Raw genomic sequence first — 576716 nt, 5'->3', positions numbered from 1 at the left:
CAATACTCTGTACCAGTGAGTGTCATCACAAGATGATGATGATAACAATGATAGGGTCATCCTCATCATTTTAAACAATGAGCAGAGCCAATCTTATCAAAGCTCTTGTGGGTGTTTTGTAAATCAGTTTCTTTTATTTGCAGCACAAATACCAGAAAGAAGGTGAGAGGGATACTAGTAAATTTATATAAGAAAGGAAGGGAGCTAGAAAGAGGTTTGGGCTGGACAATCACTGAGCTTAGACAGTTAAAAAAAATACAAATTAAAAGAGCAAGATGGAGTACAACTGAAAATACTTCCCTGGAGATTGAGTGTGTCTGTCTGTATAATGGATATCATTTGCCTAATGGCTTGTCTTGAAATTCATGGCTCGGTTTCAGGCACTGGAGTTTTAATCAGTCCTTAGTGAAATTTTGCCAATCTTATTTGATCCAGGTTGCAGTTCTTAGCCCTTCATCTTTCACCACACAAAATCCCTGTTGCTTTAAGGTCTCTGCAGTAACTCTGCACCAGTTGGGAGCTTATAAACAAATAGGTGGATGAATCTAACAGTGAGGTATGCATGCTGGGTTTAATCATGTCAAATATCCTGTGGTAGGGAACTGACCTGGTATCAAAGAGAGAAACAGCATTTAAAAGAGTGCTTTAAATGTATTGACACCACAGAATGCTGGCTTTTGGGGGAGAAGGGACAGAAAGCCGAATGACTGGGGCAATAAATTGGACTATCCTGGGGGAGGACATGGCTGACTAGCTGGCTGAATCCTTGAACTTTAGCACCCCACACTTCAACACTTTGTACAGGCCCCACACAGAACATTGCAATTATCTATCTGTAGAACTCTTTGGTGCCTTACTGACCTTATCTTGTTCATTCTCTCAACAAAACTTATGAATCTCTCTCCCTCGCCCTCTCATTTACACACCCCTCCACATGTCCAAGGTGAAGTGGACACATGAAAGTGTTTCCCATTCCCAAACAAAACACACTCTTTCTTACAGCATACTAGTATCCCTGTTTCTGACCTCACAATAAAGTTGCTGATACCCAAAAGTACTAGACTGACAAGTCTGGGAATGAGTTTAATTTGTGTGTGTGTGTGTGTGCACGCGGGCCATGGCAATTCCAAAGCAATCTGTATCATTCTGTGGTTCTTTGTTTGTCCCCCACCCCTCCGCCTTCCTCTCATCCTTCCACCCACTCACCCACCTTGAAGTGCAAGCTCTTTTAATCAAGAACTTTCTGATCTTTCCTCAGCTTGAAAATTCTCCTTGTCGCTCAGTGAAAAATAACAGCTCCTCTCAAAACACATACCTCATTCCATTCCATGGTCTTGGGTCTTAAGGGGCGGCTAGCTCCTAAACCTCAGTAATATCTTGGTATCAAGTGCAGTTGACAGGTAATGGAGAACTTGAAAGAGCTGCTGATATTATACACTGCAGCTCTGTTATTTACGAAGGCACAGTTATCAGGCTGACAATGAATGGAGCAGAAGGAAGGAAAAGTAGAACCTCAGCTCCTCAAGGAATCTTTTAACTGTTTTCCAGTCCTCTGGGTTTGAAGAAAGGCAGTGGAGAGACAGCCGCAGAGACTAGCCCTTTATAAGACATATTTTAATTGGCCGTACAAAGTGTGGGGAAAGAAAGGGAAAAGGCGAAAGAATGAGCCCTCAAAGGGTACTTTTGTGGTTTTGTGTGTTGGATAATTTTTATTTAGACTTGGATATTTGCCAGAGTGTTCCACCTGACACCTAGTTAAAGCTCCTTCTATCTCTGCCTTGAATTTCACAGCCTGAAATATTTGTTGTTATATTTCTTGTACAAAATAAATGCGGCCCTTAAGCTTGATTTTGTCTAAAGTGAAATGCATTTATAAGCAGAATAATAATAATATATTTTATTTATATCCTGCCCTCCCCAGCCTCCCCAGCCGAAGCCGGGCTCAGGGTGGCTAACAACAATCAAATAATCAAACAGTCAAATAGTCACACAATCTAAAAATATTTCATTATAAAAATTAATTAAATCAAATTGATGGCAACCAATTAAGCAAAATTCTGTGCAGGTTGCCAGAGGAGGGAGTCAGGCTGCGCCCTGACCAAAGGCCTGGCGGAACAACTCTGTCTTGCAAGCCCTGCGGAAAGATGTCAGGTCCCGTAGGTTTCTCTGTGGGGCATACCAGGAGAGGCGGTCCCGTAGGTACGAGGGTCCTAGGCCATATAGGGCTTTAAAGGTTAAAACCAGCACCTTAAACCTGATCCTGTACTCCACCGGGAGCCAGTGCAGCTGGTATAGTACCGGATGAATGTGATCTCGCAGCGAGGACCCCATAAGGAGTCTCGCCGCGGCATTCTGCACCCGCTGGAGTTTCTGGGTCAGTCTCAAGGGCAGCCCCACGTAGTTCTAGTAGAAGTTCTAGTGAAGGCTGCTCGCTACTCCTTTGCTCCCCAAAATAAGGTGGAGATGATTGCTCATGCTCAGCAAAAGTGGGACCCAAATGCCACTTGGCTAACGTATCCATATGTACTTATCAAGACCCCTGGCTTCAAAGGGAACGTAGGAACATAATAAACATCCTTATACCAAGTCAGTCATAAGAACATGCTGGATCAGGCCAAAGGCCCATCTAGTCCAGCATCCTGTTCTCACAGTGGCTGACCAGAAGCTTGTGGGAAGCCTCCAATATGAACCTGTGATTCACAGCAACTGGTATTCAGTGGCATAATGCCTCTGATGGTCGAAGCAGAACATAGCCATTGTGGCTAGTAGCCATTGACTACTACATCCATCTAACTCAATATTGTCTGCATTGAATGGCAGTTGCTGTCCAGGGTTTCAGGCAGAGGATTCTTCCAGCCCACCCTGGAGATACCAGGGACCTTCAGCATGCAAAGTAGACATTCTCCCATGGAGCTATGGCCCTTCTCCATAGGAGCCATCCTGCTCCTATATACTATTCAATGGCTACTAGCTATGATGGCTACCCTCTGCTTCCATGGTTGGAGGCAGCAGTGCTTCTGAATATCAGTTGCTAGAAACAGCAGGAGGAGAGAAAGCAAGCTGGGAGCAGGAGTCATCAAGGAGAAGGGTGTTTGCAAAGTTTTCAGAATGCCTGGTTGCAGATAACACTGGATTACGGGGAGTGGCACACACCACATAGTGGCACACATCACACAGTGGTACACACCACATTCTTTCGACAGAATGGCTGGCAGTTTTGTGACAGTTCTCTATTTAGTTTGTTTCAGCTGGGATTCCAATTCCAACCTAAACTGCGTTTTGTTATTGGCGGGCTAACATGCAGTGACAGTTCTGTAACAGTTACAGATCTAATCCTCAAAGAGTAAAAGTAGCAAAAGAAGATAAAGTGCCTGCAATCCTGGCAAACTGCCTCAGCTCATTGGAAAAAGAATCACCTCTCTTTTTTCTCCTAGAAGGCTGTCAGTGATGCACATTGATCCTCAGAGATGGATAGTGGGTCACTAACAACTTCAGTCTCTTGTTTTCTGCCCAGGGGGACATGGTTAACCCTGTGTGGCACAGCATGGACAGAAGGGCCTACAAACCAAAACAGTGACTAAGGGAACACTCCAAAGAGTGAACCAATGTCCCTAGGGTGCTTCCTCAATGTTGCTCCAATCAGCGAAGATAGTGCACAAACAGAAGCAACAGGAAATGCTGCAGAGTTACTTCCTGTTGTGGTTTAAAACTACCTTGCTTTGTGCACTAAAGGCCCCAGCTTCAATTTTTCCCCATCACCATCTTGAGGTGGGGCCAGTGTAGGCAGCACTGAGCAAGATGAACCAATGATCTCATTTATAGTAAGGCAGCTTTCTGTGTTTCTTCACTGTTTTGGTGCTTTGGATCCTATGTCTATCCTCCTAGCTGGTCCATCTGGGTATTTATTTTCTGAAGATGTGGTTGTTGCAAGGGACTATAACACAGCTGGGATTGCAACCCCATGCCCCACTGCCTTCTTGTATTGATTGGATTTTCACAATCCCCTGCCACATTTTGATGCTATGCACAAGTCAGGAAATAGCTAAAATAGACTAGTCCTCAGACATTTTCTAGCTGTTTTGCCTACATAACAGAAGTGAAGTGTGTGTGTGTGTGTGTGTGTGTGTGTGTGTGTGTGTGTGTACTCCCACCTCATTGTTTAGATCAGAGATGGCCCTCCAGATATTGCTGGACTCTGATTTTCATCATCTTTGACTCTGCCAGTTGGGACTGATGGGAGTTTGAGTTCATCAACATCTGAAAGACCACAAGCAACCCACCCCTGGCTTAGATGGGACAGTACTGGCATGGGGCATATTGTCACAAGTCTTTCTTCTACCCTGAGGGAAAAGAGCAGCTGCTTTAGAAAAGTCAAACTCTTTCCTCTTCTTCTTATACATAAACCAACAGGTACTATACTTTGGTTCCAATCAATAGCTTCAAATCCTTCTGTGTAGGAAAGTATAAAGGATTTATTCTGACTATTGTATGAGACAGTTGCCTCAAACTAATTTGTTTAGACATTGGATTCTCTCACAGGAGCAATGTACAGACAATCAATAATTAACTCTGTCAGATGGCTAGAGGCCAGAACCAATTATGCTGCAATGCAGACATCTTCAGACTCTTATAAATAAAAAGCAAACCTGGAAAAAGTAAATTAAAGCATTATTTACTAACATGATAAATAACCACTCTCTATTCAGCAAGCTTTCACCTACACTGTGTTGTCTTGCTGATTGCAAATAATCAATAAAATAAAACAAGAAAAACAAGACAGGATGGCCTATGCTGTATCTCATCTATGTCTATGGTACACTGATCTAGTCATTAAATACTTTCTCTCATTGGGCATTTTTTAAAAAGCTTTTAATGCTTTCCCCATTTAACAATAGGTGATAAAAAACCCTCTTTATCATTGTTTGGGGTGGGGGATGAGATTGGGCCTATGCTACGACCCTAAAACTGATAAATGGCCTACTGATCCAACAATTGATAATTCTCATTTTTCATGGAGCAGCTGAGGAGATCAGAGGCAACAAGAAAAAGGTCTCTCTACCCTCCCAAACTATTGATAAATCCTGAAGAGATGTATTTGATGGAAGAAGGGAGAGTTCTATATTATATCTATGCACATGTGAGAGAAAAAGGAGGTTCGTATGTCAGGTCTGTGGTGGTTGGAGAGGTGCACATGGACAGAAAGGGAGAGATGTGTGGGGTGGGGGGTTTGTGTGTTTGCTTGTGTGTGAGTGAGGGGGAGAGCTATGTATGCACCTGCAGTGTGTGAAAAAGGGAGAGATGCACCTGGGTAGATGAAACATATATACAGTGGTATCTCGGGTTAAGTACTTAGTTTGTTCTGGAGGTCCGTTCTTAACCTGAAACTGTTCTTAACCTGAAGCACCACTTTAGCTAATGTGGCCTCCTGCTGCTGCCACGCCGCTGGAGCATGATTTCTGTTCTTATCCTGAAGCAAAGTTCTTAACCCGAGGTATTATTTCTTGGTTAGCGGAGTCTGTAACCTGAAGCGTATGTAACCTGAAGCGTATGTAACCCGAGGTACCACTGTACATGGTTGTGAATCTATGACATGTGTGAGAGAAACAGGAAGATAATTTGTATCTGTGGTCTGTACGTGGATGATAAATACAAGTGTGCACTGTGTGCATACAACAGAGAATGTGGCTGGCCACCAGGTATATTTTCGCTGGTGACAAGGAATGCTTCTTGTTATTAGACAGTGAGAGTTCCCCCTCTCTGTACGGCTGTTCTTCTGGAAAACCAGTATTGTTTGAGTTCCACAAACAGCTCCAGCAGGTCTTATCTCCGACTTCCCATGGTAAGCCTGAGGTGGGATAGGGGCAAGCACAAATGACTCTATTCTCTCTCTCTCCTTTTGTACTTACGCCACACCGCAACGACAGATAGTGGGTGCAAAGCCACACACCCCACAGTGGCCTGTTTGGTTCAGGATATGTCAGTAAGATCTATAGCTGACCTGCTAAAGACAGGACCTTAATTCAAATCAAGCCTGGGTATGTAGCAACCTCTTCTCCTCACTCCCCCATTTTGACTGACACTTTTTTGCAATAAGATTTTTTTTGCTTTCCCTGCATGACAGTCTTACTTTTTAAGCAAAGCATGCTTCTTTGCTCAACTGACTTTAAACCTGAAGCTTCCAGCCCATGTTTTCTTCCCCTGGGAAGTAAAACGAACCTCATTCTAGTCTGATTGATAAATAGAATGCACAGGAATTTGAAGCTTAAAGAATGCATCCCACAGTGTATTCAGAAAAAGAGATTCAGGGAGAACACACCTATATTTCTTCTATCCATTCAGGCTTGTCTGCCTCTCTCCATTTTTTGATACTCTTCTCTTCTTTTGTTCTGTTGATCTCCATGCTCTATTAGGAACCATTGCTAAAAAATACTCTGCCCCACAGCTGATAGGTGCTCCGCTCAACATTCATATTGCTCATTATCCCTGCCAGAAAATTAACGAGGAATAGATTTGCCCAGGAATGCAGAACTATCACACCAGATGCTATCCAAAGAGCTGAATATGCCTTTGGTTTCCTAATCCTATCATGCAATATAGCAAAAAACTCCACTGTAAGAAAACCACTGTGTCCAGTACAGTTCCTATACTGTCATTTGGCAGGTAGCAGAATTTATGTTCAGGACAGCATTAACTTAAACACAACAATTGCTCAAAGTGTGGGTGGGGTCATGGGATCACATGCAAGCCCTACCCAAAATATTGCAATATCTGTCATCTCAATTCCTAGCCTTGCACATCTTGCAAGGGAGTTTGCAGAAGGGAGTTTTACTTGCATTTGCTTGAACATGAGTAGAACCCTCTTATACACAGCGATACTGCTACCTGCAGGGACCCTCTTTATGAGGGTCCCGGATTGCATGAACTTAATGGGGTACAGATGTTCCCCATGCAAAAGGGGTTGCAGTAAGGTTGTGGATGGACTTAATGGACATGCGGACATCGTGGGTGGGGTTTGCATGAATATACCTATAGTGTATCCACAAAGTCTTTCTGATACTTTGAAAGTGGAGCTGTGAAAAGAAAGAGATTTCAAGAAGGCATGGAGAAATGCTGAAAACATTTTCGTCAATGCCTCCTGTGTTTCATTCACTTTTCAGTTACTATGAAGGGGTGTGATCTGAGAATACTGCACACAGTATTTTGAAGATAATTTACAAAAAGAAATGTTGCCACAGTTTTCTATCTTTATCTAAGGCTGCCTGTTTAAAATTGTGAAGAATAAAACCATTCTCAAAATTGTCCTGTATTAAAAATAAACTATGGGCAACAATGCTGCAGTGAAGCCAGTCAATCTTATCTGTTTTCTCTATAGAATAGGATTTTCTGATGATCTGTGATTGATCATCGACACTGAAAATCATAAATGAAGGCTTCTATGGGCCTTCACACACACACACGCACCCAAATATACAAGATATGAAAAGGTAAGGTAAAAAGATAAATATGCTAGAAAAAATGGAAGAAGATGCTATCAATAACCTAAGTATAGTTTGCATTTATGTGCAACCTTTTTCTTTAACATTGTATTCAATATTTACACTACCTGATGAAACACGGAAAGAGGATCTCAGATACCTTCTTATGTTCCAATGTTGAGTTGCTGGAAGGAAGGAAGATAGAAGTCAGAGATAGAAAATATAACTATGGGTCAGTTAGAGCAGCCACCAGATAGAAACTGGCTCAGTAAGGTGTTTGTAATGCGTAAAGCAACATTTAGCCCGGGGATGGGGAATCTGTGACCTTCCAGATGTTTTTAGACTCCAGCTCCCATCTCTCTTGACCACTGGACAGACCGGCTAAGAGTGATGGAAGTTGATGCACAGCATCACCTGAAGGTCACGGGTTTCCTATCCCTGCTTTAATCTGTTAGTATAGCCCTGCCTCTCGTTCCGTCATCCTTGCTCTATGAGAAGTGGTCTCTTTCTCTTTTCGTGTCTATCCCAGTGGGTGAGGAGCAGCTGTGCCAAGCAGAACCACCCCCTCCAGCTGCACACTTTCCAAACAATGTATAAGCAAGCCAATCTGTTTTCATCTCGTTTGAATGAATAATTTTCAGTTATGAGGTATTGTGGATTGAGACTAATTGCTGTTATCTTTAGCAGGAAATAGGAACTGATACTGAAATCCCGAGGTGGGGTGTTCCAATGAGGCTGAGCATTGGAAGATTCAGGACAGGCAAAAGTAAGTACCTTTCCCCACACTGCATAGGAGGTGTGTGTGAATCTTTCACACCACTGTGAGGAGGTGTGTGTGAATCTGAATTTATGTTATGATTTATCTCTGTAGTTCATGGCATAAAAGTGACATAACTCTAATCTGACATGAGAGCCTCCATGATGAGCTTTGGTGTCAGGAGTGGAGAGTCCTTCCCTCCCTTTGGTAACTTCAAAGACAAGAATTAACGAGCAGTTTATATTTATAGTCGTTTTTATTCAGTCATCTGGTTTCAAGAAAAAAATCCACATCTCTCCACAAGGAGAGCAGTTAGCTACTCTGAACCCTCCCCATTCCGTTGCCCACAACATCCTAGGTGCCAAAGCCACTCCCGACATAAGGAGGGGGGGTTGCGGGCTCATGCCCACCAACATCCGCACGGGGCTGGCCTCGGCCCTGCGCGACCTGGGGAATCCTAGGGCCACGTCAGCCCCAGGGCCAGCCAATCGGCTGGCTGCAGGGGCGGGGCTTGGGCCACTTAAGGTTGGCGTGGCCCTTTCCTTGGCTCGTGTGGTGATTAGGCATTGGTAGGGGTATTATTATGCAGATGAGTCAGGGGGAGGAGCGCCATCACCTCCCCCAAATATTTAATGGTAGTCTGATAAAGGATTCTGGGGGGCGTTGCCTCGTCTGAAACCTATGGAGGCTAGGGCCTAAAGCGCGCCCCCGAGCGGTGACCCCTCGGGGAGTGCCTAGGGATGTGCATCTCAGGGGCTCCCCCTGCTGGTGTTAACCCTTTCTGGTTCTCATGCCGGATAGTCTGATAGGACCAATGCCTAAAGCCAATACCGCTCTTACCTGTAACCAATAAAGTTGTGGCCATTTTTTGCCCATTAACCTAAAATTTCGGTGTCCTGTCTCTTTATTTATTCCAACTGGTGGGAGGTGGGAATCGCCAAGCAATGGGAAGTTCTTCCTCCTCTCTGCATTCTTTGTTCTCTAATATGGATGGACGTCTTAGTCTTTGGGCAGGAAGGTCTTCCACACTGTCCAATGACGTCTCTGCTAATTGTTCCCTCCTTCCTGGTTCTCTTCCCATTATCTTGTAGCTAGGTAACTCCTTTCTAAGCTGCTCTGTGTCTGTGTCTCTCCCTGCTTCTGAATCGCTGGAGACAGGGCGGGGGGGGGGGGACTAAAACTTACCCTCCAGCTCCTCTTCAAAGAGGAGCTGTTCTGTCTGAGATTGCATTCCCCACTCCTCTGATTCAGGCCATTCTCTAACGTTTGGTGAACATGGACCAAGCCAGACTACAGCCCCTTGCTGAAAGGCATTTGGGCATATCCGGAGTTCACAGACTGACCTAAAAGATTAACATGTGCAATTTAGTTGCTAAGTACAGGGTACTCAGCTCAGGGTACCACAAAATGGTAAGGTGATTTGAAGACAGATAGCAGACAGGGATGCCTAGGTTCAGAAGTCTTTCAACCTTTGGTTAAGCAAACTGGATGGCCAGTTTTAAGCATTTCTCACTATTCTGGAAGGAGTTATGGCAAATGTAGGATTCACTCAGTCCACAGCCCCCTCTCCACTGGCATAGCTTGGCAAAAAAAGTATAAAAAACCCAATAGATCCAAAGATTAGTTAGCTTTTCTAACTCCAACAGGACAGAACTTACCCAGTGCTCCCCAGGACTCAACATACTTCTGCTTCACTCCAATGGTTTGACATCACCCCTGACGGCATACTCTTCCATTGGCTCCTGAGATAGATGGAGGCCAACAACCTTTGAGTATTTTACTGCTTGCTGTTACACATTTATGCTCATTTCAAACCTCATCATTTTCAGATATGAAATCTGATTTTTCAGAGATAAAGTGCAAAATCTCCCCCAAAGTGCTGAAAGCACAGATGGGCAGATCTGGCTTCCTCTCACAGCATTTGAGGAATTCTGCGGAGAGGCGAGACCTTCAAATAACAAATGACAAAAGGGGACCCAGTGGACCATGATTAGAAGATGAAAGAGAGAAAGAAAAAGGTTACATGTTATTAAACTGAAAACTGTCTAACATTTATAGGTCTGTGATGTTAAATCTAATTCTCAGTGTAATGCTGGTCATAGCAGTTCAATTGATATTTCTGGCTTTGTGGGTTGAAATGTAAAATTGTGGATGAAGAAAAAATCCCCAAAGCTCACCTGATATAACCTTATTTATAAACAAGGCAAGGTGGCCCACAAAATAATATTTGTCCTGTCACTCTGAAGGAGTACTCTTTGTGTCTTATGCAAGTCCTATTGAAATTAGTGGAAAGTGTATGTGGTTGCAATAGTCTTGCATAGTCTATTCATTTCATGGTTATCCAACAGAAGTATCTAGATGGCAATGAAAGAAGATTATGCCCATTTTCATCTGTCCGTAGCCCCAGTCCACAGCTTCGGTGTACACCAAGATCTTCTGTATAGAGAGCTTTCCCTGGTCATTTAGAAGGGAAGAGATGGCTGTGTGCGTTGCCGTCCTGGGCTTCTGCAGCACTCTTGATATATGCACATCACTAAAAAGATGTCCATCAGCCAATTGATGAAGTTAAGGGAGACAGAAGACAGAGAAATGAAAATGCGAACATCCACTTTTACTGATCAAAGCTGCTACAGCGCATTTCTAATTTGTAGCTATGTTAAGTCGTAAGAAAATTAGATTTCTTATTTCTAGCTAATGGCTCAGCTCCATAATGTGTTCTAGTTGTAAGCAGCTTTGGTTCCAGCCCATCAATTCCTCCCATCTGATTAATATTTAAATTCAATAACGATTTTAATACTGATGATTTATGAACATTCCATATATCACATTGATTCCCTGGTGTAAATGTAAATTACATGTTTCCCTCCCTATTTGCAAGCCAACCTAATTCATTGGCAAGATTACATAAGTGAAAAGCAGAGACCCAATTTATTAAGCTTTGAAGTCAATTAGGTTTTTTTAAAAAACAACAACAACAACAACTGGGCATGATATTTAGATATATGGATAGCTGAGCTGCTGTGAAGGCACTCCAGTGTTTCCTTCCAAACAGAAATTCTTTTTCTGTCGAATCACAATGCCGTTTCTTGATGGGCACAAAATCATTATCCCATTTTACCTTTATGCATTGTCATTGTTGCAAAATCTCCATTTTCTGTAATTTCCCTAGCATGCCTCACACATTTGGTTTAAGTAACTGTTTTATAGAAATGCTTCTGAAATTCTCCTCCTTTGGATTAACAGAGCATTGCAAAAAGCAATCTAGATGTAATCTATGATTGCAACAAGATTCTCTCTCTGTGTGTGTGTGCATTTGGAATTTTACCAATGCAAATATCCACTTGTGTGCATTGATGAAACACTGCAAAACAAACAAACAAACAAACAAACAAACAAAAACAAACAAACGTGATGTAGTTATATGTAGGACTGCATTTTTTAAAAATTGGTGCTGTGTTTTACTGATGGCCAGAGTTGCACCTGCCTACCATAAATCACCAAGCAGTAGTGAACTGAGAATGCTCAGCCTTAATTGAGTTGTTTAGAGCAGTGTTTCCCAAACGTTTTTGGGCAACGGCACACCTGTTAGCCGGAAAAAAATCTCGCGGCACACCACCATTAAAGCCCCGCCCCGTGACGTCAGCGCGCAGCGTCACGCCGGGAGGGACGCACAAAAATGAAAGTTTTTTCCCTCCCCCTTGCCGGGGTGGGAGGAGGCAGCAGAGCGAGGGCAGCTGAGGCGGCGGCGGCTGTTGTGGTGGTGGCGGCGATAGCGGGCGGAGGAGGGGGCGGCGGCGGGAGTTGCTGCTGCTGCTGTTGTTGCTGCTGCTGCCCGGACATGCCGGCCTCCTCCTCCTCCGCTGTCTCGCGCTCCTCCCTTTTGCGCGCGCTGCCCCGCCACTCGGCACCACCACCGCGGAGCCGCCCCCGGCTCGACGCGGATCCTCGCCGCCGCCGCCGCCTCTCACCGCCCGACTCGCCCGCCTTCCTCCCACGGCACACCAGCCGATGTCTCACGGCACACTAGTGTGCCGCGGAACACCGGTTGGGAAACACTGGTTTAGAGGGATTCCCATTTTAATGTCTTTTGGAAAGTACTTCTCCAAAACCTTAAGAGTTTGCCTAAGCCTGCCAGACATTCTCCTTGTGCTTGGGAGGTGCTGTTTTGACTCAGAGAATGAGTTGCAAAGAGGATACATAAAAGAAATAAAGGGAAAGGGAGTGTGCCTCTTGAGGCAGAGGATTCCATGCACTCTTCCTCCATCATGCATATGCAGCGCTATTAAAAGCTGTGACATAAATCTCTGCAGCTTGTGGTGATGGTAACTCATCGGTAATAGAAAGCAGGAGCATTGCACAATCCACCGAGGGATCTTCCTGCATAATCTCATCATTTCAACTAGATTTCCATGTGAACAACACTCAGCAAACTGAACTAGAAACATAAAGTTGAAGGGAATGTATAGAGTCCAAAAAGCAGTGCATGAATGTATGGAGTCCAAAAAGCAGAGGCCTAAGCGCCCTCTGCGACCCCGTCGAAACCGGGCCCCTTGGTTTACCGAGGAGCTCCGGAAAATGAAGTGGGATCTCAGACAGCTAAAGCGAGTATGGTGACGGACTCGTGACGGAGCTTCAAGAAGGTGCTGGTTTTGACCTTTAAAGCCCTTCACGGCCTAAGACCCTCATACCTACAGGACCGCCTGTCCTGGTATGCCCCACAGAGGACCTTAAGGTCCATAAATAGCAACACCCTAGAGGTCCCGGGCCCTAAGGAAGTTAGATTAGCCTCAACCAGAGCCAGGGCCTTCTCAACACTGGTCCAGCCTGCTGGAACGCTCTGTCTCATGAGACCAGGGCCCTGCGGGATCTGATTCCTTTCCACAGGGCCTGTAAGACAGAGTTGTTCCACCTGGCCTTTGACTTAGAATCAGTTTGATTCCCTCCCCCTGTTTCTTTTTCCTTTCTCCTCCTGTGAAGAGGCTGCATCTTAATGTTTTAATGTTGTATTTTAATCTTGTTTTTTAAATTGTATTTTAATCAACTTGTTTTTATTATAGGTTGTTAGCCGCCCTGAGCCCGGTCTTGGCTGGGGAGGACAGGGTATAAATAAATAAATATTATTATTATTATTATTATTATTATTATTATTATTATTATTATTATTTGGGGTAGTGTTAATGTTATGCAGCCACATTTTTTTAAAAAGGTTTTAAATAATAATTTAAAAGTCCAAGCAATTTAAATAGATGGCAATAATTTCTGGAAGTTCTTTAATCTGAATTTTCTACCACTTTTCCTGTGAAAAGTGCCACTTTCAACCTATAGGAAGGCAGCCAGAACTTTCTGCAGAATTAAGAAAGTCTGCTGTTTATTCAAAGTGCTGCAAGCCCTTCTGTGAATTAGTTTTACCTTGCTATGGTTTTAGAGAATATTTAGGAACGGAAAATCATTTGGTAGCTTTGAGGTATGAGTTATGATTCATACTTTTAATTTCAAATCCGAAAGCATGGGAAAATAAAGAATGAATGTGTTGTGTTGGAGAAGATAAGTGGTGAGAGGGTCCACTGCCAGTTGGCAAGGGCTAGATGGCTGTTGATCAGACCGGTGTTGTTACAATGTATTATTCATATGATTTGCATCCTCAGTGTTTGCTATGAATTCATTTTTTACCCTTTCGCATGGCTCTTCCAATAAAATGGTGGAAGTGGAGATTTTACAGCTGCCTATGAGAGACCTAAATTTCAGAGATGTGTATGTGTTCCTCTCCATCCCTCTCCCATACCAGAGAGTCATCTTGGCAGCTTATTGGCAAAAGGCTACCAGTGTGGTCCCCTTTGGGATACATTCTTTCTCATTCATTCTGATTGCCACAGCAGTTGTAGTTTTTATGTAGCTTTTGGCCCTTCTCCTTATTTACTTATTATATTTTAAAATCTGGACTTTCTTCCAAAAAAAGCCCAAGGTGGAATATGTTATTTTGTACATCCAAGTGAAGTGGGTTAGGTGAAGAGTGACAGGCCCATGGTCACCCAGTGAGCTTTATGGCTGATTGGACCTCCCTTGCCTTAATTCAGCACTCCAACACTGACTCGATTCTTCCAGAATGAGCCAATTCGTAGATGTGGGTGCCCCAGCATTAAACTCCAGATAAGGTTAGGAAGGACTCCTGCCTGAAAACCTAGAAAGCTATTGGTATTCAGTATCAGCAATACTGAGTGAGATGGACCAATGGGCTGAGATCCTACGTTCCAAAGACTAACAACAAAGGGCAAATTTTGGGATGACTCCAAAACCAAGAAAGCAGAGACACCATAGGCGCCGACTCCATGGGGCCTGAGGGGGCCCGAGCCCCCTCAAAAATTCATTTGGGGGGGCTCTGCCCCCCCAATAATCTCGGGCGCCCCTGCAGCATCAATCCCCACGCCCGCGCCACCAGCCCCCGACGGGCGCCCCCTCCCCGGCTTGCCAGCTCCGCGCGCGCTCCGCCTCGCCTGCCAGCTCGGCTCCCTCCTTCCCTCGCACAGCTTGTTTTGAAATTCCCCTTCCAGCTCCGCCGCGGCTCGCCCGCTCCCTCCGCCCTCGCCGCCGCCGCCTCCTCCTCCTCCTACAGTCCCCTCCCCTCGGCTGTCCCCGGCACAGGCTGCCTCACGTATGCGGCTGCAGGCAGCCCCCGGAATGGAGTCCCCGCGCGCGGAAGGGAGTGGCGGGCGCGCAAAAGGAGAGAAAGCCGCCGGCGTGCGGAAGGGGCCGGTGGATGGATGGACCGGCGGGCGGCGGAGGCACCTGGCTGGAGGGAGGTGGCGTGCAGCGGAGCTTCCAGGAGCGGCGGCAAGTTACCTGCGCGTCGCCAAGGGCGCACCTGCCTGGCCGCCAGCTGGAGGCTGAGGGCCGCGCTATCTAGACTTTTGGCTTTTGGTCTGCAGAAAATGCACCCACACCCAACAGGGGGTGAGAAAGGCCTAAATAGCTTTTTATTATCACTATATGTATATCCCACCGCCTCCTCCCCACCTGCTCCCTCGCCAGCCAGCCAGCCAGCCAGCCGCGCGCCCTAGCCGGAGAGCCCCGGGCGTCCCCGTCGCGCAATCGGCTGGATCTCCCTTCAGCAGGCCGTGCTCACAACTCCGCCCAGGGACCCCCCAGCAGCGGATCTCCGGCCCAGCTGAAGAATCCGGCAACAAGCCCCCTCCTCCCCAATCGCTCCGCCGAAATACGCTCCAAAACCCCCCAGATAGGCCGCCGGCCGCCAAGTCTCGTGGCGCCCTGAGCGAGGGTCTCTCCCCAACACCGCCACCTCGAACTGCGTTCTCCCGGCTACCCGAGCGAACCAGCGGCAGGACCCCGGTATGGGCGCCCCCAATATTTTTTATAAGTCGGCGCCCCTGAGAGACACCCAAATATTGCCACATTTTCATGGGACACATATCTCTATCACATATCAGACCCCACTTACCTAATGAAACAGAAACCATACATGTGAATATGAGCAATATTGGCTGCTTTTTGGGGGGGTATGGAAGTGTGATATAAATAATTATATTAGTTTACACATTGTTTTTGACATTTCACTTCTAATGAAATGTATTGAAGCTATTAAATTATTTAAATTTCACAGTTAATTAAATTGGTTTCCACCATAGCTGACAGAAAGATGGACAATGTAGGTTTTAGCAGAAACTGAACTGTAGTGGAATGGAAATGGCACTGATTGCGACAAACATGGGACAGGATTGAAATCTTTGCCTCCTTACATACCTAAAAACAAGACAGTGCTTCAAATGGCATTATAAAATGTATCTTCATTGAAGGAAATGTGGAACATACATAAAACAAAGAAAATGTAACAGTTATTTGGAAGTACTGAGGAGTATAAAACAAACTTTGATGAGAAACAGAATAGCATCTACTCTAAGACTCAGTTTTCAAACTTCCTATGAAATGTGCAGAAGGGTCTCTGTCATTTTTGTTTTTAATGCTCTTCCAATGACTGGCTCCCTCTTGAGACGAGAAACTACATTTTTGGCTAGCTGTAACCTCTCCCTCATGAGATCAGGCAGAGGAAAATCTATTTTTTAAAAGGATTTATTTTTTGGTTTTATAGGTTTGAGCATTCCACTAAGGGATTTTCCAACTTCCTCCACTTATTACACTGAAAGCTCTCTAAATATCAGCATTTCCGTGGGGAAGCACAAATGTAATGCTCATCAGTTCTGGAAAATGGTGGGGCATTTTTCATCATCTGTCTTTCCCTACAATGTCCTCTTAAAACAGCAACAACAACAACTAGAAATGGCAGAGCTTCTCTAATTAAAACCTGTGGCAACAAGACACTCATGAATGAGAAAAAGCAGAGGCTTTTCTTATCCTAGAAAGACAAAAATCCATTAAATATCCCTAACCTACCAAGGGGACTAGAAAAATTAGCATGAAGCTAACAGAACAACCCAATAATTTTATGCGACTTTCCTCATCTACAGGGGGCAGGGACTGTAGCTACCAGAACAGCAGGATAAAGTACAATGTAGGAGCCACCTCCCAGTTTGTTAAACTAAGAGAGTGACCACATTCACACCATACATTTAAAGCACAATGACACAACTTTAAACAATTGAATTTTGACCCCTAGACTGAATTTATATGCTCATTTCTGGCCACTGCTGACATTTTTAAGAGCCAGAAAAAAACTTGCATTTCCATTTTTCTTCTTTCTTATGTTGTGTCAAGTATCTTTCTGCAAACAGAAACAAATGAGCTCAGAGAACCATACTGAAGCCCATTTTTATGCTTTCTGAATGAAAAATAAGACTAATCAAGGGACTCCCCCTCTTCAATGGGAAAAACAACAACAATGAGAGCAGAATACCCATTGAAACAATTGATTATTCAGTGGCTTGAATCAAAGCACATGGGGTTTATCCGCAAAGCCATCAAAAAGATATTTTTTTTATTGAGACACTAAGTAGATAAGAGCATTATTTAATGTCTGAAAATGTAGCAAGCCATTTTTCTTTTTTAGTGTGTAACTAAACAAACAAATGAACTTACAGCTTGTATAACAGAGTACCTCTGATTCTTAATGCAGACTGAAAGTTCAAAAACAGCTGCTATGGAATAAATCTAAGACTGCCATTCCAAACACACTTTACTAGGGAGTAAGACTCGTTGGACTCAGTAGGGCTTAGTTCTGAGTAGGCACAGAGATTGTAAGAAAATAAGAAGAGCCCTGCTGGATCTGCCCATCTGGTCCAACATCCTATTCTCTTGGTGGCCATTCAGATGCCCATGGAAAGTCTGGAAGCAGGACCTGAGTGCAAGTCCCCCTTATGGACTTTCCATAGGCAGCGGTTTAGAATGTATACATGCATGGGATAGACGTACAAGAAGATTATGTTTCAAAAACTGGATGCCTGATGTTGCTCTATAAAATTTGGAACCATTACCTAGTTTTCACCCACAAATCTTATTGATCTTAGCAAGCTAAATTAATGTGCTGCATCTTTGAACTTTTAATTACAATCATTTGCATTTTTAAAGCCAGTTAAATAACCCAGTGACCCTCACCATATCTGAGGGCAGTGAATTCCAAAAGGCAAGTATGAAATGTATATTTTATTTTATTTTCCATTTGTATTATAAAGATACAGTTATCTTTAATAAAATTATTTTGAAAAAGAGTGAAATTTATAATATTTCCAAAGTCAGTATCATGTGAGACAGTGTTCCAAATACAAAAGAGAAAGTATTTGAAGTCAAGGCTGCCCTGGGATTAAAAATCAGGTCAGGTTTCCTACTAGTGTCATGAGCCCCACAGAGATATACAGTGGTATCTCGGGTTACATATGCTTCAGGTTACATACGCTTCGGGTTACAGACTCCACTAAACCAGAAATATTACCTCGGGTTAAGAACTTTGCTTCAGAATGAGAACAGAAATCATGCAGCAGCGGCGCAGCGGCAGCAGCAGGTGGCCCCATTAGCTAAAGTGGTGCTTCAGGTTAAGAACAGTTTCAGGTTAAGAACAGACCTCCAGAGCGAATTAAGTTCTTAACCTAAGGTACCACTGTATTGGAAAGGATGTGTGGCTCCTGAGGAGGTGGGGGAAGAGTTCAAAGAGTTGGAGCCAGATGGCCATGGGGAACGGGGCAAGGGAGATACAACTGGGGCTTGAGAAATGTCTGAGCTGCAGGAGAAGCCAGTGATCAAGAAAGGCAGGAGCTGGATCCTGGGGAATGTTCAAATGGTTTGTCAGAAAGGTATCCCACCCTGTGATATCAGACACCTCCTAAAGGGCCACTACTAATACCAGCCCCTCCTGTAAGTTGGGAGCCTCCTCCAGGGGAGGGAAAGGGACACCTGAGGGTAAGTTGGATATGGAGCCAGCACCTCCATTGTCCAGGACATGGAAAGGCCAGCATTGTCACATTCAACCCTCAGAAGCCCAGTCCACTTGCAGAAGTGTCCATTTGCTTGTCCATAGCAGGGACACCTGTTGTTTGCATGGGTGTGTGTTGGGTCAACGTCTCAGCTTGCGCATAGCCATGCAATTCACCTGCTGTGCCTTCAACCCTTGCTTTGCCTATGTATCACACAGATTTGTGCCTTAAAGAATTTAGCAGAATCAGATATCCAAGTTTGAGTTTTTCATCCACTAGTGAGGAGAATTATCAGAGACATACAAGGCAAAGTGCATTCCACAATCAGGGCATCACCACAGAATGAGTCCCTTTTTTGGTGTGGCTGCACCACAGCTTTCCCTTGGGTGTGGAACCACTAGGATAATTTAAGCTGCTGTAGAGCAAAGGAACAAAAACGCAATGCAGAACATTTCTTGCCCTCAAAGTCAGATCACTGTGCTGTGAGATGCTAATGATCATTGTTGCTCCACCAATGGTATCAATATACTGGCTCAAGAAGATGTCTTACAAGTTGCTGTCTCAAAACAGAGAGTAACATGTTAAGGTCATCAGAAAAAAATGGTGTTAAGTTCATAGTCTCTCATCAAAGCTCATTTCCATTCTAAATCAAGGTCTGAATATTATTTTGATTTAGTGGCATTTAAGCAGCAGAATCATTTCTTACATGTTTGTGGATACTTTTTAGAGTGTCTACATTCTCTACTGCAACTGTTTTCCCAAGAGAGTCAGAAGAAAGCTGAGAGTGAAAGGAAGGGTAATAGATTGTACTGGTGAACTTGGTGCCCTTCACTTGAGAGAAAAGACTCCCAAATGCTTCAGTCCATGGAAGTAGCAACAAGAAAAATGTTCTTTCAATGCAGGCCTATGGTCATTGTGACATGAGTAACTGGTTTACTAATCCTCTCTCACAGCCACCTCCCCAATTTGCATATTTGAAAATTTCAAACTCACTAGCTGGGTCCATGCTATCTGAGCCACGCTACACAATTAATGTGCCCAATCATTTGGTGAGAATTTCCCTAGTTTATTCTGCTAAAGTTGCCAAAATACTCCTGTACCACTGACCCAATCTTTATTTGCTTCCCAACTAGCATAAACACAATAAGTCAATTCCTGTTCAGAAAGTTGTGCTGTTTTATGAACTGTCATGTCATGTCTATCGACAGATGGCTTTGTTTGAGAAAGGCTTCATTAGCAGACCTTTCCTATTCAAAAAGTCCATATGGTGTTTTATACTCACAGGAGTATAAAACTTGTTCCCTTTTCATTTTTAAACAGATCTTCATGATCTTTTTCTATGAAGAGATGATACATAAATCCTACAATAACATTAAGCGTCTGGTTAACTAAGAGTTTGGGCCTTTAGCAATACAATGATATGCAGCATATGGTAGATAAGGGGACATGCAAAGAAATGGCATTTCAAATACTGTTGTTGTTGTTGTTGTTGTTACTACCATTTCTATCCCACCTCTCTGCCCATTTATCACAAAACAGAATAGTAGCATGTATTTTAACACAGTATCACCAGGAACCCTGAAAGTGTTTTTACGGTGAATGGGCTCAAGGCAGTCCAGGAGTCAATTAAAAAATTAATCCAGAAGAGAACTGAAAATACACAGTTCATGAATATTATAGAATTGCTCAGTGTTCAGAACTTGGCCTTGCCACTGTCAGTCTCAGCTCTGTCCTGCTGAAGCTCAGCTTGGATCATCAAAACACAGCTGAGCTTTGCTCCCAAGGCACAGCAAGCTAGACCGTGCAGTCAACTGGCAAACCCTAAAAAATGGATTGATCCTCTCCCTCTTCTTTATAACTTAGTTTGACTGCAATAGCAGTCCCTTTTGCCTGATTGTGGCTAATGGATTCAGCACCACCTGGCTAATTTCAGGAGGGATTTTAGCCCCTCTATCACCACTATCCTTACAGGACTGTAGCTAGGGGGTGGTGAGGAAGGCCCCCACCAGGGGCACAGGCGAGGAGGGAGTGCAAAATCAGCAAAAAATAGCTCCATAAATATTTTCTGTGAAAGAGTTCATTACAAGGTGAAGTGCGTGAGGAACTGAATGGAGGGGGAGGTTGGAGGAGAGGCGGAAAGAAGAGTTAAATTGTCCCTGGCTAGGGGGCACAATCTGAATGGTTCTGCCAGGGGCACAAGATCACCTAGCTACCATTCTATATCCTTACAGGGTCCCTGAATATTAATGACCGCTCCACGCTTAAAACGGGGGACGCCCTTTGCGTGGACGCGCGCAGCCCCTAGATCTGGAGCGGCTCCAACAGCATAGGCTTGGTTTGCCTTCCCTCAGGTGGGATAACTGGAGGTCTCTGCCTATCTCAGTCAGTTGTCCAATCCCACCTGGGGGAAGCGTTGCCAAGGAGACCAGGCCAGGTAGAGGAGAGATTACCTGCCCACACAATAGAGGGAGGATCTTACCTGGGAATCCTCACTTGGCTCCAGAGCTTCTCCCACCCTACCCACCCTCAGTTAATGTCTTATTTGCAGGTTAACTTTTCTTCACAGGTTTTGCAGGTTAACTTTTCTTTACAGGTATGCGGGCGCTGCTACATTAAGGTCGCTGTTAAAGGGCCGGAAAGGAATTTCCCTGCATTGGCAGTTTTCGCCTTTCCCGTAGCAAAACGTCACAACTTTGGTGGTATCAGGCCTTGGGCGGAATCCTTTAGTCCATCTTCCTCTTTGCGGTGGCGATACCAGGATTCCCCATTAAAGGGGTTTCTGAAGGGAGGCTTTGACCGTACGCCGAAAGGTCGTCATTGCTCTCCCCTGCGGCGGCGGCATAACGGGGGCGGCTATCTCTGCTTGAACATATGTTCTCCAGAGCTGGCCCATCCCCCCCACACACACACTGGATAACCCTGATGCTCCCTAGGTCCCCAGCTGGGGACTGGGGAGGGAGAACCCCCAATGCCTGAGCCAAGGTCTACCCACATTTGAAAGTTAATAAAGTTGTGGCCAATTTAATCCCATAGCACGTTGTCATGAGTCGTTATTTCACATGACGGGGGGGGGGACCACGTGGGATCTGGGGACTCCACCTGTCCACGCAAAGAACAACTTAAGCACGATCTCTGTCAAGAAGAAGTTATTAGCAAAGTCTTCATGGAAGAACATAAAAGCATTGGCTAACTTCTTGAAGCCCAACAGAGACCGGACCTTGTCTCTCTTCCTTAGAAGTCTCTCTTCCTTAGAAGGACATCCCAAAGACATGCCTTTGCTTGTGCAGTGAGCAAAAGGGGTTTAATGGAGAGATACGTACGGCTTGCTGTGAAAAGGTTTGCTTCCTGATTGTGTCTCAGTAAATACTGCACTCGCAGTGCTTAAAAGAAAAACAAAAATGGATCTTGAAGTCTGCCAAATATAGCTACTCATTAAGAACATTCACAGGGATCCATGTCACTTGTGACGACACATTGCTAGAACGATGAGCTCTCAGTCAGATGTAAAATGTACCATTTTATTTTATTTTGTTTTAAAGGAGGAGATGACTTTAGAAAACAATGACTTATTCAAATGTCAGCCTAATTCCAGGCACAAAAGATATTTCCTATTTTCAGGGCAAAAAAAAAGACAGAACAAGGCGAAAAGGAGAGAAAAATAAAAATAATGAGCAAGTCGAGAGAAAGTTTTATATATATATATATACACACACACACACACACACACACACACACACACACACACACACACACACATATATACACATATATATGAATGATTAATCTAAAATGAAAGCAAGAAAGAAAGCTGTAAAAATCAAAGTTTCTCCCCCCTCTTTTTAATCATTGAAAATATTAGCTGTTAGCCATATTGCTGATGTCAGTTACCCTGAAGATGGAGGGCTGCCTTGGCTGTCTTCAGTGAGCACTCGCTGCAGTGAAGCAGAGTTCATTAGGAGATCTGCCAACCTCACTTCATTTGATCTAAATAGGGATTTATAAGTAGCAGGCAAATGTGGAGGAATCACCCTGAGCTGTCTTCTAGCTCCTCTGTGCATTCCCCCCCCCTTCATATTGCAAGGTCTCCTTTGGACCACCACCCCACAAAAAAGAAAATGTATGTAGAAGAATGAGAAAATAATAATCTGTATTGTCAGATTTGTGAACCTTGTCAGACAGAATATATTAAGAATGAGTAGGGTGGGAAAGTATGTTTCAGAGACATGGGGAGAGTATTTCCACTTATTTTAAAGGAAGAATAGCCCTGCTGCGTTTGTCAATGTGCTTTATGGTTTAGGGTACCCATATAGCTGTATGTGGAATCTGTGCTTCTATTTTGGATTAATGAACTCCTTATTTTCCTAATGCATATCATATAGAAAAGTCTTTTCCTGAACCCAATATGATTCCTTACTGAAAACAAATACTAGCTTAGAATTTACTTTGCTTAGAGAAACAGCCATGGATATAGTCTCTCTTTCTATAAATATCAAGGCACAGGAGCTGGTTAACATTTGCATGACTTACAGTATGCTTGACAGATAGCCATCCAACCCCTGCTTGAATACTCACAGTGGAAGATAGACCACCACCTTGAGAGGCAGTCTATTCTCCTGTTGAACAGCTCTTACCATTAGGAAGTTTTTCCTAGTATTTAGCTGCAATTTCCACCCTCTGGTTCTAGACAGAGGCAGAGTTAGGGCAGCACAACTGGTTGTGCCTCACTGTGCGCCAAGTCCAGGTGGTGCCACAGAGCATTACAACTATGATGTAGTGAACTGAGCAGAACAGAAGGTGAGAGGCAGGGGAGTGACAAATTTTGGCCTCACACAGAGCGACACTGAAATTTGAAAGACCCAACTCTGTCCCTGTTCTAGACCTTCCTTCTGCAGCAACAGAGGACAAACCTACTCCATTTTCTGTGGGACAGCCCTTCAGATAATTGAAAATCTCTATCACCCCCTTTTTGATGTGAAGCACAAATTTGAGAGGTCCGTACTACATTAGCTGATGAAAACTGACCTCCCTTTATCAAGCACAATGATCTCCAGATGTTCTTGGACTTGTAACTCCAATCACTCCTGACCAATGACCATGTTGTCCAGGGGTGATGTTAGTCCAAAAACACTTTGGAGGGCACCACATGGGTATGTTTGAGTTTAAAATCTGGACGAGTACTTCCACAATCAAGTATCCAAGTAGTAGAATTTTTAAGAGCTAGTGGTTGTTGTTTCATAACTGCTACCTGAAGAATGCTAAAATGGTGCTTGAATGTTCTATCATAGTGCTGTAGATGCTCTTAGCACTTTGCAGAGTTACACAAACAAATTATAGAGAGCCCCCCCCCACCAATGCATAACTTCTAGATATTTGGAAACCCAAAGTGCATAACCTTAAGCATAAGGACTGCATGCTGCCCTCAGCCTAATTTTGCATAGCCCTCAGTTTAGTTTTAAAACTCCATACACTTCATTTTTTTTTTATAAAAATTTTTTATTGCGTTTCTTTCCATAGGTAAACAAATTTGTTTGGACAACAATATACAAGAAACATTTTCCATATATATAAAGAAAAGCATAGAAAAAAGAAAAGATCATTATAAAATTTTTTCAACATCTTTTTAGACCTCCTCGCATCCTCTCAGCATTGCGTTCATCATTCTAACCAATTCAGCAATTTATTATCTTATTTCCCAACTTATTATACCTTTGTATTTATTATGTTACCAATTTCAAAAATTTGTAATTTAATTTTAACACTATTAATAAACATAATATTTTGTTTCTAGTTTGTCTCATTTTTTTCCATCAATACTTACTTTATCATTTACTTAAAATAAATTGCAGAAGCATAATGTTTCTTAATCGTGCACAATCTTAACACTCAAACAACTTATAATGTTTTTGCAAATAGTCCTTAAATTTTTTCCAGTCCTCCTCCATTGTTTCCTCGCTCAGATCTCGAATTCTGCCGGTCATTTCTGCCAACTCCATGTAGTCCATCAGCTGCGTCTGCCAGTCCTCCAGTGTGGGTAAATCTGGTGTCTTCCAGAACTTTGCGATAAGAATCCTAGCTGCTGTGGTTGCATACATAAATAAGGTTCTGTCCTTCTTTGGCACCTTCCGGTCCACCATGCCCAGAAGAAAGGCCTCTGGTTTCTTAGAAAAGGTATATCTGAATACCTTTTTCAACTCATTATGTATCATTTCCCAAAAGGCCTTTACTTTCGGGCAGGTCCACCAGAGGTGAAAGAATGTCCCTTCTGCCTCCTTGCATTTCCAACACTTATTATCAGAAAGATGGTATATTTTAGCCAACTTGACTGGGGTTATGTACCACCGGTATACCATTTTCATAATATTCTCTTTCAAGGCACTACATGCCGTGAATTTCATACCGGTGTTCCATAACCTTTCCCAGTCCTCAGACATAATGTTGTGTCCTACATCCTGTGCCCATTTTATCATAGCAGATTTAACTGTCTCATCCTGTGTGTTCCATTTAAGCAGCAAATCATACATCCTCGAAAGTACCTTAGTCTTTGGTTCTAGTAACTCCGTCTCCAGTTTCGATTTCTCCAACTGGAAACCCACTTTTTTGTCCATTTTGAATACCTCTTGAATTTGAGCATAATGTAACCAATCTCGCACCTTACCTTTTAATTTGTCCTGGCTTTGGAGCTTCCAATTGTCTCCAACTCTTTCAATCAGTTCCCAATATTTTGGCCAATAGGCCTCCATATTGGGCTTTTTTTTAGAAATCTTGGCTTCCACAGGTGATAACCACCTCGGGGTCTTGTTTTCTAATAAATCCTTATACTTCATCCAGACGGCAAAAATTGATTTTCTGACAATATGGTTTTTGAACAATTTATGAACCTTCGCCTTGTCATACCACAAGTATGCATGCCAACCATACACATTATCAAACCCCTCCAGATCTAGGACATCGGTGCTTTCCAACAGGAACCAATCCTTCAACCAGCAGAAGGCTGCAGCTTCATAATACAACCTTAAGTCCGGCAGGGCAAACCCCCCTCTTTCTTTTGAGTCGGTTAGTATTTTAAATTTTATTCGGGGCTTTTTGCCCTGCCAGACAAACTTGGAAATATCCTTCTGCCATTTTCCAAAACATTCCATTCTGTCCACGACCTGAAGGGTTTGAAATAAGAATAGCATTTTTGGCAAAACACACATCTTTATAGCTGCGATTCGGCCTGACAAGGTAAGTTTCAATCTTGACCAGATATCCAGGTCTTTTTTAATTTCCAACCAACATTTTTCATAGTTATCTTTAAAAAGGTTTAAATTTTTGGTGGACAAGTATACCCCCAGGTATTTCACTTTTTTAACCACACTTAGCTCTGTCTCTTTCTGATACCCCTCTGTCTCTGTAGGTGTCAAATTTTTGACCAAAACCTTAGTTTTTTGTTTGTTTAACTTGAATCCCGCCACCCGACCAAACTCCAAAATAAGTTCCAAAACTCTTTTTGTGCTAGATACTGGCTCCTGTACTGTCAAGACTAGGTCATCTGCAAAGGCTTTCAGTTTGTATTGTTTCGCTCCGACCTCTATACCTTGCACCAACTGGTCCTCCCTAATCATATTCAGCAATACCTCCAGAACAGAAATAAATAGCAGAGGGGATAAAGGGCACCCCTGTCGTGTCCCTTTTTCAATTAGAAGTTCATCCGACACCACATTGTTCACTATCAACTTGGCTTTTTGCTCTGAATAAATTGCTTCTAGTCCATTTTCAAACCCCCGTCCCACTCCCATCCCCTTCAAGTTTTTCTTCATAAACATCCAAGAAATGTTGTCAAATGCTTTCTCCGCATCAATAAAGATTAAAGCAGCCCTTGTGTTTCTAATTCGCAACAGCTCCAATATATCAATAATGTTCCTGGTGTTATCAGACATGTGTCTACCAGGGAGAAAGCCTGCTTGGTCCTTGTGAAAAAACTCCATACACTTCATAGCACCCACCTGGGGCACCCACTTTTGAATATATTGAATATGGCTCCACTCATGACCAGCTGTGCCCCCTGAAGGAAATGTATCTCTTACCTTAAGAGGAAAAAATGTTCCTAGCTTCTGTTTAAAACCATAGTTTCAAACGATGATGATGAATTTTAAAAAGAATGAATGAAATCTACAACCACTGGTGTAGTCAGTCTTTCCAGCTAGTTGCACTGCAAACATGCAAGCAAGCAAGCAAGCACCTTGCTTCCTTCAATACAATATTTTGAAGATCGACATTCAGACCTTTCCACAAAATTAAGTACTTCTGTTGCCTCAGAACATACAGCTGCTAGCAGCTCAAGTAGTGTTGAGAATTTTGCACAGCATGCTTTGAAGAACACAAGGTTGTATTTACTCAAGATAGGAATCACAATAGAGGCATCAATCTTCAAAAATCTGTTGAAGTAAGAGCATTAAGGAAAATTGAGCAGTATGGCTACATATTTTACTTTCAGAATAATATGAGCATTTTAAAGTTCATAGCATGCCATTATGCTGCTTTTTCTCGTCAAAGTTGCTGGGGCAAAAAGCACATGTTAAAAAATAGAATTTGAACAGAGATTATAAGAATCTAGTCTTATATTTCCTTAGAAGACAAACTTTACCACAGTTAGGCATTTTTCATACCTTCCCAGTAGTTGAACCAAGCCATTTAAAACGCCCAGGCAAGTATTTAAAATATGTGTGTGTGTGTCAAAAGGAATGGGAGAGCCAAGTATTTGGGATGTAATCCATAAGGCAGTTGAACCAAGGTATTCAGGTTAAGTCACTTTCCATGTTATCATGCATCCAACTCAGAAAATATACAGTTAGGTTGAAGAGTAGTGTAGTATAAACAGTACAAAGTGCAATGTTAACTCATTATCTCAAGTTTGTCTATATTCTCTCTGTATATTGTAGGTTTCACTCTGTAGATAATATACAGTAGAAAAAGTGCAGAACAAATTGATGAGCTGAAGCGTTACAAAGAACAGACATTGTCAAGCATCCAGATAGACAGTATCTAGTATCTAGATCTAGTATCTAGTAGTATCTAGAAGTGATTTAATACATATATATCACACATGTTTTGCCTGGAACATGGCCACAGAAGGGGGACCAATTAACATCAGCAGCCTTCGACATGGTCGATCACGAACTCCTGGACCACCGCCTTGCCGACGTGGGGATCCAGGGCACAGTCCTTCAATGGCTGTGCTCGTTTCTCTCTGGTCGGGGACAGAGGGTGGCGCTTGGGGGGGAATTGTCATCGTGCCACTCCTTGGTGTGTGCAGTGCCTCAGGGTGCTATTCTCTCCTCGATGCTTTTTAACATCTTTATGCGCCCCCTCGCCCAGCTTGTCCGGAGTTTTGGGCTGGGTTGCCATCAGTATGCCGATGACACCCAACTCTATCTGTTGATGGATGGCCATCCTGACTTGGCCCCAGACACACTGACCAGATGTCTGGAAGCTGTGGATGGATGGTTACGTGGGAGCCGGTTGAAGTTAAATCCTTTGAAGACAGAGGTCCTCTGGCTGGGACGGGACGATATGGGATTGAGGGGGCAACTCCCATCTCTTGCGGGGGTGCAATTAGTGCCAGCATTGTCCGTTAAGAGTTTGGGTGTAATCTTAGATACCTCCCTCTCTATGGAGGCGCAGATTACAGCTATAACAAAGGCGGCATTTTTTCATCTCCACCAAGCTAAGCAGTTGGCTCCTTATCTCTCTCGCCCTGACCTAGCCACTGTGATCCACGCGACGGTCACCTCCAGAGTGGATTATTGTAACTCGCTCTACGTGGGGCTGCCCTTGAGACTGACCCAGAAACTCCAGCGGGAGCAGAATGCCGCGGCGAGACTCCTTATGGGGTCTTTGCTGCGAGATCACATTCAACCGGTACTATACCAGCTGCACTGGCTCCCGGTGGAGTACAGGATCAGGTTTAAGGTGCTGGTTTTAACCTTTAAAGCCCTATACGGCCTAGAATCCTCGTACCTACGGGACCGCCTCTCCTGGTATGTCCCACAGAAGAACTTACGGTCTGCAAATAAAACATCCTGAAGATCCCAGGCCACAGAGAGGTTAGGCTGGCCTCAACTAGAGCCAGGGCTTTCTCGGCCGCGGCTCCAATCTGGTGGAACGCTCTGTCACAAGAGACTAGGGCCCTGTGGGACCTGACATCTTTCCGCAGGGCCTGTAAGACAGAGCTGCTCCACCAGGCCTTTGGTCAGGGCACAGCCTGACCCCCTCCGCTGGCAATCTGCACAGAATTTTGTTTAATGGTTGCCATCAATTTGATTTTAATTAATTTTTATAATGAAAGGTTCTTAGAATGTTGGATTATTTTGATTGTTGTTAGCCGTCCTGAGCCCAGCTTCGGCTGGGGAGGGCGAGGTATAAATAAAATTTATTATTATTATTATTATTATTATTATTATTATTATTATTATTAACTCTATTGTTCAAAAGAGGGGAAATAGGAACATGTGGTCCTCCAGAACTTGTTGAACTTAACTCCAACCATCAGCCTCAAGCTAGCATGGCCAGTGTTAAAAGATGTTGTAGTCCAGCAACATTTGGAGGGCCACAAAAATTTCCATTCCTGGTTGAAAAGTCATTTTTGAAAGCATGGGGAATGGGAAGTGTGCTAGACTTCTTAAAAGAAGAGGCCTCCTATCAACCAAGGCTTACCTAATCTAGCCTCCCTATTTCCCACAATGGCCAACCACAAGTCACTAGCAGGGTGTAATAGTCCCATTCTACTGTTGTGCTTTGGTAATTGGCATTCAGAGGCATGTTGCCTGTAATTCTGGTGGTAGCATATATGGCCATTTCAGGGACTGGGCAGAGGAGGAATGCTGGAGACTGCCTCCCCATCCTGACCCCTCCAGGGAGGAGGAAGAGGAAGACAGTATAGATTTACAACAGTGGTTTGAGGGAAGTCACAGCTCAGAGGCAAATGAGGGGAAAGGTTGGGAAATAATAAGAGAGGAAGAGGCAGGACCGGAATGGCAGCTGGCTGACACAGTGTCTTTAGAAAGCATTCCAGACCCTCCATCTCCCAGAACCTGGCGAGTCTTAAAAGTAGGAGAGCAAAGAGCTCAAAGACAGAGGGCACTTAGCAGCACCCGTAGAAGTGACAAATGAAGAAGTGGGAGAGACGGGGAGGGGTGGAGATTCGCTTGGGACAATGCCATTATCCAAGAGGCTGGGTTCTACAGCTAGTCTCTGTAATATTGAAATAAAAAAGGACGGTAAGAAACTTTTCCTTATCTTTATACTTTCCTGAACAACCAGCCCGGAGCCGATGACAGTTTCATAGTCAAGTGGGTATACCAAGAAAATGATGAAGTTATTTCTCTTTTTCTTCTCTAACTCAGGAAAAACTTGTTTAACATCTCTTGAAAAGTTTAATGAAATATACATAACAAAAAAAAATCAAATAGAAATAACTGGATGTAAAAAATGGCTTCTTTCCTGTTGAAATAGCTATTTGTGGGGAGCTGATTTTCACTGGGGAAATTGTGTGGAGGAAAGAGTTAGATGTCTTTTCCTCATTCACATGCTGAAGTCTGGACCAGAAACACACTCAGACATTTAACAGATTTTCATTTGACCCCGACCTTACCATCACAGCGTGGGAAAGAGCCTTTTTGTAGTGGCTCTGATGCTGGGAATGACTCTGGTGCCTTAATAGCATGAGATAGCATGCCATGTAACATGAACCAGGGTCTTCAGTAATAGTAGTTGTTTTTTTCAAAAAGGCAAGCTTTCAAGTGTTGAGAAATTAGTTTTTTGAGTCTGTTCTTGGAATAAAATAAAATAATTTGCACTCAAGCATTCATCACATTACCAGTTTTTTTCCAGAATTCTCCAGTCATCTGTATTATAGCAAGTTCTTCTTCTATCAACCTAACTTTTTTCCCCCAAGAAGCCCACACATATGGTGTTTATAAAATAGGTTTGTTTGACTTCATATGATTTCACTTTATTCTGGACTTCCTGCAGGGCACATATTCTTTCTTTTCAATTGCTGAAGATAATTCAATAATGTTGCCTTTCCAAACAATGAGCAATTTATTGCTTAAATGTCAAAAAAATTGCCAGGTTGACTTAAAGTAGGACATGAGGCTAAGCTTGGAAGATGCTGCTGCATTTAATAAAATAAAATAAATAAAATAAAATAGCGTGGACAGTTTTCTGAGAAAATAAACTTTGCACTGGTGTGGTCCACACGGGCTAAAGGAAAGGATACATAATTCTGTATTTAATAGGCTTGTATCTTTTCATGAACTGAAAAATATCATACTATATTATAGCTGAAATATGCAAAATTAAAACACATCTAAATAGCAAATCTAAAAAAATGTTAGTTTAACATGTAAACAAATTGCAAGATGCTAGGAAAGCAACATCAAAAATACCAAAAACCCAGGTCTCTGGAATAAAAATGGCAGTTGATGTTTCAGAATGCCTGGTGAGTATTTCTGTGAAGCAGATTCCAGTACATCAGCACTAGCATAAAAAGGGAAAGGTAAAGGACCCCTGACAGTTAAGTCCAGTAGCAGACAACTCTGGGGTTGTGGCATTCATCTCGCTTTACAGGCTGAGGGAGCCGGCGTTTGTCCATAGACAGTTTTTCCTGGTCATGTGGCCAGCATGACTAAGCCGCTTCTGGCGCAACGAAACACCGAAACCAGAGCAGCGCACGGAAACACCATTTACCTTCCTGCTGGAGCCGGAACCTATTTATCTACTTGCACTTTGGGTGTGCTTTCAAACTGCTAGGTTGGCAGGAGCTGGGACCAAGCAATGGAAGCTCACCCTGTCACGGGGATTTGGACTGCTGACCTTCTGATCGGCAAGCCCAAGAGGCTCAGTGGTTTAGACCACAGCGCCACCCGCGTCCTAGCATAGAAAAGGCCATTGAGTGTATGCCACAATTGACCTAACTTCCTTGAATAGTATTTATTGGTTCAGAAAACTGCTTTGCTTAATATAATAATTTAAAGACTCTTGAAGTGGTTTACACAGAAGGTAATAGATGTACAAGCAACAACTTTCAATAAAATTCCTGAAAGCTAAGCAAGAGTCTGGAAATATACTACGCCGTAACCATCATAACTCATGAGCCATCTCTGGAAGTTCCCCAGATGTGTCAAAACGTAATGATTCCAGTTCCAATCAGCTGCCATTGAGAGGAACCTGACCACCAACAGCAGAGCCCCCTAGAGACCCATGATGAACAAACACTGAGGCATACTAATGAGAAGATTAAAATTCCCAGAACGACTTATAGACACATGCTAATAAGTGCAGTGTAATTAACTGGCAAAGATAACCTATTTTCTAGGGATAACACATTTTAATCAGTATTTTCAAGCTGTGTTTTTCTGTTATCATTTCCTCGTGTTCCCCTTTTTAGGGCCTGAAACAACTTTATACTCCAAAGCCTCTAAAACTTCTGCAACAACTTCTAGGCCTTTGGAACTATCTACCTGGGTATGGGAACTTAGGGCAAGTCCTCAAGTTACTCGCCTTTTAATACAAAGGGTATATTTCAAAATTAGAAACACTGTCATCACAGCCTTTAACTCTTCATAATCTTATACAGAAAGATTTGTGGAGTGTTTTGGCTTTGTAACCCTTATCTATATGTTCTGTTTTGTTCTGAAGAAGATGGGGCTGCTATTAATAGGAGCAGTTTCATAACTAGACAATTGTCAACACAGGCAATGTTCTGCATAAGTCCTAGGGTTTTCTATCACAAAGAACATGATTTTTTTTTGGGGGGGGAGGATGAATATGGTGCTACAATTGTGCAGTGGAGAGCTGTCCTAAACATCACAGCATTAAACAAAATATATACGGTATGTACCTCTTGGTTGACTTTGCTAAAGCACACATTTTAAAACGCAAGAACAAACTGAAGGAACAGATGGCATAGATGTGATTTTTTAAAAAAGGGAAGTTCATAGCAATAGAGCATTTTATAAAGAGAAAAGAAAGCAAAAACAATGAACAGTAAACCATAGCAATATTGTGTCATTAGAGTTTGGGGGGCATTTAGATCTGCAGTAATATGTGTCCTTCAGATAACGAAAGCACCAAGGGTAACACATTTTGTAGCAATGGGCAAAGCAAGTGATATATATATTTAGCCATCACATTGTGAACTGATGATGGAAGCTCTGGTAGAGGTATCTCATTTATTGGAACAATACTATCAAGACTAGCAGGGATGCCAATGCAACACAGCTATGAAACTCCACTGGCCCCTTGGAATGATTCAGTCCAAGAAAATAAACCCAAAGCAATGTAGTATCTCAAGGAGTCTTTAAAAAAGAAGAAGCAACTTTGTAAACTTTTTTCAAAACTAACCAACCAATACTACCAAAGGCTCTTCGGAAGATTGGGAACAATGCTGATTTTTCTAGAACTTTCACACAAGAAGCAAACAAAAGGTTCATATTGGAAAGGGCATGGGAACATTTTCTGCCATATTTAGCTTCTCAAATTCCCACTGAAGTACTGTTGATGTGTTCCTTTGCCTCAGCACTAGTTTTGCAAGAAGAACTTCAATTTGAAATTCTGGAACAGAAGATGTGAAATTTGCCACAGTTTGATTCCTTAAATTCGTTTGAACCCCTTCTTCCCCTTCTCCCATGTTAAATGATGCACATGGGCAAAAATCATATCTTAATATGAAGGTATATATGAATGCATAAAGATTATCTTTGGACGGTGTTAACCAACATACTCCTGTGTTACATTGCATTGTAACACACCATATACAAAAGAATCTTAATACAATTATACATAATCACATCAATATTTCTTTTTATGCAAGTATTTTCTCAATGCATGCATGTGCATCAGTGATATGATGTACCATTAGGTGGGAGAAAGATCTGGATGAACTAAGGAAACATAAAGCTCTAGGAAACAATAAAGAATGGATCAATGGAGTACTCCTAATGCATCCAAGTTTGGAAACAGGACCACACAGTTAACCCTTCCAAAACCTAGAACATACTTATTATGTTTGCAGACCATTCCTGGAAGATTTCCAGATTCCATTAAGTCTTCCTGAGAAAAGTCTCAAGAGGGTCAGGACAAGCCATCGTCTGAGCACTCCAATGATCGTTAAGCACTCTGCAAATGCTCCTATGAAGATTCCCAGATGCTTCTCAAAACAATGAAAGTGCAATTGTATTCCAACAAAATTTATGAGAATACCCTAGAATGATGGAAATATCCAAGCACTACCATCCCAACCCCCCGTCAGTTATGCAGTTATTTCCTTTCCCCTAAGGACTGCTGCCGCCACCACTAGCACTATCCTTGCTACCCCACCTCGGATCTGAATATTTCTCCAGCAGCAATGCCACAACTGGGCTCTGGCAATGCTGCAGCCACCACCAACTAGGGAAGGAGGATGGTTGGCCAGTTACCAATTTACCAATTTACCAATTTCTGTAAGGGCAGAATCTAGAATCCACCTTCTCACCATCTAGTAAGAGAAGTTTTGATCTGGGCCATACTGAACTCTCCTACTCAACTACTGGTGGTTTTCATTCTATCAATGAAGATAGAAACTTGACTAGGATCCTTCCTTCCTTCCTTCCTTCCTTCCTTCCTTCCTTCCTTCCTTCCTCCTTCCTTCCTTCCTTCCTTCCTCCTTCCTTCCTTCCTCCCTCCCTCCCTCCCTCCCTCCTTCCACCCATCCATCCATCCTCTCTCAAACCCAAGTAGCCTTTTGTAAATAAAGAACAGACACTATTTTTTCTCTTATATGTTTATGTTAAACAGAAAGCATTCTTACCTATTTACATTCTGATCCAGTAACACATTGCAGTGGGGTTGCTTAAAAGCACATATCTCTCAGTTGTTAGGGAACCGATGAAAATGTGTTGATGGAACACCCAACTTCAGATTTGTATGCTATATGAGAAAAAGTAATAGTCTTTTTGTCTCTACTTGGAAGACTCAAAAGAAAATATATATGCTGATTACCCTTGAATCATGAAATATTAATTTTTGACATCTGGGTTTTGTTCTCCTAGATATCCCATAAGGTTTATAAATCTGAAAACAGGGCCAGACATTTGGAAACTGATCCCTAGGTCAGGGAATGGTCCCTGCATTGTGCAGTCACATAGAAAATGAAAACCACCCAAAAATTGTTCCTCCTTGGCTATTGTTTCATGCGGTCAACTAGTTTGGACACACTAGCCTGCCATATGAATCAATTCCCCCCTCCCACAGCGACATTTGTCTTCAAATTGATAACAAACATTTCTGAAAGCTGTATGCATGGAAGGCACACCCTGAGGGCCATTTCATGCAGTGAGAGAGATATAATTGCGCAGCCAAGATATGGCAGCCCTGTTGCGAGAATCAGTCTTTTATTTCATCTCCTTAAGATGAAATCTTCACACCAGATGTGAATGAATGTAAACAAAAATGAGAGGTTGGTTTTCATAGGACTTCATTAATCATGTTAGGCATTATTAATCTTTCCACATGTGTCACTTGCTTAAAATCAGTATGCTAACGGTATTCTTTTTTTTCTTTGACACAACCCAAATTTGCCTTTTTGAACAAATTGAATGCCGAGTTGTATTTTGGATAGTTGGAGATCTGGTGGCGTACATGTGTGAGAGATCACAAAATACTGAAGCAGACTGTAATACACACCCACCACCTAGGTCACATCCACACCATACATTTAAAGCTCTCTTATACTACTTTGGTTTGTTAAAAGGCCTAGAACTGTAGCCCCATGAGGTCAGCACACTTAAGAAACTACAGCTCACAGGATTCTTTGGGGGAACACATGACTGTTTAAAGTTGTATCATAGCACTTTAAATGTAGGGTGTGGAATTTCCATCTTGGTGGATTAATATCCTGGCAAACAATTGTTTTTAGGCTCAATTATCTACTTTATCATTTGATGACAAGATCAGGCCAAACTATAGATAGAGGATTGGACAAAGTTACCTTTGAAGTCCCTTCCAACTCTACGAATCTATTATTCTTACACTGGTGTGACATCTTTGTTGTCAGACAAAGATTCAAACTCATGTTCCACCTGGTAAACTGATCATGTGCATACAGACATAGGACAAACCATGATTACAACTTGTAGTTCATCTGGAGAGCTAAGACGTAAGCCCAAATTCAGATGACACGCTAAACCAAACTATGTCTTAGCTCAGAGCAGTGGGGCTACACATCAGCTGGGGAGAGATGAAGTGGATTTCCCCTCCAGAAGCCTCTGCACTCATACATTCACATTTACCGTAAGTCATGGTTTGATCTCATGTGACATGGAAACGTGGCCAATGTCATATGCTATGGATTGCTAATACACATGAATGCAGATGGCCAGAAGCAAGGGAGGGCAAGGTTCCTGCACTTTCCATAGTTGCCTACCTGCTGAAGTTTCCTCTTCTATGCCATCGTTAATGGTACAGGGACCCCAAGAAGAATTCAGGGTCACACGGTTACAAATGTTCAGTCAGTGCAAGCATTTCTGTGTGCGTGATGGAACCATCTCTCCCCCACACCATTCTAGAAGTTCTTCCAACCACCTCAAGCCTATGGAGGTGGCACAGGCAGAGGAGGAGGAAAGTCTTGAGGTGCTGATAGAAGTCCCTACATGGGCTTTGGCTAGTTTGAACCAGTTAGTTGAATCTGATTTCAGTCCCCCCCCCCATTTTTTTTACATCTGGGGACCCTACAAAAAGCCAATCTTCACCACACATTACAATCTGTGCAGCGGGGGGGGGGGGGAGGCAGGGGCGGGGTGGAATCACACCATATTTTAATCAAAACAGAGAACGCAGCAAAAGTGAAGCAACTGTTCCAGTTGTTAAGTTGGTTGCCTGTTTGGGTAGAAGGAGGGCAACATCTGGTTTGGGGACACCTTAAAAAGGCTCGGAAGACTAAGGTGGCTAGGCTTGCCCCTTGTCACAATCCCCTATCATTGATGATGATGGCAACTCTTTGACTGCTTTCAAATTGTACCATTATAAGGAAAGAGCAAAAAAACCCAGCCACAAGGCTGACAACTTGTTGAAGGGAAAGGAGCAACAAAAGGCTTTGCTTAATGATTTCAGAACTCTGAAACAATTCCAGAGCAGTGTTAAAAAAAATGGGGGGGGGGCTGAAAAACTTAGTTCTAAGCCAACACAGTATTTTTTTCCAAATGGTTCACACATCTGCAGATCCAATTACGTGCATATTGTTCTTTGTAGGATGCAATTTTGTTTTATTGCCAACAGAAACTGAAAAGCTATTTCAGCTGGGTCTGTGTCAAGCAAATATGGTATCTGAACTCTATTGGCCTACAGAATGGAGGTGTTTATTCCAAGGTGTCCTGTGATGGAGTAGTTTGAAACTGAAAACTATATTGTATCTCTAATGGACACCCCCCCCTTAAACTGTTTGCCTATTTGGTTTATGGTGGGCGGGAGGGGGGAACACAATAATAATTAGTTACAACCCTTGTTCAATTATTTTTCAACCCATGACATGCCCTTTGAATCATCATACTCTACAGATCCCTTGGGTGCTTAATCCATAAAATGAAAACAATGAAGGAAATGGAGAAACTGACATAGTGTGTGGGGTGGTTTTTTCTTTCCTTTCCAGGGGGAGAGACGGCAAAGGAAACCTGGGAAACCAAAGCAGCTGAAAACAAAGGAAGTGAGACAATGGAAGAAACAGTTACTGCAGATATATATGAAGAATGATATGAATATAGCAATATAATCACCTTATATTGGCCCAAATTAATGAAGAAAACTGGGGTTTTTCGTTGGATGGTTTTAAGTTTTTAAAAAATGTATTTTAAAAGTATTTTTATTTTGTTAAGTGTGGCCTACAGCTGGTCTTCTGTTGCTCTCCACTTGATAAATAAATATAGGCACTGAACCTCCAGACTGGAAGGGTTTCCAAGAGGCAAAAAGTGATGACTATTACTACCACCTAAATGAAAGCATACTTGGGAGGAGGTCAGGCTGGGGAGATTGGAATCAGTGGAAAAGACCTCCTTGAAGGTTTTTGAAAAGCGGGATGCACTTTGCAAGGAGGGAAAATGTTCCCCAAATATGTCCTGCTGCTTCTGTTTCAGATGAGTTCCAGTTTCTAGGTCTAAAACTTTGCTGGAGGTTAAGATTGGTAAGTCGGGAATTCCACATGCTTCCTGTAACTTCCTTTGCCACACTCCAGAGCCAGATAGTTGAAAGATCTGATGCAATATTACAACTTAACACAAGGGAGGGCCACACTGAAATGCCCAGCTGGATCAGCCAGCCTTAGGGCTCATCTACACTTCCGCTTGACCCGTGCCTAAAAAGCACAGCTCTGAGCGGTTTTCCTCTTGCTCTGCTACTTTCCCAGGGAAAACCTGCTCTCCAGCTCTAAATCAGAGCAAGTATCAATCCAGAATTGCCCCCTACCCCATTGTGTGCTAAAGAGATGTTTTACTTCCGGGGGAAAGCAGTGGGACAAGAGGAAGTGTGGCTAAGCCCTTAATTGCCCTTTTAATTGTCTGCAGGCTGTTGCCAACAATGACTAGTCAACTGCTAGTAGTAGGCTTTGCAAGCAAACATAAAGAAAACAGCCCTCCATATTGTTGGTTCCTAGCATCTGGTACACAAAGGTATACTTTCATTCCACAATCATAGGTGATGGCCACAGACCAAACTTTCACTAATTTGACTAATGGTGACATCTAAGCTGCAGTCCTAAACAGTCTTACCTCAGAATTCAGTAGGACTTACTTCTGAATAGATATAGTGCTCGGATTCTGAGGTTAAGTCTCTATGCTTAAACCTTGGGTCCTCATCTGCTGTTGGACTACAAATCCCACCATCCTCTGACAAATTAGCCAATAGTCAGGGATGATGGGAGTTGTTGTCCAACATCTAGGGACCTAAGGTTGGAGAAAGCTTATTTAAGCTAGTGACCACACCAGTTGGGAGTGCAGAAACAGTTAACAGGTATATGCTGTTGAAACTGCTGTTTACCTAAGCTATCCTTTAATAATAATATTTATTATCTAAAGCCACCTGCAAAAATCTAGACACTGCACAAATCTTTGTGCAGCTTGTTGGCTTATGATTGATCAAGTAAGAAGCCATCTATTCCAATTATAACAACACCACCCAGTCTTTTTGTTTATACTGACAGCAGAATGATGGCGTTCCTTTAAAAATAGACAGTATTCTGTGTAATAAAACTCAACTATATGCATCCATGGAGTATGTAGGTTGTTACTAGCCTTGGAAAGGCTGAAGATCAAGGCTGAGTAAACTATAAAAAGAAAACATGCAGTCTGAAATAAGCTTCTTCTTCATGCCCCAAAGGCTTGCTAGGTCAAGCAAAGAGAAACTTGATAAAAAAAATAGTTTGAACAAAGACTACTGACTTCAACTGTTTCAAAATGTTAAATGGATACCAGTATTTCGTGCTAGAAAACAATAAATGATAGGATTTCTTAATTTCTGCAACATTACAGAGCTTGAGTATAATGATGTGATAAGTGTCTGGCTGTTAACCAGAAAGTTGGTGGTTCAAGCCCACCCAGGGATGGCTCTGGTTCCACTAGATGACCCTCAAGGTCCCTTCAAACTTGATGATTCTGTCAAATCTATGAAATCATATTGAGGTAGAATTGGGAGTATTGTAAATCTCCCCATCTGGAGTGACCCAAGTAACACATACAAATGGGATAAATGAAGCCTGGCAGTCCTTACACATATGTAGCCATCACCAGAATTATTTATGTACTGTACGTGCATTTTGTGGTTGAAAAAACATGCTGCTGTACTCAGGTGAAACCTCTGACAGGAAGCAAAAACTCTACTCAGTCAATATTTCCATGTGCTTGTGATGGGCCTGAGGCCAGTTGGGCCATTATGCACAGAATAAAATGGAAATGGCTAAACCCTGAGCATTCTTCAAGTGTTACCTATTTGGTTTAAAAAATCTGTGAGGGATTAGTATACTACCTCTCCCCCATTGTTGTTCCCATCAGCCTCTAACTCTGGAGACTAATTCTGTGAAGCAGGGAGACTTCTGTACCTATGGACAGTGCCAGATTACCAAATAGGCAGAGTAGGCACTGGCCTATAGGCCCCACACCTTTTAGGGGCCCTGCAACAATAGATCAAAATAATATTGATTTGATCTTGAAAGAAAATTACAATCAAGCTTTCATAATTCAATGCTATCCCACTAGAGCGTGCACGAGAAACCTCTCGATAGGAAGCTTTCTGGGAGTTAGTATGTTGTGAGCTTCAGCTGACCCCAGATCCTAGTAGAATATTCACAAGTATTGCAAGGAGCCTCCGAGAGTTTGACTGCCTAGGGTTTAATCTGGCACTGCCCATGGAAGCTTACCACGCATTTTGGGACCCTAGTTTTCCAGGCTTCCAAAATGTGTGGGAAGCCTCCACAAATACAGCAGACTTCTCACACTCACCATCCCTAGCTGATATTTTTTCTGAACCCAAAAAGGTATTGTCATTTATTACAAAAGAGAAGATCTAAGACTTTTTGAAAAAAGCTGGAGAGATTTCTTGAGGACATAAGCCAAGTCCAATAAGATCTTCAGATACGTTCAGACCACTTTCTAATGGCTTCTTTCCATTTAAGAGGAATCTTTTGGAATTAGTCCAGGCTAATTCATGGGGCCATTTCAAGCAGTGTTTACACCTATCAGACTAGCAGAGTGCTTAATTCACGAGGCTCTCCAGTAAACGGCTTACAGTATTGTTTGATACAGTACATTGGTTGGTGTTTTTGAGGACTATGGCATGACGACTGCTGTGCCTGAATTAACTAGAGCAGAAATTTACTAAGTTCAATACAGAGCAGAGCAATTGAAACCCACCCTGCATAGCCAGCTAAAAGAGTGTAAGCTCTCTTTGTCTGCATCTCAGGCCGCCTGCTTTGAAGTAAAATCCTATCAAGTAAAGCCCTTGAGGCCTTGTCGACAGAGGAGATCAATTGTAGACTGGTAGATTAGTTAAAGGTAATTTCGTTGGAAGGAATTTTCAGCAGGATTCTTCATGGTACCTTTTATTATGATTATTATTGGTGCTACAAAAAATTTCAACACCAAATCCTTCAGCCACATAACCACTTAATATTCATGTGTTGGTTTTTTTATTATCAGGTTCTTCAGTGGGATGACTACACTGCATGTGAAACATAAATGCTACCTTATATACTACATACAGTAGCCCAAAGAGATAGCAGGTGGGACACTTGGAACATTTCCCCTCTAAAGGACGAAATGCAAGCAAAACACACCTAACAAGATGCTCATCAAGATTAGGCCACATTGTCCCACAATGTGAATTCAGACCTACGTTATTTGAGCAGTGAAACTCATTCAGTCTGTTTTGGCCACAGGTAGGTCGGGCATCAGGACTCACCTGTCAAAACTGATATTGATGGCCTCCTAGTCATGATGCACCTCCTCCTCCATTAGCGTAGAGTGATTAAAAAGAGGACAGAGCTCCTACACCTTCAAGAGTTATTTAGAAGAAGGGAATCCAGAAAGTTTAGCTGACTATATAAGTAACAGCTGCTAGATTCCCTCTCCCAGAAGCCACTCCCAGCAGGTGGGTTATTGTTCTTTACTGGGGATTAGAGAGAGGGGGCGAAGTGATTTGGTGGTTGTCGCAGTGCGAACAGGTTGGTGAAAGCTCTGGGTGGGCTCCGCTGGTGCATTTGCACTACAACAACCTCCCCACCATCTTGCCCCTCCTCCTCAAGAATGGCCCATTTGCTGGGATGCTAGTGTAGTGGCTCCACGCCACCCAGCAACCTGTTTCTGCCCTCATAGAATCATAGAATAGAATCATAGAATCATAGAGTTGGAAGTGACCACAAGGGCCATCGAGTCCAACCCCCTGCCAAGCAGGAAACACCATCAGAGCACTCCTGACATATGGTTGTCAAGCCTCTGCTTAAAGACCTCCAAAGGAGGAGACTCCACCACACTCCTTGGCATCAAATTCCACTGTCGAACAGCTCTTACTGTCAGGAAGTTCTTCCTAATGTTTAGGTGGAATCTTCTTTCTTGTAGTTTGGATCCATTGCTCCGTGTCCACTTCTCTGGAGCAGCAGAAAACAACCTTTCTCCCTCCTCTATGTGACATCCTTTTATATATTTGAACATGGCTATCATATCACCCCTTAACCTCCTCTTCTCCAGGCTAAACATGCCCAGCTCCCTTAGCCGTTCCTCATAAGGCATCGTTTCCAGGCCTTTGACCATTTTGGTTGCCCTCCTCTGGACACGTTCCAGTTTGTCAGTGTCCTTCTTGAACTGTGGTGCCCAGAACTGGACACAGTACTCCAGGTGAGGTCTGACCAGAGCAGAATACAGTGGCAATATTACTTCCCTTGATCTAGATGCTATACTCCTATTGATGCAGCCCAGAATTGCATTGGCTTTTTTAGCTGCCGCGTCACACTGTTGGCTCATGTCAAGTTTGTGGTCAACCAAGACTCCTAGATCCTTTTCACATGTACTGCTCTCAAGCCTTCTTCTACATAATGACATAACTGTTCTTCTACAAGCTCTCAAGCCCTCTTCTACATAACTGTTGAAGGTGCAGAACCCCTGCCCCACCCTTCTTCTGACTACCCCATACTCCTTGCTCTCACTGCCTGTTTACTTGTTGTCACCGAGTATCAAAGGAGTGACAAGAGTGTAGGTGTCAATCGGTGTCTTGCACTTTCCTTGTGCTCTTATTTTGGAGGGATGTGCCAGTAAGGGGGGGGCACCATGCACCTGACCTCCTGGCAGTGGAAGTGCTGCCATTTACTGGAGTTGGGGGAGAGAGATGGGTGAGGCAGTGGGAAGGACAATGCTATTTAGATACGCAGACAGGAACACCATATTGGCTCTGTGGCATGTGAAGAACAACTGTCTCCTGACCTTCTTCTTCTCCAGTTAAGCTGCTGTGCCTTGCACTGGTCACTACTGTATTGCGCAGACAAGGCTGGGAGGAAGAGTCCAAGCAAAAAGGCACTAGAGGGTTGACTGAAAAGGAATGTGTCCGCTGGAATGAAAAAAGTTCTGTGCCTTTGGATGGAATAATTTTGCCGCCGGTTTGAAAGTGTCTAGGGAACAGGAGGGCTTTGTGATGTGCAGATCCAAGGCTTCTCCTGTTCTATCCCTGACACAACCATTTTCATCCTCTCCCACTGTCAGAGAAGTGATGGCAATAGAGGTTTTGACCCACGGCAATAAGCTTTCATAAGAACATAAGGAGAGCCTGCTGGATCAGACCCATTGTTTTCTCACAGTGATCAACAAGATGCCTATGAGGAGCCAAAAGCAAGAGTACTTCCCCTTGCTGCAGATCCCAGTAAGTGGCACTCAAAAGCATTCCTGCAGAACATAGCCATCATGGCTATGTTTATGGTTATCTAATTTTCTTTTAAAGCCATTCAAATTGGTGGCCATCACAGCCCCCAGTGGGAGCAAGTTCCATAATTTAACTATGGGCTGCATGAAGAAGTACTTTCTTTTTTATCTGTCCTGAATCGTAAAACATTCTGGACCTCTCCAGGGCTGGGCCTCCTTTTCTGACCATTGGACCTCCTCACTCCCTAATAAGGGAGTTCTGCAGCATCCTATGGTCATCCTGAACGTGAGTCTAGGATTCCTCACTATGTGTGCCTCCTCTGCTGCCAGGGCTTTGCAGAATAATGGAACCACCACCACATCTACAGCTCATGGTTCTCATGCTAGCTCCAGGCTGATGCAATGATTGAGTCCAATGCTGTCACATGATAGTGGTGAGACCGCCTCAGGATCCAGTGCAGCCCAGCCCCATCTCACCCCCAGAACACACCATTTGGGGGGGGGGTTCTGCTGGCCTCCACCAACAGGGATACCATCAGCAGATCTTTCACCTGCATGTTCTGTGGGTTCTGAGAGGCTGGCTCAGTTTAGAGAGCTAAGAAGGGTACCTTGGCTTAGCTCAACCCACCCAGTGCCTGCAAGGTGTATCTGGGGGCAGTTTTGAATTGCTCTGTAAATGTGTTTGGAAATCGTGTAATTACATCACAATGTAGCAGTCAGCAGAAGTATTACTCTCATTTAGAATACAGAATATTTCAAATAGATGGTGTTTTATTGGCTTTGACACTTCTGAACCATAATTCTCACTTTGTGTGGCAAACATTTATGGACATTTATATTCAAGGATTTTGAAAATGACAAAAAAGCCTGATTGACTTTAGAGTCCCATAATTGTATGAAAATTAGTCTGATTGCAAAATACTGGCTTTTTTCTTAAGCTGTGTTGATTGCTAGAGCAATTTCTTCAACCCCTTTTGGGGACAAATTGCTTCTCTTATTATAAAAGTAATTGCTTTTAACATGTTTCACTGTACTATCCCCACCCCCAAATGATTTTGTCTGAAAAAGATTTGGGACTGGGCTGTGTGATATGTACCAAGATGCATACAGATTTCTGAACGTATATTACATGTTTGCCTCAAATATGCAAGCATGTTCTGAGGCAAAGTATAGCCTTGCTTATAGATTTTATGTTGTTTAAGTGAGAATGTTATTTTGAAACGTACCTAAGGGCTTGAACTTCACAACAACCCAAATTTTATTAAATAATCCAAATAGGAAGAGAGCTGGACTGGGTGACATTTATTACAGAAGCACTGAAAAAAGCATGTAAAGGTTAATAACTGTAGGATTACCAATAAAATAGGCTCAATTAATTATGGCACTGAATGTAAATCTCAGTATTGCTTCCTCTACAACTACCTGTTGGCACTAAATGAAGACTGGCTAATTTTGTAACATTTGCTCATCCCAAGATGCATAAATGTTTTTTCATCAGCATAGAATTGTCATTTCAGAGTAGCTTCTTTCTTACTCAGGAATAGAGTATATACCAGTGGTGGCGAATCTATGGCACGCATGCCAGAGAGGGCACTCAGAGGGCACTCTGTGGGCATGAGTGCCATTGCCCTAGCAGGGCTGTAGCTTCTGTGCTGGGGTGAGGGAGGAGGAGGAGAAGAGGGCTTCCGCCGTCCAAAGCCTGTGGCATCAGGGCCTGGCGAGTGAGTGAGGGGATAAGCAGGCATTGACTTTTGATGTGCCAGGGCCTCCCACCAGTCTGTTTTCCCTACTCAGGAGTAAGCCGCCTTGAGTTCAGCAGGGCTTCACTCCCAGGTCAGTAAGCAAATAAAGACGGCTGCTGAGTTTGCATGTTCGCTGGGCTTTCCCGTCGAAGCCAACAGAGAAATTCATTCTGTGGAGACTGCGATCAAATGGCAGCCAAAGTAATGGCAAACAACAACAACAACATATTACTTATACCCCGCCCATCTGGCTGGGTTTATTTATTTATATTTGTGCACACAATCATTATGATCTCATATTAAAAATTGGGAGAGGTTGGCTCTTAGTACAGCCCTCCAGTGTACACTAGTGGCCAAAACTGTAGAACCTTCTGGAAAAAATGTATTTCCGAGGTTTGATGGCTCATAACACAACTTTGTTTTGGAGTAATACAAGTGCTCTTTTTCTGAGGGGACACAGGGGAACGCATGTTCCCTAAACATTTTGTGAATTTAATGGAAGAAGAAATTCACTGTATTTATTTTCCCCGATTTGAACTGTATTTGTTTTTCCCAGGTGGTGATTTTCTGGAGTCAAAATGAGAGTGTTGTTGTTTTTTAAAAAAAGCACTGAGTTATACCATAAAATTATATATCAATGGAAAGATAATATAATGAAGAATGTAATGCAATAACTTTTATGAAGGATTATTTATTATAACAGCAGTCATAAAGAAGAAATGTGAAACACACAGAAAAAAATGAGATATACATGTTAAATTGCCGTGTTGGCACTTTGCAATAAGTTGGTTTTGGGTTGCAGTTTGGGCACTCGGTCTCTAAAAGGTTCACCATCACTGGTATATATAATCAATCAATCAATCAATCAATCAATCAATCGTATGAAGACCTGCAAACTGGAAATTTTATATTTCAGAATGTTGGTTTGGCTCTAAAACCTTGAGAGACTTCTCCCATGGAGCAGGGACTCCATGGGCCCTTTCTGTTAAGAATGGAGGAGCTGACAGCTGGCTATTTTAGCCAGCTCTGCCCTTTGTTTCAGCCTTATTTCCAGCACCCATCCTGAAAGTGTCAATACTTACTTTACGGAGCTATGTAGAATAACACCATTGCCAAGTATTCTTTGAACACTTCCTAGACTGCACTCTTGCTGCCTTTGATATCCAGTCCCTGGTGGTTACACAAACACGTTCCCTTGCATTTACAGCAACTACTGCCACACCTTGCTAGTATGTTACCTTTAATATTAGCCAACCAAGTGCTTTGCCTATTTTGTGTCTTGAGCTTTTTTCTTTCTTTGCGGCTTGGGAATTGATTCATGAATTATGTAGTCACAGATGCATTCTCAGATCATGGAGGTAATGGACAACATCCTGAACTGATTGAGAACTACATTACTGAAGGTTGTGAGAAAATTACAGAGGAAAGCTATTTTTGGTTTATCACCAATGATGAATAGCTGGAGGGCGCTATATATATATTCGCTATATAATTCGTTCCGGACGTCCATTCTTAACCTGAAACTGTTCTTAACCTGAAGCACCACTTTAGCTAATGGGGCCTCCTGCTGCTGCCGCACTGCCGGAGCACGATTTCTGTTCTCATCCTGAAGCAAAGTTCTTAACCTGAAGCACTATTTTTGGGTTAGCGGAGTCTGTAACCTGAAGCGTATGTAACCTGAAGCGTATGTAACCCGAGGTACCACTGTGTCTGACCATATCACACTTTTGTCTATTGCATCATATCTGCACCAGCAAGCTTTAATAGTGACAAAAAGGGCAGCCAAGAAATATCCAGATCTCCTGATAAAAAGGAAAGAAAATGACCTGAAAACAATCTGACCTGTGAAACATCCATGCCTATCTTGTGTCATTCATCTCCTGCGATCAACATGGCAATACTATCCCAATTAGCATGCATTGTAACACCCTGTAATTCAGGTTGCTGTGGCAGTGATTTCAAAATGTTTAGTCGTTGAGGTCTAAGAGTGTGTGTTTGTTTGAGGGAGGGAGAAAGAACGAGACTTTTCACTTGCATCCTCAGTCAGTTCCCAATTAAAACTTTTAAAAAAACCCAACACAAAACTGTAAACATGGTAGTTGTCACTTGCCATACTCCCCACAGACTTTTCTTTAATCCTCAATCTATTTCAGAACGGCTTGCTTTCTCATTGACAGTCAAAACATCTGTGTATCAGTAGCATATAAAACAAGAGCAAGTTAAAACGGGCTTAAATTTAGAGGCAAACTAGTGAAAGAGACAAAACAAAAGTGGAAACGGCAAGAAAATGTTGTTCGGATTAATTTAAGAGTTTCATGCCGTACACAGCCTCGCTCATCTCTATCTCCCTCTTGCATCCCCTCACCTGTCACTCCATTTCTGGCTTATTCACTATCCACTACACCACCCAGTTTGTATCTTCCTCCTCCTCCACACACACTTGTGTTCCTGCCCCCTCTGTTCTTAGTTGTTCCTTTGCCTCTCACCACCACATTTTTGCAGACAATTTCCCCTACTTTAATGCATTCCTGTAAGCGATTTTCACTTATACAATTTTATGCACACTTCCCCATGTTCTTTGCTTAGGGAGCTCCACTGCAAAATTCAGCAAAATGCACACACTTCAGAAGAAATCTCCATTTCCACTCCTGTATTGTTTCCTGAAGTAGGTCTGCAAAGGAATGCAAAATGAATCAAACTTATTCCAAATCCCTGCCTGCTATTTCCTGTTGCCTCCTCCCAGTGCACATAGCCAGGGGCCCAAGAAATGGCTTTAAAAACTCTGCTGCCCAAGCCCTGTTCCAAATGGATCATTGCAGGAATGGAGCAGGTGGATGTTTGCATGTTTATGCAACGGTGCTGTAAGCCTTTGAGCAGAAATTTGTTGTCTTTGTTTCTCCCATTCATTTTTGGTACTGCTACATACCTCAGGATTCTCCCATGCACATTGAGACCTTCTCGTGGTCTCATTTTGTCCCCACAACAGTGGAACTGAGTTCATCATTAGAGGGAGTGATATGTTTATTAATTAGGCAATGAGAATCACATGGCATCCAAACAATTCTTCTTTTTTTTTAAAAAAGAAGATATTTCTAAATTTGGCTAAAAAGCTTTGTTGTAGTTTTTGTTCCCAAATGGCATAAGCATTAAGCAGCAGTGGGCAGCACAGTAGGGTTGTGCTGTTTACTTGACATGACATCTTTTTGGCCAACTTGCTGCTGCATAAAAGGATGGAGGTGGGGGCAGAGGCAAGGTCAGCTTGGTGCAAATACATCAGCGGAGCCAATCCAGTGTTCCTGCTGGTATGTTTGCACCACTCTGTCTTGGCCTTCTCAGTGTGCAGCAGACTCCCAGCCAGAGGGAGGCCATCTAAGTGATACAGTCCCAATACATAATCCACTAATGGCATCAAGGAATGTAGTCAGCTTCATTTACAATCCCATGTACATTTCTCTGGGAGTAACCCCCCCCCCCAGAAGACGGTAGGAGCTAGCTCTGAGTTGTTGTTGTTGTGTTGTTGATAATGTTGCACTGCATGTTGCCTGGTTTCTATTCAGGCCATTTCGAGATGCCTCAAGCGACATTGTCTGCATATTTCCTAAGTCACCCTCAACTTAGATGAGATCCATCCAGACTACGTGCACTTCGTGCAAGGATGCAGTTGAATGAGCACAAGTTAGACACTCGAGTCTGCCTCCCCCACCCCCAACCCTTCAAAACTCCCAGAGCCTTCAGGATTGTCAAGATGTCAGGACTAGGCTAGACTTACAGAAAAACAATTCTGGAAGCTTATGCTAACAGGAGCTTCCTATTCCGCACAGTAATGAAGGCTGAACTGGATAACTAGCGTCTGCTTACTAACAAAAGCATTAGCACATACGCAGAGAAAACACGAGGACAGGGCAAACCAGAGGACCCAAACACTTACTGGAAAGACTGGATCAAGGGAAAAGACGCAACAGTCTCTTCTCTGTGTGTGAAAAACAGAATATCCGTAAAACAGACTAGCTTTGCTGATGGTCCCAATTGGAGTTTGGGGCTTCTGGAAAAATAGATGCCTGAATGTCAAGCTGTTGGAACCTTAGCCTTTTGTGGCTAATAGGACTCTAGTGTATCATGTTACCATTTCTTTTCTTTTTACCTGACACTGGCCCCAACTTGGTGGAACGCTCTGTCTCACGAGACCAGGGCCCTGCAGGATCTGATTTCTTTCCGCAGGGCCTGTAAGACAGAGTTGTTCCGCCTGGCCTTTGGCTTGGAGCCAATTTGATTCCCTCCCCCCCCTTTTTTCTTTTTCTTTTTCCTTTTCCTTCTCCTGCAATGAGGCTTCATTTTAATATTTTAATGTTCCATTATTTTAATGTTGTATTTTATTTTTGTTTTTAAGTTGTAATCACTCATCTTGTTTTTATTATTGCTTGTAAGCCGCTCTGAGCCCGGCCTTGGCTGGGGAGGGCGGGGTATAAATAAAAAATTATTATTATTATTATTATTATTATTATTATTATTATTATTATTATTATTATTATATTGGGTGGGAGCTGTATATCCTGTCCTTGCAGTTGGATTTTGTTTAAAAAAATTCTTCCCCTTGAACTTAAATACTGTTTAGCATTTACAGAATGTATTTCAGGTAGGGATGGAGGAGAACTGGAATCCATTTTGCATTTAAAGGCAAATCTACCTACCAGTAATTTGCATTTTCCAAAATAATACGCAAACCCAAATACAGCTGTGCAATATATATACATTGTATATGTACAAAAACACATATATTAGGGTAAACTTTGCATAGAAATTCATATATTCATGAAAATAATGTATAAAATAAGGGAATATTGCTTCGCAACAATATGCATGTTAGGCAAAATTGCATAAAAATGTGTCTATTGGGAGAATTATTTTTAATTGCAAACTGATATGGAAATGTGGAGAACCCAACCTACTACTGGAAAAATGAGAAACTGAAACTAGCAGATTCACTCATCCCCAATTTCAGGTGATCATGGGACTTCATTAAAAACAAAGAATAGCTTGTTTGAGGCTGTATTTTACGGCCAAACTGAACCAAACATGTCATGAATCACCTCATATGCTCTTAATCATTACTCTGATTATTAAGAAATATGTATTGGAAAATCACAAGGAATAATACAACATAACACACAACATCAATGAACGTGAATGTTGTCCCATCTTAATGGGTTCCTGCTGTTAGATAAACAGCAAGGAATCTATCAAAAAAACCAACCAAAACAAAGCATCGATGGGAAGCTGATACATTGACCCTGCAACAATGTTCCATTTCAGTGTTTGTTTTCACTTGTGTCAAATGATTGACACCATTTTAATTATTTCATCTGATGGATGGTGGTACAAGGGAATGAAAGTATTTCATTGTAGCGTTATTGACTTGCTTCACTCTGATTGGCTTAGGGAGCAGATGAATTAGATGCTTCAGGCAATCAAAAGGCAGTTTTTCATTATAGCTACTTGGGAAGGCAAACAGCTAATTATTAATACAATGGGATACTAATCAGATTGTTACTTGCAATGGATTAATGTGACACTTGAAAGACTGGAGTTCAACAACATTATTTTTTACAAGGCTTGGAGAGCTATTCAGACAGGCACAAATAAAGCTGCCATTCTTTTCATATATTGACTAGCAATTAAACCATGTCCTCGACCTTTAGGGACTACAAGTTGCAACTGCCAATCAAATGAAGCATAAAGACTGAAATCAAAAGAAACCGCATCCTGCCTCCCCTAATAATAAACAATATTTAAACACCAACAATACAACACACACACACAAGTATATACATATTGTACAATATAGACAAGAAATGAAACAAAAACATATAACATCAAATATTTGAAGGCTGCCACATGGACGATGGAGCAAGCTTGTTTTCTGCTGCTCCAGAAGGAAGGACTCAAAGCAATGGATTCAAATAACCTGATGTGGTTGCCTCACCTTGTCTCATGGGTGGGCTGGTCCTGCAAAAAGCACAAATCGGGATGGCAACTGAAAGAGGGATTTCATGCTGATCAAAAGGGTAGGATGCTTGACTCTGGATGAAGAGTACTTGACTCTGGATGGGCATGTTGCTGTGCTAGTTGATATGAGAACATAGGGTTCTCGAGAATGGTAAGGTGTTCTATTCATTGCATTAAGATATATAGGACTTGGAGCCTGCACTTCCATGAGCTCCTTATCCCATGGCTTAGAGGACCGGGATGTTCTTTGTCCATATCAGAACAATAAGGATGGGGAACCTGCAGCCTTACAGATGTTATTGGATTCCAATCAGCTCCAGCCAGCATGGCCAATGATTGGGTAAGATGGGAGATGCAGCCAAACAGTATTTGGAGGGCCACAGATCCCCAACTCATGTGATAGGGGATGGTGACTAGTCCTGCAAATACACCCAGAGCACATTTCAGGCAGGACAAAACACTTGAGGACAGTGTGATTGGTGCAGTCCGGGGAGACATGGTGTCTTTGCAGCCTGGGGAGAGTTGCAAAAGCTAGATAGAGGCCTGGAGGACCACACTCTTGCACTGTGGGCTTTCTCTTGCACTTAGAAGATTCATCACTATGGCCAGGGCATAGTGACTTTCCTATTCACTTAGGACCTCTCTTGTTCCTGATACACATGCTGCTTCACAGTCTTGCACATTCAAGTCCCTTTCCATAAGTGAAAGAAGTGTCAAGGATTGATTTGCCTTGAGGGACCAATAAGATTAACTTAAATGTGCTGTGTTTGTCTGTGAATAGAGTTGAGAAGGGCTGACAATGAAGTTATTCTAAAAAAACTAGGTATGGGGGAAAAGCTGTTCTCGTCTCCATTTCCCCTCACTACATTTTTTTTTTAAAAAAAGATATTTATTAAGGTTTTCAAAATATTACAAAATGAAAAGAAAAAAGAAAAATACAAAATAAAAATAGTTAAAAACAATTCAGTCTTTCAATCACTTATCTTTCATTTGCTTGTTTCCCGGACCTCCTCACGCCTCCCTTTTCTGTATTCCAGTTCAATTTGTTAGTTCAGCAAATCCCTCCCCTCTTTGTTCATCCTAGTCTTCAGTCTTAAAATATTGTAAGATTAGATTTTTACCTATTAATAGTCCATTTTCTCATATTCCCTTATAACATTACAGCTAGAGACCACTTAGTTTCTATCCAACATCATTCTAACATTCATTAATTTTACAATATTTCTGTAAATAGTCTTTAAACTTTTTCCAATCTTCTTCCACCGACTCTTCTCCCTGGTCTCGGATTCTGCCAGTCATTTCTGCCAGTTCCATGTAGTCCATCACTTTCATCTGCCATTCTTCCAAGGTGGGTAGATCTTGTGTCTTCCAATACTTTGCGATAAGTATTCTTGCTGCTGTTGTGGCATACATAAAGAAAGTTCTAACCTTCTTTGGCACTAATTGGCCAACTATGCCCAACAGGAAGGCCTCTGGTTTCTTCAGAAAGGTATATTTAAATACCTTTTTCATTTCATTATAAATCATCTCCCAGAAAGCCTTAACCTTTGGGCACGTCCACCAAAGGAGAAAGAATGTACCTTCGTTTTCTTTACATTTCCAACATTTATTATCGGGCAAATGATAGATTTTTGCAAGCTTGACTGGTGTCATGTACCACCTGTATATCATTTTCATAATATTCTCTCTTAGGGCATTACATGCCGTAAATTTCATACCTGTGGTCCACAACTGTTCCCAGTCATGTTATGTCCAACATCTTGTGCCCATTTAATCATAGCAGATTTCACCGTTTCATCCTGAGTATTCCATTTCAACAGCAAGTTATACATCTTTGACAAAATCTTAGTTTTAGGTTCTAACAGTTCTGTTTCTAATTTTGATTTTTCCACCTGGAAGCCAATTTTCTTGTCCAAATTGTATGCCTCCATTATCTGATAGTAATGAAGCCAGTCTCGCACTTTATCTTTTAATTTCTCAAAACTCTGCAGTTTCAATTTGTCTCCTTCTTGTTCCAAAATTTCCCAATATTTCGGCCATTTGGCCTCCATATTGAGCTTTTTCTGAGCCTTTGCTTCCATCGGTGACAACCACCTTGGGGTTTTATTTTCAAGTAAGTCCTTATATCTTATCCAGACATTTAACAATGCTTTCCTGACAATATGGTTTTTAAATGCTTTATGTGCTTTAACCTTGTCATACCACAAATATGCATGCCACCCAAAAACATTATTGAAACCTTCTAAATCCAAAATGTCTGTGTTCTCAAGAAGCAGCCATTCTTTCAGCCAGCAAAATGCTGCTGATTCATAATAAAGTTTAAGGTCTGGCAGGGCAAATCCACCTCTGTCCTTTGCATCAGTTAATATTTTAAATTTTATTCTGGGCTTCTTGCCCTGCCAGACAAATCTAGAAATGTCTCTCTGCCACTTCTTGAAACAGTCCATTTTGTCCAAGATTTGCAATGTTCCCCTCACTACATTTTAGCACTTCACAAATACATGATAAGAATGCAGATTATTCATAATATTTCATACGTTTTCATTCCTTTTTGTATAAACCTCATCCGTTTCAGGTTTTAAAATGACAACACTATCTCCACTTACCATGGAAGCCGTAATATTTTTCTCTGCAATTTTTTCTCCTCCTCCTACAAAGCGTTTAAAGCATTTTGCTTTTTTTATGCTTCCCCCTTATACTCAGGTATATCTGAGCTACTGCAGTTTGCTGAGAGCCACAGCACAAAATGAACCTTGCGAACATTTCTCCAGTACAGCAAACATCAAGGTGGAGAAATCAAATAATTTTTGAAGTCATTATATTCCTTTTGAGAAGTCGTTCACAAGCGTGTGGTATGACCTCTTTCCTCAGCAAAGGCTAGGTTGAAAGTCCCTCCTTCAGTCAGCTTGGGCTTAGTTCCAGAGAACTTCCTCAGCGCTGAAGTTTTCAGGAATTTTCAGAAGGCCAGTAACCCAGGAGTGATCCTATGGTGTCAGTTTCAAACATGGTGAGTGAGCCTCTGAGCCTCTACAAACCATTTTATAGTCTCCTTGATCTTTAGAGTTATAGTGAACTTAATAACAGTTGACTGAACAGGTCCAGGAACTTGTTTTTTAAAAGTGTTAAAAGACCTAAGCATTTAGTGAAACTTGAGCCATTAATACACATTGCTTTGCATACAGCCACAATAATTCCTAATAATTTAGTTTCTTCCACTCATTTCCCTCTTTCTTTCTCCTGTCTCCTGGATTTAAGATTATTTCTCTGCATCTTGGATGGCCTTCATAAGGTTGGTGTATTTGACAATGTCAACCATGTTGGTCATTTCCTCTGGTATGGCCATTCAGCTTTTTTCTTCTTCTTTGCATAGGGGATTTTACATATAAGATGCTCCTCAGCTATTTCTAGAACTACTTAGCTGAACATTCGTAGATGTGGGTTGAAGGTTGCAATATTTCTCTAGTTCATCAGTGCAGATGGAGATGAGCAATGGCCACTCACTGTGTTCAGTGCATATCACTAGAGTACTGTAATATAAAGAAGCAAACTAACCATGTAAGCCCCGGTTCAGCTCTCACCATGAAGCCTGGGAATGTACTAAGGAGCCGGATTTATATCATTCTTTTTTGGAATGACTATTTCCCTTTATTCTGATTTGCTTTAAGGTGATATTCTTTGAAACCATGAATGCTCGATATATGCTTGCTGGACAAAAAGAAAGACTTCTTCCATTTCCGCAGCCAGAAGGTCAATCAACTTCTGTATAGGTTGCTGCAACAGGCAATTTAATAATGCTCTAAACTTACCAAAAAGAAATGTTGGGTACTAAGGGAATATCTTTAATAATAATAACCATTAAAGTCTCTGCAAACCAAGTGAAATCTAATAAATTAAAGACTAGACTGTGACCTCTCCTGGTTGCTCAGCAGTAATGAGAGGCATTGGACTTCTCTTATTCCAGTTACAAACACCATTTTTTATTATTAGATCCATACCACTTTAGAGTGTGTGAACTGTTTTACAGTAATTATCTCCTTCAACCTGCTGCCGTCTGTGAGTGGTTCCAGCCTTGCTTTATTGAGTGTGAGATCTGGGTTCTAGCCCTGCTGCCTATTTGTAGGATTATTTTTTCCTACTGCCTCGACTCTTTTCATTTAAAACTGTGAAGTTATAATAAAGAGAAGGGTGGAGGCCACAGCTAAATGGAAGGGCATATATTTTGCATGCATTTGAGGGCCAGCTTTGATGCTTGGGATCTGCACATTAAAGGATCTCTAAGAAAAATGGGGATTGCTATTGCCCAAGATTCTAAAAAGCGCCTGCCAATCTGAAGAATGTGTATGTGCATGTTTGGTGTGTGTGGGTGTGTGTGGGTGTGGGTGCGCGCACACGCACGCATTATGTGTGAGATGTAGGGTGTTCATGTCCAGTCTTGGTCACAACCCACCACTGGCAAATGGCCTCCTGGAGGGGTGAAGTGATTCAACATGGCTTCAGCGCACAAAAATCTTAATTACCCCAGCAATAGGCTGTACTGGGCTAAAGTGATCAGATTATTTAAGCAGACCTTTGCATCTTCACCACAACTATGTGAGAAGGAGATAGGTTCATAGAATAAGAGAGTCCAAGCCGCCCCCCAGGTACTTGTCCAACCCCATGCAATGCAGGAATCTCACATTTCTTTGGCAAGGGCCAAAAATACACACAAATACCCACTATTACATAAAATAGTTAATGCAGAAAGAAATGCTGATCACTTAAAATGTCAGAAAAAGTAGGAAGTATGCCACTGAGTGGCATCAAATGAATCAATGTATCTGGCATTTTCATTGATTGCTTTTGTGTCCATAGTGACATGCATGATAACCTTAATTCCATGGAATCGGTGAGGTATTAAATGACAAATAAACTCTCTCTCTTTTTTTACCACAATGTGACTTTTTAAACATGATTTAAAAGTATCTGATGCCATCTTCATATTTCAGCAGGACTCCATAAGCACTTTGCATAGCCCAACAGTATAAATTTCACATTAAAAACTGACCGATATTACCACTACTACTGCTGCTGCTACTCCTCCTTCCAATTATTATTATTATAACGAAGCAACAAAAAATACCTCAGAACAATGTCCATAAGTATTTAACTACTTTATGTTCCATTGTCAATGAAGTGACATGGCCCATTTTGTAGAAGTCCCAAATCTATCCCTTTTTCCTACCTCAGGTTGTTGCAACACAGAGTGAAGGCCAACCTGCTGGCTGCTGGATCATTTTGCAGTTCCATCCTTTAGGCGTTTAAATTGTCCTAACCTCATTCCTCAACTCTGCACTTAACCCAGCCTTGGGCTGTTGAGTTTCTTTGAGCCTTTTCCTGCCATCAGATAGTAATGGCACATTCACACTATAATCAAGTGTTTCCAGGTGATGGCATACAGCTAAATTGGAGATACTATCTTGCCCTGAAAAAGGAAAAAAAACCACAGGCTATCAGCTGAGCGATTGTTTTCCTTTCACTCTTTCTCTCTCCCAGATCCCACAATGGTTTCCACTCCTTCTCCACCACTCTCATTCCTGTTCCACTGGAAATCCTTTCTGTACGTGTTATTCTTGTTAGAAGGATATTCTCCCCCACCTTCCTGCAAACCCACATCCCTTCTCCTACCTGAATACAGCAATTTGTTCCATTGCTATGTTCTCAGCACTCCCTATCTAAATCCAATTTTGTTCTCTTTTAAAAAGTGCACTTCAAACAACATCTTTTATGAACAAAATAAATAAATTTGTTTTGATGTAGAACGGGCAGTGTGTACTCCGAGAGCAAAACAAACTATCGAATGTCTATCTTTGTCCCATCTCATGTACAGCTTATAGGCTGATCTACAAAGCAGCAGGAACACAGAGTTCAGTGAAAAGCAAACATAGCAGTGCATTTTGCTCCTTGCTCCTGCCAATTCCCATAAGATGCAACAAGGGAATTCTGGCCAATACATGCATGTTCAAATTCAACCCTGGATTGCCTTATTGTACTTTTAGTTTGGCAGGATTTCTGGTATTATTATTATTATTATTATTATTATTATTATTATTATTATTATTATTATTATTATTATTATGGCAATATTTGAGAAGTCTTTTTGCTTTAAATCAGGCTTCCTCAAACTTGGCCCTCCAGATGTTTTGAGACTACAATTCCCATCATCCATGTCCACTGGTCCTGATAGATAGGGATCATGGGAGTTGTAGGCCAAAAACATATGGTGGGCCGAGTTTGAGGAAGCCTGCTTTAAACAAACGTTTTGCCTTTTATAATTCTCCTATTCAACTATGTTGGCATTTTTTTGGGACTTGTGGTAATAAATTTGCTTTGTGTATATATAAGATTTAAGCTGCTTATTGTAAAAAATCAAACTGTGAAGATCTGAACCACCTAACTATACCTTTCAAGTCACTTTCACAGATGCTGAATCATGTACACTTTCCTGTGAACAAACTCATTAAACATAGTAGGACTTCAGTACAGTAGTGGTTAGGGTTGTGGTTTGGGAAGGGTAGCATGGCTCCTCTGGCTTCCCAAAGCTGAGTGTCACTTCTGGTTATCAGGGGAAGAGATGGAGAGGAGCTCAGGATGACATGGAAGCATCAGTGAGAGGATCAGATTGGCTCTGCTGCCATGGCCGCACTAAGCTCCCTGCCACCTCACACTTCCCCATCTCCCTCTCAGTAACTGGTTGTGATGCTCAGCTTTGAAATGCCAGGTGAGCCCCATTGCCACACCTGCAATGTCTTGCCAACCTTTACTGTCCTCTTTTTAAAGATCTGCAAGAAGATATTCCTCCATTTGAAGGAGTCTGGTCCAAGTCTGGCTTAAACAATTAGATGAAGTTGAGCAGGAGCCTTGAAGTTGGCCATCAACAGTTGGCATGCAAACAAAGCCTGAACAGGCACATAGGTCAACTGGTCACAGATTCCTCCCACTATAATAATAATAATATAATAATAATAATTTATTATTTATACCCCGCCCATCTGGCTGGGTTTCCCCGGCCACTCTGGGGGTTTCCAATATTAAAATACAATAGTCTATTAAACATTAAAAGCTTCCCACATTCTATTTCTATTTAAATCACAGAAATTATTTCTAAATTGGCATCCCTACATATAAACTGACACATGCAAATCATATACAGTAAGCCTGCAACTTGTGCACGGGTTACGTTCCAGGGATTGCACCTAAAGCCAAAATCACATATAGCCAAAACACATTGGGTTCAATGGTGGGTGGGATTGCCAAAGTCTTTCCCCCAAATGGCCCCTTTCTGCCCCCTATTTATTTATTTAGCCAGCCAAGCATGTAAATCTGAATGTGCATAAGTTGCAGGCTTACTGTACAAATGTGTACCTTCTTTTATCCTCTTTTTTGGTAATATGTAAGTGGCCAGCCAAATGATGAGAAGTAGGCTGTAACGGTTTAATTATAATTATAATTATGTGTGTGCGTATCCCCAATCCTTTCTGAAAGTAAACCCTACTCTGATGGATCTTTAGAACAATCATCCAGTCTCATACATATTTATATATTTAATTTGGTTGTACTGTCACAGCTCAGTGGCTTAGCAAGCATGTCTGTTTAATGCACACTATGGCCCCGTTTACATTTCCACTTTGTCGTTAGCTTGCTGTTTGATTGCTCTCAGGGGCAATTATTTCTGTCATGTGACACCCCCCTGCCCCACCCAGGCCTTTCTTCTGCCCCTAATTGCCACTGTCCTAGTCAATCCAATTCCTGTGACTGGGAAATGGTACTTTATCCATTAACTCTGTTTCTTTAAATTTCTGGGCAGAGAAAAAATAACAATCTCGGGCGATGGATAAAAATCTCCACTTTCAAAAATCTGGGATTCAGGTTTCTTTATAGACAATGCTTAGATCAATATCTCAGCCCTAAGTACATTGTGAGGTCCTTTACCAAGAGCTCTTATTGGCTTGGCAGATTATGAAGTGAACTTGTAGAAAGACAGTCAGCTACTTTTGTCCACTCACTAGAGCAATTATTAAATGACTCTGCTAAACCACTCACTCTGAATGCTAATCTTTTTAATGCTTCACTTGCATTTTGCAAGGCAGCACATTCCTAGATCTGTTGGACACAGATGACAGCTTCCTATGGAAACTACCTAGACATCTGAAATTGGCCTTTGATTGAAACCAGAGATGGGGAACCACCAACCCAAGGACCAAATGTGGCCCTCTAGCCCTCTCTATTTGGCCCGCAGGCCACATCCCAAGCCACACCCCTCACCAGACTTGATTTGCACCCTCCTTTTGTGTTTGCCTGGCTAGAATGTGGCCTTGAACTGGGACAATACTTTTTTCCAATGAGGAATTGCACACAGAGGATGGGGTCAAGCTTCTTTAAATAGTCAATGAGTCAGTACATAACAATACATGAGTCAGTACATAACAATACTCAGTACATAACAATGAGCATACCCAAGTGAAACCTGTATGCCTTCCCACACTGGGACAGCATCCAGGGTGGCGGCAGCTAGCCTGAAATGCCACTGATCCTCAAAGGAGTTAAGCATACTTCTTGCCTTGATTCAGGTTAAAGAGTGGTGTGTGTACATATATATACAACTCTGTTGAACAAAGGTAAAATTAACATTCATTGCTCCACCCACCCACCACCATGTGGCCCTCAGAGGTTTGCCCCAATGGGAATATGGCCCTGAGATTGAAGAGTCCACAACACTGATTTATATCATGTGAACAATGTGATAAGTAAAATTTCACCTTTGGTGATTTCATGCAAGGTGGTCCTTGTGTGCAAGGATGAATTAATATTTTGGGCATTTGAAGTTATTTATAGTACAAATTCATTGTCTAAAAGACTGGAGCATGGGTAGGCAAACTAAGGCCCGGGGGCTGGATCCGGCCCAATCACTTTCTAAATCTGGCCTGCAGACGGCCAAGGAATCAGCATGTTTTTACATGAGTAGAATGTGTCCTTTTATTTAAAATGCATCTCTGGGTTATTTGTGGGGCCTGCCTGGTGTTTTTACATGAGCAGAGTGTGTGCTTTTATTTAAAATGCACCTCTGAGTTATTTGTTGGGGCATAGGAATTCGTTCATTATTATTTTTCAAAATATAGTCCGGCCCCCCACAAGGTCTGAGGGACAATGCACTGGCCCCCTGCTGATAAAGTTTGCTGACCCCTGGACTGGAGAGTAAGGAATTTTCAAACAAATGCTTGATGCAATCAGCTTATGTCTGCAGATGCAAATTTGTAGGCTGGGGCTTATAAAAATAACATCTAATTGATTCAGGCGCTTACAGCCATAATATGAAAGGTTACAATTAAATGTCCTATAAGACTTCACAAAAAATGAGAAGAAAATCCTTAAAGACTCTCACGTCAGTCCTTAGCATGCCTATTTGGAAGCCAACAGTTCAATCCTATACAAAATCCCTGCTCAGAAGTAAGTTCCATGGAGTTCAGCAAGATTTACTTAAAGATTCATAGGATTGAAGCCATATTTGCTTGATAGCTAAAAACAGCCCCAATGATAACTTCTTCAAGCACAGGGACACTGCAGTAATTCAGTCGTAAAGTAACTAGTGCAGTGACTACTGTGGGCAGGCTCTCTTAGTCCAGGAATGTCCAGAGCTGTCGCAGCTGGTAAAAGGCGCATCTAGCCACTGAAGTGACCTGAGTTTCCTGTGACAGAGCTGGATCCAGAAGCACCTGCAAACAGAGAACCTGATCCTTCACATGGAGGGCAACCCCATCCAGGGTAGGCAACTGACTAATTTCTCAGTCACAGGAACTTCTCACCCATAGTGCCTCCTGTCCTACATGTAATGCATGTGTTTTACCAGTAAGCAACAGACATTCACCTAAAACGTAAACTTTTATATTGCCATTCCACAAAAATTGTACCGTGATGTGAATGGACACAGGTGTTGTCTTCCAAATAATAATTTTTTTATTATTATTCATTAAATTTATATACCACCCTTTATCCAAAGATTTCAGGAAAAAAATTAAAAAACAAAACAAGAACAAAACAAAACAAACCCATAACTGTCACCACAAGCACATTTAAAAGGAATGTTAATCAGCCAAAGGCCTGGTTGAAGAGGAATGCTTTTGCCTGGTACCTAAAGTTGTATAATGAAGGGACCAGGCAAGCTTCCCTGGAGAGAGCATTCCACAAAAGGGGGAAGTCGCAATGTGTATTCACCTGGTGAAATATTATGATTTCAGAATTAGGCAGTTTTCAGTGCTTCAACATTAATTATTATGGTTTTACTATTTATTGATCAAAAATATTTCACACTAGATAGATGATAGATAGAAAGATGATAGATGATAGATAGATAGATGATAGATAGATGATAGATGATAGATCGATAGATCGATATAAATAGATGCATCAGTGCAAAGTCTGTGAATTCCAGATTCACATCTGGATGATGAGAGTTCCAAATAAATGTTATGAATACTTTTCGGTGAGTGCTGCCAATCACATTTAGCTGACTGTCACTGCTCATCAGTGTATCACTGAGCTTGGGAACATTGTGGAACTTGTCAACATTCATATGTGAACATCAACCATCATAACATTTTGGACATTCTCTGTACCATAGGACTGGACTGAAAGACATGCTTAGTCAGATCCATAACCCTACATATGTTCTGAAGCATAAGTATACTTACCCTGCCAACACACACACACACACACACAGAGAGAGAGAGAGAGAGAGAGAGAGAGAGAGAGAACTTGCCTGTTTATAACATCACCAATGTCCATGCTTCTGTGTAATGTTCAAATAGAGCATATGGTTGTACAATCACATGTACGTAGACCATATATACCTATCCCAGGAACTAAGTGTGTCCTGAACCAACGTGTATTGGGCTTTATTTGAACTTGCCTTTAAGAACTTGACATCCATTTGTGGATGCTCAGTACCATTGGAAGTGGGATAGATGCCCACATGAGTAAGGCTCCCCACCATGTGTAGGTTATCATCCCATAACTCTCTCCAAAATCCCATCAGTGTCGAGTCTCAGTGTCCATTTTCATATGATTTAATTTTGGAGTCGATCATTTATTGCTTGCAATGTTATAAGGGAACATCACTTGGGAACAGTGACACAAGTGTTTCTTCACTTGGGAACAGTGACACAAGTGTTTCTTCACTTGGGAACAGTGACACAAGTGTTTCTTCTTGCAATGCCAGGTCAATGATGAATAAAACCAATGCCATCCACGACCTGATTGTGGATGGAGGATTTGACCTGGCATGTGTGACAGAGACCTGGTTGGATGAGGCAGTTGGGCCTGTCCTTGCCGCTGCTTGCCCACCAGGTTTCTCTTATGCACAGCAACCCAGGTCATGTGGGCGGGGAGGGGGGGTTGCAGTGATTTTTAGGAAGTCATTAGTATGCACCAGGCGTCCTATTGGGAAGACCCAATTTTCTGAGTGCATGTTCTGGAAGTTGGGCAATAGGGGCAGTACAGGATTCCTATTGGTGTACCGACCTCCCCGCTGCACCAAGGATTCCCTGCCCGAGCTGCTTCAGGTCGTGACGGATATGCTCCTGGAGGCACCTAGCTTGGTTGTCCTGGGGGATTTTAACATCCATGCCGACACGACCTTACAAGGGGCCGCTCGGGACTTCGTGGAAAGCATGGCCTCCATGGGGCTGTCCCTGAATAAGTTTGGCCCAACTCATAGCCGTGGACATGCCTTAGACTTGGTGTTTACCTCTACGGATGTTGGTGATCTGACATTAACTAAAAGCGAAACAAAAGAAGTGCCATGGTCAGATCACTTCCTGGTGCAACTGGACTTCTCTGCGACCCATCCCCTCTGCAGGGAGGTGGGACCGATTCGGATGGTCCGCCCCCGCCACTTAATGGATCCAATTGGCTTCCAGAGAGTGGTAGGGGATGCTTTATCACAAGTTGATGGCCTTTCAGCTGATTCCCTGGTGGCCCGCTGGAATGCGGAGTTAACCAGGGCTGTTGACTGTCTGGCTCCGAAGTGCCCTCTCTGATTGCATGGAGCCCGGACAGCCCCATGGTTTTCCCCGGAGCTGAGGGTGATGAAACAATCGTTGAGACGGCTAGAGCGCCGGTGGCGGAAAACTCATTCTGAATCAGACTGGACGCGGGCTAGAGCTCAACGTCGAGCCTACCAAGTGGCAATGGCGACGGCGAAGAGGGCCTTCTTCACCGCCTCCATTGCATCTGCAGAAAACAGCAGCAGGAGACTTTTTCAGGTGGTTCATAATCTATCGGAACCACCTGCACCACCAGGGCCTGGTAGGGACCCCAAGATCTCCTGCAATGCTTTTGCAAAGTTTTTTGCAGATAAAGTCGCTCAGATTCAGAAGGAGGTAGACTCCACCGTGGGAGCAGGGCCAGGGTGGGAGAGTGCTAGAGTTCTGTCTAGTCCTGTTACATGGGATCAATTCCAATCTGTTACCTCCGAGGATGTGGACAGGCTGCTTGGACAAGTGAAATCGACCACCTGCCTCCTTGATCCTTGCCCATCCTGGCTGATAAAAGCGAGCCGGGAAGGGCTGGGCGATGGGCTCTGCGGGGTGGTGAATGCTTCCCTCCGTGAGGGAGCCTTCCCAGACCCGCTGAAAGAGGCGGTCATTAAACCGCTTCTTAAAAAAACATCTTTAGACCCGGCCAATTTGGCCAACTATCGCCCAGTCTCAAATTTACCATTCTTGGGCAAGGTGATTGAGCGGGTGGTTGCTGAACAACTCCAAGCACGCCTGGAGGAAACGGACCATTTGGATCCCTTCCAGTCGGGATTCAGGCCTCACCATGGGACTGAAACTGCCTTGGTCGCGCTGGCTGATAATCTCCGGCGGGCTAGGGACAAAGGTGAGAGCTGTTTCCTAGTTCTGCTGGATCTCTCAGCGGCCTTTGACACCATCGACCATAACATCTTTCTGGACCGTCTAGAGGGGCTGGGAGCTGGGGGCACTGTTATACAGTGGTTCTGCTCCTTTCTCCTGGGCCGTGTCCAGAAAGTGGTGTGGGGGATGAGTGTTCAGACCCCTGGGCTCTCACTTGTGGGGTGCCTCAGGGTTCTGTCCTCTCCCCCATGCTTTTCAACATTTACATGCGGCCGCTGGGAGAGATCATCAGGAGGTTTGGGCTGGGTGTTCATCAGTATGCGGATGATACCCAGCTCTACCTCTCTTTTAAATCAGAACCAGTGAAGGCGGTGAAGGTCCTGTGTGAGTGTCTGGACGCGGTTGGAGGATGGATGGTGGCTAACAGATTGAGGTTGAATCCTGGACTTCCGGGTTGGCGCCATCGCCGAATGGCGGACTCCCTCCGAGCTCCGGAGGGAGTCTGCTCGGCAGGGGCTGGGTCCTACCGCGCCGGCGACGCGGAGACCCTTAAAAACCACGGGCATGGAGCCCGTGGACATGGGGACTCGGCTGGTACCGTTAGCGCCCTCCCGACTCGTGAAGGAGCCTTTTTAAAGGCTACGGATCGGGTGCCGGGGAGCGGCGTGGTGCTGTGAGTCTATCGCTTCCCCTGCCGAGCGCAGCCGCATGCCATTCGTCGGAGAGCGCTGGCTTCTTCCATTGGAAATTCGGACATTTAACAACAACCCGTGAGTAATTGGGTAACCGGGTATAAAAGGAGAAAAAAAAGGATTTTTTTTTCGGATTCGGCACGAGCGGGGGGGATCTAAAAAGGAAGTCAGCCCCCCCCCCCCTGATTGTAAACACGCTAAAACAAGGACTGGGAAACCAAGATCGATTCAGAAGTTTATTGCTGACAAAAATGATCAATTCCACGATGGGATATTATAAGAATTGTGCTGGAGGAGAAAAGTCGAGGGCGAGAGGGAAAAGGCAACCCCCCCCCCCTGGGAACCGGGGTGATTCGGAGAACCTGGTGGAGAGAGACGGAGAATTTGACAGCTGTCAAAGTAGCTGTCAAATCTTGAGAACATAAAGAGGATTTTGTTACAAGTATTTTGCTGGTTAATTTTGTTACAATTGGACATAAATATGGATACAAAATGTCGGGGGGGGGAAGAAACAACAACTTGACTTTTGGATTAGAGGACACAAAGTTGCTGCAACCCCCCTAGAGGGGTTTCGGGACATTACAAGTGGCGTATGTGGAAAACTACTCCGGGATGTGCACAGGTCTTATCTCCTGGGAAAGCAGCAAAACTGAAATATTATTTTGTCTACAGAGGTGTTCACAATACAATAGAATTTTTCTATAGAAGCAAGGAAAGAACTGGACGTATGTTTTTGTCCCTGAATAACAAACCTCTGTGGAGATACTAGATTTCGGAATAAGAATGGTTTTGCAGCTGAACAAGACAGAAACCTGAGAAAGTAAGAAACAAAAGAGCAAAGGACCAACTACGTCACGGAAAGAACAATGGGAGGAGCAACAAGGACCAAGGAAAATTAAAGGCCTCTACCAGACTGGATTTTTGAAGTTAAACATCATTGGAGGTCTTTAAGCAGAGGCTTGACAACCATATGTCAGGAGTGCTCTGATGGTGTTTCCTGCTTGGCAGGGGGTTGGACTCGATGGCCCTTGTGGTCTCTTCCAACTCTATGATTCTATGATTCTATGATTCTATGATTCTATGAAAATAAGCAAATTTAAAGAAAACCGGCAAGATGGACTGAGAAAAATTTGGCTGTGGACTTGAGACCTCCAGGCCAACAACATACAGACTGATGGACATGGGGAATCCAAACCGGGGAAGGGAGGGGGAATTTTAGAATCCAAAGGCTATGTAACCAACTTTTTGAATCTTCTTCTATCTTTTATCTTCTATCTTTCTATATAACTTTGGTATTTTGATTTAACATGTTTTGGGGGGAAAAAAGGGGGAATTCGTGGAAGGAAACGGGGTAGATCTTGGGGAAATTTTTTTTTCTTTTTTCTATTTTGTTAAGGATATTGTAATTTAAATTGGCTAATAGGTATAACATATTAGGTTTGAATTGGGAATGAGAGCTTGTGGAACTAACTTAGGGAAAGGGGAATACAGTCGGGAGGGGGAGGAGGGAGTCCCAGAAAGAAGGTTATGAAAATAAGGGTTTAAAGTGGGTCTTTTTATTTCTTTCTTTTCTTCATCTTTTCTATCCTTTCTATCCTGTTATTATTGGAAATTTTAATAAATATGATTAATTAAAAAAAAAACAGATTGAGGTTGAATCCTGACAAGACAGAAGTACTGTTTTTGGGGGACAGGGGGCGGGTGTGTGTGTGGGATTCCCTGGTCCTGAATGGGGTAACCGTGCCCCTGAAGGACCAGGTGCGCAGCCTGGGAGTTATTTTGGACTCACAGCTGTCCATGGAGGCACAGGTTAATTCTGTGTCCAGGGCAGCTGTCTACCAGCTCCACCTGGTACACAGGCTAAAACCCTACCTGGCCGCGGACTGTCTTGCCAGAGTAGTGCATGCTCTAGTTATCTCCCGCTTGGACTACTGCAATGCGCTCTACGGGGGGCTACCTTTGAAGGTGACCCGGAAACTGCAATTAATCCAGAATGCGGCAGCTAGACTGGTGACTGGGAGTGGCCACCGGGACCACATAACACCGGTTCTGAGAGATCTGCATTGGCTCCCAGTACGTTTCCGAGCACAATTCAAAGTGTTGGTGCTGACCTTTAAAGCCCTAAACGGCCTCGGTCCAGTATACCTGAAGGAGCGTCTCCATCCCCATCGTTCAGCCCGGACACTGAGATCCAGCGCCGAGGGCCTTCTGGCGGTTCCCTCATTGCGAGAAGTAAGGTTACAGGGAACCAGGCAGAGGGCCTTCTCGGTAGTGGCGCCTGCCCTGTGGAACGCCCTCCCAGCAGATGTCAAAGCAATAAACAACTATTTTACTTTTAAAAGTCATCTGAAGGCAGCCCTCTTTAGGGAAGTTTTTAATGTTTGATGCTGTACTGTTTTTAATATTCAGTTGGAAGCTGCCAAGAGTGGCTGGGGAAACCACATGAGCAGGGTATAAATAATAAATTATTATTATTATTATAACCTCTTTTTCTGATCCTTCCTAATATGTTCTTAACCTATCTTTCCATCTCCAACAAGTCTCTCATAATCCCTGTGAAAGTGGTATGCATCTTCACGCTATTAAAATGAAAGATGCAGTGACTTTGTTAGAATGTGACACCTTTGATTCATTCACTTATGCTCAGCCCACTGGACTATATTTGCTGAGCCTTTGTTTACAAATGTTTTCATTCTTTACAGAAATGATCTGTTTGTTTGCTGTTGTCGTTATGCCTCTAGAAAGACAGCCCAAAATGAATCCTAACCATTTTCTCTGAATTACAAACAAAAGTACAATTTAACAATGTAAGAATAATAATAATAAGATAAGCCACATTATTAACTAGCTCATTCTGATGCACTTAGCTGTGTCATGTTTGGGGGCATAGTCATGCTTATTTAGGGTTGTGCACAGGGACCCCCCTGATCATAAATCCACCATTGCTTTCAACTGGCTCATCTAATCTCATGGTTAAGAACCAGGGAACGAAGAAGACAAATAGAGAGCCACAAAGGAAGCCCTTCTTAAATGGGACCAATCATATGGACTTTACAGAAGTCTGGGCAATGTTCAAACAAGGCTGGCCAGTGAACTTTGGCACAGTAAGAGATTAGATTTTTTTTTTAATTTTAAAAAAGGTGTGATTATGGCCTACCTCAAATGTTAAACTTCGTATTATAAATTAAAAATATTCAAATATAATATTCAAATATGCCCTCCTATCTGCTACAATTGTATTTAAAAGTATTACATTTTAATTTATTGTTTAATTGCAATAAATTGCAAATTTTATTAAGCAAAACCCAATGATTCAACAGAGGGGCAATAACAAGTCATGTCATTATAAAGGGGTTCAGCTTTAACGACGGAGATTAAATATTTAAACTGTATCAGTTTCATTTTCTAACTTCTCCAAACCCCGCCATATAATTTGGCATAATGAAGCCTCTTTGGCAGCAACTGGCTCAGACAAATAACCAGAAATAAAATAGCAGGGAATCTTTCAGACTGAGCCTGGGGGTTCTCTGGAATACAAGAACATTCCTGCTGAGAAACCACAAGATATATGGGTTGAGGCTAGGATTGTTTATTGCTGTTCATGAGCACTTGATTTTGTCCGATGAGCGTTGGCAATAATGCTAAATCAAAGCATTGTGTCAGAATGTCAAGTGTTATTTCTCTCTCTCTCTCTCTCTCTCTCTCTCTCTCTCTCTCTCTCTCTCTCACACACACACACACACACACACACACCCCTATCATCTCTATCATCTATCTGTTTATCATATCTATCTATCTATCTATCTATCTATCTATCTATCTATCTATCTATCATCTATTTATCTATCTATCATCTATCATCTATCTATCATCATTATCTATCATCTATCTATCCAGTGCTTTTTTCCCCTCAAAAAATGTTTAGGGTTACTCTCATTTTCCTACTCATATTGAAATACTGCCCCTGAATGAGGCCAAACTTAGATTCATAAAATCTTTAGGGATATGCGTACTCCTGCGTACCCCCAGAAAAAAGCACAGTATCCATCTAACATGGAGGCTATGGAGTTGCCTCACTGTTTTCTAGTCCGTGTATCAGATTGATTCAAGGTTGAAGACAACAATATAAGCCATTAGACAGAGGCAGTTCTGTCTGCACGTTGATGTCACATGATTCTATTATTCTATGTGTATATAAAAGAATAACCAGGGGAAGTTGCACAGGTACAAATTGTATTCAGGCCAGTGTGTTTATTGAACGTAAACAAATGTGTAATCACCAACCATTTACCTGTTGCCGTGGCAACCATTTTCAGAGCTTCGGAAGGGATACAGTCAGTAATCTCCTCCACTAGACAATTTAGGAGCAACTGCTAAGAGGGAAGCCTGCCATACAGCATTGGAGCTAAGCTCTTATGTGAGCCTTTGATTCATAGACTTCCATGACCAAATAAACTGCCTAAATTATCACCATGTAGCTCTTGCAACTAGGAAGTCAATCTCTTGCTAGCGGTATTGATCAACAAAAATCCACACATATGCTTCCATTTCACTGAGAAGGTGTGCTCAAACTAGAATCAGTCATACCCTGCGGTGGAGAAAGCTGCAACGTAAATCCAACAACTCCCATCAGTCCCGGGTAGCCTGGGATGATGCAGGGCACCTCAATGGCCACCTCTGCTCTAGTTGATTCCAGTGCTTATTGTGCCTGTCTCATGCACTGAGTTTTAAATGCTGGGAGAACTCCAAAAAATGTAACCTCTACCTTCTGGCTCAAGTGGACTGGCCATTCTACAATCTCAGCAAACTACCCACACATTCCACTGTGTGCCCCACAGGCTGAGGAGAACATAAGATGAGCCTGCTGGCTCAGGTAAGTGGCCCATCTAGTTTGGCATACTGTTTTCACAGTGGGCACCAAAATGCCTATGGGAAGCCTGCAAGCAGACCCTGGGAGCAACAGCACTCTCCCCTTCTGTGGTTTCCAGCAACTGGTATTCAGAATCACACTGCCTCCAACTATCAGAAGAACATCTGTAGCCATTGTGACTGGTAGCCATGGATAGCTTGGTCCTCCATGAATTTGTTTAATTCTCATTTGAAACCATCCAAATTAAATTGTCGGATTATGTCGAAATGGCAAAACTGACTGGAAAGCTCAGGAACCAGGAAGACCAAAGCTTTAATACAGAATGGGAAAAAATTATAATTTACCTTGGAGACCACTGTTAAACAGTTGATAACACTTAGCAGGATTGCAATAACACTTGTAAAGAGAGCTATGTGTTAGACATTCAGCTCAGCTCCAGCCCATCGAGCTGATATGGCTCATCTTGGATCGAGCCCACCAGAGTATACATCCAGTGTCCGCAAACGAAAGGATGAGGCAGGTATGGTGATACATTGCTATGCTTTATTTCTAAGCTATGCTGAGAGCATACAAATATACATCTTGTCTCTGTGAGAAGCAGAGAGCAACTCCGACAAAGAACGACAGAACAAAGGAAACAGGAAACCAGTATACGTCACATCCCATCTTCCTTTCCCATGGGAATTCAACAGTATCTGAACTGTGGAATGAAAACATAGTCTTGTGACTACCAGCAGCTGCTTAGTGAGGGAAACAGAAACTAACACTATGGACATAAAGGAGTGATAAAAAATCTTGACAACTGAAAAAAAAAGATGCAGTAGAAAAGGTTTAACAACAGAACCCATGGAGGGGATGGTGGGAAGTTCTGATTGTGGATGTGTTGTAGTATTACTATAATTTTAAATTTGTAAAAACAAATAAAAATTATTTTGAAAAAACAGAAACAATAAAACTATCCAAGTTGGTGGCCATCAATGCCTCCTGTGTAGGCGAGTCTCATGGTTTAGCTATGCACTGTGTGAAGAAGGACTTTCTTTTACCTGTCTTGAATCTTCCAACATTCAGTTTCATTGGATGTCCCCATGAGTTCTAGGGTTATGAAATAAGGAGAGAAACTTTCTTCTATCCACTTTCTTCATGGCATGCATAATGTAATACACTTCTATCATGTCGCCTCTCACTCATCTTTTCTCTAAAAGTCCAAATGCTGCAACCTTTCCTCATAGTGTTTGAAGAGAAACACGTTTGAAGCAATGGCACCCAGCAAGATATCACAGTGCAAGTGCTTCCTTCCTCTCTATTTTGCACTTTCTTGTTGTGTATATCTGTTGCTGTGCAGGGGAGGAAATCCACCCACCTCCAGTGTCTTGCTGTCCTCATTGCTTCTAGTCTCATTGTTGTGCCTATTGCCTCAGTATTAGGTTTGGGTGTCCTGAAGAAATAAATATATATACATTTTTAGCAACAACAAAAGTAAAATACCTAGTAAGGCTTCAATTTTTATGCATATTTTCTTAGGAGTAAGTACACTGAATTCAGTGGGATGGACTAAAGTGTAAAGGACAGATGATCATGATGCAAAGTATTTAACATGTGGAACTCAACAGCCAAAGGATGTAGCCACTACTTAGATGACTTTGAAAAGGGTTAGACCTTCTGGCGTGGTGTGGTCCTCCAGGTGTGTTTGCAACACAACTCCCACCATCCCTGATGATTGGGGCTGATGGGAGCTGGAATCTAAGAACATCTGAAGGCCATAGGTTCTCCACTTCCAGGCTGGATAATTTCATGGATCATAGATGTTCCAAAGGCTATCAAGCCATGATAACTAAAATGGAATTTGCATATATATTTCTGCAGATTGAATGTTAGGGACCTACAATGGGAAAGAGCCATGCCTTTCTGCCATGCCCATGGACTCCCTGGAGGCATCTTACTGGTCAATGTGTGAAATCCTGAGCAAGATGGTATGTTGCCTTTATTGTTTATGCAGAATTTCACTACAAGCTGAGTTGAAGGTTAACAAACTTTACCTCTGATGAGACTTGGGAGCCCGCATAAAGTAGTACAGTGGTACCTCGGGTTACAGACACTTCAGGTTACAGACGCTTCAGGTTACAGACTCCGCTAACCCAGAAATAGTACCTTGGGTTAAGAACTTTGCTTCAGGATGAGAACAGAAATTGCGCAGCGGCGGCAGCGGGAGGCCCCATTAGCTAAAGTGGTGCTTCAGGCTAAGAACAGTTTCAGGTTAAGAACGGACCTCCAGAATGAATTAAGTTCTTAACCCGAGGTACTACTGTAGTCAACTTCACCAACCAGACCACACCTCTGAGCTAGCCTCCAGGGCCATAGCTATTTCTCTTAAATGCATTATAGATGGATGATTAGTCTGTTCCATCAGGTTAATCTACAATCCTAAATCCACTGGATATAGAGTAACTCCACTGAACACAGTGGAATTACCTCTCAGTAAACATTCATAGGATTTGACTGCACACTATATGTTTTTAAACTCTTCTAAATGTAAGATGAAACAATGGATGTTTGTTGTTTGCAAATGATTTCGGAAGATTTAGTACAATGAGCATTTCAGTTTTGGATATGTGAGTTAAATGCAAAACAGATGGGACAATTTGTATATGGAAAGAAAAAGTGGAGAAAGTGTTACATCTTAGTCAAAGGTTACCAAACACTGAATATGCAAATATTTACCCCAGAAAAGGTTTCGTTTATCCAATCCAGATGTTTCATAGTTTATGTAGTTCACAAGAGATATCAAAGAGAGAGAACATAATTTCAAGAAACGGAAGCAGCATTTCGGTGGGGGAAAGGATATGATGATGAGACACAATACAAAGTACGGTGTCTCTTTTCTAATGCATAAACAAACAGGCAAAATCTAAGGAATAGTGGCAACCTAATTTGAGTGATGTAAACTCTCACAGTTCTTTCTCTAGTTCCCCAGGAATTATCACTTATAAGATAATAACAGGTGACAATATGGTGGCTGTGCAAACATTCCCCATTAGTTCTGGGTTTGTTTGCTTTTATCAATACTCCCCACCCTGCCATAACATTTTCTATTCATCTTTGATCACATATTCTTCCAGACATGGCTGTCCATGGATGGATCCGATTCCCACATAGTTCAGGTTATGACATGATGCTTTGATTTCAATGCCTCATAAAAAATACTCTCTAACATGGTGTTAGTGGTATCTCACCAGAGCAGGATTAGGGAATCTTTGGCCTCCAGACGTTTCTGAACTACAACTCCCATCAGCATTAGGAAGGATGGCCAATGGCCAGTGATTGTGAGAGCTGTAATGCAGCAACACATGGCGAACCAAATATTCCTCACATCTGCACTAGAAGAAAGTACTAGTGTTTGCTAAAAGTGGGGCATCTGGTTTTTTTATTATCTACCCTAGCCACTGCAGCTTAGCATGCCTCCCAAAAAGGACCTCCTGAACTTGGGGAAACTTCTGAAATAGATGGGAGATGGTGCATAGGGCTGCAGTAGAAGACTGGTGAAAATTGGGTGCCCTGCTTTGCATGTATGCAAATGCTTCCCACTTGTGTAAAGCCACCATTGGGTACAGCCCATTGTTTACAACAAGGGTGAGAAACTTATGGCCCTCCAGATGCTGCAGGATTTCAGGCATGGTCTTCTCCTGGCCCTATCTGGAGGTGTTGGAAGTTGAACACGGCACCTTCTGTATGCAAATCAGAGGCTCTACCCAGCACCAGATTTAGGGAGGTGCAGAAGGTTCTCCCGCACAGGCCCTAAGCTGGGGGAGCATGGTGATGATGAGATATTTAGGGAGGGGTGCCAATGTTTGTCCTCGCTCGGAGCACCATATTACCAAAGTCTGCCCCTGCTCTACCACTTCACCAACAACCTCTGGGGAGCCACATCCCTGGCTTTAAAGGGTGTTAAATACGCCTGTACAACTTTATTATTTAGCTATTTATCCCACTTGGTGCCCCTCTCATCTTTATATATGAAGCCAACAAAGTTTTCTAGAAGGTTCCACCAAAAAAACTTTCCCCAGGAGGCTGATCACACACATGGGAAGGTGAGATTACATTCACCTTTGCAATTTGCAATCTTCAAGAAGGTAACCCATTTGATTCTGCAATTTATGACTTGGATTCGGGAGACAAAGGAATGTAGAAAAGTGGTTTTGATGTTGCCTGTTTCCTGGACGCTTGCCAAATTCAGAACATCTTTTGGAAGCGCAGTAGAGATCTTTTGATTTCTGCTGCCTTTTTATGGTTGCAGCGCAGCTTGTTTCACACATGTGTGTGTCACACTCCCTCCCTATTTCTGCTGTGTTGCACCTGTTCTCGTTGGCTCCTTGAGTTAATTAGACCCTGTTGCATCCTGCCTTGCATGGATCCAGCCTTCGTGGAGCCAGGCATAAAGAAGTAGAAGGTAGATGGATCCAACAATTTTTTCAGCCTTGGACTCCAGTCCTTGCTCTGCTTGACGGTACAGAGTACCAGCACCTTTTGAGAGGCCTTCAGCTACTGTGGTAGAGGAGCCTGAAGAGGAGGCAAGCTTTTAATGGGATAAAATGTAATAGACTCAATTCAGCCCTGAAGTATGCTGGGGGAAAGGTATCTATAAAATGATTAAACTTATTTTTATTATGTTTTTTATTATCAGCTTTTTAATTAAAAGTTCATCACATATTCAGTAGAGGAAGGGCACAGGAAGAGAGGAAGGGTGAGGCATTATACAGTGTATCAGTACTGTGCCAGCACCTCGTTTAAAAAATAAAAACCACTGAGCTGCCTTGAACCACTGAGCTGGTTCATGACTTTGGGAAAAATATTTTCTCCTTTTAATTAAATGTCTTTGCTTAGCCCATTCTGATGGCGCATGTCTCTTCACACATTCCTGAAGGAGTTCCTCCTATGGCACTACTCAAGAAGGAAAGGGCCGTCCTGCTGACCTAGCACTTAACAGCACATTGTGGGAGTTTTAAATTTCTATTTATTTTTTTAGTATTTGCCACTCATGTTTTAAACCACAGTTTTCAAACAAGAAGTGGGTAGTAAACATTAACAAAAGTATACAAAGGTTTGCTTATCATTGAGTAACTGACGGCCATATTTTAACTGTGATGCTGCTGTTTGGGTGCAATGCGTGAGTTGCTGACTGTTTGCAAATTGACATTTGTGCTCCCTTCTGCTTTTGATACCTGCAAAATGAATCAGTGAGCATCAACTGTCCTGTGAAGCCTCACATACCAACTGTACTGTAGGCCTCTTCCTCAAAACAAGCAGATAAAGGGGTCGCTCTTTGCAGGTAGAAGCTCACACAACTGATATTTTTTCTCTGTACTGCCTGCAAAATAAAACCCTTAGGCACGAGAAAAACCCTAGACATAAAAGTGGAGGGTTCTAACTCTGACTTATTTATTTAAAAATAATGGAGAAGCTGTTGTTCTCCAGACATTCCTGGACTGTGATTCCATCATCCCTCACTCAGTAGCAGACAGCATGATGGAGCTGCAGGGCTTACCCGACCTCTCTCCAGCAGAGGCGCTGCTGCATACTGGGTCAGAGAGCGGAAGGGGTAAGCCGGAGGGGTGAGGTCAGCATGGTGCAAGCACACTGGCAGAAACACTGGATTGTCTCTGCTAGCACATTTGCATCACACCAACCATACCTCCTCCCCTTCTTCATCTTGGTTTGCCGCTCCTTGGACAGAAGGAGATCAGGAAGGCAGTGCAGCCCCACCACGATGTCTGCTGCTGACCTCACCATCTATTGCGCTGGCAGGAGCTAATGGGAGCTGGACTCCAAACATCCAGAGGCTAACAGGTGTTCTATTCCTGATTTAAATATTTTATAGCCTGCCTTTAAGAGTAAAGACTCTCTCAAGGTGGTGCCTATCATAAAATACTAAAATACAACAAATATAAGCAAAGTTATCACCGACTAATAAACTAGCAGTAACTGAAATGCATACAGCCCCAACTAAATTATGGTGTATAGCTATAACTAGAAATAATCAACAACAGAGAAGGCTGTGGAATAACAAGAAAGCACCCTCACCCCTAATAAACTGCTTAATATACTGCTTCTCTATATGTAGGAAAGTTTTTTTGTTTTGTTTTTAAGGAGGGGGCAGGTAAGTATTCAACCATCTGATCCTGCAGTCTGGATTAGTGCAGTCCAGTAAGAGGTTTGTAACCTTGTCTTCTGTTTATGAGACATAAAGGCTTGAAGCTGCAATTCTAAACCCATTTACCTGGGAGTAAGTTGCACTGAATTCAATAAAACCTACAACTGTTTAGACAAGGTTTGGACTGCACTGTACTTAGGAGTAAGTCCTGTTGGACTCAGCAGGGTTTACTCCTGAGTAGGCATGCATAGGATTGTGCTGCTGTTAATGCATTGTTTTCGCAAAAATAATGATCCAGACTTTTACAGCTTGATTGAGGCAGAGTCCTGACAACATGCAGTAATTAAGCTTCCGAGGACAGAAGGAACCCTCAGGAGAGAGGGGGGTGACTCAGGTATAGACATGAATCACAATCCCTCACCCACCTTCGTCATTGATCCAGCAGCAATTTACAGCACACCCACATACTGGCCAAGATGCATTTCATCAGCTGCTCTTGTAAAATGGAAGGTGTGGGGGTGGAAACGTGTCACAGTGGCCAAAGATCAGCAAAGTGTGATGGAGAGCTCAAGCAGACACATAAAACTGTTTGTTCCCGTTTGCTGATGTTCTACTGCGATTTGTCCGGATACACATATAAACTCTAAAAAGATGTTATTAAAAATCAGTTTCATACACATGGGAGGTACATGTACTATTTATTTCAGAAAGCTATTTGTTCTCTATGCATTTGAACACCGTTTAATCCATTGCAATCAAATTTGGTGAGATGGTTCCTGAATTCAATGAGCAGGCTTTTGTCTGTGCTTAGATACAATTGAACGCCATTTTGAATCAAGGTGGTGGACTGAAACTTTCCAAACGATACTGATTTTTGCCACTGATTTCAGAAGTTTCTTAGAACTTCCAGGGAATGCTGGGCATGAGGCTGCTAGTAATTTATATATCCTAAAATCCTACTAGTTGTCCCACCACTTTATCTGGAGTGTCTGGCACAAACTGTTCTTGCAATAGCTGTCTCACACACTCCCTCTGAAGTGCTCGATAATTCTATTGGTTTTCATGCACAACATCAGCATACTGCAAAGCTGGGCTAATGTCAACCACAGGTGATTCCAGCGCCTTTTTATTTCATTTTTAAACAAGTGCCAAGGGAGGCAGCTATGGCCACTGCCAGCTACATTATCACTAGTCTCTAGGCACTATCCATAACAAACACTACATGCGGGCATAGCAGCATTCTAGAGGAAGAAAGATGGCGGTGTCTACAGCTACCTTACTAGTTGCTTCTCAGGACTGGAGTCCCAGACAGTAGGAACTGTGTTTCAACTGCTATCTGCCACAGCCCAACTCTGCTATAGGCAGCAGTATCAGAGAATTCCAAGGAAAACAGAAATGGGAGGGAAATTGCCAGTGTTTGCTTATTCTTTTCAGATTAGGAACAGAAATCAATACAGTGAATACAACTGGTATTTGCTTCGGTTGCTTTCAGTCCATAAAAAATACATAATTGATTATATCACACACACACGCACCACAAAATTTGCATTGCATTCCTTTGCACTGAAATGAATGGAGCAGAAAGGAAGACACAAGATTTACCCACTCTGGAAGAATGGCAGATGAAGGTGATAGAGTACATGGAATTGGCAGAAATGACTGGCAGAATCCGAGACCAGGGAGAAGAGGCGGTGGAAGAAGAATGGAAAAAATTTAAAGACTACCTACAGAAATACTGTAAAATTAATGAATGTTAAAGGGATGTTGGATTGAAAATAAGTGGTGTTAGTTAAAAGATTAATAAGAATATGTAAATATGGATGACAATGGTGGAAAATATATATTTATTATAGGTTAAGATGTTGAGTAAGGATGAATGATAGAGGGTAAGGACTTGCTGAACTAAATATCTGAACTGGAATACAAAAAGGGAGGTGTGAGGAGGTCAAGAAACTAGTGAATCAGGTATAAGATATGAAAATACTAATCTTTTTTCTGTTTTCTTTTTTGGTGTTTTTTCTTCTTCTTTTTTCTATTCTGTTAACTGTTTTTTATTGTGTACTTCTATGTGTTTTGTTTTGTATTTTCCCATTTTTGTAGCTTTTTTTGGTTTTTGTATTTTATGTTTAAATTTTTGGAAGCTTTTGATTGTTTAATAAATATTATTATAAAAAAAGAATGGAGCAGAAAAACATGACAACATAATTTGTGTAGGTTACAGAATTTCACCACAGTGGAAAGCGAGGCAAATAACCTTTTCAGCAAAAGAATCTACTGTCTCAATCAAGCGAAGCAACAGTACCTTAGTCAGACCACACCTGGACTGCTGTGTCCAGTTCTGGGCACCACAATTTAAGGAGGATATTGACAAGCTGGAGCATGTTTAGAGGAGGGCGACCAAGATGATCAAGGGTCTGGAAACCGAGCCCTTTGAGGAATAGTTGAGTGAGCTGGGTGTATTGAGAAGGGGAGACTGAGAGGAGATGTGATGTGATGGCCATCTTCAAATATCTAAACGGCTGTCACATGAAAGATGCAGCATTCTTGTTTTCTGCTGCTCCAGAGGGTAGTTGAGAATCCTGCATTTCAGGGGTTTGGACTCAATGACTTTCAGGGTTGCTTTCCGATTCTACAATGCTATGATCCTGTGTGGTGGGCTAGTCTGTGAGAAGTTAAGCAGTAGTGGTCACGATGGCAAGGTGCAAGAGATTTTCCCAATACTGGTGTCACTACAGCTTACATGAACAGGACTGGGGCAGGGCGGCAATGAGGTTGGCTACAAGGACACATCAGCAAGAGATTGGTGCCATGAGTGTGTCTCCATAGCTCTGGCTTCATCAACACCCTGCTTCAACCCCAGCCAGATAAACTGCAGCAATGCCAGTGTTAGGAGAACAGCAATGCCCCATCACACTGGCTGCTGCCGATTGTGATTCACTCAATATGTGGCAAACAATATCAGATATCGTGTTCTCCTCCCAGAGAGCATGCGTTGCGGTGAGATCACCAAGACTGACCTCACTGCTGTTGTGGGTAGGAGCGATTGGATAGCCACAACAACTCGATTGGTGGTCACTCGGTTGCTGGGGTAAATCTGGCCAATGGGATCGTTTCATGCACTAACTGAGGGACCTTTATATGCCGCTGCACATTGTGTTGAACTTCCTCTTTTTCACCTCGTCCACCGGATCACCCACCCACCTTTTCCCTATGTTTAGGGTTCATTATGACCTTGCTATGCTGTTATGGGTCGTCAATTTTTGGGACAGGGGCCCGGTAGGAATTTTCCCATTTGGCTGATTGGCTGTTGTCACTTGGGTTTTGCCTGCCGCGTAGCAAATCGTCACAATTTTGTAAGGTTTGGCGGTGAGGCATTGGTTCAAGGGGGAGGAGAGGGGAGGTTGTCACACCTGACCCTCCCATGGGTAAAGGGTATTCCGTTAAAGGAATCCAGGGGCTCGGCTTGCTTTTGTCCGATCCCCTTCCAGGGGTTAGTGCCATGCCAGAGCTCCTGGGAGCATTTGGGGTGAGCTTGGTCCAATGCTCCCCTAGGATGTTTTCCCTTACTGACCTCTGCCGGAGTCCAATCGTCAGTGCTGCCCTGCCAAGGTCAGGTGCAGCTAGTTGGGAACCAATGCCTAAGCAAACCACTCACAATCTGTAATCAATAAAGTTGTGGCCAAAATTATGCCAATAACCTTAAACTAAATTCCGTGTCAATTGTGTCTTTATTTATTGAGGGAGGTCTTGGGGTCTTAACACGCAACACATATCCCTCTAGCCTCTAGTCTGGCCTATCACACAGGATTATAGTGGTGGGCAGAAAATGCTGTTTTTGCTCTGGAAGCCTCTTTGACGGAAAGGCAAGCTTCCCTAGAACAGGACAATGGGCTCATCTCTAACCTCTTGGCTGAACTCCATGCTCCCATCACTCAGCACATTTGTGGTTGAAAGGATTTGAAGCAAACAAACTCTTTTTTTTTGGGGGGGGGGAATTGTGCTCACACAATACGCTTTCCCCTCTTTAAAATATCCTCTGTCCTGTTCATTCTTCTTTTCTCTCCATTCTCTTATTTGCTGTAAGAATGACTCTGCCATCTTCGGTCATCTCATCTCTCAGTATGCATTCTCCATTCCCGATAATTATATTGGCAACCAAGTTGATGAAACTACGAGCTCTACTTGCCAACTGCCCGATTTGGGAGCACTGCCTGACAGTCCTGCAACAAGTGATACTGCTGTTCCTAATGAAGCATTCAGCTATAAGCAGGCCATAAAAGCTGAGGATGCTGTTCTCCTGGCCTTCTGCCTCCCTAGAAAATCTCCCAGTGTGTCCCCCTCAGATGAAATAAAGGGAACATTATGGTTCTCAGGAAAATAAGCATTGGACCTGGTGGAACTTTGATGAGGCACATTCCTGCGTAACACGCTTTCCATAATGAGGAGTAAACAAGCCATCTTTGCAGAAGGGTGATTTGGAGGCAATCATAAAGGTTAATGAATATGCTCAGGTGTCAGCACTCTCTTGGCTTTATCCTGTGGCAAGTGGCCACCCTGTGCATTTGATCAAAATACAGGGTCTTGTATTGAAAGCACATAAGCGAAACACATCCCCCCCCCCGCAAAAGAAACTCTTTGAAAAATGCATTAGCAGACATTCGCGGAAACCCCAAGGCAACAATTTCTTCCTTCCCTCTCACACTCCCATGAACTTTAAAGCTGTTCCAGTAAGTTGCAGGATGCTATCTGCAGCATGCAGATAGACCCTTTCAGTGCCAGTATGACCTTGCGCAGGGTATTCTTGTCAAAATCCAAGGAGACGTGTGTGTTTGTGTGTGTGTGTGTGTGTGTGTGTGGTGTTCTTTGACGGTGCTTCGTTTTAATAATTCATGAGATGTACTTAACTTGCAAGATTTTAATTATACCTTTATCAGTTCCCCCCATTTAAAATTCCAATATAGCAGAACAAGGAGACAGTAAACTCTACATTTTAAGCTCCAGCGTTAAAGGGATAAAGCCTCTTTGAAAATGGATTTCATGTCCTGGGTGACAAAATGACTCTGAGAGTTTTGTTGTGCGTATACATGCATGCATACACAATCTCACATATGTGTATGCATGGGTTTCTCTTGGTAATATGCATTTGCGCTCTTCTCATACAAAGATTACGTGATCATATTACCACCCCATCCCACTGACAGACAAAAGGAAAGGGCTGTGACCTTCCAAGGTCACAATAGCTGAACCATAAACAGCAGTCTGGTTTCCCACTTCATAGTCCTTATTTATGACAGCTGAAATAAGCTTCCCAGGATGTTTAAGACAGTTCCTTTTCTCTTTCTCTTTGGTTTTGTTGCATCCCACCAGCCGGAACTAGCCTTCTTTCCTCTGGACATTTATTCTCTTCCCAAACTAGCCTTTATGTTTGTGTATTTTAAAAGAGAGTTGAAAATGCACCTGTTCAGAATTGCATTCCCTGATTGATTTTTCTTGTTTTATCATAGGTTTTTTTATGTTGTTAGCCTCTCTCTCCTTCACTCCCCTTTCCCCTTCTTTCATTTATTTTTTGCTTTTTAGACTGTAAGCCTGCAGGCAAGATTCATTATCCTTTTAATGTACTCTATAAAGCAATGGTACGCAGACTTCAGGATAGCAAGACACTCTTCTTCTTCTTCTTCTTCTTCTTCTTCTTCTTCTTCTTCTTCTTCTTCTTCTTCTTCTTCACTAGATACCCAAGATCCACTAACTGGAGTCTAGGTGCCAAAAACATATCACTGAGATTTAAAGAATACAAAGCCCTGTGAAGGAATTTGCTCTGAGTACCAGGACAGAGCTCACAACACAAAAATCCACTCCACCACTTCGTCCTGCCTGCCATATTTCTTCATTTCAGAATTATGTTTTTTGGTGGTTGGGGTGGGGTCATTTTGTTGCCACCATTGAATAGCTCAGTTGACATTAATTTCAGAGCATTAATTTCAGGGTTGTGAGTTTGAGCCCTACGCTGGGTGAAAGAATCCTGCATTGCAGGGGGTTTGACAAGATGACTCTTGTGGTTCCTTCCAACTCTACAATTCTATGATTCTATGAATAACTGAGACAGAAATCTGAGTGCATCTATTTCATTTCATGGTGTTCCATGACCACATTGGTGTTTGCCACCCTGGGTTCCTTTGGAAAGTATGGTGGGATAGGCATTTACGTAATCATCACCCATCTACCAGTAAATCCCAGTCTTCCTGCCCACCTTGCTATAAAGCATTTGAATACCAATAATAATAATTTGAAGACTGTACACTTGGCTCATACAGCTTCTATGCAAGCCCATTGGGCTCATGTGCCCTGGTCCTCAGGTGTACACATGCTCCCAGACGCATGGAAGACATGTGTAATGTGAAAGGTCACTAATACAACTGCACATATCATAACTGGAGTCATTTTAACCTTTGATTAAATCACATTTACTTCCAGTTAGGATTCTACATATCTGTCCTGTGCACTTTCCAGCCAAAGGAATGCATACGGCAGATAGTTAAGCATTTCTTCTCAAAGATAACACTTACAGTTGCTTCTACAGCTCTGGATATCTGCACACACCATTCTAATGTCTAGCCAGCTATTCCTAGGCCCACACTCTGTGGAACAGTTGCAGGGACCACTCCACTTTCCACCAGTTTATGTACCTTTCCCCAATGGGCTGTGTACAAGCAGCTGAGACTGCACCTGCATGGAAACTTCCTTTGCTCCTCCCTTTTCAATTCCCTCCTGGTTCTAGGGGACAGTGGGGCAGGAGATGGTGGGGAAGCACCTGGTCCTTCATTTGCCTGACCTGCCTCTTCTTCCAACCCATCCTGTGCTCCACCCTCCTGTTCCAAATCTTCTCCTGCCTCTGATTCTTGCCTCCTTACTGGTACAGGCCACCACAAACCATTGTCTCCCTCTCCTGAGTCAGACGTCAGCAGCCCCTGCATGCATATGTACCTATGATGAGCGCCTGAGATTGCAACCAATATATGATATGGGCCCTGTCTTGATCAGCTGCAGCTGAAATTCATTAGCTTCTAGCTCACATAAGAACACCACGACACCTGTGAGCAATAAATGTGTCCAGGAGGAACATATAAAGGGGCTCAAAAGACTGAGCTTTTCACTTGTCAAATTCAGCAGGGATTTATCTCCAGCAAAATGCCTTCATCTACTCTTGGGGTTATCTGACCCTTGAGCTTAGCTCACAGCAGTAGCCAGATGTGAGCCACAGCAACGCTGTAGATGAACCTCACACTGTCCAGAGAGCAGCCTCTCCACTCCCACTTCTTCCTGGAAATGACAGATGAAAGAAAACACTTCACACAATTAGGCCTAGGTTCTCCCCCCCCCTTTTTTTTTTTTTGCTAGACTAGGCTTTCCTGTGAGGTTTCCATTAGCTTGTGGCTTGGGTCTGAACCAGGAATACAGTGAGAACTGCCTCTCTCGTGGTTTCTTAGCCAATGCAGAAAAGTGCATGAAACAGGCGGGTCAGGGTGGGTGGGGGCGGGGAGAGGCGAAGAAACAAAAACAGAAGAAGGAAGAAAAACATTATCCAGACATGGCCAAGGCTTAAGTAAAGTTTCAATTCAAAAGAGGACCAAAGGTTTACACTTATTTGTATTGTACTGGAATCTCTGAGGAATCAAGCTGTAGTTACTCAAGTAGTAGTGGAGGCCAAATTTTGGAACTGGAAAGTAAGAAGAGGAAATGGGCCATAGTTCAAAGATGTAGCAAAGTAATGTGATATAATTCCCTTTACTGTACATGTTTACAGCCAGACTTTCCAAACTGGTGTCATCTAGACTACAATTCCCATCAGCCCCAGCCATCAGGGGTTGGTTTTATTCATCCATTTGAGAATTTCTAGCCTTCCATTCATCATATATCCCAGGGTAGGCTACAGTGCAGTAAAACATTACAGTTAAACCAATGAGACATTGCAAATGAAAAAAGCAGCATATCCTCTAAAAACACCGAGGGAGCTCCTCAGGTGCAGCAGTGACAAAATTGCCAATAACATAAGTAAGTCCAAGGAAACAGATGAGATTTCACTTATGCAGACATGGCTGAAGCTTTGACACCAGCCTTCTAGGATAGGGATGGGCAAATTAGCTGGTTTCTATTTCTCTCAATTTCTCACCTTTTGCCCATTCTGTTCCTGAAAACTTATCTTCAAGTGGTTATAAAGAAAAATAACCAGGGCTGTGGGAACTCCTACCTCCCGGTGGAGTGTCTTCTCTCACCAAGGACTAGATATACCATTTCTGGTGGGAATGTGATGCTGGCTATACCATTCTCACATTGAATAAGACTTGAAATAATCCAAAATCTGGGCACTTGAGATTCACTGGACTGTAATTGCAAATAACCAATTCAAACTGCAATCCTGGGCAAGCAACAGAAGTAGGATGAACTGGAACTGTTCATATCCCATAGATTCCCTTTGGTTCAAGGAAAGAAAAGATGATCTATTGACATTTGATCTACAGGAATTTGTGTGACTCAAAGGCAAAAAGACCCTGGAAACATGACATTCCAATATGAAAAATAAAAAATACATTTTTGCTATATGTTACATATTGAGCATGTGAAAGAAAGAAAAAATGAAATGAGGAATGAAAAGGGTCCTTAAAATCAATTTTTAATGCCCCAGCAATCAAAAAAACATTAAGTGTAGTTGGTATGAACAACAACAACAACAAAAAACCTTTGATTAATTATAGTCACCACTGTTTATATTGTATAAGCTACAGACTTTTGACAGAGCTAATTAAACCTGTTTGAAGTAATAGAGCCATTTCATCTGAGTGTATAATGTATGGCACACAGTTTGTATATTATTTAAAAGTCACAGCTCTAATAAACCAAATTAATGTTCTGACTTATTATATATCCAGTCAGTATATCATATGAAATGCATGCACCATTGAGCCAATGAGTCACTCAGCTCTTAAGCTGCACAAACCCACTATAAGACTGGTTAGATGTGAGTGTGAGCCAGATCAGAAACACTCTAAATGCTGATCAACAGCTTTTACTTTAACTAGACATTGTCATCTCATATGCCTCTACATATGTTGAATTATGCCAGCACTGGGCTCCTATGAAGCATAGGAGACCAATGCTTAGGATCAAAATGCCATGGCCTTCATAATTTGCAGTAAATGGGCTTGAGCCATATACACATGCACGCACACATGCACAAATTATTCATCAATGAAGAAAAAACTAGTACTTACTAATCAGCCTTGTCTCCACAATGCTAAAGAAAATCTGGGGAAAGACCATAACAATAGCTCTGATGGATCTCATAAGTGGCCCATCTTGTCCACCATCCTGTTCTCACAACATCCATCCAGAGTCCCATATGTACCCCACCCCTACTGAATAGCCTTTATCAATCACCATGGCTTGATTTCTGTTCCCTTCCCCTCCAAGCTTCCAAAGGCACAGGGCCACTACACCAAAACAAGTTTCAAAATAAAACTTGGATCAATCAACCAATCAATTAAAAGGTATAGTGTCAACATTCTGCTGTGCTACCATTCTGCACGTGATTGCAATCTGCTAGCAATGCAAGCTGTAATAATCGTTAGGGCAAGACCCTACCTTCTCAGCCAACGAAGAAGAAAAAAAGCAGAACATCAGCATTAGATACACATTTTTTAAAGGATTTGTGTCACTCAGAATTTTGAATCTTAAATGGTATCCATTTATTCTACCATGAATTGTAAGCATACATAGTTATATGTTTGCTTCAAGGGTACTTAAAGGTAATTTTTAAAAAATCCACTAGAACACGGCGTGGGGGTCTGTGTGGCCCTCCAGATGTTATTGAACCCCAACTCCCATCAGCTCCAGCCTGTGTAGGCAATGGTCAAATTATGTGAGATTTAGCCCAACACGTGGAAGGCCACAGGTTCCCCACTCCTGCACTCGAAGAATGATGGCAAAAAATCAATGCTCAAAGAGTCACACCATCATATCACAACACAGACCTATCATATATGCTGGGAATGTGCAACAGTGAGAAATGGTCTTCTATGCACAGACCAAATCAGGTGTCATCACATATGATTCTGAAAATGTTTGGCTCTTAGGAGAATGAGAACAATGCATACAGGAAGGTCATGTTTTGATCTGAGCATTTTATTTTCATGTTGCTGGGATCATTTAGACCCCAGACACTTGGAAGCGTTGCATTTCATTTCAAGCCCTTTCTGCTGAAATTTTACGCTGAACAAAAACTAGAGTTGGTAGTATGGTAAAGCCGGCACAGAACAATTGACCTCATTCACTTTTGAGAGTACTTGATGGATGAAGCAGCTCAAGCTTGTTGGGGGGGGGGGAATGTTATTACATTTCTCTACCCCCACCCCACTTTTTTAAGCCTCTCATTCTTTCAACTGATGAAGACATTTATGGATCCTTCCCAGCCAGTCATGAAATAGCAGTTACATTCCTACAGTTACATTTTGACTTTTTCTACCCATTTTACCACACTAACTCCATGAGAGAAACGATGTAAGTTAAATTAACACTTTTAATGCTACTATACAAACAAAAGCCCCCCCAAAAAAAAAAAATCAAAAGTGTCTCACTATAGATATGAAATCTCCACAGCCCAAGTTACTTTACAAATTGGGAAGGAGCAAGTCTCTTGGCCAGATGTCCGACTGAATTCTACTGTCGTCTGCCACTATCAATCATCGTTATGACTGCAACCTTTGTTCTAGGAAGCTTGTCAACATCCAGGGTGCACTTGCAGGATTACCGTGTTTTCCTCCTGATGGTGGAAGAGTACTAGAGGCAGGCAATATGTTAGATTCAATTTCTGAGGGATGTATAAAACATAATTATGAATATAAATGTTCTTATGCCTACTTACACTGTGAACACAATGCCCTGGTGGTGTGGTATACAGTATCCATAAAAGGATGGTTTGTTGTCCAAATGTGTGACTCTCAATCCAAATTAAAATACTCAGATTGGCTTTTTCCCAGAGGTCACCTTTGTGCAATTAATCCAGACTGTGCCCTGAAGTCCTGCACCTGCTGGTTGACACTTTACGTGGCAATCATGTTTTCTAATGAGTACCATACTAGTGCCATCCCGGTACTACCTGAAGCAAACATGTAAAGCATGGGCAATAGATGTACATGGAATGGGCAGTTGTGATCCAATTAGCGCACTTAGAAGTGAGTATATGAATTTCCATTCGCAGACATGTTGGGTATGGGAAATGCTGTTGCCGTGTAAGGAGTAGAGCCACTTACAGATGGGCACAAGGAAGGGAATCACAGCAGTATTTGGGTCTGCACTGCCACAACGAATACACCAGCAAAATGTTTTGTCTCTCTTAAGACCCCTAATGACCTAGGTCTGTCATGGAATGTTGCCTTGTTCTGATGTTTGATTCCTTGTGATCCCAGCCAACAGACAATAAGGAAAGATATAAATTAGAGAGCCCAAACTATGCCACATTGCCACAGCATTCACTTGGTTCCTGTAGCTGAGGAAAGTTCACAGCAAAGACTCTGCTCCGTTGCAAAGTCCTGCAGACATAAATGCTCCTTGGAGTCCTCTAAGTTGCTGTGTGACCTCACCCATGGAGATGAATAAATGGAAAGCCTTTCAACTAGTGGCTGAGGAGTTTCAGTATAGAAACTAAAAGAAATGAGCCTAGGAATAGAGCAAGAAAAGGGGGGAAGGAGCAGGAAAGGATGGAAGAAGGAGGGGGAAAGGGAAGGAGTTGCTGCCTTGTCACTATGGAGATGGACTAAGGCAGCAAATGGGTTGCATTTTACTAATTGTTTTGAAATATTTCGCCGGATCTTTGGATGAAGGTGCCTAAAAGGAAGTCAATGGTGGTGTCACGAGATTCTGTTACTGTGCTTTCTCAGGGCCAGGGGCACTGACTCCTAGGGGCTGAACCCCTTTGGGCCCCCCAATATTTGTTAGTGGGAGGCTGATTTCCCCTCGATATTCACCTGGGTGCCATGTTTGATGTCACAACATCATACGTGATACCCAGACATGAAGCTGTCACATGAGCCAGCAACATGGAGGCAGAGGAGCTGCCAGCCATGGAAGCCAAGCAGCTGCATGACAGTGTCACATCCAGGCATCACTCATGACACTGTGTCATTGCACACAATGCCCAGACGTGATGTCATGATGTCATGCGCAATGTCAGCCCCCCAATCGCTTTCCGGAGTTAGTGTACCTTCTCAGGGCTTTTCTCCTTTTAAATAGCACCTGCTGGGAAGCTCAAGTGTGAAGCATGCTCCTTCACTCAGAGCCAGTTGGTGTCATAGCTGTCAACTTTTCCCTTTTCTTGCGAGGAATCCTATTCGGAATAAGGGAATTTCCCTTAAAAAAAGGGGGAAGTTGACAGCTATGGTTGGTGTGCTTCCTGTAGGCATCTAGTTGGCCACTGTAAGAATAGGACGTTGGATTGTCTGGACCTTTAGTCTGATGCAGCAGGGCTTTTCTTACATAAACAATATTTAGCAGGGGTAAAATATTTATTTATTTGGTAATCACAATATTTCAGAGGCTCCTCCACCAATATTCCAGATCTCCTTTCCCTTGTTCTCTTGATAAGTGGATGAGCCAATAAGTGATCATTTAAAAAGGTGTTGCTTGCAAATGCTGCAATAACAAATCTGGTGAAAGCATGGATGGTAGCAGTAGCTTTTGCAGAGACAATACTGTCTGCAGAATGGTGCCTCTCCTCTCCTTCCACTATGAGCAGCAAAAGTAGAATAGGCCATACAAATGTCAGGGGTAGCTGGGCCCTTGGGAGCAGCCAGAAGTCAGTGCTCTAAGTCATGTTACGGTTAACAATAAAAGTCTTTTCTTGAGCAGTTCATCCAGGTTAGAAAGGACCGTACGAGGATGGATTTGGCACAAGGCCTTGACAGAGATGGATTGTGACTCCTCCAGGCTGCTGTGGGCCTATTAATTAAATGGTAAAAGATTTTCCCATGAAAGCTAGTAAAAACACCGCGGCCACTTCCAAAGCAACAGAGAAATAAACACCACGGACAGTGAAATGCTTTTAGCTAGCACATGTGAAAGTACTTATCAAGAGGAAATGAAAATGTATCATTTGATGCCATTCTCTATGCTTCATCTATGGCTTTGCTGGCAATTTGATGTCAGAAAACACACAATCACACGCAGACAAAAAAAAAAAGAAGAAGAAGAAAGGTTACAGTAACGGCTAAGTAGCACGGACCTGACACAAGCCAGAACATCTGTGCTCCATGTGTTTAAACAGCACTGTTGGAGGGAAACTAGAAAGCCAAGAACGTTTGCGTCAGAGATCTTGGTGAGAAAATCTCAGTCCTGCTGCTTACAGTACTGTGTTCACTTGATCACACAGAGAGATTGGGGACAACTTTGGGAACAATTTGCCTTAACTAACCTTTGCCTGTGCATTGTGATTTTCTGGGCTATTATATATTCAAACCTATTGTTATTGCTCTAAGTAGCAAGGGCTAGGGACAATAGACAAGTGTCGCTATCCTGACAATATTAGCAATGCATACCCTCCAACATTTCTCCAATGAAAATAGGAACATCCCATTCCATAATGAGAATTTATACCACACACATCTTACTAGGTTGCCCAAGCCACTTTAGGCAGTTTCCAACATATATAAAAATATAATAAAACACTAAACATTTAAAAAACTTCCCTATGGCAGGATTGCCTTCGGACAGCTCAGGGGTTGGATAACCCCATACCCTCCAATATTTCTCAAATGAAAATAGGGACATCCTAAGGAAATGTGGGACATTCTGGGATCGAATCAGAAACCAGGACTGCTTCTCTAAATCAGGGACGTCCCTGGAAAATAGGGACACTTGGAGGGTCTGGCACTGTGCTTGCAACTAACTCTGGGCTGGGGCTTGTAACAAACTGTGGACCCACCTCACTCACTGCCTCCCCACCTCCCACTCACTGCTGCTTCAGCTGCATCACTTAGGAAGCCATAGCCCCAACTCCCCTAACACAGAGACAATAGCTGGTTCTTTTCTCCTCCTCTCCACCCCACTGATTCTAGGGTTGGGCCTCCTTTTCCCATCTCTGGACCCCTGTGATCTTGGCCACCCACATTTCAATCCTTCTGGGCAGTGGCGTAGCGTGGGTTCTCAGCACCCGGGGCAAGGAAAGTAATTTGCGCCCCCTAACCCGTGGATTTTAGCACTCGAGTCTCTTCCGCGCCCCCCCAGATGTTGCGCCAGGTGCAGCAGGCCCCCCTGCACCCCCACGCTACGCCACTGCTCCCACCACAAGTCTTCAGGACAGCCATCCGAAGGCTGGCGCAGGGAGAAGGTCTCTCCGCCCCACCGCCAGGCTTTGGAGCAGCCTTCCGAAGGCTGGTGCGGGGAGAAGGTCTCTCCGCCCCACCGCCAAGCTTTGGAGCAGCCATCCGAAGGCTGGCGCGGGGAGAAGGTCTCTCCGCCCCACCGCCAGGCTTCGGAGCAGCCTTCCAAAGGCTGGCGCGGGGAGAAGGTCTCTCCCACCCACCGCCAGGCTTCGGAGCAGCCATCCGAAGGCTGGCGCGGGGAGAAGGTCTCTCCGCCCCACCGCCAGGGTTCGGAGCAGCCTTCCGAAGGCTGGTGCGGGGAGAAGGTCTCTCCGCCCCACCGCCAGCCTTCGGAGCAGCCTTCCGAAGGCTGGTGCGGGGAGAAGGTCTCTCCGCCCCACCGCCAGGCTTCGGAGCAGCCATCCGAAGGCTGGAGCGGGGAGAAGGTCTCTCCGCCCCACCGCCAGGCTTCGGAGCAGCCTTCCAAAGGCTGCCGCGGGGAGAAGGTCTCTCCACCCCACCGCCAGGCTTCGGAGCAGCCATCCGAAGGCTGGCGCGGGGAGAAGGTCTCTCCGCCCCACCGCCAGGCTTCGGAGCAGCCTTCCGAAGGCTGGTGCGGGGAGAAGGTCTCTCCGCCCCACCGCCAGCCTTCGGAGGAGGTCCGAGGACAGTGGGGTTCCTGCTTCCTCGAGGAGGGCAGGCCAAACGCGCCCCCCAAATGTTGCACCTGGTGCAGCCGGCACCCCTGGCACCCCCCACGCTACGCCACTGCTTCCGGGGTCTGCTTCCCCAGTGTACAGGAAACACACTGATGAAGAAGACCACAGAAAGAACTGGGGAGTGGAGGGTTCCAGTCTTCTCAGTTTGACTGAATGCAAGGAAGACACATGCAACCAAAGCACAGTGTGGGGCTGTTTGAAAGCCCTCTTGCAAATATCCCTGCCTGCCACTCCCCTCCCCCCTCCCCAATGCTCTCCCCCCTGACATCCCCACCTAAAGGTGTTCCCGTGCTGCCTCAACCTGACTCAGTTGAAGCCCAGATTGGCCTAGAATGTCCTGATTAGGTTTGCAATTTGGGGCTTGGCCAACAGCCAGAATTTACCTGGCCGAATTTTGTTAAAATCAGTGCACTTTTGAAAGTTTCAGCCCACCATTTTGATTCAGAATAGTACCTAACGGTATTCAAATGGAGAGTAAAATTGCCCCCTCTGTCTAAAGAATCATTGTGCCTAATTGGGTGATGATATTTTCAGAGGTGTCCAAATCAGTGCAGTTTGGAATGGCTCGGTCTGCCATCTTGATTCAAAATGGCACCTGATAGCATCCAAACATAGGCCTAAGCATCCTCCTCCATCACACCAAATTGGGCAACAATATCTTCAAAGGAGTCCAAACTGGCAAAGTTTGGAGCCCTTAGGTCAATTGAGCAACCATATCACACCACCATATTGGATGACAGTATCTTCAGATGGATCCAGATTGGTACAGTTTGGAACTGTTCAATCCCAGCCAAAGCTGCCAAGTTCCTTCACTCCTGCAGCAACTTCTTTTAATTCCTCTTTTGGGGTTTGTATTTGCCCTCTCTCAGAAATTCTCTCCTCCTGCTCCTTCTTCTATTGTGACTCACTTCCTTCCTTCTTGTTTAATCTCTCAAACTCTTCCACTGTGTCCTTTCAGCTGCACTGAATTAGATCTTCATGAGAAGCAGGGTAGAACCTATACTTGGTATGTACCACATAGAATAGATCTATACTCTTTCTTGACCCACCAAGCCAAACACAGTCTATCAGCTATGTATGGCGGTCCATAAGGCTCTCCATGAATCTCCTGTTTTTCTGCGGATGATGCAGGACTACAAAAAAAGGTGGATTATCAATAACATGGCAAATCGTTTTACATGGGATGCATTAGGTTTGGTTGTGCAATTTAGTACAAAGGAAGGTTTATCTTTTCCTCTTAGGCTGGGAGGGGCCATGTAATGGGATCATGAAGTAGTTGGGTTCTGAGTAAATGGAGAGTAGCATGCCATCAATATTGGGTTCTAATAGCCAAAACAGCATATGGTCATTAACTGCAGGATTTCTAGAGAAACAATGTGCATACCGGTATTTAAAATCGAACACACAGAGGCCACCGTCTAGGAGAGAGTTATGAGCATTTAAGCCCCATTGATTTTCATTGCTCCTAAGTGTGCACAACAGTGCATGGGATTGTGGCCAGAGGTAATAACAGAAGTAGCCAATTTCAGAAGCTCAAGATATCATAAAGTTGCTACAAGGGAACATGTGCCAAATTGTCCACCACCCAAAAAGAATAAACAGGGAGGGCAGGAGGTGGAATAGTTTTAAGAGTTCATATATGAGTGCATTCAATATTATTGCATGATGATCCTGGCCACTCCATATTCTGAATCCCCAAATGTCAGCGTGATGCAGGGGATTGTTTGCCAATCGAACACCAATGTGCTGATTGTTAACTGCATACGATAATGATGATTTTTAAGATCTTGGGACTCATCTTGGTCAGAAAGAAAGAGCTCATTTTCACAGTGAAGCTAAGGATGGGCAAATCTGTCACTTTCGGTTCTCTCAGTTTCTCATTTTTCCATTCTTAAGCTCAGTTCTCCACATTTCCACATCAATTTACAAATTTTGTTTTTAAAAAGTCACCATGAAATTCACCAGCATTTTGCTGTCAATCTCCCCTAATGTACACATTTGAAAGTAATTTTGCCAAACACACATGTTTTTGCAAAGCAATTTTCTATAACGTAATGCATTTTTGCATTTCATTTTCATGAATGTATGCATTTGCATTCACACTTTATCCTAATATATGCATTTTTCCAACCATTACTTGGCTGGAGAACTGCATTGAAAAGTTCAGTAAATGGGGAATTTCTGGGGATTGCTGTGTCTCAAGTCACATATAGCTTTGGAAAGTGCAAAACAAGTAGGTTCACTTTTAAATGTGAACTAAATTAAATTTCTCTCCCAGTCCCTACTTACAGCCCTCCAAACCTCCTGCTTATGAATGTCAAACTACATATGATAATCAGAAGACCAGCACAGAGGGGAGGAGTTCTCAACCTTTCCCCCTTGTGCTGTTTTTTCACTAAAATTACCCTCTCTGTGGGTGCTTCCAGGCCGCCACTATTTTGCAGGTAAGCTCCTATTGCATACCAGCAAATTCAGGTTGTGTAATTAAAGTGGACACACACAAAACTGCTTCTAAAAAAAAATCAGACTTTTTTTGTAGGCAAGAAAAATATAAGGGAATTGCATTGGAAGTGTGGGATAACAATTGCTTGATGCAATGTCATGTAACATCCCTTTACTCAGATTGGGATGAATGTTCAACAAACAAGTCATCTGGAAGCAACCTGTGTCTTTGTGTAACAAAATATGGCGCGAGGCAGAGTTAAAAACATCCCCCCCATCATGCAAACTAAAGAGCATAATATGTAGTTTAGTCCTGAAATAGCACACGGCCTCGTGTATAGAGGTTCATGGTAATTTGGATAAAGCTTTGTCAGCTTAATTCAAAGTATTTTATTAGAAAAGAAGACAGTGAATGGATTGTACTTGCATTTCCATCTACTTATATCTTGGTTTGGAATAAATGAGTCAGCTTTCAAGGTTACCCAGCCTTTTGATCCCTTGTTTTTGTTTTAAGTGTATCATCTGTTCACTGGAGCCACTTTGCAACAGATTGAACTCCAAGCACATTTTGGGATCCTATTTTCCCCTAGTCTGAAGTCAGCTGCAGATTATGTCATCCTTAGGTAATCATATCAGCAACTGGCCAACTCATACTGTAATATATGAAACGACAGGCTGATATTAAATGCACATCCCCAAAATTGAGTCTTTTGCCTTTGTGCATTGGGGTTTAAGTGTCCGCAGAGAAACTGTTTAAACTAAAACTTTTGTAGCAACTGAGAACATTTAATGAAGAGAACATGACACCAAGTCTCAAATGGTACATTCTGTTCTCCTCTCCATTTCCTCGTCATTCGTGTCATGATATTTGCATTTAATTAAAAGTGCTTATTCATTAGCTCAGTTTCCTCTTCATTCGCTGAATCATCCCATGTTGTTACGACCCCATGTGCGTCATTGTTCCTTATCACTACACTAAATAGGAAAGCAGGGGTGTAAAAGCAGTTTGGGGTGGATGATTTTGAACTGACATGTAATTGAAGGGGGAAGCACTGAGTAACCGTTCTCCACCTGGCACCTGGTCTTATCCTATGCAGGCCAGTTTCGGCTTATATTTGAATAAACAAATAAAAACACCCTGCTGACTTCCCTCCAATGTGTAAATCAAGCTTTCCAAAACCCAGAAGACATAAAAAGACATAAGAAAGACATAAGAAAGCATCTGTTTCTGTTCCAGAGCATGCTTTTGCATACAGCACTGTTTCCATTCTGCTGCAGTTCAGCTTCCAACAAAAACTATGTTGTTTGTCTCACTGTCCACTGTGGCAGAAGTTTACATAATTAATTACATTACTGTTATGTTATTCTACACCCTTAATTTCAATGCAAAGGTCATTCATTTCCATGCAAAAGAAATGTGATACAAATGAAAATTACCTATTGTTTGTTTATGGAAAACAATAGTGAATACTGATCATATTCACTGGATTGTTTCCCAGTCGAGACATGGAACATAAGTGAACATCAAAAATTTCTGCTTCTATTTCCATTGGAATTATCCATCATCCCCAAAAATGGGTGATGCAAGATTTGAAGTGGGACCTTCCTAAATCACAGTTCATTCTGTTAGCTAAACTGGAAGTTAGGCATGAAGATGTCGGTTACCGTCATCATCATTTTATTTCTAGACTGTCCTTCCTCATGTGGGCACCCAGAGTGGTTTGCAAAAAATAATGCATTAAAATAATAAATTTAAAATAAGTAAAACTGTATACCTAAAATTGTTTGACCGCATAATTTCTGTGACACAGGAGGAGACAAAGAATGACAGGTTTAAGGCACAGAATCACCTTCAACCCTGAAAACCCCAAAGATCCATCATTAGGTGATGCTGAAAAAATGCCAACAAGGGAGCAAAGTACAGTTCCACGGGAGGGAATTCCACAAGCAGGGTGCTGTCCCAGAGAAGGCCCTGCCCTGAGTGGCACAATGAGCCATGCCTATTAGTGGGACCAATAATGGGGCTTCCCCTGCAGATGTGAAAGCATAGAAGGTATTGGCAGAGGTGGTATGTCACATTTCACTGCCTGAGGTGAAACAGGAAGGTGCCAGCCTACCCTGTCTCAGCAAAGCCTCCCTTACTTGTGTTGTGCCCATGAAGTGATGGTGATGATAGCAAGTTCCGGCAAGATCTCATAGAGCACAAGACATGAGATCTTGATGAGATCACTCTGGAAGCCACTACCACTGCCGGCATCAATTTGACAGGGGCAGGGTGAGCGGGGCACCAGCAGGGGCACCACCTCTGGGGCTTCCACTGCCCAAGGTGGCTGCCCCAGTCTGCCTCATGGCCATGTTGGCTCTGGGTATTGGAGAATTTTACCCCCTTCTTATGAATGTTATCTGAGACTGAAAGGAGGAGAAAACAGATATGTAATGGGCTCAAGAGAAAATATTAGTAAGCATCCATACAAAGAGTAGTAACTTTGCTTTGCAGGAGCTAAGGCTTAGTAAAAGTGGGCTAAATTAGCTGCGCTTTAGTTAATAAGAATGTGAGATCATGATTTGACCCAAGCTAAAATGTGATTTTTGCAAGATCTAGTGCAAGAAAAATGTCAAATATATTTGCAATGCAATGTGTGTGTGTGTGTGTGTGTGTGTGTGTGTGTGTGTGTGTGTGTGTGTGTGTCGATGTGGATGGATGGATGGATAGACAGACAGACAGACACCCTCCATACCTAAATTGCCAGTAAATGTTGTAGCACTCGAGCACTTAAGAAAGGCAAAGCTGGTAAACAAGGTTTTTGAATGAGTCTAAAGCAGAGCATTAGATTTCTGAGTAGGGACTTGTGACCTGGCAACAGAAAGCTATTTTCCCTTCAGAGAGGCTGTCTGCATTGTATGCCAATCCATGCCATTTGGGTTGTTTAAAAAAGGAAATTGAAATGGAGCAATTCAATTCTATCAGGAGGGGGAACTCCTCAAGGTAAAAATGCATGGCTTTTTGCTACAAAAACAAGCTTGTTAGGTTGATGTATGGCCAGCAAAGGTTTCAAAGTACCCATTTGACCAGGTTGTTCTTTAGCATTTGAGGATGGATTTTTCTCTCCGTCTCTGGTATTTCGGAGGTATTTATCATCTTCTTTTTTTCAAGTGAACACTAAAGCAACAGAAGTGAAATGATCCCACTATTTTGTGCTTGTCTTACTATCATGAGAGTTTGGAGCGGGCCAAGAAGCTTATTCTGTCAGACAGTCTTATGCTTAATTGATCTGTCTGATAGATGATTCAGTTTTGCCATGTACTTTAATAGGATGTGGGTGGATTGCTTTTGTTTGCTGGTATATGTGCAATGGATCGTTACCAAGTCATGCACATATTTAGAAATGCCCACTCTCTCAATAAGCAAGTATTGATGCACTCACTGGAGGAATAAAATGTGCTTCTGCTATATTGCCCTAGAGGCAAGCTGCCATATGCCACTCTGGGCTAACGTGGAAATAACCAAAGGCACTTATCCCTGAGTTGTGCTCACTTAATATGGGCTGGTTCAAGATATTTTGCTGCCTGAGGTGAAGGGCAAGATGCTGCAACTGAGTCTCACTTTGTCATTGTTGATGAGACAGGTTCTTCCACTGTACCAGAGGGTATTGTGCTAAGATAGGAGGTGCAGAAGAGGTTAGCTTAGGGGAGTTGGGGGGAAATGGGGGGCAGATTGTGGATGGCCTTGGCATCCGCTGCTTAGAACAGCTGCTACATTCTGCCTAATGGTAGGGGCCTGGTTTTCCTTGGATATAGTCACAAGTGTTGGATAGTACACAATCATTGCAATTAGGGCTGCAAGCTCTATTCAGCTTAACTAGTACATCAATGAGCTTGGCTGATTAGCTTATGAGGTTCAATTTTAATCAGTCATCCTGAGAGTTAAGTGCACCCTGTTATATAAGGTAAAGGGACCCCTGACCATTAGGTCCAGTCATGACTGACTCTGGGGTTGTGACGCTCATCTCACTTTATTGGCCAAGGGAGCCGGCGTACAGCTTCCGGGTCATGTGGCCAGCATGACTAAACCGCTTCAGGTGAACCAGAGCAGCACACGGAAACACCGTTTACCTTCCCACCGAAGTGGTACCTATTTATCTACTTGCACTTTAACGTGCTTTTGAACTGCTAGGGTGGCAGGAGCAGGGACTGAGCAACGGGAGCTCACCCCGTGGAGGGGATTCGAACCGCCGACCTTCTGATTGGCAAGTCCTAGACTCTGTGGTTTAACCCACAGCGACACCCGCGTCCACCCTGTTATATATCTGCAGACAAATTTAGCCTACCAAGCAGATAATTTAGTAATCTTCCACAATACGGCACCCTGTGCGAGGTCAAAATTTGGCACCTCCAATCGGATCTTCTCATTTTTGGATTTTCTCAATTTTGTGCCCCCTTGACTCGGCGCCCTGTTCTAGAGAACCACCTGCACCAACATAAATACAGCACTGAGCCTACATCAGGCTTTTGGCTAAACAAAGGAAGGTTGAAACTGTGTAGAGGAACATTTGGGTAAGACATGGTTCTTAATCACACAAAGCATGTTCTAAGCATGTTCAACCAAATGCGCATAGAAGCCCCCTTCAGAACATCACATGCAAGGTCTGAGAGGAGCCTCCACATGTGGAGACAATTGGGTGCAGGCCTTGCACCCACACACTACCTTTGTCTATACAGTTTTAACCCTCATGTGCTCAGGCAAATGCTTACAAACCACAGCGTGATTGTAAACCTGAGAGCAGAGACTATCTAAAAGACATGGCATGCAAGGAAAGAGGGATGGGGAGAAAGGAGGGGAAAACACACTCAGGCACCAGTTCTTAGCTACAGTTGTTATACCCACCAGCTGGGATGGAAACAGTTCAGGCAGCCTGTTAGAATCATGCTGTTAGAATAGTCCTTTATTTGTTGACAAATGTGTATTATTCACATAGCTGTCAACTTTCAGATTTGAAAATAAGGGATCAGCAGCCTCACCTGTCCTGGGGGCAGTCTACGGGATATCTAACAATCCGGGATAGCAGCAGGAAGCAGTGGGAAACAGCGCTGGAATAAGGGAATTTCCCGCAAAAAAAGGGAAGGTTGACAGCTATGATTATTCATTTTAAAATATGCATCTAACTAAATATTTTGATACATTTAGATTGTGATGAACTGCACTGTAACATTCAAGGATGTGAGAAATATTGGGGGTGGGGGGTCATCTCATTATTCCAAGAGGTGCAGATCAGGTTATTTCATGTAAGAATTTGCAAATTCAAACTCTTAGCCTCAGTGCTATTCTTCTACCAACAGAAATGTGTACAATATTGTTTTCTCCCTACCGTCAATGCCTGTGGTGAGAATAGAATGCCTTTACAAATGAGGAGTGAAACAGTTGGGTCTCCCTGGAGGTGAAATGTGATTATAACTTCTGGTCCTTAAGGCTAATGAACCCTACCAGTGCCTTTTTATCCCCGCCAGTTTCATCATAAAACTTTTCCTCGCACTCAGCCATTTGTTGAAATTAACTCCCAAACCCTCCAATATTCCATTACATCCCACACGGACGTTTGCTGGCAGCTGAGAGATATCAGACATATGAGAGGACTAAACCCCACAGGAGATTTTACACCTTAGCTGGAGCTGTCCCTGTTTGCCAAGCAACACATCAATTTCCTCTTCTGTGACAATATGTTTAACCTGTGTTTTTTCACAGTAGGCTTTAAAATAAGCAATTAGAAGACACAGTGTTTTCTTCAGGTTGATGTATTATGTACCAAGACACAATTGACCTTCAAGGCATGAGGAGAATCAGTGAAAACAGCAACTATTCTTAAGCCCTAAAGCACTGTGGGATGATGGTAAAAGTGCCAAATCCTTTTTAACTGTTACTTTACTTTGTTATTATGGATATGTTTGCTTGCAACGGAACAACTGAAAGCAGACAGCTTATGATCTATCCACAGTGAATCTGGAAAGTAAGGTGTTTTTATGATAAGACTAAAACTTATGGATTTATGTCCAAGGCTTTTTCATGCCTCCATAATTTATGAAATTCTTATCAGTTTGAAACAATGTTTTCCCTTTCTCCTTCTCCCTGGAGCTCATTTTTATTGACATCTGGGCACTTGTGGAAATGAAGAGATAGTAATGTGAGCCTTCAAAAAAAAAAGAAAAAGCACACATTTATGGGTAGGCAGCTATCCAAGAAATTTCAGGTCTACATGAATGCCAAATCATCACTCAAGATTATTGGTAGAAGTGCCTATTCCTTTGGAGAAGTGAATCTGAAAAACTCCTTATTCTATGGCTAAAGTAAACAAACTTAAGATGGCAGAGATAGTCACACAAGCAGTTTACATAGCCTCAAAGCTCCCAATACATTTCTTCCTATTACAGTTAAGTACTTAATTCGTTCTGGAGGTCCGTTCTTAACCTGAAACTGTTCTTAACCTGAGGTACCACTTTAACTAATGGGGCCTCCCACTGCCGCCAGACCGCTGGAGCACGATTTCTGTTTTCATCCTGAAGCAAAGTTCTTAACCCGAGGTACTATTTCCTGGTTAGCGAAGTCTGTAACCTGAAGCGTCTGTAACCCAAGGCACCACTGTATTGGTTGGGGCATTGCTGCCGTGGCTCCCAGAGCTGTAAGGACCAGGAGGAGGCCTGGCTCTGTGTGTGTGTTTCTGTGTGTGTTTTGGGGAGGGGACTAAAGCCCCCATCTGTAGGATATATTTAAAGCAGTATCACGTCACTTTAAATGATCATGGTTTCCCCCAGAGCATCCTGGGAACTATAGTTTCTAAAGGGCACTGGGGTGGTTAGGAGGCTCCTAATTCTGTCACAGAGATATGATTCTTAGAGTGGTTTTACAATCAATCCTTCTTCTCAGAGAACATTCATGTGATTATGCTCACACATTTAGCGCAACCTCCTCCTTTGTAACCAGCATTGGAGCTGAGGTTGCATCCAGACAGCCCTATTATTGAGCATTCATCTTGATTTGTTTGCACAAAGTTTCCGCGGAGGTTATATAATATCAGCTGTCTCATGAGCATTCACTTTGATTTGCTTGTGAGGAAATGAGGCCATGTCATGTTACAGAATTGTGATACGTTTTCCTCATCACTTTCCTTACTTTGAAAAAGTATCCTTTTCCTTGGTAAAGACACATTCAAACTGCTTTGGGAACATAACAGTCCTTGAAGCTGTGTTTTCTGTCCTGTGTAACTGTTTGCAGCTGTTTTGGATCCCCTTCCTTCTTTGTGTTTGACTTTGTCATGTGGCCAACTCTGATTGGCTGCATGATGATGTCACTGTCGCTAGGAGGAAAGAGCCTGGGTTAAACAAAAGGTTACTCAAGCAGTAGCAAGTTGGGCTTGTGTGAATAGCAGTAGAGTCTCCCCCTCCCTGCCTTCCCCCCTCCAAAAGGATTTGGGGGATATTTGATGAAACATTTCAGATTTCCCCAAAACACCTCTTGAAAATCAATTTAGTGATGCATAAGAATCACACTTCTTTTGCAGATGAGTGGTGAGACACATGAAGCCAATATTTTCTAATACCAAGTATTTTATCAGTCTCTCAATTCTGTTTCTTCTTCGCCTGGTTTCTATACAAGCATAGCTGCCATTAGCTGAGCACCTTTGGGCAGCCTTACATTTGTACAAACCAAAGAATAATATTATTTGGACTTCTCTGTCATTTAACGGTTTGGAATTGGTGGGTATTTATAGAAATCTGTAATAAATCTCCTCTTGGGACCAAGGCCTTTGTAGAAATTGGGCAATAGGTCTAGCTATTGACATACCTATTACAGAATGGAACTCCTGCTGTGTCTCATTACCTCTGATGTTACACTGCGCTTATCTAAGGGGAATGCAATATAATCTGTTTTGCAGGATGGATTTCACATCATATCAGTTGTTTATAATGAAGCTTAGGCCAGATGCATTGTACTGGCGTCATGGTGACTATGAAGGATTTGGGTTATCTGATGGAGGATAATCCAGTCATATACACTTTTTCGATCTGAAGTTTTCATTTATACTGTATCTTGCCCTTCTCGGCATTGCATTCAGTCAAATTCCTCAGGAAGCAATTGCTTTGCTTCTTTGGGGATATGCATAATTTTTGCTCAGGTCTGTTTTATGCATTCTCTATATGTCGCAAACTAGGAGGAGTCAAATCTGCAATCAGCAGCTAAAGGAATAAACCTGCTGTCACAATGTCTTTACAATCAGAGACACAGTAAGTTTCTGGGCGAACAGACATAATAATATCAACTATCTTCCGGAGGAGCTCCCTAAAAGTGCTCTCTGTGAAGTCAGTTAAAACAGCAAGGGAGAAGTTAGAAGTGCAGAGAGGTATTCTTGGTGCCTGATAACCAGCTTGGGAACTCTCTTCCGCCCGAGATCTAAGAAATTCAAAGCTTCTCTTGAGGATCTTCCAGAAGTGCTGCAAGGCACTGCTATTCAGGCAAGCATCATGAGCAGGTTTTTCTTTTCGCGGTGATACTTCTTCAGAAAGGTGGATTAGCCATGCCCCCATCTTGATTCAGCTTGGGCTTGGACTTTCTGAGCCTTATACTTCTTCAGTGTTGGTCCCACAGCCTATCAACACATGGTTTCTCTTCTTCACCCTACTCCGCTTTCCTTAAACGTGGCTTGTTAGATTATAGGAGTAGGTATGGGATTTTATGGAAATCTTCACGTGGAGCTTATCTGCACAGATTTTTTCTTTCTAATTCCCATTTTACTCTTTGATCTCCATTCTACTAAAAACATGAACAACTCTCACACATTATTTGCTGTATTATATACAGCAAATGTCTTGCCAGTCGAATGTTTTGGCTCCCGAATGGCGCAAACCCAGAAGTGACTGCTCCAGTTTGTGAACTATTTTTTGGAAGCCAAACGTCCAATGGGGCTTCCACCATTTCTGATTGGCTGCAGGAGCTTTCTGCAACCAACCAGAAGCCATGCTTTGGTTTTCAAACATTTTGGAAGTCGAACAGACTTCCAGAACAGATTCTGTTCCTCTTCCAAGTATGACTGTATATAATACTATAGAAAGAGTATGTGCATATAGGCATTCCTTTTCAATTGAGTTGGTTGGCATCTGTCTGTCTCTGGAGACAATGGAGGAGTACACCTTTGGGGGTGAAGTCAAACTGTTGGAGAGTTACAGCACCTGCTGTGGCTGTAGAGACTGACATGGGAGAGACATGCCTTGCTGCAGCTGGGGCAGATGAAGGCGTCCGGTTGAGCTGATGCACATGTACTATGCTGTTTTTTCTTTCTGTGCTCCTCCCTGTTATCAGGGACCATCTTAATACTGATTTTCATAAGCCTCTCTGAGATCCTTTTTGGTTAAGGCAGGATTCCTCAACCTCAGCCCTCCAGGTGTTTTTGGCCTACAACTCCCATGATCCCTAGCTAGCAGGACCAGAGGTCAGGGATGATAGGAATTGTAGTCTCAAAACATCTGGAGGGCCGAGGCCGAGGAAGCCTGGGTTAAAGGATGGACTACAAATGAAATAAATAAATAAATAGCCAGGTTATCTAAAGCACATAGGTAGATACAAAAATGTATACATATAAAAATATGTAAGTCTGAATATAAAACTATGCTGCAGAAATATAATACAGCATAGGGCTTGAATCTAACCCTCATATATTACACATATGCATTGATCCTTTGCAAATTTAGTTGCACTTTAAAAAAAAGCTTGTGTGTGTGTGTGTGTGTGTGTGTGTGTGTGTCAGACTGGTTTTGCTCCCTCTTTCAATGACATGGTTTTTATATTTATATAATAAATATAAATATAAAATATAAAATATATTTTATACCATGGAACTCAATGACATGGTTCAGGAGTCACTGACATGGCACTCGGAAGCCCAAGTATCTTCAATGGTGACCACAAAAAAGCTCAGTAAATATCCCCTCAAAAATCCACAGTGCACAAGCCCCCTTAAACATTCCCACATTTCACTGGATGCCAGGATTTGACACCCAGTCTCTCTTCTGTTCCGAACAGAGGAAAATTACAAAGAGCATTTTCATCTCATATACACTATCCTAGGTTCTGTTTCTTTGTCACACTTCAGTGTGACAAACTGAGAGAACTTAGCAATGGGCTTATGTATATATTGATGGTTTTGAACATCTTAGAATTGATGTTCTATACTCTGAGACATTATCTGTCATGTAACAAAACAATATTATGTTGCATCTCTGTTGCGACAATGGAATTAATGGGGGTTGATATCTATTAATTTAACTGTAATACATGCCCTTGCTACAAGGCATTTTATTTACATCCCTATTACAGTTTCTTCTGCATTAACATGACTCACATCTATGCCATTTCCTAACAGCACTGTCTCACAGCATAAATTAATGTATGATATCCTGTTCCATTCTGCAAACAAGATATGAATTCAGAAAGATATGAATACAGCACTATAGATTTTTTTAAACATACTTTTTGCTTTACAAATGAAATAAAAGCATAATATGGTCTTAAATCAGCAATCAATTTCAGCCTAGCAGTCTTTAGCCCGTAAAGATTATGAGATGGTACAAATAAAAAAGGTTCTGTTATATAAAAGCTTCCGAGATTAGATGTCATTTTGAGAAGACCCATACAATGATAATTTCAGAACCACTTGTTTTATTTAGTGGTTACATTTTCAACATTTTATGCATTAAAATCATATCACTTTTTATTGTCCAATTATTCAAAGAAGTCGTTTCTTGGATTAACTATGTCACTTGTGTCATACACATGACCTTTAATATGGATAAGCTGAAATCACTCTGGTAATTTTTATTTCATTTATACTTGGGTTGAAAAACACCTCCTTTTGTTAATTTTCAGCACCCCTCTTGAGGGTCTTTCATTGTCTCTTTAAGGGAGATTGTGTTTTATTTAGTCTCAAATATTTCACTGCAATGTGTGAAAAGATACAGACCTCTCTGTTGAATAGCTTATGGAAACTGATGGAAATTAAGTACATAGGGTAGCCATCTCATGCAATGAATAATGGACAGAAAGCAAGGAAAACTCTCTGGGACTATGGGCACCATCATTTGAATTGCACCGGAGAATCAATGCACTGAGCACATCATTGGCTTTTGTAGCATTCCATGGAAAACACTGGGGAAACATGAGAAGCTAGACTTTTGTTTGCGGTGGACCAATAACCATAGATGACTACGGAGTTATAGTCCACCCAGCAACATCAAGAAGGTACCACATTGTCTACCCCTACTTTAAGGCCAATAAAAGTGTGAGGCACATATCCCTTTTAGCTATTCCTCCCCCTTGTTATTTAATTTCTATATAAATGATGTGATAGAGATTTTGAAATAAAGCTAAAACTGTGCTCCATGTTAAGAAATTGTCCTCTGGCTACTTTTATTATATGTTGATGACTGCCTGCTGTTCTTTCAGCTAAGGTAAGTTTGGGGGGGGGGCGGACAGAATGTTACAGTGATCCAGTAGTTACTGTTGTGAAGACTTTCTGACCAGCAGTTGGATGGAAACAAGATATTCAGAATTTAATTCTCACCGTTTAAAAACAGCTGGACTTGTGAATGGTCACAAAGCAGATCAAATAATTTGTCTGTGCCTGGACTCATCATAGTGCCTCTGTTGACTCTGTTAATAACCAAGATGATAAGAAAGAAAATACAAAACCAAGATTCACCAAAATCTGTGATGGAAAAGAAACTCCAATAGGCAAAAGGCGTTGCTCTAGTTTCTGTACAATTAGAGAAAGAAAGCTCTTAAGTCTGCCAGAAGCTGGGGTTTTTTTGGCGGGTGTTACAAAATGATAGTAGAAAAGCAAGCCACAGTTGGTCAGATTATATGTTGTCGCCACAATTGATTTACTTTCAAAATTATGCATGGAGGAAGAGTGTAGTAATCCTCAAGCCTTTCTGTGGCTAAAGTAAAGCATAATGATGTCTAATCAATTGGGTTTAAAGAGGAAAAGTTCTAATCCACATAGCAAAGAATTCATCAAGGTTGGAAATATGGACACAGGATGAGCTTGCATCCCATTACTGCATCTAGGATTTCACTTTTTCTTTTTTTCTTTTTTTTGCATTCAGTGGGGTCTTTTGTATTTCAATGCTACCTGAGCCAAGTCTCTCTCTTTTTTCTCCAGAGTTAAGTCACCTTCAACGTGCTGAAAGTGAAGCAGTAGAGATCATTCAGTTTGTAATTCAAGGGTTAACTCTGTTGTCAGTTAAGTCAACAAGCCAAGAGGGGGCAGGTGCAGGTGTTGCAAAGCAACCAGGGAAGAGGGTATGATCTTTAGTGAAGCAGCACCCACTCTCATAGGCTATCTAGTCATGAGGGAGTTTTCTTGTAAATGTTAAGTTGAATCTAACCCTGGTCTTGACAAGGCCTGTCAAAGAGCCCCCTCCCATTTTTGTGTGTGTGTTTAAGTTGTATAATTCCCCCCCACACTTTGTTCACTAAATTTTTATTAGGATGCTCTCTCTGGATTCTGTCTGTATTATTCAAATGCCTCTATTAACACACCAGGATCCAAACAAAAATGAAAATATGCTAGTTATTATCCAAGCTGGTTTGATGGTAACATCAGAAGGAAATGTCTTTATCCCTTTCCAAAATCATGTTGAAGATCCAACTTGTGGCATGCTTGAATGTGAACTGCATTCATTCTTGTTTTGTTTTGTTTTATAAGGATCATTCCTCCTTTAAAGCACAGCTTATTTACCACTTTTCCATATACCAAGGAAATGATTTCCCCCCCCCCCCTATTAGGTAATAGATGTGCAATGATTGTCTACTCTGTTGCTACTTTTGCTTACCTCGCTCATTCTTCTTGCTTGTAATGGAAAGAATATTGGGTGCAGTTTGTGGCTTGAAATCCTCCCATTTTTTTGTAACACTGGCAGTTTTATCTTTGCTTGTTACATTGATTTTATGTTCAAGCTAATAGGGAAAGCTGAATAAACAATGACCAACTGAATGAGTCAAAGGAACATAACACTGAATTTTATAAGCATGTGCCCTTCAGACTTGAGAAGAGGGTGCAGACGTGAGAAGAACACACCCTCTGCTTCTCCCTCCCTGCATTCCCCCAGGGAGGGGAAAAGAGACAGACAGGAGTCCTATTTTCATGTCTTTTATTCCTGTCATTTCAGCAGTACATAGAAACGTGACTGCACTCTCCAGACTCCAACAGAAGAGTCACAACTCCACCCCTGTACTTCCAGTACGGGTCAGATGACACTCTGAGCTAACATCCGGTGCTCAGTACAGAGAATAGACTCCCCCCTTTCCCCAACAGTACAGTTCGAGACAACAACATCCTGTTTTGCTTTCCAGCCACCTGCAGCTGGCTTTTGCATTGCTGCTTTTATCCAACAATCTCCCCCAAAAGCATCAATAGGCAAAACACGATCCAGAGAAGAAAACAAACAGTTGTTATACATATAACAGTCCCCTGTTGTTTCAGTTCCACCCTTGGAACACCCCACCATTGGTTCCACCAGTGTACCTCTCTGGTTGTCTGGCTTCCAAGGAATGAGTGCTTCTGCATTACCTTGGCTAGCAGCCCTCTGTCGTGTCTTTGTCTCTGACTTAGACACTGCTTTAACCTGTTTTGAGTTGTTAACAATAGCAACACATGCAACAGCTAAGTTAGCAAACTCTTTTGAGTACCTCTTTGGTGGTACACCCTTTGTGACTCTCAGACCTGCGTACGAGGTGCTGATCCTCTCTGCTCACTGGTTCAACCTCTGGACTATGTTGAGAACCAGTAGCAATGGCAAACAGTGGTTCATCCTCCACGTGTGGAGGTCTAGCCATTATTTGAGGTTTCCTCTCAATGACTGTTACAACTGAACTCTCTGAGCTATCACTGTCATCATCAGTACCACTGTAATCTGTGTAATCAGGCTTTGTTCACCCTCACACAGACCCCCCTGTTCCACGCTTCTGCTGAAACAGCAACTTTGTGGTCTATCCCTTTTCCATCCAGGAACTTCTGAAACTTCTGTAACAGAAAAATTGGCTTCTCATCTGTGAAGAGACAGTCAATGTTAGCATCATGCATATTTTTAACCTTGTCACAAAACTCCTGAAACCTTTCTAAGGTTTCTTGTGGTTTCTCCATCATAAAAACCCAAGAATAATTAGTGAAACAATCCACACACACAAGGTAAAATCATGCACCGCCTCTAGATGGTTCTAGAGGACCAATCACATCAGCATACACCCGCTGAAATGCTCTGTCGACCCTCTTGGTCACCTTCCTGGTGTCCTTGGTCACACCTGCAAGAGAGATTATGTTAGATTCAGAAGAATTACATTTCATGTAATCACTTTGATCAAAAGTCAACAAATACAGTCCATCTTTCTCTCTGGCAGTAAGATACAGTTCTCCATCTTTGAAGATCTTGCAGCTCTTAGCATCATAGGACAGCTTCAGTCCTTTCTTTGCAATCTGCGACACACTCAGCAGATTAAAACTTAGTTCTGGAACCAGGTAAACATTGTTTATAGTCAAGTTCAGACTCTCAAGATACACAGTCCCAATTCCGGTCGCTTCCAACTCCTGACCGTTGGCCTGTTTCACAGCGAAGCTTTGCTTCTTTAACGTTGAAAACAGTTCTCTGTGTGGGCACATATGAACCGTGGCTCCAGTGTCGATTACAAACGGGTTCCCCACCTCTGGTGTGGTTCCTTTCGCCATCAAAGCCTTTGCAGGTTTCACCTGGCACTTGGTATGGCTTTTGCCTGACGCCTCAGGCTTCGCAGAGCTGCTCTTGGCTCCTTTTGGCTGGCGTGGCTTCCTACAGTTTCGCTGTAGATGCCCAGTCTGTCCACAATTGTAACATCGGACAGTGCTCAATGCTACAGCATGCTCTCCAGTAGCATCAGCAGTGGGGAGATTTGAACTCTGTTCTTCCCTCCCCCTGTCTTTCACTTCCAGTGCAGCAAGTCGGTCATGTTCATTAAGGACCACCGCACACACTCTCTCCGCGGTCAGGTCCGCCGCCGGTAGGGAACCAAGCTGACTGGCAACTGTTTTGTAAGTCTTATTGAGGCTGTTTATCATCATGAAGCAAAATACTTCCTCCTGTAGACGGAAATTGCGTTCCACCATCTGTTGGCGCAGAAACTTCATCTCTGTCAGGTGCGCTTGGACATCTCCATCAGGCGCTAGTCTCAGATTGGTCAATTTCTCAAAATACAGCAACGCTGAAGAACCAGCATCTCTCTGATGTGTTCTACGTAGCGTATCCCAAACCTCTTTCGCATGTTCTAAATGCTGAATATGCACCAATTGGGAATCTGAGACACACAGAATTATAGCAGTCCTGGCCCTCACGTTCTGTGATTCCCAACCTCGGGTTGGTGCTGCAGGGATGGGGTTTTCAATTACCTCAAAGAGCCTCTGATTCTGCAGCAGGGCCTTCATCTTTACAGACCAAGATGAATAATTGTCATTAGTCAGGGGGGGTGGATAAGGCAGGCCTCCCCCCTTCTTGGCATCCATTTTGAATCCAAGCCTTCAGCTCACACTCTCAAGTAAGCTCTAAAATCCAACAGTTGTTTTCTGCCTTCTCAGGCAGGCAAACTGCAAGCTGTTTATGCTTTTAGCACCTGGCAGCTAAACGCTGGCTGCTATGGAAAGTCCCTTCCAAGAGCTCGTAAATTTGTAGCCAAAACACTCCGTGGTTTTGTTTTGCTTTTCCCAGCCTCACAGTCCAGCTTCTCTGCCAGTAACTTTCCACGAAAGCTTATCAACCACAAAAATTTCTGGAATGCAGGCTGAGCTGCCAAGCTGCAGGCCTCTCTCAGAGCTGTTGTTTTTCCCAAACGCAGCTCCCGTGAACCAGAGAATGAATCAATCTGTGTTCACACTTTTAGCCCGAAATGCAGCATACCTTGAGCTCCGTTGCGTGGAAAACACTTTCCTCTCGGTGTCCAGCCGTCTGTTCAGCTTCTGGCTGCTCTCAGACGCTATCTCCTCCCTTGGAGCAGAGGAGGACAATTCACCAGCCTCTCATGCAGATGTTCGATGAATCGCAACCATCCGAATGCTGCCATATGTCAGTATCTCAGCTCGCAGTCAGAGGTAACTGGCCTCCCCCGGGCAAACCGAGTGAGATACTTGTTGACCTTTCCATCTGCGTCTCCCGGCAGGCAAGGTCGTAAATCGGCGATTCTCCTCGTCAGACGTGAGAAGAACACACCCTCTGCTTCTCCCTCCCCCTGCATTCCCCCAGGGAGGGGAAAAGAGACAGACAGGAGTCCTATTTTCATGTCTTTTATTCCTGTCATTTCAGCAGTACATAGAAACGTGACTGCACTCTCCAGACTCCAACAGAAGAGTCACAACTCTTCCAGTACGGGTCAGATGACACTCTGAGCTAACATCCGGTGCTCAGTACAGAGAATAGACTCCCCCTTTTTCCCAACAGTACAGTTCGAGACAACATCCTGTTTTGCTTTCCAGCCACCTGCAGCTGGCTTTTGCATTGCTGCTTTTATCCAACAATGTTCACAAGGGGTCACCAGTCTGGTGCCCCTGGGCAGCATGGTTCCTGTAAGGGCATCCAGTGGTGCCCTCGGTAGGTGCCCCAGACTCTGACCTCCTTTCTTTTTAAACTGAGTCTCTATCCCTCCTAGAGAGTTAAAAGATAAGACCATTGCAAGTCACATGATACTTGCAGCTCCTCCTTATCTGCAGCTGTGGAGAATGTCTATGCCTGGTTCACAGTTACCTGTCCATTTGCTCATCCTGTCCCCACTATGAGCATCATGTGAGATGAGTTGAGGCAGTTTCCATGACAAGATCTGACTTCAATCAGTCTTCACTCCCTTTCTCTCTCTCAAAAAGAGAGAGAAGGAGATCATGTAAATTGGGGAAAATCACATGTAGTATGGACCTCTGCATGGAATGTCCACATCAAAAACTATTTTATGTTTCAGAGAGGGGCACCCATCCACTAAATATGCCCCAAATTTGAATGTTTAGACAGGACCTTAGGGCCATAATATAAAACAACACCATCCATCTGATTTCACACAGCAACTATTTTCTAGACAATGCAAGATTCCCAGTATTTCTTTGCTTAGTTATTTGTATCCTTTGTATGAGTGTGAGTTACTCCTGTGTTACTTCTGTGTCCAGTTAGTAGTAGTAGTACTCACCCTTCACCAGCAGCTCTCAGGATATAACAAATTACTATTGCAGGAATAGGGCAGGCCATGAAAACACACATCTCAGATATCAAAGAGCAAACAAAGAGCTGCATCTTCAGCATTCACCAAAAGCCATAAAGAAGCTAGGGTATTCTACAGCTTAGGGACTGCCACAGATAATGCCCTCACCCAGGCCACCATAACTGCCAAGCATCTAAGGGAGATGGAATTACCAAGAGGCTAGAGGGGTCTGTTGGAAGGAGGCAGTCTTTCAGATATTTGGGGCCCGAGTAATTTAAGGCTTTGAACACTAATGTGAATACCTTGAATTAGGTCCAGAAATGAAATGGCAGCCAATGTAGCCCCTTTAGAACAGAGCGTGCAAATTATAACGTGTAAATGTAACAGAAGCATGATTAACGGCTAGAACCAGCACTTTTTTTCTGGCGTTACTCAACAGTACGCAGTACTGGCACCTTTGCTTTCCTCTTCCAGCTATTGCAATGACCCTCATTGTCCCTTCCAACTATGATTCGACTATTCCCTCCCACATCCCCTGTGCCAAGTTCCTAAGAATAGGCTGATTAGATGGAAATGGAAAGCATCAATGTTTTATCCCCTTGCCCTTCCCAGCCCTGCAACTCTATGGTGCTTCTCATAAATTACAGTTGATCCAAAAAGCACTACTGTTTCCATAGAAACTTGGGGTAGGGATGTGTGCGCTGTTCATAGGAGTCAAAATGTGCTCCTTCAGGTGATCCTCTGGGCCAGAATCAAAGTCACATGGAGTAAGGAGGACCTTGTTTTTTTGATGTGCCAAGCATCTCCCTGGCTTGCGGCCACTTCCAGGACAAACACATAAATGGGAGCTCTGCATGACTTCTGCCACAGATGTGAGATGCATGAGAGCTCAGTGGAAGTGTTTTGCTCATACCACAGTCTAGTCACAGTCTTTGAGGTCAGAAAGGAATTAAGTCAGAATAACAGAGGGATCTGAGGGATTACATGTGGGGGGGACTCATCTGGGAAACACAGACCTGGTATTACTTTGTGTTTCTATCTCATTTTATACATAATACCTATTTAAGACCATGTGTGAAATAATATCACACCATGTTGAGGCACATCAACTCCCAACAGTTAATGATGTGAGATAATATATACATACCCAAATAATTTACAAGCATTCTGTAAAAATCTGTTTGTGCTTTTACTATGGGTAGTATTCAACCAAGTTTTTCTCAGAAGAGGCCCGTTGAAATTAATTGATGTAACTTAGTCATGTTCACCAACCAAGATGGCTTTTTTAAAGGATTGGATAAATTCATGGAGGAGAAGGCTATCAGTAGCTACTAGCCATGATGACTATGATCTGCCTCCACAGTTGGAGGTGTCAATGCTTCAGAATGCCACTTACTGAAAGCCATTGGAGGGTTAGAGTGACCTTGTGTTTAAATCTTGCCTCTGGGTTTCCTACAGGCATCTGGTCATCTGCTGTGAGAACAGGATACTGGACTAGATGGGCTGTTGGCCTGATCCAGCAGACTGCTTAATGTTCTTAATTAATTAAATCAATTAACTCCTAAAACAAATTCATTTCACTACATAGCAACATAATTTTATGTTTAGGGTCTTGGTCCATTTTTTCTTTACTTGCATGTGTGTGTTTTTTTAAAAATAAGAAAACCCAGTTTAATTAAATATGGAGAACGCTGATCCAGAAAGCTGTTGACCCTGATATTTTCCATAGGCTTCTTCAGGCTAACTAAATTATTCTAAATGGAATAACCTTTCCTACTACTATTATTATTAAAAATGAACTGAAATAGGAACATTAAATGGTTTTATAATACAGGAATCAAGAGGAGCTGGACAAAGGAAAGGATACCACAAAGAAACGAATAACAGTAGCACACTGGGCTATTGACAGTAGTGAATGGGAAACAGAAGTAATTTTGAAAAAAGCCACAAGGACAACAGAAGAGTGGAGGGAGGAAATAAGCAATGGCTAAACTGTTTGTTTACACTGAATATCCATGTTGTTTTACAGAAATCATCTATAGGTAGAAACGTGGGCATCCTCTTGATTCCTTTTCTCACCCCAGTTGGAAATCAGATGTTTGTGGATCCATTTTCCGACACCAGGACAAATGCCATTATAGAACAATGCATCCTTCAATATGATATCCTGATAATAGGGAGAAAAATATTGGATATTAAAACCTAACAACCAGTACTTCAATATCTAGTAAGCAATCATAATATAGGCTACTCACAGGAAGGTTCCAGTAACTCCATTCACTTCAGTAAGCAAGAAACAGCATTTATTGATTCATATTGTTTAAACAGTGGACTGTAACTGATGGAAATTATTTAACCTTAAAAAAAAAAACCCAGTGCCCTATTAGGAGTAATCAAAGCAATGTTTTCCTTCCCAAGCCTGCTCAAAATATTCTCCATTATTTTATTACCTTTGTATGCTTCCATTCCTTTTCTGTCTCTTTTCTAATATATTTAAACTTGAGATCATCCTGCAAAGAAAGAGAGAACAATGGTGAATAGTTTAAACCCAATGTTTTTTCAATTATCTAGCCTTTGGTGGCCTAACTTCAAGAACTACCTAATTTTATAATCCCTCCAAGACTTCATGATTTAATTTATATGATTTTACATAAAATACCTCATTTCTAAACAACATGTCATGGAATATTATCACTGCAGGACACATTAGAATTCAATAACTGTTCTCAAATAAGAAGAATAGCGTTCCCTGCATAAGGAGGTTACTATCAAAACACTGGCATATGTTTCTCTCAGAACCACCCAGCTTTTTTGAACAACTGTCTCTTTCACTCAGTCAGATATGCATATATACATATATATATATATACACACACATATACCAAGTTGGTTTTCATTTGTAGAAGGCAAAGACCCTGTACTAAGATACACAAATGAAAACTGCATGTAACTAATGAATACGTTAATTGTAGCCCTAAATTAAACATTTTTCTTACTAACGCTCCTCAAACTCTATAGACCAGATTGTACTTTAGGAAGAGCTTTTAAAACAAATAAAGTACTCTCAGTTTTGACTACCATGAATGGACAAAAGGGCAGCTTGTTGCAACTGATCTGATTAAAGGTGCAGTAAGTAAGGTATATATCATTGTTGTAAGGAAACACCTGGGAGCAATTCTTGAGCTAGTACGCAGCATAAAGCAATATACCTATTTAAGGGATATTTGCAGGAACCAAAAGGGATATAAGTTTTATTCCACAAAACACTTCTTGGGGGAAGCCTACATAAAATCCAGCTATTACACCTCCTGTGTTCAGCTCCTGGATAAGTGCCTTGACCCACAACGGAAACAAGAAAATGCACACAACCTGCGGACTGCCACACAATGTGATCCCCGTTGCTACGAAACTAATAATGGCTGGGAGTCAGAAAGTGACAAGTGAGGAGAGATGGAAGTAGGAGAAAGCAGAGACTTGCAGGGTCAATCACTTTAGAAGCAGCCATTTAAATTCAATAAAAGACAGCATTCCAGAATAAACAAAGGAAAATCCCGTGAGTTCACTTGGAGCAGAATTATGCAAATTAAGACCATTCGTGCAAAACATTCAGATGTTTCCCACACATTGAAACTCAGTTCCCCAAACTGAAGTTATAGTGCGCGCACACACACACAAACACACACATATATATCCTGAAACATAATATTAGCAAACCCAATTCAATGAAAATTGGGCAATAGGGTCTCATCATCTAAGGAAGGCAAGGGTGTGTGACATCCTAGAAATGAGAATCTCTAACTGCCACCCTACCAATAGTACTTAACTGCAGGACTGCAACAGAGAATCATCTTAATCGAACAGAGGCAATATGTATGCAGAAACATAAATCTCTATGAGATCACAAAGCTTTTCACCAGGAACTTGAAAGCACAACTGGGGACACCTGGAATTATGTGTGAGCAGCACAGCAGCATACCATATCAGCTCAGAGTAAGATGAACTGTTCTCCAATTGGAGGGAGCCAATCTGATTCATATCTGAGCTCATCCAATTAAGATAGTTTCATATATGTTCAAATGAAAGTAACTTCTGCTCAAGCACTGGAGAGGATAAGCATGCCAACAGTGAAGGGGGGGGTGCAAAGATAAGGGGAGAACAAAATGGCCGTTAGTTGCTGGAGGGACTAGTAGCACACCTTGCTATAATACAGGGATAGCTGACATGGCACCTTGTAGATGTTGCTGAACTCCAACTCCCATCAGTTGCAGCCAGTATGATCAGGGATGGTGGGAACTGTAGTCCAACAACATCTAGAGATCACCATGTTGACCACTTTAAAAGTCACATCAGCAGCACAGACAAATGTCCACAATACAGTCATACCTTGGGTTACAGACGCTTCAGGTTACGTTTTTTCAGGTTACAGACCCGCCGAAACCCGGAAGTACCAGAACAGGTTACTTCCGGGTTTCGGCAGTTGCGCAAGCACAGAAGCGCCAAATTGCGCTTTGTGCATGCGCGAAGTGCCAAATCGCAACCCGCGCGTGCGCACATCCCGCATGGATCATGTTCGCAACCCGAGCGTCCACTGTAGTTCTGTTTTATGTATCAAGAAAAGTACTGTATTTTTCCATGTATAAGACGACCCCTATTTTTTTAAAACCCAAAATTAAGAAAATGAAAGCCTAAAATAGAAAGCAAAATCTGGATGATTGGTGGTGGCAAGTTGTTGATCTTTTGGGGAGCAATCGCCCTCAAAGTTTCCAGCATGAGGTGCATGCAGTGCACCGTGGTGCAGAAGCAAAGGTAGCGACTGAGGCACCACCTGCTCCCCCTCGGTGGCAGCTGCTGCTGCGGGGAAGTGGGGGGAAGGAGGCTCCCAAGCAGGGTACCGAGGAAGACCTGGGGGAAGGCAGAACCCACTCTGCGCCGGGCCATGCCGTCGAGCAAACTGAGCTGAGGAAGGTGGTGAGCAGGCTGCGGGCAGGGTGGGAGTTTGAGAGGGGAAGAGGGGGGCAAGGGAAGAAGGGCAAGGAGAGGTAGCTGAGGCAGCTCTCAGCGGTGGCGGTGGCAGCTGCTCTCGATCCTGTGGTCGAGGCAGCGGGGGCTTCAGGAGGTGAGCCAGTCGCCAGCATGCAGCCCGGAAGGGGAGGAGAAAGGGGGGACAGCACCAGGAGGGGCCACCTCAGTGTGCCCAAGCCAAAATCCCGGATATATGCTTAAATATTAAAAAAATTCCCCCAGATGCCCAAGTTCCGTGTACAAGACGTCCCCCAATTTTTTACTATTTTTTAAAAGCAAAAAACCTCATCTTATACACGGAAAAACACAGTATGTGCTAGTTAGAAAGGCATTCATTATCTAAGGGGTTGCGGGTGACGCTGTGGTCTAAACCACTGAGCCTCTTGGGATTGCTGATCAGTAGGTTGGCGGTTTGAATCCCTGCGACAGAGTTCCTGTTGCACTGTCCCAGCTCCTGCCAACCTAGCAGTTCAAAAGCACACCAGTGCAAGTAGATAAATAGGTACTGCTGCGGTAGGAAGGTAAATGGTGTTTCTGTGCTCTCTGGTTTCCATCACGGTGTTCCGTTGCCCCAGAGGTGGTTTAGTCATGATGGCCACATGACCTGAAAAGCTGTCTGTGGGCAAACGCCAGCTCCCTTGGCCTGAAAGTGAGAAGAGCGCTGCAACCTCATAGACACCTTTGACTGGTCTTAACCGTCCAGGGGTCCTTTACCTTTTTTACCTTTACATTATCTAAGCTTGCACAGACAAATCAGAAAAAGTTATTGGATCATGAAAGCATAGATTCATAAGGGCTGGCAAGGACCAAAGGACTATTGAGTCTGACCTGTTGTGTAGGACTATCCATCCCCTTGGCACCACAATTAAACATTAACAACCCAGACTGCATGAACACTACCCAAAGCTGTTCAAAGTGGTGCTCAGACATTCTCAAGAAACTAGTCTAGTATACCTTGTGGGTGTCACAAGGAGTACAGAATTGGATTATTTGTGGGAAATTGCATATGAATTAAAAGAAAGCATGTTACCATTAAGAGAATAATATTCAATATTTTCTCATTAGAAAGTTAGCATAACCTGTTCACCATTTCTGCTCTTCATATATATATGACCCAGAATGAGGGTGGATGACTCGGAATATATTATGCTCTTCCCATAAATTGCTATTTAACCAAAAATTATCCAAGATTAATAAGCACACAGTTTTCCCTCCAGCATTCATAAAACTAATGAGGAATATTGAGTGCAAGGTAGGGAATATTAATTCTAAGGGTTTAAAAAATAATAATTCCATATTAAAATGATGTTAATGAAAATATATATCAAAACCCCAATGGGAAAATTAAAATGCCACCAGCCCGAGAAAATTACGGTGCCATCAGCAGTCATCTCAAGTCATTTAACAATGCTATTTAAGAAGTTCCTAGTGGTCACAAAGGAACTGTCAATCTTTGGAAACAATTCCAAATCAGCTGTGGAATTCTAAAAGATGGAAAACAATACAACACAAATGCAACACAATAATAATAGAAAGCCACACAAGTTAGCTCAATGTTTTATATTAAGGGTTGTTGTTTTTCTAAACCATCTAAATAACAATTGTGACATGATAAATTCCTTCACCTTTGCCACCTGAGATAAATATGTTTAGGACCCACCCTGTATTTTATGATGGCAAGTTGTTTTAAACTGTGTTTAATGTTAGATTTTACATTGTTGTAACCCATCCTGGGACCTTAGGGTAAACAGTAGGGATATTATTTTCAAAGAGACAATTGTCACAATCCAAAGAATGCTAATGTGATTCTTCTTGTGAGCTAGAGTTTCTGGGTTTTATTTTCCAACTACATGCCTCCCAATGACCCCAGGAAAAAAAAATGGGACAATCAAGTTTTCTGTGAGATCTCAGTGGCCATTTTGGGTGCCGCATTCTCATGAGCTCTCTCACTGTGTTCTTGCTCCCCCCAAAAGTACTTTTTCAGGGCTTTTTGGTTTAATGACTTAAGGGAAAAGTGACTCTTCTCAATTTATGAATTAATCCATGTGTTTATGTACATTTTAAATCATTACAATTTGTGTGTGTACATAAACCTACAATCTGCAATTATTACATTCATCTGTATTTTCCCCTGATTATTACATTCTAATTATATGTTGTGAGCAGGATTTATTTATATTGGATAGCAAAAATGAGCAAATTTATTGTATTATACAAAGAACTGCAATATGTCTTATCTGTGCCATAAAATTAGACTAGATATATGGCATGTTTAGGCAACAATATGTACCTTTCTGTATTGGCTTCAGTAAAGTGCCATAATATTCTGTATTCTGAATTTTGTCACATTTACAGCCCATATAAATATAACCAACCCAAAATTATTTCATGACGCTAATTTATTGGCAGATTACTTGTAATCATTTTCCTCCCTGTTCATTTCAAATCTGGATTTCAAAACATCACGATTCCCCAGCTACAGAGATACTGGTCCCTTAGAGAAGCAGCTTAATTTAATATGTACACAAATTATGCAGCACCCAAAGCCACCTAAGGATGGTCATAGGAAAAGAATTCCTAGATCTGGCCACTCCTTAGCTCTTCAGAAACATCTGTGATTGTGAGCAGGGAGATTTTTATTAAATGCATTATTCTTATTTAGGATGGATTCCAAAAGATTGAAATAGATGTTATGAGATCACTGGAAGCCTATTAAGTTTTTCGGGTGGGAGCAGGGATACTGTGTTAATCTGAGGGCATGTTAGTCGTGCAAATGTTAACTGCTAGAATGCTAGCTTTCCACAGGTAATCAGTGATATAATGTAGCCAACTTTCATTTTTCCTGGATGAATCTCAGCAACTTGCAATGCTCACAGTCAAATACAATATGAGCACTGTGGTCCCAAAGGTTGCTTACTGGCTTGGATTTTAAACCAAGACAGAGAAGGGAAAGCAAAGCCCTTAAATAAATGAATGTTAATTCCAGGGAATGACAATCGGATTTTAATTTGCCCTGGATCACTGCTGTGTTTACTGTTGATTTCCGTTGATATTTTAATGTTTTACATTTCTTTAAATCAATTGTTGTTGTTGTTGTTCTGCACCATCTTGGAATGTGAATAAATCTTTAAACAAAGCAATTAAATATACAGTATATAATATATACTGCATCACGGTTCAGTACGCTGGTTTGACATCAACTGATAGGAAATGTCTACAGAGGGTGGTAAATACAGCGCAAGATATTATGGGCTGTCCCGTGAATCCGCTGGATGAAATAGCGGAAGAACGTTGCCTCAGGAGAGTGAGGAAAATTCTCAGGGATGATTCACACCTTGGCTGGCACTTTCTTGATCTCCTGCTCTCAGGCAGAAGATATAGAAGCATGATTAGTCACACCAACAGGGTAAAGAACAGCTTCTATCTGTGGGCTGTTAAGCTGCTGAATGAAAATATAACAACAGGGCAAGTGACTTTTGGGTTTGGTGGGTGTGCGTCAGTAAATGAGGGGAATTAAGACTAAGAGAGCTGACTGGGGGGTGCTCATGTAATCTCAATGTATACAAGTTGTACAAGTGACAACAAAGTATTTCAATTTCAATTCAATAAGTCATTGCTCCTCCAGTCACTTACACATTGGCCTTCAAGCCACCTGTCCCCCATCACCTCAAATTCCTTGCTATGCTGGTGATGGTACAGGTGGGACAGAAGCAGGTAGGTGCCTGAAGTCAGTAAGACTTCTTCAAACTTCCTCAAACCTGGAGTTGACCTGTATCTCCCTTCCTTCAAAGGTGAAATGAGCATCTTTCTCCTCAGTTCCATCTGACCAGTTTTCAGCAGGGGTTAGCTCCACACAGGAGTCCAGTTGGGAGCTCCCAGGTAGAGTCATTCCCAGCAGGACTTGCATTTGGCCTCAAATTAAAAATATGTCTAATACAAGTCCCAGGGAACAATCTGGAATGTTCTTTAAGGTTCCCAGTTGTTCCTTTGAAACTGCAGGGACATTCCAGTACACATCAGGAAGTGTCCTCTGCATTTGATATCACCACACACATATATCATATGAACATGTGCATCTGTCACCTTGAGCCAATTACAAGCTCTTTGCCTATGTCACAGGATTGTTGAAAGGAAAAGGAAAAAAGTGCAACTGTTGTAAACAAAAACACCTTCAACAGATAAATGGACAGGCTGCTTGGACAAGTGAAACCAACCACCTGTCTCCTTGATCCTTGCCCATCCTGGTTGATAAAAGCAAGCCGGGAAGGGCTGGGCGATGGGCTCTGCAGGGTGGTGAATGCTTCCCACTGTGAGGGAGCCTTCCCAGACCCGCTGAAAGAGGCGGTCATTAAACCGCTTCTTAAAAAAACATCTTTAGACCCAGCCATTTTGGATTTAGGTTGGATCCTGACAAGACAGAAGTACTGTTTTGGGGGCACAGGGGGTGGGTGGATGTGGGGGATTCCCTGGTCCTGAATGGGGTAACTGTGCCCCTGAAGGACCAGGTGCGCAGCCTGGGAGTCATTTTGGACTCACAGCTGTCCATGGAGGCGCAGGTTAACTCTGTGTCCAGGGCAGCTGTCTACCAGCTCCACCTGGTACGCAGGCTAAGACCCTACCTGCCCGTGAGCTGTCTCGCCAGAGTGGTACATGCTCTAGTTATCTCACGCTTGGACTACTGCAATGCGCTCTACGTGGGGCTACCTTTGAAGGTGACCCAGAAACTGCAATTAATCGAGAATGGGGCAGCTAGACTGGTGACTGGGAGTGACCGCCGGGACCACATAACACTGAGAGATCTGCATTGGCTCACAGTACGTTTCCAAGCACGATTCAAAGTGTTGGTGCTGACCTTTAAAGCCCTAAACGGCCTCGGTCCTATATACCTGAAGGAGCGCCTCCACCCGCATCTTTCAGCCTGGACACTGAGATCCAGCACCGAGGGCCTTCTGGCAGTTCCCTATTTACGAGAAGTGAGGCTACAGGGAACCAGACAGAGGGTCTTCTCGGTAGTGGCGCCCGCCCTGTGGAACGCCCTCCCATCAGATGTCAAAGAGATAAACAATTACCTGACATTCAGAAGACATCTTAAGGCAGCCCTGTTCAGGGAAGTTTTTAATATGTAACGCTGTACTGTTTTTAACACTTGATTGGGAGCCGCCCAGAGTGGCTGGGGAAACTCAGCCAGATGGGCGGGGTATAAATAAATTATTATTATTATTATTATTATTATTATTATTATTATTATTATTATTATATAAATGGAATGAAATAAAATTTTAGCTGTAAGCTGTCTTAAGTCCCTGTCATGGAAAAAGTCAAGATATAACAATAACAACAACAACAGCAACGGAAACTGTGAGAATGATCAGGAACATACCAGAGAGTAAATCCTATTCAACACAGTGGAACTTAGTTCTGAGTAAAAATGCTTAGGATTGCATTGTAAGGCTGAACAGTCTTTTCCCAGTTACTTGAAAGTAAGCTCCATTGAATATATTGGGATTTACATCTGAGTAGACAGTATCAGGCTCCATTTACAATAAAGGAATAAACACTCCACGGGTTTCCTTAAAAAATGGCTGGCTGCTGAAGCAGTGCAATTAAAGAATTTAAAATGGATTTCCTTCAAAATTATAGGAAGGGCTTCGTATGCCTGCTTCACAATTTCCTTCATTTGGTGCAGGTATTTTATTTTCATTATAAACAGGACTCTATGCCGACACACACACACACACACACACACACACACTTTTAATTGTTCTCCAAGATGTGGAGAGAGAGAAAAAGGAAACCGGAACATTCTGGGATCAAATCAGAAACTAGGATGGCTTCTGTAATTCTGGGACTGTCCCTGGAAAATCAGGACACGGAGGGTATGTAAGAGCTGGTTACCCGAGTTACAGTGCTTGTTGATTTATTTATTTTTCAGGGCTGGGGGAGAAGTAATTTTCTGTAGGGAAACAAATAAAGCTTTCACTGGGTGAGGAAGTTTTGTGTTTCCCTGGTTATGCTAAATGCATCTTCTACTGTATCTTGATAGCAAGAAGGGAGCCAGACAACATCATTTTATCCACAGCTCAAGCGCTCTAGGACTGGACTATTAACTTCCTTTTCTGCTACCATGGCAACAAGTTTTGCAAGAGTGTTGGTTTGGAGAGAGTTTTTTCTTTCTTTCTAAAGCCTCTTGTTGCTTTTTTTCCCCTCATAGTTTTTTTTGCCAGTAACCTAATCTTTCTAAGCTTTAAGTGTCTTGACCTTGGATGCTAACCCACTTATTTGGAAGTAATTTCCACTGAAACAGTGGCCACAATCCAGCACATGCTTAGGTACACTTAAGCCAATTAATGCCAACAGCGTAAGCACACAAAACTCTGTGTAGGGTTTGTTTGTTTAGGATTGGATTGTTGAGCTGTCAATCAAATGATGTTCATGACCGTACACATACAGAGAGGATACAGTTTTCGATAGAAAAAAGCTAGTATTATTGAAACTCAGTTTAATGCACCATTGTGAGATGTTTTCCAATACCCTGTTATGTACTTTATCACAGTAAAAGGAATAACATTAAGTATAAGGAATAACATTATTTTAAAAGGAACCATTTTAAAGGTGTCTTCATACATTACAGCAATGCTGAACAGTACAAATCTCATCTTACAAATAAAAGTAATTGTTCTAGATAATACATTCAACTTGTTAAGGAGAATTTTCAAATGCCAAAATGACTATAAGCTAATCTTTATCTAGTTTCAGAAAATATTGCTATTAACATGCAAAAGAAATTAATAATACTAATTATTTGTCCTGGAGATTTGTGTGCTTGTGTGTGTGTTTACATTAGAGCCAGAAAATAGGCTAATACTGAAATGCGTATGTGTTACTTATTTTATTGAGGATGCTAATTACAAAGAAGGCTTAAAGAAATGTGAAAACACATCTAAATACTAATTAAAACCAAGGTTAGGCTGGGAACAGTGATTTACCACTTGAAACAAGACTCTGTGAAAATCCTCATTATGCTGGAAAAAAGGTTCCAGTTCACCAGTTTGACTGACTCACTGCTGTTGTGGAATTTTTTATAAATATGCATATTCACTATTACTGTCCTTGGTAGCTTGCTTTCGTAGGCAGGCAGCTTCTGTTTGAAAACTTTGTCATATTTAGCCTTTGGAAACACCTGATAACCTGCCCCATAACCTGCCCTTTAGAATGATATTTCCATATCTACCAAACCAGGGGTAGAGGAAAATGCACACATTACGAGCAAGCACATTTTCTGGTGAAGGTAACATACAAGAAGCAGCATTATCAAATAAATCAAGTTTCTAGGGTAATATGCAATGCTATATTCTTGTTGTGGGGTGAATAGGGTGATAGGGGAAGGGCAGTACCTCTAGTGGGGGACACATCATGCTCCTCCTGGGGTAGTTTGTCTACCCTGCACTCAGCTCTCACCTGTGACTCCACTGTCCAGCAAGTGACAGTGATCACAGCCCAGGAATGGCCTCAACTGGCTGGCTAAACCAGGTGAAGGTAGTCGATGAGCCTCAAACCCTTGGTGAGTTGGGGACTTGCCCTGTATGTCAATACAGGCTCCAGTGGATTGAATGGACAGGACCAATAGTGGGTCCAACAGTCAAGAAGGTGGTTTCTGCACGTGCTTTAGAGGGAAGTGATGGGCAGATGGGGCTCATCAAGCTAGGAAGGTAGCCTATCTAAGACAAGGAAAACTCTGATCCTAAACCTCCGCTGCCTTGTGGAATACCTTTGGGAGAAGATTAGGCTAAGGAATAAACCCTACACAAATCCAGAGTGGAATTCCTAAGACATTTGGATGGCACTTTGTACACCACATTCCACAAGTCCTGGTGCCAGATGTATTGCTCTGCTTTCCTTTGGAGCACATCAGTGAGGCTGAGAGTGGGATCTTGTCATTAGGGCAGCCTAGGACCTCCACACACACTGCCCAGGTTTGCGTCCCAGGAAGGCCACTTTGGAGCTGCTAATGCAGCAGTTTGACTTCACCCCTGGAGGAGCACTCCATTGTCTCTTGAGACAGATGGATGCCAACAATCCTTGTTGTGAATTTACATCATGTGTACCAGAGGTAGGCAACCTAAGGCCCGGGGGCCAGATGTGCCCCAATTGTCTTCTCAATCCAGCCCATGGACGGTCCAGGAATCAGTGTGCTTTTACATGAGTAGAATGTGTGCTTTTATTTAAAATGCATCTCAGGGTTATTTGTGGGGTGTAGGAATTCATTCATTCCCCCCCTTCAAAATATAGTCCAGCCCCCCACAAGGTCTGAGGGACAGTGGACCGGCCCACGGCTGAAAAAGTTTGCTGACCCCCAATGTGTACTATCTCTAAGAGAAATAGTTTTGCATGTTCATGACTGTATGCATGTTAAGGGTGCATGGTTATGTGTGGGTCTGTCCTCATTCACTACTGCAATGTGACAGCTCTTCATGCTGAAAAATGTTCCCACACCTGATTTTAATGCTTCTGGATTTCTACATAAGTAGAGAGTGCTCCAAATATGTGGGAATCACTAACTTAGATTTGGCTGTGCTGATTTAATTTGCTCATTTCCAATATTTATAGACTGCATTTCTCCGGAGATGCCCACAAAGCAGTTTACACAACAGTCATGAAAATAATCTATCAAAATAATATGGCGTTAAAACAAACAAACAAAAAAATCAGTTTCATAAACTGATAGCATAGTATAACTTACTTAAAATATCTGCTGAAATAGTATGGTTTTGGTCAAGTGTCTGCAATTCAACAGGGAGGAGGCCTGTCTGATCTCAACTGGGTGGTCCACAATACCTGAATGCACAGCTCCTGCTGGATACGAATCATGCATCTGAGCCACTAGGGACCACTAACAGAGACTCTCACAAAGATCTCAGTGGTGAGGCAGGGATATAAGGCATTGTGTGGGCTTTAAGGTATACTGGAGCTGAATTATTAAGGGTTAAAGAACCTTGAACTTGGCTTGCTAACATGTGGGCAGTCCGTGCAATCCTTTAAGCACCAGAGTTATTATGTGTTGGTGGTTGTCTGTCCCCAACAATGGTTTAGCCACAACATCTTACATCAGATGGAGCGTCTAGATTTGCTCCTTCCAAATAGATAGGCACTCAGCCACCCTGAGCTCACTTTTAAAGAGAATGGTTATGTTTGTTTTGCTAAATCAATTCAAATGTCTACATAATTTTAAGAGTGTGTCACCGGACAGGCAGATTTCACATGAAACTAAATAAGATATCCTCCACTCAGCTTCATGGCTTGACAAGACCCGCAACACATCCTACACATAGTTGCTAAATGCACCGAGTTCTTTACAGTTCTTCAGTATGTTGAAGACTTGGTTCACCAGCCTCACAGTATTCTTCACAGACTCTTTTAGGCAATCGAAACACAATAAAGCAGAGCATGAAACACAGACTAGAATGGTAAGATTCTTCTGTATGATCCAGATGAGGTTGAAAAGTATTTATTGGGGGGGAATGGATGTTGCTTGCTTAATTAATAAAACATTAAATTTTAACCACACCGAATTATGCAATATTTAAGGGAAATATGAATATTTGATGGTATGGAAGTTGCAGGAACTTCATAAAAATGGAGTTTAAACATTGACAGTCTCTGTGGCAAAGCTATGTTGACTTTATTTTAGGTCAGTTTTCATATGAAAAATTGCTTACTTAAGAAAACAGTAAGATGCCTGCTGGCACAGGACCACCTAAGCCCACAGCGACCAACCAGATGCCTATGGGAAGCCCACCAGCTTCCTGCTATTGTTCCCTGGAAACTGGTATTCAGAGTCAGACAGCCTCTGCTCCAGAAGGTATTATCTAGCCAGAATTACTAGTAGCTGTTGGAGGCTTCCCCATCCATGAATTTGTCCATTCTCTTTTAAAGCCATCTAAGTCTATGACCACTTTCACATTATGCATTGCATGAAGAACAACTTTCTTTGGTCTGTCCTGAACCTTCCCCACATTCGACTTCATTGGATGACCCCATGATATAGCATTATGAGAAGAGAGACAAGAAACATTCCTCTCTATCCACATTTTATTAACCTTTTATCACATATCTCCATACTCACCCTTTTGTCTAAACAAACCCTAAAAGGTGTTGCGTAATCTATTCTTTTTAGGTCCAGACCTGTGGTCATTCTGGTCTCTTCCACACCTTTTCTATTTCTGTAATTTCTCTTTTGAGATACAGTTACCAGAACTATACACAAAATTTGCCAAGTACTTAGTATTCCACTCTCAGCACTCCTTGGCTTATATCTCAACTAGCCTCTCCTGTCAGTCTGCCTGCCTGCCAGCTGATCAGTCAGGTTTTGATGTCTGGAGGCGGTTGGAGGATGGATGGCGGCTAAAAGATTGAGGTTGAATCCTGACAAGACAGAAGTACTGTTTTTGGGGGACAGGAGGCGGGCAGGTGTGGAGGATTCCCTGGTCCTGAATGGGGTAACTGTGCCCCTGAAGGATCAGGTGCGCAGCCTGGGAGTCATTTTGGACTCACAGCTGTCCATGGAGGCACAGGTCAAATCTGTGTCCAGGGCAGCTGTTTACCAGCTCCATCTGGTACGTAGGCTGAGACCCTATCTGCCTGTGGACTGTCTCGCCAGAGTGGTGCATGCTCTGGTTATCTCCCGCTTGGACTACTGCAATGCACTCTACATGGGGCTACCTTTGAAGGTGACTCGGAAACTACAACTAATCCAGAATGCGGCAGCTAGACTGGTGACTGGGGGCGGCCGCCGAGACCATATAACACCGGTCTTGAAAGACCTACATTGGCTCCCAGTACGTTTCCGAGCACAATTCAAAGTGTTGGTGCTGACCTTTAAAGCCCTAAACGGCCTCGGTCCAGTATACCTGAAGGAGCGTCTCCACCCCCATCATTCTGCCCGGACGCTGAGGTCCAGCGCCGAGGGCCTTCTGGCGGTTCCCTCATTGCGAGAAGCAAAGCTACAGGGAACCAGGCAGAGGGCCTTCTCGGTAGTGGCGCCCGCCCTGTGGAACGCCCTTCCAGCAGATGTCAAAGCGATAAACAACTACCTGACATTCAGAAGACATCTTAAGGCAGCCCTGTTCAGGGAAGTTTATAACGTGTGATTTTACTGTATTTTTGGTTTTATGGAAGCCGCCCAGAGTGGCTGGGGAGGCCCAGCCAGATGGGCGGGGTATAAATAATAATTTATTTATTTATTTATTTATTTATTTATTTATTTATTTATTCTCAGACTTTCAGCCAACTAGCCCATTCCATTTCCCCCCACCTCCTTTACTTTTTTTCGACATTTCACGGCTGCTAAAATGCTCAGTGTTTATTGGGCAGTTTCTGACTTTCCTCCCCTAAGCCTGCTGATACCTCTCCTGTGAGCAAACGTCACCATTTTGGCCACATAAGGATTGGCACTCACCCCTGCATGTTTCAGACAGAACAAACTAATGTGACCTGCACAAAAATGCTACAGTATTGTTCCTGTTAAGTGTTGCAGCCTGCCATGTGCTTTTCCAGTATACTCAGTTTCATTCCACCCGCAAAAGTCAGTCAGCATTCCATAGCATCTGAGCATGCTCATCATTGTGGGGCTATATTAGGAGCTTCCCCCCAATATTTTCCCTTTTGTACTTCTGCAAGTTTTGGAACATAAGAAGAGCGTGCTGGTTCTGCATTCAGCTCCCACAAGAAGCCTGAGCGCCAATTAAAAAAAAAGAATCTGAACTCAGCTATAATCATACTAAATACTATGATCTCCTGGACAATTTAGGGTTTAATCCCAAAAGCACGAACTCTGCAACAGTTGCCCTACTACAGTAGTACCTCGGGTTACAGACGCTTCAGGTTACAGACTCCACTAACCCAGAAATAGTACCTCTGGTTAAGAACTTTGCTTCAGGATGAGAACAGAAATCGCGTGGTGGCAGTGGGAGGCCCCATTAGCTAAAGTGGTACCTCAGGTTAAGAACAGTTTCAGGTTAAGAAAGGACCTCCGGAACAAATTAAGTTCTTAACCCAAGGTACCAGTGTCTGCTCTTTCCATCCTGTTGCAAATTTTCCTTTCTCCCTTCGCAAAATTTCAAAATATTTTACTTACAAATGTGACATTTTCAAACGATGGCCGTACTGTCTGTTCAAAGAGCAACTGAATCTCTGGAGCTAAACCTGCAATGTAATGAAGGGGAAGGAAAGTCCCTGTTAGCTTTTGTAGGAAAGCTAAGGAAAGAAACAAAATAATGTGTAGTCCAAATATTATCAATCCTGAAGTAAATAGATTCCAGGGCAACAAAGACTATTATTACATTTCCTTGGAATGGGGTTCTCCTTAGTTTTGTATGCTGATAGGTACTTGCTTTGTGTAGCAAATGCTTTCTACTATTATATTAGACTTGCAGCCATAGAGAACTACAATTTCATTCATTCCCCCCCCCCCAAAAAAAAATATAGTCCGGCCCCCCACAAGGTCTGAGGGACAGTGGACCGGCCCCCTGCTGAAAAAGTTTGCTGACCCCTGCTTTAAGAGAATGCTGCTTTCTTTTGATATGGCCATGTGCAGTGTCCTGTCAGCCATGACTTTGCATACCACAGATAGCATTTCTATATCCAGGACAGGAAAAGCAGATAACAACAACTATTAAACTATTAAGTGTCCAAACCTAAGAAAATGAAGAGAGAATAATTAGCATTTATATAAGCAATGAAGAAGAGAAGGAGGGAGGGGGGGATAAGCAGTAATTACAGCCAAAGGCCGGAAGAATAATGGGCAAAGGACACAGCTGCTACAGTTTAACAAGTCAGCAAAATAATAATATGGATGGGTTTTGGGGTCCAGATTGCTAATTACTTAAACTCCCATTTATGGAGCATGCTTAGCATCTGGCTGTCAGAAATATAAAGGAAGTTGTTGGGTACTGAATATGTCTGATAATCTGCTGGTTGGGAACAACTGAGTTACAGCTGGGATTTTTAGAAAACCAGGGCCAAAGTTTCAGAAATAGATGGCTTGGGGGGGAATCTGGGGGAGGGCGGGGATATAGGAAAGAAGTACTATCTATTTATTGGATAAGCTAATTCCTCCAGTAAGGATGGGGAGAAATTCCATTTGATTCACATTTTAATCTGAAGCTACCTAATTTGTATTCCTGAAGCATGAACTGAAATGCAGCTATCCTTCAAAATGTGAACTTTTTCAAATTTTGCAATGCAACCCAAAAACGTGTGCAAAGGATGTGTACATTACGGGAAAGTGTGCCTATCAATGCCTTTATTATTGAAGCTGACACATAAAAGTGTACTCTATTCAGGAAAATTGTTTTCGGAGGAATGAACACTACAATTCTGCTGAATTCTCACGGCGGCTTTGAAAACAAGAAGTGCAAGCGTATAAAAGCAAGTACAGTGGTACCTCGGGTTACATACGCTTCAGGTTACATACGCTTCAGGTTACAGACTCCGCTAACCCAGAAATAGTACCTTGGGTTAAGAACTTTGCTTCAGGATGAGAACAGAAATCGCATGGCGGCAATGGGAGGCCCCATTAGCTAAAGTGGTGCTTCAGGTTAAGAACAGCTTCAGGTTAAGTACGGACCTCCGGAACGAATTAAGTACTTAACCCGAGGTATCACTGTACCAGTTCAGAAATTACTTTTGGGTGATCAGATCCCACTTTACCCTTTAAATGTACAGTGCACATTGTCCTGATCAAACAAAAAGGAATTCTAAGTAGACATGCATAGGATTGTATTGTTTAAAATTTATTTATTTATTTAAAAACAAATAAACTAGATTTTAGAATAAGAACTGGAATTCATTTAGATATTGGAATGATTGGGTCACTATTGTTGTTGTGTTTTAAAAAAAATAAACCTATATGCCAGGATAATAAGTAATAAGAACCCACAGTTATGTCACCTTTAACACATACTTGTACATTCCATTACCACTGGCAGTATTCCTGTTTTCCCTCTCTGTTAATTTTTATATTCTAGCAGCAGCAGCAGCAGCAGTTCCATAACTGGTCGATTACTTGAATGATGGCTTGTGCCAGAGAAATGGGAGCAGTGTGTTGGTTGCAGGAGGTGGGACTCATATTGGATCACCATGAATGTTCTGGCTGTACTTTCCAATACACTAATGCTAGCATTACCAGCTGCATCCTGTCAGAGATTTTTTTTTTTTCATCAGCCAAGCAATCTGCCGTGCTTTAAAAATACAATGTGTGTGAAATCAAGAGAGAAGAAAAATATAATCTCATGATGAGAACACTTCTTGGAAGAATCAGCGTTGATGCGCTGGTGAGTTTCTCTGCCCCCTCCTTTGAAACACGTGGCAAATGAAGCAAGGCTTAAAATGGATAGATTCTTGACAGTGTGATCTCCAAATGTAAACCACAACCCCTCCACACACACAAAAGTAGAAAGAGAGAGAGAGAGAGAGTTCCTCTTCTTCCGGCTCTTTTCACTTTTCTCCTCTGATCAACGTGATTCTGTCAATTTGGAAGTGGGTGGAGGAATGACTCATGCATTACAAATGGGCATTTCTCAAAACTACCAGCTAAAGCTGCCAGAGACACTTATTTAAGAGGTAAATCTACTTTCTTGCATAACATACATCAGGGATAGGGATACTATGGCACTCCTGGTATTGTTGGATCCCTACTCTCATCATCTCCCATTTTGGCTGGGACTGGAATCAGAGTTAGTTATGGGGAAGGAATTCATTTCACTTTGCATTAAAATGCAAACTTACAGAATGTGCACTTTCGGAAACAGTACACAAACCAAAGCAGACATTCTTCAAAATTCACAATTCTCTGAATTTTGTAAAGCAGTTCTCCAGCCAAATAATGGGGACAAAAATGCATATATTAAGTGTGCCTATAAATGCATACATTAGTGAAAATAATCTACAAAATGCATTATATTAGGGAGGTGTTGCTTTGCATAAATATGCATAGTAGGAAAAAATGTGTAGTGAAATGCCAATGAATTTTCATAAGGACTTTACACACACACACACACACACACACACACACACACACACCATAAACTGATGTGGAAAACAAAGCTTAAATGTATGGTATACAGCCTCTCTCTCGGCCTAAGCTGCTTCAAAGATTTAGATTGAAGTACGCTACTACAAATTCATTAGAGGAAGAGTGAGATTTAGAGAATAAGCGGGGAGGAAGAGAAGGAGAATTCTAATGGACCATAGTTGAAATGGCTTCTGTTGGCCAATAATGTTGAGACAAAAAGCGCCCCTCTTCAATGACACATGCCTAAGGCTAGATTAAAAGACAGTGTTCTCCAGAGGACAAAAAATGTGGCTTGCCCTTACTCAATTTCTAATAAACAACAACAACAGAAGAATAAGAATAGTTTTCATCTATTGATAAATCTTAAAAAAATGCAGCAGAATAAACCAATATTCACACTCACACTGAGTCCCAAGTAGATAAGACTTGCTGCCACCTCAGACCAGTAGCATTTCATATTATGCACACAAGGGCAATGTAAGCTGAAAAGCCAATTTTGTACTGGGTCTAAAAAAGATATCTGCATATAAAGCATAATAAAATCAAGACCCATAATCATCCAAAGATTCAGAGAAGTTAAGGGGATTAGGAAAAGCAGACTGCTACCAAAATGGGGGGAAGACCCCTCTTGTTATCTGCATCTAGCACATTTATCTTCATTTCAAGCTTTGCTTTTTTTAAGTCTAAAAATACAGAGAACACATCTGCCAGTCCTTGAAAGGAAACAGAATTATGAGCAATAAATAGAGTGAAGATCCAGGATATAAAAAGAACAAATAATGCAAAGTGGATTGCAGTTCACTAGAGCAAATGTACCTCCTGCAAAAATATCCCCATTTTCCTCTCCCACATCCTCTGTACTGCCACCATTCGCACATTCATTCAATAGACATGCGAAGTTAAAATTCATTTACTTATCAACATCGCTTCATATTTTCTTGCGCTGCATGGCATTCACCATTTTGTGCCCTTTCGCCCATTTTGGAGAACTGTTCATAGTCCTTTTGGATTTCCAGTACTTTGAATAATCCACAAATAAGGCCACCTCACCACTCATAAAAACCCTGGTCTCAGGGGAGCCCACTTCTTTCTCCCCTCCACTGTGAGATCTGCCCATTTATTCCTACTCTCTATTCCCTGTTCCTTAAATAGGAATCAGTCCTGATAATAATAAATAAAATAATAATAATAATAATAATAATAATAATAATAATAATAATAATAATAATAATAACAATAATTTATTTGTACCCCACCCATCTGGCTGGGTTTCCCCAGCCACTCTGGGCAGCTTCCACAAAGACCAAAAATACACTAAGATGTCACACATTAAAAACTTCCCTGAACAGGGCTGCCTTAAGATGTCTTCTGAATGTCAGGTAGTTGTTTATCTCTTTGACATCTAATGGGAGGGCGTTCCATGAATTAACCTGATGTCCAGCTACAATCCTGCTGTTGGGGGTGTGCGTATACATTGCCCTTTCAAAATATTAAAGAAAGCACGAATCAACTGTTTCAGAGGATAGATCTGATCTGGTCCCCTTCTGTTCCTTCTTTATTTATTTATTATTATTATTATTATTATTATTATTATTATTATTATTATTATTTAAAATTTACATACTGCCTTTCATCAAGAGACCACAGGGAAGTTTACAACATAGAACACATAATTTTAAAAGACAATAACTCTCCCCACCCTACCAAAAATAGCTGACTGGAGCAATTGCTGATTTTCTGAAACACTCATGGCTGTTGCGTGCATGCACAGTTCCTTTAGAATGAGTTTGCACTCCATCAAACATCAATGCAGTAACACAACACTGGTCCCATCATCAGCACCCATAAAAAAACCTGCACCGCTATTTAACATTTACCTAGGTGCCATATATGTTCTTTTTAAAGCCTACAGATTAAAGAAAATGAATATGGATTACTCTTGGTTTTTAAGAATCATTATTTATTATTCTCATAAGGAGAAAGTGAGCAATTCATTTTATGCAATGCATTACAGCCAGAGGAGGGATATAAGGTGTTTCAGTGTATATAAATATAAAGCACCACAATATTTATCCTGTTACTTTTATGGCTTTAAATCTGCTCTCTTTATCTCCTCCCCAAAGAGCAGTAGTATGTGCAGAAATAAAATTATGAAACGTGAAGTTATCTTTAGCTTCAGCATCAGCATGATGTAAAGTTTCTTACTTATGACTTCCCAGGGACCTCTCGCAAGAATTAAGCAAATCAACCGCATTGTAAATCAGTCATTCATTGGTCTGAAAACCGTGGAAGAAAAAGTGGAAGAAGGACACTTTTATTCGCAAACTGGATTCAGTTCAGTCTTTTAAAATGATGTGACTTCGGTAAAGTTCAGGATAAGAAACTTGTAGTTTTTACTTATATGCAAATGTATCCTACAGCAACACACACCCATGACTAGCTGCAGTTATTTACTATAGTAGATGATATAAGATATTTGCCATTATCCAGAGAAGTGCACAACCAACTGTGTGTCCTGTTCTAGCAGGGTACTAGGCAAGGAGATGTCTGAAGCAATCATCATCATCCTCCTCCTCCTCCAGCTAATTGCATGTACCAGCTGGGGCAACAAGTGGCTAGGTACTGGTAACGAGAGCAGTTAGGACAAGTATGGGGAATTTTTTTTTGAGTCTGGGGGCCATATTTCCTTCAAGCAACCATCTGGGGGCCACATGACAGTAATGAGCAGGGCCAGAGGCAAAATGGGCAGAGCAACAAATGCAAATCTTACCTTTGTATAGCAGGCTGTTTTACACACACACAAACACACACACACACACACACACACACACACACACACACACACACTGGAGTTCAAGCAACTCATTTACAGTTGTACCTTGGTTTTTGAACAGCTTAGTTCTCAAACGTTTTGGCTCCCGAATGCCGCAAACTCGGAAGTCACTGTTCCGCTTTGTGAACTATTTTTGGAAGCCGAACATCCAACGGTGCTTCCACGGCTTCCAATCGGCTGCAGGAGCTTCCTGCAGCCAATCAGAAGCCGTGCTTTGGTTTTCGAACATTTTGGAAGTCAAACGGACTTCCGGAATGGATACCGTTCGACTTCCAAGGTACGATTGTAGTTCAAGACACTGGATTCAGAGTCTTGGAAATGCACAAACACTGTAGACAATGCCTCTTCTCAGGGATGCCAACTTGAATAAAATACTAGGGGGCCCCATATAGTCAATCACATGATGCGGCACAGGTGGTGGACTCTCCTTCCTTGATGATTTTTAAGCAGAGGTTTGATGGCCATCTGCCATGGATGCTTTAGCTGAGATCCCTGCAATGCAGGGGGTTGGACTAGATCAGTGATTCTCAACCTGTGGGTCCCCAGATGTTGTTGGACTACAGCTCCCATCATCCCTGACCACTAGTCATGCTAGCTAGGAATGATGGGAGTTTTAGTCCAGCAACATATGGGGACCCACAGGTTGAGAACCACTGGACTAGATGAACCTTGGGATCCCTTCCAACTCTACAGGTCTATGATTCTATGAGCCCCTCTGGCCAAGCAGAGTTTATACACTCAAGATAATGTCATATACAAATCAGTTTCCTCTTAAACCACTTTAACCGCCATCATTATTTAGCATGTGGTCATAAGGGCAACTGTTTTGTACGTAAAGGACCACCTTCAGTAGTTTGCTTCATTTATTTATACACAATACTTCACTATATAGAAGAGGGAAGTTCAGTTTGTGTTATTCAAGGCCACAGGGAGAAAGAAATTCCAGGCAACCCTTCAAGTCAGTGAAGCCATGTCCTCTTCTACAACCGGCAATATTCATTACTTTCCATTTCTTTGTCTGAGGGGCGGGAAACAACCGCTGCCACCCTTTCAAAGCCCTAATGTTCTTTCTGTGCTTTTGAAATCGGTGGCATTTTTCAGATCCTGCCTAGCTGAGAGGAAATCTGAGCACATTTCTTTTTATGATGATTATTATTATTCTGCACAAGGACTGATGGCTCCTAACCTCTTGGTCTCTCTTTACTCTGCCTTCTCTTTTATGTTACATTAGAGCACATGGTGCCATTAGACTTCAATTGAAAGAAATGAAAAATCAAAAGGGGGCACTTGCTTCAGGTAAATGCTACAAAGACACCCAAAGCTTTTCGCAAATCTTAAGCAAACTCCATTCACCCTTGACAATGTTTAAATAAACAATCTTTATGACATCCTTTTTATTTGACTTTGCTTCAATAAATACCACGAAACCAGGCACCTCCAGGGGCATTTCTGCTTCTGCAAAATACTGATAAGTCTCATCAGCATTTTTGTTTAAATGTACAGGATTTTGAAAGTAAAGGTTTAGTATTAAAACAAAATCCAAACAACAAAAAGGTGATTTACATTCCAACAAGCTCTTTTCTTTTCTTTTCTTTTTAAAAAAATATATTTCGAACTAAGATTTTCACATATTCCTGTATGGTTTAGAAAGTAGCCTTCGGCCTGCCTCGTGGGAGAAGTCAGGGATTTATTGACACAACTTTACCGACACAGCAGCCTTGGGACTAGAGCAGTTTACAACAACAGTTTAAGAAAATAACCAAGGAAAACAGCTTCCAATTCAATCTGCAAATGGAATTGAGAGAGGAAGAATGCAATCATCGGTATTGGATTTTAGCCAGGGCACGAAAGGTTAACAACTCAAATGTTATAAGATGTTATTATTGCCAGGCCCAAGGCACAGCTGGTTAAGAGCTTTATGAAATAACTACCTGAAAGGACATCACTACCAGCACTGCCTTTCCTATGTAACTGTTTTGGTCCTATCTTAGGCTGCCCCACGAGCTGCATTTTCTAACACAGAGACTAATCTAATGATGTTGTGGCTGTGTATATTTATGTACAGCAGAGTCTATGTACGGCAGAGCAATTTCTTCTTTCATGTGGCTATGGATTGGGGAACTAATAAAAGCAGGGGTTCTCTGATTAGCAAGCTCAAAATCCCAAAGGGGCTTACACCACTACAGCTCAGTGGCACAGCACACATTTGACACACAGAGCGCTCGGGGTTCAATTCCTAGGCCTCTCCAGTCAGAAGGTTCTCAGGCAGAAGTTCTGGGAGAGGCCTTTGGGGTTTGAGTCCTTAGAGAGGGACAGCCAGAGCTGACAGTATGAAGCTGCTTTTTACCACATCCAAACCCTGGTCTATCTAACTCAGTATTGGCAACAACTATCCAGGGTTTAGGGACACAGGTGGCGCTGTAGGTTAAACCATAGAGCCTAGGGCCTGCCGATCGGAAGGTCGGCTGTTCGAATCCCCGCGATGGGGTGAGCTCACAGCTCCTGCCAACCTAGCAGTTTGAAAGCACGTCAAAGTGCAAGTAGATAAATAGGTACCGCTGCAGGGGGAAGGTAAACGGCGTTTCCGTGTGCTGCTCTGGTTCGCCAGAAGTGGCTTAGTCATGCTGGCCACATGACCCGGAAGCTGTATGCCGGCTCCCTCGGTCAATAAAGCGAGATGAGTGCCGCAATCCGAGTCGTCAGCGACTGGACCTAATGGTCAGGGGTCCCTTTACCTTTACTATCCAGGGTTTAAGGCAATTGTGTTTCCCAGTCCTAACTGGAAATCCCAGGGATTGAACCTAGTATCTTCTGCATGCAAAGGATGTGCTGTTCTACCAATGAGCTATGGGTTTCCTCCTAGTACCATGCTAGATGCACCAATGGTTTAGTAGTGCTACAAAATATAAATCCTTTTTATTTTTACACCGAGATTAACCAAGAAAAAAAAAATGTTATAAAAATGCTATGGTTCAAACACACACAATGTACCGTACTTTTCCGTGTATAAGACTAGGTTTTTTCAATTCAAAAATCATGTTCAAAATTTGGGGTCGTCTAATACATGGGTAGTGCATTGTGGAGCCGCGGGATTGGTTGCTGCCGCGAGTTGGAGATTATTATTGGTGGCTGCTGCAAGGGCTCTTGTTGATCGGCTGTCGCTGTGGCAATTGGGCGCGTGACTTGCTGTGATGGGACAGAGGATCAGCTGCTATCAGCTGCGTGTGAGCGGCATTGTCAGTCTGGTGGGTAAGTGATTTTTGGCAGCACCCCCTAAAAAAAGCTCAACAACTCTGCCCACCCTCCCAGAAACTCAACTGTGGGCAATCCTCCCCCCATTTTCTAAATTTTGAGTCTTCCAAAATAGGAAAAGTACGGTACATATTGTGATGCTATGTGAGTTTTAAATTGCTAGAAAGTATGCCTCTGCATAGAACTAATATCTCACTCTTACATCGGCTCCCTGTGTTCTCCTAGGCACGGGGACTTATCAAGTTTCAACAAATGCCTGGGAGCATCCAGAGCTGCAACAATTCATTAGGACCATTTTCATGTAAGCTTCCTGTGAGTGTAGTCTAATTTATTACACACCTTTCCCTAGGACACCTGTGGCAAGAAGTCCATCATAAAGACTTTATGATTTTTACTGTTCCTGCAGGAGTCACAGTCATCCAGGACTAAATAAGCAGAAAGTCAGCGAAGACAAAGTTACATTGTTTTCACCATAAACCAGAATTAACTCTAAGCACATGTCATTGCATCTGCATATTTCCAGCATCTTTTAGATCTAGGGGTGCTTCTCAAATTCTCCTCCTCTGAATTTCTCTCTAGATTTTGGAATTGTGAATTATCTAGCCTCATTTCCATAGACAAACTGATACATTAGGAACTCATCATCATCTTGAATTTTATACACAAAGTGCAGTGAGCCATAGTTTGCTACAGCTATCAGTTCCTTTACATCCCATCTGTTCTGCCAAGGGCAGGGTTCTTTCTGGATCTGGAGCCAATAAGCACACCAGTGGATGAAGAAAAAGCAATGCTTTATTTGTGTAAGGTTAACAGATAGCAGCAGGCATACAAAACACAAATTATAACATACCAGACAGGAGTCACACACAATCTCCTCTTCAGCTGCCTGGAGCTCCAGGTAGAGCAGCGAGAGAGAGACCCCGGCCGACAGTCTCACAGCATCTGGTACCTTGATCTGTGAAGAAGCTCTCCGAGCCTCTTCAGCCCACAGCTTTAATGGCCAACTTTGATTTCATTGATTGCACCTGGTTAGCAGGCATCACCCATGATCAGCCCAGGACACCTGGTGCAACTAATGCGGAGCAGCTGAGAGTCTCCAACACTGCAACTGGGTATCCTCCCCACTAGCCAATCAGCATTTAGAACACAGGGGACCCAGGAAACTCCTGACACAGGTGTGTGAAAAACAAATTATACTATCATGAATCAGCAAACCTTAAACCGGGGATGTAAAAGGGAAAGAGACATGTCATCTAACTCCTCAAAATTACAGTGGTCTTCCACGTTTCCCCTACACCATCCAACCCCTTCTACATCACCAATGTTCATGAGACGACTGATAAAACGCTGCAAAGTAACAAATGTGATGCAATTATTGGCCAATCATTCGTAAACACTTCTGTGCAGTGGGGGACCTCTCTCCTCAAAAAAAAGAAAGAAAGAAAAAGGCTTTTTTGTCAGGATGCATCAAGATCCTGTTGCAGGGTGTTTAACAACACTGGTAAAACACCACACACACAAATAATTTTGATGAGACAGTGATTAATAACTTATTATTATTCCTTTTTTGGGCAGGGTTCTTTCAATGCACATATGTAGGGCAGGGGAAAGAATGTAAAGTAACTGAAAACTTTATCAAAGAGTGCATGCTCCAGTTCTGAAATTAATTTCAGAAATGATCCCCATTAAACCAAAATTTAAAAGGAGTGCATGGGTGCAAGGCACAATGAACCAGAAAAACAATAAAGGAGTGGAACATGGAAAATGTTCTTATTCCTAACTAGATAAAACATAAAGCACAAAGAAAATGTTATGTACTGAAGTTCTCACCCTGGGCCAGCAGGGGGATACTGTAGATAGTTTTTACTCAGGTCCACATATGCAAATAAGGGATCAAAAGTGACATTCAGTGATTGGATAGTTACAGAAAGTTGTTACAGTTACGTTGTACTGGAGCTCTATATAAGTAGGCTGACTGAACCCTTCAGTTCAGTTCTGTTCTGGCCTGTGAATAAACAAGAGCTGTTTGAAGAATCGCTGTGTTGTCTGATATGTTCACCCACAACCTAACAGAAAAGGCACATTGATTACACTTAGGGCGCTTCCAGACTGTTGCTGTTTTCTAGTGGGATATACTGGCAAGTGGGATACAACTTACATGATGCAACTTCAATTATCGGCTCCCACAAACAAACAGAATGCATGCTCAAAAAATAGCTTACATCATCTAATCTCCCTGCAAGCTCTGTGCAAACAAAACGAGATGAGTACTTAAAGCAACTATACTAAAAGAAAGGAAAGCAATGCATTTGGATTTACCATGTATGTCTGCAGCATCAATCATTCCTAGCTCAACAGGTGTTCCTGTTTTCAGAGAATATGTAGATGGGGTCTGATGGAGAACGCTTACTTCTCCAAAGGAGTCTTTTGGATGCAGTTGACCAATGAGGACTTGTTTCATCTGCTTCATCTGTTTTGAAACATGAACCCATACTGTTGGTTTCTTCAGCACATATTTAGGACTAGAAGATGCACAGCGTACAATTTATATGATAAATTGCAAAAACTGTGTGGGCTGATGGCCCTTGGTATGGTGCAAAATTCTGGCTGAGAAGCTAATGGAAGTGTAAGGTTGTCTGAAACTTTTAGGAAGACATGGGGGTCTTTTATAACATTTGCAATGTGCTTTAGGTTGGGCGTGCACATCTTATCCTAGAATCAATGGAGCCTTAGTACTCCCCACACAATTTAGATCTATTGCACTTAGTTCCTCCTAGAAAAGCCCTTCTTGAGAAATTGGCTTCATTCTGAAAATAAATGCTCATTGCAGATTAATTCTGCAACACCCCATAGTATCTCCTTCTGAAAACAGATGTGGGCAGTCCCAGCAATATGGTGTTTGTATCCACATCTACCCAAGGACATTGGGGGTGGGGGTCTACCAAGACTTCAATCACCACTTCCTACTTTCTTCTTCCATCAGCTGGGGCATGTACAGGGAAGAAAAGGTATAGGTAACTTAATCAAGGGGAGGTTTTCCAAAGCTTGTCAAGTGACCGCATTCACACTTGTGAACAGCAGGATTTAGAATCAATGTAGACTGAAAGAAGCACGTTGAGGATGAGCATGAACGATTCTGGATCGAGAAAAATTACATTTTAGCAATGTAAACATAGCCATGGTTATCACCGGATCCCCAAAAATCTTTTGGGAAAGACCTATTGCCCTGACTCATTTCATCTTCAATTTCATTATCATTTGAAACATTTAACCATATTCCTGTGAGAATATTCTCTCCCCAGGTGACTCATTTCCTGTACAAATGATAGTCACCAAGTTTGGGGGTGGTAGCATTTTGTTTTATTGGCACCACAAATATGACATTTTTTTATACCTGGACAGAAAGCTACAGATATAGAATGCAAAATATGCACAAAAATGCACAAAAAAGTGCTGTCACAATTAAGCATTTATAAGTGCCAGGGACTCCAGCATAAGAATTACAGTGGTGCCCCGCAAGACGAATGCCTCGCAAGACGAAAAACCCGCTAGACGAAAGCATTTTCCGTTTTTCGATGCACTTCGCAAGACAAGTTTCCCTATGGGCTTGCTTCGCAAGATGAAAACATCTTGCGAGTTTTGCGAGTTTTTTTGCTCCCCCCTTTTTTCTAATCCGCTAATCCGCTAATAGCCTTTTAGCCGCTAAGCCGCTAAGCCTTTAATAGCCACTAATAGTGCTAATCCGCTAAGCCGCTAATAGAGTTGCTTCACAAGACGAAAAAACCGCTAGACGAAGAGACTCGCGGAATGGATTATTTTCAGCTCTCTCCCCTGAAATCACAGAGCTTCAATGGGTCATACCCAACACTGTTGGGTTTTGGTATAATTTGGTTAAAGAATAAAAGGAAAGTTCCCTGAATGTTTAGATCCAGGTTTGGGGCAAGTACACTTTGGTGACAGGGACCCAGCAGAGATTTAAAAACACAAAATATGTTCTTAAGAAATTGTGAATGTTTAGAAGCTAGGCTATTTTTTATTTGCAGCATGATTCCACCCGATAACTGACATTCCCTGAGCAATGTGCCTTAAAAGTCATATTTTTTAAAAATAATAATAAATCAAGCAAACCAAATAAAAACAATCACAAGGGGGGGGGGGAGAGAAAAGATAGAACATGGGTAGGCAAACCAATCGCCTTCTAAATCCGGCCCGTAGATGGTCCACGAATTAGCGTGTTTTTACATGAGTAGAATGTGTCCTTTTATTTAAAATGCATCTCTGGGTTATTTGTGGAGCATAGGAATTCATTCATTTCCCCCCCCCAAAAAAAATAGCCTGGCCCCCCACAAGGTCTGAGGGACAGTGGACCGTCCCCCTGCTAAAAAAGTTTGCTGACCCCTGAGATAGAACCACCAGTGACAAACTGTATGAGACTGGAGGAAAAAACAGTAAGATTTATTTATTTTTTTACAAAAATAATAAAAAATAAGAATTTAAAATGCCTGGAAAAATGGAAACAGCCTCATATGCATTGAAAGCATCATAGTGTGAGTGTACTGCATCAAACCTTAGCAGAGAATGGAGAAGGGTGGAGCTGCTGTAGTTTGTCTGGGAGCCTATGTAAGTGAGCCTACTGCCCTCAAGTGCCGCTGACGATGGTGAACCATTGTTGAGGTTAAGATTCAGCTGCCAGTCCAGTCAGCTTCTGTATGTGAAATCGAGGGTGGCTAGGTGAAACTTTGTGTCAGACAGCATGATGACTTTGGCTCGCTGAGTAAGTAATCCAACAAAAAACAAAACAAAAGGATTTCCAGAACTGATATTGTGGATGAAAATGTAATTCCTCACCATTTTCCCCAAAGGTCGCTTCACAAGGGCCGGAATGATTCGGTAAGCATTGCAACTTCCAGACTTAATGAATCCAACATATTCACTTAATTCTCCTGCTTTCATAAGCACTGCAAGAAAAATAGCAATGATAAATATATATATATATATATATAAGGTTTTCTCCACCAACAATAATTTTTGCTAAATTATATTTTGAATTATGCCAAATGATGCTGTTTTTGAAGCAAACTTTATATGATATTTTGCCCTAAGGAGTGAATGCTGACCTCGTATACCTTGAATGTCTCTGTTTCCAAGGTGAATCAAGGGTGAGCGATGCAGAAAAGTTCTCCAGTGTTAATTAGCACCACCCACCCCCACTATTATTTCTCTGCTATGGATTAAATCCGTTTGCATATTATTCTGTTTTTCTTGAAATTAAACACTTTCTGTGAAGTTACTTAACACATTTGAAGTTTTCCCTTTAATATATAGCAATAAAATATATAAAATACATAGCGATAAAAGAAAGATAAAGAAAATGTTTTCTACACATTCTGCATTCATGTCCAGTTTCAAATCTGTACGAGTGAACAGAGCCCAGGATGGAAGTCATTCCAGATTAGCAGGACAAGCCTATATATGTTTTCACCTGGATGTAAGTCCTCCTATGTTCATTGGGGGTTACTCCCAAGTAAATGCATAGGGCTGCAGGTGAATGGGTCCTAAATATATTTGGTTCATTTATTTATTAAAGCATGTTTTATGCTGCCTTTCAGGGTGGAGCCTTAAATTAGGCAGGGATGGCCAACAATACGTAAAACACAAAATAAGTGTCTCATGTATGCTCCCTAGACTTCTTTATTTAATCAAGTTTTATTATGTTCCAACCTGAAGACTACTGTTTCAAATTTGCCTGTTCTATCCAGTAATGATAATAATATAATAATAATTTATTATTTATACCCCACCCATCTCGCTGGGTTTCCCCAGTCACTCCAGGCAGCTCCCAGCAGAATATTAAAAACAAGATAAAACAGCAAACATTAAAAACTTCCCTAAACAGGGCTGCCTTCAGATGTCTTCTAAAAGACAGATAGTTGTTTATTTCCTTGACATCTGATGGGAGGGAGTTCCACAGGGTGGGTGCCATTACCAAGAAGGCCCTCTGCCTGGTTCCCTGTAACCTCACTTCTCTCAGTGAGGGAACCGCCAGAAGGCCCTCGGCGCTGGACCTCAGTGTCTGAACAAGTAGCATGCACTCACATACCTATATGCACACAGGCTCCTGAATCATTCCACTTTGAAAGAAATGATGTGCTAGATGTCAATAGAGTAATTCCAGGTTCAAGCAGTGGCTGTAAGTTCCTACTCTACTGTTATAATCCATTCCACTATATTTACACTTGCACAACAGAACTTGCCCCTTCCTTCACCCAAATCCTCCAGGGCAGATTTGGGGTGGGTAGGACATATAAGGGAGAAGTTCTGTTGCACAACTGTACATTCTTGCATTAACAGAATGACTGCATCCTTAATTTTTTAAAAAGTGAACATTTCAAACTTGTTTTCGTTCTGTACCTACCCTGAATATCAGGGGGGAAAGGGCAAGGGAAGGAAAGAAGGGAAAGCCAGGCTTTTGCAATTAGAAACTGAGCATATTTGGCCTCCAGGAAAAGAACTATTGACATTGGCTCTTGTAAAAGAACCCTGACATTTTGCTACAATGAAAGCAGCGACACAAACACAACATTGTCACTAGTTCAGTACAAATGGAAACCAAGGGCAGGAGACCACATAAGGTAGGGAGACCGAACAGCTGGAAAGAAGGCAGACTCCGTGGAATTGGAGTAGTGCAAAGTCACTGCAGACTTTTATTTGATGTGGGCATACAAGAGCAAATCTCTATTGAAGTCAACGAAGCTATGAATCTGGCTGCTCGACACCAGCTGGAATGCTCAGCTTGAGTTGGCACCTAACATTTTTCCATGGCTGGAAAAAAATAGCAATAATAAACGCAGATGCTTTCAAAGTGTAATGCTGCCATTATATGCTCCTTTGTGACAGCCTATTGATGCAAAGTGGCTGTGAACTGAGCACCACTCATCATTTAACCCAGATTTATGGATAACTTATAACAAAAAAACTGGCTGTGCCATGAAGTCCAAGGTGACTCTAAGATTCAAACGGACTTCTTAAAAAGAAAGAATGCCATTAAAAAAAAAGTAATAATTTTTATGTAATGCACCCCAACTCTCTCTGTAAAATAACACCATAAAACACAATTCAGTAATGTAAGATGCCCAGCGTGAAAAAGAATGTGTGTCATTTACACTTTCTTTATCTCTGCTTCAGGATAATACACAAAGTGGTCCTTACCCTCCCAAGTACTGCATGATCTGAAACAAAATTTCTGTTCCTTCTGTCAAGCCATAAATAATGTTTAACATATCCAGGAATAAAGCCGACTCCAGAATAACACTGATGTCATCCTGAATTTGAAACTAGAAATGTGCAGTGTTTTGGGATACATTCTAAATTGGGGTGCTTTAGAGAGATTCTGGGCTTGAGCAAGATGAAGTGGGATCTGTACAAGGCACCCTGAATTGAAGTGGGGATCCCTCCTTCCCTTGTGGCACCTTAGAGACTCAGATATAAAAAAAGAGCTCCAGCCAAGAATCTTCTAAAAGTGAAACATATAAAGGGTAAACTGGGCTAGAAGGCAGAGGTAAATACCAGGATGCAGACATGAAAAAGACAAAGCTCCATTGTAACTGAGAGGTCAAGCTTGCAAACAGAAGAGGTTCTTTTACCAGGCTTTCCAAACCCAGTGCCTTTTGGGAAGGTAAATTATCTACCCCCAAATTAAATGTGTGCCTTGTAAACAACAACAACAACTGCTGAGCAGCTTTATCTTCATATCTGCAATTTTCAAATCAATTGCCCACCAAACACATGTGGAGATTAAGTGAGTTCCATTCTGAAACTGTTAGCAGCTGTCCTTGCAGGAAAATCACTGCAGATCTCTTTCTCAAATTTGGCAGGACTCATCTCTTCAGAATGGATGAGCTTGCCTGCAAACGTCACCCAATTCTACCTTAAAAAGTTAAAAAGGTATAGACATTTCCTTAAAAAAGAGAAAAAAACAAGGTGACTAGGACAAAAAGAAATGAAAAGGAAGAAAAGACCTGGACTGGTTTGCCTGCAATTTTGGCAAGCTCGATCCACTCTGGAGGGGTGAACTATGCTTGCAAAATCTCTTCCACTTTTATCAAAAAGTTATGGCCATTTAGATAAAATTTTCCAATAGTGGGTGCAGGGGGGCGGGAGTGAAGCCTCACACCCTCCCCCCATCGTGGCCTCTGTCTCAGACCCAAAGCTGAAACAGGAAGCCTCTAAAGTGTTTTCTGAAGTGCTGGATGGGTGTAAACCAAACCTTGTGGCCAGTGCACCATGACTTACAACTCTGGCATGCTACCAGAGACATTCGCGAGCAAAATGAGCTGCTGCCTTAAGACAAATGCCTGATGCTCTTAAACAAAGGTGAAGGAAAATGTGGGGCTATATAAGTCAATGGGTTTTCCCACCAGAAGAAGTAATGAGCTGCACCACTGCTCCTGGTGAGAGGAATTCGAACAGACAGCTTATCTGCAGGTTTAAATAAAACTTGTCATAAAATCTATTTCTTCCCCCCATAGACTCTATAACTTTTTGTTGCACAGTCCTGAAATGCCATGTAGCCAGGAAGAAGAACCTGGTTTCGAACAGCTAAATACATGGAACATTTTCATTAATAATAGCAACCCCATTCACAGCTGCATAATTAACACCTTGAATAAGGGAGGGAAAGGGCAAGAAAGTTAATTTTTGTAGGCATTCCTGTAGCCTGTTTCTGCAGCGGTGATGGGCTCACTTTGTTAAAACCCTTGGTCCTTTTCTTCCTTGTTCTTCAGTTTCTGTAGACTCTAATCAGCATAACGTGTGGGCCTTGTACCTTTGCAGCAGCAGATGTCTCATTGCTGAAGGTACCGCCATGGGTGCAAAATCCCATCAAAAGCAGAACAGAAATGTTATGTACTGAGTGAATAGGATCCAAACTGAAGCAGTCTGATTGGTCCTAGAACAATAGGATCCAAATTGCAGCAGTCTGATTAGTCCTAGAACAATAGGATTCAGAATGCAGCAGTCTGGTTGGTCCTAGAACAATGCAGCAGTATGATTGGTTGGCAGGAACCACCCAATCCTGCTCCAGATAGAAGTGAATCCACAACCTGATTGGCTTACAGTAGAATTCCGGAATTAGCCAATCATGTGCAGCCCATTGTGTAAATAATGTATATAAAGCAGATACTGTGAGGGGACTTTCATTCATTCCTCCTCACCACTATGAGCTGAATAAAGAGCATGAAATCACTTTGCGACTCCGAGTATATTTCACTGGCGACGAGGATGGGATCCCGCTGAGCTGACTGCCACACACAGCACCGCAGCACCGCCACCAGCCGCACCGCTGCCTCGCACCGTGTATCCAGGCTTCAGCTCCGGGACACAAGGAACTCAGAATGGCAACCGACAGCAGCTTCTCGCCGTTCAACCCAGCATCTGGAGACTGGGAAGCGTACGCCTCCCGTTTCACCTTCCTCCTAGAAGCCAAAGGGGTCACCGACGAAGAAGACGCCAAGAAGAGGGCGATATTCTTCAGCGTCTGCGGAGAGGAGACGTTTGAAATCGCCCGGGCTCTCCTTGCGCCTGAAGACGTCGCTACTGTTCCATACAAAACAATAATGGAACAGCTGAAGGGGCACTTTTCGCCGCAGCCCTCAGTGGTGGCTCGTCGAAATGCCTTCTACGCAAAGCGACAAGCCCCTGGGGAAACCATAACTGGGTTTGTGACCTCTCTCTGCCAAGCCGCCCGGTTCTGCAACTTCTCAGAGCTGGAGAACATGCTTCGTGACCGCCTCGTCGGTGGCCTGAAGGATGAGAAGCTGCAACAACGCCTCTACGCTAAGAAGGACCTAACGTTCCAGGTCGCTCTGGAGGAGGCCCTGGCAACAGAAGCTGCCGAGAGGTCGACGGAAGAGGCACGGCCGAGCCTGCCATCCCACCCGAGGGTCCACCACGAAGACCTCACTGACGACTCAGGATCCGACAGGGAGGAGGTGCACCGAGTACAGCAGCGCACTCAAGCAGCGCACAGACCACAGCTGCCTCGACGAGAAGGAGGAAACTGCGCAAGCTGCGGGGAGAGTCACGAGAGGAGGACCTGCCGTTTCCGCAATGCAGAGTGCAGGCAGTGCAGAAAATCGGGACACATCGCCCGGGTGTGTCGGGCTCGGCCCACCCGACACCAGGCATCAGATGACCAACCCAAGAGCCCCAGGTCCCGGGGCCCAACGCACCAAGGCAGCTCGACGGAGCTCACGGACTGCCAGGTATACCAGTTGCCCCACCCCAACGTAGAGAAAATTTATGTAGAGGTACAGATAGAGGGGGCCCCATGCCGCATGGAGCTTGACACGGGTTCAACTCTATCCATAATCTCGGCAAAGACCTTAAGGAAACTGTGTCCTACTGGGGGTCCCAAACTCAGGCCGGCCCCATTCACCCTACGGGACTTCCAGAAACGTAAGGTCCCCACAATGGGGGTGGGGACCTTCAGGGTGCAATACCGAGGGCGGACGCGGCAACTGGACTTGCTTGTGGTCAAGGGCCCCTACATTAGCTTACTGGGATTGGCATGGTTTGGACCACTGGGGCTAGCTGTCACCGGGGTGAACCACACTAGCTTACAAGTGGACGTGGACGCCATATGCAAGGAATTTCCAGGGGTTTTCGACGGGAAATTGGGACAGTATACGGGGCCCCCCCATTGCACTACAGCTTGACCCCGCAGTACGACCGGTCAGGCTCAAGGCCCGCCGGGTCCCGTTCGCCTTGAAACCCCGTATAGACGAGGAATTGGACCGACTCGTGGAGCAAGGAGTGCTGGAGCCAGTGCCTAATGCCCCCTGGGAAACTCCAATCGTCACACCCGTCAAGCCTAATGGTTCGGTCCGCATCTGCGCAGACTACAAATGTACCATAAACAAGGCCCTCACGGCCCACGCATACCCAGTGCCAGTGGTCAGCCATGTCCTTGCCACCCTGGCTGGGTCGAAAATTTTTGGCAAGCTGGACTTGGCCCAAGCATATCAACAGCTGCCAGTAGATGAGGCCACAGCAGAGGCACAGACGATTGTGACGCACAGAGGAGCGTTCAGGGTAAAGCGGCTGCAATTCGGGGTCAGCGTGGCACCAGGCATATTCCAGAATCTAATGGACTCTCTCCTTAAATGGATCCCTTGTGTCACCCCCTTCTTTGATGATGTGTTGATTGCCGGGCCCACACCAGAGGAGTTTGAGGACCGCCTCCGCACCGTTCTGCACCGTTTCCAGACGGCGGGTCTCAAGGTGAAGCGGGAAAAATGTCTACTAGGAGTGCCTCAGGTGGACTTTCTGGGATTTATGGTGGACGCAGAAGGGGTCCACCCGACTGGGGACAAGGTACGGGCCATTTGTGATGCCCCAGCGCCCAAGAGCAAGACTGAACTTCAGGCCTTCTTGGGACTATTGAACTTTTACCATTCCTTCCTTCCCCACAAGGCGGCAGTAGCGGAACCCCTACACAGACTCCTGGACAAGCGGGCCCCTTGGGTGTGGGGCCAGCGCCAGGAGGCCGCATTCCAGGCAGTCAAGGACTTGCTTGTCTCAAACTCTGTTTTGGCACACTTTGACGAGAGGCTGCCGGTGGTGCTAGCATGCGACGCCTCACCCTATGGCATTGGCGCTGTCCTGGGGCACCAACTCCCGGATGGAAGAGAGGTACCGGTGGCGTACTTTTCCCAGACACTCAACGCAACCAAGCGGAACTACTCGCAAATTGACAAGGAGGGTCTGGCAATCGTGAAGGGAGTAAAAAAATTCCATGATTTCTTGTACGGCCGGCCCTTCACCGTGGTGACTGACCACAAGCCGTTGCTTGGCTTGTTTGCCCCCGAAAAGCAGACCCCCCAAGTGCTGTCTCCTCGCGTCCTCAGGTGGTCAATTTTCCTTGCCAGCTACCAGTATGCACTGATTCACCGACCTGGGAAGGCAATGGGCCATGCGGACGCCCTCAGCAGGCTACCACTACCGGAAACAGGCCCTGACCCAGCACCTGCACAAGAAGTTATGAGCCTGGAGCTGCTTCCCGACCGCCCCATTCAGGCACAAGAAGTTGCACACCATTCCAAGAAAGATAGGGTCATCTCCCGGGTCCTGGACTGGGTGTGGAGGGGATGGCCCAGCAGCAGCCCCGGGCCAGAATTCGCCGGCTACACAACCCGCAAACATGAACTGTCGGCCCACAAGAGGTGCCTGTTATGGGGAAGCAGAGTCGTTGTTCCCCAGCCCCTCCGCAAAAGGGTCCTCACAGCCCTACACGAGACACATCCAGGGGTAGTAAGAATGAAGGCCCTTGCCAGGAGTTATGTGTGGTGGCCGGGGATCGATGGAGAGATAGAGGCCTGGGTCAAACACTGCCAGGCCTGCCAAGAATCCCGCCCAGATCCCCCAAGGGCCCCAGTCCAGTCCTGGGAGTCCGCCCGAGCAGCATGGTCACGCCTGCATGTGGATTTCGCTGGCCCCTTTCAGGGGAAAACATTCTTCATAGTGGTGGACTCCTACACCAAATGGCTGGAAGTCGCACTGGTACCGTCCACTTCCATGTCCGCAGCCATCCGGGTACTACGCAGGCTGTTTGCAACCCACGGGCTCCCTGACACTCTCGTCTCAGACAACGGGACTGCATTTACGTCAGGAGAATTCCAAAGCTTCACAGCACAGAACGCCATCCGCCACATCCGTTCGGCGCCGTTCCACCCTGCCACCAATGGCCAAGCAGAACGCATGGTGCGGACCACCAAGGACACCCTTCGCCGCATGACGCAAGGGGACTGGGAGTACCGCCTTGCCACATTCCTTCTAGCACAGCACAGCACCCCCAGCTCAACGACTGGCCGGAGCCCCGCTGAACTACTAATGGGTCGGCGCCTTGCAATCAGATTGGACCGCCTTCACCCCGATAGAGCTCAGGATGAGGTAGTGGTGGGGGAAGGCAGGAACCCCCGGACCTTCGAGGCCCAGGACCCAGTGTACGCAAAGAATTTTGGGGCAGGCCCAGCATGGGTACCCGCCACAGTCACCAGGGTCACTGGCCCAGTGTCGTACGAGGTGCTAACGGATGGGGGGCAATGCTGGCGCCGCCACTGCGACCAGATACGGCGACGATTCCCGGGAGAAACCCAGGAGGAGGACAGGTCAGAGGAGTCCCAAGGGAACAGCGGGGCAGTGAGGCCCATAGAGCAGGAGGGGCCAGCAGGAGAGGCAGAATCAGTAAATACAGAGAGGACCCGTGAGGCCGAAAGGACACCAGAACCAGAACCACGACTGAGCGAGCCGGTTGCACCAGACCAAACAACCCCATCACAGCCAGCATCCTTGGAACACGAGCCAGAACCTGGAGCCCGGACCAGGGAACACCCCAGGCCGCAACACACACGTAGGCCACCGGCATACCTTGAGGACTATGAATGCGACCTCCCGGGCAGGACTGGAACTTAGAGGGGAGGGGTGTTATGTACTGAGTGAATAGGATCCAAACTGAAGCAGTTTGATTGGTCCTAGAACAATAGGATCCAAATTGCAGCAGTCTGATTAGTCCTAGAACAATAGGATTCAGAATGCAGCAGTCTGATTGGTCCTAGAACAATGCAGCAGTATGATTGGTTGGCAGGAACCACCCAATCCTGCTCCAGATAGAAGTGAATCCACAACCTGATTGGCTTACAGTAGAATTCCAGAATTAGCCAATCATGTGCAGCCCATTGTGTAAATAATGTATATAAAGCAGATACTGTGAGGGGACTTTCATTCATTCCTCCTCACCACTATGAGCTGAATAAAGAGCATGAAATCACTTTGCGACTCCGAGTATATTTCAAGAAATCAGGGCAGGGTAGTTAAGAAAATAAAGCATGCAATAATTGGGTGGCATGGACATCCTTTAATGTTCTTTAACTTGTGTTATGCTATGGAATGCTCTCCCTAGGAATGCTCGCCTGGTGCCCATATGGTTGTGTCTTCAGTACCAATCTAAGGGTTCATCCAGATTTCTTTTTTGTGCCATGTTTCTAGGCACAGGTCTGGACTTTAAAGCTCCATGTCGAAGTGGGTTGTTGTTTTTTTCCTGCCCCAAAACTTTCCCTGAGAAAACCTGTGTTTTACTGCTGAATCATAACAAATGCCCATCGGTGGGTGGTTTTTAAATTCCATGTCTGACAGCAATTGCCACTCGTTTGCTTTTTATTGTCTTCTATGTGCTGGTTTTTTTTATACTTGGCTTTTATGCTTGCTGGGTTTTTAAACTTATTGCAGATTTTTACTGTACCTTTGTTTTATCGTTATGCTTTATTTTTCTGTACTAGGCCCAAAGCATTTATTTCATGGTGAGCATAATAATGAATGAAGGAATGAATGGAATTAGAATTCAGACTCAAAGATGCCAGATTTGACCTCATTGGCAATGACTGGCAGGGAAGTTTGCAGTCCTGGACAAAAGTGGGGCTTAACTTCAACTTCATTCAGAAAATGCACGCACACAGTCTCTGTATACATTTGCAGTTAGAGCTACTGGGAAGTTCTCCTGCACAACCTGCCTTGGAAGGAAAGGGAGCAGTGGAAAATCATAGCAATGCACATTCCCAGCTCCCTTTCCCCCTGTCCCAAGTGGGAGGATTTCTGCTGTTCATTTATATTAATGGCCAAAGCTTAGGACCAACCATTATTAATTTCTAATCTAATTTTGAGCACAACGGATAGGGCTTCTCCAGTGATTTATCTATACATTCACAAGCACATAAGCACATTCCTTTCTTTAACCAGAGTGGTGGAATCCCCCCCCTCCATTTTTGTCTGAACTCTAGCTGAGCCCTTTAAAAGCCGTTGGTGGTTTAAAATAAACTAGTATTTTACAGCTCCTTCACAAAACAACGTGAGTTCTGCCAGAAGCTCCAAAGCAAGATGAAGAAGTAGAGAACAATCATTTCCACATAATGAAATTGTTTGAAAAGCTTTCCCTCGATGTACCTATATAAGTACTATTTTGCTAGGAATTCTTGCTCCAGTGCCAATGATGTGACACACAATACTGTGGCTTGGCAGCTATACCACCACTACAGCTGAGAGGGTGGCTGAAGGCTGCAATCATAAACACACCAGGTCTCTTTTGACATCATAGAATTCACTTCAAAGCAGACGTACCTAGAAATGTCCTGCACAACTTGGTTGAATTGTGACCACTAATTATTAACTGGTAGTCGTCACTGAGCCCAATGAACATTGTTGTTGTTGTTGTTTAGTCATTTAGTCGTGTCCGACTCTTCGTGACCCTATGGACCAGAGCACGCCAGGCACTCCTGTCTTCCACTGCCTCCCGCAGTTTGGTCAAACTCATGCTGGTAGCTTTGAGAACACTGTCCAGCCATCTCATCCTCTGTCGTCCCCTTCTCCTTGTGCCCTCCATGTTTCCCAACATCAGGGTCTTTTCCAGGGAGTCTTCTCTTCTCATGAGGTGGCCAAAGTATTGGAGCCTCAGCTTTAGGATCTGTCCTTCCAGTGAGCACTCAGGGCTGATTTCCTTAAGAATGGATAGGTTTGATCTTGCAGTCCATGGGACTCTCAAGAGTCTTTAAATGTATTTTGGCACCCTGTGTTTGGGATTCCCCACATCTTTCCAAAGGCAACCAAGCATTCTCTCTGCACAAGCACATCTACTTGCAATTATAAGCCTCCCCATGTGCTGTTTTGAAGTTTTCCTTCCCCTGCAAGCCAATTGTAGGGGGTGCAGGGGAGGGGAGATGGGGGGAAACACCATTGCACGAGTGGAAACCCTTGTGTGAGGCTTCCACTGATGGCGTTCATTGGTGAATTCCGCCCAATGTGTTTATTCACAAATGTATAGGTTTAGCTGGTGTTACTGGGTGTGCAGAAACAAACAGGGTACTTAATGTACAGCAACGTTCAGTTTCCTACCATCCAAATCAGTTCCAAGTGAAGTGAAAATCTTCCATAAACCTTCTAGCTTTTCTTTCAACTCCTAAGACTGTCCCTCCCAGATGAAACCAGTTCAGTCATTATGTTGGCCTATGGGTGTGAGTTAGAGTCCAGAAATCTGGAACAAAGGGTTACTTTCCACAGCCAATTGTCCCCTGTCCCCTGTTAGTGTGTGGAACAAGAGGCCTCACGCCGAGCAAACTGAAGAACTCCCTTCGTTTCTTTACTTTGGCTGGAATGCCAAACATCTTCTGGGATTTAACAGAGAAGGAAATGTAATCTCAGTGTCTACTGAAAGTGCTCAAAACAAGGGCACAGGCACATATTTCTAAGGAAAGTAATAAGGTGTGAAAGAAGTGTTGTAAGCCATGAGCACACAAACAGACCTAGACTCTGCCAGTGTTCCCCTAAGTCTATCAGAGTAGCACCATCTCCATATCTGCACAATGAAGTCACTGTCAGCAAGGGTGTGCCACGCCATGTACACACCCACGAAAGTAGGACACGGACTGCAATGTTCCCACATCTCTCTCTTGGAGTCCCTGTGATCTGCTCTCAATTACAGTGGCGGCACCATAATTTTATCTGTTATTTTTCTGAACGCACTGACATTTTCTAAATTCACAGGCCCATGGCTTTCTCAAAGGTGGAACTTTCAACTTCCTAAAACTTTTCAACTTAAGAAGGATTTCACTGTTGCTGGCACCTCTGCCCATTTTGTAGAGATTGAGATCTAAACCAGGGTTGAGATCGGGGCGGGGGGGACTGGGGAACACCAAACTGGCTGAGTTCAGAGGTTTGTGCATCTATCTTATTTTTAAAAAGGCAATGTATTCTGAATAGTGGTGGCCAATGTATTCTGAATAAGTGAGTTTTACAGCTGGCTACCACTGCTGGGTGAGAGAGAAGGAATTACCACCAGAAGATACTTTCTAAATAAAAGTAAATTGGCTCCTGTTGTATAATTTGACCTTTTTCCTTTCTCAGTGTGGTTCATATCTTTATCTATATAATTTAAGATTACCTATAATTGCTTTGGATAGGGACGTGGGTGGCGCTGTGGTCTAAACCACAGCCTCTTGGGCTTGTCGATCAGAAGGTCGGTGGTTCGAATCCCTGCAACGGGATGAGCTCCCTTTGCTCGGTCCCTGCTCCTGCCAACCTAGCAGTTCGAAAGCACGCCAGTGCAAGTAGAGATATGGGTACTGCTCCAGCGGGAAGGTAAACAGCATTTCCGTGCGCTGCTCTGGTTTTGGTGTTCCATTGCGCCAGAAGAGGCCTATTCATGCTGGTCACATGAACACATGGTTTTGGTGTTCCATTGCACCAGAAGAGGCCTATTCATGCTGGTCACATGACCCAGAAAAGCTGTCTGCGGACAAACACCGGCTCCCTTGGCCTGTAAAGCGAGATGAGCACCGGAACTCCAGAGTCATCCTTTACCTTTTTATAATTGCTTTGGAGTAGTTTTCTGCTATCACCCACTGCAATTTGTATCATGTGCGGTTGTGTTCAAAAATCCAAATACTTTGTAGCTATAGACACAGGCAGGGAGATGACACATGCAGCAAATGCTGCTTTGTTCCACTGTTCTTTAATGTTGCAATTTTGTAGATCTTTTAATCATTGGTTGTATTTATTTTATGCTGTGTAATACCTTAGGCATTTTTAGGAGGAACAACAGTAATTAAATGAAATAAGCAAACAAATAAATTCCAGGTAGATGCTACACGTCCAGAGGTCATGTGCCCTTTTTATATTGTATGATCCTCAGATGAAGGACAGTATAGAAATTTAATATGAATGTTCAGGATTGGACTCATTTTATACCTATTTTTTTCTCCTGCAACAAACAACAAGAACACCTTTCCCCCATGTTAACCAGTCCCTTTTCTAAGTTCAGCAGATGAAGCCCTCCTGGTGTTTCCTACATGGGATGAGATACATGGGGTGAGGGCCCAAGAAATGACTTTTTCAGTGGTGGGTCATTGCATGTAGATTCTTTCTCTACTACTGAGGTGTATCTGGCCTCATTTCTTTATAGCTTCAGGTAGCTGGTCAAGGTGCATCTCTTTTTTTGGAGGGTGTTTGCAGGAGAAGAGGCCTGATTCCATCACCACTAGTTATTGTCATTCAATTTGTTGTTTTATAATTTAAATGCATTGTGGTTGGCTTTTTTAAAAAAAAAACAGGCATGGCCTAACTTGGCCCTCCTGATGTTTTGGGACTACAGTTCCCATCATCCTGGCCACTGGTCCTGTTAGCTAGGGATGATGGGAGTTGTAGTCCCCAAACAGCTGGAGGGCCAAGTTTGGACATGCCTGTTTCAAGATATATACTGTAGCTATTCATTTTAATTGCAGACCGTCCTGTGGCCTATGCAGAGGGTGGAATATAAATCATCTAAATAAATAAATGCTTTGAATATCTTGAAGTCTTTTAAACATTCAGTTACACCAGTGAAAATGCGAAGTTTCAAAATATGTCCATTGCTCACCCACTCAATTTCATTGGGGGGGGGGATGCTTCATGAAAACATGTCCCTCAGACAGCATTGGTCAGGAGAAGGCATACTATGAAGAACTTAATCTTACTTCAAATATTTTAACTGATGACGGAGCACTATGCTGCCTCCCACCCCCCACAAGACTGAATTTCGGTATCTTCAAACCACTCGTTCATACATATATATGAGCAGCATCAAAGAAATCTATGAGCAGACGAATGACCTTCTTGAATACCAAGGGGGATGAGGCAGCACTGCTATTTCGTGGAATTAAGAATTCCAGCTGCTTCAAAGCAGGCAATCCATGCCTATTAAAAGGAATCGTTGTGGCTTATCATGTAAATAAGAGGCTGGATTAAAAACGGTTTAAATGCCTTTTTTACATGTTAAACTAGTGGGGAGGAAAGATGAGTTTGTGACATTTGAATGTTATTTGGGAGAATATTTAATTAGTATATGAGCCTAACATATCAGGCCGGATGTCCTTGCCTCCAAGTGTTTTTCTCCCCACCCCCTACTCTTTTTATTATGTCACTATAAAGGAAATTTTGTTGCATCACAAAAAAAGAGAGTAGTTTTACTGATATAGCTGCATTTAGATTTAATACTTCACCTTCAAGGCATGTACTCCAGAAACTACTTGCTCCAAAGGTGCCCTGAGGAAAACGCAGGCAGAACTGTAACAGTGAGTTGTTGAAGCTGAGGACCTAGAGAGCTTTCCCACCTCCTTTCTATCCAGTTTGCAATATGTCACAACCTCTCAACAAATCCCAAAGTGTCACCTCCATTTGCTTGGCGGTGCTCCGCCTGACCCAAAGTTTCCTGGCCAGTCACAGGCAACACAAACATGATAATATTAGCTCTGGCTGCCCACAAAAGGAAACGAACAAGCTCAATAGAACCCAGTAGATGCAATTGATCTTTAGTAGTGAGAAAAATACAGTCAATAACACTTCTGCAGAAATCATTTTGTGAAAGACAAGAACCGTGGTGCAGCAGTAGATATCATCCTAGATAAAGGTAGAGGTACCCCTGACGGTTAGGTCTGGTCACGGACGACTCTGGGGTTGTGGCCCTCATCTCGCTCTATAGGCTGAGGGAGCTGGCGTTTGTCCACAGACAGCTTCCAGGTCATGTGGCCAGCATGACTAAGCCGCTTCTGGCGAACCAGAGCAGCGCATGGAAACGCTGTTTGCCTTCCCACCAGAGTGGTACCTATTTATCTACTTGCACTCTGACGTGCTTTCAAACTGCTAGGTGGGCAGGAGCAGGGACCGAGCAACGGGAGCTCACCCCGTCGTGGGGATTCGAACCATTAACCTTCTGATCGGCAAGCCCTAGGCTCTGTGGTTTAGACCACAGTGCCACCCACGTCCCTATCATCCTAGGTAGGTAAAGTAAAAGGTAAAGGACCCCTGAATGGTTAAGTTCAGTCAACTATGGGGTGTGGTGCTCATCTTCACTTTCAGGCTAATTTCAAACTGCTAGGTTGGCATGAGCCGGGACAGAGCAACAGGAGCTCACCCCATCACGCGGATTTGAACCACCGACCTTACGATCATCAAGCCCAAGAGGCTCGGTGGTTTAGACGGCAGCACCACCCGCATCTCAATAGATGTCATCCTATAGCAATGGGAATGATGGAGACTCCATGGCAGGGAGTCTGAAAAGCCACAGAGTCCTGTGAGGCAGGGCAGAAGGGCTCAACTCTTCATGATAAAAGGATGATAAAGGATGCCATTTTTGTATATTGCATAGGCTGCCAACTCACCAGAGACCAACTCCTGAAATGAAACATGAAAAGGGGATGGATTATAATATCACACATTATGTTATTATGAATGCTCGCCTTGCTATGTGTAATAATTTAAGAGTAATCCCACCTCAGTATTCTACTTTAGAAGAGGCACTGTTCATTTCAACCCATTCACAATAAGGAAAAAGTAAGCAATTAGGATTGGAACTTAAAACAAGCTAAATCATACTATTAAGATAATTTAAAAGTGCTGCTCAGAAGGGGAGGTGTGGTTTCTTTTAATACCACTATGTCTTATTTTAAATAAATGTTAAATTAATAGCTCTGATGTTGTTATGTACTGAAGTTCTCACCCTGGGCCAGCCAGTTTTCCTGGCTGCCTACCACTACCGGCTCGTCCATCGCCCAGGGAAATCGATGGGCCATGCCGACGCCCTCAGCCATTGCCCTCTTCCAGCATTTGTGGAAGACCCGGCTCCAGCTTCATCGCTCCTCCTGATTGAGGATCTTTCTGCAGCGCCTGTATCGGCTGCCACTGTGGCCTCCGCATCTGCCCAGGATCGCACCATCAACCATGTGCTCAACTGGGTGTGGAGGGGGTGGCCACAAGGGCCTTTTGCATCGGAGTTCCAGCCCTTCGCAACCAGACAACATGAACTCTCGGCTCATCGCGGCTGTCTGCTATGGGGAGACCGCGTTGTGATTCCCCAAAGACTCCGTCAACACGTCCTGGAGGCTCTGCACGTTGGCCACCCAGGAATTGTCAAAATGAAGGTGTTGGCTCGGTGTTCCGTCTGGTGGCCTAACATGGACGATGCCATCACTGCCTGGGTGTCCGCCTGTCAAGTGTGCCAAGAATCAAGGCCTGCACCACCGGCAGCTAGGGGACATACCTGGGAGACGCCCAAGACGCCCTGGTCGAGGGTGCACATCGATCTGGCCGGCCCCTTTCACGGCCGGACCTTTATGGTAGTGGTGGACGCCTATTCCAAATGGCTGGAGGTGGCCCTGATGCCCTCCACCACTACCGAGGCCGTCATCCAGGTGCTGCGAGGTCTGTTTGCGACGCATGGGTGTCCTGATGTCCTTGTCTCCGACAACGTACCGCAGTTCACGTCAGGCACTTTTGAGCGGTATCTTTTGGGACTGGGCATCCACCATGCCCTAACGGCACCATTTCATCCATCCAGCAATGGGCAAGCGGAGAGAATGGTGCGCTCGACAAAAGAGGCACTGACGCTCCTGGACCGGGGAGACTGGCACGAGCAGGTCGCCGAATACTTGTTCGTGCAACACATCACCCCCATGCGGCCACAGGGTGGAGTCCTGCTGAACTGCTTATGGGCCGCCGCCTCAGGTCACCGCTCGACCGGCTGCACCCGGACTTTGCCATGGCCGAACCCCCAGGCTGTGCCAACACGCCACGGTCATTTGTTCCAGGAAACCAGGTCTTTGCCCGGAACTATATAGGGGACATTCCTTGGGTGCCAGCCACAGTAGTGGGAGTCACTGGACCTCGCTCGTACCAGGTGGCACTTGAAGACGGACGCTTGTGGCGCCGGCACATAGACCAGCTTAGGTGCAGGGTTGGGGACTTGGACACTACCGTGGTGCCCCCAACTGCGCTCGTGGCTGCAGAAAAAACACTTACAGATGGTGAGGCTCCACCTACACCTCCCTCGCAAACTGCCAGCGTGGAGCCGAACCAAGCTGCTTCAGAGGGTCTGCCAGACTTACCATAGGCTCAGACCACTCCACTTGCGGGCTCCACCCACAGCAGCGGATCCAGGGGATTTGGTTTCAACGCCACCTAGGGTCGCACCACAGCCTCAGCAAGAATTGTGTGGCCCCCCAGACTTGGCTACCAGTCCCCGGCGGTCTGTCAGAGTTTCCAAGCGGCCAACTTATTTAAAGGACTATGTTGTTGGACATGTATCACTGTTGGTCTAAGCATGTGAGATGTAACCGATATGCTTTTGTGCCTAATTGAACCATTACGTGTAGTGCTGTATATAAGGAAACCATTACGACTGTAACTAACGCCTTATCTCGGTGGGGAGGGGTGTTATGTACTGAAGTTCTCACCCTGGGCCAGCAGGGGGATACTGTAGATAGTTATGCAAATGAAGGATCGAAAAGTGACGTTCAGTGATTGGATAGTTTGTATGCAAATGAAGGATCGAAAAGTGATGTTCAGTGATTGGATAGTTTTAGAAAATGGCAACAGTTACATTGTTCTGGAGCTCTATATAAGCAGGCTCACTGAGCCCCTCAGCTTAGTTCTGTTCTGACATCTAAATAAAGAAGAGCTGTTTGAAGAATCGCTGTGTCGTCTGCTATGTTTGCCCACAACTTAACAGATGTGATGTCTCCAATGTCTATTTAAACTAAGGAAATAATCACCAAAGTTAATTTTTCAAGGGATGGGGAGAATCTTGGCACACTTTTGTATTACTCCCCCCCCCCCCCGACACACACACCTTTGGGCCGATAGCCAAAGGTCACTACAATTATATATATGAAGATATAAACATAATTTGTTCCACTTAGCTGAGGTTACTTTTTGGAAGCTATCATTAATCTGATTTATAAGGCCTTTAAGAAAAGCAGCAACACACTACATCATTTCTGACAGCAGATTTTGAAATCTTAGAACAATGAGATAGCAAAACTAGAACATTGGTCAATTCCCCTTCTCCAATTTTGTGACAACCAGCTGAGACCTAGTTTGCTCTTTATCTGCCCTCTGCTGCAGTCAAAAGCCAATAATGTTTTTAAAGCAGTTTATGAATTCTATTTGTACACTCTGTTTCCTGCCCTTTATTTTGAACTTGTGTTCTAAAGCAATGGAAATATATAATTCCCCAAATCTTCCTAGTAAATGCGACCTTTTTACTAACCAGGTGACAGCAGAACCAGCTGTATTAGCTGGAAGATTAAACCAGATTAACTCAGGCTTAAAATGAAATGCATGTTTTGAGAGCAAGGGTAAGAGAGCAGTGGTTAACTCCCTCTGGATTATAATCAGTAAACAAAGCTTTTTAAATAATATTTTTCTATTAAAAACTGCCATAGCTTAACCTCAAATTATTGGTTTTCCTGCAGGAATGTCAAGTCAGTCCTTGACTGACAATATTTGTGTCTCAGCCTAAAAATACGCAAAGCTATCATGTAAACTGATTTTACAGCTGAAAATATTTATGACAGATAAAGCATAATCCCCTAATCTGCCTTCTGTGCTTTTATAGTAATTAATGAGTAACCATATATATACTCTGTTGCTCAACACACCTGTATCACTAATCCAAGCTTATACTGTCTGGCAAGGATGAATTGGTTAAATTGCTCATGAAGAATCTTGGAATTTTTATTATCAGATCTCTCAAGTCAGCCTTAAGCACTCGGGTGCCTAACCCAGGCCTATTCTGCTGTGCTCCTCCTCTGACATCAAAGCAGCTAAGCCAATGGCAGCCTGAAAGGCCATGACATTCCTTACCTATAAAGTCTACTACAGCAGAATTATCGCTGTCATCCACACAGATGTGCTAAGCCAAAAGGGTCAGAGACTGAAGGGTGAAAAGCAGGATCTCAGAAGAAAAGGTGGTGGCCTGGTCATACATGTGTTTCTCAGACAGTGAGCTGGGACCCATCCTTGGGTCACTTTCAGGTGGATCTCAGTGTCTCCTCAGTTGCCTGCCTTATTCCATACCCATTCATAGCCTTTTTGGTGGACCAATGCCTGCACCTGAATGCAGACCTTCCAAGCATCTCTATTTTCCAAGGACATTCCTGATTTAAAGAAGCAGTCCTGGTTTCTGATTTGATCTCTGAATGTCCCCCTTTTCCTTAGGATGTCCCTATTTTCAATGGATAAATGTTGGAGGGTATGGAATTATCCAACCCCTGACCCATCTGAAGGCAATCCTGTATAGTGTTATTGTTTTTTACATTATTGTTATGGAACGGGACGTCCCCATTTTCATCAGATAAATGTTGGAGGGTATGTGACTGTTTCTGCATGCTGAGTAAAAGTGCCCAAGAGGAAAAGAACACTGAGAGATGGGGGTGAAGAAAAGGAGGTGTTGAAGGAAATGAAAAGCTGAGATAAAAAGAGGATGGAGACAATAACAGGGAAGGAGGGAATATGAAAAGATAAGTGAAGAGAGATGAAAAAAATGGACAGATGCAAGGCAGGGCTCAGGTACAACTGGAGAGTGAAAGGAGAGCTAGGGAAGAAATTACAGGAGATGGATAAAAATACTTTTAGAGGCAAGTGGGAGAGGGAAAACCTTGATTTAGAGCGAAGGAAGCCAAAGTGGTGACCACCAGTTGTTGTTGGACTACAACTGCAGTCATCCCTGGCCATTAGCCATGATGGCTGGGGCTGGTGGGATTTGGACAAGCCACAAGCCAAGCAGCGGTTCTTCAGTTAGAAGATTAGTAATGGAAGAAGCTTTCCAGAATTACAGCTTGCAAATGGCTACCAGTCACACTGTGGAGCGCAGCTACAGGTGAAGTGTGATCTTGGCTGTGTTTGTTGTTCATGCAGAGTAAAAGGAAAACCATACTGGTCTGGTCAAGGTATCCTAGAAATGCTTCCCAAAATCATCAGCAAGATGCAGGAGCAACTTGGCAAATAACCTGGAAAGACTCCACAAAGGCAGAATTAAAAACTCTGCAATAAATGGTGAGAAGATGGATGTTGTCATGTTTGGTTATGCGGTGTAATAAGCACACCTCTGCTAATATTTTGTTCAGTTAAAATCTACAGAATCACACGTTAAAAAGCTGGGCTTCAGTGGTTCAGTTTGATTGGACAGCTATTAAGCAACATTGAAGCCAGCCTGGAAGTTACTTGAGTTTTCTTCACTGAGAGTTTAAAATAAAATAAAAAATTAAAAGAAGACATTTGCCTGCACACATGAGAATTTATATTCAGTTCCCCTTATATACCACATTATTGTATATTATTGTACTTCCTGAAATGGAGTTAACAGTCAAATAATATAAAACAAGTTAAAAAAAACCTGCTGTGCCTTATCTTAATGAAAACATTATATTTTGAGGGAAGCTACATGACAAAAGTTTCCAAGGAAAATTATTCAAATTTTTATGAGACATAGATATTGTTTCTATGCCATATACTAAATTTTCTAGTGATTTTATTTTAAAGCATATGTGGGGAATTATGCGCTGCAGTCATTTATGGAGCACAATGGCTTAATAGACTATCAAAGGGAAAGGGGGGGGAGAGAAAACTCCCCAAGAGGTGATGAGAATGTATAATTATATTTTAAAAACTTTTATAGTAAAGACATTCCACAACAGTCATAATTTTATTAAGATGAAATGCAAGAAATTGGTCCTCTCCTTCCCCTCAGTAACCAGAATTCTGGGGACAGGTTCAAAGTAATTCATCATACTGTGGTACCTTGGTTTAAGAACAGCCCTGTTTAAGAACTTTTCGGTTTACAAACTCCGCAAAACCAGAAGTACTGTCCCGGTTTGCGAACTTTACCTCGGTCTAAGAACGGAATCCGAATGGTGGAAGGGCACCGGCGGTGGGAGGCCTCATTAGAGAAAGCACACCTTGGTTTAAGAACGGTTTCGGTTTAAGAACTGACTTCTGTAACCGATTAAGTTCGTAAACTGAGGTACTACTGTACTGATAGGACCTCTCCATAACTGGTGTTTTATTGCAGGTGTATCCTGCAACATTTTTCCTCACATAGTAATAGTGCATTAGCGGTGGATTCATTCTGCTTTCGTTTGTTCCAAGATGCTTCTTCAATGCTGTCTAGATGGGCTATCGCACAACAAAAGCAAAACAAGTATATACCACTTGTGGTATAACTGTGAATGCCCCAAAAACTTTTGCAGGCTTGTGTGACCACATCTTGAGCATCATGAGCACAAATCCTCAAGAACAGGGGTCAGCAACCTTTTTCAGCTGTGGGCTGGTCCATCGTCCCTCAGACCACGTGGTGGGCCGGACTATATTGGGGGGGGGGGGAATGAACAAATTCCTATGCCCCACAAATAACCCAGAGATGCATTTTAAATAAAAGGACATATTCTACTCATGTAAAAAGATGCTGATTCCCAGACCGTCCGTGGGCCGGATTGAGAAGGAGATTGGGCCGCATCCAGCCCACGGGTTGCCTACCCCTGATTAAGAATATGCAATAAGAAGAACATATTGAGGGGCACGCACACACACACACACAAATATATATATATATCGTACCCTCCAATATGTAGCAGCCCAAAACTGGAACGCCACCTTCCAGGGCTGCACTCCTGTATGGGTTACATTACCTGTGCACGTTCGCAGCTCCCCCCACCTCCAAATGCACAGCACCCCGAAACACACATTTTGAAGAACCACGCAAGATTGCTACCCTAGAAAAAACACTTTTTGCGGCGAGAGTGCAGCCTGAAATCATTGTGGCCATTTTAGCCACCATCCTATCAGAAGAAAAAAATGGGACATCCCTTTTTTCCAGGACAATTGGCAGGTATGAGATAGCAGTGGGTAAACTCATCCATTTAGGCTTGGAATGGGCTGGATCTTTCAAAGCCTTTTTTCTTTTCTTTTTTTAAAAGAGCTTCTGTCCTAAAAGAATATATAGTATCTTAGAAGTCCACCTGGTTCAGCAACATTTAATTACTGGGTGTGCACGAAATCAATCTCTGTTATTCGCAAATTATGCTAATGTGGGCCCCTTAAGGCTCAACCATAAACAGGCAGCTATCATTAGGCTAAACCGGCTTCCTGGGAGATTTACAATTAAGCAGCTGTCCCAATTAAGCAGAGTGAGGTACAGTAATATTTTACAGTTATGCTGCACCTTTCATCCCAAAGCATTTTTACCAATTAAAGGTACATAATGCTCTGTAATGGATGCCTCTGTGAAAGTGTTCTCATGCAAGAGTGAGAAAAGGAAGGATTTAAGCCACGACAATGCGACAAACACCTGTTCTTAAATAACACAAGATGAGCTTGTAAATTTCAAAGGGGGTGGGGGGTGGGATGGAATCCTGTCGTCAGTGAATTCATTGGAACAAATGCTTAAGAAGCTGTCTGAAAGATCCATGTGGCAAATCACGATGGCTGTTCAGACCATCTTAGTAAAAATGCACAGCATCTGAGCTGAACATATTGCAACACTTCTTTATCACGCCAGCGTTTATGACCAGATGACAGGGTTGAAGGACTGGGAACGCGCCACAGACTTATGAGGTGCCTTTCCTCTTCAGATTGAATTAGTAATTTCCTCTTTGGTACAAACCATAATTTACCATTATATGGTTTATGCATAACCTCCAGACCAGGTTTGTAAGCCAGGATCAGACCATGGTTTGAGATTCTAGTTTGGAGATTCAGCTTCATGTACAAGATAAATAGGTACCGCTCTGGCGGGAAGGTAAACGGCGTTTCCGTGCACTGCTCTGGTTCGCCAGAAGCGGCTTAGTCATGCTGGCCACATGACCCGGAAGCTGTACACCGGCTCCCTCGGCCAATAAAGCGAGATGAGTGCCGCAACCCCAGAGTCGGCCACAACTGGACCTAATGGTCAGGGGTCCCTTTAGCTTTACTTTTACTTTGGGGACCTGCTTTTCAATACAACTCTTAAGAGAACCAAAGTACAATATTCTGTTGCTTCTCATTGTTTTTGTATGGCTCTCCGTGTTCAGAAATGTAGGGTTGCCATATGTCCGTGTAAATCCAGACGTACAGCAGCTGGTGTAGGCAGTGTCGCTTTTGCCAATTTCCCTCGGCAATAGCTCAAAAACATCCCATTTCTTTGCTCAACAACTTGCCCCTCCCCTCAGTGAAAAAGGTTAACAACTTTTCTGTCCAGATTTTCATTGTTTTAAAGATGGCAACCCTAAGAAATGTAATGTCAGAGTCAGCCCAGAGGCTCCCCACCTACACTGCATAAATAGTAGCACGTCATTGTAAACCATTATGAAATTCTGCAGAGTCAAGATACATCAATTTATAGTACCTGTCTGAACTGTGATTTGCTTAGTCTGACAAATCTGTGTTCCAGCAGTTAATGGAAGCAGCTGAAACCATGATCTCAGTAGGATCAGCCAAAAGAGTAATTATACAAATCATGTGAACAAAAAAAGGGGGAGGAAGAGGGGGGAGATTTCTAATGAGATTATGTAGCAGATAATATATGGAATTTAGCTGGCTTTTTTATTTTTAAAAATTGCTTTTATCAGCTAACACAGCTAAGTATTGAAACACATGCTGTGGCACAATCAGATAATCAAACTGTGCACCACTCATGGCAAAGAAATGGATAATAAGCATTTTTAAACAACTAATTAATCAAAAGAATTTGATAAAGTCGTTGCTTTTCTTTCCCAATGCAGTTTATCCGTCTAATTCATTCCAGTATCCACTGGTTAATTAAAAAGGTTTTGTAATTTAGTTTCTTTAATAACTTAAATAGATAATGGATAAAACAGTCCACATGAATAAATATTTAGCGGGATCCTCCCTTAATCGTATGAAAATGATGCACCGCATTTTGCACATACCCCCCACGCACACTCCAAAAGGGCAAAGCTAAATGGCACAGCACTAAGAATGACAGGCCTGCGTCCAATTTCCCCTCTCTTCTCCGGAATGTTTGCTTCCTGAAATGAACGGCATGGTGTAATCACATTGCGTGTTTCCCTGTCACAACCCCACATGAACAACCCTCGCACCCCGTGAAAATGCATTATGCTATGACAGCATGTCACGTATCTCAGGAGCTAAATGTTACAGGAACATGAAGAGAGACAGGATGCCTGCATGGTCACATATTTGCCGGCAAACCCTTATTTGTTTGTTTGTTTATTTATTTCATTTCATTTCATTTCATTTCATTTTCTATCCCATCCTTCCTCACAAATGAGCCCAGTGCAGCAAAACAAAAAGTCGGCAAAACAGTAAGGGAAAAACTAAAAACATTTCAACACAGTCAAATATCCCATAGCTAATAATTTCAAGTTTGCCAGGAACAGTATCTTTCAGCCATCAAATGCCTGGGTGAACAAGGTTTTATTTTAATTTCTCCTGGACGTTAATTCAGAGGGTGATGGGTGCATCTCACCCGAGAGAGCATTCCACAAATGGGCAATGGACACCAAGAAGGCTCTATCATTGGTCAGCACCAATCCACCAGTAACACTACCACCAGGACCTCCCCTACTGATCAATTATGTTCATGTGTCTAGTTACACACACAACCATCCTCAGGTATTATTGATCTGAGCTGGGCCAGGCTAGATTTTTCCTATTTTCCAAACTATAAAAACCCAGATCATGAAGATGATTGTTGGAGTTTAAAGTGAAATGACACTCACCATGGTCTGCTGGAAATTTCCTCCATTTTAAGTGAGCAGCCAGCTGAAATATAAATACCGTAGGCCAGTGTCGATAACACGGACAGGCATGGATTAATTCTTCTTTGGCAAGCTTTTCACGCTTTGCTACTTCCTGAAAGACAGTTTCATGCTTAGAAGTAGCGATGAAAAGGTATACTATATATGTGTGTGTGTGTTTTAAAAAGGAAAGAAACAAATAAAGAGCAGGGAAAGGAAAGTTGCAGAAATGGAATAAGATACTAAGAAATACATAGCTCATGAATAGTAGAGATTTTAGCACAATACAGCCAGTACACTTTGAACCTAATTTATTAACAAATTGGAAACAAATTGGAATGAATGGAAGATAGATTCGTTCAATATGAACACTGAATGGCTGTAACATTATATTCAGAAATATCAATTCCATGTCTGATAACCTAAATGTTAGCAGAGCTCCTGGACTGTGTATTGTCATGATGGCAATCCATGTTTATTTTTACCATAGTCCTGTACTCAATAATTTAATACACAAGTGCAGGAATACACCATTAGATTAATATTTTAACTTTTTTAAAAAAGCTTTGCACAAACTTTCCCTTCTTGTCACTCATACCAACTATCTATCAAGGACTTCCCACTGATCGCCCAAAGCAAGGATGAGGAACCCATAGCCCTCCAGATGTTCTTGGATTCCAGCTCTCAGCAGCCCCAGCCAACATGGCCAGGGGCAGTGGCGTAGCGTGGGTTGTCAGCACCCGGGGCAAGGCAAGTAATTTGCGCCCCCTAACCTGTGGATTTGCGCCCACTAACCCTAACCCCCAGATGTTGCGCCCGGTGCAGCCCGCCCCCTCTGCACCCCCCATGCTACGCCACTGGCCAGGGGTCAGGGATGGTAGGAGTTCAGCAACATCTGGGGGGCCATGGGTTCCCCACCTGATACATACATTTCAATACAAATTTGTCTAGATCTTGCACATTTCTTCACATGCCAGTGGGTGCATGTTCTTCGAAGGTATGACTGCATGCCACATGTTGGCTATCTATGAGCCAGTCAACATTCCAGCAAGCCATTAAAATGATCAATTGGATAGCTTACACTCACCACTAAAGGATGCAAGTACGATTTATTTGATTCTTTGTCTGCATCTCAGGAATTTGTGTACCGCCCCCCCCCACACTGTATTTTTTTCTTATTCTAATTTTTTTAAAAAAAGAAAATGTTCAGGTTGAGGTTGTTTTTTTTTTTAAAAAAGAACACATTCAATTGTTTTTCTAAAATTCATTGTGTCTGTAGCATAAATTAGACTCAAAGTCAATCCTGCCGGTGTCCACAAAGCGGTACTGATTGTTTGAAGTGTAAGCTGCTGCTTAGCAAAATCAAAAGCATCTGAGTTGTGAATCAACAAGAAGAACCCTTCAAGGAGATGTGGTTCCAATCTGAGATTAACAGGATTTGCTTCCTGCTCACACAATACACACATCAAGTATACTTAAGAGAGCATTTAGCTATTGGGCATTATAGAGTTTAACACTTCAGTCTTGTAACTTTTTAAAAAGGATTTTTAGTATATGGGGCTAAACAAAGACCTAGTAAAGCATACTATTGGTCTGACCAATATTAACAAACTGTGGTCCCCCATAAAACCTAGGGAGTGGGGTCAGAGGCGGAGCTAGATGTTCTGGCACCCAGAGCAGTGCACATGTTGTGCACCCAGGGGTGGGGCTAGCTGCCCATGGGGGCACCGCCCGTGGCGAGCGTCCCAGGGGGTGGGGCAGCAATGTCACACACCCCCAGAGATGACACCCGGGGTGAGGTGCACCCACCACACACCCCTTCCTCCACCAGTGAGTAGAGTCCACCAAGCCATTATTTAAGTGGAAGCCAGCACCCTCCCCTCTACTCCCCCAACACCCTTCTCATATTTGTTCAGGGAGATAGGGAGAGCTCTCAGAACAGTGTGCAGGTGAAGGAGATTGTTTATCTGCAAACAGAAACACTTGCGCTCATGGAACAATTGACTTAGCACAGCTACAGAGCTACAGTTCCCTGAGTTCCCTGGGAAGAGGGATTGATTGTTTCAAAACAAACCCACTGTGGGCTCTAGACTAAAACCCATTGAACTCAATGAGGCTCACTTATGTGTAGGTGACAATTTGCTTGTTGTCCTCTTGCTCCTCCCCACAGCTTTCCCCCATTTATGTCATGTCTTACAGATTGTAAGCCTACAGGCAGGGCTCATGTCATTTTTCAATTTTTAGGCACTTTATGTTGGCAATTACAATGAGCTCAAAGCAATGTTTTGAAGATCAGAACTTTGATGTAGCCTGCATAACGTAGGAGTCCCCAATCCTTTGGGAGAAGCTCAGTGGTAGAGCATCTGCTGTGCATGAAGAAGGTCCCAGGTTCAGTCCTGGCATCTCCAGGTAGGGCTGGGATTCTCCCCTGTCTGAAACCCTGGAGAGCTACTACCAGTCGATGAGTAGACAATACTGAGGTGCATGGGCCAATGGTCTCACTTGGTATCAGGCAGCTGCCTATCCTCCTGTCCTGACACCCCATTAGGCACAAATTCAGCCCACCAATTTCGCTACCTGCCTGGGACTGAAAAAATTAAGAGAGCCTGTCAAGTGCCTAACAGGCCAGCAAATGGCTGCTGGAGTGTCCATCTTGCTAGGTTTTAATCAAGCTTTTATCCAGAGATGTAGCTTCAAAGCAACTTCCTACTGCAACTCATTGAAACAAGACAAGCAGCTTATAGAAGGCAGCAGCTTCTACACATATACACACAACATAGGCGCCGACTCCATGGGGCCTGAGGGGGCCCGAGCCCCCTCAAAAATTCATTTGGGGGGCTCCGCCCCCCCAATAATCTCAGGCACCCCTCCAGCAGAGCGCCACCGCCGCCCCTCCCCCAGCCCAAAATGCACAGGGTCGGGCTGCATGCCTCCTGCCCTCCCTCCCGAGCAAAAGCTCCACCCAATTTCCTTCGGAGCTGATTAATAGGCGCAGCACGCTCTCCCCTATTCGCTCACGAGGAGGCGGCGCCACTTTATCTGCATATTCATGAGCTTATTTATTATTCATGAGCTTTCGCGGGCTCCCCCAATATTTTTTATAAGTCGGCGCCCCTGACGCACAATATGGTTTTTTTAAAAAGCATGGCCATTTTTTTGTTCTTGCCAGGTGCACTTAAGATTTTTTAAAAGATTGCTTACCTCTTTTACTCTTAAGTAATCTGTTGATGAGATTTTGAGAAAGTCGCAGTTTTCTTCCGTAACAACTGTGAGCACATTGTGCTGCATCTTTGGCGGGAGAGGTTCCAAAGTCCCAAAGCAACTTCCTATACCAAACTTCAAAAACATTTTTAAGAGAAGAAAAGAAGTGGAGTAAATTCTAGCACCCCTTTGTGTTTCTTTTAATTGGGTAAATCATACAACATAAAATATTACCAGTGCATTTTCCTTCATGTTGCTTTATATTACAAGCAAAATAAAATTATACACTCCCTGAAAATTCAGTTTATAATAATGTCTAGGGATGACAGGTATATTTTGCACAAAACACAGAATGGCATTATTACTTGGCTTAGAGATGTGAAGATAATGAAGCAGAAAATGGAATATGTTTTATGATCATTCATCTATCACACCTACCGATACCATTATGAGCATTATTTGCTACAATATCTTTTTGCATCTTTCATCGTATAAACAAACCTGAGAATATTTATACTGAAGCCTTAGATATTCATTCATTTATTAAATGTATTAAATATAAATTAAATTCATATATCCTACCCTTCTTCCCCAAAGAGTGCCCGAGTAGCTAACAAGCTAAAATCCGATAAGATCATATCCAAAAGCAATAATTAAAAATGACAGTTTAAAAATATATCAAGCCTGAATGTTCCTACCCCCTTCCAAAGGTCAGGCCAAATGAAAGCACCTTTTCCATCTGAACTATGCTAGGGAAGGGAATTGCCTGATCTTCCCTAGGAGAGAGTCCCATAGACACACTGCTTCTGTGGAGAAAGCTGTCACTGACATTTTGCCCCACCCCACCTCTTGTCATCTGTGGCAGTACTACTCAGCAGTGGACAGTGCAGCACTCACCTGAGTTATCTTCGAATAAGTTGCTGCAGTATAGTGGGATAGAAATGAGGAGTGGCAAGGTTGCTTTGGTGCAAATGGCCTAACAGAACCAACCTGGTGTTTCTGCTGCTGCATTTGCAACATACTGACCCTGCCAACATTGAAACCAACACTTGCCAGAGGGCTTTTTTAAAAAGTTCTTTCGATTGGACTCTAGCACTGTATTGAATTGAAGGAATGATACTTAGGACACAAAAATCATTTGCAGAATCCCCACTTCCGGATCAGGTAGACAACAGAGAGGGAGTTACTATAGAATACCTAAAGCAGAAGTGGATAACAAGTGGAGCTTCAGATGTTGTTAAGCTACAACTTCCATCACTCTCAACCAGCATGGCCAACAGCAAGGGATAGTGGAATATGTATTTCAACAACATCTGGATAGGCCACAGGTTAGCCACTCTCAACTTAAAAGATTAAATGATAGTTAAGAGTCTACTGAAAACAGTAAGGAAAGGAATTGGTTTGTTATCTAAAAAGGGCTCAGTTAAGTATCCTTCCATATCTAAGATGACCTTTATCAACCCACTATTAAGTACCTTTCAGCATTTTCATTACAGAAGTCTGCATTTTGAAGGAATAAGTTGTTTGGAAGACTGCTGCAGGCTGAGACACAGTATACAAGCCATCTTGGCCTAAGCCTCCACCCTGCCTTTTTTTTAATCAAACAAAATCCACTCTTTTATGTGGTAGTGAACAGCATGACAAAGCAAAACTTGAGAGCATGAGAGTGCATTTTGGTCTTTTTCCTTAAACATTTCTAGGAAGTAGAAATTACTGAAACATTGCTAATTATGAAAAATCTGCTTATGCTCAGACAGGAAAGCCGAGGCAAATGCCAGGAAACTCATCTCTCTCTCTCTCTCTCTCTCTCTCTCTCTCTCTCTCTCTCTCTCTGTGTGTGTGTGTGTGTGTGTGTGTGTTGCTTCCTCTGCTTATCTAGGATAATTTTATCTCAACATGCTCTGTCAGTCTCATATGGCTGCATAAAATTGTTGCCCAGAAAAAGACTCATTTAGACAATTAAATGCAGTATACTTTGGAGGGATTGGATAACTAATATTATACTTTGCCTACAGTAACAAAAACTTCAGCAAAAGCTGTCACCGAGAAACACATTAAAAATGGGATTTTCTTTCTGTTCTTAGAAAACAGCTCTGGCGCACCTCTGGCAATCTGTAAGAAAGATCCAATTTAGACAGAAAGAATAAAAGGAGAATTAATCTTTTCTCCTTGTCATTCTTGCCCAAGGTCAGCTATCTTATTTTGGTGAGCTAGCTGGAAGAATTCTCAAAGACCCTCTTTTTGTGTGCCATTTGCTCCTGGATCCCTGAGGCATTTGAAATTTGTTCATTGTTTGTTTGGATGAGACCCTGCATGAGACACAATAGCTTTAAATGCTTGAAAGGTAAGCCTGGTGGCATCTATTCCAGCTGGCTGATGTAAGCTTATTGTCTGTGATTGTAAGTGACAACACCAACCACACAAAAATCAAACAACTTCCTCTAACCTCTTCATGCCAATCAGAGCAATTCACCTCACAAAAGAAGACAGGAGAGAGGCTCACAGCTTTCTACATTATACCAGATGACTAAAAAAAAAAAAGTCTTGTGCAAAAACAACAACAACAACCCTCAGTTTCCTGTATGGCTTTCATGCTCTCCTCAATTGTTTTTAAAGAGATTGATCAGGAACCTGCAGCCCTCCAGATATTGGTAGACTCTGACTTCCACCACCCTCAGCCAATAACCAGGGATGATGGGAGTTGCAATTCCACCAGGAATGCTGCTAGGGCCATAGCACTGCATGACCCCAAATGTAAGTATAGTACTACAGTGGCTGTCAGCTCCTTCAACTAATCTTCTCTTCTTCTTTTTTACCTTTTAGAGAAAATCTGATTCAGAGGGTTGGGGAGAAACTCAGAACAGGTTTGAGGAGTACACAAGGGGAGGAGTGGGAAAATTTTTCCATTATGTAAGCATGAATGCTTGCATGGATAGAATATTACTTAGCGCTACACTGGGTACAAACCCAAGACCTGCAGTTCTCATATTTTACCAGAGTCACACATGTGTACGAGAGCTAAAACATACATTTTAAAAATCCACTAGTAAACTACAAAGTCATTTTAGACTTTTTAACATGTTCTGCATTTATTTGCCATTTCTGGACAATTGTGCCAGAAAAGTGTGAGTGTCAAACTGGCTTTCTCAGTTGCCACTGCTTTCACTTGCTTACTGGCAATGCCCCGTTATAACTCACCAACGTTTCGGATGTTGATTGAGGTACTTTCGCTGAACCACCACTCTCAGCAGTAGCTGAAACAAAATCGCCTGCAATTGTTCTTTTGTAATACTTTGTCAGTGGTCGAAAGGAGCCTCTGAGTACTGTGTAGAACTCTTGGCTTGCATCCACTAGAATAGAATTTTTTAAAAAATAATAATAATTTCTCAGGTTAGTATAGAAAAGCAGACAAACTGGCATACCCACAACATGATACAAACACAACTCATCACATTTGCAGTTTAGCAAACGTACTTAAACATTTTTGTACAACTCATCTTCCTGCTGCCAAAAGTAGAACATAAATGTGCATCATTTGGGGACGCCGCCATCTAAATCAGTGGTGGGGAACCTTTTTCAACCCAAGAGCTACGCTTCCCCATGGGCAACCTTTCGGAGGCTGCATGCCAGTGCTGGGTGTAGCCGGAGACAAAAGAGGGAGGAGCAATAGCCATTATGCTTATGTTTGTACAGTCAGAGATTTACACACAAACACACTCTCTCTCATCCATCCTCCATCCAGCTAAATATCAAGGTTTCAGTCTTGCCAGGCAAAATCAGATGGGGGGCATAAAACAAAGTTGATAAGCAGTGTGGTTGGAGAGGATGGCACTGCCTGGAAAGAGCCCCGAGTGCTAGACAGCCTGAGGGCCACATTCAGCCTAGGGCCTGAGATTCCCAACTCCTGATCTAAATTAAGGATATATATGACCCACAGTCATAGTTAAAGCTCCGTATAGGTCCGTATAAGGTCCGGATAGTTAAAGCTATGGTTTTCCCAGTAGTGATGTATGGAAGTGACAGCTGGACCATAAAGAAGGCTGATCGCCAAAGAATTGATGCTTTTGAATTATGGTGCTGGAGGAGACTCTTGAGAGTCCCATGGACTGCAAAAAGATCAAACCTATCCATTCTGAAGGAAATCAGCCCTGAGTGCTCACTGGAAGGGCAAATCCTGAAGCTGAGGCTCCAGTACTTTGGCCACTTCATGAGAAGAGAAGACTCCCTGGAAAAGATACTGATGTTGAGAAAGATGGAGGGCACAAGGAGAAGGGGACGACAGAGGACGAGATGGTTGGATAGTGTTCTCGAAGATACCAGCATGAGTTTGAACAAACTGTGGGTGGCAGTGGAAGACAGGAGTGCCTGGCGTGCTCTGGTCCATGGGGTCACGAAGAGTCGGACACGACTAAATGACTAAACAACAAGAGTTTTGGATTTTGGATTTGATATCCCGCCTTTCACTCCCCTTCAGGAGTCTCAAAGTGGCTAACATTCTCCTTTACCTTCCTCCCCCACAACAAACACTCTGTGAGGTGAGTGGGGCTGAGAGACTTCAAAGAAGTGTGACTGGCCCAAGGTCACCCAGCAGCTGTATGTGGAGGAGCGGAGACGCGAACCCAGTTCCCCAGATTACGAGACTACCACTCTTAACCACTACACCACACTGGCTCTCATGATCCACAGTATGGAAAGGTCTAGCCTAAACTGACACATCATGTGATCCAAGCTGACTGTAGTCTACTTGCCATAGTCTACTTGCCTGCCAGATTCTCAGGGCTTCCTGTCTGGGCTGTTAGGCTACAATACATGATTGGTAGGTTGTGTTTGGCCTGGAGGGCCACAAGTTGGGTGGGCTTGGGCAAATCCCTTGCTCATTCATGTGCAAATGTGAAGGTATATTGGCTTCCATTCAGCACCCAAACACTGTGTGTCCTTTTCAACTCAACTACTCCTCATACTGAGCTTCAAGTTGCACTTGAATCTTAAAACCATAGTTTGTCAGGTGTGAATGATTAAATGGAAAAGACATGAAGTCCTCAAGGCTGTATTGGGATGTCATGTATATGGGGCTCAGAATCTCCATCTACTTGCCTCGTGTCTTTTTCTTTCTTTCTAGGTTCATAGAGTCATATCTATGTTTGAACTCTCCCTGTTTACCACGGACAGCTCCTTTTTTAAAATTTACCTCTTTCAGCTGACTCTATGTCCTTCTTTTGCCCCTCCCACTTTTTGTCCTCTAAGGTAGCCCTGTTAAAATCCTGTTGCTGTGAGCCACTAGAGTTGTCATTATTCTGGGTTCAGCTCTGCCTCCAGGGTTTCCTAGAAATTAGACTTTTCAGTGGCAGGTGAATCCATCTTGTCTCCAGTATGCATACATTTAAATGCATACACATGTATACTAAGGCATCATGCAGCACACAATCTGGTCCATCATGCACCAGTGAGGTTCACTGTGAAGTATTAATAGCAGATCAGAGTACACTTGTGTTTTTCTAAGCTATCTTTAAACAAACATGTCCCTTGATTTAAAAAAACAGTGCAGGATAGGCTATTGCAAAACAGATAAATGGTTTTTAGGATCGTGTGCATGTTGGCATGAAATTTTAAACTACTAATATTAATTATTGATTATATTAGACCCCATTTACACTATACATGTAAACAGTATTGTACCACTTTAAATAGGTCATCGCTTACTCCAGAGAATCCTGGGAAGTATAGCTTATTAATGAGGGAGGAATTCCTCTAAGGGAGGAATTCGGTGGATGCATTTCTGCTTGCCAGGCAAAACAATCTCCCCTCTTCCCCTCTCATAATGTTGTGGGGGTTCTCCTGACCCCCAGAGCTAATTTTGGGGATGCGGGGAGGAGAGCCCCATTGAGACTTGCTGCACTGGCTCCCGCTAGCACAACTCTTCAGCTGAATCAGGCCCCGGGAGTTGTTAGAAGACCTCTATTCTCATTACAGTGGTATCTCGGGTTAAGTACTTAATTCGTTCCGGAGGTCCGTTCTTTACCTAAAACTGTTCTTAACCTGAAGCACCACTTTAGCTAATGGGGCCTCCTGCTGCCACCGCGTCACCGGAGCCCAATTTCTGTTCTTATCCTGAAGCAAAGTTCTTAACCTGAAGCACTATTTCTGGGTTAGCGGAGTCTGTAACCTGAAGCGTATGTAACCTGAAGCGTATGTAACCCGAGGTACCACTGTACAAAGCTACAGTTCCCAGAATTCCTTAGGTAAAGGGATTTATTGTTAAGCCACTGTGAGAATTGCAGTTGTGGTGGGGAATCATGAGTCTCTGAGTAACTCTCAGCACCCTTAAAAAATGTCAGTTCCCAGGTTTCTCTGGGGAAATTTGTGACTGTTTAAAGTGTCATGGTACTGCTTCAATTGTATAGTAGATGGACTCTTAATTTCCTTAAAATCCTGCATAAAATAAAAGCCAAACACATTATATATTTGTATTTTAGAGAGGTTTGGAGAAAATAAAACTGAGAGTCAGTGAAATACAAAAAAAAAAAAATGGTATGATGGTTTAGCATATAGTTTGACTATAGTTTCTTACAAGAAAAATGGGACATGTTTGAAGTAAATTACTCCCCATGCTTTCTCCCCTTTGAGGACAGCTTGTTAAAATTGCATTAGTGCAAGTTGCAGGAGGTGTCCTTCTTCAGAGATCAACTTCCTTTAGTCCCAAAGTCAGTAAAAATGAAATCTTTTCGGGAAGGGGAAGCAAATATATCTTGACGCTAATATGTGTGCATTTAAAAGCACACCTGTGAACACTACTGTACCAAGTAGTCTGCCACTTCACATTTGCAAGGTTCATTTGAATGGCTGATAACAGACTGTATGACAATTCTGTTTTTTCTATAATGTCTTTAATATAAAGAATAAACCTCTCTTGAGCAATAGAGAACTGCAGAGTTAAGTAAATATACTGTTAGCACAGCATCCATGAAGCAATGTGTAATAGGGGGAGAGGAAGGGTGTGAAAAGCATTTTCCTGATTTCCATCTGTGAAATGAGATCTGGTTTAGAGCCAGTTTTGAACTCCCTGTCATGACATTAAGGTGTCTTTGGTTTAATGTATGCAAGACCTTCTTTCTGCCAATTGCAAAACAAATCAGAAAACTATTGCTCTCGACATTTCAAAAAGATATCAAATTAGGGAGAGGACCCTTATTACACAACATTATTACAACAACACAGCCCCAATTTTTCATGCGTTTTGGCTTTCCTGAAGCTGTGCCTGTACAACGTACTTGCGAGATTAAAGACTTGTCTGGCGTGTATTATTTTTATCAAGTCAGTTTTACTTAGTCAAAAATCAATTTTGTGTTTATTTTTAGCTTGCCGAATCAGATGAGATTGAAAATATTGCTTAACCAGGTTCAAAGAACTGGAAAAGATTGCACATTGATGCAAAGCAGCTTTTTCTTTAAAGGCACGATGTGACAGACTGAGTCATTAAGATTAGCTTTTATCTCATGCACACATTGGCGCTCAGCAATTTTAGACCTCTTTCTGCATTGCCATACTGTGTTTTTAACTGAAAGTATATTAAATCAACAGAGCACCTAATCCAACAGAACAGGACTGTCCCAGTGGCCAAGATACCAAAGGAGATTTGGATGGAGTCATTTTGTTTTCCCAAACTTACACCCATGCAAGCAAGATGCCAGTATTCATCACTATCAAATCAGGCACAAGCTTTGACCTTAAAATTGTCCTTTTTATTATCTCAGCTTAATTTATGCTAATGTAGTCTTTGCCTGCTTAGCTTACAATTCAGTCTATTAATAACATGTCCTTCAGTTGCTATATTCCCTTTAGGTGACCTGTTTCTGATAAAGGTAAAGGATCAGCACAATCTTAGCCATTACGAATCAACATTTTTTGGTGGATTCAAACTGAAATGATACTAGTGGAAGCATTGTTGTGTAATCCTTGCTGAATGATAAACACCTGAACTTAACAAGGATGGCGTACAAGACTCCAGTGACACTGTAGGAGACCACAGAGGACAGGTGAAAAATTCTGAATGACCTTGATAGGCTGGGGGAGGATTATAAATGAGCTGGGAGTACTGGCATTAAATTGAAGAAGCTGAAAAGTTGCACAATGTGAATAAATTTAAGCACATAAATACAAAAGTGGACATAGTTGACTGAATTTAAACCTGACTTTAGACTCCACCTACATGGTGCCTGTTTGGTAGGAAAGGGAAGAAACTTCTTGGTGCCTACTTGTCATGGTACTGCCAGAGAATGCCGGGGAAGAGCAGGAATTGGCGATGGAGGAAAGAGAGGAAAGCCAGGAGGCGGGAAGGCCCTCAGATGCTGAAGCAGAGACCCAGCACCGCACAGGAAGTTCTGGCACCGATAGTGGCACCGTTTGCCAAGGAGAGGAGAGAGTTAAAGAGGAGGGGGGAGAGGCATCACATGAAACTTCCCCGCTTTTTCTGTTGGAGAAGAAGCTGGCGTAGGCCACTCCCAGAATCTGAACTGGAGGATTCAGATGCATGATTGTAATGCGCTGCTTGTACATATGTAAAATAAAGAACTGTCTATATCTCTGAGTGAGCAGAGGTACTTATTGCAAAGAGCATTCACAAGCCATCACACTACTGAAGACTTAAAAAAAAATCTAGCAGGCATTTTAATCAAAGTTTGATTTTATAGTTCTAACTGATTTTAACTTTATAAAAGTATTATAGCTTTGTAAACAGCTTAGAGATAATTGCAGATAAGCAATACATAAATTGTTTAAATGAGTAAATTACAAAGCTGCTTTCACTGGTCTCCCTTTCCTCAGAGGGCCCATCTCCTCCTCCTGCCTCTGACCATTCATGTGCCGCCTCCTCTGTACCCAGTGAGCACCACCTCCAAGAGAGAGACAAAATGTATATGAGCTCCTTTTCCTTGCTGACTTCGTTGCAGAGGGCAGATGAACAGGCAACAATAGAAAGAGGAGGAGGAGGAGGAGGAAGGCCACAAAGGTGGTGGTGGGGGGACAGCAGTGGGACAAGAAGGTGCCGAATGAATCCTGCCCATATATTTCAGCTTCTAAAGTCAAGACTCTCCACTTGGTCATCCTTCACCATCTTGCTTTATCTACAGAAGCAAAATGTCATAGTTCTGATAATAACAAAGGGCCCCTCCGGAATGCCATGTGAGTGCCCCAGATCTTTTGCAGGAGCAAACAGTATTGAAATTTGAATCATGTATGACTTCCCCAACAGCACAAATCAACATGAACGCACAATGGAAAGCATTTCTGGAGGGGGCCCAAAATCTGAAAGATGAGCTTTATAACAGGACTCAAAATCAACAGTGGCATTTCATGTGATGGTACCTCAGTGAGGAGGAATGTTTTTGTTGTGGATCTTGCCATGCCATCAGTGCACATGGTGCCTTACAGAGTTCCATAAGAAACAGGCAGGTTCCTGCCGCTCATGAGCTTACAATATCAAATGGATAGAAGAAAAGGAAGAAAGGAAGAAAGGAACATACTAAGGGAAGAAGAGAGGAATCAGGGGTGAATGCCTATACTCACATACAGTTGGGAATGAGGATTAGGAGCATATATTAAAAGCCACATAGAAAAGGAAAGTTTTGGAATGGAATCTGAAGGAAGGGAGAAAGGTGGTTAATTTATATGAAAGAAAATGTTTTAATAATGGGAGAGGGAGAGATTACCTCATAAGTAAAAGAAAATTACAGAATCTAATCACAAAGGAATATATATGATATCTGAACTTTCCTTTAAGCTGTTTTTCACATGTGTAAGCAGTTTTTTACATGCATCCTTCTCATAGAATAATGACAATTCTCTTCAGATTTGGGGGAGGAGGGAGGACTTAAAGACTGCTGCAGACATTTAAGTCAATGTTACAAGAGAACATTAGACTAAAGGAACCTGGCATATCTAGAAGTCTGAAGTGAAAGTCAGGGGCTCTTCCTATAATTGCTGTTCACAGGAAAAGAGCTCTGAAATCACAATACAAAAAACTTACTGATACAAATAAAATGTACATCCAGCTCAACCTTCAAAGGAGCAAGCTGTTTGGATAGAAGACTTTTAAAAGATTTACAGTAAGTGGCTGTGTTTATCCTACCTGTGCTTCCTTTCAACCAGTATTCCCTTGTGACAGTTTTACTAAGCTGCTTCAGCTCTGCATCAGAAAGTTGATCACTAATGCCAGTAATTATTTTCATTGTCTTATGTACGATCTCATGTTCTTCCGAAGACCTTCGAATAGGGCTGCAAAAACAGAGTTACATGGAAGAGAGAATATCACCAGTTTTGCATATGTTGCCATCCATCAGTTGCCTAGAAGGGAGAATTTCATCAGGTACAGATGTCTGAACTTGTGAACTTTTAAAAAGGCTGTAAGAAGCCCAAGGTGGTGTGCTGGGGGGTAGGGTATAGGTGCTGTGATTCACAAATTCATTTGGATTAACCTATTCAGGTATGCTATGAGGTAGGGATGGGGTGGGTGGGGATATAAATAATGTAGTAGTAGTAGTAGCAATAATAATAATAATAATAATAATAATAATAATAATAATAATAATAATAATAATTTAGTTCACATTTAAAGGTGAACCTACAAAATTCATACTAGTTGAAGCAACATACAAACTGAAAATCAGCCATCTTTTGAAATTCACACTTCTCTGAATTTCACACTGCAGTTGTCCAACCAAGCAATGTGTAAAAATTAACATCCACTAGGGTAACTTGTGCATGAAAATGCATACATTAGTGAAAACAGCACAAAAACATTACTTTGCGTGGACAGGCGGAGTCCCCAGATCCCGAGTGGTCCCCCCTGTCATGTGGAATAACGACTCAAGACAACGTGCTATGGGATTAAATTGGCCACAACTTTATTAAATTTCAAATATGGGTAGACCTTGGCTCAGGCATTGGGCGTTCTCCCTCCCCAGTCCCCAGCCGGGGACCTAGGGAGCATCAGGGTTATCCAGTGGGGGGGGGGATGGGCCAGCTCTGGAGAACATATGTTTAAGCAGAGATAGCCGCCCCCGTTACACCGCCGCCGCAGGAAAGAGCAATGACGACCTTTCAGCGTACGGTCAAAGCCTCCCTTCAGAAACCCCTTTAACGGGGAACCCTGGTATCGCCACCGCAAAGAGGAAGATGGACTAAAGGATTCCGCCCAAGGCCTGATACCACCAAAGTTGTGATGTTTTGCTACGGGAAAGGCGAAACCTGCCAATGCAGGGAAATTCCTTTCCGGCCCTTTAACAGCGACCTTAACGTAGCAGCGCCCGCATACCTGCGAAGAAAAGTTAACCTGCAAAACCTGTGAAGAAAAGTTAACCTGCAAATAAGACATTAACTGAGGGTGGGTAGGGTGGGAGAAGCTCTGGAGCCAAGTGAGGATTCCCAGGTAAGATCCTCCCTCTATTGTGTGGGCAGGTAATCCCTCCCCTACCTGGCCTGGTCTCCTTGGCAACGCTTCCCCCAGGTGGGATTGGACAACTGACTGAGGTAGGCGGAGACCTCCAGGTATCCCACCTGAGGGAAGGCAAAGCCAAGCCTATGCTGATGGAGCCGCTCCAGATCCAGGGGCTGCGCGCATCCACGCAAAGGGCGCCCCCCGTTTTAAGTGGGGAGTGGTCATTGCAAAAATGTTACGTTGTACAAAACTGCATACAAAAATGTGCATATTGGGAGAAATTTGCACTTAAATCTGATTAATTTCATAAAATCTATATGCTGCTTTATTGTGAAAATAAATTAATCTCAAAGTGGTTTACAAAAAGAATAAAACAATAGCTTTATCAATAAAAAAACAGTTAAAACAACTATTTAAAGCATCTTTTAAAATCGTAATATATGTTAAAAACCAGATTAAAATGCATGCCAACTTTCTACATGTTCTAAGTTTCTAGTTATTGTCACAGGAAATAAATCATAAACCAATGTGGAAATGTGGAACTTAAGATAAGAAAAATGAGAAATGAAGAGAACCCAAAATGGACAGATTTGTCCATTCCTCCTAGAATGGGAGTTCAGACAAATTCTGGGCTGAGGCAGAAAGTAAGTATGAGAACAGATTTCACTCCACCCCGCTATGCTCTGCAGTGCTGTTACTGCTTTCTGAGAAGCACAGCTGCTGCCACGGTCAAGCACAGCCTTATACCTCATCATCCCTGCCCCTTCTCAGAGTTATAGTACACAAAGAGGCTGCCACAGTGGCCCAGTGATTTATTCCATTAAGCAGACCAGCCAATCTATTAATGAACTGGTTTTAACTGTAATGATATGCTGTCATAGTGATGGGGGGGGGCGGTCTAACCACATGGATTAAGCCTGGAAGATCACAAAGAAACTGTGGCTGCAGGAAGAAAAAAATTAAAGCATGGAAGCAGGGGGTTGGGGCAGTTAGGTGCCTTGAAAGCTGCTACTGAAAGGCCGGAGAGGGCAAGATAGGAATGGGACAGAGGCAGTGGAAGCAAATGGTGCACGGCCCCACCAATTTCAGTCTGTCCGCAGCCGGCCCCCACCTGGCTCCACCTACGACTGGTTTCAGACCTACCAGTCTCATCAGCCACCACCACTGAATACGGATAAATAACCCAGTCACTGATAGCAAACTGCACCATCTTAAACAGCTTCCTGATCACAGACCCTACAGAAGGGGTATTTGGTGGCTGGAAGAGTGTTATGCACCACTCACTCCCTTTCCAGCCCCAGCCCTTGCTTTAAAAGGACTCTCCCCAAAGTTGCTGTTAGAGAGAGGGAAAGAGAGCACTCACTGCCAAGGCTTGTTTTGTCTGACAAAAAGTCACACAAATTACAAATTGCAAATAAATTGTTCCAAAGAGACAGTGTGCTTTACAATTTCAATATGTGTACTGGAGGCAACTTACTGCAGAGGCAGCATTCCTCTAAATAAGGTAAAAGGCAAAAGGGAGACAGTAAAGGACTCCTGGACAGTTAAGTCCAGTCAAAGGTGACTATGGGGTTGCGGCACTCATCTCACTATCAGGTCGAGGGTTTGTCCACAGACAGCTTTCTGGGCCATGTGACCAGCATGACTAAACCACTTCTGGTGTAATGGAACACTGTGACGGAAGCCAGAGCACACGGAAACACCATTTACCTTCCCACCACAGTGGTACCTATTTATCTAGTTGTGCTTTCAAACTGCTAGATTGGCAGGAGCTGGGAGAGAGCAATGGGAGCTCACCCCATCATGGGGATTCGAATTGCCAACCTTCTGAGCGGCAAGCCCAAGAAGCTCATTGGTTTAGATGTCTACATGCTAGTTGCTGGGAGACACAATAGGGAGAGCTGTTGCCCTGGGGTCCTGCTTGTGGGATTCCCACTGGCAGCTGGGGGGCTGTTGTGAGAGCAAGATTGGTAGACCATTGCCCTGATCCAGCAAGATCTTCTGGTGTTCATAGACACAGCAGGACTGTTTGGAAGCAATGCCACCACCCCATTCAGACTTTAATTTATTTAGTCCATTTTTATCCCTCTTGCAATGCTTTCTTGGCACATTTATTGCCAATGCCCACTGCCCACCTACTGCCTCACCCCTGTCAAGGTTTCCATGGATGTCCTGGCTAAAGAGTTTTCAGAGAGTAGAACCAACTTTTCAGCAGAATTCTGCCAGCTCAGCTAACAGAGGCAGCTCAAAGCAGAATAACTGCAGTAATACCAAAATGAGCAAGAGGTAAGATGTAGCAATTTAATGCTCCAAATTATAGTATTTAGGGCTCTACACTGGACATTTCCCAAGGAATTCGGAGGAACAGCTTGTACTGTTCCCAGCTGCCAATAAGGCAACTTTTGCCGTCCTTAATGATAAGCCCTTGAAACACCGCAGTGCTTTTCAATTATAGGATGTGTGCCCTGAGTGTGTGCTGTCCATCCCTGGAGTCTCTGAAGGCCATAGGCTAAACTGCTGCTCACTGACTATAGACTGAAAGGCTGTGAAATGGCAAGAAATGGAATTGCTTATAGGGAAGTTCAACTATGCAGCACTTCAAAGACCAGGCAGCAGCCTTAGAGGATCTAGCTTGAGACAAACCAACACCAGAATCAAGTGAGCTATAATAATATGCTTCCCTTATGCTCTTGGAACAGACCATCTGCAATACATATTTCTGGAAGGAGTATATCAGTAAATACTGGAGGATGCCCTGTGCCCTCTGCTCAGCATAGTGAAAACATCCCCCACCCCATCTGATGGCAAGACATCACAACAAATTACAAGACACAGCTGGCTACTTCATTGCTGTTGTTTTTAATATTTTTGGAGGCAGAGGGGGACAGGATTCTTTGTGTTGTTGTTTTAAAATTGATGGTTGCAAGACTTTGGAGCTGAAAGGCGGGGGCATAATAATGTTGCAATAAATAAAGCTCTGCATCTGGCTGCAACCTGCTTGAAACACAATTCTGACCTAGATAGCTTTTTGGTTAATACAGTGTGGCATTTCTACTGTTTCTGTATGCATACAGTTTCCTTGTTGACTGCATATACACCATGCATTTAAAGAACATCTGAAGCACGCCCTCCCACCCAAAGAATCCCGAGAACTATTAAGAGTGCTGGGAATTGTAGCTCTGTGAAGGGTTAACTACAGTTCCCAGGAATCTTTGGGGGATGATGCGCTTCAAACGCATGATGTGTATACAGCGAAATTTTGGAAGTGTGACTTACCACTACTGTACTGATACAAGGATGTATTTTTCCCCTTGACCAATGGGGGCAGCCATCTTCTTTCCAACAATTCCCATCAGAATGACACTACATCACATGTCATCCGCACTGGGCTATTCTCTTCAGCTTTAAGAAGGAGCACAGGTGGTCTGCTTCACAGCTGCTTGAAGTGGCAGCAAATCATTTTTTTTTTATTGTAAAAGGGTGTAACTTCAACAAGGACCCCTCCAGAGGTTCTAAAAATCCACCATACTTTTGCAATAGATGAACAGTTCCACAAAAACAGGAATATTCAGCCCTGCTCTGCAACTCCCAAAGTCTCAATTTGGTGATGTTTATCAGTACCAGCACTTTGGGTTTTCTGAGAAGTCCTCCCACAAGATATTTTCAATAGGACCATTTCTGGAGTGCGCTCTTGCAACTATTACCTGTGAAGGTAGCTCCTCCTGTTTGTTACTTGACCCAGAGTGCTGGTGGATGAGAAACCAAGCAAAACAATGGTAGTGATCAGGAGCACCAGTCAATGGCTCAGCTTCTGGTAGGAAAGGGCAAGTGAGCAAGCAGTGAATGTTGACCCTTGCTGTTGCCACTTGCCTCCCCATCTAGCAGATCATGTCACCAGTGAAGAAGAGTAGCAGGGAGCTCTGATCTCTTATGGGTGCTTCTGGGTCATGGGCCCATGTTTGAGGATGCTGGTCTTTAAACTGAACCTCATGTGTGTCCAGTCTAAGGTAGACCCACTAAAACTGTTGTACAGTACCTAAGCTAGTTATGCCCATTGATTTCAACAGGTTTGCTCTGAATATGACTAACTTTGGATAACAGACACACTTTCCTCTTCGACAGACAACTGGACGAAGGCAAAAATTGGCCTGGCCAAAGGAGATTTCAAACTAATTCAGTGAAATTTCTCCAGGCTTTGGGAACCAGGTTTCAAACACAGAAACACTTCCAAATGTTATCTCTTGTGAAATAAAGGGAGGCTGGTATGTGTTATAAATGGAAAAGTGTGCAAATACATGTAATACCCTCTGACACATAGAATCACATAGTCAACAGCACTGGTAGGTCCTAGTGAGCATGAAAGTTCATAGTAAAACACAAGCATGGCTTGCGCATCCTAAACAATTTCTTAATCCCTTGTGGTCATTTCTACTTTGTGACTCCCCTGTGAGTCCAGACAAGTCCATTTTTCACCTGCTACCGTTTAAAAGATTATGTGGGTTAAGCAGAGAAGACAAATGCTTGGCAAAAAAATGCCCATTGTGTTGTTTCATTTGACACCGTGTCATCAGATTGCAAATTTTGCAGGAAAAGCACTTAGTAATGCCTTCCTAGCCTGCTATTTTTTAAAAAACTAAGCAACAATTACAGGTAAGTAATTTTCTCTTCCCTGAAATATAGCAATGCATTTTGCCATCATAACCTTTTGGCATTTTATCTTTTGACTAGGAACCACACTTAGCAGGGCTGTCAACAAAGGAGTGGAACAGCTAACCAGCCGTATATAAAATAAGATATGAATAAATGAAGGCACAATTCCACACCATGGTAACAGTAGAGAAAATTGCAGGTCCTAGCATAGTCACACATCACTGTTGAGACAAAGCTTGCGTATATCAAGTTCTTGAAATTCTCTTGCCTCTGTCTAATATTTTATTTATTGGAAATGGTTTAGCCTGGACTATTGCTTTCATGAAGAATTGTGTTAGGGTGAAACCCCCAAAGGAGACTATAATGCTGAAACATTAACACAATATCCAGTAACTAAAAAGGCCTACACTGTAAGGTAGTGGGGAAACACTATAGACAAAGGAATGAGATAAGTTTGTCACCTCTTTTTCAGCATTATTTGCAATATGCAAAACACCCTTTTCCAATCAATGTTAGGGATGACACCAACACAGAAGGGATAAGAGCAGAGCTCAAGGACGCTAAATGATGAGGAGTGCAGATAGTATCAAACAGGGAACAGATAGTAATATAACATTAACAAGGCAAGGTTGTTTTTCCTAAATATAACCTTGAATTTTATGCACATAAGTTGCATGCACAGCAACATTTTCATGGTTTGATTTGATTTGATATTTGTTTTCTGCTTTTCCAACAATGATGTTGAACTCAAACTGTCTCACAATAAAAACAGCATTAAAAATAACAAACATTACAATCACTATAATACAAACTCAAAGGGATTGTACCATATCTCTCATGATACAAGTTACATGAACCCAAATCAGGCATTTTCATGGCTAAACAAAATACTTTTGATAAATAAAATTGTATTTGCCTTCCGTTTCAGTATGGGATGTAGGAAATCATTCATACACATATTAAAGAAAGATTGAAAGCTGTTATACAATAAGGACTTAAAGCTTATTGGATGACTTTGGCCCAGCTACTCATTCAGGGCAAATCTGCCAATTTTATGTTCCCAAACTTGGGTTCTATCCAATGCTAATCCTAATTTCAATAGACCCCCTGAATTTAATAAAAATAAAAATACTAATTTAGGTCCATTCACTTCATTGCATTTACCCTCTGAGTAAAACCTAGTTTAATTTTTTTAAGCCCATCTGGAAATTTGTCAGCATTTTAGTTTGCATTTATTCTAACAGACATATTTTATAAGCATTTTTGCCAATATAACCTACACGTGTTGAAAATATATATTAATAGTTACTAAACTTTTTTATTGTAACAAATGTAATGTATTCAAATAGCTTTGAACAAGGTTTACAAAGCCCAGCATGCATTGTCAGGGCAATATTATGTGATTGCATTTGACTCAAAGTGTTACGACAGGTACTGCTGAAATAGTTGGAGATCTAGTAAAAATCTCACTGCCTAATTTTGCAGTGATAGAATATGAGGTGAGCCATAAAACCATGTTAAACATCTGATCTAAATTGTGTTTGACTAGTATACTTTGGAAACTGTCAACCATTATTCACACATTAGTGGCAGTTCTAATAGTATTAGGCCTGACTCATAAATATGCAGTAATGACATTTTAAGCTTTTCCCCTGGCTGTGGGGGAAAGAGACTCAGGCAGCCCAGTCCTATGAATGCTTGCCTGCAAGGATGCTCCAAGGAGAATTAAACCCAAATAAGCATTCATAGGATTGCATGCATAGGATGGCATGTTACCCAATAATATAGACAAGTGGGAGGACCTGCAACAAAATATTACAGTGTAGACAGCTCCTGCTCCAGCCTGCTTTGTATTAATTTCATTCCACCTCATCTTGGTTTTCTCTCCCTTAGATACAGAACATGCTGAAACCACTAAGCAGGCTCAGTCCTGATGGTGGAATTTAGGAATTTCCCCCAAATGTTTTTCTACTTCTGCAAACCCTCAGAACATGCCGATACCTCCTTCTTGTTTCTCAATAACATGCATAGCCATCATAACTCAGCACCTGACTTTCCTATTGGTCAGTGCCAATTCTGGGGGTGTGTATGAGGTGGGGGTCATCATTCGCTCCAGGCCTCATGCTCAAAAGGGGCTTCAAATGTAGACATGTCTGAATTTTTTAGTGTTTGATATATTTTGCAAGTTATTTTTTATGAACATCAGACCAAAATGTGGCACATGCACTATCAGCTAGAAAAGTCTCTGTTAACTTAAAAAACAGAAACAAATTAACATTTATTTGAAGGGGTACCTTTTTCTGTTTTCCTCTGTTGTCATTTGTGATTTTTATTATAGGTAGGGATCTCAAAGGTTGGACATGGCCAAGTCCTCTCTGAACTTCTGAGAGGGCCTGCTATTAGTAAGTATGATTTGCACCTCAGTTTAGGTTCCTCTGAAATGAGGAACTGGTGGGAGCTGAACTCTGCAATCTCTCTACAATCATTCTCTCTCTCTCTCTCTCTCTCTCTCTCTCTCTCTCTCTCTCTCTCCCCTAAATAAATACACCTACATATATGATCACCTTGGATTTATATTCAAGGAAGCGAACGATAAAGGTATGGCTGAATGAATTATGTTACTACAGTGGTGCCTCGCAAGACGAAAAGAATCCGTTCTGTGATTCTCTTTGTCTAGTGGTTTTTTCGTCTTGCGAAGCAAGCCCATTGACGGATTAGCGGATTAGCGGATTAGCGCTATTAGCGCTATTAGCGGCTTTTAGCAGCTTATCGGCTTATCGGATCATCTGATAAGCGGCTTAGCGGCTTTGAAAAAGGGGGGAAAGGGGGGAAAAACCCACAGGAACTCGCAAGACATTTTCGTCTTGCGAAGCAAGCCCATAGGAGATTCGTTTTGCGAAGCACCTCCAAAACAGAAAACTCTTTCGTCTAGCGAGTTTTCCGTCTTGCGAGGCATTCGTCTTGCGGGGCACCACTGTAATTCAAAATGGGTGGCAGGGCCAATGTAACTAATATTAAGCACAATGCATTTCAGGAGGTTTGGTGGTCCATTGGAAGTTGCTTGGTGCAGATCTGATTCTGAGACCAGGGGAAAAAAATATACTGCCATTTTACTGTACTGTCTTCATTCCTCATCAACCTGGTGCCTCTTCCAGATGCTTTGGATTACAACTCCCTTCCAGGCTGGTGAAGCCTGTCTTAATTCAAAGAACAGTCTGCATTGCTATGTAGACATAAGCTTCCACTATATATGGGATTCCTCATTCACTTCAGTGGCAGTAACAGCAGCTTGGTACCTGTACCTGAGACCCAGTGAGCTCAAATAGCCATTGTACTGGGGCTCAGTTTATGTACCAATTTCTGGTACATATATCAAATATGTACCTCTTGCTAAAGAAACAGTTCACAACCAAGAAGCTAAGCAAATCATTTCCCACTAGCTGACATTTAAATGTTTAGTATGTTTTTAAGCGAGGGTAACGAGAGATTTCTAATCAGGGGGAAAAACCTGCTCTATTAATCTGCAGTTTTATGAGCTAAATTATTACCGCTGCATGCTATTATAATGATTTGGAAATGCCTCGCTGCTGCTGTAAACTGCCTACCAAGGCTTCATGTCAGTGAGAAGTTGCAAAGGTACAATTATGATAAGTGTAAATGGAGACACTAGGACTAATTTACAAAGGTACTCTAGTCATGCTTGTAGCACCCTGTCACATTCGTGACTAGATTTCCATCTGACCTTATGCACAGTAGATTCTAGGTTAACTTTAATGTTTTTGGCATATAAGAAATATTCCTCTTTAAAGTTTTATAACCCTCAGAGCTCGAAATTCTCTCCTCATATGTTTTTAACATCAGTCTTGTGTATAATTTGGAGAATGGTTTCATAAAACCTGGGAAACCCATCTGGCTGTAAACTTTCCCCTGCTGGCTCACCTCTGCCCCTTTTGCTGGCAGAATTTAAATATGAAAAGATGGCTCCAGCTCCAATGTCATTTCAGAACTCCTTCTATCAACTTAGGTTTCCTGTTTTCTCCCCCCAACACAACAAACTTTTCATTGTTTGCTTTGCAAGGCAGCATTAGATAACTAACATCCCAAAGGCAGATGTCTATATATTTTGTGCATTTGTTGGCTGGACTGCTGGGCTCCAGGATTTTCTGAGCTCTTGTTCTCCCCACCCCCAATGGGGTCCCCTAACCTGTAAGGGGCAGGATGTACTAACTGAGAATGGTCTTAGTTTGCATCTAATCTCCTTGAATAGACTCTGCTGAAGGGAAATAGCAGCACTGTTAGGGTAGTGGGCCCACTACTTTTCTTTTCGTGCTCTGGCAAATGCTCGACCTTACTCCATCCTCTGGAGCAGAAATGGCTTACCCATTAGAATGGAGGCACAACACTAGCTTCTTGGCAGTGGGGTCACTGCCACTTACCAATCCCTCTCTTGTCCAGTAAATGGCAGTGAACCCTCTGCTGAGAAGCTAGCATTGTGCTTCTACCCTACCAGGAAAGCTTCTTTTGCTTTGGAGTCAGCCTCTGTGGCACATTTTCTAGTGTTGCATTGGGACAAAAATTTGCACACCATTCTAGAAATCTTAGAATGCCCTGAAAGAACTTCCTTGATGTTTTTTTCTTTGCTTCAGATGACAAATAAATAGCCAACCCATTTCTCCTAGTTGTTTTCTATTTCAAATCTGAAGCTAGTGTTTGCTTTGTTTGAGCAGATGAACAGAAGTTACAATATCTTATTGTTTTAGGATATAAGATCATGAAAGCTAAGATTCTTGTGAACAAATGTATCGTTGATCAGAGCTGGTGCAGAGAGCACTGAACGAGCAGGGAAGTCTCTGGTTCAAAAAATGTTTGAAGGCTTCAAATGAGCTGTAAGGAATTCTGTGTTTAATTTATTACATATACCTTTCCATGAAGGGACTGGGAGTAGCATGGTAGCCTCTCACAAATCATATGAAGCAGGTTGGGCAGGAAGATAATATAGAGCCAAATAAATTATCCACGGGCACTTTGGGAGAGTCTGACAACAAGGCAAAGGTTCTGAGGAACTGAAGTCCCATTCTCCAGTAGGATAAGCCTAAAAAATGAACTAAGCATAAAAAAGCCTTTAAAAGTCCCATTCCCCAGTAGGGTAAGCCTAAAAACCAGCCTAACAAGCTCATATTTTAGAGATCTTTAAAGACAATCATAATTATGAAGCTAGATTGTTAGGGCCTTGGGGGCTATCCAGCATTTTGCACTCACATGATGGCTGTCTGCTTACTAGGCAGAAGTTGTGGCTGGGTGCTCTGTGAAATGAGTTTCTATTTTAGGGATTAAACTCATTCCCATAAGGTGGCTTGCCCAAAGAGAGTGAGAGATGAAGAGAGGTGTGTAGAGAAGCCATTTGAAGCCCTATGATTGTTGCTCCTTTGTTGTTATGTAGAATGAAGGTTTTGAGGCAGGAGGGTTTCATACTGAAACAGTTTCCTTGAGGGGAACTTGTGGCCCTCCAGATGGTGTTGTCCTCCAGCATAACCAATGGGGATTCTGGTAATAGAGATGCAATCATAAGGAACATGGAGAGATAGATGTGTTATGGGTGCGCTGATGGTATGGTGACTTGCCTGTCTAGTGTTCAATGAATATGGACATAATGTGCAGTGGGAACAGCCTGATAAGAAAAGCAGAGTAGGAGTGAGTGACTGTGGTATATGTTGACACCCACAAGACCACAACAGACATTATTGAGGTCCTGAAAGAAAAAATGGAGTTGCTTGATAAGGCAAAGTTCAGAACCTCCAAGGTAGTATTTAAAGAAATGCTACCTGTTGGACCCTGTTCCATACATGCACAGAGTCACCCCGAAATGCAGAGCTGTAGGGTCTCAACATATAGAGGAGATGATGGTTTTGGGAAAGAGGATTAGATAAATAAGACAATGGGCAAGAAAAGCCTATACAAAATCATATATAGTTCCATACACATTTCCATTATTTGCAATGAGCTCTGCTTATCTCTAGTGACTAAGGCCGAGGTCTTTTGTCCATTTACCTGAAGTAAGTCCTACTGCACTCAAAAGAGCTTACTTCTGAGTATAGGGTTGTGCTGTAAGCATACAGGAAGTTTGCATAGAGAAGCATTTTGGAAATGAATGCAGAAGCCTCTATTCATGTCTGTGAAACCTGCACAGGAGGACTTCAGGGTGAATTGTGCCCTCTAAATTTATGCACAACTAAATTAATAGTTCTCTTCCCATAGCTGAGAAGTATCTTCTTTTACCTGATGTGGGCTGCAAGACCTACTGAACTCAAAATGAGTAGACATGAGTTGGATTGCACTGTAAGTATTCCACGGGAATCAAAGCTTTCAAATTCTTACATAATCATACTTTGGCCCAGTAAAATATATTACCACAATATATGTTTTCATCTCTTTTCTTTTTCCAGAGCAAACATGAGCTGTGCATATTAGCCAATCTAGTAAGTATCATTTGTACAGAACATTTGAGTGTATGTGTATTAAACACTTAATTCATCCATGATTCCAGCATTTCAATTTCCTATGCACTATCTTCCATCAAAGCTAGCTTAAATACCACACTTTTCCCCAGGCTCTTTTCAGGTAATTGACTGGCTAGTTACACCAACTTATATTCTCTGCATTATGCCTCCTACCCAGCATTCTGATCTAAAGTTTAGGCAATGGATTCCCAGAGGTTCTTCCTTCCAACAGGTCTGCTATTCCCTTTAGTATAGCAGTTCCTAAACTGTGTTCCAGGAACCAGCAGTGGTCCATGAGTTTCATTCAGGTGGTCCTTGGCATGTCTGCGAAAACACTTAGGAAAAGAATTCTATGGAATTCATTTTATAAGATTTTTATTAAGATTTTTACATTACAAAAAAGGGATAAAACAAACAGAAAAAATGAGAAAAAATACAGCCATTATTTTTCGTTTACTTGTTTCTTGGACCCCCTCATACCTCTCTTTTTTGTATTCCAATTCAGTTTATTAGTTCAGCAATTTGTTTCCCTCTTTATCCTACCCAAATCTTTATTCTTAAATTTTTGTGATCTTGAAATTTTGCTTCTATAAACCCATTTTTTCATATTCTTTTAACCCATTACAGCTAGAAACCTCTTAATTTTAAGAATTCTATGGAATTCAAATTCTAATACAATAAAATAAAATATGAGATATAAAAGAAGCAAATCAAATACTGGCACATTTTCAAGCTTTCCCTTTCTGTTCACACCATACTTTTCAATGCACCACACTCCTAATTCATATAGAAATTGTCTGTATGGAAATGACATGCACACTTCCACACGCTGTCTCCCTAAGGCCTATGAGGAACATCACTGCTACCTTCCAAAACGAAGAAAGTTAAAATGTTAGAGTTAAAAGCAAACCAGCGAAAGATGCCACTTAAACTGAGGAGGGTGTAGATTCTACAGTCTGGCCACATACCAACAAAAAAGGGGGGGCAGAAGAACTTGCTAGCAGCAAAACCTGACTAAGTAATGTGTTATTGATTTGGATAATGGCTTAGATCTAAAACATAATCCAAGTTTACAACAGAGGCCCAAATGCTACAGGAAAAAGGTTCCAACAGGGAGTCTTTTATTTATTATCTAAATGTGCAGCAATACTTTCCCCAGCTTAAGGGAAAGCTCATAATGACCATATCTGGGCTCTTTAACCCTAAAAAGATTAAATATGCATAATGATAATAATTTTATTATTTATACCCCACCCATCTGGCTGCATATAGTTGCATATAGTTCCCATGTGTACTTATTAAACAAGAAGTAATTCAGAGGGCAGCCCTGTATATGCCTAAGTCCTTTGAATTCAATGGAACTAATTTTTTATTTTATTTTTTACTGAATTTATATTCCACCCTTTTCCCCAAATGAGTCCAGGTTAGCAAACACATCTACATTTTTCAAGCATTCTAAAAACAGTTAAAGTTAAAAACATTATTCATTTGGTGATATCAGGGTTGCCAAGAACCACCAAAACCACCAAATAAATGCATGTGTGAACAGAAATGTATTCAAATTATTCCTGAAAATCAACAGCATCCCACAAACGGGGAACTACCACTGAAAAAGCCCTGTCATAGATCACCCCAGTGCTGACACCAGCAACAAGGCTTCACCTGCAGACTGTGGAATCCAAGATGGTTGATACTGGGGAAGGCAATCTTTTAGTTGACAGCATGTGTTGATTATTTCTGAATGCAGAGCCCAGAGCCCACCCTTAGGCTCAATGAAGGCAATATTGGTTCAAACTGGTATTTCATGAGTAGTGCAGTCCTGTGTGTATTCAGTGAGTTTAATGGGGTTTACTCCCCCATTATCAATGTATCAAGCGCTGTAACCTAAGAGACAGTTAAACAGCTGGAAGGGGCAGTGGGGAGCATAGGCATCTACTAGCCCAACTAATAAATTATTTTTGGACTGAGATAGAAAATATTTTGGAAAATATTTGCCACCAGTGCACAGTATTAATATTAATTTTAAAAATAATATTGATTTTCTTAAAAAGCCATGATGGTCTTGAGAGAAGGGACATGCAATCTGAGCGATAAGACATTATTTTCTCAAGTTTCTAATGCCCTCCCATATCTGGGATGGAGGATAAGGTTGAACACATTTGTATTTAAATACAGTATAACCCATGCTTTCAAAAGCAATATACAAACCACAGCACACATCCTTCAAAATCCACGCATCTCTGAATGTTGCAATTCAGTTCTCTAGCCAAAAATGCACATGCTAAGGTAAAGTGTGCATAAAAAGTGCGTGTACTAGTGAAAATTACATACAAAAATGCATTATATTACAATATAACTCTTTATAGAAAAGTGTATATTAGGCAAAGCATACAATAATGTGTTTAGTAGGGGGAAATTGCACAAAAATGCTGGTGAATTTTCGTCAGGATTTTTTTAAGGGGGCTCACAAGTTGCTGCAGAATTTTGGGAGAAGTGAATTTTTAGACTGGAAAAATGATAAAGAGAGAGGCTCAAAATCCATTTACCCACCCATCAGCAACCTCAAAAGTAAAATAAAAAACAAAAACTCACCCTTCTTTGATTATTTTTAATGCAACTTCTTTTCTCATTAATTGACAAAGAATGGCTTTTAAAAGTGGAATCATTTTTTTTCACATAGCAGTAGCATCCTTATCACAACACCCACACAATGGAGCGGAAAGGAAACCGATTGTGGAGAAAGGGATACGGTACATATGTCTGTTAATGTTTTAACGGAATATCTATTCTGTGACCTCTGTGACTGCCATGAGGCCTTATATCCATGGTGGTTACAAGCTTGTTAGCAGTGGTTGCTAGGTGACAGGTTCTTGCAAAGGAGGAGAGTGACTGCTTCGAGACTTAGTAGGTGGGACTCAGGCAGATTTCATTCACAATGACTGCAGGCTCTAGTTAGCTGGACAGTTAACAGTCAGTTGCAGGGGATCAATAGTCAGTGAAAGAGGAGATGTGAAGGAAATTGGCTGGGGAGGAATATTAGGAAAAATGGCTTGAGGGAAAAGCCATTTGGCGGCTAGAGTCAGTACCAATGGCTCTTGGGTCTGTGGAAACTGCCATAAAAGGTAAAGGTAAAGGGACCCCTGACCATTAGGTCCAGTTGTGACTGACTCTGGGGTTGCGGCGCTCATCTCGCTTTATTGGCCGATGTGAATCTGTTCTCCCCATGTGTATAAAATCATCACAATAAATCACTTTAAATTTATCTTGTCTCTGGTGAGGGAGCCGATCTCACATCCAAGTCTAAGCATGTTACTAGCAGGTTGTAAAGTCTTCTGAGGGAATTGGTGGGAGTGAAGGAATTAAAGATAGATACTTATGGGTGTAGACAAGTGAGGATGAGGACAGGGATTCCAGATGGGGATGAGTAAATTATCTCTGCACAAGCTTGAAAGCTCTTCCTCTTCTCATTCTTTCTCGGGATTTCTCATTATAGCCTTCCATTCTCACAGCATCCGCCCATTTGCCTCCACTTCTACTTCTCTCCAGCAACAGCTCAAAGCAGGACTGTACGTGGCTCCTTCTTCCCAGCTAACTCACTGGTTCTCCTCCTCCTAGCTTAAGCCTTCTGGTAAAGCAGCAAGCCAATTCAAAAGCAAATTGGTAGGGAAACGAGGCCAATCTGTTCTGAAAACCTCAATTGAGGCCACACGAAAGCTCAAGAATGAAATACTTGCTGTGTACTATAAACTTCAGCATAGTTGTGTCCTGGAGGCATTCTTCATTTCCAAGCCACAGTTCCAAAAATACATAGACAAATGAGAGAATTTGGAGGGAAAGGGGCACAGAGGGTGAGCTGTGGCCTGCAATGACTAGCTTAGGAAGAGGGAACTGTAGCAGAACACATATAATTTGATTGACACTGGGGAAACGTTTGCTAAATAAATGCCTATATATTCCTGCTACTGCAGTTTCCTTCCAGGAAACTATTTCGTGTGACCCTTCCGTGACACCGTGTCTGATTTAAAAGGACATGGTGTCCCACGGCCATTACTACCCGCACGTGCCGTGATTGTGAAGGATGCAGACACTTCCAGGAAGTAAGCAAAAATTAACTTTATTATAAAAAGAAAATCATGATAGTACAATTATTGTTTGCCTTACTTCCGCGTATTGCTGTTTCATCCTTTTCACCAGGCTTTCTTAACACTCCCTTACTCTCACACACATCCATTTTCTAGTTCTTAATTGGGGGTGGATGAATCTGTCAATTATGATTTCTCTGTTTCTTATTTTCCAGTGTGAAGTTCAGTTCACTACATTTCCACATCTAATTGTGTGTGTTTTTAACTCCACATGAACATCCATATGCACTTTTATGCACATTTCTAATATATGCATTGGGGAGACACGGGTGGCACTGTGGTTTAAACCACAGAGTCTAGGACTTGCTGATCAGAAGGTTGGCGGTTCGAATCCCTGTGACGGGGTGAGCTCCCATTGCTCGGTCCTTGCTCCTGCCAACCTAGCAGTTTGAAAGCACGCCAAAAACTGGAAGTAGATAAATAGGTACCGCTCCAGTGGGAAGGTAAACGGCATTTCCGTGTGCTGCTCTGGTTCGCCAGAAGTGGCTTAGTCATGCTGGCCACATGACCCGGAAGCTGTCTGCAGACAAATGCTGGCTCACTCGGCCTGTAGAGCGAAATGAGCACCGCAACCCCAGAGTCGGTCACGACTGGACCTAATGGTCAGGGGTCCCTTTACCCTTTACCTTTTAATACATGCATTTATTTTTACAAAATATTGCCGTTTTTGCAAGCAATTTTCCTTTGATAGAATGCATGTCTCTCTGTGTGTTTTACTAACATACATTTCTGTATGCATTCTTTGGTTGGAGAACTGCATCACAAAATTCAGAGAAGTGTGGCTTTCAATGGAGGGTTGAATTTTGGTTCACCTATTGGTTCTGGAACTGTGAATTTGGTAGATTTGCATTAAATTGTATACTGAAGAAATTTATCCACCATCATTATTCTTACCAAGAGTAGCTTCCTAGCCCTTGTCACAGACTCTAGTATAACCTGGCCCCTTCTGACATGACAACTTCTGGTATTGCGTAACCTGATGACATAGAAGTGCCTGCTCAGTTTCTCACTTGACTTGTACCTTGTCCATCGTACAGGTACCTGTGGCTCATACTATGGCAAAGCAGTGTGAGGATTCATCTCACAGGATATAGTTTGAAAATGAAAAGCAGAATACAGTTTGCAATGATGACATAAAAACACACTACACCCTAAAATTGATGACTTTATTAAGGTAAAATGTCAGTACAGTATGATGGAATTTTAATTCACCCAAATCCTGGAACAGGAGAATGCTATAGAGTAATGATTAAAATATGCTTGTGTCTGGTTCTGGAAAGAAATTGCATTTTGAGTTATACATGTGTATCATTTAATAGAAGGGAGAAAAAATGTTTAATAATAAAGTGGTGCTAAGCTGCACTATGCCAACTAGACTTCAGAAAGTATATGAAAACTGGAATGACATCACTTGGCTTTCCATAGGAGTGTATGAACGAGCCAAAACAAGAGAATTTAAATTAAGACCATGAATGCCTTGGGAGATACAGCATATGTCCAGGGGAAGAAGAAGAAAAAGAAAGAACATTTAGGTGCGCCTGTGTACTGACAGCCAACTTTTTTACAATGTGAGGACGCCATATGGTATGCAGTCAATAAAACATAAGCCTCACTAATTTTTAATTTTTTTAAAAGAAACATTTCCTGAATGTTTCAGACTTTCCCAGGTTAAGGCCAAAAAGGCTGACTATGATCATCTCACCTGATTGACACACACTCATAAATTTTTGGCTGCTGGGTTCTTGGAGCAAATGTGAGAGAACAGATCATTCCATTATTGCACTGTGAGTCTTATGCACTCCCTCTCTAGCATCTGGCGTCAGCCATTGTTAGTGAAGATATACTGAGTTAGGGTGACCTTTGGTCCAGGAAAGTTGTTCTGGAACAATAAAGATGGGCTCATCTCGATTTACAGACTCCAGAGAGTAGCACCCCAACCCAACAAGGAAAGCTGGGTATTTGCATCACTAACAGACTTTCGACACTGCTGTGGTTGAACTTGATGAAATTCAATACGCAACCACAGGTCTTATTATTTGGATGCCTGGAAGATGGAAGAACTTACTATGGTAAAATTGCTTTTCCATCTGTGTGCTATGTGTAAATCTTGAGCTTCAGTCATTAAAGCACTCTCACGTTCCCAAATTTGGGTGAAGTGAAATTCCATCACACCGCACTGACATTTTACCTTTTACCTTCCAAATGCAAGTATGTATACACCGTATTTACCCACTAACTCAAACAGGTAACAGTGACCAGTATAGCGGCAAGAATCAGGAGTTCTTGAACATCTGTACCTCTGGCCTTGTACTTACAATGTAGACCCAATGCAGACATATTATCTATGCCATACTGCAGCTGGAACTACATAGAGCAAAATTAGCAGAAGTATAAATATACTTCTTTGCACCCTGCAAATTGTCATTTTATTCACACCGCAAAAGTCAGTTATCTAAGACAGACTTTACAGAATCTTTCCATACATCATTTCATAAGCAGACATATAGGACCATATATATATATATATATATATATATATATATATATATATATATATGTTGGAGGCTATACACCACACCCCCTCAACAGTATTTATAGGAACTCAAACACTGAGATCCTGCTCTGTTCCAGTAACAAGAAGCCGAAAGCACCAGCCTGAAGATGACGAGTGAGACCTCGTCGAAACGTCGCCTAGACACCCCAACTCTTACACGGGAAGACACCCGAAGACACCAAAACCTGCATTCCTGTACCCGTGAAAATCTACGAAAGCAAATATATATATATATATATATATATATATATATATATATATATATATATATATATATAATTCCCCCACATAGTTTCCTTGCCTAATCATCCTATTTGAGACTCATCCTATTTCAGTCTTTTTTAAAAAATATTGCAATAGATGATTCCTTTGTTGCTGTTTTTTAACAGTACAAAAATGGGATTCTTAATCCTTCCATATATGTTCAATTAAATATCTCCAGGATTAAGCTGCTTTTCCTGACTGCTGTGGCATAGCTGTGACCTCTCCACCCTGTAAATCAGTCTCACAAATTGCACTGGATAATATCAGACTGTATCATCCGGAACAGTTTTGGAATTAAGACAGAAAGTTACTGTCAGCAATATGCTGGATCTTGCTGTGATTCATTCATTCGAAGGCCATCCTTTGACAGTTACAGAGCACAATGGTGAAATTGGGGGGGAAAGAAGCAATGCCATCAGATTTCAAAATGGCAAATGATGCACACACGTTAAGTGAATCTAACACAGGGTCATCCATCAGAAATATTAAAATAAATAAAATAAGAACACAGCCAAAAAACAGGAAAGGGTAAGAAAACTTCCTAAGGCTGCAAACATAACCTCATTTACTTAGGTGGGAGCCCCATTGAATTTAATCAGATCTAAATGTAGAGAAATTTGATTCAGGTCACATTTAAAGGAGACCCTACCTAATTTGTATTTTCTGAAGAAATACACATACTGAAACACAGCTATCCTTTGAAATTTGCACTTCTCTGAATTTTGCAAAGCAGTTCTCTGGCCAAGAAATGTATTCAAAAATGCATCTAATAGAGTAAAGTACCGTATGCATAAAGATGCATATATTGGTGAGAATAGCACACAACAATGCATTATATTAGGGAAAAATTAACACTGAAATGCTTATAAATTTACACACACACACACACACACAGATGTAGAAATGTGGAAAAATGAACTTGAAAATGGAAAGTAAGAAACAGAGAGAATCTACAATTGACAGATTTGTCCATCCTTATTTATAAGTAGACCTGGTTAGGAATGCAGCCTAATTATCTCAGCAGGGATGTGGAACAAAGCAATGGGAAACTGAGCAAACACCAAACAAGGAGAGAGAAAATAAGAGCCCCAGAAACGGCACAGTGTGAATGCAGGGTGACACAACATCCCAGCATAAAATTTTCTGATGAGTCACTTTTCAAACTGGATGGAGTGTACTTGTTGGCTGCGGGCAACAAACTCTGGTTGCAGGACAGAGCTGCAGAATGTTTGCAGGTGTGAGTGGTTTGGCAGTGAGCCATACCTGACAGCGGCCAGTTTGAATGGCAGATAAAGGCACTAGGGTGGATCCTTAGTTAAGCAGGTACCCTTTTAAAGGGGTTCAGGAGGGGTGACTCTGACCAGGAGTCCACACGGGGACCATTGGGCCAAAACACCTCTCCCCAAGGTGGCCTGTGTGGGATCATGGCAGCTGGTCCATGTTGGGGGTGACTTACTGGACTCCTATCAGCCAGCATGTGGTCTCCCTGATGCCAGATACATGCCCAATACATAAGCCAAACCTACTCTCATCTGCAATCAGTAAAGCTGGGGCCTAATTTGACTAATGCCAATATCATGTGTTCATTTCCTTGGTCTGCCCTGAGCTGCACCTGTGTGTTGGGGGGGGGGTGCTGTCAACAGTTTACTGGTGGTCTCCACCATTCCTCCTCATCTGGCCAGTCCCTGACACTATAATGGCAAGGAGAAAGAAAAAGGAACACAAATGGCAGGAGTCCTTGCAAGCAAGAAACTTCAATCCTATGCAGTCTCATTGAATATGGTTGGTATTATGTCTGAGAAAGCAGGCATTGCCTGTCTGTAAATAAGATGAGATAACTGAAGCAAAATTTTCTGCAGCATATACTTTAAAGGAAGACAGAATTCAAAACACAGCTCTACCAATCAAATGAATGATGGGGAGGGGTGTATTGCATTTTATCAGTTGTTTGTGCCAAACACAAGGAAGCAAGGCAGGCCTTTATGAGGTGAGGGGCCATAGCTCACTGGCAGACCAGGTAAAGTTGGGAAAGGCCCCTACTGGAAAACATGGAGAGCTCTTGCCAATCAGTCTGGACAATACTGAGCTTGATTGACTACCTGTCTGACACAGTACAAGGCAGCTCTGTGTTCTTATTCTAATGCTACCTCCTCAAAAATATTCCTACATCAAAAAGACTAGCATGCAAGAAAGAAGAGTGAGTCATAACCCTACTTCCCACTTCCAGTTTTCAATGTTGAAGGTTTTTTAGATGAAAGAAAGAAGGAAGGAAAGAATTGTATGGAAGGATATTCTCATGTGAGCCATCACCTGCATGTTGATATATTACAGCCCAAACACAGATTTACCCTCAAGGAAAGCTAGGCTTACTTTGGCTATGTAATGGGGATTAGTAGATGTTGTCTGTGTCAGCAATTTGGTCAGTGAATCTGATTAGAAGACAGATGGAACTGTTCAGTCCTGGAAAGTTCTGAATCATCCAGATGGGTGGGGTAAGTGTTCTCCTGCCAAACCTGCCTGTAGTCAGCTGTTGGAGATAATTAGTGGTTATGCATGTTACTTTCCCTTCTCTTTCAGCTTAGCAATCATACTTTTGTTGTTAAATTTCCTTAAACAATTGCATCAGTTTTTTGAGAAACACAGTGAGCTATAGACTCGGCTGAGCCTCTGCAGCTGTTTCAGGTGTGTGCTCTTTCTCATCTTCCTTCGCAGCCTGTTCTGGAGTCCCTCTCTAAACCTCTTCACAGTCCATCAAAGACTTCCAGATTTATTTTCCCTTCAGCTAGGACCCTCTAGTCACTCAGTTTGCTTCTGTGGGAATTCCAAGCCCCCATTGACTTATAATTATGGACCAATCTATTTGAATATAATGTCCATCAAATAACCATTCATAAACTGACCACTTTGGGATGCTACTGCTCTTACATAAAAATGGAAACCCAGCTTGAACACTTCTGTTATCATCTTAGCAACAGTGAGAAACTGTGGTGGTTTAACTGCCACTAGGCCAACAGCTAGCAGACTTTGTCTGCTTTGTATCTTCCCATTGGTTTGAGCCAGGTATGAAACACAAGGTTTTTCTTCTTCTCAGAGTTAACTATTTACATTTGATCAGCAGTGGTGGTTGGTGCATATTGGGACTGGAATGGCAGAAGTCAGGAAGGTCAACTGTAGGTGGAGCCAGAGCTAATGGTGGACAGAGCCCGTGCCATACCCTGGACCTGATGTAAGTAAGAAGGCAAGCAGGTGAAGGCTGGCTCAGGTCAGACTGAGGTTGGTGGGGCAGCACCCCATTCACCCATTGAAAAACATCCAATACTGATCAGTGTTTAAATCATTAAAATATTCCTACAATAAAACGCAACCTCGGAACATTGTGGTTTCTCCACACACACCTACTGACTGTGGCTACTCTAGCGCTGAAAGAACCTACTACTTTGGTTTTGACCTGACATGATGATTACTTTCTGTTATCTCTTGAGAACATCCTAGCATTGACTGCAATTTGGCCATTTACAAACCGGAGGATAAACTATGATAGAAGGTCCATATCTAGAAATTCATTTATCAACAAAAGCAGGCAATAGAAATTAATCATAATTATTTTTTAAAAATGCTTCACTGTGTTAGATAGGTTGATTCCCCCCCCCCCTTGAGCTTGCATAAATATTCAAGAATATATGGATGAATGTTGCTTTGCATGTCATTTTCAATAATCTAAAACTTTTGAATGAACATTTTTTACCCAGCATGAGAAGTACTTTGCAGTTCTATTATAATTATCCCATTTACAGATTTTAATGGGAAACTGTGGAGGCAGTTTTCCATTGTTTGTGTAAAAAAAATTACAGGAACTGTAGTATTCACTACGTATATAATTATTGATTTACCCATTAGAACACAGGGGGTTTGAATGATAAAGAAGAGGGATAAATTTGGATAAGCCTGTGCTATGTCAATCTAGGAGCAGGCTCTTTCTTTGAAAACTACACAGACTCACAAAATCACCTTTTCAAATGCTAGAAAATTAAGTGACAGATTTCATTTTAGTTGAGGAAGATAAGAAACATCAGACTAAGTTTGTGCATACATTAGGGAGTAGGGCTGGAATCCTGACAGTGTAATCTTATGTATTCCTACCCAGAAGCATGGTCCTATTAAGTTCAATGGGCTTCTTCCCAGGTAAATGTGTACAAGATTACAGCCTGATGTGCTATTTAACATCAATATGAAACTGCTGGGAGCTGTCAGCAGGAGCTTTGGAGTGAAGTGTCATCAATATGCAGAGGACACCAAGCTCTATCTCTCTTGTCCATCTGAATCAGAAGATGTGGTTAAGGTGTTGGACCAGTGCATGGATGTAGTGATGGCCTGGATGTGGGCATATGAATGGAAGCTGAAGCCTGAGAACAAAGGAAGTATTATGTGTCCCGTGTTCTCATATCTAAGAGTTGTTCTGCACAAGGTTGCACTCTCCCGAAAGGAGCGAGTTTGCAGCTTGGGGTTGCTCCTGAATTCAACACTCACTGTCAGATGGCCAGCTTCAGGACCTTTTGCACAGAAATGACTTGGCCATTGCTCTTCATGCTCTGGAAATTTCCAGATTAGATTGCTGCTCTATGTGGGACTGCCCTTGAGGTTGACTTTGAAACTTCAATTGTTCCAAAATGCAACAGTCCCTCTCCTCAAGAATGAAATGTAAACTATGTTCAATTCTAATTCAGTACAGTCTTTGTTTATCCTTGACCATAACAGAACATAAAATAAAATAACAAAAATACATTAAACCAAACCAATCAGGCAGCGATATATATATATATATATATATTTGCTTTCGTAGATTTTCACGGGTACAGGAATGCAGGTTTTGGTGTCTTCGGGTATCTTCCCGTGTAAGAGTTGGGGTGTCTAGGCGACGTTTCGACGAGGTCTCACTCGTCATCTTCAGGCTGGTGCTTTCGGCTTCTTGTTACTAGAACAGAGCAGGATCTCAGTGTTTGAGTTCCTATAAATACTGTTGAGGGGGTGTGGTGTATAGCCTCCAACGTTCTGGGCAGAGAGGAAGTTCCCAGGTTATTGTGCCTTTTCTTCTTTTGTTCATTAATTACTTGAGGGATATCTTGAGTGATTTCTTGAGTGATATTCTGAGTACCACTTAGGAGGGTCATTAGGTGTGGATTAGTTGCTAAAGCTTTCGTGTCTTGACCTCTTGAGCTAGTGAAGAGTTTTTCTAAGTGCTAAGTTCTAAGTGCTAAGTTCTAACTAAGTGCTCAGAAAAACTCTTCACTAGCTCAAGAGGTCAAGACACGAAAGCTTTAGCAACTAATCCACACCTAATGACCCTCCTAAGTGGTACTCAGAATATCACTCAAGAAATCACTCAAGATATCTCTCAAGTAATTAATGAACAAAAGAAGAAAAGGCACAATAACCTGGGAACTTCCTCTCTGCCCAGAACGTTGGAGGCTATACACCACACCCCCTCAACAGTATTTATAGGAACTCAAACACTGAGATCCTGCTCTGTTCTAGTAACAAGAAGCCGAAAGCACCAGCCTGAAGATGACGAGTGAGACCTCGTCGAAACGTCGCCTAGACACCCCAACTCTTACACGGGAAGATACCCGAAGACACCAAAACCTGCATATATATATATATATATATATACACACACACACACACACACACACACACACACACATACACAAAATGGAGCACCACAATGAAATAGCAGAACTATGCTAACTGAGCAGACATTGTGACTACCATCTACAAACTGTGAAGCAAAGTATTTTGGGCTTTTTTTCACCAAAGCAAAAGGAGCAACCTTGCAAGAAATGACAGTGTTGCTATTGGCCAGGAATCATAGAATCATAGAATCATAGAGTTGGAAGAGACCACAAGGGCCATCGAGTCCAACCCCCAACTTGCATTTCTGTTGGGACTAGTGTTTTTAATCTCACTGAAGAAGCTGTATTCTGGACATTCTCATAAATGGCACAGGGGGAAATATGGAGAGGAATGCTTTCCTCTGCCTTTTCCCCACAAACACAATAATGCAGATTAAAAGAGACATTGCAATGCCAGCCATCTGTAATTGCCAAGAGCATTTGTTGGAAACTCAATAAGGTTAAAGTGTTCCTTGCATCAAATTTTGACGGATCTGGTAAATAAATCTTAATTCAGAAAAAGAGTACCTCAACTGTCACTGTCCTAAGCAACCTCACTTGGAAATAAGATGAAGTAGGAAAAGATATATTTCTAAGACAGTAGTATAGGAATTTAGATATCCCTAGAACAACAATATGAAGCATTAACCATTTCTGCTGGTTTTCTTAAAATAGAAGGTGCCCAAAAGCTTGGTCAGAATGGCTTTTTCAAATTAAGCAGACATACATCCTGGAGTTGTGCACATATAAATTATTGGAAAATGAGGTACAGTGGTACCTCGGGTTAAGAACTTAATTCGTTCTGGAAGTATGTTCTTAACCTGAAACTGTTCTTAACCTGAAGCACCACTTTAGCTAATGGGGCCTCCTGCTGCCACTGCGCCGCCGCTGCACGATTTCTGTTCTCATCCTGAAGCAAAGTTCTTAACCTGAGGTAATATTTCTGGGTTAGCGGAGTCTGTAACCTGAAGCATAGGTAACCTGAAGCTTATGTAACCCGAGGTACCACTGTATATAGTTAGTCACTCTGGTATTGTATTTGCTCTAACAAATGCCTGCAAATCCAACATGGAAGGACATTGGAGGAGGTCCAAAAAAGACCCATACCTTAAGTATAAAGGGAAAGTTTAATACATTGCTTCTCTAGCTTTGGGACTGATCTGGGTATCCACTTGCATTGAGGAAAGGAAGTGACTTTAGCCAAGCAAATGAAGATTCCACATTCAGACCTTCCTGCTCAACCAATGAAGGATTGAGAATGAAATCAGTGAGGGGGGGGATGGGGATGTTGGGAGCAGGACTCCTCCCCAACATGTTCTGACTGAGTATCTGAATTTGGTTGACAATGGGAATTGTCCCCACAATCAGGACACTTCAGATGTCTTGGCTTCAAATAAGAACACTTCCGATGTGTAACTGATGCAACGCAGATCCACATAGGCTGCTTGCAGTGTAGTGCTATTTTAATATGTAAAAATCCGTAATTTGTTACAAAATGAATTATGTACTATAGTAAATAAACAAGCTACACTATAATACTATACTATACTACACTACAGACATACTATAGTACCTGAATTAGAACTAGCCATTAACTTTCCCTACTGTGTTCTTATGTATGATCTACTGGATTACGTCGACACTGAATGAGACAGAGCTATGATTTAACAAACTTTGATAACATAGCTGTGAGCTGAAAGGCAATCATTAGTGAGAACTCCAACAGCTAGAAGATAAACTGGAGTTATTGTGCATCGTAAACAGAAAAGGAATTTGTGGTCTCATGGCATGCCTTAATGGAGACCAAGGATACTGCAGGGCCCCTCTACACTGGTCTTGTTCAGATATGACAGTCCACAATCGGGGTGGGGGGGGATGTTTGACGGCTCCTGTGCATCTCCATCTCTCCTCTGTCCTCCCTGCTCATGAGAAGATCTTGCGTTTTTCCATGGTTTGCTCAGTCTTTGGGCAAACTGTGGTTAGTGCTAATCAGGCAGTCAGAAAAACAATGGTTTAAGACATGGTTTGGAATTCTGGTTAGCGGGGGCCATAGTTTGCCTGATTCAGGCATCATTGCAAATCAGAGTCCAAGCAAACCCATAAAGAGAGGTAGGAATCCAGATGTGAAAGAGAAGGCAGGAGAAGGAAGAAACTCATGAGCCAACAGTATTTCCAACTGTGAGATGCTGGAAAATGAACAATATGGCAGACCACATTGTCTGTCTCATCTACATCCTTGTTAGATTCCCACCTACGTGATTCAATCATGAATATTATGGGAATTTCACCAGTCATGTTCTATTAACTTAAGTTCAGTTGACAGCTTAGAAATTTTATTGTTTTTTTAATTTTAATATGTACTTAGAGATGTTTTCATTTTTCTAACATTTTCTGTCTTTAATACCAGACTCTAGGAAACAGCTTGGGAGATACATGGGTAAATTATATTGTGATTAATTATCTCCTCATAACAGATTTTTTCTCCATTAAAAAATAGCTGAAAGTTGAGGAAATGCTTTCTAAACAGAGAATGTAACTGGTGGGGGTGGGGACTGCACTAAGCCTTCGATAGAAAATGCGAAACAATCACACTGCAAGACAAATATACAGTTTATGAAAAGTAATAAAAATATCCTGCAGGGAACTGCTACCAACACAAATATCCAGTGTCGAAGGAATTACTTATAAACACTGAGAGAAAGAGTGAGATGCATATAGTTCATTAAATAATGTTCTGTCTCGTGACAACAAGTTTAATGAAGATGTATGATAGAAACAGGAGGGGTGGGTGGGAGTGTTCTTCCACAGCACTTTCTAATACATGAAAGTATTACATGGGTGCAGAGAAGAACTGATCTTACATACATCAATAGGTTTCTACATACATCAATAGGTTCTAAATAGGTTTTCTGCCTCCTTAATCACACCCAGAAGGTATTTCATTATTAGAACAATTCGTTCGTTCGTTCATTTAATTTATTCAGCGCCCTTCCTCCAAGGATCACAGGGCAGTTTGCAGTATAAAAACACAAAAAATGCATAACATAATAATAACAAACAAACAAAATACCCCACTATATAAAATTTAAAAATTAAGAAAATGTTTGACTCCTGAGGTCAAACATTATAAATATGTTAAGGGTGACCATGTACTTTAGCAGTGTATTTTGAATACCAAACAGCATGGACATTTATATTGTATCTCTTGGAGAAGTACTGTTTTGACCATATAGCATTACTTCTAGAAAGCTAGACACTTTGGCCACTGTCTAGTAGACCTGACTCTGTACTGGATCACCTTGAAGAAGGAAACCATTGCTTAGCCTCTTTACATGTCTATGGAGAGCCGAACAGGAACCCATTGATTTTGCATTTATTCTCTGCCCCACTCCTTCCCCATTTTCTGATCTACTACAATTGTGTAATAGGAAAGCTAAATGGGATGCATGTCCAGAGTTTTTGGCACATGGTCCTAGGTAGTATAAATATTTTGAGTTGTATTCTACCTAATCATACTCAGAGCAGACCTACTTATATTCACTTTAGTGATTTCTCTGGGTCCATGCCAAGTATAATTTAGGTAGACAAAAGCCCTTTAGTTGAAAGCAACATTTTTAATTTGCTATAGGACCCAAAGATGATGTACTCTTGATGATGAAATGCACTGAAGTTGATTTATATCAATTATTCAAATAAGTATTTTTCTTGATGATTAATATCAAAATTAAAATAATTATTTAAATTGTATTGATTTAAATCAGCCTATCATGAAGTACACTATGTACCTGAAAATATGGAAGATAATCTATGCATAAATTCCCATGACTAGAAGCCAAAAGGACTTTGGGGAATCTTCCCCTCCATTTTAAAGTTTAAAAGATTGCTCCATTTCTTTCTCAGTTCATATTACTTTGTAACGTCCCATAAATATTCTCAGAACACTCCAAACCTTTGAATACATAATGTAAGGCCAGTAACAGTTGCATTGAAAGTAACATCTTGAAAGGTCTAATCTGCTGGGTTTGGATTCAATATATATAGACGTAATTAAAGTATTTGTTTTAAAGGTTTGAAAGTTTATGACATAACAAAGAAAACTTTTTGAAACAAAATTAAGGATATAAACAGTTCATTAACCAAGTATGTTTCACTGCAGCATTTACAGAGTCAAATTAAGAAGGCTTCAGCTGTGCAGACAAGTTGTCTGATCAAGTTAGCTTTAATGATAAGCAGAATTAGATTCCCTTTGTGAATGGTTGGCACCCAGCTGCATCCAACTATAAAAGAGTTATCAAAGAAAGCTTCCCATTAGTTTTAGAGTCAAAATGATTTTTAAAAGTAATCTTTCCAGCTCAACTGGCATCCTCTCAATAGCTACACAGTCTTTATGGGATAGGGGTGGAAATGTCACTACCATCCGTCAATGTGCTCTTCTTGTAATTTAAATAGATGCCGATCAAATAATCAGGCAGGAGAAACAGAGAAATGTTCTCTGGAGAGAACGGAGATGGGAGATTAATCTAATTCGCAGGCCTACTCTTTCCCAACATGCAAATGTCATATACTTTTTCAAAATGTTGCCTTGGGAGACAGGATATCGCAATACTGCAAATTCAGTTCACTCATGGTAGCTCCATAGCGACACCTGAAAATCGATGGCAATCAAGGGGTATGAAACTGGAAGTAGAGTGTGAACCTAAGAGAGTCATAATACTTACCTTAAAAATGAGGCAAGCCATGGGTGCAGGTGGCAGATCCAGAAGCGTCCTCCTAGTGGCAGTGATGGGGTGGAGTGAGGCAAGGGGAGCTCTGGGTTGACAGTGACAGGTCTCTAGGTATGCCCACAGAGCCACTACCATCAACCCAGAGCTTCTCTGGCCTTAGCACCATTTCACCCTGTCTATACAAGTAGAAGAAGGAAGAAGGGTTTGGATTTGATATCCCGCTTTATCACTACCCAAAGGAGTCTCAAAGCAGCTAACATTCTCCTTTCCCTTCCTCCCCCACAACAAACACTCTGTGAGGTGAGTGAGGCTGAGAGACTTCAGAGAAGTGTGACTAGCCCAAGGTCACCCAGCAGCTGCATGTGGAGGAGCGGAGACGTGAACCCGGTTCACCAGATTACAAGTCTACCGCTCTTAACCACTACACCACACTGGCTCTCAAAGGATGCCACTACTTCCATCTCTCCCCTGTGAGCTACCACCAAGTTAAACATTACGAACCCCTGAATACTTGGAAAATAACTCCTCTCTCCCTCCCACTCACTTACCAATCCACTTACTTGGTTCTTGTTCTATCATAAGTTGTCACTTTAGCATCAGCTACTGCTGATCCAAAGGTGACAATGATAGGGGCAGAGAAGAAAAGAGAGACCTCTGTTTCTGTCACTCTGAAGCACTAGGAAACAGAATTTTCCCAAGGCTCCTGTTGACATTCCAGGAACCATGGGAAATGAAGAGGGACAGAGAGGGATGGACAGAGATGAGGATGAGAGAGAGAGGAACAGGGGGGATGAAAAAGGGAAGGAGAATATCCTGCAAATTGGGTTCTAAAAAGAAATACATATCCTATACTGGGTGCTAAAAGCAAACCCATTTTCCTTTTGTAGCATATTAGCCATTTAAGCCTTTCGATAACAGGTGAAAAGAAACTACTACTTCAAGACTACATGAGAGATCTATTTAAGGTTGTACTCCCATCAGTACTCAAATGTGAGTAAGACCCACATATCTCTGTGGTACTTACTTCTGAGTAAAGGTGTGAAGTGTAAAGAAAAGCACACTATTTGAAATGCATATTTCTCTCACAAACTTGATAATGTAAATAACACCCACCCTTATAATCCAAATACAAATATCTGTATACATTTGCTGGGGCTGAATGAGAAAGCAAACTACCTCTCTGACTTATTTGTTTCTGTGCTTTGTCTTAATATTGTCCCCCTACAAACTACCACTGTCACAGAAGTGCTATAACTGTCATAAGATGATAAATTAGATAGCAGAAAAGAAGGTGGATTCCTACATGGTGTGCAGCTCTGAGCAAATTATTATTAGTCTTCTCAGAAAATAATGCATGAAGGTGAAAAGCATACTTTTTTAAGAGAGAGAATATAAGTTTCAGATTGTTATATTTTCCTATACTACCCACCCACCCCCACAAAAGAGAATGAAGCAAATGGAAATCAGATGGTTATGCCCCATTAATATTCTACAAACACAGTTAAACTTTCCAACAAGTAAGGAAATTGGTGGAGATGAGAAGGAAGGAAAAAGGAGAGGAAGAGAATATTAATCAAACAAAATCAATATGAACATTAATATGAAAAGTTTATGCCACTTCAGAGTTTCCTGCCTTTACAGAATAGATCAATAAGCTGCAATGGAATATCTTACCATTATCAATAAAAAATCATCTAATATGAGATAGTGGCTTCAAACAGAAAAGCAATGAAAATTGGAGTATTTTAAAAATCCCTCAAAATGTGACAGCATAGCTTCTCATATAAATTGGTGCAGCTTTGCTAAAGAAAATTGGACTAGACAATCAACTGAGGCTGTGTGTGTGCTGAAACTCCCCAAAGTCACCCCTGTGATGGCTCCTATTTTTTAACCATCAGCCTCTAAAATGTGCACCCTAGATGCATAGAAAACAAAACGGGAAGAAATCAATCAATGTAAACACCAGGTAACCAAAGTTCTTTCCAACTGTGCTGATCCATAAAACACAGCAGTGGTGTGGCAAATGAGCAGTAGAAATATACTTGCTAAATACTCATTAGCAGCATGTTCTTAGAATAAATGACAGTGTTAAGTCTAAAAGAAAATGAGATGTACATCACATTCTAGAAAAGAAAATTAAAAGGATAGATAGATGGCAGGGTGTGGAGGGTGTGGTATAATTCATATATTTATATTTATCATGATGAGCGGGTCTCTTGTGCAGCTCATTTGTGTGGTGCTGTGTCACAGTTTAGCATTTTGTCCAAATGCAGCCACAATTTTCACATGAGGTTTCTGCACCACATTATTTTAAGGGCATAAAGAAGGGGCAGATGATGTCTTTACCAAGAAAGTTGGGTGATCACTAGTTAAGTTTGAACTGAGCCAATGCAGTGGTGGACTTTGGATTGCATGTCAAGACCCTTAAGCCAGCCCCCCGTTAGAATAAAGAAATTCACACCAAAGCAGAATTTTGGTTTAAGGTTAATGGGCAAATTTTAGGCCACAACTTTATTGATTACAGCAAATGTGAGCGGTATTGGCTTAGGCATTGGCAAAAGACTATATCGGACTCCTACCCCCTTTGCAGGAAGTCAGTAAGGGTAAACCACCAAAAGAGGGAGCTGCTTTGGGGAAACCCGCCTGCATCTCCCCCCGGTGTTCCCAGAGGCCTGGCATGGCCCTAGCCCCTCAACCGGACTTTGGACAGGATCCAGGCCCCAGATTCCTTTAACAGAATACCTTTGGACAATGGAGGGGCAAGCGATGGCCGACCTCCCCTCCCCCACTCATCAATAAGCCAATGCCTAACCACCAAACCTTACAAAGTTGTGAGGATTGCTAAGAGGTAGGCGAAAACCAAAAGGCTAGTGCCAATCTGCCAAATGGAAAAATTCCTACCCAGTCCCCATCCCAAGACGGGTGACCAACCGAAGTCCAAAACAAAGCCAGAGGACACCTAAATTAAAGAGCAGTTGGGCAGGTGTTTTGCAGCATGAAGCAGGTACTTGTCACTTTTATTTCCCCCCCCCCCCCCCGATCACCTCACTCAAAATGATTGGCCAGTAGGCCTGGGGTGATCATGGTGCCACCCAGACGTGAGTGTATTACTCCGTCCATGCAAGGGTGGGGGGAACTGGGTTGAGGGCCTGCCCGCAGCCAGGACCATCTTTTAAGATGATCCCACCTCTCAAATTTCAGCAGCATCCTGTGTGACACTAAAATTTGCAGATATAAAAAGCAGTATTTGCTAATGAAATAAACAAGGTGTTTAGAGCCCTGAGAAAGCATGTGCAAGTAAAGATGCTGTGAGACCTAAGACCTCAGTCAGTTAAAAGACCAGGTGACACAAAGTCACACCGTCTCTTTTCTGAGAATGGGAGACTAAGGCAATTTCTGTCTCTCATCAGTGCAGTGTGCTATATATGAGTCAATGTGAGATTTAATTCCAGAATACGTCCATGGGATTTCAATGGTCGATGCTACAATTATATATTGTATACTGTAGAAGAATGTCACTTATCAGGGCAAACAGGCAAACTAAGAAGCCAAAGGAAATTGTTTTCAGGGCCTTAAAGAAATGTAGACAAGCAACTCCATTAATCCTACTCAGCATTTCCTCGCTTAAATCAATGTAAGCCTTCCTTTGGTGCCTTCCTGTTTGAATGCCTCATGTTTCTCCTATGAAGAAAATGGTAAACATCAACAAAGAACAGCCTTTGCCCTCCTGTAATCCTTTTCATGAATCATTTCACAGGTCAGAGGTATATGTTAGAACATGATAATCTTGTGGGAACATGTGCTTGGGGAGGAAGTGGTTTCTATAACAGACACTTCCATGTCTCCTTCCCCCCCCCCGAATGTCAGCCTGGGCACACACCCATCATCAGTGCATTCTGGCATACATTCAAAGGCTAACATTATCTTTGAGACCTAACAGAAAGTAGATCCCTGCCCAGAAAAAAGTAGATAAAGGCAGCATTTCAATACTTTGATGATACAATTGTATCGCAACTTAAATTATCTGGGGTTTTCTTGGCAGGAGAGGGGGGGTAGGTTAGTGCAACAAAGCAAGTGCTTGAAGTTCCATGTATATAATTTGTTCAGTGGGTACTGCTGATGGTATTTGGCAACTGAAAATAATCTCAAAGGATGGCAGAGGCAGCAATAGCCAAATTGGGGTTTGGCTGTTGGATCCTAGCATCAGGCCTGCTTATCCCCCTCCATCCTGTCTTTGCACAATCTTACCAGAACCACCAACTGGCACAGTTTCTCTTCATATCATATATGCTTTACATAACATGACTGAAAAATTGGGAAGCCATAGCTGGATCATGAATCCAGGGTACGACTTTCAGATACCCTCATATCTTAGGAACCTGTCTGTACCAACCTATCGGCGTTTATTTACCAAAGCCAGACTAAATGTTTTTCCATTGGAAGTGCTAAATGGTAGACTGAGAGACACCCCTTATCAGAATAGGCTTTGTTTATGTTCTCAGGACTTCGATTGCATGAAGCATATTTTACTGCATTGTGGGCAGTATGCGCAAGAAAGGGACCAACTGATCAAACCCCTACTGGCAAATCTGCTGGGAAAATGTGAAGCCTCCCATATTAAATATCTTTTGGATGACAGGTCTAATGATATTACACTGGCCGTGGCAGAGTTTCTCTCGGAAGTTAAAAGAAACAAGGATCATCATGCTTGAGACAAAACAAAATGACTGCCTCGGTTTCTCTCTCTTTTGTGGTTGGCTGTCTTAACTGAATTTTGTTCTGAAATTGTTCAATGGGTCTTTGGACCGCAATAAAGATTTATTTTTATTTTACATGTCTGTTCAAAATTAAGTTTAGGGCTTGTAAACTCTTCTGCTTGTCCCATGCCTAGAAAGCACTGGTCCAAAGAGTCCCCCCCCCCCTGCCCTGCTGCTTTCTCAGGGAAGACCTGCTCTTTAGTTTTAAACTGGAACAAGCAGCAAACCAAAGAAAACCCCATTGCTGTTTGCTCCAACAGAACACTAAAGAGAGATTTTCCCTGGGGGGAAGCAGCATAACAAGGGGAAGTGTGGATAAGCCCTTAGTGGGACCTATTTCTTGGGAAGTGGGTCCAGGACTGCAGTCTTACTGTAATTTATCCCATTGTCTGCAATTTCTTGGTATAAAAGGTGCATATTTGTCTCATTGTTGATTATGAAATTTTTCCTATTTGTGATCAGATTTAGATCAACCTGAGTCTGCAGTCTTAAGCACAGCTGCATAGCAATAATGTTTCCCTGAAAACTTTGCAGACTTACTTTCAAGTGAAGTTAGGGATCAGGGTGTAAGTGAAAAATCTAGAGGGGGCTTTTGTTGCAGACTGTGTTAAATAATATGGCAGCCTATTTATCTCGAGCATTTCTGCTCGGAATGTAGCACTCTGAATTCAAACTGCCACATTAGTCGTGCATCACCTCTTGTGTATGTGCTCTAGTGACATCTAGTGAAGAAGTGCACAAAAACCAATGACGGAGCTACAGGGACTCAAAAAACAAAGAACTGTTCAGAATTATTTCTTTGAAACACACACATACACAAATGCAAACGAAACCTAAAGTTCTGTTTATGCTTTGTGACCCGTTGATTCCATGTCCCTGAGGTTGAAAGGAAACACAGCCAGTCATTTGCAGTTCATATGCACATACTTTCCAGCATAAGACCAATGTAGAACCTGAGTTTCTTATGGAGAGTCATCTTTGCTCTCCTCTTCCTCTATCTGCATGGAATGTTTGTGGGTGGGGAACTACTGCACATCATCTTCCACACTGTATTCTTCAAGTGCTTCGTCATGTGCTTACAGGCCATCGGGCACTTATGGATTTCTGACCAGGAGTAACAATTAATTGGTCCCAAACCTTGAACAGAATGAAATACGGTGAAGGACGTTTAGGGAAAGGGGTAAAGAGCCAGTCTCGGGCATTTGGCTGCCTGAGTCAAAATACTTTTTTATGTATGCAACAACAGCAGCAAGAATACTCATCGCAAAGCACTGGAAGACCCAAGATCTACCCACACTGGAAGAATGGCAGACGCAACTGATAGATTACATGGAACTGGCTGAAATGACTGGCAGAATTCGGGACCTGGGAGAAGAGACGGTGGAAGAGGTCTGGAAAAAATTTAAAGACTATTTACAAAAACACTATAAACTGTATGAATGTTAGGAGAATGCACGATTGAAAGTAACACGGCAGCAGTAATTTTGTTGTAAGATATATGCGAATAAGCGAGGTTCAACGAAATGATGAAATTTGAAGCAATATTATGTTCAAACCAAGCAGTTTAATTTACGATAAAGTTATTTAAAATTTGGGACATAATATTTGAGATTTATAAAATAAGAATTGAAATAAGGTAATAAATTGCTGTCTATAACTATGTGACTGAGAACGCAGGGAAGGGTGATGCGAGGAAGTCCAAAGATTATGAAAATATGATCTATGAACAACTGTATTTTATATGTACTCTTTTTTATTCTTTGTTTATTTCTTAACTTTGCTTTGACTTTTTCTGTGTGTATGGTGATGGTATTTTATATGTTTGGTGGTTTGTTTGTTGTTTAAAAAATTGCAATAAATATCTTTATAAAAAAAAACAAGATGGCACTCCATCCTATTCCGGGTGCAAAAGCTAACTAAACTGGCAGTTTTAATATTAATTCAATCAACAATGGTAGGAAACACAGGGCAGGTTAAGTGAGACACACTGCCTTCCAACACCATGCTACAGATCACTGCCTTTCAGCACCTGCCGTCTGAGGTGGCTGCCTCTCTCTACCTAATGGTAGGACTGTCCCTGGAGGACAGTGCCAGACAAATGGGGTGTGAAAATTCTACAGAACTGGGCATGTTCTAGATTATTTGGTTCTGTTCCTATTATTTGGTTCTGTTCCTGTTATTTGGTTATACTTTTTGCCAAATGGTTTTTAAGGCACAGCTTTAGATATGAATTGTTTTATTTGAGATTTTAAAATTGTTTGTGTCATACACCATCTTGAGGGTCATCACGTCTAAAAAAAAGTACACAAAATAGATAGATAGATCACTATAAGTATAGAATGAGCTCCATGTGAATGTACTAGTGGGATGCTTTCATCCTGCTCCCAGAATTAACAAAGGATGGTGGGTGTCTAGCTGAAGTACAGGTAGGATGATATGAATCCAAGGTCTCCACAAGGGGCAGAAGCAGACTCACGCATAAAATTGGTCCTTTATATTGAGAGCAGAAGGCAACAAAGCTATTTTAGCTATGGCATGGTAAGGCTTCTGGCTACAGACCGCATTATATCAGCTGGCTATAACACGGTAAAACAGTTTTGTTGTAAAGAAAAATAATGTATTGGTCCAAAATATGTCCTATGATTTTAATATTAAAAGATATGCTCTATTGCTGCTGCCTTGTCTCCTGAATGTACAGGTAGAATCCAGGTTTCAACCTGATTGTTCAATTTATTTGCCTTTTGTGAGCCACTAGGTCTCCTAGAACAGTAAAAAAGGGGTGGAAGGTAAAGGACCCCTGGACAGTTAAGTCCAGTCAAAGGTGACTATGGGTATTAAATTGCTTCTGGTGCAATGTGACAGAAGCCAGAGCGCACAGAAATGCCGTTTACCTTCCTGCCAAAGCAGTACCTGTTTATCTACTTGCACTGGTGTGCTTTTGAACTGCTAGGTTAGGCAGGAGCTGGGACAGAGCAATGGAGTTCACCCTGTTGTGGGGATTTGAACCGTTGATCTTTTGATCGGCAAGCCCAAGAGGCTCAGTGGTTTAGACCACAGCACCACCTGCGTCCCTTTTACCTTCCTAGAACAGTAGGCATCTTCTGACATTGGAAGCTTTGGCTTCAGTTCTAAATTAACTGCAGTTTAGCATGTTGTCTGAACACTAAACTGTGGTTAATTTGAACAATATTTAGTTGGAACAAGCCTACTCTCGAAATTATTGAAGTTTAACTGCTGCAATCACAGATAATCTAAAACAGAAAGAGGACTTCCAAGATTCTTCTCACAGCTGTACCAGAGGATGAAGAGGAGTGTATAAGCCCACACCTCACAGCAGCTTATTCTCATTACAATAAACTATGGTTTCCCATTTCATCCAAACCAGCTCACTTTTACCCATTTGGGTATACTTGTTATTACGTATGTCTCAGATTGCAGCCTGTATCATTTGTTTTTGAAAGGATTCATCATTTCTACCCAATATCTCAAGGCCACAAAGGATTTTGTACTGTGCAATATTTCACCAAACCTTTCTCCCTATTTTAATATTTGTTGGAATTATGTAAATATGAAGCTGCCTATGATTGTGCGTCTTGATATATAATAATGAGCACTCCACAGTATTTGTTATTTCAGAAACACTACTGTGGAAGAGCTCGTTTTTTAGTTTCATTATTCTTGTTTGTAGAAGAACTAGAATTCATAAAAGTCAGCCACTTCCATCCCTCTAATGGCAAAGCAATGCAGCCACGCAGTAACTAGCCAGCGGCAAAGCTAAGCCTGCTTAATGGAGCAACAAGATTGATCAGCAGATGTTAATGTATGTTTCTTGGAGCCACACTGCTTTCAGATAACATTATGTATGTTTTATTTTATTGTTTGTGAATTAATAAACAGCAGCCCTATCTGCAATATTCTTTTTTTCAGTGAATGAATGGGGAAATTGTGACAAAAGTTTAGGCTTGGAATCATGCAGATGTGATGATCAGAGAGCCATACAGCTGAATTCCTCACTTCCAAGAGAATATGGTCTCAGCTATGAACGGCTGGATGCAATTGTTTTCTAAAATAGCCATAGTCACCATTCATGGCAAATGTGTTCATGGCAAAACCTTGCCCAGTATTTTGCTGAAATCTTTAGGCTACAGCGCCACTGGGCAAAGGCATCCCTTGCTTATTGGGCACAGAACAGGGCTTCTCTTCATATGTCTTGTTTTCTTATCCCAGCTTCCCACCGAAAGCTCTTTCCAAAGTCCTAGGTCTTGTGTAGAGAAAGAAGTCTGTGACCAAAAACTGCTGCACTACCATTGTGAAAACAGCAAGTGCTTTTCTTTGGCTTATAGGGGTAATATGTGGCTTCCCTCTTTACACAAGACCTGGAAACATGAAAAGAGAAGTTGTTAATCACTTGTGCGTTCTCTGTCTCTAGGGTACATCAATACCATACATCTGAAGCACACGCACACACACACACCAAGGATTCTGGGAACTGTAGAATGTTATGGGTGCTGAGGGTTAAGAGATTCTTATTCCCCTCACAAAGCTACAGTTCCCAAAGTTCCCTGGGAAGAGGAATTGACTGTTAAAACACTCTGTAATTTTAAGATATGAACTGCCCTTATTGACATCAAAGCATGCTTCCCTGAACCAGATCTGATTTAAGGGTTAATCTGACTGAAAGGATCCAGCACACGTTCATGTGTATTCTAAAGCAACACACTTATATTTCACATCTGATGCAGGATTACATTCAAACATTTTACCCAAATATGCAAGTTTCTTCACGTACAGTTCCTAAACAAGCTTTTATTCCAAAGTCGAGACAAAAAGAGGAGAGGGGGTTTGAAAAAGCTTTACGCATTTTAAGCTCAGCTGCATGCTGGTGAGTCCCACAGCATTACTATGTAAGAAGGCAGATTGGGATTTGAGTATTGCATTCATATATGCTTTATATTAGCAAAGAGGTAACAACAATCACTTAACAAAAGAGGCACTGGAAATACTCTGTCTCATAGCAAAAACTACCGTATATAGTTATTGTTGTTAAATTTTTATATCCTACATTTCAGCATCAGTTTGAAGATGCACAAGAGTGCATACTTTTTATTTTATAAAAAAAGGGAAACCAAAACCAATCCAGTAAAAAACAGCTGACAAAACATAACCAAGGAACCAGGCAAAATGAGATCAAATATCCCGAATACCAAAAGGACAACAAAATGTCATCAGGAAGGGAGACAAGCAGAGGTCCCAGGGCAGGGAGTTCCAAACCTCAGGCGCAGAAGAACCACCTTTTAGGCACACCCATCAACCAAACCTCAGGTTGTGGAAGGACTCACAAGTGGATTGGCAGGTTCATGTAAGAGGAGATGGATAATAAATATGGAGAATTATGCAGGAAGATAAGCATTTCCCCACCCATCCCTCAGTGGGGATGCTACCATGTATTCTTTCATTATTAGTATTGCTGCATATTCTGCCAGCATGTTCCTTGTGGTCTGTTTCAAGGATCAGATTAAACCTTAATAATAGTTCTGTGCCATCATGACTTATTTCAGCTTGCCATCAAAATACTAATGGTGATTCTGGGATGATAAATATAGAGATACTATATTGAGAACTTGGGTTAATCAGAAAGATGCTGATTTGAGCGTGCGCTTAAATGGCCTTGAGGGCGGAAGATGGAAGAAAAAAGGAATGCCAGACCCACTGTTGTGCTGTGCTTCAAAGCTGTCCTATACAAATGCAAGAAATGTTTCTTTAGCTAGAGGTATAATTTCAATATTAAGATTTTCCTTCACAGTGGAACCCCTGGGCAAAAATACATATTTTTAAAAGCACCATAATATGGTATACAAAATCTGCAAGGATTTTGAAAACGGGATCTGTGAACAGGAAGCAAGATTCCAATTCCTCCAACACAGTGCTCACAAGCTGCACAATAATTCCATTCCAGTGTAGACAAAGAATGTGAGATAGCAGAAAGAGATCAATGCAAGGAGCTGGTCAGCCATGCTGCCATTGCTCAGTACCACCACATTTTAACCATCCCTTCTCAGATGAAGAGGCTGTTTTCCCTTGCATCAGCCACCTTTCCCAAAAAAGCAATGGTTTGAATGCACGGATTGAGCTAGCTGATAACCAGAGCCTTGAGAGCTCCCAGCTGCCCTCCTCAGACAGAAAGGTTTTCCTGCTCTCAACAGCCACCCCACCTGAGAAGGCAAAGCTCTGAAGGCCACCACAATCCATACCTTCCAAGGCTGAGAAATAGCCCTTGGGGTAAGCCCTGTTTCGTGCCAAATGAGCACAGGACGCCTTTGCCCAGTGGTGCTGTGGCCCATAGATTGTACCAAAATACTGGGCAGTATCTTCTCTGTGTGATGGGCTCATGGGAAAAAGCTGTCCCATGGGCCCTTGCTGCAGAGGGGAGGGGAAAGCCTATATAAATCTGCTTCACCTGGAGCTCACAGCCATTTTGCATTGAGAGTTTCCAGCACACCCACCCTTGGGTTAGAATCTTCACTGAGTGTTGTATACTGAAGTTCTCACCCTGGGCCAGCAGGGGGATACTGTAGATAGTTTTCACTCAGGTCCGAATATTCAAATAAGGAATTGAAAGTGACGTTCAGTGATTGGATAGTTACAGAAAGTTGTTATTGTTGCTTTGTAGTTGAGCTCTATATAAGCAGGTTGGCTGAACCCTTCAGTTCAGTTCAGTTCAGTTCTGTTCTGTTCTGGCCTGTGAATAAACAAGAGCTATCTGAAGAATCACTGTGTCATCTGATATGTTCACCCACAACTTAACACTGAGTAATTTTGGGTCGCTGGTTGACAGCCAAAAAGAATCCCCCCCCAACCCAATTGGCACTTGGTTGGGGGGGTTCGCCTTTACCTAAGTGAAATTATGACTTTCCTTTGTTAGGTGGAGGAACATGGCTTGTATGTGGGCGAAAATGGCATTGGTCAGCATCAACATAGTACAGGGGGCCTCCATAAGGGGCCTGAGGGAAACCCAAGCGTGGGTTCAGTATCTGCCTGGTTGGAATATGCTCCCTGGCCCCCCAGTGAGACCTTGCTTGCTTGGTTTGCACCACGGCAAGGTTCAACACTGGCCAACTCCCATCATACAGGTTTGGAGCGAGCCAAACCCAGTGGATCCATTCCATCAACATGAGGCTTGTGGAATGATGAAATGTTCCTGGGACACAATGCCATGCCAACCCTTGCCCTGCCTGCTGCTGTCAATAAAGATTTGGCCTGATTTTATCCCATCACCATTGTACAGTCTGGTTATTTTGCTGCTATCATGGGTCACATAATGTGCCTGCCTGGGCAAATCCAGAGGATGGAAACATCTACATCTACACACACTAGGGTTGCCATATTTTGAAGAGCAAAAAAGAGGACGCATTTGCCAACTTCTACTTTTAACTATGGATCGCTACGGTGACTCTCATTTTACATATCCCTGAAAAAGAGGATGTGTCCTGGAAAAAGAGGACACATGGCAAGCCCAACACACACACACATTTTCCTGGGGGCTACCACTTTTTCATTTTATTTCTTGTACACCAGGCCAAGAGAAATGATTCCCAAGAAAACAATATTGACATCATGACTGCAAGTTTTGCATGATGGTGACTCTGACTTGACAACTGACTAAATCTTACAGCCTATGGAGAAAAGCAAACAAGAGAGAGGACTGTGATCAAACAGATTTGCTTTGATTTTTCTAAGACGCCTAAGACACCAAGCCACATTAAGAAAACATGTTCACTAATTAGAACAGTAGTTATGAATTTCAACTTGCTGCATGATTAAAACTGTTTGTTATTCATCAGCCTATAAAAAGGTGGTTAAAATGTTAATTTGATTCTGGAACTACAATTTGACTAACAAAATTTATCTTTTTAGTAGTGTATATTTGCATAAGTAAGTAGTTACAAGAGCCCACACTGATAGGTAATGCAGAAACATTGTCAAAGTGCCAGAATTATACTTTGACAGGTGACAATCAAAATGCTTAGAAGCTAGCCCCATCCTATTACAGTACAAATAGGAAGCTGCCTATGTATAGATCAAGGAAGGTTATATTTTTATAAACATTGAAAATTGTTAAGAATTTCAGGAAGGCTGGATTAATCACTGTACAAAGCAGGCTATAGAACATGGTGACATGGGGCTGCTGCTATTGCTGCTATGTTATCTTGTGGTTCTGCAGTTTGGAAATTAAACCCCTTCTGCAGTTTATTCCCCATGATTCTGGGCCAGAATGCATTATCCATTCAACCCAATCCAGACCACTGCATGAAGAGAAGAATACAATTGGCATTTCCACAAGCAACAAATCTAACCTTCCTCCAGTGTCTCCACATCAGTCATGCATTGTCACATTTGAATGCAACCTTTGTACATATTGTTGCACACTACCCCACTCTCCAAGTGGTACAAAATTCCAGGGCTTCTGGGCATGCTTACCCAGGGTTGTGTTTCCTTTTTGGGAATGAGGCACAGCAGAGACTGATGTCTTTACAAAATATCATTTATTTACACATATATACAACCTGGGGACGTGGGTGGCGCTGTGGGTTAAACAACAGCCTAGGGCTTGCCGATCAGAAGGTCAGCGGTTCAAATCCCCGCAACGGTGTGAGCTCCCGTTGCTCAGTCCCTGCTCCTGCCAACCTAGCAGTTTGAAAGCACATCAAAGTGCAAGTAGATAAACAGGTACCGCTCCGGCGGGAAGGTAAACGGCGTTTCCAAGCACTGCTCTGGTTCGCCAGAAGCAGCTTAGTCATGCTGGCCACATGACCTGGAAGCTGTACGCCGGCTCCCTCGGCCAATAAAGCGAGATGAGCGCCGCAACCCCAGAGTCGGCCATGACTGGACCTAATGGTCAGGGGTCCCTTTACCTTTACCTTATATACAACCTGAGCCAGTTTTTTCTCCAGATTCTAGCTCACATAACCACAATCTCTGCCCTCAAACCCAGGCTTTGTCCTTCTTACTATCTGAGAGCTGAAGGAGGGCCCCCACCCATTTGTTGTCCTGCACAAAGCCCCATTTCCTTTCCTTTGTTCTATTAATGACCCAACCCCAAGGCTGTTACTGCATCAGAAAGCTAGCCTGGCTGGATTACCTATCAACACATTGCAAAAAAAAGCCAACCAAATAATTCTCTGGTCTTTCAATTTTAGACATGTAAAATCTTAACATGCTACTTCTGACTGGTCAATAGTTACTAGTCATGATGACCATGTTCTACCTTCACTGTCTGAGGCAGCAGGTCTCTCAATGTCAGTTGCTGAGGAACATAAGTAAGGAGGGAGGTATTGGGTTCAGGTTGTGGACCTTAAGGATCTCCTTAGCCACTGTTGAAAAAAGATGCTGTACTATAATGGGCAGTTGGCCTGATTCAGCAGACACTTCCCAAGTACTTATGATATTAAATATAGGCAGCTTTCGAAATGATTATATGTGTATTTATTATTGATGTTGTTTTTGGTTGAGATGGCGGTGAGGAAAATGTTATTGACACATGATAGAGTGTAAAGAGGGGGGTTCAAATGACCAAACAGCCCCTGAGCTTTTCAAAGTTTTCAAAAGGGTCTGATTATAACTTAACATGCTATTTTAGCAGTATTATTTTTTTAAAAAAATAAATAAAACAAAATTGACTCATCAACAGAATTGTAGGACAAACTGAACAGAATGATTATATGAACTGAACAGTGAATATTTGTCTTTTACAAGGACGTGGAAATGTTGATAAAAACTGCTTCTTTACACATAATGAAACACCACTGAGTTCAAAAGCAATTTGGGGAAGATAGCACTGATCAATAGGGGGAAATAAAGAGATACCACCTAAGGATAGAGCAAAGTTCACACCTCATCAGAAATCAAATGGAATGCAATTTTCTTAACCTACTACCGAGCCAAGAAATGGATTCAGTGCACCATTCCAATGGAAAACTATTGTTCAAGAAGCACTAAAAATGCAAATGACTACAAAGCTTATTCATAAGATGCACAAATAGAGTCAAACATAAATGGTCAAAGGTTTAGACAGCAGAGGAAGTAAGTATGCAGTGAAGGATGGGCTTTGGGAAGGGGCAGTCTACGGGTTAGCAGTAGGTCACTACAGGGGTGTGGGCCCAATGACCCCTAACCCTGATGCCAGGCCTGCATATGAGGGGGAAAAAAATTGAAAGGGGGGGGGAGCCATTTTTTGATGATGCATATGTTCAGCAGGCATCAGCTTAAAAGGAGGAATTCCTTTGGTTTTCTTTTCATGTTGGATGACCCCATCCAATGCTCTCAAACATGCTTGTGGGCTGGAACACATCCCAGTTGGATTATAAACTTCTTTGGGGTTTGTAATGCAAAATTTTTACATTCAAGAGACAGGAAGAGATCAGGAAGGTATCGATCAGTGACTTACTCTCAGACTTTATTTCAACCAACATGGGGCCAACAAGTTTTAAACCAGGTTTGGCAAGAGCCAGGGCATTCATATTTGTCGAATGCTACTCAACTTCCCCGCCCTCCTGGGGAAAGCCAATCAGCAACACTTGGAGGGCCAGGAGACAGCAATTCTCATTTTGCCTCTGGTAGCAAAATGGGATGGGCCACCCTCAACCTGCAGCAAGACTTGACAGCAGCCCAAATACAACAGAAATGCATTCCTTCTCCCAATGTACGCCTAGAAGACTCTGTCTAAACCAGGGGTAGGCAACCTAAGGCCCGGGGCCGGATGCGGCCCAATCGCCTTCTCGATCCAGCCAGAGGATGGTCTGGGAATCAACGTGTTTTTGCATGAGTAGAATGTGTGCTTTTCTTTAAAATGCATCTCTGGGTTATTTGTGGGGCCTGCCTGGTGTTTTTACGTGAGCAGAATGTGTGCTTTTCTCTAAAATGCATCTCTGGGTTATTTGTGGGGCATAGGGATTTGTTCGTTTATTTTTTTCAAAATATAGTCCTGCCCACCACATGGTCTGAGGGACAGTGGATTGGCCCCCTGCTGAAAAAGTTTGCTGACCCCTGCCCTATACCAATGTGCTGCTTCTCCCCGCAGGTAAGCTTTAGGAGATATGGAGGTGATAATTTTAAATAGAAATATTCTACTATTAAACATTTAAAAGATTTCAAAATCTGTTTACAACAAAAGCCACTAAAAGCAAAGCCGTATTAAATGCAACAGCGGATTAAAAAAATAATCACATCAGTTCATTAAATAAATGAACTAGAAAAGAAAGATTGGGTGGTGGGTCAACTGGTGGTCACACACAGGCTGGATGTGACACAGTGCCTACAAGGTGCCGGCCGCTAGATGCAGTCCCTCTGCATAATCTGCTCCAGTTCTCAGAGAAAAGCTGCACGCTTGACAACAGTTAACATGTGAAATCACTAATAAGAATCTGCCAGTCCTGTGCGCCGCTTGAAAGATGAAAGAGAAATGTGATTAAAGGCAAGCAAATGAAATGAAAAAAGCAGCAATAATAAGGGCTGCTTAAAATGTACTGTGTGGTTTCTTTCTGCTTGAAAAGGATGGAGTTGCATAGCAAGGGCAACAGCTTCATAGTTGCAATTCTAGAGACATCATCATTATCCTTTTCCTTCGTAGAAACTGCTGATGCCTTCACACCCGGATCTCCCATCCCAAGCCTCTTTCTGCAAAGAGTGTCAATCACTGTTTAGGAATTTCATGATTACATGGCAATTCTAGAGGATTATGGTCTTCTCAATTGTATTTGATAGGAATGTTGGTGCTTACATTATTTCAGTCTCTAGAACTATTCTTGTGCATTTTATATTATGAGAAGTACTAAAAGAACGGTCTTGATTTTCCAGAAATGGTTTATTAACAAGACCCTTGCTCCCTACTGAACTTCCAGCCGCTGCTGAGTACTTTTTTTTATTCCCATAGGCAATTTAATTGCTAATTTAGTTGTTTTAATTGATTTTTATTCCTTTGTATTGTAAACCACTTAGAGACTAAGAAGTATACAAATTGCTTAAAGAACTAACTAAATAAACTGAGTACATAATCTAGGTTTCGATATTTATTGGTTCAGTCTTATGGTCTGGGTTTTCTTTAGTCTTATGTATTGCAATATTGTAATATCTAGTGTTAACTAGAATTATGTCTGGGCTAATCTGTTAAAGTTGATGCTGAGATAAAACAACCTCCTTTTCACCACCACATTCACAGACAGCAAAATGGGGGAAGGATTTAAGTTGATTTGAGGGTTGCAGATGTGTTTCAAGGAACTTGCCACTGCTGCCAGAGCTACTTCTAGTGGCCTGCAGCTACAGATCACTTTCCCTCCCCCTCTCAGAAGCCCCTGTCGAAATAATGTTACATCATCATCCAAATCCCCAAAGTCAAGGTAAAAGTTCTATATGGAAAACTTTAAGCTCAAACTCTGCTACACGAGACTTATTTCAGTAGAAGCTCAAAACATTATTCTGTGCGTACTTTGCTCTGAATGGATTCATTGGCACTGCATATCAAATTGGTGGTGAATGATTTTTGATGTTTGTCATGATATTATTCATTCTGGATAAGACAGATCTAGATTTATCTTTGCAATTCTACTTTTGTCTGTCTCTGTGAATGCTCTTATATATTTTTGATAGTTATTGATACCAGTGGCGCAGTCCTGAATGTCAGGAATGGTTTTGCTTTAAGCTGAAAAGCTTTTATCCACTTCACTGCTGAAGTTACATTCAAATTTTGGCTATTAAAGGTTGTGTTCAACTCAGCCACTGAAATTAATGAACCTAAGTTAGCCATAAGTGAGTATGACGAATAACAGATACAACCCAAAGTCTTCATTATTCTTATTACAACAACCATTGTATCCCCTGAAAACTCTCCAGTCTTAAATTTAGTTCTCCACATTTCTGCAGGAGCTTACAATTTTTAAAGAAGTCCTCATGAAAATTCATCAGCATTTTAATCCACAATTCCCCTAATATATGCATTTTTTAAATAAATTTTATCTTTTATATACACTCTTTCAAGCAATTGCCCCTAAGACGATGCAATTCACTGATATATGCATTCACTAATGTGTGCATTTTATCCTAGCATGTGGATTTTTATTCAGTATAGTGGTACCTCGGGTTAAGAACTTAATTCATTCTGGAGGTCTATTCTTAAGCTGAAATTGGTCTTAACCTGAGGTACCACTTTAGCTAATGAGGCCTCCCGCTGCTGCTGCGCGATTATTGTTCTCATCCTGAAGCAAAGTTCTTAACCAGAGGTACTATTTCTGGGTTAGTGGAGTCTGCAACCTGAAGCCTCTGTAACCCGAGGTACCACTGTACATGTTTTGGGGGTTGGAGAATTGCATCACAAAATTTGGAGGAGCTGAATTTCACAGGATAGCTGTGTTTCAGTTCATGTATTGTTTGGGAGAAGTGAGTCACTTTGCATCAGAATGCAAATGGAATGGAATTGCTCTCCCATCCCTACTTTGACACAGCTGCTGCCTAAAAGACCTCCCTGCTTTGCATGCAGAAGGTCCCAGATTCAACCCCTTGCATCTCTAAGGTATGGCTGGGAGAGCCAGTGTGGTGTAGTGGTTAAGAGCAATGGACTCGTAATCTGGTGAACCAGGTTCGCGTCTCCGCTCCTCCACATGCAGCTGCTGAGAGACCTTGGGCCAGTCACACTTCTTTGAAGTCTCTCAGCCCCACTCGCCTCACAGAGTGTTTGTTGTGGGGGAGGAAGGGAAAGGAGAATGTTAGCCGCTTTGAGACTCCTTAGGGTAGTGATAAAGCGTGATATCAAATCCAAACTCTTCTCCTTGTCTGAAATCCTGGAGAGCTGCTGTCAGTCAGTGCAGCCAGTACTGTGCTAGATGGACTAATGGCCTGACTTGGTATAAGGCAGCTTCCTATATTCCTCTGTTTCTATTTACTCCCTACTCCATCCCTTAAAATGGGAATAAAGGCAGTCTCCTGCATAGGACGTTGAGCCGGGGGGGGTGTGTGTGCAAAACTGAGAAGATCCATAATTGAGAAGATCAATTTGAGGGCACCAGATTTTGGCCTCGCTCAGGACTTTCATGTTACCAAAGATTATCAAAGTCCATCCCTTCCTCCTCCGACTCTGAGCTTAAGGTTGGAGCCATAACTGTAGGAAACTGGACTAATGTTGATGGGCACCTAGACTGTTTCCTCAGGACTCTTCTTATGCTCTATTCACACACACACACACACACACACACACACACACACACACACACACGGCCCATAGAAGATTTTTTAATGTGAGAAAGTGATTATTTTAATGGCACTAATCTTCCTCTCCAGCTGGCTTCAAATGGCTGAACCCAGAGTTACAACTCTCACTTGCCCCACACTATGGAGAGAAAGATTTTCACAGCTTAATAACTTGGCCAATTAAATTTTAAACAATTCAAAAGGGTCTTGTTATCATTGCAGAATAATAGACTACAAAATGTTAGTGTTGCAGGGATAAAATATGAAAGACTCTTTCTCATGCTGTTCTTAAACCTCTCTCCTTTGATTACGGAATAAATTCTAAAGGAATTAAAAAATAATGCTTCCCCTAACAAGCATCTTGTGGGTGGCATGTATTATTTTTTTTCATCCTGTAGATTAAAGACATACAATATAGTAATTATGGGTTCCTTTTGAAGTCAATTCTTTGCATACTAAAGGCTGGAACAAAAGTCACTGGAATGTCATGAAACAAAAAGCATTGTTTGTGTTTTTTCATGCAAGGACCACGTTCTTCAGCTGCCAGTTCTCTCTGAATTACAATGTGAGAAACAGGGCCTCCTTTTGGGGGGAGCAGAGCAAAGTTGTCCTGGGTTACAAACGCTTAGGGGAAAGGAAATGGCCCACCAGGAAACTAGTGTAGCAACTCCACCTCACCCAGCAATCCATGTCTCCTACCTTACCGCTGGAAATAATCACTTTTTAAAAAGCATTGTTTTGTTATTCAGAAGCTCTTGCCAACTGGAGACACAAAAGTTGCTTGCCAATTGGAGGCATGTTACTCTTGAGTTGCTTTTATTTTAATAGGAAAAGAATAATGTGGAAAGCCACTGATAGTAAGTAAAGCAAGCATGCATAAAATTACATTACTTCTGCTGCTTTCTGTCGCAACTCCCATTTCTACTATAAATTGGGTGGAAGCTGTCTTGGTTTGGCACTAGTATGTAAGATAGTTTGCATACTGGTGTTGCTCTAATACTGTACACGTACACACACACACACACACACACAGAGAGAGAGAGAGAGTCTCTGCTATTACAAAACTTAGTGTTTGTTCTATTCTGCATCCAGAAGTGTCAATGTAGGAAATGTTTTCCACTGTCTTCCCATTCATTTCAATGACCCAAAAAGAATCCAGATAAATGAGCTCAGCAGAGACCAAAACTATATGAGATGCTTCCAAAGGTCTCTCCAGGTATGCAGTGAAATCATTTACTTGCTTTATTTCAAAGGTTTGTATATGCTTAATCGCAGTCTCTAAAGTGCTGCACAGGAAACCCAATACAGTGAGACTGAAAATGAATTAAAACTATAATCTGGTTGCAATGCTTTAAAGAAGTCTTCAATAAGCACCAGAGGTTCTGCAGGGAGGTGGCCTACTGGACCTCAACTGTATGGCAACAAGATTGGGTCCACAATTCCGAATGCAAAGCTTCTTGTGTTTCCAAGCTATGCATCTGAGCCATGGAAGACCACTAACAGTGACTTCCCCAAAAAAACCTTTAGTGATTAAGCAGGGATATAAGTAGTGTTATTTTTCTAGACAAAGAAGTGCCAGAACTCTCCATGAACTCCTCCCTTGTTCTCTTATAATGGCAATGGTGCATACCTGAGAGGTGCCAGAACTGAGTTCCAGTGGGTTCTGGCTGAAAAGCACCCCAGATATACAGAATCAGGCAGTCCCTGAGGGCTGCACCCAAGTTGTTAAAGGTCTTATAAATAAATACAAGAACCTTGAAATCACAGAATGCTGTTCATGGTCCTGCACTATTCCTCTCAAGGCTATCAAATAATGCTTGAAGAATTCATTTTTGGGTGAACTCCAGTACAAACCTAAAAGACCCAGAGACTACTGTATTTAAATATTTTGTTGGAAGCTGCCCAGAGAGGCTGGGGAAACCCAGCCAGATGGGTGGGGTATAAATAATATATTATTATTATTATTATTATTATTATTATTATTATTATTATTATTATTACTCCTGACTTGATGTGCCAATCAGAACACAGTTGTCCTTCAGAATATGCACTTCGCTAAATTTTGTGATGTAGCTCTCTGCTCAAAAACATACTAAATGTACATAAAAATGTGTATTTGGGGATAAAATGTATCTAGAAATACTAACTGTGAAAAAAATATATAGTTAGAAATGCATGTTGTGAGAAAATACACGCAGAATACTTGTGAATTCACACGAATTTTGTTTTTAAGCCCCCCTGCTGATTAAGGCATAAACTGGGAGAGAATTAGCAGATGAGGGGAAGACAAAGGGCAGCACCTTCTCTTCAACTAATTATGCACAGGGGTTTTCCCCAATTATTTGGAGCAAATGGGGGGCATGGGGAGCATTTGGGGTGAGGGTGGGGAAGTCATTGGATACCACCCACAGACCATCCATTCCTTGGGCTATCTGCATTTTTCAAAACCCCCAATCCCAAAATCCTAAAACAAAAAGGATTCCTTGGTGGAACACCTTGTTCCTTTAAGTGCTATAACTCCAGCAAAAAAAATAAAATAAAATTGATCCAAGTTTAAGCTACAGCATTCTTATTTTTAAGGAAAAACTCCTTGAAGTCTTTTTTGTGTGTGTGTGAAAAAACTTTGCATCTACATGGCACAGAAGCAGAATTATCTTCAGTTCCACCATATTCTCAGAGGGAAACCTGTTAATTGATGGGAGCAGGGAAGAAATCATGTTCCAGGCATCACTCTCTGGAGGGCCTGAAATTCTCTGGCAGATGGATGAGGCAAGGGAATTTGCAGCACAAGATGTGCTGAAAGCTCAAGCTGAATTTTCTTCACAGCTAGTTATGAGTTCATCTCTGTAGAGAAGATGGTAGGGGGAGGGGATTCAAATCGACTTCTGGATATTTTTTTTAAAAAAGCAATTCACTTGACCAAATCTGTTTCTTTCTTTTTTAAAGCACCTTCTGCCAGACTCCTGGGAACTGTAATATGTTAAGGGTCCTGAGAACTGTAGGTCTGTGGGGAGTAAACTACCTTTTCAAGGATTATTAAAGGGAGTGGACACATGCTTTTCAACATATGATGTGTACTCGATCTCTGAGCCATTGGGTTGGATCCTGACTGTGGTGAACTCTACCCACAAGTTTCTCCACAAGAGGAAAGGAGAAGTAAATTTGGCCAATTCCTTTAGCCTCCTTTGCTCCCACAAGGGTTGCTTCAGAGGGTCAGAGAACCCCCCCACACACACACACACAACAGTATGACTGCTGCAGGGAGAAGGTGGCACTCAGCTATATCAGGCATAGGCAAGCTCGACCCTCCAGATGTTATGGGACTACAACTCCCATCATCCCTAGCTAACAGGACCAGTTGTCAGGGATGATGGGAGTTGTAGTCCCAAAACATCTGGAGGGCCAAGTTTGCCTATGCCTGAGCCATATTCACGTCTCCTCCAGTGGATCTAGGTTCCTTCCATAAATGGAAACACATGGAAAGGCAAGTCTGGTTCCAACCCAGAGTTTTAGATCTGTGGTTTTATGGTTCCACCGCACCTTGTGAGAATATAAATTCAGAATATAAATTCAGGATATAATATAAATTCAGAATATAAATTCAGGAGAATATAAATTCAGGAGCGCAGAAAAATAAATTGTTTTCCTACTGAAAAATAGTATTTTTAAAAATGTGGGCAGGGAAATAGGGTAAGGAAGGGCAAGTAAAGAGAATGCCAATTTTAATTCCAATAGATATAATAGGCTAGGTATGTTATCAGTAAGGGACGCGGGTGGCGCTGTGGGTAAAACCTCAGTGCCTAGGACTTGCCGATCGTGTGGTCAGCGGTTCGAATCCCCGCGGCGGGGTGAGCTCCCGTCATTCAGTCCCAGCTACTGCCCACCTAGCAGTTCGAAAGCACCCTTAAGTGCAAGTAGATAAATAGGTACCGCTTTATAGCGGGAAGGTAACGGCGTTTCCGTGCGCTGCGTTGGTGCTGGCTCTCCAGAGCAGCTTCGTCACGCTGGCCACGTGACCCGGAAGTGTCTGCGGACAGCGCTGGCTCCCGGCCTCTTAAGCGAGATGAGCACGCAACCCCAGAGTTGGACACGACTGGCCCGTATGGGCAGGGGTACCTTTACCTTTACCTTATGTTATCAGTTGGGGGGGAGGAATCTCCATTTAACTGAATTATAGGAATCTCAAACTGGCTTCCCTTTGACAGCTGTAGCACAGTTCTGAGATTAAGCGGAGTATGCATTCTGGCTTGTCATGTGCCTCTATAATCATAGCCACCATTCAGCAAGCCCCCCACCCCCAAACCCTCAATCTCAAACTCAGACCTAATAACTGTTAACACCTTATTTTGGCACCTAAACCTGATGCACAGCATGGAGACAACATATGTGCCCAAGTGCTGACAGACTGATGCAGCATTCCCCCACCGCTGGCACCGAGGCAGACAGACAAGCTGGCTGCAGCAGTGGTGGCAGCAACAGCAGCTGACATTACTGGAGGGCAGGTTAATTAACATTTGGAAATTAAACAGTACAACATGACTTGCAAGCATGAAAATAGAGATTGCTCCGTCATTTACAGTTGAGAGAGAATATTGAGAGAGAGAAACCTTCAAGAATCATAGGTAGTGATGCTCAGGGCCGTCTTACCCATAGGCTCTAGGGGTGTGTAGCACTCGGGCGCCAGGCTCTCAGGGGTGCCAGCCTGAGAGTCTGGGGCCTGAGAGTTGAGTCCAGGGAAGAGCCCACCCATCACTCAGAGTGCCGCAGTGGGCTCTTCTGCTGCAGGCAGCTCTGCACCACGAGTTTGGGGGCGACCGAGCCAGTGAGATGCTGAGGTGGTCGGCCGGATCTGCCCCCCTGTGCACCTGGGGGTGGGGGGGGTGGGCAGATCTTTCCACCCCAGCGCCGCATATGCTAAAGACAGCCCTGGTGATGCTACAAAATATACAGGACAGGACAAATGTTAGAATAAACACCTATAAAAGGAAATGACATCAGAGCTATGGCATGATATAGTACTATTCAGAATCAGATCTAAGGGCAAAGTTGATTATCTAGTCGGCATAGATGTGTGATCTAGTGGTGGAACCATCATGATTGTGTATTCACCATTATTCTTTACTTATATATTTCCACCCCACATTCAGACCCCAACATATCAAAAGGCAACTCACATAACATAATAGAATGCAAGCAAACTGTTCAAACCATCCTACTACAACATTGAACTAAAATCATGAAAACTGCTCAGCTATAATGAGACAATGAATGCCACAAAAAAGCCAGCAAACAAGAGCACACAGATACTTCCTATTGGCAGTCATGCCATCCCATCAAAGGCTTCGCACAATAAAAAATGTCTCTCGGGGCTTGAGACCTGTGACTGAATCTCCTGCCACTTTTTAACAATGGAAAAGGAGCTGTGGCAGTGGTGAGATCTAACAGGACTTGGGAGATTTAACACCTGATGCCCCTGTGTCACTTTCCTGGTTAAAACAGCCCTCCAAACTGCTATTTGCCCTACAAGGAGGACAATGCTTGTATCTACAGGTTCCCCCCCTTGTAGGGCAGATAGCTTTCAGGGTGCTCTTTCCTTGGGACCATGATCTTGGGGGAAAGGGTAACTGTCCATCATCCAGCGCCACAATCCTGATCAGATGTCTCCACACACTTTGGCTGCTTAACTTCATTAAACAGTGGTGATCTAATTTTGGATCCTCTCCTGTGAGGGTTGCCCTATCAGCCTTCTAAAAAGCCACAAGGGAGGTACATAGCTCTGCTTCACACCAACATTGCTCATGGGAACATGGCATACACACTGGGGTAACTGCTTTTCTCCTCAGACAGTATAAAAATATAGGATACTTCATGAATTTGTGTGTCATCTTTGCACCAGGACCAAGTTAATCTCCTCACTATCGTTCCAATTTTAGTGTATGTGTCACCCAAGCAAGTGTCTTGCGGCTGAGACTATAACTACGCATTTTTCAACATCTCTTGCTCAAGTCATAGGGCTGATTGTAATTAACAACATATTGCCCTCAATGTACATGGAACTTTAAAGTGACATAAATTAGCAAAGGTGACAAAGTAGAAATTTGTATAAATGCACTTTGCCTCGGTAGGGGATTAGAGTTAGCTACTAATACTTAAAATCTAACCTAAAACAAAACACAGCTCTTTTGCTGGAATGATAATGCATTTGCTAGCTTTAGCACTTGAGATCCCTGCCTCAAAGTGCACAGCGCCATTTAAAGGCGAACCATCTAGAAGATGGCATGGGCTAAGCAATTCATTCAAAGCAATGTGATTAGGATGCATCCACAAGAAAATACCCCTACAACAGGGTTGGCCCTCCAGATGTTTCTGGACTACAACTGACCACTGGCAATCTGGCCAGGGCTGATGGGAATTGGAGTCCAACAACATCTGGTGGGCCACAGTTTCCCTATCCCTGCCATATAAGTTTCATTGCTAACTTTCCAGGCCAGTTCATGATGTATATTTGAAAGACCTTAGAACTGAGCTGGAAAGGGCAGAAGGCCAAGAATGAATTTAATACTTACATCTTCCTGAGTATCTTTATTAGGATGTTCAACTTCTCTACGAATTCTGGAGAACCAGAACGTAACTTCTGGCATTTTTTAATCAAACTTAAATAGATGGATATGTTGTGAGAACCTTTGCTAGGTACAGTGCCTTTGCCAAGCTCACAGGAATGTAACCTAGGGACAAAAAGGAGAAACAGAATGTTAGATTTAGAGCAAACTCATCATGTAACTTCTAGGAGAATAGGGCAGGATCTATTAGGTTAATAGGTTCACATGCTTATACCACGACATTTGTGAGGAACCAAGGGTTGCCACAGAGATGTTACTAATCATTCAAAGCAAAATTGGGAGTTCCTCCTCAGGCAAAACTTCTGAGGGATTCTGAGGCAAGCCAGAAGAGTTTAAGTAAGAGACACAAAACTTTTCCAGGCATTCTGCACATCACTCCATTATCACTGGGTTTTGCCCAAAGCAAAATCTGAAGCAAATGTTGTGTTTCTTTCTTATGCAAATCATCTGAAGAATTTTGAGGGAAGCCAAAATAATGTTGGCATGGTTAGCAACCTTTTTCCAGGGGCATTTCACACATTCCAACTCCCCACAGGCTGGTGGAACACCAACAGGAACTTGGCCTTTTGGAGGATGAACCATATCTCCGTGGTGGACTGTGTGTTTTGTGTGCACAAGGTCCTAAATTCATTCCCTGGCATTTCCAATTAAAAGAAGAAGAAAATGAATTCAGGTAGCAAACCTGAGAAACCCTGCCCTTTTGAAGATCTGCTGCTAGTCTGACTCCATCTGCACTATACGTTTAAAGCAGTATCACACTACTTCAAACTGTCGTGCCATCCCTCAGCAGATCCTGGGAACTGTCATTTGTTAAGGTTGCTAAGAGTTGTCAGGTGATCACCCATTCCCCTCACAATGCTACAAAAATCAGAGTAGTTTAATAATCACTCACTTTCTAGGGAACTCTGAGAATTATAGTTCTGTAAAGGGAACAGGGTTCTCATAACAACTTTCAGCACCCTTAGCAAATTATAGTTCCCAGAATTCAAGTGTCATGATATTGCTTTGAATGTAAAAGCAGATGGCGCCTCAGAGCAGACAACAGAGCTAGATGGACCAGCAGTCTAACTCAATATAAGGCAGGCTTATAGGTTTATATCTCTAAGAATTTTCTATAATTCATCTAACAGTAGTCCAATTTCTCTTCCTTTGGTCCAGCATAAACATTTACGTATTTCACAAAATTCAAGTGTAGGTTTCCTTCGTATCTGCTATGCTATTGCAGTAGACTTTTGAGTTAGCAGCTTACTCTTGCTACTATTGCAGCACTGATAAATTTATCAGATGGATTTTTTTAAAAAGAAAGCATTTGAATACAATATCACATAGACAATCAAATAGCAAATTCAAGTAAAAAGGACATGTTGGAACAGCATTAATTATAATTATACACCAGTTGAAAGTGAGCTTCTCTTTTGCTTTGGTCTTTTAGTATGGATTAAAATGGCATCAGCCTATAAAATCACAGAACACAAGTCCCAGCTTGTGAGCCTTGCAGTTATCTACCTCACCTTCCCAGGTCTTGATGATGGGAAGAGTAGCCCAGGTTTAATCAAACTTGCTGGAGGACCTTGGGCCAATCAGCAGCTCTCAGCCTAACCTACCTCACAGAGCTGATAAGGATAATAGTGAGAGGGAAAAGACATGTGTGCCAACTCAAAGGTATCTCAAGCATTGTAGATTTTTGAGGCGGTATTTACGGAGTCTTTGTGTGTGTCATAGGAAGTACTAAGAGGCACACTGGTGCCCATGTGCACCATATTGGCAACTGCTGTATGTAGATCAACATAACCAAGGTTTCATTTGACTGAATCTGAAGAGGAGCACTAACTACAGAGGCAAACCTTTGGGGTCAGCACTGTATTTCTCTCCCCTTCCCATCATTCTGCTTTGATAGAAACCATGCTGCTCAACTTGGTACCAAACTAAACTCCTGCATTCCAGGATGGGCAGAATACTACATTAGGGCACTGTTTCTTCACTGTAAAGTTCTGTAAAAGGGTAGCACTGGTGATGCGATAACATTTTGTTTATTAAGATGACTCTTCTCAGATGGTCTGCTGCAGTTTGCCTTCAGTGCATGTTGTCTCATTTCTCTCCTCCCCCCAAAAATATATATAGAAAAACACAATTCCAGCAAAATAAAATTTTAAAAATCCACAGAACATTACTGCAACAGTGAATCAGGCAATAAATTCAATCTTGTATGCATCTGCCTTGTTCCTTTACAGCATATTGCTTTACAGTTAATGTGTATAATCTTATTAGCTGATTGCATTGATCCTCAGCTCACTTGTAAGCAAAATTACTCTGAGTGCATAGCGGTACTTAAAAGTAATTCAAAGTATCTATTAAAATAAGAATTTTGGTGCATCAGCAAGGAAGAAAGTCTAAGCTGCTAAAATATTTCGCCCATTTAAAGATTGGGCAATTTGCTGATCTGTAAAACTTACTTTTCTGTTAAAAAATAAGGAGAAGAAAATTTTAAGTGCCGTAATTTACTGAATGCTTTCCTGAAAGCAAAGAGATTGACTTTCTGTCCACTGTAACCTAGAAATCCTATCTCTGTAAACACTGGGCTAGATTAAACTTTAAATGATAAATTCCCAGGAAACAAAGGTCATATGGTTGTGTAATCATCTTCTTCCAAAGCATTCCTGTTTGCTAAATAACATTGACCAATGTGAGTGGTGGCAAATATATAACCCTCCTTGATTTTTCCCCCAAGGACCTGAAAGTAAAAATGAAATTTACAATGGCATCACCAGATTTATCATAGCTACCTCTTTTGGGAGGCATTTTACCACTATTAGAGCTGAACTGCAACCTAACCACTGTTGCACCTGAGCTCTTTCGTTGCAGTTTGCTGTCCTCCTGGCATATTTCATCTTGTGTTATAAGACTGCCAACTCTAAAATTACCTAGACAAATAGAGCTTCTATAGCATAGGGCATGTATAGATTGTCATGTGTGAGGAATGCGCACACATAGGGATGGGTGCTTTCCCCCTGCAATTGCACGCAGCAGACACTTATTTTATTTTTATTATTATTATTAATGACCCATCACAGCTGGGCTCTGAGTCTATAAGGAAGTGAAAGATAACTTCCTGAGATCAGCACCTAGTTTTGATAAAGTTCTTCTGCCAGATGAGCCAGACAATTGCCAAGTAAAAGAGAGTAGTCAGCAATCCTCATATTATCAAGGCTTAGTGATTAAATGGAAACTAGCAGTATGCAGCCAAAGGTAGAGTTCCACCTCTGCACACCCGAAAATTATGTAAAATACATCTTCCACATCCTGCTTCCCATTCTTCCTCTTTCCTTCTGAATCTTTCTGGCTCACAGGCTTCCCATCCATTGACATCACAAAGGACATGTGTGAATGATCACTCCCCCAAGCCCTACCAGCTTTCCACTCTGCTTATAACATGGATTGCCACCAGTCAATGTAGAGCAGGCATCCCCAACCTTTGGCCCTCCAGATGTTTTGGACTACAATTCCCATCATCCCTGACCACTGGTCCTGTTAGCTAGGGATCATGGGAGTTGTAGGCCAAAACATCTGGAGGGTCGCAGGTTGGGGATGCCTGATGCAGAGGATATAAGCAGGATAGAGATGAAGTATGGGAGAAGGACATGGGAGGTAGATTTCCTTGACGATGTAGCTACACAGGGTAGACTAAAGTCAGGGAGGACCATGGCAGAGCACAATTTCTGCAAGCAAAGGGGCCAAACTTTACTCCCTGGCATATTCAGTTAGATCTATCATGAAGTTAGATCAGAGATAGCCAAATGTGTCAATCCCTAAATATTATGGTTCCCTCCCCTTAGCTCCAACCAGCATGCCTAATGGTCAGGGATGGTGGAAGATTTAGCCCATCAGCAACTGGAGGGGCACAGGTTCCCCATCCTTGCTGTAGGCAGTCGCTGGATGCAAACGATAAGCTGTTGGTGGGTTCAATGGGGCAGAAAGAGGAGCCCAGAAGTGATGAGAAGAAAGGGGAAGAAAGCAGCGTCTCAATGAGCAGATTAGCTCTTGGCAATCCTGGAAACGCTTCACTATGATGTGCAGTTGTATAATTCATGTCTAATGCTTCAATATCACACAACTATTTAATGAAATGTAATAACATGAATTAACTCCCCAAAGTGAAGAAGCCCAAAACTTGAGCAATTTCTGCTCTCAATTTCTGGTCCACATTTTCTGTATCCTTCATTCCCAGCTGCAGCATCCCCAACACCACACCACACTGCAAGAAGTCTCATAGGAACTCTTCTGGGTTCTCCTGAGATTGCTCAGTTGCCTCACTTGAGAAGGAATGTCTAAATTCTCATCTCATTTTCACTTCAGGCCAGGTACAGCAATAGCTTCAATAATTACATGATTTAAACATGTTTGGGTCCCCTCAAAATTCCTCAGGTGGTTTGTTTTCCTCAGAAGTTCTCCCCAACCTTACATGGAATGTAGCTTTACATTAAATTTAGAACCACAGGAATCTGCTTTATACTGAGTCAGACCATTGGTCTATTTGGCTCTGTACTGCTGACATCTACTAGAAATGGCTCTCCAGGGTTTCAGGCAGGCTGCACTCCCAGCAGTACCTAGAGATGCCTGGGATTGAATCTGGAACCTGTTGCTTGTGTTCTGCAAAGCAGATGTTCTGCATTGGGCAATGCCCCTCCCCCCCCCAATCCCCCATAGAAAGTTAGTTGGAAAAGGTGACACTCTCTAAACCCTGTATAAGCTTCTAGAAGTGGCATGAACATCTACTCCTTCTAAATTGCATATTGTCTTCAGCTTTTTGTTTTTTCCTCCACTCAGTTGCACTGCGGGAGAATCTAAAAGCCAGCAATAAGGAAGATTTCATTAATTTGGATAACAAAAAGTACATATGGCTATAGAACAACCACTATCCATGGATTGAATTTTAGCCAGCGCTGAAGAAAAACATTTGCCACCATTATCCTTTTCAGAAAATTGCAGCGCACTTGGACTATGAACAGGGTGCATGCAACCAATCACTTTCTGAAAGGCAGGACAAATGCATTTTGAAGCAACAAACAGATGTTTCTGCTCAAGCAGAAAATGAATTTACCACTAGCTACTAATCTTTGTGTTCCACAGCTAGTCTGTGGCATGTGGTGGCGATGACTGACCTCATATCCTCGTCGGCTTACCTAGCCTTCACTTTCTTTTCACATGAAATACAGAATTGCTTAAAATATGAATTACCCTTTTGTTCTTTTTTCGGGAATCCCTGGCAATATGGCCTTTTCTTTAATGAATATTTTGGGATAAGTTTCCAAGAACTTTCGATGAGCATCTTCAGTGGTATAAGGATTATCCCTAAAGAGAAATAGGGAAACAGTGGTTATTTTGTTCAGTAGTAAAGTTCTAGGCAATGCTGTTACTTGTACTTCAGCTGGTATAAGGTTCAGCTGACGTGATCCAACATCCTGCTTACTACCTGAAGGTGGTGTAAGGTTGTGCTAGCCATTGAGTCAACCGCCATCCACACCAATGACAAGCAAATACAGCAGTGCCTAAAATCACAATCCTATGTTTGCCTGCTCAGAAGTAAGCCACACTGAGTTCCGTGGGCTTCATGAGAGTGTCTGAGCCACTGTCATGGTTTGCTGCTTTGCCTAAAAATGCTGCCTAAACTTTAGGGGGCAGCAGGTGGGAAATGGCAGGACCAGCTAGTGAAGGCAGGTAGTACAAGGAGATTTCCACTCCCCATGCTTGCCACCTGAAGCAATTGCCTCCATTTGCCTCATGAAAGGGCCAGCCATCTATATGAAGCTTCATATAATAGTGTAATAATGACTAGTACTTGAAAGGCAGTTCTTCAGATGTCATGCTACAATCTCTTTTGCATCCGTGTGCCATGGACTGTACATTTGTTTTCAGTTGTCTGCTTGTTTTGCTCTTATGATTCCTGCAGCCCAAATGTGCATATGTTCCAAGTTCTAAAGGTTTCTTGGCTTCTTTTTCTTTGATATGGAAAGTTCTCCATAAACTGTTCTTAAAATGGATGGAGGGGGTTGAATTACAGCATGTTGTGAATGTAGATTCCATTTTTTCACTCCAGTGTATCGGTCTTCAAGCAAATTACATTGCACTGTGTTTCAAATGTGTTCAGCTTCCTTGAGAATGAGTTTGGGTTCTGCGAAAAGTAAAATTGCCTTGAACATGCACACCAGCTTTCATTCCGGTGTCACAATCTTCAAAGGGACAAATCACACTGCATTGTGTTTTCCACCTTTTTTGTCAGCCTTGAAAATGGATGTGTAAGTTGAGCTGAGGTTCATGCTTAAAATAAAGCATGTTGTTTTGAGCATAAGCAGCAAGTCTCATTCAGCTGTCTTGTGGTCTTCAGTCTCTCACATTGCACTTTCAATTTTTCCTCCTGCCTCACTTTGAAAATGGGCATGAGTCTCAACCTGGTATTGAGTGTGCAAGAAATCTGACATTTGAATTTGTACCCTGAATGCATTGCCACATTTCATTCCAATATCTTGTATTTAAATGGAGTTATTAAACTATTCTGTTGTGCATACTGCTTATTGGTTTGCAATCCAATTACAACAGCATCACAACAGGCTAGTTAAATGAAAGGCCTTGCTTCGCTCAACCGAGAATAACTAAGATTAGATACAGCCTAAAAACTATCAACATAAAACCAGGGCAATACCCCTGTCAAATTAGATACATCTTAAAGATCACAAACATAAAACAATTTATACCAAGCAATACCTCTGTCAAAATAAAAACAATGAAGCATTTAAACAAGAAGCTGTATTAAATAAAACAAAAAACAGAGTGATGGAAGCATATTAGCTAAAAGAATTATGACTAGTCATTTCCCCAATCTAGTGGTTCTAAATTTAACAACAGCTGGGGCAATGTTCAGAGCCTTTTTGGTTAACTCAGAAATTAGTAGAGCAAAACTTTATGAGTGTGTGAATTCATTTAGTAACACTTGGAGGGCTCTGCCCCCCTGCTTCTCCATTCGTCAACCTGCTCAACGTTGAGACCCCATACAAAGATTGGGCCATATTCTCCTGCAAATCACTCCTCCACTTTGGAACAAGTGATTAGTCAGTTTGAGTACTTTTTCATAATCATAAACTGAGGGGGTTAAAGTAGATTACACCGATCTACTTAGGTAAAGTAGGTACACCGATTAACCTTTCCCAATGCTTTGTGTGGGTAGATTGCAATCCTATGTTAGCAATTTTGACTAATTTTGCCTCTGCCCTTCCAGCAACTGGAATGTCACACACAGAGAGAGAACATTCCCATGATAAAGTGCCCCTCAGTCTCAGTAATATTCGCCATCCATGGTCTAATTTATATATATGATCTGGGTTTGGTGTTACATGTCTCTTACCATACAAAACAGAAAGAGAATGTTGTTATGTTTCAGAAACATGCCAGACATGAGAAATTGAAGCAAGAGTTCTGGCTTTACATTTTTCGTTCATTTCGTTTTGTTTGTACAGTTTCTCGGATTAATAAAAGTTGGCAATATCTTCTATCACCTTTAAATGTTTTAGCTTTCTCTTAGGGGCTGAGAAAAATGTAAATCTCTGCCTTCCATATTAGAAAAGGCAGCAGGTGCAGTCTGAAATGCGTCTAACTAATGTCACCATCATCTAAATATACCCCAAGTGAATTTTCCTCTTTAATTATGTTCTATCTTGAAGAAAATTGCCCTTAATTATGCAGAAATGCAGTTCTGAAATGTCCTGAATTCAAAGGTCATGCCATCAATAAATTATTCAGGCTCACATCCTTCAGCCCATCTACCTCACTGTGATTTTTAAGTCAGTTTTTAAATTCAAACTCCATAGACAGACATTTGCACAACAGGTAATTCCTTGTAGTTCTGTTGAGGCAATGATTTATCAAAGGGTCATGTCAACTCAGAAATCAAGTTTTTTACTAACATGATTACAGAGGGGACATATTTGTGAAAGCATCTCATCATAGTTACAGCTGACTTAAACACTCAACACATGTTGACGCTGCTGCTTGTTAAACCAATGGCCAGAAAACAGACTAAGACCAAACTAGAGAAGACATTGAGAGTTCTTTATTTTTTTTTTTACAAACAGCAGCCATAGAGAACTCCAAACTGGATTGAGATCACAGCAGTGGAGGAAGGTGCCATTTCCCCAGTGAATATTGTCTTTGAATATTCCATTCTAGCCATTTTGTAAATTTAAAATGGATGCATGCTGTGTATGTAACAGAGCCACAATTCCCAGAGTCCTCTGGGAAGAGGGATGGATTGTTAAATCACTGGGGGTGGGGACTGTAGCTCTGTGAGGGGCTACAATTCTTAACACCCTTAATAATTGACATTTTCCAAGATTCTTTAAGGGAAGCCATAACTGTTTAAAATGGTATGAAACTACTTTGACTGTATAGTGCAGATGAGGCCTAAGACCTCATAGACAGGGGCGAAGGAAGGCGTCGTGACACCCAGGGCGGATGTCGCTATGTAGGGCACATGTGTGGCGGTTTGCCGCCGGCACCGCTCCAGCGCCGTACGGACGGTGCCAGGATCCCTCCATTGCCACTACAGCCGCAAATGGAGGGTCCTCTGTTCGTGGCTGCAGCCGCAAGCAGAGGATCCCGGCACCGTCCGTATGGTGCTGGAGCGGCGCCAGCAGCAAACTGCTACGTACAGTGCATGCGTGTGACGCCACACATGTACTGTACTTAGTGGTTTGCCGCCGACGCCGGGATCTTCTGCTTACAGCTGAAGCTGCAAATGGAGGATCCTCCATATGCAGCTGTGGCGGCGCGATGGCTGCTCATGCTGCCACGAGCCCCCGCGGGGTGACTTCTTGTCACCCCCACAGACATGGAACCCAGGGCGCACCTAGCGTCCCCCCACCGTTGCGACGCCACTGTTCATAGATACAGATAAGACCCTAGCATCCGCCTGGCCACAGTACATAGCTTCAAGATTGTGCTCAGTATGATGGGGAAATCACCCAAGTAAAAAGAAAAAGCTATATTAATTCATGTATATCTGAATGTAGTTATAAATACACGATTATCTCTCTCCCACCCCATTTTAACAGTTCTGTTTTTATACAGACCTTCCCTATCAAACTATATTTTTGCTTTCATAATAAGAGCTTCAGTTAACATCCTCCTCAAAACTCACCGGATAACTTACCATCTCTGAAGACCCTTGATGTTCAATAACGCGTCCAACTGGTCATAGTTCACTTTCTTAAGACCTACGACATTGTTACAAATATTTATTTTGAAAAATGTATACATAGCTTAACATTTATAAAATGCAGAACAATGTACAAAAGATGTACAATGTGCAAAACAATGTACAAAACACTGGAGGCATGATAGCATGCTTGAGTAGACCTAGGGCAGCAGGGCAGTATAGGGTAGCATTAACTGCTTGGTCCTCCAACAGACAGGAATGGCCAATGAGTTTAAGAAGAACAGACAAGGAGTTCCTTCTGCTGTCCCCCAGGATTTATGACCTGAGGCAGTCACTTCACTTTGCCTAATGGTAGGGCCAGCCCTGAGTCTAGCATGTGGCTAACAGACTGTGTTTCCTATACTGGATTAAAAATTGTAGCCAAATCCATTTGACTTTGCCCTGTCCCATTCTCCACCATAGTCTTTCCTTTTGCAATACAGCAATAACATTACTGACCTATTTTGCAGATCTTGTTAGAGATGTGAAATGCCTTCAGCACTCTAAATCTCCATATAAATACTAAATCTTACTGTTTGAAAATATCATCTCATTGCATCAGCATGTGAAATGCTGGCCAGTGAAATTCACAATATTATACACACATGTAGATATGGACGTGTAATCTGGGAGCTCTGTACTTCTGCGCCGTGAATGTTTTCATTGTTGACAAAATGTGCCATTTGCAAACAGAGGCTTTAGCACACAGATGAACAAAAAAGTCTTTTGGAACCAATGCAGCCTGTCCTTCAGTATTACACTCAATTTGCAAAGAACCATTTGGAATCCTCCGCACTGTGAACAGAGCAACATTATCCTGTGCTAAGGGACTTGAGGACTAACGACAGAATGCTTCTGAGACCAGAACTGGGAGGAGAGGGAAATGTAAAAATGTTCAAAGAAAAGTTTTGGAAAGCCTGGAAGAATAAATGGGCACAGATGCTTAATTGCCTCAGGTGCTCTGGGCATGCAGTGTGCATCTAATGAAGCAAGGCAAGCGTAGCCTTTGAATTTTTGCAACATGTTTGGCAGCCCCAAATCATTGCTGAAAATAACTGGATCACTATAAATGACACAGAATAATTGCCAGAGATGTGTGTCATTCAAGGTGTACCCAATTGAAAACAAGCATTTTCATCGGGTGAAAGAAGTACAAAAGAAGCATAACCATACCTTTAAGAGTCCTTGTTCAATAGCATCTGCAATTTCAGAGTTACTGCTTTTTCTACTGACGTTGAAACCAACGTTTCCTGTTCACATTCAGAATTCCTTGCCAGGCACGAATTAAATTCATTTTAATTCCAGTAAATTAGTTTTATTTCCTAATCCTTCTTAGCAGCTCCATGTGACAGATGGAAGGCTATCAGCATCTGAGCTGAGATTTTTTTTAAAATGTTTTCATAGAGCTTTCTGAATAAAAGTGAATTTGATAATTGTTCAGTTCATGCTTGACAAAGAAAAAATGTGGTTCTTCTCTGAGCCTACTGGGTCTACTTAGGAATATAAAAAGAAGAGCAGTTCTCCTGATGTTTGCCAACAGGCACAATTAAGGCTCAATCCTGAGTGGTCCTGAGAGCATATAAAAATATATGAGTCCCTTTGCACACTGTGACTTTCTCTCTCTCCAAAATTAGGTATACATTTTAAATTTACAAAAATGGGAAAAATGGAAATGGAACTCAGAGAAGGAGCGTGGAGAAGTTAGGGGTGAAATCTAAGAAAAAAGGAATCAAGAACCAGTAGATAGCTTGGATACAACACAAGAAACAATGCAGAAAGGTAACAAGAATCTCAGAAACCAGATAGTGACAGACATTGCCACTCAAATGGACAAAGCAATTTCAGAGATCAAAGTAAGAATAGATAGAGTGGAAGCTAAGATGGACCAAATCCAAGAGAAAGTAGAAAACAATGATGAAAAGATAAAGCAACATAATGTGAAAATTGAGCAATGGGATCTGAGAATGATCAATATCCAAGATCGGGAGTGCAGAGTTAATGTCCACCTGTGTGGCTTTGTTGAAGCATCAGGTGAGACCCCCAAAACTCTTTGTGAGAATATGATGAGGTGTTTGGAAGAGATAGTTCCTGAAGCTCAATGGGAAGAAGTGGCCATAGAAAGGATTCACAGTCACCTACAGAAGAAATATAAGTCATCAGATTTGCAAGTTATTATAAGGGGGGGGGATTATGAGAGCAACAAGACAGATCACCGACCAGATGATGTACAAATCAGTACTACTTCAAGTGTTCAATGACTTATTCCTAGAAACTATAAGGTGGAGATGGAGCGTGAAACCCTGTACTGAAGCATTGAAAAATGCCAAAATTACTTACCCAGTAACTCTGAATTTTCAACGGGCAAGAAAATGGTACAAAATAACATCTTTGGAGCAAGGGATGAACCTACTGTGGGAAATGAAGCTGGAACCACAAAGAGACGAGAAGCAAGAAGAGGAACCAGGGATGGCAGGAGACAAAAAAAATGACCATCGAGGACTGAAAGTAAAGGTTGAGTGAAATTATATCAGAGTGAAGAAAAGAAACACCCCCCCAAAACAAACAAACAAGTCCTAAGCAAATGGATATTTTCCAAACAAAAGAATATTCTTGGCTCAAAGTAACTTCCAAAGAGTGAATGGGAAATGCATAAACTTTAGCAACACTAGTTTCTTCCAGCAAGTCTCAGATGTTTTCTGAATGTGGGTCTCAGGCAGATAGAATGGGAAGAGAGCTTATAGGAAATACATAAGTATGTAAGTCAAATACTAAAAATAGGTTTGGGCTGGCAGCTTTTGCATCTCACTTCCAAAGCGGTGTATCATCTTTCTGCTCAGGCCTACAACCTCTTAACACAGTACTGTCCAAACTGCTGATTAGCAATGGCTACCTGACCTGAACTTTCAGATATGTTTGCAGCTAATTTGCCGATTTCCACTAGAGGTGTGATATAAAATATTTACACAGTTGAAGGTTATGTACTTTCAAAAACCTTTGATAAAATCCCTCACTAAACACACCTAAGAAAACTGACAAGCCACAGCATAAATGGTGAGGTCTGCTTATATACAAGTTAACAAGTTTGGAAACAGAAAGCAGAACATGCAATTTAGTAGACCACTTTCACAATGGATAAAAGTAAAGAGAAAAAGAAGAAGTGGGGAGGTCCCTAAAGATCTCTACTGGGAGTAGTTTAATTAATGTTGGGCAGTGAAGATTACTGATGACACCAAGCTGGGGGGGGGGGGAATGCTCCCACTGGCTTTAATACTTTGAATTACAACTTCACTATTGGCATATGTTCAGTTTATCTTATCCATTATAACCTCTAGCCACCTGCTTTGGAGATGCTGCTGTCCGATCAATTGTTCCTTACTGCATGCACAAGCATTTCATTATTATTTCCTAGGAGTAGTTCCTGGCAATTGTCATTGCCAACTTTTATCTTATTTTATAATTATGTGTCCAGCTTTCATGTTTACTGAGATCACTGAATTTTCAACCTGTTCCCTAGAGGATTTTGTATCTTGACTCCACAGACGTGATGTGTTCTACCCTCTCCCATGTAAGGGCAAGATCATAGGGTCATCTCTACATAATATGTCCCAATTTGTGCCCATGGGCACAAATACATAGATGATATAATATGACGTGGCTCATTAAATTTATAAGGTTCCTGGGCTCAGAGATATATATAAGGCGCCACACACATTGATGGGATAGAATGTATAAATAAGCAAGGAAATGATCTAGTAATATAGCCCCAGAAATTTATTAGCAATTCTCTTTAAGTAGCAGCATGAATCATAATGCTGTATAAATCCCTGATGGATCACTATGGTTGAATCCATGTGTGGGCTGGGTCAACCAATACACCCATCACATAACTGCAGGCAAATATGGCTCAGAGACCATATTGTAGTCTTTGACATTGCATGATACAACCTGATGGGAATGCTCCCAGATGGAGGCTTAGGTTGTTCGGAAATCACAAACAAGTTACTGACCACAGGTTTTTTTTTACTTTTCAGATTTTCCATGGAAAGTGCAAACCCAGATTAAATTGGGGTGGGGTGGGGGTATGGGCTGGCATTTCTATGACAATGATATTGTGTGGGCACTGCAAAAAGTCTGCATGTAATAAATAAATAAATAAATAAATAAATAAATAAATAAATAATTTATAGCCCATCCATCTGGCTGGGTTTCCCCAGCCACTCTGGGCAGCTCCCAACAAAATATTAAATAGAATAAAACTTCAAACATTAAAAAACTTCCCTAAACAGGGCTGCCTTCAGATGTCTTCTAAACGTCAGGTAGTTGTTTATTTTCTTGACATCTGGTGGGAGGGTGTTCCACAGGGTGGGTGCCACTACCGAGACGGCCCTCTGCATGGTTCCCTTTAACCTCACTTCTTGCAGTGAGGGAACCGCCAGAAGGCCCACGGAGCTGGACCTGAGTGTCTGGGTTGAATGATGGGGGTGGTATACTGGGCTGAAGCTGTGCCCAAGTGCTGTAGAAGCAGCACTGATCCCACAAGGCACACACACCTGGGAGCACCCAAAATCTTCTCAATTATTGCTTAACAATTGAAAACCCATGTAGAGCACTTTCTTTTAGTCTACATTTCTTTGGAGACTATGACTTTGTTTCACTCTGATTCTTTCACACAGGGATAGGTCAAAATTATGACTGAACCCCTGGAATATTATGCCAACCAAATTCTCATGCTACCATTGAAAGGAAAAGAAGCTGGTATTTGGTCTTTATATCAATCCATACTGTTTGCTAAAAATCACTCTTTCATTCTGTTTCAGACTAGCAGAACTTTTGATCACCAAGGTTCTCAATAAATCTCCAGTTTTTGACCAGAAAACAGGATTTTTAAGCCTGCCAAGTGCTAGTGGTGGTCTGAATTCATTTTGATGGGCCACAAGTCTAGTCTAGTTTACAGAACAATTATTTTAGTCTTTGCTCTCATATTTCCTGTGGTCAAGATCACACAACCACATACGGAATTTTCAGACCATCTGATGCCATTGTATCTGCTGCGTCTGTTACAAGAATCCACATGTAATAATAGTCTGTGGTAGCTGGAAGAATTCCACACACTTAACAATTTAGCTCTGGTTCTTACTTTGTTTCAAATTATATCTCCATTTAAATGGACATATCCTTTAAAAAAGTATGTATTTAAAAATATAACTATCTCTGACATTTATCTACATCTGGATAAAACTCAAGTTTAAGTAACAAAAGAATTGTTGAAGATTTACCGTACATGCTTACCTGTTAGCATTCCTTTTGGTTCTGTGGAAATAGAGACCTACATTATCATTGTTTTATCTGAAGGAGTCCTAATAGAATCCTAGTTCAAATTCTAAGAAGGTTGGGATATTTTCTGATGAAGTCATAAAGATAAGAGGCCAACATGGCAATTTGGAATATTGAAGACAATTGCTGGTCCCATTGCTGGCGAATTGCCAGTGAAGAAATCATCTATTCCCATAGCCATCTTCTTTGGAGATCTGATCAGTCTCCAAGTTTGCTAATGCACAACTAAGAGTCCCATTGCATCTTAAAGGGTAACACATTGGCTGTGACAAATGCTTTTCTGGACCAGAGTCCACTTTATAAGATATACGAAATGATAACCCAGGTGGTCTATTTATTTACTTATTTTGACCATTTTAATACTGCTTAATTACAATGTCTCAAAGTAATATACAGCAACATTAATAAATGCAAGAGATAATCTAAGTGGTTATGCAATTGGTCATGTAAATGCACCATTGATACAAAAGAGGAGAGGATTTTGTTGCTAACTATATCTGTTGGTGACACAGTAATCTACAGAGCACAACTGGATACAGAATCCAATAAAATGAACAAAACCCAGTCAGCATGCATCTGAACCAATCCCGTCTATCAACGACTGATGATTAATAGGGATAGGAAGTATAAGAGTATAAATTAATGCCCAAAGGGGTACAGTTATTTTCACAGGTGAATTAGAAATGCCAATGGTTTCTTGAGTCCAAATTATTGATTGATTGCTGAATTTATATACTGCCATATACCCACAGGTCTCAGGGCAGTTCACAGGATAAAATCAGAATATAAAACCATAATCAAATAACAACAACAACCCAAATTTCACCATTTCTCTTCTGCTTATGAATTCAAGGACTTCACGTTGGAATCTCCGTCCGAATTTTTTTATATATATTGGGTATACTAATACATGAATGTACTGGAAAACTAAACTGCTCCCCGGCTGGAAGGTTAGCCTCCTGTATCCAGACTGATCACAGTGAAATGTGTAAATAGAAGGCAGCCTGCATTCCTGAGTTCAAGGTTTGGGTCTAACGGTTGGCTATCTTCCACAGATGGAACGATTATAGTCCTTGGAATGTGTGGGCTTTTCTAATACTGCCTCCAAGGGATCAGTTTCCAAGTCACTAGTAAAGGATGGAGGCAAGGTATTCCTGACCCCAATTCCAATCCTGTCTCAGGTTCCGGACCAAGGGATAGAGGTGGGGGGTTTGATTTAGTTGAGATTCCTGTATTGCTGGGGATTGACTAGATGACCCTCTAGGTCTCTTCCAACTCTACAGTTCTATGGTTCTATTATAGCATTTGAACATCCTTCACCTTCTATTTGAAGAGGTGCACCTCAGCAACAGATAGTTAATGTGGAGTTGCTCATTACCGTATTTTGCGCCCCATAGGACGCTCCGGCCCATAGGACGCACCTAGTTTTTTTGGGGGGGGAAATAAAGAAGAAAAAAATTATTTTCCCCCCAGCTGCGGGGCTGGAAGAACCAGGTCGGGGAACAGTGGGAAGGCACGCTCTGCCTCCCCGCTGTCCCCCGAGCTTGTGGGGCTGGTGATGGCCACGCAGAGCTGCGCTGATCCCGGGACTGCAGGCAGCTCTGCGCCGCCATCCGGAGCGGGGCGGGACTTCGCGCCCCGCTCCCGGTGGCCGCGCAGAGCTGCGCTGGTCCCGGGACGGCAGGCAGCTCTGCGCCGCCATCTGGAGCGGGGCAGGAATTAGCACCCCACTCCAGATGGCGGCGCAGATCTGCCTGCAGTCCCGGGACTGCAGATGGCGGCGCAGCTCTGCCTGCTGTCCCCGGACGGCAGGCAGCTCTGTGCCGCCATCTGGAGCGGGGCGGGAATTAGCACCCCACTCCAGATGGCGGCGCAGATCTGCCTGCAGTCCCGGGACTGCAGATGGTGGCGCAGATCTGCCTGCAGTCCCGGGACTGCAGGCAGCTCTGCGCGGCCATCCGGAGCGGGGCAGGGCTTCGCCCCCGGCTCCCAGTGGCCGCACAGAGCTGCGCTGATCCTGGGACTGCAGGCAGCTCTGCGCCGCCATCCGGAGCCGGTCTCCCGAGGGTTGCGCAGAGCTTCCTGAAGCCTGGAGAGCAAGAGGGGTCGGTGCGCACCGACCCCTCTCGCTCTCCAGGCTTCAGCGAAAGCCTGAATTCGCCCCATAGGACGCACCCTGATTTCCCCTTCATTTTTGGAGGGGAAAAAGTGCGTCCTATAGGGCGAAAAATATGGTATATAGTCTGACTCAGTTATTTATGATTGCTACTTGCCTTGTACAAACCCCTTTTAATCCCTTCTAATACAACTTCATGATGTTGCCTATTAGCCTCAAGTTCCTGATCCCAACTGTTTACCAGCTTCTGGAACCCTGCCCTGACATCCTTTCTGGAAATCTACTGCTTTCTAGGAAGACATATATGAGCTGTGTTCTCCTTACAGATTTCATAGATTTAATATGGATTGCCCTTGTTGCAGCCTTCTTGCTTGGGTTTATATTATGTTAACTCTGCCTTATGTTCCATGTTATAACATATAGGCCCTTACAGGTAGCTTCTGTTGTGGACTATAAAGAGAAAACTCCTCAAAGAGTGATTTGTGATGGAAGGAAAGCCACTTTTGCTTTTTGCTAAAATATCTCTGAAGACAAAATTCCTGCATTTGGTTCTTGGCACGCAAGGGACTAACAGAACATAACTGCTCCTACAAGATTTATACTGGTGTCCGGGAATGGCTGCTCAAGCTGAAGTGGCTATAAAATCATTTGTCACTTGCCAGTTATGTGACAAGACAGATATGATACATATACCATCATTACAGGCTGTGCTTCTTTCAAATTCAGCTTGGGAAAAGACTGAGATCGACATTATAGCACTATTTGAAAATGTTCCAGCAGTGCTCACTGGGCAATCACCCAGACAGATACCTTCAGAAAATGGTCAGATGTTATCAAAAAGAGGGCATAAATATTCACCAAAATGCAGATGAGGCTATCCTGTCATTCTCATAAAATTTCCAGATTTCTTGTTTCATCAGCTTTAACCAATATGGAGCTGATGTAGCCCTGCATCTCACTACAGACCCAGCCAATTTTCATTTATATCCAGTAGGCATGAAGTAAGATTTGTATCCTTCTAGTTGAGAGAAATGTAAGCAACTCCCAAATTTTGTAGATTCCTAGGCGACCTGTTTATTGACTATTCATCCTGATTTGTTTCCCAAAAAAGAAATGGGGTACGTGTGGTACACAAAAATCAGTTGTTTATTCTGATTTTTTAAATGGGGAGATTACATGATATCAAGCAATGCTTATCCCACACTTTTCAGTGCATTTCCCTGTCACTTTCCTTACTGAAAAACATCTGTTGGGGGTGTGTGGGGGGAATAGGTTTGTTGTGTAAAAATACCAAATCCACTCTAATTGTACAACTTCAATTTGCTAGTTTGCAATTGAATCCGACCTACAAAATAATGACTGTCTGGAAGTGCCTCTGGAAATGGGAGGCAGATATTACCCCTTGCTCACCATCTTCAAAGAAAGAAGGGAAATCTCCTATGAGTATGACCAATGAGTAGCCCTTCAAAAACCACAATCTCAGTTCAACAACGTACATCCCATACACAAACAGCTTTCCTTTTTTTGCCTAAAACAAAAATACTAGTCATCAATCAGAAAGATGACATCAACCCATCTTATTCTGTGAAGTACTTCTGGAAAAAGAAGACATCTAAGCCACCTTTCACCAGCCTGGTGCCCTCCAGATGTTTGGGCTACAAGTCAACTGGGGATGTCCCAACATCTGCTGCATGATGTAGTGGCCATATTCATCTTAATGACCTTCCTGCCCCTCCCAAATCTTCCTTTAACTTAACCCACATAAATAGGCAGCCAACTCCTGGCTTGTACTCAGCTAATACTTCCCATCCCAACTGGTTTTTCTCATAAAGTTAAGCCAGCTATCATGGTACACATTTCTTAAACTGCAAAGTAGAAACAACTACGAACAACAATCCTCTGGTGAAATGAAATCTAATCAGGAATCCAAACATAGACTTTGATGCCTTGGTACAATAGACCAATGTGATAACAGACACAAAAGTACACAGCCACGACAATCCTATATGTCAGAAATAAGTCTGACTTCAGTCAATGTGATTTACTCCCAATAAATGAGCACAGGATTCAAAGGTCGTGGTTCGAATCCCCATGACGGGGTGAGCTCCCGTTGTTCGGTCCCAGCTCCTGCCAACCTAGCAGTTCGAAAGCATGCAGTGCAAATAGATAAATAGGTACCGCTCTGGCGGGAAGGTAAATGGCATTTCTGTGCACTGCTCTGGTTTTGCCAGAAGTGGCTTAGTCATGCTAGTCACATGACCCGGAAAAACTGTCTGCGGAAGCGGACAAATGCCAGCTCCCTTGGCCTATAAAGCAAGATGAGCACCGCAACCCCAGAGTCATTTGCAACTGGACTTAATTGCCAGGGGTCCTTTTACCTTTTCCTATATACAAAGTAGGGGACACTGGTGGTGCTGTGGGTTAAACCATAGAGCCTAGGACTTGCCGATCAGAAGGTCGGCAGTTCGAATCCCCGCGACGGGGTGAGCTCCCGTTGCTCGGACCCTGCTCCTGCCAACCTAGCAGTTCAAAAGCACATCAAAGTGCAAGTAGATAATAGGTACCACTCCGGAGGGAAGGGAAACGGCGTTTCCGTGCGCTGCTCTGGTTCGCCAGAAGCGGCTTAGTCATGCTGACCACATGACCCGGAAGCTGTAATCAGGATCCCTCGGCCAATAAAGCGAGATGAGTGCCGCAACCCCAGAGTCGGTCACGACTGGACCTAATGGTCAGGCGTCGGTCCCTTTACCTTTATATACAAAGTAGGTAGAAATGGAAAGCATACACCTTAAGATTTCTGTATTCATTCCTTGGAACAAGCCATTTGCTTGCTTGCTTGCTTGCTTGCTTGCTTGCTTGCTTATGAACATAAAGTTAAAATTTATTGTTTGGAATGACAACAACAACAATATTTATTATTTGTACCCTATCCATCTGATTGGGTTGCCCCAGCCACTCTGGGCGGCTAGTAACTCACCTATGTGATTTTTAAAAGGTACAGGCAAGCCTATCAGGGTCTAGCAATCCCATTGCCCCTTAGCCACCAGTCTCTGGCCCTGAAAGCTGAATTGCCCATCTGCTTCTTTATCCCCTTCGGTTTCATCTAACCAGAGAAGCTGTACAAGTGACCAATCCCACCCCTAAAGTATTCATGCATACACATTCGCCTGACCCCCTTTTCACAGGCAACGAGTGAGAACAGCGCAGAAGTTGTAAGCCGTCCCCATTATAATGCTAGATAACATATGTAAAGAAAAGGCAGCTTAGATGTCAATACTTCTCACCATGCAAATGTGAAACACCCATTACCACAAAGAATTATGGGCATAACTGAAGACTAGGCAAATCCTGCCACATTGCTTGTTGTTGTAAAGCTGCTGAACAATGCATTTTATTGCATTATTCTTCGTGTAAATTTGGGAGTCTTTCCTCTTATCTTTTCTTCTTTTTAACAAGAAGGCAGTAGCAGCATTCCTGCCAGCACAAAGCAAAATCACTGCTGAGTACGGTTCATTTTAATACTATCTTACAAAGTCATGTTCTGTAGAAATACAGCATCGACTCAATCCCCATGCCTACAGGACCTGCGTGTACAATGACCGTCTTTGGTCTCTTATCTGGTAATTCGCTTACATTACTGGGAAAATATAAATGATTTGTCTTCACTGTCTCTCTGAAACTCCTTTATTTTTTTCTCTTGAAGACTCTACCCTTTAATTAGTGTATCATCACAGTTCATTTCGGTAGGTTTAGCTCCGATATGAAATCAGGAGGCTGGTCTTCTAAGCACTTTGTCACAGCAGGAGTCTTGAAGTTTTAACAGCGCACATATTGTAAAATTACAGGGTGCTAAAGAAAACACTCTAAAATGCTTGGTAGAGAGGAGAGAGGCCATTTTATGTCAACAGTCACTACTGCCTTTCACACAAACCATTTGTGACTATTTCTGAGGTGGAAGAACTACCAGCACACAGGGACTTTGAGAGAACCAATTTATCATGTGGCAACTGTGAGGTGAGGAAACATGTCTTCTCTAAATACCTCCATGAGGTGACCATTCAAGTTCTTGAAAAATGTTTATGGATGCCATAGCTTGTGGCATTACCATATTTCAGGAGTAGCCAATCTGGTGCCCACCTGACGTTGCTGGACTCTGGGTGCTGTTGGACTCCAGTTCCTATCATCATTTACCATTGACCATGCTGGCTGGGGATGATGGGAGTCCATCAACATCTGGAGAACATGTGGCTGTGGAAAACTGGGCTATAGAATCTGAGAAAATGGGAGGGAAAGAGAGAAATTGAAGTGCTACATGTCCCTGGCTAAGGTATTAATCAATGAATTGATGTAAGAAAAAGTGTTAAGAAATATTGGAAAGTCTACCTATAAAACTAATCCAAGGTTCTGCATTATTAGTATGCTTAGAAAATACAGTATTTGTAGTCAGTCATATATTTTTGCAAGTAATTAATTGTGACAGTAATGTATTTTACACATCCTTTTTAAAAAGAACACTGTAGTTGATAATATTCCTGCCCTTCCACTATCCTGTCTTCTACCTCTTCCATCTTGAACCATTCTAATCAAACTTGTGTATGTTCATAAATCTGCACAAAAAGCAGTTGGCAAGCTGGCTGTTTTGTTCTTTCAGGTAGAGACTTCCCCCCACACATCAGAAATCTGGGAGATTGGTAAAACTGGCCTAACCAACTAGCCAGATGGCAGCATAAAGAATAAATAACAAAAAGTCTGATTCCAGTTCTACCCCTCAAGTTTTCTTCTGAGTCTAATAGTTACACCTTCTCCCAAAACAGAAGCCTTTCAGAAGCCCAGTCCTGAAAGAATTCTGAAGGTAATAGTTTTAGAGGAACATGGCACCCAGTTTTTCTACCCGTTCCTTTGGGGGGGGGGATGAAAATTCAAAGAGAGAAAGAGGCGGGGGAGAGCAGTTTGTTGCTATAAGCATAAAGATCACAATTTCTCTTCTCTACTTACATTTTCCTGAATACAATTTTTTCAAAGCTTTTGAGAACATTTGGAGGTGTGCACTGAGGAACATTAAAACGTAACAACTCTTTTTCTCTAAAATCCCACCCGGAAGATCCTTTCTCCGATAGCACCTAGCATCTGCCACACTTCCTCACACTGAGGGGTTTGAGTTAATTAGTAATGCCACTTAAGAAATGAGCAGATTCTCTGCTCTGCCTTAAAGTTCACATTCATTTTTCCTCTCAGAATGTATGCTCTGTGGAATTCTGAACTGTACAGTCATTGGTGGGAATTTAAGATTTCTGCCTTAGATTTCCATCCGCCCAAGCTGTTTATATCCTGTGTATATTACCCTTTCCTTGTTAAAACAAAAACAAAAACTTTAATTAAGGATGAGCATAAAAATGCTGTTTAGATACCAACTGAGGATCATGCCTCACTGAAAGGTAAGGTAGAAAGAAATGGAAGTGGGTCATAAGAAACAGGAAGCCTTGCTTTCACAAAAGGTCAGCTCAGGTACAATATTTCCGGACCAGGGATGAGCATCAGATTTGAGTCTGCCCTACTCCCCACTGCCATTAATATCTCCAGCCACACCAAGATTGCAAAAGTGCATATATTTGGGGGAATGTGGGTAAAAAAAGGAATATATTAGTGAAAATAACATACAAAAGACATTATATTAGGGGAAAGTACTTGCTAAACTGCATAAATTAGTCAAAACTGCATGATTTTTTAAAGGAAAGATTTGCACAAAATTGCTGAAGAATTTTTGTGAGGAATTGTGTTTTTAAAAAACAAAACCCTTTGCAAATTTCTGCAGAAATCCAGGGAACTAGATTTCACACTGGAAAAATAAGAACTGGAGAAAATCAATATAGACAGATCCTTCCATCTCTACCAAAGAGTAAAGGTTAAGGATAATTCTGTTGGTGTTCCTTTTCCCCTTTAAACAGCAATATGGATTCCAGCAACGAACTTTGGCCAGAGGCAGGTTACACTGAGCTCTCTCCTAGTTTCTGCTCGTCTTCTATCTTCTAAGGAACAGCACCAATCCTACAGGTGGACATTGGTGAGGGCAGCCCTGTTATCCTGGCCAGGCTCAGCCAAGTTGACTAAGTCAATGGTTCACTACTGGGGACATCGGGTTCACTATAAGGCATAGGAGGACCCTTGGGTAGACTTATGTTTATTGGTTTGCCTCTCCTGATTGTGACATTTTACCGAAGGACAGGTGGACAATGAAAAATGATGAGAAAGCAAAAGCAGTTAAATGGTGAGTTTTGATAGAATGCATGACTAGAAGAAAAGCTAAATTTATTGCTTGGGTTTCTCCCCGCCCCTGTGTTTTTTTATGTTATCAAATGAAGACAGCTGCAAACAGTGATGCATGGAGATGGCTGTGAATGAATGAAGAAAAGCTTTCCCAAGCTTTATTTTAAGGGGGGAATGGAAATGTTTTCTAGGAAGATAGATGTGCAATGTATTCTCATCACCTAATGGCTTATGACTTGACAGCATGTCAACTTCCATGACTCCCCCATTTATAAAGTGGGTGCCCTGCCTCTGAATGCACTCTGTGCCCCCAAACGGGTCAAAGACAGGCAGGGTATTTGGGGAGGTAGCTAGGGCACCCCAAGTCCCACGTCTTCCACACCAGGCATTGGATCTCTTGTCCCTTTCCCTCCATCTTCAAAAACTTGTTCAAGTTGTTGTTGTTTTACTTTGTATACAAGGCAGCTGGTCATACTCCAAAGACCCACCTTCCACCTTAAATTGGCACATGCAAATGTTATGCAAATTTGTGTCACCAGCAGGTTCTTTGGGGCTGCTCATGCTCCTATGATGCTCTGCTAATATTGGCAGCTGAGAAAAGTGCACAGGTGAGCACCAGAGACAGAAGCTGGTTCCCAGAAGTCTGGGATCTAAAAGCCTGGATGTAAATGCATGTTCTCTGAGGACAGAAAGGGATTTGTGACTGTGTGTAGAAACTGGCCTGTTGCACAAAGGTAAAATGTACATTCACTGCCCTGCCCACTTTTGCCTCTGGCATGTGGCCTCTGGAAAGGTGCCCAGAAAAGGATGCAACTGTCAAACTAACACCTCCCAAACTGTCTTATAGACTATCTACTTCATGTCATCATCCATCTATTTAGTGCTTTTTTTCTTTAAAAATATGTTTAGGGGTACTCTCATTTTCCCACTCATATTGAAATACTGCCCCTCAATGAGGGGCATCCTCAATGAGGCCAAACTTAGATTCACAAAATGTTTAAGGGTATGCATACCCCTGCGTACCTCCCGAAAAAAGCACTGCATCTATTCAAACACTGACATATTCGTAGAGAAAGCTCTCCCGAATTATTTTGGGAAGAGGCCCAGATTTGTGTCTTCTCCCCTCCTTAGTTATTTCTTTATTTTGTTTATATCTCATCTTTCTCCCAATGCAGGACCCAAGGCGGCTCAAAGCATGAATTAAAACAGATCTACCTAAAATCGACACACACACACACACACACACACACACACACACTTCCTCATAAATAACCCTATCAAAGACACCGTTGAGAACACTAAAAACCAAAACAACAAAAAGAGAAAGAGGAAAGAGGAAATGATCAACACCTTCAGACAGTGCAGGGTAGTTAGTAGCAGCTAGTTAGTAGCCAAAGACCTGCCTGAACAACAACAACAAACAGTATTTGCCTGCCAGTGAAAGTAGAGGGGGGAAGGGGCAGTTTAGCCTCCCAGGGTAGGGAGTTCCATAATCTGGGAGCATCCACCAAGAAGGTCCTCTCTCATGCCCTCACCAAGCATGTCTGTGAGGATGGTGGGACCTGTTGGGTCCACACCACATTTTGTTACTTCTCACAGCCACTCCAAGCCATTCTCCAATAACCTGTCTAGACATTTCACAAGTTGCCTAGCAACTGTAAGACACACTCCCAAAGGCTGTCTATCTGTGCAGATGTTTGTTTGTTCTTATTTAACTGCATAACTCACGCTAAATGGTTCCTGCAGGAAATGCTTAGGACTGACTCGTTGCTTCCTGGAGAATGTATATTCCTCATTCATATCACTCGTGCAAATGATGGACATGCTTAGGTCAGAAGAGTTTCCTTTCTGGCAGATAGATGACCATCTAGAACTGCTTTTTTGTGTATATGTGATTTCATATCATCTTATTTTGTCTTGAGTTTTTAATTTTTGTAATTGGTGTCTTTGTCTTGATACTGGTCATTGACTGTAATAAAATGACTTGACTCGACTCACTGGTGCGATGGGAAAGGAAATTACTGCAACTCCCATTTCGTTCCTTCCCAAGTACTCACCCTCCTACCACTTTTGCTGAACTAATATGTTGTACATTATAACAGAAAGGGAGAAAGGAAGAGAAGAGGAGTAATGGTACGCAGGAAAGGATGAAGCAGAAGGTGCAGCAGCAGCAACAGCTTCTCCTTCCATATTCTGAAGCAAGGGTAAGGGAATGGTGACCCTTCAAATTTTGTTGCATCCCAACTCCCACCAGCCCCTGCCACCACAGCCAGTGGTCAGGCATAATGGGAGTTGTAATCCAACAAAATCCAGAGGGCCGCAGGTTCACCACCCTTGTTTTTCAGGCAACCTGGCAACTAATGCACCAAGCAGCTCTTTTTCTTCACTAGCAATGACAGCATTGCTTCAACTGAAGAACTGGAATATTAGCGACATAAATGGAATACATGCTATACTTTCAACTATAATTCCTGTGGGAAGTCATTAGCAACTTAACAACCAATTTGAGGTACATTATGGTGTAATATTGTTTAGCCCAACTCAACCAGGTCAATGTGAGGATGGGAGCTGGAAAATGGAAGATATGTATAATAAATGAATAAATAAATAAATATAACCAACACACAGTATTTAAACTTTTTCAAGTATTCTGCTACACCCTATTTTCAAATAAATGAGCATATACTTTCAGTGCTTCAGATCTTAAAAGCTGATTTTAATTTCTTTCAGAGCAAATCTCCTGTAACTTTAGCAATCTGAAGAGAAGTGAAAGTGCTATAAGAGGGAGTGGGAATTATTTACAAACATAATGAGAAAACAACCTTAGTTTTACCTGTGACTGTAAATATGAACCTGTTCTGCAAAATAAGGACAGTCCTTAAAGTAATTTGTTTTCTTTGCTTGATTACATACTCTTTGTATGCATGCTCTACTCCCTATCTGGGCTTAAACTTTACTTACTTGAGAATTCGCAGAGTGAAGCAAGTAAGCAAGAATGAGGAATCTGTAGTCTTCTAGATGTTGCTGGACTACAACTAGAAATGGAGAGAAAAAATCAATTCAGTTTGTATTAAAATCCCAGACTGTCAAATCTACACTTTCAGAAACAATATGGAAACTGAAACACACCTAGCCTTCAAAATTCACATTATCTGAATTTTGCAATACAGGACTTGAAACGTTTACAAAAATCTGTATATTGGGGAAAGTATGCAAAAAACCGAAGGATATTCATGAAAATAACATACAAAATTGCTGTATATTAAGGGGGAATGCTGGCAAGACATGTGTACATCAGTGAAAACTCCACTGAATTTTCATAATTTTAAAAAATCACAAATAGCTGCAAAATGAGAACTGCATTTAAGGTTGGAAAAATGAAAAACCGAGAGAACCACAATTGGTAGATCCTCCCCTCCCTAACTACAATGCCCATCATCCACAACTATTCACTGTGCTTGCTGTGGCTGCTGGAGGTTGGAGTCCAGAAACATCTGGAGGCCAACTTTTCTCCAGTGCTGCCTTAAGACATGTACACACTTCCATTTACTCTGCATCCAGTGCACTCCCGTTGCTGGTTTGGAAAGTCCATATCTTTCCTGTATCTATCTTGTTGCTTCTTTGACCTGAATTAAGAAAGAATGACCTAGCTGCATTTAAAGCTGGGAATATGTCAACTGCAAGAAGGGGCAAAGCATCACCATAGCAGCAATTCCCTGCAGTATTCCTCTCAGTGGAAGAAACAGGTGCTTGGAATGCAGAGAGTTGAAATGCAGGGGAGAAAAGGCCAGGTAACACATAAGGATGCTTGATCTTTGCAAATCCCTATATGATTTGCATATTTATTAATGTGTGGATTGTAGCTTCCCTATCCAACATATTTCATTCCCTGGCACCATATTTGTATAAATTAACAGTCCCAAAATACAGACGTGCCTTCACACTGGCCAGATTGGATGTGATGCCCTCTGCCATACTTGAGGGAAGATACCAAAAGATTCCACCTGAGAAACAACTCTGCCCATGTGCAGATGGCAATCTGGAAACAGTGGCTCATGTTCTCCTATCCTGTCCCCTTTATAAAGATCTGAGGAATGAGATCATCACCCCACTCTTACTTACCATCCCAGGCTGCCCATCTGCGGCCACATTGTTCTTTCTTTTATCAGATCAAAATGATCAGACAACAGCAAAGGTTGCTAGGTTTACCCAGGGTGCAATGAGATTAAGGGCCACTATCTGAACGATAATATTGGTCATGCTGACCCATTGTTGTCTTTTTAATTGTGTATATTGCTTGTTTTATGTTGCTATGGCCATTGGCTAATGCGAATAAAGTTTATCTATCTATAACCAACATATTTCACATTTCTTCAAAATTTGTGATGGAATTCTTGGCAACGGAAACATATTAAAACACATATCTATGGTTGCAATTCTATACACACTTACCTGAGAGTAAACTCTATTGAAAACAGTAAGACTTGGGAGGGGGGAATGAAAGCTTGCAAGCAAATTTTTTACTCTTCATTGCCTCTGGGAATTCTGGGATTGAGTGTTTTAATTCTTCCTGGACTGAGCTGGGCGAGTTTGTTTCCAAACCCTCCCAATTTCAAAATTCTGCACCATCTCTACTGCTTATTTAAAAAACACGCACCATTCCCTGCCTTACAATTTGGTCTGCAAGGCAAATCTAGCAGAAAGCAGGAAACCAACTGCAGTTCGTGTTTCAGCCCTGTCCGTATGAAGATTATCTTGTAGAGTAATCCTACCCTAAAGGTTAATGAGCATGCACTGCAGAGGAATAAATGGTTGGGGAAAAGGACAAAATAAGCCCTAAGCTAATTAACTTAAGAGGCATATATATATATGATTTTGCACTGGAGGCACCTGGCAACAATATCAGGTCTTGGAAGCAATTTATGGGCTGGAGGCATATTGTGTTTCAGGAAGCCCTCCAATTGTTTATGAATTGCACGAATTCTCCAAAGTCTATAGACCTCCTGCTTATCTGTACTCACACCTTGTCACTCAATTGAAAATTTAATATTCCCATATTATCAGGCTGACACTCTACTGAAAATGTTTGTTACATATAACTAAGTTTCTCAGAATATTTTTTATTGTTTTGCCTTCCATTTAGGAATATTTCCATTACAAAAAATGTAAGGAGCAACCTAATTTCTATAGTTTAAAGGTGAGATTTTACGCAAACAGCACCCCCAGGGTTTTTTTTATACGTGACCTATTAACATGTTTAACACTGTACTTCAGGGAGGGAGGGGTGAGTTGGGAATAATGTTGTTCTGTTATAAGTTGTGTTATATCTGAAAATAAATAAAATACAGTGGTACCTCGGGTTACATACGCTTCAGGTTACATACGCTTCAGGTTACATACGCTTCAGGTTACAGATTCTGCTATCCCAGAAATAGTGCTTCAGGTTAAGAACTTTGCTTCAGGATAAGAACAGAAATCGGGCTCCGGTGGCACGGCAGCAGCAGGAGGCCACATTAGCTAAAGTGGTGCTTCAGGTTAAGAACAGTTTCAGGTTAAGAACAGACCTCTGGAACGAATTAAGTACTTAACCTGAGGTACCACTGTATGGTAAAAAGGCATGGTTAATCAAGATCATGGAGTTTGTTAAATTCACATGCAACACAATGCTAACCATAATTGTTTATTTGACACTAAAGTGGAGAATGCCTGAAAGTGTGTTGCTGAGGGCGTTAACATGGGGATTTTCCATGGGGCTATATTAATCTATCTGAGCTCCAAGATGGGTTGATAATTAACTGCTATTTTCCTCTGCCAGCTCTGATGAGGTGTTTAACTTGAGATCACATGGGAGGCTATTGAATGGCAAATTCTCCATCTTGGAAGGGTGGTGGCTGTTGTCTTTTGTTCCAGTCACAGTGGGGGTAAGCTGTCTCTCCAGGAGCTGCATAGCCTTGGGGTGGGAATGGCGGCTAATGGAACACATTTAATGTTTTGATATTCGCACAATACCAAAAAAAAACACAACCAAAAAACATCTGCATCTGGTGGGTTTGGATTGTAAAATCTCTAGAAAATTGTTTTAGGATGTAAAAAATGATGATACTATGCATGATATTTCTGTAAATATATATATAGAAGTGGGGTGGTGATAACTTAGAACATTGTGCTTACCTTTCATAATCAATGTATTTGATTTCATAATCAATGCATTCTACTTCTAACTTCTAAAAGTAAAAGTAGAATAAAGGAAATTATGTCATATGTTTCCTAAAAATGAGTAAATTTTGTGGATGAAGGACTTGAACATTTCTTTCTGACTAGCAATGCATCTAACAATGCATATTCTTGCTAGTCAGCATGTGAAGGGGTTAAGACTGCTGATAGGCAGGCTCAGATCATAGAAAAGTAATTGGTAGAGAAGACTCTGTGATGCTATTCCCCTTCTTCTCCTGGGAGGGAAGAGGCAAAGATGTATTTTCTGTTACCTCTTTCTGGCTCTCTCTTCAACCAGCCATGGAAATGGACATCTTTCCACTTGCTCCAGCAACAGGAGCATGCCTGAAGCTGGGTGTTTTGTTTTTGCTGTAAATAGAAATATTTAACTTGTATTTCTTTTTACTGCTGCTAGGGATGAATGCTTGACTGTGAGTAAACTACATGTTTTAAACTTACTTTTCAGTTTGTAGCCTCTTTCTTTGATAAATGGGGTAACAAATAGGGTGATCAGCCTAATGGATAATTCCCATGCTTTCAGTTAAATGGTTTAAAATGCTCAGCGCTGCACTTTTAAAGACAAGCAGCAGGCTTATGCTTAACCCACACATGTAGGTCTGTAGGGTGATAAAAATATAGTTAATTATATTCCCTCACTTACCTAATAAAACCCATCAATATCTATGCAATATCTTTTAGTGAAGGTTTGGGCAAACATAATAAATTTCACCCCAAATAAAAGCAAGGCACATGATCCATGGTGGGGGTATAACATAGTGACATTCATATCCAAGTGAGCCAGTGACCCATATATTTTAATATCATGTTTCTTCTGACAGGTTTCACAATCGAAGATATAAATCTCAAAGATTCCTGTCCAATTTAGCCACACAAGATGCACAGTATCTCTTTTTTAAGTTGAAGAGGGAAAATGAGTTGCCCTCTCTTCTCCAGTTCTGAGGCAAATGTAACCTTTTTGAAAGAGGCACACTGGATAGATATCCCTGACAAACAAACGACACATGACTTGCAGCGGATTGGCCATAGCTGTTGGAGAATAAACAGTTCTTTATTGACAATTAAAGTATTCTCTGGCTGATGGCTCCTGCCCTGCTTATCAGCAGATTCTCTTATTACAAAGGAGCAAAGCCCCCGTATTCCTGGCTTAAAGTGCTTACAGAAACCCACTGGATTGTATGCAAGACCATAAGACCATACAATTTTCCTATCCTGCAAAGTGCCTGTGGAAATGAGTTATCCCACATGGAGAAGAGAGATCATAGAAAATCTGAATCTTCTATGGAACCTGTTGCCTCACCTCTCTCTAAAAACAGCACAGAAATGATAATTTTTTCTCCTTGAGGATGAAAAAGACCATTGAGACCCTCTAAGTTGTCCTCAAAGCATTCCCTCCAACATGCCCCAGGGTAAAACCAGGGTGCTTATCTTTTGGGGCCACGATCTTGTGGGAGTCAGGTGACTTGCGCAAGAGCACAGCCCACCAAAACAGGATGTCCTGCTTATATCAGGACAATTGCGGGGTATGTCATAGCAGACCTGTTGAAATGAATGAACCTAAGCTAGTCATGTCCATTAATTTCAATAGGTCTACACTGAGTAGAACTACAGGTTACAGCCCAAATTTTGTCAATGAATGTAGTAGATACCGATTGCCACCACCAGCTAAAGATCTCCTTAAATCTGAGCAACAGAACTTTGCATTGCAAAAAATGTATTTCAGGTGTTATTTAACTGGTCAGCAAAGGAAATTAAGTATATTTTTATTCAAGTGCTTATTAAAATTGGTAGTTGTGACTAGTTCATTCTCTTCCAAGCCAAAGAAAAAAGAAAAAGAAAAAAAGTTAAAGGTGGAGAATACTTTAAAGCTCTTGCAGACAAATCAGTAGTATGTTTACTCATTGACGTTGGCATACTTAGGATTGCAGCCTTAATTTTCATTTGCTCCAGCATATAACTCCTAAAGCACCACTTGAGGAGAAAGACTGGAGAGGAATCCTCTGCAACCGCAATGAGCTGCAGATGTGTCAGACCCAGCTAGACTCAAGCACTGACAGTCATCGCTGGTGCAGAGACATCTATTGTGTGCAAAACTAGCTAAGCTTGACCTGTCTATGTCAAGCTGACATCTGATTAAGTTGATGTGACCAAGGAGTGGTGGCACTCACTAAAGCAGCACAGTGCACTCCTAAGCAGGAGAAGGAAATGTATGGTTCTGTGGGTTAACTGGCATAAATGGTCAGAGCTAGTAGAGGCATTGTTGTTGTTGTTTAGTCGTTTAGTCGTGTCCGACTCTTCGTGACCCCATGGACCAGAGCACGCCAGGCACTTCTGTCTTCCACTGCCTCCCGCAGTTTGGTCAAACTCATGCTGGTAGCTTCGAGAACACTATCCAACCATCTCGTCCTCTGTCGTCCCCTTCTCCTTGTGCCCTCCATCTTTCCCAACATCAGGGTCTTTTCCAGGGAGTCTTCTCTTCTCATGAGGTGGCCAAAGTATTGGAGCCTCAGCTTTAGGATCTGTCCTTCCAGTGAGCACTCAGGGCTGATTTCCTTAAGAATGGATAGGTTTAATCTTCTTGCAGTCCATGGGACTCTCAAGAGTCTCCCCCAGCACCATAATTCAAAAGCATCAATTCTTCAGTAGAGGCATAGATACTGTTATTTACAGCCAGTGGAAACTGATGTGGTAGGTACCATAAGCCATGAGAGCGAAGGAGGCAATTCACCATGCCTTGCTTCTGTGAAAATCTGGTGCATGCAAGCTGTGACAAGAAAGGTCTCACAGGTCTCACAGGCTTCCTCTGCTTTCTATAAGAAGAGAAAACTTGGGCAAGGGATGGTATTTCCTACAGGAGGCCTGAACCACTTGTGATCAGTCAAGCCAAATGCAGCTCTTCGGAAGCTGCCTTACATGAGGGCACAGGATTTGGCTATCTAACCTGGTTGTATCTACTCAACCTGGTGTCCCGCAGATGATGTATACCTAAGTAATTTTTCAGTGTTGGGCACTTCAGTGGAGAGATCCAGTCACTGCAACTAATTTTGCCTGCTTTTGCTGACATTAGAATGAACCTCTAGAGAAAATTCCTCAAGAGAATACAGTATTTGTGTTGAATCCACAATGAAAAAAGGCCTTCATTTCTGAAAACAAATGGCCCAATTCTACTAGTTTTGTTACTATATCACTATGAAAGATCATCTAGAATATGTTTAACGTGCTGCATGCTTTCAAGAACCATTATTCTGCATTAAGTGTAGGGACTTTAACAGTGATAGCCATCCACAGAAATAAACTGAAAATTTTAAAGTAGCTGGGATTCAACATCAGTGTGTTCACAACTCCACACCCTTCCAAATCTCCATGTACATGCAACAGATCAGATTCATATAGTTGTATGTTACAAAGTACATCTAAATATTTAACCCCCCCAAAAAAAAAATCATCAAAAAGAAAATAGCTTATCTCCAGCTTTTTACAACCTTGGAACAACCACTGTGCAGAAGATTATGCATGCACATCTTTTATATGATAAAACTTGATTTTTTTCATGAACTGCTTGATCAGGAATTTAGTAATGTTCCTGATTAACGAGTTTATGGGACAAAAAAGCAAGTTTTTTTTAATATCACAAGCAGCAAAAGCAATTATGTAGCACTCAGGGCTGCTGCCAAGTCTAGCCTGCACCAGAAGGCAAAGGCATCTTTCCAGCTTTTGCAATTCTAGCTGAGATTTTATACACTAAATAAACCTTTTCCTTTACATTGATAAAATTCGCTTTGTTTCAGAAACAGCTTGGAGGCTGGAAGATTGTGGAAAGAAAAAATTGTTCTGGAAGTAAATCATTTTTTAAATCTATGATGAATAGACATTACTCATTTTTCCCTTCTCTGTATGCATAGGGCAATGTGATGTTTTGAATCAATTACTGAATATATACTGTACAAATATATACCTATGGGTGGCGCACCACACCCCTGGGATGCCACACCTCCAGGACGCACACCAGCCCCTCCCCCGCCTGCTCTCTACCCGCCACACACACACACACACACACACACACCCCGGTGCCAGAGCATGAAGCTCTGCCACTGATTCCAGACCCTCTTCCCTGGTCATAAGGATGCTCAGGAAAGCCTGTACAAGGTCAGTTTCCTGAAGAAGGGTGGGAGAGAGGGCTGCACAAAGCATAGCACCTTTGCAACAATCTGTGTATTAAAATATACAACTGAATAGGTATGTAAGTAGGGTTATATACCAACATCAAGCCAAGTTCTCATTTGCCACCCAGCCTCCCAGCACAGAGAGCCAAACCTGGCTACCCAAACCTCTCAACAACCACTGATTTCAGAGATAATAAACCTTTAGAAGTCCTCACCCTTTTGCATATAGAAGTGAATTCCAAAAGATTGTGTTTATCATGTATACATCTCATGAGGTGGCTGACACTGGACGCCAGTGTCAGAGTCACTGAAGGAAGGCAGCTGCTGCCATCACAACTGTGCTGCTACTACAGCATGTGACTTCCCCTCCGTGCCAGTGAGATCATCAGCTTTTTAATGACAGGCACCCCCTGGTTTGTGCGGGGGTTGCGTTCCGGGTCATCGCACACTTCTGTGAAATCGTGTGTAATTGAAACAACTCACAAAAGCCTGCAAACACCTCACCCCACCCTCTGCCCCATTCTTTTAGTGGTGCCTTTATGATGTTTCCAGATCACTTCCAGTTACAGCGCCATGTGCACGTGTGCAATTGCACACATATTGGTCGTGCCTAAAACAGGGGTTGCCTGTATGTACCAGAAAGTAACACGATGCACTTGTAGCTGTCCCTGGGAAAAAGCCATAGCCCAACAGCAGAGTACATGCTATGCATTCAGAGGTTCCAGGATCCAGCCAATTGAAAGGATCCCATGCGCACAGGTGGAAGGACCTGAGACCTTTGAGGGCCACAGCCACTCGGGGTGCTGAGCTAGAGGGAGCAAAAGATATGACTCGGTTCCTTCAGACAGTTCCTTCTGACTCCAGTGTCAGACTTGAACTCTGTAGCCCATCACAACCTCTTTGCTTTCTCTCACAGAACTCAATGGGTCCCATTCTTCCACCTTTAATGCTATAACCCTTAAAGCACTTTTATGCATCCACCTTCCTATGGAACATTTGAGCACATAACTCCACGCAAGATTACAACTTTACAGCAGCATTGACTACACCAGCTCCAGGTGTGTTTTTTTTGAAGCCATTTTCTGCTGCCCATATGAGAGAGGTTTCATTCTTATCCAATGCTGCTGGAATGGTTAACAACATAAATCAATGCCACTAGGAAGTGTTCAGATTAATGACATGTAAAGGCTGCAGCTGAAATTCGGCCTCTTTACAAATTCCTGCAGAAGCGTAGGTTTGTTTTCAAGCATCCATCTCTTAAGTGCACTGCATAGAGCTTAATAAACCACTTTTGAGTGGATTTGGATGAAGTTCATAGTAAGGTCCCATTTCTAAGAGCTTTACAAATGACATGTAATGGCTGTAATTGTGCTACAGACATGAGAATTATAGGTTATTGAGTATGGTTCAGTATGATTATCAGCAACCTTTTTTGTTCATTGGCCTCCAGAACTATCCAACAATGGATGAACATTTATTAGACCTCTAAAGTTCCAAATAGAAGCCAGATGTTAACATGTATTTTATTTTTATTTGGATTACAGTTATCCTAGGCACTATAACCAAAACACTGGCCAGTAATAGCTCCTCACAGTGGCCAATATGTGCAAAGTATATATATTGTGATCAGAACTGTTCTGAAAAGCGACACATCCTGAAAATCTAGAACATTCAGTGTTTAATCAGCTTCCTAAAGGTCTAGATTCCCTCTCTTCCTTATTTCTTTCTTTTCCATCTCCAGCCAGCCACGTGGCACGAAGTATCTGAGGAGAGAAGCCAGTTTGTTCTTAAAATCAAAAGTGCAGTGATTACACTTCTACAAAGCCATATACTCAATCAGGTATAGAAATTCAGCATACTAAAATCACATACTAAAATATGATAGGGAACACGAACACACACACACACATATAGATAAAGGTAAAGGACTCTTGGACAGTTAAGTCCAGTCAAAGGCAACTTTGGGGTTGCGGCACTCATCTCGCTTTCAGGCCGAGGGAGCCAGCGTTTGTCCAAAGACAGCTTTCTGGGTCATGTGGCCAGCATGACTAAACTGCTTCTGGCACAACAGAACACCATGACGGAAACAAGAGCTCACAGAAACACCATTTATCTTCCCACCACAGTGGTACCTATTTATCTACTTGCACTGGCATGCTTTCGAACTGCTAGGTTGGCAGGAACTAGGACAGACCAATAGGAGCTCCCTCCACTGACCTCCCAATCAACAAGCCCAAGAGGCTCAGTGGTTTAGACCACAGTGCCACCCGCGTCCCTAGGGAACACATATAGTAGCTATCTAATCCTCATAGTACTATGCTAATGATATTCAACTTATGGTATCTTGTGGTGTTGGGGCAGTGGTTCAAACATTTGTGTCAGTCTGTGCCACCCTTTTTCTTTTCTGAGCCAATGGAAAATTCACACAACCCAATTGGCATGTTGTGATTGTGGATTATGTTATTATGTAAATCTAGTACGTTCATTATTGCATGCTGATGAGTGTGCATGCTGATGAGTGTCAGCACATACGCCCAACTTGCAGTTCAAAACAAATTCATTACATCACTTGGATGTACATCCAAAGGAATTTAGCATATTTTGGATCCCTGGGAAACTTAACAAACCTGCTTCACCTGGAACTGGGTGTGGAGAGTGCAGCTGAATGAAGCACATCTGTGGGAATCTTGAGGAAGTATCAACCACCTTGGGCCTGCCCATAAAAAGCAAGTCTAGAGAGAGAGACTAGGGTGATGTCTGCTGTTTCCAGGAACTCTTCTCATTGTGAGACCTTTGTGGGTGAACTGAGAGTTTGTTTGGACCCTGGGTGAGAACCCAGAGGCGGAAAGGGAGGGTGTGTCAGTGTCCTGAACCCCTGGCCTACCTGGTGGCAAGTCAGGATGTCAAGTCCCCAGTCCATGGTCAGTCCACATGTCCAAAGTCCAAACTGAAGCACAGTCCCACAGAGATCCTGGAGGATCCAAGCTGAGGTCCACCAACATGGGCAGTGGAGAAGACACAACACCTCAGCTGTGCTTCCCTTTTATACTTTGCCTGCTGGCTGCAGCATCTGGGCTTGACAAGGCATGGAACTACAACTCCCATCATCCATGACCACTGGCCCTGTTAGCTTGGGGTGATAGGAGTTGTAGTCCCAAAACATCTGGAAGGCTGAGTTTACCTATGCCTGTCCTAGAACACCCTGCCTGCTGCTCCCTATGCCTCAGAGCCGTGTTTGTGAAGACGGTTCCTCTGGCTCCGGTGATGGGTTGTGCTGCTCCAGTTCCTGTGCACTAACCCTGTGCACTGACTCTGCAATAATCCCTTGTCATCCTCTGTCACCCTATGAATACTTCCTACACCAACCTAGTTTTCTGTTGTTGCTTCAGTTTTTTGTACACCACTTAGAGATATTTTAAATATATTAAGTGGTATTGAAATGAAATAATCAAATCAATAACTTGGGGAAAGGCTGTGGTTCAGTGCTAGACCCAACATCTGTAGCTAGGGCTGTGAGAGACCCCTGCCTGGATCCTGGACAACCGCTGCTTGTCTTCCATCCAATTTGAAACCTTCTTGAGCCTGCTTAGCCTGGCTATTGTGCTAGCAGTATTATTACTGCACCACCAGGGAAAGCTGACAATACTGAGTTAGATGGACTGATGTTCTGACTTGGTACAGTCAAACCTCGGTTGTCAAACGTAATCCCATGCAGCCTCTGAAATGTTCGACAAGTGAGACGCAGCTTCCAAATGGCTGCAAGAGCTTCCTGCACTCAAGCGGAAGCCGCGTTGGACATTCGCCTTCCAAAAAACATTTGAAAACTGGAGCATTAGCTTCCAGGTTTTCGGAGTTCAGGAGCCAAAACATTCCAAAACAGAGCCATTGGGGAACCGAGGTATATCTGTATAAGCCAGTATGTTTCTGAGCACAATTCAAAGTGTTGGTGCTGACCTTTAAAGCCCTTAACGGCCTCGGTCCAGTATATCTGAAAGAGCATCTCCACCCCCATCGTTCTGCCTGGATGCTGAGGTCCAGCGCCGAGGGCCTTCTGGTGGTTCCCTCACTGCGAGAGGCCAGGGAACTAGGCAGAGGGCCTTCTCGGTAGTGGCGCCCGCCCTGTGGAACACCCTCCCACCAGATGTCAAAGAGAACAACAACTACCAGACTTTTAGAAGACATCTGAAGGCAGCCCTGTTTAGGGAAGCTTTTAGTGTTTGATGCATCACTGTATTTTAATATTTTGTTGGAAGCTGCCCAGAGTGGCTGAGGAACCCCAGCCAGATGGACGGGGTATAAATAATAAATTTATTTATTTATTTATTTATTTATTTATTTATTTATTTATTTATTTATTTTCTGATAAATAGTTGTTCATTCATGAACCAAGTGCATGATTTAGCAGTCAGAATTCAGAGCGGCAGAATTCAGAGCAGTGCAAATTTCAAAGGATGACTGTGCTTCAGTTTCAGTAGGTTTGCCTTTAAATGTGAACTGAACAGAATATCCCATTCCCTCCCCTACTGACTTCAGCACTTGAAACAAAACACTGCAGGCCCACTCTGGGAGGCAAAGGGTAGGCTGCATGAGATGCAAAGTGCTGTCCTTCAACATCTCCCAGCTGTTCTCCAACTCCCCATATTTGCTGCCTGAGGTGGCAGCCTTGCTTAGCCTAATGCTATCACTTGCTCCATCTGTGGAAATGGTCTTAATAATGGACAGAAAGATGGCGAATTGATAAGAACTCTTCAGCCCCACTTCTCCACAGTCGCTTTCATCACCGAGGCCGTTGCTCATAGTTGTGAATGGGGCATACAGGGGCAGGCCAGATTCTGTTTGGGGACTGAGGGTGTGAGGTGAATCTGGTGGGAAGGAGTGGGGATTCCATCACTCACCTCCTCCTGTGCCTGTCAGACTTGAAGAGCTTTTAGCTAGTAGTAAATATTGGTCAGAGCCAGCATCGCTAAGAAGCTAATTGGATACAGACCATCCGCCTTTCTTCCTGCAACATTAATCTTCTTACTTAACAGCAGGTCATGATGTTCAATTAACTGAAGTGCTTTTAGTGTGTTCACTAGATGAGAAATATAACTAAATAGCTATTGTACATAAAAGACAACCAAATAGTGAGGCAGGTTAATCACCTCTACAAAGAGATTGGCTGGAAAGTATGAGCGAAGAGGTGAGGGAGTAAGAAGTTCCATTTGTATGAGTCTATCAGGTTCATCATGACCTGATTACTGTTTATGAAATGGTAACTTAGAGGGTTTTTCAAAACATTTATTTCATTAGTCATAGCCTAAACCAATATAACATTCATTAGTCACAGATGTCAGCAGTTATTAACAAGTTCCCGAAGGCATTTCCCCGTTAATATCTATTACGTTTATTTTTCATGCATTTTAATTTTACATTCTGCATTCTCCATTTAAAAAACAGCACAAAGTATTATAATGGAAGAAAGCTGGAACTTCGGTGGCAACAGAGAGGTGTTTCTTAATAACTTCATTTAAGCCCACTGAAATTCTGCACAGAGAGGTGCCTCTTTTGCAACATGGTTGAATTCTTTTATGCTGCAGAGGTAATATTACATAAAAATCAAGACAATATGTTGCAAGGTAAAGTGATTACATGAGTTCTTCATAAAAAGAATACATTACATTTATATTATATGTAGTTTCCATATTAGAAAACAAGATATGAGGAATTTTGCAACATAATTAGATCTTCTGTATGAACTTTATGTAACAACTCCCTGCCGTGTTTCAGCAAGAGAACAGAAATTTAAACAAACGCACAATCTGTTTTCATTGCTTATAATTCTTCTTCTTTATTGTTGGAAAATCTAAAATTATCCTATGATCCAATGACATGAGAATTCAGAAAGAAGAACACTGCAGATCAGATTATATATTTAATCTAATCAAAATTAGATTTAATCTAATCTAAAATTTGATTTAATCTAATCAAAATTAGCCTGGAGAAGAGGAGGTTAAGGGGTGATATGATAGCCATGTTCAAATATATAAAAGGATGTCATATAGAGGAGGGAGAAAGGTTGTTTTCTGCTGCTCCAGAGAAGCGGACACGGAGCAATGGATCCAAACTACAAGAAAGAAGATTCCACCTCAACATTAGGAAGAACTTCCTGACAGTAAGAGCTGTTTGACAGTGGAATTTGCTGCCAAGGAGTGTGGTGGAGTCTCCTTCTTTGGAGGTCTTTAAGCAGAGGCTTGACAAACATATGTCAGGAGTGCTCTGATGGTGTTTCCTGCTTGGCAGGGGGTTGGACTCGATGGCCCTTGTGATCTCTTCCAACTCTATGATTCTATGATTCTATTCTATGAAATGCTGCTAACTACTATGGACTGCAATGTTCCATATGTTCCATAAGACCGATGTGAAATGGCTGTGCAGCTCACGGAGGGAATTCCCTGCTATTTTGAAGGAAGCAAGAAGGAACAGTAATCAATACTGAAAACAAGAAAAAAGAAAGAAAAGAAATATATCCTGCTAAACAAGGAATCCATGTTCCTGGAAAGGTATTTATCTAAAAGTCTCTTTCACTCATCCGGTTACTTCTTTTCCAGCCATAGCAGCTCTAATATATAGAGAGATGAAATCTTATAAAGAACTGTCATAATACTCAATCAGTCCTGTCTGTCTAACCCACCACTGCTTTCTCTGACCAGGAAAGAGAGGTCTCTCCACCGCATGGCTAGTGTTTGGGGGGAAGCACTGAGGAGTCACCTTCCTGACACTGCAGCCCACCTGGATGACACTGGGGTGGGGCGGGGCATTGGCAACCTCAGGGCTATGTGGGTGCACATGCAGCAAAACACTGGAGTTGGTCCACTAGTGCATCTGTGCAGCCTCAACCCTGCTTCTGCTCTACTCTGCACTGCACCAGTGCTATTCAGGTAAGGGCTTCTCCACACTTCCACTTGTCAAATAATTGTAGAGTTGGATCCCTAAGGATCATCCAGTCCAACTCCCTGCAATGCAGAAATATGGAGCTGCCCCATGTGGGGAATGAACCTGCACCCTTGGGGTTATCAGCACCATGCTCTGCAAACTCTTGACATGCCTCTCTGCTAAAGCCAGGCTTGCGTGCCAAAAGGCTTAATGGCGATGACTTGTCTCAGTTGGGGGCATTAACAGAGGGATTATGGCCCCATGCCTAGAAAGCATGGGTCCTAGCAGTTTTCCCTTTGCCCCACTCCTTTCCCATGGAAAACCCACTTTGTAGTGCTAAATCGGAGCAAACATCAGTCAGGAGCAAACCTGAATTGCCGTTTGCTCTGATTGACTGCCAAAGAGCAGTTTTCCATGGGGGAAAGCAGAAATCTAGATTATCAGGTTATCTGTTATGCCTCACCATATTCACACTGAAGTATTTATTTTCCCCTCTTTAATCTGAAATACTGAAGCCATAAATCTGCAATGGGAATGTTTCTCCCCCGCCCTTGTTTTGAGATTAATATGTCAGGATCACAATAAGGAAGAATTAAATCTTGAGCACCCAGCTGAAGGCCAGCTTATTGGTCAATCAACCTTTCCATTTCCCATGTAGCCTCTTAAGGCCCTCTTAAGACTGAGATTTTGCCTGAAATGGAAATTTGCAGTAGTTATACCCCAGCCAGTAGACACAAAAAATAATTGGCCAATCTATTCATTTGCTGATATTTGAAATCTGACGTCTCAAAGCACATTTTAAGCATTAAATTACCAGTAATTTCATGCTGCAATCTAGAAAGGAAGAAATGGCAAGGAAACCAATCACAAGAACAGCCTGTCTTTGCAAGAGGTTACTATGTATTAAGCAGAGTTAAGCCCTGATTAAACATTTAATTGGCTTGAATACTAATGGTAAAGCAAGCCAACTGCCTTTAGCTCTTAGCTGTAGGAGACCAGAGGTTTCAGAACTACTTTGTGGGCAAAAATGTTTAGTTCACTGAAAGCAAAATTCACCAAAGTGCTTCCAAGTCCAGCAGAGAAAAACATACAAGATGTTCCAGACCCTCCGAAACCATCACCTCAGCCACCACCTCAACAGGTAGGCCTTCATAACTGATCCTATTTACTGAAATGATCTCTGTGTCTGAATATTATTGACTTGACTGAATGCAGGAACAGCTAACTTTTTAAAAAATGCTTATTTATACTAAAACATAGGAGCTTCTGCTCAGTGATAGCCAAGGTTTGATCTGATTTTTATTTTGTGTTTTTTTCTTCACGTCACTTTATAGGATTTGCCATATGACATTTTTCAGAGCAATTTAAAAGCCACAAAAGACCCCAAAGTGGCCTTCAACCCAAATATTGCAAGCAGCTGCAATCCTTACTTTGAAGTAAAGATACAACTAACCTGGAGGTGGTATGATGACCTGACCAGGGTCATGCCAGTTATAATGCGGGATGAGGGGAATTTAAAGCACAGCATGAGTGAGGCAGAGGAAGACGTTGGAATCTTCCAACCCCAACCCACATTTTTCTCCCCAGCCATTTCTCTTCCTTAACTGGTTACTTCCTATCACAGAACCCAATGAACCGAGGGAATGCTGGGGAGAAGCAATAGAGAAGCGCACTGTGAGGATCTGTCACAAATTGCTTGGATAGAGCAGGTTTTGCTGTGACTTTCCTTTTCAAGGAGTCTCAATTCAGAACACAGACCGTATTTTCCTGGCTAGTCCCTTCCATTATTTTCAGAGAGGCAGAAGCAGCCCTGAGAGAAGTTTCCCCAACCCCACTGGACTAGGATTTGGAAGGACCTGCTCAGCCCCAGGACATCTTGGGAAAGGGCCACTTCAGAGCCCTTGGACCTGTCACTCCCCAAACACTGGAGCCTTGGAGAAGAGGCTGTTGAGACACACCAACTGGGAAGCAGCAATTGTACTTCAAGGGCAGATGAAGTTAGGAGTGCCTGGTCCTTTATCTGCTAGAGAAACTCAATAAACCATTATTGGCTTGTTCGGTCAACATTTGGAGCTGGATTTGAATTTATTCCTTCCTGGAGATTATGGCTCCCCAAACCTTTAACGTGCCCCTTCTTCAGGAGGGCCCCATAAAAGGTTCAGCACCCCCATTTCACAGGGAATAGGAAGCAAGCCATTTCTGGCCCTTACGGCTGCTGCCACGATTGTGTCAGAGCCTTCTAATTTATTGATAAGGCAACTAAATACAAATTGTAGTCACATAGAAACATATGGGGTGTGCGTGTGTGTGTGTGTGTAACACATAAGGATGTTGTGTCTCATTTATCTGTAAGACTCTCAAAGTTCAATTGAGCTGACTCTTATTGTATTTTATCTGAGCTTAATGGAGATCGTATGGGCAACTTCCATTTTGTCTTTTCTGTAAACTGACATAATTTGCCTCTATTCTTACCAAGTCAAAACTTTATGCCTTTAAGAGGTGTATAAAGGAGAATATTCAGCCTGGTGAGACTTCTCTCAAAATATTATGGCTGTCACTGTAACCGTAGCACCTGGCAAACTCCTTCCTGCATTGCATGCAACTATTAGAATGCTTCCAAATATTACTATAGTGCTGCTTAAAAGAAAAGGTTCTACCTGGGTGGGTTTCAAGGGATTACAATAACTTCTGGACCCGCTTTCTGCATGAGTCAGCCAAGTTGCTAGGCAACCACTGAAACCAGCACAACATCACCTTGCTTGCTGTCAGTCGCCGCATGGGTCTTTACCACTCGTGACCCAAGTGAGATGCTAAATCCAGATATTACCATAACCACGTGGTGCTGAAAGAATGGAGGCTATTACTGGCAGCACCACACTGGTGTGATTCTGTCAGAAGTACAAAAGGCTTCACTAGGCCTGATCCTGGCAGCAGAATTTGATGCATCTCTATGTTTACATTTTAAAAGTTTATGTGGAGGCCTTCTTTCCGATTGTTTTAAATTAAATTAATTATTAATTGGACTAGTATAAAAGGATCATTCTAGCTGATGTTACTTAAGACAAACTTAATGTCAAATCACTTAATGTCCTTTAAATAATAACTCACAACAGTAAGTAATTGTTTGGGTTTGCTGTAAATCTGCATAAACACACAACTTTACAGATAAAAGCACCAATATAGCAGTTTGATTAACCATATCACCAGGATTCGGCTAAGTAAAAACATTAAAAAAACAACAACACAAAAACCCACATACAAATTATTTGCAGTTAGCTCTGAGCCATTCATCTTAATTGCTTCTTTGTGAACAAAGGGAACTCTCCTTCTGTTGGATGAAGTGATTTAATTAAGACTGTGATCCTGAGTGCACTTTATGAGTAGGGTAATTTCCACAGAAAACAATGGTACTTACTTCCAAACAAATGTGCTTATGAGCAGAATGTAAATATATGTGAAAGCCTGCGACTTATGAAGGGACCTTGGTTACCTCTTACAAATACAGTGGTACCCCGCAAGACGAACGCCTCGCAAGACGGAAAACCCGCTAGACGAAAGGGTTTTCCGTTTTGGATGCGCTTCGCAAAACGAATTTCCCTATGGGCTTGCTTCGCAAGACGAAAGCCCATAGGGAAATCTCCGGGACAGCGGGGAAGCGCAGCGCTTCTTCCCCACTGTCCTCGAACCTCCTCCGAAGGCTGGCGGTGGGGCGGAAAGCCCTTCTCCCCGCGCCAGCCTTCGGAAGGCTCCTCCGAAGGCTGGCAGTGGGGAGAAAAGCCCTCCATAGGAACGCATTAATTGATTTTCAATGCATTCCTATGGGAAACCATGCTTCGCAAGACGAAAAACTCGCAAGAAGAAAAAACTTGCGGAACGAATTAATTTCGTCTTGCGAGGCACCACTGTAAGCCGTACCCAGTATGCTTACATGATGAGTGAAATACATGATGAGGCATGCACATTTTTCTTTATTTATTTTATAAGCCACCCTATAAGTGAAATTCTCTGGGCAGCTTACAAGGATGTAAACAAGCAAAATGTCAATAAAAAACTCACAGTACAATCCACTCAACACCATTATAAAAATCACAAGTTGCTTAAAGACAGAGGAAAGAGGAAAATAAGCTTTGCAGAAGCAAATCAATTTAAAATGGAAGATGTATGAATAAAGTCCAGAGTCCAATGATATAAAATCATAACTTCATTGAGAGGCTTGGAGAAATTTAAACAAACACACACCTGTACTTTCCTAGTACCAGAAATATATTAAAGAAGGGAGGGTTTGGGGGAGGGTACTCCACAGCTGTGGGGCTACTACACTATACATTTAAAACAATACCATACCACTTTAAGCAGGCATGGCTTCCCCCAAAGAAATCTGGTAACCACAGCTTCTTAAGGGTGCAATTCCAAGAGTGGCCTCAGTCAGCCTCATGGATGGGCCAGCCCTGTGTACACACGTTAGGGTGCATGATATGTCCTTGTGGATTTGAATAGCTTAACTACTGTATAAACAAACATTCTGCCCTTATTGAATATTGCACATGAATAACTGTACAAGTGTACAGCTCAGCTATTGTGTTCACAGGTTACACAGACTGTACACTTGTTGAATTTAACATGTGAACACTCCTTGCATGAGGCGGTGCGAGGCAATGTGTCTGTTGGCTGACGGTTGGACAGATCTTGAAGGATTCCTGATTGTGGAGAGGCTTATTAAGCATGTTCAGCAAGACCCCACGCCTTCGACATGGTTAAGACATTTATAATGTATGAAGGAAGATAAAGTCACTGTAAAAATTATGTTAGAAATCAAAGAAATGGGGCCCAGTGCTCTCTTTCCACTTGCTGCTCAAACATGGGCCTCATCTAGCCATCTGAGGTACACAAAGGGACATATTGTTTGAGGTTTGACAGATGCACTATAGCTGATTATCCAAACCCTAGGCCCACAGGATTATAATGTAATAAATAGCAGTACATCTGTTTTGCACCTGAAATAGGAGATACGGTATAATCAAGACCTCAGGGTAAGCTAGACCTAGTTTGTGTGGGAAGGTTTAGCTAGCAGGGTATTTTTTGTGATTTTATTCATACGCCTCGGTGTGTCCTAGTTTTAGCTCTCCCTTCATCTTTCCTCCACCTCAAAACATTTCACACTATACTTGTAGCTGCAGCCTTTCAAATTGCAACTGTCATTTAGCCAGAATGAGTAGAACCGATGATATTCAGGTAATTTTCAGCTATTAAATTTGTCCTTATTTTTCAGATTCAGCCTTACTTTTGCTCTCCGAGTTGCCCTTTCTTGGGGTTGCAAGCTTCTTCTTTATTTATTTTTTACTGGTGTTGCTCCTGTGTCTTTCACATTAGGCAAGCATACAGACCCTTGTCATCTGTTATTTATAAGGCTTTTAGCCCTGAGTCTATCATTGAGTTTTCTTTCTGCAACAACTGTGTGTTGGATGTGGTTGTCTGCAGAGAATTCATACACCCAAGCACTGTAGAGTGAGGGGGATCCATCTGTGTTTTAGGTGTTCCGGTTTACCAGAGTCTAGGAGCTTGAAACACTAGGCCCTGAGGCAACTGAAGGGAGAAATTTCTGGTGGAAGTTTCTCATGCTTAAGGTGTGTTCTGTTTGCCCTAAATAAAGTGTCTTTGTTACCATCCTTTGTTACCATGTGTAAAGAACACATCTTACTCATCCTGTACATGAGTAGGTGCTCACATGTTTGAATTTCTTTGCAGACAAGCACACCCAATACACAGTGCAATACACAATGCATGGATAGAATCAAGGCTGGTGGGGATGCAATGGTGGGACTGGGGCCAGCTGGTGTGTCCTCAGTCACTCGCTCCACATTTTGTCAATTGCATGGTTTTAAATGACTTAATAGACTTCAGGGGTGTATGGGATGTTAGGGGAGGGATAGTACTCTGGTGGGGGACATGTGGTGCTCCTTCTGGGTGGGTTTGTCCACCTTTGGTCCCCATCTTGCACTCAGCTCTCACCTGTGGCTCCTAGAAGCTGTCAGCATATGATACTGGCCACACCCCAGGCAAGGGGTGACTGACCGATTAAACCAGGTGAGGTTAGCTGATGGGTCTCGAACCCTTGGTCAGTTAGGGACCTGCATGTGAAGACTGGCACTGGCAGATTAAGCAGATGAGACCAGTAGTGGGTCCAATGTTCAAGAATCACAGAGTGCTTATCCAGCAGTTTGATTTTACCCCCAGAGGCATTATACTCCATTGTCTCTGAAGACAGGTGGATGCCAACAATAGGAGTGAAGCCTCGTCTATCACTGTTTCAAATTCCAGAGTTGTGGACCGAGATAGCAGTCTCTGATAGCATTGCACTCTGGGGTCCTTTCTTGAGTTCCATATTTCACTTAGCCATTACTCTCTAGGAAGATAGAGGCTACATTTTTCACAGGTCAGACCTTTTGCCCCTCCAGCCCCAGATTATCTATTCCTCTGACTGGCAGTGGCTCTCCAGGGTTTTAGGCAGAAGCCTTTCACATCACCAGCTAGCTGGTCCTTTTAACTGGACGTGCTACAGATTAAATTTAAGACTTCTGCAGGAAAAGAGTGTGCTCTGCTGCTGAGCTCTGTCTCCTTCCCTAGAGCTGGCTTCTATGAATATTTAAATCTGATTCTTAAATCTGCCTTCCAGGCCTTGGTAGTTCTCCTTCCACCCAGGTTAAGCCACAGTAGATGAACCTTTGATCTGTTCCAGGAAGGCTTTTCTTAGGTTCTTAGTGACTGGTTCCAACACATCTGGGAGTAAGAAGATGGGCTTTCAGGTCCTAAGGTGTGATCTCCAGGCACGCTTGAACACTGATGTATCACTTTCCAGAAATTAAGGTCTGCAAATGGTGCAAGCGATAATTTTCATTTTCATTTCCTGGAAAACTTGCAAGGCCATTTAAGTGAGTCACCTCTATTTGAACCAGAACAGGTTGCCACTACAATCAGAAATTCTGAGTGTGCTTCAGCATTGTATCCTTGAATAAACAACAAAGAAGTAATTAACAACTTAGAAGCAGCATCTTTACATACTTTCTAGTAACCGAGGGTACAGCAAAAGTATGTCTCTCTGTACCTAAATGCAAGAAACATGTTGCAGACTGTATACACACTTTAAGTATTTCTTCTGCTCTCCCTAAAGGAGGAAGATAAGAAGGTAAAAGAAGAAAGTAAAAACACAAATGATGCTGTGAAAAAAGAGACAGAAAACACTGCAGAGCCAGACCCAAAGCAACAAGGTCAGTAATATCTAATCTACCGTATTTTTCACTCTATAACACGCACCTGACCATAACACGCACATAGTTTTTAGAGGAGGAAAACAAGAAAAAGAAATTATGAATGAAACAGTGGAGGTATCATTTTTGTGCTTCATGCTGTGGCCACAGACATGTGATTTGATGGTGAGTTTGGGGTAGCCCAGTGCAAAAATCCTGAGAATCCATGTGGATCTGTGCTATGTAACCACGTTTTTGCACCATTGTGGCCCCAGGCAACAGTGGGTGCGTGATTTTTTTGGTGCAGGCTGTAGCCATGGACATGCTATGTGATCTGATGGTGAATTTGGGGTGACCCAATGCAAAGATCCTGAGGATCCATGTGGATCTGTGCTTTGTAACCACGTTTTAAGTGGAGAGGAAAGGAAAAACACAGAAGGGACAAGGAGCACTAGAGGGGTGTGTGGAGAAGCAGCTGGCTAACAATGCAGGAGAGGGGTTTAACGGGAGGGAGGAAAGGAAGGCAAAAGTTTCCCCCCACCCACCCACCCAAGCCAGCCCCCCCCCCTCTCCCACCTGCATGTTTTCCGGCTGCCTACGAGTCCCTAGAATGCTGGACGCAGCAGCAGCAGCACCGGAGCACAGAGAGGAGGAGGAGGTGGCTGTCGTCTGCGCTCCTAGCCGATGGAACCTGAGCCGGGTGGGCTGGAGCCTGCGTGCAGTGTGACTAGGAAGGAATTAGAAGGAAGGACGTGATCCTTTCCTTTCCCCTCTGCTTGCCAGGAGGGCAGGGGATTTCCCTGTTCTTTGTTGCGTTTCAGCAAACACAGCAACCGAAAACAGAAGAGGGTGGGCAGTAAGACCCTGAGGCAGAATGCAGGAAAGCAGCAGCCTCCCCTCTGCAGCCTTCCCTCCTCCGTGACGTGTGATCTGAGTTTTGCCTGATTTTTGCCTCTGCACTCGGGCCAGTCGGCTCCAGGGACCACACATTCGCTCAATAACATGCACAGACATTTCCCCTTACTTTTTAGGAGAAAAAATGTGTGTGTTATAGAGTGAAAAATACGGTAATCCATCTATCTAAAACAAACTATATAATGTATTGAGCAATAGCAAGGTGTCATTCATTACCTTTTTACATTCATAAGCATTCGGAAGTTGCCCTGCAAAAACTATTTGGCTGACATTAAAAGCAATTCTGCAATTCTGTCATTGATCTGGCCTCATCCACACAAACACCAGATGAGGCTGTAAACACCAGATGAGGCTGTAAAGTGTCTGGGTTGTTCCACTTCAGCTTTTATTCAGCTTCTAAAAGATAATGCTTTTGGTGGGCATAACACAAACTTTTTCTTCCTTCCTTGTTTACTGCCTTATTCAATGTGTGGCATGAAAACCTTTCTGGGTGCATTGCTACTGCCTGCTCCAGGATACTTTTTGCTCAAAGTGTTGAGCCCCAAGGATGGTGCCCAAAATGCTTTATTCAGAACAAATCCAAACCATCATTAGGCATGAGAAAAGCCCACCAGAAATCTACCTCCAAGCCTGATTTTTAAAGCTCTGTGTAAGACCTGGACTGGAAGTACTCCAGTACAGTACAACTAGTACACACATAAAACATGGACTGGACTACCCAGCATTACTTTGAGCACTATGGCAGCCTGTCTATATTTCCAGGGGTAGACTTTGGTCTTTCAAATTTCAGTGGTACCCTGTGTGAGACCAAAATTTGTTTCCCCCCGCCCACCTCTCGCCTTCCATTCTGCTCAACTCACTACATCACAGCTGCAACAACCAGTGGCACCCCCTAGGTTTGGCGGACAGTGTGGCAGAACTGGTTGTGCTGCCCTAAATCCACCTCTGCTGTTTTTTATGGATTCCCCCACCACATAAATTTTGTCCTGGCCATCATAATGGTTCAGGGTCCTAGAGTGAACCACTGACACAGTTGCAGAGCGCCCCGCAGAAGCAGAGCGCCCCGCGCGCCGGACAGACATCCGCAGCGTGGGGAGCCCTGCAGGAGTTCCCCGCAGGGCTCCCCATGCTGCGGATAGCAGCCTGCCGCCCGGCGGGTGGGGCACCCTGAAGCAGGGCACCCCTCGCACCGGGCAGACACCGGCCAGCCCCACAAGCTCGGGAGACAGCAGGGAGGCGCAGCGCCGCCATCCCGCTGTTCCTCGACCTGGTTCAGTTTCCCCGACCTGCTTTTGGCGGGGAAATAAAGGGGAAAAATTTCCTTTATTTCCCGCCCCCCAAAAAACTAGGTGCGTCCTATGGGACGAAAAATACGGTAGTCCTGCATCCTGTTTTCATGGTGGCCAAATGGATACCTCTGAGATGCCTGAAAGCAGAACCTGAGCACAACAGCACTCGGCACACCTGCAGTTCCAAGCAACTTCTAACAGTGGAGGCAGAACTCAGCCATCATGGCAAACAGTCATTGATAGATTCACCTTTTGGCTCAAGTTTAGAGCACTGCTTTAAAGGCTATAGGAACAGACCGGGCTTTTTTTTTATTATTCTGGTTTGTTGGCAGCCTAGGAACAGGTGGTTAACCCAAAGGAAGGATCAGAGAGTAACCAACCATCAAGCGGAATCATTAACCATTGGTTGAGTCCAAATTTGCAGCCTTCTAGGCTCATCAAGAGGGACGTGGGTTGCGCTGTGGTCTAAACCACAGAGCCTAGGGCTTGCCGATCAGAAGGTTGGCAGTTTGAATGCCCGTGACAGGGTGAGCTCCCATTGTTCGGTCCCAGCTCCTGCCCACCTAGCAGTTCAAAAGCACATCAAGTGTAAATAGATAAATAGGTACTGCTCCAGCAGGAAGGTAAACAGCATTTCCGTGCACTGCTCACCAGAAACGGCTTAGTCATGCTGGCCACATGACCTGGAAACTGTCAGTGGACAAATGCCGGCTCCCTCAGATTATAGAGCAAGATGAGCTCACAACCCCATAGTTGTCCACAACTGAACCTAATGGTCAGGGGTACCTTTACCTAGGCTCATCAACCCCCCCCCCCCATAACTTTGGACTCTCATTGAGACAGGCAGCTACCCTGGAACTCTGGAGATGCAAATAAGCTCCCTTTGGGCAAGTGGTGCTATGGCATCTCTGTGGCAGTCCACATGAAACAGCACACTTGAGACTAAGGTCCTTGCTTCAAGCTTCAACATACCTTACACCAGGAACACAGAGAAGGTAGATCTACTGGTAGACTTCTGAGTGATCTGCAGGATATCACCAAGGAATTTTGACTCCCACTTGTTTAACAATAGCAAAATGGCAGCCCCCTGCCACCCGAGATTATGCTGCTGAAATGAAGGAAGTTCGGGAGTAACCAGAAGTGGATTTTTGTGTGGAAGGACTGTGAGCTCCATTCAGTACTGGTATTCAAAACAAATTCTCTAATTCTAAGTGTGAGTTTTCAGCTCCAGCTGATGAATTTTGGGGTTCTAGTAATAGCAATAGTAGTAGCAATAGATTCTAAAAGTTTGAAGTCTGCCCAGTGATGACTTACAAAAATGCCTAATTACCGGGCCAATTTCAGGGGCCCAAGGCACAGCCTCATCCAATTTAACTGCCTGCTAAGGACACTTTATAATTACACCCATTAAATTTCAGTTCACTCTTGACCTTAACAATTCTTTAGTGGCAGAAGTTTCATTCCCTCTGGGGTCCTATGAAACCAATAGTGCAGCAGTGCACTCCAATATAGGTTTTTAAAAAACTGGAGTAGACCCAAAGCTGAATTCCAATAGATCTTAATATTACTGAATGGTATTCATTTAAATATTGGACTCCTTACACAGTGCATATGAGCTTTGGGAAGCAGCCGCACTCCAAACAAACATTTCTTTTTATTACACGCAGGCCAGCCTTGAAGCTATTATATGATTTTATGTTTGCTGTCTACCTGCAGTCAAAAGTGTCCGGGACTGGAATTCCCAACAGTACCATGACTTAAAAGAAACTCTGCATGGTTGCTCATTGCTTTAGTGACATGTGACACTAGACGCATTGTATTAGTCCCTTTTCCCTCAGGAAACTTTCATAAAACTATTTGAGCCATTCATTTTGCTACAGTTCTCTTGTAAATAAAATGCTTGTATAAGCAATCAATTATTCCTTGTATGAATAATCAATTATGAGACAGAATCTGAAATTAACTAACTGTGGCAATGGATGATCAATTGCATAATGTATCCTGGATGCTGTGTCCCTCTTCAGAAGCACTGCATCACATCTTGCCAATAAAATGATAAATATCCAAAAGCAAGCTTCCTTTGCTTTTTTGAAAGCTGATTTAATTTTGTAGGTGTCTTTTATAAAAAGGAGGAGGAAATAGTTATGAAAAGTGTTCTTATGCAATGCATGTTTTCTCTGATATGTTTTCTTATCACTTTACAATCAGTGGGGATGCATAGGCAATTTGATATACAGAGCACAATTTTGTACACAAAAGGGACTAATGAGCAATCTCATTTTTTCCATTAAATACATGACTTGAGTACTTGAAACAAATGAAATTTCATCATCAGTGTCTTAGGGGATTCAGTCTGGTGCTGAAAAGCAGCAGTAGTAGTAAATAAAAGTAATAAATAAAATTTGTATACTGTCCTTCATCTGAAGATCACAGGGCAGTTCGCAATATAGAAGTACAAATTAGAACCCAAAATACATAATAAAACAAAAATAAACCAGTAACCCCCTTCCACAAACACAATTTAAAAGCCCATAGAATGTTAATCAGCCAGACACCTGGTTACAGAGAAATGTTTTCACCTGGTACCTTTACCAGACAAGTAAAGGCCTGTGTTGCCACCCTCTTGGCCTCTTGTGGAGAAGCACACAAAGAAGGGCCTCTGATTACGATCACAGGGTCTAGATTGGTTCATATGGAGAGAGGTGATTCTTGAGGTATTGCAGTCCTGCAACAATGAGGAGTTTACCAACTCATGGAGGAAAACTATGATTAGAAAAGTCACTTTGATTGGTATACCACCTTCTCTCCTATACCATCTGGGCTATGATACCACCCTTGAATCTCTGAGACAAAGACTCTGGGACATATCACATAGCGATCTCCGATCTCAATCTCATGTTATCTGTGGCCCATTAGCAGTAGGAATTCACTATGGGTTTGATTTTCAGACACCTGCATATCTTAGAAATTTGTCTGTACCAACATACAGGCATCTTTTCACCAAAGCCAGATTAAATGTATTCCCATCAGAAGTGTTAAATAGCAGACTGAGAGGTATCCCATATCAAATTAGGATCTGTGTATGCTCTCAGGACGTCAACTGCATGAGGTTTATTTTATTGCATTGCAGACAATATGATCAAGCTAGGGAACTATTGATTGAACCACTATTGGCAAATCGGCCGGGCCGGCTATACCAAATATCTTCTGGATGACAAGTCCAATGATATCAGAGTGGCCGTGGCAAAGTTTATTTCAGTAGTCATACGAATCAAAGATCAACATACCCATGACTAAACAATTAATGCTTTGGTCTCCCTTCCATGGGCGTGTTGTCTGTATGAATCTGTATTTTATTCTGAATCCATGTTATGGGTTGTTGGACCACAATAAAGATGATGATGATGATGATTAGCTGTCATAGTCCTAGACCAGGAATCCTCACATGGAGAGTCATCCTACAATAGCAGCCCCAAGGAGGAGACAGAGCCACTCCCTAGTCTGCTGGCACCTACATCTCATCTGCTGAACCCCCTGAAGATACCTCTGCCACCACATTCCAGTAACTGGACCACCAACACCTTGGGGAATCAAGAAGGTCCTGAGGAGTTTTCCTCCAAGGCAGCCCCAACAGCTTAAAACACCACTACTTGGAAGAAGAAGAAGAGTTTGGATTTGATATCCCGCCTTTGACCCACCAGATGAAGTGCTTTGTGGGTGAAGCCACTAACCTGATCACCTAGATCAGACCATGAAGTTCTGCCAGTTGCTCAGACATACTGATGAAATAATTTTCTGCCTCAACTGGAGGGATGCTGTGATCCCAGACTAGTTTCTTGGTCCCTGTCCAAGGTCCTGACCTCTCCCTGCCTTGCCTTACCTGCTGTTATGGGACCCTAGGCCTGCTGATTTCCACCCTGTTGGGTAATCATCTGCCCTTAGTGATGAACGTAACCATGGGTCAAGACAATAGCCATGAAGTAAATATACCTGTATGTGTTCTAGGTTAGAAGTGGGTAACACAGAAGAGCTAATAAGTTTAGCAGAAGATTATAATTTTATAAAGTCTGAGACACACAGCAGTAAATGTTTTATAGAGTGTGCAGTCGTACTAGTGCAGTCAGTTGAAAACTCTTGTTGATTCCAGCATTTATTTCAGTCCAGGACAGCTGTCAGGAAAGAAGACAGTTGAGAAATTTGGGGAACGAACAGTCAAGAGAATAGAAATCTGGCGCTTAGCACTTGTCTGTACTGATTATTTAGATGCACTTAGCCTATGTTTCTACCAATTACGTAATTACTTGTCAGAGAGTTATGAGCCTCATGGCAGGAACCTAGCCTACTCAGCTCAAGAGAAAATAGAAATTCAGAGTTAAGCAGAAAGCAAACGATCAAGAATTGGGATAACCAGAATAAGAGAATTGCTGGCAACAATCCCTATGTGGTAGAGTTCCAATATTTTAAACACACCAATCTGCATGTGTTCTAAAAATGCGGCAGAGATCTATGAGAAGCATATGCTGCAACTACCCACTACTACCGCCTCCCCTGGTTTGTGATTCAAGGCATATTGGGAAATGCTTATAGGAACAGATGGGAATCTAAAGGCAAGTGCAAATTATTACCTGGCTGCTGGCACCTACTTCAGGAACACCTGGTCCAATCCTGTATTGCTGTAGTTTTCTCCTTGTGTTCTCCTACATTTAGGTCTTTAAAGTGTTTGTCAGCGTCAAATTCACCAGTTCGTTTTTATTTTCACTGGTGATTTGTGCATTTGAGCTATTAATTATTATTAAAAGGCAGGACCCTGCTCCAAAGAGCTTACAAAAGAAAAATATATACAGTATGTGGTTTTACTTACCTATCAGATGCACTGTGTGTTATATTTGGCACCCCAAACAAATGCCTCAAAATTGGCTCACAATTGTTTGTAGCAGTTCACAGTTGATCTGGTCCAGCTGTACATACCTATATACATAAATTGGATGCAGCTTATATACATCTATATTGGATCCAGACTGTGAATAGTCAATATGGACCACTATCAGGCAGCCATTTTTGTTTCACCACCATAACCATGAACACACCAAACAAGCATAAAAGCCGTCAGTGCGGATTGGGTGGTTAAGGGAGACAAGAGAGCCCAGACCACAGTCTGCACAGAAGCCTATAGGTGCAAGTATGTACCAAAATGTCATAGAACTATAGAATTGTAGAGTTGGAAGGGACACCAAGGGTCATCTGTTCCAAGCCCCTGCGATATTAGGGTTGCCATATTTTAAAGAGCAAAAAAGAGGACACATTTGCCGACTTCTACTTTTAACTATATGGGACACGGGTGGCACTGTGGGTTAAACCACAGAGCCAAGGACTTGCCGATCAGAAGTTCGGCGGTTCGAATCCCCGCAACGGGGTGAGCTCCCGTTGCTCGGTCCCTGCTCCTGCCAACCTAGCAGTTCGAAAGCACATCAAAGTGCAAATAGATAAATAGGTACCGCTCCGGTGGGAAGGTAAACGGTGTTTCTGTGCACTGCTCTGGTTCGCCAGAAGTGGCTTAGTCATGCTGGCCACATGACCTGGAAGCTGTACACCGGCTCCCTTGGCCAATAAAGCGAGATGAGTGCCACAACCCCAGAGTCGGCCACGACTGGACCTAATGGTCAAGGGTCCCTTTACCTTTACCTTTACTTTTAACTATGGGTCTCTATGATGACTCTACCCATGAAAAAAAGAGGACATGTCCTGGAAAAAGAAGACATATGGCAACCCTATGTGCACAGGGTCACTTAGAGACCTGTAAGCATCTAGAACAAGACAAAACCTGCAACATATTCCTGGAAGAAAAAGAAAAAAAAATCTACTGTGAAATCTGCTTCTCAGGGTACGAAGAGAAAAGTCAACATAATTTACATTGCTACCACATGGTTGTAAAATTCAAAGATACTACTGTGACTTTGACTGTGGCAAAGTGGTTTCCACCCAGCTTGGTTGGGGGGGGGGTGAGGGAGAGAGAGAGAGAGGACTGAAGCAAAGAAGTCTCAAAAAATATGGAAGTTGAAGGATTTTAGAGATGGCAGATAGTCTAATGAATGCTCAGCAGAGCGAGTATTTCAGCGTTACAGCTCAGAGAGCAATGTCAGTCAATGAAAAGAGTCCTTTGAGTATCAACTTTAATTCCTCACCACCTTGTCCTGGACACTCATCACTTACTCTCCATTCTTTCAACCAGCCACTATGCAGACTTCTGGTCTCAGAGAAACATATACATTGTCATTAAAGATTAGTCAGAGCTCGACTTGATTTGATAAACTTGCTTCTTGATAAATCTTCTTTAGCTTCGAAAGGCTAAAATGTGGGAAGCTAATCCTCATTTCTAATTGTTGACATGGAAATTCTGCTCTATATGTATATGTGATTTCCCCTGCTGTCCATAAATCTTCTTTGGTCTTTCTAACCCATGAAAGGGAATATTAGATTACAATCCAAACAGTGGCAGATGGAAGGAGAAAAGGATGGATCCTGCATCCTCTCCTGCTTCCAGCACCTATGAGAGCTGCATTTGTATTCTATCATCCTCCACACACAGCCAAAGAGACCAAAGGAAAGCAGAAAGCGTAGAAGACATCATTCTCATAGTAATAGGTAGCTCCTTGTCTCCTCCTTCTCCCATAAGAGCAATGGCTGTGAAGTCAGACTTAATAAACCAGAAATGAGGAGCATAATATTTGCAGTCACATGCTTCTCCAAGCACAGGTTCACAGTCTTTTCTTCTAGCTTCCAAACAACTGTATTTTCCTCTCTTTCCACAGCTCAGCCTTCTGTATCTCAGTCAGGCCATGCCTTACAGCTCCAATGAGAGATTTCCACTTTTACCTTCTCCTGCAGCTTTGCTCTATTTCTTTCAAGCAGAGAAGAAGCACTCCAACACTCTATTCAACTTAGCAGTGTTCACAGTGGATTCTAAAACACAGTCATCTTGCTTCACATAAAATGGAGTCTCTCCTTCACTAGACATATCTGGTGACCAATGTTAGCCAATCACATGAGCACTACTAGAGCACTCTATAATTCAGTTACCAACCAATCAACTTTAAAGACATCGCAGTGCATAGAAGCATTTACAATTTGAGTGCATTCAATTACTATAGTTAACAAGCAGCAACTGGAAATATGTGTGTGATTTTTCAAGGATGACAGATCCTTCAGGCCCTCCAAGTGTCCCTATTTTCCAGGGACATCCCTGATTTAGAGAAGCCGTCCCGGTTTCTGATTTGATCCTAGAATGTTCCACTTTTCCTTAGGATGTCCCTTTTCTCATTGGAGAAATGTTGGAGGGTATGGAGTTATCCGACCAGTGAGCTATCCTGTATAGGGAAGTTTTAAAAAATGTTTACTGGGCAACCTAGTAGGATATGTGGGGTATAAAATTATCATTATGGAATGGGATGTCCTTATTTTCATTGGAGAAACGTTGGAGGGTATGCTCCCTGCTTCAAATAACACTAGGTGCATACTTAATATATTGATACTTTGCACTGTATACACTTAGCTGATTCTCTCCATTGTTTCCATAATACTCAAGATTCTTCTAAAGACAATTCAATCTGATTTAATCACCATTTTCTTCATTTGCTGTGAGAGGAAAGAACACAATAAAATATTCCTTAATACATTTCATCAGTGTTAATGTCAGCAATTAACATTAGAACTGATTAGTAAAATGTAGAAGTTTGGTAGTTTCAGATGGCTTGAATTCCTAAACAGAAGTATGTGTAATTTTGAGATATATGAACAAATTACTATACCTTCTAGATTTATTTATTTTTTTTAAAAAATATATTGCTACAGTTATATCCTGTCTTTTTTCCAAGGGACCCAAGGAACATTTTTTGCTTCACAACCTACCTATGAAGCAGGCTAGGCTGTGACATAATAGACTTGGCAAAGAAGAGCTTCATACATGGACCATTTTCCACCTCAAAATCTGGCACACTACTCACTGTACCACACACCTTCATAGGAGCCCATAGGAATTATTCTAAGAACTTTGCCACAAACAAAGCATATTGTACCCAAACTGGCACACACATAGTGACCTTGACTAGCATCCAAGCGCCTCTTAAGCTGTAATCCTCCACCCATTTTTCCAGAAATGATTAAGAAGTTAATGGGACTTCCTTCCGAGCAAAGGGTGCATTGGATTATGTGGTTCTGACAGTTTCCTTGAGTTTGAGGAGGGGTTTCTCAGGCTGCATTGCGAATAATTGTGGGAAGTGCTGAGAAGCCTGTCATATACTCCTTTAGATATCATTCAATCACTGGAATTCAAGGTTGTAGACTAATATTGACTTGTTACTTATGGACATACAGCATGGACTAAGTTTTTCCCCCAAGTGTTTTTTGTTTCAAACAACTATTTTGACTTGGCAACCAAATTCTTTAGGTGTGAATAATAGCAATGGTCATCAAGGCTTTTTAACTAACAGTGACAAACTCATGGCACTTATTAAGACTATGTCAGCTTTAGGCAAAGTATCACAATGATATCATAATGACGATGGTTTCATACCATATATATTTTTAAGATTAAAGTTAAAATACGAATGAAAATTAATTATAGAAATTAATCATCTCAAGATAGCTAAATGTCATCTTAAAGGACACTTTCTCCATGACTCATTTACACACACCCTCAAATTTGCATTTCATACCTATATTAACAACTGTTTTGTTTAAGGCTGCTCTACATGCTTTTTGTGGAAACACAAATCCAAGAAAAGCAATGAAATGCAACAGCAATTATTAGTGTGACAATAATCATATCTTATAAACGTCACTCTGTCAGTATGACTAAGTCATGATATACCTGTGGGTGATATTCTCAATTTCACCATCTCCTATGAACATTCATTTGAAAAGTGGGGGGGGGGGACCTCTCCAGGCTCTTTGAGCCCACGATTTCCAATCTTATCTCTCCAATCTTTTAAACTAAAACTATTTGAAAATTCAAAAGTTCCAGAACTAGCCCAACACCAGGTTTCTTGGAGAAATGCCATTTCATTTTCTTAGGAAAAAAATAAAGTGAATAATAAATACATCAGAATGAGTCCAAGTTTTTAATAAAAATAAGAGTTGATGCAGTTGACGGGCCACATCCTATTGGTTTTCCAGTTATGCCTGTAATCGAAGTAGCTAGAATGTTTAATTAGGACCAAATATAGCCAAGGTCAAATTCCTAGTCAGTCATCAGCTTCACTGAGTGACCATAGCTGCTTATGCACCACACATTTAAAGTACATTACTTCTTCTGAAGAATCCTAGGAACTGAAGTTATCCCCCAGAGCTGCCATTCTCAGCACCCTTAACAGATTGTGATTAGGTGGCCTTCTCAATCTGAAGCCAACTTTTAGGCCCCTGCTCACTATCTTGCTTGCTCTCCACCTTCTGGCCACTCATTATCTTTAAACCTGGCTTGGGATTTGGTTGTCTTTCAAATAGAGGGTTCCTTCCAACAGACCACTGCCCTCTACAGTCAAACCTCCATTTACGTAACCCTCTGGTTATGTAAACTTCGGGATGCGCACACAGCAAACCTGGAAGTATTTTACCGGGTTTCACCATGCGCACATGCGCAGAAGTGGTCCTCAGGTTGCGGAAACCTCGGGATCCGACCGGACCTCCAGAACGGATCCCGTCTGCAACCAGAGGTATCACTGTATTAGCATTCTAGCCTAGCTTAATAAAATGCTAAGATATAAGCTCAAAACCTCTACACTCATTGTGCTTTCACAAAGAGCAAATTGCAGGTACTTCACTACATCTATAAATTGTATTTCTGGAAAACAGATAGAATCTACCATCAGGTGTACCGCGATCAGTAATGGAATGCTACATTCCCCCTTTTTTTACTGGATCTCTGCCACTTTCCAATCTGACAGTCTTGTTCCAAGGGCCTGACCTGGAACAGGTCTGCTAGCATCCAGCTCCTCTCTGATGTACCTCCTTTGATTCCTCAGTACCTGTACAGTCCCAGCTATGATATTTCCTATCACTTTCCTATCATTCCCTTGTTGGAGTACCTACTTTGTTTCACCTGCCTGGTACTCAATTTCTGGCCTTGCTTCAACCTGTGTGCCAACAACCACCATAAGCTTTTCTGACATCAGCTTTCTGTAATAAATGCCTTAACGGTAATTATCAACCATCTGGTTTTAGATGCAGCAGGGCCTCCAGAAAAAGAACCTGACCCCCCTCCAGCTGACAAGCCTGCTGAGGCAACACAACAGGAAGAGGCACAGCTGGTCAAGGAGAAAGAAGAGACAGCCATGTGAGTAACAATCCTAAGAAACTGGTAGTTGTCATTCATAATAAATCACTGGCACTAACAATATGCAAAGATGTGAGGCTCAGGCCATGCAGCTTCACAAACAAGGATTCACTAGAACTAATTCCCAAAAGAAATGACAACAGGTGCTAAAAGTTCTGGAGATAATGGATATATTTTAACCCTATACTTATTTTTGTGGGAGCGTGCCATTAAAAAAAGGAAGTGTCACAAGATCACTGTTGGTTTAGTCATTTGAGAAAGAGGTTGTCCATGAACTATGTGATTAATTCTTGCAGAAATGAGGGTCTTGCTGCTTTTGCTCTTCTTGTTTCCCAGTGAATGCATTGCCGGAGCAGTGAAACCCGTTCTGCTTTGCAAAAACTAGGGGACTGGTTGGGTCCTTTGCAAGCCCAGCACTACCATTAGGTCTTTGTCTTGCCATGTGATCAACCTGTGCCACATGGTGGGCATTCTACATTGAGAAGTTTATAATATATCTGTACAGTCACAGAAACAGAGACAAAATACACAACCCACGACTAGTTTTTCACCAGATTCATTGGTTCATCTTGGGCAGTGCAATGAAGATGTCATAAGCAGTAAGCACAGTCATTTCCATCTACAGCAGGGATGGGGAACCTGTGGCCCTCCAGATGTTTTGGGACAACAATTCCCATCATCCCTGCCCATTGGTCATGGTGAGAATGATGGGAGTCCAACAACATCCAGTGAGCCACAGGTTCCCCATCCCTGACCTACAACATTCTTTGTCCAGTAAAAGTGCCTTTCTGTAATATTTATGGGGTTGTATCCAGCTTTTACAAAGAATGTAGAGGGCAGGTTTCTAACCCAAGGTGACTTGCAATCTTAAGACAGACAAATGGGAAACCAAGAGAGGAAGGGGAGGGAGAATACTATTCTGCCTAGGTCCTTCTTGTGGGTTTCCCATAGGCATCTGAGTGGCCACTGTGAAAACAGAATGATGGAATAGATGAATGTTTAGACTGATCTAGCAGGATTCTCCCCTATTCTCTTATAATGGTGTCTACCTGAGAGGAGCCATAACTGAGTTCTGGAATACTGTGTCCAATTCTGGGCACCACAATTTAAGATGGATGTTGAGCAGCTGGAATGTGTGCAGAGAAGGGTGACCAAGATGATCAAGGGCCTGGAAACTAAGTCTTACAAGGAGTGCTAGAAGGAGCTGGGTATGTTTAGCCTGGAAAAGAGGAGACATGATAGCCACCTTCAAATATCTTAAAGGCTGTGCAATGGCCTGGGACTCGGGCTCAGACTTGGAACCAGGGGAGTCTCAGTCTGCACCGGATGATGCCTCAGGCATCATCTGAACCAAGTCTGGGGCTTGATCCTGAAGAGTCCCAGTCTGCACAGGTTCCCTTGCAACAAACACCAGCTGGGCCGAGTCAGGGGCCTGAGCCTGCCCTGGCTCCAGATGCAAGGGTTACCTTGTTGCCTTCAGCTGGGCCATTACTTACAGCTGCTCCACTACCGGTTGGGTCAGGGGAGGCTGAGGCGGCCTCTGGGTCTAGTAACCCACCAACGTCTCCCAAGCTGCAGAGACTAAGGTCTGAGAGAAGGAGAGACCTGAGTACTTGCAGGAGAAGTGCTCACCTTCGGGTGAAACAGGGAGGTGAGTTGCCGGGGGATCAGGACCGGCCATTACCCCGACAAAGATAAAAGCCTGACGGACCCTGCCCCAGGTTGCGGGAGCAACATTGCTGTATGCCAGATCCTGTACCTGTCCTTGCCTGGTTTCCTGCCTCATATCCTTCCTTGGCCCTGTTAGACTGACTCCTAGCGGAACCTCCGGATTCTGGACCAGTCCTGGACCGTGTTTCAAGGGTTACCCCCAGGCCCAGCACAGGCTGTCACATGGAAGAAGGAGTATGCTTGTTTTTTCCTGCTCTGGAGGGTAGAACTCAAAGCAGTGGCTTCAAGTTACAAGAAAGGAGATTCCGACTAAACATTTGGGGGGGGGAAACTTTCTGACAGTAAGAGCTGTTTGGCCGTGGAACAGACTCCCATGAGAGGTGGTGGACTCTCCTTCCATGGAGGTATTTAAACAGATGTCCATCTGTCATGTCTGAATCAGCTGAGATTCCTGCATTGCAGGGGGTTGGACTAGATGACCCTTGGGTCCCTTCCAACTCTATGATTCTGTGAGTTCTGGCTGCGGGGGGGGGGGGGAGCCCTGGTTGTACTCTATGCCTGTTATATGTACCTAGGCTTAGTTATAAAAGATGGGCTTGGACCAGGGAGTTGCTTCATTTATATCCCACCTCTTTGCCTGACATGATAGCTGGCCTCCAAGGTGGCTGTCAGTAAGCAAGAATACACAGTGTTGGGGGTTTTTAAGTCACTGGCAAATGAATGGAAGTTTGAGAGCGGATGGCTGGGTGATTTGAAAAGTCCGGTCTCCAGGCCTCAGATGCTGTTGCTGCTGCTCCTCCTGCCACAAATCCAACAGCTACCCAAATGTGTTTTGGTTCCTTGCTCGCCATTCATAATGCATCGCTTTCCAGAAGGTCCATTATGGAGAGATTTGCTCTTTTCTCATTTTCTAGCGTATCACCTCTGGATGGAGAAGCCAATTTGTTATCCTGTCAAATGACTCACTTAGCTTCTGACAGACAGGGTGCTCACCCCAGAATATTCCTCACAGTCCATTAGCAAGAGAAATTACCCATTTTGGGGGGCTTTCCATCTCAGTACTTTCTCATGTTTAAATATACAAAATACATTGTGATTGATATTAGCAATGGTAGACAAGCATAGCCCCCGTTTGTCTGGCCACATCTAACTGTCATGTCTAAAAGCAGTGGGCATATATGAATGGCTGATGATGTTGAATAACTGAATGATGATTGAGCAGCAGAAATCCTTTAATGCCAGCTTCCTAATGATTTGAATCAGGATTCACTTTGAGACTCGCCAGTCTATTAGTATGTTGTTCCTCATCTCTGCTTCTTCCTTTAATAACAGTGCAATGGCTATTCCGATTAATAGCTTTGTAGGACAGTAATAATTTTGTCCTTGGCATCCTGTGTGTGATGAGATGAGGGTGTCATATATGGAATCTCTTCAGAGTAGGAACAGTAAGAGCAGCATATCTATATACGTATACAGGAATGTGAATCCTTAATAACAGGGGATCAAGAAAAATATAACCATCTCTATTGTAACGGTTTTCAAGATTACTCTGAGGTTACACAAACCTGAACTGTAGACTGAATTACAATCCTATATTGGGCACGTTCACTGACAAATGTATAAGCTTTTGGAAAATAAATAAATAAGTGAAATGCATGTAAACATGGTGTAGAATTCCATCATTGGTGGGCAAGGAAACCCCTGTCATTTTGCTTGTTTCCTGGCTTCAGGGGAAAAAACCCTTCACTTATTAATAATTTAATTTGATGATTCATTCACTTTTCCTGAGATTAATTCATACTAGCACATAAGGAATAGAAAAATACAATACAAGCAAGTAAACATCGATAGATTCCAATGTTAAGCTACAAAACTCAGAGCTGACATTCTCATTTAACGACAATTGGTGTAGACTTATTGATTGTGGCCATCTGTGCAATGGGTCTTCTGCGACTTTATCTGTATGTTGTAAATATCTGAAAGGAAACGGCCAGAGAACTCAGATTTACAACTCAGAGTATTGTTTTCTCTTTAATGCATGCAGAAAGTAGACCACAGAAGTGTTGTGGAGCAGAAATGTGGTTGGTTCTTTATTGTAAATAAATAATATTGTAAACCCAAATCCCCTTGTTGGGAAGATAGAGGAAGATGTTTGCAGACATCTATATTTATTTGGAATGTCCCCTTTATAGTATCTTTATACCTTATTATTGTTATTGCATTTATATCCTGTTCTTCCTCAAAGAAGTTCAGAGGGGCACACAGAACCCATTTTACCCTCCCAATAACCCTGTGAGGCAGGTTAGGTTGAGAGAGGCTGAGTCTTGAGGTCACCCAGAAAACGTATAGATGCATACAGGAAACTCACAATTGATCAGCTATGTAAGTGGATGGTAGAAACATGGAAACACGAGAAGCTGCATTGTATTACGGCAGCTAGACTGGTGACTGGGAGCGGCCACCGAGACCATATAACACCAGTCTTGAAAGACCTACATTGGCTCCCAGTATGTTTCTGAGCACAATTCAAAGTGTTGGTGCTGACCTTTAAAGCCCTAAACGGCCTCGGTCCAGTATATCTGAAGTTGCGTCTCCACCCCCATCGTTCTACCTGGACACTGAGGTCCAGCACCGAGGGCCTTCTGGCAGTTCCCTCACTACGAGAAGCCAAGTTACAGGGAACCAAGCAGAGGGCCTTCTCGGTAGTGGCGCCCTCCCTGTGGAACGCCCTCCCACCAGATGTCAAAGAGAACAACTGCCAGACTTTTAGAAGACATCTGAAAGCAGCCCTGTTTAGGGAAGCTTTTAATGTTTGATGTATTACAGCATTTTAATATTTTTTTGGAAGCCACCCATAGTGGCTGGGGAAGCCCAGCCAGATGGGCGGGGTATAAATAATAAATTATTATTATTATTATTATTATTATTATTATTATTATTATTATTATTATTATTATTAAGACAGACTATTGGCCCATTTAGCCCACTGCTGTCTACACTGACTGGCAGCAGCTCTCAAACAGGGGTTATTCCCATCCCTACCTGGAGATGTCAGGTGTTGAACTTGGGACCGTTTGCATGCAAAGCAGAGTCCTCACTACGGAGCGACAAACCCTCCCCGCCCCAGCAATGAAGCACATAAATAGCCTATTAAAATAAGTTCCTTGTCTTTGCTACACATGTAGATTTTGCACAGTGAATATAGGGGGGAAAGGCAGACAGAGACCTGTGAGGCTCAGTCTGACCTTTGTTTCTTGCCTAGCGACGCTTCCACATCAGGCATTTTGTGTGGAATTACTGTGCCTCATTCATTCCCTTTCTGTGGGGCATCTATACGTCGCTGTCATCTAACCATTGTCCTCCTGTATTTCCCCTGTGTTTCTTCTGTCTTTTCTCAGGCTGCAGAAAGTCTGACCTTTTCCCTCTCTCTTTTTAGAAGAACAGAGGGTTGCTACAATTTCTGCCTGTGTTGACAGCCATGCTGCTGCTCTTCCATCTTTCTAAAATGTCAGGATTTCATGGGCAGTTCGGCACATTTTTTTCAGCAAATGTAAAATGCCAGGCTCCCCCCGCCCCTAGCACACAAACACACTGAATCCAGATTTACCTACTTCAGGATAAATCCCTTTAAGTCAGAGCAACTAAAACCTGTTGGCAGCAACCTATTTGTGATATCTGAATGACTCGCTTAACCCTTATCTGGGAGCACCCTTTATGGGCAACTCCATTTGCAGATTACAGCAGAGAAGCAATGATACATAGCCCTAGGAGCTGCCTGTGTGTATATCATAGCTGTCAACTGTCCCTTATTTGGCGGGAAAGTCCCGTATCCCAGCGCTGTGTCCCGCTGCTGTCCCTTATTGATGATGTCCCTTAAATTTCCCGGGTTTCAAAGGAAGCAGCTCCTCTCCCTCCCTCCCTGCCGGCCATGGAGGAGGGAGGCTCCAACTGTGTTGCTTGGCTGTGTTGCTCACCCAATAAGGAGTCTAAGAACGACTGGGGGTGGAGCTTGCATGCCTTGTGCCGATCAAATCGGCTGCGTTGCCTGGGGACTCACCTTTGCTCAGCGCTTCCCAGCGAAGATGTGACGGTGGTTTTCCTTGCTGCATCCCCTTTGCCGGGTTGCTGCGCTGTGGGAACCACTGCTTGAGGCTTCGTTTGGCTTTTTTTGGCTGGGTTTTCTGCCTTTGGCTCGGAGGGGCTCAGAAGTTGAACATACCTGTGTTCAGAAAATCCCTTATTTTGGCTGCTGAGCCCTTATTTTTGAGGCTGCTGGTCCCTTATTTTCAAATCTGTAAGTTGACAGCTATGGTGTATATATGTGTGAGAGGTGTGAGAGGTGTGGACCGTGGAGCTCACAGGCAACCTGCAGACCATAATACATGGCCTGTTGCTGAGCAGCACCCTGCTCACACCCTCCAAGGGTCCCCCTTTTCCAGGAACAGTTCTGGATTTACAGAAGCTGTCCTGGTTTCTGATTTGATCCCAGAATGCCCTGCTTTTCCTTAGGACATCCCTATTTCCATTTGAGATATGTTGGAGAGTATGGTAGGATGTCCCTGTTTTCATTGGAGGCTACCCTGAGCCAAGGAGATAAGTAACTATACAACCTTTAGAAGACATCTGAAGGTCGCCCTGTATAGGGACTTTTAAAAAAAGTTTAATGTTTTATCATGCTTTTATATATGTTGGTAGCTGCCCAAAGTGGCTGGGGCAACCTAGTCAGATGGGTGGGGTGTTGTTGTTATATAGAAGCCCCTAGTGTCATTGGAGACCATGCCCAGTTGGTGGTCTAACTACTTTAGCGAACAACGCTGAAAGGCAAATACATCATAGATAAGGAACAATGGAAGTTATTTTGGGATGGGAGCCATTAGTCCTTTGCTGTCCACTATCGAAACATGCTGAAATCAGAGTAGAAGGAGGAGATAGCTTTTGAATCTGTTTCAAAGTATACAAAGGATGGGAGAGGGAGAAAGTCACCACAACAGTGAGGTAATTTAAAAATCCACCTGCGGGATTAGCTAGAGCGATGGCATAGCCAGCTATTACCTCAGTAAGGAAGGGGTTGAACAGCCTACAGAGGCTGACCATATGTCCTGACTTATTCAATCACAGAGGAATTATATAGCATAAATGGAACAGGCATAAAAACTTTACATGCCTCATTACTTCTCTTTTTCAGCTGTGTACTGTCTCTTATTAACACAGCCTTTGGCCCGAGAGCTTTTAAATTCCACAATCGGTGGACATTTTTATTTTTTGGTAATGTTCATTTCTTCATGGAAAAAAATAATAATTGTGTTTACGGAGTTACACCCTTAACGAGATAGAGGATTTCAGATTCTGCACCCCACACAGATTTTCTGTATATCTGAGCCAAAATTAATATTGCCCACGCAACCCAAATTTCCAAGTGAAGAGGTGAGAGAATTTGGGGGCAGTCTTGAAAATTTTAAACCTTTAGTATTGCACGGTTTTTCATATTACAGGAATCAGGGTTGTTGGATGCTTTTTTATTTCCCTTTTTCAAAAAAACAAACAAAACAAAACCATTTCAGGTCATCACATTTTTAAAATACATAGGACACAGATGAAATTATAATAACAACCAACTATTTTCAGCCCAGAACCCTACAATTTGGTTTAAAATTTTCTGTCTGGAAGCTGCCATTATCTCTCTTTGAATTATTAGGACCTTCCAAGCATGTGAAGCAATAAGCTGGCTCTACTAATTATTCCTGAAAGGCTCATTAAAGGTGTTTCAGACTGAACAAGGTTAATCATCCATTAATAGAAAAACCATGTGACATAGCTCCTCTGGATTTCTGTTAAATAAAAGTTTAATTGATTGGGTATATGTTCTTCACACTTTCTCATACCTTGTTCATGTCACAAAACTAGTAATTAAAATAAAATATTATTCAGAGTTTAATTGGATACCTGAGCTGGATAACTGTATGCATTGCCTAGCCATGGAGTTGTTTTCATTCCTTAGCTCTATAATGAAGATTAAAGGATTCTCAACCTGTTGTGACAGCCTAACTAAGACAACTAGGAAGGAAATTTCCATGACAAATCTTTAGCTGTAGCAGAAGAAATATCTGGCTGAATACATGCATTCAGCGGACTTGAACTATGGCTAAAAGCTGGCAGAGTCCATTCAATAGTCTTGTAGCACCTTAAAGACTATCACACTTAATTTATTTGTGGCATATGCTTTCATAGTCCAAAGTCCACTTTGTCTGGTGTGTGAAGCAATTGATCATCATCATCATCATCATATTTTAGTATTTGTACCCTGCTCATCTGACTGGGTTTCCCAAGTCACTCTGGGCAGCTCCAGAGAATATTAAAAACACGATAAAAGTTCAAACATTAAAAACTTCCCTAAACAGGGCTGCTTTCAGATGGATTCTAAAAGTCAGATAGTTGTTTATTTCCTTAACATCTAATGGGAGGGTGTTCCACAAGGTGGGCGCCACCACCGAGAAGGCCATCTACCTGTTTCCCTGTAACCTCACTTCTCACAATGAGGGAACCACCAGACGGCCCTCGGAGCTGGACCTCAGCGTCTGGGCAGAACCATGGGGGTGGATACTAAGTAGGTATAGAATAGAATCATAGAATCATAGAGTTGGAAGTGACCACAAGGGCCATCGAGTCCAACCCCCTGCCAAGCAGGAAACACCATCAGAGCACTCCTGACATATGATTGTCAAGCCTCTGCTTAAAGACCTCCAAAGAAGGAGACTCCACCACACTCCTTGGCAGCAAATTCCACTGTCGAACAGCTCTTACTGTCAGGAAGTTCTTCCTAATGTTTAGGTGGAATCTTCTTTCTTGTAGTTTGAATCCATTGCTCCGTGTCCGCTTCTCTGGAGCAGCAGAAAACAACCTTTCTCCCTCCTCTATGTGACATCCTTTTATATATTTGAACATGGCTATCATATCACCCCTTAACCTCCTCTTCTCCAGGCTAAACATGCCCAGCTCCCTTAGCCGTTCCTCATAAGGCATCGTTTCCAGGCCTTTGACCATTTTGGTTGCCCTCCTCTGGACACGTTCCAGTTTGTCAGTGTCCTTCTTGAATTGTGGTGCCCAGAACTGGACACAGTACTCCAGGTGAGGTCTGACCAGAGCAGAATACAGTGGCACTATTACTTCCCTTGATCTAGATGCTATACTCCTATTGATGCAGCCCAGAATTGCATTGGCTTTTTTAGCTGCCGCGTCACACTGTTGGCTCATGTCAAGTTTGTGGTCAACCAAGACTCCTAGATCCTTTTCACATGTACTGCTCTCAAGCCAGGTGTCACCCATCTTGTATTTGTATAAATTCCCAAAGGTAAGCAGACAGGTGGGTTCTCCCCCCTAGCCTCCAAAAAGCAGGTCAAAGAGGTAAACAATGGAACTGATAGCAGACATGCTGCATTTCTGTGCAATTACTACAAGATTAAATCAAATCATATACATCCTTCACTTTACTCCACTCAGGCACGCAAGAAGCCTCAGAGTTGAAGAACACATCCTAGTCCGGCAAAAACCATACTGTCTGACTTTTTCATACCCCAAAACGGGACGTGTGTCTCCTGGGACATGCTCCCGAGGAAGTCATATGACCCACACCTCGCTCTCACTCCCCAAAGAGCACTTTTTCGGGGGGGGGAGCACAGTGTGAGAGCATGCAAGATCGCAGCACCCAAAATGGCTTCCGTGATCTCACGTGAAAAAACGGGATGTCCTGTTTTCTCAGGGCACTTGGCAGGTATGCAAAAACACGTAAGGATGAGGCAGAGCTAATGAGGGGTATGGTTTTGGAAAAGTCCTGAAGGCCTGCAAGAGAGGCTTTGGGGGGGGTCACATTAAGCCCCCATGCCTGATCAACTGTGTCTTGGTTTCATGGTCACCCATGTCCAGTTCTATTACTTCTTATGTGCTATGTAGTAAATAGCAGTATTGGCTTAATGACAGTTTTGATCAAGAAAACAGTGTGGAAGAAAGGGTTTGCTTCTCTGTAGATATTAATGGTACATGCATCTGATGAAAGGGGCTATGATGCTACCTTATACCACAATCAATTTGTTCAGATTTAAAGCTTCTGTTTGGGGCAACTGACCAAGTCTTAGGAATGTATGACTCCCTGATACTATATTTGGATAATGCTCGTATCCTGCCTGTACTTCTCTTCACAAGGCACCAGGTGCTCAGACCTGGAACTCTAGCCATGGAACCCAGTCATCTTGTTCTACTTGTTCAGCTTGCTAGTGAAGGGACCGCCTAACCTCATCTCTGCTACTCTGTAGCATCACCACCACAGAGGAATGAGAGGTGGTAGTGCTGCTGTTAGCATAGCAGGGATCAGCTGACACAAGGGACTGATAGGCTTCCACCTGGTTCTATGAAACTGCTGACTTGGTCTGGCACCTTTGCTCATCCAACCACCAGCCTAGTCTCTAACCTCTTTGAGTTAATGGATGATCTGTGATCAGAGCTTGAAGGATGTAGCCCACCAGCAACTTCATAAACCTTCTGGGTTTCCCACCAACCTGTTTGCCAAAAAGAGGGGAGCAAGACAACCATAATACGTGGCTGATGCGCCGCATTCATCTTGGTGGTCACGAGTTGTACAGACCTCTATTAGGAGACTCCTATTGATTTAGACAATGGCTTGGAAATAATGTGAAGACCTAAATGGTGATGTATAGTCTGCTTTAGCATGCCTGCAATCTACTTACACTCAAGAGTATCTATGATGTTGTTTAGGCTCATAATCGGAGCTACTAAACCAGCAATTAATTATGCTATTAATCACTGTGCTTACATTAATTATAGCTCAGAGGAATTGCCTGGTAAAATGAAAGTCACATCCATCTAAATTCAGCCTACCTGCTGGAGCATGAAACAAGTTTCAAGATACCGTATTAATTTTGTGATGCTTCAAAAAGAGAGAGAGAAGGAAAAATGAACATGCTACCACCACTTTCTGGGCCTGTATTCAAACAAACTATAGGCATGTTCACACACATGCTCTAAATGTGCATGGGGGCAGTGGCGGAGGAAGAGGAGTGCGGGGGAGAGTGCACCACACCCGGCAGCGCGATCCCAGTGGGGTGCCATCGTGGGTGCCCCCCCCCCGAGCTGGGTGCCACGCCCCCACAGGCAGCGCGCCACACCCCTCTGTGCAACTAACGACCCTGATAAAGTGGGGTCCCTGGTTGTGCAGAGAAGTCTACTCATGTTTCAGTGAACATAAGTAGAAGTCCCCTAGATATCTTTCCCATGTAATGTAGGGAAGATCAGAGACTCTACACAAGAAGACCTTGGGGCTGGGGCTTGCATGTGTGCCCTTTTCATCACCCACACTTTGAGCATTCAGGCAAATTCCTGAACACACCTTTTGTCTCACTACCATCTGGATCCAACCTAGTGCAAATACTTCCGGCCTTATTGCACAAGCATGCAGAGAGTACTCACATTGGTTCTATGATGTAGCTCAAGGTGGCATTCACAGTGTCCCCAGATAGTATTACATGCAGGCACTGCCCACAGCCATATTTGATACAGTTTCTATATCCTGTGTCTCCATTTAGAACCATGTTCTGGAACCCATTAATTTGTTCTCCAAAGTACTCCCCTCTTCCTACTTTGAAAAGTTTGTTCACACTCTGGTTCAACCTGCAAACTCAGACTGTTCAAAGTTGAAGTCTTGTAGCAGAAACCTGGATTCGCCACTACATAATTAAAAGAAACTTCTAATACATCTGCTTTTGGATTGTCTACTTCAGTGGATATAGTAAGACATGGTGCCTGACATGTGTAGGAAAGATGCACAATGCTTAGCCTCCTTTATAATCACTAACAGAGACTTCCCCAAAAACTTCTGTAATCAAGCAGAGATATAAGGGATCAGGCTGTGCTTAAGCTGTTCCTGGACCTAAGTCATCAAAAGCCTTGTAAATTAATACAAGAACATTGGAAACTGGCCCAGCAGTGTAAACATGCATTTCCAAGTTTTGTTCACGAGCTGCTCCCCAGGCAAGGTGCACATCATTTTGCTTAGTGCCAGAAGATGCTAACACTTGCATCTGATTAGGAGATGACAAAAGAAGGGAGGGATAGGCAATGGAAAGACACAGAAGTGCGAGAATAGAGGTCACTAACCCAATAAGCATGGGATGATGTAACTATACACATGTATAGAATAACATTATCCTCATCCTTCCCCGGCCTGGCCGAGACTAAGAAACCTTTTCTGCCAAATAGTGACAGAGTTTATGTTATGAACTGCACGCCCGAGCTAAAACTGGTTGAGCCCAGAAATCTCACGTTTCTTTTGGAAGGATTATGGATTAGAGAAAAAATATTACACAAATGTATGTTATTGGGATACACTCATCCTGATCTATGACTCATTAAGAAGGCCCTTTGGCATTCAATATTGGATAGCCTCAATTTATTACAAATCAGCAATCACAACAGAAAATATTATGTTTGTTTACACTTGAACAACAGCCAGAAAATCTATCATGATATACTGCCTAAACGAGAATACGATTCCTTCACTTTGAGAAAAGGCAGGGGGAAGTGGACACACCATTTTAGACTCGCAGTTCTCAAAATGTGAGTCAGGAGGGGCTGTTCTTACTAAGCCTGCTGGTCCCCAACTGTGTTTTCGGAGCCCATTAGTGTGATTTGAGGGACCAAGAGAGTGATTATTCGAATAAATGAAGGTGCTTAGAAACGTGCGGATTCAAAACAAAAATTAAATTTGCCGAATGTCATATTGCAAGGCACACATTTATTTGGAAGTAAAATCAGCATTGCCAGCTCTTGAAATAAAAAATTCTGGTACATGGCTGGGGTCAGGTATTTGGTCTCTAGAGCAAGTTTAGGAGGGAGTGGATCCAAAAGGGAGAGCTTACCATTTTAGGTGTTAAAGGTGTAAAGGTAAAGGGACCCCTGACCATTAGGTCCAGTCGTGGCCGACTCTGGAGTCGCAGCGCTCATCTCGCTTTATTGGCCGAGGGAGCCGGCGTACAGCTTCCGGGTCATGTGGCCAGCATGACTAAGCCGCTTCTGGTGAACCAGAGCAGCACACGGAAACGCCGTTTACCTTCTCACCAGAGTGGTACCTATTTATCTATTTTCACTTTGACGTGCTTTCGAACTGCTAGGTTGGCAGGAGCAGGGACCGAGCAATGGGAGCTCACACCGTCACAGGGATTCGAACCACCGGCCTTCTGACCGGCAAGTCCTAGGCTCTGTGGTTTAATCCACAGCGCCACCTGCGTCCCTATTTTAGGTGTTACTTCTCCTATAATGTACAGAATACTATGGAAATGCTGAAGGGATGAAATAGTTAGGTAGGGATGGCTTTTCTCCTTGTTTTCTCAGCAGCAGGCCTGAAAGCAAACAAACAGGACCATCCCAGCTGGCAGTCCTAAAGGAAGTCCTATTAGATGTTAATAGGGTTCACATCCAACTAAAAATGGCAATGTTTGGGCTGCCAACCTCAGTGCCTTTGGATCAGGCTAGAAATGTGTACAAAAGGTTAATGTTTCCCATTTAAACTTTGTTAATTAAGTCATTAGTCTTATATAATTGTTTAATTAAACCATATAATTAATAAGTGCATCTTTTAGGAGCAGGAGCTTCAGACAAATCGCATGACTCGGCCATTGGTAAGACCGTGCTAGGAAGTACACACAGACTCATCCAAGGCACAAAGGGCAGAGAAGCCAGCTTGTTGTTCTGCTATTTCAATATAAAAGAAAGATAAGGAAAATAATGAGAAAAGAAAACCGTAATTAAACTCTTTTCTTTCAAGCTGATTAGTTAAGGGGAAACTCATCAATAATCCCCCAATCACACAGTACAGGAACCGGTAAAAGAGACAAAAGCTATAAGGATGCTTTTAAGTAATGTTGCAAGGACCTTTGATGGGAAGAACTTGCTTGTGAGTAAACATTACAGAAGAAACCTGGCACAGGGAAGGGCATTGCTACAGTGCAATATCGCAATTTTTTGATTCTGCTTCCCACTGACTACTGAAAACCCTAACAGGACAGCCAGCAGAAGTTTCCCCTGTTCCAAACTCTCTTCAGCAGGAATTTGACTTATATACCACCCTTTTTGGCATCTGGGTTCTGCTGGGTCATGCGAACAAGCTGAAAGGGGTTTGTAATACCTGTAGATCCCGCCTTACCCAGCTACTCCCCAGAATGCTCCTTTTTTGGACTGAGCAACCGCTTAGCTGGGGGAGGGCAACTGTAACCAGACATGGAAGCCCAAGATCCACCAAATCCAAACTATCTCATCCAGGCAGATCTTGGGTTTGGATTATGTGGTTAGTGTGGCAGAAGATCAAGATCTATTCTGCATCTTCTGAAGATGTAGGACAGAGAGAGGAAGGTTGGATGTTTTCCCCTTCTGGAAATTTGTGTGTGGGAAGATGTGCGTTCTGTAGGCGTTATGGGCAGTGCTTTTTTTCTTAAAAAATGTTTAAGAGTACTCTCATTTTGACTCATGAAAATCACCATTTTATAGTTCAAATCAGGAAAAATAAATACAATACATTGACAAAAGTACAAGGATTCACAAAATGTTTAGGGGAATGCTTACCCCTGCATACCCTCAGAAAAAAAGCACTGATTATGGGCATCTTTCCCTTTCAGACAAGACCCATAAAAGCGAATAGAGAAACAGCCAGGTAAACAATTATCTGCATAAGCTCTGGGAAGGACAACCTGGTAGAGAAGACTAAGCTTAGTGCCCTTCCATAGCTTTCATGTAATAATGAACACAGTCACCTTTATTTCAACATTTATGGTAGGGAAGTATATATTTTCCTAAGAATTTCAAACTGCAGAATAACTTTCCCCCCCCCCCCCCAGTTGATCACTCAAACTCTTTCCCTGCTTTTGAGTTTAGTTCTGTGGACCCTTGAGATTTTCTATTCTAAATATTTAGTTACTCATCCAAACTAAAGCCAATCTATCATGTGTTTATGATCCACCCATTTTCATATTAAGTGTATTTTCTGTCTTCTCTTAAAAATACATTAACATGCTTTACAAATATTTAAATTAAACACAGGCTGACTTTCACAGCTGAGTCTCAGCCCTGTTTTGCAGCTGCCCCAGTGGAATTCCTCTCACATCATTAGAGAATGGGGGTTAGGAAGAGGTGCAGCTTCAGTGCAGGCTAAGCAAAATCTAATATATCTAGTCAATCTGAATATTCCATATAACTATGAAGTCAGTTTCACAGAGAAAGGATTGGGTTTTTGTTTTGTTTTTTACAGAAGGGTTGTATTTCTCCTCATCCAAGACACACCCCTAACAATCATGGCAATGTCAGAACTGGACTGTCAAACCAGCAGCTCTCAGCTATGGGAAAAACTAAGCATATGTGTTTATTTGTGAAAGAGGGCTGTGTGTGTGTGCGCGCGCGCGCAAGCACACAGATTTCCTCCTCTCCAACCTGTCTCTTTTATACATCAGGCCAATTGTGGGGGACACAGAAGGGTCTAAGTGAATTGTGGGGTAGGTTGGGAAGCAAGATTTTTCGTGATTTTTCGATGCTATAAATCTGAAATAAATACAGTAGAGGCCCTGATTCTCTAACTGCAAAGACCACCAGGGTTCTTCTAACTCTGCCCTGGGAGGCCCTCTCTAAACATCAACTCTCCACTCCATAGTATTGTTTCCTGAGTCCTAAGACTGTTGTACAAGTTGTTGACTATCTTTGCAGATTAAAGTTGTGCATTACACCAATCTTAATTCTGTGCTACACATTCACGGATTCAAATTCATCCCTTTACCTTGCCTTCTCTCAGTTGCTCCAGGTACTTGCCTCCATTTCCATCTCACTTAACGCTCATTCACACATTACACTGTACACACGTACAAGCTGCCTCTACACAGGTAGAAATAGTTGTGTGAAATAGATTACACATGTAGTTTTATACAGTTCATTTATTGTGCACACAGGTACGCAAGATGGTGTGCTTGTTTGTTTGGCTTAAAAAAATTAATCAAAATGAACATTTAGCACTCAACATGAAAACATTGATGGCACACTACCAGCTCTTCCACTGACACATGAAGAAGGGGTGAGAAGAATAAATAAGCAGGAGGGAGAAAATGGGGCAGCTGGACAGGGGTGGAAAGAGGTCACCATATGATTGGCTTGAAGACCCAAAGCCAGATTGGCCTTTGCAAGCTATGTGTACATTAAAAGCATATGTAGATGTCATGAATAGTTCCATATAAAGTCATATTTGGCAGAGACAATGCTCAAATGGGAACAATTGTTCATATATGTCATAAAGAGTCCACCAAACAGCTGCAAAATCCTCAGTGTTCTGTGTTTCCACTTAATGATTTCAGGTGGTAGGCGAGCTTTTCCAGAATAGCAATGCAGACACTTGTACACTTGTTGAATGTTTAGTTACAGAGTCAGGAAGGGAGAAAAGCAGTGAAAGTTTAGGAGAGGGGCTGTCTGATCATAGCTAGAAGGGGCTCCTTTTATTATTACAGTGGTACCTCGGGTTACAAACACTTCGGGTTACAAACACTTCAGGTTACAAATTCTGCTAACCTGGTAGTAGTACCTCAGGTTGCGAACTTTGCCTCAGGATGAGAACAAAAATCGTGCACCAGTGGTGCGACGGCAGCAGCAGGCCCCATTCACTAAAGTGGTTAAGTGGTTAAGAACGGACCTTCGGAATGAATTAAGTACCACTGTAAAAGCAAAGTACCACTGTAAAAGCAAGGCACACAGAGAAATTATTATTATTATTATTATTATTATTATTACCCCGCCCATCTGCCTGAGGCCCCCCCCCCCGCCACTCTGGGCAGCTTCCAATCAAGTGTTAAACACACAATTTGTGCCTTACATGTGAACAGGATGAACATGCAAATGATATCCCCCACCATCACATCTAATGTGGCCCCAAAGTTGCAAAGATTGGAATTTTCCAGCATCTGGTAGGCCACAATACGTGGATGTTGTGCATGCCTGACCCACCAGACCACTGGTGGGTCAAGACAATGGCTCCACTCCTCAAGGCTGAGTTGGGGTGAAGTTCATCTGTCTTATTATTACTTGCCTTCAACTGCTTTTACTTTTCAAAGCACTGTTCTCCTTCTCTCTCTTCCCACATAAACAGGACAGAGAATAAGCGACCAGGAACCCCCATAAATGAATATGCTCAAACTCAGCTGCAAGAAATCATCAAGCAGATGCGAGAAAGGACAGCCACGTATAAAGAAAAACTGAGTGACCCAGTCATCTCCTCTCCTGAGCCCAGTCCAACAGCAAGTAAGTTCATTTGTATAGTTGTAAACTCTCAGAACGTATTTTGTATAGTCAACCATCTACCTATATCTGTATTTGATTGTATTTGGTTCCTTTGCTATGGCTTGTGGCTGATTCAAATAAAGATTTTATCTCTCTAAATTCATGGAAACAAATTGCAGCCTCACCAACACTTCCACTTGTCCTTTGCCTAGAAGGCACAGGTCTGAGTGGTTTTTCCTTTGCCCATCACTTTTCCCTGGAGAACCTGCTCTTTAGCACTAACGTGGAACAAACAGCAATCCGCAGAAAACTCAATTGCCATTTGTTCCGATTCAGTGTTAAAGATTGTGTTTCCCCATGGGAAAGCAAAATGGGGCAAAAGGAAAGTTGGATAAGCCCTGCACCACACCTACATGTGCTTGAATTAGTCTTGAATGTAATAAACTGGCACTGTCATTCAAATCGTTACACTGGTTTATGCTTCCTAAGCTGTATGGGTCAGCCCTAGACAGTGTGTGAACCAGGAAACCAAACATTAAGTCCAGAAACCCATGTTTTGAAGACTACCCAGTGCTTGACACTTGCTCTGTTTTTGCAACTCCAGGAAGAAATAAAAAGAAATAAAAAACTGGAGTTTGCTGAGTGAGTAAATTACACAACATTTGGGGCATAAACATTATCTTGCAATTTTATTTTTAAGAGATACTGACATTGACTGTAATACACTAAGCCACAGCAGGATATGCATCTCACCTGAAATCAATTAACCACTGTATTTAACAACTGTCAGAAGAAATCTGTATTCCTTACTATGCACAATAGACAGAAGGAAGTGTATAGTTGGCACATCCTGCAGTTCATTGAGATTGCTGTCTGCTCTTAAGCTGAATGCAATAAACTGGACAAATGCACTGGGGTGAATAAGTTAACAGCAGCTTATCTATTTCCTTATGCTTCCCAAGAAAAGTAGAAATCAGAGAGATGAAATATCAATATTTCAGCTTTTTGGTCCTGCAACAGTACCCTTACACACACTTTTCTTTCCTAGATTTTGCCAGTAGCAGACCATGTGGTGGAGCAACAGCAAGGTTAGCACAGTGCAAATGTGCCAGCAGGTGCACTAGATGGTACTACTGGTGCGCTTGCACTGTGTGAATCTCCCCGTTGTCTTTCCCCTTCCCCTCTACTTCCTAGTAAGCAGCAGCCATGCATCATGCTGCCTCACTGGATTTCTGTCTCTCTTGCATTCAGGCACACCTACAGCAGAAATTAAGATACCTTGTGTTTATTAAGTTAATAGAGCAGGAGGGAGTCCACCTTGCTGGCCTGGCCCCACCCCCAATAAGAACATCCCCACCAACTCCATCCCTTGGACCTCTGCACATTTGACAAAGGTCTTAAGGGGGACCCTAGACACATACAATTCACATGATGAGTTTAATGCCCAATTCATTTGATGCTTTTCCTGGTCAGGGAGGCAGTTCGGGGGCGGGGGGAGCTGGCTTATTTTCATCAACATGTTTTGAATCAGCACACAATAGCCAATCATGTGATTAGGTCTGGCACACTCTTCACATCCCAATTAACAATCAGGTGCCGAAAGTTTTGTAACTTTTTTATATCCAGAGCTGGTTTTACCATAAACGAACACAAAGCCGTTGATTTGAAGAATGAATTCCAGAAAGGATCCTACTTTCTAGCCTCATGTCTTATTCAAACTGTCAACCCTGTACAGAATGCAGTACTAGTTTTTTTCCTAGGAAAAGAGGTACTGGAACTCACCATGAACGCTTCCCTTGTTCTCTTATAATGCCAATGGCGCCCATTTGAGAGGTGCCGGAACTGAGTTCTGGTGAGTTCTGGCTGAAAAGAAGCCCTGACTTAATGTATAGTTATCATGCATCTTGCTGAAAGGAAATGATTAAAAAAAAATACATTTAAATGCATTTCATCTTTCATACCTAGGACACATTTCATCATGGTGTAGGGAGATGTATAGGGAAATATTAACACTAATAACAATATTAGTTTTAATCCTCACCCTGCCAAACATGTTCCTGAGGCAGAGTGGATTTTGTTGACAGCTGTTCACAGAGTGCAGACCCTCCAAGTGTCCCTATTTTCCAGGGATGTCCCTGATTCAGAGAAGCTGTTCCAGTTTCTGATTTGATCCCAGAATGTCCCACTTTTCCTTAGGATGTCCCTATTTTCATTGGTGAAATATTGGAGGATGTGGAGTTATCCAACTCCCTTACCCCTGAGCCATCTGAAGGGAAGTTCTGTACAGTGGTACCTCGTGTTACAGATAGGATCTGTTCCAGAGGCCCGTCAGTAATGTGAAATGCCCACAACTCAAAGCGCTGTGTTTGCGCAGGCGCGGGCATGATTTAGCACTTCTGCCCATGTGCAAAGCGTGATTTAGCATTTCTGTGCATGCGCGAGTGGCGAAACCTGGAAGTAACCCATTCCAGTAGTTCCAGGTTGCTGCGGGACGTAATGCAAAAAGATGCAACATGAAGCAGACACAACACAAGGTATGACTGCATAGGGAAGAGTTTTTTTAATGTTTAATGCTTTATTATGTTTTTATATATGTTGGAAGCTGCCCAGAGTGACTGGGGAAACCTAGTAAGATGTGTGGTGTATAAACAGTAAAATTATCATCATGGAATGGGACGTCCCTATTTTCATCGGAGAAATGTTGGAGGGTTTTCTGGTGTATAACTCTCTGTAGCTTCAGATATCTTTGTGCATTTGAGAAACTTGTGTGCAATGCTGCCTCTTTGGAAACTTCTCTAGCACCCAAAAAGACGGCGCCACCCCCTCCGCCAAAAGAAGAGAAAAAAGAGGAGAAAAAAGAGGAGAAGAAAGAAGAGGAGAAGAAACCAGAAGAAGCAAAACCAGAGGAGCATTACTGTGATATGCTGTGCTGCAAATTCAAGAGGCCGCCCATAAAAGAATACTTGAGGAAAATGAAGCTACCAGAAAGTATAGATGCATACACAGGTAAGCTGAAGGCCTTCTTACAGGAAAGAGGTGCTGGCAGCTGTAAATACGATAAAATTACTGGTAGCTCATACTAATTATAAAGGCCTCTGTTGACATATGTTAGGGTTGCCATATTTTAAGAAGTAAAAAATCCTCTCACGGAAGTTGTTGAGCTTTTTTGAGGGGAAATCACCTAAAAGCATGGTCAAAGAGTGACACTGAAACACACACTTCCTGGTTCTGTTGGCAAAAACCTGGACATTTTCCCAGTTTTTCAATATTCACCCCAGCCTGGAAATTTCACTTCAATCCTATGCATGTTCGGCAAATTCCAGATGTATGGTAACCCTGCATAAGTACTACTGTTATGTTACACAGACAAGTAGGTGGGTTGGCACTAGTCACTTATTGTATTCACTGGTGAAATTAAGAATCTGCCTTGCCAATACAATCCAAAAGCCCAGCCCAGTTCATCTCAATTTTTTCAGCCTTGGACTCACCTTTAGCTAACCTGAAACTTGTGACCCTCTACTAATTTGAGGACCGGCTACAAGAAACTGGCCTGCTCAGTCAATGTTTGGTAAACAGCTTAGCCAACACATAAGATGTGGTTGGGTTTTTGAGTTATAATTAAACTTGATATATCCTTGGGCATTTTATTTATATATTGAAGGCGATGTATTCTCATATATACTCTTCCAAAAACAGGAAGAGTAATTTTAAGGGTGTTTTGTTTTTTTCTAGATCGTCGCTATATAGGATGGCTGTTTTTGGTTACCGTTGCTTATAACTGGAACTGCTGGTTCATCCCACTGCGATTGGTATTCCCGTTTCAGACACCAAGCAACATGATATACTGGATTGTGATAGACATCTTATGTGATATCTGCTATGTCTGTGATCTGCTGATATTTCAACCCCGAGTACAATTCGTGAGAGGTGGAGATATAATAGTAAGTAAAGGTGGGCAGGGAGGTAAGACACAGAAGAACCACCCAATAAGTAGACCCCGTAGTGTAGCAGGTAATGTTGGATTTTGACCAGAGGGACCTATGTTCAAGTCCCCAGTCAGCCATGAGCATGGGCCTCTCTAGTTTAAATTAATGTGACTATTCCTATAATACCTGGCCATATGTCATACTAGATATGACAGGTGAGTTAGCAACAATGTCTGGAGGCCCATGAGTTCCCCATCTGTGCAGTAGAACACATGAGTCTTTAATAGTGTGCATTTTTTTACATAAAAAAGATATATATGTTGCAGCAGGTGATTTTAAAATCTATATGATACAGAGTTTAAGAGCTACTTTTAAAAATGCAAATTTTCCTGCTTTCTTGATGCATCATTCTTTTCCACTTTTTACTATGGAAAAGAAGTTCAGCTAGCTGAATAGGGAGATATCTAGTTACCATAAAGGTACCGTATGTATGATAAGAATTAAGGAAAATAGAGGGATTAACTTTTATCCATTTTGTATGCCAAGGACATTTTTTCCTTTGATTTGATTTATTACATTTCTATGCCACTTTTCATTCAACTGAATCGCCAAGCGGCTTGCAAACAATAAATAACATAATAGGTAAAGGTAAAGGGACCCCTGACCATTAGGTCCAGTCGTGACCGACTCTGGGGTTGCAGCACGTATCTCGCTTTATTGGCCGAGGGAGCCAGCGTACAGCTTCTGGGTCATGTGGCCAGCATGACTAAGCTGCTTCTGGCGAACCAGAGCAGTGCACGGAAATGCCATTTACCTTCCCGCTGGAGCGGTACCTATTTATCTACTTGCACTTTGACGTGCTTTCGAACTGCTAGGTTGGCAGGAGCTGGGACCGAGCAACGGGAGCTCACCCTGTCATGGGGATTCAAACTGCCGACCTTCCAATCAGCAAGCCCTAGGCTCTGTGGTTTAACCCACAGCACCACCCGTGTCCCTAAATAACATAATAGAACATCACAAATACGACATAAATCATAATGAACAATGAACAAAATGCAATCAATGAAACACTATTAACAAAGCAACTAGAAAAATAAGCTAAACAGCACAATTTCAACAAAAGGCATATTATAGGTTTCACAAAGTACTACAGCATTCATAATCTATAAACCAATATATAAAAAACAAACTAAACACTGAAGAATTCACACACACACACACACACTCCACCCCATGACTCATAACCTTCCACTCTATTCAGTTCCTTAAACAGTACATAAACATAATGCCTGTAGGAATGGAAGGTGGAGCAAGGCAGGTAGGGGAAAAATCATGGCCAGCACAAAGTTTTTGTCATCGCTAATAAGGATAAAGAAACCTCCTTCACATGAAGTACAGAAGAATGTTCAGGTGTAGAGTTCTGATCAACATCCCATACCCTTTTAATATGTGGCTCTTTTGGGGGGGGCATTATTGGGTAATTGTTTTTATTTTAATTTTGTGTGAAACACACTGAGACCTAGGGCGGTATATAAAGTCAATAAATAATAAATAATAATCTCAAGGTAGGGTTGGGAAGAAAGCCTGTCTGAAACCCAGGAGTGCTGCTGCCAATCAATGTAGACCATAGTGGGTTAGATAGGCCAATAGTGTGACACAATGTAGGGCAATTTCCTAAGTGCAAACAAGGTCCACCTACCCACAGACAGTAATTTAAAAATAAACATCTAATCTTTCTTAATATATGCACTGTTGACAGTTCTAATGCTAATGAGAGCACATTCATCCAGCTTTGTGTGTGTGTATTTTAGAGCCTATGAACCCAAACCCATAATCCAACTGTTCTGAGATTTTTATTCTAACAATATCTCCCTCCATCCTCCCTCTATACCTTTAAATATTTTCAAAAGAGAGGCTGGAGATTTTCCCCATGCAGAATCATGAAATTTTAATCACCCCTAAATATTCCACAAAGGGTGTCCACCTAACTGCACAGGCTTCTTCTCAGTCTTGTTTCCTAATGCATACTGTTTATTTGAAATAAATAACCAATTGTTAATCTACATGTTTGCTTAGATTTCCAGATTTTCTAAGCCATTTGCTCATTCCCAAATAAAGTTGCTAAAAAGAAAACTGTGCCTTGGAAAGATGTTATCGCCCTACAAACATACAAATCCCAATCCAACTTAATATCCCAGGGTTTGGTGTCAGTGCGTATGACCCCTTGCTCAAGCTCAGCAAAACAAGATTGTGTCAGAGATTGCTTGAGACTCCGATACATTCTGCCTTGAGTTCCAGAGGCTATACATTAAATTTTAAAAGTTAGCTGTAACTAAATCCAAAATCAATTGAATGAGTTGGCTGTGCCTAACTGAAGTCTCATTGCTTTCAGTAAAGCTTAGTGACAACTCACATTAGCTGGGTGACCAAGGATACGAATTTGGATGTATGCATGAAAACTTGCCTAAAACAAAGGTTTGTGCTTTGAAACCTCAGTCCACAAGTGCTAATGGACTTCAGCTAATCATGTCTAATTTAGTCATATGCTATCCTGAAATGGTTCTTTGTTTTTGTACTGAGCTTTACCTAACTGCATGTTTTTCCTGTTTCTAATTATAGTCAGATAAAGTAGAAATGAAGAAATACTACCGGAGTACGTTAAAATTTCGGGTAAGTAAATAAGGCACGCTTGCTAAGGGAACAAAACAGTTATTCAAACTATATATCCACTTGGACATGACTGTCCTACAGCTTCCCTCTCCCCACCAAGGTAGTCTTCAAGGTGGAAATCAGGCAGAAAATCAGTAGTGATGTACATTTCAGATGTTGGAACTGAAATTGAAATTGATACCTGATCAAAAACTTACGGTCCCATCCCATTAGATAATGGATTCCATCGCAACCTATGGTCCTATCCCAAAGGGTGGTGAACCTTTGGCCCTTGGGACACTGCTGAACTGAAACACCCACCAGCCCCAATGATCATGACCAATATCCAAGACTGGTGGGAACTGTAGTCCGAGGCCTCTCACCCTTGCATGAAAGAAATAAGAGGTTTGCCTTTGATGGAGCATCAAAGATTCAGCTCCTGATTCTCCTATTGCAGCCACCTCCTATTGCAGCCACCATATTTGGTTAATTGTTTGCCTACTTTCTGATGGACCTGTTGGCGATCTATCATATTTGAGCAGCACTTGAAGCCCTTCCTACGTTACTCAATTCATTACAAGGGACTGCTCTTGTGAATGAAAACTATAATGTGGAAAGAAGCCTCGAGAGATTTGGTGTTGAGAAGGAATCCTTTCTTAGCTCAGATGAGCCATGCTCATCTTGAAATCTGGATTAGATATTTGAAACTCACAATATTTCAAGGCAAAATTTCTCTGCTAAGGACCAAAGAAATGTGAGGTGGACGAGAACACAATATGGCCTGCTACACGTGCCCTGAAATGGGATATACTGACTTCACAGAAAACATTTTGCTTGATCTTTGTCAATATTTTAATACCACTTATTCGGCTTTTGACTACATATGCAGTTCTGAGCTTTTCTTGAAATCTCCCAAAGATGGACATTTCATTTTAGCACCTTGTTCAATCTCTTACCAATAACCTAGATGACGAATCCAGTCAGAAACTAGGGATCCATTGGGTAAATCCAGCCTTACAATACCATCATCTGGGCTCAGTTTATTTATATACTGCATGCATTTTCTGGAGTGCTCAAAGTGGTTCAGAGAAAAGAAGAAGGTAACAACAATTTTCTGCACACAGAAAATGTGTTCCATGTACTAGAAAGATAGGACCTGAGCATTCCATTACAGTTTTTAACTACATGAGAATTAATTTAATATTGTAACTGAACTTTTTTCTTCAACAGCTTGATGTGTTTTCTGTAATACCGTTTGACGTCTTGTACGTTGTGTTTGGATTTAATGCAATATTTAGAGCAAACAAGGTGGTGAAGGTAAGATGAGATTATCTACTGTTACCCTCAGTCCAGGGACAGAAATCCTACTGGTAAATACATACTGTTGCTCATCCACAGTGGTCAGGGGAGATTTCCAAATATACACGGCACAGGATGGTATCAAACTTCTTCCAGCTGCACAACACAAACTGGTTGTTTTGAAGTTTATTGGGTCATTCCAATTCTAAATAAGTGGTTTTTGAGCTGAAAAACATGTGGTTCCATATGTCAGCCAGGTTCCCAAAAGGCATTAAATGAACAAACACTGATAACAGAACTTGCCTTTCCATATTAATTTACCACCAAATGAGTAATTTAAGACATTTTCATTTAACATAGCAAGAAAGATTCGTGCGAGGGACTGATGTGGATGCCCACCTACTCAATCCAGCTATAAACACTACAAAATGGATCCTTGTACTGTTGGTTTATATGAGACTAATGGTGGATCCATCCCTCCTTCAGATTGTTGATAATGGTGCCAGTCTCTTGCTTGGGAAATAAAGACGGGGAACACAACTCTCCCTGATATTGTTTAGAATCTTGATTGTTAGTCTGTGTACTGTTATTTTACTATTTTCTATTGCTTTTATAGTATGAGACACCCTGAGAATATTTATATCGAAGAGCAACATAGAAAGCCATCACCATCGTTATCTGATGAAGGCAACATATACACAGTCGCACCTGATTTCAGTTTTTTAGCTAAAGCAGCCCTCCCCAACCTTGTGTTCCCCTGATATTTTGGACTACAACTCCCATCAGCTCTGACCCAAGGTGACTAATGGTCAGGAATGATGGGAGTTGTAATCCCAAACATCTGGAAGGTACCAGGTTGTGGAAGGCAGAGCTTACAGGAACTGTGGGCTTGCAGCATCTATTTGCACACATAGTACTTCATACAATTCCAGGTGTATTTGTAGACTCCTCCATCCAGTTACTCCATGAATTAATCACATTTGTGTCCTGCCTTTCTTCCAAGGAGCTCAAGGCAGTAGCATATATGTCCCATCTCACCACCACCACCACCAGATATTTTCTCCTTGTAGCAACCCAGCACCATTGATTAGGCTGGGAGATAGTGAGCAGCTCAAGGTCACCCACTGAGCTTCACAGCTAATGGGCTTTGAACCTGGATTTCCTCTGCCCTAGTCTGAGCATAACTGGATGGAGTTAGTAGTTCACACATTGAACATGCAATCCTTGTGTGGGAGTAAATCACACTGAGAAGAGTAGGACTAACTTCTGAGCAAGCATGCATAAGATTGCCCTGTACATCTGTAAAATGTAGAGTCACTAAATTGTTACAAAATGCTGTTTTTAAAAAGCCCAACCTTTGAGTGTGTGAAAAACTTGGATGAAGGGTAATTACTGTTTCCTTCCAATGGGTGCCATTTCTAGAAACACATCCTTCTCTTTTTTTTTCTGGCTCCCGTGTCAGTTTATCTAAATTAATTTCAAATTAATGATCTAAACAAGCCTGCTTCATTTGTAAAATCTAGAAAGGTAATTATCCAGACTGCCACCTCTCTTTCAAAAAGCCAGCCATATAGAAGAAAGGAAATAATAAATGGGGAGCACCAAAAGAATGTACTCTATCTATGAGAAAGAAACTTCGGTTGACTAGGTAAAATATCACTGTCATCATAATTCATCAAGACCACTGATCTGCTAAATGGAAAAGTATCCTCCATAGCCAAGCTCCTGGAAAAAGTGATATTTAAAATGTCAAGTTGTTTCTGGTTTTTGCTAGTTTAGCAGTATGATCATTTTTAAACCAAAATTTTAAGATTGCCAGAAACAGGCAGTTGTATGTCGCAAAATCCATGTGAGATTATATTGTTACCATATGCAGTTGTGTTTCCTCTCTTGATTTGCATTCAGCATCTCACGTTCTTTGAATTCAATGACCGACTGGAGGCGATCATGGAAAAAGCATACATTTACAGGTATGTGCTAGACATGCTCCATTATCAGTGTTGGCATATTTGTAGAGTGTTGACATATTTCAGCATTTCCTGTCTCTGCCATTGGATGGCACAGTTTTTGTTTACAACCGACTGTAAAATGGGGACATAAAATGGGGGTATTCCACAGGCATATAACTCACCAGGGTCCTGTGAGGGTGCTGGGGGGCAGGCCTGTGTTGTTAACTGCTTGAAGCCTTAGAGGAAGGCTAGGATCTAAATGAACAGAAAATGTTAATGTCCAAGGCACAGGTTCCTGGTGTGATGCAATGGTGCCTGCATTTGTGAGCAAAAACTAGCAAACACTCTTTCATGAACACAGTTGTACCTTTCTATAAATATTTCTAGCTGATTGAATTAGCAAGCCGCAGGGTCCTATGGGGAGCATACTTTACCAGGGCCCCTGTACCTGTTATTAATGGCAGTGATTCATTTGGCAATTGCAGAAGGGGAAGAGAGTTGAGCACCAGCTGATTTTTCCACTCTGTCAATACTGGCCATAGTTGTAAGTCACAGCAGGTATTAGTATTGCTATTGATCAAAACCCAGGTCTCCAAAGGGAAAACAGGCACAGGAATGTGTGTCCCACAGGAATGACATCAACTGTTGTTTATGTTTTTTACAGGGTCGTTCGAACTACTGGGTACCTGTTGTTTATCTTGCATCTTAATGCATGCCTGTATTACTGGGCTTCAACCTACGAAGGACTCGGCAGCACTAAATGGGTATACGATGGCAAAGGAAACATGTAAGTTCCTTTGCAATGCGTGGTGTTTCCCCAGCCTGCCCACCTTCCCATCTTGCTTGCAAGCAAAACCTTCAGAACTTGCTTGCCCTGCTAACTTTTTAGCAGCATTGCTGCCGATTGGAAGTAAGGAACAATGCTAATTATATGGAAGGCAGGTGTAGTGAGTGATTAGTTTACCGTTTGGGGTTTTTACGGGTTTATGAGTCAGCTCTAATCACTAACTTAATTAAACATTTAGAAAGCACAAAGGTCGTAAATTAAACTTACCGATTAGGTGTGAGGAGAAGAAGCATTACATACGTAAGAAAACAGCTACGTGGAAAGTTCAATGGAGTACAATTACTATGCAACCTTCCGATTGCAACAGAACATTTCGCTCCCTTAAGAGTCTTCACAGGGTCATGTTCTGTCATTTCCTTTCATATGGCAAAGGATACATGTAAACATGTTGCAAAGAGAGAAACTCTCCAGTGGGAGCTGACACTGTGCAGTGTAGCTGGGGAAGAGGTGCCAAGTCAATAGCTATTAATTCAACAAAAGAAAAATATGGGGAGGCAACAGCAGGCAGTATATATTATAAGACATGCAATGCATGCAGAAATGTAGTGAGTGCAGCTTTTGCAGACATGATGGCAATGCAGTTAATGTAGGAGGAAAATATGAATCCAGGTGATCCAGGTGTGGGGGGTAAATGGCAAAAGAATCGGCTGGGCACCTAGATTTAAAACGTGGGGCTAAACTCAGTCTCTGGCATGTTAGGGACTGGCGGGGCTCTTTAGAGTTTGTGGTGGAGGCAGGGGCGAGGAGAGTGACCCAGCAGTGGGGGTCAGTGATTTATGGGGTTTGGTGCCACCTACAAGGCAGGAGCCAGGGCAGGAGGAGGATGGGGCAGGATATAGGACTCTATCGTGTTCAAAGTACCTGAGCGTTAAAATAATCTGATACAGAATACCTTTGTCCCTCAGACATATCTAGTTCTATATTATGCTTTGTGTTAGATTAACTGAAAGTCATCACTCCTGTTAGCATGGGATGCTAACCATGGAGAGGCTGTATCACTCATTTAAATTTCCCAATGAAACAGGAGGCTCACTATTTGCAGCTATTGGGTTCCTCATTGATCCTCTTGCCTGCCACTTGCTATAAAAGGTAGATCACCTGATACGTTGTTCAAGTGTCTTGCACAGCAAGCAAGGAGTGGGTGGCCAAAGGGACCAGGGAGACAAATAGGAGAATCCATGGCTCTTGAATATTCCACACAATTGAGCTTTAAAGGTATAGTGTCTGTCCCTGGGTTACAACTTGCCAAGTCTTCCACCAAGGGCTGAAATGCTTTGTTGTTTATACTGGAAAATTACATCAGTGTGTTATTGCTAGGGACTGGCTGATTAAATATCCTTATCAACCATACTAGCACTCAGCAATCCATTCTAAGTATGATTGTAAATGTGCAAGAACTCACACATATATCCTAGCCCTTTGGTGTGCTGTCAGTAGTCTCTACTGGCCTGTAAATTGCAAATTGCAAATCGTATTTGTCTGACTGTAACTTAGTGGGGTTATAATAACAAAGATTGGTTGGTTATACTGGAGGGTTTGCTTGACCTGAAGCAGCCTGTCTAGGAGCCTAGTATAGGGACAGGTGACTCCGTCAGTTTTGGTTTATATCAGTTTCTCATTGCTGCAGTTCTCTGCATATCAGTTCTCCATATTTCCACATTAGTTTGTGATTTAAAAACAAAGCAAAAACAATGTACGCGTGAAAATTTATCAGCGTTTTAGCACCAATGTCTCCTCATACAGACATTTTTACGTGTTATTTTCCTACTATTGCCATTTTTGCAAAATTTCCCGTAACAAAATGCATTTTCAAATGTTATTTTCACTAATAAATGCATCTGTATGTACATTTTACCCTAGTATATGCATTTTTGTATACATTACCTTTTTGGAGTAAATGCACTGAAAAAAGTGTAGCTTTTGACGGATGACTGTGCTTTGGTTCTTGTATTGTTTTGGAATGTGTGAAGTAGGTAGGTTTGCATTTAAATGTGAACTGAATAAAAATTTTCTCCCATCCCTACTAGTAGACAACAGCCTTGTGGTTGTCACCCTAGCAACAATGCACTGAAACACCTGGTGTTGCCAGACTGAAGTGTCACTGAGCAGACAGACCAAACACCACACATTTTCTGACTGTTAAAATGAGAGCCACGTAGCCAATCTGCTGCTGTCTCGAGAATGAACTTTTTAGAAGGAGAATTATTTCCTTTGGAATTCAATAGAGTGATCAATAATCTCCCCTGATGTGTTCAGGAACAGCTTTATATGTCTGACACATTTCAAGTGAGGAAATCTGAAGATAGGACCGCCAAAGGGTCCAACATACTTTCCAATATTATAGAGTCATGAAATGACAAGCAATGTGCTCACTCGGCTTGTACAGAAATAACCTTGCAGGTGTGCTGCATGGTCTGATTTCAAGAGACACTATAATTGGGGGGGGGATAAACCAAGAAGCACTGATTTTACATGGCTCACTGTTTGCCCCCATTTCAAAAAATCTCTACAACTTAAATCATGGGTAGGCAAATTAAGGCCCAGGGGCCGGATCCAGCCCAATCGACTTCTAAATCTGGCCAGCAGACCGTCTGGGAATCAGCATGTTTTTACATGAGTAGAATGTGTGCTTTTATTTAAAATGCATCTCTGGGTTATTTGTGGGGCATAGGAATTCGTTCTTTTATTTTTTCCTTTCAAAATATAGTTTAGCCCTCCACAAGGTCTGAGGGACAGTGGACCTGCCCCCTGCTGAAAAGGTTTGCTGACCCCTGACTTAAATGAAGCCAACACAACTATGAAGACTGTGTCTCTACAGACACAACCTGTATTTAATAATGACACATTTAGCGACACACACACACACACCCCTCTACCTTGTGGGGAACCTGTGGCTCTCTAGAAGTTGTTGAACTACAATTCCCATCATTCCTTACCATTGTCCATTGTCCATTCTACCTGGAATGAATAGGAGCTGGGATCAACAACAACAACAACAACAACAACAACAACAACAACAACAACAACAACAACAAAATTTATTATTTATGCCCCACGCATCTGGCTGGGTTTCCCCAGCCACTCTGGGCGGCCTCCAACTAAATATTAAAATACAATAGTCCATCAAACATTAAAAGCTTCCCTAAACAGGCTGCCTTCAGCTGTCTTCTAAAAGTCAGATAGTTGTATGGGAGGGCGTTCCACAAGGCAGGTGCCACTACTGAGAAGGCCCTCTGCCTGGTTCCCTGTAACTTCACTTCTTGCAATGAGGGAACTGCCAGAAGGCTCTTGGTGCTGGACCTCAGTGTCCGGGCTGAACGATGGGGGTGGAGACGCTCCTTCAGGTATACTGGACCAAGGCCATCTGGAAGACCACAGGATTTCCATCCTTGTTCTACATAAAACCACAAAGTACCGTATTTTTTGCACCATAACACTCACTTTTTTCCTCCTAGAAAGTAAGGGGAAATGTCTGTGCGTGTTATGGAGCGAATGCCTACGGATGGTGGGGGAATCTGCTGCAGTTGTGAGCAGAGGATCCATGGTTCCCCTTCCTTCCCTCCTCCGTGGCTTGCTTTGAAACAGCAAAGCGGGAGAAGAGTGGGGGGGGGGGAGAGGGACAGAGAGCCTGCTTGCTTTAAAGGAGCAAAGCGGGAGAGGAGAGGAGCCTTCTCCTCTTATACCCCTCTTCTGCATTATTAACAGCATCCTTCTCCACCCACCCTATGCGTGTTCCTTGTCCCTTGAGTGCTTTTCCTTCCCTCCCCACTTAAAACGTGGTTACAAAGCACAGATCTACATGGATCCTCAGGATTTTTGCACTGGGTCACCCCAAATTCACCATCAGATCACATAGCATGTCCATGGCTACAGCTTGCACCAAAAAAATCACGCACCCACTGTTGCCCAGGGCCACAGTGGTGCAAAAATGTGGTTACAAAGCATGGATCCACATGGATCCTCAGGATTTTTGCATTGGGCTACCCCAAACTCACCGTCAGATCACATGTCTGTGGCCACAGCATGAACCACAAAAAAACATACATCCACTGTTTCGTTTAGAATATATTTTTTTTCTTGTTTTCCTCCTCTAAAAACTATATGCGTGTTATGGTCGGGTGCGTGTTATAGAGCGAAAAATACGGTAATCCTTTTTTTTTAGTTCATTAATTATCAGGACTAGTTGCAGTGAGGAGGTGGAGGGAAGACATTTTTCCTGTTTCTGAAATTCAGAGTAATACAGAATAGTATTTCTGCATTGGAAACCTATGTAGAAGAATAATATCAAAAATTGTATTCTATCTACAGGTATCTAAGATGTTACTACTGGGCAGTTCGCACTTTAATCACTATTGGTGGGCTTCCAGAACCAGTAACCATGTTTGAAATCATCTTTCAACTTCTGAATTTCTTCTCAGGAGTCTTTGTATTTTCCAGCTTGATTGGTCAGGTAAGCAAAGGCATTAATGGTTAAACTGACCCTTGAGTTTAAGAGGTTTTCAACAATCTGTGTATTTAACATTTAGTCTTCACGTCAAAATATGAGTTTTTACTAGAGAGAGACAGGTACAAAGCTGTCTAGCCTTGGGCTAGTCATGGTCTGTTAGTCAAACCTACCTCATTGTTGTTGTGAGGATGAAATGTGGAGGAAGAGAACTATGTACACACTCCCTGGCATGGGAAGATATTGCATCACTGGCTCCTCTGCATAACCTGGAGCTTCTGACATTATTGAAGCAAAGGTGGAAAGTATGTACACTGGAAGCTCCCAGATCATCTCAGAACACACCATCCAACATGCCCTTTTGGCTTGCACTCTTTATAAAGACTTGAGGAACGAGGTTATCACCCCTCTTTTATTGTTCATTCCGGGTCGCCCAGCCACTGCCACAGTGTCCTTTCTCTTGGCAGATCAAGATGAGCAGGAGACAGCAATGGTTGCAATAGCTGGGGCAATTAGAATAAGATCCACTATTTGACTATTGATTCAAAACCTAAAATGTATTTTATACAATTCACTTTTATTTTTATTTTTTTGTGTATCATATTGTTGTTTTATTGCTATGACCGATGGCTGACACAAATAAATTCATTCATTCACCATCCAACACACATTCTATGGTGGTCTTACAATATAGGTATACCAGGGAGAAAATCCTGTTTAACTTCCAGAAAACACTGATGCTCTGTAATGTGACCAAAACATTTAGAAAGGGTTGACACCATTCTTCTCATAGTAATATCTGATATGAGTTTCATGCTGCCAAAAGAAATGAAAATGTATTGTTGAAGATGGTTTTGATGCTGTTATTGACTTAGATGACCCATAACAAATTTATGAAACTCTTGATTTCCTCATTGTCCTCACCTTTACTGCTTATTATCTTGTTGGGGGCCAAAATTGTATTGGCCTTTTTGAATCATGTTATTTTAAAATCAACATTTCAGAGAATCACTCCCACCCAGCTCCCAGTCTCTTTATTGGGAAAAGGGGAAGTAAATATTATCCCGGAGTAATAAAAAAAAACAGTCAGGCCTGGTTTGTCCTCTACAAAGGCTAATTTGTTGTTTATCAAATGGATCTTTCTACAAATTAGCTTAGTTGCTGAGTTGATTGCTATTGGGAGTCAGGAAACAGCTTGTCAGCATTTCGAACAGTGCACGAACTCCGTTTGCAATGTAATCCTATATATGTCTACTCTGAAGTAAATCCCATAGAATTCAGGTAAGTGGAAATGGGCTTACAGTTTTAGACTCTGTTAATATCACTGCCAATTTCACTCTGTGCTTGGCAGCTAGTCTTACGTTTCACGACGGACTGCAAACACACAGGTATGATTCTGGAGGCTCTTGTTTATTTGGAGAGCTTACTAACTGGTCTTGTGTAATCAGGCAAATACAACTTCAGCCCAATCCTCCTGTGCTTCTTTATAGTAGTATCATTCCAGAATAAAGTCAATGATTCTTAGGTGTCCAGGGGCTGACAGGAGAATTCAGGTCATCCACAAGTCAGGAAAAGGACATGAGACATGAAATGCAGTTAGCTTTTATTCACAAAAGTGAAAACACATCTGGGCTAGTATCCCCTAGTTGAAGACATTGCTGAAAAGTGGTGTCTGGCCCCTCCTTCCCTCTCTTGTCCCCTTAGTCTTGACTCCTCCCAAACATCTGTAGACCGCAGCAACAGGGAGAGTTTCCTCTCTGGGCCTGTCTGGCCTGTTGTTCAGCAGTGAGCAGGACTCTTCATGTTGTGGGTGTCAGTGGAGGAGGAGAACCAGTAGGAACAGGACTATCCAGATGCTGAGTAGTAGAAGCAGCTTCTGCCTCTTCTCTCTCTGTCAGAGTCTGCGCTCACACTGAGATTCTCGGCACCCGGTCCTGTCCTGGAATGGCTTCCTTCTTCTGTCCCCCCATGTTCACTCAAACCTAGCACCTCCCAGCTCATCCGTTCCGCAGACTGAACCCCTGTGTCCCGCCACCACTGTCCTGGGTCTAAGTCTTCTTCCTCTGTGTTGTCCCTGAGGGGCTCTTGGGCTGGCGGCGCCCACCACTCTTCCTCATCCAGCCAGTCCTTGTCATCAGGGTGCTTCTAGTCTGTTATACTTTTTCTCATAAAAATATTTAGTTTAGATGTTGGCATATGCCCTTTTCACAACGGAGCGCACACTCAGAATCCACTACAGAGGAAGACTGCAAAAAAAATATAATAATAACGACTAAATAGTGGTCCTGGGCAACAAATCAAACACTTCTTTACAAAACTGGGCTTTTTGGGTAAGAAAAGCGATGAACAACTGCATAGTATAAGTATATAAAATTGTGCCTCCTTCCTTACCACTATCACATCAACAAAGCAGCTCATGACATATTGAAAGGTCAATAACATTTACAGCCAAACTCAGCCAACAAATAAAAACAAAACAATATAAATGCAGGAGATGTCATCTAAAAGTGACTAAAACGTCAACAAACTGTTATAATAGCCTTCTAACGATACTGGTTGATATTTGCAGATGCGAGATGTCATTGGCGCAGCGACAGCAGGGCAGAACTACTACCGTGCCTGTATGGATAACACTGTATCTTACATGAACGTCAACACAATCCCAAGAATTGTTCAGAATCGTGTTCGAACTTGGTATGAGTATACGTGGGATTCGCAAGGAATGCTGGGTAAAATTCAGAATAATTCAAAAGACACTTACACCCCACTCTCGAGAGCCAGTGTGGTGTAGTGGTTAAGAGCGGTAGTCTCCTAATCTGGGAAACCGGGTTCGCGTCTCCGCTCCTCCACCTGCAGCTGCTGGGTGACCTTGGGCTAGTCACACTTCTTTGAAGTCTCTCAGCCCCACTCACCCCACAGAGTGTTTGTTGTGGGGGAGGAAGGGAAAGGAGAATGTTAGCCGCTTTGAGACTCCTTAAAGGGAGTGAAAGGCGGGATATCAAATCCAAACTCTTCTTCTCCCCACTTTCCCTGGGAATATCAATATAATTTAGTTTCTTTGACAATGGACTGGGAATCAGCAGCAATTATTAACTACTGCACTTGATTTCATCAAATAATTTTGTGCTTTATAAAAAATATATTCTTTTAATAAATCCATATCCTAAATTGCAACTGATCAGAAAGGCTGCCTAAATTTGGATAATACTTTTGCAAACTTTTATCAAGTATTCCTGACAGCCCTTCCCTTCTAATCATTTTAGTTTTGTAGTTGTTTTTGGTCGGTAGAGATCCAATGTAGCTCAATTTTTGTTTGTTTTTTCAAAAAGTTTCTTCCCCTCACCTGTTCTGTAATCCTGCCTTGCAGATGAATCTGAATTACTGGAGCAGATGCCAGGGAAGATGCAGCTAGCCATTGCAATCGATGTGAACTTTGCCATTGTCAGTAAAGTCGACTTGTTCAAAGTAAGTGGCTTTTCATGTAATCTAACATCCAGGATTGGAAAGATGTTTGCTTGCTTGCAGTAATCCGGATCACCAAACAAACAAACAAAGCGATTCCAGTAAACAATTTTGAATTTACGTGCAACAATAAAAGCAAAGTTACACAGTTGCTTTAATGCCGATTATCTCCAACTAGGACCAAGTATGGTATGTCAGGAGCCATCCTACTCTTGAGTAGGGCCGTAGCAGAGTCACATGCCCGACTGGCATGTTCCCTCCCTCCTGGTCGTTCGTTCGGGAGCTTCAAAAGCTTTCTTCTGCCCGAACATCACAGCGACCAATGCCAACAGACATCGGCACACTTAGGGATCCACAGAGTCTTCACAGCTTGCGTGACAGACCTCAGCAACTCAGCATTTCTACTTTATTTACATAGAAATACACACGGAGCACTGCAACATGGCTCCTTCTCCTTTTAGCATCAGACAGCAAAGAGAAAGAAAAAGGGCAATAGTCCCACTTCACGGAACACAGTAACACAAACATCCTGTCTCCGTCACTTCCCACTCTGTGGAATGAAAACATACACCGTCATGTGATAGACAACAATCCCATGACTGCAAGCACGGGGAATGAATCTTCAACACGGTGGCCCCGTGAAGGTAGAAGCACACGGGAAAGAGGTTCATGTAGTTACTAGTGGCTCACAGTGGGACTGAACCAGCCACCAGGAGCCACACTGGTTCATAAGCTTTGACAAAGCCGTGAAGGATGCTTATACAAGTTGCTGGCTTAAAGGAGACAATTACCCAATGCTTCCAATTTTACAGCAAGAATTCCATTTTACAGCCAGCATTCTTTGTTGGAACTAAATCATTAAATGGGTGAGCATATGCATGCTGCCTGCAACCTAGCTAATCTTAGAAGGAACTTCTATGATCCACAAGTAAAGATTAGATTTAATCTTTTTTTTCTTCTTTTGTATTTTGACCTTCTGCCAGTTCTGTGTAACATTACCTGTATGCATTTCACATACAATATAATTCTGATTCTGATTATTCTCGCCCCCCTCTTTTTTTTTACCAGGGATGTGATAACCAAATGATCTGTGACATGCTGCTGAGACTGAAATCCATTGTGTATTTACCTGGTGACTTTGTCTGCAAAAAGGTGATCTTGACAATTTATATTACAAATGCAAGAATAATGAGAGCGTTAGAAAAAGGAGTTCAGCTATGGGTCAAGAATAAAATTTGAACAAAATTAATCTTGGGCAAATTACATTGCATGAAAACTAATTAGAGTGCAATTTGCAATAATAATAATGTACTCTCAAATTTCAAACTTGGCCCAGACAATATGGATTTTATTACTTATATATATGTGTGCGGGTTTGTTGTTTTTTTTTTAAATAGAGTAAGAGCAACTGGAATTTAAATATGAGTTATCTATTGGCATACATTATTAGACTTCATTATTTAACTGAAATGTTGCAGACACAAAACTAGATATAAGTGTAAAGAGAGATGCCTGAGACTGAACTGTAAAATTCTGTGATTTGCCATCTGAAAAAAGAATCTGAGACACATACATTTAAATGTTCTGCGCTTTGCCAATAATGATCAGTCTCGATATAGCCATGCTTGCTGTAATGACTAGACAATAAAGTACAGCAGTTTTCTAAGTGTGGGCCAAACTAATGTTGTGTCATTTGGGGAGAACCCAGAAATCAGGATTAGGACTTCAGCATAAGCCTAAGAATTCAGCTTAGCCTTTTCCTCCTGCACGAAGGTGCTGATGAAAATTCCACTCCCCTGCCACATCTGGAAGATGAAGTCTGGCATTTAAATGAAGCTTCCATTGGTACCTACAGGAGCTTCCATCCTGGAGCAAATAGTAACTTTTGCGAGAATAACTTTTTTTCAAGATCACAGCATGGTGGGAAAGGGTTAAAGCCCGCCCCCATACTGCATTCTCAGTCTTGATTGCCTCCCTGATCTCTCTCTCACACACATACCGTAGCTACTATTTAAAGGAAATAAATCAAGCACGTTAAATTCTTACATGCATTTAATGTCACATCTACTTTGGCCCTGAAGTTGACAAGCGATTTAAATCTTTACCTATGTATGGCTGAGGTTTTGTTCAAATCCAGATCTATTATTTACAAAAATAATGCTTGCAACACTGGACTGCACTGACTATATAAATGATGGATACACTCAACTTTTATGCTACCTTTTCTTTTATAGTATACTAGATTACATTGATTGGAGTACATATATCATAAGCGCAGACATTTCAGTCCTGTTTGTCCAGGTATAATTGGCTTCATTTGGATGCTAATCAGCTCACAAATGAGCTGGTAAATATGCAAGAAACAGCAGATGCTTTGGTTGGTTGATTATTCTTGATTTCCTCTTTGAAATTATGCAAATGATCATTAGGAAAAATAATTAAAATGCTGATTTGCTTTGGAATGTGCAGTGTTTCATTTGTTTGGGCTGCTGTTGCTATGCTTGTCTTGGAGAATGGGAGAGGCAAGGTGAGATAGAGAGAGATACTTTTAACTAGAGTCACATCTATGGATAGTTTTTTCAACTCTGTGAAGGTTAAAATCATTCCATATCCATGGACCGGCCCAAGGCATTTTGCTACCTGAGTCAAAGGACGAGGAGGAATTTCCCCCTCTCAGTTCCATGTCCAGACGATATGTCAGTCATGAGGGAAACAGACATGCGTCACTAGGGAGGGCCTTCCACAAAGAGGGGACACCACTGAGAAGGCCCTGTCACAGGTCAGAGTCAACCAGGCAGCCCCCTGTGGCAGCACCGTGACGCCACCGGCCAATCACAGGGTCTGAAGTGGCTGATACTGGAGAATTCATTCTTTTAGGCACTTAGGGCTTTGTATGATAGTACAAACTTAATTGGCAGCCAGTGCAGTGCTTTCAGGACTCCCAGTCTCATTGGGTTGCCCCACTTACCAGCCTAGCAGCTGCCTTCTACACTAGCTGTAACCTCCAAGCCATCTTCTAGGTCATTTTCCCCCATTGTAGGAGGCAACCAGAGCATGGGCAACTACGGCCAGGCTACCCTGGTCCAGAAATACCCATAGCTGGCGAATCAGCCTAAGCTGGGCATAAGCATGCCTAGCCACCAAAGCTACATGAGATTCTGGTGACACATAGGAGCCCAAACAGTGAAGTTGTTCCTTCATGAGGAGTGCAAGCCTACCTAGAATAGTATCTCTCTCTCTCTCAGCCTAACTCATCCTGGCAAAGTCACTGGGAGGATAAAATGCAGCAACCCCCATCTTGGCCACCCTGACCTCCTTGGAGGGAGGAGGAAATACCGAATTATTCATCATTACTGTATCTACAATGGGAAAACCTTTCAAAACAGGGCATAGTGATTTTACTGTACAGTTTAAGAAGCTGCTTCATCATGCCAGTGTTACAAAGCGGAGATTCAGTTTGTGGCAAGTTCACCAGCTGCAGAAATAAGCCATGACTCTTTAAAGAATATTCTTTCTGCAATTGCGTGTCATTATCACCACTGAGCTATCATGGACTGAGAATATTTTCTTCTGCATGTTTATACCTAGGGAGAAATTGGTAGAGAAATGTACATCATCAAACAAGGAGAGGTTCAAGTGCTGGGAGGTCCTGATGGCACCAAGGTCCTGGTCACCTTGAGAGCAGGAGCTGTATTTGGAGAGATCAGGTAATGTTTGTTTATTAAATTTGTATATCACCCTTCATCTGTAGATCTCAGGGTTCACCACATATAAAAAAAAGATAAAAACGAAATAATAATAAAAACAAGTACAAAAAAGAAAACACCACAAACGAATAAACTCCCCTCCTCCAAGCACATTTGCAAGGCCTGGTTGAAGAGGAACATTTTTGCCTTTGCTGTTCCATAAAGGTAAAGGTAAAGGGAGCCCTGACCATTAGGTCCAGTCGCAACTGACTCTGGGGTTGCGGCGCTCATCTCGCTTTATTCTCCGAGGGAGTCGGTGTACAGCTTCCGGGTCATGTGGCCAGCATGACTAAGCCGCTTCTGGCGAACCAGAGCAGCGCACGGAAACACCATTTACCTTCCTGCCTATTTATCTACTTGCACTTTGATGTGCTTTCGAACTGCAAGGTTGGCAGGAGCAGGGACTTAGCAACGGGAGCTCACCCCGTCACGGGGATTCGAACCGCCAACCTTCTGATCAGCAAGTCCTAGGCTCCGTGGTTTAACCCATAGCGCCACCCGCGTCCCAAGGGTACCTTAGGGACCACCAAAATCCTTCCTATCCTAGCTCAATCAGCAAGATCATCTCCAGGAGTTAGCAAGGCAAGGCTCATTTGACAGAAGCACGAAACAGAGTCTTTTGTGTGAGCAGCACAGTCTGGTGGAATGTTCTGTCAATACTCAGCAGGTACCTTCTGTTTCAACATTTAAATGCCTGCTGAAAACTTTTCTACGCCTTTAGCATTTACACAGGCAATGAAGAAAATACTTTCCATAATAGTTAGCTGATGGTCTCTGACAATATATATATAAAACGGAAAGCTGCTTTGATGTTATTAATGATATGGTGGTAAATATTTTTATAAATGTTCTCTCTGTCGTTTCAGCCTATTAGCTGCAAGCGGGGGAAATCGGCGGACTGCAAATGTGGTGGCCCATGGATTTGCCAACCTCTTCATTCTTGACAAGAAGACCCTCAATGAAATCTTGGTGCACTACCCTGACTCTGAAAAGCTCCTGAGGAAGAAGGGAAAGTGAGTCTTTCCAGAAATCTATAGACCATTTGCCTTAAAATGCAGAACTGGCATCTCTCTCCCTCTGTTTATGTAGAAGAGCATTTGCTTCTTAGACATGTGGTTATTGCAGGACATGGCTGCAAATGTTGGAGGAAGGATAACTTGGGGCTAATAATGCCAGATGATCAGGGACATTGCAAGTTATTTAAAAGACCCAGCGGACAGGCCCACAACACAAATTTCCACAAACATATGTAGCGCTTATGGACAAACTAAAGGCGGCAGGTGTTTAAAGATAAAGGGACCCCTGGCCATTATGTCCAGCCTCGAATGACTCTGTGGTTGCGGCGCTCATCTCGCTTTATTGGCCGAGGGAGCCGGCATACAGCTTCCGAGCCATGTGGCCAGCATGATTAAGCCGCTTCTGGCGAACCAGAGCAGCGCACAGAAACGCTGTTTACTTTCCTGCTGGAGCAGTACCTATTTATGTACTTGCACTTTGACGTGCTTTCGAACTGCTAGCTTGGCAGGAACAGGGACCGAGCAACGGGAGAACACCCTGTCGCAGGGATTTGAACCACCGACCTTCTGATCGGCAAGTCCTAGGCTCTGAGGTTTGGGTATCACTAATAATGTACTCTGCACCATGTGCAGCAAGAAAAATCCGAATATTTTAAAAATAATAGAAGGGGTGAATGGCAGGAGATCCCCAGGGTCATCTTTTAACAATGTATCTGCAGAAACTAGACCCAAACAAGGGAAAGCTAGTAGAGTTCTTATTGTGTGCCGATAGTACAATTATCTATTGTGATTTTCTCTTTAATTCCATGTAATTCCATTACTTAAATGACCATGTTTATGATGTAAAAGGAATGTGTTCTTTTAAAATGCAACTTTACAATGAGAGATTACACTACTGTTGCAAGATTTTTCTGCTATTGACCTCTTGAGAATACCTTAAGGGTTTATCTTTCAAAAGTTAACGTAACTCTTTTGAGTTCTAGCCTTCAGTTAGAAATGCATACATATTCTCAAAAGAATATTTGCCCATGCAGTTTCATTGGAGATCATGGGTAGCCAGCCAGGGACTATTCGTCGTAATGGTTATATACAACCACTAAGTTTAAAAGTTGTATGCTTTGAGTACCAGCTCATGAGGAGCAACAAGAGACAACTGTTGCCTTCATGCACTTGCTTGTTGGCAACCTAGAAACATTTGGTTCGCTACTATGAGAAATGGGATGCTAGATTAAATAGAGTCTAACCCTAAAAACCCTGATCCAGCAGGACTTTTAATGTTCATATGCCTACGGGTGGCTAGGACAATCACTCTTACCTATTTTTTGCCCTTGCCCAGGAGGCAATTACAGATCAGACCTAATTAGGAGTCTGCATTAATTTTTTTCATGTATCTTGCCGATATAAATCAGTTCAGCTTTTCCATATTATTTCCAGAGTGGACTAATCCGTTTCTGCAAGGAATCGCTGGATTTCCTTGAATTTTTAAGCAGCCACCAGTATGCAGATTGGCGTGAGATGGCTGTTGCTTAGAACTGAAACTTAAAAGGAAGTCCCCCTGGTGCACGGGTCTGTGCTTTTATATGTTGCGGCTCAATTGCCTTGGGTGGGAAGGCAAATCGGTACACAAACAAGGCAGAATTATTGAATTCCTAATGGAACATGGGAGGAGAGAACTGTATTCAAAGCCCTGAGCACTTTGAAGGAAACAAATGAAATACAAATAATGGAACTGGAAGTTGCAGGTCAGGCGTCGCACAAGGCATCCCTTTCCAATAAAAGCTGATGGACGAACTGTGTGTCCTTTGCTGCCTGGCTGGGAATCCAGGATCCAGGAATATTACATGGACTGCAAAACTACTAAATAGAGAGGAGGCTGTTCAAATACTATTTCACATGCTCTCTCTCTCTCTCTCTCCCCCCCTCCCACTTTTCCTATGATCTAGAGTGCTCATAAAGAAGGCAGGCAAGCCTGTGGGAGGACCAACAGCACCTGCCAAAGGCTTGACCCTGTTAACACAGAAAGTAGAACCACCCAAGATGTTCCAAGCGCTGCTGGGTGGAAAAGGTGGCGGCATGGCGGCTGTTATCCAGCTGAAGAGACAGATGGAGGAACAGGTACTCACAAATGCTGCAAGTTCAATGGGGAGCCTGGAATGTGGAAGAGATAAACAGGGAGAATACCAACTCAGGGTGGGGTGGAGGTCTGGTTAGTTAGAGGAACTACCAGGAGCAAGGAATCTAATCCTCGTTAAACATCCAAGCACTAGGAGATGGCAGGCATTACCATGCCATCGCACTCGGAAATGTCTGAGAAGGCACATACCCTCCCACCAGATTTATAAGCAGTGGAAAATGTGCTGAGCAGCGTCTTCAAAAGGGGATGCAAGTTTTATAAACCCATCCTGACAAAGACAACAATGACGGTGTGTTTCAGTTCATCCCCATTAATGTAGCAATTTTCTTTCTGAAGCAGATAGCAGTGATCAGCACATATGGAGAGATCCCCTTTCCTTCCGCCATATTCTTAAGGATCTTCCCAATTAGCTGCATTTAAACAAATAAATAATTTCATAAGATTGTTCGCAGTACGAAGAAAGTGAATTAAGAGACAAACTGTTTCTTCCTCATAATTACTGGCATTTGGAACAACACAATGAAGTTTATTGTCAGCAGATTTGGGGCAGACAGAAGAAAGCTGTACTTTATACATTAATTGCGTAACAAACCCCTGTAGTTCCCTTATATAATAAACACACACGGACATGGATATTTTAGGTTAATGGGCTGAAATAGGTCACAACTTTATTGTGATTACAGATGTGAGCGGTTTGGTTTAGGCATTGGGTGAAACCAGAGTATATCCCGACTCCTGCCTGTCTGCAGGGAGTCACACTAATCACCAGTAGGGGGAGCTCTACAACATATGTCAAATGGGGGGGGGCAGTGTCCCTGATGGGTCATGGCATGGCCTTAGCCCACGACTGGCCTTTGGACAGGATCTACAATCCCATGTCCTTTTAACAGGATACCCTTATTGAGGCAGCGCTGGCGGAGGCAACAACCTCCCCTCCCATCACAAAGGCTAAGCCAGAGTTACCTGTTATGTCAGACACTGACATAAACAGGAAAATAAAGGGATGGGGAGCAAAGCAGAGGCGCTTGGTGCTGGCTTTCATTTCTAGCTTCATAAACCATGAAATGTGGAGTTATTGTCTGAGCTGAGCCTGTCCAACAGGACTTCAACCAGAGTTTGTTTAGTTTAATCACTTATAACCCAACTTTAAGATAGTTTTTCCTAAGGCAGCTTGTAACAAAACAATAATAAAATGCACGACAACAAGTAAAGAAGTAACCAATAAAAATAACATCAGTTAAAATATAGACATGTAAGCATAATATCACTCACACACAAAAAAAGTCCAGGACCACACCTCTGCATTCTCACCATGAGCCAAGGCACGTGGCTATTTTTTGCTGGGCAAGTTAACATTTGGTGACCTTTCTCCTCCAATTGCACTCGAAAATATTTTTCAGGATATGATCATGCCTGCTTTTTTCACATGGGAGGCATTTTTTGGAGGAAATTTACCTCCAGAGAGTTCTGAGCGTGCTTATTTATTTAAAATATTTCAATTTATTTCAAATATCAATATAGTATCAAAAGATCTCTCAAGGCAGTAACAGTAAAAAAAAATAAAAGTTTAAAAAATAAAAGTCCACTGAAAAAGCAAAACTACGAATTCCAGCTGGACATTAACCACTTCCTAACGCCTAGGTGAAAAGTACAAGGTTCTAAGCTGGTGTCTGAAAAAAGGGTAAACACATGTTGCATTTCAGAAGGGAGCAAGCTCAACAGTTGAGGTGCCATCACAAAGAAGGCCCCGTCTTGCATCGCTGCATCATGTGACTGATGCAGAATCCACTAATCTCAGTAGAACACTTGTAGACCTTCAAAGACAATGTCAAGCCACTCTGAAATCAATGTGGGTATCCCTTTAGCTGTGCTTGATGGATTGTACTCACCTACTATGCAGAGAGGTCTTAGGTGTGATCTTAATTTCCTGTCAAGCATCCTTCTTTAACAATATTTAATTGTTTTTGTTACAGGAGGAAAAAGAAAAGGAAGAACAAGCAAAGAAAGAAAAAGAAGAACGAGAAAAGGCGGAAAGGGAAAAGAGAAGTTAATATTTAACTGTTTTTGTTTCAGGAGGAAAAAGAAAGGGAAGAACAAGCAAGGAAAGAAAAGGAGGAACAAGCAAGGAAAGAAAAGGAGGAGCAAGCAAGGAAAGAAAAGGAGGAACAAGCAAGGAAAGAAAACGAGCAACAAGCAAAGAAAGAAAAGGAACAAAAGGCAGAAAGAGACAAAAAAGAAAAAGCCAAGCTTGAAACCAAACCTACAGAAATAAACCCAACACAGTCTGCAGAGGCCAAAGAGCCACAGATGCAAGCGGAACCGTCTGCCCATAAGGAAGAACCAGCTCCCAGCAGCCAGCCAACACCACCGGCTCCTCCTAAACCAAATTTACTCAGAGGAACCACTAACCAGTCCCTTATCATTAGCATGACTCCTTCCAGCACCCCAGGAGAAGGAGATATTCTTACTGTTGAAGTCAAAGTGAGGGATCAAGTATAACTGGTGGTTCCTCTTGCTGTGCATTGTACCCAGGTCTGTGCCGAGTGGGTGCCCAATTCAATTTTACAGGACTAAATCTGCTAATTTTTAATGCATGTTCCTACTGAAAGTAGTCCCCCCTTCTAGTTTGCACCTATACAGGTTCCTCACACCTATCTTACTATAAAAAATATAGGGCCTCTCCCCTCTGCGCCTCAGCTGGAGGAAATGGCCTTTTGGAAGGCCTTTCTTCATTGGGACTGCCATCTTGGGCTAAATTATCCCCACTCCCACTGAGACAAGTTTGATGGGGAACAGGTTTGCTTGACAGTAGAGGAAAAAGCTCTCTGGCTGGTTCGCTGCTATTGAAATTGTCTCCTACATCCTAAGAAGCAGCTCTGCTTTTGTGGAGTATTACACAGCCCTTGGAGAGCAACAAGATGGGTATGAGAGCTCATAATAGGTTCTCCCCAGTAGAGTTCTTTCCTTATGGCCCTCCAACCTGTTTCACTATTTCATTTAGAGCAGCAAGCCTCCAGAGTAACAGGCCCATTTCTTCCTCTCCTCGGCTAATAAACCACTGTTGGCAGAAAGGTCAGCTCCTACCTAACTGAGCTGTTTTAAACCCAATCTGCTGCTTTATGAGCCTTTTTCTGTTCTAATGTCATCAGATTAGGGAAAGGAGCCCAGCAAGAGGACATCAGTTAACCCTTGTGCTTCACATTTGCTCCAAAGTATTAAAATATCTGTGGCAGAGCAAAAATTCAGAAAAGGTTGCTGCAGAGATATTAGCATATTAGCAAATTTTGATTTCTCTCCTCTTATCATTAGGACCCTGTGGTTCTGTTCTCCAGAGAGAGGTAACCCATGCCTTTTGGGGGTAATTATTTCTGGAACTAGGCTAAGAACATTTTTAAGACGACTGAACTTGCAGCTACTCCTAATGAAATTTTTGCATAAAGAAAGTAAAACATGGTTAAGGAACAGCCATAGAGTGGGCTTCCCACTGGACTATTAACCAGACAAAGAAATCTGGATACCCACTCCATATGTTCATCCTAATTTAAATTAAAGTAGATGTCTTCTATCTGTTCTGACTGAAGCTGGCTCTCCAGGACCAAAGTCCCCCCCCCCCTGCAGATTTATTCATTTAAGGCATATTTACCCTGCTCTTAGCACAAGAAAGTTGTGACGGAGTGATGTGGTGGCTTGGGCGCCTGCAGGCTCCGCGCTGCCCCAGTCTGCCTGCTGACTCCCCCTCAGCTGTAGGGCGACTGAGGGGAGGATGCAGGCAGACTCCTTGGAGGCCCCACGGAGTGTCCTGCCCCGGGTGGCCCCACCCCTGGGTGCAGGGCACATGCGCCACCCCAGGCGCCTGATCGGCTTGCTCCGCCGCTGACAGCCCCACCCCCTATTGGGCTTCTATGTCAACCCCTCTTCTTTCATTCTGAAGAAACTTAAGTTAGCATAAAGACCCCAAAATCTTTTTCGGAGAAAAAAAGTTGTTGTCAGTTTAGTGCCAGACCACAAGTTTGAAAATCGCTGATCTACAGGAACACAGGACTGTTCATTATGAAATATTGTTGCTAAACTTCAAAGTTGTCTGCTTGTTTCCCTCTCTTCATTCCAGTTTTCTCTACCACTGATTTGTACTTTGTTATCTCACAGACAAACATTTGTAATTTATGTAGTTAAAAATCCCTGAAAGGCTTGCATTTCAAGCTGCTCCTTCAAGAATGGTAGATTTCCAACCAGTTCCCCAATCTTGCCCCAACAGCCTCTTGCATCATATTCTGCCCCATTGCAAGGGTCCCCCAACACCCAGCAGCAGATTTTCAAGGGGTGGCAGGAGGCTTCAGAGAGAAAAGGAATGAGGGAAGGCTCTTGGAAAGTTAGAATACAAGCTAATTTCTTAAAAGCACAAAGCAGGGACATTATTTCTATTTTCTGTGAAAGCCACAATAATCAGCAAATGCATATTCAGAGCTTTAAAAGATGACAAAAGACATTAGAATTGCTGAGGGGCATAAGTGGAGTTTAATATACTGTGTTATATGGCATTAAGATAATGTTACACCTGAAGCTAACTTCAAATACAAGAAACTGTATTACACAAGGAATAGTGTTGTGCATAGAAATACCGTACACCGTAAGATACTTTCTTCATAAAGCTATATTTTGCTTTGAAAATATACAGGAAAAGTAGATTCCTTTCGTTACAAAAGCAGCTAATGATCAACTTCCACCACAAGGTGGTGCTAATGCATAACTCATGCTGAAGAGACAAATGGAGGAGATAAAAATAAGCTTTGACATTAAGGAAATACTGTTAATATTTCTGGGGATGCTGCTTTTGGAATATTTTTTTTAATATATATACTGAGTTCTGGTCCACCCCTATTTAGGTCCGGAAGTCCATTACAGTATAAACTTGGCAGATTCAAGCCACACTGTACCTATTAAAGGCCTGTTATGAGATGAGAAATACACAGTACAGAACAGACACTGAATGGACTGGAATGCATGTGGGAAATGGCAACCATATAAGATGCTGTTTTCTCATTCACTTTGAAATGAGATGTGTGAACCATTAACGAAAGTAGACAGGGATGGTTTTTTTCCAGACTTTGCTACAGAATACTGCTGCAGTTATATGGGCATTTGATTCACACAGAGAAAGAAGAATAACTGAATTTCAATTTGGTGATCCTCAAAACTTCTGGACTTTAAAAACAGCAAATACAAGGTTGGCTATAATCCACTAAATAGTAATTTCAAAACAACCCTGAATCCAGTTTTGCTTTGCTATCCAGTAAATGAGAAACCATGATGTATATAAAAACTTGCAAAAGGCGACATAACAAAAAATAAAAGTTATCAAAGGTCTGAGAACAAGAGACAGTTCAATGTAATCTATCCACTATAGGAATAAAACATTCAATCACAGCAACAGCTGATAATTCCAAATACACCACTACTTTTGATTATCCACAGAGTAGATACATTTGATTGAACATAATAAACATCAATCTGACACCCTTGAGTTTTAACATGACCACAAGGCAAAGCATGGAGACTGAAGGCATATGGTTCCAGCCTCAGAGGAATAATGTGCATCTAGACCCTGAACAATCATTTACAGGATGTGGATCTGACCCACACTTTTTCTTACTACACAATTCACAATCATTTTCAGACACCTCAGTCCAATCTATGTCACTCTAGAAGTTAATAAAAAAGTAAGTGATTCCCCAAAGGCAACAGTGAAGAACGAACAGAATAATCTAATTAGTTCTTGTGCAAAAGGGAAAAACAACAACACAAATTCAATCATTCTGGGCCAACTGTGCTCTAGCACAAATGAGAGGCATCCTAGAACTAGCTAAACCAAGACAGCGTAAAAAATTAAAGTGAAAAAAGAATACAGGTTCAGTAGCATATACACCTCTCTCAATAGACAGCTGTAAAATTGAGAAAAATACTCTATCAAGGAAGGGTCCTTCCTCATTGGCACATACTGGGCTTCTTAGTCCACAACAAGTCACATGCTATTACTTTCTAGTCAGAGTCTCTAAAAGTCAACTAGCTTCGTAATACAGTGGACGCTCGGGTTGCGAACATGATCCGTGCGGGATGAACATTTGCAACCCGCAGCGGCATGTCTGCGAGCGCACAGGTTGCAATTCAGCGCTTCTACACATGCACGGCCACCAAAACCTGAAGTAACCCATTCTGGTACTTCTGGGTTTCGGCGGTCCAGAATCCAAAAAAAACGCAACCTGAAGTGTCTGTAACCCAAGGTATGCCTGTATGATATACAGTCAAAGAAAACCTTGTTAAATTTATATCTTCTGTGTTGCAACTGTTGGCAACATTGCATAAACATGAGATGTTTGATTTGAAAAACAACCAACGTGATTTACATCTGAAAGTCTTACTATAGCTCATTTCAAGGTATCACTCTATACTCACTTTTCACTGTTTCATAATGATACAAATGTTCATAAATGGCCAAGAAAGACAACATATTAGTCATTTGGGGGTGAGGGGAGAATGAAGACAGACCTTTACACTCTGCCCTGGTCTTGATGCTTCTCTGCAAATGGTTGAACATTTTATATTAAGCTTATGCAAGCTTTGAGCAGCCAAGGCTCTCTTAAAGGAGGAAGTCAAGATGGGTACAGCGCACTGCTTTCAAAGGCACACTAAAGCTCTGTAGCTGGAGGCACACGGTGTTTTGTCCTGCGCACTATAAGCAGCCAAAGGGGTGATGGCATGGCAAAAAAGCAAACTGGCATGTTCTTCCTGAAGATGTACATAGTTTGAGAGTTTTGTTAAGTCTAAATAAAGTTTTCAGTCTCACTTGCAATTGACTGTTAAAGCAAAATGGCATCTTTGGCGACCCAGAACAAAACAAGAAAGAAAGGAGTGTCTGAAACAGTTTATGCATTTTATGTGTTGTATCAAAAGGTCCTGTCATCCACCCTGGCCTGTTGGCACTGCAGAGGAAGGTGGTGAAGACATTCCCCACATAAGGAACTGGATACTCGGGGTCAGCTGCTCAGCTTCCATCTTGCTTCGCTGCAGGGTTGTTTGGAGGCTGGAGCTTGAATGTGCTGAAGTAGTTCACCACTTGCTGAGGCACCTCTGCCAGGACACTCTGAGCAAGCGCTTCTTTGGGAGCCTTATTCAAAGGAGAAACAGAGGGAACATCGGAAGTCAAGCAAAGAAAGCACACGATCTAGTCCCTGCTGATTTGGGAAGATCAACTTAAAAGCCATTTCCTTGAACACACACCACACAATGTCAGCCAAAAGTTTACTTGCCCATTTGGTCCCACCATTAATCTGTATGGGACGACACACTGGATTTTATTATTTCATTACCGTTTACTATGAAACCCATAAACCACTTGACTAGTTCATACCTATAAAAGCTGGCTGGCTTAATGTAATTTAGATAATCTACAAGATGGTTACCAGATCAACTTAAGATAAGAATATCCAGGGAGAATAACCGTTATGTAATGCCCATAAAAACTGCCACTAGCCAGGGCAGTTAACATGCCATAAAAATTAAGCTGCTGAGGTTGGTTAATGACTGTAATTTCTTCCAGTCTATATAGCCCTAACCTTTCCCTGAAGCATTACTTAAGCAGAACTTCTCCTCCAAGGGCATTTCAAGTTCCAAGCATGAGATACTAGGAAAAACAGAGCCTGTTTATAGTAAGTGAATCCTGTTACATGCAGAGTGATAAAGGAAAACTATTAACTACCAAGTTAAAGTACAACCTACAGTGGCAGCGCATTAGAATGTAAGGGATTTCCCCCCCCCCTTGCCCTACGGCAGTTTGCCTAAACAAATAATGAAAAGTAAGGAACATTGATGCCCTAATTTCAGCTTTTCAGCAGGGAGTGGAAATGGAGCATAAAATGTGCAGAAAACCTATTATGAGATTTCACACACAAACAGGTCTTCAGAAAAGGGCTCTCTGGAAAGCAAAGGCATTTTTGCTTTCCAATTTTATTCTACAAATAAAATGGCTATAAGTGAAATGATATTTACACAATAGACTGTGTGTCTGAATAGGAAGAGGAAATGTCTGCCTTTTATTTCACTCTGGGGTAACTGATGAGCTTTGCCTTCCATATCATTTGACTGTAATAGGAGCCTTTCTTACATTTTAAAAAAGGAAAATACCCTTCCTTTTGGGACACAATATTCTTTTATCCATGAAATGCACTAGCCAAATTACTCAATTCTTCTGTAATAGGGTAGATTCTCAGCCACAGTTACTAACAGTATCATGTTTAGATCAAACAATTATTCAGAGACCAGAATTACAATCTTTCATCCTGTTTTTGTTTTTCAATTATTTTGCTCACAGGAGGGGCAACGGATACATAAAGTCCCAAGTCTTTATGCAAAGCTTGTTAGGCTGCACAGCCAGTCCTGCAACAATCTGGTTCATATGCAGGCTACATACAGCAGTTGGGTGTCTCCTAAACATCTCAATCAAATCACCAGCTGAAGGTCACAGCACATCCCAGGAGGCCCTCTGGCCTCAGGTTTCTTCACTTTCACACTGCCAGAGGAAATGGTCATTGATAAATTTCTCAGTACAGTCCCACCTAAGAAGGAACATATAAAGCTGCCATCACACTGGTTCATGAAGTGTCTTCTTTTCCTCTCAACCAACTCACAGTCCAAGATGCTCAAGCAGAGCACTCTGTACTGGTTTATAAGTGGTAGACAATTTTTACTGGAGCACTGTCATTAAAAAAACCTCTACTTTCCCGTTCCTCATTATATCTCATCATGCAAAAAGCTTCAGACCCTACTTGTTTGTGTGTGTATATAAGATAATTCACATGTATTTAGATCAGCAGCAACTGGCTTTCTGGGAGATTTCCATAGCTCTTCTTGAACTGCAGTCACACAGATCTTTTGTTAACTTTGTAAGCCAAAAATGCCAAAGCTATTGGATCTCACATCAGAACTCCAAGATTTTGGCTGAATCATTCTGCTATAATCTAACAAGCATTAAGGGTGTAATTAGAAACAGTACTTACATTCTGGAACTGTCGAAATGGCACAAATTGAACGATGTCTCTAATAGCAGCCTCTCCTGAAAGAGACCTCAGAGCCCCACTGTCACTGTCAAGGAATTCCATGGCACTGAAATCAGCTCCTCCGACACCAACAATTATAATGGACATGGGAAGCTTAGCTGCGTTAACAATGGCAGATCTGGTCTCATCAAGGTCTGTTATCACCCCATCAGTGATGATCAGGAGCACAAAATATTGCTGTTGAACAATTGGACACCTTGTTAAAACTGAGAACAGAAATAAACTCCTGAAATACAGTCGCAGGTGGCACTGATATAGAGGCACCCTTCTATCAAAGGAAAAGGTTGGTACAGAATGAGATTCATTCAAGGCTCAAAGACTTTATCAGGAGAACAAGTCTTACACAATCCCAGGCCAATACTATGGATATATCAACTCTCAGGAGATAATTATCTGACCCCACCAGTGTCTAAAACTGAAGCTGTCTTAAAGTTGAAGCTTTGATTCCACAACAAAACATTTAATTAAGTTTCCTCCATAGGGGTCCAGACATGTTAAATGCCCACGTTTTGTGCTTGTCACCAACCCTACTTCTCATCCAGGAGTGTAAAAGTAGACTCTTGCTGCCAACACCACACTTGGCATCAGGCTCAGCAATATAGCCTCCCCTCCCTGCATGAAGGGTCTGGCCCCTCAGGGAATCCTCAGGACTTGAACCCACTAACTCCAAAGCCACTGGTGCACCACTCCCAAACACCCCTTTTCAGGGCTTGCTGCTTGCTACCCTCCCCACCTCCACCTCCCCACCCCCACCTCCCCATCTGCTCAGAGAGAGAAGCACTACTTCTCTCTCTGAGCAGATAGACACCTAAATGGTATCTCCCCCACCATCAATGTCCGGGGAGCGGGGTTGGATTTCCCTCCAATAATAGATGAGTAAGAGCATTTAGAAATTACAAAGGACTTACAGAAGCTGTTTTTTGCTGTGTAGCTGCAGCAGCAAACCTAGCCACATGATTTATTATTGGAGAAAAGTTGGTGGGCCCATACAATCTTACTTGAGGAAGACAGGCCCGGTATGCATCCACAATGCCTTGGATTCCTGGGGAAGTTAAGTAAACATTCTTCACTACATTTCAATATTAGCATCTCTTCCACAGCTTTAATGACACTCTAGTGTACTGAAGTTTCAGTAAGCATATATAGATACATAAATAAAAGGGTGTCCTTATGGAAGGATTTGTCAGATTCACAGCCCCATACTGCTGCTTATCTCAGGCATGTATGGGTAATTGGCCTAGCTAGCAGAATAGCGTATAAAACTTAAGATTCCAATGGTGTGGTGATGGGGCAGGGGGTGGGGGATGCTGAGGTTTACAGGACATTAATTAAGACTTGGGATCTTTGAGGCTAAACGGACAGTACCTCTCTTAGAGGAGGTTCCTTTCAGATTAGCAAGTATGGCCTCAAACATAGCAGCACAGAGAGAACAGAATTACTATTAACTTCAAGTTCTTGCAGTGGGTAGTAAACACACACTCATTTCAATTCTTTCTTCCACAAGTACTAATTAGACAGAATGAAACTTGGGAAGAAACTGTAACCTACCCAGGCCTCTCATTTATGTGACAATTTTAATAAATAATATCTTCCCCTATCTTCATTTTGGGTTAAGACCTGACAGCTTTGATCAGATTTATTTCTTCCAGTTGACATTTCTTTCAATTATACAATGTTAACGAACCACTGTTTATGCGCTGTGTAACTTTTTAGTTACCTGAATTTATTCTCTGCTGGGAATTTTTAGGACACAAGTTGTTACTTGTGATATTGTCATTTTAGGATATTGTATTTTAGCATTTAATGATTGTGTGCCCCCCGACAGCCTTATATAAATATAGCAAATTTAAAAAATAATGGTGCTAGTTCAAAAACCTACAAACTGAGCTATTGTCACCTTGCTCTGACCTACAATAAACCTAGAAATGCCAGGACATTTTTTAACATCCGTAACTTAAATTTTTTCAAACTTACCACTGCAGAATGGGTTTGATGGGTTAAAGTTTAATGGAAACTCATGTGACACCTGTAAATATATGGAAGATGTTCCAATTATTTTATAGGTCCATTTCTAATCAGGCAGGCTTTGGAGTTTTTTTTTACAAAACTGTTTCACCTTACCTGGTAAGAGGGAGGAATCTGAGCTCCAAACCCAAAAGCTGGGAACATCTTATCTCTATAAAAGCAATTTAGAGCAAACCATTATAAACAAGTCACTGTTCTACATTCTTTCACAAAATAAAAGCATAAATCTCTTGCTTGCACTGCTATTAAATGCTAAAGTCACTTTCATGAACGCAAAGTTCCCTGAGGGAAAATTTCCCATCCCCATCTCTCCCCAGCAGACCCCCTTTTTCCAGGAGGGATCCCCTGACCCTTTGGAAAGGCTTTCTAGGTGAGCTGAAAGACAAAACCAATTAAATCAGCCAGCTACACTGGTTATTTGTAAAACGTGACGAAACAGTACCATCAACTATCTGCAAAATAAAACACAATCTATTCAGAGCAGGATCTGTAGTACAGTGGTACCTCGGGTTAAGTACTCAATTCATTCTGGAGGTCCGTTCTTAACCTGAAACTGTTCTTAACCTGAAGCACCACTTTAGCTAATGGGGCCTCCCACTGCCGCCACGTCGCTGGAGCACGATTTCTGTTCTCATCCTGAAGCAAAGTTCTTAACCTGAAGTAATATTTCTGGGTTAGTGGAGTCTGTAACCTCAAGCGTATGTAACCCGAGGTACCACTGTACAATCTTCATATATTGTCAACATAATTACTCTAATGATACTAATTCATTAGACGCTAGAACTGAACTGCTAAGTCTAGACAAAATTTGCACTTCCCTTCACCAAGAGAATATACCAGTGAGACACATTCTGTTCTAACACATCTACATTTCTCAACAAAGTCAGGACAAAAAGAAACCAGAACTCCACCTTTCTGGATTAGAAAAATGAGCAGATTTTTTTTTGGGGGGGGAGCTGTTATTTTATGTGTGTGTGTGTGTGTATGTCACAAGTTCTGAGTTATGTCATAATTCTAAATGTGTGTGCTTTATTTTTAATATACAAAAGCACATTGAGAACAAGACTAGCAGAGAAACTTACGTATCGTAGTCCTGAATGACCATCCCAACAGACCAAATGGCAGTCAGGTATTCATTCACGCCATTAGGGCTGATGTAATGTAGGGAATCTGGGGAGCGAGGATCTCCATTCGAGCCAGTAAAGTCAATGCCAACCTGTCGAAAGACAGACATCACTGATGTGAATATTACTTTCTGCTCAGAATTGTACTAGCACTGCTGTATTTTTAGGACCTGTCCTATTTTTCTGATCCTAAGTTGTTTTAAATTGTATTTAATGCTGTATTTTAAACTGTTGTAACCTGCCCTGGGACCTCAGGGTGAAGGGCAGAATAATATTCGTAATCTTAACAACAACTATTTGAAATACTGGGTTGGGCAGGGAGAACCTGAGAGACATCAAGGCTGAGGAAGCATGCAGTTTACTTAGTTTTAGTTTTGCTGTTGAACTGACAAAACAAGCATAGAATGGACCAAACTGAGTGAAACATGATTACTGTGGCACAAATCTCAATTACTCATTTGACTGAATAAGTCTTCCCTCCAGCCACTCTTCTAAACCTAAAAATTACTGGGAGCACCTTCCTAGAAAATCAGGCTAACCTTTCTCACGAAGTTGTTGAAATGATAAAATAGGAATGGGGGGATGAGAGCTGTGTCGTACTTTTGTACTGTTTTATTGTTGTTAGCCGCCCTGAGCCCGGCTTCGGCTGGGGAGGGCGGGATATAAATAAAATTTACTATTATTATTATTATTATTATTATTATTATTATTATTATTATTATTATTATTATTATTTAAAGGATGACAGAATTTTAAAAGCCATACTAAATAAGGATCTAGAGTTGCCCACTCCTGCTCTAGCTCCTGCTCATGTGGGATTTTACAGCAACTCCTGATCCTAACCAACAGTTTTCACACAAATCAGGTATTCTTTTTTTTTACTTTTCTAAAGTACAGATCCTCCTTGACTGCAAGCCTCCTATACCTCAACTTCCCTCCCCCATTAGGAGGGAAGCACCAACATATTCCACACCATGCACGTTCTATATGCTTCCTCACCCACAGTGCTTAGTAGCTTTCAAGCCCACGGTTCATATTGCAGCTAGTTCTGGTTAGGATCTTTATTATAATCCAGTCTTTGGTTCTGGTGCGACAACCCCACACGATTATTCTCAAGCGGATTTGGTCCCCTTTCTTCTCTTAAAAGAGCTGAGCTACAGCTTACTTACAGTAAAATTCAGCTGGCACCCTCCCATGATGTAGTCAAGGAAAGTACACTCCATTATAATCTGCAAAAAAATCAATCATCAAAGCACTCAGTGATACACTCAGGAACATAGACCTATTAGGATAAGGCAATTACCGATGCACCTAGTTTTTGGAGGAGGAAAACAAGAAAAAAAATATTCTGAATCTCAGAAGCCAAAACAGCAAGAGGGATCGCTGCGCAGTGAAGGCAGAAATCCCCCTTGCTGTTCTGGCTTCTGGGATAGCTGTGCAGCCTGCATTTGCTCCATATGACACACACATATTTCCCCTTACTTTTTAGGAGGGAAAAAGTGAGTCTTATAGAGCAAAAAATACGGTAATTTGGTTTCAGAACACAGTGACACCCCTACAGTCAATGCTGAGCCCTTTAGCCATCAGCATGGGTTTTCAACTTGGCGTAGGGGGGCAGAGGAGAGAGAGAGGAAAAAAGATTTGCAATGATGGCAGAAGTGGCAATAATGTTAATGAAGAGATGGACTTAATATACAAGCTAGATGATTGAGGCAGACAACCACAGTTCAATAGAAGTCCGCTGCAGATGCAGCACCATGCATGAAAAAATCCTGACAACACAGGACATAATGGTCTGTCCACCTGCCCAGTCAGGTTGCGTTTCCATAGACTTCTAGATCATGATTCAGTGCTATGCAGATGAGCTTCAATGCGTCTGAATTAAGCACTGAGAAAACAAACTCCCCATTCTCATCTTCTCCTACTGAACGGCCAAGACCAGTTCTGCAGAGCTTAGTTTTGCTTTTAAAGAATCTTGTTTTAGCATTACAGAGTGTGTATACTCACACATACAGTGAACTCAGAGCTTGTATTTCTTGACAGAGTGAAGAGGGAGGGAATAGGTGGGCATATGATACTGGCCCAGGACTGAGCACACTAAAGGAAGTGGCTGTGTGCTTTTGCATGAGCATGCTGAGAAACACTTCTCAAGTGGTTTCATTAAAAAAAAATATACACAGCTCTTCCTCTAAATGATACCACAGTTGTTCACAATACAAAACACAATGCAATAAAAGTATCTGTTCCTATGTTATGCAGGGATCAATAAGGCCTATTATTTGTACTACAGTGGTACCTCCTGTTACTAACAGGATCCGTTCCGGAGGCCTTGTTGTATCCTGAAGATTTAATAACTGAAGGACTGCTTCTGCTCATGCGCAACCGACAAACCCACTTCCGGGGTTGCCGTGTTTGCAACCCGAAGATTATGTTACCCGAAGGTAACATAACCCGAGGGTCCATTGTACTATGCATCAACTTTTGGCTATTTAAAGTACGGTAATTCTATATTGACGGATTGTAGATTTGTTAAAAATAAAAAGAGCATTGGCAAGCAGTACTAGTTTATTCTGTTTAGTATTTAGAAGTTTAACACCCTTGCCCTGACTAATGGAACAATCCAGAGACATATTTTAAGTACAGTTAGCTGTCTAAATCCCAGTGGATATCTATGGATGCCTCATTTTCTCAAGACTGCGGCCCATGCCTTTATGCTGGGATGATACAATGTCAAATGTGATTATTACTGCTGTAAACTTAACAACTGAATGAGAAAAAATTTGATACTGACCTCACAATGTTTAACACTCACAATGCCTGAATTTCTGTAGCTTTTCTTCTTTTGCCTCTTCTTCTCATTGATGCATTCAAATTCAGCCTACAAAACAGCAGCAGGGCAAAAATTGCACATATTAAGACTGATATCCTAAGCATACTTACTTCAAAGTTTACAGAACTTGAGATAGTCTGGGACCCTTTAGCAATATTACATTCTGCCACTTCTAGATTTGGTCTATTTGCAGCAAGCAATGGCTTAGTGTTATGAAAAAACAGCTTGTAAGTTCCCCACTTTCTCTCCAGCACAACTGCAAGGAAGTAAGCAGAAGCTTTTTGTCTACCAGTCACAGTTTGATGCTGTGCATGCTTATTCTTAAGTATGTTTTAGGAGTGGGATGCAGGTGGCGCTATGGTCTAAACCACTGAGCCTCTTGGGCTTGCCGATCAGAAGGTCGGCAGTTCGAATCCCCACGTGAGCTCCCGTTGATCAGTCCCAGCTCCTGCCAAACTAGAAGTTCGAAAGCACGCCAAAAAGTACAAGTAGATAAATAGGTACTGCTCTGACAGGAAGGTAAACACAATTTCTGTGCGCTGCTCTGGTTTCGCCAGAAGCAGCTTAGTCATGCTGGCCATAGGACCCTGAAAAACTGTTTGCAGACAAATGCGGCTCCCTTGGCCTGTAAAGCGAGATGAGCGCCACAGCCCCAGAGTTGTCTGTGACTGGACTTAACTGTCAGGGGTCCTTTACCTTTACCTTTTTTATGCTTTAGGAAAACAAGTCAACTTCAAAACATAGTTGATCTATAGTTTGTTCAGGTTCAGACATTAATAACAACTATGTGGTTAGTTCAAAACAAACCAAAACTTGTGTTTCCTTCCCTAAAGCTGTGCTAAAAGAGAGGGAAAGGGAGCTGTGCATGTATTACTTAATATAATATAAACAACAACAACAACAATAATAATAATAATAATTGCATGGAGCCCGGACAGCCCTGTGGTTTTCCATGGATCTGAGGGCAATGAAACAATCGTTGAGACGGCTAGAGCGCCGGTGGCGGATAACTCATTCCAAATCTGACCGGACACAGGTTAGAGCTCAACGTCGAGCCTACCAAGTGGCGATAGCGACGGCGAAGAAGAATTTCTTCACCGCCTCTATTGCATCTGCAGAAAACAGCAGCAGGAGACTTTTTCAGGTGGTTCACAATTTAGCGGAACCACCTGCAACATCGGGGCCCAGTACAGGCCACATGTTCTCCTGCAATGATTTTGCAAAGTTTTTTGCAGATAAAATCGCTCAGATTCGGGAAGAAGTAGACTGCACCGTGGGAGCAGGACCGGGGCGGGAGAGTGCTAGAGTTCTGTCTAGTCAAGTTGAGTGGGATCAATTCGAATCTGTTACCTCCGAGGATGTGGACAGGCTGCTTGGACGAGTGAAGCCAACCACCTGTCTCCTGGATCCTTGCCCATCCTGGCTTATAAAAGCGAGCCGGGAAGGACTGGGCGATGGGCTTCGTGGGGTGGTGAATGCTTCCCTCCGTGAGGGAGCCTTCCATGATGGCCAACTATCACCCAGTCTCAAATCTTCCATTCCTGGGCAAGGTGATTGAGCGAGTGGTTGCCGAACAACTCCAGGCACGCCTGGAAGAAGCGGACCATTTGGATCCCTTCCAGTCGGGATTCAGGCCTCATCATGGGACTGAAACTGCCTTGGTCGCACTGGTTGATGATCTCCGGCGGGCTAGGGACAAAGGTGAGAGCTGTTTCCTAGTTCTGCTGGATCTCTCAGCGGCGTTTGATACCATCGACCATAACATCCTTCTGGACCGTCTTGAGTGGCTGGGAGCTGGGGGCACTGTTATACAGTGGTTCCGCTCCTTCCTCCTGGGCCGTGTTCAGAAAGTGGTGGTGGGGGATGAGTGTTCAGACCCCTGGGCTCTCACTTGTGGGGTGCCTCAGGGTTCTGTCCTCTCCCCCATGCTTTTCAACATTTATATGCAGCCGCTGGGAGAGATCATCAGGAGGTTTGGGCTGGGTGTTCATCAGTATGCGGATGATACCCAGCTCTACCTCTCTTTTAAATCAGAACCAGTGAAGGCGGTGAAGGTCCTGTGTGAGTGTCTGGAGGCGGTTGGAGGATGGATGGCGGCTAACAGATTGAGGTTGAATCCTGACAAGACAGAAGTACTGTTTTTGGGGGACAGGAGGCGGGCAGGTGTGGAGGATTCCCTGGTCCTGAATGGGGTAACTGTGCCCCTGAAGGACCAGGTGCGCAGCCTGGGAGTCATTTTGGACTCACAGCTGTCCATGGAGGCACAGGTCAAATCTGTGTCCAGGGCAGCTGTTTACCAGCTCCATCTGGTACGTAGGCTGAGACCCTATCTGCCTGCAGACTGTCTCGCCAGAGTGGTGCATACTCTGGTTATCTCCCGCTTGGACTACTGCAATGCGCTCTACGTGGGGCTACCTTTGAAGGTGACCCGGAAACTACAACTAATCCAGAATGCGGCAGCCAGACTGGTGACTGGGAGCGGCCGCCGAGACCATATAACACCGGTCTTGAAAGACCTACATTGGCTCCCAGTACGTTTCCGAGCACAATTCAAAGTGTTGGTGCTGACCTTTAAAGCCCTAAACGGCCTCGGTCCAGTATCCCTGAAGGAGCGTCTCCACCCCCATCATTCTGCCCGGACGCTGAGGTCCAGCGCCAAGGGCCTTCTGGCGGTTCCCTCATTGTGAGAAGCAAAGCTACAGGGAAGCAGGCAAAGGGCCTTCTAGGTAGTGGCGCCCGCCCTGTGGAACGCCCTTCCAGCAGATGTCAAAGCGATAAACAACTACCTGACATTCAGAAGACATCTTAAGGCAGCCCTGTTCAGGGAAGTTTTTAACGTGTGATATTTTACTGTATTTTTGGTTTTTATGGAAGCCGCCCAGAGTGGCTGGGGAGGCCCAGCCAGATGGGCGGGGTATAAATAATAAATTAATTATTATTATTATTAATAATAATAATACCCTGCCCATCTGGCTGGGTTTCCCCAGCCACTCTGGGCAGCTTCCAACAGAACACCAAAATACAATAACCTGTTAAACATTAAAAGCTTCCCTAAACAGGGATGCCTTCAGATGTCTCCTGCAATGTGGATTTGCACAGTTTCCCTTAAAAGTTGTTCAGAAGCTGCAACTGCTGCAGCCTGTTATCAGATACAACCATATAGGATCATGTCACTCTGATTCTGAAGGCACTACAATGAAACACTAAACTTGGAATACAGAAGCTTTATGGAACACCTTTCCCAACACTTGCCACCCTAAACCTTAAGATCAGCTGAAGAGAGTCCTTGTTCATGGTCCCACCACCTTGTGCAGCAGGTAGGACCGTGAAACCTGATGGTACAGATTGGAGTTAAGACCTAGTGTTGTTGTTTTTACAAGTTGTATGAATCTGTGTTCTATTTTATAGTATTATTATTAAAGCTGTATGTTGTGCTGTAATCCATTGAATACTCTGATCTGAAGGAAGGCCATGCATAAAAACTCTAATAAATAAGGAAGGGCCTGTATAGAAGAGAAAGTGGATTGCCTAAGGCTACCAGTGAGGTAGGGAGGGAAGTAAAAGAACTTACTGGTGAATGTCGCGACGCTTCCTTCAGTTTTGATAGTGTGGTCTGAAAGATCCCTATGAGATCATGGGACCCATCACTGTCATAATCATAGCACTCAACCTAAAAAAGAAGCATTCTTTGTTAACCCAGTATGTTGTGGTTACAGCACTGACACCATGTAATTTAACAGAGCAAAAGAGAAGAAATCGTGTGCTTCAGGCTTTTGCCACTTCTGAGTATCAGTCCCAAGATAATTAGGCAGGCAAGACTAAAATGCAGCAACAGTGACCTACAGAGCCAAAACTGTAGTTTCACTGAAAACACGAAGCATGCGTAATAATTGTTTTATGGCTCCAACTTCAAATGCCACTTATGTGTACAATGTGTATTTCACATTTATTTTAAACAATTCTAGTTACTTTTAATTATACCTCACACTGATGTTCCTGGGCCCATTGCCACTCCTACTCAAGTATGGCAAGAGCATCACCGTATTAGGTTAACACACATGCACATGCACTCTCCATCAGTGCAAACAGCATGCAGACACTGCTATGACCAAGGAGAATCTATGAAACAGATTTTCATGTAATGACAGCACACAGAATTAGAGTAAAGCTGAATTCAAGGGTAAGGAATAAGACCAAAAACTTATCTTTCAGTATGAGCTCTTAAGAACATTGCCAAATTTTGCATTACTATAGCTATATTTCATCTTATTAAGAAGTTGATGTTTAACCCAATATACTAAGTTGATACAGCCTTCTCAAGCTTGCTCTTGTTTTTGTGAGATATTCACATTTCCCACCCACAACAGAACTAATGAATGACTACATGCCTGCTCCTAGTAAGAGAAGCCTTCAATGACTCACTTCAACATACACACTTCAGGGGGAAACGTAATGAGATATCAAAGCAAGTTGTTTGTGTATTATAACTGAATACACAAACAGCCATTTTAACACAGAGAAAGGCACTTGTGATGGATAGAGCTTGAAAAATGATTTTACTTACTATAATGAAATAGCCAGTTACATAAGACACTGTGTGCATAAAGTATTAAAGCATTGTTTGATCAGTCATTATAGTATAAAATGTTTTCCCTTATTCATTACAGCAAAGTAGTTTCATTTTAAACTGTTTTCCATAAGGTTGCAAGACTCTGTTTCACCTTTTTCTATTTCCTCAGGAAGATGTAACATGGCAGGCCAGATTTTGATTACAATGGCACAGACCTGCATGCATATGAGGTTTTTCTGTATTCCGTTTGCACCAAAAAAAGTTAAAACAGTTTATTAGAAAACTGCATTTTAGCTCATGAAGGGGCAAAAATAAACCAGCAGGGGTTGAAATTTACTTTGCTGCAGAATTAGAATACAAAACATAATCATTACATATAGAAACATACAGAAACAAACTAGCAGTGTTTGTATCATTATGAGAATAGATGGTGAACATATGAATGAAGGGGCAATCCTTTGGCCGGGGTGGGGTGGGGTGGGGTGGGGGTGAGGTCCAAGAGGCCAGTTTGTTTTGCAGATCACCCTCTCTATGGGCATAGAGACCAAAAGCCTAAGTTTGCAAGCTGACATGGAGAAGACTGATGGCAGCAGATAAGGTGAATTAAAAGGGAGTTCTGTAGGTGGCTTGGGATCCAAAGTCTTCATATGTCCTTGATATGCACCCAGGATGGCAAGTGGAGGGTGGGGTGGGGGTGAGGCGGGGGCTAAGTGTGGGGGCTAAGGGTGAGGCGGGGGCTAAGAGCTACACTCCAGACATGCACACCTTTTACAAGACCAGTAGGGCTTGAGATCTGGTGACTTTACAGGATTGCTGTGGGGCCGGCTACTAGGTCATGATGAAATGAGCATTAATGAGCTGAAGAAAACACCCTTCATCAATGATGCAAGTTAAACAGAGGAAAAGATTATCATAATAAAGGCAAAAGGGAACAAACAAGGACAAACTACAGCTCAAAGTATTATTAGGCGACTCTTGGGTTACAAGCACAGTGCTAACACTAGATTTAATGAAGCTATGAATGCTGGGTAAAACACAGCTTTAAGAATGCTTCTTTCTTAAAGCTTAGTTAAACAATTTACTTTACAGGCACCACACCCCTTCTATAGAATTCTGTAGTCCAGTAAGATATTTGATCTTTAGAGAAGCATGTTAAGTGTATGCAATGTGTTTAAGCAAAAAAGAAGGAAGTCCCATTTAACAGCTCAGGTATATTCTCTCCACATCACGGTATTCAAACACCCAGTAGCTGCTATTTCTGCTACTGCCAACAAACTTCTACACTTTCAGAAAAGGATCGTACCGACAGCTCACTTGTAGCCCATATAACACACAAAAATGTAATTGTAAATATTGAGGGTGGAATTCAACATGGCACTTAGGGAATCATTCTATCAGAGCAAGTATTTCTGCTCGCCTGACAGAATGGTTTTCCCTCTCCTCTCCCTGCATCCTGTTCTGGGGGGTTTTCCTGACCCCCCAGAGCAGATTTGGGAGAGGCCCAGAGGCACAGGGAGAGAAGAGAGGGTGGGGAAGGCCCTGTTGTTCTATCAGAAGTCCCTGGGCTACCTTCCACTAGAGGGACTGGGTAGATGAATCTGGCTCTGAACAGATTTTTAAAAAATAGTTTTTGAGTCTGTTCACATGACATGCTAAGCCAAATGTTGACTTTGCAAGAATACTCATAGCTGCTCTGTTCCTCTCCAAACTTTTTTGCTGCGACTGAGCTAAGGCAAACTTGGCATGTTATCTGAACCAGGACTTAAGGTTAAGCAGTCTCCTCACTAACCATGGACTGCAGCCAAGAATAAACAATGTTTGGGCTTAGTATGGCATGTGAACCAGGCTCACATTCAGTTTTAAATTCTCATTCTACTTCCTCATCCTTTATACATTACCTTGATCGTTTTATCCATATCTCCGTAACACAAAGAGTTGAGAGAGATTTTAAATGGCCTCCATACGGGATTCAAGTTATTTTTAATAACCTAAATAAATACAAAATAATAATTGTTAAAATATTTTTAAGGTTGTGGGTTTTTTGCATTAACCATCTTTTTATAACTTTGGCTGTTCCAACAACTATCGCTAATCCTATCCTTGGAGCTTCCCATACATATCACAGTAGGATAGGATGCTGCCTGATACAGTAGCTTTCAAATTTCTTTCTGAAAGTGCTATAGTTATAGAAACCAGTAGTACCTCACAAAAACAGAACTAAAAGTATTAAAATAGGCAATGAGTCAAATCAGCCCACTTCATAAAAGAATGAGATCCACCTTACTTCTGTTCTGTGCACCATCACCCAGTTTCCTTCAGAGGTCTGCTTGTGGAACTCCAAATAAGGATCAGATTTTCCAAAGAAATCCTGCAATTAAAACATAGGCTATTGCTTCAAAATTGTCTTTAGAGAATGGGGTTGCTGTTTTTTGTTTTTTTGCAAAAATCAGGCTGCAGAGCAGAAAGAAGAAAAGCAGGGCTAATTCCACTGGTTTTGTAGACAGTGCACCTGCCTCTGGCCCTGCCTTCAACTGTCACCTAACAGAAACCATTCCATTATGCTAACTGAATTGCTGCCATCCTGGCTGGTCATTATAAGAACAGTAACTTTAAGAACTGATGTCTCTACTTTTTTTTTTCTTCCTCCCTTTTTCCTTGTGTGTCATGACTTTTAGATTGTAAAAATGAGAGCCTGGACTATTTTATTACTGATATTCATAAGCTGCTTTGGAGTTTTTTCAGCTAAATAATGGGGTGAAAGTCCTTTAAATAAACTTTGCACTACATTACTTCCTGTTCAAAACAGACACCACCTATATGCCAAGTAAAAACATGCAGTTCACTTCCTCTTTTCCACCAGCACTGCACATACATGCATGGTTGCATTCAGATTATTAATCCTTCCTTGGGAAAATCAGTGAATGCAAATCTTTGCAACTCCAGTCAGAACAATGGTAGTGGTTAAGTCTTTCTGTAGAAGTGCTCTCTCTCTATCACTCTCTTTCTCAAACAACAGGATCTACTCATCCAGAGCAGGTATTGGGGGGGGGGGTGCTCAGGGGTTGCAGGAAAAAGAGAAACAGCAAATCCTGTTGCACAAACAAGTCAATTCTATTTGGTAGGAGGACAAAGTTGGATTTTGCCCATTGCTCAATATGATTTAACCCCAGATAAATGTGTATAGAATTGCAACCTTGAAGTACCTTGTTGTCCAGTTTCCTTGCTTCAACTTCAAACATGACTACCCGATTATCCTTTACTTCTTCAGCAGTAATCTAAGCAAGCACACAAAGACAACATTCACCATGATAAGATACTGCATTCTAAAGTATGTCATAGAGTTCTTTTATGGGCAGTAGAATGAAACATATGACAAATGGAGCGTAGTAAAATTTGAAGTAAAATTTATATTTCTATTATTTTTCTATTATTTTCAAAAGCAGTAAGAACATGTTCACAGCTATAAAAAAGAATAGTTTTATAGTAATAAGAAGATGCTCCTTTCTCCCATTTTAGAACATTGAAGGGTTGGCCACAACAGACTCATAATGCCATGAACAACCTGCTTTGAAAGATTTCAGTCAGTTTTCAATTTCTCCAGGTGGCATGTGAAGCTGCTGTTTGAGATACAAAATCTGAAAGATGCAGAACTAGGCATGTAATTGGTTTTTAAATTAAAACTAGCCCCTACCTTCTGGCAATGAAATTTAAAGGGGAAATTGTAGGGGGGGGAAACCTAAAACAATTAAAATAGGTCTTAATCAATTCACTTATTTCCTAGAAAGTGCATAGGATCCCAACATGCATCTCATTAATTTCCACAGAATTTCAGCACACTTAAATTTTGTTTTGACTAAATTCATGTTTCCCTGGGTCATCAAAATCTTTGTCCACAGCGAAATACCAGAAGGGGAAAAAACCATTTGTGTTTTCATACCGTTATTTTTCCTTTTCCTGCAGGTCTGCCATTTTTCAAGAGTAGTGGCCGGGTGAGCGTTTTGCTAGAAACAATCTGTAAAAATACAGAAATATTCAGAAACTCAACAGATTAAGAATTTACCTTGTCTACAGAATTCCATAAATGGGGACTTAGTCAAAGCTCTTAGCAGATGACTAGAAAAAAAAGTAACACAACAGGCCAGTTCAGATGCAATTATTTGAGTAATATGCTATGGTTTATTTAACTGATAATTGGCATTGACCCATGCATTAATTTTTATTTTTACAAATTTTTATAAACCACAAGTTCATATAAAATATAAAAAGGCATAGTATAAACTAAAGGTATATTTCAATAAAAACACAAAACACATTATTAAGATCTGGTTGGTGAAGAGTCTCAGGGTTAAAAAGGGTTAAGAAGGAATTCACAGGGCAGGGCATGTCAAGCTAAAGGTTTAGCCCCTGGTAAAGGCTGGCTGAATGGAAGGGAACCACCAAAGGTGCCCCATCAACAGATCTCAGCAATCAAGGCAGAGCATAAGAGGACAGGGTTTATTTTTAACAAAAAATTTTTTACTGCTTTTGCACATGTAATAATTTTATACATATGGACTCTTAAGATACGTCCAGCCCAAATTGCTCACACAGCAGCGGCGTAGCGTGGGTTGTCAGCACCCGGGGCAAGGCAAGTAATTTGCGCCCCCTAACCCGGGGCAAGGCAAGTAATTTGCACCCCCTAACCCCTAACCTGCCGCCGCTGCCAGCTTCTTCTTGCTGCTGCCTGGGCTGGTCTGGTTCTCTCCCGCGCTCAGCACTGCGCTGGGCGGCCGCTGCACTGTCCCTCCCCCAGATAGTCCCTCGCTCTCTCTCCGCACCGCACGCCTGGCACCCACCCCCTCCACAGTGGGCGGCGACCCAGCGGCTCGGATCGGATTCGCACAGCCAGCACTGCAGTGAGAGAGAGTGAGTGAGCCAGGTAGGGGCAGAGTGCTGCGAGTGCGAGTGCGCCCCCCCCCCAGATGTTGCGCCCGGTGCGGCCGGCACCCCCTGCACCCCCCACGCTACGCCACTGTCACACAGTCACCCCTCCCCTTTGTTACTTCTATCATGGTTTGTTTAAACCAGTTACCAGTTACATCCTAACTAGAAAACGGAGAATTCATCTTGGTTAAGTAGCCAGAATCTGACTGGTTTCCCAATTTACCTGCAATAGGAAACTGGTTTACACAAATCTGATTTTATGTTCAGGGAATCAGTTTATCCATAGGAATAAGGCAACAAGGAATAATAAACCACAGAGATTTGTTCCTGTAACAATAGCATTTGACATAACATTAGATAAACTGCCTATAAAAGGAAGACAATTTACTATTTCAATTCTTATTGAAAAGCAGAACTTACAAAATGAGAACCTGCAACATGCTATTGTTCCCGCTTTGACCTTTTCTTGGTTTTGCTGGGTGAAGGAACAATACCAGCATGTATGAGGTTTCAGGTCAAATGACATTTCTCAGGGCAGAACCAAATGAACTGTAAATGAAGCAACCAATAAAACTCTCTGAAAGTGAGAGAATATCCATGAGTTATTTACACCTACCTGCCCCAGTGTGCATTCAAATTCTCCTAAGAAGTCATCATCACTCAGATCAACAGTTGTATTGTCAATGTCAAAAATCCCAAATTTGAGCTTCTGCACCAGCTCAAAATAGTAATCAATTAGGAATCTCTTGGAAAACCTGGGGTCCAAACAGTTCTTGATTCTTTCTGTGCGATCAACCTGTGTATAAGACATTGGGTGGGGGGGGGGAGAGTTCATCACATGATGTTTCAAAGAAATAAAACTCACTTTTACATCCCAGAACTTGATGTTTCTAAAGACCAAATTAAAACAAAGAGCTAATAGGCAGAAAAGAAACTTTATTAGAAATATTTAATTAAGTATCAACTTACTGTACCTCATACCACTGTTGTCCACTTGTGTGCTGAAGCAGCACACACAATGGGTCTGACTTGGAGCCGACATCTTTATCCAGGAGGTTGCTGCAAGAGATGGTTAGCTCCACCTTTGTTACACATTGCGCTGCCATCTGCCTCACTGGATGGGAAGCAAGCAACAAGTATACTTAACATTGGGGTCATTTTAACAGCTCACAGTCCGAATCCAACACAGATTTAAGCACAGCCCACTGAAGCAGGATTGTGGCCCAACAGTCATTCAATAAATCATGACTATGGGTATCTTGGGTAGACATGCATCTTCCAGAGCAGAAAAGAAAAAGGTTTCTCTGCTGGCAAGTCAATAGCAGAACTAAGCAGCATAAATCCCTAACCAGCAGTTTAATCATTCACAGATACAGTGGTGCCTCGCAAGACGAAAAGAATCCGTTCTGTGATTCTCTTCGTCTAGCGGTTTTTTCGTCTTGTGAAGCAAGCCCATTGACGGATTAGCGCTATTAGCGGCTTTTAGCGGCTTATCTGCTGATCGGATCAGCTGATAAGCGGCTTAGCGGCTTAGAAAAAGGGGGGGAGGGAAAAAACCAGCAGGAACTCGCAAGACATTGTCATCTTGCGAAGCAAGCCCATAGGAAATTCGTTTTGCGAAGCACCTCCAAAACGGAAAACTCTTTCGTCTAGCGAGTTTTCCGTCTTGCGAGGCATTCGTCTTGCGGGGCACCACTGTAAACTACCATGAACATAAAAAGCATTCATGTGCAAGATGGATTGCAGTCACTCTCACACAGCAGAAATAATAACTTGCTCAATAGGTTTACCAATCAGCTGTACATGTGCACATACACCTACCAACCAAGGAGAAAACATCATGCATTCAGTGAAATGAGCTCCAGTTTACAAAAGTTGATGTCACAGCAGTACAGTCTGCAGGTACTACTCAGAAGTATGTCCCACTGACTTCAATGTGACATTTCCAGGTAAGTGTATATACAATTGCATCAATATAATAATAATAATAATAATAATAATAATAATAATAATAATAATAATTTTTTATTTATACGCCACCCTCCCCAGCCAAGGCCGGGCTCAGAGTGGCTTACAAGCAATAATAAAAACAAGATGAATGATTACAACTTAAAAACAAAAATAAAATACAACATTAAAATAATGGAACATTAAAATATTAAAATGTAGCCTCATCGCAGGAGAAGGAAAAGAAAAAAGAAAGAGAGGGAGGGAGGGAATTAAATTGGCTCCAAGCCAAAGGCCAGGCGGAACAACTCTGTCTTACAGGCCCTGCGGAAAGAAATCAGATCCTGCAGGGCCCTGGTCTCATGAGGCAGAGTGTTCCACCAGGCCGGAGCCAGAGTTGAAAAGGCCCTGGCTCTGGTTGAAGCCAATCTAACTTCCTTAGGGCCTGGGACCACTAGGGTGTTGTTATTTATGGACCTTGAGGCTCTCCGTGGGGCATACCAGGAGAGGCGGTCCCGTAGGTACGAGGGTCCTAGGCCGTGAAGGGCTTTAAAGGTCAAAAGCAGCACCTTAAATCTGACCCTGTACTCCACCGAGAGCCAGTGCAGCTTGAAAAGCACTGGGTGAATATGCTCCCATGGCAGAGACCCCGTGAGGAGCCTCGCTGCAGCATTCTGTACCCGCTGGAGTTTCTGGAACAGCTTCAAGGGCAGCCCCGCGTAGAGCGAATTACAGTAGTCAAGCCTGGAGATGACCGTCGCATGGATCACTGTGGCCAGGTCGGGGCGGGAAAGGTAAGGGACTAACTGCTTGATGCGGCGAAGGTGGAAAAATGTCGCCTTGGCTGTTGCTGTAACTTGCGCCTCCATGGAAAGGGAGGCGTCAAGGATTACACCCAAACTCTTAACGGAATATATTTAAGACACTTATCTTATACTGTATACACATAAAGTTACCTAAACTCTGGTACTTTACAGCAACACTGTAGAAGAGTGATGTGATGAATCACACTTCTGGGTGTAGGCCAAAAGCCTCTTTTTTAAATAGTTTGTCATTCCAAGGATTCTCAGACTTTATAATGGGCCACACTAAACCATGCATTCAAGCTCTTTTAGACATGGTAGGACTGAACTAAAGTTGAGACAAACATTTTTTGACTGCCAGGATAATATATATTTTTTTACAAAATTTAAACAGCTCTTCAGCTTGATGGATTTCAAGGCAATACACAACAACAACCAACACAATGTTATAAAACACCACACTTTGTTACTAACCATAAAACTGAGAGGCAACAATAACTATAAAAGCAAAGGAGGTAGTCAGAGCAATTTAAAATGCCTGGGTAAACAGATATGCATTGACTTGGTGGCAGTAACAACCACAATGGTAGAGGCTCCAGCCCATGAAAGTTTATGCCACAATAAAGTCATTTGTCCTTAAGGTGCTCAAGATTCTTTGATGTTTCCACTGACTTGCTAGCAAATGTCAGCGTGCCCCTTACCTTTACTGCAGATTTTAAATTGAGCATGTGCTTTCAGCAAAATAGGAAATAAATAATACAGCTTATGCTAAATGTAAAAGAGGGGAGGGGTTGAAATCTTAGAAAATTGCATTTCATATCAAAGATGGCCTTTCATTCAAAATTTAATTTTTGTTGAGCTCTTTAAAAAGTTTTTAAGTAGGGACCTTGTTATCTCAGATCTCTTCTTTCTCCCTGTATAATGGAACAAGAAAGAACACATGTACTGCTCCTGCTAAAGGCTCTGTAATATTTCATTTTAGTAAATCTGCAATCTGGTGAGAAAAAACAACATCCTAGTTTATGGAACTTTAGGAAAGCTTGGAAGACTTATGTGTTAAATTATCTGCAAACCCACACAATTTCTGGGACTCCAGTCCATTCCAGATGCTAATGGCACCCTTATTATTTACAATACAAACATAAACACAACCATGCTGAGTTGAACCAGAATTCCTTTGAAGCCAACTAGATGTCTCAAGAATGCTCAGAAAACAGGACCTGGTGGATGCTAAGGTACAGTGTACTCCAAACAATACTATTATTACTTCTGCACAAGCCATTGTTTCCTAAATAAACAAATGCAGTAAACACACACACTTTTGTCTAGAAAATGGAACTACAAGAGAAAAGAGCTTACAAACCACTGTTTGACGGCCAACAAACTAGGCACTGAAAACAGAGCCTGTGCTATGGTTTGCTGTTATGTCTGAATTCATAGACAACTGTCACACCCACAATGCTCTAGTTGTCACACGATAACTACACGCCCATCTATTTCAACTCAATCATATGCTCAAGGTGTGAATGATTTGCTATACTGATCTTCAGGCTTCCCTGGGCATATGCTCCCCAAATGTGTAGGGAATTACACATGATAATCATATAAAGTTATCACTTTGTGTGGCAATTGTTTGCCACAGCTACACTGATGTGTTTCTCATAGCAGAAATGTAAAGCATATTAAGGGAAGGCACATATTACCAAAGACTTGGGGAGTTCTATTTATTATTATTATTATTAATTAAATGTAAATACCATCCTTCATCTGAAGCTCTCAGGGTCGTTCACAAGATAAAAATACAGGATATTTGGCCACAGCTTAACATGTCTGACCTGGAAAAGACCCTGATGTTGGGAAAGATTGAAGGCACAAGGAGAAGGGGACGACAGAGGACAGTGTTCTCAAAGCTACCAGCATGAGTTTGACCAAACTGCAGGAAGCAGTGGAAGACAGGAGTGCCTGGCATGCTCTGGTCCATGGGGTCACGAAGAGTCGGACACAACTAAACAACAACTAACATGTCTGACACTTAACTGTCCTTCACAATTTGAATATTTGATTGTAATTTTTTTAAAAAAATTATGCTGTATTTTAAATGTTATGCTGTATTTTAAATGTTACCCACTCTAGGACCTAGGGGTGCAGGATGGGGAATAACTCATATTATTCTTTTAAATATACACGATCCAGCAGGAAAGACTAGTGCAGCACCAGCAACAATACCTAAAGAGTCATGGTGATCTCTGCAAAGAAAACATGAAACAGACCTCATAGCCTTCAGTTCTCCACTGCCATCCTAGCATAGGAGCCACACCCAGTGCAGAACCTACGTTCATCCACCAAAGTTTACCCCACAGGATACACCTTTCACACCTCAATTTGGACTTTCATTCTAGATATGGAACTCAAGGCAGGTATACCACCTTCAAACAAACCATCACACTTTAACCACACTCTATATATTACACATCTATATATATATATTTTAAAAAGTAAGTCAAGGATATTCCTCGAACTTCTTAAGAAGAGACAAAGCCAGTGCTTTTTATATTTAAAAAATGTGCAGGCACTCACCATTAAGTTGCTACTGTGAGTGCCACACATTTAACATCTGGAGGGGGTGTAAAGGTGCCGGTACTGCATACCCTTCAGTAACCCCCAAGAAAATAAACACTGGTCAAAACAAACATCAGTCTAGGGATCGCTGCTAATTTAAACTGGAAAATCGTCTCGGCTACAGTAACACGTGTGTGTGTGTGTGTGTGTGTGTGTAGTATCCCTGAGCAATGCAAACATAAGTTAGATGAGATCCGACTTTCATTATATATTCTGGAAACTTTCCAGGCTTCACTGTTACCTGTTCGGTTTAGGAGCTTGTGCTTCAGTTAAACTTCGCCCGCCTCCCTCCCACTCCTTTATCCTACCTTTTGAGCCCGAGAAAAAGGACATTTTTTCTGGGGGGGGGGGATGGGGAGCAAACGGGCAGGATCCAAATGCTAGAAAACATCTTAAATGGGTGGCATGACCCAAGTCCCCCCTCCCCCACCTGGGTTCCCATTTCCACCATTCCCCTCCGAGGCGCAATTCCCACAAGCACAGGCTGCTCCCTCGGCTCGCTCCTTTACACACACCTCAGAGAGGCTTCCTTCCGCAGCCGCTTCCCACAAACGTCCGAAAGGGCGCAGCAGCCCCTCCCTGAGCAGCGGCTCCTCTTCTACGCAGCGCCTGGGAAGGATAATAATAATAATAATAATAATAATAATAATAATAATAATAATAATAATAATAATAATAATAATAATAATAATAATAATAATAATAATAGCGATGAAGCCTTTCCCAGATACTTGAATTTGGGGTGGTGGCCCCAACGGCCAGCCTCACCTCAGAACTTGTGTAACCCAAGGAGCTGCGGGCGAAGCGGGCCGTGCGCATGCGTCGGGCACCTCAGAGGACCCGGGGGGAAATAGTAAATAAAACCAATCCTTCTAATCCCCGCCCCTCCCCCAGCACCACGAGAGTCACGTGAGAAGAGGCCGACGCTACCTCGTGACGTCGACGCGGCGTGAGGACGCCCCTCGCGCGCGGGAAATCCAAAACCGTAGACGACTCGCTGAAGGTCCGCCACGAGGGAGGCGGGGAACCAAGAAAACCTCAGTTTTTGGAGCAAACCCGGCTGCTCTAGGAGGCGGCCACGCGCAACTTCCGGCATGTCTGGGACCTGGGAAAGAGAGCGTTTCCGGCGCGGGTGGAAGCCTGGTGGGGGGAGGGGGGAGTAGGGGAAGAGGCTTCCGCTATGGCGTCTGCGGCGCGGCTTTTGCGCCGAGGAGGCTGCGCGGTGAGGACGCAGCTCCTCTGGGGGGCTCCGAAGGCGAGACTCGGCTGGCGGCGCCAAGTCTCTTCGGGGCGAAGAGGAGGGGGAAGTGAGGTGCGGTTGCGCTCCGACGTGCGCTCACCCTTAGCTTTCTCCCCCTGCTCCCCTCCCCCCAATGTCTTCTTTAAAGTGTGTTCTGGGACGGCGGCCTTGCAAAAAAAACAAACTTGTCGGTGGAAATTTCGGCTTTAGAGTAAAGGTTTACTCTCCAACACCCCCCTTTCCCTTCGCCTTATTTTATCCCTTTCTACTTTCCCCACTATATCTTTGAGGGCGGGCTGTGACAAGTACAGTTGAGCGCTCCTCGACTAGGGAAGTCTCTGGATGCTTTAGTTGAGATTTCTGCATTGCGGGGGGTTGGATTAGTTTGACCCTCCGGGTCCCTTCCAACTCTGCAATTCTCCGATTCCAGCGGCAGCGCAAACTGAGTTTGGTTTCTTCTGAATAAGAGCACTAGAGACGTATGGAGTTCGTAATGTTCACTTTAATGGTGAAGAAGCTGAAGAACATGTGTTCACATTAAAACAGTTCTTTTGAATATGAAAAGGAAACAGGCAGGTCGCAGCATGGCCCAGTTAAATCTGTTAAACATATTGCACGTAGCTGCTAAGATCACAGGTTTGCTTTCAACATACTCATTTATATTTTGATATTTATATCTTATATTTATCCATGCTGCTTTTAATTTTCCCTCCTTGCAATACTGTTGTGGAGGTAGTTGGCTGAACTAGAGAGGGAGGGCTTGTTAGCCAACAGGTGGGCAGGAAAAGGAGCCTGTTCCTAGGTAGACAGAAAATTGGGAGAGGTCTGAGAAAGGGCCAACAAAAGTCTCTTAGACACCCAAGTGGTTTAATTTTGGGGGCATTATCCCTCATGTCTCTATAACTAGGAAGGCTGTGATGGTGGGGACGCAACAAGCTAGGAGTAAACAAGGACACCAAGTTTGGACACCAAGTAGTAGCACAATCCAAGATACAAAACCCAACTTCAGATCATGTTTCTGGTTATGATTAATGCCTGGTTGGATTCAGATGTACAAAGAATCATAGTTTTTTGTTACATCAAGACGAAGCCTAAACATGAAATTCTGTTCACGCGTCCCTGGGAATGAGCCACAGTGGTACTTACTTCCGAGTAAGCATGCCTAAGATTGCACTGCACATATATCCTTGGACTCACAGAAGTAGCTTCACAGCCATCTTTTAGTACTGTACTGGGTAATAAGCATAATTGAAAGCTTTGTAAAATGAGAGTCCCTTCCGAACTTGTAGAACTTCGTTTGTATGCATACAGCCCAGTCTAATTTAAGTAGATGCAATGTTTCTTTTCAAGTTGCAACTAAATATGGTTAGGATTGTAGCCTTTGTCTCTCTCTTGTTAGGTGCTGGAACAGTCCAGATTTTTTAGAAGAGGAGTTGCATTCTCAGCGCTGTCCTACTTGGGTTATGAAGCGTACATACTAATCTCTCACTCTAGTGTGGTTCATGCTGATGTCAAAGGTAAGCTGAGGAATTCAGAGGCCTGCTTTTTACAAAACACTAAAGCAAATCATTGCTAAATATGAAGGTGTTCCTTCCCTAGCCCTGCGTTTGCTATGCTACCCAGAGCTAAGACCTGTTTGGCTTAATGTTATGTCTGAGCATGAGCTTCTGACTTGAGTCCCCTCCCCCACCAAACCGCAAGTGGTAAGCCAAGAAAAAAACATGCCTACAGCTCATGGAACAAGACAAATCACATGGCTTCGAACATGATGCTATACCAGACCATGGGTTAGCTCTGGGTAGTGCAGCAGCAGCCTGGCTTGCAGTGGAGTGAAGTACCAATTTTTACTGTGGGTATACACATGCTTGCATGCTCATTTTTAGCCATAGTTTGGCTTAGCGTTGCTTGTGCATTGTGCTGGGCAGTTGTAAAACTAGTTGCCAGAGGATCCTTTTTCTAAACTCCTGTCTTGTATTGGTTTTTTCCAAAGATGTAAGTGAAATATAATGATGACTATGATCAGTTGCTTTAGCAAAATGGAAATTAAGCTATCAGATATTTATGCCACTATGGTTGCAGTGTGCTTTTTGACCCTTTGAAAGCTCTCAGAAACTTAACAGTCCAAAGAAGTCGGGTAATAACAGACTTAAATGAAGTCAGCAAAAGGAGCCTTAGTTAGCATGATGATGATGATGCTCTGTAAGCTCAGCCAGAAGGTCTTGTTTAGCAGAATTATCTCCATTGCTGTAGTCCTTGCTTTTTTGTATATTTAGATAACAGGATGTTCTGTAATAATAGTGATATAACTTGCAATGCTTTATTTTTTAAAAATGAAAAACCTATGAATATGATCCAGAGAGAGACCTGCAGAAGGCTGCTGGCAGCAATTGACTTTCACACCCCTCCTCCTCCTGGCAGCCCCTGAAAAAGCTTAGGGACCTCTTCTCAATGGGTTGGGCTATGTTGGGGGGCATTGAGGGGGAAGGGCAGAGGCACTTTCCATGAGCAGGGAAGGGGTAGGAAAGTCAACTTTTACCCGCCCTCTTCTTCATGTTATTCTCCGGATCTAACTCAGTGTATATTGTATTTGTCTTTACAAACAGTTTGCTCCATATTATTGTACATTTATGAATACAGTTTATTTCATTAAACACCTTCATATTTAGACATCTGTCATACTTCCTTTCTGGTACACTTTGTTCACTCGAAGTGTATTTGTTGTATTTTTCTTCATAAAAAGTGACAAACAAATGGACTAAATAATAACAATATCTCAGTAGCATTCCAAAAGAACACCCATTCAAAAAAGAAATAGACAAAATGCCCTCTCCCTTCCAAAAAAAACACAAGTAAATAAAACAGGCAACTCCCTGTTGATATGCAAATCTTGTTCCTGTCAGTTTGTTACTGGAAAGAAACCAATATTATTTGCATAACATAGTTAGTGTGGCACTTAGTAATAGTTCTTCACTGTGCAAGAAATAGACATAGTGCTATTTAACTTTAGCTGAATTGTTCTTCTCTTAGAGCTATTTATACATGCAAGATGGAATAGCATAGTCACACTTTTTTCTGTTTTAACCAACCTTAAGCTAATGAAGTCCTAGATCAAGCAGACTACCTATATGGGAGTGGGGAAACCGAAAAGCTCTATCAGTTGCTGGAACAATACAAAAACAGGTAAGTGATTGTAGCAGACTCCCTCTGTACTCTGGTCGCACCTGCCACTTTTTATGAGGACAGCGATTTCTGTGGGGCAGAACATAATGGGACGGGGGAGTTAATTCTTAAAGGATATACTTGACTGGTCAAATTTAGGGCAGCCATGGGTATCATTTTGTTTAAGAATCCTGTTCTCACAATAGCCAGTCAGATGTGTATGGATGTCTACAAGCAGCACTTTCTCCATTTGTAATTCCTAACAACTGGTATTCAGAGGCATATTGCCTCTGACAGTGGAGGTAGAACACAGCAATCATGGCTAGTAGCCATTGATAGCCTTGTCTTCTGTGAACTTGTCTTAATAATCTCATTAAGCCATCCAAATTGATGACCATCACTGCATCTGGCGGGAGGAAATTCTCCCACTTCCCCTCTGTAACATGAAATCTCCAGTCCCCAACACATGCAGTCTCATCTCCTATATGAAGACAAGAATACCAAGCTAGTGCTGTTGTGATAAGACTTAACAGTCAGCATGTCAAAAGTATTTGAAATGCTGCACGACTTCTTAGTTATTCTTCCAACAACTCTGTAATAGAGGGCAAGAACATCCCCGTGGCAGGTGGTATTTAGGACTGGGCTGAGAAAAGTAGTGCTGTATCAGCCATTCTTTTATCAATTAATGAGAGAATATATTGCATTAAAATTGTGAAAAGAGATTTTAGGAAAAAAATAATGTGGGATGCAAGGTTTTTGTTGTATTTATCTTACTTTCAAGGTGGCCATTTTGTTTCTCAAATCATCTTTCAGTTGTCTGCTCTCTGCAGTCTTCCTGGGTGTCCACATTTCCTGGGGGGGGGGGAAACCACACATCTTCATTTGAACTTTCCTGTAAACATAGAGGGGGTGCTTATTGTTGCTTTTTGTGCTTACTTTGAAGACTTGTTTTACTGTTAAAAGAATCTGTATGGGGTGTTTATTTTTTATTTATTTAAGGTAGAACTTCACTTAAAGACAAAATCAGCAATTCACAGTGCTTTATGTGCTTGGTAGCCAGCCTCCCTAATTTCCCATGCTTTGATTTTAGCTCAGGGCTTTTTCATATCAGGAAGTGTAGGCAGTTGTAGAGGTTGAAGATCAATTGAGAAATGTTTCATGAGAAAGGAAAAACCCACCGAGCACAACCTCGTAACAATAAGGTAAAAATTCCACACCAAAACTCTAAAGTGCTGTGAGAAAAAAGGAGAGATATGAAAGCATTTGAGAAATTATTGCAGTTCTTTTCAGGGAGAAATTTGCTATTATGAAGCTGCTTGTTTTAATAGCTTTTAGTTTTAATTGAAAGACTCTACTTCAAGCAGTGTTATCAAAACCTTATTTTGGATCATAGAGTGGAGTCCAATGTAGTGGTAAGGTAATTGTTCCATCAGCGCAATAATTTCTGCTAGTGCAACAGAACATTCTTCCCCTCCCCTCCACATTGCGCAGGCAAACATGTTTATGCTGATGGGACATATTAGTAGAATACTGCCCGTATAGGTTGTCTTCTGCTGCTATTCATGGTCCAAAACTATATGAGCAGTTTGATTGATGTACAGCAGTACATCAGTGGCCTGGTACACATGACACACTAAGCCAAATCTTGTATTAACAAGACCATGCACACATGTGGGCTCCTGGAGAGAAGCTAGCAGCCACTTTGTTTGTCCTTGATCCTTTTTGCTAAGCCAGGATTTGGCCTTGCAAGTCATCCAAACTGGGGCGCACATTTCAGCCCTTTCCTCACTAACCATGAGCTGCAGTCCAGGTTTGTTTTTGACTCAGCATGCTCCTAGTGAGAGCTAAACTGCAGCAGCATGGCAAAAAGGACCCAGGGAAGAGCAAAGCAGCTGGGTGCTCCTTTCTGGGAACTTGTAGATTTTCAGCCTTTCTAAGCCAACATTAGGGTTAGTGTGCCATGCAGACTATCTACATATTGCTGCTTTTGCTAACCATGAGTCACTCAAATGGCAGTATACAAACTGAGTCTAACTGTGGTTGCATATGGAACTAAATGTGCTTAGTGTCATAATTGGTGGAGAAAATTATTAATTGCACCTTGGCCAGCTCTGAAAGTAAAAGTGGTGGTTCAGGGCTGGGGAATTCGCACATGAGGGGAAATAGGTTATGAGCCCACAGCATCCCTGATCTAACTATAGTTACGTTTCTTCGTTGGTTATTAACTCTGGCCTGGTAATGATCAGTGCATCCTGTTGTGTTTCCTTTTAACTAGTGAGAATGCACAACTGTTGTGGCGCCTGGCACGAGCATCACGGGACGTGGCTCAGCTTAGCCAAACTTCGGCAGAAAAAAAGAAACAGCTGATCTACGAGGCTCTTGATTATGCCACAAAAGCACTCGAGAAAGAGAAATCATGTTTCAGTGTGCACAAGGTAAGTGTGGCTCACTCCATTTACTGGGCTCCAAGACTAAAGCGAGGGTGTGGCAGTGTAGATCCTGCAAAGGCAACCCCTGACCGGAGGTGGATCCACTCAGGATCAAATGCAATAGCTATTACTGTAGACAAATAGACTCCAAGAAAACATAGATGAGAACTGGAAATAGGGCAGCTCTGGAGAGGCAGTTGTTTTTCTCACAAAGGCCAGGCAGAGACTGAGAGGGTTGTGTGTTTTTTCTTGTTGTTTTTGCTAAAACAGCCAATTTGGTTGTTCCTGGTCATCATTTGGGCTACAGGATACATCTGGTGGCTCTTCCTCTTTAGTAGACCCCTCTTTCTGAATGGACCTCTGGTTCGTAAGTTTGTTTTCAGCCAGACGAGTGTTCCTTTGCCAGTTCAGTATCTCCCATAGGGGGTCTCTCTCTCTCTCTCTCTCTCTCTCTCTCTCTCTCTCTCTCTGTGTGTGTGTGTGTGTGTAAGTCTGGATCTAGAGTTATGTGGTAGGGTGAATTGGCTGCTTAATGGCTCTCCAGGTATATTGAGGTTTTCTCCAAGGTCCCAGTCCTCCCCAGATGAGATCCCTCCCAATTGTTCCTTGATAGTAAACTAGACAGAACAATATAATAAGCATTTGCTCCGAGCCATATAGTAATAGAAAGGGGAATGGCTAAAATTTCTGTAGATTTTTCAAAATGAATAAAATTATAAGTGATGGAAATGGGCCTATTTCAGTTAATTTGAACTTTGTTAAGATTAAATTTCTAGAAACCCAACAGCAGTAACTGTGGGAAAACTCATCCTCTTGAAAATAACTGACTGGTGATTTAAATCATAGCAGAATTATTGAACTAAATCTTTTCATATATTATTCAAAAAACTGATAGAGAATTTGTATTTCCTAACATGCAGAATAATAGCAATTGCATATTTTAAAATCACTAAAATCTCAGTACTCCTAAATTCAATTATGTACTTCTTCTTTATATTTAGTGGTATGCAATCTGCCTCAGTGATGTGGGAGATTATGAAGGAATAAAGAAAAAAATCACCAATGCTTTTGTTATCAAAGAACACTTCCAGGTATATAAAATTAAGTTTCCTGTCTTGTGTCTGTTTGCTCAGTGTTTGGCATATAGATAGACAGACAGACAGACAGACAGACAGACAGACAGATAGATAGATAGATACATACATACATACATACATACATACATACATACATACATAGCAGCGCTAGCTTCCAACTATTTATCAGAAATGTTTCCAGAATTAAACACAGCACAAAGGAGAGATTGTTATTTGCTCTAACACAGGGACCTAGTTCAACACATTTTACAAAAGTGAATATAAGGACCAGGCATACATGCCATTTTAAACTTTCATGTTTAAACAAAGACCTTTAAAGCTTCAATAAATGTGTGAGAAAGAGACTGAGCATCTAGAATGCTTTTTTGAAAAGGATGTGAATGTGTTTGAGGCCATATATTCCTCAGGATTACTACAGCAAATGGACTTAAATTTAAGCTTTAAATGTGAATAGTGCCCCTTTAAAGAGCAGTGTTTGGTGGAAGAATAATAATAGGCCTAACTCAAAGCAGTCTTAATAATATATGTATTTAATAATTGATCTACCACAAAGGTGTAATAGGCTAAATATTATTGAACAAATAAGATATTTCCTTTCACCAGAATGCAGTGTTTTCTTCAGACAGGCAAAAGGTTCAGGAATATCATCTAGGCATTGCTGCAGGTTGGAAGGGTGATTGTGGGAGCAATAGAGGCTATGGGGTTAGTGTTAAAAAAATACCTGATAGGCTTTCATTTGTTGCCTTTCCTTGACAGAAAGCGATAGAACTGAATCCAAAGGATGCTACATCACTTCATCTTATGGGCATTTGGTAAGATTTTTAAGCAAAATCATACTTGTGCCACCGCTGTTAATAAAATACAAAATGTTTGGACAGAAACTTTGCAAATTCCACCTGATTCTCTTGGCACTGGCTTATAAACAGCATTATATAAAACACCCTCTTACACTGAACCAAGTTTGTATTGGCAACCGTGCTGATATAGACAAGTTTGCAATAAGGCATTGCAAAGCATTATTAGTATTCTAGATGGAAACAGAAGTCTATTTCCACCCATCATTACTATTTGGGCCCCTGTGGAATTCTGTAGCTAGATAGTTTAGAATGAAAATAGAAAGCTTAATAATGTATTCAAAATAATACACAGATAAATACCATGGGAAAATTAACAGCAACCAAAACATTTTCCAAGACGTTTTGGGCACCATCTCAAACACAGCTCAGTTTCCACTTTCAAAAGAGCAACATGCCCATTTTGGAGTCTCAGGAAACGTGCTGTGTTCTGCTTCTTACATGGATTGCTTTGATTTTTTTGGTCAGACTGCATACAAAACTCTTTTTCACTACTCACATTTTTATTTGCCACACGCTGTCTAATCCTGTTGGGAGACCTAAATTGCTTTTGGCGATTTCCCAAGTTCCTGGTCATCCTCTTAGGAGAATTACCTCCTTCCTGCTCTGCTTAATGGTTATAAGTGGCTCAATATTTCTGTTCATTAGCATAAGAAATTGAAAACTCATTAGCGTACACTTCCCTGTTAGGCCCTCAACAAACCCTGCCTATTGCTGCCCTGAAAGACATTAATATGGCCATGTGGCCATTTTGATCAAATCCTTGAAAGGGGGGCAAGATTGGGAGCTTTTGCCTTTCTTTTTTCTTCTGATGCTTGCTGAGAAGGCATGGGTGTCCAGAAACATTTTGAAGCAGTCTGACCGAGAATTACAGGCACCCCCCCCCCCCGTTAGGTGCATTCAGATCACTTTCAACCGCACATATGTGTGCCTCCAGAAACCCAGAAATGGGAGAGACCTGAAGAGCCTCAACATCGGACAGAATACACGACCGCCAGATTCCTTTAACGGAATACCCAAAAATTGAAGGCATAGGCGACGGCCACACCACAACACATTATTCCAATGCCTAACTGAAGAGTGAGGCCGATGAGGGGCTGGCGCCGCAGCATTTAGGCATGGGCGCCAGCCAGGTGAGTGGTAGGCAGGGGGCTAACGCTCCCGCCCACAACCACTCCCCTCTCTTCCAGGAGGAGAGTCTTTATGGAATGTTTTACTGAAGTGAACCAATACAGACATTTGAGATCATTTATAACTTTTATTCTTGTAGGAGGTTGAGTCAACCAATGTGTTGTGATGTTCTCTGTTGGTTGTATAGTTCCGTTGACCTAAAAGTGAATGACAACATTCTCCAGACATGCATACAAAATGTCAAGGTGTAAAGTATACATACAACGTCCTTTTGCATTTCTTGTAGGTGTTATACGTTTGCTGACATGCCATGGTATCAGAGCAAAATAGCTGCAGCTTTATTCTCAACGCCACCCAGCTCCACCTATGAAGAGGTATGGTACCCCAACAGGCTATGCATGGATTTTTCTTGGTTACTGTATTATAATTAAAGCATAGAATGAAAAGGGTGTGGAAGGTTGGACTCATCTTAAACTGTAAGGTTGTCGTGCGATAAACATGAGCATAATGATCTGACAGAACCAGAGATTTTGAAAAATAAATGTAACTATATTCATGACAGCTGTTTAACAAAACAAATTGGGAAGGCGTCTGCTGTTCTTCATGTGTTGTTGAACTACAGTTCTCTTCACCCCTGACAATTGGCTTTGCTGGCTGGGGCCAGTCAGAACCAGAATCCAGCATCACGCGGAGGCCACAGGTTCCCCACATCTGGTTAAAACTATACTTCGTAAATAAATATGTTCTTCTAAAAATGTATAATGGGGGGGGGGGCACTTGAAGCGCACACCCATTTCACAGAATGGATTCGTAAACATAGCAATTACTTTGCACAGGGGGCTATTCCCTGGAATATTTTAGCCCACTGCTAGAGGGATTTTGATTATTTCTGGTTATTTTTCAGCCATACTCTAACTTTAATACCAATATTTTGCAGGCTTTACGTTACTTCCAGAAGGCTGAAGACGGTAAGTTACGTAGCACTGTAGAGTACGTGATATCCTTTGTGCGTGGACTGTTAAAATTGAAAACCAAAGCACAAGTAGAACCTTGTCAGGAAGAAGTGTAAAAGGCTCTACTATTCATAACTAACCTCAGAAATATTTGAGACATTAAACCTGGATAGAGGTCTTCATTTTGCCGTCTCTAGAAGCTGAAGCAAGGATCTAGGTTATATGTGTTCTCTTCACTTTTCCCACATCATAGGATCCCATTAGTTCTCAAATGGAAAACTTGGGGTGGGTTTTCCTAGCCATTTCCAAATGGTGCAGGAAACGAGATAACATGTAATATTTCACAGCAATAAACATGCAAAAATCCTACATGAATTACTTGGATCAGCCCCATATCCAAGACTCATTTGTAAAAGCCTGCTAAAAATATTATGGCCTCGCCTTTAACTCTGTATTAAAACATCTCTGTAAAGTTCCATTTATCTTTTTCTGTAAGTAGATACACCGCTTGTACAGGGAGGAAACACAAACATAACTTTCTGACAGCAATCTTTAATTCCTTATGGAAGGAGGTAGGGATCTGTGGACCCTCCAGACCTGCCTGTTTGGCCTTAAGAGGCCAGTTTCAGAAAGCCACTCCAATCTGCCGAACACCTGATGTCAAAAGAACCACTGGGAGCTTCAAGCTCCTGGTTGTTTCTTTGATTGAGTGAGGCACACTTCCATTTGCCCATCAGCTGTTGGGTGGTGGGATCATACCTTACTCAAGTCTTCCAAATGACTCCCCTCCCCCACCACATTGGGGTAAGTGGGAGTATGGAAATATGGGAGGGGTGTCCGAAAGCCCCATGAATGGATGTTTACAGAGGGCTGCTTGAAAGTCCACTTTGGGAAACATTGCCTGAGGTCACTATGATGTCAGGTGATGGACAGATAGGAGGCCCTGACCCTTCCTCAACTTTGATCCCCCCCCCATACACCCTAGATCTGTTCTGGGTGTTCTCCAACCCTCCAGAACAGATTTTGGGGAAGTTCCATTGATCAAGTGTAAATCCTTGAGCCCACAGGGCTGTTGCTTAGTACTGCATTGAATACAAGTCAATAATTTTTACTTTTGGTTTTGAGAGAAAGTAGAAATTGACTATTTCTGGCGTAAAGCAGGAAGAAAGTGTTTCCTTTCCCAGAATAATAGAATCATAGAATTTTAGAGTTGGAAGTTGACCCCGGGGATCATCTGGTCCAACCATCTGCAAAATTTCTTAGTACATTTTGGTTAACTGGTGCAGCTTATATGCAATAGGCAGCAAAGCAAAACCCTTACTGGTCATGTTAGTGTTGCCTGAAGTGCATACGCAGAAATTTGTTATTGACTACAATATTATATAGTAAAAATCTTTCTGTTGTCACTTTTGTGCAGTTGAGCCAAATTTCTATAGTAAGAACTTACTCTTCTTGGGAAAGACATACATGAAGTTGAACAACAGAAAAATGGCCCTTTTCTGGTTATCAAAGGCAAAAGAACGGCTGTCACACACAGAGGAGGATAAGCAGGTAAGCATTGTGGCCATTGTCACTATTGGCTAAAGAAACTCCTTGTATTTTTCAACTATTTTTGCAGAGTGAGTTACAGCATACTCTGAACCTCCTCCTATTATATATCCCCAAAGGGCAGTACAGTGGTGCCCCGCAAGACGAATGCCTCGCAAGACGGAAAACTCGCTAGGCGAAAGAGTTTTCCATTTTGGAGGTGCTTCGCAAAACGAATTTCCTATGGGCTTGCTTCGCAAGACGACAATGTCTTGCGAGTTCCTGCTAGTTTTTTTTCCTCCCCTCCCTTTTTCTAAGCCGCTAAGCCGCTTATCAGCTGATCCGATCAGCAGATAAGCTGCTAATAGTGCTAATCCGCTAATCCTTCAATGGGCTTGCTTCGCAAGACGAAAAAACCGCTAGACGAAGAGAATCACAGAACGGATTCTTTTCGTCTTGCGAGGCACCACTGTATATTCAGAATGTGCTTGGAAATAAGTGTTCAAAATGAAAAAGCTATATAAATATGTCATCAAATTGTTTGCCTTTTAGTGTGCTAACAATCCATCAGAGTATATATGGGGAGTATTAGCAGTGTTTTTAAACTGACCTAATGTTCATATAGTTTTAAGCAAATTTCCAAGTGTTCCTGCCAAGAAGCTGAATTTAAAACTATGAGGATGAAATTTCTTTTTTCATGGGAAGGGAGCTTGAATTGATTAGAAAGCCATAAATCTCACAGTCTAGTTATGATTCTTATCACAGTGGTATATAGTCATTCCTCTCTGGAGCTCAGGAGAGAACAGATTAAGATTTCTTCCAATTCTGTGAGGTTACACTAAAATGTTTACTGACCTAGGTTGCTTTGTTTCATAGAGAAGTGGAGATTTAAACCCAGGTCTTCCTCAGCCAGTGCAGTCTACTTTACCTCAGTGGTTCCCTTACAAATTAAGGCAGGATCTTCTGTTCATAGAAATAAAGATGACAAACGGTTGCTCAACTACTCTGGCTCTTCAATCCAGTGCCCTTGATGAGTAATAGTGGTTGGAGGAAAGTGGGCCGATCTAATGTATTTTGCATAAGCTTACTAAGCCAAAATGGGTAGCTCCCCAAAAAAGAAAAGAACAAAGCGTTGCAAAGGGGAGAGATTCACAGGCTAAGTGAAGGCAAATGTGTCATCTGGAACTCTCACTAATCACTAATGTAGCTGTTAGTATTTTTGCACTCAATTTCCACATACACACAAAATGCAGGTCTTCACTTGTAGGGCTTCAGCAAGATGTTTTTGGCATTCATTTGCTCAATTATAAAAATAAAAGTCAGAGCCAAGAACTGCAGAATTCCAACTAATGTAAAACGTTAGGCTCTAAAGGAAGGGATGGAAGTCCCTTTTTCGAGCTGAGGCCTGCATTACACCAGTGGAAAGCTGGGCAGGCAGATTTCACAATCAAGGACATGTAAAAAATATTTGTCATAGGGGGGCATATATTTAATTCTTAGTAACCCCTCTTAGATGTTATCTTTCATTTTCTCCAGAGACTTTGTGAAAAAAGATGTCTGAAAGATCCCTGTTTCAGCAGAATGCAATAATGCCTGTGCACAACTGAATGACAAAGTGCCCCTTCAAAGCCTCCAGCTTCAAAATGCAACAGCACCCCATGAATTGCATGAGTGCAGTTGGAAAATGCATTGGCAATCTTTTCAGCATATCTCTGCTGAGACATTTCCCCCTCTTTTGATGTCCTTACTGAGAAAGGTGATTCAACCACACACTTGCCCCGCAACTCCCTTTTCCTGCTTTGCTGCTTCCCAGGGGGCAGATGAAATCCATCCCTAACCAAGAGAGTATTGTGGGTATGGCTGCATCTTGGTGGGAAGACACTATTGAACTTTTCATCTTTTTTCATTTCAGGTACATAAAGAAGCTGTGGAATTGCTAAATTCTCTGTGACAAGATCATTGAAATTTTTTGTGTTGCTATGATATACTTACTGGGCTGGGGCAACCCTGTCAGATGGGTGGGGTACAAATTTTTATTATTATTATTTACTAATCAAACACATAAAACAGGCCTGGTGCTATGGAAATTGCCCCATCTTTAACTGGAGGAAATTCTATAATGTCTTGACTATTGTGTGAAATATATATTGCGAGAGGGGATATGTATAAAATATGCTGTTCCAATCCAAAGCAGTTATAAAATTTTCTTACAGGCATTGTTTATCTTTTGCTTCTAAATCCGTTTTTCACTTGCTGAAGCTGAACTCTCACTAGCTAGTATCTTGGGAAAAGAACAGCCTAAATATCATTATCTTTTTCAGAGCCCCAACACCAACTTTAAAAAATCCTAATAGAAGGAATAATGTTGGGCCTGTCCATCTTTTAAGACCCATGGACATATTGTGGCTTTTGAGTGAGTACCATGGACGCCCCCCCCCCATCACTTCTATCCCTCACTACCCTGGAAAGAGACAGGAAGCATGTTTTCCAATGGATATGGGTGTCAGATCCAGTAAAATTAACCTGAGCCTTTAATAGCACACAGAACTGAAGGAGGAAGTGCAGAAGAATGTCATGCTTCTACCTTCCTCCTGCTCTTTCTACTTCTCAAAGGGGGGAAAAGGAAACCACCCTCATCACCGAGGGTGCAAGATGGACAGAGGCTTCATGAGTGCTGGGGAAGACCTCAAGGGTGAAACGGCACCCATGGGTGCAACACTAGGAACTCCTGGAGTGATGTATGTTGAGAAATACATGCCCATGGCAATTTCTAAGGGTATTTGTTTACCCTTGGGGACTAAGTATACCCTCTTTGGAGTTAATTTTTATAGACTCCAGGACACTTGTTGAACCTTTTGGTGTTTGGCAGAATGAGCTACTGCTTCCTTGTTGTCAGAAGAGGAGGTCCCTTAATCAAGAGAATGAGGGAAGCAGGCAGAGATAACATCAGATCCCGCTCCAGTTGGATTTCTCCCTTCACCAACTTCACTTTTTATAAGTTATTTTAGTATTAAATTGTAAAACACCATGGGTGCCTTGGCAGGAAGGCATTGTATCAATGCAGTAAATAAACTGGCTCTCTAAAAGTGCGATCTGTGTATTCCTGGTGTGGCTTCCTATATAATAAAGACCTCTTGCCTTACCTCTTTCAGAGCCTTTCAACAGGCTCTAAAGATGCAGCAAACACTTAAGGAACATTTGCCATTAAACGCAGCATGGGGCACCTTATTGTCCCTTCTCTTTTCAGTTTTGTGGGGTGTCTGTTTCTCTCCCTTGAAGACAAAAACCACCATGGGCAAGTTAGCCATCTAGAGAACTCTGGTAGTGGGGTGGTGTAGAAATACCAGAAATAAAGCAAGCCAGCCTGTTGTACAACTGATCCCTATTTATAAAATTGTCTGGTGGCTGCTGACAGTTAAAACATCCAGATTAAATGCTGACATCTGCCTGGGATATACAGATTCCTCTTGCAGACTTGAAAGCATGAAACTCCAGCTGTCCAAAGCAAGGTACTGGCTGCAAACGGGTCCATTGAAACTGTAATGTAGCTCCCTCCTTACTGTAACTTTTGGACCTTGAAAAGCCTGTAACTGGCTAACCCAACAGTTGCAAGCAAAAGGGGAGGAGCAGGTAAAGGAGGATGTGACCAATGTTTCTAGCAATAGCAGCTGATTACTAAACTCCCCACTCCACTTGCCAAACAATTGGGAGAAACCCATGTGTCTGGTGGGAAACAACTGTAAGGACTGAAGTTCTGCAACTTCTTCCTTCACTGACAAGCAGGAAAGGCCCTTTACAGGGCGAAGCAAGTCATTGCCAGCAGCGGGCAGCTGGCTGACAAGACTTGCAAGTAGGGGCTTGTCTCTCTTCTCTTGCCCCACCCTGTTGCTCCATCACCTCTCCCTTCGTCGTGTTGCTGCTCACGTCTGTGGGGGGAGGAGGGTGACCAGTTAGTGGTGGTGGGCTGGTGCCAGCACATTATCCATCCCAGGGCACTGTGGTCCCTTGTCAGGCCATGGGCCACCCTCTGCTGCTGGCCATGCTTTTGACTCAGAAGTTGGGAACACTGAGCCAAAGGACCAAGGACTCTGGGTTTTGGTGCATCTGTCGTAAACCACCATGAGGATAGCTGAGGGTTGCCCAGACTCCAGAGCTCTTTGTATATTTTCTTTACCCAAATTTCCTTTCTACAACCATATGATCTTCCATTGCCTGCAGTGTTAAGATTATCGAAACATTCATCTACAAAAAGACACATGAGATATTGTAAACTGCTCACCCTTTCTGTAAACCCGTCAAGCCAGCTCTATTTTAATTGTTGCAGGGAAACAGTAAGGATTACTGCCATAGAAATCAGTACTGTATGTGTAACAAGGAAGCTTGGCCTGATCACAATTCCCCCCCCCCACCCCCCTAAATCTTCCGAAGTAGTGCTGTGCCTGAAGTAAGTAGCTACATCATCTCCCTGACTTGTGGCTATACTCGCCGAGGCTGACAAAATTTGGAATCAAGCCATCTAGAGGCCACGGTTTCCCCTTCCCAGATATATTTGAACAAGGAAGTAAAATAGTCCGACCTTGTCTTGCGTGTTCATTTCAAGAAGGCTGTAGACAAATAGGAACAGGTTTCAGCAAGGACAAAAAGTATGGAGGAAAAGTCCTTTGAAGTTGAAGGGAATGTGTGTTTAGCCTGGAGAGGGTGGTATAGCACATAATAGTACTCTTGAAATACCTGAAGCCATCTCACATGGAAGATGGCAAAAGCTTGTGCTCTATTACCTAACCACAAGTGTAGAGCTAATAATCATTTAAATTATTGCGGACGAGATTAGGAGAAACCTCTTGGAGGTACAAGCAGTTGAACAATGGAACAAAGGATCTCTACTGGTGGCAGGCTGTCACTCATTGGAGGTCTTCAAAGCAGAGGTTGGACAATTGGGAATGCCAAAAAAATCTAAAGGGAAAATGGGCTCTAGGATCTTAAAAACAAAAGTGAAAGGGTGAAACAGTCTAGAAAAAAGGTACTGGAGGGAGTCTAGCTAGAACACAAAGCAAGTTGCCCAGCATACACAAAAATCATACAAACTAGCAAAAATCCCCCCATATGCTGATAAAGAACATATCAAGAACTAAGACAAATTATTAACACAAAAGCACAAAGCTGAGCAGCATGAAGGCAGGAGTAGGGGCTGGTTGGATGTGATCAAATCAGCTGCAATCCCACCTTTAAGCACTGGAGGGAGCTCATGTCCTACGTTTGGACATTTTCGAAGGAACACGGTCTACCCCTAGGTTTCTGTTGTCAAATAGCAGGTTAGGCAAAATTATGTACAGACCCCCACCAACTTTGATTCTCTCATTGCAACACATTAGTGAAGTCTGTTCATACATAGATGACCCACCATGGGTCCAGAAAAATGAGTTCAGTCATCTTAAAACTGGCAAATCTAGATTGTTATCTGCTTGTCATCTGAGACTAGAGAAGAAAATTACTACAGTAGTGCCTCGCAAGACGAAATTAATTCGTTCCGCAAGTTTTTTCTTCTTGCGAGTTTTTCGTCTTGCGAAGCACGGTTTCCCATAGGAATGCATTGAAAATCAATTAATGCGTTCCTATGGAAACCGCTTGCCAGGCTGGCGGTGCGGAGAAGGGCTTTTCTCCCCACCGCAAGCCTTCAGGACAGGTACGGGAACAGAGGGGAAGGGGCGCAGCGCTTCTCCTCTGTTCCCGGGGCTTGCGGTGGGAGGAGGGTTTTTCCTCCCCACCGCCAACATTCAGAACAGCATTCTGAATGTTGGCGGTGGGAAGGAAAACCCTCCTCCCACCGCAAGTCTTCAGGACAGCCATCCGAAGGCTGGCGTGGGGAGAAGGGCTTTCTGCCCCACCGCCAGCCTTCGGAGGAGCCTTCCGAAGGCTGGCGTGGGGAGAAGGGCTTTCCACCCCACCGCCAGCCTTCGGAGGAGCCTTCCGAAGGCTGGCGCGGGGAGAAGGGCTTTCCGCCCCACCGCCAGCCTTCGGAGCAGCCTTCCGAAGGCTGGCGCGGGGAGAAGGGCTTTCCGTCCCACCGCCAGCCTTAGGAGGAGCCTTCCGAAGGCTGGCGCGGGGAGAAGGGCTTTCCGCCCCACCGCCAGCCTTCGGAGGAGGTCCGAGGACAGTGGGGAAGAAGCGCTGCGCTTCCCCGCTGTCCCGGAGATTTCCCTATGGGCTTTCGTCTTGCGAAGGAAGCCCATAGGGAAATTCGTTTTGCGAAGCGCCTCCAAAACGGAAAACCCTTTCGTCTAGCGGGTTTTCCGTCTTGCGAGGCGTTCATCTTGCGGGGCACCACTGTACTTCCCTATGCTGGGAGGTGAATCCTCACACTGATTGCTGTTGAAAGATTTTCCTTAAAGCTTGAGGATAAGCATACCTGCCCTGTTCTAGTGAAATACGACTAATCAAAGCTATGTGAGTCCTATCTAAAGCAGGAGAAATTCCACTGCTTTGAACAGGACTTAGACCTCACTACATTTTTCTGAAACAGGCAAACGTCTAATGCTATGACCCATCCTTATATGGGCTGTAGCTGGGCCTGTGTGAATGTGTTTCTTCAAATAAGCCAAATCAAAACGGACCAGCAGTTTAAGAAGTGTAAGCACTGAATCCTAAGATTAAGCAGCAGGGAGAGAGGATTTTATCTCTACTAGGTAGCCTTAGGCAAGGCCTCCCCCTCCCTCTACCAATAAGAACAGTTCCCACTTGGGGGGGGGAGGATGCCCTCTGGATAAGTCACACTTCATTAGTTTTCTGCATTAGCTTAGGAACTTTTTTTTTAAGTTGCTCATGTGAATGGTGGTAGGGCAACCTAAGAGACTAAGGTTCCAATCAGAGTAGAAAAATCAAGATTATATTTTGGTGTAATCATACATATGTGTGTGTAGGGTAACTAACACAAGATAGACAGGAGGTCTGTTAATCAATGCAGTGCTTTTATCAAGCATTCACAGGTTAATATCCATGAATAATAAAGTGTAACAATATGTAGAAAAATAAGATTTTGGCAGAATTAAACTGCTATATTGAGAAAATGAGAGCAAATATAGCAGAGTCGTACTGCATTTACAGTTTTTTTGCAGTTTGATATGTTACAGAAATGTTAATTCTAGGAAATCTGTTTCATGTGTGTACAAAACTGTATAAGTTAAATTTAATGGAATTTACAGTGAATATTGAAAGCATGATACAAATGGCAATTTAAAATGTTACTCTAATAAGGAAGCACAATTTGCTAAAAGTAGCATTTAATAATTCACATCAGTAAGTTGTAGAATTTATTACACATATTTGCAGTTTAGCAAATGCCCCTCCAATACTGCAAACACAATTTAATTTTTTTATATACATTGTGCACTTATGACAAATAAGCCTTGGCCTATATAAAAACAAAATTTAGAGTTGCTTAATTAGGAACATCTGGATTTTTTTTCTTGAAGGGATGAGAGTATTGAAGACTGATAGAAAATTAGTTCAGTTGTGCAAAGCATATGTAACTACTTCCATTTGGATTTTCTAGATCCATATTAAAAAAAATGAGAACAATTCACATTACTTTTTCATTTTCTCCTAAATTAATTAGTTTATCAAATGAAATTGAAACATATCACTAATATCTTTTTTTAAAAGCCTGTAAGATACCAGACTGGGACAGAATGTGTAGGAATCTTTTTATTTTTTCCTTGAAGATTACCTACTGTTCTCTTGGAAATAACCCAAGGTAATATGTAAACAATTTTCAATGCTGCTCAATGAGTTATAATAGTCTGTTCAGCTCCTACAGTAAAAGTCAGAACAGTGGCACCAATGTCTTAACAATCACATTCATCTTATTGTACATTACTCTTGTGCAAGTAATAAAGGCTTTATGACCTCGGCTACACAGAAGTTGGGTTATCAGCTATTACAATTATTATTTTTTAATTCAGCTGACAGAATATCACATTCTATCATTTCAAAAAGCCAGCAGCATTTTTCTACATAGCGAGGATGTGTTTGGCCTAAGCCTTTTAACACCTTTAAAACAGCCATGCAATAGAAATAACCCTTAGAGATGTTGCATAAGTGAGAAGAATACAGAGCAGTCTGCACATTTTCTGAACAAAACCAAGAAAGATACTCCTGACTCTTCTGAATGGCTGTGATGTTTAATAAGTTTACAGCTCTATAAAACTAGAGCTCATTAGTGTGTATTTATATACACATGTTTTTAAATAAAGTCTTTCATGTTCAATTTTATTCTGGCCAGTCTTTGAGGGGGAAATAAATAAAGTAGAGAAGGTAAAACTGTTTTGCATATCTTTGTGGAAGAACGAAGAACATTTTTTAGAGTTCCAGAAAAATCACTGTACAGAAGAAACAGCTTATATACCACTAACTGTGCAATTTTGTTGCTCCAGCCTGCTACAACAAAACTTCACTTTGCCTTGAACTTGTTTTTTATTCTTGTCCAAATCCTTCTGTCTCTTCAATTGCAAAAAGCAGCTTCTCTTTTAGCTGTTCATAGCTTTTATAAGGCGGTAAATCCAAACGATTAAAACTAGGAGAGAAGAGGGGGGGAATCAGACTTTACATCCCATTTGAAAACATCTTTCACAGGACCATATCAATCACAGCTGTTTGATTATAAGCAAGTAATTTTTACCTCTTTAGTACTAAGTAACTCATGAAGATTCATAAATACCCATGTTAAGCTGAAAATAAATAGCCAGTTTGCAGACCATTTTTGATATGTTTACTTAGATTAAAATACATAGTCAAGTTTACAGATTCAGATTGATTGTCCATAGGCTGATATTGCCCTTGAGTTTTGCAGTGTAAGAAATGAACAAAAGATGGAAACATCTGTTTGGCTGTGCTTGGCCAAAAAGGGAAACATAAGAGAGGATACAAATATCCTCAAATATTTACATATTTGTTGTCATTTGTTGGCAATTTTGTTATTATCTTTGTTATCTGTGCGTTGGTGCTGATAACCATTGGATCTATTTATTTATTTGTGCTTTTATCTTGTGAACTGCCCTAAGAACTTTTGATTAAGGGCTGTATAAAAATCTAATTAATAATAATAATAATAATAATAATAATAATAATAATAATAATAAATCTGTGATTTTTATTATGCAATCTACTCAATGTAAATTTCAATCTGATGGTAGGTTTTTTGCATGTGAAAATCATGCAAATGAAAGACAACTCTTTTTAACTCTACTGGGTCCAATTTTCACTGACACCCTATGGAAAAGTAGAGAATTTTTGTGCGCACACTCGCTTACTGCTATCTGTTGGGGTAGGGAGTGTGTTCTGTAGAATAGCGGAAAGAAGCAAGAGATGGTGCCCACAGCACTTTGAAAATTCCCAATGTGTCCCTGAGCCCCAAAAGGTAAGAAACCCCTGCGAAGAATGGCTGATGTTAAAGAAGCATACTATAGAACAAAGTGTAAGATAACAAGGAACTCTCTGTTACAACTCACCATGTGTGACTTCTTGGTAGCCAGGTTTCCTTGCCAACTTTTTCAATGCAGAATTTCTGAGGACCGTTACTTCCTGAGTAATAGAAAATAAAATTAAAGGTTAAAATTGTATTTTTGTTAACGACAGGGTAGATATTAATGGTACCATATTTCAATAATTGGGAGAAAATGCAGGTTAAAAGGACCAGGGAATGTTACTGTATATTACACATACTTTGCAGTGTATTACGACGTTTTCTTACCCATGAGTTCAGCAAATCCGCCCAGTGGTAATCGGCAAGTACCAGTGACAAACTGCATCAGTCGCATACGAACTTCATTGTCAGCTTCTTTTATAAACTAACAGAAATTTAAAGTTTATTTTATTACTTTGAAATGTCAAATGGTTAAGAGCTAACTTTGTGCTTGTCTACCACTATCAGAAGTAATTCCTATTAAAAATTACATTTCACTTACACACATGATCCCAACTTTCCTAAACCAAGCTTTGCATTACATTTTAAAACTGGTTTCCTCATTTCATTTCATTTCATTTCATTTCTGAATTGCTTCCCATGAAACATCCCAAAGCAAATAAGAATAAATACATCAAATATGTGTTTATATAATTAGTGTTATGAGCTCGGGGGTGCTGAACCTCTCTAAATTCCAGGATCCAATAAGTGTTAGAATATAATCAAGGCTTGGGGAGTTAAAACTGTGTGCCAGACACTTCTACTGCCTAGATCCAGAAAATGCTAAAAGCTAATTAAGCCAGGCTGTAATGCTAAGGCCATATATAGTGGTACCTTGGTTTACAACCATAATCCGTTCTGGAGGTCCAGTTGTAAACCAAAACAGGTTGTAACCTAAGCCCCCCCTTCAAATGGGTTGTAATCCAAAAAAGGGACACACACTTCCTGGTTTGACGTGGTTTTAATCCAAAACAGTTGTAATCCAAAGTGGGTGCAAACCAAGGTACCACTGTACTAATTTCCAGGAGGGAGCTACACAGAAGCCCAGGTTCTTTGGCTTTATTTCTAAAATAAAAACCGTACCAATGTGCAATAATTTCACATCTGCTGACTTTTTCAACAAAAATATATTATACCTGCCAGAACCACATTATTTGCTTGCTGTTTCTTGTATAATGACGATAAACAGTGTTCCTTTGCCAGTCTGCCAGATCAACTTCTTGCATGCCACAAAGCATGACCTGTAAAAAGACCACATGATTTAGCACTGAAGATCCTGAAACACAACAGCAGATACTGACATGCTTGATATTTTCTTTTCTTGCCCCAAATAAAGATTCTGGAAAAGTGAGATGAAGCTTTCAACAAAATATGATTCGCTAACAAATACAGTCATCATATTTTTAAGGATATATTAAAGAATTGGTCTTATTAAGGTTAAGGAACTAGTTAAGAGCTAGCTGCACAGCAATATGCTCTCTCTCTCTCTCTCGCTGTGTGTGTGTGTGTGTGTTTGCTACTCCCACATTAGAAGATTCCATAGCAAGAATCAGGGAGACAGCCCATATGGTCAAGCTAAGGGATGTTATATGAGTGAAGGAAGGCAGAAACTGTATAACCTGCTTACTGAAAAGTGGAGCAGCTTTGAGATGTACTGGTGTCACAAAATGCAAGAGAATGTACAACCATATGTACATTTCAAAGAGCAATACCTGATATAAAGGTAAAGGTAAAGGTACCCCCTGACCGTTGGGTCCAGTCGCGGATGACTCTGGGGTTGTGGCGCTCATCTCGCTTTATTGGCCATGGGAGCCGGCATACAGCTTCCGGGTCATGTGGCCAGCATGACTAAGCTGCTTCTGCCAAACCAGAACAGCGCACAGAACACTGTTTACCTTCCCACCGGAGTGGTACCTATTTATCTGCTTGCACTTTGACATACTTTCAAACTGCTAGGTTGGCAGGAGCTGGGACCGAGCAATGGGAGCTCACCCCATCGCATGGATTCGAACCGCCGACCTTCTGATCGGCAAGCCCTAGGCTCTATGGTTTAGACCACAGCGCCACCCGCGTCCCTAATACCTGATATACCTGTAATTAAATCTATATATTTCTCTACGTTTTCCTCATCTGAGATTATTTTTAATTATTTTGTTTTAATTATGTTTCTTCTTTAATTATGCGAACATACTGAATATGAAAGCTAAAAGTTTTCTAACGTTCACAGCACTTTGAGGCCTGCCAATTTATTTGTGCCTTAGTCAAACACGGATATAACAATTTGCTCATACTATTTTTCCTCTTATTATGTTACTATCACAGATTCTTGCCCAGTTAAACCACTGCACCACAAATTTCTTGTTAAAAAATAAATTTGAATCAAAATTACCTCCAACTCTTTTTCATCAAAATACTGCAGCCACTGAAGGGGAACAACTTCATTAAACCCATCAAGGAAAGCTTTGGTTTGTTCTTGTACTCCTCGTGAAAACCGCCACTCTGCCATTAGGCTGAAACAGAAGTTTAGAGTTCTAAAAGTGGAATCCTTTATTTAAGAACAAGATGCAAACATTATACTCTGCTACACTAATTTGTATAAGCTCCAGAAACTCCATATTTATTTATTTTAGCATTGTAACTAGAACAGTCTCATATATCCTCTTACCAATACTTTACTCCTAGATGGACGGCTATCCAAATTTTTTGTATGTATTATTGGAAGTTTATGGGCTGGACTCTCACTATGAAAGCTCTGTGAGAAAATGCACATTAAGCCATCTCAAAAGCAAGCCTTTGAGATCTAATACAAGATCTCCCCTCCTCCCTCTCTCTCTCTCTATACACACAGAGACACACACAAATGAAACACATTTATTTATGTATACATGCAGGTATGTGCTTATGAACACACATATGTATGTATATTCTTGGCACAAAGTTATGAAAAACTCTGCTGAAATCTTTAGTGTACTTTTATAGTAGCATGTTTTTGTTTATCCACCCACATTTCTTTCACTTTGAAAATCAGGAAAGTACTAATACTAACTAAAGACTAGCACTAGCTGATGTTCCATCTTCCACACATCTATTAAATAGCAATACTTGCTCTGCTCAGATATATTGCTGAGAAACTTTGGGCAATTTCTCCTGGGCCCCACACCTCATCCCATTCTGCTTGACAGAGTATTCCAACCCTACAGAGGTCCCTCCCACCCCCATGCCCAGAAGGTTGTGGAGGGAAGAGCTTCCCCCTGCTGACAGAATGTGAATTTCTGCATTGATAGTGATGAAAAAGTTACAAGAAAAATGTTTGACAGTCTTTTAATATATATATATATATGCACCATACCCAATGTATTCTTCTTTGTTCTCTTCGGTTACAAGTAAGTTTGAGCCTCCTAATTTCAGCTCATGCGAGGTAACTTTTCCTAGAAGCTCCATGTCAACACAGAAGTACATTTCTAAGTTGCACTCTTCAATGTTGTTGTCCCTAAAGAGAAAAATTAACCAAAGATAAATGAAATATAATCACTTTACTAATATGACAGAAAAAATAGTGAACTTCTGAAAAGATTTACAAACCTTATCCAAATTAAGGAATTATAAAATTCAGTATCAATAGATTCCAAATCCTTTATTGTGAGTTTCTTATTTAACATGCGCTTGTAGAATGGCAGGGAAAACCCAGTATCAATGAATTTGCCATGAAACAATGCCTGTTAAGGATTTAAGTAACAACAATTCAGTATTTCAGCTTCAGGTGCATCACTCTGAAAAGTGGTGACTGTTTATAGAAAGTAGTAATCTTAGGGGAAACTAATACCAATGAAATAAACACTCTAAATCAATAAACCAGAAGATAACATGATTCTCATTATCAGAGTAATATCCCTTCAAATGCAGTCTAAACTAGCAGAGCACATCAAAGTCTTGCAGCCAGATTCTCATTACATGAATTATTTAGATGAGTCTACTGCTCAGTACATTATAAAGTTTGGCCAATTAAGGATATAAAGTACATTGAGGTGTCTAACCTGAAGAGAATGAATGAGATGAAAAATAAATACGGTGATAACTTTTAAAATGAAAGAGTTCTGTTATAAGAATGTGCATAGGAACATAAATGTGATTAGCTGCCAAATGCAGAGAGAAAGATTACATAATACAAATTCAACATGTTGCCACCAGGGGGCTTTCAGATTGTCCCAAGAAGCTCCAGAGAAATTATCAAAGATTCTTTCCTAGTCAAATCTTTTAAGTAGATTAGAACAAGGGAATGTTACAAAACACATTTTCTATACAGTACTGTGTGATTTCTCATTTCCATAGTGCAATTATGAATTTGCTTTTTTTCAATTTGCATATTGTCAGAGCTGCTTCAAGATCCTAGCTCACAGAGGATCACGCTAGCCAGCGGTCATTAAGTAAAAGTCTTTATTGAATTACAGTTTCCATTCTCACGCTGCTGTCTGCAACTCTACGTCTACTAGCTAGATCGGCGAGGCTCCGTCTGAGTCTCCGCCCCGTGCGCACCAACTTAATATCCTAGCCTTGCTCCACCTTTTCCTCCTGACTGTCCTCCTCTGGGTCCCTCTACCCCCCGGGGCTTCTTCCTTCCGGGATTCTTCTGACGCTGACCCGGACCCTTCTGCCTCCTTGCGCCGGGCTTTAGGACCTGGTTCCCTTTCGGGGCTGCTCACTGCGCCGCCTTCCTCTGCATTTGAACTTGGCGCGCGCGCCCAACCTTCCACTTTCCTCTTTACCGTTTCTTCGCTCCCCGATGGAGGTGTGGCCACTCCTGACTCCTGCCCTCCCTCCTGTGGTGAGCTGCCAGCGCTTCCCCCCTGGCTCCTTTCCTCTTCCCTGCTTCCTGGCGGTGACGCTGGTCCCGATTTCCAGCTGCTCCCCCCTGAGTCTCCTCTGGCTTTATCTTCCTGGGGTGCCTCTCTAGATTCCCCCCTTGCCCTGGCCACTGGTGCTCCTTTCTGTGAATCCTCTGATTCACTGGAAAGACTGGGAGATCTCGGGTCGTCGTCATCACTCATCCTTTCCTCTGTCTCCTTCCCTTCGCTCTCTGTTTCCTCCCTTGCCCGTGCCTCTGCACCTAAACCCCTGACATCCATCCCCCCCTCGAAGCCCCCCAGTCCCCCCTCCCCTCCTTCCGGTGCTGGAGCTGGGGGCTGCTGTTGCAAAGGGACGAACGTCGGATATCGGTCGCTTCCCGTGGCAGGCCTCCATCGGAACTCTTCCGGGTCTTCCTCCCTGCTCTCGTTGACGACAGTCACCTCCTCTTCCATCTCTGTGCCGCCGTGCTCGAAACCAGGGTCGTCCCCGAAAATGTCCATGTCCGTCTCTCCCGCACTTCCTCCAGGCGGCGTTGCTCGGCCGGAACAGTCCAGCCACTTCCTGCGGAACTGCTCCTCCGGCCTATCGTCCCACCAATACGAGGGTTCTGAGACAGATCCCGAGGGTGACCCCTCCGGGGAACGGACGTCTCGTGTCGGTTCCTCGTCCGAGTCGAACCCCCTGAACGTGCTGTCCGAAAGCGTGGGCGTGAAAAGCCAGTCGTCGAAAAAGTCCGCTGGCATAGGTCTATGTGGGAAGAGGGCATGAAACTCGTCTTTGAGCAGAGGTTCGTCTAAAGCGTAGCCCGGCACCCAGCTGTTAGCACTGGCCGGGGTGCCCTCCCTGGCGAGAAAGTATTCTACTCCCTCTTCCCCCCATCTGGAGTCCAAAATCTCCGTGACTTCGTTGATGCGCTCCTCCTGTGCCACTCCCGCGTGCCCCGTTCCTTCTCTGAGCGGACTCGGCGCCGTTCCGGGTTCCTGGAACCTGTGCGGTGCCTTGTAGGGAGTGAGCACCGATCTGTGGAACACCGGATGCATTCTGGAACCCTCCGGAAGCGCCAGCCTGAAAGCCACCGGGTTGACCTGCTCTTCGACTTGGTAGGGCCCCAGTTGTTTATGCCCTAGTTTCTTCTTGGCCAACGACCTGGCCGGCACTGCGTGGGCTGCTAACCAGACCCAGTCTCCCACGTGGAGCTCTTCGCCAACCCTTCTGTGTTTGTCCGCTTGTACCTTGTATGCGTGTTTAGCCAGCTCCAGGTGGCGCCGGAGCTGATCGTGGACTTCCTGCAGCTCCGACGCGAACGCATCTGCTGACTGCGGCTCCCCTTCTCCCCTGCATTCCAGTCCCGGGAAGGTTCTAGGGTGCCGCCCGTTGTTGGCGAAGAACGGCGTGACGCCCGTGGATACGTGCTTCGTGTTGTTGTAGGCAAACTCTGCAAGCGGCAGGTAATCCACCCACGTCGCAGGCTGTTGGTTCGCATAACATCTCAGGTACTGCTGCATGATGGCATTGGCTCGCTCCGCTTGCCCGTTGGTCTGCGGGTGTCTCGCCGACGCCAGATTGATCTTGACGTTTAGGAAGCCCATCAGCTTCTGCCAGAAGTTCGAGATGAACTGCCGCCCGCGGTCGGACAGAATAGACCGTGGCAGACCGTGAACCTTGAACACGTGGTCTATGAACAGTTTGGCGGTTTGCTCTGCCGTGGCCACCTTAGCACACGGAATGAAATGCGCCATCTTGGAGAACAGGTCCACCACCACCAACACTGCCGTCTTGCCCCTTGAGCTGGGCAGATCCGTGACAAAGTCCAGAGCCACCCTTTCCCAAGGTTCGACCGGAGTTTGCAGCGGCTCCAACAGTCCAGCCGGCGGTTTGTGCACCGTCTTTGCCCTCTGGCAAGTGTCACACCTCGCCACGTAGTCTGCGACCTCCCCTCTCATTCCAGGCCACCAGAAATCCCTGGCTACTAATTCCACCGTCTTCTCCTTGCCAAAGTGCCCGGCCGTGGGTGCGTCGTGCAGCTGCTGTAGCACCTTGGCTCGAAGTTCGTCACCCGGCACGTAGATGGCCCCTTTACGGATGAGCAATCCATCTCGTAGCTGGAAACCGTCGGCCGCTGCCTTGCCCCCTCGCACCTCTGCCATCTTCGTTTGTGCGAAGGAGTCCCCCTGCAACGCTCGCCGCACCGCCTCTAGGTCCACGGTCGCCGCGGCGCACGCCCACACTGTCGGTGCAAAGATGTGCATGGCGGCCGCTGGTGTTGCGTCCTCCAGATACTGTGGCTTGCGGGAGAGAGCGTCTGCCATGATGTTGGTGTCCCCCGGGACATACTCTATTCGGAAGTCGAAGTCCGCAAAGAACTCAGCCCAACGTATCTGCCTCTGGTTCAGGAACTGTGCCGTGCGCCAGTGTTCCAGATTCTTGTGGTCCGTGCAAACCTGCACCGTGTGCTTGGCGCCGATCAGAAAGTGCCTCCACGCCTTGAACGCTGCATGAATGGCCAGCAACTCCCTGTCCCATATGGTGTAGTTCTGCTCGGACTTGCTGAGCTTCCTGGAGTAAAACGCTCCCGGCCGCCACACGCCCTGCTGGTCCTTCTGCAGCAGGACCGCCCCCACTGCTCTGTCCGAAGCGTCTGTCTCCACCCTCATCGGCATGCTGGGGTTGACATGAAGCAGCTGCTCTTCCGACGCGAAGAGACGCTTGAGGGCCTGAAAGGACTGCTCCGCCTGCTCTGTCCAGATGAACTTCTTCTTCTTGGAGCTAAGGGTGTCAGTGATGGCCGCCGTCTGCATCGCGAAGCCCTTGATAAACTTGCGATAGAAGTTCGCAAAGCCGACAAACCGTTGGACCTCCTTCCGGTTGCGTGGGCTCTTCCAATCCAACACTGCTCGAACCTTGGCGCTGTCCATGGCGAGCCCCTTGTCAGACAGCTTGTAGCCCAGAAAATCCACCTCCGGCACGTCAAATTGGCACTTCTCCAGCTTGGCGTAGAGCCTGTGTTGCTTTAGCCTGCCCAGCACTTCCTTGACGTGCTTGTCATGTTCTTGCTGCGACTCCGAAAAGATCAGGATGTCATCCAAGAAACAGACGCACGTCTTGTAGAGAAGTCCCGCCAACACGTGATGCATAAATGCTTGAAAAACGTGAGCGCCATTTTGCAGTCCAAAAGGCATAACTCTGTATTCGTAGGTACCCAGTGGCGTGAACATGGCTGTCTTCCACTCATCACCCTCCCGCATGCGAATGAGGTTGTACGCCCCCCGCAGGTCCAACTTGGTGAACACCTTTCCCTTCCGTACCTTCGCCAGGAGGTCGTCGATGCGGGGCATGGGGAAGTCCGACGGCTTGGTCACACTGTTCAAAATCCTGTAATCCACTACGAGTCTTTTTTGGGGCGTGTCTCGCTTCTTAACAAAGAATACAGGACTGCCCCCCGCTGCCTTAGACTCTCGGATGAAACCGCGCTCCAAATTATGATCGATGAAGTCTTTGAGTTCCTGCAGTTCGTCCTCAGACATGGAATACAGCTTCCCTTTAGGCAGCGCCGCCCCCGGCAGCAGGTCAATTTTGCAGTCATATGGTCTGTGAGGGGGTAGCCTGTCCGCCTCCTTCTCGCAGAAAACTTCCAGAAATTCTGCGTACTTGTGGGGAATCGCTTGCAGCGTGCCTAGCAGCAGCTGTGACTCCTCTTCCTCTCCTTCCTGCCTGGGTACGATGCAGTGTTCAGCACAAAAGGAAGAGCCGAAAACCAGCTGCCTCTGGAACCAAGCCATCGTTGGGCTGTGCTTGTCCAGCCAACTCATGCCCAATACAATGGGCGTGTCAGACAGTTGAGTGACGTTGAAGCTGATGACTTCCCTGTGATTTCCAAGTCGCATCACCATTGGTGGCGTCTGCTTCACCACTTGCCCCCCTAGCAGCTCCCTGCCATCCACAGTGACAACCTGCAGGGGCAGTGTGGCCGGCAGCAACTGCACAGCGTGCCTGTCGACAAATTCCTGCCCTATAAAGTCCGCGTTGCTGCCGGAGTCGATGGTGATTGGCACGTCCATGGTGATTCCAGTGGGCAGCTGGAGAGATGCTGTGAGCCTCACTACTGGTTTGGGCGGGAGGGGGTTCACTGGCTGTAAAATCTCTGGGGACTGCGTCACTAACACGTCTGGCTGGGCCCCAGTGCCTCTTCCTCCAGCCAGACATCGTCGTTTCCCTGCTGTGGTCCTCCCTGCTGCGTTGCTGCAGTCACCATTGCTGAGGCTGCAGTAAGCTTGTGGGGCCTCTGGGGACACTCTTTCGCCATATGCCCTGGCTGCTCACAGACGTAACACTTCCTGGTCCCTCTAGGAGGCTTCGCCTTCACTGCTGCCGGTGCTAGGGCTCTGGTTGCTGACTGAGCCCTTGCACCTCCAACCTCCATAGGTTCGGCTCCTCCTCCTGGCGGAGGCGTGGATTGCGCCCGTGCTGCTTCTCTGGGAAAGAAGGAGGGGCCCCCGGCTGGTTCGCGCCCTCCACGTCCTTCGTCCTTGCTCCACGGACGTCCTTCCAGCCTCACCCCCACAGCCAGTGCCCTCTGAACGACCTCCTGGGTGGTTCGGGGTCTCTCCCCCCTCGCTATCTCATCTTTAATCGAGTTGTGCAGTCCCTCCCAAAAGAGGTCTCTTACAGGAGCCGAATCTCTGTCCCATTCCAGGGCGCTGACCAAGGCGAAAAAGCGGGCATGATACTGTCTGACGCTGGCCCTCCCTTGTCTCAGCCCATGCACCTCCTTCCGTGCAAGATCAATGTCAATACTTGATAAGAAACACCCATCCATCGCTTTAATAAAGGCATCCGCATTCTGGAGCGCCGGATCGTTATCTCTCCATAAATTGCGCAACCATGCTTTCGCCTCCCCATGCAGATGGGACATGATGAACCCCACTCTCTCCTGTTCATCTCTAAAGTCTTTATGCAACAGTTGCAGTGCGCACAGTACGTCGGCTCTAAAGTTGGGATACTGTTGCAGGTTCCCATCGAAGTGAGAGAGCAGTCCGCCTGTCCGTCTCGCCAACCCAATTCCCTCCTGCCGGGGTGTTTGCTTTGCCAGTACGTCTAACCTGACCTGGAGATCCCTGCAGGCGGCAGCTGCCTCGTCCTCTCTCTTCCTGGATGCGAGAACCTCGGCGTTCAGTTGTGCCACTGCTTTTCTGAGGTCCTCTATCTGCTGCTCAGCCGTCATGTCTCCTGCCGTTCGTGAGCTCGCTAGTGGGCGCCTGTTTCTCTCCCCTCCTCGAGGCTGCAGATGCCCACAATGTTGAGACGGAGCCTACTGTCAGAGCTGCTTCAAGATCCTAGCTCACAGAGGATCACGCTAGCCAGCGGTCATTAAGTAAAAGTCTTTATTGAATTACAGTTTCCATTCTCACGCTGCTGTCTGCAACTCTACGTCTACTAGCTAGATCGGCGAGGCTCCGTCTGAGTCTCCGCCCCGTGCGCACCAACTTAATATCCTAGCCTTGCTCCACCTTTTCCTCCTGACTGTCCTCCTCTGGGTCCCTCTACCCCCCGGGGCTTCTTCCTTCCGGGATTCTTCTGACGCTGACCCGGACCCTTCTGCCTCCTTGCGCCGGGCTTTAGGACCTGGTTCCCTTTCGGGGCTGCTCACTGCGCCGCCTTCCTCTGCATTTGAACTTGGCGCGCGCGCCCAACCTTCCACTTTCCTCTTTACCGTTTCTTCGCTCCCCGATGGAGGTGTGGCCACTCCTGACTCCTGCCCTCCCTCCTGTGGTGAGCTGCCAGCGCTTCCCCCCTGGCTCCTTTCCTCTTCCCTGCTTCCTGGCGGTGACGCTGGTCCCGATTTCCAGCTGCTCCCCCCTGAGTCTCCTCTGGCTTTATCTTCCTGGGGTGCCTCTCTAGATTCCCCCCTTGCCCTGGCCACTGGTGCTCCTTTCTGTGAATCCTCTGATTCACTGGAAAGACTGGGAGATCTCGGGTCGTCGTCATCACTCATCCTTTCCTCTGTCTCCTCCCCTTCGCTCTCTGTTTCCTCCCTTGCCCGTGCCTCTGCACCTAAACCCCTGACACATATTATTCCTAAGTATGTAAAAATGTAGTAGGAGTGGGGAAACTGTGGCCTTCTTGATATTGTTGGACTCATAATTCCCATAAGCCCTCACATGACCAAAGACAATAGATGCTAAACAACTTTTGTAAAGCCACAGGTTATTCGCCCCTGCTCTATGGGATTTGCCCCATGTTTCCATGCTCCTAAGCTAAATGTCCAATTCCTTAAGCATTTAAGGAACTTGTTCAATCCCTCTGGTTCCTTTATTTCCATTTTCTGTACAGATCACTTGCATCTTATGTGGGAGTTACGTTCTGGGGATAGCAAGTAAAGCTGAAATAGTCAAAACAACTTCTTGCAACAAGAAGGCAGAGAGCTTTTAAGCTTTCAGACTTGCTTACTAGGCTCTGCTGGACCCATCTGAGATCTCATGAGAGCCTCTCATAGCCTGGTAAGCAAGGCGGAGAGTTTAAAAGTTATTTCCATGCCAGGAAAACCCTGCACAAAAAGAGCTTTTAAGCTCTCCGCCTTCCATGCATTTAATTTGTGTGATTTCAACTGGCCAGTCTTCCAAATGCATAAATTTGAGATTGCTTAAGTTAAACACATGTTAATTGTGAGTGACTTTGACATCGGGCACTCAGAGTAGTTTTGCTAATATGGGGGCACTACAGAGCTGCGTAACTGCAACATACTTGCCCTTTTATTTTCAGCCTTTCCCTTATACAGTGGTACCTCGACTTCCAAAATGTTCAGAAACCAAGGCGCAGCTTCCAATTGGCTGCAGGAAGCTCCTGCAGCCGATCGGAAGCCGCATCAGGCGTTTGGGTTCCAAAGAACGTTCGCAAACTGGAACACTCACTTCCAGGTTTGTGGTGTTCGGGAGCCAAAACGTTTGAATCGCAAGGCGTTCGTCAACCGAGGTATGACTGAACCTCCTTATACTGAAGCTGCAATCATACATATACTTATCTGAGGAGACAGGAATAGGAATGCACTATGAATTCCTGTTTTGCTGATGTGGCATACTGGGCTGATATTTTCAGCAAATTGTCAATTCTGAACCCAATATTTCATTGCTAGGTAATTACAATTAATTTAGAATTTAATTTAGAAGCCTCAGTAAATATATTTGGTCTCTTCTGCTAAAAAAAAATACAATATGCACTGCTTTTCACTTTCATTGAATCTCCTTTGTCATTCTATTATCCCTTCACTCACTTTGGCGAGTACCTCTTAAATTCAAATGCACCACTGCATCTAGTATAATGCTGGGTCTTTATCAATATTAAATTATAATGAATCATGCCCAGAGCAAGGTATGTGGTTCTTTAACTTCTCTAAAAAGCTGTTGTTCCAAAGGTCTGGAACCAGTTTGCTGTGAGCTCTCCTTACCCCATAAACGCTTACTTGACTGCTTCAACCTGCGGAACTACTGTTACACATGCCACGTAATACCCATTCCACATTTGTAAGAAATCAATATTTTAGTGTGGCAGCACCAACACTTTGTAGCTCCCTGCCTGTTTATATCAGGCAGGCACCTTCACTGTGCTTTTTTCGGTACTAAAAACATTTTTGTTTAGAAAAGTCTATCCTGGTATCTAGAATGTTCATGTGTGTTTTAATTATGCTTTTAGTTTATTGCTGATTTTAATTTTCTGAACGTTTTCAACTCTTGTTAATTATTTTTAGTGGCAGTATTTTTATTTTTTTATTTTTGTAAACCACTCAGATTTTTTTACAATCAAGAGGTATATACATTTTTTGAAATAAGCAAAACATATTTTAAAAAACAACCGAACTCAACCTCTGGTCCTAGAGTCTAGGACAATGATAGAAAATGTACCAATCTCTTCTTCACATGCTTGTTATAACCATTCAGGGAAATACTTGATTGAATTGCTGGTGAATGAAATCCAAGTATGACAGACAGCCATGTGTACTCAAATACGAAACACTCCAGAAAGAAAAACATACAGCTTGAAACAAAAAATGATCAAACTCACCATGGCAATAAACCGTCCAATGAAACAGAAATATGAAAGATGATCTGGATTTATTGTTGATGCTGGATTTATCTGTAGGCAGTAGTTGCTTTTTCCAGCATATTCAAATAGACAGTACATAGGGTTCAGCACTTCATGGGAAAGCAAGAAGAACCATTCTCTACAAAAATTTACAATAAATAAAACACAAAAATCTAACACTGGTGTCTCCAAGCATTCATAAAAATTGACATTAAATATATAAGATACAGCCTTATGTCAAAGGTAATGAAGAATGCTTTGAAACAATTTACTGCAGGCAATCACCCAGCTGAACAGACAATATGGCTTTAAACTGAAAAAAGTGGTTTCCTATTGCTGGGTGAAAGTCTGCAGGAAGAGCTTTCAAAGTACTTCTTACGTTTCTTTCCCAACCTGGAATTCAGCTGTCTAGTATTACATGAATATTTGATTTGGCAGTATTATATAATACACACAAGCAGAAAGCCCTGAAGTCATGTGGCCCAACATTTCAATATTTGCAACCTTAATGTGATCCCCCAAGTTACTAACATATGGAAAACGGCAAATCACCCAATAACAGTTTTTATCCTTTTTTCTAGGAAGTCTTTATAATCTGGAGTTATCATCCATTGGCTGTTACCAGAATTTCCCAATTCTGATTTTTTATATATTTCTGAGTTCAACAACTTTTTGTCTCATAGGTAAAGGTAAAGGTAAAGGTAAAGGGGCCCCTGAGCATTAGGTCCAGCCGTGGCCGACTCTGGGGTTGCGGCGCTCATCTCGCTTAATTGGCCGAGGGAGCCAGCATACAGCTTCCGGGTCATGTGGCCAGCATGACTAAACCGCTTCTGGTGAAACTAGAGCAGAGCACGAAAAAGCCATTTACCTTCCCGCCGGCGCAGTACATATTTATCTACTTGCACTTTGACATGCTTTCGAACTGCTAGGTTGGCAGGAGCAGGGACCGAGCAACGGGAGTTCACCCCGTCACGGGGATTCGAACCGTCAACCTTCTGATCGGCAAGTCCTAGGCTCTGTGGTTTAACCCACAGCGCCACCCGCGTCCCTCTCTTCTGTCTCATAGGTAAAGGTAAAGGTACCCCTGCCCGTACGGGCCAGTCGTGTCCGACTCTAGGGTTGTGTGCCCATCTCACTTAAGAGGCCGGAGGCCAGCGCTGTCCGCAGACACTTCCGGGTCACGTGGCCAGTGTGACGAAGCTGCTCTGGCGAGCCAGCACCAGCGCAGCACACGGAAACGCCATTTACCTTCCCATTATAAAGCGGTACCTATTTATCTACTTGCACTTTAGGGGTGCTTTCGAACTGCTAGGTGGGCAGGAGCTGGGACCGAGAGACGGGAGCTCACCCCGCCGCGGGGATTCGAACCGCCGACCATACGATCAGCAAGTCCTAGGCACTGAGGTTTTACCCACAGTGCCACCCGCATCCCTTCTGTCTCATACATTCAATTAAAATCAATTTCCTCACTTCAAGCATGTGCTGCATACTCACAGCAAAGATTCCCCTTTGCACACAGAAAATGCACAGACCTCATTTGGACACAACAATAAAACATGGCTTATTGTCATGGGAATGGGCCCAAATGAGCCTTGGACTCTCACACTCTTCCTATCAGCACAGCTGGGAGAAGCATGGAAGTGACTGGTGCTGCTTCAGACTAATGGCAGTCACAGTTAACTAAAACAATCCAACTTCAAGCCATAATTTATGAATCTTATTTACCAAAGTTAAGATTAATCACAATTTAGGGTATAGTGCACAGATACAATCTACTTGCAAGCTCCAACATCCATATATATATAGATGCTGAAAGTCTCGGAAGCTGCCCAATTGCCCAGTTAAGAGTCTTTTCCCATGGTATATACCTTCTACCTTTGCAGAGGAAAAGCCCCTTGCTATTCCTTAAAACTGCTCTGAATAAACCTAGTATGCATGCAGTTTTCCTTCACTGCTGAGGACTGGGCTTCAAGAAAATATTTGCCACTGAGAAGATTTCAAAAAGGAGACTTGAACTCAGTGTATTTCCTCTCAGCCACCTCATCCTAAACCTAGAAAGCCCCTTTGCTGCCAAAGATTATGAGAGGAGAGACTTGCTTGGGGAAAGCTCCAAGTTGTTTTGGTCACAGAAAAAGGAATGCTGAACCACCGCAATTTCCCCAATCGTTTGCTCCCAGCATGTTCATTACATTTTAAATGTCAAGCCTCTCCACTTTCCCCTATGATTTTTTTCCAGACCACACTTAAAACCTCGATAAGCTAGCATATTCTCATAAGAAAACTGTTATAGCAGTCTCTTACCAGCATAGTCTCTAGCTTAGTTTTGTATCATGCAGGCAACTTCAATAACCCACCTCTCTTTTTTTCTCCAGATACTCCATAAATTTATGGAGCAAGGTAGGTTTCTAGTCAATAAATACATACAAGAAAAAATTCAAGAGAAATTATTAATAATTTACCTAGCTAAGCCACCATAATCCAATCCTTCTTCTCCTCTGAATATAACGTACAATCGTCTTCGCAAGTCATAGGGTTTTAAAGCCATGATCTGTATACAAATTGGTGAATGCAAATGAAAGTAATGTTGAACAATACAAGGCAAAATAGTAAACAACTTAGTAGAATATATTACACATGAATTTTGATACAATGTGATGTGGTTTTATATAGAATTAAACAAATTTATCCATTAAAAATTTAAGGGGTGTTTAACTCTCCCAACGTATCTTTTTTCTGCCTCTTTTAATTTGCAGATACTTTGTTTCCTCTCTACAGTTTTTCAGATGTCCTTTCTTCTCTCTTACTACAGTGGTATCTCTAGTTACGAACTTAATCCGTTCCGGAGGTCCATTTTTAACCTGAAACTGTTCTTAACTAGAGGCGTGCTTTTGCTAATGGGGCCTCTTGCTGCCGCTGCACCGCCGGCACACGATTTCTGTTCTCATCCTGGGACAAAGTTATCAACTCGAGGTAACTCTTCCAGGTTAGCAAAGTTTGTAACCTGAAGCGTTTGTAACCTGAGGCGTTTGTAACTCGAGGTACCACTGTACATGCTCCCAGCCAGTTATGGATCATGCAATCCATGAAATGGTGAATTAGTCAATGATGGCTATATAGCATCATCTCTGAAGGAAAATGGGGCAGCACTGCATTTGTGAAGTGGGAGGAAACATCTATATTACCAAGATAATGCTTCACATACTTGGTTATGAAGATGGGTTTGTTTTTATCCCTTTCAGGTAACTGAGTAATGCTCCACATTTTCTCAAAATATAACACTGCCTAGACAATGTGGAAATCGTTCCTTCCTCCCACCTCCACATGACAGACAGGCAAATATTTTCCCTCAGTTTATGCAGCCCCAGAACATCCTTTCCTTGAAATGAAAAGCCCTCCCACATGTTGACTCAGTCCTATACAGACTAATTACACAAATTATTTCCTACTAGACACTAGGTAAGTGAAGAGCTGTTAGAAAGGAATCTAGCTATTTTTACCAGGTTTGATAATGTAAACATTGTCTTACCTGTTGGAAGGAATCTTCAAACAATGTTTGTCTGGATACATTGATCTTCACATGGCTTGGAAGAGCATTTGACTACAAACAGACAGTAAATCATGAAATACAATATGCAAATTTTAAAAAATACAAAATGCAAATTGAAGTTTACACTATCATTTGATCAGCATTACCTGACACAAGTAGCGGAAATGAGCTAGCTTCCACCTAAAGCTGCGTTCATAAGCAATTTGTGGTCCTTTATTTCTGTAATGAAATATAGCTAAATTTACTAAGCAGAAAATCAAGATTTTACAACACTTTCAAGTCCTCAGCAGTTTTGTAGATTTCCTTCAGATACAGTGAAAAGGTTGCAGCATACATGCTTCATGCTTCAAGGTCAGTTTTAAAATATCATCTAATGCTTAAAAAGTCATACCTCATAAGGTGTAACTCATGTACACCTTAAACAACCCATGTACATATTGAATCAATTAGCCACCACCAAAATTCATAAGAGATCCACTGCCTACTACCTAAGCAGTAAAACTATTACTCCTATGTACTATGAATGCAAATATTTTAAAATCTCCATCAACATCTCACTTACACAGAGGATTTACCAGTACGAGGATCACTGAAGGTAGTTGTTCGTGTATTATGATCAACGAAGTATCTTACACCTTCCCTGGTGTATCTGATTTCCCAGCCCTCAGGGAGGGGGTCTTCATTTTGTAAGCTGAAAAATATAAACGTAATATATTTCTTTAAAACCCCAATCACTTTACACCTACTTTAGCCTTGATTTATGAATAGAAAACACACATGAACATACCCTTGAGTCCGTGGATCTTCCCACTGTGTTGTCTTTGTGTTGTGATTTACAAAATACACTCTATCATTTGAATCAACTCTCCTTTCTGTAATAGAAATGAACCATTTAAAGCAAAGTTAACTATAAATAGGTGTCTATTTCACGAAGCTATTTACATTTCTTACCCCAGCCTGGTGGTAAAGGACCAAGTGGATCATTTTCCGCAGTCAGCATTGAAGCCTAGTGAAGACATAAGACAAAATATACAATAATTTATTTATTTTTTTAAAAGTCTATAAAAAACACTATTTCTATATTTAACAAGCTTCTCTTCACAACTAAATTTAAATGATTTATTTTAATTTTTTTTACATCCTTTCTATCCTACCATTTCCAGCTTCAGATTTCCAGCTGGCTTTCTTTCTTTCTTTCTCCACAACAGACAGGCTGAACATGTGCTGTGTGACAGGTAGCACTATTCACTTTGCAAGCTTTCTTCACAGAGAAGGTGATATAGAAAGAAGGCGTCATCTCCTTGTCTGCTGTAATTCATCTCTTTTTTATTCCAGGTGACCTGTTGATAACTTTGCTTCTAACTAGGTAGAACACTCCCCATGTCCGAGGCCAACACAAGTAGACTAAATCTGGACTGCATTTGTACCAGAAGGTGATCAGTTGGCTTTTCCACTTTTTGTAAAGTGTTGTGGGTACCCACCATAGAACAATATATATACTTAAGACTGTATGATCAATCACCCTCTGCTCTTCTAAACCCACATGGTTATCTGCACATGGGGAAGGAATGCATCTCAGACAGGTATACACCTAGTTTAAATAATTTGGAATATCAATACAATCTAAGCAACAGAGTTGTCTCGTGAAATTTAGATTTAAATAAAAACAGTTCAGAATTGTCCATAAAGCACAGTGATCTCCACAGAGATTCTGCACTGTGAACTTCAGTGAAAAGTTGGCACATTGGCTACGGTTCTGTTATCGGTTATTAATCTTCTTCAGATAGATTCATAACATAATCAACTTGCAAAAGGAATGGGACAAGACTAAGTTTAGTTGCACTTTGTTCATGTTCAAATAAATGAAGCTGACTTTTCACATTAATTTCAGTACAATCTATGTGAAACTAACTTACGACTAGATCCAACCAGTTTGCTACTTCTGAAGACACAAATGAAAAAACAACAACACAAGTTACAAAGCTCTGGCTTGAAAGCTAAGACTTAACAAGGAGGCACTGTAAGTCTTTAGGAAACCCTGCACCTAGGAATTCCTCCTTTGAATTCAGACATAACAGCAAACCAGCGTTACCGAAAACTTCAGCTACAACATTGGTTTCAAACTGTGGTTTCAGATCCAGGTTTGCCAAGCCCCAAACAAACTTTGGTCCATGGCCACTCAGTGAAAGACAACGGCTGCATGGTTTATTATAAGAATCATCTTACCCTTCCCCTTGAACACCAGCCTTGGTGCAGAGTTCCCCAGCATTAAGCCAGAGTTGTTCATTACACCTAAACCAGGGGAATCTGGAATAACAATTATTAACAAATGGAGACAGTAAGTCAGAACTTGATGGTTTACGAAGCTATGGACAAATGTCCAAACAAGCCAATCAAGAAACCATAGCTTTGTAATGCATCTGAACCCAGCCATGATATATAACATGGTCTCAGTATGCAGCTGCATATAACATGCATCAAACATCTAATGGAAGGTAAAGAGAAAAACAAGAACTCAAAATGTTTCATAACTTTGTAAATTTACCGAATAGAGGTATCGTTGGTTAAACTGTTGCATAGCTCCCTGCAGTTGATTTCGCTGGGACTGCCATTGTTCAAAATTTCTGACAGATTCCATCGTAGGTCGTTGCCATGTTGTTGTTCTTGTATTATGGTCCACATAATAAACTCTGCCACGATCATCCACCCTTCTTTCCCACCTAAGAAACATTGGAAGCTATTTTCTTTCCAGTCAAAATGCAAAAATAATTTACTACATTTTCTTCATTATTTTGCCTTATAAATCTAAGCCTTTCAAATGTTCTTCTTTCTAATTACAATATTATAAAATAAAGTGTGGGATCAGAAAACAAACACAGACTTAAATACCTGCCTCAGAGTTTCTGCCAGTGTTAAGTGGCACAAAGTCATTTTTTGAAACAGTTTAAGTGATAGAATAGTGCATGCTAAATCTTAGTTGTACTGTCTCCTGCAGTAGCAACACAACTGAATTTTGCTTCTTCTGGTATCAGTGCAAGTTCTGAAACATGCAAGCAGGAAAAATATGCAATTTTCTTCTCTCAAGAAAGGAAGGAATTAGAATACAAAATAAGCACAAACTAAATTTGCTTTACAAGCAAAGAAAAAAACCCAAAATAAAGGTCTATGACAGAATTCTAAAGTGAGAAATCTGCTGCAAAGTCAGTTCTCAATCTTGTAATCAAAGCATTTGAAAACTAAGGCCAGACACCCCATTTGTAAGTGTAAAAACATGTAACTGAAATGCATATTCTTCTTATTTATCCCAACCTCCTTAGCAAATTGTAGATTGTATGCTCCTTGGAGCATGGATTTATCCTCTATTTTGTAAAGCACGAAACACGCTGATAGAGCTATAATATCAATAGTTACATGGGTTCTAAATGAGCACCATTTGAAGCTTTTGATACAGAGGCTACTCATTCCTCCACTTAGGAGCAAGCTGTTGGTGAGACTCGCTGAAAGTCATCCCAAAAAAGCCTAACTAATTTGAATACAGAGATCTGGCAGTATGGCCTAATTCAGAGCAATCTGAAATTTTCTATAAAAGAATGAACAGAACAAACAGATAAAAAGCAAGGTATGCCCTGCCATTTCAGCATTTTCTCCAGCTTCCTGATATCACTACCAACAGATGACAAAATTCAGTTACTTGCATACCAAAGTTTTTAGAGGACAGTAGTATTACAGTACCAACATGCAAAGAAAACTACAGAAAAATTCATTTACTATAGTTTGGATCCTAAAGTATTTAATTAATAATGTTCAAACAACTCCCGTCACCTCTTCCTTCTGTAGACCTCCATCTAATTTTGGGTGACTTCCCCACCTCTGTATCAGCAGGCCCTACATCACATCCAATTGTTTAGGAGGGTCCCTCACCCTTCAGAGGGCACGGAAGACCGAGGGAAAAAGAACAAGAACGGGGAACTTGTCTTCTGTGAATGTCTTTGAGTTAATGTACCTTAGGAGCCACATTTATGGGTCTTTAAAAAATTAAGATACATGCGTGAGAAATTTTTTTGCATCTCTGCTTCTAAGGAAAATTATTAAATACAGTCATACCTCGTGTTGCGTTTGCTTCATGATATGTTTTTTTTCAGGTTGCATCCCGCAGCGACCCGGAAGTACCAGAAAGGGTTACTTCTGGGTTTCGCCGCTCACGCAGACGCACAAAATGACGTCACACGCATGCGCAGACACGGCAAATCACGACCCGCGCATGCGCAGATGCAGGTTGCGTTCTGCTCATGTTGTGAATGGGACTCCGGAACGGATCCCATTCGCAACCAGAGGTACCACTGTACAAGCATTTATTTTATTAAGGAATTGCACAGAAAATTCCATAACTAACACAATCCTCTAAAAAATATTTCAATTTGTGTATTTAGTAAGTAAAACAACTATAAAAGTCTGCAATGACACACAGCAAGTTAACATACAACTTATCTATTACCCTGGTGGCAAAGGCTGCGGTCTTTCCCAGGTTGTTGTTCTTGTGTTGTGATCAACATAATAGGTTCTACCATGAGGATCCTTTCTCTGTTCCCATCTATAAAAATACAAAAGAGGTAAAACACCATTAACAGAAAATAGTGTTGTCACTTTCTGAAAGATTCACTTAATGAATCTTTCCTTTCAGGAACGCTCCAATGCAGTTAAGGGGGCTCACTTTCTTCATTTTCAGGAAGCAGCTTCCATTCAAACCATTTTCTCCAAAAAGAGCATTTTTTCATCTGCATCAAGGCCTTTTGAAGTCAATTTGGAGGACTGGATCCAAATTACTTTGTTCAAGTGGCTTTCAAATGGGCTTGCTTTAACCATGAATCAGTTTCAGGAGGCCTCTTTGAAAGTGTGTTTTCCACTGCCAAACAGTCCACTTTCAAAGGAGGTTGCTGTAACCACTAGTCAGCTGACTGGAGGCTAGTGGCCTCTTTTGAGCTTTGACAGCTGTCAATCACCTGGTGTCATTATGACTTTAGGTGGCTAGCAGGTGGGTGGTTGTGCACAATTGTCAAAGTCAGCCCACAAGTGGCAGGGGATATAAGGATGCAGCCCACTGGTGAAAATCAATTCCCAATCACTACTCTACTCAACTGCAAGCACTGACCATCTTTTGGTCATGCATTTTATATACAGTAGGTTAGATCCAGACAAAATTGGCTGAACTTAGGTCAAGTTAGACATGACTTAAGTCGCATTGATTTTATTGGGAATTAAGATAAACTAACTTAATCTAAATCCAATTCAATAAGAAACAGGAAAACGAGGACCACTATGTATCAGACTCAGATGCCAACTCTGTCCATATGTCTGCTCTGCAACATTATTTCAAGACTGAATAATGTTATCTAGAACATTCATTCTCCAGTTCATCTTCCAACCTGATATGTGTCATCATTTGTCAGCAATGCTCTTCTGCATTCTACAAAGAAAAAAACATGCTAGACCCTATGCAAAACAATAAATGGGCATAAATCTTAAAAACTAGTTAAAAACTAGTGAGACAACTCTTTAACCATCCTGGTAAATAACCTTAAAGTGGCAACATTTGAACAAAGGAACTTAAAACATAAAACCACTGACTTACAATACATCAAGAGGATCAATGCAGTCACTTGTGGATTGAACTGGGATGATGGATTTTAATAACACTACATGTTTCAAGTGGCTTATGAATACCAGGATGTCTGTATTATCAACAATTGTTTTGTGAATTACTGCTCTTGGTTACATATCTAATATGCTATCTGTACTTTCTAAATTTCATTTTCCTCTGACTTCAGTGTTCATGATGTAATATGATGAAATGGACAGCAATCCATTAAAGTTTATGCCATAATAAATTGGTTAGTCTTTAAGGGTTCACCAGACTCTTTGTTACCTGAACCTATCCAATAGACAACTAAGGGAATTAATAACATTTCTATATCTAAGGATAACTTTTCTGGTCTAAGCATTATTGTATTATTAATGAAAACAAAACCCACATACCCTGGGGGCAAAGGTTCTATGCTGTTGCTACCAGGCTGTTGCCTTACAGTTTCCCCAGACACAGTTGAAGAGTCTCTTGGTTTCGCTGCTTCTGTAGTTACATTACTTCTTGTACTAGAAGATGCAGTATCTGTGGGAGCAACAGCATCAAGCCCAGCAGATACACTGGGAGCAGTTGTAGATGTGTTGCTTTCAGAGTTGCTAGTAACTTCTGTTGCTAAAGAAGGTTCTACAGTAGCTGGAGTACAGTCTACAGATGTAGAAGATGCCTCACCAGAATCCATAAGAGTTTCAGAGGCAGAATGATTATCAGTCTCCATCATAGTTGACTCACAATTAACTGGGATGCAGAAAAAGAGAACATATTGTATTGACAACATAAAGTTACATCCTGAATTTTAAAAGATAAAGGAAAATTGATGTCATAATAAAACAATAAAAATATTATAAAAATAAAAGGCAACATTTAGATGCCTGGTGTAAAAAAGATGAGACCCATAAATGTATTAGTCAGATTCTTCTTTCCTCCTCAAGCTCCACAAACAGTGTTTTTACTTCACTCGAAACTAAGTAGTAGAAGTTTATTATTTAGTTCGTTCGTTTATGAATTGCTTCCTATTAACTACAGTTGTACCTTGGTTTTCAAATGCCTTGTGACTCAAACGTTTTGGCTCCCGAAAGCCGCAACCCCAGAAGTGAGTGTTCTGGTTTGCAAACTTTTTTGGGAAACTGAACATCCGATGCAACTTCTGTGGCTTCCGATTGAGTGCAGGAAGCTCCTGCAGCCCATCAGAAGCCGCGCCTTGGTTTTCAAAAGTTGAACGGACTTCCAGAACAGATTCTGTCTGAGAACCAAGGTACAACTGTATCTCAAAGCATTTCCACAATACAATAAAAACATATATAAAATAATTGCATATGCTAAAACTATTTCCAATATCCTCAACTGGGATAAAAGTTTCCATTTAAATGGTTTGTTAAAAGAGAAAAGACTTCAACATGTGACAAAACCCCCACTATAGACAGCACCTGTCTGATATATAATGGGAGGTTCCAAATGGACCGCCTGACAAGATAGTATATGCAGGATGTCCTCTTCTGCAAAGCATAGTGGTCAATGTGGTATAAGGGATGAGATGGGAGTATTCTTGTTCCATGCTGTATATGGCTTTATGCATCAGTTTCAACATGCACGTAGTGTGGTAGCAAATTGGCAGCCACTGCTATTCTTTACATACGAAAATAAGAAGAGCCTGCTGCATCCTGATCTCAAGTAGCCAACCAGATACCCATGGGAAGTGTGCAAGCAGAACCTGAGCACAACCGTATGCTTCCCACCTGAAGTTCCCAGCAACTGATAGTCAGAAACATATTGCCTTCAATAGTAGAGGCAGAACATAACCACCATGAATTTGTTTAATCCTCTTTTAAAGCTATCCAAACTGCTGGCCTTCACTACCTCTCATGAGAGCAAATTCTACAGTTTAACTATGTGCTGTGTGAATAAGTACTTTCCTTTGTCCTGATTCTTCCAACATTCTACTCCATTTATAGTTCCAAGTTCTAGTATTATGAGAACGGGAGGGGCAAGGGAATTGCACCTAAGCATACACAAGATTGCAGTTCCAGTGGTAGGTAAAGGTAAAGGTAAAGGGCCCCTGGATGGTTAAATCCAGTCAAATTTGACTATGGGGTGTGGCACTCATCTCCATTTTCAGGCTGAGGGAGCTGGCATTTGTCTGTGGACAGCTTTCCGGGTCATGTGGCCAGCATGACTAAACCACTCTGGCGCATGGAAATGCTGTTTACCTTCCCACAGCAGCAGTACCTATCTACCTACTCACACTGCTACACTTTTGAACTGCTAGGTTGGCAGGAGCTGGGACAAAGCAACGGGAGCTCACCCCATCACGAGAATTTGAACTGCTGACCTTATGATCTGCCAGCAGTTTAAACCACAGCACCACCTGTGTCCCATAGTACTGAAGTAACACTAATACTAATACTAATAGCCAATAGTCACTTCTTTAGATGAAATCACTGTAACTACTGATTTTTAATCCAGTTTATAGTACAATTAACATGGTCATACATTTTTTAAAATTGAGATGGAAAGACTTATTTTATTTTTAGCTTGTACTAGGGTTCCCATATTTCAAAAAGTAAAATTCCTGACCCCCGCCCTCAAAGTTATTGAGCCTTTTTAAAGAAACCACTTGCTAGGCAAAGGTTTAAACAATAAATTTAGCATTGGCATTAATATCCTTTTCACTGCTATCGCTTTGCCAAAGAAGATGTTTAATTATCCATTGCAAAAGATGACTATTTCTAATAATGAATCATGTTTTCTTGGCGATCACATCCCACTTTCTTTTTAGCCACCCAAGCAACAGCTCAGGGCACTGCCAGGGAAACGATGGGTGGCAATCCAGTTTCGGCCAGCCCCCTTCTGTTCAAAGCAGTATGGCAATTCTACACTGCTGAATGCTTTCTCTGAATTTAGAAAGGCAAAACTGTTTCTTTCTATTCATTAAAAAAAGATAACATATGTATGATGTTTCAAATATTATTGTTTTGATCTGAATGTTTGTACCAAGCAAGCAGTTTAAGTTTGCCTTTCTTGGTTATCTAAGTCTTAATTTAAATAAACAGGGTAGTATTCAGGAGTGTCTATTCACTGACAGAAGGGAAGCTTACAATTGTAAATCTTTTTCCTCCCTGTACAAACTGTGCATCCTCTACATCTGTTTCATAAGCTTGAGGGACCCTCCAAAGCAGTTTAGGGATTTTTTTTTGGGGGGGGGGTGATGCAGGGGGACAATCAAAATTGCCTCCCTGCACATTCCACTGACCAATTTCCTTCTGTCAACTGATAGGCAACACTGGAGATCACAAACAGCCTTGTTTTATAATTTACTCTCTCTTAGAAACAGATTGCTTATGATTAATAATTTAAAGTAGGTAAAGAAATAAATCAAACATCATTCTTTCACTTTCAGCACACATTCCACAACAGCTCTTCCTCCCCAAAAGCTGCTTCAAATGGCCAGGAGATTCTTCAGAACAGTATTTGAAGCAGCACAAAGGGGGGAAATGGAACACCACATACATGTAAGTTAGAGGTAGCAGTACAGATCCTTAGATCCCTTAACCACCATAGTCCACTGATGTCATGATGTTAGGCGACCCAAATTCAAAGGAAAGACTCAGGAGTGCACTCTAAAGTGTGCTGATTTTATTATTATTATTTATTTATTTTGCTGAAAACTGAAAATGAAGTTCCCTGCTGAAAGATGCTCGTAGTAAATGCAAATCCACTGATCTGCAGAGACTACAAACCCCGCTTTCAGCACAGATTTACTCTGGCTGGGAGCTCATGAGTGGAAGCATTCACAAGTGCAAGCATTTGATGCAAAAACTGAAAGGTGCCAAATGCAAGTCCTGGCATGCCAAAGACCTGTTGGGAGCACACTATAAGACTAATTATTATTTTTAGTGAAGTTTTTACCTGCACCACATCTGACTTCATACATGAAAATGCTGCCATAGTCCAGACTAGCTAGCACACTACTTCCTATAATTAATACGGAGTTCCCTGAAAAAAGATAATAATCAAGTAGTCGAAAAGGCTGTATTCTTACCAACGTCATCAGACTGGCTTGTAAGTGGTTTTGGTGCTGGTGTATTTTTGGGTCTGCTTGCAATATGAGGAGGAGATGGTGTGCTGTCTCCACTGTCTCCATTAACTGCATGTATAGGGAATGAGTTCTGTACTACAGAGCTTGATGGTGTTTGATTGTCTATTCTGTTGGAAACAGCACAGAAATATTGTCAAAATAAGTATTTTTATATTTGTTACACATATTTGTGCTAAACCTACAAAAATTATTAATGGACCTGAATAAAACTTGCATCAATTTAGTTAGGATGAGAACAGTATTTATTTTATAATTCTAGACAACATCACACATGCCTCTCGGGTGGTCTTCATTTGACCACCTCCCTTCAAGTTCCTCCACAAAACTCACCTTTTCCAGGAAGCATCTGAAAACTATCCCACTCCCAATTTCTTTTTGTAACTAAGCCAAAGCAAAGGTAATGGACATAATCACATATTATTCCATATGTACCCTGTCTTCAACCCTTAAAAGGGTTGTTTCACTATCTCTATTTCAGATCGTAAGCTCTTTACATAAGAGCCTCTCATATCTATTCTTTGCAAAACACCATATAGATACACTATATACCGTAAATTTCGCTCCATAACACGCAGATTTTTCCTCCTAGAAAGTAAGGGGAAATGTCTGTGCGTGTTATGGAGCGAATGCCTACAGATGGCGGGGGAATCTGCTGCAGTCGTGAGCAGTCCGTGGCTCACTTTGAAACAGCAAAGCGGGTGTAAGCGGCTCCTGTCAGCTAGCGGAGCCGGGGAGGAGGGAGAGAAGCAGAGCGGGAGTTGGCTGCTTTAAAACAACCCCTGCTCTCTGTCCCTGCCTGCAGTTTTTTGCTGTCCGATTTTGGATTAGGCACTGTAGGGGCTGTGTGTGTGTGTGTGCTTGAGCTACCGTTCTCCTCCTCCTGCTTCCCCTTCACTCTCCCTGCGCCCCTGCGACTTTAGAATTGACACTCTGTGTGTCTGTGTGTGTGTGAGGGCTGCTTCTCCCCTTGCTTCCCGTTCACTCTCACTCTCCCTGCGACTTTAGAATCAACACTCTGTGTGTCTCTGTGTGTGTGAGGGCTGCTTCTCCCCTTGCTTCCCGTTCACTCTCACTCTCCCTGCGACTTTAGAATCGACACTCTGTGTGTCTCTGTGTGTGTGAGGGCTGCTTCTCCCCTTGCTTCCCGTTCACCCTCACTCTCCCTGCGACTTTAGAATCCACACTCTGTGTGTCTCTGTGTGTGAGGGCTGCTTCTCCCCTTGCTTCCCGTTCACTCTCCCTGCGCCCCTGCGACTTTAGAATCCACACTCTGTGTGTCTCTGTGTGTGTGAGGGCTGCTTCTCCCCTTGCTTCCCGTTCACTCTCACTCTCCCTGCGACTTTAGAATCCACACTCTGTGTGTCTGTGTGTGCGTGAGGGCTGCTTCTCCCCTTGCTTCCCGTTCACTCTCCCTGCGCCCCTGCGACTTTAGAATCGACACTGTGTGTGTCTGTGTGTGTGTGAGCGCTGCTTTTCCCCTTGCTTCCCTTTCACTCTCACTCTCCCTGCGACTTTAGAATCGACACTCTGTGTGTCTGTGTGTGTGTGAGGGCTGCTTCTCCCCTTGCTTCCCATTCACTCTCCCTGCGACTTTAGAATCCACACTCTGTGTGTCTGTGTGTGCGTGAGGGCTGCTTCTCCCCTTGCTTCCCGTTCACTCTCACTCTCCCTGCGACTTTAGAATCGACACTCTGTGTGTCTCTGTGTGTGTGAGGGCTGCTTCTCCCCTTGCTTCCCGTTCACTCTCCCTGCGACTTTAGAATCCACACTCTGTGTGTCTGTGTGTGCGTGAGGACTGCTTCTCCCCTTGCTTCCCGTTCACTCTCCCTGCGCCCCTGCGACTTTAGAATTGACACTCTGTGTGTCTCTGTGTGTGTGAGGGCTCCTCCTCTTGCTTCCCGTTCACTCTCTCTGCGCCCCTGCGCTCTCCCTGCGCCCCTGTGACTTTAGAATTGACACTCTGTGTGTCTCTCTGTGTGTGAGGGCTCCTTCTCCTCTTGCTTCCCGTTCACTCTCTCTGCGCCCCTGCGCTCTCCCTGCGCCCCTGTGACTTTAGAATCCACACTCTGTGTGTCTCTCTGTGTGTGAGGGCTCCTTCTCCTCTTGCTTCCCGTTCACTCTCTCTGCGCCCCTGCGCTCTCCCTGCGCCCCTGTGACTTTAGAATTGACACTCTGTGTGTCTCTCTGTGTGTGAGGGCTCCTTCTCCTTCTCATAGAATCATAGAATCATAGAGTTGGAAGAGACCACGAGGGCCATCGAGTCCAACCCCCTGCCAAGCAGGAAACACCATCAGAGCACTCCTGACATATGGTTGTCAAGCCTCTGCTTAAAGACCTCCAAAGAAGGAGACTCCACCACACTCCTTGGCAGCAAATTCCACTGCAAATTCCACTGTCGAACAGCTCTTGCTTCCCGTTCACTCTCCCAGCGACCCTGCGACTTCCAGCGCCCTGCGACTTTAGGGTCAGTTCTCTCTGTGTGTGTGTGTGTGTGTTGACCTCACTGCGCTTGTTGGGGGAAAGTGTTGGTCGCAATTTTTCTTGATTTGTCTCAGAGTGGTTACTATCGTGGTTTCCTTGCTGGGGAGAAGGGAGAGACGCAGAGCCTGCTGGTTTTAAAGCAGCAAAGCCGGAGAGGAGGCTCTTCTGCATTATTAGCAGCATCCTTCTCCACACCCCCCATGTGTGCTCCTTGTCCCTTGAGTGCTTTTCCTTCCCTCCCCACTTAAAACGTGGTTTCAAAGCACGGATCCACATGGATCCTCAGGATTTTTGCACTGGGTCACCCCAAATTCACCATCAGATCACATAGCATGTCCATGGCTACAGCCTGCACCAAAAAATACACGCACCCACTGTTTCATGGGGCCGCAATGGCGCAAAAACGTGGTTACAAAGCATGGATCCACATGGATCCTCAGGATTTTTGCATTGGGCTACCCCAAACCCACCGTCAGATCACATGTCTGTGGCCACAGCATGAACCACAAAAATCATACATCCACTGTTTCGCTTAGAATATTTTTTTCTTGTTTTCCTCCTCTAAAAACTACGTGCGTGTTATGGTCAGGTGCGTGTTATAGAGCGAAAAATACGGTAAATAAAAGCATTGTGCAATATGATGCCAGTCAATTCTGTTGCATTGATTGCAAGTGATATTTGGACAGTCATTAAATGGATTCCATCTCTTCTCCACCCACTCATAGTGACATTATAATTTAGTTAGTTTTCCTAATGTAGATCACTGACTGATAAAACTATCAAATGCTATTTGAAAATAAAGTTTTTAACCAACTGGGAATTCAAAGTAGCCTTGTCTGTAATTAACTTCAATTTAACGGCTAACATTATCAATAACAATGCTGGATAGTAGCTGATTAGACTCAATGGAGAAAGCTCCAGTATCTGTCATTTTAGTGGCAAATTCAGTCTTGTATTTAACTACTCACCTGGTTGCCATTGGAGACTGGGGATTCCATACAAATAATTGCATAGAATTCCATCTTGGTGAGTGAATACTTTGGCAGAGGAAAGACAAACCTCTTACTTCCTTGTCAGCACAGAAACCAATCTGTCTATTCCTCCTTATCAGCCCACTGCATTTCTGAGCTGGATGCACAGGGGGTGATGTTCCTTCCCACAGCTCCAGCACAGAAAAGGGACAGAGTATTTCTAGCCAGCAAAAGTGTTTATGTGCAAATAGCTCACAGCACAGCAGAATCACCAACTGATCTGCAGCCAGAACAGGTGGCTGCAAGAATCTGATACTTGATTACTTTCCTGCTGGGTGTGCATAAACATACATCCCACAGTAAATCATGCAGAGAAAGCAGGAGTGGGTTGGCTAGCAGAGAGAGAAATATTTGCCTTCTGTGATATTACTTTTTATTTTTTATATATACACACCACTTAATGCCAAGATGAGTGGTTTGAGACAATTAATGAAATGCAACAAAACTGACTGTAGTTTTTTCAATATTTACAGTTTAGAAACACTGCTTAGACTTTAGTTAAAAAAACCTTGGACATCTCGGAGCTGATGGAAGTTGAGATACTGTGGCTAAGAAGGAACACCACAAAACTAACTTAGTTATATGAATCCTGAAATATGGATTTCACAACCTATTCTTATCACAGTAATTGACAGAAAGATTGGGATAGGAAATCCTCTTCAATTGGTGAAAAGGGGTATGACAAAATGTTCCCCAGACAATTAGCAAGAATCTTAATGAAAACTTTTATAAGTTTATCTTTCCATGGCACCTGAGGCCACTTTGTCTAATTGTATTTATAGCACAATGAATTAATTCATGTTGGAGATGCAAGGCAACCAGTAGTGGGATACAGCATGTCTTTTGGGCATGCCCCAAATTAAAAAATTATGGACAGAAATAAGGGAAGTTGAAATAATGAGATATGCTTTACAGATGGACACTTTAATCATTGTGTTCTGATTTAATACTAGCCAAGAGCAAATACACTTATACAGGAAGACACAGCTGCACAAATGTAAGATAGGGGGCACCTGGCTTGCTAGCAGTACATGTGAAAAGGATCTAGGGGTCTTAGTAGAGTCAGCAGTGTATGCTGCAGCTAAAAAAGCTTATGCTATTCTAGGCTGCATCAACAGAAGTCTAGTGTCCCGATCAAGGGAAGTAATAGTACCACTCTATTCTGCTATGGTTAGACCACACCTGAAATACTGTGTTCAGCTCTGGGCACCACAATTTAAGAAGGATATTGACAAGCTGGAAAGTGTGCAGAGGAGGACAACAAAATGATCAGAGGTAAGAAACCAGGCCTTGTAGGAAATGGTTGAGGGAGTTTGGTATCTTTAGCCTAGATAAGGGGAGACTGAAAGAAGATATATGATAGCCATCTTTAAATATCTAAAGGGCTGTAGTGTGGAAAATGAAGCAAGCTTGTTTTCTCTTGATCCTGAGGCTAGGACCCAAATCAATGGATTCAAGTTACAAGAAAAGCGATTCCGACTAAACATCAGGAAGAACCTTCTGACAGTAAGAGCTGTTCAACAGTGGAACCAGCTCCAAATGTGCCCATGGGTCCAAAAAGGTTGGAGTTCCCTTCTCTACAGAGCATATTATCAGATGCATTCAAAATAAGCAGATGAATAAGTAAATAAAATCTCTTTCTCATAGTAGAATGAGTCAAAGTAAATGCCCATCCCCAAAGTAAATGCATATTCTAAAGCAGATTTATTTTTCAATAATGCACTTCCTCTCTTACTCTTACTGCAAAACATCCCAACTGAACTCTGAAATGCAACCTGATATTCTGCAATACAAATTCAGTTTTATGACATTTTAGTAAGGTGATTATATTGTTACCATAAATAGTTTTCTTTAAAGAAAACTCTGACCTGGAAGTGGTTCTTGCGGATGTTTCTCTGTTTTCATGTAAAGCATCACCATTTTGCTGGACTTCTACTAAACAATAAGAAACAAAATTAGATATTTTCTTTCTTATACCATGGGATATTAAGGTTAATCTTATTTTCCCCAGTTTAACTTACTGGTTACTAGTGAACTGTGGTTTGTGAGAGATTCTTGTTCAAGCACCAAACCATCAAGCACAATTATTAGTTCTCCTGTTTGCACCAAGCCACTCTTGTTTTCCAGTGAGAGTTTCAACTGTTCTTTGACTCTTTCTACTATAAGAAAAAAAAATATTTCAATGAACCAGTCACTAGAAAAAATAATTGCTATATATATATATTTTAAGTAGGCTTGCATTAATACTTGACTTTTCATTTTAATTCTTTGGAATGATTGATTCAAATATTAAGATTACACTGCTACAGCATGATTTTCCACATTATATAGATGCTTAACAGTGAATGCTACTGTAGAGCATAAGGGAGAATCCATGGTCGGGTACGGTCCTATCTAAGCCTTGTCAGCCACAGCAGGAGTTGGACAGTGGCAGGAGCAATTGATCTAAATAATTCTAAAGTTCTTGGGTTTTGTTTTGGGGTGGTTTTTTTACCTTTTTCAATTTCTCTCTCATTAGTTTCTATAGGAGAGAAACTCACTTCATCAACTCCAAGGCTAACATAGTTTTCTTCCTGTTGTGGGGGTGTGCTAGAGGTATAGGGGGGCATCCTTGGAGCCTATAGATCAAATACCTCTCTCAATCCAGCCCAGCATGCCCTTATTTCTCTCTTGCTCATGGTGCGCCAGCCAAGGAGAAATGGCAGGAGTTCACTGTTGAGGGGGGTTGTACTCAGTGCTTTTTTTTCTTAAAAAATGTTTAGGGGCACTCTCATTTTCCTACTCATATTGAAATACTGCCCCTTAATGAGGCCAAACTTAGACTCACAAAATGTTTAGGGGTATGGGTTCCCCTGCATCCCCCCAGAAAAAAGCACTGGCTGTACTATAAATGGGAAATCTCTGAAAATGTGGTTGGAGACAGCTTGTTAACATGGGGCTCCTGCTCATGCAAGATGCATTAGCCTCATAAAATGAACCTTCACAGATTTGCTCATACACATTCCAATTTGTTTTATGGGTTATGTTTTATCAATCATAACATTGCTACAGTCACCAGCAAGGTCAGTTTAAGTGGGGTGGGAGAAATTATGCAAGATCAAGTAAGCCTTAAGCCTTTATATATAGCTACAATATATGTAACAATTGGAACATCATCTGCAGTTAAACATATATATTACAAAAACCAAGACACATTTTCATATAAAGATTTTGTTAACTAATGAAATTTAAATAAATTGGAAACTTACATCTTCTATCATGCATTTCCAAAGCTTGTCTAAGATCTACAGTGGCTTTTCCTAACAAAGCATCAGCTTTTAAAGTATGATGGCTCCAAACTTTAAATTCCAAAGTGGTCTGCGGAGTCACATTCCTATAAACAACAAACAAGTTTCAATTCCTTTTTCATCATGGCACACTACAGTCTGTCAGTTTCATCATATTCAACATACAAAACAACAGCTAGGCCTAAATAGAGTTTAGACATAAATCTGCATTATGAAGTTAAACAGCTGTGTTTAATAACAGTCAAATTTGTCAATGTTGAATTTATTTCTTTCCCCCCCCCGCCCCCCGCCGCCCACTGAAAAATGCAAGTACACTGCTCTGAAGACCTCTCCCCAGCCTAGACACCCAAGTCTAGTTAAGTTCCAGATATATGCAAGAGTCAGGATATTACACAGTACAGCAGTTACACATTTTGTTATGGCACAGCTTGCATCAGGTTGGAATCCCATAGTAGAAAACACAGGTGGCAGAAAAAATGCAGCATCCCAGCTTTTAGTTATGCTTAGTTTGCACCTAGAGGGAATCATGTGAATAAAATTGCCAGTTTGAAGAGAATATTTAGAAGGGCCAAGTGCTTGTGAAACAGTCAAACCACTTATTTCCCAGACCAGAATCCTGAAAGCAAGTCTACTTTTTTACAAGCAAAAGCATGGATAGAAGTCTACTGAGTCCTGTATTTACGGAAAGGAAAGGACAGAAAAAACCCTGAATGAGCCTGCATTTATTGTGCCTGGGTAACCCAGCCAGATAGGCAGGGTATAAATAGTAACACTGTAGTAGTAGTATAAATAATAAATTTGTTGTTGTTGTTTAAATAATAAAGTTGTTGTTGTTAAGTGTGTTAAAATACATTAACATAAAAGTAATTACAAAAAACATTTGAAACTCAAATAAAAATGAATACAATAAAACAAACAGAAAAGAAATTAGAAACATAATGGGAAGGAAGATAAAGTTGTTCTTTAACAAGTTGTAGATTTTTATACTTTAGGCATTGGTGTCATAAATCATCAATTTCATACTGATTTGGGCTACATAGCCTCACCTAATCTTTCCTGAAACCACACATTTTGTTACCTATAGATTATTCTTGGCTCTCTATGTAGCCACTGTGAACTGAAGGAATATAGCCAATGTTCTCTGACCACATCATTCACTGCATAGCTAGTTATTCCATACTGGGTGGACAGGGGTGTCAAAAAATGGAAGCCCTCCTTATCCATAAGTTCTTTCCCCTGTTAATGTTTCAGCTCTGATACGAACATCGAACATACTTATCAGAGTGAAGGATCTCATATTTTTGTGTGTACAGAGATTTTTCGAGAAGAGCAAGAGACTTGGAGCAGTCCCAAACACTACACCTGCTGGTGCTGAATAATATAGTATTTTATATTATTTACCAGTATTTCATATTATAGCACTTAGGTTTATTTTTATTAAGAGGTACAGGTAACTTACATCTTACGTGGAGATTACGTTTCTGGCCATCGTGTGCAAAAGCAAAATTGAGGAAAACCCATGATATGGCAGCTTGTACTCATGCACTCTCCCTGCAGCTTCACATCCCATCTACCTTCCTCAATCTTTTTCTAGCTGCCTCATGGAAAGGAAAATAATGGGGGCACAGAGGGGTTGTTGCTGCCCACTGGCCCTTCTTTTGGCCTGTCCCACCCACTTTCTATTTAATTAATTATTTCCTGGCCAAGTGTGCCAAGCGAAATAAGTATAAGATGCAAGTAACCTCCATAAAAATCTTGTAAAATAATAAATGCATCTCAGCAAATCATTATCCCACAGAAAGGAAGTTGTTCACAATAATAAAAGTTATGAAGAAAGATCTACTTACACAGTCAACTGTTCATCCCATTTTGGATTTGAGGAACTGTTAGATTTAGACGTTTTCTTAACTTCACTATCAGCTACTAGTTCTGTATAGATGGCAGTTCCACCAAACCAGTTCTTTTTTCTTTTCAGTTTGGCACTAGAAACTAACAAAAACATTGCTTATAACCTCTGGAAAACATTTCATATTGTAAAATGACAAACATATCTATTCAATAATAAATTGAAAAAACAATGTTTGCTTTCTCAGTTTCTACTGAAAAATGTAGCAGTTCAACTCAATGTGTACTCAATGTCAAGTGAAGAGACATGGCCATACAGCTCAACCCCCAATAGGTCACTGCAACAGTCCAAATACCACCTCTAAAAAAAGATGAAAGAATAACACTAAAAGTATCTGTATTACACTACTTTTCCATTCTTCTCAAACAAATCAAACATCCTCTGGTCTCAGAAAAGGCAGAAGGATAGCAGAACTCTTTTAGGCACCAGGAAAAAACAACAAGATAGGGATGGTACTAAGTGTGCTTTCCTGGGACAGCCTTTCATAAACAGGAAAGGAAGGCCTACCATCTTCTGCACCTCCCTCAGAGGGGACACACAGAGAGAAGGACCTTCAACCTAATGTTCAAGTACCCTATTTCTGGCAGTTTTTTAAAAAAAATCAAACAGAACACATTTCATCTTTCATCTTAGGGCAAAAACACTGACAGGGGCAAGAGGGGATGGTGTGGAATAGCAAAAAGTGCAGATATTTTAAGTGTATGGCTATAGGGGAACACTACTTCTGGCTCTCAGGAGCTTTGGTTTAATATTCAGCATAACTCATTTACAATGTCAATATATATACCTATGATATGCAGTGTTTAGGCGTACTCTCATTTTGACTCAAGAAAATCACCATTTTATAGTTCAAATCATGGGAAATAAATACAGTAAATGCACAAAAGTACAAAGATTCACAAAATGTTTAGGGGTATGCATACCCCTGTGTATCTCGGGGGGGCACTGATGATATGTATACAAACAAACAGGAAAGGGCCACTGTATCCTTCAGAGGCACTGTATAACTCGACATTTTAAAAATTATGGGTCAGTAAACTATTATGAATCCAATACCCACATGGGCCATTTCAGTACTAACATAACAGGGATTACATGTAGTATTTGATTCCTCCAGACCTATTTTTGAGCATGACACCATCAACTGGGCATCACTGTGTCAAAACTGATCGTAAACTTAAATACACTTCTAGACTAAACAATAGATTATGCTGTTCCGTTTCAAAGTAAACTCCAGCTAAGATCTACTTAAGTTATACATGAGATGCTCATGTTCTTAAGGAAATAAAGTTCACCTCCCTCTTGTTTCTCAGTGGCCCTGTATTGCTTCTTGTCTGTCACCACTCTCTATCTGAAGAGTTTGTTACTAGGGAGTGACTGACAAACTATTATTTGTACTTGCCATGCAAACCAGGATTAAAACACAGACTGTGATCCTGGTTTGCAGAGCAAGCACAAATTACAGTTTGCCAGTTTTGATATAAACAAACTTTGGTTTGCCAAAAAACAGGAAGTGACTAAGTATTTTGAGCACATAAGGGAAGGAAGGAATACACACATCCAAGGCTCCTTCTAGGCTTGTTCTCATAGTGCCAAACCATGTTGAATTGTATACTATGTAGTGAGCTATTTTTGTTTTTTAGGAAAATAGAAAAACTGAATGAAAACCTTAGTTTTAAAATCATATGCAATTTAAGAAAGTCTTTTTTTAAAAAAAAATGTTTCTTTTCATTCTTTCCCTAGATGAATTTCTGTGATCTAATTCAATATTTCCTATCCATTCAATACTTCATCCTTTGCCCAAGGTGAGCAGAATATGGAATAAGTGAATGAACAGATGAAAAACACATTAAACTAAAAGAAATACAAACTACCCTATATTTCATATAATTTATTATTCAGGTGACAGAAAAGATAAATGGAGGAAATGGCAATGAATTGAAATAGATAACAAAGTTTGCCAGTCTTCCACACCAGAAAATGTGAAGACCATTGTTATTCACATAAAGCCTTAAGCAAACAATATTCACTCTACAGTGTGCTTAAATTGCTTTGCCTTCTTCAGTCTTGACTGCAACAGTCAAGCAAAGTGCAGAAACAACAGCACTGTTTGTGAAGAACCAATCTACATACAATAATAAAATATACCATGGATGTTATCTAGAGAAGCAAGCTAATAGGTGTTGCGGGCTCATATTTTTTTAAAAAAATGGCTGCATTCATAACATTAGTACTGTGTTGATTTAGCATAGATTAAGAGGCAGGTGCATGCTGTATCTATAGTATATTTATATTCACCTCTGTACTTCGGTAAAGTACCACCCACATGTATAAGATGCCCCCTATTTTGGGGGATTCATATTTAAGAAAATGTGGGAGATGGCACAGAGTTGTTGAGCTTTGTTTGGGGGGGGGCTGCCGAAAATCCACACGCGTCCCAAAATCTGCCTCATGTCCCATCGCCGGAACAAACTGCCAATCGCCCACCCAATTGCCACAGCGTCAGCCAATCAACACCAGCCATTGATGCAGCAACCAATAACACGCCTAACAGTCACTAACAGCCATGGCAGCAACCAATCAAACGTCCACCCTATTCACTATCCATGTATAAGATGGTCCCCACTTTTTTGCATAATTTTTAAAGAAAACAAACTAGTCTTATACACAGAAAAGTACGGTATTACAAACTATTAGGAACACACCTCTCATTTCCCCTTTTTCACAAATGTATAACTTGACACTGCTACTTATATGTATTGTTCATTATCTATTATATTTTAGTATGTATTATATATTTCTTATTATTATGAATTGTATTTATATAATTTTTAATTTTTGTATTGTGTGGATATTATGGATTTACATTATCTTGTTTATTATGTTGCAAACTGCACTGTAGCATTTTGACGAAGGGTAGTATATACATTTCCTAAATAACAACAGTTTACTGGACAGCAGTAGTTCTAGTCTATTGGAGTTAAATACAGCAGGATTACACTACTGGTGAACCCTGAAAGCAACTATAATCTCAGCCACTGTTCTGTATCAAATTAGATTGCTTTTTAAAATGGAAGATTTCAAATGCAGGGTCATTCAGCAGAAATTGGCAGGGAGGAAGAAGGATTGTTGGAGATCTCTAAAACTAGAAAAAAAAATGTAACTAGATTTCCTGCCCATCCATGCATACCTTGTTACATCATTTGTGAACTTCAATGACATGGAGTTTGTTACCAGTCAAAGGCTCAAAGGAGTGAAAGGTATTTGGCCCCAAGCCAACTGGGCCTTTCAGAAGTTGCTGTGTTCTTGGCTTCTCAGGAGACCAAAGAGCTAAATAAATGTAGGCTGACATTGCCAGGTAAAATGACATCTCAGACTGTTACCGTTTCAGAGTTTTAAAGTACTAATTTTTGCTTTGCAAGAATTACTTATTGAATTTGAGGCTCGAAAAGATAACTTAAAGCATTTGTGTCTATAATATATGTGAAGTTCTCTGATTATTCTAAAATGCTATACAAATATTTGCCATTTTTCAGCTAAATAAGCTCTCAAAGTAATATACAAAGTTCACTTATTACACTTACATTAATTAAGAGATCTATCTTCCAGTAACCTCAGGTTTAAAGGATGACCACTGAACCACCCAAACAAGCTATACTTTCCTGGTTTCCCAGGAAGATTGTAAGACTCATGAGATATCTGCAGTTTCTTCAGCAATAACGGGTATAGCTAATAGCCAGCTATTAAACATTGTACTATTGCTGTAATTTTATGATTTCAATATAAACAGACAACAGTACTGGATAAAAAATTGCTTCACTCCTATACACAAGATATTTGTGTTTATGGCAGTGGCAATCCACCCCACAATTTACAGACAAGCTCTCTCTATAGTACTGCAAGAGGGAAACAGTTGGGATTCATTTTACTGAAAATTCAAAACTAGTATGCTCAGTGAAAAATAGCAGTGTCCGTAAGCCACAACATAAATGGAGTGACAAAAAAACAAAGATTGCTCCATCTGCCATTTCTGCAATGCACACTCATCAAGCTTTTACGGAATCAATTCTGTCCTTTCTAAGAAAGATAATTTTTAATTATTTTAGACCACACAGGTAATTAATATAAAATGACTTTGCTTGTTTCCGTTAGGTTTTCCAAATGTATAATAAGTTTGTGATTTATAGTTCTATATGTTCGTTGTAATCAGTGGCTAAACAATCAAATGTATACTAATGGTTAACCCTATTCAATGTGTGCCACTTCCTAGTAGTCAAAATGACACCATCCACAAACAAGAGGGAGGCATCAGCAGACTTGGAAGAACCTGAAGGCTTGCAGAAGTGCAAAAAATAAAGGGAGCAGCCCACAAAAACAGGACTAAGCAGGCTCAGTGGACATGTAATGCTGGCTGATCATTTGGGGGTTGGGATGAGACACAAAACTAGAAAGGATAGAGAAATGGAATGGCAAGAAATCTGAACGGGAGCACTCCACTGTACTGTTAGCTACTACTAATATCCATAAGTGTAACAAGGAAGTCTGTTCTTAGAACCCAGAAGACCATTAATGGAAAAAACCAACATCCTTGTTTAGGATTACAAGACTGAAAATCTGTATGTATAACACAACAGAACCACTAAAGGGAGCCATACAATTTTTTTGCCCCACGCCTCTCAGTGGGAGAGGAACAGAGACACAAAGAAACACTATGGCAATACACTTCACTGTGCATACACAAATTATACCTTCCATTTAAAGAGACAGAGAAAACTAGAAGGACTGGATCAGCACTGACTGGTCACCTTGAAGCAATTTCTGCTCACCAAAGGTGAATAATGGCAAATTACAAGTTTGTGCTAACAAGAGGGCATTTAAAGGATCAGGTTTATGATTTGCAAATTTTTACTTACTAGTTACTTGCATTTGCAGTCTTCCATGATAGTTATTACTGCTTCCAGATCTTGGAGAGGCTGCAGCCATGTCAGAGGCTACAACTTCAGCCTATTAAAAAAGAAAGAAAGAAATATTTGACTACATGCACCAGCCACCAGTTTCAGTGGCACTGACCACTTTAATATATACTAGACTCTTTTTAAATAAAAAGAAACATTTTACTTTAAATTTAGTCAGTCTTTCAAATCTGTCCAAAAATTTACAAATTGTCAAAAAGTGTATCAACTCACCTGCCCACATATATCCATGTCACAAATTATTAATACAAATATATACCCTTGTTTTACAGTAAATCTCACCACATTTTCAAGAGTTCCTCCTATATCCCCCATGTCATGCTTCTGAATTTTCCAGGAGCATCTGACAGTCTAATACGGAAAACTGACACAAGAGCCAAACACTTGCACAACCCCACACTACATAAAACTATCAGGAACAGTTTTCAGCAGGCCTGTAGTGCCCCTTAGGTTCTACACATAGTACTTTTGATTCCAGATACAGTGGTGCCTCGCAAGATGAAATTAATTCGTTCTGCGAGTTTTTTCGTCTTGCAATTTTTTTGTCTTGCGAAGCACGGTTTCCCTGGGTATTAACGGTTTTAAGAAAAAGGAAACAAACTTGCAAGACGTTTTCGTCTTGCGAAGCAAGCCCATAGGGAAATTCGTCTTACGAAGCAACTCAAAAAACGAAAAACTCTTTCGTCTTGCGAGTTTTTCGTCTTGCGAGGCATTCGTCTTGCGAGGTACCACTGTACTATGTTCAATTCAGGTAATTTTGGTATGTTGAGGACTGCAGAAAACACACATAACAGAATATGAGAAGACTAAGGAACAACTGTACCCCCCCCAAAAAAAAAGAAATTAGTACAAGGATGTGCTAAATGCCACAGCACAATGCTGTATAAACACAGCAGTGATATAACTGGTATGATTAAACAAATGGCCAGTTCACATGCTTATCAGAAGAGATGCTCCAAAATGTGGCCAAGTATAAATATCTACATCTACATTGTAACATGTATACATTCTGCACAAAGTCTTCCCCATTTCTGAAAGAAAATTTCATGCAGATCCTTTATAAATATATCACCACAGACACAAACAAGATTTTGTGAAACTAGCTTTCCCAAACATCTAATTTTTGGTGATAACCATGAGAGCAGATCTTTCTAATAACTGAGTATCAAGAATGATGGGTTTTAGAGAGCCCTATAAAGTTCTACACTGTCTACCGCCAAAGAAATTTTAAAACAAAGCAAAACCTGTGGGGCCAGGCCAGACAAGAAACTGCAGTTACCCCATCCCAACCATTTGCAATTGCAGTTGGTTTATCTAATTATAACCAACCACTTCAGAAATCACCCCTCCATCCAAATCAGCCTTAGGGTTTGTTTGTTTTTAACTAGAATATCTGAGCAATTAAGCACAGTTGCTTAACAGACCTATTTCAACTTCACCCTCCCAATATTTTCCAAAATTCACCTGGTGGCTGGCTTCCCAAGACTGTTCACTAGCCTGCTCTCTGCCCTTGACCTTCTCCAGTTGCTGGGCCATATTCTATAAAAAGACTATGCTAAATCTATGCTTGACAATCTATCCCAATTAAAAATAGTGAGGATTTACCATCTTTCTATAACCACATGCATCTGTCCCTAAATGAAATTAAAAGCAGACAAATAGTAATGTTTGGGGCACTTATGTCTAGTTACTAGAATTATACAGAAAGGCTTTGGCAATGAAGAGTGGGCAAGAAATGTTTTAAATAAATACAGAATTAAATTTAATTACAAAACACAGAAACAAAGGTAAATAGTATGGTAAGTTAATGGTTTAAAGATTACAGTGGTGCCCCGCAAGACGGAAAACCCGCTAGACGAAAGGGTTTTCCGTTTTGGAGGTGCTTCGCAAAACGAATTTCCTATGGGCTTGCTTCGCAAGACGAAAATGTCTTGCGAGTTCCTGCGGGTTTTTTTTCCCTCCCCCCCCCCTTTTCCCAAGCCGCTAAACTGCTTATCAGCTGATCCTAAGCCGCTAAGCCGCTTAACAGCTGATCCGCTAAGCCGCTTATCAGCTGATCCGCTAAGCCGCTAAGCCACTTATCAGCTGATCCGCTAAGCCGCTAATCAGCTGATCCGCTAAACCCGCTAAACTGCTAATAGCGCTAATCCGCTAAGCCGCTAATGGGCTTGCTTCGCAAGACGAAAAAACCGCAAGACGAAGAGACTCGCAGAATGGATTCTTTTCGTCTTGCGAGGCACCACTGTACCTAAAATGTATGGGTACCTAAATAATAGAGCAACACAGTGAATCAAGGAAAAATAAACAGTTGGCACACATAAATGCAAAAGGGGAAGATGTTCAGTTTGATCATGAAAAAGGTATCAAAAGTGGTGATGATGATGATGATGATGTAGAGTTAGGACTGAGTAGTAAGGTGGACAAGTTTTCTAATGATACTAAATTGTTCAGGGTTATTAAAGCAAAAAAGAGATTGCGAAGAGCTCCAAAAATACCTCTCCAAACTGACTGAATTGCAAGTTTAATGCTTTATGTAACACATGCATGTTGGAGCAAAAAATCATAATTTCACATACATACTCTGACAGGTCTGAGAGGTCATGACGGACCAGAAACAAGACCTTATGGTCACAGTAGACAGTTTGATGAAGAGGTAGACCCAGTGTGCAGAAGCAGTGAAAAGGTCAAATTCCATGCTAGGGATCATTAGGAAAGGAATTGAAAATAAAACTGCTGATATCATAATGCAGTTATACAAATCTATGGTGCAACTGCATCTGTAATACTGTATACAGTTTTGGCTTCCACACCTAAAAAGAATATTGTAGAGATGAGGAAAGTTAAGAAAAGCACCAACCAAAATGATCAAGGGAGTGGAACAACTCCCCTATGAAGCAAGGTTGAAGCATTTGGGACTTTTTATTTTTGGAAAAGGTGAGTAAGAGGTGACATGATATAAGTTCATTAAGTTATGCATGGCATGGAGAAATTGAAAAAAAATTAGTTTTTTCTCCCTCACTCATAATGTGTGAATTCTCACTAGAATTTGTGAACATCCAATGAAGCTCAATGTTGGAAGATACAGAACAGATAAAGGGAATTACTTATTCACGTAGAGCACAGTTAAACTATGGAACTCACTCCCACAGGAGGCAGTGATAGTTTTAAAAGACAAGTTCATGGAGGAGAGGACTATCAATGGTTACTCGCCATGATGACGATACTCTGACTCCACAGTTGGAAGCAGTAATGTTTCTGAAAGAGAACAGGTTGCTGTAGATGGGCCAGCAAGTTCTTATGTTCTTGGTTGTCAGATGAACCCCTGGGATAGCTCAGTCAGTAGAGCATGAGCCTCTTAATCTCAGGGTTGTGGGTTCGAGCTCCATGTTGGGTGAAAGATTTCTGCTTGCTTTAAATGATTTGCATTTAAATGCATCTTAAAATGATTTACACAACTTTTTATTTTGTCTAGAATGTCATCTCTCGTCACCACTATCAGCCTCAGTTCGTCATACTCCCTCCCTGTAAGAGTTAGTTCAGGCACTAGGGCAGAGGTCCTCAAACTTTTTAAACAGGGGGCCGGTTCACTGTCCCTCAGACACTGCTGGGGGCCAGACTATAGTTTGAAAAAAATATGAACGAATTCCTATGCACACTGCACAGATTTTATTTGTAGTGCACAAAAAACAGAAAAAACAATAAAATGTTTAAAATGAAGAACAATTTTAATCAACATGAACTTTTCAACTGCGCCGAAACTGAAGTTGTTTAAAGAAAGAATGAGATGTCTGGAATCCAGGATGCTTTTGAAAAGTGGGTTTGGAAAACTCAGGAACCCAGATTCCCTGCAAATCAACTACAATTAAAGTGTGTGTGTGTGTGTGTGTGTGTGTGTGTGTGTGTGTGTGTGTGTTGGGGGTTGTAATAAAAGGGTACACTTTTTGCCAATTTGTTCACTGAAGATTTCCCCCCAACTCTCCCACTATGACCGTCGCCACACGCCCCCAGCCTCACACAAGCAACTACTTGAGAAAGAATGAGAGAGAACGGGGGACAAATCTTTCTCCTGTACACAAATCCCCATTCCCCAATTCTTTCTTTGGTGATACAAGCGCCTCCTGAGCTCCAGGAGGCTGACATGCAAGTTTGAGGTCGGGGAGAGAGGAGGCGGCAAGTAAAGCCCCGGGGGTGTCCAAGGACACCAGTTGCCGGCTGAAAGCTCTTAGCAAAACCTCAGAGAGAAGAGAGAGAAAAGTGACAGCTCCCCTGGAAAACTCTTGGTAGAGTGAGAAAGAGTTGTGAAATATAATAAAATTAAACCCCGAACTCTCCAGAACTGATGACAAAGAAGGCTTCTATTTCCCCCACCCCACAGAAAGTGACCCAAAGGCAGTCCCCCACGGCTACAACAAGGCAGCAGCAGTAGCGTCAGCGGCAGCTAGAAGCAGCCAGAGGAGTGGCCAGCCCTATGCGGTGGTGGCCAGGGACTGGAGCTGTGGGTGGGCCACCATGCTGGACAAAGGCGCGTGGGCTCTGGAGAGGAGAGGGCACCGCTGGCCACACGGCCTGGCGGAGGATGGCGAGGGCACCTTGCCACATGCGGTAAGGCTCCCCATAGTAGCCAAGTCCCCAGCGGCTCCGCTGTGGAGAAGAAACTTTAGGTGCTTCGGAGGTGGCCCCCAGGAAAAGCAGGAGCAGCCTGGCAGGGCGGAGCTGCAGCCCTGCCTTCGCTTCCGCCTCTCCAAGCACGCACATGCCTCCCTCCAGGTGGGGGAACCCGGCAGGTGCATCTCGTGCTAGGCAGGCCTGTGTCCGTCACCCAAGCAGGGGGGGGGGGCTTCCATGGAGCCACCCCTGCTGCCGCTGCCGCCGCCACCGTTTCTCCCCTCAAAGCCTCCCTTACTAGGCCAAGCCTGGGTCAGACAGATCTCCAAGTTGAGGTCGATGCACATCCGGACTTCCCTGTTCTTCTGCTTCAGCTTGGCCTCCAAGCAGGACAGTTTCTGCTCCAGCGAGGACAACACCATCTTCCCCTCCTTCCCCAGAGCCGCTGACAATGCTGCCACCGCGCAGCTAGAATACACAAACACCGTAGTGCGCACGCGCCAAAAGAACCAACCAGGCCACCATATTATCCTCCCACCGCAAAGGCTCAGTTCCACCTTTGCCCGCTGTGCTTGTTTTGCCTCACGGCTTTTCCTCGCTTTCCACATGCGCAAGGGCACTAAAGCGCTGCCCAAGCTTAGTATCAACACGGCTATGCCTTCAGTAATATTTTGGACATTCTCCTTGCCAGTACTCATGCATCTCAGGCGGGCCGGGTTTAGGAGGCTGGTGGACCGGATCCGGCCTGCAGCCCTTAGTTTGAAGACCCCTGCACTAGGACCTACCCTTTATCTTCCACTGACAGATGCAAAGAAGTAATTCAGCTTCTCTAGAATCTCCTTATCCTTCTTTAGTACACATTTGACTCCCTATTCATCCAAGGGCCCAACAGTTCCCCTATACTTCAGTTACTAAAGTATTTATATAGCTTTTTGTTGTTGGTCTTCAGGTTTTTAGCAATGTGCTGCTCAAATTCTTTTTTAGCATCCCTTACTGTCTTGATTATGGGACGTGGGTGGCGCTGTGGGTTAAACCAGAGAGCCTAGGACTTGCCAATCAGAAGGTTGGTGGTTCGGATCCCTGCGACGGGGTGAGCTCCCGTTGCTCGGTCCCTGCTCCTGCCAACCTAGAAGTTTGAAAGCACGTCCAAGTGCAAGTAGATAAACAGGTACCGCTCCAGCGGGAAGGTAAACGGCGTTTCTGTGCACTGCTCTGGTTCGCCAGAAGCGGCTTAGTCATGCTGGCCACATGACCTGGAAGCTGTACACCGGCTCCCTCAGCCAATAAAGCGAGATGAGCGCCACAACCCCAGAGTCGGTCACGACTGGACCTGATGGTCAGGGGTCCCTTTACCTTTATCTTACTGTCTTGATTGCATTTGTTTTGCCAAGGATTGTGTTCCACTTTGTTTTCTTCATGTTCTGAAGTCTTTTGGACAAGACTTCAAATTTTTGAAGGAAGCATTCTGGCCTCTAATAGGGCTTTTGACTCTGCTCATTAACCACGCTACTATCCTCTTGGCCCTTATAGTATGTTTATATAGCAGTTGAGCTTCTACTGTTGTGTTTTTTAACAACTCCCAAGCATTTTAATATCTTTGGCTTTCAATTTCCTTTTTATCAATCCCTTCATTTTGGGGAAGTTTCCTGTTTTGAAGTAAAATGTGATTGTGTTATATTTTTCTTGGCAATTGGCCATGTACATGTATATCTAATTAAACAGCACTATGGTCACCACTCTCAATTGGTTCGACAACACTTACATCTCACACTAGATCCTGGACACCACTCAAGGTTAAATCCAGGGTCACTACCACTCTGATCAATTGCATGACCAACTGTTCTAGGGCAGAGTGATTTAGTGTACAGGCAGTCCCCTGTTTATGTGGGGTTACATTCCAAGGCACCAAGCACAACAGTTAAATCACGTATAACTGAAACCCACTGAAAAAGTCTGCAAACACCCCGCTCCAGCTCACCATTTTAGTGATGTTTCAGTAATGTCTTTATGATATTTCTGGATTTGGCAAAATATGCTGTTATGCACATTTAGAATTTGCATAAACAGGGGGCTGCCTCTATATAGAAATTTTACCTCTTGGTCATGACTGGAACACATATAGAGCCAGTCTATGTATGGGTAATTAATGTCACTCATCACTACAACATCTGAATCCTTAGGATGCTTCCTTGATTTTATTCTTCATCTCAAGATATCCTGAAGCATTTTGATCAGGGCAGTGATAGTATGTTTTGTACTAAATTAATAAGTGGCCCAGTATCACCAACCACAAGAGTCCTGTGAAAGGGCCTGCCCCTTCAGGGATTTCTAGCTTGCTAGTCTTAATGTCGTCTTTGATGTCCAGAGTGACACCACCTCCAGTATGTCATTCCCTGTCCTTATTATACAGTTTATATTCAGCCAGAGATAGCCATGTCCCACTGGTGCTATGTCTTGTCCACTTAAATTTTCATCAGCTTTCTCAGCTTCATCCCAGGATGGAGGATCAGTTCCAAATAGGACCCTCCTCAGCTCAATCCTATTCATGTTTACTCAAAGTAATACCAATTTAATTCAATGGTCCTTCCCTCTAGGTAAGTGTGTACAGAACTACATCCAAGCAATATCACAATTGTTTTTTGAGCCATTCCAAGGCGTTTGCTACTAACACAGTCAGCAGTATATCTAAATCATCTTTCTCAACATATTACTTTAGATAGGCTAGTAATATTTTCTTTGGATCACAATGATCTGTTATCCTGTGATTTTTTTTAAAACCAAGATTACTCTCCAGAATTTTTGAATAACCAAACATAACCAAATAAATTCATGAGTTAAATTCAAGCTAATTATGAGTTATGAAATTGACTTGTTTAACTATCGTGTGTTTTAAACCATGACCCCTGTTTTATATGCAACACTAAGCCATTGAAAGCACAACTGAACAGAGCAGAAGTCTTCCTCCTAGCCGTACCACAGGAGAAGGAAGGTGGAGCATGTGAGCCCTATACTTCACACGATCTTTTGGAGGCTCATCCACAGAGCCATTATTACATGTGAATCAGGCAGCTAACCAGTTCAAATTTAAGGAGCAGAAGCGGTGGAATGGAGTGGCATTGCTTACCTGACTTCCTAACACAAAGTAAGGACCAGGAAGGTGGGTATGATGTGGGTGCAGCAGCAGAGTTAATTTGCCTCACCTTCACGTTGCCCACTGCCTCATCCCTCCTGTTGGTTCTCAGAAGCAACCTCCACACTGAAAAGCCAGGTAAGCTAAACTGTCCCACTCCACCAGCTGCTACTAGTTAAGAATAGTGGAGTTTAACTTGCAAGGTTTTGTTTTAACCAATTTATTTTAACATAAATTCTTAATAAATGACTTTTAAAACCCAAGTACCGTATTTTTCGCCCTATAGGACGCACCGTCCCATAAGACGCACCTAGTTTTTTGGGGGGGAAATAAAGGGAAAAAAATTATTTCCCCCCCAGGCGCGGGGCTGGGGCAGCCCGAGCTTCCCCCGACCCCAGCCCCCAAACAGGCAGCTCTCTTCAAGCCGTGGGAGCCCAGCGGTGGCTCCCGCAGCTTGAGAAGAGGTCCGCGAAGCCTGGATGCGCTGAGATCAGCGCGCACAGGCTTCGGGATGCCGGCAACTCTCCCCAAGCAGCGGGAGCGTTCCCGCTGCTTGAGGAGAGATCCGCGAAGCCTGGACGCGCTGAGATCAGCGCACGCAGGCTTCGGGATGCCGGCAACTCTCCCCAAGCAGCGGGAGCGTTCCCGCTGCTTGAGGAGAGATCCGCGAAGCCTGGACGCGCTGAGATCAGCGCGCGCAGGCTTCGGGATGCCGGCAACTCTCCCCAAGCAGCGGGAGCGTTCCCGCTGCTTGGGGAGAGATCCGCGAAGCCTGGACGCGCTGAGATCAGCGCGCGCAGGCTCCGGGATGCCGGCAACTCTCCCCAAGCAGCGGGAACGTTCCCGCTGCTTGTGGAGAGATCCGCGAAGCCTGGACGCGCTGAGATCAGCGCGCGCAGGCTCCGGGATGCCGGCAACTCTCCCCAAGCAGCGGGAGCGTTCCCGCTGCTTGTGGAGAGATCCGCGAAGCCTGGACGCGCTGAGATCAGCGCGCGCAGGCTTCGGGATGCCGGCAACTCTCCCCAAGCAGCGGGAGCGTTCCCGCTGCTTGAGGAGAGGTCCGCGAAGCCTGGAGAGCGAGAGGGGTCGGTGCGCACCTACCGCTCTCACTCTCCAGGCTTCAGCGAAAGCCTGCATTCGCCCCATAGGACGCACCCACATTTCCCCTTCATTTTTGGAGGGGAAAAAGTGCATCTTATAGGGCGAAAAATACGGTATATCAAACATTGATTTTTTATCCACCATGCTATAAGATGAACTCACAGGACACACCACATTATCTTACTCACAGTTTCCACTGCCCCATTACACCTAAACAGCAATAACATGAGAACTCAACTTAACCACTAACTCAGGGATGGATGGTACCTTTTCCAGGCAGAGGGCCTCACTCCCTTCTGGGCAAGCTTCTGGGGGCCACATACAAAAGTGAGAAGAGCAGTGAACATTTCACCTTTGTATGATAGGATTATTTACATGCACATTTACATACCCCTCTCTATTCTCTATCCAGGCAAGAAAGAGTTATTATCAGAGGCAAAGGACACATTTCAGCAAGGCAATAACAATCAAATAAAGGCAATAACACTCAAATAAAGCAATATGGTAAAGCAATACCAGTGAAAGGTGTGATGTGGGGAGAGGGGTTGTGGCCTGCAAAAAGTCTGGAAGGCAATGTTTGGCCTGAGCCTGAGGTTGCCTAGCCCTGTTCTAACTGTCCCCAACCTGTGTACACACTCAGCTCTTTTTCATTTTTTAAACAGAAACTTAAAGATTAACACTTTAACCACTTTATTTAGAGGATCATCTTAAGCACCAAGGTTATGCTGATACTCAAGTGAAGAAAGGGGCTACAAATCCCACTGGTCTGAGCATACTTAAATCTCTTTTATTTAAATCAATGTGACTTACAATCTGCTCCTATGCATGCTATGGAAGTAAATCAAATTATGCTTAATACTCCAAAGTATGCACAATACTGCAATCTTAGGTGCTTAACTTTGGCTAGACCATGCCTAAAAGGAATATTACATAAGTTACACACATTGTAGAACATGGCTAGAGAAACCTCTGAGCCATTTTGGCTAAGCCATGCTTACCTGCCAAGTCACATGATATCCTATATGTCAGGTGTGAGCTAATAAAAAAGGTAGATGGGCCAAAATGAGTTTTAAAGCCCCATCAATCATCTGCACACCTGGCATTTGAAGCATACCTGCCTTTTCAAAGTGTCATGTCACCCAATGTCATTGTGAAGTCAGGTGATCGGCAGAGGACAGCCCCATCCACCCGTTGAATTAGGCCTGGGGAGCAGGGTTAGAAGACATAAGGATTCAGATCCAGTTCCCTATTGCAGAACATTGGTCTTCAGTTCCTTGTGTTGTAACCCAAAAGTGTTATAATCCAAAAGTAATCATGCCACCACCATTTATTTTTAGGGCTTAGCTTTAACAGAAAAAGCAGATATGAAGAGACCAAATGTAAAGGAACTCCATTATGTGGAAGAAGGCATTGTGACAGCTACAGCATGTGTCTACTTTATCTTTTAGTGTGTATACTTTCCCAACAAATCAATGCTATACATTAAAAATCCAAAATTTAAAGTAGCAGTAAAACCAATTAACACGAAAATAACAGCAATAGATAAAATCCTAAAATCATCCAAAAGCTGACCAAATTACAACAAAAACAAAAAACAACCCAGGGTTTCCCTGAAGATCAGCAGAAATGGAGCCATATGAATTCCCTCAGAGACGGCATTTCAGAAATATGGGGTTTGTACTCAACAACCTGACCATTTTTATCAGTGGACCACAGAGAAGGTCCTCGGATGTCAATCTCAGGTTTCTAGCAGGTACTTATTAATGTAGGCAGTCCTTCTGACAGTCTAGACCCAAAGTCTTTACTATTTTAAACACCATCACCTTAAATTGGGCCCAGAAGTGAACAGGCAGGTAGTGTAACTGGCGCTGTAATAAGATAAGAACGCTTGACTCCTAGAAGTGTTCTTGCTACCACATACTTGGTGCAGTAATTGAAACTACTGTATCATCTTTAAGAGAAGCTCCATGCAGAGTGCATTCAAGTAATCCAACCTGAATGTAACCAACACAAATGACACTGAGGCAAGATCTGCCTCCTCTGGATAAGACAAAACAGCTCAAACTAGTTAAAACACATGGGCCACCAATGTTACATGTGCCTCCACAGATAGCACCAAGTCCAGGAGCACTCCCAAAATGTTCACTTGGCCCCTTAGGGGGAATACAATGCCAACTGGATGTGCAGTTTTCCCGAACTCACAGCACTTTTGTCTTGTTGTTTAACCTCATCTACCCAAACACTGCCCCCAGGTATCTGTTCAGGGTTTCCTTAGGATAAGAATGTGGAAAAGAGAGATGGAGCTGCATGACCTCACTAGTAGTTTCATGTATGTTAAAAAGTATGGGAAATAAAAAAGTACCATGAACAATGCCAAAGGACAATAGGTAGAACATAAGTCCTCCAGCACCATCTTCTGAACTGTAACCCCCATGCAGGAACAGTGTCCTCAAGTGACATCTGAGACAGACAGCTATGGTCAATGATATAAAAAGCCACTGAGAGGTCCAGAACCAAGGAGATTGTGCTCCCCCATGCCCATTCTCTAGCACAAGTCATTCACACATGCATTTTCTGTCCTGAACCTAGACATGTAATCCCTGACCCAAATACTCTATTCTTTCATCCCAACAGAGTTGCTTCCTTTTTATTTACTCCTTAATTTTCCTAGGTGTTTAAAGAAGCATTTTCCTGATCTTTCCATGTAGCTCCTGAGCAAGTGGAAGGGGAGTATTTTACTTGAGAAAAAAATGATTGATGTTCTCCCTCACCTCTTCTTTCTGATTATATGGTTTGGAGAGATTAAGTTTTTCCCCAGCTGCTTAAGGAAAAAATAGTAAGCTTCTGCCAAACTTATGCATGGGTGGAGAGAAATAAGTATTCAGATCAGTGCTGTATTAGTTTGTTGTATGTTTTTAAAACCTCTATATATTTGAGATCAACCAATCAAATCCAATGAGGCTTACTTCTGGGCAGAACAGGCTTGCAAATTTTAACATTAATGAAAATTGAAGCATGGCGGTCTTTATTTTGGATCACTCAATCTGGAACGCTTTTGTCTCTAGCATTTCCAAAGGAATGTTGCAGGAAATAAAAAGGTTTCCCATCCTGTGTTAAATCATGGTTTAGAAAGACATGCACAAAAAGAAGCAAACCTTGGGCTCCCACTCCCCTTCTTCCATTTTCTCCTCCTACACAGATGGAATAGAAAGACTATGGAAACTTATTTCCTGTTTCCTATAAACATGACTTCTTATTTTGCCTGAACTGGAAATAGTTATTCTTATTTAAACTGACTGTTTAGCACTGTTGGTGTTAAACTATGTTCTACCATTTAGACAAAATGTAAAGTTATAGTTAAAAGAAACTAAAAGTAAAAGCTTCCAAAATTCTCCTGGCCATGTGGGTGAAAATAGGGGAGCACTCACTGTGGCTCTTGTGTTGAGGAAAAACTTTGTTTAGTGTGATGTCTAAATATGTCCTAGAAAGTCCAAATAAAATGATTCCATATTGCAGGTTGGGGTTAAAGATGGGTGCTGAATCTGATGAAAACTACTGCTGTAGAAAACCTGCATGTCAAAAAAGCAACATCTGAACATGTACAGTATTTTGGTCTCAAGCCATGGTCTAATGCACATAGTGCAGCAACTGCACTAAAAACATGTCTAAGTATAGCTGGCGTCTCATGAATACCCTGGAAACCCTTGAGTTCGTAACAGAAAAACAGAATATGATATATTTGATTCATACTAGAAACTTAATAATAAAATACTCAACAGTGCACATTCAGCCATGTAGATTTACAAACACACAGTACTTGAGCACTAATTGTAATAACTTGTAGAGTTGTTAACATTTTGGGAGAGTTCAGCTGCATAAGACTTAGAGCAGACACTGTCACATCACCTCAACACTGAAGTATTGTAAGCCTCTATTATGCAGGACCTTCCTTGTTCTGATCAAGTTTCTGAAGAGTCCCATTACCGTCCTATTGCATAACACTATCTTTTTTATTATTAGCATTCGTTAAGGCTACATCATATGCCCACTTACTTGGAAGCAAGTCACATCAGATTCAGTGCGACTTAACTTTCAACCAAGCATACAACAGAATCCAGCTGCAAACAATATTATTTCAGATACTTGGTGGAATACGCGGTATTCTGGTAGGAAGGTATGATCAACCGTCGCAGGCCTTCCATTCCCTTTGCAGCAATAGAGAAAAGCAATGTTGTGCAGTATTTTGGGCAAAAAGAGGGAGGGTGATAGGACGAAGCTGGGGGGCGGGGGAGAGAGAGAATGACAGGCTGCAGAGTCACAGTAGGTCATCCCAAAGTGAGAGTGCCTCTTCCTTCTTCCTCTACCCCCTTTCCAAGAACGAAGGTAAACAGCAATCAAAATGTAACTAATATTCTCCTCCCCCTTTGGATCGAGAGGCAGGGGGCCGCCCTGGCGGGACTGCTTCCCAGGGCGCTGACGGCTCTGCCAATCCACTCAGCGCTGCTAACAGGGTTCAAGGCTCAAGCTGGCCCATCTCCCACGGCCTGCCTTACCCCGCCCCTGCCGCCAGTTAAAGATCCACGAAATGAATAAACAAGGTGACACCAGGGCAAGAGTGGCAAAAGGGTTGGAAGGGGGAGGCAGGCGAAGCAAGAAGACACGGGGCACCCTTCGCCCTCCACTCCCCGAACCAGCAGGAGGGCCCAGCAGAGAGAGAGAAGGGGTGGGTGAGTGGGTGCGGGGGGGGGGAGACTCGCAGTTTCGCACGCTTTACTCCCACCCCCTCCCCCAAAGGGGGCGAGAAATGCAGGGCCCCCACGACGCTTCTCTCCCTCAGGAGTCTCCGTCAGGCCACCGCCGCCAGGAACCGACCGAGAAGAGCTGGCGTTGGCTGCGCAGCCTGTTTATTTGTCAGTCAGTCCAGTCAAGCTGGCTGCTTTTCGGTGCCTGCCTTACCGTGGCTCTGAGCCCAGCTGCGTTGTGGTGCCGCCGCCGCCGCCGCCGCCTCGCTGTGGCGGAGGGTTGTCCTTCCCCCTCCACGCCAGCCGCCGACGCCTCAGCCCTCGGCACCGCTCCCAAACGCCGCTGCCACTAACGCCGCTGCCGCCACAGCGCAACAAAATGATGCCATCTCACAGCAGCGGCATTGGAGGCTCTCCTCCTCCTGGCTCACAGAAAAAAGAGACACAGAGAGAGAGAGAGAGAGGCAGAGATGGCGCGCGCGCGCCCCGTCTCCCGCCTGCCACTGGCGGCGCGCGCCCCAACCGTCGAGGTGGAGAGGGAAGGAGGGAGGGAGGGAGGAGGAGGAGGATCCAGCGCGAGGCAACCCAAACGCGACTGAAGCGGCGAAAGGAGAAGGGGGGCGGGGCGGGGCCGCCCTGCGCACGCGCACACATGGCGCTTCAAGCCCTACTACGCAAAAGGAGCTGAGGAGATGGAACTTGTCGGAGCAAAGAGCAGCAGTTTGATTTACGGTAGTACCGCTCTCCGCCGGCGAGCGGAGGTCCCGGGCTGAACCACTGGCTGAGAAAAGTAAGGGGGTGGGAACTGAGGAAGAATGTCTTCAAAGAGGCGCGCCGTTTGGCCCGGGCTGAACCAAGTGTGAGAGAAAACGAGACGGGTGGGAGGGGGAGTATTATACCGAATTAACTGGAAAAGCTGGCCGAGTGGGGGCGTTTTTAGAGTTGCTCAAGAGGACACGACTGAGTTATTATTTAAAAAATAAAAACAAAAACAAAATATTACTATATTTATGCAGTTTTGTGCATATATATATAAGCTTCTAGGGCTCGATAGGAAGAGCTGAGCCTGTTCAACAAGCCTCTCTGTGCCATGAATGGAGTAACCTGAGCAGGTTTGTGGCTTGTCAGCCGATGAGGCAAAACTGATGGACGGTTGAAGGTTGCAACCCCAAGGCCAGCCCAAGACATTTCAGCACCTGAGGCGAGCCACAAAATGGTGCCACCTCCTCCCTACTAAGGAAAAAGGGGTAGAAGTGAAGATCTGCATCAGGAACCAAGGGGGTTGTAAATATATACAGCAGGATTGTGGGTCCTGCCGCCTGAGGCAGTTGCCACACCTTCCCTCATGGGTGGGCCGGCCTTGTTCATGCCTATGTTCACTTTCCTGGGAGTGAGCCCCAATAAACACAGTGGGACCCACTTCTGAAGAAAACATGCATAGCATCACCCTGTAAAGCAACTAAAGGCTGCAATGTTAAACATATTAAGGCATCATCCAACTTGGGGGCATGCACAAGGCCTGCCCCAAGACAATTTGCTGCCCAAGGCAGGAGTTGGCTGGAAGGGTAGCTGGCTCTTACTTCAGCACTGGCAAAGGGACAGTGACTTCCATCACACCTGAGAGCAGCAGTCTGGCTTAGCAGGCATGGTGTATGACTCATAGAGGATTGTCATATTTCAAAAGGTTAAAATTCAGATACATTTCCTGGCTATGTCCAGAAAATTCCGAATGTATGGCAACCCTAGACTCATACAGCTCTCCAGTATGGCACCACCAGCACTTATTTGTTTACAGTACTACATGCACCTCTGGCTGTTTGGATATATGAGTGTGTATAGCAAGGTTGGGGTACTAATTCATTGTGTTTGGATAAGTGATTTTTTGCATAACATGCATTTGGATAGCACGGCCTGTGTGTATTTCCAGAACTCTGAACAACACAACAACACACAGGAAAAATATAGCATATTAAGTTCTCTGAAAAGTAGTTTTCAACAAATATATATACGAAAGCAAATATATATATATATATATATATGTAGGTTTTGGTGTCTTCGGGTGTCTTCCCGTGTAAGAGTTGGGGTGTCTAGGCGACGTTTCGACGAGGTCTCACTCGTCATCTTCAGGCTGGTGCTTTCGGCTTCTTGTTACTGGAACAGAGCAGGATCTCAGTGTTTGAGTTCCTATAAATACTGTTGAGGGGGTGTGGTGCAGAGAAGAAGTTCCCAGGTTATTGTGCCTTTTCTTCTTTTGTTCTTTAATTACTTGGGGGATATCTTGAGTGATATCTTGAGTGGTATTCTGAGTACCACTTAGGTGGGTCATTAAGTGTGGATTAGTTGCTATAGCTTTCGTGTCTTGACCTTTTGAGCTAGTGAAGAGATTTTTCTGAGAAGATGGCTGTACTGCACTTAGTTGTGCTCTGGCTTGGCTTCGTGTATAGGGGCGAGCTGTGGTTTTGTGCCCTGTGCCAGCCAGATCTGTGTAGGGATTGCAGGGGGGTGCAGCATCCGGAGGTGCCACTATGGTTTGGCTACCGGATGGAGTCTGTAATTTATCTGTGGAGAGGGTCTGGGTTTGGGTCTGGTGTGGTTGATAGGTGATGGCGTTCTGTGTGCCTCTGGTCCTGGTGTCGGTTTTTGTGGGGAGGGCTAATTTCCAGATGTCTGGCAGGCGGGACGTGTCGTCACGCTTGTTCATGTTGTGAGGGTGTTTCTCTATCTCGATGGCTTCCATGATTATTCTCTTGTGGTGATGTTCCATGTTAAAGAGCAATTTGGAATCTGCAAAATTAATTTCGTGTCCTGTTTCTTTCATGTGTTGGAAAAGAGAGGAGGTTTTTTCTTCTTTTTTGACGGCATTCTTGTGTTCTGCGATACGTGCATTTATTCGTCTGTTTGTTTGTCCAATGTACGTGGCTGGGCAGACTTTGCAGGGTATTTCATAGACCCCTTGGTTTTCCAACTGGATTTTATCTTTGGGGTTTCTGAGGATATTGGCTATTTTTTGGTTGGTGCAAAAGGCTGTTTTGATATTGTGTTTATGGAGGATTTTGCTGATTTTGTCTGTAGTGCCCTTGATATAAGGAAGGAGGGCCATGCCATTGTTTTCTTCTGTGTCTTGGTTTTTGGGGGGTGTTTCTTTTTGGATTAGCTTCGTAACCCTGTTTTGCTGGTATCCATTGGCGATTAACACATTTGAGAGATTCTGTAACTCAGTTGTCAAGTGGTCTTTGTCAGCCAGGCGTTTGGTTCTGGAGATGAGAGTCTTGGCTACGGAGTTTATTTGTGCAGGGTGGTGGTGTGATTGTGCATGTAAGTAGCGGTTGGTGTGTGTTTTTTTCCGGTAGATAGTGTGTCCTAGGGAGCCATCAGGTTTTTTGTAGATTAGGACGTCAAGGAAGGGAAGTTGGTTGTTGGCTTCTATTTCCATAGTAAATTGTATTTTGGGGTGTAGGCTGTTGAGATGTGTGAGGAAGCTGTCTAGTTTTTCTTTCCCGTGTGGCCAAATTACAAAGGTGTCGTCAACATATCTGAGCCAAAGTTTGGGTTTGTGTTCTGACTTGTCTAAAGCATTGGTTTCAAAGTGTTCCATGTACAAATTTGCGATGACCGGTGAGAGGGGTGATCCCATAGGCGCTCCTTCTATCTGTTTGTATCTTTGTCCATTGTGGATGAAGTACGTGTTGGTTAGGCAGTGGTTGGTCAGGTCCAGGATGTATTTGGGGGGATTGTATTTGTTTTGAATGGCTGTCAAGGCTTCATTAATGGGCACTTGAGTGAAGAGAGATACAACATCGAAGCTCACAAGTAGGTCATCGGGATGTAGGTTTTGCTTCTTTATTGTTTCTATGAACTGGAAGGAGTTAGTAACGTGTGAAGCGATGGATTCTGCATAGGGCTGAAGTTGCTTAGCGAGAAATTTAGCGAGATTTTGTAGAGGTGAGCCTATGGAGCTGACTATTGGTCTGAGTGGTGTTCCTTCTTTGTGTATCTTGGGGAGACCGTAGAGTTTGGGGCATCTGGATGATTTTTCTCTGGGGATGATTCTTAGCTGGATTTCTTCACTGATAGGAGAGGCTTTTATTTTGGATTTGGTGGTTTTTTCCAGATAGGTGGTGGGATCTGTTTTTATAGGTTGGTAGGTAGGGTCTTGGAGTAGATTTGATAGTTTTGCTTGGTAGTCCGATGTGTTCATGTGGGTCTATGAAATACCCTGCAAAGTCTGCCCAGCCACGTACATTGGACAAACAAACAGACGAATAAATGCACGTATCGCAGAACACAAGAATGCCGTCAAAAAAGAAGAAAAAACCTCCTCTCTTTTCCAACACATGAAAGAAACAGGACACGAAATTAATTTTGCAGATTCCAAATTGCTCTTTAACATGGAACATCACCACAAGAGAATAATCATGGAAGCCATCGAGATAGAGAAACACCCTCACAACATGAACAAGCGTGACGACACGTCCCGCCTGCCAGACATCTGGAAATTAGCCCTCCCCACAAAAACCGACACCAGGACCAGAGGCACACAGAACGCCATCACCTATCAACCACACCAGACCCAAACCCAGACCCTCTCCACAGATAAATTACAGACTCCATCCGGTAGCCAAACCATAGTGGCACCTCCGGATGCTGCACCCCCCTGCAATCCCTACACAGATCTGGCTGGCACAGGGCACAAAACCACAGCTCGCCCCTATACACGAAGCCAAGCCAGAGCACAACTAAGTGCAGTACAGCCATCTTCTCAGAAAAATCTCTTCACTAGCTCAAAAGGTCAAGACACGAAAGCTATAGCAACTAATCCACACTTAATGACCCACCTAAGTGGTACTCAGAATACCACTCAAGATATCACTCAAGATATCCCCCAAGTAATTAAAGAACAAAAGAAGAAAAGGCACAATAACCTGGGAACTTCTTCTCTGCACCACACCCCCTCAACAGTATTTATAGGAACTCAAACACTGAGATCCTGCTCTGTTCCAGTAACAAGAAGCCGAAAGCACCAGCCTGAAGATGACGAGTGAGACCTCGTCGAAACGTCGCCTAGACACCCCAACTCTTACACGGGAAGACACCCGAAGACACCAAAACCTACATTCCTGTACCCGTGAAAATCTACGAAAGCATATATATATATATATATATATATATATATATATATATGAAGCATAAGAAAATTGCATGGAAAAACTTCCTGTCCTCACTAACATTTTTCAGAGGGCAAAAATTTATATGTTAACCTTAGCCCAACTTTTTTAAGTTAAAAGAAATTACATAAGGCACACACAAGAATCATATTCCAGTGACGGTGTGACATGCAGCAATTGCATATCCTAGCATGCAATACTTCAAGTTAGCAGGATCAAATTAAAACTCCATATACTATTGGACCCATCATCTCAGCAGGGTATACCTTTTCATTATGCTGGAAGGAAATGTAATATGCTTCATGCAGGACTCTTACTTTTTAAATTGACCTCAAGGTTCTAGAAAGGCTATATGCCAAGCCATAAATCAAAACATATTTAATATCTCCGCAAAGGTTTTTCATCCAAGTGGATTCGAATACTGAAAAGAACATGAGCGAGCAAGATATTGAAAGTAGAACAGTGTCCATTCAATACATCACTTTTAGGGAAGGCTATTTTGAACTTTTTAAAGACAAGCTATCCTTTAGTGTGTGAGAGAATAACATTCTGTACTCTCTTCAAAAGCTTGGAAGGTTTTGCCGCAGCACTTTTCTTTTAACAGATTAAGCATTTACAAGGATTAACATGAAATGCTTTTGCAATAGGTAGTTATTAAGCAACTGTTTGAGGTATAAACAACCAAGAGCCCAATTCAAATTCTCACTCAGCCATGAAGCCCACAGGGGTGAATTTGGGCCAGGGATGGGTGAGCTTGGGCCAGTCAGCCTAACTCCAGGACAGTTGTGCAGATAAAATGGAGAAGGGGAGAATGGCATATGCCATTTCCTTGTAAGTAAAGCGGGATATAAATATAGTAAATAAGTCAGACAAGGTAACAATTGTCTTGCAGTATAATTTTTGTGGACTAGATTTCACTTCATCACAGGCATGGTGGCCTCTTCAGCTGCCAGGGGCATATGTGCAAGTATGCATATACCCAAAAGTAAAGAATAGAAGTTAGTAGCAGTAGTAATACCCTACAAGTTTCAGATAAGCCACTACAGTACTACAGTCTTTCGCAACTGGACTTAACTGTCAGGGGTCCTTTACCTTTATCTTTTACTCTTTTCATTTCATGATCTTTTGACCCCACTGTTTACACTAGAGTAGGGCTGCAAGCTATATCAGTTGGATGAATCAATTAAAAAGGTGCCTCTGATTAAAATATTTATTGAACTAGATTTCCAGAGGGGCAGCCTGCTATTTTGTTGCAGCAAAAACAACAAAGAGACTTGTGGCACTTAAAAGATATAACACATTTATTATGGCATAACTGCAGTTCATGTCATCTGATAAGGCAGATTAAGGTCCTTTCCCTTTCTTAGAATCGTGGATCACCTGATCCATGCTTAAAGCAAACCAACCAAAACTATGTCAGGCATGTTAACAAATGCATCTGTTTAGACTACATTTTTCCAATTAATGAGAAAAGAGAAATGATGGAAAAACACCTAGTCATGTCATACACATACTCAGCCTTTTGACCAATTAATCTTCAAACAGCATACAAACAAATTTTAAAACAGCAACAAGATAAAATGCAAATAATTAAAGCAAGCAGGTATTTTTAAAAAGGAGAAAGAAAACAAGCACAATAGCAGCACAATAAGCGGCATGCATTTATGGTTTTAAATTGATCATATACACTGTCCCAAAGGCTAAACAGTATTCAAATTAATGTTCTGTTTTCCTTGCACATTGTCGTCCTGATCTATATCTAATAATATTTTGATGCATGTGTGATTATGCTCCTATGGGATGAGCATACTCAGGCACATAAGTCTAGTTCAATAAAACTAGATGACCATTCTGATGCACATCTGTATCAGCTGCACATACAGCCCTACTATGCTGGGGTAGGACTAAATAAGAGTAAATTACTGCCATATTCCCAAGTTTACCTTAATTAACATGCAAAGAGCTGTGGTTTCATTTAGCAACTCAGCTCTTCCATGCTGATCTAGTTTCTGTTTACTGTCTCTTGTTTAGGAAACAGCAATAAATACTTACCTGCTTTGTAAGCAACTTAGATCAACATGTCTATCCATGGCTTAACACTGCTGCAATTTGCAGATTGGCCTTTTCCAACATGCCCCCAAATATTCTTTCTGTTTCTGCCACAACCAACCACCACCGCTTCTTTCTTTTTTTCTTTTGGCAGAAGACCCAGCCTGGAGAAGAGAATTCTGGTGAGCTCAACAGCTTTCTCACTACATTATATCATAGGCACCTACACAACACCAAAAAAGAGGAAGCAAATTTGCACAAAATGTGCCTGTGCCAATGTATAGATATAAAATTTGAAAGAATATCTATAATGTAAATGCATCTCTCCATCATGGGAAAAACTGAGTCTGCTGTCCTGTTGCTGACTGCTAAGGGGCAACTTCAAAGCCCCTGCTTGCCCTTGGTTCTTAATTTTTAAACCACGCTTAGACCAAACAGTCCTTTGTAGAGGCCAGTCCTCCGTACAGTCCCCCTCCTTCTTTATGGTGTTTTCCAATTAGTCCTCATGCTATGCTAGTGTTGCCTTTGGATCCCCACTCCTGCCCCCATAAACCAACATAGTTACCTTCAACTTCTAGTTTTGTAAGGTGAACAAGAAGAAAGATCAGTGGATAAAAAACTTAAGATTCTCACATGACAGAGAGGTAGATCATCCCTGGTATTTCCAGTCCTCTCCTGCTACAGAATTACTGTTGTCAGTTCTCTTTACCTTGTCAGTCTTTCTCTGCCCGGCATCAGATTTACATAGAAATAAGATCCTGTTTTGTCCAAAAGTATTTTCTAGAAAATAAATGCCTTAATAAATGCCTCTTAGAGCTGTTTTTGATTCTATTGGCCATAGTAAAATTATCTCATCTCTCTACCCTGAATTGGCCATTGTTTGCTTATACTACAACAGAACAGAACAGAATGAGAGCTCAGTTATCCTGAATCAAATATTTAGCCTCTCCCTTTCCACACAGCTCCAGCATGAAGTTGTTTTGTATACAGAATTTTGCCTTGTGAACTGCTTTGCCCATAAGGTGAGGCATCAATGCAAACAATAATGATTAATAATGCTGTTCAGAGGGTACATAACCGGAAGATCACATACCAAGTGACTTTGAGCTATTCACTGTCTCTCAGATGTACATAGAAGACTTGAACCTGGGACTAATTCAGAGTCAGGGCAAATAATGGAACACTGGTGCAATATGCTTTCAGCAACCTGCCCCTTACAAAAGGGAGACTATGTGCCTCTGAATATGCTCCTGTAAATGTCAGTCCTCTGAGGCTATTATCTAATATCCCAACATTTGCAAGCCCTCAAGTAATTCTGATTTGATAATGTACTCTAATGGCACAAATTCCAGCATGGGGCAACTGGCAGCATCACAAAAAGCCTGGATAGTTCAGTTGATTAGAGCATCATGCTGATAATGCCGAAGTTGCAGGTTTGATCCCCATATGGGACAGCTGCATTGCAGGGGGTTGGACTAAAATCAAAATCAAATCAAATTGCCATCACAGTATAAAACATTTCAGGTCACTGGGATAATTAAAAGGACAAGGGTGAAGCTGTCAAGGGTCATCAGGTCACACTGTGATCGTGTGCACTTAAATATTCTGCTTTGCCCTGTCCCCCAAAAGGATGGCTCGTTGGAAACCCTTTCGGGTAAAATTGTGGCTAAAAAGGAAGCTACTAAAACAGTGATATCTTTGTCCTGATCTGCCAGGAGAAACCTCATTTGACTTCTTGGTGTTATAGGCCGGAGGTCCAACATTTTGCTCAGCATCAGTTGGCGAGGTCTACTGTGTAGAGAGCATTCTAAGAGAATGTGGTCCATTGAATCAGGTACTACTTGGTTGCAGGCACACAGACGGGTTTGATATGGGGTATGAGAGAATCTACCTTTGGTCACTGCAGAGAGGAAGGCATTTAATCTTGTGAGCATAAAGGCTCTTCAATGGGAAGGGAGTAGTAGATCCTTTACATATTTGGCACAGGTTCCATAGGGTTTTGCAATACCTAAGACCTCCAGAGAACAGGATCTCGGAGTATGAGGTAACAAGCACTGTCTTTCGTAGTCGTAGAGCTACTGCTTGGTTATTTGGAATATGTAACTTTCGTCACATTGGACTAGATGATCCACAGGGTCCCTTCCAACTCTACAATTCTATGATTTACAATTTTTTATTGCATCAAACAAAGATTCATCCTTGCTCTAACATTACAAACTGGGAAAGGAGAATCCATACTAAATAGATCAATTGTGGTTTTTAAAGTCTAGTCCGACTTGTGGTTGAAACAAAATGAATGCAATTGGCAGCTCTTTAGAGAAACAGTGGAAGTCCAGTCAGCATGCTCTACTCCCTACATCTGATCAGAGCCTAGTAAAACTCAAAATCAGTTCCTCTTTACTGTATGTTAGAAATACCTATTATGGAGAAAGTGCCGTTCAGAAGATTGCAAAATGTCTTGTGCAACTGAACAACATGACAAAGTTAAGTACTTTTAGGTCCATTGATTTCAATGGAAAACAGTTATGCATATCCTTAACTATCCCAGTGGAAATCAATGAAATGCAAAAGTGCTCAATTTTGGCTACACCATGAGCTGAGCACTGATTTCTCAATGGTCTATCATGTTACTGAGGATGTTCAGTTTTCAGCCCAGTCTTAAGATTTTTAAAAGGTTAGATTTATGGCCAAGTGCCTCCCTGGGCATTCAGCCATATTACCCCTGCCTACAATAAGCAATAAATCATAGACAAATGTAGCTACAGTGGTAATGTTCTTTTATAGAACATTATGATCAGCAGTATCATTCACAGACTTGAGTGATCTCGCTGTCATATAGAATGCTTAAGAAGTTTCATAGTTTTAATTTTAATACAAACATGTAAAATATACATAGTAAATTAATAGCAAAAGAAAATGTTTGAAGCAGTGCCATAGACATGTTTTGATCCCAAAATAATTGTTCCCCAAACTTTGGTAGGCCTCTGCAGCTACTTTTCAACATTGTCTTTTCAGTTTTCACTTTCTGTAAAATTTCATCTCTGCTGCAGATTTTAACTTGCCATTATCCAACTTCAAGACATATGTTGGCCTGATCAAGCTATTATTATTACAAGACATTTCTATCCATGAGTGTTTCCATATAGGAAGCTACTGACTTCATAACATCTGTTCTATAGTATTGTGACGACTCTGATATGTAGTAGATGAATATTGTCTCCACTCCTGCTCTGTGTTTCTCCTTTCTTTTCCCCACCCCTCTTATTGGGATTCTTTTACTAGGTCTCAGCTAGTGGGTCATCTATGGGTCTCATCTATGGGTCATCACCCATAGATTAAATTACTTGTGGCAGGCAGTGTCACAGAATCAATGGTGCTTCTAGGGCTAGCTGGCATGTGACCTTTAGAGGGCCACCCCCAATGAACTCCACTGCCAGCATCACAGAGGTTCCCCACCCCTGGCCAGAGATTATTCAGTAAATGTGCTGGCCAATGGGTGGGTTGGGGAGCACAACTGTGTGTGTTGGCTTTAAAAGATGAAACTTTCCAGCAGATGCTGGCTCACATGGCCACACACACAAAACCCCCTTGAGATTATCATGGTTTGCACATGCAGTTCTAATTTTCTAACATGGTCCCCTTGGCAGGGTGGAGATATCATTATCTATCCTTCAGAAGACATCCCTGAGTTCTGCTGTATAGAGCAGCAGCTCACTGTAAGTGTATAAATAGGGACAGTTTGAAACTGTACATCTCAATTGGTTGAGGCTGTCATTATAACTGCACCTTTCAGTTGCTCGTTCTAAGAGTGTCAGTTCTCTAATAAGCTCTTCTGCAGCAGGACTCCTTGTTTCTGCTTGAATCTGTGTCACTGTATGTCTGTTTGTATGAAGATTGGGAGGCTTGGGTCAGGAACTTTATGCTCTCTAACCTACAGTTTCAACTAGCAGCAGCCAAATTGCAGTTGGCAATTTCTAACCACACATTAATCTGATGCCCCGGGTCAAATTTTGCTTTGGTCCAGATGATAAAATGTCCCTTCTGTGTGCCCTCTCTTTTGCTGCTGTTATGATGAAAGACCTATATGGAGAAGGAATAAAGGAACCAACACAGTCACATCTGCACCATACATTTAAAGCTCACGGCTTCCCTCCTCCAAAGAATCCTGGGAACCCTCACAGAGCAATAATTTCCAGCACCCTTAACAAACTACAGCTCCCAGGATTCCTTGGGAGAAGCCAGGTGCTTTAAATGTTTAGTGTGGATGTAGCCCAGGAGTTCCTGCTCAAAAAGCCTTGTTTTCATTCAGTACTTGTTTCCCTGTAGTCTTTTTAAGTGGTAGCAAGATGTCAATTAAGTGGTAGAATGTACATTTAAAATTGAATTGGGGTAGACAGGACTTTTCTTAATATGCACAGGAGGGGAGAAGTGTAAACTTGCATCTACAACATATAGCTTGCACCAAATTTGTCCAAGGCAGTAGCTGTGCTAATCAAATGTTTTTAAATCTGCTAAATAGCACAGCTTGCCACTCAGAACTTGTAATTTTCAAGCATACAAAACAGAGAGCAGAATAAACTAAAGGGGATTTGTTGCCTGCTGATGTCACAGTAGCCTTTAAAGGCGCACTGAGAGAGGCTTTTCCTTACTGCTTCTGGAAAGTAGGATGTCATAGTCTTAGGGTTTTCTTCCAGGTAAAGGAGTCACAGGTTGCTCAAGCAGAGTCTAGTACCCTCTCCCTCTCAGCTTTCTAATGATAAGTGCTGCCAGCAGAAGGAGAAGAAATGAAAACACAGACTCACAGATATCTGGAATATTGTTACAGTGGTATAAATTTCTCGTTCCTAAGAAAACCCCAAACCCCATTGAAATTTATGTTAAGGACATAAAAAGAGGCTCCTTGGATCAAAGGCCCATCAATTCCAGCATCCTTTTCTCATAGTGACCTACCACATGCCTGTGGGAAGCCTGCAGGCAGGACCTTGGTGAAATTCTGATATGTGCTTTAACATCCCCAAGCGTTCCTTGACATCTGCTTTATTTGAAAAAATAAAGCTTACATAAACGTAGTTGAGAAAATGTTAGGATGCTTAAGTTTTTGCTTTGTCGACTGCAGTCCTATACACACTTACCTGGGAATAGGTCTTGTTGACCTCAGTGGGGATCATTTCTAAGTAGACATGCATAGGCTTGTGCTGTCAGTAACTGTACAGATTGTCAAGATCTGGTTTTACCTCTTCTATGGCATCAAAAATACATTGATTCAAATTATGTCTCGCAAGAGCAATTCCTTTCATCAGCATCTTTTTTTCCTTTTGATTTTTGGCAAAATCCACTCACTTCAGTAGTTATTTGAAATGGGAGACAATTAGGGAACAAGAGGACTGCCACAAGCTAGGTTTCATGTTATGTTTTTCGAAGAAGGGTGTCTTCACTGATGATTACCGGTACATTTGTTTTATTACACCAAAAAAGTACAGTACACCCAAAGAGGAAGTGTGCCGAGCCTGCAGATCAACAAAAAACAGGAGAAGGAAAATGCTGAAGTGTGGAATACTAAAATGACTAGTCATTTCCTGCTTTATGCAACCCCCAGAATTTTCATATAGGAAACATTATAGTCTTATCTACAGATACGTGCTTGGAAGGTAGAAACCTGGAAGGTCAAAAAGTTACAAAATGGCTCAGTGTCTTGAACTCACTTTCATTCAACCGAGCATGTGCTCACAACTATGAATCCTTTTCACCAAATACAGTTTTAGAGTTTTCCCAAAGATGTTTCAGTATTTGTCTTTGGAATATTACTACAAACTTTAGGGGTGAGGAGGAGGAGGAGGAGGAGGAGGAGGAGGGAATGGAGAGAAAGGGGGACAGAGAAAGTTTCAGCTGATGGCGCTCTGCTAATAAAGCATTTGGGGCATGATCAAGATAAAGGTAAGCAATAACCAACAACAGCACAAGCATAGCAACAACAATAAATTTTATATATGCCAAATTATTATTATTATTAATTAATGCAAAATTATTCTTATAAGCAGCTTACAAAACACTAAAAAGTTTCATCACAAATGATAAACATCCAAAATAAACACAATAAAACAATCCCATTAATACATTAAAATTTAAACATCCATAAAACATAGAAGTACCTTTTAAGCCATCTTGATTTTAATATGGGAAAGCTAAGCACATACTTTTGTTCTTTTGTCAGGATCATGCTTCATATTTTTGGAAATATGCTATTTAATTGGGATTTGACATACAATTCACTATTAATTATACTAGAATCAGTACCCTTCATGACTCAACCCTGGGAGGTCATTTGCCTAGTGCACCTTCATGACCCAGATTTCAGTTACATGCAAATTATTTTCTTTTTAGCCTACTTTATGCTGTGCTTTTACTCTTTTCTGCATGGTGCACCTTATTTCACAAATTTCACATCCACTGATGTGCCAAGTCATTTAAGCTGCCTAACTGCGAACAAATTTAATAAGCAAACACCACTTTTTCATTTACCCATCTAAATTCATTTAAATTCATGCACATTTTAAGTGGGTTCCTTTGCCTAAAAATAGCTGATAGTTGGTAAAAAGCAGACCTGCTTTTCTGAAATGGAGATGAAGTGAAAGCCTCACCTGAAGAATGTGCTAAATGTGGGTATCACTTAGAGATCTAATTTCATGATACCAAAACAAAACTTTGCCCCCAAGGCTTGGGGAACTTGAAAACAGTTGCCAGCATCTATTGATGATGAGCAGGTTTCTTCCTCCCTGACTGCACCTGGCTGGACTGATTGATTTGGCTTTCAGTGCCAAAAGGGAAAGAGGTCAGCTGCTTCAACAATGCTGTGTACAAAGTGTACTGTGTGCAGCTGTGTATACAAAACTGTGTGCAATTCTTTCTTTTTTGCCGGGGGGTCAGTTCCTGCCCATGCAGTATCACAATGTTGCATGAAGACAATTCTTCCTGTAGTGCATCTGCACTATAAAGGTAAAGGGTAAAGGGAACCCTGACCATTAGGTCCAGTCGTGGACGACTCTGGGGTTGCGGCGCTTCATTGGCTGAGGGAGCCAGCGTACAGCTTCCGGGTCATATGGCCAGCATGACTAAGCCGCTTCTGGTGAAACTAGAGCAACACACGGAAACGCCATTTACCTTCCCACCGGAGCGGTACCTATTTATCTACTTGCACTTTGACATGCTTTCGAACTTCTAGGTTGGCAGGAGCAGGGACCAAGCAACGGGAGCTCACCCCGTCGTGGGGATTCGAACCGCCGACCTTCTGATCGGCAAGTCCTAGGCTCTGTGTTTTAACTCACAGTGCAGCATCCCATCTGCACTATATCAGGGTCCTAAACAGATTAACCTAAAAGCAACTTCCAAATTTAAAAGAGTATGAGGTGCAGTGTGTGTTAGCCTTCACCAATCGTACATTTTGGATGCTTGGGGCTAATAATTTATAATTTTTTTATTTTTTACCCCGCCCATCTGACTGGGTTGCCCCAGCCACTCTGGGCAGCTTCCCAAAATAATATACGGAAACACAACAACAATAACACAACAGAACATCACACATTAAAATTGTCTGGATTTAAGGCTGCCTTCGGATGTCTACGGACGGTAGTATAATTATTTATCTCTTTGACATCTGACAGGAGGGGGTTCCACAGGGTGGGTGTGGCTACTGAGAAAGCCCTCTGCCTGTAACTTCACTTCTCACAATGAGGGAACTGCCAGAATGCCCTCGGAGCTAGATCTCAATGTCTGGGCTGAACAACGGGGGTGGAGATGCTCCTTCAGGTATACAGGGCTGAAGCCATTTAGGGCTTTAAATGGCAAAGCCGACACTTTGAATTGTGCTTGGAAACGTACTGGTAGCCAATGTAGGTCTTTTAAAACTGGTGTTACGTGGTTCTGGCAGTGGCTCCCAGTCACCAGTCTAGCAGCCACTTTCTGGATTAATTGTAGTTGTTTCCAAGTCTCCTCCAAAGGTAGCCCCATGTAGAGCGCATTGCAGTACTCCAAGCGGGAGATAACTATGTACCACTGGTGCAGCAGTGGCTATAACAACAACAAATCGCATTGGTTTTACATCCACACTGAGGATCATAGTTTGTTCTGCCCTCACAGGCCACAATCACTACCCAGCCTGAAACCATGTTTGTTGCTGGATTGCCAATGTGTTAATGACTTTGGGCTGTGCTGTGGCATAAAGCTAAGCTCTATGGGGGAGAAGGGAAGCAGGATTGATCAGGCTGCATACTCTAGCGTACAACTTGTGCACAGTGTGATTTATTAACCCAGTGTGCAAACATATCCACTGCTAGCTAGTTATTTGTCCCTCTATATTGGTGAAAACCACAGATTCAAAGGTTAAAGGTTAAACCACCAGCATTCCACATTCAGACAGTTTTCTTTATATTTTGGGCTGTCCAAGCCATCTCTGGTTCCATAGAAAGCTGTAGGTATTAGCCAACTCCTTGACCCTCACTTGACCATTGCATCAATTGGATGTGATGAGCTTAGAAAAAGAAGTAGTGAAACTCTGAGCTCGTACAGTTTAGGCAACTGTGGGGCCTTAGATTTCTTTCCAAGTGTGAATCATGAAACTAAGAAGAATTGGAACTGTAAGATTGCTATCTGGAAGGACAATGATGAGGTCCAGCATGAGGTGAATCGGAGGAATATTACTAGCTGTCCCCTGGGTTACAAAGAATTGACTGGTGTCCTCTAGAAATCAGGCATGTAGTGTCACCAGTCCTCTTCTGTGGAACACTCATCCAGCAGGCACTCTCACTTTTGACTTTCTGACCTTTAGTATGTAGACATGCCTATATAGCTTTTCTTTCCTTTTTACTGTTTTTATGGTGTTTTATATTTTATTGTATATACTGTTGCACACCAGCATGTTACATTGTATGGACTGGTGGTATATAAATATTTCTATATATAAATTATATTGGAGACAACAGCAGCAGAAAGACAAGAGTGGAGTAGCACCTAAGATGCCCTTTCCTAACATCATTTCCAACTAAGTACCGTAACTTCCCAGCGTTCCACCAGAACCTAACATATGTTTCCGATACGGTGAATCATTTTTCATCATGTGAGAAGAGGAGGGGTACACTACAGCTGTTCATCTCTACAACAGAGTACTGGTTATGGGTGTGTGTACACAGTTCAACAATTGGCTTTAATTAAGCATACATAGAAGAAATAAACTAGCCAGGCAAACTGTGGCAAAAGCAACATAAGAAATAAGAAAAGCATGAAGCTAGAGCTCTGAGCTGCAAATACCTCTCTTCTCATACACCCCCCACACACTTCTATTGGGTTATATCCAACTGGTGTCCCTCCAAAACGGCAAAGGGCTAGCTCAGGGGGGCTGCATGAGCAGCGCCGCCAAAAAAAATGTTCCCGGGGCGATTGCCCTGGCAGAACGCCCCCCTCATGCTACATCCTTGCCATCACCTCCCTTTTATCACTGCTTTTTCACACTTTCACCAGGCCCTGCAGGGATATGGGCATCAGAAGGCACCCAACAGTGTTCTGATGCTGGCTATGGCTCCATCTACACTACAGTGGTAAAGGTAAAGGGACCCCCTGACCAGTAGGTCCAGTCGTGACCAACTCTGGGGTTGCGGCACTCATCTCGCTTTATTGGCCGATGGAGCCGGCGTCCAGCTTCCGGGTCATGTGGCCAGCATGACTAAGCCGCTTCTGGTGAACCAGAGCAGCGCACGGAAATGCCGTTTACCTTCCCGCCGGAGCGATACCTATTTATCTACTTGCACTTTGACGTGCTTTCGAACTGCTAGGTTGGCAGGAGCAGGGACCGAGCAACGGGAGCTCACCCCGTCGTGGGGATTCAAACCACCAGCATTCTGATCAGCAAGTTCTAGGCTCTGTGATTTAACCCACAGCACCACCCGCATCCCCACACTACAGTGTTATGTAATGGTAAAGCAAGTATCAAGGAGATGCATTTTATACATTGCAAAATTATTATTTTTTAAAGCCTGGAGCGTTGCAAGCAAGCTGATGGAGTCGCTATCAATTCAGAATGTTACCACATATTTGCTTTGTGTACTTTGGATTCCAATCAGGCAGATTTGTTTGCTGCAGGTGGAAGGATTCTGTTGCAAGGATATTGTGATCTTGTCGTTGCTTCCCCTCAAAATGTTCTTCAACTTTGCAAGAAAGGTGCTTGCACAGTAGTCTGATCTTTCCAATGTTTTGGTCTCCTGAAAAACACAGTTTGAATAATACATGAGACTACATCCCTTAATAGTCTGAGGAAGATATAGAAATGGATTAGTATTCTGCAGAGAATCATCAGTCTGATGAATAATTTTCTCCCCACTCCCCCACGCTGCATTTGGTAGTTGTACAGAATGCAGACTTTTAATTCTTGCTTGGGAAGAGCTTAATTTGTGCCAGGTTTAGACCAATAATCTATTTTCAGCAGATTCCCGAAATATCTAGAGTGGCTGTGTCTACATATTTAAGGGCCTCTGAACATGTGCAGAATGGGTTGTATTTGCCAAAGACATACGCAAAATTAACTTGAGTCCATTGATTTCAGATCTAGTCTAATACCACCCAGTGTCTTTCTCACTATTACCGTATTTTTCGCCCCATAGGACGCTCCGTCCCATAGGACGCACCTAGTTTTTTTGGGGGGAAATAAAGGGGAAAAAATTCCCTTTATTTCCCCCCCAAAAGCAGGTCGGGGAAACAGAACCAGGTCGAGGAACAGCGGGATGGCGGCGCTGCGCCTCCCTGCTGTCCCCCGAGCTTGTGGGGCTGGCCGATGTCTGCCCCGCGCGAGGGGCGCTCTGCATCAGGGCGCCCCCCCCTGCGGGGCCGGCAGGCTGCTATCCACAGCGTGGGGAGCCTTGCCGGGAAGTCCGGCAAGGCTCCCCATGCTGCGGATGTCTGCCTGGCGAGGGGGGCGCTCTGCTTCAGGGTGCCCCGCCCGCCGGGCGACAGGCTGCTATCCGCAGCGTGGGGAGCCTTGCCGGGAAGTCCGGCAAGGCTCCCCACGCTGCGGATGTCTGCCTGGCGAGGGGGGCGCTCTGCTTCAGGGCGACCCGCCCGCCCGCCGGGCGGCAGGCTGCTATCCGCAGCCTAGACATCCCTGCCGGACCTCCCGTAGGGCTGCCTAGGCTGCGGATGTGTTCCTGAAGCCTGGAGAGCGAAAGGGGTCGGTGCGCACCGACCCCTCTTGCTCTCCAAGCTTCAGCAAAAGCCTGCATTCGCCCCATAGGACGCACCCAGATTTCCCCTTCATTTTTGGAGGGGGAAAAGTGTGTCCTATAGGGTGAAAAATACGGTAAGTAAACAAAACCCATCCTTGCTTGCTTAGGATTAGGGGGCAGCACTGGCTTCCAGGTGTGTTTGAGACTGAGCTCTCTCTGGAAATGATACACTTCATTGGGGGGTACAGCAGTTTCTACTGATGCAGAAAATAGCCTGTATTTACTGCATCACTGGCTTGAAAATAGCCTCTTGCCTGGCTGACTCTAGCAAATATGAATTTCCTGCCATGCCTCCTCTTGGGGTCAAAACATACATGTGTGTGTTTATCAAGCATGGCTATAAAGCAGGGGTGGGGGAGTTAGCGTTTTGCACTAAAAGGAATACACGGTGATGGGGAACTAATTGCTCATTGCTGTGTTACATGCTGCAAATCAATAGATAAGCTTTGCAAATAATGGTAAAAGTGTGCCGAGTTAAAATTATAAACAGTAAGCTATTAAAGTCAGGGGCGTTAGCTCCACTAAATGCCTTGTCAGTGCCAAATGTTATAGCATAATTGTTCCAACACTTTGGACCTTGGAAGGTGGTTTTGTAAAACAATCATATCGTGTCGTTATGGCTTATAAGAAAGTAAGAGCATAAGAAGAGCCCTGCTGGATCAGGCCAAAGGCCCATGTAGTCCAGCCTCTTGTTTTCAGAGTGGTCAGCAACAAGCAGGAACTGAATGCCAGGGTTCTCTCTCCACCTTAGAGGTATCACACTGTCCCAAATTGGGAAGGTAGAAGACCATCATGCTTAGTAGCTGTTACGTACTGAAGTTCTCACCCTGGGCCAGCAGGGGGATACTGTAGATAGTTTTTACTCAGGTCCACATATGCAAATAAGGAATCGAAAGTGACGTTCAGTGTGCTTTTTGATTTTGATTTTTATCTGCTTTTTTATTTTGATTTTTATCGATTTGTATTGTTTGATTGCTGTTTGTTTTTCCCTTGTTTTTCTTCTTCTTTGTCTTTTTGATCTTTCTCTAATTTTAAAATGCTTAATAAATATCATTTAAAAAAAACACACGAAAGTGACATTCAGTGATTGGATAGTTACAGAAAGTTGTTACAGTTACGTTGTACTGGAGCTCTATATAAGCAGGCTGACTGAACCCTTCAGTTCAGTTCTGTTCTGGCCTGTGAATAAACAAGAGCTGTTTGAAGAATTGCTGTGTCGTCTGATATGTTCACCCACAACTTAACACTGGCGACGAGGATGGGATCGATGGACAACAGAGCACAGCCAGATGCGGCCACCCTCTGAACTGAGCTGAATCACTGAGCTGAAACACCGAGCGAAATCACTGAACAGAACCAATTCAAAGCTGACTGTTCTGGCTAGAGCACTGTGTTCCATCCATCGCCTCCCACTGATAACTCCTTTCACTCAGCTTCATTAACGTGTGACCCCAAAATTCTGGATCCCTCCCCAAACTGATGCTAAAGTTTAGTGCTAGTTTAGTGCTGTTTTGTGCCACGAACCCCTCAAATCCCTCGTTTCGTGCTGTCACCACCCACAAGCCAAGTAATTTGACACAGCAAATGGAGTCTAAACTCTCTTTTAAAGCCATGCAAGTTGCTGGTTAAAACAACTTCTGGATGACCGTTCATTTGTTAGGCAGATTGCTGGTTAACAGCCCAAAGACAGTTGGCTGATGGGAGGTAATGATTAGGAACCTGTTGCAAATGGTTGTTCTGCTTTTGAATGAGATAACCATCAGCGCTGGGGGAAATATGCCTCCCTCCAACTGGGAGTGTGTGTGTGTGTGTGTGTGTGTGTGTGTGTGTGTGTGTGTGGAATCAGCACATGACAAGTTTGAGAAGAGACCCTGACTAGAGGCTGTAAGGTGGTACTGCATTGAGGCATTCAGTATCTAGCGAATATAGAATAATAATAAAAGGGGGGGGGAACTATGAGCATATGATAGGGTGGAGATAGTGGTGGCTGGTGCCCACTGGGTCAGGTAGGTCAGAAAACCAGGATGTCAACAGTAGCCAGAGCCGCTGACAGGCAGAGCCAATCAGTCCTGGTATTGTCTCCCATCCTCTTCCTCCCTGTTGAGTTCTACAGTGGCGATACTGAGATTAAGGAGAATGAAGCAGGCAGCCAGGACTGGTTGTAAGCAAGAAGGCAGATGGACTCTGGTTGGATCAGCCTTCGCTGAATGAAGCGATCTCCATCACTTGTGATTGACATTGGACTACAAGTCCCATCATCCCTTACTTTTGGTCATACTGGCTGGGGCTCATGGGGGTTGGAGTCCAACATCATTAGGAAGGTCAAAGAGTCCCTGCTTCTACAATATTCCATAGGTGTTTTTGGCACTCATGCAACCACATCCCATGCTTCAATCACGATCCTAAAGGTTGCACAAAATATTCCTGCAACAGAACTGTACCCTGGGCGGGGGGGGGGGACATCTGGATCCTGTCTTTGGCACAACGGAGCAATTGGGCCACTGCTGTTGTGCTTAAACAAATTATCTGAGAGGGGCCATATAATCTTTCAGCTACTGTACAAATAATCAAGAGCACTTCAGAGTTCTCCAACAAGTAGGTGCAAAGGTTAACCTACTTTACTGGACAGAAATATGGGTATTATCCATTTGCAGCAACTGGAGTGTGTTACAGTTTTAGAAAAAGGCCTGGAAAGAAAGTTGTCTCTAACTTGGTTTAGTCATTTCTCTGTATTTTTGTGGTAAGAGAAATCCACAAAGTACAGAGCCTTAACATTGTTTGGATTCCTTCTCTTTGCAGCAGGGGATTCTTTGAAATTGCATTTACTTAACTGAAGTGATCACATTGAGAGCTCACTTGGAGTGGAGAGGACCAGAAAAATAGCAAAAGAATTTTGTGGTGATTGTCAGGGATTGTCAAGCAGCTTTCCTCAATAAAGTTCAACCTCCTGACTTAAAGTCTTGTGTAACAGCAGCAGCTTTTTCCTAGTTACAGATTCTTCTCACCATAAGTGCACTTGAAGGCTGCATGAGAAGAACTTGATAGCACCAGCCTCCGATATTCTAAAAAAACACTATGCTCCCTGGCCAGCTGCTCAAAGCTTCATGACATGCTGGTATGCTAGACAGAGTGATCTGCCTGGCACACCTGCCCATATCATGAGTCATGCGCTGAGCTGAGTTTAGGAAAACACCCCCCTCTGTCAGTGGTATATGGTGATATCATTCCCTTCTATTTCTGATGTTTGGGCTGTGAGTGCCATTGCTCATGTTGTCAAAACCCAAATCGGCCCCTTCCAACCACGGGGGGTGGGGGGGTGGAGGTATTAGCAGGCATAGGGCAATCACTGGCGGATTCACTGGCAATCACTGGCACCATTAGAATTCCTGCTCCATGATTGCAGTCATAGGATTGTTGTCTATCACATGACGTTATATGTTTTGACTCCACAGAGTGGGAAGTGATGAAGACAGGATGTTTGTGTTACTGTGTTCTGTGAAGTGGGACTATTGTCCTTTGTTCTTTTTCTCTTTGCTGTCTCATGCTCAAGAAAGAGGGAGCCATGTTGCAGTGTTCTGTGAGTGTTTATAAGTAAATAAAGTAGATTAGCCAAAATGCTGAGTTGCTGGGGTCTGTAACGCAACTGCGCAAACTTTGCGGATCCCTGAGTGTGCCGATGTCTGTTGGCATCAGTTGCTGTGATGTTTGGGCTGAAAAAAGCTTTTAAAGCTCCCAAACGACAGACCAGGAGGGAGAGAACATGTGTCTCTGCCAGGGTCCTACTCGAGTGTAGGCTGAACTTTTGACAGCGCACCCCCCCCATTCCAGGTGCCACACCCCCGTGAGTGGCGTGCCGCACCCCCAGGACACACGCCAGCCACACCCCTGCCTGCTCTCCACCCCCGGTGCCAGAGCATGCAGCTTTGCCACTGGGAGCAATCCCAAGTTTGGAGAAGTACAAAAAACTTTGGGAAAGAGAGGAGAACCCCCAGATGGGGACTAACTGCCCTTGGGGAATCACAGAAGTGTCTGTTGTCCAGGGGTAGGGTAGGGGAGAAATAACAGGTAGGGGAAATGGAATGGAGTGTCTGCAATCATGAATAGCAGAATGCCATAACTTGTCTACATTTTTAAAAAATCTATTGGATTCATGTTTTCTATTGTCCCTTGTTTTAAGATTAGTCAGCCACTAACTTACATTAATCAAGAAGGAAGCACAGCAAATTATTTGCATGGGTGTATGCTACATTAAGGTCTTTTACAGGTCATTTTAAAGGTGCAAGCTTAAAGGGGTTTTTTTTTACACATACCTAATACATGTCATCTGGTATTGTTTCTGTTTTGCACATGTTTGACTAGATCAAATAAAAGATATCCACATGGATAAAATTGACCCCAATCCACAGATTTATAAATTGAGTAGGTAATAGCAGAATATAGGTGGAACAAGAGCCAGCTCAATATTGCTTGCGCAGACTGGCAGCAGCCCTCCAAGGTTTAGGCAGGGAATCTCTCCCAGCCCTGCCTGCAGATGCTGGGGATCAAAGTTGGGAGTTTCTAAATGCAAGGCAGATACTTTACCAATGAGCTACCGCCCTTCCCAACTTACAGTTCTATGATTCTGTGCTGGGATTCCTGCATTGTAGGAATGACCCTCCGAGTTCCTTCCAACTCTACAATTCTGTGATTCTAATACAGCAGCTCCACTGCTGCCGTGATTAAGACGAGCACATCATTGTCTCGCTGGGCTGAAAAATCACACATATCTGCATAATGAGAAAAATCAGAATACACGTTGTAGAGGAGTGCAGCCTCTTCCTGCTCAAGGCTTTGGCTCCCTTTATGCAAACTAAAGCACCTGGCAGTTACTTCTGTGTGGTATCAGAGCCAGCCCTAATATTAGGGTGTGTGAGGGAGGCAGCTGCCTCAGGTAGCAGTTGTTGAGGGCAGGGAGCAGCGTCAAGGTGTTGGAGGACAGAGCTGTGTGTGTGCCACAGGGTCTGTTCCTTCTCCCTCAAGCTAGCTTCCTGGCTTCAGGCATAATGGAAGATCCTGTCCCACTGTCAGCATTGCAGTAGGTTTCAGCTGCCAGTTTGGTCAGCTTTGTACAGGGAATGGGAGGAAGCACTACATTGTTCTTCACCTAAGACAGGCATGTCCAAAGTTCGTCTTGGGGCCCCAATCCGGCCCACCGGTTAGTTCAACCGCCCCGTGGCAGTTTATCCTGGGATAAAATCCTAAAAAAACCTCAACAACAACTTCAATCCTAAAAAAAGGTCAACAACTTTGGTTGGCCCTTTCGTTGGCACCTACTGCCCTTCACTTCATCAAATCTGGCCCTCTTTGAAAAAAGTTTGGACACCACTGACATAAGACCATGAAACGTTTGGACCAGCCCTATGTGGAACAATTCTCCGTGGCTGTGATGTGTGTGTGAAAATATTTCAGGCTTGATTTCATGGGTCTTTCCCTCTTAATTGGCTTTCTTCTGTTTGCAGGGATGGCTTGGGAACACATTTCCATTTCGACCCTGAGTGAAGAAGTCTACTGAGGACTAGTTTTATCAAGATTTGGGAGTGTTTCATTTTTACCTTTTAAAGTTTTCATTAAATTCACCTTGTGTTGTGGAGCCCAGTGAGTCTTCAGTAAGTAGGTCAGTGACAAAGGTATAACAGCCATTTTATTCTCATTCATAATGAGTGGAATACATGTTTGTCATTCAAATGTGGATAGGGGATTTGCCTAAAATAAAAGTCTGCTTGAGAACTTAAGGGGAGGGGGAAAATCTTCTGTCCAAAACATGTCATGCACCAACAAAATTTAAGAAAATCTGTTGTTTTCTCTCTTGCTTTTGTGGTGAGCAACATTACTTCCTTCTTTGTTTCTTCCTGGCAGCGTGTCAACTGGGTGAAAGAACAGCCCAAGTCATAATCTCCACTCATATGACTGTAATATTCATAGATCACAGCTGCGTGAGACAATGCCGCAAGGAGGCAGTTACCGTGTATGTGCATGTGTGTGCTTGAAGATCTCTGTGAAGTTATTTTTCAGCTCACCAGTAAACTACTACAGATAATTAATTACCATTTCCATTGGGATGGGGAAAGCTGTTGCCAGATACAAAGACAACATACCTTTGAATGCCAGATTCTGAGGGCAAACACAAGAGAGGCTCATTATCTTCACGAATGGCTTGTGAGCTTGCAGAAGCATCTGATTGGCTGCTGTGAGCAAAAAAGAATGATGAGCCAGACAGACATTGGTCAGTTCCGGCAAGGTTATTCTTACAGATTTAGTCTCCTGCAAACATTCCAAAATCTCATTTGCTTTCTAAGAGTTCTATCCTGGCACATAATTTTGATACAGTGGTACCTCAGGTTACATACGCTTCAGGTTACATACGCTTCAGGTTACAGACTCTGCTAACCCAGAAATAGTGCTTCAGGTTAAGAACTTTGCTTCAGGATGAGAACAGAAATCGTGCTCCGGCAGCACAGCAGCAGCAGGAGGCCCCATTAGCTAAAGTGGTGCTTCAGGTTAAGAACAGTTTCAGGTTAAGAATGGACCTCCGGAACGAATTAAGTACTTAACCCGAGGTACCACTGTATATGTACACTGATGGCACTACCTCAACGCCATAATCTAACCCAGAAGATCTGAATGACTTTCGTCCAGTAGCACTCACACCTATAATCATGAAGTGCTTTGAAAAGCTGGTACGAAATTATGTCATTGCCTGCCTACCAGAGGGACTGGACACATTCCAATTTGCTTATAAAACGAAAAGATCGACAGAGGACGCTGTGGCGATTGCCCTCCATGCCGTTCTTGCACATTTGGAGCAGCGGGGGGGTTATGCCAGACTGCTTTTTTTAGATTTCAGATCGGCATTTAATACCATTCTACCACAACGTCTGATGTCTAAACTGGAAGATCTGGGGCTTCCATTATCACTTTGTGGGTGGATATTGGACTTTTTGTCAGACCGCCCCCAGAGGGTTCGGTTGGGCCCTTATACCTCTAGTATGCTTAAGACTAACACAGGAACACCACAGGGATGCGTACTCAGTCCGCTCCTTTATATTCTCTACACGTACGATTGTGTCGCTGCTCACCCTAGTAATAGGGTTGTCAAATTTGCAGATGACACAACCGTGATTGGGCTCATCTCTGAAAGGGAGGGTGAAACGGACTATAGAGATGAGGTGGAGCGGCTGACAGAGTGGTGCAGAGCTAACAACTTGCTCATAAATACAAGGAAGACAAAGGAGCTTGTGGTGGACTTCAGGAGACAGAAGAGCAATGTCCAGCCACTTTTGATTGATGGGGTCTGTGTGGAGAGGGTAACAACGTTCAGATTTTGGGCATTGAATTACAAGAGGATCTGTCCTGGAGTGTCAACACAAGGGGGCTTGTGAAGAAGGAGCAGCAGAGACTGTACCTTTTGAGAATTCTAAGGAAAAACCATCTTCCGCAGAAACTGCTGCTTGCCTTCTATCACTGTGCCATTGAGAGCGTGCTCACTTATGGCTTATGTGTGTGGTACGGAAGCTGTACTACCCAGGACAGGTTGGGGTTGTGCAGAGTTGTTAAGGCAGCAGAGAGCATTGTTGGCTGCCCACTCTCCACCTTAGAGCAGATTTATGCCACAAGGTGCCATAGGAAGGCACTGGACATAGTAAAAGATCCATCGCATCCTGGTCACTGTCTCTTCGAGCTCCTGCCGTCGGGACGGAGATACAGGACGATGAAGACAAGAACGAGCCGTCTTAAGAACAGCTTCTTCTCCAGAGCGATCTCAGCCCTGAATGGGAAGCCTGGACTTTGAAAGTCATCTAATCTTCCTTGCTGTATTATACTGTATTGTTTTAATTAGTGTTTTTATAGTTGTTTTGATTTTGTGTGGAGTGCCCTACCTGGCTGGCTGGAGCAGCCAAGTAATTTCGTTGTCCCCGAGAGGGGGCAATGACAATAAAGATATTATTATTATTATTATTATTATTATTATTATTATTATTATTATTATTATTACTACTACTATTATTATTATGTTGCCTTCTTTGTGTCATTGGACTACACCACTCTTCATCCCTGACCATAGGTAATGCTTCCTAGGGCATACTGAAGTTGGAGTCCAATAATATCTACAGATTTTAGAGGGCCTAAGGTTCCCTGCACTACAAAATGTTTGCAGGCGCAACGCTGGCTTATTCAGATAATATGGATTTGAGTTTTTCATACAGGTAATTTTTTTGTTGCTTTTCTCAAGCCCATTCATTTACTCCTTATGAGAAGAATGTTATTAAAAAAATCCTTTACGTTTGCTTAGCAAAACAGCATGGAAGATGTTAAAAGCAGACACCTTGCTCCCCTTCCTTCTGTCCTTCCGGTAAAGCAAAAGCAAACTAGAAATTGTATACATGCATAGGCTAGGAAATAGATTTTATTTCAGCAGGACAGCAAGATAAGCAATTCTGTAACATTCTTACATCTCATCATATATCATCACATTTCATGACAAACTTTATTTGATGACCCTTAGCTGAATGGCGGCTATATATTCACAGTGAATTTCTGGAAAACAATTATATTTTTATTTAACCCATTTATTGCATTTTTTAAAACAACAACAACGGGTCTATGTCCCACCAAAACAGCCCAAGGGAGTTCCCTCTTCTGCCTTTGCAACATGTTTCTAATTACAAGCAATTGCTGGGTAGTAAAGCTGCTTCTGTTACTTTAATTTCTTGTCGGCCTTTATGATTCTTAAGTGGTATTATAGGAGTCTTGCCATTTAAATCTAACCATGCATGTGATACATGAGTATTCTTTAATGAAATGCTAATGCTTTAAAGTAATGCTTTTCTTTCTCTATACTTTACATTTTTGGGGGCCCAACCAGAAGTGAAGTGAAATGCAACTTGCATTTAAGGTGCATGCTTTTAAAGAAAAAGCATCAGCTGGGGGCAGTGATAATTAAAGGGATCAGATAGGGAGGCAGATTTTACATTTTCCAGAGCAATCGTAACCCTGAGATCACTGGCTAGAAGGGTCAGAAAGGCGTATTTGCTGCAGAGCCTTCCACTATTCCTGCAGAAAACTCTGCAGTCATGGGTCTACTGATGATCTACCAACAGAACCTCTGGAAAAGATCGGGGAGGGCAGGAGGAAATGGAAGTGCCCCAAACATAAAATGCCTAATTGGCTAATCATAATTATAAAATGTAGTAGATAGGTAGCCGTGTTGGTCTGCCATAGTCAAAATAAAAAAATTCCTTCCAGTAGCACCTTAAAGACCAACTAAGTTAGTTCTTGGTATGAGCTTTCGTGTGCATGCACACTTCTTCAGATACCTTCGTATCTGAAGAAGTGTGCATGCACACGAAAGCTCCTACCAAGAACTAACTTAGTTGGTCTTTAAGGTGCTACTGGAAGGAATTTTTTTATTTTAATTATAAAATGTTATTGGTGGCTATAATGTGCAAATTAACCCCCCTTTTTGGAATCTGATGAGTAATTTAGTAAAGAACCCAGTAGATGAAATAGATGTACCATTAAAACACACCACTAAAGTCTAGTTTAGAGAATAGGGATGTAGTTGTTAATTTTTGTTCTGTGCCTCTGGGAAATGCATTCAGCAATCCATACAATGTTTCTGCTTTCTTGTTCCTTCAGCTTTACATAGGCATAGAAGACCCCAAAATGGAACTGGTTGTTGAATGCCAGCACATTCATTTTGACCTGGAGAAAAGAGTGCAAGAAAGAAATATTTTATCAGTGAGGGGAAATAATCAGTTACTTCTACGTTACATCTTTCATTCTCAAGCATTCTAAAGAGTTTTACAAACCTTTTCTTTTACAAGTACTTTTCTCAGTAGGAGCTGGGTCAAAGTGCAGCTATCTTTGGGTTTTTGTGACAATTTAACAAGCCTCAGGAACATTAAAGAAATAGGTTAGGACACGGAAATTAATGTTTCTCTAATGGCTGCAGTGCTGGAAGATTCAGAGCTGCTTTGAATGGAATTTGCCCATATGTCTCTATTACTTAAAATGGCTCTGTGGGCATTTTTTCTTTTGAGTTCGCTTCTCCAAAAGGTGGTAGTCATTTTTAGCACTTTGCAGCTTCATAATACTGAAGGACAGGGATGGGGAACCTGTGGCCCTCTAGATTTTAGTGGACTCCAACTTCCATTAGCCCCAGCTAGTATGGTCAACGGTCAGGGATGATGGGTGTCCAGCAGCATCTGGAGGGCTACATATTCCCTCTTCCTGCTTTAGGAAGATACTGGCTGTTTATTCAGAGTGAGCAATGTCACCTCCTGCAAGTCCATCACCACTTTCTGTCACAGTTGACTCTGAGCAAGTCGAAGAAAAACAAATGTAGCAAAGATAAAGGTTTGAACCAGAGAAAGAGCATCTTACCTCATGTTCAAAAAAAGCATCTTCTAACGTTTTTTCTCCTCCTGTACCACTTCCTACGCATTCAAAGCAAGCCCTGTATTGCTGAAAGTACAGAAAACACACCACTGGTTTTATTTCGCTTACATGTGATGTTTCTGTGTATTTAAAATTAATCTTTTTTTGTAAATAGGCTCCTCAGGTGCACAACTCTAGAATGTATGGCCAGTGAGTTTCAAGGGTATTTCTTACTCCCCTCACTCATACACTGCCTGAAAGTGACTTTATAGGGGTCAAAGGTCAGTGACAGAGCACATCCTTTGCATGCAGAAGGTCCAAGGTTCAGGCCATGACAGCTCCAGGTGGGGCTGGAAAATATTCCTGCCTCAAAACCTAGACAGCTGCTGCCAGAGTGGTGCAGCTAAACCTCATGGACTTACCAAAGGGCAGATTCATATACATGGAAATGTTTGTGTTCTGAAGACTTTTGCTAGGTACCATAACCACAAGGTGACACAGCCTTGTAATTTTTCAAGGGCTGTTCACACCTCCCAGTCACACACACACAGTGAAACAGAAACTATCCCTATTTAATGTATTTGTTGAAACCTGGCATGGGATTGCTTGCCGTTGTATTCTTATTGAATCATGTTAAGCTATGAGTTTATGTGTAGGCAGTAAATTACAGAAAATGCAATCTCCTGATTAAAATGAGCTTTCCAAAGCACACAGATTCATTTTTCTTGAGTGACTGACACTACACTAAAGCTTCTCAAACATTGTGCAATTAACCTTCATAAATCAATTGGACCCAACTATAAAGGTTTCACAGGGTCTCTTTGGCGGTACACACCCTCATCTAAGAGCTGGGCTCTGGCTAGCATGGTCTGGGGACTATTGCACCCTTAATGATTAGCTGCAGTGAATTCCTACACAATTTTAGGTGCAGGAGCCTTTCCTCCCCCCCCCCATCAGGCCACCCTAATCCTGGCACCTGGTTGGACCCCACTCACCTCTGCCACCAGTGATGCTGTGAATAGTGGACAGTCCATCTGCTGGGGCAATGAGACTTCATCGCAACCAATCAAGACCCATTCAGACCCATTCAGAACTGGACAAGATGGAGGCCAGGGATGCCAAGTTGAATAAAATATTGGCAGGGGCAGATAAGCCCTGCCCCAGATCCTAGTAATGAAGGTACCAAGTGCTGGTGAAGGTTTATTCCCCCCTCGCCCCATTTTTTATCCCCAAAACAGATCTACAGGGTTGACTGGTCCAGGGCTACTCTGAATTCTTAAAGCTAAAAAGGGGCTTGAACCCATCTCTCCCCAAGCTTACGTTTCTAGGCACCTAGGTTTTAACCCAATCCTAGCTTCCTTGCCATCCAGGATCCCTTTTACAAGTTTGTTTACAGGGCTTGTTGAGAAATGACATCCAAATATGGAAAATAATGAAAGGCAGCAATGCCCATCAACTTGGGGGGGGGGGTGTCTGGCCCCCTAAAGTATTTTATGGGGGACCCCTGAAGGGACCTGGGCCCTTAGGAGTTGGCGCCTATGACAGAGACGATGGTCTCATCCCTTGGCAATTGCCCCATGTATTTCCCTTAGTGAGGGGCGCTGAGAATCAGCACTCTTCACTTTGTTTAGAATCTGGCTGAACAAGTACTTAATGCCCTTTCTTTGGTGGTACATGCCATGGAATGTTGTAGACACAGTAAGCTTTTGTTAGGAGCTATTTAGTATTTACATACAGCATAGTAGTCTGCCACGCCCTTCACTTGCTCATAATCTTCTGTTTTGGCAAGCATATCCAAGCCTTCTGGATACAGTTTCCCACACGTTGGATACAGCTTCTGTCTGTCTTCTTTGCTTAATTCAGTGCCAAATGAATTAATGGTGATGATGAAGGCACGCCTGTCTGCTTCAAACTGCATAAGACAAAAACAAACGACAGCTTTCAGCCTTTAAAAAATATTTTGTAGACTTCTACTATGGAGCGCAGGAGGGGTTTGCTGGTGATGGGAGCCTGCTCTCATCTTCCTTACCCCAAATTGCTCGCCTCGTAAGTCTGTGGAAATTGTGGGACACTGTGGAATCACAAGGGGGTGATTTGATGTGAAAGGGGATAAAACAACCATGAGGTTGCAGATGCAGTGAGAACAAACTACAGTATTCTGGCCCAGAATTAATGTGCAGCAAATTAATTGAAAGGGAAGCCATTTTTTAATATGGCTGGCAGGATGTTTGAAGCAGGATCAAAACCATCAAAGCTGCAATATTACTTTCTGGTTTTATTTGTTAGATTTGCTCCCCAAATTAGCATAATAGTATACAAAGGCCCCAGTCGTCAACAGATATATACAGTATACCATGTATGCATGTAGGTCTGTTTGAAGTCTAAAGCACATTTAATGCACACTTAAAGCACAAGTCTCTCCTAAGGAATCCTGGGAACCATAGTTTTCCCATCACAGAAGTACAGTTTCCAACCACCTTAATAAACTACAGTTCCCATGATGCTTTGGGGAAGCTATGTGCTTTAAATGTGCGTTGAATGCACTTTAAATGTATGGCATGGACCTGCCCACATGAACAGTGGGATTCATACATCCTGCTGACTGATTCTCCCATGATCTGCACTGAGTATTTCTTGAACTGCTGAAATATATGAGCTTTTCGTTTTCTGCTTTCAAGCTGTTTCGAAATGTTGTTATCAACTAGAAACAATGAAATATTGTTATGAATGGTATGAAATTGATATAATTGTTCTTATATGTGTCTTCATTGATGATGCTTTTAAATTGCTTTCAGATGTTTTATAAGAAGTAATTCATAAATGGAAAAATAATGGTCATGTACGTTTTGGTGAAATACGTAATGGATCATCTAGTATTTTGATATTTTTCTTTTGCCCTATTCATTTATTTTTAACTATCAAGATATTATAGACTAGTAGCTTGTGATTTATTTATTTTTTTTTATATTGTAATATCAGAAATGTGTGTATTGGTTATGGTGGCAGGCAGGCTTTGTAGTTTCTTAGAGCAGCTATTCTCTGTCGGCAGGGGGCAGACTGGAAAACTTTAAAGGCAGCTCTTGTATCACCTTGTAACATGACAAGGTATAGAAGCATTCACAGGTGAATTTTGGAAAGAAAACAAATGTAGCTCAATGTGGAAACAGGACAAATTGACTGAAAAATGTATGCATGCACAAGGAGCATGGGCTAAAGAATGACAGATTCATTCCTAGCCATAATGTTTTCCTTACCTCTAAGAGTGGGCACATTATATCTGCCGTAGTGCCACCTTGGTTTTTGCAGAATGTATAGAACGCTTCGAGGTAAGACTAAAGAATGGGACAGGAAAAAAGTAACATTATATTCAAACCTTCTCTGAATTACTGACAGTCATGACTGGAGCAGTCAGTCAGCCATTTGCGTGTTGAGGTCTCCAAGCCACCCCAAAATAAACACACACTTCACTTAGAATTTTGTTTAAGGTTTTTGGCATAATTTTGGCCACAACTTTATTAAAATACAAAAAATGTGAGTGGTTGCTTAGGCATTGGTTGCGACTATCTAACCCCGGATGGGGACAGACTGACATTTCGCATGAGAAAGGGGAATACATTTTGGGGATAGCGACGCAGCAGGGAACCTGCCCTCAGCCCTCCCCAAATGCTCCCAGGGGCTCTTGCGTGGCCCTAGCCCCTTGACAGGGTTTGGGCAAAAGCAATGGCGAGCCCCTGTATTCCTTTAACAGAATACCCTTGCAGCTGCAGCAATAGAGGCACAGGCACAGCCAATCCATGCCCCTCAACCAACCAAACCAAAAAACCAATGCCTAACCACAACCTTATAAGTTGTGACAATTTGCTATGAAGTAGGAGAAAACCTACACGCGGGTGGGTTAAACCACAGAGCCTAGGACTTGCCGATCAGAAGGTCGGCAGTTTGAATCCCCGCGACATTGCTCAGTCCCTGCTCCTGCCAACCTAGCAGTTTGAAAGCATTTCAAAGTGCAAGTAGATAAATAGGTACCGCTCCGGCGGGAAGGTAAATGGCGTTTCTGTGTGCTGCTCTGGTTCGCCAGAAGCGGCTTAGTCATGCTGGCCACATGACTCGGAAGCTGTACGCCGGCTCCCTCGGCCAATAAAGCGAGATGAGCGCCGCAACCCCAGAGTCGGCCACAACTGGACCTAATGGTCAGGGGTCCCTTTACCTTTACTAGGCGAAAACCAAATGGCACCAGCCAATCAGCCTAATGGACAAAATTCCTATCGGGCCCCTGCCCCAAGAGTAGATGACCCCATGACAGGCATAGCAAGGTCAACACGAACAGCCCTAAATATAGGGAGGGAGGGCGGGCAATCCAATGCATGCAGTGAAAAGAAGAAGCTCAACGCTGCGTGCAGGGAGTTTTAAGATTTCTGGCTGTCTTTCACAAATGGCAACATTAACTTCTCCCCAACAACAAGGGAACCCAATCACAACAATGGCCAATGACTTCTTAGCCCACCCAATAACAATAGGGTGTCTTGCCAGCCCCCACTGCCACACATGCTCTCCATGAAGGAGAACACGCTTTCCCTTACTTATTATGTTCAACCAGCCATTATGGGAAGTACAAAACATGTAAAAACTAACAGGTGTGAGACAGGTTAGATTTCTCCTACTGATGTTGTGTTGCTGCAATAGTAATCCCGTTTGGTAGGAGAGGAACCGGACTGTTGGCAATAACGTTTAGCAGAAGAGATGTTTTTATTTATTTAGAATGCACAAGTAAATATGAACATTGTCATATCTGTTCATTGCAGTAGGAAAGCCTAGAGGACCTTGGCCTTTACTAAATAAGTGCAGTTAGCTGATTTGCACATACACTACTACAGTAGGTTGTTAGTGTTCATGTAATGGCACAAAGGCGAATTCCCATGCACATTTACTAGAAAGCAGGTTTCCTTGAACTCCATCCTGCCTAATATACAGTACCTCAACGTTTACCATTCCCCCGAGACACCCGTCTGTTTATATACACCTGTAAGCCAAGAGAACATTTCGTGCAGCTGTTGAAGTGGAAAATAGTTCATGGAAGCTTATGCTACAATAGTGTGAAAAGTCTTTAAGGTTCCACAAGACTCTTTGTTCTTTTTTCTGCAAGAGACTATTATGGCTACCCCTCCAGAAACAGTGGCTGCTTGGAGATCTGATCACAAGGGGGGAAATGTGAAAGTTTCATTCGTGACAGTGAAACACAGATTCCAGGAAGCAGAAAACACTTGCTCTTCCTGCTCCCTCTGAATTACCCTTAGTGTTGAACTTATCCAAATTCTACACATTCTATATGTTACATCCTGCTCTCAAATTAGGGTGGCTTTGCATTTTATAGGAAGTGCCAAGAACTGGAAGTTGGCTCTCTTGTCACTTGCACATTTGCTTTTGCCGTTTCCTGCAGCATGCAAATTCATTTCAGGGAATGACAGAGGGTGCAATGAGCATTACATCAATATCAGGGTTAATTTCCCCCATTTATTGAGAGTACGCTATTTAAATTCCACCTATTCTCCAAAGTGCTCAAGACCGCTTATTTTCATGGCTGTACATTGTACCTATCCCCCCCCCCCCCCGATTTACTTTTTCACAGCTGGTGCTGAAAGCATTTACCTTATACAGTTTGTTGCGCATGATTTCAATGTTCATTTCATCCAGATCGTTTTCAGATACGCAGTCTTGAAAGAAATCAGCTGAAAAGCAGACATGTTTAAATTATAAAGGCAAACTGTAGAGAAGCATACGAAGCCCACTTATCGGTTTTAACAATTTTTTTATGCTCAGTGACTGACTTTCTACTGTGCTACAAAAAATGATATAGAAGGAAGGGGAGGAAGTAAATGTTTTCAACATTCCTGATGTGGTGTATATATAATACAGCTTTGCAGTAGGATTCTACTTTGAAGATGATGGGGTTGCTAATCCAAATCTCCACCAGGTGCCTCGTAGGAAATGCTAGCATAAAATTTGGTCTACTCTCTGACCTAGCAGTCAGTGTTGCTTTGGGTTGCCTAGATAAAGCGACTAACAAATTTAATAACTAATAAAAATAGATGGTCTATGGGAAGGCTATTCTACTCTCTGTATATATATTATATCACCCACTCTGATACATTTATTTGTTTGTTTTGTTATAATATTGATTCTTAATGCCAATTTATTTCTTTTAAGAATATTGGAGAGAGAAATCACCGAGAGTGCCTGGTCCCATTCATGCAATGAATTTTTACTTATTTTGACAGCTTTCTAAAGCTTTCCTACAGGGCAGAGCTGACCCACTCAAGAGGCAAAGTGAGGTAGCTGCCTCAGACATCACACCCCCCCCCGAATCATCACCCCCTTTCTACTGCCCAGCTTTGCCACTGGTCTCCCCAGCCTCTAGGGACAGAGAAGGGCCAGCAGCAAAGCTTCAGCTTCTGAAGCTAAGAGGATATGGCTGTCAGTAGTGCCTAAGTGCAAAGTGGCCTGAGAATCCCTCTGAGCTCTTCAGAGGACTGGAGGAGGGTTTCAGACCGGGGACGTTTCCAGCCCTACATAGAGATGCCAGGGATTGAATTTGGGACCTTCTTCATGCAGGGCAAAAATTCTGCCATTTCTGTGGCCTTTCCCCTAAGACAACTGGCTGCCTTCATTTTAATGGGCCACAAGTACTGCAGACTAGATGCAGAGAGCAAGTGCTGCCATGATAGAAAACAATCTCATCTGAAGGTCCACACACACACAGAATTATGAACAGCCATACCTAGGGGTGTATCCACCAAAATTGCATTGAATAACTCTGCAGGGTTTGGAGCAATGCTGACAGCTTCCATTTGCTCAAAATTGCCCAACGGATGGCACTTGGGAACCAGCTCTTCCAAGGGCCGCTGACGCAGTGTGCCAGTAATGAGCAGGATCACGTTGTCAATCATATAGCTGTACCTAGTGAGAGAAAACAACATTCATCAAAATACTATGTTCTTCATCAGGGAGAAAAGTGCTTTAAAAAAGCCACACACCAAGCCACATTTTGCAAATATAAAGGTTAAAATAGCCAGGGCTCTGCAGAAAAGGTGTGATCACTCTTTATCAGCTGTGGCAATGTGGCAACAAGGAATTCTTGTAAACAGAACGCTCCATTAGACAGTTCCTAATCCAACCAGGCTTGCACAGAATCACTGCAATCAAATGCAAAAATCATTATCTTAGAATTTAATGCCCAGAGCCACTTTTTATCAGGAAATGGGCTTATTTTCCAAATGTGTTGTGGGCAATTGCCAATTTAAGTAGAGTCCTGTTTGATAGTGTGGAAATAAACCATGCACATACATTTGTACACGTGGGGTCTCATCAAACCTTATTATGAATGAGCACATGAAGATCAGTCACACCTGATCCTGCCTCCCAGTGCATTCCTTTAACCCAGGCTTCCTGAACCTGGCACATTCCAGACTACAACTCCCATAAATCCCAGCCAGCGCAGACAATGGTCAGGAATGATGGGGGTTGTAGTCTTGGACATATGAAGGACACTGGGTTATAGAAGGCTGCTATAATGTCAGACAGGAAGCCTCTGGTGAGATGGACATGTAAGAAAACATGGCACTGACTTCTATCAGAAAGTCACAACCACAGCCCAAACTTGACAGAGGAAATTTAGAGGGATTCTTGCCTTTTATTGTTTGAAAATCACAGGACTGGGAGGGTGGTCCACTGGCAGCATCACAGCTCACGCACCATGGCCGCAGGCTACCATTCCTTGCATAGACTTTTAAACAACTAGGAAGTTAATGAATTCAATCACAAAATCCACCCAAACAGCCTGATGTTAAGAAATCAATGTTAATTAGGTTGCCAAGTAAAAAAATAAACCTTGCTTCAAAGGGAGTTGGGAAATTTAATATTACAATGCTGCCAAAATGAATTAAAAGATAAACGTCTGGGCATCTGCCATAAGAATTTACTGCAGGCCAGAAGAAGCATTGCTAATGAATACAATGACTACATAAGTAGGCCTTGGATCTACTTATTGAAGTCCATCCTAAATGCATTACTGGGGATGCAAGGAGCTTACTCCTGAGTAATCAGATTGTATTGTAAGTTTTCTGATTAAGCTGCCATTACTGAACAGAGTCTAGGCCCTTCTGCTTAGCATAAGATGCACACTTCAGAAAACAATCCACCAAACATTGCTTCTGTGTAACACTCATTCATTTCAATGGGGCTTGAACAAAGTGACCTTGAAAAGTTTATTCCCAATGGAAACTAATTCAGGTTGCAACATGTCATGATACCCATAAAATCCAGAAATTATGGCAGTAAGTTTGTACATAACAAATCCATTAAAATGGGCTAAAAAACAGATGCATGAGACTAGAATTGATTTATTACCACATTTATATCCCACCTATTTCTCCAAGAAGTTCAAGGTGGTGTACATGGTTCTAATTCTCCTCATTTAATCCCCTTAACAACCCTGTGAGGTAAGGCAGGCCAAGAGGCAGTGACTGACCCAAAGTCACCCAGTGAGCTTCCTGGCTGAGTGCAGATTCAACTCCTGGTCTCCCAGGTCCTAGTTTGACACTCTAACCACTAGACCACACTTGCTTTCAATACTCTGACTTTATGGGCCTTTAGTCATTGTTTATTAGTTGCTCACATCATGAAATTACTAATTTTACTTACGTAATATAGTTTAGGAATGTGGAAAGTGGCTCGAATGCATGATTTCTGAAATAGTGAAATTCTGCCAATAGTTTGGCCTTTAGTTTGTCGTCGATGATAGAAACCGTGAGAGAGCCTGTTTCATTGGCTAAGAAGTTTCCGTAGTCTGTGGTCTGCAATTGTAACTTCAGGTCTGGAATAGAATTGAAAAAGATTTGTTTTCTACAAAGAAACCAAGGAGGTTAAAGAGACAGTATCGCTTTTCATTTTTAAATCATACTTTTCTTTCGTTTCCTTTTCTACACCTGGTGGCTGGGTTCAGATGTAACACAATCCCATGGTTTGCTTTAAGGTCTGAACCCAACTCAAACCACACTCACTGTGGAGCTGACAAGCCAGGATCTGAAATCAGTCACTGAGTGTGACTTCCAGTGTGTTGTAGTGGTTAAGAGCGGTGGACTTGTAATCTGGTGAACCGGGTTCGGGTCTCCGCTCCTCCACATGCAGCTGCTGGGTGACCTTGGGCCAGTCACACTTCTTTGAAGTCTCTCAGCCCCACTCACCTCACAGAGTGTTTGTTGTGGGGGAGGAAGGGAAAGGAGATTGTTAACCGCTTTGAGACTCCTTCGGGTAGTGATAAAGCGGGATATCGAATCCAAACTCCTCCTCTTCTTCTTCTTCTTCATATTATGTACAGATTCAGACATTGCACATAGATGTCCAAGATTGCTGTGTGATGGGAATCTCTTCCTTTTCTCTTTTTCGGGGGTTACTCTTTCACTCTCCATTCTCTGAGCGGTTGGAATCTCATAACAACTTTTACAGGGTTGTTTCAAGGTGAAAGCATTAGAGGCCAAGTGCATCTGGGTCTTGGTTTTTGTTTGCAATTGTACAGGTCGAGCAGGTATTACAGTCACATAGGAAGACCTAGTTCTGATGCAGCACGTTAGTCTAGCTCCCAGACACAAAAACCAGAGAGCAAACTTCCCTAAAGCCTCTATAATAATGATAAAACTTGATCATGTCTTTATTTAAAATGTACTTCGTAGAATCATAGAACTGCAAGGAACCGCAAGGGTCACCTGAGTCCAGCTGCTTGCAATGCAGGAATCTCAACACACAGTCCTTCATCCAGTTTGAAGCCACACCAGACCCTGCTAAGCTTTGCAAATGTGCTAGCAGTTTTATTGCTGCACTACTATCACCCTTCATCAAAATGTTCCCAGTTCGGGTACATAAATGTGAACAAAATTAACTCACACAACATAGAAATACAATTTAAAAACAAAGAAGCATAATGAAGCATAGCATATATCATAAAGACACTACAGTCTCCACTGTGCCACATTTCCAAAAGGAAACAGGAATCCTAGGTAAGCACCTGGAACCCCTGGAATTTCACACTGCTTGGAGATTAGGGCGACATGCAACAGTATATATGTAATAAGTTTATTATATGTCTTAAGTATATTATACGTATTGGGTTTTATTGGCCCTCACTGGGAGAAGTGAATACACATAAAGGTCTCATGACATAAATGCAACACACATCAATGGAAGCAACTATTATAACCTCATGCAAGCTTTGTATTTTATCTGTTTCAGTAAGGAATAAATTTAACGCCAGCCCCAGTTGTGTCCCTATCCAGATCCATTTACGTTCTCCCCTCTATGGGGGGAAGCAAAGCAAAGAGCTTCACTGTTGCAGAATGTCAATAGTCACCACCCACCAATGAAACTGAGTCTCCTTCTCCATCAGGAATTCTGAAGGATGATGCAATGTGACTCATTGTGTGTGATTTTACTAGTCACTTGATTATTATTTTTAAAAAAGAAAAAACCACTTCAACTGATTGTGTGAACTAGGTCATCGTCTGCTAGTTCCTACTGCAGAATGTACAATGATTTCCCTGTACAAAATCTGGGAATGGAAATTTGGCAAAGAGGAAAAGATAGATCAGAGTATCTGATACCAAAGCATCTCTCCATAACAAACTCCCTTTAGAAGTTGCACAGAAGGACAGACTCTGAGCTTTGGATCATTTAAATGCTTTTGAAGCTTCTGTGCACTCGGTTTGACTAATTATACAAGTTCACATCAGCATGTACCTGTGCGGCTTCTGTTTTTTCTGCCTTAGACTGAAGCCTGCCAGTAAAAGCTAATGAAGGGTTGCATGTTAAACAAAGTGCTGCAGAATTTAAAAACAAGGCTCTGTTGGTAAAACATTGTGCGGATGAAACCCTTGCGAGCAACAAAGGGATGGAGTCAAATAACCCAAGGCACCCAGCATTCTGCTGTCTCATTACTCTTTTCCATGCAGAAAAAGGGCATGGATGAAACTGTAGCCTCAGAGGACAGATGACTCGGAGGTGATTCACGCACCACAACTTGTCCTCACAAATGCAGAGAAATCAATGCACACCGAATATCTGTAATGACCTCCACACATGTTCATTTTACTTCAGTATGAGCTTGTTTGCACCAGAAACGGAATGTAATTTGTAGTGTGCAAAGAAAATTGGATCTCTGAGAGATTCAGGTTAAAATGCCTGCTTGGCCCTAAAGGTCAGTGACTTTGTGTCAAGATAGCCAAATATGTCGTTTTTCGTTTCTCTAAGTTTTTCATTGTTCCACTCTTAAGTTTAGTTCTCCACATTTCAACATTCATTTGCAAAAAATTTTTTAAGTCCTCATGAAAATTCACAGTGTATTTGTGTGAAATGTTGCCTAATATATACATTTTACAGAGCAATTTCCCCTAATACAGGGTTTCCCAAACTAAGGTTCGCAGACCAACAGTGGTCCATGAGCTTCATTCAGGTGGTCTGTGAAGAACACTTACAATTTGAATTCTATAGAATTCAAACAGTAATACAATAAATCGCAATATAAGAAATAAAAGAACCAATAAAAGTTCAATTAAAATTCATAGAGCGTCTAGCAGAGCGCATCACAATTGCTACAACAGGCAACAGGAAAATTGTTAAATGATCTGCCAAGACCCTCAGAATTTTTCATAGCGAATAGTGGGAGAAAAGAAGTTGGAGAACTGTTACCTTATATCATGCATTTCTGTATGTTATTTTCACTAATTGTGCATACTTTACTGCAGACCTTTCCCAATGTTCATGTTAGTGACACACTTTTTAGACAAGCATCATTTTGCAACAGTTTTACTAGCAAACCAGAGGTTAAACTAACCTCTTTCCAGCCCTGGGAGGAGCGTGGGGAGCAGTCACGTGACACACCTACATGTTGCAGCCAACACTAACATGTTACAACACACAGTTTGGAAAGAAATACTTTACGGTAATGTATGAAAAAGATATTGCAAAATTCAGAGAAGTGCAATTTTCAAAGATTGACTGTGTTTTAGTTGGCATAGTGCAGGCATGTCCAAAGTCTGTTTCGGGGGCCTAATTCGGCCCACTGGTCGGTTTAATCCAGCTGCTGTGGCAGTTTATTTCCTGGGGTAAAATCCAAAAAAACCCATCAATAACTTCAACCCTAAAAAAAGTTTAACAACTGTGATTGGCCCTTTAGTCAGCCCTTGTGGCCCTTCACTTCATCAAGTCTGGCCCTCTTTGAAAAAAGTTTGGACACCACTGACATATTGTTCCAGAAAGTGCAAATTAGGTAGGTTAAAATGCAAACTGAATTGACGTTCCCCTCCATCCCTAATTTCTGGTATCTTTCATCCTAATTTACCTCTTAGCCTTCATGAGCTTCCTTTCGGAGCTTATCCCCCTCTTCACATCACTACTGGATGTGCAGCAGAGAGAGGTTGTCTTGCCCCACACCTGTGCCATCATCAGAGGCTGGTTCTGGTAACAAGAAGGAATGGCCCTCCACAGATTGCATTGGCTCACTAGCAATAACTGCAATAGTGGCCACATTTTTAAAGCTGGTTTGCTCGTCTGAATCACCACTGGATTTCTCTGCCGTTACCTTTGGATGGACCAGGTCACATATTAAACTGCACCGTAATATAGCTTTGGGAAGTGTTAGGTGTAACACTCAAGATCATGTTACAATGTGATGAGAGACCAAATGATACAAACCCAGCACGTAACAGCCTCCCCCAACCCAGTGAGCTCCAGTTAGACACCAATTCCCACCATTCCCAGCCACTTGCTAAACTGGTTGGGACTGATAGGAGAACATCTGCGGGGCAGCAGGCTGGGGAAAGCGATCATAGAACCATAAGGACCAACAAGCGTCAACAACACCCACCCCGTGTTTCAAAGATTTCTCAATGAGAAGCTATTGCATAGCAAGAGGCTGGGAGCGAGTAGTCCTGCCACCCAGGACATGGGTGGCATAGCTAAAGCAGGAAGGAAGCTAAGGGGAAACAAAGTGAGGATCAGGCAAACAGATCGGGAAGAATTTAGGGAGAGTCTCAGAAAAGCAAGGCAGAAGAAACTTTATATAAAAAAGAGCCAAGAAGAAATAAAGGCAGAACTGTGCAGCCTGCCAGCAGCCTTTTCTCAATTCCTTGTAAATGGGCTGCTTTGAGGTCTAAGCCAAAGGAAACTCAAGTGGCCTCAGGTGGGCTTATCCTCCAAATCTGGGCAGGGCTGAGGAGCGATTTCTGACAAAGATCAGCCCAAGGGAGGAGAGCATTTTATGGAATTGATGCATTAGAGTCCCCTTTTTAATATGGGTGGTACTCTTCACTACATGCGTTTCTCTCTGTTCCTGAAGGCAAAATACTGAAAAGTAGCAATGTTAAGACACGATGGAACGTAATGCCCAATTATGGAAGCATGCAAAACATGTGTTTGCCAGACAGGGATGTCCATGATACACAGTGGGATTTACTTCTCAGCGGATATGTTTAGTGTGGGACTTCAGTGTCTTCTAGGATGGCACTGAATGATTCCAGCACAAAATTGCCTACCTATCCATCAAAAATGCTGTTAAGACAAATTATTAGTAGTCTTGTTTATTTCAGTTCTGACGTAATGTGGTTATGAATTAGGCTGCAAGTATAAAAGAATATTGGTTTATTTGTATAGTCCAACTGGTAACAGCAGCTGTATTTTAATACTTTATTGATATGGTAGTGATACACATTCCCAACAAACTCAATGTCATTTCAGTTGACCTAAGGTACAGTATATATAAGATTTCTGCCTTCATCCCAATATGAATTCCAGTTGACCTTTTGAAGGACAATCCCATTTTTTGTTTTGTTTCAGTAACATTTAAAAAGAAAAACACATTTCAACAAATGTTAGTTGATCAAATACCATTCCCCTCCCAGCAGAGCTACAGAGGCCGCTGTGATACTTTCAAATGTCACGAGACTGAGATTTCGTTTGACTCCTACTCACCTTCCAGCGTTTCGCACTGTGCTAAGTTGACATAGTCAGAAGCCGTCAAGATGCCACATTTGAAGCCTCGGACCAGGCCCTCGAGATACCCATGATCCACATTGAAGAAAAACTCTGAATAGCCCGGCATAGTGGAAAAGAGGGTCTGATGCCTCTCTATGCTTAAAATAGTACCGAGTCTTGTGTCTGCCTCCAGAAGAAGATAGCAAGTGGTCACTAGCTTTGGCTGGACTTTAATTCGCTTCTCCTTCCTGTTTCATTGTTTCCAGTACAACATCATTGCGCTCTGCATAGTGCTTACACAACATAAGCTCAGCAGGCAGACACAAACTAACTCTTTCCTATTAGTAACAAAGCTACTCTGGGTGTAAAGGACAACATAAGAGCAAGGGCAGGAGGAGAACAGAATGTGAGTTGGATCGGACTGGACAACATATCCTTAAAATATTGAAGAATGCATGCATGCCTCTCGAAAACATTAAATCATCGCCTTTTAAACTGCTTTCAAAGAGACGTATGCTCTGAAAGTGCAACAGCTAATTTCTGAGCAACTGTGCTTGAATTTGAAATTAAAGGTAGTATTTTGGTTTGAAGGAAAGTGATTGTTTCTATAAACTATAAAACAGTTTTGGGATAGTTTCTATAAACTATAAAGCAGTTTTGGGAGGGCCACGGTTTGGGGGTGGGGGAGAAAAAAGAGGTGATTAACCCTTTCCTCCCTGCTCTGTTTTCCTGATGAACCCCCACCCTGACATGCCTTTTCCCCTTCTGGTGGGCAAATATTTTTCAAAGATTTTTAAAACTGCACAAGTGAAACAGTTAACCACATTCCCTCTGCCCATAAGCGCCACTTCTCCCACTAACTGACTTTTGCAGAAAAGATCCAATCATATCTGACATCTAATTTTCATCTGCCATATCCCGACCCTGCTGTAGCATTAACCAACCTGGCAAGTGGGGCATTTTATTTTCTGCATGGCTGCAAATGGTTACATTTAGCCACTAGGAGTCTCCCTAACCCTGTGACTAAATATGTTCCTCCCTGTGCGCTTCACCAGTTACAAGTATATTATACCAACAGGAAACAGAAATCTAATTTTTAAAGCTGCACTGTTCCTAGCCAGTAAGCGACATTTATTTCATTATAGCAATTTTTGCCCGGGGAAGCTGATTGCTACAGAGTGGCTGACAAAAGAATCAGCAACCAGGAGTTTCTGAGTCTCTAGTACTTCCCCCCTCTCAATATACATGTGACTTTGAATCATAGGAGGAAAGTGGAAAAAAATCTTTTGTCACTTAACACCGAAACCATACATCTTACGGATATTTATTTAGAAATGTATATTTTGTCAAATAATAGTAATACCATTTTGTGGCGCTAATCCATACCCTCCAACATTTCTCCGATGAAAACGGGGACATTATGTTATGGTTTTACATAAAATCGCTTTAAAGTTCTTACTGCATTTAAGCTTCCAGTAGCGCCTGGTTCACCTGCCATGCTAAGCCAAACCATGGCTTAGCACGGCTGTGCCTGCAGCCCCAGATGTAGCCAGTTTGCTCAGCCCTGGTCATTTTGCTGCGCCAGCATGCTGAGCTTAGCAGTAGCTTCGCATGTCGACTGAACCAGGGCTCGTGGTTTAGCTCTCCCAGACAAACCATAAACTGTAAATCATAGCCCAGATCCTGGTTAGAGCTCCTGGTTAGTCTGGAGAGAAACAAAACCAGGACATTAAGCCAAACCATGGCTTGGCTTAGCATGACGCAATACCAAACTGACTGCGTCGGAGTGAAGCAGCTGCAATCTCCTCTCTGTGAACCCACACCTTTGCTCTGTGCCATAGTTATGGCTTATTGTGATGTGCAAACCAGTTCCGCCAAAATACAGTGGGTTCTTTCTGTTGTACTGTTTTGAAAGTATATCTTTCTACGTATATTGACTGAAACCGCATCCGTTCCCTAAGTATCATAGAATTATAGAGTTGGAAAGGACCCTGGGGATCATCTAGTCCAACCTTCTGTAATGCAGCTGTCCCATATGGGGATTGAACCTGAAACCTTGGTGTCATCAGCACCATGCTCTAGCCAACTGAGCTATCTAGGCAGTGGTGCAAAGAGTTAATACGCAGGGGTGACTTATTTTTATGGATGACGTTCATGTTCCACCTCTCCTCCAAGGAGCTCAAGGTGGTGGACGTGGCTCCTCTTGCTCCCCATTTTGTCCTCATAACAACCCTGTGAGGTAGGTTGGACGGAGAGTGAGTGACTGGCCCAAGACCACCTAGCAAGCTTCCTGGCTGAGTGGGGATTTGAACTCTGGTGTCCCAGGCCCTAGTCCAGCGCTCTAACCACTAGGTAAAAAGGTAAAGGACTCCTGGGGGGTTAAGTCAAGTCAAAGGTGACTATGGGGTTGCTGCACTCATCTCGCTTTCAGGCCAAGGGAGCCGGCATTTGTCCACAGACAGCTTTCTGGGTCATGTAGCCAGCATGACTAAACTGCTACTGGTGCAACGGAACACCATGACAGAAACCAGAGTGGACAGAAAGACCATTTACCTTCCCGCCACAGTGGTACCTATTTATCTACTTGCACTGGTGTGCTATCAAACTGCTAGGTTGGCAGGAGCTGGGACAGAGCAACAGGAGCTCACCCCATTGCGCGGATTCAATCCGCCAACCTTCTGATCGGCAAGCCCAAGCTACACAACACTGGTTCTGGACTGGTCCTGCCATGCAAAGGGTGCAGCGACTTATCTATAAAAGTATTTATATACCAGCTACCGGTATTCACATAACATATCAAGACACTGCACAACATAAAATTACAAAATAATCACAAAAATGACTGGCTTATCCAAAAAGGAAAGGAAAGGAAAGGAAATTCGACAACTGAGTAGGCCTGTCAGTATATATAAAAAGGTCTTCAAGAGACACCTGCAGGTCACTCAGATGGAAGAGCATTCCACAGCTTGGGACAGGAGACACTAAATGTCTGACTTCTTGCTGAAGCCAGTTGGGCTTTTGACACATGGGGGACATTGCTCCTTTGGATTATCTCTGTCACTGAGCTGGGCTGCAAGGGCTGAGGAGGTCCTGAAAGAACATTTCCCGTCAAAGAATTCTGGGTAGTGTAGTTTACCCTTCACAGAGTCACAATTCCCAGCAACCCCTTAACAAACTATAGTCAATATTATTTCTATCTTGTATTACTGAGAAAAGTATTGGGGAAAATACCTGTGAAAGAAGTGGGACAATTCTGAAATAAAATGTTTTGAAGATGAGAGACACAAAAGGCATTGCAGTCACTCAAGCAAATAATTTGCTTATATCCCACAAGGAAGGTCATTTTAACAAACACTTCCAGAAGAAGATAATTGAGTGTATTTTTAGAGACTTTAAAATAGGTTAGTTAAGCTGTACCTGAGGATTGCCAGTGAAGCAGTTCTAATCAGATATTTTGTCAGCTGTGAAATCCGGAGCTCTAGCAATTATGCTATTTTATGCAAGAACATATTCTTGATTAATACTACTGCGATTTAATTGTACATCCATAGCATTGTGGAGGTATCTAACAAGGGACTTTGTATCCATAGGCAAAGCTTATCTTCTGAGAAAGATGGAAGGAAGCAATGTCCTTAAAGAAATAATGTGCTTTCTTCTTTGATTTTTAAAAAATCCAATCAGTATTGCAATGATACCATCTTGATTCATGTTATCAGGATCTAAAATCCAATTGTAAAAATGGAAAGAAGAATTTATCTTAAACTCTAAGAAGGACTGCTAATGCACACTGACAGTGTAATGCTATATATGCTTACTCAGAAGCAAGCCCACCTGACTTAATGAGACTAACTCCCAGGTAAGTAGGATTGCAGTCCCAGAAATCTCATGTTATATTTGTTGTTTAGGGCTGAATTTTTTCACCTGTCTAGCAGCTTTATATCGCAGGAGGAAATTGTGCACACATAGAAGTTTGCAAGCCATTAAGGAGACTCTACTTAGGGCTAAATTAGATGATATGTCTGGCATTGCACAGCTTGTTAACCAATAACCAGCACAGGGAAGCCTAAACCGGATCCATATCATGATGGACAGGAAATTTGAACCCTTTGCCCCCTGCTGTAGTTCCAGTCTGGATCAGAGCTCACACTGGGCATTTTCACTGGGGTGGAAAAGTTTGAATGGGTGTCACCTCAAGTTTGGCTCTCAGGCATCCCGGATGGGACTCTTTCCAAAATAGCCTTGGAGTACAAGTCTGTTAGGAGGCCATAGCACAGAGCCTAGATGCTGCAGCATACGACAAAATCTCATCCTCTTCAGCGGTAAAACCCAATAACCCCAAATACATTTTGGTTTATTCAAATTCAGTTTACTATGTAGGAATCCCAATGCTGCTTCTGCGCAGAGCAGAGCTAAAGAAAAGTCATACCACATAAAAACAGCTGGTTTTCCAACTAGGGAAGGACATACCTTTGTATGCAGTTTTGCACACTTTTTTTTTGCAAAAACAATTTCCCCTAACATGCATTTTTGCTTGTTATTTCTCCCTGCCATGTTGCGTTTTATCAAAGCCCACCTGCCCATGAGCCTTGGTGAGGCAGTCGTCTCAAGCGGCAGGCTGGGGACAGCCGGGAGGGACAGCAGATCCAGGCCCCCGAGAAGCATGCCGCTCGTTGCCTCCTGCACTAGTTGCATGTGGCCATTGCCTAAGAAGAGCAGGGCCACTGCTGCTGCCACCTGCTCCCCCCCCCAGGTTCCCTTTTCCCTTCCCCAGGCTGCCTCCAGTCACCTCAGGTGGTGATGAAGGAGGAGGAGGCAGGAGGCACCATTATCTGTTTTGCCTCAAGCATCAAAACATTTTGGACTGGCCCTGCATTAATGCACATTTTACCTTAGTGAATACATCTTTGCACACATTACTGGGCTGGACAACTGCTCTGCGACACAAATTCCCAAGGATGGCTGTGTTTAATTTTGCACATTTTTTCTCAATGTGTAGGTTAGATAGGCTCACCTTTAAATGCCAACTGAGTTGAATTTCTCTCCCCTTGCTAACAGTATAAATGACCATGTGGGCAGATCAGACAAATTTAGAAATAAGGGGTTGTTTTGCTTTGCAGGTTAACCTTTGGCTATCTCATTTTTGTCTCTCCCCCCCTCATTTCTGTACTTTAATTTAATAAAAATGCCTTTTTAAAAAGACATGCTCTTGGGTATGCGCTCTAGCAGTAAGAAATAGAGTCACAGAGAGACGCAGATGTTCGAGGCAGTGAAACATTACCTTCATACAAAAGCATTTTGAAGGAGGCATCTCTCTCTTGTCCTGAACCTCTAGATAACTGCCACTTGCTGCGACTTGCCTTCCCAGCTCTCCTTTGAGGTAACCTTGGCACATGGTAATGTGTTAACTCAAGCAGAAAAAAATGAATTATTTCTTGCTGTGAACCGTAAGGTAAGATGACAGATGTGGGAGGCAGCACAAACCAGCATGCCTGTAAATAGTGCTGTTAGATTTCACCTCCTTACTGTCTGGCAACTTGAGGGCTCTACATGCAGGAAGACTCAGCTGGCATTTTGCCTGTTTCAAATGCTGAGCATGTGTGTGTGTTGTGGAAGGTGTTAGCTAATTAATTTGCACAACACTCCAGAAAAGCGAGGAAGTGTTAATGTCTCTACTTTACCCTTGGGAAACTAGAGGGCAAGTTCACCCATGTGTGTGGGTCCCCAATTTGTAGACTTGAATGCATGAGATATTGCTGATCAAAGATAGGACTGTCACCTGATTAAAGAATCTTACTTGATTAATCGCAGGAGCTTTAGCTGATCGATCAGTTGATTACCTTGGCACATGGGTAAAACAAATACTTCTGAAGCAATTAGCATACTTTATTTTTCAATGACATGCACATTTGCAGCAGTAGGCATTATCTTGGTGAGATGTATGAGAAAAAAGGGAGAATTCCTCTTTTTCAAAGGTTGTCTATCTGTAGTTTTTGTAAATAATATACAGCGTTCCCTCCCCATTCTATGTACAGAAGCCAACTAGACCAGCTTTTGGTATCAGCAGTGTTAGCAGAGAAGTTAACTTTAGTTAATGAATCCTTGCTTGGAGCACACCTTTAGCTGAAAGGCATTCAGACTGAGACTTGGTTTAAAATAAGAAAGTTAATGTTTAGTAAAGGAAGTACCTACAGAATTCTACAGTCCCAGCTAAGTATTTAGCTGGAGAAACAAAGAAGCCATGTTCCCTCTTTGTTCTCAGGATATAGATACAAGATGCCCTCTCACCTTGAAGTCCAGGGAACGTGTGAGGAAAAAGTGGTAAACAGGATGTAATCGAAGATATAGCCATCAAAACATCAAAGAGATAGAGAGAAGTTGGCATAGAGATAAAGGTACAGTGATAGTCTGGGAATCTGGAAGTCACGTACCCTATCTGTCTAAACTCCATGCAAACCCCACTCAGCAAGCTGAGTTGAATCCAAGCTTCCAACAAATAGCGGTGATGGACATGGTCCACTGTAACTGAGGGCAGCAGGCTAGCTTAAGGTGAGTTTAGCAGGAACAGAGTAGGCCGCATGGTACACAGAGTGCTGTCCTTCAGCACCTCCCTGCTGTCTACCGCTCTTCAGCATTTGCCGCCTGAAGGGGCTACTTCACTCTGCCTAATGATAGGGCCAGTCAGGTCTCTCTGTACCTTTTGCAATGTGAAAACTACAGAAGATCCAATTTATAGTGCAATTTGATACACATGAGATAAGGTATTTTTTGTCTGTCTGCAAGGTGAAAAAGAATGGTTCAAAAATTAAATTTTGCTGTTAATGTCCAGGAAACACATCTTGCAGTTAAGGAGAATCTTAGAAATAAAACACAAAAAAATAATTTCAGGCTACAGCAGCTAGGTTTACTGGTATCTTTTATTTGCTCAGCCTCTCCAGCAAGATGAGCAGTTTTCAGCTTTCTGCATCTGAATGTTGAGAGTGCTCCGCAACCTGTGAAATTAAACCTATCATTCCTTTCTGCAGAGATCTATGCCATGTAAACATTATATGGCTTTTGTGTTCCAGAAACTGGACAAGAATCACAGTGTTTTGTGTGAAAGCTAAGAGAAAGAGGATATTGTTAGGAGAATAAGCTGCAGGGAAGTAAATTTCTTATGTGCCGGCTTTCTGCTTTTCTGCTAAGAGACAATATGGTGTTTTAGGTTCACTGGAGGTTTTGAAAAGTTTGACAGTAATAAAACTAGATGAATTTGGCATGAGTCATTCTTCCTCATTCACTCTGCTGCTGCCATGGCTGGACAAAGACCAGACATCAATGAAGAAGAAATTCATGTTGGGTGGCAGTGGTGAGGAGACCAACAAGACTTGGCCTCCCTTGTTGGTTGGAAGCTTAAAAGGGAATTTTGCTGGGGCCTTACTAATGGGGGACTAGGTTGATTATGGCTCTAAACCTTAAATCGTTGGAGGAAGGGCAAGATCTCATCCAAACTGAATAGCAGGGGAAGATGCTGATAGTTTGCTTCTTTTTTGCTGTTGCTGTTTTAATACTCAGCTGGTGGTCTTTAAACACTGATCAGTAATTCAGGGTTGAGGTGATTAATTGTATGGGTTCTATTGAGAACTGGCTAGATGAAGCATTCAGGTCAGTGATTGCTTATTTATTTAGAATACTTAAATCCAAGTTTTTAGCCCCAACAGGCCCTCTCAAATTGCCCTAACTGGATTATTGCCTACATCAACTGAGGCCTGCGATCAGTGGTACACCAAGTTTGCTGATGACACCTGAAATGGTTCAGGGTTATTCAAGCAAAAAGATACAGTCGTACCTTGGTTCTTGAACAGAATGCGTTTGAGGAGTCCATTTGACTCACAGAACCATTTGAAAACCACAGAGCGGCTTCCAATTTAGAGTGTCCTGCAGCTAATTGGAAGCCACAGAAGCTGTGCTGGATGTTCAGCTTCCGAAAATCATTCGAAAACCAGAACACTCACTTCCAGGTTTCATTCAGGAGCCGATTTCTTCAGGAGCCAAGAAATTTGAGATCCAAGGTACGACGGTATTGTGAAGATCTCCAAAAACACATCTTCAGACAGTTCTTATGTTCTTATGAAGTAGGTGTTGGTAGTTTGACAGTATCTTGATGAGGACATCAGGTGGACATTGAACAAATCTTGCTTGCAGAAGCAACACAGATTTCACAATACACTGCTGTGTGGAATGCACTAAGCTAGCTCCAATTTATTGATGAAGTAAATGTGGGTGCCCAATACCCAGCCTGACTTTGTGCAGCTCCACGGTGAGCTGTCTATGGTCCTACTTTTGATTTAATATTTGTATTCCGCTTTTCCAGCAAAAATGCTGAGTTCAAAGCAGCTAACCATAAGAACAACAGCATTAAATATTCACAAACATTACAATAATACCAAAAACACAATTGCATATTAGTAAGGCAAAGAACAAACCAGTTTGCCAAACTACAGTGGTGCCCCGCAAGATGAATGCCTCGCAAGACGAAAAACTCGCTAGACGAAAGAGTTTTCCGTTTTTTGAGTCGTTCCGCAAGACGAATTTCCCTATGGGCTTGCTTCGCAAGACGAAACGTCTTGCGAGTTCTTGCGAGTTTGTTTCCTTTTTCTTAAAGCCGCTAAGCCATTAATAGCCGCTAAGCCGCTAATAGCCGTGCTTCGCAAGACAAAAAAACCGCAAGACGAAGAGACTCGCGGAACGGATTAATTTCATCTTGCGAGGCACCACTGTATTAACACAACTGAGTACAAACTCATTGTGATTTCTGCCCAGCTTCAGGAAACAGGAAACAATCTCTTTGTGGTGCACCATTTGCTAGAGCAGATAACTACCTCCACCCCGATAGGCTGTGATTTTCCCTACTGTCAAAAAGCCTTACTAAAGTAGGTTGAGCCATATGGCATCCAATATTACAGTCACTGTTAGTGATAAATGGCACCCACTAGCAGTTCCCTGCAAGCATATTCTGAATGCAAACTGGAAACCAACCGTCTCCAGCTGGCTCTCAATCAAAAGAAGGCTCAGCAGAATTCACCCCAAAAGACACACAAAACCATCTTGCCACCAGAATTTGTTTTTCCATTGCCATTCTGAATGTTACTGAACTGCTGTTTCAAGCATTTTATTCTATTCAGCTTTGGAAACAAGACTCACAGTGTTAAGTATGTTGGCAACGCGTGGTGTTATTAATAAGGGAAAACATTTTTTTTTAATGATCTGGCAGTTTAAAAAAATACAAACAAAACACTTTTCCTTCGCTTGGCATTGACTGAAGAAGTTTGATCCAGCTCTCTCATTATTCAATCCATAACGCAATCCTATGCAAGCTCTAATTGAGATTCTACGTGCCTTTAAACAGGTAGTAATGCAAAGGCTGCATTTGCAGGATTTGGGAACAGCATGGAGGTCAGCAGCCTTTTAATTTTCCATTGATTGAAAGGACCGGGCTTTCTTTGTGATTAATAATCACCCACGAGTAGAACAGTGGCTGTCATTCTAAAAACCCCAATTGTAATGACTTGCCGCTGAAGTAAAACTGGGTCACATTTTGGAGCGCTTTCCTGTATGTTGGCAAATGATCTCAGCTCCCAGTGCTATTTGCCAGGGCTTGTGGCAAATGGGTTTGTATGTGTTGCTGTTGCAGATGAACTGTGAATTCAAATAACAGAATACTCTAACCCACTTAAGGCACTATTGCCTGAAGAGGAAATATAGATAGCACAACAGTGAGGATTCTCATTTAGCCTTCACATGTTTGCAGCAAACGTCTGCAGTGGGCACTTGCAGATGAACTGCACATTTGTCCTGGTTTGTTTGCAGGGAGATCAGACATCATTGACTATTTTATTTTATTTTATTTTATTTTTTACATTTATGTTCCATCTTTCCCGCAAGGAGCTCAAGATGGTCACATAGATCTCCAGCTCCTCATTTTATCCTCACAACAAACCTGTGAGGTAGGTAAAGCTGAGAGTGAGTGATTGGCCCAAAGCTGAGTAGAGATTTGAACCCTGGTCTCCCAGGTGCTAGCCTAGCAGTCTAACTATACTGACATTCATCCCAATTTGTTTGCAGGGAAGTTAGATGAAGTCGTGTCAAAGCAAGTATTATCACACTCTTGGAAGACCATTTTTCTGCTACTTTCCCTGTCACAAGATGCCCAACTTTTTTTGTGGGGAGGGGAGTGTGGATTTGTTTCACAAGGCCTACCAATCAACTATAGTTGCCCAATCTGAAATTGCCGGTGTGTGATTGAATCCCATTCAAAAATAGCATCAGTCTGGAAGTGCGCTGTGTTTGTTGAGGCTGCTGTGAAAGTAGAAACCCTGTTCTCCCAGGACTCCCACTTGCAAAATGAACCTCCATGGATATACAAAGCTCTCTACTTCAGAGGTTTGTTGTAAACATGTGATGGAGCCAGAGAATTGTTATCACCATTGCTTTGTATGCTGACTTTGCATAGGAAATCATGCTCAAGGTGGCCCACAACAGGAAAAGTTTACATCTTTCACCAACAGTCACAAGATATAACAAAATTTAAATAGCCATAAACAATAAACTAACAAAAGTATATTATAAAACAATCCACTGATAATTCAAGATAAAGTCTAACATTTAAAATACAAGAACATAATCCTGATAATGGCAAAAAATAATGCGGCTCCAAAACAAATTCTTGACCACAAGCAACAATTCCTAATCAATATCACATTCTGAGAGTCTCTAGGCATCATGAGCAGCGGAAACAGCTTTCGTAGCTGGAGTCAGTCTTTGTAGCTGGAGTCAGTAGCTGGACAGGCTTTGAAGCTGGAGTCAGTCTTAAAGGGCTAACCCTCTAACCTGACCAGCTCTTTTCTTGCAATCCATGCCTCCATCTCTGGCCTCCTCTCTGTACCACAGGACTCAAGGAATCTACAGTCTAAATTTAGTTTGAGGTGGGGGAAAGACAACAAAAGGTGAGTGAGAGGGAGGAAAGTGGAATACAGGATAAATATGACCAAATGCTTTGGCTTCAGTTCACTTTGGAATGAATACCAAGGAACTATGCAAATTAAGAGTCTATGCAAATTTATACACAGACATTATGGTTATATACATCAAATGCTGCATGTAGACCTCAAGATTTTCCCCAGCCCATGTCACTTTGCTTTAATAGCATTGCTACAATTGCATTGGTTAACTGCAATTGTCTACTCAGAAGTAAGTTCCTAGATAAATGTGTAGAGCGCTTCTGCTTTAATCAGATTCATGTGCAAATTAGTTTACAAAGCATTTTGCAGAATTTCGTTAATGAAAGGTCACAATCACATTATATTCAATTAATAGCTAGAGGGTGATTAAACGTGATGACAGATTAATCCCAAAGGAAGACTATTGATTGATGGTTCTTCTTCCACTTTTGCTAATCTAGGGCCCCTACAGACATCCTTATTATTGTGTATTAAGGATGCTTTGTGCTCATTTTTTTTCTGCTTTCAATACTGTATAACACCCCAAATTATACATCACCATAGCAGCTGCATGTGTCTCCGTTACCACCTCCCACCAGCAAAGAGCTGTCCATCTCTGGGAAATGCCTGGGGACAGATCAGACCAGGCCCATGCAGAAGGGGGGGAGCAGATGGGTTCACTTTCCCCAGGCCTTGAAGGGCTAATCTGGCCGGGGAGGGGGGGCGTCCCTCTAGGGACCGGCTGCTTTGAGTTTATAACTTTATTCTAACATGATTCCCGTCCTGGACTTCAAACAAGCTCTGCATGGGCCTGGATCAGATAGTGAGCTGGCCCAACTGACTTTGCTTACAGCACCATGGATGTTTATAAAACTGTGTTGGCACAAACAGACTCAGCCTACCTGGAGGAACGCCCACTTGCTTGCCCCATCCCGTGGCTCGGGACGTCAACCATGCAAATTCCGGCATTGCAGGGAGTTGGGGTAGATGACCTTTGGGTTCTCTTCCATCTCTACAGTTCTAGGATTCTATAAATGGCTGTGTCCCCACCCCCACCCCCGCTATTCAAAAGGAGAGCTTTGGAGACAAGTCTAGTGTTGGGACAATGTTTTCTTAGCTTATGCCTAGCCATGAACTTAGACCATTGTGACACCTGGAATCTGAATGCTTTGAAGCCAGATTTATGTATCATACTGACCTTCACATTAAAGACTTCAGCAAAAACCAAGATGGAAGTCTAAGTACAGCATCCACCAGTCAGGGCCAGGGTGCTGGGTGTGTGTTTTTTGTGCCATTTCTGTTGTGCTGTAGCCCCTCCAGGAAGCAACAATGTAGTAGCATTTGCGAAGCATCATGGGAAACATCATGAAGAAACATCAGTGCATTTATTATTGTGTCAATAATATATTGTAAAATTGCAGAGCCTTTCTACAAGCTCCAAAGCCTCTGAACTGGAGTGCATATATAAAGAAGCATAAAATAACAAAGCAGCAATCTTAAATACGTCTGCTGCTGTTGCAAAGGTTGCTATCTTCCTCAAAGATGAAAATGATCATAATTACCTGCTCAGCATTTATTTGCGAATGATAACTTATTTAAATATATAGCATTTCAAAAGCAGGCATTGCCTACCATTGATGCAGAACTAAAAAGAGCACGAGGCAGGTGGTATTAAGCAACAGAATGTCAATCAGCCTTAGCTCCTACTGCTGGCAGTCGTTCTGGGAGCATCTCCTGTTCACCATATGTAGACTCCATTAAGGAGGTCAGAAGCCACTTAAGGAAGTGCACATTCCATCTCCCGAAATTGAATTCTTTCAAGGTGCAATTGCATTACCACATAACAGAGCAGCATAAATGAGGGTGCAGGAGCTTGAGGTCGTTTTACAGACCTCCAGGGGCTATAATCTGAAGGTTCAATACATGTCAAGACTGACCCCACAGCTCTTTATTTATGCAATCTATGATCTATGAGCGACCTTCACTCACTGAAGATGATTTAGGCATGTGCAAACAGCTGAGCATGTGGGCAATGCCCTCACTTCCCATTTTCCACGAATACTTCCTAGCTCTGCGTAGATCACATAACTCTTTAGTTTATTTTCCTTTCCTGCTAAACTATGAGAGCACTGCCAGATTACCTCTTTATTGAGCATTCTGCAAGATTTGTTGGCAGGGAAGATTGGACCACATTGGCTATTTGTTGAACATTTTTTCTGATTTGTTGGCAGGAAGAGTACATGACATTACATCCAATCCTACACTTGCCAGTACATTTCCCCAACATTTCTGAATCACAGTAAATCCATTTTTTTGCAGGAGGGTTTGGATTTGCCCTAAGAAACATCTTTAAAGGGGGAGGGAGGTTATCAATTAATTTCACACCAAGGTTTATCAGTAAGACTCCTATAAGGAAGAGCTGGAGGGAAGAATACTGAATAGGGCTAATAAGCATAACTTGCATTGTGTAGTGTGTTTATTTTTAATCCCTGGAGGAGGAAATCTGAATAAATAAAACGAGACAGGTGCCTGCTAAGAACTAAATGGAAATCTTCATTCCAGTTTGCTGAAATACTTGTAGAGATCCTAGATCAGCCTGAAGCATTTAAATGCAAGTTGCTGTTTCTTTTGACTCTGGAGAAAACTTGAAAATGTATTGTGAAATCTTGGCAAATCAAAAGTAGCTCAACTAGATTTTCAGCGACGAGAGCGTGGAGTTTGCAGGTGTCTTATCCATACCTGCATTCAAAATCCTTGTTAAAGACAACAGCACTAAAATATGTAAAGTATGCTAATTAAACAAATAAACACAAACCTGCATAATCTACATACTGGAATTATGAAAGTTAAGTTACCAAGGCACTGTATCTGAGTAACCCAATTGCAGAACTTTGATGGTTTCTTGCGGTGCAGATTAGAGAAAAGATTAGCATAAATCTAAAGAGAATATCATTAGCCACTTCTTACAGTTTCTTAACATGTTAGGCATAAATAAACAAGATTGTAGTCTAAATCGGGGGGGGGGGCATTTAAAATACACAACCTACTTGGAGAAGTGCTTTCTATATAAATCTTGGTGAAATGATTGCAGGAAAATATTGCATTTAGAATTGAGCAAAGCTTCAATTGATTCAGTGGGACTTACAGGTTGAAATGGAAAGACCTGTCAATTTTGGATCTCTCCATTTCTCATTTTTCCAATCTTAAAATCAGATTGCCACATTTTTGCAGCAATTGCAAAAAAAAGTTTTTGTTCTTTTAAAAAAAGATCATCATGAAAATTCTTCAGCAGTTTAGTGTGATTTTTAAACTAATAAACACATTTTTTGCAGTTTTGACTGATGTACGCATTTTTGCAAATAATTTATCCAAATGCAATGCATTTCTATATGTTATTTTCACTAAAGTGTTCACTTTTAGGCACACTTTCCCCTAACATAAGCATTTTTGTAAACACTGGTCAAAGAACTGCATCACAAAATTCAGATGTGCAAATTTTGAAGGCTGAATGTGAATTTGACAGATAGCTTTAAATGTGAACTGAATTGAATTCTTCCTTCATCCCTATTTCAACATAAGAAAGTTTCAAATTGGACTTTTGCATTTCTCTCCCTAACATACCTTCCATGTCTGAAAGTGTGTATTGCACATGAAAAAGACCACGACTACATTTGAAAAGATTTAGCGAGGCTGGTAACCAGGATGAGGCCTCTCCAGTGAACAAGATTGCCAAGGAAAAGTATAGGAAGAACTCCTACCAGGTTTATTACCATTTACTGAGGTGGCAAAAATTCTAGAATTGCTTCAGCAACAGTAGCTGCTTGTAATGGCCACAATCACTCAATTGTGCAGAGAAATTCTCTCATACATGCTTTGTGTTCTGAATCAATAGCTGCTCTGTAGCCAAGGTTACTGTGACGCACCAGCAAAGCCCAGAAGAATCAAAATCCCAGAACTCAAGTTGACAGAAACTAGGTAGGCTCTGAATACATAAATTGCATTAGCCAATATCTAGCTCCAGTCGTGGTTATTTATTTTCCATAATAAAAACCTTAGCATATTTCTAGCACAGGGGTTCTCACACTTTCTACACCCCAGGGTCCCCTTGAGATAGCTCCAAATTATTAAGGCCCGCCAGTCACAAAATGGTGGTGCTGTGGCAGAGCCAGTCACCAAATGTGGTGGCAGGTGGAGGCAGAGTGTGGCACAATCAGCTGGCAATTACTGGTATCATTTCCTATTGATATCAAATACATCTTTGGTAAATACTAAATTCATTTCAGCATTTTCCTTGTGACAAGACGTTCCATGGTTCAGTTTTCCTCAAGCTAAGTCCAGACATTTGCTGTGTAGGTAATGTGACTCAGCCTCCCTATTTTAGGCAGAATTTGCTTATTCAGAGGCACTAGCTGCATTCACATGGCAGTTTATTCTGCTTTTCACAGCTCTTCTGTAACTGTTAAGTTTTGCATTATATATGAACTTTCACATGACATAAATACCACTTCTGGAACTGTAGCAGAATATTGTACAGGTTTAGTGCTCTTTTCCATATTATTTGCTTCCAGGGGAAAAAAATCCATTTGCAAATAATGTAGAGATGAGTACTAAACTCTTTGCACTACAGTTCCTCTATATTCCGCTGTAGTGTTGGAAATAGCTTCTACATCATGTGAAAGCTCAGATACAATGTGGAACTTAACAGATGGGGAAACCTTGGGAAAATAGAATAAACTGCAATGTGAATGCAGCCAAAGTCTCTTGGCCACCTTTCCTCAGTAGGCAAGATGACAATGTTGGTCCTGGTCTGACCAAAAGGCAGTGCTGCAGCTAGGGGTCAGGGCGGGCAACTGAGGAGGCGCTATGGGCAGCCTGTGGCACTGAAGCCCACTAGAAGGTGACCCACAGCCCACTGAGGAACAAGTCCACATATCCTCTTCCAGCTCTCAAGATCAGGAGCCCTGAGAAAGTATTTCCTTATATGAACAGAGGCATGTTGCTCCACCCACTGTCTGCATGTTTAGTGTATATGCAGATAACACAGAATGCATAAATAGGACTGTTCTTCGCCATTTCCTGCATTTTAGTCCAGTGAGGGGGGGGGGGATAATGCAGTGCTCCGATACTGCGGCAGGAGGTAGCTCCCTAAACCTTTTGTCCTGCCTTAGCTACTGTTTTTAGAAACCTGGGGGAGCATGATTTGGCTAAAATTGGCACGAGTCAGAGGGTGATGCTTACTATTTCCCCATAATCTGAGCACTGGGGAAGTGGAGACTGGATTAAGGATAATTATGTACATAGCTGAGCCCATTAGCTTTGTATATCACAGCTGAATATGTTAACTGACTTCACTGAAATGTACAGTACACTCGGTTCTTTGGAAATCATTTGCGAGGTGAGCGTTTGCATAAAGAGTCTACGATTCTTATTCGCATAATGAGTCAACGATTTCTATTGATTCCTATGAGAAAATTGTTAATGTGTTCCTGAACGTGTAATCTGGGGTGTGTATCTGCGGTGCATGTAGAGAGGTTTGGGTACTAATTTGTTGTGTTCAGATAAGTGAATTTTTGCATAGCAAGTGTTCATAAAGTAGGACTTGTGTGTATTAAAGAATCATGCTTATTGTTTGATTTAATACGTGCAAGTCATCATTGGATGTTGCAGTCATCCAGAGATAAGCATATGTGAGTGATTCAAGTCTAGCTTTTTACAGTAGTGCCCCGCAAGACGAATGCCTCGCAAGACAAAAAACTCGCTAGACGAAAGGTTTTTCCGTTCGCGATTTGCCTCGCAAGACGAAATTTCCCTATGGGCTTGCTTCGCAAGACGAAAACGTCTCGCGGCTTTGTTTCCTTTGTCTAAAAACAAAGACATGTTTTGTTTATAAAGTTAATTTATTTTCCCTTCAATTTTTGAACTGCTCTTTACAGTATGTGTGACTTTAAAAAGCAGTTAATAAACTGTTGTTGTACCAAATTTGGCTTTGTTTGGACTTTTTTTGACCATAGGAACGCATTAATTGATTTTCAATGCATTCCTATGGGATTTCGTGCTTCGCAAGACGAAAAATTCGCTAGACGACAAAAATTGCGGAACGAATTAATTTCGTCTTGCGGGGCACCACTGTATACAGCTTCAAATAATGCAATGTAGTCCCAGTTAAATTTGTATAGGATTACAGACTTCAGCAAATACCGTATATACTCAAGTATAAGCTGACTTTTTCAGCACATTTTTTATGCTGAAAAATCCCGCCTTGGCTTATACCTGAGTGAGGCGGGTGGCAGCGGAGGGACGAACGGTCCGAAAGGAGACCTTTCTCCCGGCTGGTCCTGCCGCCGCCACCAGCCTCTCGCAAGGGCAGGTTGGGAGAGGCGCAGCGCAGTGCAGCACCTCTCCCAACTGTGGCTCCTGTGCCTGCCCCTGCAAGTGGCAGAGGCAGCGGTGGAGGGACGAGTGGCCCAAAAGGAGTCCTTTCGGGCTGCTTGTTCTTCCTCCATCACTGCTGCCACCACCAGGTTTGTGGTGTGGTGAATCGGCGTATACTCGAGTCAATAAGTTTTCACAGTTTTTTGTGCTAAAATTAGGTGTCTCGGCTTATATTTGGGTCAGCTTATACTTGAGTATATACGGTATTATCTTTTCCTTTAAAGCTTTTCTCAGAAGTCATTTTATCTGCAAAGGCTTTTTATATAGGCCCTTTCTCTCTCCCCCCCCCCCATTGAAACAAAAGCCAACTCTGTGAAACAAATTAGATAACAAAGCACAAATATAGTTTTATCCCAACAGATCATGTTTTCACTCTGCTGGCACAGGAAGGAGCGAGGGAGCTATTGGGTGACGCAGGTGGGTTGAGTTAACTGGCAATTACCGAGGTAGGTATTTGTGTTTGAGCGAGGAATAATTTCTGCTCCACAATGACAATTTTATTGTCATAAACCATGTGTACCTAATTGCATATGATCGAGCTTAGGAAAATAGAAAGCTGCCTTATGCCGAATCAGACCATTGGTACATTTAGCTCAGTATTGCTTACACAATTCTCCAGAGTTTCAGGCAAGAACCCTTCCCAGCCCTGCTTGGAAATAGAGTTAACCTCTGGATTTAAAGCATGAGCTCTACCACTGAGCAATGTTGACTGGTGAACATTGGGACTGATAGGGCAGGGGGAAAAGGAGCCCAACAGTAGGGGGCGCCAAAGCCAATGGCAAGCAGAGAAAACTAATTACAGTTTTGTCCTGGAAAATTTTGATAGCCAGTTCTTACAGATGAAGAGAAAAGTTGCAGCTCTTCCATCCCCGGCCTGGCATTTTTTGAGGTGCTCCTCATTGTTTTTCCTTCCCTTGCCAAGGACCAGTCTTCGCAAAGAGCACAGCATGTTCAGACTACTGGTAAGAGAAATCATGTGGTTAAATGCTCATCCATATAAATCTATAGAAAAGTAGATTTCCTGGGGAAGCACAATGCCATAGCTGAACATAGCAACAAAAGCTGAAGGCCCATAAGTTTCCCATCTCTGGTTCAGAAGATTCTGAGACAGATTGTCTGACTCTGTATAAGACAGCTTCCTATGCCCCTAACCCCTCGTGGATTAAAGGCATGAGGGAAATAAGGCATTTAGTGTCTGAAGAATACTGTTCCTGGCAATCCCGACATTGCTGGATGAAATGAAGTGTTTAACAGCAATGCTTTCAGCATGCTTTTAATGGTAAATGTTTTAAACTGCAATTGTTCTTAGAATGCTTTAACTGCTTTAGAGTGTTTGTGTTTTATGGATTGTGGATGTGTTTGCTACCCTGGGCTTCTTTTTGCAAGAAGGGCAGGGCATAAGTTGAAAGAAGAGAGTAAAATAAAACCATAAATTCAAACCAGAGGGAGGTGGGAATCTCCAAGCAGAATTCATTCACCACACTAACATTTTTCCTGACTTTGGCTGTGGCCAAGGTATAAACAATGTCATTCCTCCAAGCAGCTCAAGATGGCGTTCATACATTTATTTCCCTTCCCCACCTACCCTCACAACAACCACTCTGAAAGGAAAATAAGGCTAAGAGACAGTAACTGGCCACCCACAGAGCTGGGAAACAAAGGGCACTGAGAACGAGTTCCTCTGGAGTTGCACTGTCTGCACCCATCAGCTGACAGAAACTCATTCAAAACTCATGAACTACACTAAGTACATATGACACCAGGTGGGAAGCAGAGAAATGGCATTGTAGGCTAATTAAAGGTAAAGGAATCCCTGACCATTGGGTCCAGTCACGGATGACTCTGGGGTTGCAGCGCTCATCTCGCTTTACTGGCCGAGGGAGCCGGCGTACAGCTTCCAGGTCATGTGGCCAGCATGACTAAGCCGCTTCTGGCGAACCAGAGCAGCACACGGAAACACCGTTTACCTTCCCGCCGGAGCGGTACCTATTTATCTACTTGCACTTTGACATGCTTTCGAACTGCTAGGTTGGCAGAAGCAGGGACTGAGCAACAGGAGCTCACCCCGTCGCGGGGATTCGAACCGCCGACCTTCTGATTGGCATGTCCTAGGCTCTGTGGTTTAACCCGCAGTGCCACCCGCATCCTGTGCTAAGACTATAGCCTAATGGTTATTGTGGCCCTGACCCCCCCCCCCGAGCAGATTTTCAGGGGGCTTCAGGGGTAACTCTGCTCACAGGAACTCAAGCCATTGTAAATACTTATTGTTCATTATGGCTCTGGTTGTTGTTGTTTTTATTCTAGAAGAGAAACCTAAAGAGATCAAAAGCGCAAACCTAATTCAGTGTATAGTCTTCCACTGAGCTCAGATGAAATGTAGTAGGGCTTTAACCTCATTAGGTCATTTGACCAAGCATTATTGTGAGCAATTGTTCCCAAAGCTGAAGAGCAATGGAAAATCTGTTATTTCAGCTGTGATAAATAGGAAATGGGAAGTGAGAAGGCTGCTATATGGAGCCATTTTATATCATCTCTTATCTTTGTGGTCAAGTCTGGGTCTCATCTCCTTGTTTTTCTTTTTCTTTTTCCTGTTGATGAGAATGGCAAAGGAACACTGGAGCAGTGCCATTTATTGTCATTTATTGATACTGAATGTTCACGTTATTGCCTTCACCGCGCATTGTGATATCTTCAGAAACTATATTTATCTCCAACTTCCTCATCTCCACAGAAGCGACAACTTCCTCATTTCAGCAATGGTGTGGTTAAAAGCAGAACTTCCTTATTGCTGCCCTTGAAATGACAGTTGCCTGTGCTGCGATTTCCAACAGAAAATCAGATTTTGAGGCCCATTTTAGTAATAACCCCCCCCCAAAAAAAAACACTGAATCATTGAGTTCCTAAGTAAGGAAATAGAAATGGTTTGGATTCCATAGAGAGATGGAAATGGGAAGAGCAGAAGCAAGAAGAAGAAGGGTGGTGTAGACATGGAGAGGAGAAACAGATGATGATGAAGAAAATTCCTTGCCTTCCCCCTTAATATCCAAATCCTTCCTCAGATAGACAGGTGGTGGTGAGCTGTCATTCAGGAAGAGTTGTAGCTCAGGGGTAGATCATCTGCTTTGCATGCAGAAGGCTCCAGGTTTAATCCCTGTCATCTCAAGGTAAGCCTGGGGAAGACCGCTGAAATATACTCGGAGTCGAGAGTGGATTTCATGTTCTTTATTCAGCTCAAAGTGGTGAGGAGGAATGAAAGTTCCCTTGAAGTCTTCTTTATATACATTATTTACACAATGGGCTGCACGTAATTGGCTAATTCCGGAATTCTCCTGTAGGCCAATCAGGTTGTGGATTCACTTCCATCTGGAGCTGGATTGGGTGGCTCCTGCAGACCAATCATACTGCTGCATTGTTCTAGGACCAATCAGACTGCTCCATTCTGAATCCTGTTGTTCTAGGACCAATCAGACTGCTGCATTTTGGATCCTATTGTTCTAGCACCAATCAGACTGCTGCATTTTGGATCCTATTCAACCCAGTACATAACAACTGCTGTCTGAAGCCTTGGAGAGCTTCTGCCAGTCAGTGTAGACAACACAGAGCTAGATGGACCAGTGGCATAAGGTAGTTCCCTACACCTAGGGGTGCCATACGTCCTCTTTTTCCAGGACACGTCCTCTTTTTCATGGGTATGTAAAATGAAAGTCACCACAGCGAAAAGTAGAAGTTGGCAAATGTGTCCTCTTTTTGCTCTTCAAAATATGGCAACCCTAATGGGGCAGGAAATAATCTCCTTTTTATTGCAAGGCTGTGTTTCAAAGCTGTCAAGTCTGGGACAGGAGAAAGTCCTCAGGTTGTAAGGACTTTCTTCAAGGATGAAGCAAATATTCTTTATCAGGCTATGGCCATCTTGTCCCTATTGCCCAGCATTTTCCTGATGCAGGGGAGAAATTGATCAGTAATTCTACAGGGAATCATTCCATAAAAGAAGGATGTGGAATCCTTTTTTTAAAAAAAAAAAAAGCCTGGGAATCATATCCACTTCTGGAAAGCCTTCCAAGAGTCACATGCCAGTGTTTGGTGGGTGAGCAGAGGCAAAAGTGCAACATAAATTTTATTCTTGTACACAGTCAGGGCCGGTCCGCCCATGAGGTAGTTTGAGGCAGCCGCCTCAGGCAGAGAAACGGAGTCGGTTTCCAGTGAGATCTTGTGAGATCTCACTGAAATTGAGTGAGATTTCATGGAACGCACTTGATCTCACCAGATTTTGGTGCGATCTCATGAGATCTTGCCAGAAACCACCATTGCCATTGCTGCTTTGCAAGTGTTGTTGTGCAATCCAGATAAGGGTGGCTTCGGCAGAGACAGCATGGTGGCAGGGTAGCACTTTACCATTTCACCTCAGGCAACAAAACAGGATGCGCTACCCTTATTTACAGTAGATTTGTCTTCAGACAAGCAAGAGGTGTGATCAGAGTTCCAAGACACATCCCATCCAGAAGCAGGGGCAGGAAGGGGCGTGGCCTGGAGAGAGGGGGTGGGGCCTGGGGGAGAGTTCCGAGGGCCATATAGGGAGGCCTGAGGGGCCGCATTCTGCATGAGGGTTTCCATTTCTGCCATAAAAACTCTCTTTCCTTGGGGATATCAGTACCAATGGGTAAGGGATGAACCTAAGCAGTGTTGGAGGAACACTGTTATGTGTTATAATAGACCTTTTGGTGTTCAGGGTCAGAAGCGGTGACACCAGAAAAATGTTTAAAGCATGTTTGATTTTATTGGTGTGTTTTCTCCTGCCTTTAAAAATATGGGGGGATTTGTACCTTGTATTTTATTGAACAGTAGTTAATGAAAAGGTGGGGGCTGCAAATTTAACAAATGATTTCTGAAAAATAAGTCATGTCAGACTAACCTGATCTCGTTTTTTGACAGAATTACAAGCCTGGTAGATGAAGGGAACGCAGTGGATGTAGCCTACCTTGATTTCAGCAAGGCATTTGACAAGGTGCCCCATGATATTCTTGTAAAGAACCTGGTAAAATGCGGTCTTGACTATGCTACCATTCAGTGGATTTGTAACTGGCTGACTGACCGAACCCAAAGGGTGCTCATCAATGGTTCCTCTTAATCCTGGAGAAGAGTGACTAGTGGGGTGCCACAGGGTTCTGTCTTGGGCCCGGTCTTATTCAACATCTTTATCAACGACTTGGATGATGGACTCAGGGGCATCCTGATCAAATTTGCAGATGACACCAAACTGGGAGGGGTGGCTAACACCCCAGAGGACAGGATCACACTTCAAAACGACCTTGACAGATTAGAGAACTGGGCAAAAACAAACAAGATGAATTTTAACAGGAAGAAATGTAAAGTATTGCACTTGGGCAAAAAAAATGAGAGGCACAAATACAAGATGGGTGACACCTGGCTTGAGAGCAGTACATGTGAAAAGGATCTAGGAGTCTTGGTTGACCACAAACTTGACATGAGCCAACAGTGTGACGCGGCAGCTAAAAAAGCCAATGCAATTCTGGGCTGCATCAATAGGAGTATAGCATCTAGATCAAGGGAAGTAATAGTGCCACTGTATTCTGCTCTGGTCAGACCTCACCTGGAGTACTGTGTCCAGTTCTGGGCACCACAGTTCAAGAAGGACACTGACAAACTGGAACGTGTCCAGAGGAGGGCAACCAAAATGGTCAAAGGCCTGGAAACGATGCCTTATGAGGAACGGCTAAGGGAGCTGGGCATGTTTAGCCTGGAGAAGAGGAGGTTAAGGGCTGATATGATAGCCATGTTCAAATATATAAAAGGATGTCACATAGAGGAGGGAGAAAGGTTGTTTTCTGCTGCTCCAGAGAAGCGGACACGGAGCAATGGATCCAAACTACAAGAAAGAAGATTCCACCTAAACATTAGGAAGAACTTCCTGACAGTAAGAGCTGTTCGACAGTGGAATTTGCTGCCAAGGAGTGTGGTGGAGTCTCCTTCTTTGGAGGTCTTAAGCAGAGGCTTGACAACCATATGTCAGGAGTGCTCTGATGGTGTTTCCTGCTTGGCAGGGGGTTGGACTCGATGGCCCTTGTGGTCTCTTCGAACTCTATGATTCTATGAAATAAATGAGATGGCAGTTACTGGCAAAAAAAACCCTTCTTGAACTTTCACAAGAGTTTGTTTTCCTTGGTCTCTCACTCTGTCCTCCCTAGGTTACATTACCAACGCCTCTTTTATCTTTGTAAGGTACACAACTGTCCATCAAAAATAGTTGAGTTCCTCCACAGTCCCCTGAAAGCTATTTTCACCTTATGTTTCACCTCAGTTATTATTATTTTCCTGTAAGAGAAGGCTTGCTGCATAATAAATCACATAATTTTAGGTGTTTCTGGGATATAACTTCTAGGCCTGGGATATTCTCCATGGAGCCACTAGATGGTACAATTCAGCTAATTATGTCTGCAACTTTTCTTTTCTTTTAAAGACAAACCAAAACCCCATGCAAGTTTTTCTGAAGGCAGAAAGCAAGAGGAGGAGGAGGAAGGGTGGGATATAAATTCAGTAAGCAAATAAATACCCCCTAATCATTTTTGTTTTGTAGAAATATATAATTTTCTTTTTATTAATAAGTTCTAACACCTTTGCACTAATGCAAAATGCAGAAAATGTCCATGTCATTCTAAAAATCCCCCCATTGTTTATACAGCCACAAACAAAGAACCTCTGGAAAATAGCGCATGCAAACCTAATTAGGTAATTGAGCCTAATGGCTTCCTCTAAATTTGCTCTGACTTTCTTGAAGCCTGCACATACCTGAATTTGCTGTTGCTTGTTGTTAAATGCATTCTATTTTGAGGTCTGCAGTAAATGTAACAAATATAAATAATCTTACTCGTGTCTGTTTACAATCAATATCCTGGCTGGGCAGAAATGCTTCCAACAATAGAACAGGGGGAGGAATGCCCATAAGTGACCTGTTAAAATGTGACATTTGTCCTGCTTTAATGGGAACTACAGGTGCCAAGTATCGGGTCAATGCAGAGACTGTGCTCTGGGGCATACAGATTTTTCTAGAGGCATACAGATTTTTTAGAGAGCCAGTGTGGTGTAGTGGTTAAGAGAAGGTAGTCTCGTAATCTGGGGAACCGGGTTCGCGTCTCCGCTCCTCCACATGCAGCTGCTGGGTGACCTTGGGCTAGTCACACTTCTTTGAAGTCTCTCAGGCTCACTCACCTCACAGAGTGTTTGTTGTGGGGGAGGAAGGGAAAGGAGAATGTTAGCCGCTTTGAGACTCCTTCAGGTAGTGATAAAGCGGGATATCAAATCCAAACTCTTCTTCTTCTTTTGCATTGTAAAATAACTATGACCCAAAATCTTAACGAGGGAGTTTACGTTCACATTACCACTTAACTCCAGATCCATTGTGCTTCCACTGCTAATTTTTGAAGCCACATTTGCAGTCTACACTGATCCTGTAGTTTCTTGACAAATACTTCTGTTTGATGCATTTTTTCCTCAAACCAGCTTCAATTCAACTAGAAAACCTCGGCCGCTTTCATTTCATACTTAAGAACAGTGTGAACATTTGAGACATGTACATAGCTTCGTGAATTGGAGTTCAGGGAGAAGGTGTTGCGGGGGGAACCAAATAGGTCATGTACTTTGGGTGAAGATATATTTTCTTCCTCTCTAATGCGAGCAACACTGCAAGTAGTGTGGCTTGAAACGTGGCAAGGGAGCCAACCTCATCCCAACTGAATCTATCCATTCCTTAAAATCTTCTGCGTAGGCTCTCCTTCAGGCCAGGCCAGCCTAACACTTTTCACTGCTTGAGGCAAATGACAAAATGGCGCCCCCTCATTCCACGTACAGAAGCCAACCAGACTGGCAGTTTAATCTTGCTCCAATATTTGCAACAGGACAGCACGCACTGTTCTTACACAGCTAAGGGCAGCAGACTGGCCTAGGGTGTGTGGGGCAGGTAATACTACTCAGCTGTGCCCCAAAACACCTCACTGCCCCACTCAGCTCCCTCTGCCCTTTGGCACCTTCTGCTTGAGTCAGCCAACTTACTCTGCCTCCCTAAGGCCAGCCCTGTCTGTCCCATCAGTCACTGAGGCTCTGATGCTGGGGAGAACGTTTTCTCTGGCCACACCAAGGTTATGGAACGCCCTACCAAAGGAGGTCCATGATGTCCCCTTCTCCCACCCACCCTGCCCCCGTGATCTTTTGCTGTTTGGCAAGGACCTTCCTTTTCCTCGAAGTGATTGTCCTTCTGGGTTGCAATGATTCTGCTATCAACTGAATTGGTTCTTGTTTTACCCACTACCCCCCACCCTTTTAATTTAGAATGTTGACCTTATTCTTGATATTATGACCCTGTTTTTAAAAATGCAGCGAGCCCCTTCCGGCCATCCCCTTGAGCACTGAAAAAACAGAATGCTTTTAAATAACAGGTAAATAAATAAACTCGGGAGACAGTCGATGCCAAAACATTCTGCATTATGGAACATCATGATATAAAATGAGTGCCTGGGAAATTAATTCTGAAAGCTTTTTAACACAAACAAACAAATGAATAAATGGAAGCATTTGTCACCTCTGTAGCTCATTAGTTCGATTACATTTTCTATCTGCATTGCAAAATTCTGCTGCGGCAGTTGGGAAATGAACTCAGGTTTGCAGGATCTCAGTGGAGCCCTGGATGGCTTCCTGATTTCCCACTAGAATCCCAGTTCCTCTTTCTCCAGTAAAAACGTCAGCAGTAGCATTGCTGCAGTAATCTGGTAGTGGAAAAAAAGGCTGGTAGTAATCCATCTCCTGAGAGACTGCAGCAAATCCCTGGAGGAAGCCTGCAGTGCGACTTCACGCTCAACTCCTCCATTCTTAATGAAGCTACTACAAACCTTCGTCTTCTAGCTGGCTCCAAGCCCATATGCCGAGGATCTATAAGTTATGGAGGGTGTGTGTGTGTGTGTGTGTGCGTGTGTGTGTGTGTAATCTTGCTTTCCTGCCAACTTAAAAAAAGAAACACTAATTGGCTGTGGGAATGTTTTGAAAGAAAAATAAAAGGAGGAAGTAATATGTAATGACAAAGCATAAGGGTCAAGGTTAAAATTTATGAGGTCTAGCTCTGATTCAGCCACAACAGCATTGGGCCTTGCTAACTTGGGCTGATGAGAGTTGGAGTCCAATAACATCTGTAGGGCCACAGGTTCCCCACTTCTGATTTAGAATAATTGGTCATGGGGTGGGGTGGGGATACTTGGTCCTTGTTAGTTTTCAAGCAGCAGTTAGAGAAGGCAAGAGAGAAAAAGACCAGCAGGAACTTTCTTAGATTTGTCCAATCAGTTCCTGCCCATTCTGCTTGACACTTGAATGCTGAACTGGAAGCAGAGGTGGACTCCTGGGGCAAATGTCAGTTTTGTGGGAGAGTAATTTGCAACAGGACAGTGGCACACAGCAAAAGAGATTTTTAAAACCCTCCCTATGCACCTCAGTCCCAATCCTGCCCCCCACCCTATGCAGCTGACATTTAAACAATAAAAGTAAACATGTTACTGTATTTATCCGTGTATAAGACTAGGTCCCCCCCCAAAAAAAATAATGTGAAAAATTAGGGAGGGAGTCTTATACACAGATATATACCCCCCATTTTCTTAACTCCAAGTCCCCCAAAATAGGGGGCATCTTATACATGACGGAAAAATATGGTAATTGCTTGTATGCATATGAAGTTCAGTCCAGAATTGGTGCCTTGCTTTATTTATTATTGCATTCATATCCTGCCTCACAGAATCCAAGGTGGCATGCATAGTTCTTCTAACCATTTTATCCCAACAGCAGCCCTATGAGGTAGATTAGGTTGAGAGACAGTGGTTTGTATCCAGAGTTTTGCCCAGCGTCAACCCACAGAAATCAGTTGACTTAACATAGTCACGTTCACTCATTTCAATGGGCTTACTCTTCATAGGACTAGCATACAACCTAGAGACTGGCCCCAGGTGAGCTACACAGCAGAGTGGGGATCTGAACCCTGGGCTCCCAGGTCCCAGTCCAACATTCAGACTATGACATTGCACTTTCAATTTTGTGAAAGCCAATTTTTTTGAGGGCCCATAACAGGCTCCTGCCATACAGTCCACTGTGGCCTAATCCGATCCTCTAAAAATGATGCTGATATTGACAGATTCTCTCACTGTGCAGCAGTCACACTGCTTGTCCAAAACCTAACATGAATTGCAAGATCTCTTTGAACAGGTGAGATGTTGTCCGTCATAATTAAGCACTGTGTGCATATATGGTTTCTTGTTATTGTGGCAACAAACCCAGTGCAGTGGAGATTATTGCCTAATCCTGTTTTGTCAGTTGTGACAAGATGACAACTAGTTTTTGTGTACAGAAATATCTTTGTGGGTAAGACTTGCCTGCTCACTGCCAGATGTCCCCACTATCTGTGGGGAAAACTGGATGAGACTTCCCATGTCTGGAGAAAGACTACTCAACCTGATTTTCTACATTAGACCCAGAGGCATAGAAAGTCCTTGTGGGCTATAATTTAGGCCTCCATAGTGACTAGAGAAAAATAATAGTATCTGTCACAATGGCTAAGATTCAAGCTATCCATCGCATTCATCACATTGTCTTTTCTTTCTTTCCTCAGACCTTTTGAGCTATTTTTAAGGAAAATCAGCAAAAACAACAGTGCTGACATGGGTTGCCATACATCCAGATTTTCCCAGACATTTTCCCGATTTTTGCTTGGACACTGCTTCTGACTGCAGCATTCCGGGTATGTCCAGGAAATTCTGGATGTATGGCAACTCTACCATGTGCACAGTTGTGTATATTAAGGCTATGCACACATTAGCAGCTGAAAATACAGTTATTTCCCCCTCTGCATTTCAAGCCACATTTGCACTTGCACCAGAGAGGGGACAGGAATGTCTTCACCTGCTGCGCATTACCCAGTTTGTTTCTTCATGCTTGAAGCGTCCCACCTTGCCAGCTCCTATTCAATGAAGTGGTCATTTGTGCGTATGCAATGACTGTCTGAAGTGTACACAGTTCAGCTCAACCGCTGCATGCATTTTCATATTGGAGAGGAAGCTGGTTTGAGGGACAATGCATCAAGCAGAAGTATTTCTCAAGAAACTACAGAGGACCTACGGACTGTCGTGTTTGCTTGGGAGTACACTGGAGCAAGAGTAAACCATAATGTGTACACGGTTTGATAGATTGGGGTGGCCAGACTTGCTCCGCAGCACTTCACATGTGTTTCTCAGGCTATTCAAGAAAAACTTCCCCTTTCTCTAGCCCACATGATCATTCAACTGCACAATACTAATCATCTGAGAAAGAAATGAATGGGGAGCAGAGTTGATGACAGTAAAGCAGTCAACAGTCTTGTTTCCATTGGGAGATAATGGACGAAATGTAAACAGGTAACTTGTATCTGTATTATTATTATTATTATGAGTAGTAGTAGTAGTAGTAGTAGTAAGAGTAGTATTAGTATTAGTATTAGTATGAGTATGAGTATTAGTATTAGTATTACCCACCCTTCATCAGCAGGTTCCAGAACAGGTTACAACAATTTAAAATTCAGTACAGTCATACCTTGGATCTCAAATGCCTTGGCTCCCAGACAAATCGGCTCCCGAATGATCGAAACCTGGAAGTGAGTACAGTGGTACCTCAGGTTACATATGCTTCAGGTTACATACACTTCAGGTTACAGACTCAGCTAACCCAGAAATATTACCTCGGGTTAAGACCTTTGCTTCAGGATGAGAACAGAAATTGTGCTCTGGCGGTGCGGCAGCAGCAGGAGGCCCCATTAGCTAAAGTGGTGCTTCAGGTTAAGAACAGTTTCAGGTTAAGAATGGACCTCCAGAACGAATTAAGTTCTTAACCCGTGGTACCACTGTATATTCTGGTTTTTGAGCGATTTTTAGAAGCCAGACATCCAGTGTGGCTTCTGCGGCTTCCGATTGGCTGCAAGAGCTTCCTGCAGCCAATCGGAAGCCAAGCTTTGGTTTCTGAATGTTTGGAAAGTTGAACAGACTTCCGGAACGGATTCCGTTTGACTTCTAAGGTACGGCTGTATTTGAAACAGTTAAAACAAATTACAGTCACAGGAATAGGGCGCGTCCTGAAAATTGCACATCTCATACTTCCGAGGGTAAATAGGTGCACTCTTATACACTCTTGTAGTCAAGCAACCTCTGACATGCTTCCTTTGAGAAATGGTACAATATCCTTTATGAGTTATACTAAAACACTTGAAATGTGAGCTGCTATCCACTTGCCAGTAATTCCAGCGACTTCCCAAGGGTAGTCCAGGCGAGGAAATGGTTTACTCTGCCATGGATGCTCACCTTCCTGCAGCGTCAAAAAATTTACAGCATTGCTCTTTTGCCAAATAAATCCTATAAGATTCAGGAAGGGGAACAGGTATGATTTCCCTTTATAGTCATCTTCAGGACCTGAACTGAGGCTGTGCCCTTCAAAATGAAACCAAGCCTTTTGACTACAGACTCATGCCTGCCCCCAAGGGCTCTCTTGTTGCCACACTGCAGTAATTTAACCAATTAATTTCATAGGACATTAGAGAGCATAATTACAGTGCTTTTATTTGGCCCTGCGACATTTATTGATGCTCAGCTTATGCATGTTACTGTACTTAATAAGATGCTCCATTTAGCTACTTTTAAATTGGTTTTAGCTGGTTTTAAACTGGTTTTAGCTTGTTTAGTAGGTTTTATTATGCTGGTCTATTCAAGTTCCTTGTTATGACTGCTCCTATGATCTTTATGAGTTTTGTAATATATTTGCTATTTTGTAATGGTTTTGTAGTTAGTTTCTGATACAGTACTTTAATGCTGTATGGAAGCTGCCTGGGGAAAGTAGCCACCCTAAGAAGCGGTGTATGAATATTTTAAAATGAGTAAGAAATAATAATAAAAGAATGGGAGGGAGTGTGTTCCAGCACAGCCCATCAGATGTAGCTTACTCATAAAACAGTTGAGTGTCTTTATATTAGTATGCATTGAATTACATACCACTTTATATATATTTTTCTGCCTGTTGTAGCATTTGTAAAGCCCTCTGCTAGATGCCGTATGATTTTAAATTGTACACATCACAGACCAACTGAGTGAAGCTCATCGACCACCAGCAGTCCACAGACCACAGTTTAGGTCCCCCTGCCCTATGCCATGATTTTGATCTGGCTTTGGTTCATGGATCTCAATGTTACAGTAAAAAATGAATCAAGCCTGAAGTCTGTCTACCCTCTTGTGTGAACAACCACCCTTAGGTTAGGTTGAGGGCCAAACCATATGGTATACTGCATATGATACAGAGGGCTCCTGGTTCAATATAATGTGTCCACAGAAGAAAACATTTTGTTGCAAGCAAAGGATCGAGTGTATTGTCTTCTGCTGTTTAAGCAGAAACTCACTGCAAGCTGAGCTAATGATAGAACAAAACTTTATTCTTGGTGCCAGCAGAAAGTAACAATATCTTCTCCAGCCAGGCCACACCTTTGAATCAGCTCTCCAGGAGTGGCCTCCGTGTGGCTGCTTCTCTTGAAGGGGCCACATGCCAGATATATAGCTGATAATGCAAACATTAAACAGGGCAAGGACTCTTCCCCAAAACTCCCCACCAACACTGCTTCTGTCCCCACAGAGTTCTGGGCCTGTGTTTGATACGTGGGATCAGGTGGGGTGGGATAGCCATAGAAGCTGTGTGAGAGTGAGTTTTTGGTGGACAGCAACTGATGGGGAAAGACTGAAACCACCTTCTCCTTTTCTGCTGCAGTTTCTGAGAGCAGTTTGCAACAGAAGTTCTTACTGTGATGAAGATTGGCCCTGAAGGTCTGGAAAATAGTGACTTGCTGAAAGCCGTATGTTAAAAATCATGGCTGAAAGGGCATCTGAACCCAGATCTCACTAGCCCAAGCCCAGCACTCTGTCCAACATACAACACTGAGTCAGTTGTTTTTTTAAAAAAAAAGTTTGGAGGTTTCTCACCAAGAAACAGTCCTAAGCTTTTGCACAGTTTGCTTTCTCACAAAACTGAGCAAGTAGCCCAGGAGCAAAGTCCAGCCTCTCCTAGCTGGTGACTGCGAAAGAACCAATAAGTTACAAGTGCCTAAGAGAAATATTGATTTTAAGCCAGTTCCAAGTGACCTTCAAAATTTATGGTAAGGACAGAAGCTTCATTCTGTGCAACACAACACTGTAAACAGAACAAACCTGTTAATGTTTTCTTAAAAACGTCACATGGCTATTGGTAATGAGAGCTGTGCGAAGTTAGTTACTGCGGCAATTATCCCAAATGGAAGCCATTTCAAGGGCTGTCTTTCACATTTTCCATTTAAGTGATTGCATTTTTAATACTGTTAGTGGCAAACAAATGAGATTAGCATTCACTTGAAAAGAGACTAAGTCCTTGTCCTTTGCCAAGTGATGGAAAGATTAAAAGGTACAGGCACTATAAGCACTCCCTAGCTGGATATATTTTGAAGGAGCTCAACTTCTGGAAGAAGGCCCAGAGAGCTTTAGAAGTGACCCTTCACTCTCCCCTCTCTTAACCAGAAATGCCATTGAGGACATTCCTTAGACACAGATCTCCTGTAGATCAGGTCACTTTATTTAGGAACTACCCTATGCAAATATCCCTAAATTTCAGAAGAATAGGAAGGTACTGGTTTTGTAGGGTCTGTTCTCTGAAGTTATGTGAGCCAATGGGCACCCATTAGGCATATCAGCACAGGAGTATTGCACCCTTCCAAAATGAGCACTTTAGCATCAAAGTGGAAGCAGTAGTGCCTGACGCCCATTGGGGCTAGTAGGGAGGAAGGTAGGGAGACCAGCAGTAGACCAATGGCAGCCACAGTCAACTAACTCTAGTTTTGCCCCAATCATAACTGCTGAGTTCTACAAGGGCAACACTGAGACTAAAGAGGAGGAAGTTGGCATGTGGGGGCTGGATGAGAGCAGACTGAGGCCGGTGGGGCAGTGCCTCATTTGCCCTTGTGGACCACCTTTACTGGCTGGAAGTTCAGGAGTGTGTGCCTTCAAAAACCCTAGTCCCAGTTGAAGGTTTCTGATATCCATCTCTGTGTGGATTGCATGACCTGCATTGGTCATAGTTGTCAAAATGACCGTAGCCTCTATAGACTTGTTCACACACTACAATCTGCCTCTACACATGCACAAGATGTTGATTTGTACAACTCAACAATGGTGTACCCTGAAACTCATTGAAGGTTACAGGTAAATAACTGTACAAACAGACAGCACAATTATTTGTCTACACAGATAGCACACTCATTGAATGTAACTTGTGAACACCTCTTATATGAACTCTTGGGAGGAGTCAAGACAGCTAAACACATGCACCATTCAGTTTGTGGTAACTGAGTGCACTCCACTGATTCATTAGCGACCTGAAGAAAATGTGTGCATGCTTATTGCAGAAGTGTCAAGTTATGGGATGATGCACTTTCGTTATAACATAGATCAATATGGAAGAACTGGTAGTTCATGGCCCTTATTTATGAGAAGCATGGATACAAGGACAGGGTTATAAGTTTAACCTTAGCACTGATTCACAATTCAGTTGGGTTGAATGAGCCATGCACATTGTGGTAGGGCCAACACAATCCCATAAAGGGCCAATATATTTCCACAAGCATTCCAAGCAGTCTCTTAGTGTGATAGGGTTTGAGTGTGTTGAAACCCCCATCTCCTGAATCTGCAGTCCAGATAAAATCCCTCCCCGGGGATCATGTGATGAGAGCAGTCCACTTTTCCTCAGCTCCCAACAGCAGTGGTTCTCCTTGTAGGCTGTAAGGGAGACAATGCTGGAAGCAATTTTTATCTGCGGGTGCTGGTTTGGGTATCCACCACTAGGAATAAGAAGAAGCACAGAGGCTCGAAAGCTTGGCTACCACTCCTAGCTGGGAACTGCTTCTCCTAATGTACTTCCCTCACCCAGTCCCCACTGATGCTGTAGCCTCTATGCACAGATAGGATTCAGTTCCATCTCAGACAGATGTATGCTTATTCTCGCCTCATGGTGGAGCTGTTTGTTGCTCAACTTCTCATATTTAATACAGTCCAATTCAGAACACGGATTTAAGAAGGGCACAGTATTTGAGTGAGGGAAGGGAGGAGTTTTGTTCCGAACTGGGCTAAACATGATGCAAACTGAGGCAACTGCCTCAGTTGGAAGGTGCCAGGGGTGGGTGGGTTAGAAGGAACACCCCTCTTGCTGTTCCTCCAAAGACCCCTGACCATTTCCCTCTGTAGTAGTGTAGAACTAAGTATGTTATCTGCACTCTCTAAACTACCCAATCACCAGTACTGGATTAAAATCCAGATGGCAGCCTGTTTGGCTTCTGTATGTGGAATGGGAACTGGGTGCCATCTGGTCCTTTGCCTCAGTCCCTGGTTTCACTACCCATTTTAATAAAATTTCAGGCTTCATACTTTAATATATATATATTAATTTTCTTATGAAATGGGGATGTGTAACAAGATCTGCTGCCCCCACTATATTGATTCCCACAACACAGAAAGCTTGGCCAGTCAACACCAACATAATATTTCAACAGCAGGCTGATGCCTTTATTATATAATCTTTAGGCACCAGGAGAAAATCTTTCTCTGTAAGGCCTAAAATAATATCCATACATGTCATGTCTTCAGTGCTGTCTCGTTACTTTTTGCTTGGCTGAATTTCAGTTGTTACAAACTGAGGAAGTGGGGAAAGTGCTTACAACCCTACCTGTCTGGCAGATTTCAGAAGGCGACACTGGGTACCTTCTCTGCTTTCAAACTTCTCATAAATTTGTTGGGAATGTTTGTCAGAGGGTGCAGAGCTCAGAGTCATCAGTATGCTGATGGATGACACTCAATTATTTCTTTCTCAAATCCCAACAAGGCAGCAGAATCCCCAAATTGCAGCCTGGAATCAGCAATGGAATGGTTCGTGGGCAATAAATTGAAGATCAAGCCACATAAGAGAGAGGTGATGGAAACTGGTGATATTCCAGATATATATAAAAAGTAAAAAATAAGTCAAATCTAGATGGGGTTCCATGTGTACTGAGGGATCAGTTTTGCTACATGTTTTTCCTGGAACTGGCTTTGCTTCTTGTTTCCCACCTGTTAGCACATATTTTCCACCTTTAACTAGCTATGCATTGTGCTCCATCTGCCTCCCCACTTTTAATTACTGGGGTCTGATGCATATAACCACACACAAACCATGCTATGGTAACCTCTAGATTAGGTTACGGTAATGTGCTCTGTCTGGGAGATGCCTTTGAAGACTGTAGCAGCCATCAAAGGCAGTACCACACAGACTGCATTACTATAATCTAATCTAGAGGTCATTATAGCATGGATTATGTGTGATTACAGACATAAATTAATCCAAAAACACAGCCAGTACTGTATGTTAACTGGTGCAGGCTACAAGGAAACAGCAGTGACCAAAAGATAAACACAGCTTTCTGATTTGTTTTGGGCTTTACCGGCTTTATTTTTATTTTTATTTTTCATTTACTAGATCAAACATGATCCTAACATCTCATTTTTATTTCCTAACTTTATTTTAGGGCCCAACTGTATGTGATATCATGAACATCTTTTAGCTCTTTAATGGATGGTTTTTCTGTGTCTGTTTTTGCCCAGGCACCCTGCCTCCTGTTATAAACAATATGCACAGAGCCCCAATTTGGATCAGGACCAAGGTGGGAGCAGAGGGTTTAAGACTCCCACATGTTCTGGTCCCTATTAGGTTCCGAATTCCCCTATGTACTAGCTATTTATTTGTAAAGCAACCACATAAGCTATAAATATGTGAATCACATCACATCACCTACATTGGCTCCCAGTACGTTTCCGAGCACAATTCAAAGTGCTGGTGTTGACCTTTAAAGCCCTAAACGGCTTCGGCCCAGTATACCTGAAGGAGCGTCTCCACCCCCATCGTTCTGCCCGGACACTGAGGTCCAGCACCGAGGGCCTTCTGGCGGTTCCCTCATTGCGAGAAGTGAAGCTACAGGGAACCAGGCAGAGGGCCTTTTCAGTGGTGGCGCCCGCCCTGTGGAATGCCCTCCCATCGGATGTCAAGGTGATGGACAACTACCTGACATTCAGAAGACATCTTAAGGCGGCCCTATTCAGGGAAGCTTTTAATGTATGATATTTTAGTGTTTTTTGGTTTCTGTGGAAGCCGCCCAGAGTGGCTGGGGAAACCCAGCCAGATGGGCGGGGTACAAATAATAAATTATTATTATCATTATTATTATTATTATTATTATTATTATTATTATTATTATTATCTCATATCATCCTCACCTGAGCCAGTTGGTAAGGCGCTCTTACTTGAGCCTCTCCCAGGTTAGCGAGCAGAAGTCCTGGTAATGATGAGTCAAGTGAGAGCAGAGGTGAGCTCAGTACACAAGAGAACTGTCAGTTTTCTGAGCATCCAGGGCACCAATTTGCTTCCATCCCCATGCATAGTTCTTTATTTCCCGTACTGTCCAGGTGAAAATGAATGGCTGGCCTCCTGTTGCCCAACTGTGGTGCTCCCTATATTTTTATCATTTGTCTAAACCAGGGGTTGGGAATGTGGTGCCCCCCAGATGTTCCTGAAATTCAACTCCCATCAATCTTAGTCAGGATGATCTATGATCAGAGATGATGGGAATTAGTCCAGCAACGTCTAGAGGACCACAGATCCTTTGCCTCTTCCTCCAGTCTAAACAGAGATAATTACAAAGGGAAATCTCATTCTCTTCCTTTGAAGAAGAAGGGGAAAAAACACCTTAAGAACTAAGGGCCGATCCTTTAACAACAACAAAGCACCTGAAGGATTAACAGATTTTAATATAAAATATTTTAATAAATATTTGTCAGTCTTTAATGTGCCACAAGACTCTTGGCTGTTGTTTATTAATGCAACTAACATGCTTACTCCTCTGGAAAGTGTGTGTGCACATGTGCATGTGTGTGTCTCTCTGTGTGTGCACGCGCACTACTCTTGATGAAGGTCAGATGAGGAAAGCCTAGCACTGTAATTCCCTGCAAGGTTTTAGCATAGGAAGTGGCAGTGAAAGGCTCTGCAAAAGTGGGGGAGGGAAAGGCATTACTGTTTCCATATTTAGAGGAGCTTGGAAGCATTTTGTTCTTGCAGTGATATGTAAATTATTCGAGTCTTAGCCTGTGGCTGTTATGTCACATGTAGGCGGCTATTTCTTAGCTGCGTAATTAAGCAGCTTGTGCGAGGTTTTCATTGCGTACACAGGATTCACAATGCAGATTATTTTGTTACTCCTTCTCTCTCTTCTGCTCAGGCTATGTTCCTCAACAAGATTTCCTTCCAACACTTAAGTTCCTACATCCTCTCCCTTCTCCTCCTCTTCTGAACATGATGCTCATTGGCTTTGAAAGTATAATGTTTATTGGGCTGAAAGAGTACACGTAAAAACACCAAATTTCTGGCACATGGTGGCCACAAATGACACTCTGATTTTCAGCATCCTTGACTGAAAGGTTGGCCACTGTTGGCCTAATGTATTAATTTGTGCTTCAAAGAATTGACAGCACTCCAATAGTGAACTCAGCTGGTGATTGTAGCCAAATGGGACCACTGACCAAGAGTGGACTTGGGTCTTTCAAATTTCAGTTGTACCCTGTGTAAAATCAAAATGCCCTCCCCTTTCTGTTCTGCTCAGTTCAATACATCACAGTTGTGACACCCCACAGAGCCCTCTAGGCTTGGTGCCCAGTGTGGTGGAACTGTTTGTGTTGCCCTGAATCCACCTTTGCACTGACAAGCAATATCAACAAACTAAGCCACAGAAGAAGAAGAAGAAGAAATAATCCATTGAGGACTCAGATTAAGTGCCACAAAAAGATGGAGTGGCATTTGGGGAGGGAGGAGGAAAACTGAGGCAGAAGGGAAATAAAATGAAATGGAATATCCTAGAAGAATGGAATATCCTGTGTCCACAGACAAGGGCAGGAATGCCCCTGGCGAGGAGAAAATAGGACTGTTGTGCTCACGTCCTGCTTATGGGCTTCCCATAGGCATCTGGTTGGCCATTGTGAGAAGATTTAGGACTGGATGGGCAACTGATTTGATCCAGTGGGCACTTCTTATGTTCTTAAGAGGGCATGGCTGCCTGGGTGGAACATGGAACCAGAACTCTCCACACTGCAACATTTTGTTGACTCTCCCATTTGTTGAGAGCAACACTGTGCTTTGCATGTGACATTATTTGCAATGCTTCAAGATTACTGTGTTTCAACCTACAATAAAAAGCAGAACTGTCTTTCATTGTGAAATGAGAGACCACCCACCCAGAAATAATCCCGCATAACCTCAATGTAAGTGAATGGGAGCTGTACAAGACCACTGCAATCTTTAAGGTTTATTTTGCTCAAACAGGAAGAATGTATATTCAGAGAACATAATACCACAGTAGCACAAAACATCATTGTAACTAAGGTCTTGCATCCAGCTATTTGGGTGGTATACCTTTGGCTAATAACATAGATATGGGTACATATCTATAGACCAGGTTCAGACATATTGCTGTGATTTGGTGAAATTCTGTTTAATAAGCCATAGGCCACCTCTCCATCCCTCCTTCAAAGTGTTTGAGCAGCGTTCATTGTGGCATATAATTTTTGAATAGCTCATCCCATCCCTGTGAGCTTTCATTCTGGATTTTTGTAGCCATTAACTTGGTAACTAAGTCGAAAATAGCTGGAAGGCCTTAGAAATGAGGCCGTTCGCTTTTGTTATAGCTTTTGCATCATAGTGGATAAGTGTGACTAATGAACATTGTCATTTTAATAGGAGGTCCCATATAGATGCAGTATAGTTAGTGGTGACTAAAGAACACAGAGATCTAATTACTTGTCATCCCTCCCTCCCTCCCTCCCTGCCTCCCTCCCTCCCTCCAGCTTTCATCATGATCTTTCACTGGCAAATGTTTTTTACCCTGGGACTCTCTATCATGCAATGATGAAGATGAAGATGATTTAATTTCTGTGTTGCTTAATATATTTAAAATATTTCTAAGCAGTGTACAGAAAACTGAAGCAACAACAAGCAACTTAAACAAAAATATTACAAAACACGCAGTTACATATAAAAAGGTTATATTAATACAAAGTTACTGATGTAGATATACATCAGTATCAATTCATTTTGCTTCTGACATATCCTCCCTCTCAGCCCGGATCTGGGTTCTCACTCAGGGTCCAAACAAACTCTTAGTTCACCCACAAAAGTCTCACAACATGAAGAGTTCCTGGAAACTGTGGGCATCACCCTAGTCTCTCACTCTAGACTTGCTATTTATGGGCAGGTGGCTGGTACTGCTCAAGCTGCTCACAGCTGTGTCCCATTCAGCTGTATTCTCCCAGTTCTAGGTACAGCAGGTTTGTTGAGTTTCTCAGGGGGTCCACAGGATGGGAAAAGGAAGCCTCTCCACTCACAACTCTTTCTTCATATCTGTCCTCCCCTCTACCTCCTTTGTAACACAGAGTTGATCTGCCAACAGGCCTGGTACCTGAAGCCGGCTCCCCATAAAGGATGTCCTTGGAGATCTTGCCATCTTCCATTCTGTGGGCATGACCAAGCCAGCATAGACATCACTGAGACAGGAGTGCAAACATGCTGAGAATGTGGGCTGGGACCCTGTCCTGCCATGTGAGGCCCAAAGTCTTCCTGATGCAGTGCATGTGGAATGTGTTTAGACATCACTCATGGCAGTTGTAAGTTGTCCACAACTCGCTTCCATAAATCAGCATGCTCAACACACAAACCTGGTAGACCTGGTAGACCTTCATCTTGGAATTGGATGTTAGCACCACATTCTCCCACATACCCTTTTGGAGAGGCAAGCCATTGCTCTAGCCGCCTTGCCAAAATGCTTGTCCAGCTCAGCATCAATGGAGAGGCTGCTGGTTATGGTGGAATCGGGGTAACTCTCAGGTGCATGTTATACACATTGTAATCATGCCAAACAATTCCTTCCTTCCTAAATCATTCTCTGCCAGCAACATATTTTGACAGCAAATTTCACAGTCAACATAAAGCTCACTGTCAGAGGTATACTGTATATTTATAGAAAGTTGGACAGATCCTCTGGCATATGGCAGAAGCTAGGGGCCTATTCTGTTGAATCACTTCCCCGAAGCCGATTCATCTGATCAGTGATCTAGAAGGCACCATCTGTAGAGGAAGCTTCTTGGGAGAGGCAAAGCTTTTCCTGTCTCCTAGGATCAGGAGCGGATGCAGGCATGCAGCTAACCTAGGGATGGAGGAATATGTCCATAAAGTCAGGAAATGTCAGGAAAATGGAATAAAGTGCTATCTGATTGCAGCCTTAGTCGGTCCGAGGTGAGCTTGAGCAGGTTTATTGTCTTAAATACAGGTTGCCTTGAAATTTAATTCAGCTATGCTATCATTATGCACCACTTTTGTTCATTGTCCTTTTAAAATGAAGCTCATTTGTATGTTCTAAGTCTGATTGGAGACTAAAATGCTGATTGGCTTTTTCCACGGGGAATTTTTTCATTTTCATTAGGCAGCTCGGCAGACCTTGCTGAAAGCCAAATGAGGATCGAGTGACACTTTGTCTTTGAATGTGTGCAGCACACATTGATGAACAAGTGCCATTTAACACAATGAGATTCACTTTGAGGTAAACATGCATAAGATTGGGCTGAGATTTGCTTTATAGCAAGCATGTTTAGGACAAAATGGATACAGTGGTACCTCGGCTTACATACGCTTCAGGTTGCATACACTTCAGGTTACGGACTCTGCTAACCCAGAAATAGTGCTTCAGGTTAAGATCTTTGCTTCAGGATGAGAACAGAAATCGTGCTCCGGGGTGTGGCGGTAGCAGGAGGCCCCATTAGCTAAAGTGGTCCCTCAGGTTAAGAACAGTTTCAGGTTAAGAACGGACCTCCAGAACGAATTAGGTTCTTAACCTGAGGTACCACTGTTTCTCAACTAAGGCATTCTGTGACAGATGACTATCCAGCCTCTGCTTAAAAACCTCCAAGGAGGGAGAATTCACAGCCTCCCGAGGGAGAGCGTTCTACTGTCAAACAGCGCTGTTGAATCCTCTTTGAGGGGTAAGAGTCTGCTCAGTTTGCTTGGCTCAATCCAGTCTCCCACATATCAGTGCTCAGCAAGTGATAATTTGGTATCCGTTGTGTAGAGACCGTGGTGGATTGGTAATCTCCCATTGTTTCATTTGCTTTGCAAACCATGGTCTGCCCAACTTTCCGGTTTCCATCTTTGCTGATCCAGATGGAGACTAAATGGATTTCTAAATGGGATATAGATTCTGTGTAGGGCAGATAAGTGTGTGATCAAATCCCACCAGATAATAAGGACAGTTTGGAGGTGCCTGTGAAATTCAATTAATTTATGTAACTGATGGAGCACATCTACACCATACATTTAAAGCACATATTCCATTTTAACAGTCAGGTAGAATCCTGGGAACTGTAATTTCTTATAGGTGCTGGGAACTGTAGGTTTGTGTGGTTAGCACCCTTAACAAACCACAGCCCCCAGAATTCTCCATGACACTTAACGTGGTATAAGAGTGTTTTAAATGCATGGTGTGGCTGTGACCTTAGGGTAGTTTGAAAGCAGCATGTTTCAAATCACGAATTGAATTGGGTACATGCCAAAGTAAATTGTCAAAATGTGATGTTACGGCTTTCCCTATTTCACAGTTGCATGGAGAGTCAGATGCCAGTGGTCCCTGTGCATCTGTGCTTATGGCTAAGTCTTTGCTGCTTCTCTTCTGTTACTGTGATGAGGTGCCTGATTTGACATTCACTTCCCCTAGAGGGGTTTTGGCTCAGGGAACATCTTCCTTCAGCCAGGATGCCTCTGACAGTTCTTGCTGCTGCAGGATTTCCCTGTACAAAGGTTGCTGCTGCTGCATCTGAAAGTCACTACTAACCCCCCCCCCCTCCATGCTGGATGCCTTAGAACAAAGGAAATGACAGCAGCATAAGGATTAGTATAAAGAAGAAAACTGTGACCTTCTTAGGATAACAGAGGCAACCATCTAGCTAAACAAACCACCAAAAGCTAACAAAACTACTTCATATGTGCATACATACTTTGTTGTTGTACCAAAAAAAGTGGTCAATATGGAGGCATTTAATTCCTTATCCAAAGTTTCACTGCCAAACTCTTGTTCAGACTATTCTTCCTTTTCTGTCCGAGGCAGTAAGCCTCTGAATACCAATGGCTGAGAATCACAAGTGGGAAGAGTGCGGTTGCCCTCAGGTCATGCCTGTGGGTTCTCCGTAGGCATCTGATTGGCCACTGTGGTCTGATCTGCAGGCTCTTCTTACTTACCCTCAACTCTGGCTGAATCTAGACATATATAAAAAAAACCACTGTGAAAATGCATTTTTAAAAAAAGTTTTAATAGATATATTGAATTTGCCATTAGCTCACCATTGCCATCTAGTGCCACATTTATATAATGCACTTAGAACTCACTTAAAACCTTATACAGTGGTACCTTGGCTTTCGAACATCTCAGTTGACAAACATTTTGGTTTATGAATGCCGTAAACCTGGAAGTAAATGCTTCGGTTTTCGAACACATCTCGGAAGTCGAACATGCCACGCGGCTTCCACTGAGTGCAAGATCCTGAGGCCTAGTTGTTGGCTGTTGAGTCCTCGGTTTTTGAACATTTCAGAACCCAAACGGTCTTCTGGAACGGATTGCATTCAAAAACCAAGGTACCATTGTCTTTGCAGCTGTATAGCTGAGTCCTCTACCATGTTAGTTGGGCTGAGAGAAAGTGATTGGCCCAAGGTGAACTTCATGGCTGAGTGGGACTTAAACCAGATTTCCTAGGCAGTACTGAGTGGAGTGGAGAAGAAAAAGTCCTGCTCCACTTGGCTTCTCTTTCAGCAAATTTTCAGCACCAGTGGAGATAATTGATACCACTCTGTTATTGCTTCTGTTAATCTTATTGAGAGCTTTTTACAGAAAAGTGATTAACACATTTAGATCAGGTAGGTAGGCAGGCAGGCAGGCAGGGAATGGGTGTGTGTAATGATTATCTTAATTCATTTTGCCTGAAGGAGTTTTGATAAGCTCTAAAAATATTGACTTTGTAACTTTTGTGTTTTTTTCTTTAAACTGGATGTGGAATGAATTCACAATAATTAAAGAAAGTACAGGGGAACACACCAGCTGACCCAGTTTAATAAAATCAATTGGTTTACTTTTGTTCTCAGGTGGACAGCAATGAAATTCTTTCATAAAATGTAAACCTTGAGGAACATTTTTTTTAAGTGCAAGCTAGAGGAATCCTTTTCATATCCACATTCCCTCTGGCTAGAAATACCCAAAGAGAGCAAAGTGTCATCTTATTCACAGAACAGCTGCCTTAAGAAGATTTTCTTAGCAAAACTTGGGAGAAGTACAACTGTTTAGAAGACGCATGTGTTATGTACTGAAGTTCTCACCCTGGGCCAGCAGGGGGATACTGTAGATAGGAATTGAAAGTGACGTTCAGTGATTGGATAGTTACAGAAAGTTGCTACTGTTGCTTTGTAGTTGAGCTCTGTATAAGCAGGTTGGCTGAACCCTTCAGTTCAGTTCTGTTCTGGCCTGTGAATAAACAAGAACTGTTTGAAGAATCGCTGTGTCGTCTGATATGTTCACCCACAACTTAACAGCATGGGTGCAGGAACACACACAACAGAGCTATGTCCTGCTCCCACTATGTTAGTATTAATATGTATATAGGCTGCTGTGTTTGTGCGTGTTCATTTAGTGAGTGTTCATCCTGATTTGCTTGCACAAAGCTTATGCACAGGTTAGATCATATCTGGCCTTTACTAAGCATTTATTCTGATCTGTTTGCAGTGATGTTATGTGGCAATGAGCCTTTATCCTGCATTAATCCTGATTTGTCTGCAGGGTGTTTGTTTGCAGGGTGTTTATATGTCTTCCTACCAATCATTCATTCACATTTTTAACGCATTTTGTCGTCACTTTACCATCTGGAAAATGTTTGTTTCTTTTCTAAAGTGGGCTTGTGCTAGGGCAAGAAAGCACTATTAAGGAGCTGGACATTGTTGAAATGGACTGGGGGAGAGTGGAATGCCCTCTTGGAAGGAAATGTGGGCGCAGCTCCAAACAGCAGCACTCTTTTTACAGGGCAAAGATACACTGTACTATTTTGTTACTGGTGGTGACGACGATATAATAATAATAATAATAATAATAATAATAATAATAATAATAATAATAATAATACAGTGTGCTTAAGCTGAATGACTGGATATTCTGTGGTCAGCAGGGAAAACTATGCAGCTACCTCAATGTGTGCATGACACAAAGCAAAATCTTAAGCCACTGGCGAATCCATATCAACCAGTGTTTTTAACCAGCAATGTCTGTGTGTGTGTGGAGCATGTTGTCAGATGAGCAGTATCAGGAGCAGACTTACTTATTCTAAGGCACCATGGCAGATAGTGACGTTGCATTAGGCACAATATGCAGCTACTACCGTGAGCCCATACTGCACTTCTGCTGTACTAAGCACATACAGCAAAAGTGGAGGTCACTGTAATGCAAAACCCTTGAAGGACTAGCTGACTCACAGCATGCTTAAAATGCTTTGTCCTTGTTGGCCATGGGATTCTGAGCTGCAAGGGCCCTGCAGCTCTGGATCAAAATGAAAAATAAAAGACATCCTAACTCTGACATCACTGTGCCAACATAATTTGAGAAACCTTGGTGCCAAGACTTTGTAAAATAAACTAGCCATTGTTTTCCTTTCCGCAATGGCTTCTTTTGTTTTTAGCCTGTCTTTCTGAGTGACGTCTTGGTGGCTCCTTTAACTTGCAACGTTTTGCTGCTTACAGTCTTTTGTTGCTCTTGATGAGGACAGCACATGCCTTGTCGCAGAGGGAATAAATTCTCTGCAGATCACATCAAATAAAAGGCTGCTCTTCCACCGTTTTTGTCACCCTGGAAACTTGGTGCTGTTAAAGTGCTTAGAAATACAACACATACACCTTCATGGAACTGGCAGCAATGTCAGAATGAAAGGCACCAGCTTGTGAGGGCGACTGGGGGGCGGTGGCATCGCATACATGATGTCACATGACATCAGGATGTCGGGACAGACCAGGGAGGAGCTGAATGCAGCGGCCATATAGCTCAATGGCCAGCGGTTCCACCTCTGCCTCCTCTTGGCCCTTGCTTCAACCCTCCTTCTCCTCTGCAGCAGCAGCAGGAGGAAAAGGAGCTGCTGCTGGAGGCATGCTGTGCTCAGCTCTGTGCTTTTTGGACATTGGGAGTGGGGGTCTGGCCCCCATCCCTGAGTTAGGCACACCTGACCTTGGTTACAACTGGTGTTTTTTTTGGGGGGGGGTACACATACCCCTAGGGACATGGGTGGCGCTGTGGGTTAAACCACAGAGCCTAGGACTTGCCGATCAGAAGGTTGGCGGTTCAAATCCCCGCAATGGGGTGAGCTCCCGTTGCTTGGTCCCTGCTCCTGCCAACCTAGCAGTTTGAAAGCACATCAAAATGCAAGTAGATAAGGAGGTACTGCTCCTGAGGGAAGGTAAACGGCATTTCCGTGTGCTGCTCTGGTTCACCAGTAGTGGCTTAGTCCTGCTGGCCACATGATCCGGAAGCTGAACGCCGGCTCCCTCGGCCAATAAAGCGAGATGAGTGCAGCAACCCCAGAGTCGGTCACGACTGGACCTAATGGTCAGGGGTCCATTTACCTTTACCTTTTACACGTACCCCTAAACATTTTGTGAATCTAAGTTTGGCCTTATTGAGGGGCAGCATTTCAATATGAGTAGGAAATTGAGAGTACCCCTAAACATTTTTTTAAGGAAAAAAGCACTGGTTACAACTGAAGTTCTACTGCACATAACTTGCCCTTTTCTTCTGAACAACTATATGTGGACCAACAACAAAGATCATCAGCACCCACTCCTTGTTTCTTTTGCTGAAGGAACATAATTCTTCCCTTAAGAAGAAATGTTATCTCTTTTCCTTCCAGCTTGGTCTCTTCCATCGTTGACTGACTAGAGCTGGCCTCAGCTGGTACTGGACTCAGCAGAGCCGTTTTGCTGTTATTTGTTGATATCAGAGTCCCTGCTTCCAGTCGTCCAAGGCACAGTAATCGCCGACCTTCAATGTGACCGCCCAAGCCTGTAATTTATGTGGTGGTGCTTTCTCATCAGTCAACAGATTTTCTGCTTCTGTGTTTTCTGCCAGTACAGAAACACACCAGGGCAAATGCCATAATCTTGCTTTGGTTGTTCTTTGATCATCTGAGAGAGCTTAAATCAGGTCAGAGATGCTTCTAAGGAAAGGAAATAGATGGTTTCTCAATGGTACGGTTAGCATGTGGCCAGTCAGGGATGCTTATCTTGCCTGAGGAAAGCAAGAGTACCTTAGGGGACTGTGTTAGTGGGAGAAACTCCCGTTTAAATGTGAATCTATCTCTGTTTCATTCTCCATCTCCAACTGATCATTCACCATTCAGGGTAATTCATGACTTGGAGGCCCCTGTGATAGCCCCAGGAATGACATGAGCTATGTGCTCCACATGGCCAAAAAATTGCTACTTTAGTGCAAAATGCACCAATTGCACATAACAAACAGATCGAAAGCATGGGAATTTCTGTTGGAGGTGCCTTAGTCAGGGATAGACAAAGAGGTTCCCTCCAAATGTCCTGGACTACAATCCCCATCAGCTCTAACTAGCATGGCCCATGGTCAGGAATGAGGGGACTTGTAGTCCCAAACATCTGGAGGGCATGGTGATGGCTAACCCCCACCTTCAGTATTTTAAATATCCTTGCATTCTGGTCTGCTGGCCCAGAGGTATGGAAGAAGAGCATTGAGAAGTTACATCATTTCCCCCCTCCAGGCATAAGGATGGTAGGACATATTATTTCCTGGAGTGGAGCCTCTGTGCCAGTGATGGGAAGCCTGTGGCCCACCAGATGTTGTTGGATGCCGGATCCCATCAACCACAGCCAGCTGGTGAATAGCCAGGGACAATGCGAGTTGCAGTTGAACATCATCCGCAGGGCTGCGGATCCCTCACCCCCGTTCTGTGCTGAAATCTGGCTGAAATCCTATGCTCACTTACCTGGGAGTAAGTACCCCTACACTTAATATTGATATGCTTTTTAATGATTGACATTGCCTTTTTTAGAATGACTTTTAAATGTTATCATGAATTGTTTATTTGGACTGCCATTATGGTTTGGAATCGGTATTGGTTTGTTTCTTGTAATGATGCATCAATATATATTTTTGTTCTTGTGAGCTGCTTTGGGGATGTTTAAGTGGAAAGGTGGCATATGCACTGAAACAACAACATCTATTACTACTACTACTAGTAGGGACGTAGGTGGTGCTGTGGTCTAAACCACTGAGGCTCTTGGGCTTGCCAATCGGAAGGTCGGCGGTTCGAATCCCCGCAACGGAGTGATATTCCATTTCTCTGTCCCAGCTCCTGCCAACCTAGCAGTTCGAAAGCATGCCAGTGCAAGTAGATAAATAGGTACTGCTGTGGCAGAAAGGTAAACGGCATATCCATGTGCTCTGGTTTCTATTACGGTGTTCCATTGTGCCAGAAGCGGTTTAGTCATGCTGGCCTCATGACCCAGAAAGCTGTCTGTGGACAAACGCCAGTTCCCTAGGCCTGAAAGTGAGATGAGCGCCGCAATCCCATAGTCGCCTTTGACTGGACTTAACCGTCCAGGGGTCCTTTACCTTTTACCTTACTGCTACTACTAGATTGCACTATGGAAAGTAATTTCTTAGTTTCTCTCATCCCATCTCAATTATCATGTAATATGTTTTTTTTTGGTTTTTTGTAGCATTAGGTTCCTGAGCAACCATAATCCACAAATGAAGTGATCCACAGCATTTATTTTTTAAAGTTCAATCAGCAGCCAAAAATGAGGAAGAAAACGGAAGAAGCCTGTCTTGGGATTGCTGTAAAGTTTTATAGCTTTATGATAGTATGTTGTTAACTTCTTGCACACAGTTGGCACTTTTCTGGTATGGTTAAGCTTAATATAAACTTATGACTGATGAGAGAATAAAGGTGATGAAATCTTTGGACAGATGACAGTGTGCTCATTGCTTCTGCATCATGCGATGAAAGATGGAGCCACATGCCCTTTTTAGGTGAGGGAATTTCAAAGGAGCACAGTGACGGAGAAGCACATTCCCTCTTTCTCTTTTTCTTTCCTTCAGGATGGTTTACTGTAATTTAGCAACAGGTAGGTAGCCATGTTGGTCTGCCATAGTCGAAACAAAATTTAAAAATTCCTTCCAGTAGCAGCTTAGAGACCAATTAAGTTTGTTATTGGTATGAGCTTTTGTGTGCATGCACACTTCTTCAGATACCTTATCTGTATTTTATCAGATATACAGATATCTGTATTTTAGCAGATGCACAGAGGGGCTGACATCCAACAAGTGAAAATCTCCCTAACACTGACCTCCATGGTGCAAAACATTCTGATTATCGAATTTCTGTCAAAGCCAGAGGACTTCTGACAGCAAAGAAAGAAGCAGTCTTACCTGGGCATCCAAATGTAGGTTAATAGTTGACTGAACTTTCTGGTGTTTTGTGCACTGAAAAGTAGTCAGAGCAACATAAGTAGAGTTGCCAGGGATCATGAGCCTGGGAAGGGAGTCTGGGAGCCAAGAGCTTATGCCTGGAAGATCAGTGCTAGAGCCAAATGGAAAAGGGTGAAGCCTAATGCTGCCTGGAAAGGAGAGAAGATGGCAGCTGTCTACTCAGAGAAAGATCCTGCCACTGCCTTCTGCCTTGAATTGCAGCCAGGTAGACACGGACCCTTGGGTGTTATAGGAGGTGGTACCCAAGTCCCAGGTCATTTGTCCTACGTAGCCTCTGGATTTTTCTGCCACTTCCCCCACTTTTTATTTTGTAAGGAACAGTGATGGTAAGACATCAGCCACCCAGCATCTTAATTTGTCCAGAGGTGACCCTGACCACTTCCACCCATAGAAATAGAAATGCAGCCCACAACCCCATGCCCTAAAATCACATGGCGCTGTTAATACAGAATAAGTCTTGAGCCGGCTGCATGATCTGTTGAGTCACTTTGCAGATTAAAGTTGTGCTCTGTGCCAGGCCTATTTTTTGCTTTCTATATTTATGAATTAAATTTTTAACCTTAACAATATTTAAAAAAATGTCATTTGAGCTAAGTGCCAAAAACACCCAGCAAGTCTGAAATGTTATCTGCATTGAGACAAGATCTGCATATTTAACAGGGAGGGGGAATACACTGATGATTTTTTTCAGGATGATCAACAGTGCCATGAAGAATACTCTGTGGAAATGTTCATCAGAGGGCTAAAATTGAAGAAGCCACAGATCAATTTACATTTAAAATTGCCCTCACAAGCACAGCCTACTCTCCTTCGCCATAAGGATATACACAGATCAGCTGTGGAACTTCCTTAGAGCACAGATTAGTCTGAAAAAAGAGTCAAGTGTCGTTTGCTTGACAGCACTGACCTCTGTTTGCCCTGAGGAGACGTGGTATTTAAAACAGAAAATAAACAGTTTGCATAGTGAAATACCAGGAGGAGGGAGTAGTCGGAGGAGAATATAGAGGAAAACTAGAACAATTGTAAACATTCAGTTGTCTAGAAACCCAGTCATGCCATAGAACAGTACTGGTCTTTCTTGCTTTTTTTAAAAAATAGAGCTTTTCAACTAACAGAAACCAATATCCTGCTCACTTGTTAGCAACAGAAGCCCCATCATTGCATAAGTACCAGCCTGATGAGATGACTTGCTTTCTGTGATTGACAGCAGGTTAGCCATAATCAAGAATGGCATGGCAATGGATCTGTGTCTTAATGAAATGTTGCTACTGCTGTGCTCTCAAGAAATAAGGCAAGCTGGGTACCAGCCTCCCTCCTTATCTTTCTAGCCCCGTTTCTATCAAACGTCCACTGCTGTGCTGAAAAGTTGCTGATCAAAGGAAAACTCTGTATTGATCCAGCTCCGAGATGTGCTTTCAAGCATCCTTCTCCTCTTCCTGTGAGTTGATTGCATTGCATCAGGCAAGCAATGAGTATGGCTATAGGCTCTAAGTCACTGCTAGTTACGCACCAGGCAGCTGAGATTTGTAGCATTACAGCAGCCCCAGCCACCTTAATCTTCCTGTTTTGACCTGCATGATCTTCATATTCCTCAATCCAATAGCTAAAGGCATGAATGCAGTCCTTTCATTGTCTCCTCCCCACTAGCTGATGTGTCCCAAAGCTGCTCACTGATAGGGCTCAGCTACGTTAGTAAATAAAAGGCATTTTATATGTGTTATAGATATGACTTTTCGCCAACGTGATTTCCCATAATAAAGTTTACAACACGTTTTCCTGAAATGCTTTTTTGATGTGTCTAGATCCAGCCATAGAGAATCCACACTGAATGCAGAAGGTTCCAGATGCAATCCCTGGCATCTCCAGGTAGGGCTGACATCATGCAGAGCCTCTGCCAGTCAGGGTAGACCAAGGGTGAGGAACCTGTGGCCCTCCAAATGTTGCTGGACTCCAGCTCCCATCAGCCACATGTTCTCAATCTCCAGGACAGACCATACTGAGCTTGCTGGACCCGTGATATGACTCAGGGCAGATCCGCACTCTACATTTAAAACACGTTCAACATACATTTAAAGCACAAGGCTTCCCCCAAAGAATCCTGGGATTAGCCAGCATCCTATTATCTTTTTATTCCTGAGTTATATGCAGACCAGACTGCACATGCACCTTCCTCTTCACCCTTAACCAGGTCCCACAAATCTTAATAAGGGGGAAATTAACAATAACTAGCAGCCTGCTGGAAGTACAGGATTCAAAGCAGAAATACAAAATAAAACAATGATCAAGGCTGGTTTATTAACAACCTTTTTGTCATTTTATTATTTTTGTGTTGCAATTACCTTAATTGACTGGGTATTTTCCCCCACCCACCTTCCCCCCCCCCTCCTCGTGCATATCTTAAAGTACCCTCTTCTCCTTCCTCTGGTGTTTAATTCTATCCCATAAAATCCTAATGCCCACCCCTGAAAATTAGAATCCAGCATCTTCCTTAAGGGGGAAGGCTCAAAAGGAGAGAAAAATGGGCTGTTGCATAATGTGGAATGTTACAAAAACGGAATGTTGCACAAATGCTCTCTGCCTTTTTAGCATCCCAGTTCTACATTATTACTTTTGCTGAAAACACCGGCTTGCATCTGCCCTTGGGAGGCATCACCTCTCATTCATCACCTTATAATCCAAGATAATAGGAACATAAGTACATCTCCACATATTTAATTTCATGCCTGAATAATCATGCAGATCTGCCAACCCTTTAAGCGGAAGAGACGGGGTTTATTTATTTGTTAAAGCAGATTTCCCTCTTCCCATTCCAAGAACTGATTTCCCACATTTGTTCAGGTCAAGCACAAGAGGTGGTGGCAACTGCTAGTTTTGATGGCTTTAAAGATCATGATGCAGCAGGTAGCTAACTCCATGTTGCTGGGCTACAACTCCCATGTCTCAGAACATTGGCCATTCATGCTGGGCTTGATGGGAGCTTGCTTTCATGCTCTCCATAGGCATAAAATCATGGAATCGTAGAATTGTAGAGTTAGAAGGGACCATGAGGGTCATCTAATCCAACCTTCTGCAATGCAGGAATTTTCCGCCCAACGTGAGAAACAGGACACTGGGCATTGGCCTATCCAGCAGGCTCTTCTTGTCTTCTCATGAGGACACATCTAGGGGGCCACAAGTTTCCAATCTTTGCTGCAAAAGTATACTTCTGGAATCCCAGCCAACATGACCAATGTTCAGAGCTAGATGGAGTTGGAGTCCAGCAACATCTTGAGGGGACCACATTGGCTATGCCTGGATGAGAGCAATCTATGATGGATAAATCTACTAAAAGTTATCAGCTATGTTAGGTAAATGGAACCTCAAGGTCCCAAAGCAGTCTACATCTGTTTGCAGATACCGAGGACAAACAGGAGGGGAGAGTTGTGGCCTTCATGCCTTACTTGTGAGTATCCTAGAAGCATCTGGTTGGCTTTAGGTTAGATAGATGTTTGCTCTGATCCAACAGTTTTTGTGCACCGCCTCTTCATTTGCCCAGATGGGGGTGATGGCAACTGATGGTGGTGGATTTGGAACCATAGAAAACACCTGCCGGTCTATAAAAAGAGCCACATCCCATTAAGATCTCTACCTTTTTACTACTTTAATTTTGCCCTGAGTAATGCAATCAAAACTATACAACTCAGCTATATTTGGAAATTGCATGCTTCTCTAAAACCACAAGCACCAAATTAGTGTTGCAGAATAAGATGCAATATAGATTTCAAGCTTCAGCTTGTTCTGTTTCTTATCCTCTCCTTTAGCTGTGCAAAAGCATTTTGTAGCAAAGGATTGCCCTTAACAGCAAGGTTAAAAGGAAGCAGGCTGATAATGTTGCTATTACTTTGGGTTTCACCTCACATATTAAGTATGTGAATGAAAGGCCAAATCCTGACAATATTTCTCTCATTGCATGCCACCCTTCTCTGCAAACATACATACAGTGGTACCTCGGGTTAAGTACTTAATTCGTTCCGGAGGTCCATTCTTAACCCGAAACTGTTCTTAATCTGAAGCACCACTTTAGCTAATGGGGCCTCCTGCTGCCGCCGCGCTGCTGGAGCACAATTTCTGTTCTCATCCTGAAGCAAAGTTCTTAACCTGAAGCACTATTTCTGCGTTAGCGGAGTCTGTAACCTGAAGCGTATGTAACCTGAAGCGTATGTAACCCGAGGTACTACTGTAGTAGTGACCAGAAATATTTGGGCCCTGTGTCATCTTGCTCCCAGAGGTTATTAACCATCTGTCCATACTCAGGTTATCCATGCCTCAGCAGTTCAGCACATGCTATCCCAGATTCCATCTGGCATCTCCAGATAGCATTGGCATAGACTCCTGCCAGAGAGCCTGGAGAGCCACTGCAATTCAATGTGGATCAGAGATCTCCAACATAGCATCTATGGGAACCATGTCACCCTCAGAAACTTCCCTTGGAACATGCCAAGGCCTCTTCCTCCACCCAATTGGTTTTTTTAATTGCTTTTGCAGAGGAGGTTATTAAGCTGGGGCAATTACCTGTTTTTTTTTTGTTTTCTATATTTCTTTTCTCTTCTTCTTCTTCTTCTTCTTCTTCTTCTTCTTCTTCTTCTTCTTCTTCAAGGGAGCAGATGGGTTCTGAGGCTCACCAGTTTTTCTTCTGTGAAATAGATATTTCACCAAATCCACTAGAGATGTCTTTGATTTCCATATCTTCCGCCTGATACAAGATGTTTGGCAGATGCAGACCCAATGTGTGCACAGTTGTATGTGCGCGCCGCTCTATTTATGTCTTTCACTTAACGATGAGCAGTAAGCAATCAAGCAGTCACTTTCACACAGGCATATCCTGAAGGACAGCACTACTGAGAAGAGCAGTTCTGTGAAATGGGACTGTTTCAGAGTCAGAAGCTTAAGAAATGCACCTGTTGACATAGAAACTAATTTGTGTTCAGTGCATGCCACAGATATCAACAAAGGAAAAAGAGGTTGACCATGCAATGGGCTCCTTCATACTACCCATACTTGAGGAGTCAAGGAAAAGTAGATATTCTGAGATCCCACCATCTGACAATTACAATTGATGGAGGGGGGGGGAAGGTTGGCAGATGGTCAATCCCTTTAGGCACATGAAATAAATAAGTAAAGATTCCAAGCAGGGCTGATTTTCGTTTTCTGAGAACCTGATTTGAATTGGCACACATGAATAGGTTTGCCAGCCATTCCTATTGCTTAGGACCCCTATTTTTGGCTGCATCTGAAAAATTACAAATCCAGTGATGGTCTCAGCTTGTGGTCAACCTGCTCACATAAGCAGTCACTATGACCAAATTCAAAGCAGGTCAACAGGGAAAAGGCAAGTTCTAAATAAGAATAAGAATGAAGGTTTTTGCTCATCAGCTTTGTTTTCTGCCAACTGTGGGGAATGCAAGGTCCTTGCCAGTGCAGGACCTGAGCTTTTAATACCTCAAGAAGAAGACCTGAGAGCTGACCTAGGCATGACATTTCCCATAGGGAAGTACATCCTTTCTGCAAACTTTTCCTTCTCTGCCACAACATTTAGTATAGGCTTCCCCAATCTGGTGCCCTCCAGATGGTTTGGGCTAGAAATGCCCAAACATTGGCCCAAGTCAACACAGTAGACCCCACAGCGTGAGCTGGAACCATCACGAAGTGATTCCTACCACAGCTCCTTCATTCATTCAGAGGCTCCCAAAGTGGGTGGTACTGGGAGGGGGGACAGTGAGGTGACCTATGGGGTTGCAAGAGGGTGTCAGGGAACATTGGAGGTGTAAATAACTATCAAACTTTGAAAAGCTGGTGTCACTGGATCAAGTTAATCCATTATTATTTGTATAATTACTTATTGAATTTGTATGCCACCCCTTCATCCAAAGATCACAGGGCAGTTCACAACATAAAAATACAAAAACACAAAGTACATAATAAAACAAAAACAAACCAATATCCCCCCCCTCCCATAAACACATTTAAAAGGCCATAGAATGTTAATGTGATGGCCTGGGATTTGGACTCAGATGCTGAACCTGAGGGATCCCAGCCTGCCTCCAGAAACAGCTGAGCTGGGGCATGAGCCTGAAGGGTCCTCACCTGTGCTGGATCCTCAAGTGCAGGCATCAGCCGAGTCTGCTCTGGCTCCTGAGACGATGGAGGACCCATTGCCTGCAGGTGCTCCACTCTCAGCCCCGTCAGAGGAAGTTGAGGTTGCCTCTGGGTCCAGTAACCCTCCAGCCTCTCCTGAGCTGCAGAGGCTCAGGGCAGAGAGGCGGAGGGAACTAAGTTCCCACACGAGGAGTGCTCGCCTCCTCCAGGAGAGGCGAGTCACCAGAGGATCAGGGCCGCCCCATGCCTCGGGGCAGATAAAAGCCAGTCAGTCCCAGTCCCAAGTTCCGGGAGCAACATTGTTGGTTGCTAGTTCCTGCCTGAACCCTGTCCTGCTTTCCTGGCTGAGCTCCTGACCCGCCTGGGCTCCCTGCTTGCAAGCCTGTTCCTGACTTCACCCAGCTCCCTGCCCTGCACCCAGCTTCAGCTACTACGGACTGCATCCACGTTGCACCTTTGACCATGGACCGGACTTGGACCTCGCCTCTCAGGTAACCACAGTTAATGAGCCAAAGGCCAGGTTATACAGAAATGTTTTTGCCTGGCATGTAATGAAGGTGCCAGGTGAGCCTCCCTGGGGAGAGCATTCTACAGATGAGGAGCCACCACAGAAAAAGCCCCTGTTGCCACCCTCTTGACCTCTTGTGGAGGAGCACACAAAAAAGGGCCCTTGATTATGATCGCAGGGTCTGGATCAGGGAAAGGTGATCCTTAAGGTATTGCAGTCCTGAGCCATTCAAGGCTTTATAGGCTAAAAGAAGCACTTTGAATTGGGCCTGAAAACTAATACCATCTAGTGCAATCAGGCCAGGATGGGTGCAATATGCTCAAACCATATTGCTCCAGTGAGCAACCTGGCCGCTCAATTCTGCACTGGCTGAAGATTCAGTACCATCTTCAGAGGCAGCTATACATATAATGTGTTGCAGTACTCTAACTTCAAGGTTACTAGAGCATAGGTAAAGATAAAGGTACCCCTGACCGTTAGGTCCAGTCGCGGACGACTCTGGGGTTGCGGCGCTCATCTCACTTTACTAGCCGAGGGAGCCAGCGTTTGTCCACAGACAGCTTCCGGGTCATGTGGCCAGCATGACTAAGCCACTTCTGGCAAACCAGAGCAGCACATGGAAACGCCGTTTACCTTCCCGCCAGAGCAGTACCTATTTATCTACTTGCACTTTGACATGCTTTCGAACTGCTAGATTGGCAGGAGCAGGGACCGAGCAATGGGAGCTCACCCCATTGTGGGGATTTGAACCGCCCACCTTTTGATTGGCAAGCCCTAGGCTCTGTGGTTTAGACCACAGCGCCACCCATGACCAGAGCATAGACAACAGTAATTAGGGAACCCCTGTCCAGATAAGAGTGCAGCTAGGCCACCAGCTACAGTTTGTTGGCTCTCGTCCAGTCCATTACCAAGGTAAGACAATGGTCCAACACACCCACTGCTGTGTGTCATCAGCATATTGCTGACAATGAATCAAAACTCTGGATAACCCCACTCAGCTGTTTCATGTAGGTGTTAACTCCAAGGAACCCCACATTGAAGAGCACTCCCCCAGCATCACCCTCTGGAAATGACCATCCAAGTAGGACCACAACTACTGCAAAGTGGTGCCACCCACCAATAACTCAGACAGCTGCTCCACAAGGATATCATGGGTGATGGTATCGAAACTAAATTAAACTAAATAGTTTTTAATTGCATTTTGAATAAATGTGCAATTCATTGTTACTGGTCTCCATTTTATTGTGCTATTATCTTCCTTAGTGAGTTGTGCAAAGTGCTATTATGACCAATGATTTTTATATGGTAAGGTAAGGGGCACTGGGGATTGAGCTTATAGAACCAAGGGCAGTGGCCTAAAAAAAACCTCTGGAAGCCACTGGTTTAAAAGGTCATGGCTAACTATAGCTTTGAGTAAACCTGAGCTTGAGTTCATAGGCGCCGACTCCATGGGGCTTGAGGGGGCTCGAGCCCCCTCAAAAATTTTTTTTGGGGGGCTCAGCCCCCCCAATAATCTCGGGCGGGCGCCCTTTCAGCAGAGCGCCGCCGCCGTCCCCCGCCGCCTCCTCCTCACCTGCTCCTTCGCCAGCCAGCCAGCCGCGCGCCCTAATTGGAGGCACTGTCGGAAATCCCGCGAGAACAGGGGAATCCCGACTGGCCACACCTCCCAGCCAGCCAATCGGCTGGCTGGGGGGGCGTGGCTTGCCCTATTTAGGGCCGGAGCCACTTTATTTGCATATTCATGAGCTTATTTATTATTCATGAGCTTTCCCGGGCCCCCCCAATATTTTTTCTAAGTCCGCGTCCCTGCTTGAGTTGGCTTTGAAGGAAGGTGTGAATTCTCCAGAAATCTTTTTGCAGCAGCTCCAAAGTATCTTTCTCCGTGACGGTTGGCAATGAGGTGACTATGATGGAGGTTTCTTCACTCTTATAGGAAGGAGTTATGTGGTGGCAGTGACGTCAACACTATGGAGGCATGTAGCTGCTGATTGACTAGCCATGTTCTGAGTGGGTATGGACCAATGATATCAGTAGTCCATGCACAGATTGCAATGTGCCCAGGAGAAGCCCCAAGTCACATATCCAGCTCTTCAGGGACAGTGCAACCTCATCCAGAACTGATTGCATGCCTCCACCCAAACTCTGAAACACAAAAACCTCTCACCTCTGGCTTGAAATGGTTCAGTCCGTGAAGAGCTTTGACATTTGATTCTTTTCTCTCTCACATTAACTTTGGCACCAACATTTTTAAACTGCACTAGTAGCTGAGGTCATATTAACGTGTGTTATTGGCACATGCATTGTTTCAGATTTTACAGCATACGAAAAATGCGAAAGTTATTAAGGCTAGGGAAAATGGAACTATTAAAGCAAATCCTTCCTAAGAATCCTATACCAGTGTGAATTAAATCTTCGGGTCTCTGCAAGTACATGTTGTCTTTAACTTGTTCTACCAAAATAGATTACCCATTCTACTCCACAGCATGTCAAGCTGATATTTTGTTTCTAAGGGTTGAATGCAGGGAGATTTCCTGAACAGCTTTTCCCAAGCAGCTATTTATTCCGGGAGGCAGATCCATGTAGCAATGATTCAGATGTTTTCTATAGGACTGCAGCAGGAGGGTTGGTGCAATGCTAAATAGTTCAGGCACAAAGAGTAATAAAAAGGAGACGCAGTTGCAGTGCCTTTTGTCTAAAGTGTCTTTCCCACTGCGTTTAGATTTTAGCCTGCAAAGACATTTTTAAAGAAAGAAAAGTCTGCTTGCCAACACACTCTGAATATTTTATCTTTACTGCAAGGGAAGAGTGGTCCTTTTTTTTTTTACATTCTCTTTGCTCTTTTCCATATGAACAAAGATTTCCTGACCAGAATCCATTTATCCTTAAAGAGAGAATTTAAAAACTTTTTTAAAAAATAAACCGAACTGAACAGAAAAGAGCAGTTTTCAAATAAAAGTCAGACGATATCAAAGCCCTCTGCCCAGTTCAGTCCAGAGGTCCATTTAATAAAAACTGTCACAACAGTTTATGAGAGGACTACAGAGCCTAGGGCTTGCCAATCAGAAGGTTGGTGGTTTGAATCCCCGCAACAGAGTGAGTTCCCACTGTTTGGTCCCAACTCCTGCCCACCTAGCAGTTCAAAAGCACATCAAGTAGATAAATAGGTACCACTCCAGTGGGAAGGTAAACAACATTTCCGTGCGCTGCTCTGGTTCGCCAAAAGCTGCTTAGTCATGCTGGCCACATGACCTGGAAAAACTGTCTGCGGACAAACGCCGGTTCCCTCGGCCTATAGATTGAGATGAGCGTGCAACTCCAGAGTCGTCCATGACTGGAGGACCTAACAGTCAGGGGGTACCTTTACCTATTATTAATTATTGTTGTTATTATTATTATTATTATTATTATTATTATTATTAATTTTCATAGCGCTTTCCAGCATTCAAAGTGCTTTACATGCTTTATCCTTACAGTTATGCCAGTATTAATTTATTCCCTATATTCCTGATGCTAAGAGAAAGTGGCTTTCTTTCCTAAGGCCACCTGATGAGCTTATGGTAATGGCAGGATTCAAACCACACACTTTCTGATTTATACTGGAGTCCCTAAGGGAGGTTCACTCATAGTCAGCTTTGACCCACTGTTGCAATAGTCAGCTCTTTTGCTTAGTTACGGTAATTTTGTGTCAGGGCAATAAATGTATAAACTAAGCCTCTCAGGCTCACATCATGCATTGTCCCAAGTCCCAGCTCCCCATTGGGTGCTCCATGAACTAGATCTATAGCTAGAAACCCACAAGCTTGAGGCATAACCTATAAAAGCTACTGAACTTTTATCAGAAAAAACACATTGTATGTAGTCAAACCAATTGTTTTCCATACAGGTGGGAATTGGTGTTTCATGATGACACAGTTTGAGAATATCCAGTTTATAATGATATTGCATTTCTGGCAAACATGCCAGTGATTACTAATTCTTTCTAGACTCCTTTCCTTCAGATGGGAAAAAGAAGGTGGCAATTTCAGTTTTAAAACACCAGAAAAAAATAAAACCAGGCACGTACAACAGATATTGTACTAACCACTAGAATTTAATGATTTATTGTAGTATGAAATCTACCCAGATGGAATCAGCTGCAGCACTATTTGTTTTCCAACAACAACCAATGGCTTAAAGCATTTGCCATTTTCAACGCAGCAGAAATGAAATCCTAAAAGCTCTGAGGGTTTATTGCTAGAAATAAATGAGTCGAGTAGTGTTTGCAGCAGACCAACTGTTCATAGAATTCCCCATTTGTCCTTAGCTGACTTTCCAAGTGCTCCGTCAAAGAATTATGAGTGATACTTGATTTCCCATTTTAAGGTCACTGGGCAGTAGGAGTCCCCCAAAGCACTGATTAATTTTGCACTTCATTAACTGATGCATGCATCATTTCTCTTTACAGCTCATTGGTGATGGCACACATAGAATTTTCCTTGTTTCTCTGGTCTTCACAGAATCCTGTGCCGGAGCCAAATATTATTTATGTTTCTGAGTTTTAACTGGACATGCTACACTGTTAATGTGAGTCTTGCCTAGTACAGCCAACTGCTTGATTGGTCAATTACCCTCCTTCTGGACCAGCCTTTACCAAAGCCTTGATCTTTAAGATCCTTCAGTTGGAGATGTCAGAGTAATAAAAATTGAGGAAAGCAGCTATATGCTCCCTTTCTCTTAGAACAGCAAGGTGCCTTATTTCATCATAACTCTCCATTGCAAGGGACATCTTCCCTTGATGGCCCAAGCCCAGTTCCTTATGTGACAGCTTCACTTGTCCCCATCCCACTTTGACTTACGAAATTATGGAAGCTCCTTACTGTGTTCCCACAGTGTTGCATCTTTGCCTGTTTCTCTGAAAACTTGCATGCAGTCATTTTGCACTCTGTATGATGCAACTTCAGGGCCATCTTTACGCAGGGGTGCAAGGGGTGCAGGGCATCTGGGTGCTGAATTCTGGGGGGCACCCAGCGCCCACCGCAGAAGCCGCCTAAGCTACCTACCTGTTATGAGATAATAAATAATTTTGATCAAGCTAGAAAAACAAAATGTATACCTACTGTTTCACTAAAGGACTTTTGACTTTGTGCGCTCATTTACCAAAGACGTGCCGTGCCGCCGCCGGCGCTTGTCATTCACAACGGCAGCGCTTGTGAGGCTTGGGGGCACTGAGCGGATCTTTACACCCCAGCAGCACATATGCTAAAGACTCCCCTGTTGGTATACCAACTGATATAGTTGGAGTTTGTGTTAAGAGATTGGATGTACAGCCACCTTGTTCTCTCTCTCTCTCTCTCTCTCTCTCTCTCTCTCTCACACACACACACACACACACACACACACACACATACACACACAAACCAGTGGCGTAGCGTGGGGGGTGCAGGGGGGGCCGGCCGCACCGGGCGCAACATCTGGGGGTTAGGGTTAGGGGGCGCAAATCCACGGGTTAGGGGGCGCAAATTACTTGCCTTGCCCCGGGTGCTGACAACCCACGCTACGCCACTGACACAAACACAAACACTTCAGGAAGCTGCACTAACGTATCACTATGCAAGAGTGGGGGGAGTAGCATACACACACACACACACACACACACACACACAGTCATTTTATGTCCACTTCATGTTATGTTCTTTCAGGTTACGTCTCGCAGTGACCGGAAGTACTGGAAAGGTTTACTTCCGGGTTTCGTTGCTCACACATGCACAGAAGCACAAAATGACATCACACGCATGCGCAGAAGCGACGAATCGCAACCCATGCATGCGCAAATGCGCTGCTACGGGTTGCTCTCTTTTCATCCCGTTCGCATCCTGTTCGCAACCAGAGGTACCACTGTAAAAGCACGGCATGGCATTTTGTGAAATGATGGGCAAGGTGAGGAGATTAGGGAGCAGAGCAGCAGTGCCCATTTTAACCTGCCTTGGATTTCCAAAAGGTTTATTTGCCAGACATAGGAACTCAGGAAGCTGCCTTGTACTGAGTCGGAGGAATGCCCCATCCAGCTCTGTCAGTATTGTCAGCATTGAGTGGCAGTCGCTCTCCAACTTTAGCTGGAGATGCCATGAATTAAACATGGGAACTTCTGCATGCAAAGCAGATGCTCTACCATTGAGCTGCAGCCCTTCTTAGAATTGCAGAAGATGACCGACTCAAAATGGAGCCAGTACGTAGGATGTCTGATGAGACTTGCTTGATTGGGTGTTTTCCATTTTCAGGTTAAGAAAGCCCTAGTTTTGGGAAACCTCCTAGTTGAAGGTTTAGGAGAAGGAAAAACAGGATCCCTGTCTAAAGCTGGTACAGTGGCACCTCAGGTTACATATGCTTCAGGTTACATATGCTTCAGGTTACAGACTCCGCTAACCCAGAAATACTGCTTCAGGTTAAGAACTTTGCTTCAGGATGAGAACAGAAATTGTGCTCTGGCGGCGTGGCAGCAGCAGGAGGCCCATTAGCTAAAGTGGTGCTTCAGGTTAAGAACAGTTTCAGGTTAAGAACGGACCCAAGTTACCACTGTATTGTTCCATCTGAGTACTCCAAGCTAGGAAATCTGAGGTGTTCCTAGACTATTCTAATCAACAAAGCACTTTCCCCAGAATGTTACTGCTGGGAACTGTGCATGGCTGATCCATTATTGAAATCCTCATTTTACTTTATTTCAAATGAACACAGCAATGCATTTAGTTTGCTCATTTGAATTGGTTTCCCTTTCTAGGGCTCTGGCATAGCAGTAAATTCTGGAATTTTCTTGATTGAAGAGACCAATGTAAAATGCTCATATTAATGTAAATTAAATGTAGTTTAATTTGGGAGGGTGTGAGGGGAAATTGATAACCTCAGAAATTCTAGATATCCGAGATTTTGACAATGAGTGGTCTACTAAAATGGCAGAGACAGAGAAATGAGAAAGAGAGCATATAGATGAAATTGGTTTCTGTTGCAGCAGCTGAACATGTATTTTAAAATTAAAAGAAAGAGTTGGCCGAGGTAGATTTCTCAACATTTCTGAATTACTAGAAAGTTGCAACACACAAAAAAAATACACACACACAAAATTGCAATTCTACAAACAAATGATTAAAATTTGCATATTGTTCTAGGGTGCCATGTTGCTTATATTATTTAGGCTTCCACATATTTATCTAGCATAAGCAAAATGGATCTCTTCTAATTATATCACCAATTGTTTGTCTTTCCAACCAAGCAAGCTATAATCGTATGAGATACTATATCTATGCTACATTTGGGATCAATAATTGTCCAGTTAATGCCAGCATGCTATTCATTAAACCTGATATCTGCAATATGCTCACTCTTTCAAATATGACCATGCTAGCCAGCCCAGCTAGTGCTTAATACAATGGTTCTCACCAGCAAATTAAGTCACTCAGCAAGGTGAGTATGTCATTGATTTCATTTTTTATTGCATAATAGTTTATCATTGCTCAGCAGAAGGCAAGACCAGAAATAGCCTGTGGTTAGGCCAGCTGCACTTACACTTCAGCTGAGGTTTGCAAGGGTGAGATGCTTGCAACCTTTGACTTTAAGTCAGCATCAATTACAAATCAATGCCCTGCTGTCCGATCTCAATAGCAAGAGAAATCATGCATTGCCGTGATGTTGTCTTTCATTTATGAACCACTTCCCACACAAAAGTCTAAAAGCAACTGGGAATAATTAAATAATTAAATACAATGAAAACAATGCCTAAAATATATCCCACTGGTATATTCCTGATGCCTTGGCCATTGATTGTGATGGCCAATTTCCCCCATGGAAGTGGATCAGTGGGCAAGGTTGCTCCAATAAATGCGGGTGGCGCTGAGGTCTAAACCACTGAGCCTAGGGCTTGCCAATCAGAAGGTTGGTGGTTCAAATCCCCACAACGGGGTGAGCTCCTGTTGCTCGGTCCCAGCTCCTGCCAACCTAGCAGTTCAAAAGCATGTCAAAGTGCAAGTAGATAAATAAGTACTGCTCTGGTGGGAAGGTAAACGGCATTTCCATGCACTGCTCTGGTTTAGCCAGAAGCGGCTTAGTCATGCTGGCCACATGGCCTGGAAAAACTGTCTACGGACAAACGCCAGCTCCCTCGGCCTGTAAAGCGAGATGAGCACCGCAACCCCAGAGTCGTTCACGACTGGACTTAACTGTCAGGAGTCCTTTACCTTTTTTTATGATCAACTACACACTGTTTAAGTCAATGGAAAGAGCTTTATTGCTTTTAATGGCTATGGGTTGACTAGTTATTTCCTGGGACCAACATGGCAACAACATACATACCATATCTAACTTTACATACCATATTGAACTTGCATCCAGCTAATTACCCACTGTTGATTAAACTCTGCAGTTTGGAAAGCAAAAGCAAAGGAACCCTATGGATTTTCTTATTTCAGCTTAGAGGCTTAAGAATTTTACTGAATCTGCAACTGAAGCATGAACTTTGACATCAATGGTATAATGCTGGCATTGATTTTTAATCTCCTTCATTCCTTGGTGAACAGAAAACCTGGAATCCATTCTTTTCATTCATTTGGCTAAGAAGTAGACCTAATAAATTGCAAGCAATAAGTTCATTTGCAGCATGCAGTAAATTTTATCCTCCCCTCGCACTAGCGAGTTCTACATTTGCTGTTTTAATCAATGAATATGTTCAGTGACCCAAAAACAAGATGTTTATTTATGTGAAGTACATTCTGCCCTTAAGCAGATGCAATTCTGTGGTTTTAAAAAAGACTTTTAAGTGAGATTCTTTATGGGATACAGGATGGAAGGATTTCTATTACATGAATGCTAAAAACACCTGTTAACAATGTTACTGTACATGTATGGTTGCAATCACTGTTCTTAGAAAACCTGAACCTTTCCCCATCTTTCTGTATTCCATTCCCATCCTCTTTTGTGATATGACTGCCACCAATCAACTTCCATACACAGAGCTGTACTACAGAAGACTCGGTGACAACAGACTTAGTTTGTCATTTGATAACTACTTATTCAGCTGCTTCTATGAACAGTCCTAGATGTTGTGTCTCCCAGCCTCAGTTCTCTGGCCATTTTTCTGTCATGCAACAGCTTTGCGCTATGAGGCAACAGCAACGCATTGACATGGGGATAAACAAGGCATGTCTCTTTTTCTATGTGTTTCTCAGACGGAATCAGAACTTGGCTTGTTTTCTGCTTGTGTGCTATTGTGTTTGTAAAATGGCTTCTGCCCATTTAAGTTGGGAGATTTCCAGAATGCAATGCTATTATAGCTGACCTTGTTCCAATACATACTTCCCTATAAAGAATTAGAAGAAAGGAAATAAAGTGCTGTTAAGATCTTTCAATAATTCCAAGGAACAGTGGGACATAGGATCTGAGGCTGTGTGCACCTTTGCACACATAAGCTATGTTCTACCTCCATTGTCAGAGGCATTTTGCCTCTGAATACCAGTTGCTGGAAACCACAGGTGAACAGAATGCTCTTGTGCTCAGATTGTGCTTTCAGCATTTCCCATCAGGGACTGGCGAGTAGAGGATTCTGGACCTAAAGGGCCATTGGCCTGATCAAGCAGTTTCTTCTTATGTTCTTATTTAGCATGAACTGGGAAATACATTTATATCAAGTAGTCCTTACCCATGTGACCTATCAATCCTTTTTGTACAGCAAATGGGCCCCATGAACACCATCTACTTGTATATGAATGAATGTGTGTAAACACCAGTTCACAGTAAAGGGCCTACACATGATTGTGTGGGCAATGGATGTGGTGTTGTTGTATGTAGAGGATATACATGTCAGGACCATGTATGAAGCAGCCTTGTCAACTTAACCTAGTGTGTCTTGTGAAGGCATTCCCGAATGTTGAGAGCTGATACTTTTTACACAAGAGAGCCTGTTAGATCCCTTTCTCATGTTATACATTTATCTCACTTGAAAATGATATGGTGGAGGGCAGGGACAATCAACATGGTACCCCACAGCTGTTGTTTCACTGTACCTCCCCCCATTCCTGAACATTGGTCATGCTGGCTGAGGCTGATGGGACTTGGAAGTCTAAAAAAACAACTAGAAAACACCATGCTGCCTATCCCAGGTACAGGAAAACACAACAGTGCAGGTTTAGAACATAAGAAGAGTTCTGCTGAATCAGACCAAAGGCCTATTTAGTCCAGACCTTGAGAACAATAGGTCTCTCCTGCTGTTGTTTCCCAATGACCAATCTGCAGAAGCTTTCTGTTAGCAACTAGACTTCATGGCTAGTACCTATGGATAGTCTTATCCTCTATGCTTTCATCAGAGAGCATAAAAAGAGCCTGTTTGATCAGGCCAATGGCCCATTTAGTCCAGCATCCCCTTCTTACAGTGGCTAACCAGATGTCTTTGAGAAGCCTGCAAGGAGGACAAAATCATTCTTCCTTCCCATAGTTTCCTGCAACTATTCTCCTTGTGAAGCCATATCTAAGGGCTCATCCACACTTCCCTTTGTCCCATGATTTATAGGCATGTGTCTGAGAGGTTTAGTCCCATCACTTTCCCTGGGAAAACCACTGTTTACTGCTAAATTGGAATGAACGTCAATTGTGTTTCCTGCAGATTGGCATTTGTTCCAATTCAGCGGTAAGCATTATTTGGCTCGGACCTGTGTTTAGAAATCATAGGGCAAGTGGAAGTATAAATAACAAGTCTTATCTCAGTGTCTAAATCTCATAGTTTAACTGTGTGCTGTGCAAAGATGTGTTCTTTCCTGTTCTGAATCTCCCACCACTCAGTTTCATCAGATGCCCCCATGTTTTGAGGCTTTTGCCACTTGTCTAAACGCTTTTTCCTCCTTGTACTGTCAGAAGTCATGTTATGTTCTCAAGCCTTTTTCCTGATGACGTCAGCTGTCACCATGTGTCTGTACATTTATAAAAAAAAGAAATATTGTTCACATGCGGGCAAGTATTGTGATAAATTAGCTGGTGTTGATTTTACTATATCAAAAGAAGAAAGCAAGAATCAGCCCTCATGCTGGGGTAGCAGTTCCCAGGGTTAGGTCATGCAAAGGTTTGACTGCAAATACATATGGGTAACTTTGGTTGTTTGGGAGGCAAATGGCAGAATAATAACAGTTCTTTGTAATGGAAATTTGAAAGTCAAAACAGACATTTGAAACACAGTGTGATTTCCTTCACTTGTGAGATCACCCACTGTCATCTTGTTTTTAGGTCTTGCATGTTCTTCCTCCAGTTCAAAGTTAGAAATTAAAAGCTAAATGCATGGCAAATGCAGAAACCTGACCATTCTACACATGATGATTCCCATCTAGTTTTGTACTTGATTATAACTGTTTAAAATTTTTAAGCCAGCAGGAAACTTCTTTTCTGCCTTGAAAGTGATCCAGGTTTTTAATCTCGGTGTCAGTCTCTTCATTTTTAAAACCCTGCTTCTTTCAAATAATAAGATGGTGGTGTCAAGGGTTAAAGAGACCAGAGATCAGTGGAAACCAAAATAAATAAGGAGTTGGTTGCTGTTGTTTTCAAGTCAATCAATTTTGCTACCAAGGCAACTGTGCATTCTGTAAGGTAACATAAATTCCCAAATTTTTCTTTCATAACATTTGCCTAGTTGTCCTGTTACATGCCAATATTTACTGGTAACTCTTAGAAATTAAGAGGAAAATGGACCATCAGTTTAAGACGGTTTAATATTCTTCAGATTTATGCTAGCTAACTTGTATACCTTTAATTTATGCTAGCTAACATATTTGCAGCACAGCCCTATGCATATTTACTTAGAAGTAAGTACCACTGGGTTCAATGGGTATTACTTCCAGACAAGTGCCTACATAGTTTCAGCCTTAGACTACTCTACTTGTATACCTCATACCAGTAAATTTGGAAACACCATAGATATATTTTTTAAAAAAATAAGCGAACAACATGGTTGCTTTGGTATTATTTCTCACTGAATTGCCTTCCAACTTCCAAAGAATAAATTCACCAGTTTCCTTCTGAACTAATCTGACAAGTGATTGTTTCAGAGCAACACCCAGTCTAAAAGACACATAAAGATTTCCCTAGGCAGGCAGGAAAACTGTAGAGAAGCAGAAAATGTGAGCATTCTTTGCCACAAAAATATAACTGTGTTTTTTAAAAGCTACAGCAGAAGCATTGAAGCCTTTGAGCCTCAGGGGAAGTAGGATGGCAGGAACATGTTTTGTTGTTCGGATTAATTATATTGAAAAGCTTGTGCACTACTGCAACAAGGGCAAAAAGTTTTGTTCAATTTAACTGCCCCAAAGGCAGGGCTGACATTTGCAAACAGGCAAATCAAGAGTTCTGTTGTGGTCTGATAACCAGAATAAATGTTAAGCGCTGAACTTTAAGCAGAGACCTTTGAAAGACCTCTGAATACACTGTAACTGTCTCCCCTTGCTTTCCCTCCTTTTACAATACTATGTTTCATATATTGCTGGTCTCAATGGTGCTGTCACAGCAGACTCTGGGGGCAGATGTACAGGGCACCGATCAGCAAAAGCGGAACTGGTTTATCACATTCAAAGTATGTGGAATAATATGCATTAGTGGCCTCCTCCCACCTGTAAGACCATTAAACCCAGAGTCTAAAATTACCTGATGCAGCCTGCCTCGACTAACTTGATCCCCTCAAGATTTCCATCAGTCTCAACTAGCATGGCCATGATAGGGACTGATGGGAGTCATAGTCCAAAACATCTGGAAGGTACCAGGCTGGTAAGGACTGTACCACTGGCTCCTCCTGTTTTCAGTTTACATGTTTTGAGTTTCTCTGAACTTAGTTTCTCACATGGAAAAGCGGCATATAAAGTTTGATCAAACCTTTCATCATGAGATGGGAAACTTTTGGACCACCAGATGTTGCTGGACTCCAACTCCCATTAGCCCCAGCTAATCTGGCCAGCGCTCAGGGATGATGGGAGTTGTAGTCCAACAATATTTTCTTTAAAAATATAAAGCAGTATAGAAATGACAATGACAACATTTGTGGGTGCAAGGGTTCCCCATCCCTGCTGTTCAGTATCAATAAAAATGTTAAGATTGTTTTAAGTGATCTAAACAGTTGATAACGTTAGTCAGTTCATGAAAAGCACTCATTGATAATTCTGTGAGTCAGGCATTGGGGGGGGGGAGTGAAGAACCCCAGAAATCCAATTTTTGTAACGGGAAAGAAATAATACAAGCCACATAACCTCAGCTAACATAAAATTATAGGGTGTCCATCAGCACCTACTAACCACTGAGCCTCTTGGGCCTGCTGATCAGAAGGTCAACAGTTCGAATCCTTGCGACAGGGTGAGCTCCTGTTGCTCTGTCCCAGCTCCTGCCAACCTAGCAGTTCAAAACATGCCAGTGCAAGTAGATAAATAGGTGACGGGAAGGTAAACGGCATTTCTGTGTAGCGGTTTAGTCAAGCTGGCCACGTGACCCAGAAAGCTGTCTGTGGACAAACACCAGCTCCCTCAGCCTAAGAAGCCAGATGAGCGCTGCAACCCCATCGTCACCTTTGACTGGACTTAACCGTCCAGGGGTCCTTTACCTTCACCTTACCAAATATAAACACTGCTGTGAGGAAGATAAAGGATTCTGCCCAAGGCCACCAAAGTTGTGACATTTTGCTACGGGAAAGGCAAAACATGCCAATGCAGGAAAATTCATTTCCGGCCCTTCAAAAGCGACCCTGATGTAGCAGCGCCTGCGTACCTGTGGAAAAGAAGTTAACCTGCAAAAGAAGACTTAACTGAGGGAGGGCAGGGTGGGAGAAGCTCTGGAGCCAACTGACTCTTCACAGGTAAGATTCACCTTCTGTTGTGTGGGCAGGACAGTCCCTTCCCTTATCTGGTCGATCCCCTGGCAATGCCTGCCCAGGTGGGATTGGGTGATTGGCTGAGGTAGGCGGAGACCTCCAGGTATCCAGCCTGGGGAGGATGAAGCCAGCCCGAACTACCAGGAGTCGCATTGGGATCTGGGGGGCTGCACATGACCATGCAAAAGGCTCCCCCATTTGATGTGGGGAGCAGTCATTGCTCAAACAAGCAACTTTGAGGCTGCTACTCTTGTGCTTAATCAACAGTTTGGATTAAATGTGTATAAATTATAGAACACTTTTCCACTTCTAAATAATGGAGAAATATTACACACATCGCTAAACTGGGAATAGGGTTGTATAATTCTAAAAAAAGGAAAGAGGAAATGCAAGGAAGAGCCTCATGGCACCTTACAGATGAACACACCTAGAATCATAGAATCATAGAATCATAGAGTTGGAAGAGACCACAAGGGCCATCGAGTCCAACCCCCTGCCAAGCAGGAAACACCATCAGAGCACTCCTGACATATGGTTGACAAGCCTCTGCTTAAAGACCTCCAAAGAAGGAGACTCCACCACACTCCTTGGCAGCAAATTCCACTGTCGAACAGCTCTTACTGTCAGGAAGTTCTTCCTAATGTTTAGGTGGAATCTTCTTTCTTGTAGTTTGGATCCATTGCTCCATGTCCGCTTCTCTGGAGCAGCAGAAAACAACCTTTCTCCCTCCTCTATGTGACATCCTTTTATATATTTGAACATGGCTATCATATCACCCCTTAACCTCCTCTTCTCCAGGCTAAACATGCCCAGCTCCCTTAACCGTTCCTCATAAGGCATCGTTTCCAGGCCTTTGACCATTTTGGTTGCCCTCTTCTGGACACGTTCCAGTTTGTCAGTGTCCTTCTTGAACTGTGGTGCCCAGAACTGGACACAGTACTCCAGGTGAGGTCTGACCAGAGCAGAATACAGTGGCACTATTACTTCCCTTGATCTAGATGCTATACTCCTATTGATGAGGCCCAGAATTACATTGGCTTTTTTAGCTGCCGCGTCACACTGTTGGCTCATGTCAAGTTTGTGGTCAACCAAGACTCCTAGATCCTTTTCACATGTACTGCTCTCAAGCCAGGTGTCACCCATCTTGTATTTGTGCCTCTCATTTTTTTTTGCCCAAGTGCAATACTTTACATTTCTCCCTGTTAAAATTCATCTTGTTTGTTTTTGCCCAGTTTTCTAATCTGTCAAGGTCGTTTTGAAGTGTGATCCTGTCCTCTGGGGTGTTAGCCACCCCTCCCAGTTTGGTGTCATCTGCAAATTTGATCAGGATGCCCTTGAGTCCATCATCCTTTCTACGCCCATTTACTTGGGAGTTCAATGAGGCTTCCTCTCAGAAATGACATGTATCAGATCAACCTATTAGTATTTAAGGTGCTACAAGACTCTGATGTTTTGGAGTTTCTTGGCTTGTTTCTGCAACAGCCTAGCACAGCTAGCACAGGGTTTTTTTATGGATTAACTTTCACCCGCTTAAATTAAACTAGGGATTTGTACAGTCCATTCCCATATTTCAAGAAGTGACAGCACATTTTAAAACTTTGTTGTGGAGGAGGTAGATATTTTCGCTGAAGGTCATAACTCTGTTGGGGGGGAAATCTCATTTCAACAGTAAATAGCAATTTGGTGTTGCTAGACCCCAGGGCCAACCCAAAGTATTTCGCTGCCTGGTTTTATCCAATTTCCTGGATATTATCCCAGTTGGCATCACAACAAAGATGAGGTAGGAAAAACATGTGCAAGGAATGTGTGAAAGTTCTTTTTCTGCTGCTTCTAGTTTGGTGGTGGGATGTTTGTTATTCATTCATTTAAATGAATGTAGATTAGTTTTGCTTTTTACTTTTTGATGCTGTTGGTTAGCCACTTTGAGCGTCTCCATTGGAGGCAGGAAGCAGAATAGAAATCTTATTCTAAATAATGGAACATTGATTGGCTGGCAGCTGTGATCCCTTTCCCTCCACCTCAGAGCCATTTTTATAATTATTATTTAAAGGATTGGGCTATTTCTAAAAATGAATTCTCCTACATTTATGCATTCATTCTGCACTTCTTTTCTTAAGCACAATCTCTTGGCACAATGTTTTAAAACTACTCCGAAGGCTGAGAGATTACACTCCTGATTAAGCCAAGCAATCAGCCTTCCTCCTAGCTTGCTCTACTGAAAACCCACAGAACTGGTTTCCCCATACTTAATCCTGGAAAGGAAAATATGCCTGTCAACAGCATGGTAAATTCAGCTCCAGTGCCATGGCTATTTCCTATGTATGGTGGCAAGGTGACTTGGCTGTAGCGTATGGCCTCTGTTTGTGAAACTCTCTTGCCCCTCAAAGAAATTGTACTGTCATTTTTTTTAACTGACTGAGAGAACTTGATGACAACAAATTTTAAGACTCTCTAGTCTACATATTGAGGTCAGGGATAATCAAGCACATAATCCAAAACTGCACCGAATGAGAGATTCTATCAACTTCACTTGGAGTTATTCAGTGATGAATATTCAGCCCGTCATCCTAAAAAAACAAAACAAAAAACCATAGCAATTTCATAGCAGATGGGATGTGAGTACGGATGAGAAATACTGCAGTTTACGTCAATACAAAGTGAATCATTTCGTTTCTTCGGAACCCCCATATTTTTCACTTGCTCAGTTACAAAAGCAAATTATAGAACAAATCAACTGGCTTATGAAGTCCAGCTCCCTGAATCTCTCACTTAAATGTTTTTTTTTAGACAGCTTCTCAGCCAATTTCCTATTGAAAACCTTCACAGATGGATATTCTTTTCTGGGCAGCTTCTTCCATTGTCATAAGAACATAAGAAGAGCCCTGGAAGATCAAACCAAAGGTCCATCTAAGTCCAGCATCCTGTTTGCATGGTAGCCAAACAGTTGCCTATGGGAAGACCAAGAAAGATATGAGAGCAACAGTGCTCTCCTCCTTCTGTTCTCCCTAGGAACTGGTATTCAGAGATATTGTACGCCATCTTTGATACAGGAGATGGTACACAGTCATCATGACTAGTAACCATTGATAGTCTTATGACTGTCTAACCCCCATCACTGCTATGCTCACTTAGGAATCTTTGGCGAGGGGCTTAATGAACAGCATTTTGAATGTCTAACTGCGCAAAGGCCTTGTTCAAGCATCACTCTAAGTCAAATTAAGGACCGTACCTAGAAAGAGCATAGGAAAGGTAAGTGTGGATATGGCCTGTGTTTTCTTTGAAATAAACCACAAGCAGTAAGTAAAAAATAAGTCAAGAACAAACCTTGGCTTATTTCTGGTTTACCATTTGTGGTTTGTTTGAAACAAACAGGCCACAATCTGCTGTCGCACAACACAAGCAGCTATAGTATTTTGTATATGGAATATGTTGCACACAGTATCCACAAGTAAACAATGCTTTAAAGCATATTGTTGCTCACCACCCCTATCTCTGAGTGGTGCAAGATTCCAGCGGTTCCACACACTTACCCAGGGTTCTTGTTTCCTTTTAGAAATTATGCACAGTGGAGACGGTGGTGTGCTGCCATATGTCTGGAACTTCTTGGACATAGCCAGGGTTTGGTCACTGGAAATGGTATTCGGGTGGAATTACTGAGATGTCCCGGAAAATCTGGACATATGGCAACCCATGCTGTGAGTGTAGAATTTCCTTAAATATATTTCCTTTTTTAAATAGGGCAGCCCTAATACACACACACAACCTGAGCCTACGATGCAGGGTCTTGTTTCTCCCATAGCTGCAGGCTTGGATTTAAGCAGAAAGCAGCCATGGCTCTCTCTCTCTCTCTCTCTCTGCCTTTTCCAGCCCAAAACCTCAACAATCACTATGGTTTGTGCTATAAGCATTTTTCCTCTAGGTCACATCACAGCAAACTCTCCTCTCCAAACTCCTGCTTTGCCATACTAACTATGTAAGAGCTGGAGGAAGGGCCCTACTCATTTGCCATCTGGCACAGAGTCCACTTTCTACCAATGCTCAACATGTTATATCAAAAGGACCCTAGTCAACTGGGATATTCAGCCTCAAAGACCACTATGGTTTGTACTATAAGCATTTACTGCTGGCAGAAAACCATGCTGAACGGTTTCCCTTTTTTCTGACACGGCAAAAAAATGGTTTCCATTTTAATTTTCCTGGCTCTGTCAGGTTGATAAATGGATGTGGAGAAATGCTCCAGATTTCACACTGCAGACCCACTTTACTAAATGTTCAGCACTACCTAATTATACAATCAACACAGAGACATTTCTTCACTGCGCATAAACAGGATGCATTTATTCGCAAGTTGATGTTTGCAGGTGAAGAGAGTAATTTTCCTCAGAAAAGAATTGCTTACAGAATAAAGGTTAGGCAGCAGCTGTAAGCTTTAAAATGGAGCTGTAAGGCCAACTGTAACAATAAGATAGGCAGGCAATAAACTTATAGGTTTGGCTCAGGGAAGATTGAGTAGGCAGTGCACTATTCCAACATTCAGCACAGTTTATATTTTATAACTCTGACTGGTAAGCATGGAGGATGCACACACCTCCTTTAAATTGCAGGTGCTATATGAAAAGAGGGGTGGGAACCCTTGACATTGAACTATAAAAAGGATATTAAAAAAGCTGTAGATGTTGGTCGATACAAGAGTGATATACTGATAAAGTTTAACAAGGAATTTAAGAAAGCTACTATCCAATGGATAGCAGAATTATTAAGGGCATTGGCTGGGCCTTCACACACTGCTGGTGTGTGAAGTCATGTGCACACAAAGTTAGCGACAATTCACATCTATCCTGTAGTTTCTTGAGAAATACTGTGTTTTGATGCATTCCTCCCCCAAACCAACTTCAATCCTATCTGAAAACATATGCTATATGAAGACATTCATGCCCCCTCTCCATGCAGTGGTGGGGGCAACTTGGAAACACATCTGACTGTGCTAATGTGTACGACAGTGTGCAGATGCTATTTGAAATGCAGTGTGGAGAAATGACCTTGCCATGTTCAGTGCTGGTAATGTGTACACAGCCTCTGGGTGATAGACAGCCCTGCTGGTTACCTGTTTTGGGTAGCGAATGGACCAAATGTAGTGTCCTCTCTCTCTCTCTCTCTCTCTCTCTCTCTCTCTCTCTCTCTCTCTCTCACTCTCTCTCTCTCTCACACACACACACACACACACACAATGCATAACTTGACCATCCTACTTAGGCACAGAGGATGATCAGAGCACCTTCACAAGAAATTTTTATTCAGATGGCTGTCCTCAACCAATTATTCAGCAAAAACCAAGCTGGGGTGGACAGAATTTGCAGCTTAAAGCAGCATCAAGTGAAAAGCTATGGCCAAACTAGAACATCATTCAAGTTTTGGATCACAAGGGTTCAGCCCTAGATCTTCACTGAATGCCAGTGTGGCCTGGGAACATGTGGGTTAAGAACAGATGCAGGGAGGGATGTGCTGCAACATGTGTAGACTACCTTTCCCTCAACAACCACAGCTTACCCACACATCTCAACACTTAGGCAACTGGGTTTCCAGATCAAAGGATGTAGTTAGATGCGTACTAACATGAATTTAGGCCCAACGTCATCAAAAAATTAACTATTTCCAGCAGAGAAGCTTTGCAACCACTTGAAGTCACACTTCTAGGGGGCATTCTTCACCTTGATTAGCTTTCATTGCCTCAAAAAGAAGCAAGGAAATTCCATTGAGTGAAAGAAACTGGGGAAGACAGACAGAAGAAATCGGGCTTCCTCTGTCATTATGTCTGCCTAGGCACAATAAACACAGAGTAATGGGCTGTCAGAAGATAAAAGGGTCAGGGCTACTCTCAGATCCTCAGGATCATTCTACGAACACCCTGGAAACCCACCACCTAATCACAATATAGCTCTCACCTAGGTCTATGGATTGCGTTATAAAATTCACAATGGGGTGAAACCTAGAACTGAGGTGTGAATACTCAAGATTTTTGCATGCAGTCTTCAAAAATTCAGTGTTTGGTTCCCACAGGTTGTGCCCACAGATTTCAATGTTATTTTATCATCATCCATGTTTAAACTGATGGTTAATTTTATAATCCAAATACGGTTAATTAGTTTTAGCTTGGGTATGTGATTGTTCCGGTGTTGATAACATTTTTCCTTTGCTGTTGGCTTGCTTTATTATAAATTGTTTCTGTTTGGCTTTGTGTGTTTAATGTATACCTTAAATTGTACTGTATGTCACCTCAAGGCTCATTTAATTTATATAGTTATATAGGGTTTTGTTTTTTTATTCATTCATCGAACTTATACCCCACCCTACCCCCTACCCAATAGGATTCCAGGATGGCCTACAGTCGTAATAAAATAACATTAAAACAATTAAAACTATAGAAGCTCTTAACATTAAAAATACAACAAACCCTTAGTGCTAGGCTATTATTGCACATGTGGACTCAGAAATGAATGGTTGTATCAAATGAAATTATCTTGTTAGCGCAAGGACTTCCCGCTGCAGAACAGCAATTCAAGGATGTTCATGATTATTACTTTTTTACATGCAGACCTAAGGAATGTAACATTTTACTTCAGCTTCTATCCATGGCTATGGACTGTAAAGTCTACATCCAACATAGAGATCCTCTTTAGTTTTACATGCAGGTCTAGAAACTGATCATCTAAGCCAGACCTGGCCAAACCTAGCCCTCCAGCTGTTTTGGGACTACAATTCTCATCATCCCTGACCACTGGTCCTGTTAGGGATGGTGGGAGTTGTAGTCCCAAAACAGCTGGAGGGCCATGTTTGGCCATAGCACAGATCACAATTATGTGTGTTGACTTCATAAAAATCACATCTCACAACACCCCAGTGTCATAAAATTCCCTTTCTGAGGCATAGATCCTCATGTATCCCCATGATCTTTATATGCACACCTGAAAGCCACCCATGACTTTCATATCACATCCATTCCTTCTCATACATTGCAAACTAAAAATCGCAGTGCGCACAATTGCCAAATCTTCCACTTCCCTCAGCTGTTGAAACAATCATTGCTCTGTTGGAAAGACTCAGCCAAATTAGTCTTTTCTAACTGGCATCTTTCTTCAGAAAGAACCTTAGAAGCTTTCATCATTCCCTTTTGAAAAATAGCAATAACGTGTCATGACAGAAATTTGGAGCTGAGTCAGGATGAACACCTTTGCCCGAGTCATGAGCACCTTTGCCGGCAGCAGGTAGTATATCTTGCAAATCTCCTGTCCAATCATCTTGTCTGTTGGGATTCATATGCAAGTTGCTACAATATTGTGGTTGGAGTGCCTATTCGTTTACACAAAATTGCTATCTGTGGACCTTAAATCCTGTTGGATTGCATTTTCTTGTGTTTTCGATGGAATTTCCATCAGCAAATCCCAGTAACTGCAATTTACTCATAGCAGAACCTGACGGTTCATAATAATTCACCATTTTAACAAGCCCAGCTGTTTACAAAAGGTGACTATTGTATATTAGATATATATAGCACAACACCAGGCTATGCTGTTGTAAGCTTGTCAAAAAAATTCTGCTCTGCCATAGGATGGGTTTCATATCTATTCTATATTTTTATCTTATAATTTTGTAATTTCCTATTATTATTACTTCTAAAATAAACATAAGTAAAACTAAAGTTTTATGAACATCTTGTACATAATCAGCACAATGATCAACTTACCATTCAATTCAAATTTCATCATGATCTGCTGAATTTTTGATTTAATTAATAATTTGTACTTTGGATCTGCTTCTACTAAGGATTGTTAGCTCGACCAGTCTAGCTGTCCACCATACGTTTTGTAAGTTTCTTTTGGGAGAGTTATGAACATAATATTTCTTGAACACCTGATCTCTAGTTTTCATTTCTCTAAATTCCCCTCTTAGAAGTCAATCAATTGAAAAAAGAGATTCTTTTGTTTCCCAGTCCACACCCAGCCTTTCATGCTGTGAGGGGAGAAAAGTCTCATTGCCAGAAAAACATCACAAAAGTCATTGGACTGTTCCAAATGCTACATTCTTCACCTAACACATCTCAGTCACAAATCCGCATTGGTTGAGGCCTGATATTTAACATTTGCATTGGCAAATGAGCAGAACCAAATGTGAAGAGTTTTGTGCCTCTTTTTCTAGGTCCCCAAGTGCCCTTTACATCTGCCTCCTTGCATTTCCCCCACGGTCTCTGTTTGCCACTGCCACCATTTTAAGTTGGGTCTCAGCTTTATCCCTGGAAGCCATGGAAGGTCTAGGGGGCCTAACCAGCCATCATTTTATTGGCTGGTCCAGTGAAACTATATTCTGACCTGAACTAACCAGAACTAGGGGCTACCCCAGGTGGTATTTAAGAGTTAGAGTGATAAAGTAGTATTACAACTGGAGCTCCCCTCTGGACTCTGCAGACATTTCCATCATACTCTTTACTCATCAGATTCCACCCCAATTTTGCTCCAGTCCTGATCCTAATCTCATCCATTGGAAGCTCTACATTAGGGGTCCATTTTTAACAAATTATAGCAGTGTCACTCAAGTAGACTTTCCATTCAAGGTACCCAATAGACAAAGGCAATTCATCTATTACTGGCTGTAAGTTATATCCTCCTATAGTGCAGTGTGTCTAAACAGGATAGTCTTGGTTAGTAGTTTGTACCGTGGAGCTAACACTGTTTGCATGGAAGGTAAATCATTTTGTTTTCAGGTGAACTCTTCCCAATGTGAGCTGAGTATTGCAAGAAACATTGTGTTTTGCTTCGAGGTGACATTTCTTTCCTTACACAGTTTGTATACAGTTGAAAAGTTTTGTTAGGCACAAGGAGTACAAGCTGTTTTGAAAAGTGGGCTTGTGGGCTTCCTCCCTTCTCCCTCACACACAGTGATTTGCAGCTAACCATAGTTTGCCACACTGTCTGAACACAGCAAATCGTGGTTTGTACATACCATTCTTTGCCAGACCAGCACGCTGGGACCAGAAACCCCTGTGGTTAAGTTCTGCATCCATAGCTTTAAAAAATTATGTTCAATGTTCCTCAAATATAGAAGATAAATTATAGCACACTGAAAACTTAGCAATTGATGTTTCCCCCCTGATTTTCCTTCATTTGATCTCTCTCATACTATGCCTTTAGTCTTTCTTATGCACACAGCAACATGGATGCTTACTCATCTGTCCTATGGGCATTGAAGTTCTTTTCTCTTCCTGCTACAAGAATATGAAATTGCAGTTGCACAATGATTGAGCATACAAAAGGTAAGAGGATTATGAAGAAAACCAAATTTTAAGCTTGTTGATCTTGAACGTTTTTTCCTGAAGACTTTTCTTTTCCATAACTATTTTTTTTAAAAAAGGTTGCTTTATTTGGAAAGCACTTCTTCTCTGGAAGCTTTATGGAAAGTGTAGACTTAGCAAACACTTTGTGACTCATAGTGGGATTTCACCCTCAAATTATGTTGCGTCAGCAGAACAAAATGCTGCAGCAGTATAGCAGATTTACACCAGCAATAAGCAGCATTAACACAGTTGCGTGCCATCCCAATCTCAGAGCAGTGCAAAATTCCAGGGGTTTCAGACAGGTTTCAGTGTTTCCTTCTGGGTGAGGTACAGCAGAGACTGTGGTGTCTTTAGGTTATATGGTTTATTTACACATATATACAGCTTGAGCCTACGATGGAGGGATTCACAGTATTAACACTCCAAGAGGATCTTGATTCCTCCATAGCCACAGCCTGGGAAGTCAGACATTGCTCTGTCTCTCTCCCCAGCTTCCTGCTTTGCTTCTAGCTTACATCACTCCAACAACTCTCTGCTCTCATCTCTGCCTTTGTCTTTCTAACTTCCTTGAGTTGAGGGGGGACACACCCATTTGCCCTCTTGCACAGTCACCTCATCAGGAAGCTATCCTGGCTATTCCAAGAAGTAAAAGGGGGGAAGCCCAGGCATTAGAAGGGTCTTGGCATACAATCTAGCCCAAAAAAACACCTCATAAAAACTTATTGTAGAATATCAAAACAGAGAGGTATTCCATAGATGGGATTTATCAAGTGGGTACAAGGTGCCAGCATTTATGTGCATTTATATTCAGTGTAAAAAAATTCAAACAGTTTCTTTACTAGACAAGAAATCTGCCTTCAGGCAAATATTTCTTGTTTGGAAGGAAGTGGTATATATTTAAATACTTCCCCCCTTTCCCTTTGATATATATCACAAAGTTAAAGGCTTTGTTCAAGCAGCAGTTGTAAAAATTGAACTCCTATGATTTTTCCTCAGTTACATACGACAGTTATTCTAATGTCATAATGATTTGTGACAGGTGGACATAATTCATTAGAATGCTGCTCCTATGCAGCCGTTCAAACGTTAAGCGGGAGAGTAACAGACACTTGCTTTGTCCAACATGGAAATATAGAAAGAGCAGAAGGAAGCAACTTTCTAAGCAGGGATGAGGAATCTGGTGCAATCCAGATTTTGTTGATCTCTTATCAACCCCAGTCAGCGTGGTCAATGGTCTTAGTTCATGAGAACACTGCAGGCTCCCCCCAACTCTGGTTTAGAGGATAACCAGTGGCACAATGTGTCTAGCACACTCCAGATCCAATGAAGGCCAGAGTCTGATTTCATCAAGCTTTCTGGGTCTCTTTCTTCACATCACCTGCTCAGGCAGAGTTTGATCTTTAAACCACCACCTATGCACAAATCTGTAAATAACTGCATAACCGTGCATTAGTGTAAAGGTAAAGGTAAAGGTAAAGGGACCCCTGACCATTAGGTCCAGTCGTGGCCGACTCTGGGGTTGCAGCGCTCATCTCACTTTATTGGCCAAGGGAGCCGGCGTACAGCTTCCGGGTCATGTGGCCAGCATGACTAAGCCACTTCTGGCGAACCAGAGCAGCGCACGGAAACGCCGGTTACCTGCCCGCCGGAGCAGTACCTATTTATCTACTTGGACTTTGACGTGCTTTCGAACTGCTAGGTTGGCAGGAGCAGGGACCGAGCAACGGGAGCTCACCCCGTCACGGGGATTCAAACCGCCGACCCTCTGATCAGCAAGTCCTAGGCTCTGTGGTTTAACCCAAAGTGCCACCCGCATCCTTGTGCATTAGTGTAAGCAAGCACTAATATTAGTAAATAGCAAGAATTTATGAAATCAGTACTATATATTTTTTTTAAAGCAACAATCCTTCAGGTCCTCTTTCCAGGCTAAACGCAGCTATAGAATATGCTGCACCCCTAGAATGTCTCACTACCTGGAGGCGGGGTGTGATTGTAGGAACAGCTTGGAAGATTTAGGTTAAAGAGAGAGGTATTTGAAGTCGTAATTTTGGATGCAAAGAAATCAAGCCAAAATAGACTTATTAAAGTGGGGGGGGGGGAGGAATTCTTGCGGTTGAAAGTGCCAGGAGATAAACAGATTGTTGTGTTTGTTATGAAAATTAGGCTCTTTACATTTCCCAAAAGAATAAAACTATACATGTTTTTCCTCAGGCAGTATTCTGAGATTTCAGAGCCACGTGAATAGCATGAGTGTGTCAGGGGGAGTTCTTCTTGTTTGTCACATAAGAAGCTTCTAGAATGGCTCACTTGAACAAGTTGCCAAATTGCTTATTCCCCTCCCTTCCCCCCCCCCCAATATAAGGGTTCAGTACTATCATGCTGAAAAAAAATTGCTGGGGAAAACATAAGGGAGAAAACTGGGTGCATTTCTATATTTTGCATAGAAAGAAATGGAGCCCTGGATTTGAGGTTTGTTACATCCTGCCCCTTTCTGTGGTTTCCTTAATGTGATGGCCTGTGGTTGATACAGATAAATGAACTCAGCTGAACTTTGTGGGAGCTGATTGATTTACATTAGCTCCTGCTTCCAGACAGGATGCATGTTCTCTCACTAGAAGCTGTTATCAGCTATCAGCAAATACTTTAAATTGCCCTTCGATAACCTACTGCTCTCTCCCAGTTACCATCCATTTTTTCCTGGTGCCTGAGAGTTCAATATTCTAGATTACATCCCTAGTGTTCTAATACTGACAAATTGCTTAAAGTGTAGCCGGATGAGATATTAGGATAAAAAGGAGGGCATGATCCATTCCTGTGGGGATGAAGATGCTTCACTGTAACTCCTCCACATCCTTCCATCTGTCTTCTCCTAACCCCGATTTATAATTGGTCCATTGCATGGAACCGGATTATATTCTCACTTCTCCTTCTACTAGAACACTTCACTCAGCCATTTCCAGTAATGCAGGGGTGGGAAAACTTTCTCAAATCATTCCCCTCTGGAATGGGTAAAATTGATGGTAACTGCAGCCAGACAGGTTATAGCGACTAATTGGAAAAATGCAGAAGAGTTAGGGGTGAACCAATGGAGGAAAAAACTGAATAATATTATAATTTTAGAATATCCAACTGTGAAGATACAGAGTGTCAATGAGAAAGAGGAGTATTGGTTTGAGAAGATATTGAATTATTTGGGTCGGTTTGAACAATTTGGGGCAAGTAAAATGTTAAAAGTGAAATAAACCTTGTGGACGGAGGAGTGTTAATGTATATAAAATTGTACATATGGTTGATTTGAATATGTTATTATTGATTATGTATACCCAATGTACCAGCCGCCTGGGGGGTTTCGCTGTTTGTGTTTTGGTTGTTGGTAAAAAAATAAAAATCATTCCCTTCTGGGCAACCTGCCAAGGGACATATGCCAGTGGAGAGTAGGGCCAGAGGCAAAAGAGGGGGAACCAACAGATATTTCTACATCCCCTGATTCTATATCCCCTTCTATCCTCCATCCAGGAGCAAGCAAAGCAAAAGCCATCAAGGGCACAGCTGAAACAGTCAAGGAGGGTGTAAAGTAGGGCAGGGAAGGGGTGTGCCTGAGGAGGCAGCCACAGCACCCTCCCTCTCCCTCTTGGTCAGTCCAAGGGTGGGGTGGGCACAGGTGTTCCTTTGCCAACCATAAGGAAAAGGAGGCGCCACCGATCTCATCCCCGGCTTGGGTGTGGCTTCCCTCCCTGTGGCTCCAGCCTCAATGAGGGAGCCTATAATGAGGGCACTTGGTTTTACACCCCCTCAAAAAAATGTGCCCCTGCAGCCACACACACACACACACACACACACACCATGCTATGCCACTGCCATCAAGGATCACTTTTTAAAAAAATCTCAATTATTTATAGAAATGTTTATAGGATAACAAAAACACACCTTTAAAAAAGGCTTTGCTCAAGTTTTGCCGCTAGAAACAGTGCTTTTCTTGAAATAAATTCAGGAGGGGGGTGTATATGTCATTTGGAGACATTTCCTAGAGCGGGATGAAAAAGATAGCAACTGACAACAGTGCTACGAGGAATTTGCACCGAAGAAGTGTGGTGGTGACACAGTTCTTGACATAATGAGGCCAAATGCCTTATCTGGCTCTTCTGCAAGAATCCCGTATCATTCCCTTCTAGAGTCTGATCAGGAGTGACTAGACATTACAGTGGTACCTTGGTTGTTGAACGGCTTGGCTACCAAACAAATTGGTTCCCGAACACCGCAAACCCGGAAGTAAGTGTTCGGTTTGCGAATGTTTTTTGGAAGCCGAACTTCCGAAACGGCTTCCGATTGAGTGCAGAAAGCTCCTGCAGCTAATTGGAAGCTGTGCCTTGGTTTTTGAACTGTTCCGGGAGTCAAACGGAATGAATTCAGTTCGACAACCAAGGTACCACTGTACTTGTTTGACTTCATACAAGTCAAGGTGTCATCATCTGGACCCACCCTTGCTTTACTGGCCTGCTAATAGATCCATCCATCCACCTTGTCCCATCTGTTATGTTTTGCTCTGCAACACCATTCTTTTATCCAGCTCAAGACCATGCAGGGCAGTTCCTACATAAGCAACTTTCCATGTTTTCAAAGTGTTTCTCAACCATAATTTTGGCTTTAGCGCTATGCTCCTTCAAAGCTTCTTTTTAATTAGGGGAGAGAAATCTGGAAGGAAAGGGTGTGATGGGGAAAGACATGGGACTGTTCGTTCCTTTTCATTAAAAAACGGCAGAGCAATAAGGAAGTAGGAGGAAAGGTCTGCACTAATACCCAAAATATTTTCTTAAGTACATGCAGATGAAACAGTAGATCAGTGGGTTGGCAAACATTCTGGACCCATGAGCAGATTTGCAAACCAGAGAAACTGTTGTGGGCACCACAGTACACAACTCAACCAAGCAGACGTCACAACCCATTCTAGTGATTGCAGCGGAATACTTATTTTGAGCTTACTTTCAGCGGCAGCGGGGAGGGAAGGAACCCTGGGGGTGCCAGGGGACACCTCTTTGGAGCAAGCACACCTACAGAATGTACATGGGTAACCCTCTGAAGTAGATTAACTGCTTAATAACTCCTATTGCTCTTTCTTTCTGTGCATTAAAAATCTTCAGCAGTATATTAGCAGTTGTCAAGGCGGGGGGGGGGGGGAGAAAAGAAAGAAGATGGCATTGCTACAACCAGAAAATTATTACTTATTGATTGCATCAGAATGCTTTCCTTTGTCCAAAGAACTGACGTAAAGGTGCATAGGCTGTCCCCATTTTACCCTCACAACAATCCTGTGAGCTAGGATTAGTCTGGGAGAAAGTGCCTTGTTCAAGGCAAATAGGTAAAAATATTACTAGGTAGGGATTTTGAATAGTTAGGACTCAGCTAGATTGGTAAAGAAAAAGTGTTCTATATGTATTGTATATGCAGTATAACACTGTGACACCAGATGGTGCTATGGAGTCCTGTCTTTCCCTACCAGATTTCCCTGTATGAGTTTGCAACGCGTTTAACTGAATCGCTTCTTTGATGTGTCTAGATCCAGCCCAAGTCTTCAGCCAATATTCTATTCACTGAACATGTGGATCTGTTTTATACCATGTTAAGACATTGTTCCATGTGGCCTAGTAAGATCTACTCTGACCAGCAGTTCTCCAGCAACCCAGGCATAGGTCTTTCCCATCATCTCGTACAGCTGAGTCAGCAGGAATTGACTCAGGACTTCCTACATTCAATACATAAGCAATGAATGAGCTATGTCTCCAATTTCAGTCCTTGTACAGTACATAGAAGGGAGATACTCAACCAAACACACAGATGAAAAATCCCTCTGAAGTGCAAAGCCAATCAGGGCACATGCTACCTCAGCAAGGATCATGCTACTCTGCCTGGTTGCTAAGCAACACCTCCACCCATCCCACTCTTGGCTGATTAACTTTAACGCTAACATAGTTAACTCTTACATTTCACACAAAACGATCTCTGCTGTTGCACTTCCAACAGCTGGAACACAACTCCCATCAACCCCCGCCAGCATATCTGAGGGTTAAAGGGTGATGGGATTTGTACGACAGCAACATCTGGAAGGTTACGAGTTCCTCACCCACACTTTAAGGTTATGACCTTAACTGAGCTCAGCTACAACCCGTAGATAATAATCTCTATAATAAGCTGCCGACAAAATGATGCAAGCTGTTAACTATAAAAGTTGCCAGAAAAAAATGAATACTGTTTACGAGGAAATAGAAATACAGAGAAAATAGAAATACAGGAAATAGCTGACATGGGGACTGTTTCTAAGCAAAGCTGTTTCTAAGCAAAGCGTTTTCTTAAGGCAGTAGTAGTGACAATTCCTGGAATAATTCAGTTTTTTAGAAAAACATGGGAAAGAAGTGCATGTTAAAAGAGTCCTGAAAGTGATGATTACTAGGTAGTATCATCTATTCAACCAATTTTCCACAGTGTCCATGAAACTTAGTAAGTTGGCAATCCATCAGCGGCGTAGCGTGAGTTGTCAGCACCCGGGGCAACGCAAGTAATTTGCGCCCCCTAACCCGGGGCAAGGCAAGTAATTTGCGCCCCCCTAACCCCTAACCTGCGAGTTGCCGCTGGCGCTGCCGCCCAAACGACGCCGCTTGCCCGGAGGAGGAGGGGGGCAGAGAGGCGAGGAAAATGCAACGGCCCAGCAGCTGCAGCAGCACCGGCGGAGGCGGGGCTGTGAGGAGGGGCTGCTTGGCGCGTCCTCCGCGGCGAGCGCTGAGAGCCGCTGCCTGCCGGGCGCCTTCAGCCCGGACGCGCGCACAGCTCGTCGGTTCCGCGAGACATGCGGCTCCGCTACAGCCTGCGCCCGAGGCTCTTCGGCGACTCCGGAGGCAGCGAGCGCGCCCCCCCAGATGTTGCGCCCGGTGCGGGTGGCACCCCTGGCACCCCCCACGCTACGCCACTGCAATCCATAACACCCTTCCTGGGGAAGAGGGAGGAGAGTTTTATTGTGCATCATGCCAAGATTAAAGGGTGTGGCAAAATGTGACTCCTGTCTTGGCAGGCCATGGCAGAGGGCGAATACAGACAACCATTACCCAACTGGCAACTTTCCATCAGGTATGCATCTGTCAATTTCTGCCAAGTGTTGAGAAAATGCTGATTGTGGTAAAATTTATTATGGCTCTGCTTCCCCAGATTTATGATTGGGAACAGACATCTAATAAAATTATCCTGAGCCCTTTGTGCATGTAAGCACTTGAGAAACTGGGAATATGAACATCTTGAACCTTTAACAGTTTAAATCCTCTTAGGTCACAACTACTACTCACTACCTGGGTTTTATTCCAAATGGCCTTCCTTTGCTTTTCCCTTTCCTTTCCTCTCCTCCCAAATATGCCTTTTCATTACTTTTAAATGATTGTAAGCATTTGAGTGTGACCTGTTTTCATTTTTCGTTTCTGTACAGTGCCTAATAATTCCAGTCACTTTCTAAATGCAAGCATGCGTGCTGCTGCCAAGAAATAGGGAGAGTTTCACTACACATCTTACTACAGAGAGGGCTGGTGCCCGGCTTGAATGAACTCTTGGCATAGTTCCACCAATGCCACAAAACCATAAGGCAGCAGGCAGGTCTCCCCATTGCTTCAAGACCTGAGCTCCAGCTCCATTGTTGTCAAGCTAAAAGAAGGGTTAAATCTGGTCTACGCTTCATTGGAAGCAATTGCAGCTAGCCCGTGTAATAAACCTGTCTCTTCTGGTGATTAAATGTGTGGTGCAGTCCTCTTTATTACATACTTCAAAGCATTCAAGGATGCAATTATACTGGGACAGCGTGACACTCGGATTTTTAAAGGAAAGAAATGGCATCGTATTTCAACAAACTTACACTAGCCAAAGTCTGATGGTTTGCTTCAGGCCAATGGACACTGATACCCAGAGTTCCCCTGCATAAAAGGGCTCCATTAATTTAATTGGACTCAGCAGATCAGCATGCAAGTTGCATGCACATAGAACCCATGCACTTTCCATTGAAGCAAATAGGGCAGACCATGCAACCCTACAGTGCAGACAGAACCCTAAACCAGAGACAGGGCATCTATGGCCCTCTAGTTGTTGCAGGACTCCAACAGCTGTCAGCCCCAGCTAGCAGGGCCAATGGTCAGGGAAGAGGGGAGCTGTAGTTCCAACAACATGTGGAAGGCCACACATTCCCTACCCCTGCTCAAAACTAAAGCTGATAAAGCATGAGCCTGCTCTCCTTCGATGCTGCCATGAGAAGATCAGATATATCTGCTTTTGTTTCCAGAGTTTGAATGAGCCTCAGATGAAATGACAATTTCATCTGAACTGGGACCGGGGTTAGTTTTACCGTAAATAATTTATCAAAACAAGCCAGGTTCAAAACCAAGAGCTTGAAACTGGCTCGTATGGACAAGCTACAGTTAAAACTAACCACAACAGTCCCAGTTCAGATGAAACAATAAACGGTGGTTTGTTGGAAACAGAAGCAGGTCCTTTCAATCTCTTCCTAGCAATTGTGCCCAGATGGGGGGTATAGGGGAGAGCACATGAGTCTGAGGCTCATTCAAATAGCTTTAAATTGCGTTTTTAGTCTTACATCCAAATGCAGTCTGTGGAGTGACTGTGGCTATTCATTTATTTTTGGTTTTACTAATTAATGGGTTAACTTTTTGCAGACCAGCACTTCCAAAACATATAATTGTGATGAGGATGAGAGTGGAGCTAATTATTCTGATTTCAGCCTAATGTATGGGTCTCTTCACCTAACCAATGAAAGACCAGAAGAAGAAGAAAAAAATAGATCCTACAGTCTTGCACACATCCAATTATAAAACACACAGCATTGGGGAAGATTATTCTCAAACGTTATCTGCAATTCTTTTGATTGAATTTCTGGGCTTATTGGGTAGGAAGGGCAGAAATGGATAGTACTGTGTTCAGTTGAGGCAGGTCACAGGTTCACACAAAAAACAAGGACACCATTAAGCAATGGAGGCAGTGGGTGTTGCACATTCAGCTTTGGGTATCATTTTCCCTATGTGGGTCTTCTGGTTCAAAAAAGCAGACCCATGGCCATCTTCTGCTAGACGGCTATAAATGAACAGGGCTGGTTTGTACAAGTTCTAAAGTCTCCATTGTCAGGTCACCTACTGGCATGAAAAACTACCATTAGTCTATAGCAGCGCAAAACCAAAGGTTTTGAGGCATTCAGAGATAAATCATATTTAATACTCATAGCCAACCTGTGATTATCTGTCTGCCAATGCTGTACAGGAAGCTGTGTGCTTCTGAATCTCTTGATGGTCACACAGCTGTTAAAAGCATAGGATTCCTGCCAAGAAAAATAAAGGTGACAATATTAAGACTAAACCAGGCCCTCCGAGTGTCCCTATTTTCCAAGGACATCCCTGATTTAGAGAAGCCGTCCTGGTTTCTGATTTGATCCCAGAATGTCCCACTTAGGACGTCCCTATTTTCATTGGAGAAATGTTGGAGGGTATGGAGTTATCTGACCCCAAGCCATTTGAACGCAATCCTGTATAGGGAAGTTTTTAAAAAAATGTTTAATGTTTTATTATGTTTTTATATATGTTGGAAGCTGCCCAGAGTGGCTGGGGCAACCTGGTAAGATGTGTGGAGTATAAATAGTAAAATTATCATTATGGAATAGGACATCCCTATTTTCATCGGAGAAATGTTGGACATTTTTTTTATTGCTGACCCTCACCTGATTCTGGCTCCTGACAATGTTATCTCATTTGCCCCCGGAGGTAAACCATTTTTTAAATTTTGTAAAAAAACCCAAAACCCACCTTTCCCCCCCAATCGCTTACTTTGCCAAGTGACCTACCTCAACCAACTTAAGTCAAGATTGGGACCTTTGTGACCCTTTTGTTAACCAGAAGATTACCCATTCTCCTATGTACTAATATCCCCCTCCCAACAAGCCCAGTGCTTTTCCTAGTTTGTTTTATCTCTGATTTATAAACTGAGAATAAGGAGATGGGAAAGGGTTTGTTTTCCTTTTCTGGTTGGTACTTTAATTATAGATACGTACAGTGCTTTTTAAAAAATCTGGCTGTATTTTCGAAAACCAGCAATAAACAACAGAGTAGGCCACCTAGAATGAAAAGACACTGAGCTAGCAGGAGGGGAAATATACTGAAATTCCCTCCACTGCTTTCAGAACCTCTGAAATTCAGACTTAGACACTTAGGCCTTGGTTGTTATCTTTTTAAAAGTCATGTGCTTTACGGTTTGTGTTGAATGTGGATGTTTTCCTGTTAACCTATAGAGTTCGTACGTTTCTTCTCGTTGATCTGATGTAGGTGCCCTTTGAAACAAAAGCCAAATTAGTCCCATTTTGCCTCTTGCTTTGCAAGCTTCAGCACGGCGATAAGGAAAAGTCTTTGCATGACGCAGCACTAATCCATGAGTCACAAGAAAAGTTATCTGCAAATACTATGGATAGTGCTGTAGCTCAGTGGTACAGCCTCTGCTTTGCATGCAAAAGGTCTCAACATCTTGAGGTAGGGCTGAGAAAGAATCTCTGCCTGAAACCTGTTATCAGCAGAGTCATTACTGAGCTGCGCACACCTTTCTGTGTTCTGCTGGGAGACCAAAGTGGGACTTGCAGCGAACGTTTCAATCTGGAGTGCTCTAGTTCAGGGTTCCAGGATATGGCAGGTTTACAAAGTATCCAGGTTTACAGGATATAGCAGGGGTTGGGAGCCTTTGGGTGTAAGTGTTAACTTTATACAGTGGTACCTCGGGTTACATTCGCTTTAGGTTACATACGCTTCAGGTTACGGACTCCGCTAACCCAGAGATAGTGCTTCAGGTTAAGAACTTTGCTTCAGGATGAGAACAGAAATTGTGCTCCGGCGGCGCAGCGGCAGCAGGAGGCCCCATTAGCTAAAGTAGTGCTTCAGGTTAAGAACAGTTTCAGGTTAAGTATGGACCTCCGGAACGAATTAAGTACTTAACCCGAGGTACCACTGTACAGTCCCATCCCCAAAGCCATGAGCTAGCTAGATTCCCACCAAACACAGGGATGTGTGAGTGAGTCCTTTTACAATGAAGAGGACTTGTTTTGTTTGCTTCAAAGCTTGAGACATGTACCACTCTGCCTCAACTCACGTTTTCTCACTCACAGTAGCTGGGCTGGTTTGTTGCTTACCACATTCATTCTTGATCCATTGCTTCAAGGTCTGACAGACATAACAGCCTCCTGCACTCTTCTTATTGAGGGATTCATTAGTCACTTGGAATGGATATGAGATGAAGGTGAGTTGTAATTGGTTGCTGATTCCACAAAAGCGCTAATGGTTTTCTAACCATTAGAAATCAATGGGGTTTAGATCCTTGAGGGAAAATGCTCTTGAGGGTCTCCCTCTTTCAACAGAACATTGCAGCCGGTTCTTTACAATCCCTCTACAAACAGGCTCACAAAGAGGTAGGAAATTATTATGGAACATGTGTAACAATGGGATAAATTGCCAAGGAAAGGTAGTGTGTTTTTGCAAGCAGGCTAAAGTGTACAGGGCATGTACAGCCTGTACTTCAAACACCCAGCTTTGGAGCAGCTTTAATTACCTAGCAACTGCTTCAGTGCAGAACACAATGACATTTTCAGAAAAAGGAGATCCTGCTTACATTAGGTTACAGTGTTCCTAATTAATAATCTCATCTTAAAAGGTCTTGCTGAAATATTAATTTCTTTTGCTTCCGTCTTAGTGTGGGAATCCAATGGTTATGGTTATTAATTCTTAGGGAGATGTGAGTTTCTAGCAAGGTTGCAACAAGCAGAGGAGATGAAGAACAGAGGACGAGTGGATGAACAAATTGACCACTGAATTCAATTTACAAGAAAAAAGGAGTTTAGACTAAACACTGTGCCTCAGAAGGTGGCATACTCTAATCCATGAATGGCAAACTAAGACCCAAGGGCCGGATCCGGCCCAATCGCCTTCTAAATCCGGCCCACGGACGATCTGGGAATCAGCATTTTTTTACATGAGTAGAATGTGTCCTTTTATTTAAAATGCATCTCTGGGTTATTTGTGGGGCATAGGAATTCGTTCATTCCCCCCCCCTCCAAAATATAATCCAGTCCCCCACAAGGTCTGAGGGACAGTGAACCAGCCCCCTGCTGAAAAAGTTTGCTGACCCCTGGTCTAATCCATTAGCGGTTTTTAAGCAGATGTTAAATGGCCACCTGCCAGAGATGCTGTATTTCTATTGTTACAGTTGTTGTAATTATTACCTGCCCTTCCAGGGCAAGTTACAACAATTTATCATTCATAATTAAAAACATATTACATTCACAAGAATAGGGTGATCCTGAAAACATACATTTTGACTGTCAACGGCTAGGGTAAAGATGTGTGTCCCCAGCATTTGCCAAAAGCTGTATCATAGAGAATTATGGGATGAGAATTCCACCACTTAGGGGCTGCCACGTGGAATGCCCCTGGGCCATAACTACCCCACACTTCTGAAGGAGGTGGAACTACCAAGAGGGTCCTCTGTGCTAATCGTAACACCTGGGAAGGTCTATAGGGAGGGAGGTAGTCTTTCAGATATTTGGAGCCTAAGTTATTTAGGGCTTTAAACATCAGCATGTGCACCATTAACTGGGTCCAGAAATGGCCTGGCAGCCAATGCAGTTGTTTTAGAGCAGGTGTTCTATCAATTGATATCTTGCATTAGCAAGCTGTTGGACTAGGCAACCTTTGAAGTATCACTCAGTTCTATGTGGTAAAACTCTGTGCATGTTTACTCCAAAGTGAGCTCCACCCAGAAAATAATACTGAAGCCTATTTCTGTTTGCAAAATGTCATTAAATGAAGGAAGCTGACCAAAAACATTGAATCTCTGTGGGGGTTTTTTAAAAAAAAATGCTGTAGGTATCAAGCCTGTCCTTGATTATCACTCCACTTCCCATTTCTCTGTAGAAGATGGTTGCAGCATCCACCTTGCCACACCACAAATGTCTTGCAAAGGAGGCCGGTCTCACAAGTGGTGTTGCTTTTTGTCTGCCAACAACTCCCCTTATTTCCTGTTCACTTTGCCCAGGGAGGAATTCCAGAGCTATGAGCCAATTAACTGTATGGGCAATGGAGCATCCAGCTAATACCTTCCTGTCTCTGAGGGACCAGAGCATCTTGCTTTCCTTGTACTTTCCCTAAGGCACCCATTGGTAGTTTGAAGCCAATTAGTCCAGTGCATGGAAGAAACACAGTTCCTTGGCCTTGTCACATATGCACTCTTACCCTAAAACCAAAAATAAGGATTGTATTAAGTATGAAATACAAAATGGAAAGTAGGATAGTACTTTCAGATAATAAACAAGCATTAAAGAAATAGCTAGCTGATGAAAGACTGCTGGAGGAGTTTGTTACTCACACATGGAGGATCACCAAAATTTAGATTCTAACATACAAGAG

The 576716-nt window shown here is 42.6% G+C and overlaps 6 protein-coding genes and 2 long non-coding RNA genes across 15 annotated transcripts; 4 read left to right on the top strand and 4 right to left on the bottom strand.

Annotated features, from left to right (window-relative positions):
* Window positions 1-112069: 112069 nt before the first annotated feature.
* CNBD1 (cyclic nucleotide binding domain containing 1) lies at window positions 112070-249261 on the bottom strand. Its single transcript, XM_081204838.1, has 13 exons — window positions 249169-249261; window positions 243835-243898; window positions 239871-239984; window positions 234582-234740; window positions 179216-179361; window positions 172291-172442; window positions 169093-169227; window positions 165874-166006; window positions 141131-141240; window positions 138602-138752; window positions 127261-127328; window positions 112556-112615; window positions 112070-112272 (listed from the first exon to the last, which is right to left on the bottom strand). Exons 1-13 carry the CDS (start codon window positions 249176-249178, stop codon window positions 112138-112140), a joined length of 1437 nt encoding a protein of 478 aa, XP_081060964.1. The 5' UTR covers window positions 249179-249261; the 3' UTR covers window positions 112070-112137.
* LOC308592603 lies at window positions 158280-158825 on the top strand. The gene is made up of 2 exons (XR_014010575.1): window positions 158280-158642; window positions 158692-158825. It is a non-coding gene; the product is annotated as an uncharacterized lncRNA (long non-coding RNA).
* Window positions 249262-275903: 26642 nt separating the features above from the next.
* On the top strand, window positions 275904-341477 carry CNGB3 (cyclic nucleotide gated channel subunit beta 3). Its single transcript, XM_081206078.1, has 18 exons — window positions 275904-276043; window positions 282071-282167; window positions 294566-294677; window positions 311527-311678; window positions 314457-314663; window positions 315390-315598; window positions 318203-318253; window positions 319463-319549; window positions 321437-321501; window positions 322145-322267; window positions 326636-326777; window positions 329341-329500; window positions 330139-330236; window positions 331302-331385; window positions 333822-333940; window positions 334846-334992; window positions 336939-337110; window positions 339103-341477. The coding sequence occupies exons 1-18, from the start codon at window positions 275930-275932 to the stop codon at window positions 339178-339180; spliced, it is 2217 nt and encodes a 738-aa protein (XP_081062204.1). The 5' UTR covers window positions 275904-275929; the 3' UTR covers window positions 339181-341477.
* A 144-nt stretch (window positions 341478-341621) lies between these two features.
* Window positions 341622-368165, bottom strand: CPNE3 (copine 3). 4 transcript variants are annotated; one of them, XM_081204689.1, is made up of 17 exons: window positions 368011-368121; window positions 367596-367689; window positions 362686-362825; window positions 362328-362507; window positions 360726-360800; window positions 359992-360063; window positions 359073-359156; window positions 358687-358776; window positions 355790-355888; window positions 352180-352266; window positions 350558-350617; window positions 349347-349480; window positions 348361-348415; window positions 348214-348265; window positions 347148-347281; window positions 346180-346416; window positions 341622-344291 (listed from the first exon to the last, which is right to left on the bottom strand). In XM_081204689.1, the coding sequence occupies exons 3-17, from the start codon at window positions 362815-362817 to the stop codon at window positions 344169-344171; spliced, it is 1614 nt and encodes a 537-aa protein (XP_081060815.1). In that variant the 5' UTR covers window positions 362818-362825; window positions 367596-367689; window positions 368011-368121; the 3' UTR covers window positions 341622-344168. The 4 variants fall into 4 exon arrangements, with proteins under 4 accessions (XP_081060815.1, XP_081060814.1, XP_081060813.1 ...); XM_081204688.1 differs by lacking the exon at window positions 368011-368121 and adding an exon at window positions 367849-367975; XM_081204687.1 differs by lacking the exon at window positions 367596-367689 and having other exon boundaries at window positions 368011-368165.
* A 57-nt stretch (window positions 368166-368222) lies between these two features.
* Window positions 368223-382559, top strand: RMDN1 (regulator of microtubule dynamics 1). The gene is made up of 10 exons (XM_081205075.1): window positions 368223-368392; window positions 369720-369837; window positions 371413-371500; window positions 373755-373914; window positions 374910-374999; window positions 375762-375817; window positions 377277-377364; window positions 377928-377958; window positions 379361-379494; window positions 381383-382559. Exons 1-10 carry the CDS (start codon window positions 368261-368263, stop codon window positions 381419-381421), a joined length of 936 nt encoding a protein of 311 aa, XP_081061201.1. The 5' UTR covers window positions 368223-368260; the 3' UTR covers window positions 381422-382559.
* A 4599-nt stretch (window positions 382560-387158) lies between these two features.
* Window positions 387159-442889, bottom strand: WWP1 (WW domain containing E3 ubiquitin protein ligase 1). Of its 2 annotated transcripts, none has more exons than XM_081204479.1 (24): window positions 442597-442889; window positions 428745-428835; window positions 423773-423914; window positions 421887-422011; window positions 420660-420797; window positions 420507-420570; window positions 415070-415233; window positions 411429-411768; window positions 409891-409986; window positions 407941-408115; window positions 406347-406401; window positions 406183-406267; window positions 405958-406086; window positions 405542-405614; window positions 405375-405446; window positions 404308-404396; window positions 401828-401987; window positions 392510-392643; window positions 392277-392417; window positions 391317-391437; window positions 390064-390168; window positions 389216-389312; window positions 388974-389046; window positions 387159-388039 (listed from the first exon to the last, which is right to left on the bottom strand). In XM_081204479.1, the coding sequence occupies exons 2-24, from the start codon at window positions 428812-428814 to the stop codon at window positions 387940-387942; spliced, it is 2748 nt and encodes a 915-aa protein (XP_081060605.1). In that variant the 5' UTR covers window positions 428815-428835; window positions 442597-442889; the 3' UTR covers window positions 387159-387939. The 2 variants fall into 2 exon arrangements, with proteins under 2 accessions (XP_081060605.1, XP_081060604.1); XM_081204478.1 differs by having other exon boundaries at window positions 420507-420573; window positions 442597-442888.
* Window positions 442890-443035: 146 nt separating this feature from the next.
* LOC308593127 lies at window positions 443036-507142 on the top strand. 4 transcript variants are annotated; one of them, XR_014010755.1, is made up of 5 exons: window positions 443036-443172; window positions 449751-449778; window positions 451344-451430; window positions 503061-503117; window positions 505432-507142. It is a non-coding gene; the product is annotated as an uncharacterized lncRNA (long non-coding RNA). The 4 variants fall into 4 exon arrangements; XR_014010756.1 differs by lacking the exon at window positions 505432-507142 and having other exon boundaries at window positions 503061-504789; XR_014010757.1 differs by lacking the exons at window positions 451344-451430; window positions 503061-503117; window positions 505432-507142 and adding exons at window positions 466359-466505; window positions 466756-467496.
* ATP6V0D2 (ATPase H+ transporting V0 subunit d2) lies at window positions 470303-485874 on the bottom strand. Its single transcript, XM_081204976.1, has 8 exons — window positions 485290-485874; window positions 479974-480145; window positions 478052-478230; window positions 476923-477002; window positions 474531-474608; window positions 473012-473188; window positions 471283-471363; window positions 470303-470601 (listed from the first exon to the last, which is right to left on the bottom strand). Exons 1-8 carry the CDS (start codon window positions 485417-485419, stop codon window positions 470440-470442), a joined length of 1059 nt encoding a protein of 352 aa, XP_081061102.1. The 5' UTR covers window positions 485420-485874; the 3' UTR covers window positions 470303-470439.
* Window positions 507143-576716: the final 69574 nt, after the last annotated feature.

This window comes from Podarcis bocagei (genome assembly GCF_964188305.1).
Source record: "Podarcis bocagei genome assembly, chromosome: 8".
Lineage (NCBI taxonomy): Eukaryota > Metazoa > Chordata > Lepidosauria > Squamata > Lacertidae > Podarcis > Podarcis bocagei.
This window is presented reverse-complemented; position numbering and strand designations above follow the sequence as displayed.

Coding starts and splice junctions, on each gene's coding strand:
- CNBD1 (XM_081204838.1), bottom strand. Junction 169,228..172,290: donor AATCAACATCCGAAACGTTG/GTGAGTTATAAC, acceptor ATGTTTTTGAAG/TTTGGTATAGGAAGTTGCTT. Junction 138,753..141,130: donor AGCGACCTTTGGGGAAAATG/GTGAGGAATTAC, acceptor GTTTCAAAACAG/ATGAAGCAGATGAAACAAGT.
- CNGB3 (XM_081206078.1), top strand. CDS start 275,930: ATGTTTAGTTCACTGAAAGCAAAATTCACCAAAGTGCTTCCAAGTCCA. Junction 319,550..321,436: donor GAGCAAACAAGGTGGTGAAG/GTAAGATGAGAT, acceptor ATTTGCATTCAG/CATCTCACGTTCTTTGAATT. Junction 330,237..331,301: donor GTAAAGTCGACTTGTTCAAA/GTAAGTGGCTTT, acceptor TTTTTTTACCAG/GGATGTGATAACCAAATGAT.
- CPNE3 (XM_081204687.1), bottom strand. CDS start 362,817: ATGGCAGCGCAATGTGTAACAAAGGTGGAGCTAACCATCTCTTGCAGC. Junction 360,064..360,725: donor CAGGAAAAGGAAAAATAACG/GTATGAAAACAC, acceptor GTGCTTGCTTAG/ATTACTGCTGAAGAAGTAAA. Junction 359,157..359,991: donor CAAGGAAACTGGACAACAAG/GTACTTCAAGGT, acceptor TTTTAATTGCAG/GATTTCTTTGGAAAATCTGA.
- RMDN1 (XM_081205075.1), top strand. CDS start 368,261: ATGGCGTCTGCGGCGCGGCTTTTGCGCCGAGGAGGCTGCGCGGTGAGG. Junction 368,393..369,719: donor GAAGAGGAGGGGGAAGTGAG/GTGCGGTTGCGC, acceptor CTCTCTTGTTAG/GTGCTGGAACAGTCCAGATT. Junction 375,818..377,276: donor CTTCATCTTATGGGCATTTG/GTAAGATTTTTA, acceptor CATTTCTTGTAG/GTGTTATACGTTTGCTGACA.
- WWP1 (XM_081204478.1), bottom strand. CDS start 428,814: ATGGCTGCAGCCTCTCCAAGATCTGGAAGCAGTAATAACTATCATGGA. Junction 406,087..406,182: donor GAAGATCCACGGACTCAAGG/GTATGTTCATGT, acceptor TATATTTTTCAG/CTTACAAAATGAAGACCCCC. Junction 405,447..405,541: donor ATTTCCGCTACTTGTGTCAG/GTAATGCTGATC, acceptor GTCTGTTTGTAG/TCAAATGCTCTTCCAAGCCA.
- ATP6V0D2 (XM_081204976.1), bottom strand. CDS start 485,419: ATGCCGGGCTATTCAGAGTTTTTCTTCAATGTGGATCATGGGTATCTC. Junction 477,003..478,051: donor TTTGGTGGATACACCCCTAG/GTATGGCTGTTC, acceptor TCTGCTTTTCAG/CTGATTTCTTTCAAGACTGC. Junction 471,364..473,011: donor GCGTGGCAGACTACTATGCT/GTATGTAAATAC, acceptor CTGTACTTTCAG/CAATACAGGGCTTGCTTTGA.